This window comes from Rhineura floridana, chromosome 3 (genome assembly GCF_030035675.1).
Source record: "Rhineura floridana isolate rRhiFlo1 chromosome 3, rRhiFlo1.hap2, whole genome shotgun sequence".
NCBI classification, from domain to species: Eukaryota; Metazoa; Chordata; class Lepidosauria; order Squamata; family Rhineuridae; genus Rhineura; species Rhineura floridana.
The window spans coordinates 117,461,876-117,989,720 of record NC_084482.1 but is presented as its reverse complement, the minus strand read 5'-3'; the positions used below and the strand labels follow the sequence as shown (position 1 = coordinate 117,989,720).

The 527,845-nt window shown below is 41.8% G+C and overlaps 1 protein-coding gene and 1 pseudogene across 9 annotated transcripts; both read right to left on the bottom strand.

The window, feature by feature from the left end:
- Positions 1-56,337: 56,337 nt before the first annotated feature.
- Positions 56,338-435,345, bottom strand: SGCD (sarcoglycan delta). Of its 9 annotated transcripts, none has more exons than XM_061617471.1 (8): positions 435,325-435,345; positions 415,170-415,355; positions 314,007-314,108; positions 237,021-237,108; positions 228,515-228,634; positions 187,436-187,508; positions 111,234-111,357; positions 93,626-108,618 (listed from the first exon to the last, which is right to left on the bottom strand). In XM_061617471.1, the coding sequence occupies exons 2-8, from the start codon at positions 415,353-415,355 to the stop codon at positions 108,445-108,447; spliced, it is 867 nt and encodes a 288-aa protein (XP_061473455.1). In that variant the 5' UTR covers positions 435,325-435,345; the 3' UTR covers positions 93,626-108,444. The 9 variants fall into 9 exon arrangements, with proteins under 9 accessions (XP_061473458.1, XP_061473455.1, XP_061473453.1 ...); XM_061617469.1 differs by lacking the exon at positions 435,325-435,345 and adding an exon at positions 434,592-434,677; XM_061617467.1 differs by lacking the exon at positions 435,325-435,345 and adding an exon at positions 434,091-434,364.
- LOC133381978 (clathrin heavy chain 1-like) lies at positions 419,253-420,494 on the bottom strand (annotated as a pseudogene).
- Positions 435,346-527,845: the final 92,500 nt, after the last annotated feature.

Sequence of the window (527,845 nt, the reverse complement as noted above, 5' to 3'; positions counted from 1 at the left end):
CAGTCTCTAAAGTGCTACTTGACTATTGTTTCATTTCTGCTGGAAGCCATGGCAGTTGTTTACCCCTTTGATTGAAAGGATATCAGAGTAATTTACCCAGCACAACACAATCAGCCAGTGACAGAAAGGATGATTTTAAAGTCAAGTCTCCAGGTCCTCTGGGGTGCTTGTTTTTTAAAGGTATAAAGACAAAGAGATTCTTGCCAATTGGCTGACTGAGAAGGAAAATGTGCAGGCAATATTCTACCCAATCAGAGTGTGATGCATCCTAAGCACCGCCAAAGGAGACATGAAGCCTTAGAAATAAATGGCCTGAGCATGCACAGAGTGCACTTGCCTCACCAATGAGGAACCTCTGTTTGTATTTAATAAGGTGATTCCATAATGGGTATCCTTTGTATAAACAGTACATCTTATAATCATCACAGGAAGAGCCTGCTGGATCAGGCAAAGGCCCATCGAGTACATCATCCTGTTCTCAGAGTAGCTAACCAAAAATACACACATGCACGCACAGAGAGAGAGAGAGAGAGAGAGAGAGAGAGAGAGCATTTTTAAACCTAAAAAAAACAGGAATGTAACCTCCATATTTCTTTTAGAACTGAGTGCCTTTTAGTACACACATATTTATATCTGCAGTTCCAAACTTAAAATACAACACACCAATGGTTGCTAGTACTTCTAAATTCTATTATCCACCTCGTTAAGCAACTCCTCATAACAGTGTATCACAATAATGCAAAAATGTTATCAAACACAGTGTCTAGTGGGTTAAGGTCAGATTTTGGTGGATTTGGGGTGTGGGTCTGGTGGGAAAAATGTTCTTGTTGGCAACACTGATATTCTACTTGCCTTTTGTGCTCAGGCAGCCTCTGTAGGTGGTTGGTGCTGTTAACGCATCTGGTGAATGTGCCTAAGCTTTGGGGCTTGTACAATGCAACAGCCTTGCTGAGTCCAGGGCAGGACCTGAGAAGAAGCAGAGAGGTGAGTGAGCTGGCTCTCCAAAGCCCATGAAACCTAATGAGAACTTACTAACTTAGCCCAAGCATCAGGGAGCTGGAATATTGTGTGTGCGTGCATGTCTGGGGGCATTTATTCCCTAGTTTGTTGTAAAAGTTGAAAAAGATTCAATCCTTTCAAGCTGGTTCTGTTTCAAAATGGTGTTGACAAGGATAACGTGGCTAGAGCCTTATTAGTTGCTAGAGCAAACTTAGTTTGCACAGTTTTAGACCTCTACCCAATTGTGCAAGTCATAAATAACTCACTTTATTTAACTTTTTTCACGTGAACTTATGTATTACCAAAACAGGGCATGTGACATTTGCTGGTAGAGTCATCAGTAGCAGTGTTAGCTAGCTGGCCTAGGGCCTTTCTGTAGAATGGAGTTTGTGAGCTTGTATAGTTAATTGTAGCACCTGTAGTTCAGAGAGACGTATAGTTCCTATGTGACATGTTATCAAGAATTTCCTGATGATAAGTCATGTTTATAGGTATTAACTTAATGTTTAAAGTGAAACTTCACTTAATTGCTTTCCTGGCATGGCAAAGGAGACCAGGGTAGTCAGTTCTGGGAAATAGCTACCTCAGGAGAACTGAACTCACAGTTCACGAACTTATTAAAACATTGTACCTGTACAAGGAAGCCTTTCCACACATGTACACTTCATATGCTGCAGGATTCACCTTTGGTGCATGTACAGCTGGGTGTGAAAATTCATTCTCAACTTTTGATGCACGCACCAATACCATACAGGTGTTCAATGCTTCATCAGAGAAAAGCAAACTTAGTGATCTTGGCTTTTGAAAAGTAACATATTTGAAGGAATGTCAAGTGAATCAGTGCATTAGACTTCATTAACTGTTCAGATCATTATGTAGGGTGGTAGGATGACTTGTACAATATACATTTACTTCCTAGTCACTGTTACTTAGTTTACACAACTATTTTGCATGTGGAAAACATTTATTTAAATTGATTTGCTTTTTTGTAAACTTCACAAGTCATAGTTTCTAATTAAAAATGCATAAATGGGGGGTGTCATTATCTATGAAAACTTACCCCCCACAAACCTCTTTTACAGTGACCAATGCCCCAACCCTTCTGCCCCCACAATTTTTGTCTCTGCCTCCCCCATGAAAATTGTCTTGCTACACTCCTGAAAGTGCATCCTGTTTAATGGAATGAATGAAGAACTCTGATAATCTCAAAACACTCACCAGTACATGTCAGCCTAACAAAACATATTATTTTACATGGTCCTGTCCCTCTTTTTCATAAAATCCCAGGGCTGGATAAGAGGGGAACATGAAGGTTATATGTAGCACATAACATAATTATATGACACTATCTTTAGCTGACCTAGCCCACTGTTTGTCTATTCTGATGGGCAGCAGCTCTCCAAAGTCTCAGACAGGGATCTTTTCCAGCTTTGCTGAGATTATTTTAACTGGAGATGCCAGGCAAGGATTGAATTTGGGACCTTTTACAAAAAAGTACATGCCCTGAGTTATGGCCCCTCTTTCAGCTTACAGCTTTGCACAAAAGTAGAACAAAATTAAGTTAACCATCACCATTTGCGTACCAGTGTTCAAATGTAGTAAGTATGAACGGCCTGCTAGAAAGGCCTGTAGGGAAGGAATATTTGATAAAAACCAATCCAGGTAGCAGGTTGGAACAATAAGCTGCACCACAAATTTCAGTTAAGGTAACTAACACACACACACACAGAGTCACAGATTATTTGTTTATTTTAAATGGGCGGATAGGTGACTAACAGTATGATGAATAGGAATACTGCACTCCCACAGAGAGAGGCTATTGTATTTTTTTGAAAACACAGTATGTTTCCACAATAGTTACAAGGTAATCTAAATAGCCTATAGATTGGACCATTACCATAAGAGAACAGTGTATTAACCATCAACTCAGAAAAAAATGGTCTAAATAAGCCAAAGTAGACACTAAAGGGGCATTAATAGATCCTTGCCCTTCACATGACCATTGGTTCATCCACTATATGCTGGCTGATGTGATATAAATTAATTACATTTTATCACATGCGAGTTGTACCCATGAACAGGGAAGAAAGCACACATAAGGTAAGATACCGTAACAATCCCCCCCGGAAATTTCCTAGCCAGATATTCAGGGCAGCCCCACCACTGGGCAGAATGAGGCAAATGTCTCAGGTGGCAAAATAGTGGGAGGCAGTGGGGGCAGTTCCCCAGCTGTTCCTCCTGAACCCCCAAGCATAACCTTGTGCTGGAGGATAGAGCTGTTTGTGCCACACAACCTGTTCTGTGTACCTCCATATTTAGCTTGCTGTCTTCAGGTGCAGTGGAGGATTGTATCCCATTGCCAGTACTGAAATAAGGTTTACCTGCCTGTCCAGTAGACTTCTCTATGCAGAATGGGGTGGGGGCAGTAACTTGTCCTTCACTTCAGGCAGCCAAATGTCTTGAGTCAGCCCTGCAGATACTCCCAAATGTGTGGGGAAAAGGCTTCTGAAGCATATGATCATCCATATCCCTTGTACCATTTTTGCACTAAGTGCACTGAGATACACGAACAAAGGGCCAGGCAAATGAGTACATCATTATCTTGTATCCGATTTGGGATTTGTTTTGGCACTAAGTCAGTGAATATCACAGAATATTGGGCTGCTGCATTCTTCAGATTTTTGAGTGTGAAGCTTTGTTTCTCATTTATTTTGTACCCCCCCATATGTATTACTGCATTGAAATCAATTCCTTTGCAGGTATCACTCAATTTGGAGGAGACTGGACTCGATTAGAAGGCATCTGAAATCCCATAGGGCTCTGTATCGATTCTCAAACCAAAGTCTTATACACAGAAATGAGCAGACTGCTTCCACGTAAATAGTATCTGTATTTCAGTTTAACAGATTGCACCTGGCTCATGCATCTGCAAAGTAACATCCCTGCAATGTCTCTGAACGTGCTGCAGTAGTGTGGGGTTCAGTTCTAACACTAAATATCTATCATTTTAAACTACTAAATGTCCATTTTATGATGGGTAAGGGGAAGGAACAGACACAGATTGTTACCCCTCTGGTGGGAGTTTAGCTGGTCAATGTGAATGTTAGGATCAAGGGTAAGAGGTTCATTTAAATGGGGTAAACTAAAGGGGCTGAGATACATAAGAACAGCCTGCTGGATCAGGCCAGTGGCCCATCTAGTCCAGCATCCTGTTCTCACAGTGGCCAACCAGGTGCCTGGGGGAAGCCCGCAAGCAGGACCCGAGTGCAAGAACACTCTCCCCTCCTGAGGCTTCCGGCAACTGGTTTTCAGAAACATACTGCCTCTGACTAGGGTGGCAGAGCATAGCCATCATGACTAGTAGCCATTGATAGCCCTGTCCTCCATGAATTTGTCTAATCTTCTTTTAAAGCCGTCCAAGCTGGTGGCCATTACTGCATCTTGTGGGAGCAAATTCCATAGTTTAACTATGTGCTGAGTAAAGAAGTACTTCCTTTTGTCTATCCTGAATCTTCCAACATTCAGCTTCTTTGAATGTCCACGAGTTCTAGTATTATGAGAGAGGGAGAAAAAAATTTCTCTATCCACTTTCTCAATGCCATGCATAATTTTATACACTTCTATCATGTCTCCTCTGACCTGCCTTTTCTCTAAACTAAAAAGTCCCAAATGCTGCAACCTTTCCTCATAAGGGAGTCGCTCCATCCCCTTGATCATTCTGGTTGCCCTCTTCTGAACCTTTTCCAACTCTATAATATCCTTTTTGAGATGAGGCGACCAGAACTGTACACAGTATTCCAAATGCGGCCGCACCATAGATTTATACAACGGCATTATGATATCGGCTGTTTTATTTTCAATACCTTTCCTAATTACCCCAGCATGGAATTTGCCTTTTTCACAGCTGCCGCACACTGGGTCAACATTTTCATCGTGCTGTCCACTACAACCCTGAGGTCTCTCTCCTGGTCGGTCACCGCCAGTTCAGACCCCATGAGCATATATGTGAAATTAAGATTTTTTGCTCCAATATGCATAATTTTACACTTGTTTATATTGAATTGCATTTGCCATTTTCCCACCCATTCACTCAGTTTGGAGAGGTCTTTTTGGAGCTCTTCGCAATCCCTTTTTGTTTTAACAACCCTGAACAATTTAGTATCGTCAGCAAACTTGGCCACTTCACTGCTCACTCCTAATTCTAGGTCATTAATGAACAAGTTGAAAAGTACAGGTCCCAATACCGATCCTTGAGGGACTCCACTTTCTACAGCCCTCCATTGAGAGAACTGTCCATTTATTCCTACTCTCTGCTTTCTGCTTCTTAACCAATTCCTTATCCACAAGAGGACCTCTCCTCTTATTCCATGACTGCTAAGCTTCCTCAGAAGTCTTTGGTGAGGTACCTTGTCGAAAGCTTTTTGAAAGTTTAAGTACATTATGTCCACTGGATCACCTCTAACTATATGCTTGTTGACACTCTCAAAGAATTATAATAGGTTACTGAGACAAGAGGAGCAATACATGTCCCTGCTCCAGACATTGAGACCACCAGTTTTGGGGGTACAGATTTTGCCCACACATGAACTGTGTCTCAAATTTTAAGCTATATGGGGGGAAATGTGGTGTTGGAGGAGAGCTTTGCAGATATCATGGACTGCAAAAAAGACAAATAATTGGGTGTTAGAACAAATTAAACCAGAACTATCACTAGAAGCTAAAATGATGAAACGGAGGTTATCATACTTTGGACACATCATGAGAAGACATGATTCACTAGAAAAGACAATAATGCTGGGAAAAACAGAAGGAAGTAGAAAAAGAGGAAGACCAAACAAGAGATGGATTGATTCCATAAAGAAAGCCACATACCTGAACTTACAAGATCTGAACAGGGTGGTTTATAACAGATGCTATTAGAAGTTGCTGATTCATAGGGTCGCCATAAGTCGTAGTCAGCTTGAAGGCACATAACACACACACATTTAGAAACACAGTTGATGAGGAAAGCCAAAATCTGCCCCACTGCTAACACAGATGAGCCCAGTATCTGAGTAAGGGGGAAACAGGTTTTTCTCCTCAGTTATTCCCAAATCTTGACGTGATTATCGAGTCTGATAGAACTTAGTGGTAGTCTTATATGGGACAAAGTGAAGTGGCTGTAACTGGAGACATAGAGTGAGTTAAAAGCCTGACTTCTGACATGGAACTTTCTGCCTGGTTTTTACCCAATGGCACTCTTGAGAGCAGTTTTTCTCCATAGAATCAAATGGGTCTATTCAACGGAATGAAGGAAAAGAAAATCACTGCTGTCAGTGATTTACGTTGAAGGCTAAGGGTAATCAGTGCCAAGTGTAGAGGGAGGACTTTATTTATTCCCAGTGAAGTACTGGTTAACTTTCAAATAATGGATTTACTGGGTTAATGAGTGCATGAATGAGAAGTCTCCACTTTCACAACTCAGTCTTTATCCTTGTCACCCCTGTAAGGGAAGGGAGAAGGGTTGTCCACCATTGGTTATATAGGATAGAGCAGAGGTGTCTATTTAGAAAGGTTTTTTAAAAAATATTTACGGTGATATAATTACCCTGTTCTGTGATATGAACATGGTTTTCCTTCTGCAATCTGAAGAGTCATGTAACCAAACACTCATATCGCCAAACATTCATATCCAAAGTCTATGGTCAAGTTAATGAATGTTTTGAATCTGCTGAAACAGATATAGAGAAACACGCACACGCACACACACTTAAAAAATCCCTGCCATGAATACTGTATTATTCTGGTAGGATCTGTTGAGTTTTCCAGTGAGCCTGTTTTCTTTTGACTACAGCAAAAGAAAATCCATAAACCAAGAAATTGTGGGAGACAGAGAGTTTGTGTTCAGAATGAGAGAGCAAGCTGGGAAGCTGATTAAAGATTTATACTTCCCAGGGTGCTACAGTAGACTTTTTTTTGGGAGGGGGGAGGCAGCTGTGGTCCAAAATGTATGCCACTGTCTTCAACAATCTACATATAATTCTTCCCCATTACACCTTATCGATTCATCTCCATTTTATACCATAGCTTTGGGTCACCAGTGCATTTCTGCTAATATGTAATTCAATTGTCTCCTGCTTCCCTTTGGTATTCTATGGCCATCCATTAGCAGAGCCTGGAAGTAACTCGTTATTTTTAATGAGTTACTTGTAATTCGTTACAATTTTAAATAACGAGTGGGTAATTCCATTACATTTGGCAAGTAACGGAACGACTAGTAATTTCCCTACTTTTCAGCTGCAACTTTAATGTTTCCATGTTAGGTTGGACGTTACTTGGGGGCGGGAACAAGGGGAAGTCTGCTCCTGGCTGTTATTGGTTAACACAAGACATGTGCCTCACACTGATTGGACCTCTGCGCAGACTGTCTCTTCCCTCATGATCTGTGTTAGGAGGCACGAGGGAAGAGGTGAATAGGCAGGGCCTGCTAGCGTCTGAAAGGAAAAAATGGACGCCGGAGGAAAAAGGCAGGGCAAGGACAACGGAGGAGAAGGCTGCAGCAGAATGGCGAAGAGCTGTGGAGGTGAGTGACGATGATTTGTGTGTGTGTGTGTGTGTGTGTGTGCCCCCGTGGCCCCTTCCGTCCCCCGTGGCATTTTTGCCCCCCCGCCCCCTGTGGCCCCTTCTGCCCTCCCCACTGCCTCTCCTTGCCTCGTTGCCTCCCCCTCCATCAATCACAAGGCACTTCTGAAACTTCGGCCTATCAGAGCTTGGAAAAGTTACTTTTTTGAACTACAACTCCCATCAGCCCTAGGCAACATGGCCACTGGATTAGGCTGATGGGAGCTGTAGTTCAAAAAAGTAACTTTTCCAAGCTCTGGCTACTTCTCTTCCTTCCCCCCCTTTTTGAGCTCTCCCCCTTGTTCCCATGCATAGCTGTGTGCTGTATTTATCCAGACAGAGCACTCCTGCCTTTTAAAATGCCGGCTAGCTTTTTATTGTATATTTATTTGAACTCCATCTTTCTTTTTATTTGTATTTTTGTCCTGTTTAATCACAAGACCGAATTGTATGTGGGACAAAAACTGTCTCAGTAATAATAATAATAATAATAAAAAAAATAAAAAATCATTAGGCGTATAATAAATGGTTTAAGGCTGATTTTTTTGTTCTTGGCAGAGATGAGGTGAGAAGTAGGGTCCTTGCAGCTCCTCAGTCCCCCAGCTCTCAAACTCATGTTCTGTGAGAAAGAGAGAGATTCCCAGTCCCAGAGAGAGATAGACTGTTGACAATCTCTGCTAATATCTATACAAATGTACATAACATGCATCACCTGAACTCACATGATCTAGAGTTACCTTAGATCTTGCAAGATTTGCAAATGAGAAGCAATAGGGTTTTATATTAGTTCTGATTGTCTATTGGGCTATCATAGGTTATATGTTTTTTTCATTTTCTATGGCAAAAACTCCAACTTCAGTGGAATTTATGTGATGTGTTCTAATCATTTGAATTTGGCTAATGAATGCTTTATTCTTTCATCAGAACTTTAGCAGTAGTACTAAAATATTAATAAAAAAGAAAAGGGAAAGAAAAAATACTTTACATACATCATTCAGCTGTATTGCTAATTATAGATATAGATATAAAAGATAAACGACATTTTGTCAAAAGTATTTTTGTCTACATTTTATACCTCATCCTTGGTTTTCCAAGCTTGGCATGGAATGCTTCTCATACAGAATTAATTTGAAATGCTGCATATTTATTATCATAATCATCATATTCAAAATAAAAAATATATGTACCACCTTCAAGTTGATTCCAACTTATGGTGACCCTATGAATAGGGTTTTCATGAGGCTGAGAGGCAGTGACTGGCCCAAGGTCACTCAGTGAGCTTCATGGCTATGTGGGGATTTGAACCCTAGTCTCATTTTGTTCTCACAACAACCCTGTGAGATAGTAGGTTAGACTGGCCCAGGCAGGGTTATTCAGTGAGCAAAAATGATGCAAATAGGATCTCTTTTAATTGTGCTATCGACCTGCTTACTTCCACTCTGACTGGGGCATCTTGCAGCATGGGGAAGAGATGGGGGCACATCACAGCTGAAGTTCACCCATATAGGAGCATTATCTCTTGTTTATTACAGAGACGCCTGTTGCAGATTTTGCTGCTGAGAGCAGCAGTCAGTTAGTGCGGCCACTTGAGTCACAGCTTGTTGATCCTGAGGAGGCAAAACTAGAAAGTGAGGTTCAGAAAGGAGGCCCTGTGCACGAGGAGGAGAAGGGCATGAAGCAGTGCCAGTTGCCCACAGCCACATCTGCAGAACAGCAAGTACCATGGGTTGGCTTTGAGAAAGCTTGTACATTTGTGAGCCAGAGTGGGAAAAATGTTGTACGATGCAATTACTGCCTTCCAAGGATCAAAAATCTGAGATCAGCTGTTTCCTCCTCATCCAATGTGAAGAAACATTTTGAGGTAAGCCTTTGTCATGCTGGTCCTCAAAGAGTGTCCATTGTCTATTTATGTTTAAATTGTGAAGTTCCTCTTCCATTTTTTCTTGGATTCATGCTTTGTTCTTCTTCCTCAGAGGGCACACCCTGAGAAGCTGACAGCAACTGAAGAAGCAATAAAGGCAAGGAGATGTGGCCTTCCTGAACCAATGCATGACACCCCTCCTCCCCAAATGCTGAAGCAGCAGCAGACAACCCTTGAGAGGTGGGGATCTGGCAGGGAGCCTGTCACCCAGAGCAATCTCGACAGGAGAATCATTGATTTCATTGTAGAGGAGACATTACCACTTCAGACTGTGGACAAACCATCATTCATTAATCTGGTTCGCATTGGACTCCCCAAAGATCTCACCATCATATGTGCCAAGACTCTGAGAGACAGAATTGAGAAGAGAGCATGCCACATGAGAGAAACTCTTGCAAACCGAATGGGTGCTGTGGCATATATAGCAACCACTGCAGATTGTTGGACCAATGGCAAGAAGAGTTACTTTGGGGTAACAGCCCACTGGATCAACTCAACTACCCTGAAACGTGAGGTCGGGGCCTTGGCTTGTAAGTGTCTGAAGGGGCGCCATACATACGATGTCCTTTCAAAAGCACTGCATGATGTACATGTGCAGTACGGGATCCACAACAAAGTTATGTGCACTACTACAGACAATGGCTCCAACTTTGTGAAAGCGTTCATAGTTTTCATGGCCAAAGAACCAGTGGAAGCTGCAGGCACCAGTGACGATGATGGTGATAACCAGGAGGAGGAGGAGGCTGAGGTGCAGTTTGTGCCTATCTGTGAGATCCTGGACACAGGACCTGAGGCAGAGGAAGAAGTTGCAGACTCAGGAGAGGATTTTGTTTTACCACCACACCAGAGATGTGCTAGCCACACCCTCAACCTTGTGGCAACACAAGACATAGAGGCCATGCTTTCTGACTCCTCCAAAAGTAGTCTTCTTGGTCCTTTCAAGAAACAGTTTCGTTCCTTGATGGGAAAGTGCAGCAAGTTGTGGTCCAAGCAGAACCAGTCAGCCCAGATTGCTGAGTATATCCGTGCGCAATGTGGTGTGTATCTGAAGGTACCGAATAAGACCAGGTGGAATTCCACCTTTGATGCGTTGAAGCAACTACATGAGCTCCTGTCAACTGTGCCACTAAAAATGCATGCCATAATGGACCGCTGCTCCTTGTCCAGGATCACAGCTGCTGAGATTGAAGTGGTACAGGAATACACAGAGATTATGGAGCCACTAGCCCAGTCCCTAGATATCCTGCAACGGGAGAACGGCATGTTCATGGGGTATTTGCTACCAACGCTCTGCAATCTGGACCGCAAGTTAGAAGGACTGGAAAACAAACCTGAGAGGTACACATACTGTTTTCAGCTGCTGAGAGGTGTGCGCAAAGCCCTAAGAAAGCGGTTTGCAGCTATCTGGGAGGACAAGAGGCTTCTTCTGGCAGCCTGCCTACACCCTCGCTTCAAACTAGATTGGCTGGAATCGTGTCAGGCCACCACCCATACCAACAAGTAAGAACATTAGGGAAGCCCTTTGGGTGGATTACTCCAAGGGAAATGTTGTCTCAAGGGAGGCATCAGAGGGCTTAAGGTGGTAGGCAGGGGCTGGGCCTATTCTTCCTGGGGCTCCTCATCACAACCTTGGGTTGCTGCAGGTAATCCTTAAGGGTCTGCTGTGCTGCCCCATGAGTGTGGTGACTTGGTCACCTTCCTACCTTCCATGTCATCATCCACAGGCTCAGGCTGGACCCTGAACCAGGGGACATGACAAGCATCAGGAAATGAAGAGCAGATGATGGTTTCCTAACATATATGTGTTAACATATCCTCTCTCTTTCTTAGATACACAATGGAAGCCTTGTTGAAAGCTGAAATAAAGATGGGTGTACTTAATGAGGACAGTGATCAGTCTTCAGATAAAGACCAGGAAGGAGATGACTTAGAAGATGACTTCTTTAACTTTCTGCCCCAGGGCAAGAAGTCAGCAGTGGACACTGCTGAGGAGGAACTGGTGAGGTACCTGAGGTCTCCCAGCAGGGAAGTGTCATCACTCCATGGCTTTCCACGTGTGCTGCGGTGTTTTTTGCAGCACAACACAGGCATGCCTTCAAGCGCCGCAGTAGAACGCCTGTTCAGTACTGGTGGCAACGTAATGACTGTAAAAAGACATTCCTTGTCTGACATGCTCTTTGAGCATCTTGTTCTTTTGAGACATAACAGAAACATATTATAAAAGCATTTCAAGTGTAAAATTTGATTTCAAGAGTTGGGGTATCTTCATTGCTTGGGGGGATGTGAGATTCTGTTATGCCATTATGTTAATCTTATGGATAAATTTTTTTATTCTACTACCCCCTGTGTGTGTGTGTTTATTTTTAATATTGTTTTAGGCTTCTTAGATGTGCAGCAGCCAAGGCCAGCACCTTGTAGGAGTTTTTTTTTAAAAAGTAACTGAAATGAAATTGTAGTGATTACTTTTGAGAAAAAGTAAAGTAATCAGTTACTTTCAGAGCAGTTGTAATTGTAACGGTAATTACTACTTTTTTGGGTCAAGTAATTGTAACTGTAATTTATTACTTTTTAAAAGTAATCTTCCAAGCTCTGTCCATTAGCACAGTCAACTCCCTTCTGTCTACTTATTTAATGATACCTTTATTTTCCTTTAATGGTGCTTACATACCTGTCATCCATTAAATAGTCACATTCAGTATGAATCCAAAGCAGGCTTTCCTGTGGAATTCTTGTCATCCATAAATGTCACTGGCAAATGCCATTGTCATACTTTGCCTTCCAATTCACAGGAAACACAGCCTCTTAGAGAATAGTGCAGTCTGCACAGATACTATTCTGGGAAACTTGTCCTAAGGCAAGGCCATCTAGCTCCAGCTGGGCAGATAGAGGGTTGGTTCATACATTCATGAATACTACATACAGGGAGGAAGGGTGGGATATAAATTCTATAATAATAATAATAATTTATTTCTTTGCACCTAATTACTGTACACTTGATGAATTTGTAGACTGATTCCACTGAAAGCCATTATCTGTAGTGTTCCATCTGTGATGGCCCAAACATATATACAATTCAATACAACAGTGGATGTTGCAGTCATCAAGTGATGGATATACATTTGTGAATCAACATTTAGAATGATGTTTTCACATTTCTGATCCTCAAATCTAGATATATGGAGCATTTTCATCTGCATTGATCCCACTCCACATGAAACACCAAAAAAGGTTCAAGCATTTAAGGAGAGCAAAGGGTCAATGCCTCCACCACACATTTCAGACAACACATTATTACTTTTCAGGACCACCTATAGCCATTCGCTGGTTATACACACTGAAGAATGATCCAACCAAAGTCAAGGGCTTATGTCCCAGTGGTTTCAAAAGAAAGAAGTCATCATGTGCTTAATGTTTTCTCCTTAAAATACATGGGCCATAAAGGGGCAGGACTTTGGCGAAATTGTGCCCTAAGTAGCTATTGTTATAAACAATTAAAAGGGACAATGTACTAGGTATGCCTGTCAAATGCACAAATCCTTTTGCTTGAAAAAAGGTTTGGTTTAAAAAGACCCGGAGAGTGCATTGAAAGCAATGTTTGAACGGAGCCAGGAAATAAACTGGGAGTCTATGCTCCTGGTCAATGTGATTATAATGCCCAGTCCTAGATAAGCGCCTCACAGCTGTATTTTGGATTAATGGCATTTTCTGAACCATCTTCAATAGCAGCTACCCTGATAATACTTTACAGTAGTTTAATCTTGAGATTACTGGTGCGTGGATCACTAGGCTATATGTTTCCTGAGCCTCCACTGAAAAAGATGGATCAATGAGCATGACCAAAGCATGAATTTGTTCCTTCAGGGGGAGTGCCTCTCTGTCTAGCACAGTGTAAACACTACTAATGGGGCAGATGAACCTCTGGCCTGTCTGGCTTGAGTTTTATTGGCTCTCACATCTAATTCATTAATGCACCCAGACACTGATCTAGTACCATCAGTGCCTCTCCTGAACTGAATGAGAGAAACAAAGTCATCTGCATAGTGTTGACACCTCACCCCAAACTTCCAAATGTCTTTACTCAGCAGTTTCATGCAATGTCATGGGGGACAAAATTGAATCCCGATAGACCCCATGGTTTCTATGCCAGAAAGTGAAGCAGTAGTGTCCCAGCACTGCCTTTTGAAATTATCTGTCCAAGTCCATTTTGAGTGCAGAAGGCATCTTCTGGGCACACACACATAGCACACACATACACGAAGTCTCTTGAAATTAACTACATTGTTTGCAACACCAAGTGTTCCAAAAGCAAGTGTTTAGAGCTTCTTAAAGTCCCCTTTCCCCAATTCTGAGATGGCACTCCTCAATGCTTTAAAGTGCACAATCAAAGGTAGACTGTAGGTACTAGCACATTTCAAGTTAAAATAACTCATCAGGAGATGGAATCTTGACATCTTGTAAAAGAAAGCTACAGGCCATATGTTTGATTTTGTTCCCACTTCAAGGATGATTTTTAGAAGATTTTATTTCCTGATGAAGAGCAATTTTGGTTCAAAATACTTTGGAACTCTGCTTTTGATTGCCTTAGTAAGGCATTGATGCATCCTTAGTGGCTGACCATCACAGAATGATGCAGACTGCATGACCTAACATGGTCCTGGGATGAACCCATCCTTGCGTGATTCAGTGCCCTATTGGATTTGTGGTTAATTGATACTTAGATGAATAATTATTTGGCTCTTCTGGTATATAAGACAAAACCTTATAAGACAAAGCTATTCTAGTACATAAGAAAATCAACCACAGCCCCTAACAAACGAAAGAATCTTCAGGAAGAGAATTCAGCCAAATGTATTCCTGAGCCTAACGATGTGAGAGATAGTGGAGCCCAGGGGATAGAAATTCAGTCTATCACATGTTCTTTCTTCTTTAAATATTTTACGATGCCCAATAGCTATCTATCTGTCTATTAGTATAATGCTCCAACTGTAGAAGAAAAAGAATTCAGAATTATTTAGCATGATGACAAATCTTAAAAAATTATTTAAGGGTTTAATGTTGGGGTATTTCTCTTAGAAAATCTTTAATGTGCAAACGTTAGTGGCAGTTGGGGGAAATGTGAATTTCGTGTCAGGACTCAAAGAAACCAAGTTGTAGAAAGAAAAAACTAAGCATAAAAAACCTAGTTTAAGAAAGGGCTTTTGGCCACCTCTAAAATATATATTTGTCATAGATATTTCAGTGCATTTTCTATTTTTAATTTGGAACAAAAAGATGATACAATAATCTGTTGTGGTCTTCAAGAGCAGCATGGATCCTCAAGTTATTTAATTTCCCTCTGTTTTCCAGTTTATCACGTATACTCACTGGCTATATTATCCTTAATCAGAATGAAAATGAGGTCACATTGTTCTAAAACAGTTGCTGCTATGAAGAACTCTGTAGTCCGCTTTTTGTACTTTTATTCTTAAACTTTTCCAAGACTTCCTCCTACCTCCACAATTTTCTTTTTATATTCTAAGTGCCAAAACATCATCATCATCATCATCATATCCTTCTTGCACCAGAAGTTCCCAGGGCAGGTTACAGCATTTAAAAACACAACTAAAACAATAAAAAACCCTCCCCCCAAGATGAATAATCCATATAAGGAGGACACCAAAATCAATTCTTCCGTTATCAGTTGCAGTACTTCCCTTGTTTATTGCAGGCTGTGACACTTTCTTCAGATAAGTTCCATAAGATCCACAAGTGTATAGCAATAATCTTTTAATTAGTCATTTACAATTATTATTGTTGTTGTCGATATTATTTATGAGTGTGAATTAGTACATGGTACTTTATAATATAAAATAAGCAAAAAGAGCAATTAGTGCCCCAAGAAATTTCCAGGTTAAATTTCAAAAGAAAGGAACAACAGAGGAAAAGAAAGATGGAGGCAAGAGTAGGAGGAGAAATATTTCCACATATACCTGCTTACCCAAACCATCCAATATTTTCAAATCAATGTCTATTTCCCAGATTTGAAAATAATATACAAAATGCATTACATTAGGAAAAATAGCTTGCAGAAATGTGTAGATTAGTCACAAATGCACACAAATATGCACACAAATATGGTTGAGGGGATACTTGACCTCCAGAATGTATCATTGCAACTTATGATCCTGCCTCATGGGCACATGATGGTTCAGCAGGGTACCGAGGTCCCATATACATTTTAAATAGACTTATTCGACTACAAGCAGTAGTGGAAATCATTACTAATCAAACAGCAAAGGCTTTGATGCTACTTGCGGAACAATCAACACAAATGAGGGAGGCAATACTCCAAAACAGGCTGGCCTTGGATTATTTGTTAGCCAAAGAAGGAGGAGTCTGTGGACTCCTCAACCTAACAGAATGTTGTTTGAAGATTAATGATAATGGTGAGGTAGTAAAAGACATTGCTAACAAAATCAAAAAGCTTGCCCACGTCCCAGTGCACACTTGGAAAGGAATAAATCTTGGAAACTGGGGAAGTTGGTTCAATTGGTTTGGAGGAATGAAAACAATGATTGTATTGGTTGTTCTGATTTTATTGGGATGTATGCTTTTACCTTGCTTATTACCTATAATCATGAATGGTATTCATAGTATAGCAGATAATGCAGCAGCAAAAAGTAGTATGCAAATGTATGGCAAAATTATGTATCAACAAGTTATTCAGAATGAAGAAGCTATATGATATTAAATATCAAAACGCTTCTAAGGGGGGAATTGTGACACTGGACTTTGCTTGTTAGAGTTAAACATGTATTTTGCTTATTAAGTTAAAATGTATTTTGCTTACTCTGGCTATTTGCTAAAAGTAAATGGATACTGTGTCTGCTTTAAGATAAAAATGATGCTAGCCTCATAGACAATGCTTTGATAAGAATGTGGAAAACAACTGTGCTGAAGTGAAAAACAACACCATAAAAGGGCAATGGAATGTCATAGCAACATTGCAGGAGATAGAAACTGCACGTATTGATTTCTTGTAAAGCACATGATTTCAGATGGGCATGTACTAGATGATGCTTGATGCTGCTGATGTAATTAACATATCAAAGTTAATAAGAAGGCTGGCTGTGTTCAGCTTAGTCAGAACTAGCCCTGGCTGCTTCTCCACGTGCACGTGTTAGTAATAAATATACTCCTCCTCCATCTTGTTTTGTCGTTTCTGAACTCTATTGGGGTGAGTATTGGGAGCGAACTCAAGCCACCAGGACCCCTAAAAGGGACTGGGGCATTTTGTTTGTAACATGATGGTCACCCCGAGGCCTAAAAGCACTAACACCCCTACTCAATCTATCCACCCTTTTGTCTTCACACTTTAGCATCCCCACCACTTCCACATTGCTGCTTCTTTATTATTATCGTTGTTGTTGTTGTTGTTAAAAAGCTCAGCAGGTTGGCTGAGGCTGGGGTCCACATACCACAGCTGAAATTTATTTATTTATTTATTTAATTATTATTGCATTTATATTCCACCTTTCCTCCAAATTGCTCAAGGTGGTGCACATGGTTCCCCCCCTTTCCTTACACCAACTCTGTGAGATAGGTCAGGCTGAGAGACTGTGTCTGGCCCAATGTCACCCAGAGGGATTCATGGCTGGGTGGGGATTTGAACCTGGATCTTAGGTCCAACACTGTAACCCAATGGTGTTGGAGACAGGACTGTACTTCTTCAGCCTATGCAGGGGAGGGGCATACCAATTTGATGAACCTTTGCATCAAGAAAAGAAAGCAACACCTCCCTGTCTGCAGGGAGCTTTTAATGCAAAGGGATATTTGGAGATGTGATTTTGCCACGCACCATTTTTTCACTTAACAGAGGCTAAAATTACAATTAGCATGGGGGGGTGTCACAATTTTTTTTGTTTATAAAGGGGGTCCTGTACTCATAAAGGTTAGGAACCACTGCAGTATGTGATACCTCTGCCATTGAGACAGGAGAGGGGAGTCAGAGAACCATGTATTGGGGAAATTTCAAGATCTGTGATAGTGGTTTTACCAGTTGCAAGAGCCATTCTGAGTGACTGGTTTACTGGGAATTGTTTGGATCTATAGCAATACCTGTGTATAATCTGTAGATCTGAGAGAAACCAGTGTTTATATCTTACGCATTTTCTGACAGTAGAAAGTATGGGAAAAGGGAGGATAGCTATGGAGAGGATCTAGAAAGCAATTCATCATCTCAGGTAGGGTCATCAGCTACATTTCCTCTTTCACTTGTCTTCATAATTCAAATTAACTAAGAAATAATGTAAAAATAAATCAGATGTTATTGAATCCATCTTGTTCATGGAAGGGCAGGTGAACATTAAAAATTAAATTTTACGATGAAATTGAGATGCTGTACAAATACAGGTAATTAAGGTTTCAGAACAGCATATTATTTTAATTTATAAAAGGAAGTTCCATTGAATACATGCTGTAAAGAGTGTAAGAAAAGAGAACCCTAGAATTCTCCCTTGCACAGCCTAATGGGATTAATTTCATATACACCATCTCAAATGCATGGGACATTAATGAAATGATAAATGAGCTGAGAGATGTGTCTCAAGAGCAAAGACTAAATAAAACATTTTTGAGCTGTGGCACTTGGACATCTGAGGAACAGATACTGCTGTGAATAACAACCAGGCAGGGCTGTTAAGGAACATGGGAGAACAGTGATTAGCATAGAATGTGTGGGAAGAACTATACTTATTTTTTGCTTGTTGCTTAAGATTGTACTGATTTTAGCTTATACATTATTACAAACTTAAGAAGATCCATGAATCAGACCAAAGGTTCATCTAGTTCAGCCTTGCCCAACCTGATACCCTCGAGATGTTTGGGATTACATTCCCATCAGCCCCAGCCAGAATGGCCAATAGTTAGGGATGATAGGAGCTGTGGTCCAAAACATCTGGACAGCACCAGGATGGGGGAAGCTAATCAATGTTCTCTCCCCACCCCCCCACCCCATCTTATAGATGCCTTTTGGGAAGCTCATAGAGTAAAAATATAAGAACTGTTCTGCTGGATCAGGCCAAATATCTAATTAATCCAGCAGCTACAGCTTGTGGTTCCATGTCAGTGAGTCAGTGGAATTGGCTCAGGGTTTCACTCCAAATTTTTAAGGAGTTGTCCAAGGTGCTGAAACCCATTTCCAAACTAGGTTCAGGACCTTGGACAGCTCATTGAAAGTTTGGAGTAAGACTCAGAGCTGATTCCATTGCCCCACAGACATGGAGCCACCAGCTGCCAGTGTAATCCAGTATTCTGTTTCCAACTGTGGCTAGCCAAATATTCATGGGAAGTAGTTTGAACTGTATTAGTTTGTGAGAAGCAGCTTCAAAAAGAGTGGTACAGATAATTGTATGCTAGACAAATAGAGTCAATGACAATTAGCTTAATGAAACAATGAGAAAATAGGTACCATGCTTATTTAATAATAGATGCTTTTAGAATGCATGCAACTTTAGATCCAAGTATGACTGAGAGTCATTGGCTCATGACAGAGATTGTTTGCTCTCATAAATCAGAATGTGAGCCAGGATAGTTTACCCACCAATGTTGGAGAGGCTTAAATTGAGAAGTGAGATCTCACTAAAAACTAGTAACCACAGAGAGTGAAAAGTTTATTCCTGGCACTAAAGAGTGACACTTCTTCAAGGCAATTTGGCATGGTTGAAATGTCACCATTTCACTACTGATGGAGCAAGCCAGGCTTGCTTCAGTTACTGCTTCTTCACAGGAGCCAAACCATTGACTTCAATTACCCAGGGCTAAGCCACCTTTTCATTAGATTTCAGTAGAAGTATGGTATTCATACTTTTGCTGATGGGATCTGGTTCTTAATAACTTGAATAATGACAAAAGTGCTGCTTGATCATTGTACAAAAGAGCTTTCCAAAGACACTCTGAACTAGAGTTAGTCATTTGCTTTCTTGACACAGAAGTATTACTTTGACCTTTTGAAAGCTGCATGTGTGATTTACATGCACAAATTGTTCTTTTATAAAACTTGTTCACAGCGAATATCAATTCTGGAATGGAAATTCCTTGTGGAAGGCAGCAGGGGAAAGGTGACTATTATAAAGATGCCTGCAGGAAGAAAAGTAATGAATTTGTTCCCACCTCCACTGTTTCTTCCAATTCAATGCACAGGAAATGTTGATATGTGGATGGAGGATACAGGTAAAAAAAGAATTATCTGAAACCAACTTAAAGCAAACATGACATTTCAGTGAACTGAGAGAAGCTGCATTTTGTATTGCCTGAAACAGCTGGACAGAACAGAATTCAGATGCTTCATAGCTTTTTAATCTGTAATCAGTGGACCCAGAAAGTTGCATCATTGGGATACTGCTACTTCTTGGTCTGAGTACAGAATATTTTGTCTCTTTCCAAATGTATGAACCTCATCTTTAAAAAAAAAAAAATAGCATGTTTGTAATCCTGTGTAGAGAAAATATTGTTTACAGGATTGCCACCCGATTACTGTGAACAGGATATTGCTGTGGGTTTGCCTGGCAATAATGCTGGATCACAGTTTTGGATTTGAACAAAGGATTATTATGCACCAGAATTACTGGTTGATGTTCCTTAACGGTTAACATAAAATGCTTGCTCCTTTATCGGAGCTGATTATTTTAAAAAAGGATGCGTAGTTTTGTTTAGACTTCCTTAAACAAGTGCTGTGTAGTTTCACAAACAAGCAGACCATTTTTCAGAGTTTTAGTTAGCTGTTATTAATGTCTAGAAAATGTTTTGAAAATCACTGTATCATTTGGCCAGTGGGTGCCACTATTTTACTATACTTTAATTCAGAACATTGCAAGGCAACATGGTGGTTTATAATAGTGCTTATTGCAACTTTCTTGTCACGTAAGCAAAAACAAGAATGCCACATGGACATACTCATAATATTACATACTTGGTAATAACAGTAAAAAAGTACTTGCTGAGTTATCTAAATGTAACCTACATCAGAGGGAGTACAGAATTTTGTCACTCTTGAGAAAAAGGCACAAAATTTGCAAGTGAATATGCTTAGGCATATAGATAGGCGCAGAGAAAAGTGAAAGAATCCCAAACCCAGCACAACATTAATTTCATGTTTTTGGTTTTGGGTGGCAAATAACGGACATTAATTGCATGTCAACAATTAATGAGCACAGTTTTTAAAAAGTTAAATAGGTATTATGGGTAGGATAGCGTAGGATTGGGTATGATCCCAACTGAGAATTGTGCAGGGAGATGTTAACCATCTCACACCACCATGATCCTGATGAAGATCAACATATACACCCAAGCAGCTATTAGCTCCAAGTGGGAAGGCCCATTTCCTCCTGGCAGTGCTATGAGGCCACCTACCTGCATACAACCCCTTCACAGAATCATAGCACAGACAATTTAACACACTTTTGGAACTATGAGAGAGAGGGGGGGGGAGAGGTACTCTAGAGATGGAGGATGGTACAATGAGAAAGAAAGTTCAGAAGGTCTTATATCTTCTATTTTTGTTGACTTGTTGCTTTTAAATTATTACTTTTATTGTTTATCACCCAACAACCATGCTGAGGGGAAAAATACTATAGATTAAAAATAGACAGGAGCTTTATGGGTGGCTTATGACATCCTATACTCAAGATGCTTTTTTGAACACCTTTTATTTATTCATGTATTTGTTTATTATGGAGCCCACCTATTCTCCTGAATAATATGCAAACACTCTTGAGCCCTGGAACCATTTTTAATTAGTTTGGAAAACAGCCGGTGTTCAATGCTTTAATCAACTGCAAACTACTGAAGTGTAGAACGCTGAGCAGTGTACCCTGAGTCAGGGGTCCAGCATGTGGGATAACATTATTGTTCTTCCCGTAATTTGCACCCAGCAAGAAGTGAACAATGGCTAAAATAGCAATAGACTCCCAATAGAGAGCAGTCGATCCCATCCCAATGGGGTTTTATTCTAAATAGCATCAAGATAATTAAACCTGACAGAGGTGAGGGACATAAATCTGATTTCTGCTGGGATAGTTTGTTTAAGTTGGTGTTTCTTACTTGTTTCAAAATGGAGTTGGAATGCTATTACTGTTACTAGCACTTAGTTGGTCCCATTGCTGGCCCAACTTCTGGCATTAAAATTCTCCACAGTGTGGGCTAATGATAGAATAACAGTAAAGGATCTTCAGATTAAAAATGGGATTGTAGTGGGAAGTGGCCTTAAAGGTTGAAGGGTCATTCACTAAAACAAGAACAGCATTGTTGGTTAGACTTCATCTTCCTTACAAACAGTCATATAATCTCTAAAAGCGTAAAATCAACGGGTCATCCTCTGACCTCAACTCTGAGCTTTCTAAAGGAAGGAAAAGTGTGTAAGTCAAATCAATACATAATAATGAAAAGTGAAGGGGGAATACAATACCTTCCTAAAATGCTACATAAAATCCCAAGTAGACACAATGGTGGAGATCTGTGAACAGGGTCTCCTGCAGTTTCTCTTCTTGTTATGATGTTAACAGCTTTATTCAGCTACTTTTAAGATCAAAGGTGAAACTGGAAGGGGTGTTAACTGATATTCAGAAACATTCTTATTCAAAATCTGGAGCAGACTGCAGATGAGAGGACTGAGGGCATGCATAGGTTGCTTAAACCTTTCCCATACTCTTTTTCAGCTCAAATTTGTTTTTTCCTGCTTGTTGTGAATACTTCTATGTTCAGACTTTCTGCATGAAAGGAATCTTCAGAATGTTATACTATGATGTGGCAGAAATGTCACTTTGTGAATGAATATAACCTGCATAGTTTTTCAATGCTGCCTTCTCTGATCAAGTGAATGAGTAAACCTTTGTGGGCAGAAGAGCTCCATTTATATATTGGCATCCCTGAACACAAAGCAAATTACTGGATTGGCAGTAGCTAAATATGCTACGAAGTCTTGGTGTGATTGCAAACGTTTAAATTCCCTTGAATTCTGTACAAGGAGTGCACATCTACATTGAGCAAAGTTTTGTAGATTTGCTTTGAATAGTCACACTCATACAGTCATGAGAGTGGCTGTATACTATAGTCAGCATGGATTTTTTGCATTCCGCAGTGTTAAATTGAAAATACCCCCATGCCATTCAGCTGCTTCCCATAAGTTCATTTCAAAACAAAACCTTACAAAACTTATAGTTCTGAACTCAGAAACGATTGCTTAACAACCCTCTCAGTTTTCATGGTGATACACAAAACATTCAAGGAGAATCAAATGTAAAACAAGAGAAAAAATCTAGACCCCTTTTGGACTTTTTTTCTGTCAGTTGTCTCATAATTTGTTGAAATTAACTAAAAATCATCCATGTTCACAAGTACCTGTAATCCTGTTACTGACCTTACCCCATACTCTGACCTTCAACTTCTGCAGTCTAAAAGTTTTAAAAAATGCCTGGCTGATTTTTAATTAATTTAAGAAATTTTACATTGGACTCTATGATAGTGCAGGGCATGCTCAGTAAGAACCAACTGTCAGTGTTCTAAAAGCCAGACTCACAGCTGCTTGGCCTGGCTAATTGGGGCCACACGCACACCTGACTTTATTTCATGTGAGACAGTCATGGCTTCCCCCAAAGAATCCTGGGAAGCATAGTTTGTGAAGGGTGCTGAGAGGAGACTCCTATTCCCCTGACAGAGCTCCAGTGGCCAGAGTGGTTTAACAGTCAGCCACTCTGATTGAAGGTCTGTGAGAGGAACATGGTGTCTCCTTGCAACTCTCAGCACCCTTCATTAACTACACTTCCCAGGATTCTTGGGGGGGGCACCATGACTGTCCAAAGTGAAATAAAGGTCTGGTGTGGATGTGACCAGGGACAACTTTGGTTTAAATTTGGGTGGAAGACTACATGTGCCTGCTATAGAATAAAAAGGTGGGGGAAACCCTGAAAAACAGTGATACTGTTCACAATGTTATCTGTTTGGAAAAGAAAGGGGCTTTCCCTCTGCACAGTGCCCACCCACCATATCTCCTTCCCTCCCTCCCCTTCTCTCCCCCAGGTCACTTTCATCTATCCTAAGCATGATTGTACAGGGGTAAATCCCACTGAACTCAATGAGCACGGAAATGATCAAACCTGCCCTCCCCTCCTCCCTCCTATCCCCTTCCTCTTGCTCCTTCCCTCCCCTTCCTTTGCCCTCCCTCCCCTCCACTTCCAATCTTTCCTCCCTCTTTCCCCCTCCCTCTATCCCCTCCCCCTTCTCCCTCTCTCCCCTCCCCCTTCTCCCATGGTCAGTTTTATCTATCCTCAGCATGATTGCATTGAACTAAATCCCACTGAACTCAATAAACTGCAAATTATCAGACCTGCCTTTCCCCTCCCCTCCCCTCCCCTTTTCCCTCTTCTCCCCCCTCCTCCCTTCTCCCTCCCCTCCCCCTCTTCTTTCTTCCTCGTCCTCTGCCCTCTCCAGCCCTCCCTCCCTTGTGGTCAGTTTCACCTATCCTAAGCATGATTGCATGGGAGTAAATCCTACGGAACTCGATAAGCATGCAAATGATCAAACCTGCCCTCCTCTTCCTCTCCCCCTCCTCCCCTCCCCCATGGTCAGTTTCACCTATCCTAAGCATGATTGCAGGAGAGTAAATCCCAGAACTCAATAAGCATGCAAATGATTAATCCATTCTCAGCAAACTTGCACAGGACCCCATTACTTACCTCCCGGATTAAAAAGCAGAGAAATTCACTAATAGGAAAAAAACCCCTTGCAGTTTAAGAACTTACCTATAGCCCACAGATATTTCTATCCAACTTTAAAAAGCAGGGAAATTGGGCAGCACTATAGTGAATGCACCAGGGGAGCAGGAGACCTGACCTCCTCTCTGAGATATTGGACTGCCCTACAAATTGGTCAAAATGCCAACACCATTTGGGTTGGTCTTTCACAGTCCAATCCACTTCCTGTGTAGCTTGGAAGAATTTGGTAACATGTGCCTCTGAGCATATGGTGAGTGGTGACAACACCTGCAATCAGCCCAAATAACAGAAACAAGACAGCTGATATAGTTCAGATAGTCCCGTTAAATATGTTTGATTTACTTTGCAATTGTAGTGAAGTTTCCTATAGTAAATCATTCTCTTCTGCTTCTGTTTCTGTGAATATGTGAAGCGCAGCAACACTTTGCAACACTAAAAAAAGCTCCAAAAACAATTGTGGAATAATGGCACTGACTCTTCCGCAGAATAGTCACCAAAGGACATGAGGAGGGTCTAAGATAAAACAGTGAGAGGTAAAATATATTCTAGCAAATTTCTAGGTGTGCTGTATGGTTTTAACTGGCCAATCCTGACTCTTCCTTAAGTGGAGTGGTTTAAGCATAGCAGGCTGATCACATGCATCTTAGGCAGGCCAAGCTAGATTCATTGGTTTAGTAGCAACATATTGTAATCAGTCTGATTTTACATCAAACTGAAGTTTCAGATTCAATTGTTAATGCTCCCAAAATAGAAATAGAACATAACCTCTAGTTTGAAGCACAAAAGGCTGTCTTCACCATCCTATGACATTGACCAATAAAAAGGCTATGAAATTAATTTGGCACAGATTTCCAGGATGAATAATGAGAGAAATATAATTTTCTAGGTTAGATTCCCAGTAGAAACAGTAGTAACGCAGGGAAGAAGCAAAGTAAAAAGAACACTAACAAAATACAAAAAATGTAATTCTCCATCTTTGAAATGCAGTTCTGATTGCAGGTGTTGCCACCACTCCTCAGAGGCACGTTACCAAATTCTTCCAAGCTACATGGGCAGTAGATTGGACTGTGAAAGACCAGTTCAAATTGTGTTTGCATGTTACAGATTTGTAGGGCAGTCCAATATCTCAGAGAGGAGATCAGGTCTCCTGCTCCCCTGATGCATTCAGTATAGCTGCCCAATTTTCCTGCCCTTTAAAATTTAATAGAAGCTATAGGTATTGTTATGAGATGTGCTCTTGAGAACCTGAGTGTGTGAATTTGCCACCCTCATGTCCCATGAAACACACCTCCTTGAGAGGAGGGGATCTTTTGCTAGGGATAAGAACAAACGCTTTGCCCTGAAATGTGCCTAAATGGTGTATCTATTTAACCCAGGAAATGCAGGTCCAAACCAAAAATAAAGCAAAGCTTTCTTTTATTGAGAGAAAGAGTAGAAAAGCATTACAGAATTACTTGGGTGCGTGGTAGCATTAATCATTAATATCCTAACCCATTCATAACTTTAAACTAAAGAGATTAAAGGGCCCTATTACTATAAGAGGTGAATGGTAGGACTGATTACCTCTCCTATGCCCGGAGTGGGCGGTTGAATACAGCTGAAGCTATGTGGGAAACTCTGATCCAAACCCAGGAAGGAATCTCTTGGTCTCAAGGTTTTGCACCGAGACCCAGAGTCTCTCCCAGGTTCTGTCCCTGCAGTCCTTCGATGAGTTCCTTGAGAGCGTAGTACACGTGTGGAGCTCTGATGTTCCTCGGCCCCCCTTCTTCTTCCTCCTCCTTCCACTAGATCCAAGCCTCGGTTTTAAAAGACTTTTTCCTCTCTCTCCCTCCTGCCAAGGAGGGGTCTGAAAGTCTGGTGATTTTGTGTGTGTGTGTGTGTGTATCTGCATGTATATTTCTGACCCTGAAAACTAAGCCTCCTAACGAACAATGGGATTCACTGTGGGTGAGGGAAGTCTGCCAAAGGAAGAGATAACATTTATGCAGAACATTTATGCCATTAGTTACTTTTTGTGTCTCAACAGCTGTCCTTGTTACCCTTCGCACAAAACCTCTGGAACGCATCACCAGCCATACCATTAGGTGGGGGTGTGTGAGAGTGGGGGTGGGAGTATAGTTCCTGGCCTTGCACCTCCTGGGTTCCACTTGAACCAAAATGGGGTTAGCCAAGGAATCGTAACAGTATGTTCTTAAACCACAAGGGTTTTTTTTGCCTGTCAGTGAACATAGAATGAAGTGTTGATTCATAGCTAATGTTGATTGTTATAGTACACAAGTGGGACCTAAAACATTACAATGGTTTAAGGGCAGCCGGCTGGTTTGATCTAGTTATAGCCCATTTTGGGCGGACAGGGACTTGGTGCTTAAGATCATATTACACAAAACAGGAACGTGTGACTCAAATTATTCAGCTTACATATGTCAATCTATTGAACATGGTTGCATTTATGGTGTCACAAAAATCCCATGTCTTTACTGGCAGAAAATTGCCTCTGTTCCAGTAGGGCATGGTGTGGCTTAAACTGCATGTTAAGCAGAGCTAGATGATTCTCCCACTCTCCTTTATTGTTTTTAATCCAAAGTATTCTGAGGTAGTCTGCATTTGACCAAAAGAACAGCAAGTTCAAAGAAGCTACCAAGTTCCCTCCAGTCATTTTTCACTCTTCTTCAATCTGCTTTTTCATGCATTTGGGGACAGAAGGGAGGTTTCCTTGTCTACTCCGTATCTTAGAAAGCAGGCATTTGAGCTGGAAAAATGAATAGAAAGGGAATGTTCAGTAGCTTCTAAGATTCAGTGTGCCCCAGATTGCTTCTTTGGATTTTTTTTAAAAAGGCAAATCTCTTTGTTGTGCCTAGTTTGAGCCTTTGATACAATCAATTTGTTGAAGGGAATACCAATTGGTTGACTAGTTGAAGAGATTATTTCTTACCTTGCCCTTGTGTGAGGGAATACCTTTCATCATCTCTTGTCTTTTAAAAGGTGAGGATTCTTTTCCACCTTTCACTTGAAAGCTTTGCCCAGATGCACGGAAAATACCAATGTGTGTATAGTCAGTGTGCCCGAGCAAAAAGCCTAAACAGACATTTCCAGTATGTTTTTACCTGAGGATGGCACCACAGTTCTTTTGTTCTAAAACTTGAGGCTGTGAGTTATTTGCCATGGTTCAAAGGGCAGCAGAAAAGCCTGACCAAATGTAACTAAATCAGATGGCCATGAAAACTGTGAGCAAAATGTGGTATGTGAGAACTTTCTCACCCTTCCCACCCATTCTCAGTAATTAGAGCAAATGCATGACATATAATGAATGTGGGGAACATGCAAAGGTGAAGTGAAGATGTTCAAAACTTAATTGTGAACTTCACAAGGAAAGAACGGGTATCTGTGATAGTAGTTGTATAATTACACACACACACACACATAGTATGCAATGATAAAAAATGATGTCAGGTATACCATGGCACTGGGGAAAGGGGGTGGGAAATTACCTGTGCCAGTGGATACATGTAAGGCATTTTCATGCTCTCAGCAAAAACATGTAATGTTGGGAAAGGAATCAGTCCCAATGAAAGGGGAAACCTTTGGGCAGTATTCGTAAACCCACCAGTACTGAAAGCTCAGCTAAGTTAGAGAAGAAAGACTAAACAAGAAGAGCCGAGAATGGTTGCAATAGGGCTACTGCAAATCTGTAATCAGAAGCCTGCAATAGTCCAACCAGCTGGAGGCCTCAATTTGTATTACTTAGGACATAGGAAGGTGCCTTGTACTATCCGAGTCGTTATCTGTTTAGCCTGGAATTGTATATTCTGACTTATAGCAGTTCTCCAGGGTCCCAGGCAGGGGCCTGCTACCTGATTCTTTGGAGATGCCAGGCAGCAGGCACTGAACCTGGGACTTCCTGTATGCAAAGCAGATCTCTACCATTTCGTTTGGCTCTTTCCTTGATGACTGCAGTGTCAAAAGTGATGACTCCTGTGACTTTTGTGTGAGTGCCCACTACAGATATAATACCACTGATATAATTTTCAGAAACCACAACCTCCCCCAAAGCCGTTTTAGAGGAGTCATACTCTACCATTGAACTGCCACTCATCAAGTGAAAAATAATAAAGTGTAGAGAAATGAGAAACAGACAATGCCAGGGCTGACTGTACCATTAGATAAAGTGACATCAGATGTTAGAGGGCAGGCAGTGGCTGTGAGGTGTTAGTGGAGAGTTGTGTGTGATGCATAGCCTGCTCTGCACTTCAGATATGGTGGAGGATGTTGATCAGCTGCCGGTGTGGAAGGAAGAGTCAAATCTCAGGCCATTAAATGCCTTCAGTATGTGGAAGGATGAGGGTGCCATGTTGTCCACCTCAGGCAGCAAAATGTCCTGGGCTAGCCCTGCACAACACATATGTGAGCCTGGCCTGGATCTGAAGTAGGGCCCCACTTACACATTGCCAAACAAGAGGAAATGTATCACCAGAAAAGAGGACAAAAGAAGAATCTGATTTGCATAAAATGGGCATATGCTAATTTGTATGTATAAAGGCAAGTTTAGACATAATTATTGCAATTTAAATAGAAACATAATATTCTCACCATAAGGAAGAAGACTCTACCAAGGTGACCTTTGAGCCTGCTGTTGCCGGATAATGCCAGGACTTCTGCTCTCCTTTCTTATAGTTCTTGATCTTTAAACTGGACTTGAACTGGATGGTCTCTCCGGCAGAGGGCTCCTTCAAATAAAGGACTGTCCTCAGTAAAGTAGGATACATGACTACCCTAATCTGAAGCGGAAAAACCAAAATGAGCAGAAGAAAAAAACTGAAGAAAAACTGAGAAAGGACTACCTCCTGAAGCTTGTCCACCAGACACCTACCTTTTAATTTCTCAATTGGACATAATTCCAAGGACAATTTGCATGGGTTCTTCTTGGCTCTCATTACAGAGTAATGCTCAGGAAGTTTGCTTGCGGTTCCTTTGTTTGCCTGCATTTTAATGATATTAGTTTGGCTGCAGAATTGAGTTAATGCTTCATTTGGAACTGTTTTCTCCTTAAATAATAAATTCTCAAACGTGGGCTTTACCAATGGCCTACCATATGGAAACCCTAAATTAATTTTATTTAAGCAGGAACAAGTCTTGCTTAGGCAGTCTCCATGCCCATATGGCTTTTAAATAATTAAATAAATAAATAAATAAATAAATAAGGGATTGTTTGTATAAATGTTTACAGCATAACAATTATCCAGTGCTTGATATATTGTGAAACTGAGATCTGCTGCAGGTGCTATTTCCTTAAAACTGGATAATTTCTTCTCCCATGTCTTCCTGGCCTTAGTGACTACTGTTATCTGCTGTTATTTGTGGTTGCAGTAACTGATTATCATTATATTCTAACATTGCAGTATATTCTGCCTATGATTGCAGAGAAGGCTCTAATACACAGAGAGACCACAAGGATTATATAACAGTTTGGACATTTGAATTATGTTCAATGTTTTTATCTTGAATTTCTTTGTACTTGTTTTTTATTGCAACATACACACAAAAAGAGAGGATTTCATAATATCACGGATACAATTTTCATAAGCCATTCATATTGTTCTGAAACACCTTCTTGTGTACATCCTACACTCAGACTTAGAGATCTAATGAGGATGCCACAATCTTCTGAAGTTAGGCTTATGACAGAGAAGGTCAGGTGTTTTTTCCCCCATGTTACTATTCTTTCCATGGAAATTTGGGTTCTATAGAACTGGGCTAGGCTGGATCTTTTAGGAAAGCTTTTAAATCTTGTTACATAGGGCATCTGCTGTGTTGTGTTCCATTGCTGACTGGTGCATGTGCATGGTTTTTAAGTTCTGTTTGCCTTAAAGTTTTAAGTTAAGCTGCTACACTTTGGCTGAATTATGGAGTCATTTTTTAAAAAATAAATGACTAAATGCATGCATGAATAACAACCTCAGATTAGTCTTTGATATCATCCAACATGAATTCCTTGGCATATATATTACAGGAAATATGAATTTTGAAGAAGAAGTGAATGAAACATGAAGGACTGAAAATTATCTATTGATTTATAAGGTGATCCACATTGTATTCCACTAGAAAAACTACCAACAGTGCTTTGTACCATCAACAACATCAAAACAGGAAAAGCCCCTTTCATACAGAGGTGCCAGGAGTAAGTTGTGTTGTGTTTTCTCTGTGGGGAGTTGGTCCAAATTTCATCTAGTTTTGAGAGAAAACATTTTTTTTCTTCCAAGATTTCTGCTGTGTCCCATGCTAGCTGATACTAATTTCAGAATACATAATAAAATGCAACAAATTTGTATTTTAGCAATGAACCAGGTACCTTGTTAACAAAAATTTTCTGCCTTATTAATTCTCATCAAAATGTTAATTACAGAAACTGCATTTAAAGTGCTACAGCCATGTTTTTCTACAGAATTATAAAAGATAGGATTTTTACACTCTAAACTTGTATTGTGAACAGCTGGAATGTGTCTGGAGGCTGAGAACATGGACATTTGCCTAATTATTTTTTTAAAGGTGGGGTTTCTTGTCCAGCAGAGTAACAGTTTAAGGAATGGAACATATTGAGTTGCTAATGCCTTAGCATAGTAACAGTTAGACAACCGTAGTGGAAACATTCTGCTTCATATGCCGCACGCTGATGAATTATTAGAAAAAGAAACTAATTTACTATGCTAAATTGCCATAGGCACTATGAATGTTAACAACCATGGAACTGTGGAAAATATTTGGATTTTATCAATATAAAGCACTATGCAGATGAAATAAGTATGAAACATAATCTAAGAATGAAGCACGGGAAGGCAAAATAGGTCTTTCTCTTTGACTTGTACTTGTAATATTGTATCATAGTGTTTCCCCAAGAATTTTAATGCAGCAGAGGGGATTTTCAGGGAAATGGAGAAATGAAGCCCTTTGTTCTTGGCAAGGGTGAACTGTTTGGTATCATGAAAATGTTTCAGAATTATGACCATTAATAATTAAAGTTAGCTACTTTTACATCTGTTTTGTTTTCTTGTTGCAATTTTGCATTCCTCTGTTGATTATTTCAGTCACTTTGGATGCTTTTGGTAGTTCCTCTCCTTCGATTGCTATACACATTAGTTCACTTTAGTTCATTGATATGATCGTGGAGAATGTGACTTCTTTTAGACCATAACATTTTGCTGAGAGATGAAAAAGAATGCTGACCTGTAATTGTTGTTTTTGGAAGTAGTTAGAGATGATTGAATTCTTACCTATTTTATTCATTCCAGGAAACATGGCATCAAGATTGGATCAAAATGAGAGGGGAAATCAATTAGAAAATGACAGCTTCACATCTGACAAATTGATTTGGGCAGAGGTATTCAGAAAATTCAGGAATGTGTGTGCTAGAAATTCCCTGCCATCTTGTTAAGTGATCATCTAAAATGCTAGTATTTCATTTTGCCTTGTGACATACTCTAAATCATAACTCTTAGTGTGGTGATGGAACTGATTATACAGCCACGAGAGTGGCTGTTGTATAATATAGCCATTGTGGATTTTTCACATTCCGCAATGTTAAATTGAAAATACCTCCTTGCCATTCTGATGCTTCCCATAAACTCATTTCAAAACAAAACCTTACAAATTTTATAGTCCTGAACTCAGAAACACTTGCTTAACAACCCTGTAAATTTTCATGGCAATACACAAAACAGTCAGAGAGAATAGAGAGTTCAAAGTCAAACGAGAGAGAGAAAATCCCAGAGCCCTTTTGGAATATTTTCTGTCAGAGTTCTCATAATTTGTTGAAATTCATTAAAAATCAGCCATGTTCACAGAGTACTATCCTATTATGTAATCCTATTATGAACCTTGCCCTGTACTCTGACCTTCATCTTCTGCTATTTAAAAGTTTAAAAAATACCTGGCTGATTTTTAATTAATTTAAGAAATTTTGCATTGAACTGAATGTTCAGTAAGTACCAACTGTCAGTGTTCTAAAAACCAGACTCACAGCTGCTTGTCTTGGCTAATCAGGGGGCCACACCCACACCAGACTTTGATTTCACGTGAGACAGTCATGGCTTCCCCCAAGAATCCTGGGAAGTGTAGTTTGTGAAGGGTGCTGAGAGGAGACTCCTATTCCACTGACAGAGGTCCAGTGGCCAGACTGGTTTAACAGTCAGCCACTCTGACTGAAGTTCTGTGAGGGGAACAGGGCATCTCCTAACAACTCTCAGCACCCTTTACTAACTACACTTCCCAGGATTCTTTGAGAGAAGCCATTACTGTCCAAAGTGAAATAAAGGCCTGGTGTGGATGTGGCCAGGGACAGCTTTGGTTTGAATTTGGGTGGGAAGCTACATGTGCCTGCTGTAGAATAAAACGGTGGGGGAAATGCTGAAAAGCAATTATACTGTTCACAATATTTTCCTATTGGAAAGAAAAGGGGCTTCCACTCTGCCCAGTGCCCACCTACCCAATCCCCTCCTCCTCCCCTCTCTGCCCTTCCCCCGGGTCAGTGTTGGACTATGACCTTGGAGACCAGGGTTCGAATCACCACACAACCATGAAGCTCATGGGTGACCTTGGGCCAGTCACTGCCTCTCAGCCTCAGAGGAATACCGCTGAATACCGTTTACCATGAAAGCCCTGTTCATAGGGTCGCCATAAGCCGGGATCAACTTGAAGGCAGTCCATTTCCATTTTCAAACATGATTGCACAGAAATAAATCCCACTGAACTCAAAAAGTATACAAATGACCAAACCAACCCTCCCTTCTCCCTCCTATTTCCTTCCTCCTACCCTTTCCCTCCCCCTTCCTTTGCCCCTCCCTCCCCATCCCTATCCCTTTCCAATCCCCTCCTTCCTCTTCTCCCTCCTCCCCCTCCCCTTCCTCATCCCCATGGTCAGTTTTACCTATCTTAAGCATGATTGCACAGGAGTAAATACTATTGAATTCTATAAGCATACAAATGATCAAACCTGCGCTCTCCTCCCCCTTCCTTTGCCCCCCTCCAATCCCCTCCTTCTCCCTCCTCTTCCTCCATGGTCAGTTTTACCTATCCTAACCATGATTGCATAGTGTCAGGATACAGGATTGGGGCCCCGATGTCTCAGAAGATGAGGAGAGGGAGGGGGTCATTTGGCCAGAGTCGTGTGAAGCAGAAGCAGAGGAGGGGGAGGAATTCCCAGAGACAGAACTGTCTGCCAGCCAAGACCTTGAGAGTCCAGCAGACACAGCTCCTTCCCGTGAACTTCCCACGCCTCCTTCCTCTCCTCTGGGCTTAGAGCAGCTGGAGAGGGAGGAGGGGCAAGGGGGAATTCAACTCCCTCCTGATTCAGAGAAAAGCCAAGAGAAGCAGCCTGACAGTTTAAGCATTGCCCCCCCCGCTTTCCCCCATACCTGAGTCAGAGGCTTCAGAAGGGGAGGGGGCAGTGCTTCCCCCTTCACCACATACAAGAAGACAGTTAAAGAGGAGGCAAAAGAGGGAGGAGAGGAGGGGTGGAGATGAGAGCACTTTGAGGCGGAGTGAGAGAATTCGTGCTCGAATGCCCCCTACTTAAGAGACAGGGGGGTAGTGGCTCCTTGTTCTGTCAACTCTCATCTATGTTGCAGGATATGTTTTTGTAGGGGAACTTAATGAGAAGGCGCAGTTTTTGTCTGGATATTACTCTAATAAAAACTGAGTTGCTTGCACCATCTGGTCTGATTCCTGAGTCCCGTCCTGGATACGACAGCTTGACAGAACCACCTATCCCACTCTCAACGCTTCCGCCACTTGAATGTGACAAGATGGAAAAGGGAGCAGGAGGGGGGACAAATCCCACTTCTGAGACGGAAGAAGTGCGACGGCTAAGGACTAATGTTGCAGATTTACAGGCAGATGTCCAAACCTTGTTGGCGGCAGTTAGGACACTGAAAACTGACAATCAGACCCTGAAAGCCACGATAGACCAAATGCGAACAGCCCCTTCAGCTGCTGTGGTGAAGATCCCTATTGGGTTACCACCTAAATATGCGGGACAGAGTGACCAGCTCTCCACCGTCGTGGCTCAATGCGAAATGTATCTGGACATTAGGAATACAGAATTTCCTAGTGATGCGGCCAAGGTGGCCTTTGTGATCAGCCTCTTGGAAGGGGAAGCTGCCAAGTGGGTCACACCGCATCTGGTAAGAAAGGATGGCCTTCTAGGAAGATATAGAGGATTTATGCAAGCCATGACCGAGATGTTTCAGGACCCTCAAAGAGCTGAGACTGTGGCGAGACAATTGGGAGCTTTGAAGCAAGGGAAAGGAACTGTTTCAGAGTATACTAATGCCTTTAAAATTCTGGCTCAGGAAACTGGTTATAATGACTCAGCCCTGATGTTTATGTATCGGAGTGGACTGAATGCCGAGATCTTGGATGACCTAGCCAGAACTACACCCCCAACTAATCTACCTGGGCTGATTCGACTGTGCCTGCAGATTGATCACCGGTTGGAAGGGAGGCGCCTGGAGAAACAACAGGACACCCACAGATATTCAGCTTCAGCATCCCGCAGCAAAATCCCTTCAACTTCAGGGATGTCAGGTAACGCAGCAGAAGGACAGGGAGGGGCTCGTCCGAAGCTGTCGGAAGAGGAAAGAGAAAGGTGTCATCGAGAATGTCTCTGTTTTTACTGTTCAAAGCCGGGCCACGTAGCTAGGGAATGCGGACTAAAAAGGTAGAAAACAGGGCTGTCGGGAAACTAAAGTACCCAGCTCTCATGCAGGCCAGAGGGCTGGGGGCGGCTTTGTACAAAGGGCCTCCGGTAGTACAACCCCCCTCAAAAGGGGTGCTGGTACTACCTATCCGGATTACCACTTCCACAGGAATAATGTTTAACTCTACAGCGCTGATTGACAGTGGAGCCTCTACCAATTTTATTGATGCAAAGTTGACAAAACGTTACAGAATCTCCCAATGGAAACTGGACACCCCCTTGTCAGTAGAGACTATTGATGGTAGACCTTTGAAATCAGGTGGAGTGACGCGAGCCACGGAGGAATTGAAACTAGAAATTCCTGGGCACACCGAACTCATTTCCTTGTACGTGTCAGATCTCTCGAACTTTGATGTGGTTTTGGGAATGCCCTGGCTAGCAAAGCATGACCCAAAGATAGCTTGGAAGGATGCGGTGGTATGGTTCACTTCTCAGTACTGTCAAGAGAACTGTCAGCCAGAAATAACCGCAAAAGCTCTGGCAGGGGCAGTGCAGGAGGCCAAGGAGGGGGTCCTTCCCTCAAAATATGTGGATTTTGAAGACGTGTTTAGCGAAACAGAAGCAGAGTCCCTACCTCCTCATCGTCCTTATGACTGTGCCATAGATTTAGTGCCAGGAGCGAGCATTCCAGCTGGAAAAATCTACTCGCTTACTGAGCCAGAGAGAGCGGCTCTGAGAGAGTTTTTGGAGAAAAACTTGAAGCGAGGATTTATCCGTCCCTCACAGTCCCCCGCAGGGGTCCCCTTGCTGTTCGTGAAGAAGAAAGGAGGTGAACTTAGACCTTGTAATGACTACCGCGCCTTAAATCAAATCACTATCCCTAACAGCTATCTGTTGCCTTTGATTCCTGAGTTGTTAGACCGACTGCATTCTGCTACAATCTTCACGAAACTGGACTTCAGAGGAGCATACAATCTGATTCAAATGAGGGAGGGGGATGAATGGAAGACAAGTTTCAATATCTCCTATGGTCAATTTGAATACCTGGTGATGCCTTTTGGGCTATGTGGAAGGTCTGGCGTGTTTCAAAAGTTTATGAACGAAGTGTTTAGAGATCTCTTGGATCAGTATGTGATTTGTTACCTGGATGATATTTTGGTGTTTTCAAAGAACCAGGAAGAACATGACCATCACGTGAAAACTGTGTTGAAAAGACAGAGAGAACCACTTGTACGCTAAGCTAGAGAAATGTGGGTTTGACCTATCATCTTTGAACTTCCTTGGATACCGAATCTCAGCAGGAGGAGTGGAAATGGATCCAGGAAAAGTGAGTTGTGTATTGGACTGGGGTCAGCCAACCACTAAAAAGGATGTACAACGTTTTTTGGGATTTGCCGATTACTACAGAAAATTTATCCCAGGTTTTTCCAAGCTAACTGCCCCCCTTACTGACTGTTTAAGGGGAAAAGGGAAGTTTCAATGGACAGAGAACGAAGCAAGAGCTTTCGAGGATGTAAAAAGAAAATTCGCATCTGAGCCTATTTTGCGTTTTGTTGATCCTACCCGCCCTTTCATCGTGGAAGCGGATGCTTCAGACTTGGCTATCGGGGGGGTTCTTTTGCAGCCGGACAGGGAAGGAAAGGAATTGTATCCTTGTGTGTATTTCTCCAGGAAATTAAAGAATGCCGAAAGAAATTATACAGTGTGGGAAAAAGAACTGTTAGCCATCAAAGACTCATTTGAGAACTGGAGACAGTATTTGGAAGGAGCCCAACATCAGATAGAAGTGCGTTCGGATCACAAAAACTTGGAAAGTCTGCAAACAGCTCGAAGGCTAAATCAACGACAGATACGTTGGTCGCAGTTTTTTGCCAGGTTTAACTTCAAGATTACTTACCATGCCCATGCAAAAAATCAGAGAGCGGATGCTCTATCCAGACAACCACAATACAAAGGAGATGAAGCTGGCAGCCATCCCCAGTAATTGTCCCGCCGGAGAAGCTGACGTTGGGAGTGTGCCAGCCTTCATGGGAAGAGGAGCTCAGAAAGGCACAGCAAGGAGATCCAAGCATGCAACAATATCTCCAGGAAATGGAACAGGACCAGGATTCAGAAGTAAGCTTCCATTGGAAGGATGGACTGTTGTGGTTTAAAGCTGCCAAGTATGTGCCAAAGGGGGACCTAAGACTCAGAATTTTGCGTCAATGTCATGACTCCATCACGGCTGGGCACTTTGGCATCTTTAAGACCATTCAGAATGTAGCTAAAGACTTTTGGTGGCCTCAATTGCGTCGAGACATTGAGAACTATGTAAAATCCTGCTCTGTCTGTATGCGGGCAAAGACAGACACAGGAAAACCAGTAGGGTTGCTGGAACCTCTACCCACCCCGAGTGAACCCTGGAAGGACCTTTCCATGGACTTTATAACTGATTTACCGAAGTCACAAGGGATGACGGCTATCCTGGTAATAGTGGATTCTTTGACCAAAATGGCACATTTCCTCCCTTGTTCAGGGGCCTTAGAAGCTAGAGAAACAGCAAAACTGTTCATAAAGGAAATCTACCGACTACATGGGCTGCCCAATAGTCTAGTTTCGGATCGAGGAACTCAATTTACAGCTAAATTTTGGAGAGCTGTTTGGAAACAGCTTCAGACGGAGTTGAAACTTTCTTCGGCTCATCACCCCCAGACGGACGGGCAGACAGAAAGACTGAATGCTGTTTTGGAAAGGTATTTACGCTGTTATGTGTCTTACCAACAGACTGAATGGGTCTCCTATTTGCATTTTGCAGAATTTGCCTATAACAACTCCTTGCATACCAGTACTGGACAGACACCTTTCTTCGCTAACTATGGATTTCACCCCAAAGCTTTCCCCAGCAGTACAGGGGGTGTGCCTGTACCGGCTGCAGGGGAATTTCTGCAAGAGCTTCAGGCAGTGCAGCAGGTACTAAAACAACAATTACATGAGGCCAAAATGGATTACAAACGAGTTGCAGATCAGCATCTAAGAGAGGGACCCCCCCTTCAAATAGGAGACGAGGTATGCTTGTCTACCCGCTTTCTCCAGATGCCGGGCAAATGCAGAAAGCTGCAGGATAAGAGAGTGGGGCCATTTGAAATAGAAGCACAAATCAATCCAGTGGCTTATCGTCTGAAGTTGCCAGCTACTTTTAAAATACATCCTGTGTTCCATCGCTCTTTGTTAACGAAAGCAGCCCCTCCCAGTGAGTTAAGACCAACTGAACCTCCAGGGGCGCCGGTAGTAGTAGATGAGCAAACTGAGTTTGAAGTAGCGGAGATTCTGGACTCAAGAAGGAGATGTAACAAGCTGCAATATTTGATTCACTGGAAACGTTATGGGCCAGCTGACAGATCATGGGAAGATGAGATCGATGTGCATGCCCCAGACTTAGTAAAAAACTTTCATCAACGGTTCCCTCATCGTCCGAAACTGACAAGTTGGGGGGGAGCACAGCATGAGGGAGGGGATGGTGTCAGGATACAGGATTGGGGCCCTGATGTCTCAGAAGATGAGGAGAGGGAGGGGGTCATTTGGCCAGAGTCGTGTGAAGCAGAAGCAGAGGAAGGGGAGGAATTCCCAGAGACAGAACTGTCTGCCAGCCAAGACCTTGAGAGTCCAGCAGACACAGCTCCTTCCCGTGAACTTCCCATGCCTCCTTCCCCTCCTCTGGGCTTAGAGCAGCCAGAGAGGGAGGAGGGGCAAGGGGGAATTCAACTCCCTCCTGATTCAGAGAAAAGCCAAGAGAAGCAGCCTGACGGTTTAAGCATTGCCCCCCGCTTTCCCCCATACCTGAGTCAGAGGCTTCAGAAGGGGAGGGGGCAGTGCTTCCCCCTTCACCACATACAAGAAGACAGTTAAAGAGGAGGCAAAAGAGGGAGGAGAGGAGGGGTGGAGATGAGAGCACTTTGAGGCGGAGTGAGAGAATTCGTGCTCGAATGCCCCCTACTTAAGAGACAGGGGGTGGTAGTGGCTCCTTGTTCTGTCAACTCTCATCTATGTCGCAGGATATGTTTTTGTAGGGCAACTTAATGAGAAGGCGCAGTTTTTGTCTGGATATTACTCTAATAAAAACTGGTTTGCTTGCACCATCTGGTCTGATTCCTGAGTCCCGTCCTGGATACGACACATAGGAGTAAATCCCATTGAACTCAATAAGCATGCGAATGATGACTTGCCTTTCCCCGCCTTCCCCTCTCCTCTCCCTTCTCCCCCCGGTTCCTTCTCCCTCCCTCCCTCCCTCCCGATCAGTTTCACCTATCCTAAGCGTGATTGCACGGGAGTAAATTGCACTGAACTCAATAAATATGCAAATGATCAAACCTGTTCTTCTCACCTCCCCCTCCTGCCTGCTCCCATCTGTTGTGGTGTAAATTTGTATATTTGTTAAGCAGAGAGTAACAGCGGTCTGAAATGCGTGTGTGCCAGTGGGTGTTTGCGTTTACCTAAGAAAGCAGGCTTTTACCCTGCATTAGGATCACTGAGACTTGAGACTTAGTAAAATTCTGTTTCCTGACTCCTAACAGAGCAGAGCAGAGGGAGCTGTCTCAGTTCATCTACAGTTGAGGACATATAAGCAAGCCAGCTTTCAGAGAGCGAGCAAACAGGGAGAGCAAACAGGAGAGCAAACAGGAGTTTGACAAAGGAGTTCGACAGGGGAGGTCAAGGGGGAGTCCCTAAACCCCCCAAAAAAACCCAAATTACTAATTCTTCTTGTACAGCGCACTGCATACCAGTGGGACTCTCAAGTTTACCCTGTAGTAGGACAGCACAAAGCACAGGCCATTCCAAAAAAAGTAGTTAGAAAGAAACAAAAGATAGAAGAGAGTATGAACAGGAAGGATACTCCAGTGGTTGTGACCTGCAAGGTGTGTGCCATGCTTGTTTTCTTGCCTGAGAACAACACGTGTTGTACACGTGCAACAAGTGCAAGTTCATGGCACTGTTGGAAGAAAAGGTGAGAGGCCTGGAATGGTGAGTGGCACCACTGAGAACTATAAGAGAAGATGAAGAGTTCTTAGACAGAACGCTGGAACAACAGCAGCAAAGAGAAGTGGAGGTGGAAGAGCAACAGTATGTGGTAGCAGAAGAGGAGACTGCTTTGGAAAGGAACAACGAAGTGGAGGAAACTCCGTGGGAAAGGGAGACAGGAGCAGAAGAGCTAGAAGACACCCTTCACCAGTGGAACTATGGAACCGCTTTAAACCACTTGAGGAGGAGACTGGAGGACAGCCTGTGGAGGAAGAATTACAGGAGACCCCGTATGACAATGAACAAGAGGCTGAAGCTCAATCAAGCAGGGCCTATGAAACCTCGCCCCACAACAACAAGAAGAGAAGAGTACTAATAGTGGGAGACTCCCTACTGCGTGGGATCGAAACCCAAGTATGCTGAGAAGATCCATAGACTCGCCAGGTATGCTGTCTACCAGGAGAACGGATTAGAGATGTGACAGAAGGGTTGCCATCACTCATCAAGTCCACTGACAGGTATCCCTTTCTCCTCATCCATGTGGGAACAAATGATACTGCCAAACGGAGCTATGAAGAAATCACATCAGACTTTGAAGCTCTGGGAAGGAAACTCAAGGTCTTTGGGGCCCAGATAGTTTTTTCATCCATCCTTCCAGTATTAAGAAGAGGAGTAGAAAGGGAAAGAAAAATACTCTGTGTGAATGAATATCTACAAAGTTGGTGCCGACGTGAGAGATTTGGATTCTGGGACCACAGGCTATGCTTCCTGGAAGATGGATTGCTGGCAAGTGATGGGTTGCATCTCGCAAGGACTGGGAAGAATGTGTTTGGCCACAGCATGGAGAAATTCATCAGGAGGGCTTTAAACTGAATCCTAAGGGGGAGGGAGACGTAAACTTGATGGTAATGACTGATGAAGGCTTGTGCACAGTAACAGGAACAGAGAGATTGGCTCTAATAGGGACCAGTGACAGTCCTCAGAAAAATGTAGTAAGGAAGCCAAGCCATAAATCATATGGTCTTCGATGTCTGCATGCGCAGAGCATGGGAAACAAGCAGGACAAACTTGAACTCTTAATACAGGAGAGCAATTACGACTTGATAGGTATAACTGAAACTTGGTGGGATGACTCCCATGACTGGAATATGGCAACTGAAGGATATAACTTGTTCAAAAAGAACAGAAGGAATAAAAAGGGAGGTGGAGTTGCGCTATACGTTAAAAATATATATCCTGCACAGAAATACAGGAAGATGAGCTTGGTAGTTCCACCAAGAGTATCTGGATTAAAATTAATGGGGCAAGTAATAAAAGGAATGTGGTGCTTGGAGTCTATTACCAACCACACAATCAAGGAGAAGACGAGAATGTAACTTTTGAAAAGCAAATTGCCAATGTTTCAAGGAGGCATGATGGGGGATTTCAATTATCCCGATATCTGTTGGGAGACAAATTCTGCCAAACATGGCCCCTCCAAGAAATTTCTGACTTGTGTTGGAGATACCTTTCTCCTACAGAAAGTGGAGGAAGCAACCAGAGGATCAGCTATCCTTAACTTGATTCTAACCAACAGAGATGATTTGGTGGATGAAGTACAGTAGGGCCCCGCTGATACAGCGGTTTATGTTCCGGACCCCCGCTGTAAAGCGAAAACCACTGTGAAGCGGATCCCATTGACTTACATTGACCAAAATGGTGCACGGCGGCAAAAAACCGCCGTAAAAGCGGAACAAGCACTGTAAAGTGGGGCCTTTCTACAATTCACAACCACTGTAAAGCGAAGCGCTGTAAAGCAGGGCCCTACTGTAGCAGTTACAGGAACTCTGGGGGAAAGTGACCACACCATACTTGAATTCTTGATTTTAACAGACGCAAAAGCTGAGAGTAGCCATACGCGCACCCTGGACTTCAGGAAAGCTGATTTTAATAAACTCAGAACAATTGTAAGTACAGTTCCATGGCAAGCCAACCTAATGAGAAAAGGAGTCCAAATTGGGTGGGAGTTTCTAAAAAAGGAAATTCTAAAAGTGCAATGGCAAGCAATTCCAACAAGGAAAAAAGGGGGAAACAGCAGAAGAAGCCAATGTGGCTTCATAAAAAGCTTAGAGATGACCTAGGGATGCCAAAAGTAACAAAAAAGCTTTCTTCAGGTATGTCCATAGTAAAAGGAGAAAAGAAATGGTGGCACAGCTACTCAATGAGGATGGCAAAATAAAAGATGACAAAGAAAAGGCAGAAGTGCTCAATTCCTACTTTGGCTCAGTCTTCTCCCAAAAAAGGGTCTATGATCCTCCCGGGAAACATGAACTAGAAGGGGCAGGATTGGAGCTTGAGCTTGACAGACAAATGGTCACGGAATACCTAATCAATTTGAATGAGTTCAAATCGGCAGGTCATGATAAACTGCATCCTGGAGTATTGAAGGAACTGGCTGAAGAACTCTCAGAACCGCTCTTTATTATCTTTGTGAAATCATAGAGCACTGGTGAAGTGCCGGATGACCAGAGGAGAGCTAATGTTGTCCCTATCTTCAAAAAGGGCAAAAAAGAGGAACCGGGGAACTACAGACCAGTCAGCCTAACATCAATCCCCTGGAAAAACTCTGCAGTCAATCTGTAAGCACCTTGAAAACAATGCAGTGATTCCTAGGAGCCAACGCGGATTTATGAAGAACAAATCCTGCCAACTATCAGGTGGATCCACAGTTGGCTCCAGAACTGTACTCAAAGAGTGCTTATCAATGGTTCCTTCTCAAACGGGGAAGAAGTAACGAGTGGGGTACCACAGGGCTCGGTCCTGGGCCCAGTGCTCTTTAACATTTTTATTAACGACTTGGATGAGGAGGTACAGAGCATGCTTATCAAATTTGCAGATGATACAAAATTGGGGGGCATAGCTAATACCGTGGAAGACAGAAACAAAATTCAAAGGGACCTTGATAGGTTGGAGCATTGGGCTGAAAGCAACAGAATGACATTCAACAGGGATAAATGCAAAGTTCTACACTTAGGAAAAAGAAACCAAATGCACAGTTATAAGATGGGGGATACTTGGCTATCTGGACAGGGACAACCTTGCGTCAGTTGTCCATGCACTGGTAAACTCTAAACTAGACTACTGCAATGCACTCTACGTGCGGCTGCCTTTGAAGACGGTTCGGAAGCTACAGCTCGTGCAAAATGCAGCGGCCAGACTATTAACAGGGACTAGGCGGTCCGATCATATAACACCGACTCTGGCCCGCTTGCACTGGTTACCCATATGTTTCCGAGCTCGATTCAAAGTGCTGGTGTTAACTTATAAAGCCCTAAACGGCTTGGGACTGCAATACTTGTTGGAACGCCTCTCCCGATATGAACCTACCCGTACACTGCGCTCAACATCAAAGGCCCTCCTCCAGGTGCCTACTCAGAGAGAAGCCCGGAAGGTGACAATGAGAAAAAGGGCCTTCTCAGTGGTGGCCCCCAAACTGTGGAATACTCTTCCTGATGAGGTACGCCTGGCGCCAACATTATTGTCTTTTCGGCGCCAGGTAAAAACCTTCCTCTTCTCCAGACATTTTAACATTTTAATATTTTGATATTCAATATTTTAATACTTTAATATTTAATATTGTAATTTTTAACACCATCTTCATATCCTAATATTTTAACTAATTTAAATTTAATATTTATTATCTGTGTTTAATTATGTTCGATCTATGCTATAATGAATCTATTTTAAAGTTATTTAACATATGGTTTTAATTGTATATTGGTTGTTTGTCTGTTGTGCACCGCCCAGAGAGCTTCGGCTATGAAGCGGTATATAAATTTAATAAATAAATAAATAAATAAATAAATAAACATGACATGTGAGAAGGATCTTGGAATTGTCATTGATCACAAGCTGAGTATGAGCCAACAGTGTGATGTGGCTGCAAAAAAGGCAAATGCTATATTAGGTTGCATTAACAGAAGTATAGTTTCCAAATTGCATGAAGTATTAGTTCCCCTCCATTCAGCACTGGTTAGGCCTCATCTTGAATACTGCATCCAGTTCTGGTCTCCACACTTCAAGAAGGATGCAGACAAATTGGAACAGGTTCAGAAGAAGGCAGGATGATCAAGGGACTGGAAACCAAGCCCTATAAGGAGAGACTGAAAGAACTGGGCATGTTTAGCCTGGAGAAGAGAAGACTGAGGGGAGATATGATAGCACTCTTCAAGTACATGAAAGGTTGTCACACAGAGGAGGGCCGGGATCTCTTCTCGATCGTCCCAGAGTGCAGGACACGGAATAATGGGCTCAAGTTGCAGGAAGCCAGATTTCAACTGGACATCAGGAAAAACTTCCTAACTGTTAGAGCCATACGACAGGTAGTGGGCTGTCTGACACTGGAGGCTTTCAAGAGGCAGCTGGACAGCCATGTGTCAGGAATGCTTTGATTTGGATTCTTGCATTGAGCAGGGGGTTGGACTTGATGGCCTTATGGGACCGTTCCAACTCTATTATTCTATGAAAATAAGAAAATCTACTTTTACTCCACCCTCTGGAACTCCCTTCCTTTTGATCTCCGACATGCTCCCTCCTTGTCAAGCTTTCGCTGAGCCTTAAAGACCTGGCTATTCAGGCAGGCATACAAGATTGAGATAGATTAATTCTACGTTATATGAACTGAAGGATGGTTTTTAGCTTATATTTGATTGTTGTTGATATATATATATACACTGTTTTTATTTTGTTGTACGTTGTACGTCGCCTAGAGTGTCCCTAACCCGGACAGATAGGAGACTGAAAAATAAAATTCATTATTATTTATTATTATTATTTATAGAAATACATAGTAGAAAGAAAGGCATACCTAGTTCTCACTAACTAACTAAGTTGGAGGTGCAATACCCAGGCGTGGGAATTGCCTTCATGGCTAGGATAGAGAGAGCAGAGACAAAGTTGTCTTTTCTCTCCTGGATAGCCGGAGAAGACAAGAGAGGAAAGGGCAGAAGGAGGAGGGGCAGGTAAGCTTCCCTTAAGACGTATCAGTCTAACAGCCGGAAGGAAGTCAGTCAGAGTATCACAGGTAAAGGTAATCCAGCCTATTTATCTGGAGGACCCCAACTCTATCTCCATTCTGGAACACAAACAAAAGAACAAAACAGGAGTTGCTATTGCCCCACTTCCAACACCATCCCCCTCCTCCCCTCTGCCCTTCCTTCCTTCTCTCCCTCCTCCTCCTCCCCTCCCTCCCCATCCCCTGTGGTCAGTTTCACCTATTCTAAGCATGACTGCAGGGGAGTAAATCCTACTAAACTCAATAAGCATGCAAATGATCAATCCATTCTCAGCAGACTTGCACAGGATCCCATTTCTTACCTCCTGGATTTAAAAGCAGAGAAATTCACTAATAGGCAAAAACCCTTGCAGTTTAAGAATGTAATCTCCAAATCTGCCATCTCCAAAGATGGAGAATTATATTTTTGTATGTTTGTTGGTGTTCTTCTTACTTTGCTTCTTTCCTGTGTTACTAAAGTTTCTACAGAGATCTAATCTAGAAAAGTTTATTTCTCTCATTATCATCGTAGAAATCTGTCAAATTTATGTTTATTAATTTCAAAGCGTTTTTATTGGTCAATATCATATGATGGTGAAGACAGCCTTTTGTGTTTCAAATTGGAGGTTATGTTCTATTTCTATTATGTTCTATTTCAGTTGAATCTGAAACTTCAGTTTGATGTAAAATCAGACTGATGACAATATATTGCTACTTCAGCAATGACTCTAGCTGTTGGAAAAAAGAAGATGCATATTTTCAGCCTGCTATCTTTAAACCACTTCATTTAAGGCAAGGTGGGCACGGTCACTTAAAAACATAGAGCATACCTAGAAGTTTTCTAGAATATATTTCACCTCCCACTGTTTTATCTTGTGCAAACTGGCACTCCTGATGTCCACTGGAGACTATTTTGCAGAATAGTCAGTGCCATTATTCCACAATTATTTTTTTGGAGATTTTTTAGTGTAAATTTTGCAAAGTGTACGTCACATATTCACAGAAATAGAAACAAAAGAAAATGATTTCCAATAGGAAACTTCGCTAAAATTGCAAAGTAAATCAGACATAATTAAGGTGACCATCTGAACGATATAAACTATCTTAATAATGTTGCTTCCTCCCTGCTAAAACAAGATCAGCACAGCATATGTCTTGTTTCTGTTATTTGGGCTGATTGCAGATGTTGCCACCACTCCACATATGCTCAGAGGCACACGTTACCAAATTCTTCCAAGCTACACAGTGAGTGGACTGTGAAAGACCAACCCAAATTGTCTTTGCATTTTGAGAAATTTGTAGGGCAGTCCAATATCTCAGACAGGAGGTTAGGTCTCTTGCTCCCCTGGTGCATTCACTATAGCTGCCCAATTTTCCTGCTTTTTAAAGTTTGATAGAAATATCTGTTGGCTATAGGTGCATTCTTAAACTGCAAGGTTTTTTGCCTATCAGTGAATCTAATATTATGCTTGGATGTGATTCTGTTCATTCCTGTCACTTAACAGCTGCTGTTATAAATAAATAGTGCAAATAGTTTATTATTCTGTGGAATATGATGCTCGTATAGCGAGAAAATCTTATGACGAAGAGTTATTCAACATGCTGAGAAGCTAAAATCCTTTATTGTCAGATTGTGTGACAATGTTCTCTACTTCTGAGTTTTCATGCGGGAAAACCAATCTGTATTACCCCCTTTTACAAAGGCCCTCTCTGTTTAAACTAGCTCTTATAATTATCATGTTTTATTTCTTGAATGTCTATTACTGCTCTTCCTGTTCGAATGTCTTCTCAGAAAGCTGGAGCAGTTATGAAACAGCGCACACTCTGTCTTAGCTCAGGCTGAATTGGTGATTAACCTTGATCATTTGCTTAAGCTGACCCTTTTTGTTGCTGTGGCAGTGTCCTACAGGATAACAAGGAAGTAGTAAAACTAATAGATAGCAAAATAAGGACCTTTCTAGCAGAGGAGGCTGATGGCTCCAATGTCAGCAGGACAGTGAATTCACTCTGACTTTTAGTCTGAACTTTCAAGGAACTGTCCAAGCTCCTTGAAAGTTTGGACAAACTCAGAGAGGATTCACTGCCCCACTGACATCGGAGCCACCAGCCTCCACTGCTTTCTAGTATATTTGGAAAACCTAGCAGTGTAAAAGGGAAGAGTTAAATGGTAGTTCTGTAATTCATATATATCTACACTAGGGATGGCAAAATCTGTCAGTTTCAGTTCTTCCAATTTTTCATTTTTTCCAATCTTAAATTCAGTTCTTCACATTTCTGCAGCAATTTGCATCAAAATAAATTCTCCTGAAAATTCTCCAGCATTTTAGTGCTAATTATTTCTCCTAATAAAACACATTTTTGTAGGCAGTTTTTTCTAATGCAGCCTTTCCCAACCTTTGAGTCTCCAGATGTTGCTGGATTACAGGAAAGCCTTGAAGTGGAATAATAGTGGAATAAATGTATGGTGTGAATGTGGCCTAACACATAACTATAGTAAAATGACCCAGTTAGTCAACTGAACCACAGTATTTGACCCTCTTTTTTCTCCCTGGAGTTCCAAGGAAAGAAAGATGATGATGCATCTGTGTTAACTTTTAAATTTCCAAATTATTGGAAATGGCAGCAGACTAAAGAAAGAAAGCACCAGCCCACTTCTTTCTTTCTTTCTTTCTTTCTTTCTTTCTTTCCTTTCTTTCTTTCTTTCTTTCTTTCTTTCTTTCTTTCTTTCTTTCTTTCTTTCTTTCTTTCTTTCTTTCTTTCTTTCTTTCTTTCTTTCTTTCTTTCTTTCTTTCTGTCTGTCTGTCTGTCTGTCTGTCTGTCTGTCTGTCTGTCTGATTTGATTTATATCCCACCCTTCCTCCCAGCAGGAGCCCAGGGCGGCAAACAAAATCACTAAAAACACTTTAAAACATAATAAAAACAGACTTTAAAATATATTAAAATATTTTTTTTTAAAAAGCTTTAAAAACATCTTTTAAAAAAAAAAGTTTTAAAAACATATTTTTAGAAAAGGTTTAAAACACATATTAAAAAGCAATTCCAACACAGATGCAGAGTGGGAGAAGGTCTTTGCTTCAAAGGCTTGTTGAAAGAGGAAGGTCTTCAATAGGCCCCGAAAAGATAACAGAGATGGCGCCTGTCTAATATTTAAGGGTAGGGAATTCCAAAGGGTAGGTGCCGCTACACTAGAGGTCTGTTTCCTATGCTGTGTGGAATGGACCTCCTGATAAGATGGTATCTGCCAGAGGCCTTCATCTGTAGAGTGCAGTGATCGACTGGGTATATAAGGGATAAGATGGTCTTTTAGGTATCTGGGTCCCAAGATGTATAGGGCTTTGTACACCAAAACTAGAACCTTGAACTTGGCCAGGTAGCAAATGGGCAGCCAGTGCAATTCTTTCAGCAGTGGGTTGACATGTTGGTGATATCCTGCCCCAGTGAGCAGTCTTGCAGCTGCATTGTGCACCAGCTGCAGCTTCCGGAGTTTTGCACATCAAGGGCAGCCCCACATAGAGCACATTACAGTAATCCAGCCTAGAAGTTACCAATGCATGGACAATAGTGGTCAGGCTATCCTGGTCCAGAAACAGCCAAAACTGGTAAAAGGTACTCCTAGCCACTGAGGTCACCTGGGCCTCTAGTGACAAAGATGGATCCAGGAACACGCCCAGACTACGGACCTGCTCTTTCAGAGGGAGTACGACTCCATCCAAAGCAGGCAACTGACAAATTATCTGAACTCAGGAACCACCAACCCGCAGCACCTCCATCTTGCTAGGATTCAGACTCAGTTTATTGGCCCTCATCCAGCCCACCACCAAGTCCAGGCAGTGGTCCAGGGCTTGCATGGCCTCTCCCAATTCAGATGTTACAGAGAAATAGAGCTGGGTATTGTCAGGATACTGCTGACACCTCATCCCAAATCTCCTGATGACCGTTCTATGAGGTTATATAGATGTTAAACAGCATGGGGGACAAGATGGTACTCTGCGCCACCCCACAGCACAACTGCCAGGGGGCCAAAAGACAGTCGCCCAATGCTATTCTCTTAGAACGACCTTGGTGACAGGATTGGAAACACTGTAAAACAGTGCCTCCGATACCCATCTCACAAAGTCGGCCCAGAAGGATACCATGGTCAATGTTATCAAAAGCCGCTGAGAGATCAAGTAAGAATAACAGGGTCGCACTCCCCCTGTCCTTTTCCTGATAAAGGTCATCCATCAGGGTGACCAAGGCCAATTCAGTCCCATAACCAGGCCTGAACCCAGACTGGGATGGGTCAAGATAATCTGTTTCATCCCAGAGCACTTGCAATTTCTGCACCACAACCCTCTCAAGCACCATCCCTAAGAAGGGGGTATTTGCAACCAGTCAATAATTATCGCAGACCAATAGGTCCAGGGTGGGCTTTTTCAGGAGCGGTCAGATCACCACCTCTTTCAGGTCAGCTGGAACCACTCCCTCATGCAACGATGCATTGACCACACCCTGGGTCACATGATCTTTTCTTATTTCTTTTCTTATGTGATTAAGTGCAAAAGCATGTTAGTGAAGAAAGTTTTACCATGACACATCAATGAAAAAATATGGAAACCTCTGGCCTAAAGAGGAAAATATATATAATGAAAATTCTACATGCCTCTGGGTAGAAGTACTGTAATTTTCTTGTCATCATTATACCAACTGAGGCAGGATTTAGCAGACTAACAGTGAAATTTTGCTCAATGAGGAGAAAGTCCATCGTTTTAATAGATGTCAACAGGTTTGAAGGATGTTGTGGGAGGGAAAATGTTAAAGGTGCCTCAGACTGGCAATTTTTCACATAATCTGCTACTTGAAAAGTGCATAAGTAAGAACAGTCTATACCACATTCAGTGATCTGTCACCCTTTATTCTTCATGAGAATATTAATGTTTGTACTATTAAGTCGTAAAAACAGTTGTGGTAGAACAATAATAAGCATTTCTATGCCACTTTCAAGTGTTCAAAGTATTTTACATCCATTAAAAGAGATGTAAACCTTACATGTTGCTTTGCCAAAGTTTTTTCCCTTCCCTGAGGCAAGAAAGTTTTATATGTGAATGACCATGAAATACACTTGTGAATAAGGAAAATTTAGTCCTTTATTGAAGCAAAGCTGTTGATTTGCAGGCAAAAGCTAGCACTTAAAGCAACTAAGGAGCACAGAGCTTATCTTACATTCTCTGTTTTCCCTCGCTGGAAGCCCACAGACAACAGACAGAGAGATCCCTTATGGCCCTGTTTAGATTTACAACACACCACTCTTTCCCTGCCGGCGTGTCCCGAGGCTTCTAGCTGGTGTTGAGGCTTAACTGCCCAGATTGAGGGTCCTTCATTTATACCCACAAAGACCCTCTGGGAGGGGGCACAGGTGGCACCTATACCTGTGAGATTTGTATCTTTCCCAGGGGCAAATGTCTTTGATCTCACACTTCTGACATTTGTTTATCTCACAGTGACCTTGAAGTTGTGCTCGCAAGAGCCGAGAATGCAGCTGTGGAGCTTTCCTTCTTCTTGATGAGTTCATTGTTTTGACTAATGAAACCATCTTTCCCAGCCTTTGCTTTTAGCACTGGCCAAGACAAACAAGCTTCTTCCCACACAGGGTCAGCAAGCCTGTAAATTCTTGACCAGAGTTTTCTGTTCGAAGCAGAACTCCAGCACTAGGCAAGCCATTTGCAAAAGCAATAAACACCCCATAAATCAGGGGTATGAGACAAGAATTATGGGATGGGGGAATGGGGCATGCCACACTAAGCCTCCTTGATTACATCTAGATGGCTTCCGGAATTTATTTGCCCCTACACATGTCTAGTTGTAAACCTTACTACAACCCTGTAACGAAAGTCAGTATTATTATCACCCATATAGCAGATGGGGAAATGGAGGCTGAGACAAAGTGGCTGGCCTAAGGCCAACTAGTGAAGAGGTTCAAATCTTCACTCTGTTTAGCTAGAAAGCACTTGCTGTAATTCTTTCTGCTGCTATTCATTATTGAAATTTGCTTCTTTTTTATTATGCACAATTGTACAAGTGTATCATCCATATAAACAGTTTGGTTTTTTCCTTAGCTAGTTTTTATTTATTTATTTATTTATTTATTTATTTATATGCTGCCCCATAGCTGAAGCTCTCTGGGCGGTTTACAATAACTGGGCGGTTTCTTGCATAGAAGCTAAAACTAGCTATTTCATAATCTCATTTTAAAATCTGGAACACACACAAATGCTTTAAGCACTCTGCATCTAATTTATTGAGAAGGATTCAATAAGATTCATTGTATATGTTTAGCAATTCTTGGAAAATTCTTCTGTTCTGGAAGAAAAAAATATGAAGAGTTGTGCTGGGACTGTGTGGGGCAAAATAGCAATACATTGGAAATACGACAAAAGTGCTCCTCTGGATTCAGCTTTAAGATTGAACACTGTTTGAAAAGGAATACAGTGGCTCACAACATGTAGTTAAAACTGTAAATCATAATAACCTTAAAAGCTAACAACATATTCATAAAAACAGCTGAACAAGAGAAGTAGTTACAATCAAAACCACAGATTCTTCATTAAAAGCCCTGGCAGATAAGGTTTTGATCTGATTCCTAAATCATGGTAATAATATTGATGCCTCCATAACTCATCTGGGAAGGGCATTTCTTTAGTGGATAGAACAGCTGAGGAAGCCCTCTCCCAAATCACTCACCTCCTAAGGCACGGGCCTCCAGAGAAGGGCCTCTGTTGCCTATTATAAAGTCTGGCAGCTTTATAGAGAATAATTTATCTTTATCAAATTCCATGTTGTGATTAGGACACTATATATTTTAAAGATATTAAGCATAGTGTTATCTGAAAATAGGGAAAATAATCTTATGCAGGTTACCATACAAACATACCATATGAACATCTCATCATAAGAAATTTTATCTCTCAACAGGAATGGTGTTAATGGGTACTCTGAGTGTCAAACAATAATGGCTTTGTTGTTGTTGTTATGCGCCTTCAAGTCGACTACAACTTATGGTGACCCTATGAATCAGTGATCTCCAAGAGCATCTGTCATGAACCACCCTGTTCAGATCTTGTAAGTTCAGGTCTGTGGCTCCCTTTATGGAATCAATCCATCTCTTGTTTGGCCTTCCTCTTTTTCTACTCCCTTCTGTTTTTCCCAGTATTATTATCTTTTCTAATAAATCATGTCTTCTCATGATGTGTCCAAAGTATGATAACCTCAGTTTCATCATTTTAGCTTCTAGTGATAGTTCTGGTTTAACTTGTTCTAACACCCAATTATTTGTCTTTTTTGCAGTCCATGGTATGCACAAAGCTCTTCTCCAACACCACACTTCAAATGCATTGATTTTTCTCTTATCAGCTTTTTTCACTGTCCAACTTTCACATCCATACATAGAGATCGAAAATACCATGGTCTGAATGATCCTGACTTTAGTGTTCAGTGATACATTTTTGCAGTTGAGCACATTTTCTAGTTCTCTCACAGCTGCCCTCCCCAGTCCTAGCCTTCTTCTGATTTCTTGACTATTGTCTCTATTTTGGTTAATGATTGTGCCAAGGTACTGATAATCCTTGACAAGTTCAATGTCCTCATTGTCAACTGTAAAGTTACATAAATCTTCTGTTGTCATTACTTTAGTCTTTTTGACGTTCAGCTGTAGTCCTGCTTTTGTGCTTTCCTCTTTAACTTTCATCAGCATTCGTTTCAAATCATTACTTGTTTCTGCTTAGTAGTATGGTATCGTCTGCATGTCTTAAATTATTGATATTTCTCCCTCCAGTTTTCACACCTCCTTCTTCTTGGTCCAATCCTGCTTTCCGTATGATATGTTCTGCATATAGATTAAAGAAATAGGGTGATAAAATACACCCGTCTCACACCCTTTCCGATGGGGAACCAATCGGTTCCTCCATATTCTGTCCTAACAGTAGCCTCTTGTGCAGAGTATAGGTTGCACATCAGGACAATTAGATGCTGTGGCACCCCCATTTCTTTTAAAGCATTCCATCGTTTTTCATGATCAACACAGTCAAAGGCTTTGCTGCAATCTATAAAGCACAGGGCGATTTTCTTCTGAAATTCTTTGGTCCATTCCATTATCCAACGTATGTTTGCGATATGATCTCTGGTCACGGCTTTGAAAACTATAATATATGCTGTTCTTCCTTTGGGATCAATACCATCAGCCAGTCAAGATCTTTACGCACAAGCCATAAATGATGGATCTGTATCAGATACCATGTACAGAGATTTTGTATCACAAACATAAGGCACATAAAATACTTGCTTTAAACCAAATATCCTAAATGGCTGCCTCTTCAGTCTGTAATGCAAATGGAAGGCAGCCAAATTTCAGTCTTCAGCATCCTAGGTGTGAGAATAACAGAGGCAAGATATAAAAGATGAATGCCGGGAATAAGCCTCAGAAATAATCCCTCACACAGCAGCTTTGTATAATGTTAGACTAAATGGAGAGTGTCTAATTGGAACATCATGTCCTAATATAGAATCCCATATTCTGTTCTCTCATTCACTTTCCTTTATTTACACTGCTGAAGTTTATTAAATTCATTGAAGCCACTCATACACTAGTGCTGTTAATAGTCTGGTTAGACTTGACAACAAACTAACTGACAGCCTAAAATGTGATTCTTTCCTAGTAAATTGCTACAGATTTGCTGTTTGCTTTTTCCATATCAAGCATTAAAACTAGAAGCAGAGGAGCTGAAGAGGAACTTGATCTTCATCATAGAATAGTAGAGTTGGAAGGGGCCTATAAGGCCATCAAGTACAACCCCCTGCTCAATGCAGGAATCCAAATCAAAGCATACCCGACAGATGGCTGTCCAGCTGCCTCTTGAATGCCTCCAGTGTCGGAGAGCCCACTACTTCTCTAGGTAATTGATTCCATTGTCGTATGGCTCTAACAGTTAGGAAGTTTTTCCTGACATCCAGTCGAAATCTGGCTTTCTGCAACTTGAGCCCATTATTCCGTGTCCTGCACTCTGGGACAATCGAGAAGAGATCCCAGCCCTCCTCTATGTGACAACCTTTCATGTACTTGAAGAGTGCTATCATATCTCCCCTCAGTCTTCTTTTCTCCTGGCTAAACACGCCCAGTTCTTTCTGTCTCTCCTCATAGGGCTTTGTTTCCAGTCCCGATCATCTTTGTTGCCCTCCTCTGAACCTGTTCCAGTTTGTCTGCATCCTTCTTGAAGTGCGGAGACCAGAACTGGATGCAGTATTCAAGATGAGGCCTAACCAGTGCTGAATAGAGGGGAACTAATACTTCACGCGATTTGGAAACTATATTTCTGTTAATGCAACCTAATAGCATTTGCCTTTTTTGCCTCTGTTAACATCTTCCCTTTTTAAAAAGAAGTATGCTTGTGCTCTCCTGTAAAAGAAAGGAAAGGGGGGCATGCACATGCAGGAGGTAAATACGAACGGAAAGCAACTGTAAACAACTAAAGGATGGCTCAGTACATACTACACTCTTCATACATCTGCAGTGCTGCAGTTATAAAGTGAAGTGGCATATAAAGAAACTGCACCAACAGCCTTTTGAAGATCAGAAATGTGCTGAAAGATATTGTGAGGCCAAACTAGACATTATTTTAATTGTTCAGCAACCAAGCTTGTCACTGTTTTAACTAGTACTATGCGGGAGGGGGGCAGTTTTCATTAGGAACAAAGGGAGGAGAGTTTTAACCCTTCCCAGCTGCAATCCCAACAAAAATCATCCTCTTGCACAGCACTTTGCATTAGAAAAAAATTATACTGATGTCTTGTGTGATATTTACCCCTCTAAGCGTTGCATGTGAGATAGAAGCTCTTGCCTAAGACTTCTGTATTTAATTTTTTAAAAGCCTGCTGTATGTACTATGGTTACAATCTGAAGTATACTATATTGAGATCTTGAGAGAACAGGTCCTCCTAATTGGATTTTTGAAATTCAAATGTACCGTCAGCATGATGCAGCACTTGGTGGAAATAGGCACAGTTGTATTGTTTGGGCCACCAGAAACAAAATGGTGAGGTTGTGCTCAGGTGAGGAGCAAACTGAAGTGGGGCAGTGAGACCCATGCAGCAAAATATCACCACACGTGTGACAAACTGCCCACCAAATAAAATAAAATGAAATAAAAATAAATGCACTAATGTGTTTCCACACCAGCCGTGACTACAGATGTATAATGGGTTATTTTTACTTATTGGATCTTGTTTCTTCTGCAGTAAAATCTGGATTAAATGTAAAATGTAAAATTTTTATGATTGTGTGCGGACACTGCAAAAAGCTTGTGGGAATAAGCAGCACTAATTCCATGATAAACACCCATTTGGAAGCACCCTACAGTATAAAAACATAGGAACAGCAACTTTAAACAGGGTCTTTAAACAGAGCCTATATTCAATGGATTACAAGCCTATTTAATGCCATGCTCTGCTGAATGTAGTCACTGATCTACCTGACAACTAAACCAAGGTGTTATGACAGTTCTTTCTACTTTGAAAGTCTTGATCTTATAACTTTCTTTGACCATTGGTTCATTACTGTTCAGTGGGATATAAATTGCCTTTCTCTTCAAGTTACAGTAATTGAAGAGCAAAGGAAGCCAAAACTTAATTTGCAGAGTACATTTAGAATCACACTTTAAATGGGTTGAAAAGTGTATATATGGTGTAGGCGTAAGTCATTACCTCTTTTCAGTAAGAGAAGATATGAACAGACTTCCCCTAAAAAAAGAAAGACTAATCATCTTTCCCTTGTCAACTTTTATTTTGCTTCTTTGCTTCCTCCTCATTTAGCCCCTGTGCTTCTTTTGTGGTTCTTTGGACATTTTTAATGATCTACAGCTGTTGAGTGAGTAATGAGATTATATCACACAGGTGCATTGTGAATAACTGGGCAGAAAGCTGACACCTGTGTGAGTTTTCAGAAAGTGCAATTCCAAGAGAAACAAAAACCTCCACAGTTGTTATTTTCCTAATACAAGTACAGAAGCTTCAAAATCATTTTACTTTTGTCAGAGTAACACCATTCAAGATTTGGAACCAGTTTAATGAAGCATAACAAAGCTTAAACAAGCTTGTATTTAGAAAAATCTATTATTTATAGAGGGAAAGAGAAACAACATATACTTAGGGGTCTTTCCACACTATTTGTAACACAAACAAAAGTGGCCTCTTATTTGTTGTGCATTTATTTTTGATATGCAGATTTTCTTGCAAGGCCCAAAGTTTATTATAAGGAGAACAAGTTTTCTTTATCACTTTACTCCTCTTTATTGCCATGTGATCGTTGTGTGGAATATAGTTTTGGTCTATGACACTCCGGCCTCTTCAGTGTGGCAGAGTACTGTTCTTCCATAAGACAGAAGTGAGTCTGTCACTGTGGTTCCAAAGCACTGAGCCTGCAATCCTACATATACTTTCTTGGGAGTAAATCTCATTGAACTCTGTAGGGCCTACATCTGAGTAAAACTTGCATGGATTTCAGCCTCAGTATAGAACTCTAATAGGTTAGTGAGACAGGACTTAGCCTTGCAGAAGCCATGCTGGTTCTGCTTCCTCAAGGCTTGCTCTTCTATATACTTGGTTATGTTATCTTTAACAATACTTTCCATCAGTTCACGCGAGACAGATGTTAAGCCAACTGGCCTGTAATTTCTGGGATCCCCTCTGGATTTTCATTTAAAGATTGGTGTTACATTGGCCATTTTCCAGGCCTCAGGTGTGGAGGCAGATCTGAGGGACAAATTAAATATTTTTGTTAGAAGATCAGCAATTTCACATCTGAGTACTTTGACAACTCTTGGGTAGGGTTGCCAGGTCCATGGCCTGAGACTGATCCAGTATCTTTAGCAGAAGAGAAGGTCAGCCAAGTGCAGGTGTTCTTGCAACTCTGTAATGGGAAAAACCACAAGGTGGAATTCTCCCTCCCCCTCTCCACAACTTTTAAAGATACAGAAGACCTCTTCGAGGCCGGGCCTGGCAACCAAGAGGTCTTTTGTATCTTTAAAAGTTGTGCAGCGGGAAGGGAGAATTCCACCATGTGGTTTTTCTCATTACAGCGTTGCAAGAACACTTGCACTTGGCTGACTTTCTCTTCTCCTAAAGATACAGGATCAGTCTCAGGCCAAGAACCTGGCAACCCTACTCTTGGGTGGATGCCATCCAGACCCAGCAATTTATTAGGTTTTATTTTGTCTAGTAAGCCGAGAGCTTCATCTCTCCTCACCATTATTGTCTCAGTTCTTTAAACTCCCTTCCTGCAAAAGTTAGTTCAGGCACAGGGATATGCCCAATATCCTCCACTGTGAAGACATTTGACACTGTCAGTAGCAGATGATAGATTAGTTGGCTTTGTCCCATTTAGCAGTTCTAGATCAGATGCAGTAGTGGATCCTAAATCTGTAGGCTCTGGTGCCAAACCCATAAGGATTCAATTGCTATAAATTGTGGGGTAGATTCATACATGCATGCCTGTCAAGTGATAAATAAAATTGAACCATCAGTTCACAATTGAATCACTATTGGAGATTCACATAATCTAAAATACAGTGGGTTTTAGTGGTACAGTTCATATATTGTATTTGTTAAGTTTGTTGTACACTGCTTAGAGACAACTGTAATTAAGCAGTATATAAATTATTGAAATAAATAAATAAAAATATATTGGGCTTAGAGGCACCAGGAGTTTAGCAATGAAGTGTGCATAGATCAAGTGAGGCTCATGCATACATGTATCAGTTCTAAACATGCAGAACTTTACACCATAGTGTTGTTTATTTTGTACAGCCTGTTTATCTTCTTCTACCCCATCATTCTCCTTTACCTTTCACCTTTTGTTTAGCTTCTAAGCCTTGTGGTGGTGGATTCTTTCATTTCCATTTCCTATACATAAATGTTAAGTACAAGAATAATAAAAAAGGTAGCAATAGAGGCAGTTAAATGGCTCATAGATCAGGCTGTAAAAAGGCCTCTGTGCTAGCACTCAACACTGTACAGGCATAATTATGCTGCTGGATTAAGGTTGTAATGGAGTGTATGTTCGTGTTTGTCTAGGTATGTTGGTTTTGCTATAATCTAGTGATGCTTTCGAGTCTAAAGTATCAAATGAACAGAAATGAACTTTACTTCCCTCCCCCCTTTTTTAACTGAGCATGGAATATTTTAACCTTTCATTTCAATCAGTGGTTGGGGAAAAGTGAAAAGAGTAATTAGCAAGGCTATAATCATGTTCTGTATAACCTGATAATGAATGAGAAGGGAATGAACTACCCAGGACACCAAACAAGCATGTAATTAACTGTTGCTAGAATTTAATGCATGCTTTACCTATTATCAGTAAGTTCAGTAGTGACTATTATCAGTAAGATGGAGAGTGTCTGCACCTCTGAATTGTGCCTACATTAAGATCTCCTGGATAAATAAGAAAGCAAATTTGTGCTGTAATCAGGATCAGATCCATGCCTTATTTTTGTTCCTGCAACACAATGGAGCAATCAAACTGTAACCCTCTTATGGCAGATCTGAATTGAACCTAGCAGCAGCTGCTGTACTGTTGACTCAGATTATAAATGAAGATGCTATGGTGACCACTGTTACTTTGGGGGGATGGGGAGAGGAAATGGAGCATAGCGCCCCTGTCAAATTTCTTTGCTATTTGCAAAGAAATCAGTCAGGAATACAGATGGTGCTCAGTTACTTTCTCACATGCATCAATGCACAGTTATTTGCTAAACAAATATTTGCTAGCAACAGAGAACTTGAAAAAACATTTGTCACTGGGGTTTCAGTGCATTTATTATCTGTTAATGGTCTTGTCACTCACACTGCATCAATGAGGATTTGGATATAAAGATTTTGTGGAGTTGTACAGATGGGCAAAAGTTTTCTTCACTGGAATTTATATTCTCCCAGATCTCCTTGTGATATTGGTGAATACAGATGACTATTTACTAGTAGCTCTGTGGCTAATGATGCAGCTGGGTCAAAGCCAAAAGGAAGCCCAGAGGCTGATGCACACTGATGTGAAAGGAGAGTCCAGAGTTGTACGACACACACAATGGGAACATGGAATGTGAGAAGCATGAACCAGGGAAAGTTAGAAATTGTCAAGCAAGAAATGGAACGCATCAACATTACAATACTTGGTGTGAGCGAACTAAAATGGACGGGAATGGGACATTTTCAATCAGGCAACTACAAAATACTTTATGCAGGAAATGAGAAATTAAGAAGAAATGGGGTTGCTTTAATAGTGAGAAGTGATGTAGCAAGAGCAATTAGGAACTACAATGCAAGGTCTGAGCATATTATATCAATGAGATTAAACGGGAAACCTATCAACATAACCATCATCCAAGTCTATGCTCTAACGGCAAACGCAGAAGAAGAGGACTTGGAGAGATTTTACGCAGAAGTACAGGAAGAAATTGATCACACACCGAAACTAGATGTTCTGATAATCATGGGGGACTGGAATGAAAAAGTAGGGAACAGAGAAGAATTAGGAAGGAATGCAAAAGTAGGGAACATAGAAGAACTAGGAATTGTGGGGAAATGGGGTTTAGGAGACAGAAATGAAGCAGAAGAAAGACTTATTGAATTCTGTGAAGCCAATAATTTGTTTCTTGTGAACACATTTTTTGAGCAACAGAAAAGACGACTGTACACATGGACATCACCAGATGGTCAATATAGGAATCAAATTGATTATATAATTGGTAGCAGAAGATGAAGTTCCATACTTTCTGCGAAAACAAGACCAGGAGCAGACTGCAGTACAGATCATGAACTGGTTGTATCGAAAATCAGAGTAAAGCTAAAGAAGAACAACAAAGCAATCATAATGCCAAAATACAATTTAAATAACATCCCAGAAGCATATAAAGATCAAATAAGGACAGGTTTGAGGCTTTAAACTTAGTTGACAGAGAATCAGAAGAACTATGGAATGAAGTCAGAGACATTATCAGGGAAGAATGCAAAAAGACAACATCTCTATTTAAAAACAGAGAAAGACCTCAATGGATGACTGAAGAAACTCTTCAAATGGTTAAAGTGAGAAGGAAAGCAAAAGCAAAAGGAGATAGAAACACAGTCAGAACCCTAAATGCAACAACACAGCTACTAGTATGTAGGGACAAAGAGAACTATTACAATAGTTACTGTATAGAAATAGAAGAGGACAACAAAAAGGGTAGAACAAGAGCCCTATTCCAAAAGATTAGAGAAATGAAAGGGAAATTTAAACCAAGAATAGGGATGTTGAATAATCCACAGGGGAACACACTGACTGACCGAGATGAAATAGAATCATAGAATAGTAGAGTTGGAAGGGGCCTATAAGGCCATCGAGTCCAACCCCCTGCTCAATGCAGGAATCTAAATCAAAGCATTGCTGACAGATGACTGTCCAGCTGCCTCTTGAATGCCTCCAGTGTTGGAGAGCCCACTACCTCTCTAGGTAGTGGTTCTATTGTCTAGTGGCTCTAACAGGAAGTTTTTCCTGATGTCCAGTTGAAATCTGGCTTCCTGCAACTTGACCCATTATTCCGTGTCCTGCACTCTGGGACGATCGAGAAGAGATCCCAGCCCTCCTCTGTGTGACAACCTTTCATGTACTTGAAGAGTGCTATCATATCTCCCCTCAGTTTTCTTTTCTCCAGGCTAAACATGCCCAGTTCTTTCAGTCTCTCCTCATAGGGCTTTGTTTCCAGTCCCCTGATCATCTTTGTTGCCCTCCTCTGAACCTGTTCCAGTTTGTCTGCATCCTTCTTGAAGTGCGGAGACCAGAACTGGATGCAGTATTCAAGATGAGGCCTAACCAGTGCTGAATAGAGGGGAACTAGTGCTTCACGTGATTTGGAAACTATACTTCTGTTAATGCAGCCTAATATAGCATTTGCCTTTTTTGCAGCCACATCACACTGTTGGCTCATATTCAGCTTGTGATTAACGACAATTCCAAGATCCTTCTCACATGTCATATTGCTGAGCCAAGTACCCCCCATCTGATAACTGTGCATTTGGTTTCTTTTTCCTAAGTGTAGAACTTGGCATTTATCCCTGTTGAATGTCATTCTGTTGTTTTCAGCCCAATGCTCCAGCCTATCAAGGTCCCTTTGAATTTTCTTTCTGTCTTCCACGGTATTAGCTATGCCCCCCAATTTTGGATCATCTGCAAATTTGATAAGCATGCTTTGTACTTCCTCATCCAAGTCGTTAATAAAAATGTAAAAGAGCACTGGGCCCAGGACCGAGCCCTGTGGTACCCCACTCGTTACTTCCGCCCAGTTTGAGAAGGAACCATTGATAAGCACTCTTTGGGTACGATTCTGGAGCCAACTGTGGATCCTTCTAATAGTTGTTCCATCCAGCCCACATTTAGCTAGCTTGCTAATCAGAATATCATGGGGCACTTTGTCAAAAGCTTTGCTGAAGTCGAGATATATTATGTCCGCAGCATTCCCACAGTCTACAAGGGAGGTTACCCGATCAAAAAATGAGATGAGATTAGTTTGGCAGGATTTGTTCTTCATAAATCCATGTTGGCTCCTAGTAATCACTGCATTGCTTTCAAGGTGCTTACAGATTGACTGCTTTATAATCTGCTCCAGAATTTTTCCAGGGATTGATGTTAGGCTGACTGGTCTCTAGTTCCCCGGTTCCTCCTTCTTGCCCTTTTGGAAGATAGGGACAACATTAGCTCTCCTCTGGTCATCCGGCACTTCACCTGTCCTCCATGATTTCGCAAAGATAATAGAGAGCAGTTCTGAGATTTCTTCAGCCAGTTCCTTCAATACTCTAGGATGCAGTTTATCGGGCCCTGCCGATTTGAATTCATTCAAAGTGATTAGGTATTCCTTGACCATTTGTCTATCAATCCCAAGGTCAAATCCTGCCCCTTCAACTTCATGTTTCCCGGGAGGGTCATAGGCCCTTTTTTGGGAGAAGATTGAGCCAAAGTAGGAATTGAGCATTTCTGCCTTTTCTTTGTCATCTGTTATCATTTTGCCATCCTCATTGAGTAGCTGTGCCACCATTTCTTTTCTGTCTTTTACTATGGACATACCTGAAGAAAGCTTTTTTGTTACTTTTAGCATCCCTCGCTAACCTCAGCTCATTCTCAGCTTCAGCCTTCCTGACACCATCCTGGCAATTCCGTGATACCTGCCTGTACTCTTTCTTTGTGGCCTGACCTTCTTTCCACTTCCTGTATGTGTCCTTTTTTGTTTTCAGGTCATCTCTAAGCTTTTTGTAAAGCCACATTGGCTTCTTCTGTTGTTTTCCCCCTTTTTTCCTTGTTGGAATTGCTTGCCAGTGCGCTTTTAGAATTTCCTTTTTTAGAAACTCCCACCCATCTTCAACTCCTTTTCTCGTTAGGGTGGCTTGCCATGGAACTGTACTTACAATTGTTCTGAGTTTATTAAAATCAGCTTTCCTGAAGTCCAGGGTGCGCGAAAGGCTACTGTCAGCCTTCGCTTTCGTTAAAATCAAGAATTCAAGTACGGTGTGGTCACTTTTCCCCAGAGTTCCCATAACTGCCACTTCATCCACCAAATCATCTCTATTAGTTAGAATCAAGTCCAGGATAGCTGATCCTCTGGTTGCTTCCTCCACTTTCTGTAGGAGGAAGTAATCTGCAACACAAGTCCGAAATTTCTTGGAGGGGCCGTGTTTGGCAGAATTTGTCTCCCAACAGATATCGGGATAATGGAAATCCCCCATTACTACTACATCATGACTCCTCGAAATATTGGCAATTTGCTTTTCAAAAGTTACATTCTCATCTTGTCCTTAATTGGGTGGTTGGTAATAGACTCCAAGCACCACATTCCTTTTGTTACTTGCCCCATTAATTTTAATCCAGATACTCTCGGTGGAGCTACCAAGCTCATCTTCCTGTATTTCTGTGCAGGGATATATATTTTTAACATATAGCGCAACTCCACCTCCCTTTTTATTCCTTCTGTTCTTCTTGAACAAGTTGTATCCTTCAATTGCTGTATTCCAGTCATGGGAGTCATCCCATCAAGTTTCAGTTATACCTATCAAGTCATAATTGCCCTCCTGTATTAAGAGTTCACGTTTGTCCTGCTTGTTTCCCATGCTCTGCGCATTAGTATACAGACATTGAAGACCATGTGATTAATGGCTCGGCTTCCTTACTACATTTTTCTGAGGACTGTTACTGGGCCCTATTAGAGCCAATCTCTTTGGTCGCGCTACTGTGCATAAGTCTTTATCAGTTGTTACCACCAAGTTTATGTCTTTCTCCCCTATAGGATGCAGTTTAAAACCCTCCTGATGAACTTCTCCATGCTGTGGCCAAACACATTCTTCCCAGTCCTTGTGAGATTCAACCCATCACTTGCCAGCAGTCCATCTTCCAGGAACCAAAGCCCATGGTCCCAGAATCCAAATCTCTCACGTCTGCACCAACTTCGTAGCCATTCATTCACACAGAATATTTTTCTTTCCCTTTCTACTTCTCTTCTAAGCACTGCAAGGATGGATGAAAAAATTATCTGGGCCCCAAAGTCCTTGAGTTTCCTTCCCAGAGCTTCAAAGTCTGATGTGATTTCTTCATAGCTCCGTTTGGCAGTATCATTTGTTCCCACATGGATGAGGAGAAAGGGATACCTGTCGGTGGGCTTGATGAGTAATGGCAACCTTTCCGTCACATCTCTAATCCGTCCTCCAGGTAGACAGCATACCCGGCGAGTCCATGGATCTTCTCAGCATACTTGGGTTTCGATCCCACACAGTAGGGAGTCTCCCACTATTAGTACTCTTCTCTTCTTGTTGTTGTGGGGCGAGGATTCATAGGCCCTGCTTGATTGAGCTTCAGCCTCTTGTTCATTGTCACACGGGGTCTCCTGTAATTCTTCCTCCACAGGCTGTCCTCCAGTCTCCTCCTCGAGTGGTTGAAAGCGGTTCCATAGCTCCACTGGTGAAAGGTGTCTTCTCGCTCTTCTGCTCCTGTCTCCCTTTCCCACGGAGTTTCCTCCACTTCGTTATTCCTCTCCAAAGCAGTCTCCTCTTCTGTCTAAGAACTCTTCATCTTCTCTTATAGTCCTCAGTGTGGCCACCTGCCATTCCAGGCCTCTCACCTTTTCTTCCAACAGTGCCACGAGCTTGCACTTGTTGCAGGTGTACACCATTTTGTTCTCAGGCAAGAAAACAAACATGGCACAAACCTTGCAGGTCACAACCACTGGAGAATCCTTCCTGTTCATACTCTCTTCTACCTTTTGTTTCTTTCTTACTACTTGTTTTGTAGTGGCCTGTGCTTTGTCCTGTCCTACTTCAGGGTAAACTTGAGAGTCCCACTGGTGTGCAGTGCGCTGTACAAGGAAAATTAGTAATTTGTTTGGAGTTTTTTTATGGACTTCCCCCTTGACCTCCCCTGTTGAACTCCTTTGTCAAATAAAAGGAAGATGGAAGCAGTACACTGAAGAACTCTATAAAAGAGATGCCCGGATGACAGATTCATTCGAGGAGGAACCATATGATGAAGAACCAGAAATTTTAGAATGTGAGGTGAAAGCTGCTCTTAAAATACTTGGAAGAAACAAATCACCAGGAATAGATGGCATACCAATAGAGTTGCTACAAGCTACTGAGACTGAATCTGTCCAAATTTTGACAAAAATCTGTCAAGAAATATGGAAAACTAAACAATGGCCCACAGACTGGAAGCGTTCAATATACATCCCAATTCCAAAGAAAGGGGATCCCAGGGAATGCAGTAATTATCGTACTATTGCCTTAATACCCATTGCAAGTAAAGTAATGCTCAAGATTCTACAACAAAGGCTCTTGCCATATATAGAACGAGAAATGCCAGATGCCCAAGCTGGATTTAGAAAGGGAAGAGGCGCCAGAGATCATATCACAAACATACGTTGGATAATGGCAAGGAATTTCAGAAGAAAATCACCCTGTGCTTTATAGATTACAGCAAAGCCTTTGATTGTGTAGATCATGAAAGACTATGCAGTGCTTTGAAAGAAATGGAGGTGCCACAGCATCTGATTGTCCTGATGCGCAACCTATACACTGGACAAGAGGCTACTGTAAGGTCAGAATATGAAGAAACCGATTGGTTCCCCATCGGAAAGGGTGTGAGACAGGGGTGTATTTTATCACCCTATTTATTTAATCTATACGCAGAACATATCATACAGAAATCAGGATTGGGCCAAGATGGAGGTGTGAAAATTGGAGGGAGAAATATCAATAATTTAAGATATGCAGACGATACCATACTACCAGCAGAAACCAGTAATGATTTGAAATGAATGCTGATGAAAGATAAAGAGGAAAGCACAAAAGCAGGACTACCGCTGAACGTCAAAAAGACTAAAGTAATGACAACAGAAGATTTATGTAACTTTACAGTTGACAATGAGGACATTGAACTTGCCAAGGATTATCAGTACCTTGACACAGTCATTAAGCAAAATGGAGACAATAGTCAAGAAATCAGAAGAAGGCTAGGACTGGGGAGGGCAGCTGTGAGAAAAGTAGAAAAGGTCCTCAACTGCAAAGATGTATCACTGAACACTAAAGTCAGTATCATTCAGACCATGGTATTTTCGATCTCTATGTATGGATTTGAAAGTTGGACAGTGAAAAAAGCGGATAAGAGAAAAATCAACTCATTTGAAATGTGGTGTTGGAGGAGAGCTTTGCGCATACCATGGACTGTGAAAAAGACAAATAATTGGGTGTTAGAACAAGTTAAACCAGAACTATCACTAGAAACTAAAATGATGAAACTGAGGTTATCATACTTTGGACACATCATGAGAAGACAGGATTCACTAGAAAAGATAATAATGCTGGGAAAGACAGCAGGGAGTAGAAAAAGAGGAAGGCCAAACAATAGATGGATTGATTCCATAAAGGAATCCACAGACCTGAACTTACAAGATATGAACAGGGTGGTTCATGATAGATGCTCTTGGGGGTTGCTGATTCATAGGGTCGTCATAAGGCATAGTAGATTTGGAGGCACATAACAACAACAAATTTACTAGGAGTGTGCATCGGGTTTGTGCGTACCCTGAATTTCAAGGTGAATTGGGGTGATTTTGATAAGGTTTTCATAAGTACATAAGAACAGCCTGCTGGATCAGGCCTAAGACTGATCTAGTCCAGCACTCTGTTTCTACACAGTGGCCAACCAGATACCCAGGAAGCCTCCACACAGAACATAAGCACAATAGCAACACTCCCCAACTGGGATTCCTAGCATCTAGTATCCAGAGGCATACTGCCTTTGATAGTGGAGGTAGAAAATAGCCATTATGGCTTCTAGCCATTGCTAGCCTTATCCTTTGTGAATTTGTTTAACCCTCTTTTAAAGCCATCCAAGTTGGCGACCATCACTACCTCTTGTGGGAGCAAATACCATAGGTTAATTATGCACTGCATGAGGAAGTATTTTTTGTTTGTCCCAAATCTTCCAACATTCAGCTTTATTAGATATCCCTGAATTCTGACATTATGAGAGAGGGAGACAAATGTTTCTCTATTTACTTTCTCCCCACCATGCATCATTTTATACAAGTCTATCTAACTCACATTTTCTCTAAACTAAACCTTTCCTCATAGGGGAGTTGTTCCATCACTTTGATTATTTTTGTTGCTTTTCTGAACCTTTCCCAGCTCTACAATATCCTTTATAAGCTGAGGTGACTGTACACAGTTTTGCAAGTGTGATCTCACCACAGATTTGTATAACAGCATTATGATATTGGCAGGTTTTGTTCTTGTCATTCGGACCCCATTAGTGTATATGTGAAATTAGATTTTTTTTTTTGTCCCAACGTGCGTCACTTTACACTTCCTTTCATTGGATTGCATTTGCCATTTTACTGCCCAGTCATCCAGTTTTGCAGAGATCCTTTTGGAGCTCATCACAATTCCTTTTTGTTTTAACCACAGTAGACTTGGCTTACCTAACTGCACATCCCTAACTCTAGAACATTATGAACAAGTTGAAAAGGCAAATACTGGCACAAGACCAATAATCAACAAATACCATAAGGGAAAGTTGAAAAGAACTTTGAAGAGAGAGTACAAGAGGGCATGAAACTGTTAAGAGATAAATGGGTTGGGTCTGTGCAGTCCACCTGGAGCATTCACCTATTACATCTTTTCACTGGGAGAACTGTCCATTGATTCCTACTCTCTGCTTCTTGTTTCTTCACCAGTTACTGATCTACAAAAGGAGGTCTCTTATTCTGTGACTGCTAAGCTAACTCAGGAGACTTTGAAGACATACTACATCAAAAGCTTTTTTGAAAGTCTAAGTACACAATGTTAACTGGATTACCTATATATGATTGTTGACACTCTCAAAGAACTCTAACAGGTTAGTGAGACTTAATCTTGCAGAAGCTATGCTTCAGGAAGGCTTGTATTTCTATGTGCTTGGTAACTCTATCTTTAATAATGACTTCAACCAGTTTTCCTGGAACAGACTTTCAGCTAACAGGCCTGTTATTTTCCTGGAACCTTTTTGTCAATAAGGCCTTTTGTCACCACTGTTTGCCTCAGTTCCTCAGACTCCCTTCCTGTGAAAGCTACTTCAGGTACAGGGTTCTGCTGTATATCTTCTGCTGTGAAGACTGATGCAAAGAATTCATTTTGCTTCTCTGCAATATCCTTATTTTCCTTTAGCACACCTTTGATTCCCTTGTCACCCAAAGATCCAACCATCTCCCTAGCCTGTCTCCTGCTACTAATGTATTTAAATAATTTTTTGTTGTTCGTCTTTATGGTTTTCTCAACGTGCTGTTTAAATTTCTTTTTAGCATTCCTTGTCTGCTTGCATTTCTTTTGCCAACATTTGTGTTCCTTTTTGTTCTCCTCAGTTGGATAAGACTTCTATTTTCTAAAAGCTTCTGATGTGGCTGTGTGCTCAAAGTGGTACAATACTACATAGTAAACACTAGAGGTGTGCAGCGACCACACAGTTCACCTTTTATTTTAGCATTTGGAAGCAGCCCAGTCTTTTTCAGATCAGGACAACCCATGTGAAGAACATAATTTCCTGCCCCCCCAATCCCCAATGCCATTTTTTTTTTTAAAAAAGTGGTGTTGCTACATTTGCTAAGCAGGTCAATTTTTGGAATAAAATATATGTTCATTATTAAACAACCAGCAATTTCGTACTTAAGATCTTTGAGAACTTGTGAGTGAATGCCATCTGGCCCTAATGACCTGTTCATTTGAAATGCATTTTTTTTTTTTAAAAAAAATCACTTTGTCACCTCTATAAATCATATTTCTTCATATAACCTTTCCAGAAAAAAAAGGTACAGGTGTTAGTATGCCTTCAGAACCTTTCATTTGGCTTCTCTGCAGCTTCTCTATTCTCCTTCAGAATGCCCACCTTTGCATCATTGTCATATAATGGTCCTAACAAGGTGTCCATCACAATGAACTCCGTATTCATTGATAGTATGTGTGTGTGTGGGGAGGGTTGTGCTGGCTAATCTCCCTCACTGACAGTGTGTGTGCACATTGTGTGTGCACCATACCCAACTGATGGCTGCATATTCTGTGGCAACGTGAATGGACATGTGGAATGGTACATGTGCACCAAAGAGCTTGGGAACTCCTGGTCCAATCAGGCTTCTTCTTCATGTGTAAGTCAGAGCTGTACATGTGTAATTCAGTATGCACATACTGTCTCTTCACAAGGCTGCTGAACACAGAGCAGCCAGGGGGTGGGGCGTGGCTGATGCATTCATCATCATGCTGTGAGGCTAGATGGTGCAATTCCTGCAACCTCCTTATTCATGCTTTCAAACTGTGAGTGGATTGATTATGTGAAACTCCCCCTAGTCTCTTCCTCTGGCTGTCTGCTTATGTATTAAAACAAATATTTGTAGTTCTTGTATATTATTAGTTTATGCTATATTAAAATAGATTTAAATACATTTTTGGGAACATTAGAAATTTTTAAATAGTTAAGCAGCAGCTTAAACAGCTTGTGATTAAGTGAATGTCAGATTTGTGTCTATAGGAAGTACCTTCCTTCATAACATGAGCCTGCCTAGCTATTAAAATGCCCATTTTTGAATCTCCTGCCTCCAGAAATTAGGGCCTTAAGGCCTTTTCAGTTGTAGAGGCTCTTTAACTTTCTTTCCAGGTCACCGAGCCTGATATTTTTCAGTGACAGATGCAGATCTTTTAATTTGCCCTGATCTTTTAGTTTCTGCATCTTAAAAGTACTGTTTTAAACTCGCTTGTATGTTATTGTACTGCTACTCTGCTTTTATTTTGGTAATTTTCTTGTCCTTTAATAGTGTATTAGCCACTCTGAGAAGATTAGTGGGTAGAAATCTTTAAAATATAAGTAAAAATGAAGGCATAAAAGTCACACCAGCAAACTTGTTTCAAGTTTGTGAGACATGGATGCATTTCCAGAAGGGAGTATTTCAGATTCAGGGGGTAACTGCAAATTGTGTTAGCAGTTTGTATTCATAAGAGTGATAGAACCGATTTTATTTTTAGAAAATGACTTGAATGTGCACTGAGCTTTTCAATTCCTTGTGAAGGATACTGTTTTCCTTTTGCAACTCTTTCTGAAGAGAGTGGTGTAGTGGTCATTTATAATTTATAGACATGTCCTTTATTTGGAATGTCTAGTCAGTGCTTTCTTAGAGTTTGGTAATTTGTCCATAAATCCCATGATCTAAGATACTGTTGGAGTAGAGGAGTTGCCAGCCTTTTGAGGCCTCTGCGAACATCTGGAAACCTAAGAAACAGTTATGGGCACCCCTACTACACCACATCACATGCTGTAAGCACGTATACATACATAAGCCACTAGGGCTGTGCATGCTCCACCCGATCTGATCTGGGGCTCAGTCTGGTGTATTGGAGCGGGCCTGATCTGATCCTGGATGATTTGGGGCCAAATTGACTCAGATTTGGGCCCTGAACCAAATTTGGGGGCCATGCACAGTATTTAATTAGAGTTTAAAGACTTAATTAAACATGCAGTCTGGAGGGGGGAGGGAGAAGGAGATGCATGCAGGCTGCCTACCTGTGTCTCTTTCTCCCTCTTCAAATGCATGTTTTAAACTCCTCCACCTTTTTTGATATCTGCTTCAGGTGGACCTGATCTGACTCAGGGTGATCTGGGGCTGCTTCAGCCTACTCTGGCTGAATCCTGGGTCATCCCAAATTGGCATGATTCAGTTCAGGATCCGGGATTTGGCTAGAACCAGTGCGCAGTCCTACAAATCATAGTGTCCATTAAGATTATCCCTGCTCCCATTAAGCAAAGAAACTAAAAGCTTTCTGTTGGAGCCAATACAGGGCGTTTTAGAAGGCTTTAAAAGGCTACTTGTGGCATATACGACAATTTTTGGGTTAAGTCTTTCCTTCCCAGCTTTGACTCCCTGACACTGCCCCTCTCCCATTGAAATTAGACTTAAAAAAAAAATCTATTGTAGCTAATACAAAATGCCTAATTGTAGCTGTGTGGGATATTTTGGGTGGGGTTGGGGATCACAGCTGCGGAGGGGAGACTTAACCACCCCAAAAATGCTCACCCAGGCTGGAATTAGCATTGAAAAAAGCCTTTGATTTGCTACAATAGATAGCTTTCCCCCCCAAATCCTAATTGCAGATAGAGGGATGGGAGGGGCAGTGGATTTTCTCCAGTGGGGGTACCAGGGAGAGCTTCAGTGGGTGCACGTATGCCAACAGGCTCTGCTTTCACACATGGGGCTGATTGCGTTAATGGATTAAAAAGGTAGCGCTTCTGTCCCAATTTCTAGAATCCCTTTCACACTGCAGTACCTGTTGCGTTAAGGAACAGCAGCTTTTTCAGCCGATATACCAGCATTTCACGCAACTGACTTTCACACGGTTTGTTTTCGTCCCTCACACATGACCACTGTTCCCCACTATGTAGGAGGTCTAAGATCTTGTCCCATTGCCATGCAAGCCCTCTCCCTTTAGGATCTGACTTTTTAAATTGTTTTAGTTGTATCAAGACTGGGGTGCGTGTGGGAAATGCTGCTGCTATCTGCGCCAATGCTGGAATACCGGTACAACATTCATCAGGCAACCCCCCCCGCATGACTAAAGGGCGGGAATGCACTGCATGCTGAGATGCTTGTCATGTGAGCGGCTGCAGCTAGCAAAAAACTCCTGTGATCTTCCTGGTTCCCAGCCTTGCTAACAGATTATTTCTGGTATCATTTATCATGGAAATTTGCACTAAACTTCCACTACGTTCCACTAGAATTCTGGAGCTAGCTTGTGCGTCATGTGAAAGAGCAAATATAATGCGCAAATTACCAGGTAAGAAATCGTCAGAATAATGGAATAAAGTGCAGTGTGAAAGCAGTCCTGGAGTGGAGGAAAGGGTGAGAATGCAGTACAAACACATACTGATGACAGAGAGGAAAGTTTTGTTTTGCACAAGTCCTCCTTCTATGTTTATGTTTAAGTTCATGGATCCAGAATCATTTGTGTTTGGTGTCAAGAGAGGTCAATGAGAGCAGGGCCTGCTCCAGGTTTTTGGGGTCCCTCGGGCACAGGGAATCAGTGGGCCCTTGTCCCCTCCCTTTCCTCCTCAAACCACATTCCTCCTCCCTTGTGGCCCCACTCCTTTAAAAAAAACAAATATTCGCCAGTATTGCAACCTCTTCTTATAAAATAAAAATAAAAAATCTTGATTTATTTTAATATGTTGGGGTAAATTTACCTACTTTGTAGGCCTCAGCTCCTAAGAATTTATTCTGGTTTACCATGTTAATGACAGGCAGATGATATGAATAGTATCAGAGCCTGGGATTTTCCACAAAAGGTACTGAGAAATAATTCTCATTTTTCGCCGCTTCTGTTGACTTCTCTAATGTTTTCACAGACAAACAAGTATGTTCGGGGGGTTTGAAGCCATCTTTTCCTGTCATTTGTAAAGATCTTTGAAAAAAGTACTTCAAATAAACATTTCAATTCTCCACCAGGATTTTCTACTCACATAGGAAGCTGCCTTATACTGAGTCAGGTCCTTGGTCCATCTAGCCCAGTACTGCCTACACTGACTGGCAGCAGCTCTCCAGAGGTGCAGACAGGAGTCTCTCCTAGCAGGGCTCTCAGGTTCAGTCCCTGATGGCACCTCTCCTACCTGGAGATGCCATTGGGAACTGAACCTGAGGGACCTTCTGCATGCAAGGCAGATGCTGCAATGGCCCTTTCCCTGCACTCGCAACTTACTCAAGTGTGCTGAGATATTAGGAGGCATTCTAGAATTAATCTCAAAACTCCTTATTGCCACGTGGCACTGTCATATCAGAGCACCAGGACAAGCTAAGGACAGAACAGTAGATTAAAGGCTGCCCTTTTAAGCAAGTACTTTTTAAAAAAAAGTTAAAATTCCATTTCTAAAAAAAAAGGTATTCACAATAATTCAGCTACAATTCACCTATATGTTAAGAAACGTGGTATAGTGTACAAAAATGACACTAAAGAGCTTGGAAAAGTTACTTTTTTGAACTACAACTCCTATCAGCCCCAGCCAGCATGGCCACTGGATTGGGCTGATGGGAGTTGTAGTTCAAAAAAGTAACTTTTCCAAGCTCTGGATACCTCCACATCATAGGGCTTTTATACCGAGAAACCTTCAGATACTGTAGACCTATATAAACACAGATGCAACACAATCCTCCAGCATGCTTCAGTCCTTCAGAAACCCTCATAAAAATGTCTAATGTGAGGAATCACCTTTGATGTCTAGTGCAGAATAAATACACAGCACTGGCGGAGATTTAATCCTATTAGTATTACTAATATAGCGCTTTGTATGAAGGACTGAAAAAAAGGGCCTTTCTAGGGACAAACTATTAGTCTCTAAACATGCCGTGCTACCACCAAGCATCATAAATTTACAAGCTTGTAAGTTAAACAGACACATGATATCTAGGACCTCCTGCCAGGCCTGGTTTCAAATCCCTGCTCAGCCATGAAGCTTGCTGGGTGGCCTTGGGCCAGTAACTCTCTCTGTCTAACCTACCTCACAGGGGAGTTGAGAGGATAAAATGGGGAGGGGAAGAACCATCTTTGAGCTCCTTATAGAAAAAGCAAGATATCAGTGAAAATAATAATAGGAGCCTCCCAGCTACAACTGGTGTGGTGTGGTGTGGTGTGGTGGGGTGGGGTGGGGAGGGGAGGGGAGGGGAGGGGAGGGGAGAGGGAATTCATGCACAAAAGCCCCAGGACAGACATGAACAATGGAACATTGCCTGTAAAAGGAGAGGGAAGCTCTTAACTCTCTCTCTCTCTGATCAGTGGGGCAAAGGGAATGGGGGTGGGGAGGCAATAATTATTATGTAATTAAAGCTGCAATCCAATGCATTTACCTGGGAGTAAGTCCCATTGAACCCAATCAGACGTTATTGGATTGCAGCCTAAGAAAACCAGGAAAGCCTTCTTACCTTCCTTCCAAGCTCCACAGCCCACTCTTAGGCTGCAATTCTAACTCCATTTACCTGGGAGGAAGCCCTTCTGAATTCAACAGGGCTTGCTTCCGAGCCATTAGAATGGCCATAGTGTGGCTCTTTTTCAGCGCCTTCCTCCCCTGAGCATTACCTCTTTACTGCCGCTACATACCAGGAAGCTCCGCCCCTCCTCCCATGCCTGAAACTCAGGACAAGCCGAGCAGCTCCTGAGCAACCGTCCTGGCGCTTCTCTTCCCTGGCAGCTGAGCAGGACAGACTCTGTTGCTGTAGAGCTGGCAGGGCTTGCCTGCGCCGCCACCCGCTGATTCCCTCCCCTGCTGCTGGCCTGCGCTTATCCCAGGAGAGCCCCATGTGTCCCTGTGTGAGATCCTGGGCCCTCGGGCCAGTGCCCTACCTGGCCATGTGCTAGTGCTGGGCTTGAATGAGGGCCCTGAATGTCTCTGGAAGCCCTTTCTGCAATATAGCTCCCTTTTCCACAACTCCTGATGAGTTGTGTAAGGGCTACAACTAAGAAGTACAGACGGCCTGTGTCAGTACTCTTGTTCAAGGATGTCTGTGGGAAGGGGGGGGGGAGGCAGGGAAAGCAAAACACTGAAAGGGGAGCAGGATAGTTTCTCACAAAACAAAACAAGAAGAAAAGTTCCTGTGTACACTTTGCCTCATAATAATAATAATAATAATAATAAAATTTTATTTTTGAGTCGCCTATCTGGCCGAGTAAACGGCCACTCTAGGCGACGTACAAATACAATAAAATACAATATAAAAACCAAGAAGGACCATAATCAGTAATTAATAAAACATCAGTTAATAACAAGAGTTAAAAGACTAACCCACCCCAGAAATCCCATAAGCCTGCCTGAACAACCAGGTCTTCAAGGTCCGGCGGAAACTTGACAGGGAGGGGGCATGGTGAAGATCAAACGGGAGGAAATTCCAGAGGGTGGGAGCCACGATCGAAAATGCCCTCTCTCTAGTCCGCACCAGCCTAGCCAATTTAACTGGTGGGACCGAGAGAAGGTCTTGTGTGGCTGATCTTGTCAGGCGGCATAATTGGTGATGCTGGAGGCGCTCCTTCAGATAAACTGGGCCGAAACCGTATAGGGTTTTAAAGGTCAATACCAACATCTGAAATTGGGCTCGGTAAACAACTGGTAACCAGTGTAGATCTATTAACACCGGCATAATGTGATCACGGCGACGGCAGTTCTTACTCAAACGTGCCGCCGCATTTTGTACCAGCTGTAGTTTCCGGACCGTTTTCAAGGGTAACCCCACATAGAGCGCATTACAGTAGCCTAAGTGGGAGGAGACCAGGACATGTATTACCCGTGGGAGCAAATGAACAGTAAGGTAGGGTTGCAGCCTTCATATCAGATGTAATTGATACCAAGCTGCCCGGCTCACTGCCGAAATCTGAGCTTCCATGGACAGCTGGGAGTCAAGAATGACCCCGAGGCTGCGGACCTGGTCCTTCAGGGGCAATCTTACCCCATCGAACATCAGGTCTATATCTCCCAACCTTCCCTTGTCTCCCACGAGCAACACCTTGGTCTTGTCGGGGTTTAGTTTCAGCCTATTCCTTCCCATCCAACCACTTACGGATTTCAGGCACTTGGACATGGTCTCCACAGCCAATTCTGGTGAGGACTTAAAGGAGAGATAGAGCTGAGTGTCATCCACATATTGGTGACACTGCAGCCCAAAACTCCTGATGATGGCCCCCAGCGGCTTTACGTAGATGTTGAATAGCATGGGGGAGAGGATAGAACCCTGTGGTACTCCACAATTGAGAGGCCAAGGGTCTGACACCTCATCCCCCAATGCCACTCGTTGACATCTGTCGGAGAGATAGGAACGGAGCCACTGTCAAACAGTGCCCCCTATTCCTAATCCCTCCAGACTATCTAAAAGGATACCGTGGTCAACAGTATCAAAAGCCGCTGAGAGATCCAGGAGGACAAGGAAGGTATATTCTCCCCTATCCAATGCCCTCCTCATATCATCTACCAGAGCGACCAAGGCCGTTTCAGTTCCATGTCCAGTCCTGAAGCCCGATTGGAATGGATCTAAATAATCTGCTTCCTCCAAGTGTGTCTGCAACTGTTTGGCCACCACTCGCTCAATCACCTTGCCCAAGTATGGTAAATTAGAGACTGGGCGGAAGTTATTCAACTCTTGAGGATCCAGATCTTGAGGACTTTTTCAAGATCTGCCTGGCAGTGGTTCCGCTCCTACTTGGCGGATCGTCGCCAGAAGGTAGTACTTGGGGAACATTGCTCGACACCTTGGACTCTCCATTGTGGAGTCCCTCAGGGGTCGGTTTTGTCCCCCATGCTTTTTAACATCTACATGCAGCCTCTGGGTGCCGTCATCAGGAGTTTTGGAGTGCATTGCCACCAGTACGCTGATGACACGCAGCTCTATTTCTCCTTTTCATCTTCTACAGGTGAGTCTGTGGATGTGCTGAATCACTGCCTGACCACGATAATGGACTGGATGAGAGCTAATAAATTGAGACTCAATCCAGACAAGACTGAGACACTGTTGGTGAATGCCTTCCCTGCCCAGATGGTGGATGTTTACCCTGTTTTAGATGGGGTTACACTCCCCTTGAAGGAACAGGTTCGTAGTCTTGGGGTTCTTTTCGATCCTTCCTTGTCTCTTGAGGCGCAAGTGGCCTCGGTGGCAAGGAATGCGTTCTACCACCTTCGGTTGGTAGCCCAGCTACGCCCCTATCTGGACAGGGATGACCTCGCCTCAGTTGTTCATGCTCTGGTAAATTTTAGGTTGGATTACTGTAATGCGCTCTACGTAGGGCTGCCCTTGAAGACAGTTCGGAAGCTTCAGCTAGTGCAAAACGCAGCAGCCAGACTGCTGACGAGGACCAGCCGGTCAGCGCATATAACACCTGTTCTGGCCCGTTTGCACTGGCTACCCATTTGTTTCCGAGCCAGATTCAAGGTGCTGGTTTTGACCTATAAAGCCTTACACGGCGTGGGACCGCAGTATCTTGTGGAACGCCTCTCCCGCTATGAACCGACCCGGTCACTTCGCTCAGCATCTAAGGCCCTCCTCCGGGTACCAACCCATCAGGAAGCCTGGAGGACAGTTACTCGATCTAGGGCCTTTTCTGTAATGGCCCCCGAACTGTGGAACAGCCTCCCCGAAGAAGTACGCCTGGCGCCGACGCTTCTATCTTTTCGGCGCCAGGTTAAGACCTGGCTATGCTCCCAGGCATTTTAAGCATTTAATGTTCTAATTTTAAATCTTTTTTTGTTTGCTGTTTATGTTTACTGTTGGTAGGTTGATTTTATTGTGATATTCTGTATTTTAATCTTTTGTACACCGCCCAGAGAGCCACTCGCTATGGGCGGTTTAAAAATGAAACAAATAAAATAAAATAAATAAAGATGGGCTTTATTATAGCCTCCTTGAGGGCTAATGGCATTGCACCCTCTTCCAAGGATGCATTTACCATTGCCCGGATCCATTCGCTCAGCCTCTCTTTGCAGCTCATAATGAGCCACGAAGGGCAAGGATCCAGCAGACAGGTGGTTGGCTTCACAGTAGAGAGCACCTTGTCCACTTCCTCAGAAAGAAGAGGCTGAAACCGTTCCCATCGGACTGGAATGCCATTGACCGCCTCCGGCTCGCTTCCTGTGTTCACGGCGAACAGGATCGTACTCTTCAGGCGCTCGATTTTATCAGCAAAGTGTTTAGCAAATATGTCACAGGAGGCTTTAGAATGCTCCATGGGTTCCTGAGCCACTGGACTGACCAGGCTTTGGACCACTTGGAACAACCTCCTGGGACAACACTCTGCCGACGCAATAGAGGCAGCAAAGAAATCCCTCTTTGTTGCCTTTGTTGCCACCTGGTAGGCAGCTATTGCTGTTCTAACCAGTGTCCGATTGCCTTCAGAGTGCGATTTCCGCCACCGGTGCTCTAGTCGTCTCACCTCCTGTCTCAGACCCCGCAACCGTGGAGTGTACCAGGGTGCTGTCTGAGCTCTAGTCAGGGGGAGAGGACGTTTCGGAGCCACCCGGTCTACCGCCCTAGTGATCTCCCTGTTCCACTCCATCACCAGGGATTCGACCAGGTGTCCTTCAGCCGGCTCCAATTCTCCCAGCGCATTCAGGAATCCTTTAGGATCCATCAGGCGTCTGGGGCGGACCATCCTAATATGTCCTTGTCCCCTGCGGAGGGTGTGTGGCATTAAGAGGTCTGTATTCACCAGATAGTGATCTGACCATGACACGGGGTTAGAGGAAACAGCCCCCATTTTCAGAGCACTTCCCTCCTCTCCCGAGACAAATACAAGGTCAAGAGCATGACCGGCTACATGGGTGGGCCCTATATTACTAAGGTGCAGTTCCCAGGAAATCATGGTTTCCATGAAATCCTGAAGGGCTCCAGTGAGGGCGGTCCCGGCATGCACGTTGAAGTCCCCCAAAACCAATAGGTTGGGGGAAAGCATCCGCACATACGAGATCACCTCGAGCACCTCAGTCAGGGAGTCTGCTGTGCAGCGGGGTAGGCGGTACACAAGTAGAATCCCTAAACTGCCCTTTGGGCCCAACCTCCAGTACATGCAGTCAACAAACTTGGTCTCATGGAGAGGAGGTCTGGCGAAAACCAAGGACCCCCGATAGATGACTGCCACTCCCCCTCCCCGCCTACCAACCCTCAGCTGTTGTGCGTATCGGAAAACGGCCGGACACATGGCCTCAAGTGTAGGAGCTGAGGCCTCATCCAGCCAGGTCTCCGTAATACATACCAGGTCCGCGTTCTCATCCAGAATCATATCATGGATGATTGTTGTTTTTTGTACCACGGACCTGGCATTACACAATAGCAGTCGAAGGTTGGATGGAGTCCTGCATCCCCCAGTTATCTTCTGGTTCTGGACAGGCCCGGAACAGGGGATGGATATTATGCATCTATCCCTTGTTCCCCTAAACTGGCAAGGCCTGCCACCCACACCTCTCCAGGATCTGCCGCCTAGCCTTTTAATCTCATGGCTCCCCACTCCCACCATGGCATTCCCCTCTGGTCTGCACATCCCCCACTCCCTGTCCGCCAAGCAGGCAGGCTCTCACCCTTAACCGCACAATTTGCTTTAATCTAACAGGCACTCCAGTCTCAGTTGTTTTATTAATGATGACCTGGCCGTTGCCCTCGTTCAACCACGTAGGGTAAGAGAAAACGCAGGCCGAGATGATGGGGTGTTGTAAGTCCGCTACAGCTCTTGCTCACATATCTCAAGCTCAACAGAGCTGGCAAGACGCTGAGTTGTAGTGATAATCCCAGGACTACATAAAAGTGGTGTTGAAGGTCCAGCACAATATGGTGGTAGCAGCGGATGGCATTGGTCATGAGGAGGGTCTGTTCTGCTCGCTGGCTGTAGGGTCATTGTATGAGATGGATAAGAGCAGAAAGTGGGGATCTCCCCGTATGGCAACTCCTTGATAACACGTAGCATCCAAAGCAGCATGGTGCGCTGGCTGTAGGGTCATTGTATGAGGTGGAAATAGCAAAAAGCGGGGATCTCCCCATATGTCAACTCCTTGGTAGCACGTAACGTCCAAAGCAGCATGGTGTGCAAGACGTCCCCACACTTGATATCGCAGAGGGGGACGGCATCAGCACAGTCCGGGTCGGGCAAGGGCGCCCCCCCACCTCCTCCACCCCCTCCGAGCCGGCGCCAGTGATAGCGGAGGCAGGGTGGTCGGCGGGCCACCGAGCAAGGCGCCTTAGCGCCTCAGAGAAGGACGGCGTCGGCACAACACGGCACAGACCAAGCCGAATGAGCGAGCCGCGCAAGGCTCCCCCACATCCAGCACCGTGGAGAGGAACGTGACCAGCACAACCCCGGCCGGGCTCGAGTATCTCCTCCTCCTCTCTGCCTCCTCCAAGCAGCGGCGAGAGCGGAAGCGAGCGAGCGAGCCGCCAAGCGGAGGCCCCAAAAATGAAAATGAAAGGCCGCGCCACTCCCGATCCGGCACCAGCCAGCATAAAAGGAACCGCCGAGCTCCAGGTAAGACCCGAACCGTCCTAACCGCAGACAGTCGTTGTACACGCATCCGCTTCACCCCCACAGATGGCTCAGTTTAATTCAACCGCGAACTCGGTGAGGAGGTAGCCTCCCATCCACTCACCCGAGCCGCCATCTTTTCTCTTACAACAAAAGGAAGGTGTCATGAAAACCCTTGTCATAGGGTCACCATAAGTCAGGATCGACTTGAAGGCAGTCAAAAATCAAAAGTCATCCAACATGGTGCCTTCCAAATGTTGTGGACAATTCCCATCATTCCTGACCATAGCCCACGCTGGTTGAGGCTGAGTTGTCTTCCAACAATATCTGGAGGACACCACACTGGCTACGCCTGGTTTGAGGAGATTGAGATCAGGAAAGAGATCCTGGGGTCATGGTGGATAGCTTGATGAAAATCATAACTCGGGTTCCACAAATGCTAAAACATTGCCCCCCCCCTTTAATGAAAGCTGGGCATCTGGCTTTTATGCTTCAAGAATGCCCATGCTTTTGTTGAAGAGAAAGGGAGTCTTAAAAAATGAAGCTGCTACAAAATATCAATCTCTGTTTGTGCGGAAGCATTAAATAGAACAGTTCTCTTCCCTCCCTCTTGTCCCCCCTTACTTGTTAACAATTATTTTTTCTTGCTTTTTCTTATGGGTTCCCTGAATGTTTTCAATGCTGAGTCCTGGACTTTTCCCCCCACTGTGCCCTCCGTCTGATCCAGATTACCAGTCCTAGACAGACCCATTCTCCCCTACTCTAGCAAAGCAATGACTTTGACATGGTAGCCATGACATCTTCAAAGAACCAGGTTGGTAGCCTCCAGTTGTCCTCACTTTAAAAAAATTATTTGCTACCTTTGAATCTTGCTTTCTGGAATACAAAGAGCTCCCAATGAGAGGCTAAATAGAAATGTGTTGTGTTGGAAATGTGTAAATGAAGAACCTAACACTTGAGGGAAAGAGAAAGGGGCTGGTCCACACATGGGAGTATTATTTGCAGCTGAATGTGTGAGCTGACTCCATTAAAAAGCACTGCAACTGAACAAAGAATTGCATGTGTCCACTTCTGGTATAAGAAGTTTAATGATGATGTATAATTTGTTTCCCTTACTGCAAAAATAACTTCATATGTTTTTGTTTTGTAAATCTTCTTTTTATTTTTTAAAAGTAAAGTAAGTTATATGCAAAAGAGGAAGAAAATAAATTGTGTCTGAAACTGAGCCAATTGGTAGCGATTTAAAAGTTTTGTGCATGCTGTTTTATTTGTAATGGCTGGTTCACATGCAAGTCACCACTTCTGCAGTAATTATGTGATAAGTATGTGTGAACCAACCCTTCAGCCTATCAGTTGAAGCACAGTTAGAGTTCATAACTGTCAATGGTGCCAAGTTGTTTTGTACCTTGCAGCTCAGTCATATCCTACTGTGTTCTGTCAGGCTTAGTCCCATGTAAGTGTGCATTGCAGCCTTTGTCTTTAAGCTATATATTGCTTTTGTGTTGAAAGGCCATCTAAGTACCAAAAACCTTATTTCTATCCATGAATACTATTTATTTCTTCAGGACTCTGATATTTCCTAATAACATACTTAAATGAAATAAAACAGATTTCAGAATCCAAGAATCACATCGAAATAAATTAAGTAAGCTTCCAATCACCTATTTAATTATGCAGTAGACATAGGGCAATCAAATGGCTGCTCTAGGTGTGGTTCAGAATCACTGTATTGTGATGGGTTCTGTGCTGTCTCCACAGGGTTTAGAATTGTATATAGGGAGACTCCTTCTGTTGTGCTAAACAAGGCATTTATTAGGTTAGAGTTATGGAACTCTACAGGTCTGTCTCTATGCTCCCTTAGCCTTATAGTAACTTCCTGTCAGGTGACATCATCCCTCTCTTTAATTGGTTAGTTAGTTTTCCCTTCAAAACCCGCCTCAGTTTGTTTCAGTCATCAGTGAAGCTAGCAGCAGGCCTAGTAGCCCCAGATGACAATACTCCTTTTTTACCTATCACTCTCTCTCAGAAGTTATCTCTCTGCCAGAATTGCCTCTTCCAGAAGCTGTCTCTCTCAGAAGTTACCTCTCCTCCATTGAATTCTACCTCTTCAACAATCCTACAATATAATTACCTGCTATCAACCTTCTCCATCATCATCACCATCCTCAGTTCACCATCCCCAGAGACTGTATGTTTTCTTTGAAGTTTCTGTATACCTTTGTGTTTTCTGGTTTAATAAAATAGTTCTGATTAAAAGAGAGAGAGATTGAGTTGACTGTCTGGCAAAGCTAAATATGAGCCAACAGTGTGATGTGGCTGCAAAAAAGGCAAATGCTATATTAGGTTGCATTAACAGAAGTATAGTTTCCAAATCATGTGAAGTATTAGTTCCCCTCTATTCAGCACTGGTTAGGCCTCATCTTGAATACTGCATCCAGTTCTGGTCTCTGCACTTTAAGAAGGATGCAGACAAACTGGAACACGTTCAGAAGAGGACAACAAGGATGATCAGGGGACTGGAAACAAAGCCCTATGAGGAGAGACTGAAAGAACTGGGCATGTTTAGCCTGGAGAAAAGAAAACTGAGGGGAGATATGATAGCACTCTTCAAGTACATGAAAGGTTGTCACACAGAGGAGGGCTGGGATCTCTTCTCTGTCGTCCCAGAGTGCAGGACACGGAATAATGGGCTCAAGTTGCAGGAAGCCAGATTTCGACTGGACATCAGGAAAAACTTCCTAACTGTTAGAGCCATACGACAATGGAACCAATTACCTAGAGAGGTAGTGGACTCTCTGACACTGGCAGCTGGACAGCCATCTGTCGGGAATGCTTTGATTTGGATTCCTGCATTGAGTAGGGGGTTGGACTTGATGGCCTTATAGGCCCCTTCCAACTCTACTATTCTATGATTCTATGAAAGTGGGTTTCAGAACCACGGGCTCAGAACAGGTTTCCTATTCGATTTTGGGGGGGGGGTTGGTCTGCGGCAGGGTTTTGGACTCGATAAAGGAGTGCTGATAGCCCCTGATGGTCCAGTGATGTGTTTCAATGGGAACAATCTTAGAGGTTCTTCCTTAAGTCTTTTGGATGGCCAGGAAATACGAGAGAAGATGCCTTCTCCTTCCCCCTACCCTCCTCTCCTGGCTGGGATGTTAGTAATCTAAGTGCCTGTGTACAAAAATAACAATAGACTGCAGTTTGAATCAGAAAGAGAGAAAAAGGCACAGAGAAGGACAAGCAGTAACATCTGCATGCCTTGTCCTCTCTCTACATCATCAGTATTAATTCCACAGTTGACTGGGGAGGGGGCATGTTAGGTATGGGTTCAGTCACTGACCCACCACTGTAACTGTGTGTTTGTCTATATGTGCACACCGATGCCCAGTTGCAGATCAGGTGGGTGTCGACTTTTGGGTGATTCTGCTGGCAATTAAAAACATATCTCTTCACCCAACCTTCTCCTGATTGCTGATACTGGCTTCTGGCATTTCTGGCTACTGTAATTGATACTGATGTTTTACTGTTGTTTTATTTATATTATTATTATTATTATTATTGTTACATGTTGTTTTATTGTTATGTAGACCACCTTGGTTTTTCATTGAAATGAAAGGCGGTATGCAAATACGTTTTTTAAAAAAGCTATATTTGAGAGTGCTGGCTGCCTCTCTGGACATCTGGTGGGGGTTGTGGATTTGGCCTGTTGGGGTGTTAATCCTCCAGACTTATGCTCAACCTGTGTGTTTGAAAATAAATGCAAATATTACAAAATGACTTATACCTCCAGTAATCTATTTCCAAAGGAAACCAAAACTGGATAAGTGTTCTGCCTCTGAAATTTCTTGCTGCTCAGAGTGCATTTTCATTCATTCATTGGCGATCACTTGTGGCTGAGTAAGATTGCCTTCCAAGATAAGGTCTTTAACAGTGGGTCTGTAAGTGACTGTGGAGGCCAATTCTGGATCCACACAGCCTCCCACAGTGAGGACATAGGTTTCCAGATAGAAGATGGTCACAATGAGGATTTGTTTTGGATGCCTTCCGCTTAGCTCGTTTGTCTTGTTCGCCCTGTATTCGTGCTTCTTCAAAGTCCACAGCACCTTTGATAATAGCCGGCCTCCATTTGGGACGTTCATGGGCCAAGACTTCCTAGTTGTCGATGTTTATGTTACATTTTTTTAGATTCGCTTTAAGAACATCTTTAAACCTCTTTTGCTGTCCACCGATGTTCTGTTTTCCATCCTTAAGTTGGGAGTAAAGTAGCTGCTTTGGAAGACGGTAATTAGGCATTCGAACAACATGGCCGGTCCAACAAAGTTGATGTTGAAGGATCATTGTTTCAACACTGGTAGTCTTTGCTTCTTCCAAAATGCTAACATTAGTCCGTCTGTCTTCCCAAGTAATTTGCAGAATTTTCCAGAGGCAGCGTTGGTGGAATCTTTCAAGAAGTTGGGAGTGGCGTTTATAAATGGTCCATGTTTCACAGGCATACAGTAAGGTCGGTAGTACAATGGCTTTGTAAATAAGCATTTTGGTCTCCCTGCGAATACCCCGATCCTCAAACACTCTATGCTTCATTCAGGAGACTGCGGCACTCGCAGAGCTCAGACAATGTTGAATTTCAGCATCCATGTCAGCTTTTACAGAGAGATGGCTGCCGAGATAGGGGAAGTGATCACGTTCTCCAATGTCACACCATTAAGTTGGATTGATGGTGCTACAGAGGGACTAGTTCACACCTGTTGATGAAGCACTTTGTTTTTTTTAATATTAAGTGGGAGCCCAAGCTTTCCATATGCTTCTGCAAAGACATTTAGGATAGTTTGAAGATCTTTCTCTGAATGTGCAGAGACTACATTATCATCAGCATATTGAAGTTCTGCGACAGAGGTTGACATTACCTTATTTTTTTCCTTTCAGCCTACTGAGATTAAAAAGCTTTCCATCTGTTCGATATATGATTTCCACACCAGTAGGAAGTTTCCCCTCAATAAGGTGTAGAATCATAGCAATGGAGATAGCAAATAATGTAGGGGCAATGATGTGTCCCTGTTTTACACCTGATCAGACTCTGAATGGATCGCTCTGAAAGCCATTGTTGTCCAAAATTGTTGCTGTTGTGTTGTCATGAAGGAGTTGCAAAATATTCACAAATTTATCAGGGCATCCAGTTTTCAGAAGGATGGTCCAGAGAGCGGTTCGATTCAGTGTCAAACGCCTTAGTCAGATCAATAAACACAATATATAAAGGTCAATTCTGCTCCTGGCATTTTTCTTGAAGCTGTTGTGCAGTGAAGATCATGTCCACTGCTCCCTGGAAGGGTGGAAACCATTTTGAGATTTGGGGAGGACATCCTCTGAGATCGGTAAGAGGCGATTTGTGAGGATCCTTGTGAGGATTTTACCTGCGGTAGCAAGAAAAGAGATAGCTCGATAGTTCCCACAATCTGTTCTATCACCCTTCTTAAAAAGGGTGATAATTATGGCATCCCTAAAGTCTTCCGGGATCTCCTCCCTCATCCAGATTTTTTCGATGAGCTGATGAAGTTGTTGTGTAAGTTCAGGCCCACCTTCTTTAAGACTTCAGCCGGAATCCCATCAGGTCCAATAGCTTTGTTGTTCTTCATTTGATTGATGGCTTTACTGACTTCATTCAAATTAGGGGATACTGCAAGCTCGTCTCTAGTTTGTTGTTGTGGAATTTGCGAGAAGACCTCATCAGCCACAATAGAGTTACGATTAAGGAGGTCATGGTAATGCTCTTTCCAGCGTAGTGCAATAGACTCTTTATCCTTAACAGGTTTGCTACCATCCATTGAATGTAAGGGATTTGTACCATAATTTGTTGGTCCATAGATGGCCTTTGTGGCATTAAAAAAGCCCCGTGCATCGTGAGCATCTGCAAAGTGCTAGATTTCTTGAGCTTTCTTTATTAGTGATGGGGAAAGGAGCACAAATCTTTGAAAACATGAACATTAAATCAAAGTTTGGGTTAAAACCTTACAGCTAATAAACAAGCAACTTTGGCTACCATAACAATTGAAGCCGAAGGCTTCATAATGTACACATTATAATTTTCAGCTCATTGCCTACTGCCCAAAAAGCTGTCCAGTTTGAGCAAAGTGATCTTCAGCTAATTAGTTTTTATGGTATGGGAAAAATAGCAAGGCAGTCCTTTAATATGCAGTTGGGGGTCACTTTATAAGACACGGCAACATTAATTGCGTTTAACAGATCATAAATGTTATTTCATTGCAAATAACTGTAAGTTATATAGAAGTCCTTTGAATTCTAAGCCGATGTGTCCTGCAAAAAGTTCCTTTTTGAATGCTTACCTTAAAAGCCTTCTTGCTTTCTCCCACAGAGAAAATGCAATAGCACCCGGTGTGTCACTGTGTCTGTTGGGGGTCTTATTGATAAGTTTTCTAACCCTATTGGGAGCAAGATGTTCCCTGCTGAGTCTAGCAAAGCAGCTTCTTTTGGGAATCCGTAGCTCTAAAATGCTGAATCAGAATCCTGTGACTGCTGAAGGGCTTTTGCCCTCATTTTGAGAGATCTGCAAATAGTGCCAGCCACAAAGAGAAATACCTTTATATCAATAGATGAAGTAGATCCTGGCCTTTCATAAAGGTGTCTTGTTAGACATCTGCCATAAATTCTATTAAAAGAAAATGTCGACTCTGTTTATAAGTTTCTAGTACACTGATTTATTATTGTCTTTATAGGGTGGTATGCAGTTGAGGTCCTCTGCTGACAGAAGGCTTTTTGATCCAGAGGAGGCTGCAGAGAACCAAAAGGGGGGTGAGTGGGGTGTTCAGAGTAAATTGCAAATTGTAGCTCTATGAGGGAAATAAGGGCCTCCAAACAACTCTCAACAGCCTGCACAAACTGTAGTTCCCAAATTCTTTGGGGGAAGCCATGCCTGTTTAAAGTGGTATCATAGTGCTTTAAATGTACAGTGCAGATGGGGGCTATGTTAAATGTGTAATTTACCCATGCATAGACAGTAAATGTTTATTGCTGCCATGACTATTAAATATTGCTCCTATATTTTGTGTTTGCTAGACATGTATGTATTTTTACATCTCCAATGTGTGTGTGTGTATGGGAATCTGTCCAACAACCCTGTGAAGTAAGGTTGCAGTCTGGAAACCAAGGCAGCTCACAATAAGAAATAAATCCCTTTACAATCCAATAATCATAAAAACAAGTCATCCCGCTCTTTAAAAAGGGTAAAAAAGAAGATCCGGGGAATTACAGGCCGGTCAGTCTGACTTCAATACCGGGAAAGATATTAGAACAGATAATAAAAGAGTCCATTGGCAACTATCTAGATGACAATGCTGTGATTAGAAGGAGCCAGCATGGGTTTGTCAAGAAAAAATCCTGTCAAACTAATCTCATCTCTTTTTTTGATCAGGTCACTAGCTTAGTAGATGGTGGAAATGCTGTAGATGTCATCTATCTAGATTTCAGCAAGGCATTTGACAAAGTCCCCCACGACCTTTTGATTAGCAAATTCGTCAAATGCGGACTACATGGAAATACTGTCAGGTGGATTCACAACTGGTTGGAAAACCGTACTCAAAGAGTGGTCGTCGGTGGCTCTGCTTCGGACTGGAAGGAGGTTTCGAGTGGAGTGCCACAGGGTTCTGCCCTGGGGCCGATACTCTTCAACATTTTTATTAATGACTTAGATGACGGGGTGGAGGGAAGCCTTATGAAGTTTGCGGATGATACGAAACTGGGAGGGATAGCTAACACAATGGAAGACAGGAATAAAATCCAAAGGGACCTGGATAGACTAGAAAATTGGGCTGAAATTAATAAAATGACATTCAATAAAGACAAATGCAGGATTCTGCATTTAGGCCACAAAAACAAAATGCATGGGTACAGGATGGGAAATACCCGGCTTAGCAGTAGTGCGTGTGAGAAGGACCTTGGAATTGTAGTGGATCGCAAGTTGAACATGACCCAGCAGTGTGATGCTGCGGCAAAAAAGGCAAACACGGTTTTGGGCTGCATAAACAGAGCTATAGTTTGCAGGTCGAGGGAAGTAATAGTCCCACTATATTCTGCATTGATCAGGCCTCATCTGGAATACTGCGTTCAGTTCTGGGCGCCTCATTTTAAGAAAGATATAGACAAGTTAGAGCGGGTTCAGAAGAGGGCGACAAGGATGATAGCCGGGATGGAGAACAAGTCTTATGAGGAAAGGTTGAAGGAACTTGGCATGTTCAGTCTGGTGAACAGAAGGCTGAGGGGTGATATGATTGCACTCTTTAAGTACCTGAAGGGCTGTCACATAGAGGAGGGTACAGATTTGTTCTCTGCTGCCCCAGAGGGTAGGACTAGGTCTAATGGTTTTAAGTTGCAGGAGCGTAGATTCAGATTGGAGATTGGCGGTTCGGCAATGGAACCGACTGCCTAGGGAGGTTGTGGGATCCCCTTCGCTGGATGTCTTTAAGCAGAGGCTGGACAGCTATCTGCGGGAGATGCTCTAGCTGTGGATTTCCTGCTGTGAGCAGGAGGTTGGACTCGATGGCCTACAAGGCCCCTTCCAACTCTATGATTCTGTGGTTCTATGATTCTAAGTATAAACAATTGCAAAACAGCTTAAAGTGGCATGATTCTGAATTTTGGGTTGCGTGAATGAAGTTGCTTATCACTTGAGGTTGCAGTTCTGTCCCTGTTTGAGTAAGCCCCAGTGAATACACTAGGACTTGCTTCTGAATAAATAAACGTAGGATTGCACTATAAATATCTTTACAGGTTGTTTAAATAATAAATATATTTGATAGTCATGCTTATACAAATATTTCTTCATTTATCATATTGAAGGGTCAAATCGGTGAAGAAATTTGGATGTTAAAAGGTAGGGGCAGGGCATTCCAGGCAGGGGGTTGCCAATCCTACTTGGATATGGATATCTTTGCAGAGGATCCCTTGTCAAGCTTTACCAACAACACAATCTAAACCATATCTACTGAGAAATAAGTCCTATTGAGTTCTATGGGGCTTAGTCCCTTAGTGTGTTTAGAATTGCAGCTCTTTGGGGGCATCCGTCTTTATTCCTGAGTGCTCCCATCTAACATCTCCACAACAGTAGTCTCCTTTCTTCCTACAATGGCCTTCTGGTGACTGGCCCGGCCTGGCCTGAGGGTACTTGAACCCTTTTTGCCAGAATCTAATTGGCTAGATTAAAGTTCCCTACCCAGGCTCCATCTTTTAGCTAAGATTTCTATCTTAATTTCCAATCAGATAAATGTTTTTGTATGAATTGTATGTGCCAAGCCACTGTGGTTGATGCTTAATGTATCATGCTTAATGACATCACTTGGACCCGCCCCATGACATCACTCGGGCCCGCCCCCAAAATCTCAGGGTTTGGGATGCTTGACCTGGCAACCCTATGTACAACAGAAAGAGCCTGGAAGACAGGGAGGAGAAAGTGTTTCCGTGATAAGGATAATAATGTCACAGTTCCTCCTTGCACACTGAAGCACTCAGGCATGCTCATCACTGCAAGGGAAAGTGTGTTTATTTCTGGAAACTCTTGGACTTTGTTGTTTCATTGCTTGGGCATTTTCAGAAGTGCTCTCCCCACATCTCACTTTGGTTGACACTTTGAAACATGGATCCAGGCTAGGGTTGCCAGGTTCAGGGCCTGATACTGATACTGTATCTTTAGGAGAAGAGAAAGTCCACCAAGTGCAGGTGTTCTTGCAACATTGTAATGGGAAAAACCACAAGGTGGAATTCTGCCTTCCCCCTGCACAACTTTTAAAGATACAGAAGACCTATTGGTTGCCAGGCCCATCCTCCATGAGGTCTTCTGTATCTTTAAAAGTTGTGCAGGGGGAAGGCAGAATTCCACCTTGTGGTTTTTCCCATTACAATGTTGCAAGAACACCTGTACAGGCATACCCCGCTTTAATGTTCGCAATGGGACCGGAGAGTATACTTTAAGTGAAAATCTACTTTAAGTGAAGCAATTGTCTTCACTTGTACTGCACGCAATCACCACTAGATGGCAGCAGCGTCATGCCAATAAAATGTACGTTATTGCAAAGGGCGCGAACGTTGAGCGGGGTATGGGGACGTATGGAGCATGTACGTTACAGCGAGGCAACGTTAAGTGGAGCAACGTTAAGCGGGGTGTGCCTGTATTTGGCTGACTTTCTGTTCTCCTAAAGATACAGTATCAGTCTCAGGCTCTGAACCTGGCAACCCTAATCCAGGCTGTAATTCTGATTGGTCGTATCTACAAAGCTAACAAGAGATGACTGCTGAGGACCAGCCAGAGAAGGGGCAGCCATCACTGAAGGAGGGAACTGTGCACAAAAGAGGGAAGGATGCTTGGATGGAGGATGAAAGTGTATTTGTGTGTATGTGTGTTGCGGCTTGGGAAAAGAAACCATGCATATAAAATTATCTTCCCTCATCTTTCTTCTGAAGTGCCTGTCTTTCTTCTTACCAAGCCTGTGAATGAACATGATTACTCTCTTGTTTTTTGAGAATGATCATCGGTAATTGGTTCCATTTGTCAACTTTTGCATTCTTAATTTGAGCTCACCATTCTCTCCTCATTGGCAATTGGAGCACTCTGTTAAAGAGCACTCATAGAAAGTCTCCAAAGCATGCAGTCACATGCAAACTAAAGAATTAAATCGAAGAACTCAAATATTAGGGATGAACTTAGCATATGTGTGTGGGAGGGGAGGTTGTAAAAAAATGACTGCTACCTCTAAATATGTGTCTGTTTTTTAAATTAAGAAGAAAAGTAGTTCAAAAGTAGATCAACTTGTGGTGTATGTATGAGTGTAGGAAGAGGTGTGTGTTGTATGTGAGTATGTAAGTATGTGTTGTGCATGCATGGTTTGTGTGTATGTGGTGGCCACACCCACTGCTGGCATGCTATCCTTGGGTGGCTGGATAAGAGGTAGGGTTGCCAGGGTCAGGGCCTGAGACTGATCCTGTACCTTTAGGAGAAGAGAAAGTCAGCCAAGTACAGGTGTTCTTGCAACATTGTAATGGGAAAAACCACAAGATGGAATTCTGCCTTCCCCCTGCACAACTTTTAAAGATACAGAAGACCTCTTGGTTGCCAGGCCCAGCCAACCAAGAGGTCTTCTGTATCTTTAAAAGTTGTGCAGGGGGAAGGCAGAATTGCAAGAACACCTGCACTTGGTTGACTTTCTCTTCTTCTAAAGATACAGGATCAGTCTCAGGCCTTGAACCTGGCAGCCCTAATAAGAGGGGATGCAGCCCTTGGGCCAAAAATGTTTTTCCACCCCCACCCCCCACCCCACTAGGAGGAATTCCTGATGTAGACTTGATCACCCTAAGCCTTTCTTCCTAGAAATATAACATTGGTCATACCCCACATCCCTTGCCTAGTCTAGTGTAGGGAATTGAGATTGACTTGAAACATAGGCAAGGCCTGCCTTACCAAGCTGAATAAGACAGTCACCTTAGGCATCAAATACTGGGTGATGGGGTGATGGCGAGTTGATGGAGAATAGAACTGTGAGTGCCATATGGGTTAACCTGCATTCCCTAATCTGGCCTGTTGCCCCTCAGGTGTGGTGGAGGAGGATCCTTTTCATCAACAGTGTTGAAATAAAAGCTACCTTATACTGAATCAGGCTGCTTGCATGCCACCCCCTTTAATAGGGAGATGTTCCCTCTAACTAATAATTGGGGAATATTTCTATGTACCTGTTTACCATGATGTAACTTTTTTAAAGTGGGGGGGGTTATTTGCCTTCTCCTCCTTTGTCGGGGGATATTGTAGATTCCTGCATATCCATTTCACTCAGCATTGTTTACTCTCTTTGTTTAGGGTCTTGGGCAGAGATCTTTCCATTACCTCCTATCTGATCCTTTTTAAAATGGAAATGCCAAAGACTGAACCTGGGCCCTTCTTTGTGCAAAGCATTGCGCTGTGGTCCCTTGCCTTTCTATAAAAGAGATACTTCCTGTTCCTCATACCTGTGCCCATTTTAGTAGTCAAAGGGTGGCCAACGAGTTTCATGCCTGATGTTGCAGGCTCCATCATCTGTTACTACTCCTTGCCAGTCAGCATAGCTAATGGTGAGGGATTATGAGAATTATAGTCCCAAAAACCTGGAGGGCACCACATTGGCTATCCCTGCAGTTGTCTGTGTGGTTTCCATGTGACTGGTTAATATCTTTCACCTACTCTAATATTTCCACACCTGTAAAAAGGCAGTGTCTGGCAGCATTTACAGCTTTTGTAACTCTTAATGCTTGTTTCTGTTTAACTTCATTGAGCCTCTCCTTTTGCCACAAAAAATTACTGCTTCAAATTATGCTTTCTAAATTAAAAATATGCAACTTAAAATTTTTCCAACCCCCCTATCAAGCTTGCCTAATGAAGAACAGATGGTGCCACCCATTGCATCCTAGCAAGGCATTTGGTGTTTTCTGACTGCACTAGTGCCTTTTCTTGAAAGAAAGAAAACAAAAGCCTTACTGGGACGGTGCGAGGGAGAGTGTTTCTGACTGTAGGTGTAGAGAAACATACAAATACTGACAAAATATTAGCAGCACCATGGAAGCCTGCACTTTTTAAAGGAAGGATGCTGATAGTTTTGCAAATCAACATCAGAATGGCCCAGTAATATAATGCATCTGATTGCTTTAAGAAGGAAAAAAATACTTTAAAAAAGTATTTACTTTAACATAGCCAAACACTCCCCTTGCAAACTCAGATTTGCTTTACAGTACTATTTCAGCTAATGTGGTAGACTAAATATAAATGCTAATAATTATTGTCATATAATAATTTAAAAAGCCGCCTCCCCATTTCTATATCTGGCATGCTTTGGGGATCATGACAACTTGTAATCTTACAGGTAGGGAACTGACCCTGCATGACCATTCTGTCCAAACCTGCAGTTTCAAGTTAAGTTTAAGTACATTTGAATCTGTGACAACACAATGGACACAGTTGGACAGTGCCACAATCAATGGTTGCTGGCTTATTGTTTATTTAGCATCTGCATGAGCAGAAGAAACAAAAGCAGGTCATAACTAAGCTCGACTTTCTGTGATGTCCAAGCCCAGGATCATGGTTTGTTTGCTCTATAGTGAGCCAAAGTTACTAGACAGCCTTAATCCATAGTTTGTTATTGGCTTAAGAATTCTGGCTTGTTAAGGAACAACAGACCACAATTTGAGGTTCAGACATTACAGGAAGCCATGCTTAATTGTGACTTCCAGGGGAGAAGTGAAGCGGGAATAATTGGACTGGGTGCAGGATCATCCTTGGGTTATCATAATAAGCAAACACAGCCAATGAATGCCTCTTCCCACATTAGTTTTTTGTGAATTGCAGCCAAGAAGCACATACCTGCTCAAACAGTAACAGCAGCTTGTTGTGCCCTCTGCTGAATGTACACTGAGAACAGCATTGTTTCAGTGAAGGCACACTGTGAAAGCATCTACCACAATGTAATGTGTGAGGGCGATCTCATTGATAACTGAGGTAGTAAGAAATGTCTTACTGGTTTACTATTTATATAGGAATGCAGAAGTAAAAGTTTATTCTGCTACACACAGCCAAATGCATGTATTGTTATGCTTGATATTGATTTGGGAGCAATGTTAGTATAGTAAGGACATGTTTTTATGTGTGTTTTTTTTAAAAGTATATGTAACAGTTAAACAGATCACAGTGGTTTACAAATTTAAAAATACAACAAAAAACAGTAAAACCTTATTATTTTTAAAGAAGGAAACAGATGGAGGAACACACGATCATTCTACCACCCTCACTTCTGCCCTCCCACTGAAGCTTGACCAGGCACAAGTTGAACTGCGCTTTCATATTTCATCCCTCCCTCACATTAGGATTGCATCCTAAATGTTAAATGCACATTTGTCTTCATGCTTTTGCTCTTAAAATTGGGAAATTGAGCCACACGTTATTTCTTAACAATAATTATTTTATTAATATATTTTACAAGATTGCAGTTGAAATAATTTTAAATACAAATCTTTTTATACAGAAAGTGTAATAAAGTTAAAATACTTCCTTGTGTAATTCATAGCATTATTGCAATGCTTACAAAATTTTGCATAGTGTGCAAGGATTGATTTTACTTGATAAAAAAGTTTTAATTTTTTTCTCACACAAACACACACACATAAATAAAATATAAGCTAAACAAAATGTGAACTTCATGAAACGTGATTTAGAACTTGAACTTTTGTTCTGTTTACATGATGAAAGCATTTGTGTTTACCATAGATAAGACGATATATTTTACTATCACAGATGGAAAATTGTGATTGTATATGGACTGAGTTTTTATGTTACGTTCATAGACAGATAGGATTCTGACAGTTGACAGTGTGATTGCTTACGCCAGCAGAGAATGTATTCTCCTCTCAGTATTCTGTACACATGGCATTTTAGTGGATCAACACAAGTATATGCTATGCCAAGCACCAGTATCCAGACAAGTCAAGCTATTAAAATAAGCCATAACTATGGTCTGGAAAGTGACTTTGGTACTGCAACCCCAAGCAAACTTACCTGGAAATAAGTCCCACTGAACACTATGGAACGTATATGCTTAGGACAGTGAGTGCTATAAATCAGGAATGGGGAAACTGGCTCTCCAGTTGTTGCTGGATCACATCTCCCATTCTCCTTGACCATAATGCTGGCTGAGACTGATGGGAGTTAGACTCCAACAACATTCGGGAGGGACAGGTTCTTCATCCGTGCTGTGAGTCAATCAGATCCAGGGACATTGGATCCAGCCTGCTACTCCAAACTTCAGAAACACTATTCAAAGCAACACTGTTTTGCCCAAAGATAGTAAACTTGTGAGTACTAATGCTGGGAACATACAACATATGAGGTCCTTCATGCTTTGCTTGTAAGTTGCCCAGAAAGCATGTGGCTGGCTGGTGTTGGAAACAGAATGCTGGACTAGATGGATTTTGGGTTGATTCACCAAGATTCTTTGTGCACATATGTAAATATTGTCAATGCCTAACATTAGGCAGAGAGTCATTTTAAAAACAAACTGTCAGTTCTATCCAACGTAGGATTTACAGTGGCATTACAGCTATGAAAAGCAAAAAATCAAAATCAAAAAAGCACTTTTGGTGTTATGTGTGACAATACCAAACAATTGCTACTTGCAACCCAGTTAAATTGAAGAGAATATTGGCTGAATTCCTAAAATTTCAGTTCAGCTGAGTGGAGGACTGGGCTGTAAACAGATTTATCCATATGAAGTCATAATGGGATTTTACTAAGATCTATATGGGACTAGATGAGGGCAATCTGTAAAAAATGGAGTTTAGTTAATAAAATCTTGTGGCTTTCAGAGTCTTTTTGATTAGTCTCATAAACTTAAAAAAAATAAAAATGAAATGAACAGAAAGGGAAGGGAAAGAAGAAAAGTTGTTTTAAAAATGGTGAGGATATGCCTGTGGGAGTAAGTGTTATGGTACTAAACAGAATGGTTATAGGTGCGGCTATGGAAGTTAAGGACTAAAACGAATGGCAGAATCCATCTGTCCAAAATGCAGAGTTATGCAAATGAAAGAGGATTCTATAGGAAACTTGGAAAAGTGCACTAGTACCCTTGGTGAGCGGCAGCCAGTCATGGATGCACTGCAGTCTACTCAGTGACTGCTTAAGCGTGGGAGCGCATCAGCATCCCTATAACAAGATCCAGTAGTCCCATTTACCACAAGGCCCTGGATCTGATGATGGAGAACACCAACAGGTCTCCTAATGTGAGTAATGACTAGGTGTACTTTAGTGTGCCGGTGCACCCAGGCAATAACTAGCAGGTCATGGGAAATAGCCTTTAAGGGCTCAGTAATCTCACCCCTCTTTCCCCCATGACTGGGTTCCCATGGTAGAGTAGGGATTGCCAAATGGTGTTGGATTCCAACTCCCATCAGCTCCAGCCAGCATAATTAATGGTTGGGGATTATGGGATCTGCAGTTCAACAACATCTGCATATTGGTACATATGATGCCAATTTCTCTTATGCCTTAGACGTTATCTACCAATTCCCTGTTAAACTCTTATTTAATCCTGGTCTTTATTAGGAGATATGGTAAAACTAGTTGTGTTAAACATTTCAAGCTTCAAACTTTGCTAGGGTTCTTTTTCAGGTGCCTAAGGTTTAGAAGCACATTAGCTAGAATTCAAGAGAATTCAGTGCTCTTTAACCTATTGATTTCAGTGGACTAAAGTGCACTTAACTTTGTGTTGACTTGTGGCAATATCATTTGAACACTGAATAGATCCAGAGGAGCCAACTGTTGGACACACAATCACAACAATAAAAAGCAGTTTGCCACACTGGTACTGGGAGCTGCTGTGGTAGTAGTTTGGCCATCATTTACATATTCTTTATCTCACTCTTTGGAAAGTACATGGTTATGAAATACACAGATCTAGGAACTGAAACAAATTATTTAAGATATCTGTGGTGTGCTCTTCTGACTTAAAAAACAATAGCAACTTGAAAGCAACCACTGCGGGGGAGGGTACATTTTTAATTAAGAGTGCTGTAGGGGTGCATGCTTAGCCTTTTTCTCTGTGCTGCTGTTTTCTTGATCTAAATGAATCACAAAGGTGCCATTAGCATACATGGTGGAAAATTGACAGGTATCTCTCTGATATCTGTTACCCCCACACGGAGTCAATAGCAACTTGGGAAAATGGTGCAGGGGAAAAGTTTGAAGCCTTCCCTCAATCCTACTTCTCTGGTCAAAATCAGAACCCCCAACTCTGCAAAATGTTGGGAGATCTGATCATGGACCTTCTTGATCACATCTGTTTTGGTCCTAATCCCTGTCTATATTTTGTCAGCAAGTCATGGTTAAGATGGAGAGGCAATAGTGGGCCTTTCCATTTCTGTTCTTCCTGCAAAATATATTGAATTAGGCCTTTGGCCAATGTGAATCTAGAACACCCACCAGAGTAAATGACATTCTGCATTTTACATGACTGCAGTATCACTTGCTGTTTAGAGCCAGTAGAAGAGGGAAAGCATAGGCCCTATGTGGGGCCTATATTAAACACCAACTGCAAAGTTGTCTCTTCCCTCAAAGGCCCATGTCCTTTTGCCCATCTGGATGCATACTTCATTAACACAGATCAGTGTTCACCTTAATAACTTGCTCCTGCATTGATACTGATGCTTGTTCGATGGGTGTAAGATGACTGCAGAGAACACTGAACAGCAATTGCTTTTGCTATTAATGTTATTTAAGCTGCTTATGCTTATAACTGGGGTGTCATTAATATACCACTAAAGCTTCAATTATTTCTTGTATCTGTAAGACAAACTATATTTAGCCAGAGCTAGTAACTAAAAACCCAAAGAAGAACCAGGAAAAAGGCACTCTTTCAACAAAAATGTTATTCCCTTTGTTAGCATATAAAAAAATCTAAGAACGCAACCAGTAACATAAAATATGTAGTGATATAATGAAACTGCAAGAGGGAGAAGTGTAGCAATGTTTTCAGTACCAAATCTCTATGAAAAACAGAATCCCACCGTTTTTTGTTGTATGCATTGTTGCATATAACTGCTTTGCTGTGAAAAAACCTTGTTGAAGCCCATAGAAATAACATTGCTTTAGAAAGTGGTAATTAGGCAGCAGAAGATATTGGGCTGTTTTATCTTTTATCAGTGATTAAGGTTTTAGAAAAGGAAAAAGAAAAGAAAACCCACACATGAATGTGGAAAAAAATTCTATGACAATGCAGAGATGCTATGCAGCAAGCTTATTGTTAGAGGAGATATAGAAATACAAGAAATAAAAACCTTCAGGAAACTTTCTGGAAAAGCCCCAAAGCCTCTTTTAAAAACAATATTTTTTTAAAAAAATCAGTGGGTGAAAACAGCCCACGTTTGAAGGTGGCACGATGGAAATGTAACATTTTTGTATTTTCCTCCTCTCTACCACACACTCTGGCAGAAAGTCAAAGCAGAACAAACAGTAAGGCAAATAAATTATTTTAAATTGTTCTTTAGCATACCTTTTCTTTCACAACTAATATTGATCACAAAATGATCAGCACACTGCACCATTTTCAAAGAGAAATTGAGATTCATCGTATCATCTTTGAAAAGGCAGCATGCAGCTGCTACTAAGACAATAGTACTAGCAAAAAAAAAATTGAAGCTAAAGATGACAAGGTGCTCTGATACAAGAAGATGAAACATTTCCAGCTGATGGCAGTACTGCTGGGCTTTCCTAGCAGAATACCATCTGCACTAGTCAAATCAATTTCCGAGAAATTTCACATCCCTGTGGTTTTGACAGATTTGCATGGGAAATTTCAGTATATCTCCCTGCCCCTTAAGTTGGATATACAACTTACATAGCTACCTCTTCCACCAAAAGAAAAAAAAGAGATTTTGTGCCAACTTGCTGTTCCTTGGATTCAGAAAGCTTCAAAAAGCTCTAAGGATAAGATCTTCCCCAACAGAGCAGCTTTGAGGAAAACAAAGAAGCATTAATTTTTTTCCCCAATAAAAGGTCCACAAAAACTTATTTTTAGAGAGGCATTCCCTATTCTCATACTAATGGTATAGGGGATTCTATTGCAGTAGTAGTATTGCTTTTTTACATTCTTGAGTATCCAAATGCAACAAAATACAAGTAAATAAAGTACACACACAAATACTTGTTGATTCTTTAACATATAGTGGTCCAGTTTGCATGTCATGGTAAATGATAGGTAATAGTTTATCATGAATATGCTGAACTACACTGTTTTGTTCATCCCTCTCACATTGGAGGGCAAAAAGCCACAAGCCCTGACATAGTGCTACATGCAAACCAGGTATTGTGATTTGTTTACTCCAACAAACCACCATCAATATGCCAAGAACAAATCTTGGCTACAGATTGTGATTTCTTTAGAGTGAAACATGGCCCGTATTTCTTCCAAGTGAAAACCACGACCCTTGTTAGATCACTCTGGAAATGAGCTTAATTAAACATGTTTTGTGAGGTCCATTGCAAAACAAGCAAAAGTTACCAAGATCACCCTTTATACAGCAGAAAAGTTTATTTAGTAGGACTTTTGGTCTCTGAAATAGTTACAAGTTTAGTTTATTTCTCCACTGACTCCATTTCAGAATTTGTGATGTCCATAGCTATAAGTATGGGCTTTTGCCACAAAAGTGTATGAACATGATCTATAAAGTAAAAACAATAAAGCTGGTAGACTGAGGTCTGGAATTTAATAGGATTAACAGCACAACACACAGACGTCCAAGCTGGATTTAGAAAGGGAAGAGGCACCAGAGATCATATTGCAAACATACGGATAATGGAACAGACCAAGGAATTTCAGAAGAAAATCACCCTGTGCTTTATAGACTACAGTAAAAAGTCAGTGTAGATCATGAAAAACTATGGAATGCTTTAAAAGAAATGGGGGTGGCACAGCATCTGATTGTCCTGATGCGCAACCTATACTCTGCACAAGAGGCTACTGTAAGGACAGAATATGGAGAAACCGAGTGGTTCCCCATCGGAAAGGGTGTGAGACAGGAGTGTATTTTATCACCCTATTTGTACGCAGAACATATCATACGGAAAGCAGGATTGGACCAAGATGAAGGAGGTGTGAAAACTGGAGGGAGAAACATCAATAATTTAAGACATGCAGACGATACCATACTCTTAGCAGAAACCAGTAATGATTTGAAACGAATGCTGATGAAAGTTAAAGAGGAAAGCACAAAAGCAGGACTACAGCTGAACGTCAAGAAGACTAAAGTAATGACAACAGAAGATTTATGTAACTTTAAAGTTGACAATGAGGACACTGAACTTGTCAAGGATATCAATACCTCGGCGCAGTCATTAAGCAAAATGGAGACAATAGTCAAGAAATGAGAAGAAGGCTAGGACTGGGTAGGGCAGCTGTGAGAGAACTAGAAAAGGTCCTCAAATGCAAAGATGTATCACTGAACACCAAAGTCAGGATCATTCAGACCATGGTATTCCCGATCTCTATGTATGGATGTGAAAGTTGGACAGTGAAAAAGGCGGATAAGAGAAAAACCAACTCATTTGAAATGTGGTGCTGGAGGAGAGCTTTGCGCATACCATGGACTGCGAAAAAGACAAATAATTGGGTGTTACAACATATTAAACCAGAACTGTCACTAGAAGCTAAAATGATGAAACTGAGGTTATCATACTTTGGACACATCATGAGAAGACATGATTCACTAGAAAAGACAATAATGCTGGGAAAAACAGCAGGTAGTAGAAAAAGAGGAAGGCCAAACAAGAGATGGATTGATTCCATAAAGGAAGCCACAGACCTGAACTTACAAGATCTGAGCAGGGTGGTTCATGACAGATGCTCTTGGAGGTCGCTGATTCATAGGGTCACCATAAGTCGTAATCGACTTGACGGCACATAACAACAACAAAACAGCACAATTCCTATACATGACTAGAGAAGTGAGCCCCACTGTATTTAAAGGGGCTTATTCCCAGTATCCTTTACACTGAGCTAGGGCTGCTTCTTATTTTATGTTTAAAAGACACAGCTCAGTTTAATGTAGCAGGATACGCAGGAATCTGAAGCGATCTTGTAATGTAAAGCAGGGACTACAGTCAAGACAGAATATAATATAAAATGGCTTTGGTGGTCTTCTGTCAGTGACAGTGTCATGGAGTTCCATACATATCAAAGGGAAACTGTGTACTTGCCGATAACATTGGATTTATTCTTTTCTTTCAGAAATGTTTTAACAAGTCCCTTTAGGCTTACATTTCTTTCAAATTTTCAAGTCATTTTTGCCTTTTATGCACCTCAAAATATATGATCCTTTTTTTCTTCATTAAGAAGACAAGTTATAGGTTGTTTTTCAACTTGTTTTATCAGCATGAACTTTGTGAATGAAATCTCAGTTCACATGGAAGCTAAACATGTTAAATTAACACAGTGGCTTGAGTCTCTTCCCCACTGCTAGTTTTGATATGAAACTTAAGCCCACAAGAGGAAACTAACAACAGATGCGCGCTCTCTCTCTCTCTCTCTCTCTCTCTCTCTCTCTCTCTCTCTCTCTCACTCTCTCTCTCTCTCACACACACACACACACACACACACACACACACACACACATCAATTTTAGTTACAAGCTCTGGCACTGAAGGAGGGCAAGGATGAGTCCTATAATGCTCAAGATCACCTAATTTTCTGCTGGCTGCTGCATAAATCTTTCAATTGCAATCCTGGAACAGTTTTATCAGAATGAGTGCCAAACAGAAGGAAAAGAATAGCTTACAATGGGCCAACTTATATGCATGAAAAAAGGGGTTTCTGAGCTCCAGGCTCTTCTAGATATGGGTATACTCCTATGAGAGAAACTGTCCCATGGCATATTATACATATGTAATGATGCCGCATGGGATCCTCCAACATTATTTCTGATGCAATGCAGACATGAGCACTGTAACTGCATCTGTATGCAGCATAAATTGTGTGTGTTGGTTAATGGTCACCATGAAACTGAACCATGGGCTTGTGCTGAGCAGGTATATTCTTTACAGTGCCACCCTCCCATCAAAGTATATGAGACAGCTAATTGCCAAAATTAGTGATTATTCAAACTTCCCTTTCTAAGCCACAGAAGGTGACTTGAGTGCCAAATGAACAAAAACAGAAAATAATGCATCTGAAGGCCAATTCATACGATCTGTTGAGGTTGTGGTGACTGGGTGATAAGCTTCCACAGATGGCCCTGCATTAAAACTATGTGCCCAAAGGTGGTGTTTTGGATAACCTTTTCACTCAATCAAATCATCACTTCATAAACATGGCCATGAACTGACCCTGATTCTTCTATCTGGGGGGGAAAAAATCTACAAAGCTTAAATACCTGCTGATTCTCATCAACAGAACACAAGGCCTCATCTTCTTTGGCACAATGGAAAGAAAAGTAGAAGTGCCCCCTTGAACTCAATGAGATTCACATTCAGAAACATACTCCAGTAAGTAAAGCTTATTCACAGGAAAGTGATTGCAGAATTGCAGCCTTAAGCAGTTAAATGAGTGTTTAAATTCTATTGCTTTAACTTTTGACAGAGCCTGCTGTCTGATCCTATGCATGTTAACTTGGAAGTAGGTCCCACAAAATTCAAGTGGATCTTACTCTGAAATAAGTGTGCACAGAATCACACTCTGGGGCAAAGCCAACTTTCCTGAGATTGTGCCTGGTGTCTTCTTTATTTCCAAGGCCCATGACAATAATAGTCAACTCCAAATGATGTAAAACTTCAGATTTACACAATCTAATGTAATAAACTGTATCTATTCTATATAGTATTCAAACAATTTTTAAAGAATTTTGTCAGGGACATTTTCTTAGTGGCAACTTCTCATTTTAACTGTTGACCTGGTAGTTACCTTGGATTGGATCCAAAGTTAATTGTGCATAGAGATGACCCAATGTGTGTATTCTAAACAGGCCTAAATCTGGACCCAATCCATTGACTGCTGAATCAGACCAAGCCAGAAAGTAATGCATTCTGTTTTCAATGACATTGCTGTAAAGGCAGGTATTCCACAGTACTTTCTAGGTATAAAACAATCCTAGCACCCTCTGAAAGTCATACAAATTCAGCTGGCACAGTAATTTAGAGCAGTTATAATGCAAGGGGTGTAATATTGCAACTGCTTGAAGTCAGTGACAACATTTCCACGGACTTTGTGCAGATCAGGCCAATAATCAGAAACCCTGATAGAGAAAATCCCTGGGATGTCTACTACAGGCATGTAAGCCAATGGCAGCTCTTACATTGATTTCAATGCAAGCATATTCCACGTCCACCTTTGCTTTTCCTTGGCAACCAGAGGTAAAGATAAACTGCCATCTGGGAGAAATAACAGTATGGGACAAAACTGAGAAATTACGTTATGGATGTGAGTACAAACAACTTATGCTATGAAAATGATCATAAAGCTAAAGAAAAAAATTAAACCAAAACTACTGCAGAGCCCACTAAACTCTGTTCATTAATGAAAAGAACAACTTACACATTTTTCAAAAAGAAAATGCAGACACCTGTTTTAGTGACCTGCCACCATGTTGCCTCTGCAAGTGACAATGGGTGGTGTTCAACTCAATAACTGCGCAAGCAGAATGACTTCTACTTGTGCAACAGGACTTTCTTCCCCTCTCCTCCCCCCATGCATGCCTCGTACCATCCCCAAATCTGCTCTGGAGGGTAGGGAGAAACCAGAATACAGATTTAGGCAGCATGTGGGGGGAGAAGAGGGGGAGAATGTTCCATTGTACAAGGAGAAATCCTTGCGCTGATGGAACATTTGCCTTAGTGCTACCTTGAATATAACCCAATATGTTGGCAGTCCTTTTAAAGCAGCATTTCTCAGGAGATTGCCTCCCTCAGAAATGTGTAGAACATCTTTTAAAATTGGAAGTGGAAAAGATAGAACACAGAGAGAAGCCAATGCTGTAACAGAATAACAAATAACAATTTATTACAAAAATAATAGTTTAAAACATTATCTTAAAACATATAGGTTTTGGTTGTGTCAGTATATAGTACACTGAAAAAACAAAACAAAACCCTACAAGTATGTTGATAGTATCCTGACACTAGTACAAAAATCTTCCCACATTTATATAGGAAGATATTTATGACTCATCAAAATCTGATATACTGCTATATACAAACTGATCATACTGGGAAGAAACTTGTGATCTTTTAAAAGGTACAATATACTTGCAACAGAGACTTATATGTTTTATGAATTCTTTTAACAACTGAGATTTGAAATAAATAGTTGTAATTTTTGTTATTCCTTTGGTAAAGGCAATACAGGGCACAGTGATTTTATTTTTGTTTTGTTTTTTGCTTGTGATCTATCTTTCCAACAAAATGTATGGGCACAATTTTGTGCATGCCATAGACATGACAGATTGAAAACATGACAGATTTAACTAAGGTGCCCACAACATGGGCAACATTTGCATGATACAAGAATCTGCTTCACCATTAGATCACATGTATGACACTCCGTATTGATAGGCATGGCTTCTTGTCATATCAAACTATTGCTGTTCAGAAATGTCTACCTACAGAGTAAAATTCCAAAGCCAGCATAGGTTTACATATTGCATAAGCCCTAATCTGAGGATTTAAGCATCCTATAATTTTCATGCTTGGTTTTTGCCAGGTTATAAAGAACTGGGGGAGTGAGAGGAAATGATTACGTTTCAAACCATAAACTTTCCTACCCAATTTGTTTTCAAAAGAAAAGGGTTCGAGCAATGTTAAAAAGTGTGCATCCGACAAAAGGAAGCAAAGGAGAGTTTAAATGACTGCTAGCAGCTATCTTCTCTTGTGAGAAAGGTAGCTACTTCTGGTGGTAGGATGTAACGGTCTCCCTTGCAAGCCTAGTGTAGGGTCAATTAGGATCAGTAACTAAGCAAGCAGGGTTGGGGAATCTGTGGCCCTACAGATTTTCTCTGTTCTACAGTCCTGACCGCTGGCCATGCTGACTGGGGTTTGGGGGAGTCCAATAACATCTGGAGGGCTACAGGTTCTCCATCTGATCTAAAAGATGTTTGCTGTGCTGTGAAATAACTTGGTAGCATCATTTCCAACACCCCATCTCTCTGCATATGGTCAAGCTTGCCTACAGTCAGCGTAGTCAACAACTATTCTTAACTTTAAAGGCGCAAGCTCACGGCCCAAATTAACATAAAAATGAGCTATCAGAAAGATAAGTCCTTCAGGAACTAAGACACAAAAACCTAAAGACACTGATGATTCATCTCAAAGGAACTGAATTTCATTGTCTTGTTCCGTTATCAGTAAAATTAATGGGGGAACAAAATGTTGAATTACTCTTGTTACATGGTAATATGTGTAGTTTCTTTGCAGAGGTGAGCTTATTTATCCTGACTTACTTAATACATCCTGACAAGTATCCCTTAATGAAATGGCCTTACATGTGATCATTATTCAATATGAAATGAAAAAGAAAAAAAATTACCACAGTACACAAACCCCTCTGAAGCCAGACCTCCAGGATTAGCTTAGAAGTTCAGTACCCAGGTTGAAACATGACAGAGATATGCACTTGCTCCAGGTGCTCCATAGCCTTTATGAATTTCTAATGAGTCTCATTCATGTTGCTTTAAAAGCCTCCATTCATCTCTCAAAGATTGCAACCCCACCATTCTTTCCAACCTTCAGTCCAACACTCCAAATTAATAGTAAGATAAATATGATGTGCTTCTCCTTGCTGAGTGCATTGACTTAAGGCATAGGCACAAGTCTCCCTCTTTGAACAGAGATAGTGTATAGTCCTGTGTTCCAATACAATTGTTACCCTGGGTGACCCCCTTGCATTTGAATGTCAGGTCAAAAACCTTTCAGTTAGGTTTGAAATCCTAACAGTGTCACTAAGGCTGCAATCTTAAACACTCTTACTATGAAATAAGCCTCATTGAATACACTGATACTTACTTCTGAGTAAACATATATAAGATTGCACTGTAAATTTAATGTATTATAATTTTACTGTCCATCAAAACTGCACTTCACTGGTGTCTTCAAGCCTTATTTACCACTAACCTGAAGCACCTAGGTACAATATTTAGTAATGGCTTAATCCAAACTTCATTGAAATTAATGGGAATGCCTTCCAAACTGACTTAATCAGTCTTGCTATCAAGTTCTTGGTGCTCTCTAGCCCACAAAGAAATCCAAGGAAAAGGCTTGAAAGAATATATAAAATTCTATTTTGAGGTTGCTGCAGGTATAATCACGAACCCATATTTACTTAAGCTGAGGGTTCTATATAGGTTCCAAGATATATTTTTGCTTTTTTATGGATTGTAGAAATGCATGTGGGAGTTATTTATGGAACCATTTTCATACATTGTGTGCCCTTCTTACGACACATCAGATCTGTGATGCTGTTACTACTTCCATTTCATAGACGATTCCTGTAAAGAAAGCAAAAATGTCCTATGGCAAAATACATTGTAGCATATGTTTTTGTCCCACAAAAAATATTGTTAGTCTTTAAATGCCATATAATTCAGGTGGCATTTCATGCTAGTCCTACTCAGAGGAGACCCATTAAAGTTAATAGACATAGCTAACTTAGATTCATTAATTTCAGTGAGCCTACGCTGAGTCGGATTTAGTTGAATACAACCCTTTGTTGCTTTTGCTACAGCAGACCAAAAATTCCACCCTTTCCCTAGTTCCTGTGGGAAAGTCTCTTGGGCTCAGTTTTGAAGGAAACTCATTGTACTGCTTTTCAGTGAACTGACTGTGTCATAATCAGTGCATAATCAGTTCTTCAAAATAAGCATCTCTGATTTTTTCATCTGTCCAAAAGATGTGACCTTGACCTTCTATGGCTCTCCCTATAACATTCTGGATAGGGAATTTAGTTAACTTTTAAAAAAATCAAATTTATATGCCACCTTTCCTGCTGAAATGGGCCCTCGAGGCAGCTGTGTCACTGCCCTTTACATTGTCAAGTTCCATTAGACATTTTCCCACCCAGTTCATGAGCATTTTTACAATTATAATAAAAAAACTTTCCAGAAACTAGAAATATTGATAGCAGAGGATGAACCAGTCATCCATCAGTTGTGATATTCCTATATTTTTATATGTGCAACAGGCATCTTGCCTTTTACTCAGCAATAACAGATTGCCTTTTGTTAACATCAAGATTTTTTCCTGTACTTTCTGCCCTCTTTGCGTGCGTGTGTGTCCAATGTGTATTCCATTCCATGCTATTTGCACAGCCTATGCTAGTTCCCTGGTCATCTGTACTGCGACAGTAATGATCCTTAGTAAAGCATGTTTGGAATATTTGACATGACAAGATAAACATTAATACAAGGCTTTTCCTCACTGAATAATTTTCTTCCTTTCATGGAACTACTTTTTCCTACTCTTGCTGAAACGGGAGAGCAATTACTTTTTCCTGAAGATACATGTATGACATGCATCATGCACTCATTGTATCCTGATAGTGACGTGCAGTAGAGAGGGCAGAAAAGCCAAGGCAGTTCTCAGCAAAATGTGTGAGAATAGACCCTGGTTCTTTTCCATGCTTATAGCCTCTTGTTTGTCCATCTGGCATCAGCCTCCCATACACAGGATCTTGAATGGACTTTATGCTTATCATAAAACTGCTCACAACTGTTACTCTCATGTTCGTCTGATAGGACACAGTTTTTACCGCCTTTAAGCATTATCAGTGTGGAGGGTTTCCATGCAATTAAAGAGAAATGGGGCCATGCTGCTGGTCCGGTTCCAATGCTGCATTGCCATCACAGCTCTGCCTTCCACTTCCAGGTGTTGAGCAATGCTCTGAAGCCATGGAGGCTCCTCCATGTAATGGGAAATCCCAATGACACAGGACTACTGATTGTGTGGAGGACTCTCTCCATGAACACAGCCAGCTTCTGATTCAGACGATCACATGGAGTTAGGGGGTGGAGCCAGAAAGATGGACACATAATCAGAAGCATTTAATCACACTGAGGCCCTTGAATCACATTGAACCCCTTCACCCAGATAAAATGTAAAGGAGCTGTTTTTATATCATCAAGATGATGGCTGTTAGGTCCATGATTATGGAGAGTAGTGTAGAATACCACTCTTGAAATATGTACTTCTAATTAAAAATGGACAGTGTGTCTTGGAGCACCCTAAGCAGTAGGTAATTTTATCATCACGTCTGATGGATTTTCATGGCATGATAATAATCAGAGATGCTTATCTCATTATGCTGTCTTTAACCAGGAAGTTTCTTCTTTGATTTGAAGAGACTAAATAAGAAGAGATCTCTTTTCTATATACCATAACCATGGTTCTTAAAGTGCAAGGTGAGCCATCCTAAGGTAAGCAGGGCAGCAGTTAAACAACTGTAGTATCCTATCATCTGAACATTTCTGAGCCTATGGGCTATGAAGGGAGATACCAGTGCGACTCACCTCCTCCCAGTTCATCCCAGGTGTTGAATTGACTGCCAGTCCTTATGATTATTTTTTGGTTGTTTCTGAATAATTTCATTCACAGGAGGATTGTCCATGTAGCCTGGACACCTTCCTTGCCTTTGATTTTCTACCTTCAGGCCTGGGCTGAGAAGAATTGTTACAAGATGAGCTGCCCTTTTGGGGGGAGGGGTTATCTTAGGCTTGCTTCACACATAACATGATACCTACACAGGTGTTCATGGATTAGAAAAATAACATAGGAACCTGTGTATGTCACATGTGAAGATCATGTACCAGTCTATTTTTGATAGACCTATTGGAGACCCAGAATTGCAGATCTGAGTATCTGCACATGTGACAGATTAAACATGGGTGCAATTGTGTCGCATGACATTTCCTCCTACTTCCATGCAGGTAAAATGGGAGGTGGCCTTTAACTAAATTTGGAGAGGCTTGAAAGCATGTCCTTGCAGAGGCTTGTTTTGACACAGTTTGAATACTCCTGGAAACTTCTGAATCCAATTTGCACATATTTTACAAATTTTGGTGTGGGAGCAATACTACACAAAGAGGGTCACCCTGGGATTTCTTGTACTGAAACTTCATTTTACACAAAGGAGATATATATATATATATATATTTCTATCTATATATATCTATATATTTATATATTCACACACACACATGCACACACACACGCACGCGCACACACACGCGCACACACAAAAGTCTTTGATAGGCTTTCTGTGTTCTAGTAAAAATAGTTGGCAGCTGCTGTCTAGGAGGCTGAAAAAGGCCTTGTGCTGCCAGCGATGTGTGCCATAAATAGTCTCTCTCAGAGGCAGACACTTGGGTCTATCTGGCAGGTGGAAGTAGATCCTGCCTGAGACAGGAATAACCTCCCATTGGGACACACACACAGCTCGTAGATTTTTTGCCTCGATCCTGTAGAGGAGAAGGATCCCTGAGGCAATCTAGGTAGTTTGATATTTGCAGCCTCCAACGTTATCTGAAGAGGAAGAGAGAAAATAAATTAGCATTGACATGGATTTGTTGGACCTTCAGTTTAAAACCTTTAATGAAAATTGACTGCAAAATTCACTCTATAATACACATATATTCTGAGTCAAGAAAAGCTGGCATGTCTACTTATTTTTTACACAGAAAACGTCAGTTGGATCCATAGTACAATCTTGTTTATCTAAGCACTATGTAAATATTACATATAGAACTAGTCTGCCATGATTGGTGCTCCAAATCTGGCACTCACCAATTGATGTGTATATATAGACAGAGCTCCTGTTCCCCTTCTGTACTGTCTTGCAAATGAGTGAAGTGCTATGCTGTATCTACTCCAACAAATGCACATAGTGGAAAGGAAGATAAAGGATTCACATTTGCTACGCAGTAGCACATCCACAGTAGCATGTTAGTATTTAGGACACTGATGCATCTTGCCAATGTGTGAGTTAAACACTTCCAGCAGGCTCATCAATGCATCTCCTTCTCATTTTTGCATGGATTCACTCATAAGTCAGTTAATTCTATTTTCACATCAAACAGCATTTAAAAAAACAAAAAAAATACCATCTGCATGATATTCCACCTTGCCCCATATACCCCTGCCTGAAAGCTACACACCTCAGATGGGGCACGGCTGAGAGTACTGCATGCCCCAGAGGTGCACTTGGTTTGTACTGGAGACTGGGCTTTTAGGGTTGTTTCCAATAAAGTCCTACTCAGAGCAGACCCATTGTCATTAATTGGCACAACAAACTTAGGATCATTAATGTCAATGGATCTACTCTGAATAAGACTTAGTTGAATACAACCCTTAGTGTATTCCCCCTGGAATCAGTTACCCTCTGAAATTAGGCAAACACTAAGCAACTTGATGTTTACTGAAGATGTTTTTGTTTAAGAAAGCTTTCCCTCAAGTATGGCCCAGTGATTTCTTTTTCTAAGCCATCACACCATCATGCATGGGGGCAGGGTGTTGCAGCAGAACGGCAGGCAAGTGAGGTGAAGGGGTGAGGGAAGCAAGGATGGTGGGCAAGCGTGAGGGGTGAGTGAGCGTGGGGGGGAAGGAGCATGGGGGTGAGTGTGGGGAGAGCAAGTGAGCATGGGGGAGTGGATGGCAGCAACAACACAGAACACTGGTAAGTGGTTGAAGTGTGGCAGCAGTGGCAGGCGGGAGGTGGGTAAACTGCCTAGACAGGTGGCAGCAGGTGTCCGGGGGGCCATTCTGGGAAATGCCTGGGGATGGGGAACATTTTGGGAGCTTCCTGGCTGTATGTGTTTGGAAGTGCTTGGTGTGTGTATATTTGGGAGCCCCGGAGGGGGGGGGAGTCCCTGTATGTTTGGGAATCCCTCGTGTGTGTGTGTGTGTATTTGGGAGTCCCTCTGTGTGTGTGTGTGCAAGTGGTGGTTGGTGCATGAAGCGTGAAGGGGCAAAGCTCCCAGTTATGGAATATTAATTGTGCAATTGTAGAAACTGTTTTATTCTTTTCAGAGTGTATATTTTGTTATTTTATCTCATTGTAAACCACTTTGATAACTCTGGCTGTAAAGTGATTTATAAATCTGATAAACAGTAAATATACATCTTCAGGCAGCAAAATGACTTGGGCCAGCCTGGGCTTAGGTCTTAGTTTGAGTTAGGAGTACCGAAGGCTCACTTTGGCAACCTGCTTTTGGTACTATGCCTGAGTGGGGCTCTGAATATGTAGAGTGCCCCCAGGCCTCCACTTGCCCCAGATATTTACAGCCACCTCCCACATATTTAGAGGGAATTAGAGGGAATGGCATCCAGGCCAGAATGGACAATCTTCCATGTACGCTTGAACTCCAATAAGTTTTATTTTACAAATTAAGCATTGTTACCAGCCTTGTGTATTGTCTTAGGCAACTGAGAGTCTCTCCGAGCTGTAAAGTGGGAATTATAGTATCCTGTAATTTATTTACAGCAGAAGAGGATTAGCTAGGAAAACTAAATTTTAAAATAGTGGTCATTTCAAATTATACTGCAACTGTTATGAAGTACTTAAACAGTACATTTGCAAATGACCATAAGGTTCTTACTGAACAATTGAGCAATACTTCAGGGACAATGGTTGGGCAATCATCTCAGTCTCTTAAGCATCTTCAACAGCAGAAAGGTTCCCTTTCCAAAAAGGGAAGTGACACCCAGCTTTACAGATCAATACAGGTAAGTTAAGCTCTCCTCACTGCATGATATAAGATTTAATTATGCTAGTCAAGTAAATCTCACTTTAAAGTGACAACGGAAAAGAGAATACAGTGGTACTGCACATTTTTACAGCTGCATAAATCTGTTTCACACAACCAATGCTATTATCCCAGCGCTTTAAAACTAATGAATCATCTTGCCACCCTGTATGGAAGGAGTGTAGTCTGCATACAATGAATTCTGTCATTCCTCCAAGGAGCTCTAACATACATTTTTTAGCTGCAATGCAAAATGGAATTGCTAAGTGAACATCCTGTTTTTCAATCTTCAAACTGCCTAAAGATATTATGCACTGTACAACAGTAACAAGGCCCTTGCAGAAGGCCCATCATGATGTGATCTTAGCTTTGAGGTTTGCTTGACTTTCTGCTTACCTCTCCAACTTTGGATTCCAGCTTGAGATCCGTCCTACATGTGGCTTCCAGGTTGCCAGCTTCAGCATTGATTTCAACTCCCTTGGGAGCCTCCATCACTAGAGAGCGTGTTGGTGACTCAAGTCTGTAACATCAAGAGGGGGTCAGGTCACTTCCTGTTTTTTCCCTTGGAAATGTATTTGTAACAGAAGGCTAAGTGCACTGCTTCAGTCGAATAGACTCCATTAGGGGCCTGAAGTACGTCATGGAAAGACCCATTCTGACATGGTTGGATTTTATAGCAATTCTGAAAATCACACATCTGTAATAATGAATTTAAGACAAAGCCACATCCTTATAGAGTGCATGTCTGTCACATTAACACTGTCTAGTGCTAGGGTGTGTATCAGGCTACATTTCATTCATACTACTATTTCACAGGAAGTCTGATAGCTGCCGGAACACCCACCAATTTGTGGATGTATAACCTACTTGCCAGTTGATGGATAAGATATGCAACCTAGTTGTGTTTGTGAAAGAAAAAGTAACAATCCCTGATGCGCCTTCCCTGTCAGCAGCTGTGGTCAGAGTGTGGTTTAGGAAGCTGTAGTATACCAAGTCTCCCTCTTAAGCCTTATTGGAAACAATCCAGGTCTCTGGCTTCTTGGTAATGGCTCTAGTTGCCTCTCTGTGTTGTCTCTTGCTGATCTTCCTATGTTATTGACCTTGGACTGATTCCTGGCCTTGCTTCAGGATCATATTTGGACATAGACTGATTTTCTGTGCTTGACCTTGGTTTGTTTGGATTATGCTGCATTTGCAACCTTGCTCTTATTGGTGAGTATTTTGGTGAAGGCTTATATCCTCTGGAATCCTAGCCTGAGAGGTATTGCCTGGAGCATGATACCCATAGACAGTATAAATTATATGAGTGAAAAGCTGCATGCACAGCATGCATTTAAAGCATACCCCCCTCCCAAATCCTGGGGACTGTAGTTTATTCTTCACAGAGCTACAATTCCCAACATGCTTAACAAACTACAGTTCCCAGGATTCTTGGGGGAGGGATGTGCTTTAAATGTATGGTGTGCATGCAACTTAAGTCAGCATAGGGAAAAGACCAGGCAGAGCAGGTTTGAAGGAGTATCGGCCAGTTCCTACTTTTCAGTCACATGGGCTCCCTCCTTACCCACACAAAAACCAGCAAAAGCATGGAAAGCTGAAGAATAACTCTGGTATTGTCTCCTTCCCCCCCCTTAATGTTTGTGCACCAGTTTTCCTTCCAAAAGGGAGCCCAGAGGGGCCAACAACACAATGGCTCTGCTCTGTTCACATGTAACAATAAGTCAAACCATACTTTAGCCTGAACATGTGTTCTCCTGGGGAGAAGATCTCAACTGCTTTGCTCCTCCCAGTCCTTTTGGTTTGGTGTGGTGTAGTATGGCAACTAAGGCAAAGTTTGGCTTAGTATGTTATCTAAACCCAGGATCATGGTTAAGCGCTCTCTTCCAGACACTCTTGGATGAGAATGATTATCTGGATCCATTTCAGTCAGGTTTCAGGCCTGGTTTTGGCATGGAAACAGCCTTGGTCGCCCTGTATGATGACCTCTGTCGGGAGAGAGAAAGGGGGAATGTGATTCTGTTGATTCTCCTTGATCTCTCAGCGGCTTTCGATACCATCGACCATGGTATCCTTCTGGGACGACTGGCTGAGCTGGGAGTGGGAGGTACTGCATGGCAGTGGTTCCACTCCTACTTGGCGGGTCAGCTCCAGAAGGTGGTGCTTGGGGAACATTGCTTGGCACCCTGGACTCTCCAGTATGGGGTTCTGCAGGGGTCAGTTCTGTCCCCCATGCTGTTCAACATCTACATGAAACCGTTGGGTGTGGTCATCCAGAGCTTTGGAGTGTGCTGCCATCAGTATGCTGATGACACGCAGCTCTATTTCTCCTTTTCATCTTCATCAGGTGAGGCTGTCAATGTGCTGAACCAGTATCTGGCTGCGACAGTGGACTGGATGAGGGCTAATAAACTGAGGCTCAATCCAGATAAGACTGAGATGCTGCTAGTGGGTGGTTCTTCTGACCGGATGGTGGAAGTCCAACCTGTCCTGGATGAGGTTGCACTCCCCCTGAAGGAGCAGGTTCGTAGCTTAGGGGTTCTCCGAGAACCATCTCTGTCACTTGAGGCTCAGGTAGCCTCGGTGGCATGGAGTGCCTTCTACCAACTTTGGTTGGTGGCCCAGCTACGCCCCTATCTGGACAGGGATAACCTGGCTTCAGTTGTCCATGCTCTGGTAACCTCCAAGTTAGATTACTGCAATGCACTCTACTTGGGGCTGCCTTTGACGGTTCAGAAACTGCAGCTTGTGCAAAATGTAGCAGTCAGATTGGTAACAGGGACCAGACAGTTTGAAGATATAAAACCGATTCTGGTCTGCTTGCATTGGCTGCCTGTATGTTTCCGAGCTTGATTCAAAGTGCTGGTTTTAACCTATAAAGCCTTACACGGCTTGGGACCACAATACCTTATGGAACGCCTCTCCCGACACAAACCCACCCATACACTACGCTCCACATCCAAGGCCCTCCTGCAGGTGCCTACTCGGAGGGAAGCTGGGAGTCTGGTAACAAGGGAGAGGTCCTTCTCAGTGATGGCCCCCAAATTATGGAATGATCTCCCTGACGAGGTGCGCCTGGCCCCAACACTGTTATGTTTTTGGCGCCAGGTCAAGACTTTCCTCTTCTCCCAGGCATTTTAGCATGTGTTTTTAAACTGTTTTTTTAAAAAAGTGTTTTTAAATTTGTATATTTGTATATTTGTTTTTAATGTTTTTAATTGTTGTAAACCGCCCAGAGAGCTTCGGCTATGGAGCAGTATACAAATGTAAATAATAATAATAATAATAATAATAATAATAACAACCACGAGCTGTAGCCAAGGGACTGTTCATATGGTCCCAGTAAGCCATAGCTTGGTTTATTATGATGTTCAAAGCAGGCCACTATCATAATACACGTCATAATAGATAAGTAAGCTCATATCTCTGATAAATACTTATGTAACAATAGTCATAATTTATTTATTTAATTTATTATTGCATTTATATCCCACTTTTTCTCCAACGAGCTCAAAGTGGTGTACATTGTTCTCCTCCCTCCTAATTTAACCCCCAAAACAACCCTGTGAGGTAGGTTAGGCTGAGAGGCAGTGACTGGCCCAAGGTCACCCAGCGTGCTCCATGGCTGAATGGGGATTTGAACCCTGGTCTCTCAGGTCCTAGTCCAACACTCTAACCACTATACCACACTGGTGTGGTGTAATTTGTGCATTCTACCTGTTTCATTAAGAATGAGGCATGAGTATTTTATCTTTCACCATAATTTCTGAACAACTGCTCATTAATAACCTATTCCTTACTGATATTTAAGAATTTTCAAGTCCACAAGGCAATGCTTCATACTATAACTAGCTTTTACTGATAGAGGCATCCCCTGCATGGAGTTCCACTCCAGCAATGCTTCCACCAGCAAAACAGGTACAATTTTAATTGATTTCCCCTTTCCCCAGTAGCTCCCTATGCCTCCTAAAAATCCACTCCAGAGAGTTGGGGAATCTTCTGGAAGCAGTATGACAGGTGGTACAGAGGGAAACCAGCAAAAAATGCCTCCCACTTCTGCTGGTGGGAGCTTCCAATGGATGTCAGTCCCATCCATAAGTGGAAGGAATGTTTCTGTTTGCAGACGTCTAGTAAAAATCCAAGACTATATATTATATCTGATTTATTTACCTATAGTGAACCATATAATTCTTTTTCTGATAACCCATCTTGCACCCCAAGGGTATTAAGTAGCATACTAAAACACTGCCTAGTGAAAATTCAAACTATGTCAAAAACAGTAATTCCTTAGCTTTAGCACAGAATTTGTTATTTAGAACATCGAAACAAAGGTATTTCTGTTTCTTAGGTAGGGGTGGGAGTAGGAAATCCCATAATTTGCTGGTGTTTTGAGAACAATACTTGATTTCTTACCATGACTAAATGGAGTTATATTGTTTTCCGAAAGCCTTAATTTAAACTGGGAGTGAAAGTGTCAATTCCCACTAGCCAATGCCCTTTCCACTGCATGTGCCACTAGAGCACATGGAATGGTCCCTGGGGTCATGGCCTGGCAGCATTCACATGGAGGTGCCATTGTGTGAACCGTTACTTCAGCTTAAGAACTGTCTATGCGGCCACTGTTACTTGAGCAATTGATGTATAAACCTAGCACTGCAGGTGCTGAAACAGTTAATGCATGGAACCATTGGTTTACACAAACAGTATTTCCATGTGAATGCTGCCAGATTATGAGTTCCCAAGGTGTTATTTTTTGGGGGATGGGGGAGTCAGTATGAATGTGTTCAGGGACATTTCTAATAAGGATTATTGCTTTTTAAATATATATGCAGTCATCAGGCCAGTGGAACTCCTCCCAAGTAGTTACAGATAAACTGGGCCGGCACCAGGCATGACTGGGCCCTTGGGCACCAGATGGCCCTGGGTCTATGTCATCATGCTTCCCAACACTCCCTTCTGATGGAGAATTAAATAGGCTGGTCCGCCCCACCCACCTCCCATGTTGCCACGTCAGCATGCTGCCTACACCTGTCATCACCCAAGATGGTGGTGGGGGTGCTGACGCAGCAATGCGGGAAGTAGGTGGGGTGGGCAGGCCTATTTAAGCCCACATCACTTGCATGGGGGGGTTTCCTGGGGTGGAGCTCCCGCTCTGTGATCTGTAGCAGTGTTGGGTCAGTGGGCCCCATGAACTGTTGCTGATGTGGATTGTGTAGTAGAAGCTTCACCCTCCCAGCCTAAAGAAGTTCTGGGCCACAGGAGTCCTTGGCCAGTGCTTGACCTGGCTGCCTGCTGGTGCCAGTCAGAATATGAGACAAGAGGACCCAAGTGGGAACTCCCAAATTTATTTCAGTGGGAGCTCATGTTAAGGCTAATGAAGGACTTTAAAAATCCAGTGCTGTTCTAGGTACTACTACTACTACTACTATTATTATATTATATTATATTATTATTATTATTATTATTATTATTAATAATAATAATAATAATAATAATAATAATAATAATAATAATGTACATCATCATTTGGAGAGAATCGATGGCCTTATAGGCCCTTCCAACTCTACTATTCTATGAATCCACATACAATGTGAAAAATAAATGATGAGAAAACAATTCACTAAGATGGAAATAATACCCTATCTCCTTAAAAAAAAACCTGGAAAATAAGAAAACACTCCTTAGGCATTTTGTAACGGTGACAAAGTTCTGCACTGAAGAATATGCCGCAACAGAGGCAGAATGACTTAAGTTAAGAGCTATGCTGAGATACCACTGTGAAGGGATAGCAGGACTGATGGTCATAAACTGAGGAGTTGAATCTTGAGAATCCCATATTAAGTCCTATTCAATAAAACACATGAAGGTTTATATTGGGTAGGGGAGTGTTCATGCAAACCCTGCCTCCAATGTCCCTGAATGCCCAGCACCACTTACGAATTTTATGTGTTGAGTATGAAGATCTGAAGGGAGATTTTTAACTTTGCTCAGTGAGGATTAGACGTTTTCCCCTGATCAGGAGCTCTGCTAACTTTGGGGTAGGAAAACTAGAGTAGCACACTCCTAACTTTTTCAGACCACAATCCCAGTTTTAGCTCTAAGCTCCAGTCTTTTCTACTGCATTACAGCCATCCTTCCATTCTTTGCCACTCTTTCCCCTACTCTCTGAACCTTCTTTCTTTTTCATTTTCTTAAAAAAAGAGAGAGAAATCGCAGCGATGACACAGATGTGACCTAGGTTGTGTTAGCACACTGGAGACCTTGATCCATCAAACAAATATCAGACCATATTTGTTGTTTGCCTGCCTGCCTTACTCTTTTGTGACCAATCTTATTAGCAGTGCTAAAAGTTCTGCTTACCTTCTTTGTATCTTTCAAATTCATCTTTAGGACATTGCAGTCTTGAAACAGCCATTGGCAAGCATGCATCTCCCTAGGAAATGCCCTCACATTATCAATGAAGCTCTGCAGAAGTGGTCATCAACAAAAAAACAAAACTTTATTTTTCCTAGGTTGTTTGAAAACTGCAAGGTAATTTATTGGAGGTCAGTGTATCAGTTTGTTCAGTAGTTTCAGAGGAATTCATTCTCCTGGAGCAGTCATTACCTATCCAGATTTCTAGTTTTCATTTCCTGCATCATACACAGCCTCATTAATCACTCCAAAACAAGGACAGCAGCTGAGACCATATTTTCTGCAATACCTCTGCCTCCAATAGCATAGACTGTGGTGCTTCTTTTCATAAATACATATGAAATATTTTCAAGTATTCAGCATTTGCCAAAGTTTTCAATTTTGCCAATTTTTAAGGACAAATTTGGAAGGAAAATTTGAATTCATATTTTGAATTTTAATTTTTAGCCCAAATTTCAAGTTGTTGATAGTTCATAATTTTTTCTAATATGAATTTTTATAATCTGTTAATCCTTAAATGCTAATTCCTATTGCATGCAATATATCAAGTCCTTTTAAATGCCATTATATCTCAGCTATATCAGTTATCAAATACTATTGCATGACAACCCTCAAATACTGTTACATGTTATCATGTTCAAACTATTTTCTTGGGAATCCTGGGTTCTTTGGAGACTTTATCAGGGATTCCTTGATGAGAGAATAGTTTCCCCACTTCTGCTGATCTTTTGCAATGTGCAAACATAGTTCTGTGTGTTCAGGGCACATTTTCAGTTCACTATGGAAAACAAAGCAATCATAATGTGCCAAAATACAATTTGAACAACATCCCGGAACAATATAAAGATCAAATAAGGAACAGTTTTGAGGTTTTAAACTTAGTTGATAGAGAACCAGAAGACCTATGGATTGAAGTCAGAGACAGGGAAGAATGCAAAAAGACAATACCTCTAGTTAAAAAGAGAGAAAGACGTCAAAGGATGACTGATGAAACTCTTAAAATGGTTAAAGAGAGAAGGAAAGCAAAAGCAAAAGGAGACAGAAACACTGTAAGAACCCTAAATGCAACAATACAGTGACTAGTACGTAGGAACAAAGAGAACTACTACAATAGTTATTGTATAGAAATAGAAAAGGACAACAAAAAGGGTACAACAAGAGCCCTATTCCAAAAGGGAAATTTAAACCAAGAGTAGGGATGTTGAATAATCAACAGGGGAACACACTGACTGATCAAAATTAAATAAAAGGAACATGGAGGCAATATACTGAAGAACTATATAAAAGAGATGCAAGGATGACAGATTCATTCATGGAGGAACTCTATGATGAAGAACCAGAAATTTTAGTATGTAAGGTGAAAGCTGCTCTTAAAATACTTGAAAGAAACTAATCACCAGGAACAGTGATTCTGTTCATGTTCTTTTGGCATACCAATGCAGTTGCTACAAGTTACTGAGACTGAATCTGTCCAAATTTGACAAAAAATTGTCAACAAATAAGGAAAAGAAAACAATGACCCACAGACTGGAAGCATTGAAAATACATCCCAATTCCAAAGGAAGGGGATCCCAGGGAATGCAGTAATTATCGAACTATTGCCTGAATATCCCATGCAAGGAAAGTAATGCTCAAGATTCTACAACAAAGGCTCTTACCATATACGGAACAAGAAACGCCAGACATCCAAGCTGAATTTAGAAAAGGAGAACATACCAGAGATCATATTGCAAGCATATGCTGGATAATGGAATGGACCAATGAATTTCAGAAGAAAATCACCCTGTGCTTTACAGATTACAGCAAAGCCTTTGCTTGTGTAGATAATGAAAAACTATGGAATGCTTTAAAAAAATTGGGGGTGCCACAGCATCTGATTGTCCTGATGCACAACCTATACTCTGCACAAGAGGCTACTGTATGGAGAAACCGAGGCTGTGAGACAGGGGTGTATTTTATCATCCTATTTAGAATCATAGAATTGGAAGGGGCCTATAAGGCCATCAAGTCCAACCCCCTGCTCAATGCAGGAATCCAGATTAAAGCATACCCGACAGGTGGCTGTCCAGCTGCCACTTGAATGCCTTTGTTTAATCTATATGCAGAGCATATCATACGGAAAGCAGGACTGGACCACAATGAAGGAAGTGTGAAAATTGGAGGGAGAAATATCTATAATTTAAAATATACAGACGATACCATACTCTTAGCAGAAACCAGTAATGATTTGAAACGAATGCTGATGAAAGTTAAAGAGGAAAGCACAAAAGCAGGACTACAGCTGAACGTCAAGAAGACCAAAGTAATGACAACAGAAGATTTACGTAACTTTAAAGTTGACAACAAGGACATTGAACTTGTCAAGGATTATCAATACCTTGGCACAGTCATTAACCAAAATGGAGATAATAGTCAAGAAATTAGAAGAAGGCTAGGACTGGGGAGGGCAGCTGTGAGAGAACTAGAAAAGGTCCTCAAATGCAAAGTTGTATCACTGAATACTAAAGTCAGGATCATTCAGACCATGGTATTCCCAATTTTGCAGCAGCAAGATCAGCATGGTACAAATGCACCAGCAGAACCAATCTGGGGCATTTGCACTGCATCAATCTTGGTAAATACGTGTGTGGGGCACTGGATGAGTATGAGCACCAGTGAGTAGCAGTGCCCCACCACACTGTCTTCTACTGCCTGAGACCAAATAAGAGTCCTTCCTCATATAAAAAAATGGAGCAATACGATCCATAAATGTCTCTGGCATTTATGCCATCCAATTGCTTGTTCATGCTGTATTCTAGTGTGAAGGAAAAGGGAATGTGTAGTTTCCTATCTTCATGGTAATAGGGCAATTAAGCCAAAAACTTGTGGATAATGTGTGTGTTCCAGCCCAATAAATATTTTAACATGCTTCCTAGTAGCAATTACTTAACCACTAAATGCAAAGATGTATCACTCAACACTAAAGTCAGGATCATTCAGACCATGGTATTCCCGATCTCTATGTACGGATGTGAACGTTGGACAGTGAAAAAAGCAGATAACAGAAAAATCAACTCATTTGAAATGTGGTGTTGGAGGAGAGCTTTGCAGATACCATGGACTGCGAAAAATACAAAATAATTGGGTGTTAGAACAAATTAAACCAGAACTATCACTAGAAGCTAAAATGATGAAACTGAGGTTATCATACTTTGGACACATAATGAGAAGACATGATTCACTAGAAAAGACAATAATGCTGGGAAAAATAAAAGAGTAGAAAAAGAGGAAGGACAAACAAGGTCTGAACAGGGTGGTTTACAACAGATGCTGGTTGGAGGTTGCTGATTCACAGGGTCGCCATAAGTTCTAATCAACTTGAAGGCACATAATAACAACAACATGGACAATGGTGAGGCCCAACCCTACATACAGAAGAAAACATAACCAGTTCCAATGCAGGGTGATGTTGGCATGGCAAACTGCATCGAGGGAAGCCTGTAGTTCAGGGGTAGAATAAATGTTTTTCATGCAGAAGGCCCCAGGTTCAAGTCTTGGCATCTCCAGTTATGGTAGGAAAGACTCCTGTCTAAAAACCCTGGAGAGCTACTGCAAGTCGGTGTATGTAGAACTGAACTAGATGAATCAATGATCAGACAGTATAAGGCAACTTCCTACCTGTCTGTAAAGAAAGTCTGGTTTTGCTAATGTTTGCTAATAAAGATGGTTCTGTGGCAAGGAATTGTGGGGAAAACATCTTGCCTGAATGAGGGCCTCTAGTAGGCTATGGGACTGTCAGTTCTCACAGCTGAATCCAGTTATTGCAAAGTTAAACAGTTATTGCGAACACCTGCTTATCAGCTTGAGACTGGTACCTCAAGGCTACAGGCCTGGGAAGGTTGGAGAAATTGCGCCACCATTAGGTGCATAAGCTCTAGAAGATTTCATCATCAGAAAGCACTCTGATTGGCTAATTAATTCCTGGCTGGTGCCGGACTCTTTCCCATGAAAGTAGAGCTATGCTTTTGGCCTTTTGTTCCTTGGTGTTACCTGATGTTGGGGTTCTAACTTTCTAATGCTATCCAGGCCATACATCTCTGGGGAGATGTGTAACCATGAAGTTATTCTGCCTGTCTTCCTATAATGTGTGAGTATAGAATAGGCTAGACAGTTTTCTTATTTTGTCCTGTGGTTGAACTCCATATTTTTTGTATTTTACCTAACCTTCTGTTTGGTTGAAGGAATTATTTATTATTTATTTATTTATTTTATTTAATTTATATACCGCCCTAAGCCCAAGGGCTTTCTGGGCGGTGTACATACAATAAAGCAATCAAAATATATAAATACAATAATACAATATAGCAATACATACATCAATAAAATAATGCAATTCTCAAAATTAAATAAATAACATTATTAAAAGAAAAGGAAAAAACATTTAAATGAGTCATGATCAGAGAACTTCATACAGCCAGGTTTTTTATACTAGATACGCTCTGCTCCGGAGGTAAGACAGTCTCAATTTGAAAGGACACAAATTGGCTCTTCTTCAGCTTTTTCAGGACCTGATCTTCGTGACTCCCAAATTACTTACTATATATTTGCACTTACAATTTTATGTTAATGAAGACTACTTCTTATTTACCAATGTGTGTTCCCTGCAGGGGAAGTGTGGCTATGAATCCAGCATCTTGGCCAGTTAGCCGCAGACTACTGGATAACTGAGTATTTTTGCCTAAAGGCTCCAAGACAAGGAGTGCATTTTTGGCTCTTGTCTTTTGGAATCCTTGGCAGGTCTATTTCTGGCACTTTGGGTTTCCCCTTGGCCCAGAATGGGTGATCAGGTTTAAGGGGGGGTGGCAGTCTACCTACTTTACCAGGGTTGACGTTTGGCTTAACTCAGCCCTAATAAGGGAGACACGGGTTGTGCCTGGCAGGGATCAATTGCCCAGGAGTTCATTACACTGTCAAACTAGTCATACCCAAGCCTGCTGATGCTTGCAAGACATTATTTTATATAACGAGGTGAGGAGTCCTGTAATGGGAAGGAACAACAGTTCCTTTTTTTATAAAATGTCATTTTGCTGAAGTTGATTCTTAGCCACCCTCATATGTTTGAAGTCATTACTAAGTAAAGGGATACTTAAATGAAACAGGTTGGTGTTGTGTGATTTTTTTTTAGTGGTGGATTTGTTTTATTTTATGTTTTTATCTTTTTTTAATTGTTTTAAAAGTGAGACAACATTTTTAAATATTTAAAATATTGGAGTATACTTTGAAAGAGACCACCAACCTCTCAGCTTTTAATGTTCTTAATAAACCATAGTAGATGTGGGTTGCATCAAACTAAGTTAGAATGGACCCATTGAAATTAATGGACTTAAGTTAACCATGTTGGTTAATTTTCAATGAGTGTACTTTGAGTTTGACTAACATTGGATATGAGTCCATGTATTGATGTCCATCGTACTTTCTATTTCCTGTCCAAACATGTAGTATTTAGCATATTTTGCTTCGCTGTCCCTTAAAAAGCAGCATTATTTTACTCTAAATTGCTCATCCGCATATGGTGATATACCTACAGGAGTTTATTTACTATCTTTATTTATATCAAATTTCTATCTGGGCAGACCTTGCATTGAACCTGAGTTGTTATTTCTTCTTCTGGCTGTAATTATTTCTAATTGTATTCTTCTCACCCACTATAACATTTCATGTTGGGCAGAAAATTAGCCACCATTATCACCAATGTTTCACTTTAATTGGTAAATAACTATGTCGAACAGTCCTAGAGCCAAATCAATTTACCGACAGCTAACCACTATCTTAGACTGGGGATGTGATCTTTGTTTTGTTAAAATCAATGGGCTTCCTATCCAGACTGACATACCTCTGTGATTCTGAGATTTATGTGTCATATTTCAAAGAACCAATTATACCCCCCAGCCACACTCAAAAGAAAATGCAACAATTTTACCTATTGATCAGAAGTTAATTAACCAACGTGCCTTTGGTTTGAAGATGTTACAGCCACAAATGCATTTTAATTCTGATATTTGTATCTTATTGTTTGATCACCATGGAGCAATAACATTTCTGTAGCTGGGAATGTATTCATATCTTGATTGGAAAACTTTTTGGATTGGGATGCAGATACTTCATAGTTGATGTTTCACTCAATTTTTGCACCTAGGGTGTGTCGGTAGGCTCAGCCACCCTACTGAGTCATGAATGCAGATTGAATAATGGGATCAATCCAAGATCTCATCAATTGTCCCTATGATGGGAACTGCCAAAGGCCTTTTATGAATCTGAAATAGTTCAGTGATGTTGTGTTCTGCTGCATCTTTTCAAGTGCCATAAAAACAAAACTCAGAAGTGGAGTGGTCTTGGGAACTGCAGAATGATAGCTTAGAAAAGAATTGTCAATATGTCTGCTTTTAAGTAGTAACTCCAGTTTGACCTGCATCTTCAGCTTTGTATGCAGCCACACACCCATAAAATCACATTGCATGCTCACACATGTCATATGCTTTAAAAAGCCATGAAAATGGGAGTACACATCTTGCATAGTCAGAGAAGGACCAACAATGCTGCATATCTTAACAGTGCTGAAGGAATGTCATGATTAGGGTTGCCATATTCCAGGTCCACAAATCCGGGCAGGCTAATTTGCATATTATTTGCATATTATGCAAATTATTTGCATATTAATATTTGGATTGTCCAGTTGTTTTGTTTTTGTGCCTAGGAATTACCACCAAAAACTGGGGAAAGATGTGACAAAACTTTTTTTTGAAAGCAACATTTTCAGCCTTAAATGCATAGACTCTAGTTTCCAACACTATGGAGTATTTATTGATTGATTAAGAGGATTTATATCCTGCCCTTCTGCTGTTAAAAACAGAGCTCAGCACAGCTTACAAATATAATAAAAACAATAAAAATACACAATCAATATAAAAACATAATAAGAACACAAAATATCAACAAACATAAAGTAAGGCAGGGCAGCAGTACGGTTAACCATTACATATACGATATATTTCAGAGATGTGGTGGGTGGAGAAAAACGAGAAGCCAAAATGTTAGGAAAAGGAGTCTTTCACACCACATGCTCAGTTCTAAATACTGTTGCAGCAAGTTTTACAAGTTCCTCCAGTATTCCACTGGTGCAGGCACTCAGACATTCAAAGTATCTGTATGTTTCTTAGGTTTTATAAAAGCAGAGCTTTGCTTAACTCAAAATTTCTTCTCCCTTTGATCAACCACATCTACACAGGTTCCACCTCCATACTCAAAATGAAACTGGGCAACAACCCCACACATACCTTGCTAATTAGATTACCAATGCCAGGATGTCTGTCTTATTGACTACTCTCCTGCTCCCCCCCCCCAGTCATCATGAAAGACCCAGTCCTAGGCTCAGAAAGAAAATAAATATCTGGTCTTCTTCAAAGTACTGATAAGCCTCTTGTTTTAATTAAAATAATTATAAATTCTTGCTCTTATCACTAATGGGAGTTAATTATTGTGCATATGCTACTGTTGCTTTTATGGCTGTAACGGAGTGAGGTTAAAGATAAGTGAAATGCAAATAGGAAAAAAACAACACAAAAGGCAGTAACACTTTCCTAAATGTAATACCATACCAACCACAACAAGATTCCTATGAGTGAGGCAGAGAACTCAGCATCCCACAACCAGTCAGGATTCATAACCAAAAACCCAAACTAAAAAAATCCTAGCAGCCAGTCAGCCAAGGTCACAGAAATCCCCATGCAGCACAACCTGACCTGGGGACTTCAGTTAATGCAGAATGCTGCAGCACAATTGCTGACATGAGTGAAACCCTATCAGCACATAATACCTCTGCTCTGAAATCTGCATTGGTTGCTGATTTGCTACCAGGGCAAGTTCAAGCTGTGCTTTCCATGTTATGGGTGCAACATAGTACTTGTTCTGCTCTTGTAAGAAATCAGTCCTGTAAAGTGGCAGCACCTATGCTTTGGAACTCCTTGCCCATTGACATTAGGCAGACACCTCTTTTCAGCACCTGCTAAAATCAGTTTTCTTGAGGCAAGCCTCTCCAGGCATGTGGAAGCTATTGTGTTTTTAAATCTGTTTTTAACTCATTGTTGGTTTTATTATTTTGAATTTTTTTAAGTATCTGTCCTTAACGCTTTTGCCAATAATTTTATTGTTTTAATTCTTTCTGTAAACCGCTTTGAGATTTTTTACAATAAAGCGGTATATAAATGTTGTCAATAAAAATACATCAATAAATGTTGGAGTCACTGTGGCCCTTGAGTCTCTTCCCACTTTTAGGAACCAAGGAATCTGCCTTATACTGATTCAGGCCATTTTGTACCATGATTTCTTAAATGCAATACCATACCAACCACAACAAGATTCCTATGAGTAAGGCAGAAAACTAAGCATCTCACAACCAGTCAGGATTCCTAACCAAAAACCAAAAATATGTTAAATGAATAAATATTTATATAAGCATGACTATCAAATATATTTATTATTTACACAAACTGTAAAGATATTTATAGTGCAATCCTAGGTTTATTTATTCAGAAGCAAGTCCCAGTGTATTCAGTGGGGCTTACTCAAACAGGGACAGAAATGCAACGTCAAGTGATAAGCAACTTCATTCACACAACCCAAAATTCCGAATCATGCCACTTTACACTGTTTTGCAACTGTTTATACTTGTTTTTATGGTTATTGGATTTTAAATGGCTTTATTTCTTGTTGTGAGCTGCCTTGGTTTCCAACCCTACCTCACAGGGTTGTTGGAAAGACTCCACACACACACACACACACACACACAAACACACACACACACACACTGCAGATGTATAAATACATACAGCCCATATAACAGTTTATTGTCAAACCAGTTGGTCATTGCAGAAAAGTCAGTATTAGTTTTTTAAAAAACCAGTATTAGTTTCCTACAGAATAAAAACTGTAATACCTAAGTAAGCCCTGTGTACTTGCTTTAAAACAGGACTGGAGCGAGAACAGAAAGAGTTAGAACACAAACACAATTCTTTTTTACATTCACTCCAAAGTTCCATTGATTTTCAGCACATTCATAACCATGTCTACTCAAAAGTAAGTCCTATTGAATTCAATGGGATTTACTCTGGGCATATGGGATTAGCATTGCTTTTACAAAAGCAAGTATTGGAAAGGTTTTCAAAACACTGCCCAGGATCTGACTCCTGCACACAAGAGGGAAAAAAACTAAAATGTATATATTTACCCAATTTATGAGATTTTCAGATAAATGGGGGACCCACCATTTTCTGGCATTGCAATGAGGTTTTCTAGACACTGCCTCAGGTCAGTGAAACTGAAACACAACCCTGGCTTCACTGATTGGCTGCAATCCTGAACGGGTGGGGTTAAAGCTACGAAGTGCTATACAGTACTGTTTAAAGAAAGATTTAACATTCGGAGGGGCAGCTGACATTTTTATGTATATCTCGAGAACCGGACCACCTAGAAACTTAATTTTTTAAAAAAATTAAAGCTGAGAATCCGGGCCACCTAAGGGGCTATATGGGCGCTGGGTGGCATGCAAAGAATCCGGGTAAAACCTGGTTAACCGGGCAATATGGCAACCCTAGTCATGATGGAACATTGTTCTGACAATCAATCTTAGGGGGAAAAAGATTGCTCTTAGTGGCCAATGGAAGCAACCATATTCTCTCCCCCCTTCCAAGAATGCCTCTGAGATGATGCAATGTCATGATGTAGTATTTCCATAGGGGATTCATTCAGTCTCAAATTAGAAGAGAATGCTACTGGGTGGGTGCTGAGGGCTGCCTCCTACTACTTGAAGCCCACTCCCATGAAGATTATCAGTACCCTGCAATCTTTTAAGAGGACAAATAGTTCTGCAAAAGTGGAGGGATATTTGGCCTCACCTCAGTCTTACTTAAAGAAGAATAAGCTTGTCTCTGAGCTGAGACCATAAAAGCAATGGCATTAGTCATTCAGAAGAACCTTTCTTAATCACGGCAGCTCATGAGCCACATGGAATTCCACAAAAATACAAATACAACCAAGTGCTTTGTAAACATACTCTCAATATCATGGCTCACAATAAAATATTTATCAGGATTATTTATTGCATGACACAGACATCAATCTCATTTTCAATTATGTTCTAATGAAATGCACCAATTACTGTTTGAACGGTGACATACAATGTCTCATTCAACAGCGATAAATCTTGCTTACACAAGCTTTTCAACATACTTTCTTCAACAACATTAATTATGGATGTAAACAAAGATACATTATTATGGGGGGGGTTACCCATGTTCTGAGATGGCTGCTTAGAGCATGGGCTCTGTGCCTGATTACCACTTTATTTGACTACTACCCTGTTCATAAGTGAATTTGGAAGTATATCCCATTAGGGGATATCTTCAGGAAACCAACTGGCGTGGGAACATGTTCTAATGTAGCACTGTCTGACTAAATCAGTCGTTTCTAATTTGAGGCCTAGCTCCGAAGGGAAACCAAGTAAAATGGTGTCCAAACCTTCTAAGCCTGGAAGATCGGATGGTGAAGATACAGAAGCTCTCATACAGAGAGAATTCGCTGCCCAGCTTTTACAGCAGAAGCAAGATCTTAAAGAGGAATGGGCAACTACCTTAAAACCTATTAAGACCAAATTGGCATCTTTGGATAGTACAGTCAAAGAAGTGGAAACAGCAGCAATGGAAGCAGCGGATATGAGTGTTCAAAATGCAGAGCTGATTTTTAAACTAAAAAAGTCTACAATGGATCTCCAAGTTAAGATTGCAGATTTGGAGGACAGGGGATGTACATAGAATCTTCGCTTATGTGGGATTCCAGAAGATTTGGAAGGCTTGAATATGTGAACTTTCCTCCTCTCATTGTGGGCAGAGCTCTTTCTGGAGTGGGAAATAACACCACAGGACATTGAGAGAGCTTATCGTACTCTGTATCCGAAACCCACTGGTGTCACTAAGCCTTGGGATGTAGTATTTTGTTTCACATACCATGACTCCAAAGAGGAATTTTTGCGATGAACCCAGGCCTTGTCGGATCTCACTTATAGGGACTCCAATTCTTGTTCTTCAGGATGTCAGCAGTGATACTCTGTAGCACCAACGCTTTCTTCACCCTGCGACAGAGAGACTTCAGGAAGCAAAGATCCCTTATAGGCAGGGATTCCCATTCTGCTTGATGGTAAAGTAGATGTGATCATGCATACAGCTGTCACCAGGCAGGAAGCTGCACATATTCTACTTCTTTTGAATCTAAAGCTGCCATGGAGTGAAGAAGGAGATGGACGGAGACAATTTTGAGGATCCCTCCTCCGAGCAACGAGCCACCATCTCATGCTGCCGACCATTGAAGAAATGTTGTCAGACCCCGAGATATTTGGATCTGCAATCTTTCACATTCTGTAACCTCTGCTCCCAAAATCGCTGATGTACATGGACATCAATAGCTTTTCCCCTATCGATTATTTTCCGGAGGGTTGTGTTTTCATCCGGACTACTGAGGTTTTAGGGGCAGGGAAATATTACGTGTGTGTTTAGTAACTGTTCTTGGACCTCTTTCTCACCCCTTCATACTTCCGCTTTAGGTTTATAATATACTAATTAATGTTTGGGTGGGCATTATTATCTCTTTCCCTTGTTTGGTTGGGTAGTTCATATATGTAGTATTTTATATTTATGGCGGTGTCAGGTCATAAGCAGCGTTTGAGTGATCCCCTTTTTTTAAGGCAGAGGGCCACCTATCAGCAGAGGCTTTAGTTTCCTCTGCAGAAACCCTTTTTCAGTCCTAGGTGTCATGGCTGGTTGCCTGAAATGGTTACGGTTGGATTTTAATTTGTGGTTACTGTTTTGGATTGTTCTTTGGATGGAACTATCAAAGCAAGGGGATGGGGAGAGAAGTGGATTTGTTGAGGTTATAGATTGGGAATGATTCGATTCCAACGGAAGGAGGAAGTCGAATCTCCGGTAAAAGGGGTCGAGGTCCACTCAGCCTTCCATCCATCCGTGGTCAGTAAAATGAGTACCTGGCATATGCTGGGGGGTAAAGAAAGGCTGGGGAAGGAACTGGCAATCCCACCCCATATATACGGTCTGCCTAGTAAACGTCACAAGACGTCACCCTAAGAGTCGGAAATGACTCGCACTATAAGCCTCCGCTCTCTCTCGACGAGCAGGGAGGGGGAAGGCATGAATTGCAGGTGCCTTCATGGCCAGAAGGCGCGGAAGGTCCAGCTGTTGTGTCTTTTCCAGCCTTGGGGGAAGGGAGTGTGTTAGATGCTCCACCAATTCCCACGGGTGAACCCTCCCCCTTTCAGGATAGTGCTCAGCCGCCAAACGCCCTCTCGGAGCCGTTAGGGGAGGATTCTGAAAGAGCAGTAACTCCTCCTTTGCCAAGCTGTGAAAGAGCCGTAACTCCCCCTTTGTCCACCCGTAACTTAGAGATGTCTGAGGCTTCCCCGCCTTCTACTTCCCTGTCTGTTGATAAGGACCCTGTTTTGTCAGACGAGCCCTTGGAAGTTCGCCCCCCTTCACCTTGCTCTCGACGGCGGGAAAAGTGTACTGGTCAGAGGGCGGGGGTACGAAGGAGTGAGAGATTGCGCTCCATAACTTCCCCTATATAAGTCTGCTGAGTTTGGAGGGGGGTGTTGCATCAACTCTCTTTTACGTTGCAGAGCAGGTCTAAAGTGTTGTTAGGGAATTATAGTGAGTTATTGTAGGAACTCTATGAAGCGCACTGCTTTTGATGTTTCCATTACTCTAATAAAACAAGATTTACTTGCACCAATGTCTCAGCCGCTTGGGTCCAACTCTGGACGGGACACCGCCCCCCTCAGGACTCAGTTATTAGAAGAAGTCACCAGGTTGGAAAGGCGTTACCAGGTGATGGGATCTCATAGAATATATTGCACTCTCTTAGCTATAAGGAAGTCCTTAGAAGCCTTGGAAGTGGATTCTGTATCTAAATCCTTAGTTTATTTGGGGCAGAAGTTTTATAAATATGATAAGAACTCACGCCTTCCAGAAAATGCAATTAAACGAAAACAGGTTAGGCATTGTGTTTTTCTACTACAGTCGGTGGGGAGTGCTGAGATCTCTGATCCTGAAGCCACAGCAGCCTTGTTTGCCAACTTTTACAGAGATCTTTATGCATCTAAAAATCCAGACAATGATCGTATAGACGCTTTTCTAAACAGCATACTGGTTCGCCCATTTTCCTGGGATTTTTGTGAAAAGCTGAATGAAGAAATTACGCTGGTGGAAGTATTGGCTATTATCTCTAAACTCAAGCCCTGTAATTCACCTGGTCTGGATGGATTTTCTGGGGATTTTTACAAGTGTTTCAAGGGGTCTTTAGCTCCCCATCTGGTGGCCCTTTTTAATGGGCTACTTGATGGGAGTGATATTCCTGAGTCTTGGTTGAGGACTACAATGGTGGTTATTCCAAAACCTGGGAAGGACCCAGCTAAGATGGATTCTTATCGCCCCATATCCCTCCTCAACCAGGACCAGAAACTGTTTACTGCACTCCTTGCAATGCGCCTGAACACTTACATTGCAACATATATCCATCTGGACCAGGTGGGATCCGTACCTGGCCAACAACTTTCAGATTCTATTAGACGATGGTTGAACATTATTCATCAAGCCAGAACCAAATGTGCCCCTCTAGCCTTGGTTACCCCCGATGCCTTTAAGCTGTTTGACTGTCTTGAGTGGCAGTATCTCCTGAAACTCCTCGAGAAATACCAGGTGGGAGATAAAATACTGAGGTAGATTGCGAAGCTATACCTATGCAAGCAGTGTTAATAATGTGGATTCTGCCCCCTTTCCTCTTTTGTGTGGAACCCGACAGGGGTGCCTGTTATCTCTTCTTCTTTTTATTCTTTCATTAGAGCCACTTGCTGTCTTGCTTCGGGGTTCTCTACTGGTTCTGGGCAGAGCAGCAGCATTAAAAATGGGAGCTCTTCCCAAACTTTTATTTTTATTTCAGACTCTCCGTATCCCCCCAAAGACACTTAAGGGATGGCAGCGTTTATTCAATGAGTTTATTTTACAGTTGAAGCTTTCAAGATTATCCTCATCTTTGTTATATTCTAAATATGAATTGGGGGAGTGGGGATTACCACATTTATATCCTTTCTTTGTAGCGTTCCAAATCCGTCAAATGGTTCCTATGTTGTTTTTTGACCACGCAACGTTGTGGATAGGTATTGAAGCAGGAGAGTCCCTCTCCCTTCCATTAAGTAATGTGCCTCTCCCACATTGCGGGTTGTCTGGCATTGCTTATCTAACCTGATTACAAAATACTGTATGGGACTCTGGAGTAAATGGCAATGCAAACTCCTTTCCTTACCATCTCCCCTGAGTCCATTACCCTTTATCTCTACCTTCCAACCGTGGACAGGGAAGCTCTTTCAGATCTGCTTACCCAAGCTGGCCTACCTCATATAAGTTTTCTCACAGGGCATTCCTCTTTCGGAGCAGCAATTACTGGAATGACTGCAGGGATTCAGGATTAATTGGTTATGTGTGCGCCAAATCAGCTCCTTCATTGCACGCCCCAAAGTTAGGATGTGGGGTTCTAGGCCTTTTAAATCACTGGATTGTGTGACTTTAGGGGCACAAGTAGGGGGTTGGTCTCTAGATTGTATTCCTTATTGGTAAATGTACAATTTCCCCCCTTTGGAACTCTCCACGCTGTATGGGAGGTGGATATGGGAATGAACCTAGACCCCGCTCAGTGGAATAAAATGTGGTCTTCATGCCCCCTTCGATCGATCTCTGCCAGTGTTTGAGAGAACACGTTAAAAGTTATCCACTGGTGGTTTTTGACCCCAATGAGATTGACCCACATTACTCTGTCAGGTTCTCCTTTATGTTGGTAAGGTTGTGGGGATCGGGGTACTTATTATCATATGATTTGGAATTGTCAGTGTGTCTTTGAGTTTTGGTGCGCAGTTATTAGAGAAATTAGTTCAATTATTGGACGGGAAGTTACCTTAGATCTTAGATTATGTCTGCTCCCTATTTTTGTTAGTCCCAATTCAGAGTTACCATATAAGGAGTTAATCATTTATTTGCTAACTGCTGCATGATTAACTATAGCCCAGGGCTGGAAAGATGCCTTTTTGGTTTCATTGGACACCTAGTTTCCAAAATCCCTTTTCCTTGCAGTTTCTGAAAAACTAACTTATTTTCTTAAGGAGCTTAAAGGACTAGTAGATCCAATGAACTTTTATGATTTATATGAAAAGGCAAACACATCGATGGATGGTTCTGAAAAAAACATGATGTTATTTGGTTCTCTTGAAGACCAGTAACTAGCATCCCTCCCTTTTAAATATAAGATATCCCTTTTCCTTTTATTTTTCAATCCCCACAGGTACATTTGATGTTCTGTGTTTACAATCTGTGTTCCCCCTAGTCTTATCAATAGTGTCAGTTCAATTCTGTTCCATCCACTCAGTTGAGAATTGTTATTTTATATTTGTTGTTGTTGTTATGTGCCTTTAAAATATTATTTTGCTCCTTAATTAATCTGTACTGTATGATATTTTAAATAAAGGTTGTTAAATAATTAAAAAGATACATTATTATTCTGGTATTCAGTGATAAATCCTACGTTTCAGTATGACATTATGTTTGACAGTCTTAATCACTAGGCAGTTTCCAGCAATTATGCAACAAATCCCTAACAAAACTCAGCTCAAGTACAGCTGAATTCTGAACTAAGTTATTGTGACCTAGGGTTTGAAATTATGTAGAACTCTCTTTAAAGTACAGGCAGAAAAAAAACTTCCAAATATACTATCAGTGGTATTTACTGAATAACTAAGAGGATGGCATAATTAAATCAGCAGCCTGTATTCCCGTTCTGTATTTTAGCCATCTTTATATTGTTAGAACCCAGAAAAGAGGTAATAATAAATGAAAAACCAGATGCATGTTTAAAGGTATGCATATAGTGGCTGTTTTGCTGATCTAGGGTAGTGGGAGAGGAAGGAGGAAATGGGCCTTTCACTTTTGAATGGTGGAAAGTACTTATAGCATCTTTGCTTTGCATTTGCCCATTCAACTCTGAACCATTGCATATGTTATTCATCAGTAGTCCTCAGATTGTGGGGTGGCCCCCCAAGGCCATGGAGGCATTAAGTTCTAGCGAGGGACGGGATCCTGAGGGTCTTCCTCTCCAGCAAGCGAAGGCCTGAGTAGGTTGAATATTCCAGCCTTCCCCAATATGATGCCTTCTAAATCTATTCTTAAAGTTTTAAATTGTCTTAGTATTTTAAGTGTATGTTTTATGTTTTTAATGTTATGAATAGTTTAATTCTATTTTAATTGTATATTTTTGTATGTTTTTTACCTATGTGTAGTTTTTATTTGTAAGCCGCCCTGAGTTCCAGTTTTGGAAAAAGGGCGGGGTAAAAATAAAAATTGATTGATTGATTGATAAATGTTTTGGACTCAGACTTCCACAGCCCATCCAGCATTGCCAATGGGATTATAGGAGTTGTCATCCAAAGCATCTGCAGGACCTCAGGTTGTAGAAGGCTGGAATATCCTATGGCTGTGGGTATTCACTGAACTACACTGAATTTCTTGGCATGACTCCACTTTTACTGCTTATCATCCCAATGTGATTCAGGATGAAGGGAGTTCCGAAAGAGATGCAGCATTGTTCTTACATTTTCCTGTGTATGGCTTTAGGAGAAGGACAGAAACATCCTATAAACTAATGGCACACTCACTCTCTGGCTTGGGGAAATCCAAAGGTATGAATAAGTACACTTTTTTTAGTGGGATAAAAACTAAGAGGAGAGGAACCCCCCCCCCAGCTCACTGGTCACAAAAGCTGGCTGACTGTTGGGGGGGGGACAATGGAAAACAGGGTGGGGTTGGAAATGGACTGGCCAATCCTGTAAAAGACATAGTTGGCAGGTTGACATTCTGAACGGAAGCACTTCACACTGGAAAATTTTGTTGTAGTCTATTTGTCATATTGTATTCCTCTTCTACTAATAGTGTGGGATTACTACTCCAATCCATAGTTCTTCATTAGCAGCAGATTATATGTGCACGACTATATGCAGGAAATGCTGTACATTGACTTGTGGAATCAATTGCTAATGGTGGGTTCTTGCCTCCCCCCAAAGTAGCATAGCTTTAGAAGTTTTAAAAGTCTGAAATACCTTGAATGAAAGAATGGAGAAAATGTAGGAAAGAGTGAGTGTTGGGGAACAAGGGCCAATGTAGATGTGGCACAATAGGATATGAAAGAAGAGAGGTAAGCAGAGGTAGGACTGTGCAGAACATGAATCTGTTTCAAAGATAATAGGCTGCTTTGAGTAGCATAGGCATCCTATTGACACTGGCCATCTTTAAAATGGGAAAACCTATCAGCTACCTGCAAGGTTGCTGTGAAAATGGATTTCACTTTGTAGAGCACTGTGATGCGTCCTTCCCTGGTTCTCCCTGTCAGGTTCCTACCTGCTCGTGGTTACTGCCTGTCTCTAGGCACCACCAGGGACTCCACCAGTCCGGACCGCACTCTCTTATGGTTTACCTATCCGCTCTAGCACAGATCTCAACAGATCCCCCTGCTAGGCAACCACCAGTAACGTCCCAATACTAGTATTCCCAGAGACTCTGAATACTGGTATTGTTATTCTCTTCACCGCTGCCACCATTTGTTACAGTTCCCCTTCAGCCTTGGTCATTACCTTACCCTCCCTTCTGGTCTGTGAAACCCCAGCCAAGGATCAGGCCTTTGCTAAACCAAATTAAGTATTTATTACAGATAACAAAGCTAACAAGATTAACAAGATTTCTTCTTAAGGCACATAAGCATATGGTTTTACTCAATACTAATCCGAACTCCACCTCCCTCCTGGCAAACAACTCTCTAAACCCCACCAAGCAACCCACTCGTTCTCTTCTCCCCCCCCGATTCCACTCTCACTCTTCCTTTTATACATTCAGCCATTTTTAAACACTCAGCCAATCATCTCGCATTCTACTGCCCATTCACTCCCCCTCCTCTTTCACTCCACTTACCATGTATCTTCTAAAACAACAACACTTACCATATATACATTAATATAGGAACATCACAAGCACACACATACTCAGTGATTGACACAGCATAATATGTAATCAAATGTAAGTATTAGGCATGACCTGGGTTTATCATAGTTTTGTGAACCTCTCTTAGATACAAGTCTGCATTGTGGTCACAACTGCTTAGTTTTTAAAAGCAACAGGAAAGGATGCATTTTCGTGATAGTGACAGCAATTTTCCTCTTTCAGCATCCAAATACTTAACAGTAATTGTTTTAGATTGCTTGCTTCCTTTTCTGTGTTATTGATGGTATGCTTTAGTTATGGATTGATTTTTTATTCATTTTCTATCTCTTTTTAGTAATGAAATTAAAACGATGCCTACAGTCACTTTCAGATTCCAAAAGTGGATTAAGTTTACATTACTCTATATTAAGCTTGTTAACTTTATCAATAATTACTTGACTAGTAAATGTCCTTCCAGAAACAAAAGCCAACTTGTTTAAATTTTGCAATGTTTGAAGGAACACAAAAGAAGAAACTATATCCCACAGCAAGGAAAAGCTTCCTGAGATTGGCTGATATCTTGCTGCCCTGATATTGTGCTAAGATGGAAAAATAAATGGGTAGGCACAGTGCTTAGTACTAATTTCTAGCCAATTCATTCATAATAAATAATAACAAAGTATTGAAAGTATAGTGGAATTGAGCATAGTCTTGTTCAAGTCTGTAGTGAAATTTTGTATTTATTCTTAATAGTGAAACACAATCCCAAAAACCCAAAGATAACTACTAAAAAGCAGTTTCTGGGCAGCTGTTGAGGCCTGAATGCACACACATGATGAAAGCGATGGGAATCTAAATATGAAGAAGGCACCATGTCAGCTCTGCAAGCCTATCTTTTTCACTCTTACCAAGGAGGATGCGACACTGAAGCTAGAATAGGCAAAGAGTCACAATGCAAACCAGTACTTCTGCCTTAGGGATGCTCAGCATATATCCCCAGTCAAATACAGGCTTCTACATTTGCATTGCATTGGCACTTTGAATGAATAAAGTCTTTTTCAATCTTCATTTTTCCCTGTTTATAATAACTTCAGTTTTAGGAAATTGATACAAACGTGACTTCTCCAGTGTTATTCTGCAACTACATGTTTGAATATGGGTTTCTGACTGAACTTTCTGATTACAGCGCTGACTCAAAGAGCATTTAAATGTGGAACCACACATGCCCTATAACATGGATACATCTGCATGGGTCTGTGTGATTTCCTATTAAACAATGGATTCAGATTATGCTAGCTCAATTTGAAAAACTTTCTTAGCATAATAAATATTCTATAAACTGATGGCTATTTTTGAGGAATAGTTTCAAGACTTCCTGACATGGTAATACACCTGTGGCATATTCATTTCATAGAATCATAGGATAGTAGAGTTGGAGGGGGCCTATAAGGCCATCAAGTCCAACCCCCTGCTCAATGGAGGAATCCAAATCAAAGCATTCCCGACAGATGGCTGTTCAGCTGCCTCTTGAATGCCTCCAGTGTCAGAGAGCCCACTACCTCTCTAGGTAATTGGTTCCATTGTCGTATGGCTCCAACAGTTAGGAGTTTTTTCCTGATGTTCAGCTGAAATCTGGTTTCCTGCAACTTGAGCCCATTATTCCATGTCCTGCACACTGGAATGATCGAGAAGAGATCCTGGCCCTCCTCTTTGTGGCAACCTTTCATGTACTTGAAGAGTGCTATCATATCTCCCCTCAGTCTTCTCTTCTCCAGGCTAAACTTGCCCAGTTCTTTCAGTCTCTCCTCATAGGGCTTTGTTTTCAGTCCCCTGATCATCCTTGTTGCCCTCCTCTGAACCTGTTCCAGTTTGTCTGCATCCTTCTTGAAGTGCAGAGACCAGAAATGGACACAGTACTCAAGATGACCAGTGCTGAATAAAAATGGAAACAGACTGCCTTCAAGTTGATCCCAACTTATCGCGAACCTATGAATAGGGTTTTCATGGTAAGCGGTTTTCAGAGAGGGTTTACCATTGCCTTCCTCTGAGGCTTAGAGGCAGTGACTGGCCCAAGATCACCCAGTGCGCTTCATGGCTGTGTGGGGATTCAAACCCTGGTCTCCCAGGTCATAGTCCAGCACCTTAACCACTACACCACACTGGCTCTCACCAGTGCTGAATAGAGGGGAACTAATACTGCACATGATTTGGAAACTATACTTCTGTTAATTCAGCCTAAAATAGCATTTGCCTTTATTGCAACCACATCGCACTGTTGGCTCATATTCAGCTTGTGATCAACAACAATTCCAAGATCCTTCTCACATGTATTGCTGAGCCAAGTATCCCCCATCTTATAACTGTGCATTTGGTTTCTTTTTATTAGATGTAGAACTTTGCATTTATCCCTGTTGAATTTCATTCTGTTGGTTTCAGCCCAATGCTCCAGCCTATCAAGATCCCTTTGAATTTTGTTTCTGTCTTCCACGATATGAGCTGTGCCCCCCCATTTTTCATCATCTGCAAATTTGATAAGTATGCTCTGTACCTCCTCATCCAAGTCATTAATAAAAATGTTGAAGAGCACTGGGCCCAGAACCGAACCCTTTGGTACCCCACTCGTTACTTCTGCTCAGTTTGAGAAGGAACCATTGATCAGCACTCTCTTGAGTACGGTTCTGGAGCCAACTGTGGATCCACCTGATAGTTGTTCCATCCAGCCCACATTTAGCTAGCTTGCTAATCAGAATATCATGGGGCACTTTGTCAAAAGCTTTGCTGAAGTCGAGATATATTATGTCCACAGCATTCCCACAGTCTACAAGGGAGGTTACCAGATCAAAAAATGAGATAAGGTTAGTTTGGCAGGATTTGTTCTTCATAAATTCATATTGTCTTCTAGTAATCACTGCATTATTTTCAAGGTGCTTACAGATTGACTGCTTTATAATCTGCTCCAGAGTTTTTCCAGGGATTGATGTTAGGCTGGCTGGTCTGTAGTTCCCCCTTTTTGCCCTTTTTGAAGATAGGGACAACATTAGCTCTCCTCCAGTCATCGGGTACTTTACCAGTCCTCCACGATTTTGCAAAGATAATAGACAGCGGTTCTGAGAGTTCTTCAGCCAGTTCCTTCAATACTCTAGGATGCAGTTTATCAAGCCCTGCCGATTTGAACTCGTTCAAAGTGATTAGGTATTCCTTGACCATTTGTCTGTCAATCTCAAGCTCCAATCCTGCCCCTTCCACTTCATGTTTCCCAGGAGGGTCATAGACCCTTTTTTGGGAGAAGACTGAGCCAAAGTAGGAATTGAGCACTTCTGCCTTTTCTTTGTCATCTGTTATTATTTTGACATCCTCATTGAGTAGCTGTGCCACCATTTCTTTTCTCTGTCTTTTACTATGGACATACCTGAAGAAAGCTTTTTTTTGGTTGCTTTTAGCATCTCTCGCTAACCTCAGCTCATTCTCCGCTTTAGCCTTCCTGATGCCATCCCTGCAATTCTGTGATACCTGTCTGTTATCTTCCTTTGTGGCCTGGCCTTCTTTCCACTTCCTGTATGTGTCCTTTTGTGCAGAGTTGATTGGTAATGATTCCATTAGACTGAAAAAATAGAAATGGACTGAAGCCTTCATTAAGTATGTTATTTGGCTTTGACTTGTTGCTCCTGTTTTAGTCAGCAGAAATATTCAATATTTCAGCTGACCAAACATTTTGTTTGAGACCCCATAGATTATTTCACACAGCATCACCATGAAAATGAGGGGTAGAAATGCTATTACTACATGCCCTTTTTTCACACTTCCCTAGCCCTTTTCCATAGTTGTCAATAGCAACTCCTTAGGAGTGAAACTGTTGCTTTTTGGCTCATAAATGAGTACGCCTTTCAATTGTCCGTCATTTTTTTTAAAAGGGAGAAATTACATTAAACGATGTATGTAAAAGAAAACAAACACTACAAAATATTTATATATTTCAAATGAAACAGTTTTCAAGAATTCAGTGGGTTTTGTACTTGCAATTTCCAATGAAGCTCAAAGGCCATCATGACATCTAAGTTGCGATCTTAAACACAGTAACTATGGAGTAGGCCTGACTGGACACAGTGGAACATATTTCTGATTAAACATGCACAGGAATCTACTGTTAGTCTACTTTGTATCTACATTTCTTTGCAGTGTAGGAACTTGCAGGGTTTATTTAATCTTTTTTTCCAATTGCACAAGCTGCCAGTACACTGCCTGCCCCCAAACTGGTCAATTAATCAGTCCCATAATATATTACCAGCAGGGCTTTTTTGTGACAGTACTCACCAGTACAGAGTACCTGCACCCCTTTTTTTGCTGCCCATGCCACCCATCTTGTGCTGGCACCCACAATACTTTTATCAAAAGTAAAAGTACCAGCACCTCATTTTTTTTTACCAAAAAAGCACTAACTAGTAGTATAAGGTTATGAATATGTATCTTCATTTTCTATTTTTTATCTTTTCTCATCTATTTCCCTTTTAGAAACTACCTAGCACCTTATTAAATCTCATATGCTCCACTGCACAAAAACTTAATTCACACTGCACAATTTTTTTTGACAATGCACAAAATGTGTCTAGCTGCATGTTAGAATAAACCCTGGGGGCTTGTTTACAACTAAGTTTAATGTGTATCTGAAGCTGTTTGTGTTCCATTTAAGTGGCATCATCCACATGACATCCCCATCAAACAGCCCGTTGGGCTGGTTTTTGCCAACTTTGGATTTCTCTGATCTTGGGGACAATCCAGTATGTTTTGAAAAATGCAGCTCCAAACAGCTCCACTCAAGCAAACAGATGCATTGCCTTGCTTTTTTCCTGGAGATGGATTAATCATCCATTTTTGCTGTTCCCCTTTCTCATGCCTCCTACATCTCCCTAATACCAGTTCTGTTCTGGCATGCTGGTGAGCTTTGCAGCAGTGTTGTTTTTTTAACCAATTAGATTTGTCCAACAGAGGAGAACTGAAAAAGAATGATTTCTCCAGATCTCCCTGTTTTATTTCCCCCACTATTGATTTCCCTTTCTAGTACTGTATTGATTTCTTCCACAACCATCTTTCTGTTTTGGAATGAGAAATGTCTGTCATTTTAGGATTGAACATGAAGTGTGTGCATACAAACTTGTGTTGAATTGGGAATTCCTGGATGTGTGCTACTGTGCAATTTCTCAATGGACACAACTTTTAAAAAATGGTATGTGCACTGCTCAGTTGATTCTGCATGCATGCCCTGCTTGTGTAAAATTAACATATTTGAATCAATAAAGTGGAAATGGGGGCATACCTACTGATATGGAAGGGAATAAACAGATTTGATCTTCAGCTTCAACTGCAAATATGCCTGTGTGTGGACTAAGGAGGTCAAATCTGAATGGAGAAAACATGGCTTTCAAGAGAGATATAGCTCAAATGTGGACAAACCCTTGGTAGCTTGAGATGTATTGGAGTTAACTTCCTTTCTGCAAACAGAGATAGATGATGTCAGATGATAGCACTCTTCAAGTACATGAAAGATTGGCATACAGAGGAGGGCCAGGATCTCTTCTCAATCATCCCAGAGTGCAGGACACGGAATAATGGGCTCAAGTTGCAGGAAGCCAGATTTCGACTGGACATCAGAAAAAACTTCCTGTTAGAGCCATACGACATTGGAACAAATTACGTAGAGAAGTAGTGAGCTCTCCGACACTGGAGGCATTCAAGAGGCAGCTGGACAGCCATCTGTTGGGAATGCTTTGATTTGGATTCCTGCATTGAGCAGGGGGTTGGACTTGATGGCCTTATAGGCCCCTTCCAACTCTGCTATTCTATGATTCTATGATCAAGAGGGACAGCCCTCTTTGTGAAGAGGGTTAAAATAAAGCACTTGGAAGAGTCAGACCTGTCTTCAGTTTACATTATATATGTGGTTAAGAGGGGCTGAATCCTGCCACAAACCCAATACACAACAAACACGGATTCTGCAAATTAAAAGAAACCTCAACAGCTAACAATATCCACAGAAGCTCAGAAAATGCTAAGACGGCAGGAAAAGTGACTAATGGCAGAAGCCTGGTAGAAGAATTGTGAAGGGATGGATGGCACTACAGGGACTGAATAAGTTTCTTCAGGACCTCACTCCATGCACCACACCATACTCTAGTTCTAAACATGATGGATTCATCCAGGACTCTACCAACAAGTGTAGATTGATTTCCATTCGCCTACAGTGCTTCTTAGATGGATTATGTGACAACCAATTTAAGAAACTCTCCAGTATACATACAAAACCTAAGGTTTATTAAGCGAGTTCAAGCAAATCCCTACAATTCACCAGTGCAAGACCGCTCATTTGCAAAGAATTTTATTGTCAATGAAAAATGGAAATGGACTGCCTTCGATTCTGACTTATCGTGACCCTATGAATAGGGTTTTCATGGTAAGTGGTGTTCAGAGGGGGTTTACCATTGCCTTCCTCTGAGGCTGAGAGGCGGTGACTGGCCCAAGGTCACCCAGTGAGCTTCATGGCTGTGTGGGGATTCAAACCCTGGTCTCCCAGGTCGTAGTCCAACACTCAAACCACTACACCACACTGGCTCTCTTATTGTCAATACAACCATATTTAAGCAAAATATGTTTTTCAATCTTCATAAGACACTTTACTAGCTAGGTCCAATGATTTCTTTACAGGTAGAAGCTCTTGATGTGTGGTATTCACTGATGAATTTCCTCTATTGCTATCCCCAATCTTCTTTTCTAGGCAAAGCCAGATTTTGCTCTTACGGAGTAAACTATTCAGCAACTTCTCACTAGGTGGTGAAATGATGCAATTAGAGCTCCTACAGGACAAGGTCACAGTGAGGTGAGATACAGTAAATAAAATATAGAACGGATTCTCAGCATCTCACAGAGCAACTGAAACATTTCTCTCAGGGCAGTCTTATTTTTACTGAGGTTTTAATTTACTTCTATTTTAGATCTTGCAACAAAAGGAAGGTAGGCTGTGAATTTGGACACCAGGGTTTATGTTGCTGTTTTTTACTTCATGTTCTCTTTGTGCAGCAAAGCTTTTAAGTGAACAAATGCAGCAAAGATGTAATTGACTTGTTAACATGGCCAAAACAACCAAGAATCTTGTAGCACCTTAAAAACCACCACATTAATTATGACATAAGCTTTTGAGGATTAATCTCTGCCACCCCGCCCCAGCTTCTCTTACTTCTCTATTACCTTCTATGTAAACACTGTTGTATGTGATGTCAGATATTTAATCGTTAGATGACGTATACACACATTAATTCTGTCAAATTGTATATACTCATTAGTAATTGTGAACTCAGTTCTCTGAGTAGCCAAAATGGTACCATCTACACACAAGAGGGATATATTTGTAGGCTTGGAGGAACCCCAAGACTTGCTGAAATACAAAAATCCGTAAGAGGAACTCTTCCCTAAAACAGCCCAATTAAGACTGAACATGCTGCATGACATGGAATGTTGGCTGACTATTGGGGGGGAGAGAATGGGAAATGGGGGGAAGGGGAGAATGGAATGGATGGAAATCTACAAGAGTATTTTCTACACTGCTACATTTTGTTGTAGGTCCCACGTGTACAGCCATAATACCTGACATTTTGAGAAAGGCTAAAACCCACCCCTCTCCTCTGCCCCTTCATTTGGTACCTCAGCCCATGCTGAACTACCCACCAACAGTACCTCAGTCTTGTATTGGTCTTCAGTTTACCTTCAGTTTATACCCATAATGCTCAATAAGGAATTATCACCATGATAACACTTTGGTTTACAATTAAATGGTAAATTGAAGGGCTGAGCAATGCTACACATAGCTCAATGTAATTTTATTTATTTATTTATTTTGGCTGAATGATGCCTGCAAAGACTTCCTGTTGGCAAGGGGAGCACTGTTAAATATTTTCCCCTTCCATCATTTATACAATCAAAATGATTCTATGTATGGACCCTATATATTTTTTTTTCTGCAGGTAGAAAAACAGCTGTAGGCAAAGATTTAAACAGTTCTTCACCTGTTAAAACAGTCAGGTCACAACAAGTCTCCCAGGGAGCATTTAGTTTGGCTCTCCTACCAGGTCTGCAAATTTTGACTAATTATGAGCTACATATTAAAATGCCTCTTGCTTCTCATATTTGAATCTTTCATTACATAGAGCTTTTGATATTAGTGATATCATTGAAACTTATATTTCCAAGCTGAGAAATATGATACCCAGAGAGTGTGGGTAGAGTCAGCACCAGAATCAACACTCTGTTGGGGCACAGTGTTGCCCCAGGTCCCCCATTAAAAAGTTCTGCTCTGAATGTGCTGGGTGGATCGGTTCAGCTGGTATATTAAGAACATAAGAACATAAGAAGAGCCTGCTGGATCAGGCCAGTGGCCCATCTAGTCCAGCATCCTGTTCTCACAGTGGCCTACCAGGTGCCTGGGGGAAGCCCGCAAGCAGGACCCGAGTGCAAGAACACTCTCCCCTCCTGAGGCTTCCGGCAACTGGTTTTCAGAAGCATGCTGCCTCTGACTAGGGTGGCAGAGCACAGCCATCATGGCTAGTAGCCATTGATAGCCCTGTCCTCCATGAATTTGTCTAATCTTCTTTTAAAGCCATCCAAGCTGGTGGCCATTACTGCATCTTGTGGGAGCAAATTCCATAGTTTAACTATGCGCTGAGTAAAGAAGTACTTCCTTTTGTCTGTCCTGAATCTTCCAACATTCAGCTTCTTTGAATGTCCACGAGTTCTAGTATTATGAGAGAGGGAGAAGAACTTTTCTCTATCCACTTTCTCAATGCCATGCATAATTTTATACACTTCTATCATGTCTCCTCTGACCCGCCTTTTCTCTAAACTAAAAAGCCCCAAATGCTGCAACCTTTCCTCGTAAGGGAGTCGCTCCATCCCCTTGATCATTCTGGTTGCCCTCTTCTGAACCTTTTCCAACTCTAGAATATCCTTTCTGAGATGAGGCGACCAGAACTGTACACAGTATTCCAAATGCGGCCGCACCATAGATTTATACAACAGCATTATGATATTGGCTGTTTTATTTTCAATACCTTTCCTAATTATTGCTAGCATGGAATTTGCCTTTTTCACAGCTGCCGCACACTGGGTCGACATTTTCATCGTGCTGTCCACCACAACCCCGAGGTCTCTCTCCTGGTCGGTCACCGCCAGTTCAGACCCCATGAGCGTATATGTGAAATTCAGATTTTTTGCTCCAATATGCATAATTTTACACTTGTTTATATTGAATTGCATTTGCCATTTTTCCGCCCATTCACTCAGTTTGGAGAGATCTTTTTGGAGCTCTTCGCAATCCCTTTTTGTTTTAACAACCCTGAACAATTTAGTGTCGTCAGCAAACTTGGCCACTTCACTGCTCACTCCTAATTCTAGGTCATTAATGAACAAGTTGAAAAGTACAGGTCCCAATACCGATCCTTGAGGGACTCCACTTTCTACAGCCCTCCATTGGGAGAACTGTCCGTTTATTCCTACTCTCTGCTTTCTGCTTCTTAACCAATTCCTTATCCACAAGAGGACCTCTCCTCTTATTCCATGACTGCTAAGCTTCCTCAGAAGCCTTTGGTGAGGTACCTTGTCAAACGCTTTTTGAAAGTCTAAGTACACTATGTCCACTGGATCACCTCTATCTATATGCTTGTTGACACTCTCAAAGAATTCTAATAGGTTACTGAGACAGGACTTTCCCTTGCAGAAGCCATGCTGGCTCTGCTTCAGCAAGGCTTGTTCTTCTATGTGCTTAGTTAATCTAGCTTTAATAATACTTTCTACCAGTTTTCCAGGGACAGAAGTTAAGCTAACTGGCCTGTAATTTCCGGGATCCCCTCTGGATCCCTTTTTGAAGATTGGCGTTACATTTGCCACTTTCCAGTCCTCAGGCACGGAGGAGGACCCGAGGGACAAGTTACATATTTTAGTTAGCAGATCAGCAATTTCACCTTTGAGTTCTTTGAGAACTCTCGGGTGGATGCCATCCGGGCCCGGTGATTTGTCAGTTTTTATATTGTCCATTAAGCTTAGAACTTCCTCTCTCGTTACCACTATTTGTCTTAGTTCCTCAGAATCCCTTCCTGCAAATGTTAGTTCAGGTTCAGGGATCTGCCCTATATCTTCCACTGTGAAGACAGATGCAAAGAATTCATTTAGCTTCTCTGCAATCTCCTTATCGTTCTTTAGTACACCTTTGACTCCCTTATCATCCAAGGGTCCAATTGTCTCCCTAGATGGTCTCCTGCTTTGAATGTATTTATAGAATTTTTTGTTGTTGGTTTTTATGTTCTTAGCAATGTGCTCCTCAAATTCTTTTTTAGCATCCCTTATTGTCTTCTTGCATTTCTTTTGCCAGAGTTTGTGTTCTTTTTTATTTCCTTCATTTGGACAAGACTTCCATTTTCTGAAGGAAGACTTTTTGCCTCTAAGAGCTTCCTTGACTTTGCTCGTTAACCATGCTGGCATCTTCTTGGCCCTGGCGGTACCTTTTCTGATCTGTGGTATGCACTCCAGTTGAGCTTCTAATATAGTGTTTTTTTTTCTAATATAGTGTTTATATAGTCTAATATATTTTCTAATATAGTGTTTCCAACTGTGTTGGATTTTCTTGGCAATTGGCCAGTTACATGTATGTTTAATTTAATAGCACTGTGGTCACTGCTCCCAATCAGTTCAACAACACTTACATCTCGCACCAGGTCCCGGTCCCCACTGAAGATTAAGTCCAGGGTTGCCGTCCCTCTGGTCGATTCCATGACCAACTGATCTAGGGAATAGTCATTTAGAATATCTAGAAACTTTGCTTCTTTGTCATGACTGGAACACATATGCAGCCAGTCTATGTCTGGGTAGTTGAAGTCACCCATTACTATCACATTTCCTAGTTTGGATGCTTCCTCAATTTCATATCTCATCTCAAGGTCTCCCTGAGCATTTTGATCAGGGGGACGATAGATCGTTCCCAGTATTAAGTCCCTCCTGGGGCACGGTATCACCACCCACAACGATTCTGTGGAGGAGTCTACCTCTTTTGGGGTTTCGAGCTTGCTGGATTCAATGCCTTCTTTCACGTATAGAGCGACTCCGCCACCAATACGTCCTTCCCTGTCCTTCCGATATAGTTTATATCCAGGAATAACCATATCCCACTGGTTTTCTCCATTCCACCAGGTCTTGGTTATGCTCACTATATCAATGCTCTTCTCTAAGACCAAGCACTCCAGTTCTCCCATCTTGGTTCGGAGGCTCCTAGTATTAGCGTACAGGCACTTGTAAGCAGTGTCTCTCTTCAAGTGTCTTTGGCACTTGTGGTTAGGCCTGTGGTAATTTTGCTCTTCTGAATTTATATCCTGTGCCCCTGCTCTCACAATGCCTACTTCTAGGCCTACCCCTTTTAAAATTTCATCATTTCTTTGGTTTTTATCCCGGGGGGAGGTTTATTCCGAACCGGACCTTTCTCAGCTCCTGTCGGGTTTCCCCCCTCAGTCAGTTTAAAAGCAGTTTTCCACAATGCCTGTGATGCAGCATCACTGGAGTATTCTGGGAAATTTGGTGACCAGATTCAGTCATCCATGCTGCCAGTATGGTTGTGTGGAGTGTTAGTGCCTACTGCCACAAGGTGAGCCCACAGGCGAGCCTCACAGTACAGGGGACGCATCAGAGGTCCGTTTGTCCAGCACTCCCTCCAGTCTGAAGCTGGTCTTGGATGGAGTCCCAAATCTGTGGGTGAGTGTGCTCCCCCCATTTCCACCCTCCAACTACGAAAACAGGGAGAAAGGTTGCAGTCTCCCCTTTTCAGTGGTGATATTTATTTAGAAACATAGGGCCATATTCAAAAACATGTTTCCCCATTTGTAGTTTGAAGTGATGTAGTCTACCTCCTCAGGATTCTGCCATCTCATTACCATCAGGTCTAAGAAACATCACTAGAAGTGAAAATTAAGAGAACAAAGTTGGGGGGGGATCAGATTCCAAAAAAGAGAGGATGATCAGCTCTAAACTTGTCTCCACAAGGTAGTTTAAAGGATTAAAAACAAAGTGCTTCTGTCCCAATTTCTAAAACCCCTTTCACACCGCAGTACCTGTTGTGTTAAGGAACCACAGTTTTTTCAGCTGATATACCGGCATTTCGCACAAAGGTCTTTCACACGGCTGCAGTGAATGTCTTGTTTTCATCCCTTACTCATTATACACATGTGTATTACTCCCCACTGTGTAGGAGGTCTAAGATCTCGTCCTTTTGCCATGCAAGCCCTCTCCCTTTAGGATCTGACTTTTAAAATTATTTTAGTTGTATAGACACAGGGGTGTGTGCTGCTGCTATCTGTGCTGATGCCGGAATACGAGTACAACTTTCGTCAGGCAAAAAAACCCGGCGCAACTAAAGGGTGGGAACTCACTGCATGCTGGGATGCCTGTCGCATGAGCGGCTGCAGCTAGCAAAAAACTCTAGCAATCTTCTGGGTTCCCAGCCTTGCTAACGGATTATTTCTGGTAATATTTGTCACGGAAATTTACGCTAAACTTGCAATACATTCCACTAGAATACTGGAGCTTGTGCCTCATCTGAAAGGTCAAATATAATGCACAAATTACCAGGTAAGAAATAATCAGAATAATGGAATAAAGTGCAGTGTGAAAGCAGCCTATGGCTCCCTATTCCCAGCTTCACTCAAGAAGATTTGTGCAGCTCCAGCAGCTGCAATTGGTTCTGCAGCAGCTCAGTGAGCAGAGAAGACCCCTTCATCCACCATCCCCAAAAACCACACACATGAATTTTGTATCTTTAATAAACATAATATTGAAAACCAGATATGCATAATTAGGTCTATGCATAGCATACACATAATATGAATGTAACACTATTGCTTGATCTCTTGGCATCCAGATACAGAAACTCCCAGTTTGTTGGAAGGAGTATTATCTTGGGGTTATTTCTTACATGACAGTCCTGTTACTAATAGGATGCTTATGATAGGGATTAAATGCATGATCCACTAGTCAGAAATCATTCAAGTAACCCATTTCTTAATATCACATCATGGAGTTGCAATGAATGCATGAAAACATACACCACTGAAAACAATCATCCCTGACGATTTCTCATTTAAAAATATTACCTCTCACATACAATGCATCGATTTTCTTTAGCGTTAAAATGACTATAATGCATAACTTAATTCTGTCAAAATATTTCAACAGATAATTCATGAAGCCATTTCAGTTGCAGATAGAAAAAAATAAAAATGGCCTGATCAGGCAGTATTGATTTTGCCCAATCAATGAGTTATTAAAATTGTAAAGTTATTAATATTAAAAAGCAATTAGGACACAGACACAGACGCAGAAGTATTACTTCTCCTGCAAACAAGTTGAAATACAGATCTAGAAAGAACTAACGTTTTGAAAATATTGGTACAAAAGACAGAGAAAATGTACCGCACAGGACATCATTTTTTTAAAAAAAGAAGTGATTATAAGTCATTCATCAGTTCCCTGTTCCAGATGAAGTCACACTACTTGCGGTATCATGTTCCTAATCTGGAAGTGCTCCTGGAAGCCTCACTCATGGATGGGACCTGAAGTGTCAAGGAAGACTTGTACTACTTGCTTTTTCTGAATATCTGAATGAGCTCCTCTTTATAAAGTGAAATGTATCATCACTATCAGTACTCATTCATTGATTCAGGTGATCAATTTGAGATGTGGTCTCATTCTCTGAGGCATAAACAGCTGCATAACTAAAAGTGGGGTGTTGGGGAGTGCAAACGTGCTCCTGAGGACTCAGAACATTTTCTTTTTGCAAATTCAAATGGTGGGATTTATGTCATATTCAAGGTAAGTTTTCCAGTAGTCATGCTGGGTAGCAATTCTCAAGAGATTTAGTTATCCTTTACAGACAGTAGCCGGTGTAAAGCCCCAGTATGGATGGGGCTGGCCAAGGATCAACTGGATTCTAAGCCAGTCCTGCAGCCAGAGAGGAGCTTGATCCAGGCTTATTTACTGGGTCAGCCTCGAGTTGGCACAGCAAAAATTCAGAAGAAAATTCCCCGTCTACCTTCTGCCCTGGCCAGCGTAAACACCATGGCTTCAGATGCAGTGGTTCCTCTACCACTCTATTCAGCTCCACTGTTCCCCAGCCAGGAGATAGGGTTGCTCCCTAGATCAAATATAGTAAGTGAGAAAAATGAACCAGAATCAGTTCATACATTCTATGAAGTTCTGAATCTTGAAAGATCAAGGAAAGAGTTTTAAGAGCCCCCAATTTTGTCAGAGTACTTCTGAAGTACATCGCAACACCTAACATCTGCCTTTCTCCTGAAATTATAACACTATTCATACTGTTTTTAGAGTACAGTGGCTTGAGTGGTCAAATGGCTCAGATCAGAATACCTGCCTGTAGTCTTAATTGCAGTCATTTCAAAGTGTGTCTTTTTGGATCTAGTCTCTGTCTTTCCTGATTGCAATGTAATGTTGAGGATGTTTTTTTAAAAACATCTTTCTTTCATTCTTGTAAAAGTTATGGATATTCCAAAACTGACCACCAGAGGACATTTGCGATTTTTTAAAATTGATGAGCGATAATTAAACAGGGGAAAAAAGTATTGTTACTGGAAATGACAGAAGAAGTCATTTTAAACAAGCTGGCATTGTGAAATATTGTGCTTTTATTTTTCACCATAGTAAGTGTTGTATCACAGCATGGTATTTTATCTGTAGATGGAAAATAAATATTTTCATACTAATTCTGAATTTCCCACTGATGATACATTAAGTTTGGTTCTGGGATTTACAAGTTCTGACATGCTTGGTTCCTGTGTTATGTGGAAGCATGGAATTTAGACATGAATAGAAAAATTCCACCAAAATGAAGGTGGCATCCAGATTAATTTTTTCCCTTCAAAATATCTCCTAATACAGTCATTCAGGATCCATGACATAACTTTTTGGTCCAAAGCAATGTAGTTATCTCAGCAACATTTATTCTTCTTTATATTTATCTTCTGCATAATGTCTTAGACAAAAAAACCCACAACTTTTGCCAAGATGAATGGTATTACTTTGTCTCACAGCAGTGTTTTCTGAATGCATTTACTCCTTCATTCCATTTTTAATTAAAGGTAAAACTGAAGTGCCCTAATGCAAAAGCCATTGTGCAAGGAATAACCAGTTTGGCAGGCACCTTAAAAAACAGGACTATTTGGACAACTGCAATTTACTGAATATATTTATAACCTGATCAGCCCAACTAGAAGCCCAACACCAGCTGGGCAGAAGGTTGGCACACTATCACACTATCTTCTTAAGATGAAGTTGCTTTGGTGACATCCCTGGCATTAATTATTCCTGCAAGTTGTCTGGGCTTCAAAATTGAGCAGGTCAGGCAGATTTGTGGACCAGCTGTTTTTCAAACTGTCTCTTAAGCAAATGTATCTCACTTCACCTATATTGTATGGTTTGATTTACAATGGTTACTATTTCCCATAATTTGTTCTTCTAGTCTCTGAAGCACAAGAAGCTCCACTGCAGCCATGCTCCCTTAGCATGGGAAACTGTGTCTGACAGGCCGTCTTTCCCCTGTGGTTTCACTAGGCACAGCCACACACTTTTAAGCAATAAATGCTCAGTTATAGCCCCATTTGCAAAAATAAGAAACACAGAAGAGGATCTAAAAGTAACAATGCTATATGTAATTGGAGATGGTTCATGGGTTGTTATGGCAAAACAGAAACATGAACAAATACTTTGCTTTCATATGCTCTCCGTAGTTTACTAATAATATGGGATACAATCCACGAGATCCATGGTTTGTTTATTTTTGCTTCTGAATAATTCCCATCCTGTTTCAATAGGGCTAGCACAGGAGATGTAAATCCCCCCCCCCGGTAACAGATGATAAAAGAAGCTGTCTGTATTTAATCAATATGTTTATTTAATCAATATGTTTCCAGAAGCCACTGGATATTTTCCATCTGTAAAACACCATGCTGTGTCATCGTCTTCTTTGGTTTGTGTGCAGCCACTGAATAAACATAAAAGCACTGCCCTGGCATTGTTCCCTCTCTTTCTGCATCAGAACTATATAGTCATAGATCTTGGATTGGCCTCAAATGCTCTCATGTATTTTCCTTTGTTTTCATACTAACTCAAGTCTTCGGTTCACACTAAGCAAATCATCATGTACATCTATTCTTGAACACTGGTTGAATTTATTGTATGTGTTCTGACACTGAAAACAGAGAAATACAATCACATTGCTGTCCTAGTTGCCTATCTTTGGCTGACAAAATATACTGTTTTAAAAACAGACTGAGTCAGGAACCGACATGTGCTATCAGACAAGCATTATATCCTCTGCAGGTAAATAATGTACAATGGGTGTGCAACACTGGCTTGGTTGCTTTACTACGTAAAGGTGCTGTATCAAAGTCTCAAAGAAAATAAGCTGCTCCGAGGAAATTTGAGACCCTTCTCACATTACATTGCTGACTCCCAAGCCACCAACAATTTAATGTGAGAAGCCCCCATGAGCTGGCTAGGGGAGGCTTGGCTGAAATTCTCAGCTGCGAATGTGAACAAATGTGAACAAAAGGAGAAACAAGAAAACAGTGGGAACTGGGAAACTCCCCAGGAGGCACTGACTACCTCCCCACATGTACAGCCTCTAACCCCATTATGGTGATCCCAGAGGAAAAAGAGGCAAGCAGAATGCCCTCTGGGAGATGTCTGAAAACAAAAAATCGTGGTAAGAAAATTTCCATTTTTCCCATTGTCTCCTGGAGGGCATTCTTTCACCTTGTGCTGCCATAGAGCAGTAAGTTAGGTGGGCTTCTAAGGGGATCATCATTTCACATCCCCAGGATCCACTGCAAAGCCATCCTACTGAAGGTGATGTCTGCAGATGAAAAGTTGTTGACCCATAATCTTTAATGAAGGTGTGTGGTGAAGCCCATGTGGCTGCCTTACAAATGTCAATGATTGGGAAGATGCCATGGAAGGCCACTGAGGTTGCTGTACCCTTAGGAAATGGGCTGTGATCCCACCTGGAAGGGACTCCCTACCAAATCTTATAGGCCTAAACTATCACCTCCTGAAGCCATCTAGAAACAGTAGGCTTTGCCACCTTCTTTCCCAAGTATGGTCCACTGAAAGCTATAAATTGGGACTATATCTGCTATGCTGTCCAAGTAAAACCTCAAGACCCTGGGCCCATCAGGAGTGTGCCAGCTGCTTTTCTTCAAAGGAGACAGATTCAGACAAAAGGAGAAGAGCATTACTTCCTGTGACAATGGAAAAGAGCATTCACCTTTGGCACCAACAGACAATGCCCTCAGCTCTGAGACCTGGTACACTGATGTACTTGTTACTGAAGACACTTGTTACTGAAAAAGATCAGAAGCTTGACGAATTTGAATGGCAGACCCATCAATGTCAGAAGGACCCAATTAAGATTCCAGGATGGAAACCTGTGCACTGTCGGCAGATTCTAGTGTTCCACTCTTTTAAGAAAGCATTTATTGAGAGACAGCAAACAAAGAGCATAAACCCAGTGCTGCTGGGTAAAGCCAGGTGGACACCACAACTTCCTGAAGAGCAATCAAAAAGGGGAGGAGGCAGAATCACCTGAAAAAGCTGAGTGGGGGCCATATCCACATCCCCCTCAGACAACTCCCTCATGTCAGACTTAAGAGAACATTCAGAGTCAGAGAAAGGTCCTGCAACATGCCCAGAAGGAGCACTTCAGGCAGTTTTTTTTGCTTGCTTTTGGTTCTTGCTACGCTCTGAGTCTATAGCGGGGATCTTGACTCTGAGGTGTGATGACAGCTGTATTTATGTGGAGAACTGGAGGAGAGGGAAGAGGAACTTGGATCAGAGAGGAAACTGCTATAAACAGCTATATGGGATTTCTTGTGTCTATGAGTAGGTTTCCCTCTGTGTGTCCTCTTTCTCTTTCCAGAATAAGTGCTTGTCCTGCTATGAGAGGAGCTAGCTACTTGCAAAGAGAGGGCTCCCTGCATCACCCTAGCCACCAACTGCTTCACCCAAGTCATGCACTTAGGGAATTCATGCCCAACAGGGAGTTCCATGTTGGTAGAAGGGTCAAGAGAAGATATATCACCCCCACTGAATTGTGCTCACCATGTTTTGGCACCAAAAATGCATCTCGAGAACTATGACCTTCCATACTGCTGTCCTCAGAGAGCCCTGTGTCCCATGGGCTGCACTCCTGGGATGCTGAGGAGGCCTCTTAACTGGCCATGTCTTCCTCTGATGTTTGCTTGCCCTAGCTGAACTCTATGGTGAGGAGAGCATGAAGGCTAGCAAAGATGAAAAAGGTAGAGGCACAGTTTCAAACTTGGATCCCTGCTGCACAGAATGCTTCAGCCAACCCTGTCTGTCCCACCCAGAGCCGAGGAACGCAGGCACACACGGTTCAGTAAGGTTTCAGTAACCCAGAGGCTAGGTAGGTTCATACAGGCGAAGGTGGTCCTTCAAATGACCATGTTCCGAGGCATTTAGTGCTGTAATCACCAGCACTTTAAATTGGGCTCAGAAATACACTGGCAACCAGTGCAGCTGGTACAGAATTGGTGTTAGATGTTCTGTTCTCTGAACCCTCCACAAGCAACTGAGCAGCAACATTCTGCACCACTTGAAACTTCTGAACTGCATTTAAAGGCAGTTCCACGTACAGTAGTCTACTTGCGATGTAATCAAGGCATGAGTGATTGCAGCAAGGTCCATTCTCTCCAAGCAGGGATACGAATCAGCTGAAGTCAATGAAAACATTACAAATGAAACATTACAAAAGGGCTTCCCTGCAGAACCAACAATTGATAAGCAAGATAGGTATATTCAATAAATTGCTGCAAACGTCTTCATTTGACACTGGAATAGTTCAGACATACTGCAAACCACAGCGAGGCATTACATGAATAAGATCAGGGAGTGTAGGTTCACATGCTTCCTCATCTCTTCATGTGCATTCTTTCCCAGAACTCTATCATGATGCGAGGATTGAACCAAGCAGCAAAATATGGTTAGCTTCTAGGCGCGATAGGATAGGAGGTGAAAACACAGAAGCCTGAGGCTCAAGACAATGGTTATATCTGGACCACCCCTGTAAATATTCAAACTTCTTCTTGTTGTTGGATCAAGCCAGAAAAACAAACATGTTTTGTTAAGCGCTATATTACTTCAAATCAATTTTTCTAATAAATGTGATTCTTTGTGTGTGGAATGTTTGGAACAGACAACCAAAGATTGACTGTTGTAGTAGCTGTGACAAATGGATGGTCTATATGCTAGGAGCTGCTCAAAACAACCCTGGAAAATGAGAAACACAGAAAGAAAGGGTTGGGTATATTAGTAAATCACTGTCACAATTCTTAATTTGTGACAGCTACTTGCAATTAAGGCAAGAAGGGAACAGCTTTAAAAGAATGGCCCTGTGAAGGCCTGAAAATCAAACTCCCATAAGTGGCATTAACTCTGGACACAGAAATTCCCTTCAGCTGGGCCTGGCAATAAATTCTAGCTGGGCTTATTTTAACAGTTGTAAAATAGAATTCATTTTAAAATGTCTAGAGATTTATGAGAATTTATGAGAAGGACTTGTTCATCATTAATAGCTAAAGTCATTGACAGGTATCATGGACGAGTGAAGAGCACTGCATTTGGATGTTTCAACATTTGCTTAGAAAAAAATAATAACGGACCATCTCAGTGGGTTTAATAATTCTGTTTCATCCTTCTTTATTCTTTAGCATGCAAAAGTTAAAAAGTCTCTTTGCCAATTGCAAAAAATGTGGATATCTGCCTGCAAGGATCTGGAATGAAATCATTTTGAAATTTGTGGCATCTGCAGTTTTGGTGACTGCCCACCTGGTCTAAATTCAACAGAGCTTGGAAAAGTTACTTTTTTGAACTACAACTCCCATCAGCCCAATCCAGTGGCCATGCTGGGTGGGGCTGATGGGAGCTGTAGTTTAAAAAAGTAACTTTTCCAAGCTCTGAAATTCATGCATGAAAAGGTCTGCATGCTGCTTCTGCTCCCTTGACTCATCTGCTCCACATATGGAGTGCATATATCATGGGTGAAGAGATTAGTTATGGGATGAAACTTGGCCTCAGTGACACCAAAGCCTTTCATCTCTTCGTCACTGCTGATATGAATCCAAACCAGGTAGATAGTGAATGATTGAAAATAGAAACAGCTGACACCTGTAATTCAGTGGCCAACAATAGATGAAATGAACATTCAAATCTAGTTTGTGATGGGTCTAACTTTTAGTTACCCTGTGCAGATGTGAACAAAAATCTGAACAAAGGGTTTTTTTAAAAAAAGAAAAAAGGTCAAGATGTTAAAAACAAAAAAACGTTCCATTTTTATAGTGCTGTGGCACTGAACATAAGCTGTGAATCTGTCTCCCTGATTCAAATCTCAGACTCAGTGCCCCACTGCCTTGTTGTTGTTATGTGCCTTCAAGTCGATTACAACTTATGGTGACCCTATGAATCATTGACCTCCAATACCATCTGCTAAAAACCACCCTGTTCAGATCTTGTAAGTTCCGGTCTGTGGCTTCCTTTATGGAATCAATCAATCTCTTGTTTGGTCTTCCTCTTTTTCTACTCCCTTCTGTTTTTCCCAGCATTATTGCCTTTCCTAGTGAATCATGTCTTCTCATGACGTGTCCAAAGTATGATAACCTCAGTTTCATCATTTTAGCTTCTAGTGATAGTTCTGGCTTAATTTGTTCTAGCACTCTTTTTCACGCACCCAACAATTATTTGGTTTTTTTTTGCAGTCCATGGTACCTGCAAAGCTCTCCTCCAACACCACATTTCAAATGAGTTGATTTTTCTGTTATCTGCTTTTTTCACTGTCCAACTTTCACATCCATACATAGAAGTCAGGAATACCATGGTTGGAATGATCCTGACTTTAGTGTTCAATGATACATCTTTGCAGTTGAGGACCTTTTCTAGTTCTCCCATTGCTGCCCTCCCCAGTCCTAGCCTTCTTCTAATTTCTTGACTATTGTCTCCATGTTGGTTAATGACTGTGCCAAGGTATTGATAGTCCTTGACAAGTTCAATGTCCTCGTCAACTTTAAAGTTGCATAAATCTTCTGTTGTCATTTCTTTAGTCTTCTGGACGTTCAGCTGTAGTCCTGCTTTTGTGCTTTCCTCTTTAACGTTCATCAGCATTCGTTTCAAATCATTACTGGTTTCTGCTAGTAGTATGGTATCGTCTGCATATCTTAAATTATTGATATTTCTCCCTCCAATTTTCACACCTCTTTCATCTTGGTCCTGAGAGCCAGTGTGGTGTAGTGGTTAAGGTGTTGGACTATGACCTGGGAGACCAGGGTTCGAATCCCTACACAGCCACGAAGCTCACTGGGTGACCTTGGGCCAGTCACTGCTTATCAGCCTCAGAGGAAGGCAATGGTAAACCCCCTCTGAATACCACTTACCATGAAAACTCTATTCATAGGGTTGCCATAAGTCGGAATCTACTTGAAGGCAGTCCATTTCCATTTTTCATCTTGGTCCAATCCCACTTTCTGTATGTTCTGCACCCCTGTCTCACACCCTTTCGGTTTCTCCATATTCTGTCCCTACAGTAACCTCTTGTTCAGAGTATAGGTTGCACATCAGGACATAGTTTTTCATGATCTACACAATCAAAGGTTTTGCTGTAATCTATAAAGCACAAGGTGATTTTCTTCTGAAATTCCTTGCTCCGTTCCATTATCCAACATATGTTTACGATATGATCTCTGGGCCTCTTCCCTTTCTAAATCCAGCTTGGATATCTGGCATTTCTCACTCCATATATGGTAAGAGCCTTTGTTGTAGAATCTTGAGCATTACTTTACTTGCATGGGATATTAAGGCAATAGTTCGATAATTACTGCATTCCCGGGGATCCCCTTTCTTTGGAATTGGGATATATATGGAACATTTCCAGTCTGTGGGCCATTGTTTAGTTTTCCATATTTCTTGACAAATGTTTGTCAAAATTTGGACAGAATCAGTCTCTGTGACTTGTAGCAACTCTATTGGTATGCCATCTGTTCCTGGTGATTTATTTCTTCCAAGTATTTTAAGAGCAGCTTTCACATCACATTCTAAAATTTCTGGTTCTTCATCATACAGTTCCTCCGTGAATGAATGTCATCTTTGCATCTGTTTTATAGAGTTCTTCAGTGTATTGCTTCCATCTTCCTTTTCTTTTATCTTGGTCAGTCAGTGTGTTCCCCTGTTGATTAAATTGCCCTTTCATTTCTCTCATCCTTTGGAATAGGGCTCTTGTTCTACCTTTTTTGTTGTCCTCTTCTATTTCTATACAGTAACTATTGTAATAGTTCTCTTTGTCCCTATGTACTAGTATTGTTGCATTTCAGGTTCTGACTGTGTTTTTATCTCCTTTTGCTTTTGCTTTCCTTCTTAACCATTTTAAGAGTTTCATCAGTCATCCATTGAGGTCTTTCTCTCTATTTTGCATTCTTCCCTGATAACATAATGTCTCTGACTTCAATCCATAGTTCTTCTGGTTCTCTATCAACTAAGTTTAAAGCCTCAAATCTGTTCCTTATTTGATCTTTATATTCTTCTGGGATGTTATTTAAATTGTATTTTGGCATCATGATTGCTTTGTTGTTGTTCTTTAGCTTTACTCTGATTTTCTATATTACCAGTTCATGACCTGTACTGCAGTCTGCTCCTGGTCTTGTTTTCGCAGAAAATATGGAACTTCTCCATCTTCTGCTACCAATTATATAATCAATAATCAATTTGATTCCTATATTAACCATTTGGTGATGTCCACGTGTACAGTCATCTTTTCAGTTGCTCAAAAAATGTGTTTGCAAGAAACAAATTATTGGCTTCACAGAATTCAATAAGTCTCTCTCCTGCTTCATTTCTGTCTCCTAAGCCCCATTCCCACAATTCCTAGTTCTTCTCTGTTCCCTGCTTTTGCATTCTACTCCCACATGATTATCAGAACATCTTGCTTTGGTGTGTTATCAATTTCTTCCTGTAGTTCTGTAAAATCTCCCCAATTCCTCTTCTTCTGTGTTTGTTGCTGGAGTGTAGACTTGGATGATGGTTATGTTAATAGGTTTCCCATTTAATTTCATTGCTATTACATGCTCAGACCTTGCGTTACTGCTCTTAATTGCTTTTGCCACATCACTTCTCACTATTAAAGCAACCCAATTTCTTCTTAATTTCTTGTTTCCTGCATAAAATATTTTGTAGTTGCCTGACTGAAAATGTTCCATCCCTGTCCATTTTAATTCACTCACACCAAGTATTGTAATGTTGATACGTTCCATTTCTTACTTGACAATTTCTAACTTTCCCTGGTTCCTGCTTCTCACATTCCATGTTCCTACTGTGTGCAACATACAACTCTGGACTCTCCTTTCGCATCTGTGTGCATTAGCCTCTGGGCTTCCTTTTAGCTTTGACCCAGCTGCGTCATTAGTCACAGTGCTACTCGTACTTTTCCTTTGTTCTTCCTCAGTAGTTTGCTGAGTGCCATGAGACCTGGGGGACTCATCTTCCAGCACTATCTCGTGTTGCATTTTGGATACTCTGTTCATAGGGTTTTCATGATAAGAGGTATTCAGAGGTGGTTTAGCATTGCCTTTCTCTGAGTTTGGATGCATCTTAGTCTGGTGTCTCAGCTTTGACCATTCCACCTTGGATGACCCTATGTGTCTAGCCTCTTGGTCTAGACTCCTGATAGCACTGTCAGCTTCTTCGACACTCTCAGACCCCCTCACCATGTTAAGGTGTGCATCCTAGAGGAGGGCCCCACTGGCAATATAGAGATAACAATACTGTCCTACCTCATAAAGATTACTATGCAGAAATATGCAAGGCACTTTGAGTGTTCTAGAAACATTATTTTCTTTCACCTCCATTTTTTGAGGTTGGCACAGATGCTCTTATAAACATGATTTTAGTGAGATTCTTTCTACTAAGCCACAGGGTTACCTTTCCTTAGCTGGTGCTAAAAGTAGCTAAAGAAGAATACTTCCCTCAATTACTTTTGAGGACATTATCTAAGCACACAAATATAGACGTTCCATAGGGAATACCTGCTTACTGTTAGAAGTATAGCATCCTCTTATGCAGAGCTTGGAAGTAATCAGTCACAAGTAACGAATTACTTGTAATTCATTACTTTTTTGAGGAACCAGGGTAATTCCTTTACATTCTGATTGTAATAGAACTAGGAGTAATTTTATTACTTTTGTGGAGTAATTGTAATGTTTCCAGCTAGTGGGGAGGGGGAGCAGGGGAAGTCTTCTGCTTCTCTGATTTGTGGATGAAAATCATGTGCCTCAAACTGGGCTTCTGTGCAGCGTCACTCTCCCCTCATGCTCTGTGGGTGGGTAGGAGGCAACGAGGGAGGAGGTGGAGAGTGAGATGGGTGGAGTGGAGAAAACAATCGTTTAAAAAAATGGATGAAAAGGAGCCAGAGGGCAAGAACATGGATAAAGGAGAAGGAGGCAACAGCAGAATGAGATAGAACTGTGGAGGTGAAAGATGACGTGTGTGTGTGTGTGAATACTGTGTTTACACTTGGCACACAAAGTGGTCTCTGCCACCCTCTCTGGCTACTGTGCTGCATTTGCAGTATTTAACTGTTTTGCATCTCAGGGGAAAATGTTTGCTTGGCTGAGTGTCCCTAAGTTGGTGGCAGGGCAGGGTCCGGGAGGCGGTTAAGTGAGAGGGATTATGGTTACTGGCTGAAGGGGGGGGGTTGCACTTAGTTTGACATGCAAAGATTTGAGTAGTGGCCTCTGCCTCCCTCCCCAACTCCCTTACCAGCAGAGAGACCACCATTGCTATCTTATGGATAAAAAGAATTATTCTACTACCTCTGTATGTGTGTGTTTATTTTTAATGTTGTTTTAGGCTACTTAGATGTGCAGCAGCCAAGGCCAGCACCTTGTAGGCCTTTTTTTTAAAAAAGTAACTGAACTGTAATTGCAGTTATTACTTTTGAGAAAAAGTAAAGTAATCAGTTACTTTTAGAGCAGTTGTAATTGTAACGATAATTACTACTTTTTTGGGCCATGTAATTGTAACTGTAATTTAAAAAGTAATATTCCAAGCTCTGATCTTATGGCCACATGATTCGGCTCTGATCCTTCTTACAAGAAGCTGGTCACTTTAATACACATTGACTGCAACTTAAATATACTACAAGGTATTCAAAAAACCCACACTTTTCCATAATATGCTGAGGGTCATAATATAGGTAATTTCATTTTGAGAGCCTTAGAAAGCAGCAATAATCTTTCAAGGAGCTTCTGTATTTTATCTATCAAATTGAGCAATTTTAATAACTCATCATTAATGTCAATTTATATTTATTACTGTTTCATTAAAGACAGGGCACCAGTTACTTAATAAAAATAATTCTGTATTGTATGTCACTTTACTTCTTGTCTCTTAAAATGCTAATACCTAAAGAGTCAAGTAGGATGTGCTGTGGTTTATCTTCCACCACTACAAGCAAATTTCAGCACCACAGGCATAAAATGTTGTCTCTTCCTTTTAGTCCTTATGATATCAACTGTAAGCAAATTTTCATTAAGTTCACGGGAAGGGAACATTTCACTTTAGGTGCAGTATCCTTTCATTACCTGGGCTTTTCTTCTGCACTAAAACCTGCCGAGAGGCCATTTCTCCCTTCTTTCTTTATGACCTCATTTGATACTGCACCTGAGTAGTTCGGACATTTTTGTTTTGTTTTGATTACTTTCTTAACTCAATCCCTAGAGTCCCTTTTATGACCTGGTGAAATGTGGCTGCCCACAATTTTCATTAGAAGTAAACAGTCACCTTTTTCTTTGGATGAAACAGAGGGACTCTTTCAGAAGAAAACTTACTTAACACAACTACGAAAAATGACTCTTTTAAGGGGTTCACAGGTAATGTATTGGGTTGGTCAAATGACACTTGCCCCCAGCCTTGAAAAAATTTCAAGCCCCTGCCTAAATGGAGCACATTCTACAGCAAAGTCTTCACAAAAGGAAGGAGGAAGCCAAGAGTATGTTTATTTATTATGTATGTATTTGTTACATTTATACTCTGCCTTTCGTTCACCATGGTACCCAAGGCGGCATACATGTGGTTCCCAGGCAGTCTCCCATCCAGGCACTGACCAGACCCAAACCTGCTTAGCTTCAGCAAGATGGTGGCCTTATGTGCCTTTAGACCGTAGCCTGGGACCATTGCTATATTTGGCAAGGAGAGTGAGGAAGGTGGGCTGCTCTGCTTCTATGGATTATCAAAATGGAGCTGCGTGCATGAAATGCACAGACTAGGTTCATCCTCATGATATTATTATTGCCATGGATTCCAAGGGTAAATCTGTACCAATCTTCCTATTGAGGTAGTACAGTGCAACAGCTGAGACATCCTGTGAGGCTTTTGGCTGTGTGTTTTAATGAAACTTCCTTAGAATACATTTCCGGGTGGAAACTGCTAACTGACTGTTACTAAGAACACCATTGTACAAATTATTCTTTTATCCCTAAACTATCTGAGTGACCCTTTAACTGGCATCACTATAGAAACCACCCTAAAATGTAAGAGAACCCTTCTGGCTATGTGTTTTGCTTCAAAGAACAAACTCTGTATCCTTTACTCACTTCTGTATGAAAGAATATGAATTGCAGCATCTTCCAGCTTTCTAAGGGCTTGTCTACACAGTGGTTTACTGTGTGTTTGCTGCTACTCGCATCTCCTCTTCATGTGTGTCATTCGCATGACGTTACCGGCAAACAGGAGCTATCACACAGTTTTCTGCCTGTAAACACGTATGAACCAATCCACTGATAATACAAAAAGTGGAGAATAATACATCTCCACTCTGCTCCACTAGCAGTTGCAGACACTTTACTTCAATGTTTTTAGGTGGGTGATTCAATCATTACTTTTTCATATGCCCCTTTCCACGTCCATTATATCCTCCCTTCTTTCATTTTCTTTCCTGTGGCCTGACAAGCAACTTCTGGCTGCTGTCCTCAGTTCTGCAGGCAAACAGTTCTGCAATTCTGAAAACAGCCACAGGGGGCAGACTACTGACAGTGTTCTACAGCTGTTTACTGCAACAAGCAGCCCCATGTCTTGGAAGATTAATGGTGCCTTTTCCCCCCCCCCTCTAACTTGTGTGCAAAAGTGTAATAGTGCTCAAACAAAGGTTTGTACTTTTAGCTGTATCCTAGCAACTGCAGGCAGTGAAAATACAGATAATAGCACTCCCATTGTTGTTGTTTTTAGGAATCTACTACAGCTGGAAAAATAAACTGAGCATGCTCAGTTTCCTAGCAGCAAGAGAGAGTGGAAATGTAAAATTAGAGACTGTGGTCATTAGGAAACTGCATGATTGATCCTTTACAGAGGTAGGACTGTGGGTATGAATGGAAAAGACTGCTTGCAGCTAGCATTGAGCACTCACTACAGATGGTGCAAATAGAAAACATAAGTAAAAACAGTGTCTTTAGTATGAAGTAAAGTTCCTGTGGATAAGCCCTAAGAATCATTTTTTGCAATCTCACATTCCTTTTCACATCAGACAATTGCAGGGAAGTGCAGTTGCCAATGCCACACAGTGCTGGCCCTACCTAATGCAGCATGGGGAAGATGCACTATTTTCTCCTACTTTTTTACCTTGCAAATGTTGCATCACAACTACAGGACAGAACTTTTATTAGAGTTACACAAGTGTCTGTCCACCTTTGACAACTGCTGCCCAACAAAGTAGGTTCTCTCATTTTGCAGTTAATGCCCCATGTTCTGCCAGCTTCTCAAGAAAAATAATCTTCACCCCTTGTCCTCAGAGAACCTAATCCTACTTCAGTATGTTTTGTTAGTTTTCTTGGACCCAGTCAATTGCTTTCAGCATATTACTGTGGTAATCAAATTTCTACCTCCACATTTTCTGCATCACCCTCAAGTCATGTGATGCTGTATGAAATACGTTCCTATAATAGTTGCTTGTCTCATTCTGGCCAAGGACATGTTGTCCTCAGGTAGGTGAAATTAAAATTACTGCATTATTTTACTTGCCAACAAGACCTCAACGTACATATTTATACATGTATTTCTAACAGTTACTTTGGCTGATGGGAAAAGCAGCTGCTGCGACTTTTAAATTTGAAATGAATAAAGTTCAGCTGTTAGCTGCTGTTTTTGCAGACCCCACTAAAGTGGGTTTTTTTGGTATGCACAGTAAAACAGGTATTTCCACAAGCTAACAGCTACTGTTCTTATTTTGTTAATAAAAGTCCAAACATGGTTTTAGTATAAATAGAGATGGAGGTAGGTGAAAATCTGTCTCAGTGCCTGCTCCAGCAGTCAGAGCTTGGAAAAGTTACTTTTTTGAACTACAACTCCCATCAGCCCCAGACATCATGGCCACTGGATTGGGCTGATGGGAGTTGTAGTTCAAAAAAGTAACTTTTCCAAGCTCTGCTCCAGCTGGACTTTCCCCCACTACCACCAGGGTGATCGATCTACCATCAGCTGTCCTGTGGGAAGTATCCCTTCCCTGAGAAGGAAGCAGGCAAAGGCCACCTCAGAGTGTGATCCAGCTCGCCTACACACACACACACACAGCCATTTTATCACCAACTATCCTGTGGGAAGGATCCTGATGGCTTTTTATATGTTGATATTTGTTTTTTGTGTGTGTGTTTTTAAATGTAGTTGTAAACTGCCTTGGAAGTATTTTTATCCTGAAAAGCGAGATAGCATCATCATTTTATTTTATTATGCCACCTTTCCACAAGAAATTGTGCTCAAAGCGGCTTACAACAAAGCGAACAGCAGTTATAAAAACAATTTCACAATAACAAAAATAATAAAACAGTAACATAACAGCAACAGACACATAAAGAATTGTAATAAAATAAATAAATAAATGTATGTCCTTGTATGTGTGGTTAAGCTTTTGGAAAATATTTCTCTGTGCAGTGTTCAACAAACTATATTGTTAGGATAATATTAGAATATTTAATTAGAATTCAATTAGAATATAAAAGTCATGTCTAATTTAGATTTAGATGATTTGCCCTCAAAGTTCCCTTTTCAACACATACTCCATGCATTTCAGTGGAGTTTTTAGTGGAAGAGATTTCTCAGATTGGAGGTTGCTTATTTAATTCCAATAGTAGATGGTGTTTGCACTGCACTAATCTCCTCAGTAAAGTAAGCAGCAGCGATTAAGCTGTTCAGAGGTCAGCTGACTGTCACCACACCACCATGCTGTCCGCTAGTGTGTAATGCCCAGGCAGTAGAAAAAGGATAGCTTTTCTATGGACTGCCATACAAGAGTGACACGGAATCTCATGCAATTAATGTAGTTCTATTCCTGGCATAGACTCCCATTGCTAAGTCAAAACTTATTTACCTAACCACTGCATAATAGAGAATGTACATGAAGAAAGAGGGGAAAAAACTTGGGTAGACAGCATCATTAATTGTACAGAATGCGGAAGAATGCTATCTTGTTAAATGGCATTCTTTATGTTGTCTTGGTGGGTATCTCCCCACTTGGGTACGTAATTTGGGTGTCTATTCATAGATGTCAGGCCCATGGGAAATGATTCAAGCACCACTGGGACAAATGATATCAAGTTACCAGAGATTTGCAGACATAATTTTTAAAATGACAATGGTTTTTTTCTTATGTCTGATGCTTGTAGTTAGGGCAGATAAAACAATGTCCAAAATATGTCAGGTTATGTAGCATGTCCCTTAAGGGAGAAAACCTCAGCCACTGTATGATTAGGACCAGTGTGCAGACCACAGATGCAGGCTTCCTTGAGTCATTATCATGTGTATTCAGAAACACAATGGGGAAAGATCTGTCTCCCTCACATTATTTTAATGGCACCCCTGACTGGGAGGCCAGTGTAGAGTTTGACACAAGGTGAAGTGATTAGCTAATACTATTTGATCAAATAACTCACAATTCAACTCATACTGACTGTGCTGCCACGCCAGAGTGGGATTATCAATGTGGGTTGAGTTATGAGCTGGACACATGATGAAGAAATCCCAGGACTGTGTCACTGCATTCTGAACTCTCAACTTGTCACTTTTATCATTTGTGAAATGGTCCTCATTTGCTATGTAAAACATCAAAGACCCTAACTAAAGCTGCAATCCTATACTCCAATGCAACAATAGTTTCGATGCCAGGTTAAATACCAAGTTAATAGAATTATAGAATATTAGAGTTGGAAGGGGCTTATAAGGCCATCGAGTCTAACCCCGCACTCCAAATTGGATGATATATATATTTGTATTTTTAACAGTGTTGTAAGTTGCTTGGAGACCTTCAGGTAACAAGTAACTAAAAAATCTTATAAATTATATATAATTAGATTTATTAGTCGCATGTTGCCCGAAGGTCTCCAAGCAACTGACAACATTGTTAAAAACAAATCTAAGTATACCATACTATAAAAACAAAATAATAAAGCCACCCCACCACCACACAGCCACAGAAAGCTTTGGCAGCACACTAATACAAACAACATCATAGTCTATCAAGTGCGTTAGAAAAAAAGGTATTTGTTTTGCACTAAAAAGACACCAATGAAGGTGCCCAGGCAGACCTCCTTTGGAGCACAGTCCTCAGATGAGGAGCCACAACTGAAAAGGCCCTTCCCCTTGTCACTACCCTTCAGCACTTTGAATTGGGCTTAGAAGAAGAAGAAGAATATGATGATGATAACAACATTCTTGATGGGTTTGGACTCCTCTTTTGAAGGACCAGGTTCATAATTGAGGGATGCTCCTAAATTCAGCATTGTCAATGAACCCTCAAGTGTCTTTGGTGGTCTGCCAGCTAAAACTCTTCTGGACAGGGATAGTTTGGCAAAAGTAATTCATGCTCTGATAACCTCCCATTTGGATTACTGTAATGCAGGGCTGCCCTTCAGACCACCCGGACGCTTCAGCTGGTGCAAAATGCACTTGTTAAATTATTCAGTTGGAGCAGCCAACCAGAGCAATTTTGACTGCTTCTTGTGCTGGCTACCAGTTTGTTTCTAACCTGAGTTCAAGGTATTGCTGACTTGGGTCCCAATAACTTGAATTCTAAATATCTGAAGATCCACTCCTCTCTACAGTTCTGCCCTGCTGGGAAGCCCTGTTCAGCATTCCATTGCCAAGTATGATACTATGAGGTAATGTAAGATAGGGCCTTCTCCATAGTGGTGGCCCGATTACAGGACTCCATCTGAAATATGAGTGCCATCTACTTGGTTTTCACTGAGATGCCAGCTAAAAACTTTGTTATTTCCTAAATTCTTTGGTAGTTTTTGGCTGAACAGCTGTAACTCTTATATATATTAGTTTTTGATCATTTAAAATCTGAAGTTAATGATAATTTTGCCTGTTCTATCTGTAAATGGTTGGATCCAAGTTATTCAGGGCTTTATAATGTCTTTATTGTTCCCTGCCATAAGATCTCAGGATAAAAGGAAGGCTACAAACATTTAAAATAAAAAAAACAGATAAACATTTGACAATGAATTTAACTTAAAGTTCATATTTGTTTTGTTTGATGGATTTTTGTATGTGTGCAGAAACCAGGCATCTCTGGAAATGGGTCAATACCATTAAGTTCAAAGTTTGGGCATTTCAGAGGTGTTTTTTCCACTTTACTCCATCTTTATTCCATGTATGTGTATGTATACACACACACACACACACACACACACACAACACCAATGCGGCAGCCTCACATTACATGTGCTTTAATTTCTGACGCTGAACATATAAGGTGAACAGGGGTTTAGTCAGGGTGTGTGTCTTAGGGCCTTTACTTTTTTGGGAGCAGGGTCCCAATAGGGTCTCTATGTTTCCAGCTTCCTATGAACCAATCAGCATGAAAGGGGAGTGTGTTAGCCACTGAGAAGAGTATTCTAACATGCTTCCTTGTCCTTTCCTGCTGATTGGAACCAATCAAAGTGAAAGGAGGTGAGTCAGCCACTGAGAAGACTCTTTTCAGTAACTAACACTCTCCCCTTTCATGCTTATTGGCTCCTTCTTGTTGTTGTTATGTGCCTTCAAGTCAATTATGACTTATGGTGATCCTATGAATCAGCAACCTCCAGTAGCATTTGTCATGAACCATCCTGTTCAGATCTTGTAAGTTCAGGTCTGTGGCTTCCTTTATGGAATCAATCCATGTCTTGTTTGGCCTTCCTCTTTTTCTACTCCCTTCTGTTTTCCCAGCATTATTGTCTTTTCTAGTGAATCATGTCTTCTCATGATGTGTCCAAAGTATGATAATCTCAGTTTCATCATTTTGGCTTCTAGTGATAATTCTGGTTTAATTTGTTCTGACACCCAATTATTTGTTCTTTCGCAGTCCATGCTATGTGCAAAGCTCTCCTCCAACACCACATTTCAAATGAGTTTATTTTTCTCTTATCCAATTTTTTCACTGTCCAACTTTCACATCCATATGTAGGGATCGGGAATACCATCTTTGCATTTGAGGAACTTTTCTAGTTCTCTCATAGCTGCCCTCCCCAGTCCTAGCCTCTTGACTCTTTCTTGATTATTATATCCATTTTGGTTAATGACTGTGCCAAGTTATTGATAATCCTTGACAAGTTCAATGTACTCATGGTCAACTTTAAAGCCACATAAATCTTCTGTTGTCATTACTTTAGTCTTTTTGACATTCAGCTGTAGTCCTGCTTTTGTGATTTCCTCTTTAACTTTCATCAGCATTTGTTTCAAATCATTACTGGTTTCTGCTAGTAGTATGGTATCATCTGCATATCTTAAATTATTGATATTTCTCCCTCCAATTTTCACACCTCCTTCATCTTGGTCCAATCCCACTTTCCGTATGATATGTTCTGCGTATAGATTAAACAAATAGGGCGATAAAATACACCACTGTCTCCGATGGGGAACCAATCGGTTTCTCCATATTCTGTCCTTAAAGTAGCCTCTTGTCCAGAGTATAGGTTGCACATCAGGACAATCAGATGCTGTGGCACCCCCACTTCTTTTAAAGCATTCCATAGTTTTCCATGATCTACACAGTCAAAGGCTTTGCGGTAATCTATAAAGCACAGGGTGATTTTCTTCTGAAATTCCTTGCTCTGTTCCATTATCCAACGTATGTTTGCAATATGATCTCTGGCGCCTCTTCCCTTTCTAAATCCAGCTTGGACATCTGGCATTTCTCACTCCATATATGGTAACAGCCTTTGTTGTAGAATCTTGAGCATTACTTTACTTGCATGGGATATTAAGGCAATAGTTCAAAAATTACTGCATTCCTGGGGATCCCCTTTCTTTGGAATTGGGATGTATATTGAACCCTTCCAGTCTGTGGACCATTGTTTAGTTTTCCATATTTCTTGACAAATGTTTGTCAAAATTTGGACAGATTCAGTCTCATTAGCCTGTAGCAACTCTATTGGTATGCTGTCTGTTCCTGGTGATTTGTTTCTTCCCAATATTTTAAGAGCAGCTTTCACCTCACATTCTAAAATTTCTGGTTCTTCATCATACAGTTCCTCCGTGAATGAATCTGTCATCCTGGCATCTCTTTTATAGAGTTCTTCAGTGTATTGCTTCCATCTTCCTTTTATTTCATCTCAGTCAGTCAGTGTGTTCCCCTGCTGATTATTCAACATCCCTACTCTTGGTTTAAATTTCCCTTTCATTTCTCTAACCTTTTGGAATAGGGCTTTTGTTCTTCCCTTCTTCAACACTCTCAAACCCCCTCACCACGTTAAGGTGTGCATCCTAGAGGGGGTCCCCCCCATTGGCTCGTAGGGACATCTATTGTTGTGGGAGAAAGCAGTAACAAGCATCTCATTCTCAACCCAGCAACAAGAAAGGGGGGGAGCAGGACGTGGCTATGACTATCATGAAGGGACCCTGCACTTCTGAATTTGCCACTACACTACTATGAAGAGTCGAACATTATAAAATACTGGTTTTTGCAAAATGCTGTGCCTTATCCTCATGGTCATTAATTTTAAATTGATTTCAAAATCAGGCCTCATTAGCTGTTTGGACTCTGTGGTTTTAGGTAAAAGACTACAATCCTCCTCACAATGATGGAATTAGATTGCTTTGCCAACATCATGGGTGGCTCTGACGATGTATGTATGCCAAGGAATATAATGACATTTTAAAAAGAAACTCAGTCAGCCACAGTGTCCTTTGGGTTAAACCTGCAAAGAATTATACATATGAAGAACAGTTCAGTGGCAGCAACCTATCATTAAAAGATAAAATCACTTCAAGCCATCGGGGGAAAATGTAGCTACTTCTTTTTGATCTTAGAGGAAAACAGCTATAATTCTTGCTATGTATAATTTAACAGAGGGTAAAGGCTTTGCAAACACAAGAAAGTATTTATGATCTCTCAACTGAAGTTTATAAAATATTGTATTTCGAAACGTTAAAAATTCCATTATACTTCAATATAGTACCTATTTCTTCTAGCTTTCACATTGTTATGAAAATAGCTATTGATTTCTGGCTGCAGTCAACAGATGGAATGACTGGAACAGGGTGTTTGTTGTCATAACAACAGTGGACTGACAGCCAAAGAGCTTAACATAAATTAGACAGCAAACCCCCCACTACGCAACCCTCAATTATTTGAACTACCCTTTTATAAGGTTCACAATGCAATATAAGTAGCCTTATATCACAGTAAATAATATTCCCATTTTACCAAATCTCAGAATATCTGAATGTATTTGATATTCTTTAAGAACTAATCAAACATTCAGCCATATGATCTATAAATATCTATTTAAAAGTCATGTTGAAATTTTTTGTTGTTGTAAGTGATAAATAAATATGAAAATGTATGCTTCTTTTTGACCAGTTGTACTAGTCTGCATCTATCTACACATTCTGTCTAGATTTTTATCACAAGTTTTCCATAGCTGGGAATACACAAAGACTGAAATTGTCTGACAAACTATGTTAAATCTTTTATCAGCAACAACAAATTTCTAGCCAATGTTATGTGAGTGTTGTATATTTGTGACCTTAAGGAACAGGAAGGATTCTGGCTTCTAACTGGGCAGCATGAACTTAGATAAAATAAAAATTAGAGTAGAGAATTGACTACTTCTACTTGATATCACTTTTCTGTGGAATTTCTCCTGGTAAAACTCCTTTTAAAAGTTGAACCTCCATTCCCTCTGAGATCTTCAATTTCATGTTGATTTTCTTGACCAAGGAGGGCAGAACTGAACTGTTCTTTCACCAAGAAAGAAAAGAAGTGCATCTATTAAAGTTTGCATTTTTATTTAAAAAAACTACAAATATGTAGTATAAAGTTACATAATCCATATACTTTTGGAGAATGGCCTGGCTCATCTGTAACAGTAATGGGGTGGCAAGGTCAGAAGCATCGCAAACCCTGAGATTTCAGGGCCGGACCCTAGTGATATCATGGGTGTGGGCCTGAGCGATGTCACAGGGGTGGGCCCGAGTGATGTCACTAAACATGATACATTAAGCATCAACCACAGTTACTTGGAGCATACAATTCAAACAAAAACATTTCTCTTATTGGAAATTAAGATAGAAACTTTAGCTAAAAGATGGAGCATGGGTACGGAACCGTTACTCTAGCCTACTTGCTTCTGGCAAGAAGGGTTTAAGTGCCCTTAGGCCAGCCCAGTCACCAGAAGGCCATTGCAGAAAGGAGCCTAGGGTTGTGGTGGAGATGTTAGATGGGAGCACTCAGGAGTAAAGATGGATGCCCCCAAAGGCTGCAATTCTAAACACACTTACTAAGGGACTAAGCCCCATGGAACTCAATAGGACATACTTCTGAGTACATATGGCTTGGATTGTGCTGTTGGTAAAGCTTGACTAGGGGTCCTCTGCAAAGATATCCATACCCAAGCAGGCTTGGCAACCCCCTGTGTGGAATGCCCTGTCCCTACCTTTTAACATGGTCTGAGAAATGAGTAAGAGAGAGAAGATTCTTTACCCTTTTCTGTCTGCCCTGTGGGCTGCTAGAAACCCACTTTGACAGCCAACACAATTCCAGTGAATAATAATTGACAGAGAAAACACACATGGTTTGGTCTACCTTCACAGGCAGCAGCTTGGGAACAACAATTGCAGCCAAACTTCCCAGTATGTGAATTCTCTTTTACCACTATTGGGCAAGAAACAAACCGTCATGAAACCAACAAGATGCATCATCATTCGGTTTAAGGGGATTGAGCTGAGTGCATGGAACCACTCTTGCTTCTATGGATGTAACAGAGTGAGGTTAGAGGTAAATGAAATGCAAATAGGTAAAAAAAATACAGTGATGATTTCCTACATGCAATACCATACCAACCACAACAAGATTCCTATGAGTAAGACAGAAAACTCAGCATCCCACAACCAGTCAGGATTCATAACCAAAACCCAAAACTAAAAAAATCCTGGCAGCCAGTTAGCCAAGGTCACAGAAATCCCCATACAGCACAACCTGAGCCGGGGGCTGTAGTTAGTGCAGAATGCTGAGGCACGATTGCTGACATGAGTGAGACCCTATCAGCACATAATACATCTGCTCTGAAATCTGCACTGGTTGCTGATTTGCTACCAGGCCAAGTTCAAGGTGTGCTTTCCATGTTACGGGTTCCACATAGAACTTGTTCTGCTCTTGTAAGAAATCAGGCCTTTAGTGTGGCAGCACCTATGCTTTGGAACTCCCTGCCTATTGACATTAGGCAGACACCTTCATTGTATTCTTTTTAGCACCTGCTAAAAACATTTTTGTTTAGGCAAGCCTACCCAGACATGTAGAAGCTATTGTGTGTTTTATCTGTTTTTAACTCACTGTTGGTTTTATTATTTTGAATGGTTTAAATACTTGTCTTTAACTGTTTTTGCAAATAATTTTGTTTTAATTTCTTCTTTAAACCGCTTTACAATTATGCAATATATAAATGTTGTAAATAAAATACATAAATAAATTTTGAAGTCACTGTGGCCCTTAGATCTCTTTCCATTTTTAGGAACAAAGGAATTTGCCTTATACTGACTCAGGCCATTTGGTACCATCTAGCTCAGTGCTGATGACATGGACTAACATTGGCTCTCCAGGATTCAAGGCAATTGACTTTTCCAGAGGTTGGATTTTGGACCTTTGCATGCAAAGCATGTGCCCTATTACTGAGCTACAGCCCTTCCCCTGTTCAAAAAAGTATATTTTAAAATTGTTCTTTTGAATTCACTGATGAATGCCCAGCATATCTAGGGCAGGTCCACACCATTCATTTAAAAGGACATTCAACATACATTTGAAGGACATGAATCCCATCACATAATCATGGGAACTGTAATCTGGTAAGGGGGGCGGGAATGATAACTGTGAGGAAGAAACTATACTTCCCAGGATTCTTTAGGGGAAGTCACGAACTTTAAATGCAAGTTGGATGTGCTTTAAATGTGTTGTGTGGATCTACTTAATAAACTTTGCCTGCATGTATATCGTTTTGATTAATTTTTTTAAATGGAAATAAGCTATAAAGTTTACTGGGTGACCATGGACTACTCGCCATCTCTCAGCCTCATCTGCCTCTCAGGATGAAAACAACAGAGGGGAACCATGACCACCCAGGGAAGAAGGGCACACTTAAAATGTAAAGGAAATAATAATGTACAACCACAGTGTGAAATCAAATACTTATCAGGACCTGATATGAAGAAATATTTATATAAGCATGACTGTCAAAGATGTTTATTATTCACACAACCTGTAAATATATTTACAGTGCAATCCTATGTTTGTTTACTCAGAGGCGAGTCCTAATGTATTCAGTCAGACTTACTCAAACAGGGAAGCGTGCACAGAACTGCAAGTTCATGTGATAAGGAAATTCACTCACCCAACCCAAAATTCAGAATCATGCCACTTTAACCTGTTTTGCAACTGTTTATACTTGTTTTTATGGTTATTGGATTTTAAAGGGATTTGTTTCTTGGTGTGAGCTGCCTTGGTTTCCAGTCACCAACCCTACTTCACAGGGTTATTGGGAAGACTCCAGATATACACACACTGGAGATATAAAAATACATATACCCCATGTAATAGCTTATGGTCAAAACCAGTTGGTCATTGCAGAACTTTTAAAGAAATATAAAATCAGTATTAGTTTCCTTCATATTTAAATCAGTGATACCTATGTAAACCCTGCCTAATTGCTTTAAAAAATAAGATTGGAGAGGGAAAGTTTTACAACACAAACACAATCCTTTACTATGTTCACTCAAAAGTCCCATTAGTTTACAGCACAATCCTAACCATGTCTACTCAAAAGTCCTGTTGAATTCAATGGGGTTTACTCTGGGTATGTGGGATTAGCTTTGCAGCTTTACTCCCAGAAAAGCTAATATTGAATTAAAGCTTCATATAGGAAAGGCTTTCAAATCACTGCCCTCTTCAATAGCCCGGAAAATTTAAACGTGTTTGACTCCTGCACACAAGAGAGAAAAAGACTCTAAGATATATACTTACTCAATTTATGACATTTTCAGAAAAGTAGGAAAAAAGCAACAGTTTTCTGGCCTTGTGATGGAGTCTAGCTAATGCCTTGTCAATCAAAACCCTGACTTCACTTACTGGCTACAAACCTGAAAGAGCGGGTTTAGAGTAGCCAGCTACGAGCTCATTTAATAGAAAATGGGGGGCCCCTGACATTTTGGTGTATATCTCTTGAATCAGACCACTTAAGTTTTTTTAAAAAAGAAAGCTGAGAGTCCGGTGATCATCTGGATACCTGGAGAGGACCCCAAATATCCAGAGTCTCCATGCCAAAACTGGAGACCTGGCAACCCTAGACAGTAAGCCAAACTATGTGTTACTGGGGTCCTTTTTACTGCTGCGCCATACTGAGCTAAGTCAAGATTTGTTCTTGGCTACAATTCATGGTTAGTGGGGGTTAGTGAGGAGAGAGCTTAACCACAACAGGGGTATAAAGGTGTAATAAATAAACAAACAAACACACTAAGCCAAAGCCTGAAAAGAGTCCACACATCAAATGTTGCCTACAGGAATGGGTATTTCTTAACACCAAACAGTGAAGTAAAAGGGAAGAAATTCTCTTGTGATATTCCCCAAGGGGGTCACCTAAACTCCAGCTTCATAACATTCCTGCCCATGACTCCAAATCATGCATAGTTTACAAAAGAAATATGTAACATGAATGTGGGCTGCAATCACGTATACTGAAGTGAGCAACAGTCATAATTTCCCTTGCAGTTTTATTCCAAGTGCAATGGTCTCTGTTCAGGCTGCTGTATTTCAAACATAAATGTAGTTATGATAACACTGGAGATGGGAAATCTCAGAGTTTATTAAAAATGTCACATTGCATGGTGATTTATAGTGTGTTGCTTCTCAGCTGGCCTCACATGAATGCTTCTCTAAAAATATTTTATTGCAAAAGAGGAAGGAGCAATGCCATATACATTGCAACTAAAGAAACAAAGCTGGTTGGCTGCTCTTATTGCTGGGTGGATGTCTAATAACTGATTTTAAACATAAAAAAGGCAGTAGTCAATTTCTAAAAAGAGAACTGATGAGTCTCAGTCCTTTCTGGAAGCCCAGCTCCTGACCCAGATGTCTTGGTATTTAATTACTGATGGTGGTGAGCATATATGGCAAGGAGAATGCATTCTGAATGTACTTAAGAGACACTTGTTTCTTGAATATTAACATCACATGTTCCAAGGCGCCGCTCAACCCTTGCAAAACACTTGGGCTGTACCTGGGTGAGTCCTGATTCAAAATGAGGTGCAACAAGAAGGGATGTTCTGCAAATGTGTTCCTGTTGCACTGGGCAGGGTGGGGGCTTACCTATATAGCTCACATTGAAATAAGTAAAAAAAACTGTGTACGAACAAAGGTGTTTGCGTACACACCTTCCACTGATTTAAATGAAACTTCCTTAGAAGAAGTTTCAGGTGGGTTCTGCTTATGGACTGTTACTACAGTGATTGGCAAATTCTTTCATTCCTAAATTATCTGAGCAACCCTTTAACTGGCAACACTATAGAAACCATCCTAAAATGCTGTTAGACAACCCTGTAAGACCCTTACAAAAAACACCCTAAAACCCTTTAAGAATCTCTACTGAACCTATACAAAACTGTGGTTTACATGCAAACATGTCACCTGCTGGAGAGGAACTCGCAGCCCCCTTGCTCAGAAAGGAGAGCGCTTAACCATGATTGGATGAAACACTAAGCCAAACCTTTGCTTAGCTCAGTGTGGAACGGGAGCAAAAAAGACCTGGAAGGAGCAAAGTGGCTGTAAGTGCCTTTCTGGAAGCCTGCACATATGTGCAGTCCTGGTAAGCCATAGTTTGGTTTACTGTGTTAGGCAATTGAGGCTAATGTTATTCAAAATTATTTACTGTGGCTGACCTTAATCATTTAGCATGCAGTAAATGAAAATAAATATTTTTCACTAAACATATATGCTGTAGAAGTTGAAGGGCATCTTGAATTATTTTTTCCACAAGGCTTCAATCCTCGCATCGCAAACATCCGATCACCTTAAAGAACAGACCTTAGGCCTACACTTCCTGTATGGCGTATGTGCCACAATGTCATCTTAATCAGCACACAGTCAACATACTAGACTTTATAATGAATAACTAAATAATTTTGCCACTCATTTTCCCACAGATGTCATTGCAAAAATTCATCTGCACAATGCCATATGAACTTGAGGGAAGAATGAGCATTGTAATTAAGTATTAAGCCGTTTCACTATGATGAGTCTGCCATAAAGTATGAAATGGCTATCATTAATATTCCTAAGATCCTGCACTTATTAGCATCGATTTTCTATACAAGGTTAGTGGAGGACAGATGGAATAGTTTAGAAAGTATATTTGTTAGAAAAAATTGCTAGTAGTGATGCAAAAAGATTAAACTGTTAATCTCCCATACACCACCCGGTCATATTCCTTTTTGTATTAAAACAGCTGATGAAATACGTGGGCAAGTGAAACTGCTTCTAACAATAGGAAAAAACAATTATAATGATTACATAGTACGTGAATGAAAGCACAACCTGGGATAGAATGACAGGCATAACGGGGACTAAACTAACTGTGGGACAAAAGGAGCTTTTTAGTATTATAGAAAACATATTTTTATAGGCGTCAAAACAGAGAGTGCTGGAAGATATTCTGCTCCTCCCAACTCTTAGTTCCTACCTCACTACCCTAGAAGAATAGAAGTGAAACAGAGTTGTGAGATAAGTGTAAAGCTGTTGCAATTGTGTTGTAGTGCATTTATTTTATGACCAGGGACTAATTCCAGCTGAAAATGAAAATGGACTGCCTTCAAGTCGATTCCGACTTATGGCTACCCTATGAATAGAGTTTTTGATGGTAAGCGGTATTCAGAGGGGGTTTACCATTGCCTCCCTCTGAGGCTGAGAGGCAGTGACTGGCCCAAGGTCACCCAGTGCGCTTCATGGCTGTGTGGGGATTCAAACCCTGGTCTCCCAGGTCGTAGTCCAACACTCTAACCACCACGCCACAGGAAAAATTTCATCTGGTAGTGAAAATTCTTTTCTTGCCCATTGCCTCGCTCCAAATCAACAGGGTCATTAACTGCCTGACTCTTTTACTTTGCCATTTTTTTAACCTTCTGTTTTCACAGGGAAGGTTGGTTTGTGTGAGGGTGTTGCATGGAATTGTGAAGAGCTATGTGAAAAAGTAGTCCCAAATTAAATCCTTTCTAACATGCTTCCTGTAAATGGCAGAAAGAAAGCAATGGTGCCACCAGGAGAGGACTTTGGGACAGACGTCCAGGGCCACATTCAGCTGAACGAGCAGCAGGGTCCTCAAATGCAGCAAGGCTGGCTCATCACATTTTCAAGCAAGTACCACCTAAAGAGCCTCCCCCCGCCATCCCAGTAAGACAATTAAGTTCATGGTCTAAAAATACCTATCATTGCATCACAGGAAAGGAAGGACTCTGTTACAAACATTAAGTTGTTCCTTGCCAGAAGGCTTTAACAGTGGAATATCAAGTAGACTCATGTCACCACTGGCAAGGGACACTGTGTGCAATATCCTGATGCTAACAAAATTACTTGTCAAGATAGTAAACATTAGCATCCCAATGACAATAATCAGTGAGTCTTACCATTATTGACCTTTTCCTAATAAAATTAAAAAGAAAAGAGAAGGGGAGGGAAATCTGACATCCAAATAAAAATAAGCATCACGTAAGCAATAATCTAACAACATCATTAGTACAGCTGTCACAGATGGAGACCAGAGATTATCTGCAGCTTCTCTAATAGATGAGATTCTCTTTGTTAGACACAAGGGACTACTTTCTAATACTCATCTTGTATCACTGTGGATTTAATATTGCTGTGAGATCAGATTCTGTGGCTATTTCTTCTCCAGTGTCAGTTTTATGGCTGCAGAAATCTGGGGTCTCCAAATTGCCCATCAACCTAGAATTATTCACTTAAGCTCTTTTATGATCACTTTTGCTTCCCTGTTCTTCATCTTATAAAAAAAGTTTTTCTCTGAATCGGGATATACTTTCAGATGCATTTACTTTTTGCAGTCTACTTTTTGCAGTCTGCCAGCTTTCACTGTTTATTAGAGCGGAGCCAAAATTTCTCAGACATTTTTCTAAAAAAAATTCTGAGATTTTCTCCCCTCTCCTCACAGAAAAAGAATTTTCCCTTTGCAGAATTTTCTCCAAGTGTTCCCCACCATTTTTTCACTGGGGCTGCCCCCCACCCCATGCCTTGGAATAGGGCTATGTCCATGTCACTGTAGAGTATTCAAAATAATGGCGAGGCTGCCAGTGCAATTACTGTTGTTGCCTCTTGCAGAAATGTAAAATAAAAACAGAAATAAAGCTGTGCTATTGCCACTGCTAATTATGAACTCCATCTGTTGGATTTTTTCCCCTTTGCCTAGGGAAATTCAATTTCCCACTATCTCTGTGCAACAGACTTTCACTTGTGTAACAGAACTTTCCATTCCTCCCCTCGCTCCTGCAGCCTCACCCTCAAAATTGGGTATTGGGGGAACCATCTTGAGAAGATGTTGGTGGTACACAGGGGGAGAAAAGGAAGGGAAAGTCCTGATGCACAAGTTGAACTCTGCTTGGGCAGCATTATATAAAAACCTATAGTCTTTCTGATCCCATTCATATGCAATGGTAAACCAAAGTACAGAGTACTTTCCATGAAGGAGCAGCATGGTGCTCAAATTGTACTCATCTCACCCCTCCCTTTGGCCATGCTGGTGGGGGGGGGAACAAACAATAGCACTGGCTTAACATTACACATGAATCAGTGCTCATGGTTTGTTCTCCTAAGCACAAGCAATAAAGCAAAAACAAAGCTTGGCTTCTGTCATGGCTTTTTTTTTTTTTAAGTAAAAAAATTACAAGTGCTGGTTCACATGTAAAGCTAAGCCAGCTCTGTGGGTTTTTTCTTTCTTGGAGTGTAAGGAAAGGAGCAAGATGGTGTGATTTGAGCAGTGTGTACTAGCATGCAGCTCATTAATAGGGAGCCAGGTTTGTATTACAGCTTACTGTCATATGTGAACCAGGCCTCTGTGTAAAACATCTATTAGCATCAGCATTAAATAGGCCACTGCCCTGATACATACTCATTGAGCACAAGGGGGATTAAAACCTAGTTCCTTTGACTTCAGTGAGCCTTTTCTTTCCCTTTTATCTCTGGTTGAAAATGTAGCCCAAACACACTCAGAATTAAAAAGCAAAAGAATCCACAGTGCACAATCATATGTAGACCAGAACTTAAGGCTTACATGCTTCATATTCCAACACCTTATCAAGAATTCTATACTGGGCTTCACACAAAGGCTTTTGAAATATACATGTTTGCCATGCTGAAATCATGACAGTTGTGGCCTTCAGGGTGCACCACCTCTAAGCTGGATTTATCTTTTAGGTGATTTTTTTATTATTATTTTCCCTGTATGAAAAATAGAAAAGTATTCCCCAGATCTAAAAACAAGCCCTAATATTTTGAGCCATGTAGCTGGCAGAGATAGGTTGAAGATGGACAAATATTATAATATGGAAAGCAGTTGTTTTCACAATGATCTTCCCTAAACAGACCTCTAGGGAAAGTTGGTATTACTCCCACATTAATAATAAGAAAGCTGACTGCCAAGTTTTATTTCCTCCAGTTCTCATCTCTCACTAGGGGCTGCACCACATATGCAATCTTAAAAATACACACATAAAAGAAGAATAAACAATGGGGGAAGAAGTTTCAAGTACAAGGAGCAAAAGCAATACTGGCTTTCTGAAGTCTGCATCACCAACGTATGGGTCTGGTACAGTCCTCTCATGGGACTCCACCATCTCAGAATGCACATAAAGACTGCTCACCTCTCTATCCTCCCTGCCACGTATACACACAGCAAAAGCTCTCTGTACTTAAAAATTAGCTTAAGAAGGTTTTGAGTTGTTCATGACATGCTATTCAAGAAGTGGATGTTCCAAGAAGACTGTACAATGTATATACCTACACACTGGGGTTGTGTATACAATTTGGCTGCATTCACATATAACACTAACCAAACCATGGCTTAGCGCAAACATGCTGAGGGTTATACTCAGCGTCTTTGACGTATAATCCTAATGAGCAACCAAAGTAGCTAAAATTATCTGTGAGCCTGTATTAGTAAAAGGATTTCCATTTTCTGACCTCCCCTTCCCTGTATATCGGCACTACTTTTTTTTTCATATACAGGGCACCTTTTTTGTCATGTTTATCATTATGAATTTAATGGGTTTTACAGTGAGCTGTTATTTGTAGTCAGATTTGCCTTTCTTTTATTTATTTTTCGAAAACCCTTTACAACATGTAATAAAAAGAAGCACTACTTCATTCGGAACTACCGTTTGGCAAAATGAACCTTTCCGGATTACTGGAACATGGCCTTGAAATTGCTGCCTAGAACAACCGGTCTCACTTGGACTATTTAGATAGGTCAGTCAGTGCCCTACATGGTCTAGGAGAATTCTTCTCAACTAAATCAGAGTGTCAGTCCATTTCATCTGCCACTTGTTTCTCAATAATGCATAATTGCATTTGCTTACTATTTTTTAACACTAGAGGACCAACTTTTTCTTCAACAAATCTTGCATACAAGAGAAGAACAACTGGAGAGGGAGTGGGGGATGGGGAAAGAAGAGAGAAGAAAACGGACTGCCAAGTTTTATTTCTTCCAGTCCTTATCTCAACTGTGTGAAATCTTCCAACATAGGGGGGAAAATCATCCTGTGACAGGGTCATTTGATTTTTTTTCCATGTAGGGCTGCTTCAGACAAGCACCTCACTATATGAAAAGAAAAGCCAAACTACACATAATGATAAACATGGCATTTTAAATTATGTGAATAATTTACAAATGCAAATAACAAGCCGGGGTTTGTCTGTGTGCAATCAAACACTAGACTGAGGGGAAAGGGAGATGTATTTTAACTCTATCCATCCTGCCAGAGTTCCAGATGACACCTGCCCCCAAAGCTTGCAAAAGTTCCTTTTTTGAACTACAACTCCCATCAGCCCAATCCAGTGGCCATGCTGGCTGGGGCTGATGGGAGTTGTAGCTTAAAAAAGTAACTTTTCCAAGATCTGCCCCCCCCCGAAAGCTGCTTTTTCCATCGGGAGTGAATCTTCCATTGGTACCAATGGGAGATTCCCTCCCAATGTAAATAGTAGCTGGGAGTGGGATTTTAATCTGGGACCACACTGAAGGTGGGGCAAGGTTTAAAATTCCTCCCACCCCAGCCCTGAGCTTGATCACAGGTGGCTTTCCAATGTATTTGCATTTCCCAAATGATATAATTTTTTTAAAAAAATATGTCCCTTGAATATGTAAGCAAAGGTGGCTTTGCTTATTAGTTTGAGAGGTTCTTCTGCCCCTTAAAATCAGTTAGCCATAGGTGAATATCACTTTCTGGTTGAACAAGTCAGCCCACTGAGATATTAAAAGCTCTACAAGAGCACTGCTTAGCAGAGGCCTATCACAAGTTTGCAAGCTGTATTATACTTAGTTATTCAAAGATAACCAGCATATCACAGCCTTTTCCTTGTACGTTTCTTTGTACAATTTTGCAAGCTGTACTATACTGTTATTCAAATATAACCATCATAGCACAGCCTTCTCCTTGTACATTTTATTTTTGCTATCTTAAAGCATTTCTCTTTCGTTAGTTTAAAATGTTTGTGTTTCTTGCTCTCACCACTTTTCTAATTTCCTAGTCCCTGCATCCTACATTTGTTCTATGGCTTTTCCCTGATACACTGTTTTTCTATAGCAAGAACTGTGTATCATGCACTATGTAAATTATTCCAGTTGCATTATTTATTTCATAACCAGTCCCACACAATTTATTCCTTACTTGATGAATTAACCATTTTAGAGGTCAATCTTAACATCTACTGTACTTGCATGAAGGTTCCAAATATGTATAGTATCAATAACTAATTGTCCCAAAACAGGCCTTTGCAGCAGCTTTGTAAAAATGTTATTCAGCCATTTCATGCACAGTCATGAGTGGTCCCATACAAATGGCATGAATGGTTACAAGGCAGGGGAGATGTTTATGTATGTCCTACTTCCACTGTTGGAGGCAATATGCCACTGGATGCCAGTTGCTGGGAATCACAAGTTGGGAGAGTGCAGTTGCGCTCAGGTCCTGTTTTCATGGGCATCTGGTTGTCCATTGTGAGAACAGGAAGCTGGACTAGAGGGGCCATTGGCCTGATCCAACAGGCTTTTTTTACATTCTTACGAACATGTGGCCCTTGTAAACTTATTAACACAAGTCTCATTTTGCTTTTTGCATACCAACATTTATTAGTGTACTACATATTAAACCCCCAAACACTACCTAAAGAGTTCAAAGTTAGAATTCATTCATTCATGCACAGCACAAACCTATGCATGTTCATTCAGAAGTAAGTCCCACTGTGTTCACTGCAGATGCCTTAAGCTGCAATCCTACACACACTGAAGCTCATTGACCTCAATAAGATTTATTTGTGAGTAAACATGCATAGGATTGCTCTGTCAGTTAGCTGCTACCCCTTGAGTTAGTGCTCCATTCCTATCCATCATAGATCATATGCTTTATCACCCTTCTCCTGTCCTTTTTAAACTCATTTGCTACTATCTTCTCCTCTCCCTATCCTGCATATTTTCTGTTCCCCTGTATAGCAGCATGATGTTGATGTCCTATACAAATGATAATGAGAGTTCTAGCAGTAGATGTACCGAGAAGCTCTTCTGGATACATTGCAATCATTGCCAATACAAATTAGTTGCTATTAATACTCATTTGTACATATCATGTAGAGAATCTGCAAGAGTTTTGTTTTCTTCAGTGATGGTTATTTTTTAAAAAACGCATCATGGTTATGACAGACAATTTTCTGAGTTCATTCATGGCATTCTTCTTCTCTCTTCTACTGCCTCAAACATTCTCTTTTATTTTTTACTTGCCGGCTACTGTGCTTTTCAATCCGAAAGAGTATCAAATGGAAAATATGGTTGTTGCCACAAAGGTTTCTGTGGCCTTAATGTTTGCTTATTTATTTAAAGCAGGAATGGGGAACTGGATGGCATGGCAGGGCTGGGCCAGTGGTTGGCAGGACCAGAGCCTTGGACAGCATGCTTCTCTCTCTCACACACACCTTTCCCTCACAGCCCATTTCCCCCTCCTTGCCACCCACATGAAAATAGGATGAGGACCATATGTATTTAACACATTTTCAAATATGATTCATTACTACTGTAGCATGAAAATACGACATTTTTTGGGGGGGAGGGACTCTGTCAACTACAATTATGGCAGGAATAGGAGCAAAGAATAGAAATGGCCAAGTGGAGCAAAGCCGCACGGCTTTGTTCTTGGTCTACTGTGGGATGCCTTCATTAGCTTTGGCCTCTTTCTGCACTCGGTGTGGACTTTCTCTCTTGGCCTCTAAATGACATATCTGCTCCATTATTCTTCACACCTATGCATCTGTTCAAGGGGTCTGTAACAACACTGTGTATACAACACATCTAAAAATTAAAGTATTTCCCCACCAATCAATATGTGTGAACCGTGGTATACAAAAGCAGCAAAAGTATCACATCAACCCATGGCACAAAAAGGAAAAGGGGTTGTCAGGAGGGCTCCATTGAAAGTATTTGCAAAGCCTACAACTGAGAGAATAATTTCTCCAGCTGTTGTAGATTATCACACAAAGAACAACCCTCTCAACAAACTGCTAATTTCTGAGTAAAGTATTACCACTTATAGTGGCAACTTTTGACATATTAACAAATATTTTGAAAGGACACATTATTTTCTTAATCTTTTTTTATAGCAATCCAAATCTATGAAGCCAGAAAAAGAAGCTTATGGAAGCTGGATTTGGTGCACATATTGTTATATTGGATGCAACTGTTGTGCAAAAGGTTGCTGTATGGGTAATTCACGACCCCTCTCCCAATTCAGGAAAGATCTTGCTGAATTTCTCCCTCTCTCCCTCCGTGCCTAGTGAGCTGCATGTAGAGGGGCAGATTTCTCTTGCCAGAAATCTGAACTTATCACTTGCAGCGGGATTTTCCTTCTTCCTCCTCTCACTGCTCCATCCATTTTGGCATCTACCCAGCCATATTATTCCTCTCTCCCTCTCTCTCTCCCCAGGCTTCCCTCATCTGCATGAAATTAGGCTGAAAATTGCATAAGGTCCTCAGGCCACAGATTCCACACCCTTGCCCTAAGAGATGGCTAGTCTCAATAAATATCCCCTTAAAAATCCACAATGCATGAAAAACGGTATTGTCTTCCTACTCAGTTCCCATTTGCTCGCCCTACAGCGTAAACATGTCCATATTTCACTGGCTGCCAGGACTGGACACCCACCCTTCATTCTCTTCTAAACAGAGAAGAGGTGCAAAGCTTTTCTCTGTGAGCAAGCTTAGCAGTGGCTGGTTTAAGTACCTTTTTTCCATTGATGAAGGGCATGCCTACAACATTTTGTGGCCCTGTCTCTTTTTCTGCTGTTTTAGATGGCAGCCATCTTGTGCCATGCCATGTCCCCCATGGCAACCATTTTGTTACCCACAGCACTTTCCCATAATTGCAAATGCACTCATTGTGATTAGATAGGCAGCCCCTATCTCAGCACTTTCTCCTACAATCACAAATGGTGACTAGTGTTCTAAGTACTAATTACCTGTTTTGGGGATACACATGTGGAGATCCTCATATATGTGCACTCCACTGCTATGCATAAGGATCTGTGGGTTGTGGCCACTGGCTGAAATCCAGTGTACGACAGTGTGTGCTTGAGTTTCATTGGAATGTATATAATTTAAGAGCTGGATTGCATCTTGCATTAGAATATGTATTAACAACCCATGTATTCTGTTGAACTGCGTATGCTATCCAGAGTCTTCATGATTCTTTTATCCTTCAATAGTCAAGAAACATTTTCGTCACTACATTTTTGTGGCAGTAAGGAATTCATAAATCAAGTAAAGGCAATCAGTATAACAACAGTTCGTGTCAAACCAGCTGATAGCCCATGTAAGACATTTCATTTTTCTTTTATATGAAATGACAAATGTGACATCTATGTGTCTAATATCTAAGGAAGGTAATTACAAACATTACCCCACCTTTAATCTAACTCTCCAAGCCACCACAAGGCAAAGGCATATAAGGAGAGGACACAACGCAAAGATGACAGCCAAGGGCAATGTCACTCTAATGAGAAGAGAACAATGTCTGACTTCAGAAAAGGTGATCCCACACTTGTAAAGCAGCCAGTGATCAGAGACAGGATGATAGTAAGTCTGTGGAGAATGATGGCTGTGTAATCACCTGGAACTTATCATTGTTGATGACACAAAACGACGTAGAGATGGAAAAATAGAAGGAATAGCCAGGTGTACTGTAACATGTATTTTGAGGCTCAAACATTTTCAATAAAACTCCACAAGTGCCTAAGGCATTGATGCAATGATGATGTGCAAACACTATGCAAAGAGAGAAATTGACCTGGTTTTACATTTTGCTAATAAGCCAAACTATGCACAAGCATGTGGTCTCCTGGAAAAGAGATTGCTAACCCTTAAGAATTTAATTTTTTTTTAAGAATTTAAAATTTTTAAAGTTGTTTTAAATTGTCTAAATAAGTGGTTTATTGTATTTGATGTATGACTGTTGTGAACCCCCCAGAGAGCTTCGGCTATGGGGCGGTATATAAATTTAATAAAATAAATAAATAAATTAAGGCTCAATTTGCATGTGACACTAAGCAAACCATGGCTTAGAGGAGACTATGACCACTTTGCTCCTTCTTTAGACTTGCTGCTGCTAAGCTGCTGTGAGCCAAGCCATGGTTTGGCTTAGTGTGTCGTAAGTGTGGTTAGTATCGCTCCAGACAAACTACAACCTATAACCAAGGTTTGTTCATGTTTACAGTTCATGGTTTGTCTCTAGGAGACAAACAAAAAAAAAACTGGGTTCAGAGGACACACTAAGTCAAACAATGGCTTAGCTCACAGCAGCAACAGCAAGATCAGAGGAGGAACAAAGTGATCACAGACTCCTTTAAGCTATGGTTTGACTTATTATCACATGCAAACTGAGCCTTACTGTTTGGCAAGACGTGCACTGTAGTTGTGGAGCAAAAAGAAATGAATTCTCTGAGGAAATGAACATGCTGCTTTGCTAGTGATTTTCAGCAGTTAGTGAAAAAAAATAGGCACTCAAACAATATTTACAAGAACCTCTAACGTGTAGAGTGACCCATCTCTATCATGTGGAGAGTTTCCATTCCACCAGCAGATATCCTTGAGGAAGCTGGCAGATTATGGAACCTCTCCATGTGGTGGGATAGTCCACATAACAAGCTACTCAACATCTTAGGGTCACTGTATAGCCCAGCTGCCACATATAAGTTGTTTCTAGTCTGGATCTGCACAATGTTACCTGCTCCTTGTGATCTGCTGCCCAAATACCCCAACCAGTAAAAAAAATTTCCATTTAAAATGTCACATTTAGGGGAGAAGGAACAAGGGACTGCATTTGGGACAAATTATACAAAGAAATATTTATAATTTTTGTAAAACTGTTTTATTCCACATCCAAGCTGAAACTTTGATTACTGGCCACCTTCTTGGCATTTTAACTAAATTTACTACTCACTTGGCTTACAGTTATAAAGGTAAGGCTGACCTCAACTCTGGAAAGCATTGCTTCCTATTCAAAATGCTGAGAGAATTATTGTCAGTGCTCAGTTCAAATATTGCCACAGCTGGCAACAGTTAGCATGATAGAGGAGCTAGCCTCTGTTAGTACTTCATAGAAATCGTGAAAGTCCTCTGCGGACACAGAAGACCTACTCCTCATGTGACTTCTTTTCCTTGAAAAAAAGAGAAGAAATTGCACACATAGTTCACATGTTTGAATGACTTGATGGATGTGTGTGCTTGCTCTTTCATCATACAAGGTCTCTATCAGTGAGCAGGCATGAACCAGGGAAGTAGCAGGTGGGCACTGATAAACACAGTTACCAGGTTATCATATCTGTACAAAAGATAATGTGATCACTGTATCATTCTTCTACCTTCTATCACTCTGTGATTGACTATGGCTTCTCAGCACTTTCAATAAGTACAGCCAAAAAGCGGCCTCAATTTTCCTGAGGTCTGGCAGGCACAAAGATGGGAGCACTAGTGACACATATTCTCCCTTTTTATTCAGGTACTGTATGTGCACCTGCTTTGTTGCCATTCAGCAGCATCTATGCTATGAGACAAGTGTGTGTTCCTTTCTTTGTTCAGGCGCTAAAATGCCACCAGTCAGAATACAGAATTCAAGCAAGGTGCCTTTGAGTTACATTGAGACTACAATGACAAAGTTTACCTTAGTTCCTTGAAGGGGTCTGCCCTGACATTGGGAGTTTCTATGGATTTAGGGAACACGGTGCCTTCTGCTCCTGAAATAACAAAACAGAACACAAGTGTATACGTTATAAACTGTTAGCAGGGGAATATGCCATTTTACAGTTTTTCTATCTTTAAACCAGTTAATTTTACAGTTAATCTCTCTCTCTCAGAATATACATACAGTATCCTTATCCAGAGTATCCTTATCCTTACTCCTTATCCAGAGTAAGGATACTGAGTGCCCCCCTCATATACTTGTCCAATTTATTACTATAGAAACAATCATTTGTTTTAAAGCAGATCTTAAATGAGGTACTATATGAATAACAAACACTGCATGAGCTGTACTTCCAAATGCAGTCAATGTGTGGCGCTATGTTTGAACACTTTTTTTGAAAAGTTCTCAAAATGGAAATGGACCGCCTTCAAGTCGATCTTGACTCATGGCGACCCTATGAATAGGTTTTCATGGTAAGCGGTATTCAGAGGAGGTTTACCATTGCCTCCCTCTGAGGCTAGTCCTCCCCAGCTGTGCTCCTTGGGACTATACAGCTTGCCCACAGCTGCACAAGTGGCAGGGCACGTAACCCCTGAGCCACTCACTGTGGGGATGATCTTTAGCTGGCCCTTGACACCCAGGAGACACGAGCAGGGATTTGAACTCACAGACTCAAAGGGATGGTTAATAATACTAGAAGTGCATAATTACTGTCAAAACTAGTTGAATGTGTGATGTATTCTGCCTTCCCTAAGACACCACCTTGAAATATAAAAGGCTGGCATTGCATAGGGCATATGTGTATGTATATTACAGCTATGTAAAGAGTCATAAGAGAGTGAAAGGGTTTAATTTAACTGGTCTCTTGGAGCTTTCTTCCTTACAGCTCGGAACTGGGAAACTGCCATTTTTGCATTCCTGGGACGACACAGGCTTTGGTACCACGTACAGTATGCATCCCTTCTGTAATTTAACTAACTGTTTAACACACTAATACTGACTTCAACAACCACCTTAAGAGCTATAGAAATTGGTCACCCTTGACAGCAGGGCAGGGGTGAGTCTCTCTATGGCAACAAAACTGTTTGCTCCCACTTCTTTCATTAGACTGCTTATATTTATTATTTATTTATTTATTATTTGATTTCTATCCTGCCCTTCCTTCCAGCAGAGCTCTATATTCATAGTGTGCTGCTACAGTAGTCTGCTGCCTTAAACCTACAGTCTTTAATTGTCTGCTGCTTCTTAGCCTTAACACACATACACACACATACATACATCCCTCCTGTTCTCTACTGAATTTTGTTATCATTATCATCATCACATCTATGGTCCTATTCTTAATGTTTTAAATTGTCTTAGTATCTTAAGTGTATGTTTCATGGTTTTAATGTCACGAATAGTTTAATTCTATTTGAATTGTATATTTTTGTATGTTTTTTTACCCATGTGTAGTTTTTATTTGTAAGCTGCCCTGAGTTCCAGTTTTGGAAAAAGGGCAGGGTAAAAATAAATATTTATTATTATTATTATTATTATTATCATCATCATCATCATCATCATCATCATTATCATCATCATCCCAACTTTTATCCAAGGAGCTCAAGGTGGCATACGTGGTTCTCCTCCCTCTCTATTTTGTCTTCACAACAACTCTGTGAGGTAGATTAGGCTCAGAGACTGTGACTACCTCAAGGTAACCCAGTAAGCTTCATGGCTGAATGGGGATTTGAACCCTGGTCTCCCAGGTCCTAGTCTGATACTCTATGAGAGACCACTCCAGTGCAGTGAAGGAAGTGATACAAGGGGCCAATGATGACTGCAACCCTCCCACGAAATATGCCCTACACGGCCCAGATAAGTCTTTTATACAAAATGCTGATGCAGAAATGGTAATATCTGGTATTGCACTCTTTCAAGTGAACAAGGCAGGTTGTAACAGCAGAGCAAGATGTTTGCTTCTTGTGGCACATAGAATTCCTGCACTAGATCATGTGCTCTGCTGCTGTTGCTATGCAAGCCATAAGATACTCAACAGGGAAACATTTCTGTCTGGCTATCATGAAAGAAACAAAGAAAACTTTTCATTATAATTTGTCCAGCTATACTTGGCAGAAATCAAACCTTGTTATATCTGCTGGTAAATCAACAGCTCTTTCTTGCCATTGAAAACATTTCTCCATCTGTTATGAACAAAGGCTGTATAAAAATTATAGGAAGCATTGTTTTAAACAAGGCAATTGATTTTGTGGTATATTCTCATATATCTATAACCTAGATAAGATAGAGGGAAGCTATTATGTGATGTGTATTTATACGTACTGTACATTTCATTACAATAAATTATTCTCTTCTTTTATTATTTGCAAAAGAGTTTGATTAAAACCCAGGCGCAGCAAATTTTTCTTTTGACACTACGTAATTTACCAGCAATAAATGTTCATAAACAGTTTGAGTGGAAAATCCATAAAGCTATTTCAGCTTTATTTTAAGTTCCATTTAATGCTCCTCAAAATGATTTCATCAATGTGTGTTCCATTAACTGGCTTTCAGCCCAATAACTTAATTCCACACAATCAATCAGGAATTTATAAAGCATGTGACATGATCTATCTAAAGTGTTTTGAATTACTGTAATGATTTACTCAATACTTTTATTTTTCTCCCCCTTCCTGTACTGGTGAACATGGAGAAATAAATTTGTCAAGAATCCCTCATGTGCATTCGGTTACTACAGGAACAATGAAGAAAGCTTTTACATTAAAGGGATAAGCACTGCACAGTTTCACAGACAGGCGTGGTGACAGCAAAACCTTATACTAGTCTACATTAAAAACAACAAGAAGTAACCTTTTGAAAACTCTGATTCACAGGATATATTTTTATATCCACTGCCACATAATTTATTTATTTATTTATTTATTAAATTTATATACCGCCCCATAGCCGAAGCTCTCTGGGCGGTGCACAACAGACAAACAACCAATACACAATTAAAACCATATGTTAAACAACTTTAAAATAGATTCATTATACCATAGATCAAACATAATTAAACACAGAAGTAACTAAAAAACTCAGTACATGATAATAAATATTAAAATTAAATTAGTTAAGATATTAGGATGTGAAGATGTTAAGGTGTTAAAAATTACAACATTGAATATTAAAAGTATTAAAATAGTAAAATATTAAAATGCCTGGGAGAAGAGGAAGGTTTTTACCTGGCGCCGAAAAGCTAATAATGTTGGCACCAGGCGTACCTCATCAGGAAGAGTATTCCACAGTTCGGGGGCCACCACTGAGAAGGCCCTTTTTCTCGTTGTCACCTTCCGGGCTTCTCTCTGAGTAGGCACCCGGAGGAGGGCCTTTGATGTTGAGCGCAGTGTACGGGTAGGTTTGTATCGGGAGAGGTTCTTTGTTCTGCCAAGCATTGACTAGAAACCAGGCAACTGATCAGTTTCAATATATCTATTTTGAACAAGTAGGGTTTTTTATGTAGCTGTTTGAGTTCAAAGTAAGCCTTTTGCCACAGCCCAGTTTCTTTCTATTGAATAGTCTCAACTGTTTTATGTGTACGGTTAACCTGTAGTTGCAACAGCTGCCACTACAATTTGTGTAAGTTTAAGAAGCAAGAGAATCAGCACACAAAATCACCACATAATGTCCCTGTGACAAACACTCAGGATTCTTGACCCGCAAGGATTGCCTCTCTGTTACTACACACTCCTCAAATCACCACACTATACATACACATACCTCCTCTATGGTGCACACCTTAATGTGGCGAGCAGGTTTGAAAGTATCAAAGAAGCTGAGACCAATGCCATCAGGAGTGTAGATCAAGAGGCTAGACTCCTAGCAGCGTCACCCAAGGCAGAATGGTCAAAGCTGAGACACCAGACTAAGATGCATCCAGACTCAGAGGAAGGCAAACCTCTGAATACCTTTCGCCATGAAAACCCTATAAATAGACTATCCAAAATGCAACATGAGATAGTGCTGGAAGATGAGACCCCCCCCAGGTTAGAAGGCATTCATTGAGTTACTGGGGAAGAACAATGGACAAGTACAAATAGCACAGTGAATAATGACGCAGCTGGGTCAAAGCCAAAAGGAAGCCCAGAGGCTGAAGCACACAGATGTGAAAGGAGAGCCCGGAGTTGTATGATATACACATGGAATTTGAGAAGCATGAACCAGGGAAAGTTAGAAATTGTCAAGCAAGAAATGGAACATATCAATATTACAATACTTGGCTTGAGTGAATTAAAATGGATGGGATGGGACACTTTCAATAAGGCAACTACAAAGTATTATATGCAGGAAACAATAAATTAAGAAGAAATGGGGTTGCTTTAATAGTGAGAAGTGATGTAGCAAGAGCAATTAGGAGCTATAACGCAAGGTCTGAGTGAGTGATATCAATGAGACTTAACGGGAAACCTATCAACATAACCATCATCCAAGTCTATGCTCCAACGGCAAACAAAGAAGAAGAGGAAATGGAGATATTTTAAGCAGAAGTACAGGAAGAAATTGATCACACACCAAAACAGTATGCTCTGATAATCATGGGAGACTGGAATGCAAAAGCAGGGAACAGAGAAGAACTAGAAACTAGGAGAAATGGGGCTTAGGAGATAGAAATGAAGGAGGAGAGAGACTTAATGAATTCTGTGAAGCCAATAATTTGTTTCTTGCAAACACATTTTTTTTTTTCAATAATTTTTATTCAGATTTTCATAAAACATACAAGACAAAATCATAAAACATTCAAAGACAAAAAACAAAATCAAAAATAGTTAAACAAAAAGAAAAAAAGAAAAAAAAAAACAAAAATAAAAAATAAAGAGTAAAATATTGACTTCCCATTTGTCAAAGATCAAATCAGTTATAAGTCTATAATATATAACAATCCTGTCTCTTAAGTCATATTATAAAATCACTTTCCTCCAGTAGTTATCTTACTTAATCATCAAATCTCATAAACATTACTTTATTCTTTCCACAAAAAGTCAAAGAGAGGTTTCAATTCTTTAAGAAATATATCTATCAATTTTTTTTTCCAGATAAGCATATCGATTAATCCATCTCATTACTAATTATGATAATCTTATTGTCATAACCATAGTCAAAATAAACATTTCAATTAATCCATCACATCAGAATCTGTTAGGTTCAATAATTTCAGTAGCCATTGTTCTATTATCTCTATTAGTTCCATTTTCCATCTTCCATCTTCAGTAGTCTTGTTAAGTCCAGTAATTTCAATATCCAATCTTCCATTATCAGTATTCCATAATAATCTTGCTGTCAAAGCCATAGTCATATAGTAAGAGTCTGATGGGGATTACCTCTATCCCAAATATTTTCTTGCCATCCATTCTGAATAGGTTGCTGAAATACTGCTGTAAAATCATATCTTTGTTCTTTTTTTCAAAATACACTGGGTCATCTCTTAAAAGTTTTTCCATTGTCACATGGCTGCAGTTAATTCCATAGATTTTCTCTATATTGGGCTCCATCACATCATTCCAGTCCAGAAGATTATCCATGCCATTGATAACTTTATCTCTAGAATCTTCATTCATTTCTTCAGAGATAACATTGAGTTCCAAACAATAGATTTTATTTCTAAAGTCCATAGACTCCAAATCTTGTTCCTGTTCCACGTTGGTTCCAATCTCCGGGATCTCCTCTCTCACAGGGACCCCTATTCCAGTCTCCAGGGTCACCTCTCTCACAGGGACCCCTGTTCCAATCTCCGGGGTCTCCTCTCTCACAGGGACCCCTTCCAGGGTCACCTCTCTCACAGGGACCCTTATATCTTTAATCTCCTGCTTCATTTTACTCAATTCAATTTTCATTATCTCAATCTCATCCATTATTTTCTGAAACATAGTTATTTCCAGATTTTCAGCCACTTTCTTAATTGCCATTTTAAAAGAAAAATATAGGAAAACCACTTCTTATTTCAGCAACAATTGGGTTAATACTCCAAACTTGGTGACATCACAGTATAAACAGAGCAGACAGCCTTATCTCTCCAATAGTTAAGTAAACAAAATGCAGTTCCCAGGATCGAAACAATTAATGGCAATCGTCAAGAAACAGATTCGTCAAAATAAAATAGACCAAAAAGAGAGTAGTCTCAAAACAGTATAATATTTTTCAAAATAAAAATCTGGAATAGAAATCCCTCTTCTGTGTATATCTTTAGAATGCAAATCCAGGACAGCTTTTTGCAACAAAAACAGAGATAAGCTATTAATTAGTGCGTAGCAGAGAGAAGTTATGGCTCCCCAGTGAGATGTCAAAAACTGATCAATCTGGCAAATCTCTTTTAAACAGCAACAATTTAAGTCAAGTAAAAGAAAAATATAGAAAGAAGGGTGCTTGCCTGTTAGTGCGTTCTCTCTTAGAAGATAAGGTGAACGTTCGCTTTATCAGATAGAGCTTGCTGTTAAAAATCCGTCCCACCTTCGTCGGCTGGACCTCGTCCCATAAATTAATGAGATCTGGTCGTCCCAACAAAAATAGGCTTTGAGGTTAATCTCTTCGTTTCTCCCTACCCGGGAGAAGTTTAATCAGTCAAAAAAAAAAGAAAAAACTGACTGATATATCTGAATAAGCTTCTTTTGAGGCAGGAGCCCGTCTCAAAAGCAGGCACAGGCTAAGTCACCCTTCCCGGAAGTCCTTGCAAACACATTTTTGAGCAACCGAAAAGACGACTGCACACGTGGACATCACCAAATAGTCATAGGAATCAAATTGATTATATAATTGGAAGCAGAAGATGGAGAAGTTCCATACTTTCTCCAAAAACAAGACCAGGAGCAGACTGTGGTAGATAACATTCCAGAAGAATATAAAGATCAAATATTTAAGAGGCAGCTGGACAGCCATCTGTCGGCAATGCTTTGATTTGGATTTCTGCATTGATCAGGGGGTTGGACTCGATGGCTGTCCAAAAAACCCCTGCAACCCCAGATGACGACACCTCTGGTGGCAGATGATGGGGCATGAAACAGGCATGACATCAGTCTGTCTGCTTAACAGGCAGATGACAGTAATCACAACATCTTTTTAAAAAAAATCAGTCACATGGCCTGAATAGTGAAGTGCCTGCTGCCAAGGCCCCAGACGCACCCACCATCTTCATTTCCCAAATTGTCTCTGAGCCCCACGGGCAAAAAAGGCACACCTTCTGATTTCCTACTGCCTTCTGATGAGCTCAACAACCACCGGGGTGGGGGTCCTCTGAAAGATGCAAGAGCAAAAGAACCCATGAAAAGCCCTACTGGATCAGGGCAAAGGGCCATCTAGTCCAGCAATCTGTTCTCACAGTGGCCAAACAGATGCCCATGGGAAGCCCACAAGCAAAACACCTTGCCAGGCTCCCTCCCCTCAAATCTGACAGAGTCTATGAGTGGATTTTTGCCAATTGTAGCATCTAATAAAAGGGCATGTTGTTACCTGGCAATCCTAGGAGGTCAACAAGGGCCAAGCGAGTCAGTGTGGTGTAATGGTTAGAATGCTGGACCAGGCCATGGAAGACCAGGAAGACACTGTTATCTTTTCGGTGCCAGGTCAAGACTTTCCTCTTCTCCCAGGCATTTTAGCATGTGTTTTAAATTGTTTTAAATTCTGTTTTAAATTGTTTTTAAAATATGTGTTTTAAAATATGTATATTTGTTTTAATGTTTTTAGTTACTGTAAACTGCCAAGAGAGCTTCGGCTATGGGGCGGTATATAAGTACAATAAATAAATAAATAAATAAATAAACCCCCCACTACACCTTCGACTTAGGCCAGCCAATATCTCACAGGGTTGTTGTGAGCAACTTGGAGGAAAGATGGGCTATAAATATAATTCGCATCCCAGTGTAAAATTCGAATGGTGTTAGTCTCTTTCTTGTTCCACGTCTAACCCGGAACTCTGCTCCATATCTGTAAAATGGGAATTATAGTGATTACCACACAGGAATGTTCTGATGTCCACTGTGAAGAGAGGGAGTGTACTTGGGAGCTAAGGACAATCCACTTTGACTGTATAGTGTTGGTGCTGTTTGGAATATGTAGCAATGGTGTTCCAATAGAAGAGTCCTAGTGAGGATGATGAATCTCAGATGGATGCTCATGAGCATACATGGCCAGAGCAGCTATTCAGAAGCAATGAGAATACCAACTGAAGAACAACCTCTATGTGCTCACTATAGCTATGGGGTAAGAGAGAGCTCAGCTGAAGGAGGACAAAAAGCTGAGTGACTTGCTAGACCCATTCCCTCCAATCTGAAGGTGATGGAATCTATTTTCCCTGCCAGCATACCCAAGTCTTGACTTCCAGTATCAGGATATGCCAACCACAGAGTATAAGAGTATAATCCTGCAACTCACCAGCAGATTTGTATATACCCCAAAATCATCATCATCATCATTTTATTTCTACCCCGCCTTTTGGCCAAAAGGCCCTCAAGGCGGCTTACAAAAAAACACAGATATAAAAATACATCAATATAAAAATGCATCAATAAAAACAATACCATTTACAATAGGCGATACATAAATAAATAAATGTGGGTGAGAAGAAGGATGGGCACAGGAGAAGTCCAAAGGAATGGATCTTGAGGAGAAAGACCTGGAGGAGAGATCCTTTCTCCATGACGACTGAGATGATGGATTAGCGACGCCATGCTACTCAGAGTGGATTTTAGTCCAGCCACCACCGACTGCCCCAACCCAGATGCACAAACTTTGGAACTCTTGGCTATGTGATGTGTCCATGGAGTTGCCTTATTTGCTGTTGAGCCACTCTTTCTTGACCATTGGCCAAGCTGGATGAGGCTGAAGTGTTTGGAGTCCAACAACATCTGGAGGGCCACAAGTTCCCCACCCCATCTAGATCCTGCCTTTGCCCTGCTCTGGATTCTGTGGGCTCCTCTTGGCCTGATGTTGGGCTGCACTCCAGCAAGAATTGCTGGGCTCCGACCTGGTGCCAAATACCAGAATACGGGCCAAACAAGTCGTTGTGACAGACCCATCCTGAGCCCAAGGCAACAGTTTAATTGAAGGGGTGATAAACGCAGAAACACAGCTAATGGCCCTTGTTGCCATCAGCTTAAAATGCTTCTGTGTTAGCCCATTTCCATCCTTAAACACGGACTTTTAGGACAGCCACTGAACCATATTATCCCCTTTCTCAGAAGAGCTGTTATTGCCCTTAATGGCAAATTGAGAGAGGAGAAAATATTTTTTAACAAATGTAAAACACCCAGAGCTGATGTTCCAAAAGATCAGAACTGCAGCTTTCTAGAATTCATAAGTTAGATGAGGATGGGGGAGGTGCAGTATCTATTATCCATCCATAGTTTTTGCACATAAAGAGACAGAAATTGTTTACTGGAAGGAAAAAGCACAACCTGCAAAATGCAACCAAAGAAACAAACCAAAGTTGCATGTCTTGAAAAGGACCAGAGCATCAAACTTCCAGAAATGAATCCCCTCTCTTTTCAAGTGACAGTTGCAAGCAGTAAACTATTTTTTAAAACTAATTTGGAAAATGGGGCACCATGCAATTTGTTTGTACCTGCCTCCTTACTCTGTTTGAGACAACACACAGCATAAAATTAAGAGAACATGCGCACTCACACCATCTTTCAAAAATACTAAAGCAGCCACCATAAACTAGCAGTTAATAACCAGCACTTCTGCCAACTTTGGCTTTATTGGATTTGTAAAGAAGGGGAACCCAGAGGTACTTTGGTTTACCTCATTAACAATAATAAGGCTGCAAAACTGATAGACTACAAAAAGAATGCATGGATACAGAATTCATGAATGCGCAGGCACACAGTTTCAACATCTTGTTCTATGCACCCCATGAAATATTAGACCAATGGGCTGAGCAGAATGCTTTGTGCCATAGCCTCCGCCCCCCAAAAAAGGTTTTTAAAAAAGAGGTAAAATCATCTCAGATCATTCTGATCCCAGGCTGTTTAAGCATCAGTTTGCCAACCAGTTTCCCAGCAAGACTAATTACATCACAACTGGTGAGCTTGTGTGCATTTTTTTCCTAGCTATATTTGTTGCTGGTGACAGTTTTGCATCAGAAACTATAATGTGGGCTCACAAAACCAGAAATAGTCCATGCAAAAAGTTACAAAGGAGAACATCCTGTCTCTGAAAGCAGATTATGTTTCGGAAGAGTTTCAAGGAAAGCTCAAGGAACACAGAATAAACCTGGCTTGCATTAAATTCAGAAACTGTACTGTATGTTCCTTTGCTAATCCTTATGACACCAAATCAATATTAATCTGATGCTGTTTGATTCTTTTTTCATAAATAGGATTAAAGTTAACACAATCTAGACAGACATATCAGACCTGTACCTTAAATCCATGTACGCTGCCTTAGTTTAACCCTTTTTTCTTTGCTTTATATCCAAATTTTAATACAAAGAAAATTAGAAATACCCCTGTGTTATGTATCCCCCTAACTAACAGTACCTTGATTCAATCTTAGTTGAATTCTGAATGCAACTTCTAAGAAGCAATTAACATTCAATATTAGTTTATACAGACTGCATCTCTTTTAAAAGAAGCTTCATTGTCAAGGGCAGCAGTGCTAAAGAAAGTGAAATTAACCAGCATTAGTATGCTCTTCAATAAGGTGACAATTTGCAAGGTTATTATGGCATCCCTCTAGTAATTAATACATAGTAAGGGACACAGTACTTAAAGGTAGCTTAGTAACTTGGAGGAAAGAGTTCAACTAATTATGTACATAGCAGGGAAAACACACAGTTCATAGTTTACAGAGCAATCTGATGGTAAATTAATGCTTTTCCTGTGAAGGTGGTATAGGCACAATTTCATAAATTAAGGTTCTTAGTGTGCAACAAACCAGATAACTGGGGTGGGGGAATAAGAGATGGGACAATTAATATATATGTTTTATATTTTTATAGGTTCTTAATGATGTGTACTTGTTTTTATCTGGAAGCCGCCTTGAGTTCCAGTTTGGAAAAAGGGCGGGGTATAAATAATAATAATAATAATAATAATAATAATAATAATAATAATAATAATAATAATAATAATAAATGAAGAACCACAGTCTCTCTGAGCAGTACATATACATACCATACTAATGAAATGTAATAAGATTGCTAGGAAGAATCAACCACTGCAGTTACAGTGCTGCTGGGTGGTTTGACACCAGTAAGTATATATTTACATATGAAATTCAGAAATGCTGATATTAAAGGCAGAGATATAGCTTTAATGTTAACATTCATGTATATATTATTAGCAATACAACACTTGACAACTTCCTCATTACATTGTCTCCAGGTACTTCCAGACTGTTGCCGTTTGGGAGTGGGATTCAATTGCATATCAACAAATTCAGGTTGTGTAGCTAAAGTTGCTTTAGTATTCTTGTGCAATAAATGCATTTTCCTGCAAAATCAGACCTTTTGAAGTAAAGTTATGGTAAAATGCATTGTAACATTTGCTTGATGCAACATCTATAACCTCACAAAGAAATCAGAATAAATGCTTAATTAACAGGTTGTCTGAAAGCAACCTACATCATGTGTGTGACTTGAGACAATGAAAAGTTTCAATTTTCTAGGTTAAATAGCATAAAACAAAAAATAAAGGATTTTGTGTGTACGTGTGTGTTTTGTAAGGCTGTGCACAGTCCCCCCAATTCCAATTTGTGGATCCAGATTGCAAATACAGATCAGGCACAATCTGGTCCAGGCAGATTCAGACCTGATCTGACACAATCCGGATCAGAATCTCTGAATGGCCATAACCTTGTTTTTTTAACCTAGAGACTGAAATTTGGAGACATGGTAGCTGTTATACGGGGGATTAATTGTGCCAAGTCACAGGTGGATCATGCTAACTTCATGCTAATCACTTTAAAATTTAAAATGATTTATAATTAAATAGACATAGCAATTTTGTTATTACACACAGGGAATTCAGTGACAGAGTAGCCCCTACTGAGGGAATTAACCCTGCCAAATTTCAGATGGGTAGCTCCAGGGGTTTTCATGCTAGCCACCTTTAAAGTTTGGTTTTTCCATTTTTTTTAAAGACTCTGGGTGCAATCCAACTCGCATTTACAATAAGTCCCTCATCCTAGCTCAGCTGTGGCTGAGCTGGTACCTGGCCTACTCAGTTGGACATCTGCTGGGAAAGCACAGCCTGGTGTGAGGGGAGCCAGTGGAAGCCAGTGAAAGGGCATTCCAGGGGTGCGTCAGAGGAGGGGATGGGGGGGCTTATGTGATATCCGGGTCCCGTCCAGGTCCTCCCGTGATCCTCCCATGACACTCCATCTCAGCAGCCAGTATACCAGGAAAAGGAATGGCGGAAGGAAATGTGTATTTGTTTCCTTCCGCTGTGCCCTGCTAGCACAGCTATCCTCCTCCCCTCCAAGGGGCCTATGAGTGGCAGCTGGGTGTGGCAGCTCCTTCTGCCACCTTTGCCTCCGCCAGCTTCTCTCTTGCTAGCCTATGGCAAGTTAGATTGCTCTGTCTGTCACACAGAGGGCAGATTATCAACAGCAGTAGTGAGTGAGGTAAAAATTAAAATACTATTAAATATTAATAATATTCATTGTGGTTAGCAATTGGAAATAATAATAATAATAATAACAATTATTATTATTATTATAATTCTTAATTCAAAATGCTAGCTAATATGCCCACAAGGTTTGGCTGGCTAGCTGGCTTAAAATAGTAATAAAATGTGTAAACATACAAGCTGGCTGCTTCTTATTGTTTGTGGCTAGCAACTGGAAAATACTACTACTACTACCAACAACAACAATAATCATAATCATATTGAATTCAGAAGGCTATGGCTAAATATGCCCACAAGATTTAAAAATAATTCTTAGCAATGAGAATAGAATAAAATAAAGAAACACAGACAACAAAGTTTTTCAAAAAACATAGGTAAATTAGGATGGGATTGGGATTGATTGGGAAAGAACAGAAGACATAAACAAGCTGAACAAATGTCACCCAATCCCCACCAAACATTTCTAAGAGATGGAACTTACAAAATATTTCTGCATTTTAAGACCACCCCTTTCAAGCACTGTGATTGGTGAGCTTTGGGTGGGGTGACAGCATTCTAGCATTCCTCCCTCTCTCCCCACCCTCATATGGTGTTGGAATCACTCCATTTCAGAGACACCCTATCTGGGTTCATTAAAGACTGTTTTGAGCTACAGATCTGTACAAATCTCCACAAATCTATTCAGCACTAGCCGATCTGCTCTGAAAATAAGAACATAAGAGCCTGTTTGATCAGGCCAGTGGCCCATCTAGTCTAGAATCTCACAGTGGCCAACCAGATGCCAATGGGAAGCCCGCCAGCAGGACCTCAGTGCAAGAGCAGTATCCCTTCCTGCAGGTTCTGGCAACTGGTTTTCAGAAGTATACTGCCTCTGACTATGGTGGCACAGCATAGCCATCTGTAGAGATTTGTAGCTGCTTCAACCCCATCTGGACAGGATACAAATCAACCTGAATCGGCATGATTTGGGGTATGATCTGCACACAGCCCTAGTGTTTTGCTTGGGCTAGTCTGATTTAGAAGAGAAATTAGGGAGGGTCACTGCACTGAAAGGCCTATTAAAAGTGCTGAAAGGAAAGGAGTCAAAACTGGTGTTATCAGAGAGTCCAACACTACAAAGTTTTAATATTCTAAATGTTCCTTGTTGGATGTTCTCATTCCATTTCTACTAGGACACTGACTGTCCTTCATTTGTTGAGACACATTTGTCAGAAAGCTAATAACATTGAAGCAAGTCAGGGCAAGGATCACAGCGTCTCTGACATATTATCAAGCTATAGTGCACAGTTAAGGTTATGTTTATTAATACAATTTGTTTGTATTGCAAATTTATATATGAAGTGTTTGAGAAAGAGCAAAGTGACAGAGAGGACACCAGCCTGTTTTTGAAGTTGCTTCAGTCTAATATTTCCAGGCTGTGATGCCTTTGCTACCCTGAGGTCAAACTTATTCATTAAACAGCTGTTTGTCACAATGGTCATTTTTCTTATTGAAAAAGAAATAGTTAGGATAAGGAACCATAGATGAAGAAAATACTTCAGACTGAATGTTCAAACTCCTCTCCTGACTTTGGAAGATTTCCCCCCTCAAATCCCATCATATATTTGGTATATATTTCTAGAATAAAATATATTTCTAGAATAAAAACCTCATCAGTTATCATCTTGTTCCTTAAACTTAGTGTCATCAATAAAAGGTCTTAACATTTAACAATTATTCTGAGTTTGATCATTACAGTATTTGCGCTTATATGTACAGCATTATTCTTCCGTTTTCTCTGGCATAACAGTATTTTACATCTGTATTTGATTTGAGGAACATCAGCCTATTACATTAAAAAGATGAGACTCAACCCACTCCACACAAAAGCTTTGCTTTCACAAAAAACCCTTAAGATGTAATTCAGATACAAAGTTTAGGAAAATCTTTTCTGTTTATTGCACCTGCAAACCCTGTTCTATTAGAATTAAAGCTTTAATACCTGTAGGCTGAGATGTAAATCCTGGTGGAATTCTGAATGGTTTATGACAGGGCAGGGGAACCTGTGAACCTACAAATGTTGTTAAACTTGAACTCCCTTCAGCCCAGTTAGTATTGCAAATGGTCAAATATGATGGGAGTTGTAGTCCAACAGTATCTGGAGGGCCACAGGGTCTCCAGCCCTGACTTAACAGGATGGTTTGTCTCTTTGGATGGAGTTACATTCCCACTGGAGAAACAGGTTCATAGTCTGAGGGTGCTCTTTAATACAGATTTGTCACAAGAGGTGTGCTTTTTTGTATGACATGGAATACTTTTTACTAGTTTAGGTTCATGTGACAGCTGTCAGCTAAATGGACAGAGATAGCCTAGCCTCAAATATTTACTATTTTTCTTTATTTTATAAATGTTATATCCTGCCCTCTGTATTGGGAGAACATTGAAGATAATTGTGCTCCTGAGGTTTTATAATGGTGTGTGCCAGTGGCTCTTGTGTGTATTTTCACCCTGGTGGGCAGATTCCTCCTTGTAGCCAACCATGCTTCCATATGTAACCTTACAATTGTACTATTGTAGCCTTTTAGGCCTGAGTTCTCTAATGCTGTTATCTCTAGTCAGCATTATTTTGGGAAAGTTAGTTTACTGCCAAGGAGCTATAGCCTGGGACATCTATCTCTTAAAGATAAACCCACAGCAGGGTCTCACATTACACCATTTTCTTGGGGATAGTGGCTGCTTGCCAAGCAATTAATTGCATCTCCTATCAGTAGGGGAGGATGTAGTATCTCTTTAGCTGCTTGCCAAATGTTTTAGGAATCATCCAACCTGGTACAACTACACAAACATTGCCAAGGCTGATGCCATTTAACCCAAATAGTGGGTGTGATTGATGCGCCAATTAGCTTTGTCAATACAGCACAACAGTATATATAGAAAAATCACTCATTAGGAATCTCAGATGGGGCAAGGAGGGAACTCAGCATAGACTAGCCCAGTACAGTGCTGTGTACTGGCCGGCTCAAACGTCAAAAAGAGTCTGTCCACTGTCATCTCCTAGAAAGCCTTTTCTCAGAAGAGTTCCTTGACTGATGAAGAGACGTAAGCAGTGTGATTTATGTCTGCAGGATTTTTTCTCTATTATTGAATGAGCTCTTTAGCTTTTACCTCACTGATGTATTCATTGTCTCCAAATCCACCAAAGAACCTCAGCCCTCTGGCAGAACATCTTCATAACATCTTGGGATGGGTCACAATGTAAATTATTATTATTATTATTATTATTATAAAGACAAAAAGTAAAATACATTTTAAAATCTTAGTCACCAATACATCTGTTAAATATTACCAAAAGCATGGTAAGGTTGCCCTGTGCACATGGCTGCACTGGTGTTACCATCATATTATATTGGTGCTTGGCCAACTGCGCTGGCTGTAGGTCCGTATCTGCCCAATTCAAAGTGCTTGTTTTAATTTTTAAAGCCCTACACACAGAGATGTAAAGGCCCAGACCCCCCCCCCGGAAGACTTGTTAAAAAAATATGTTCCCCCCACACTCCTGAATTATCTGTTTTTTCTCAAAAAAGAAAAAAGAAAAGAGAACTGTGAAAAAACAAACCGTCCACCCCCCATTTTCCAAGTTCCCACCCCCCCCCAGGCCTTCAAATCTACCAACACAGCTTTGGACAAGGGCTCACTTGATAAAGATCACTTATCTTCACATGTGCCTGTCTGTACATTAAGCTCTTCATCAGAGGACATTCTCTGGGTCCCCCTCTATGGCTGGTTTCACACTGCACTTTATTCCGTTATTCTGATGATTTCTTACCTGGTAATTTGCGCATTATATTTGATCTTTCACATGATGTACAAGCTAGCTCAGGAATTCTATTGGAATGTAGTCCAAGTTTAGCACAAATTTCCATGATAAATGATACCAGAAATAATCCATTAGTAAGGCTGGGAACCCGGAAAAGTGCGGGAGTTTTTCGCTAGTTGCAACCACTCACATGACAGGCATCCCAGCATGCAGTGAGTTCCTGCCTTTTAGCTGAGCAGGGTTTTTTTGCCTGATGAAAATTGTACCAGTATTCTGGCATCAGCGCAGATAGCAGCATTTCCCACACACACACCCTGTGTCGATAGAACTAAAACAATTTAAAAAGTCAGACAATAAAGGGAGAGGGTTTGCATGGTGATGGGATGAGATGCACATACAGAATAGAGATAGTGACCAGGAAGTATCTCATTATCCAACTGTCAATAACAGACCAAAATTAAGTGGCAGGAGCCAAAAGAGATGGTCAGAAATTAGAAATGGTAGTGTGGACCAGGTGATGTTGCTCTGTTAAAATCTCTGTACATCAAGCATTCCAGATAGCACCATAGTGAGGTGGCAGGGCCCACCATGTTCCACCTGGCTAACATAAACTATAAATGGGTACCTGGAGTCAACAAAAGTGTCTTTCTTGGAAAACACCCTTGCCTATCTAAGCTTGGAGGTAATTTTCCCAACATTGGTGCTATTTCAGTGCCAGGTGAAGACCTTTTATATCTATAGCCTTTTAGCCTTATTTCATGCCCATGAAGTTCTTATGCTGTTCTTGATTTTGAGTCCTTCTAGTCTGTGGCGTTTTCGTTTCAGACTGTTTTAATGTATCTGGATTTGTATTGTAAGCTGCCCAAGGAATATATTTGAAGGGCTATAAATGCCTATAACAAATAACCAAATAACCAAAACAAAACAAAACAAAACAAAGGTATCAGTTAAGTCTATTATTTATAGCCCAATTTTCTACAGAAGTATTCAAAGCAGCTTATTATTTACAACAGGAGGCCAGTGTGTACTTACTATATAGCAACTGACTTGTCCATCTCTTCCCTGCAATTCCAGCCCACATGTTACTTCTGCCTGTTATTGGCTGGAACATGCCCATTGTTTTAAAGAAGTATGACTTGTACATTGTTTTGAGTATTTTAATAAACAGAAAAGTGATTTAGCAAACAAAACTAACAACATTTTGCTCCTTTGCATCTCAACAAAGATTTGTAGGAAGTTTGTGAATACACAACTCTTCTGTATTCCATAGGTTTCTCTTATAGTAGTCAACACATCAAACCTACTATACAAATCACATGTAAAGCATTGCCTATATTTTATAACACTAAAATGATAACTACAGTTTTAAAATACTAAAATAATACTTAGACATTGTATGTTTTGGATGCTTGATCAGGCTGATAAACATTCATTGGGATACAATGCTTTTTCTCTCTCTCACATAAGAAAGCAATATAAAACTGGGTGAAAATGTTTATGGATGCAAAGCACTGAGACAGTAAGGATGATTTATACAAAGATAGATATTAGCCCATCACATTCATATTAAATCATGTCCTCTTGTAAACCAAGCTGAAAACCACAAAGGGCAATGCAAATTATTTCTTATCTCTCAGGAATGAGCGTGCTGCTCTTGTGAACACAAGGTTGCAAATACAAACAGTTGCTGGGGTGGCGAGGAGTGAATACTGTTGGCTTATTCCTGATCTCTATGTATGGATATGAAAGTTGGACAGTGAAAAAAGTGGATAAATCAAGTCATTTGAAATGTGGTGTTGGAAGAGAGCTTTGCAGATTCCACGGACCGCAAAAAAGACAAATAATTGGGTGTTAGAACAAATTAAACCAGAACTGTCACTATAAGTTAAAATGATGAAACTGAAGTTATCATACTTCAGACACATGATGAGAAGACATGATTCACTAGAAAAGACAATAATGCTGGGAAAAACAGCAGGGAGTAGAAAAAGAGGAAGGCCAAACAAGAGATGGATTGATTCCATAAAGGAAGCCACAGACCTGAACTTACAAGATCAGAACAGGGTGGTTCATGACAGATGCTCTTGGAGGTTGCTGATTCATAGGGTCGCCATAAGTCGTAATCGACTTGAAGGCACATAACAACAACAAACAAAGCCAAATATACTTCTCTTTTATGCACACTTACTTGGGAGTAAGCTACTGTGGATTTAGTTTATTGTTACCATAGAAATATTGTACTAAATTACATTTAAAGTGTTCTGTTTATTAATTATTTTATAAACCCTCTAAATATAAAGAATTTCCACTAATAGGAAATATAAGTTTAATTATACGTACATATTAAGAATTTCTGCTGATGTGTCTGTGGCCTCTTGTTGGACTTAAACTATAATTTAGTTTATATACATCTATAAACATTTTATATATCTATATTTAGATTTATGAACATCTAAATGCACCTTTTCATTCAGCTTAGTCTTTACAAATAAATCAGAATTCCTTGCAACTGTGCCTCTGACTCTTACCTGTCCTGAAAAGTTGAGCACTTTTCAATAATGTTCCTTTCCATTTAATATTTCCATTCATATGCTAAGGATTTAGACACATGAGAAGAGCCCTGAAGATTATTTTTTTTTATTATTATTATTATTTATTAAATTTATATACCGCCCGACCCAAAGGTCCATCTAGTACAGCAACCTGTTTCCTTCAGTAGTCAATGGAATGCAGGATTTAAAGGCAAAAGCCTTCTCCTTCTGTTCCCCTTCTTTGCAGTTGGTATTCAGCCTCTAAATCTGGAGGCTCCATATAGGCATTGTGACTATTAGTTATTGATAGATTTAACCTCCATGAATTAAACTAATATTTTTAAAGCCACATCATCTAGTAGCCATCACCACACCTTGTAGCAGCAAATTCCATAATTAAATTATGCGCCAGCGTTGCATAGTGGTTAGAGTGTTGGACTATGACCTGGGAGACCAGAGTTTGAATCCCCACACAGCCATGAAGCTCAGTGGGTGACCTTGGGCCAGTCACTGCCTCTCAGCCTCAGAGGAAGGCACCTCTGAATACCACTTACCATGAAAGCCCTATTCATAGGGTGGCCATAAGTCGGAATTGACTTGAAGGCAGTCCATTTCCATTTTATTTTTCACACATTTCTTCCATCACGGAACTCATGTGGCACACATGTAGCTAAAAATTTCATGTCCTGTTTACATGTCCTCTCCCATGTTTCAACTAAGGATAAACTCTCCACAATCCAAACACGTCTTGTGCTTAGCACATTTTAATCTTTTCCTTGTCCACTGGCAGGGATGTAGATAGGCAAGAAGTCTCAGAAATGGCCTCATGCATACAAGTAATTCATGCCAATGTTTTTTGCAGTAGAGTACTATAAGTATTGGGATTGAATTCATGCAATGTCTAAGGTTGCAATGTGGCTGTGCTTCAAAGCATTAGGCTGCTGTGGGCTATGATAAAAGTCACTGTCAGTGTTAAAAATGTTGAAATGTGACACTATAGTTACCAGTACACCACGACCATATTCTCAAACAGAAATACTGAAAAATCTTCTATATTCCAAAACCAGTATCTGCAAGATGTAGCACAATTTTCAATTTTGAATAGTTTCAGACTGCGTTTTTCCCCTTTCAGCAGACAAAAAAAAGTTAATTTACTGTCCATCATCCATATTTTTCACCCAAATTCTTTTTGGTTTAAAATGAAATAGAAACAGTTCAGCAGTTAAGTTTCTTAGCAGAGTATATATTTTGCAAAGCAGAATGAGAATTAACCAGTCCACCTTCCCCTCATACAAACTAGCTGAATAAAAACAACAGAGAAAGTCTTCTTTGGTAAAAAGGTTTTCTTACAACCTTTCATATGTTCAGGAAACATAATCTCTAACTTGCAGAGAAAAGATAGTAGGTAGTAGATTTAGTCCATGATTGGGATAATCTGGCAGAGAAGCCTGTAGAGGCTTCTCTCTCCTGTGGTTTAATGGAGAATTATGCTAATAAGAGAACAATATCTCTTAACAAAGAAGAGGAAGAGAAGAAGGGAAAACACCTATCAATAGGAAGTTACATCACAGTAAACAAGCATAGAGGTGTCCCCAAATTCTGGCTAGAAGGGACATCTCCCTATTAAAAGCATGCAAGCTTGCTTATCCCAACAAATTCACTGTTAAATTTCTCTAACACCAAAACCAGACCTATAATAAATCAGTTCCTCACTTCCATTTTTTGGTCTTTCAGCTGGACCTGGTGCATTGCATGTACTCATCTTCTAGGACACAACTCATGGCCCACATCCAGCCCTTTATCACCTTACCAGAGCTCTGAAAAAAAGAGAAGCAATAAATTTCCTTACCTCATATAGTCGCCTACTACAGAACACTGCCATGGGGAAAATACGGTAGTGTGGGGATTCATGTACTACTACTTGGTGGTTGTGTCTTGACAGCATAAGGGTTCTTCTCCTCTGGTGCTCACCATAGTAGTAGTGGCCTGTACATGCCTCATGTCATAGAGGCTTCGGCTTTATATATTTATTAGAATCATGCTTTCCCCCCTCCCCCGTATCAGGAAATCACTATCCAGTAACAACAGAGAAAGATCCATGAAACACATACTGTTTGTATTATGTACTTTTTAGATACTATCTGGTATTATGTGTAACTTATTATTATGAATTTCATTTATCTATCCTTTTTTAATGCATGGATGTTACATATTTAAATAATGTATTTGTTACATTGTAAACAATGTGGCCTTTTGACACAGGGTGGCATATAAATTTCTTAAATAAATAAATGCACAGTCATTAACCAAAATGGAGACAATAGTTAAAAAATCAGAAGAAGGCTAGGACTGGGGACGACAGCTATGAGAGAACTAGAAAAGGTCCTCAAATGCAACTCCCCGCTCTGCACGGTACTTACCGGCTGCGGGGCGAGATTTGCGGCCTGAGGTGAAGCCCTAGCCGCCATTTAGAGGAAGGGCAGGCGCACCAGGACTGGCATGACGTCATCAAGGCACGCCGCGGGCGACAAGCAGCCGAGCCTATTTAAGCTCGCGCCGGCCCCTCACCTAGGGTTGCCAGGTCGGAACCATCCAAAAACCTGAGAAAATGGGGGCGGGCCCTAGTGACGTCATGGGGCGGGCCCTAGTGACATCACGGGGCAGGCCCTAGTGACGTCACGGGGGAGGCCCTAGTGATGTCACGGGGCAGGGCCTAGTGACATCATGGGGCGGGCCCTAGTGATGTCATGAAGCATGATACATTGTATCAACCACGCTTGCGTGCAGCATACCATTCAAAAAAAAATTTCTGATTGGAAATTAAAATAGAAATCTTACCTAAAAGAGGTCCAGCTGAAGTGACAAGGTCATTCCTTCTCACCATCTTAGGGAGTATGGATGGAAAATGGAAATGGAATGCCTTCAAGTCGATCCCAACTTTTGGTGACCCTATGAATAGGGTTTTCATGGTAAGAGGTATTCAGAGGTGGTTTACCATTGCCTTCCTCTGACTTTGGACACATATACTTTGGACACATAATGAGAAGACATGATTCATTAGAAAAGACAATAATACTGGGGAAAACAGAAGGGAGTAGAAAAAGAGGAAGACCAAACAAGAGATGGATTGATTCCATATAGGAAGCCACAGACCTGAACTTGCAAGATCTGAACAGGGTGGTTTATGACAGATGCTACTGGGGTCGCCGATTCATAGGGTCACCATAAGTTGAAATTGACTTGAAGGCACATTAACAACAACAACTGAATTAAAGATACAAAAAAGGAAAGTGGACGGTGTTTTATTTTATTTTTTACAGCCTGGAGAAGTGGTAAGAGGTAAAGTCAGGAATGAATGCATTTTTTTAATGAACAAGATAGCATGTTGAACTATCTTGTAAAAATGAACTAAGAGTGCTTGCAGCAGCTATGCTAATGCAGAATGAGCCAGTTGTTATCTGCATGGTGCTATGAAGTCAGTTGTATGTTAACTGTATGCTCATGCAACAGATGGTATAGCACAGTGGGGAGGAGAGCCTGGCTGGGAGTCCAGAGTCTATGAGTTTAAATCCCCGCTCGTGTCTCCTGGATGTCAAGGGCCAGCTAAAGATCACCCCCACAGTGAGTGGCTCAGGGATTATGTGCCCTGCCACCTGTGGGCAAGGTGCATAGTCGCAAGGAGCCGTTTCCCCCAGCTGGCAGTTGCGGACAAGGAAGGGACTGGCTTGTGCAGCTGTGGCAAGCTGAGCAGGCCCGAGCCAGGTGGGGAGTACTAGCCTTAGATGGTAAACCGCCTCTGAATACCGCTTACCATGAAATCCCTATTCATAGGGTAGCCATAAGTCGGAATCGACTTGAAGGCAGCCCATTTCCATTTCCATGCATATAATTAAACAGATGCAGTCAAGTTTTTGGACTTTATTGTGATTGCTGGCCAAGCAGGATAGGGCTCATGGGAGTTTTAGTACAATATCTGGAGGATGCTACTTTGGCTGCCTTTGGTATAATAGATGGCAGCCTTAAGTCTGAAATGGTGTTTGGAATTCTGTAGAGACCAGCCAGTACACATTATGTCATAAGGCCAATTCTTAACCATTTGGCTGTGGCAGTTACCTGAAATTGCTCTTTCGTGGGCTTTCACAAACACCACCAAGCTTTTCTTTTAAAACAGACCAGCTTGTTTAAGTACATACAAAGAATAAAAAAGGAAGTCAACTGACAAGAACAAGGCACTTTTTTTCTAAGCAAAATTGATCAAAGAAAAAAAGTATGCTTGTGTGTGTGCCTGTGCGTTTGTGTGTAACACACACACACACACACTTACATGTAGCATAGAATCACAGAGCTAGAAGGGGCCTTTTAGTCCTTCTAGTCTAAGCCCCTGCTGGAAGTCCAAAACCCAGAACAAGATCAGGTCTGTTCGCTTAAATTGCCACATTAGAGACTTAATGAGACAACGCGAGTCAGTTTAATGGGAACTTTCCCACAACAGGGTGACCATATGCTTAGATCTGATAGACCTGACGCAGCTGACAATTTAGGGCAGACTTCCCCAGCTTGGTGCCCTCCAGATGTTAGCTGGTGGCAGCTGTATGCCAGGTTGGGGAAGGCTGCTTTGGGGAGATGGGAAATGTGCAGAAAAATGGAACAATGGCACACATTCCTATTTGTTGTCATTTCAATCTCACTCCCACATCCTGTCAAGAAAAGACAATTACATGATGATTCTGTCCGTTTCCAGCAGTGCAATTATCCAGAGGAAATAGTAAGAAACTGAGGATTAGGGCCAAACTCTCTCTTTCGCTCTCCAGCCTCTCTCTCTTTCTCTCTCTCCAGCATCTCTCTCTCTCTCTCTCTCTCTCAGCATCTCTCTCTTTCTCCAGCATCTCTCTCTTTCTCCAGCATCTCTCTCTTTCTCTCTCTCTCTCTCTCTCTCTCTCCAGCATCTCTCTCTTTCTCTCTCTCTCTTTCTCCAGCATCTCTCTCTTTCTCCAGCCTCTCTCTCTTTCTCTCTCTCTCTCCAGCCTGCTACCCACAGCAGCAGTGGACGCCGGACGGGGCCAGCTCCTTCTTAGCCCCGAGGACGCCCGGCCGCTTCACCCCTCATGCTGTGGGCGCCGCTGGGCGGCAGCGGCCACGATGCACTCCCCAGCCAGAGACGCTGCGGCTGCCACCGCCGCCACTGCCGAGCTCCATCGCGGCCACTCCCGCCCAGCGGCGCCCACAGCAGGAGGGAGAATGACAGCACCGTGCTTGCCCGACTGGCCTTTTAAGCAGCGCCCGCCTCGCGCGCCCAGGGCCAGCCCCTCGTTGCCGCTCCCGCCCGCCCCTGTCCAAGACAGGCTGCTGCCTGGGAAGACAGAGCCCGGCCCCGGCGGCACCAGCTCTCCCTGCCTCAATGACAAAGGGCGGGAAGGCGGCCAATGAAAAGCCGGAGATCATCCAGTTTAAGCAAAGTATTGCTGGAGGCCGGAGACGGCCCCTTTTTCCCTGAAACTCCGGCCAAAAAACGGAGACCTGGCAACCCTACCCTCACCCTCCTCTTTTTCTTCGGCGAGCGACGAGAGGACGACGAGGGACATAGCAGAGAGAGCTGCAGGACAGTTGGCGTTGGTTGGGCCTATTAGGCCTAATTGGTTACCCCAAAGGGGGTTTTGGGAGCCCCAACAGCTGTGGGTGGTAGCACTGCGGCGTGGCTGTGACTGGGGCAGGCCTCGTAAAGGGGCCTGACCAGCGGGCCTTGTAGTGGGGCCTAGCAGCGGCACGTCCAATACCCCCCCCACCTAGCAGTTGTGGAGGGGTTGATTGAGGCTTTTTATTAAGTAGTGCGACGTTAGTGCTGCTGGTGGTTAAAAGAAAGACACACAGCATACTAAAAGGAAGTTTAAAAATAAATGAGACTATTAAATATAGTCATGCTAATACACTGGTTAAAGACAGACTCATGCACATAAAGGGAAATTAAAAATAAATCAGAATAAAAGGGACGAACAAACAAAATTATATCTAATCCTTCTAGTTTAAGTTCCCTCTGAGCACTCCCCCCCCAACAGGTTCAGCTTAGCCCCCCCTGATGATATACACAGGTTGGTTCTTTATTATATTATTACAGGGTGGATGCATGATGTGATGGCAGAGCCCTTTCGTGAGGCTTATGACTTCTTGCTAGGCCCAGACATAGGTACAACTTCTTGCTAGGCCCAGGCATGTAGGAGGTTTGAAGTACTTAATTATATGATTATTATACTACATACTAGTATATTGGTGGGGCCTAGTGAGCCTTTTTAGCCTTTGGGCCTTTCACAGTTATATGATAATAAGGGCGGAGATAACAGTTTGCTAGAAAATGTCTAAATCGCTGTATCTTAAGTGAGCAATCCTTTTGCATTCCAAGTGTTAATTTCAGGCTATTTGTTCACTCTGAGACAGAAGAAGCATTTACCTGAATTCAGTTAGGAATGGAAAGTTTAGCAGATGGTAATCATATTGATTGGGGAATAGGAATAAAGAGGAAAGCCCGATTTGCCTAATAGAGATCCCTCATATTACAGGATCTTAGACTGTTTATTGACATAGGGCTGCCTTTTAAGGTCCAGGCAGACTCTTTCCCCCTTTACTGAGGATTGTGGCACCAACAACGAAACATCATTACCTGAAATTACATTTTAGTTAGGACTTCTGATATCATTACCTGGAATTACATATAGCATGCAACGGTTGCATTGGCTCATCTATTTTGATATGTGTTGGAAAACCTGCTATAGTGTAGCCACATATTGGTGACAGCAACACATCCTCAGCATCTGCTGCTCTTGGATTTATGATATCATTTACTAGAAAGGGATATAGGATGTTAATTTTGCGTTTTGGACATCTATTATGATAGGTGTTTGGAAGCCTACAAGGGGGAGGCTGCTGCAGTGGGCCAAATATGGGTGGCAGCACCATATCCTCAATATCTGTGCTTTGGGGAACTGGGTGCTTACTCATAAATGTTTTCCTTTCTTTATGTGAAACAGGGAAATACGAGGCCAGTGGCCCTCACAGCGGTGAGGAGAAGCACCCAGCAGTAGCTGCTCAAGGAAAGCGTCCCTCCCCTGTTAAGCTTGAGGTACTGGGACCTTGCTTGCAGACTGCCCAGTTCCTGGGGAGGTTTGTTTTGTTATGGGGTTTTCTTTGTTTCTGGATCCCATATTGTAGTCTCAGGGCTTGTGTTAAGGGCCTGCACTCTTAAATTTGTCTTGGGCATAGATGCAATGGCAATCAGTAATGGCTTCCTACCAGTGGGGTTACAAGGGGATTGATAGCTGCTGGGTTTTTTGCCTTTTCAGTCAATTCTATGAGGTAGAGCATTACATATGGGCTACTCTATTCTTGCACGGAGTGCTTCAGCTCCTTCCTTGAAGGGGCTGTCGGGACGAGAGGGTAAAAAATTTGGGTGCATGTTAACACCTGATGTCACAGATTATGGAATGGCTATGTAACTGGTTCATCTTAATGGCTGTGTCAATGGACCATCCTGCCCGGTGTTAACCTTCCTGGGTATACCACCTAATTCACCACCAATCATACTCATGTGGTCAGTCAGTAAGGGCTTCATGCCAGTTAGGCCAAGAAAGTGTTTCTTGTCTGCCCTCCAGGTATTAGAGGTCTTTTCCGGTGGTTTATGAGGTCATAGCAGGGCTTTCGCAGCCTTACTACAGGTTCAGGGTTATGGCGGTATAATAATTTAATGCTTGTTGTGATCAAATATTGATCAAGAAATTAGAGCCAAACTGCAGGCAACATTTTCTATTCTGGCCCAAATCATTTGGTCTAGTTTTCCCACACTCCTGGGGAAGAACTAACTAACTTGCTGTAGAATTACGTGACATAGCTCAGGGCTAGAGCATCTGAACTGCAAGCGGAAAGTCCATAGCATATCTAGGTAGGGCTGGGAGGTAGAACCGGAAGTTCATGGATGCATTGGGGTTTTTGTGCTGGCTGCAGGCTTGGACTTATAGGCAGTGAGGCTTGGGAACTCTCCCGTCCATTTTAGTGGGATAACATGGTCATGCGACAGGTCTGTGATTTCGGAACAGTAGGGTCATGGCCCTTGTCTGTTCCTTTGTTCTCTGGTGCCCAGATTTTAATGTTTTCTTTTGGGGCATGGTAAGGTAGAGTATTGACACTGTTTTATTGAGGTGCTGTCATGGACTCAGGTGGAGCAGTTCAGCTGTGCTGTGCAACCGCACATTGGGAGATTGGGGAGCGGAGTCAAAGATGGCCATAAGCCGGTCTGTCGCCCCAGCATGCTCAACAGCTATCAGAATGCAGGAGGGGGTTTCCCCAGGACTTCTGGGCCGGCAAGGGCTATGCACCAGAGTGGCCTATTCAGTGAGTCACCTGCTGGGATTGCCTAGTGAATGGCTGGAGACTGGGCCTCTCAGTCCAAGCACTTCGAGGTAAAGGCTGATGATTTTCCCACTTATTCCAGGGACTTTAGAGTCTGCCGTATGTTAGCTGGGTGGGCTAGAGAACACCCTGCCACCCTCGATCCCTGTTGCCCTTTCTCACGGGACATTTTATTGAGTATGGTGGGCCAGTGAAAAACAGTATGCTCCTTAAGCTATGAAGCCAGACTATTCCAGGCGGCAGCCCTTATGCTGGTTTTTGGAGCTTTTAGGATAGGTGAGGTGGTGGCCGGATCCAAGGGAGATTTGTCTCGATGGGCCCTCCAGCAATCAGATGTCTCCATGGAAGGGAGTTGTACCTGTATAACATTGATGGACCGGCAATGTTGCTGGACAGGGATGGAGCAGCTGCGCACCCTATCCTGGGCTTACAGTTAGGCCTCAGTCAATGGGCTGCAGTGTGGTGGCTTGGCTGGCGAGGAATACTTTGGGACGGGCTCCTACCCACTTTGTTCCAGCTTGGTTCAGTGCGGACATCTCTGCATGTGGTGGTCATTCCCCGAGTTGGGAATGACCTCAGTATTTGAGTCAAGGCCCTTAGGTGGCGGGCATGTGCAGACATGCAGTTCGGGACACAACGATGGCCTCAGTTACCTAAGGGCATGGCCCTCAGTTGCAGGCATGTGCGGACATGCACTTGGCGAGGCACAAGAAGGGCATGGCCCTCAGTTTGGCAGGCATGTGCAGACATGCAGTTGGCGAGGCAACGGAAGGGCATGGCCCTCAGTTTGGCAGGCATGTGCGGACATGCAGTTCAGGAGGCAACGATGGCCTCGGCTACTAAAGGGCATGGCCCTCAGTTGCAGGCATGTGCGGACATGCAGTTGGTGAGGCAACGGAAGGGCATGGCCCTCAGTTTGGCAGGCATGTGCGGACATGCAGTTGGCGAGGCAACGGAAGGGCATGGCCCTCAGTTTGGCAGGCATGTGCAGACATGCAGTTGGCAAGGCAACGGAAGGGCATAGCCCTCAGTTTGGCAGGCATGTGCGGACATGCAGTTGGCAAGGCAACGGAAGGGCATGGCCCTCAGTTTGGCAGGCATGTGCGGACATGCAGTTCAGGAGGCAACGATGGCCTCGGCTACTAAAGGGCATGGCCCTCAGTTGCAACGAAAGGGCATGGCCCTCAGTTTGGCAGGCATGTGCGGACATGCAGTTGGCGAGGCAACTGAAGGCCATGGCCTCAGTTTGGCAGGCATGTGCAGACATGCAGTTCAGGAGGCAACGATGGTCTCAATTACTTAAGGGTATGGCCCTCAGCTGCAACGAAAGGGCATGGCCCTCAGTTTGGCAGGCATGCATGGCATGCAGTTAATAAGGCGAAGTCGGCCTTGGGTACGTCTGCTTTGGTCAGACATATTCCCACGTGTTGGCACACAGCTGGGGCTTAGCCAGTGGGCCACAGTACAGTGGTTGGGCCGCCGAGGGATGCGCTGGGACGGGCTCCTTCCTACGCTTTCCCAGTCAGCAGTGGTTCGTCATGTGCCACAGTTTTTGGTTATTCACCTGGGCGGTAATGACCTGGGTATGCTGAAAGACAGGGCTCTTATCGAGCAGGCGTGTGCTGACTTCCGGGCCATCGAAGGATGCTGGCCAGGAGTGCACTTGGTGTGGTCTGATGTTTTACCCCGTAGGCATTGGAATTGCGAGGGTGGCCCTAGGGGCATAAATAGGACCTCCAAGAAAGTCAATCACTCAGGCTGGCTCTTTTGAGCTCTGGTGGGTCGGTTATTCACCATCCAGAGATAAGACGCAGTAGGATAGAGCTATATAGGTCAGATGGAGTCCATATGACAGATATGGGTAATGACATCCTTCTAGGGGACCTGCAGAGGGGTCTGCGTGAGTTGTTGTTTGGAGGTGGGGCAAGTGGGGACTAAACAGAGGTTTGTCCCCTCTTTGGTGGCAAGGAAGTGCGGGAAAGTGTAAAGGTGAAGGGCAGCTAGGTGACACCTTTAGGCATCTTTGGAGGTGATTGGTGGTTCCGGAGGCCTGCAGCTCTGGGTTATACGGCCCGAGGGCAGGATACGGGTCACCTTTGGGGCCAATATGTCTCATCCACTCGGAGTTTCAGGGCACCGGGGGCAGGCAGTGACGCAGGTTGGCCTTCCTACACACCCTATGGGTGTGGTCAGGGCAAGGGGTTGGCAGATTGGCAGCCCCTTGCCTGGCAGGGGTTCAATCGCCCCAATAGCTGCAAGCAGGCTTTGCCTGACTCACTAGGAGAATCCCGCACTTATGTTCCCCTCTGTAGGTTCGTTATGCAATGTGAATTTGGTTAATAAAGTGGCCCATTATTTAACGCAAATATATATTGTGTCTGTGTCTTATTTCACCCCTGGGCTGCAAAGATGTATCACTGAACACTAAAGTCAGGATCATTCAGACCATGGTATTCCTGATCTCTATATATGGATGTGAAAGTTGGACAGTGAAAAAAATGGGTAAGAGAAAAATCAACTCATTTGAAATGTGGTGTTGGAGGAGAGCTTTGCGCATACCATGGACTGTGAAAAAGACAAATAATTGGGTGTTAGTGGTAAGCAGTGGTAACACAGCCGAAGCTCTGCTCACAGCCACAGTTCGATTCCAACGGAAGGAGGAAGTCGAATCTCCGGTAAAAGGGGTCAAGGTCCACTCAGCCTTCCATCCATCCGTGGTCGGTAAAATGAGTACCCGGCATATGCTGGGGGGTAAAGAAAGGCTGGGGAAGGAACTGGCAATCCCACCCCATATATACGGTCTGCCTAGTAAACGTCACAAGACGTCACCCTAAGAGTCGGAAATGACTCGCACTATAAGTGCGGAGACACCTTTACTTTTTTAGAACAAATTAAACCAGAACTGTCACTAGAAGCTGAGGTTATCATACTTTGGACACATAATGAGAAGACGTGATTCACTAGAAAAGACAATAATGCTGGGAAAAACAGAAGGGAGTAGAAAAAGAGGAAGACCAAACAAGAGATGGATTGATTTCATAAAGAAGCCACAGACATGAATTTACAAGATCTGAACAGTGGTTCACGACAGATGCTGTTGGAGGTCGCTGATTCATAGGGTCGCCATAAGTCGTAGTCGACTTGAATGCACATAACAACAACAACAACAAGCTCATTCTCAAGTTTTAAATAAAGTTCAGGATCCAAAGACATGATATACAAGGAGCTTCTTTGGTCATTTTTGGTGCACTATTGAAAAGACAAGCTGATACTCAGTTTAAAAAGTAGCTTGCCTCTTCAGCAGTGGGATCTTTTGCTCTAAATAAGACAAATGACACTGCAGCCGCATGCCAGTATCTTCTGAGCATGCTTACTTCCTGGTCTCCCAAAAGTCTCTCAAAAGATGTCATGACATTTGGGAGTTATGAAACTGACATATCACAATCACAACACATTTGACCACAGTTTAATATCTGAAGAAGCTCATGCTAATTTAAATTACTTTACATTTAATTAAAATGCTTTTGTATAGTGATGATAATGTAGTTCTGGTAATTAGTATCAAGTAGCATCTAGAGGGCATATTTAAAAACTAATCTGGAGAAAAAATAGAGCTAATTAGCAGCTAGAATAATGCTGTATGATTATCCTTTGTTTATAACTGCTATAACGTTCACTGTGTTATTAAATTAAATTGGTAATTAATGTATATCAAAGCTGTTTTTCAATGCTTTTATTAAAGCATCTCTTAGATACAACTCGTTTTTTAGACAATCTGCATTTGTTTCATTTCCAAGGCAATAAAGAGGATAAACAGATGACTGAGCAATCTACAAACAATTTATTAATGTAATCAGGGGGACTCAGTTTTGCATTGACCATTCCGAAAACTGTGCTCCATTTTATAAGTAATTTTATAAAATATACACAGTTGCTCCAAAATGCTTATCTAGATTATGGGGCAAATTCTTCATCAAGTCTACTGTATTCACTGTATTTCACAAAATTCACCTGTAGAGTTGCTGCTGTGCAGCTGCCACTTAATGCTACACATTATGATTGCTGCAAGAAACACCAATGTTACACTGTTTTCTGCAAGCAAGCTTATGAAGTATATGGTAAAATAAGCATGTATATGTCACTTTAAATGTCCATGTTACGAAACCTGGACCAAAAGATTTTTGTATTTTTTTTCTACCTTGCTTTGGCCAAATGAAGCAATCAAACAGTTTAACTACCTCTTAAAACACGATACTTGTTTATTCTGAGACAAGTGATGCATTGTTTGGAAAATCATCTTAAACGCAGTGACTGCGAATATCCAGACCTATGTCCTTTTTAAAATACATACAATTAATGGATTAACCAATTAATTGTATTAATCAATTCTTTACTGCAGTTAGCTTTCGCATAAATACACAGGGAATTCAAATATACAGGTCAAATATCTAACTTTTTTATTAGCCATTCCCATCAATGTAATTGGTGTGTGAGAAGAATGAGTATGACAGCAGATCTCTCAGAAATCCTGTCTTTGCCTCAGATACTTTGCAATGTCAGAGTGAAAAGTTTTTGTATGCCCCCAACAAGCCCATCAGCGTTACCAAACTGCATGCTACCATTTCAAAATAACAATGGACGGGGTGGTCTGTAACTCAGTGACATAGATTTTGCATGAAGAAGGTCCAAGGTTTGATCCCTGGCATCTCCAGTTGGAAGGATCAGGTAGCAGATGAGGGGCAGCATGATACCCTGAAAAGCCACTGCCCACCAGATTAGACACTATTGGGTTAAATAAGAAAAGACTGACCTTGCATATAAGGTAGCTTCCTATATTTCTAAGCTGATCAACTAGCAATGTATTTTGATTATATCTAGTAGAGAATTTATATGCAGGACTGATACATTTCTCCTGTATATTCACTCCATTCTTATGTTTTCCAGAAAAGTTGAGATGACTATGTGAATTAAGATTCTATTTGCCTAAAGATGAACAAGCTAGCCTTTGATTTAACAAAATTTATATGTTGTGATAAAAAAACCTCGTAAGTGGTTTACCTTTGGTTCTATGAGTTTTAAAATTATTTCGGTGGCAAACAATATACACAGGGAGTTTATTTGTGCTATCATCATTCATCATTAATAATTCATTAGCTACTGTTTTCCAAAAAGGTGAACTCAAACCAACTTATAAGAACACACATTAAAAACTAGAGTACAACAACCTAAAATATATCAATAATATATAAAAAGGAGCAGATCCAACTTGAGCCCATCCCACTAAAAGATAAGCAGAAAATATTCTTTATCATATTTATTAGTCGTTTTTTCCAGAACCCAAAGCGACTTACAAAAACAAAAAAATAATTGAGACCATAGTGTGATGGTCAGTTCACATAGATGGGCCTTCATAAAGCATTATTTTTAATTGTTCTTAATCTGGGTTTTGAATTGTTACATATATTATTGTTCACTTGATATGTTATGAATCACTCCAGGCATAATTTTGTGGGAAAGAGGGATACAAATAAACCAATATGGATAATGATTTAAATGTTAATTAAAATACATATTAAAATAACTTTCAGATGCTTAATAGTGGTGTAAAGAGAAAGAAATGGGAGACTATGGTTAATTGTAAAACAGAGCTCTGGTCTTCTGTTCCTCGTGGTAAAAATGTGAGGTGTATGAAAGTATGCATGATGTGGAAAATGTGAATGAAATGAAGTTTTTCTTCTCTTATATCCAATGAAGCTAAATGTACAAAGATTCAGGAGAGACAAAAGAAAGTACATCTTCACACAGCACACAATTAAACTACATAATTTGCTACCACAACATGTAGTGATGGCCACCAACTTGCATGGCTTTAAAAAGGGGTGAGACAAAGTCATGGAGGAGAAGGCTATTGATGGTTATAAGCTGGGATGGCTGTGTACCAGCTCCACTACAGGTGGTAGTATGCTTCTGAATTCCAGTTGCTGGGGAACACAAGTGGAGAGAGTGCTGTCACCTTAACGTCCTCTTGTGAGCTCCCCATAGGCATGTGGTTGACCGCTGGGAGACTATAATGACCTTTGGTCTGATCCAGCAGGGCTCTTAGGTTATTTTTTATAAAAATACATTTTATTCAGTTTTGTAATGGAAACAATTTTGTTTGAAGCTGCTTTCCCTTTCCCCTTACTTTCCACCCTGTCTGGCATGAGCCCTCAGATGCATCAGTGCTTCTGCTACTCTGTCCAAGCCCACTGCTCCCAGATGGGAGTTAGGATTGCTCCCTAAATGTATTTTTAATACACTGCTTTAAAAAAAATGACTTGGTTTTATTATTATTTCATTAAAAAAACCCAACAATTTAAGAAGTCTCTACTACTTGGACTAGACAAACTTGGCAAGCATTTTCAGATCATTAAGACTGCAATCATACATACAGGTGCCTTTGAATGCAATGATACTTCAAGCATCATTAAAATGTATCAGGTGTCTTTCCACCGACATTACTACGATGTGCATTAAACCCTAAATGTTTTTCTCAGGCACCCGAACCCAAAAACACATAATTTGTTTGTTGTTGTTTTGCTCAGCACAGATGGTAGCTTGAAATGCAAAATATGTCTTTCTGCATCCTGTTTTTAAGGTTCTAATTTTCAGATCTTCTAAACAGTCTGCTGTTTTCCCTCCCCCCCAATGTCTTGCTGCTAGTCCTGGAAAAGTCTTTAAGAATTCAAAGCAAAAAAAAAAAGCCTTATTACTTCTGTCACTTTTAGACTCCAGACCTGCTTCAGAGAACAAACTTTCAGATCAAGCTTTGAACAGAGTACATAGGAAAGGAAGTAATTATCATTAACAAGATTAAAAGCAGACCATGCGCCCAATAACTGCTGCTCTAACATCTCCCAGAGGACTTTCATGCCAGATTGCAGTCTTACACTTCTGGTATACAGTAATAAGGACAGGTAAGGCAAGAACATACAGCTGGTATAGCACAGCGGGGAGGACGGCCTGGCTGGGAGTCCAGAATCTGTGAGTTCAAATCCCGCTTGTGTCTCCTGGGTGTCAAGGGCCCGCTAAAGATCACCCCCACAGTGAGTGGCTCAGGGGTTATGCGCTGTGCCACCTGTGCAGCCGTAGGCAAGCTGCATAGTCCCAAGGAGCCCAGTTGCCTCCCAGCTGGCAGTTGTGGACAAGGAAGGGGCTGGCTTGTGGCAAGCTGAGCAGGCCCTAGCCAGCTGGGGAGGACTAGCCTCAGAGGGAGGCAATGGTAAACCCTCTCTGAATACCACTTACCATGAAAACCCTATTCATAGGGTAGTCATAAGTCGGGATCGAATTGAAGGCAGTCCATTTCCGTTTCAAGGCAAGAATAAGTCAAGGTTGTGTACATAGCAAAGAGAAGTGTCAAAAGACAGACATGAGCAGCACCTGGACTTTGCCAACAGTGAATAAAGTGATAGATAGAATTTTTTTTCTGGACTAGCTAGATTATGCTCAGACCAAGAAGAAACCAAAGAAATATGGCACATCTCCATGTTAAGAGATACAGTAAGACAGTAAAAGTGTGGGAGAGAGAAACCAAGCCCAGTCTACAAAAGTTTCCTTTCAAGGTTACTAAAACTCTGTATAAAGTATAACTTCCGTTCTGATATCGTCTTTTTCTCTCTCTTTTGATAGCTCTGCTTAGACTAGATAAAACCTTGAGAGACATTCTACTGGAAACAAAAATAAAAATAGCACTAGAACTGTGGAAATGTCCCCTTCTCTTTATGTTCCAAAGATTAAAAGGAGGCATGGTGTTGGACTATGACCTGGGAGACCAGGGTTCGAATCCATTAAGCTCACTGGGTGACCTTGGGCCAGTCACTGCCTCTCAGCCTCAGAGGAAGGCAATGGTAAACCACCTCTGAATACTGCTTACCATGAAAACCCTATTCATAGAGTCACCATAAGTCAGGATCAACTTGAAGGTAGTCCATTTCTATTTTAAAATGAAACTGATATATCTCTCAAAACCTTGCTGTCTACACCAGAACAATTTAACTAAACAACTGAAACTATATATGATCGGCATAGACTGAAAGAAACCTGAAACTTGTGGATGACTGCACATTTGTAGCTGCAAAATACACATTTGTCACTCTAAAGCAACTTGAAATATACACTGCAATCAAAATTTCAGGAAAGGTACTAAGAATAGCCATCCATCCTTTTGCAACTAATTTTCTGCCTAATTTTATGCTATGAGTGAAAACCAACTGATGGAAATTCTATTATTGCTTTAAAACAGAAACGGATTACATCAATATATTTGCATGAGAAGTTTGGTATTTACAGCAGCGAGGGAAAAGGTTAAATAGCCAGGTAGTTCACCACCTTACTGCTCTTCCACATTTTCTCTGAGGGTATATTTCATGGGGGGGGGAGAAACAATAGCAGGATCAAGATCAAGATGGCGACGTAGGCGGACGTCTATGCTTGGAGCTCCGCGTCCAAACTTTTAACATCTATCTTTACCACCTGTTAACTTCTTTTGGGGGCCTCATGAGGAAGCAAAGTGGAGCTGAATGCCCCTCCTCAATTGCTGTGATTTATCTACCTACCTGCTCGGCGTGGGGTGGTGCAACAGAGGCGATGGTGGCGGCAGAAGGGTGCTGTGGAAAACGCTGCGGGGAACGACTAGTGAGCGGTGTGGAGGGCGTGGGGAGCAGCCAAGGAGCTTGCCCTCCTGCCTGCCCAGCCGACGGCGGTATAGCGGAGGTGATGGCGACGGCGGTGGCAGCGGCAACAGCGAAAAAACGCCGCGGGGAGTGACCGGTGAACAACGTGGAGGGTGTGGAGAGCGGCCGGAGAGCGGCCGGAGAATGGACGGGCCCTGAGGCGGCGTCGGCCCAGTGGGCGCCGGCCCAGTGGGTGCCAGCCCAAGCCGTCTGGCGGCTGCTGGCACCCTCCGTGGCACCCTCCGTTGCTGGCCTGACGCTGAGACTGCGTTGGTCGCAGCGGGCGCGGTGTTCCCTGGTGGCCCTGGGACATTCTGGCCTGGATGCGGGAGCTGGCTGTCTGGTGACATGGGGGCAACGGGCCGCGGCGCACCCCATATGGCCAGCTTTGTCAATCTGCGGTTGTACGGGGAGGAGAAGAGGAGAGAGGCCGTGGTGCCGGCGGCGCAATTCGACACGCCCCCTGGCGGCCGTTCTGACTGCTTTGGATTGCTTCGGCCAAATAGAGCTTAAAAGAGGAAGAGGACGATTTAACATCTTAACCCCACAAAAGAGAAGAAGGAGCCATTTGGTAGCAAGACAGAACTGCAGCAAAGCAGACGTAAACAACTTGATTTGGACCTAACTGGGGGTAGGAGGGCCTGCCTGGGCAACTGGCGCGGAGGGGGATATGTGCAAGGCGGAGAGGGTTGTGGTGGGGAGGGTGGGAAGCCACGATATTAAGAGGCTAGGCGGCAGATGCTGGAAAGGTGCAGGTGGCAGGCCACGCCAGTTTAGGGGAACAAGGGATAGATGCATCATATCCATCCCCTGTTCCAGGCCTGTTCACAGCCAGAAGACAACTGGGGGAAATACGACTCCAACCAACCTCCGACTGCTGTTGTGTAATGCCAGGTCTGTGTTACAGAAAACAACACTCATCCACGACATGATCGTGAATGAGAACGCAGACCTGATGTGCATTACGGAAAATTGGCTGGATGAGGCCTCAGCCCCGGTGCTTGAGGCCATATGTCCAGCCGGGTTCCGGTACGCACAGCAGCCGAGGGTTGGTAGGCGGGGAGGGGGAGTGGCAGTTATTTATCGAGAGTCTTTGATTTTTGCCAGACCCCCTCTCCACGAGACCAAGTTTGTGGACTGCATGTACTGGAGGTTGGGCCCAAAGGGTAGTTTAGGGATTCTGCTTGTGTACCGCCCACCCCGCTGCGCAGCAGACTCCCTGACCGAGGTGCTTGAGGTTGTGGCTGGTGTGCGGGTCTTTTCCCCCAACCTATTAGTTTTGGGGGATTTTAACCTTCACGCCGAGACGGCTCTCACAGGAGCTCCTCGGGATTTCATAGAAACCATGACTTCCTGGGAACACCTTAGTAATACGGAGCCCACCCATGTAGCCGGTCATGCTCTCGACCTTGTGTTTGTCTCGGGAGGGGGTGGAAGTGATCTGAAAATGGGGGCTGTTGTTACTAACCCCGTGTCATGGTCAGATCACTATCTGGTAAACATGGCTCTCTCAATGCCGCACACCCTCCGCAGGGGACAGGGACCTATTAGAATGCTCCGTCCCAGGTGCCTGATGGAGCCTACGGGATTCCTGAATGCACTGGGAGATTTGGAGTTGTCTGCAGGTCGTCCGGTCGAAACCCTGGTGATGGAGTGGAATAGGGTGATCACCGGGGCAATAGACTGGGTGGCTCCGAAACGTCCTCTCCCCCTGAATAGAACTCAGACTGCACCCTGGTATACACTACGGTTGCGGGGTCTGAGACGGGAGGTGAGACGACTAGAATGCCGGTGGCGGAAATCGCGCTCCGAAGACGATCAGACACTGGTTAGAGCAGCAATTGCAGCCTACCAAGTGGCAACAAAGGCAACAAAGAGGGATTTCTTTGCTGCCTCTATTGCATCCGCAGAGTGTTGTCCCAGGAGGTTGTTCCAAGTGGTCTGAAGTCTGGTCGGTCCAGCTGTGCAGGAACCAATGGAACATTCTAAAGCCTCCTGTGACAAATTTGCTAAACACTTTGCTGATAAAATTGAGCGCCTGAAGAGCACGATTCCGTATACCGTGGATACAGGAAGTGTGCCAGAGTCAGCCAGTTGCATTCCAGTCTGGTGGGATCGGTTTCAGCCTCTTCCCTCTGAGGAAGTGGACAAGGTGCTCTCTACTGTGAGGCCGACCACTTGTTTGTTGATCCTTGCCCCACATGGCTCATTTTGGGCTGTAAAGAGAGACTGAGCGAAGGGATCAAGGCAGTGATGAATGCTTCCTTAGAAGAAGGTGCAGTGCCATTAGCCCTCAAGGAGGCGGTAATAAAGCCCATTCTGAAAAAGACCTCCTTGGATCCCCAAGAATTGAACAACTTTTGCCCAGTTTCTAATTTACCATTCTTGGGCAAGGTGATTGAGTGAGTGGTGGCCAAACTGTTACAGACACACTTGGATGAAGCAGATTATTTGGATCCATTCCAGTCGGGCTTCAGGACTGGTCATGGAACTGAAACAGCCTTGGTCGCTCTGGTGGATGATTTAAGGAGGGCGTTGGACAAGGGAGAACATGCATTCCTTGTCCTCCTGGATCTCTCAGCGGCTTTTGATACCGTCGACCACAGTATCTTTTTAGATCGCCTGAAGGGAATGGGAATAGGGGGCACCGTCTTATGGTAGTTCCATTCCTATCTCTCAGACAGGCATCAGCGGGTGGCATTGGGGGATGAGGTTTCAGACCCTTGGCCTCTCAATTGTGGTGTGCCACAGGGTTCTATCCTCTCCCCCATGCTATTCAACATCTATGTAAAGCCGCTGGGAGCCATCATCAGGAGATTTGGGCTGCGGTGCCACCAACATGCGGATGACACTCAGCTCTATCTCTCGTTCAAGTCCTCACCAGAGTTGGCTGTGGAGACCATTTCCAATTGCCTGAGGTCAGTAAGTGAATGGATGGGAGGAAATACGCTGAAACTAAACCCTGACAAGACCGAGGTGCTGCTCGTGGGAGACAGGAGAAGGTTGGGAGATATAGACCTGGTGCTCAATGGGGTAAAATTGCCCCTGAAGGACCAGGTCCGCAGCCTTGGGGTCATTTTGGACTCCCAGCTGTCCATGGAGGCTCAGGTTTCAGCAGTGAGCCGGGCAGCTTGGTATCAATTACATCTGATACAGAGGCTGCGACCCTACCTTCCTGTCCATCTTCTCCCACGGGTGGTGCATGCCCTGGTCTCCTCTCGCTTAGACTACTGTAATGCGCTCTACGTTGGGTTACCCTTGAAAATGGTCCGGAAATTACAGCTGGTACAGAACGCGGCGGCGCGTCTGATTAAGAACAGCCGTCGCCGTGATCACATCACTCCGGTGTTAGAAGATCTACACTGGTTACCAGTTGTTTACCGGGCCCAATTCAAGGTGTTGGTATTAACCTTTAAAGCCCTATAAGGTCTCGGCCCAGTTTACCTGAAGGAGCGCCTCCAGCATCAACAAATATGCCGCCTGACGAGATCAGCCACTCAAGACCTTCTCTCGGTCCCACCAGTGAAAACAGCCAGGCTGGTGCGGACCAGAGAGAGGGCATTCTCAATTGTGGCCCCCACCCTCTGGAACTCTCTCCCTTACGACCTACGCCATGCCCCCTCCTTGCCAAGTTTTCGCCAAGCCTTGAAAACCTGGCTATTCAGGCAGGCCTACAAGACCCCGGGGGTTGCCTAATTTTATTGGCGATAGTTGTGGATGGTTTTAGCTTAATTTTATATCAAAGTTTTGGTTATATGTGTATTTGATATGTTGTATTTATCTGATTTTGTACGCCGCCTAGAGTGGCCGCTGATGCGGCCAGATAGGCGACCTAGAAATAAAATTTTATTATTATTTATATGTAAGATGTGGTTTTCCCTGAGAAACAATGTCCTAGTCATTGCACATCCCATGTCAAGGTGCAAATTACTGTGATTTGGGCCTCTAAGGAAACAAAACTAATGAGGTAGCATCACACAATGCAGATGCTATGGTCTAAATCAGTGCTGTGTGCCCAAACGTCTATGATCAGCCTGCAAAAACAAGAGAAGCAGTAGAGATATCTTAGGAGTGTGCTTTGGAATGAATGCAATGCTACTGGAAAGTTGATAATGGCATCTATGAAAGATTTTCCAACATATCCATACTGTCTCAACTGCAGTGACTGAGTTTGCATTATTGGGGGGAAATAGAGGAGAGTTCTCTTCTCACACATATGCCTTCAGCTACAGTTTTGGATTACACAATACCTAACTTCAGCACCTCCAGACTAAGTTCTGTTCTTCCTTTAGCTCTTGAAACCTCAGGCTGAGATAAACTCCCACTAGCAAACTGAACGCGTGCATAAGCTAGGCATGATTTTCCATTTTGACTCTTCCAGTGAACTATCTTTAGTAATATGGGATCTACTGCAAAGGAAGAGACCACATGCACACTGCCCTTTCTGGGAATTGGAGGAATGCTGAAGTATGAAGGACCACCCTTTCAGCTGTGACCTCGAACACCTGATGTTGCAGATAGGCATGTGAACACTGCAGAAACCCCTGTTCAACAGCAGGTAATGTTGGAAGGCAAGCTAATTATGAGGGCAGCACCACAATCCTTGCAAAAAGCATACGAATGAAAATGAGTGCCATAGTGCCCTTAAAAAAATTAAATAAAACAGTTTAAAAGCATATTTAAACTGCATCCATATGAATTCCTTATCCTCATACGGATATGCAGCAACCCTTTCTTTTTAGATCATCCTATTCTGCATTTCTCTCCTGCTATTTCTAATAATGCAACAAATAATGATGCTGATGTGTCGTGTCCCTTTCCAGTCCTCTAGCAATTTCATCCAGTTTTGAAGGACACGAGCAAATAAAGCTGCAGATCCCATCAACAATGAAAAACATTTGACTAAGTCTCCCTGATGCTTACAGGAGGTTTTCCACAAGTACCAAAAATGAGATCAAGCACCTAAAACATTTTCAAAAGAATTAATATGTGTACGATGAGGAAAGCTTTGTAATATTGCTTACCTAAAACTTTAAGTCTCTCTGCTCCAACCACCACTTCATTGTCATCTGCAGAAAACAACAGTTTCCCCGAGGTGGTTAGCACTTGAAATTTTCGGCTGTATGCTTCCACTGCTTTGGGCCCTAAAGAGAAGAAAGGAAGTTTAGTGGTCTTTTTGATTTGATATTATGCTGAAAATTATACATAATGTATTTGGGTTTAAATATACACAATATTTTCCTGCTACTTAATAAATTTTAATTTATATGAACTCTGTATATAAATCTTTTTGCTAACCATATTGCTTAAGAAAATCTTTGAAATTCTGGACTAAATGTTCCAAATTTTCCACCATCAGAACAAATTCTGTGGTTGAATTGTATTATGCAGGTGAGGTCATATTATAATTCTAACATATTAATATGTTGTTGATTATGTTGATTATTTTGTACGTCGCCCAGACTGGCTGGACAGCCAGCCCGATGGGCGACTAATACATTTAAAAAATAAATAAATATGTTGTTTTAGTATTTAGTATTAAAGCAGTCATTTTGGTTTAAATTCCATGATTCCTACTGGAGAAAAATCCTAAAATCTGGATATTTTACAAAACAATAGAGAGTAATGTCTTTCTTTAGAATTGTGAAACAATCCTATGCACTATTTCACACACACTAGTCCTATTAAAACTAATTAAGACTGCAGTCCTCTACCAACGTATCTGGAAGTAAGGTTTATTGAACTCAATGGGATTTGCTTCTGAGTAGGCATGCATAAGATTGCACTGTAAATTTATCTGTGCCTATCTGTGTGTGCGAGACAAATGATATACAAGGAACAATATAGAAGAAAACAGGGTAAAAGAATTATGAAGTTTAACCATAGGCAGTGCTGTTATCCTGGCTTTAGTATATAATAAAGAAAGAAGGAAAGGATTTTGTGGCATATTAAGAGCACTGCAACAGAAATACTATTAGCCTTCCATACACTTCTATTTTCAGAACATAGGTTTAAACAGGAACCAAATCTTTACTCAGTTTTAATACTCCTATGCTAAACATCCTTCCAAGAATACAGTGATCACACCATACATTATTTCCTTTTGACAGATATAAATTTAATTTCTCATCTTCTATTGATTAATACCCTGATTTACAGCAGTTCCCTATAAGCAGAAAAAGGAAGATGAACAGGGTACCCTATGTAAAAGATACCTGCCCAGTTCAAAGAGTAAATTGATCAACTTGATCATTCAAAGGAGCTACATGCTACAGGGGACGTCTCACTACAATAACCTACAAATCCTGACCCTGAATATACAAATCAGTTATTAGTGTAAGTTGTAATGAGTTGTAACCAATGTTTTTTCTTGTGTTTATAACTTGTGGTTTGTCTGGAGGAGACAAACCATGAACCTGAGTTGAATGACATGTTCAGGCCAAATGATGGTTTAGTTCGCAGCAGCAGAGGGACCAGGAAAGGAGACCACAGGCTGCAATGTCTGCAGGAAACCTTGCATTCTTGCTAAACCATGGTTTGGCTTAGCGTTACATGTGAACCAGCTCACAGACACGAGGGTTCTAGATGGGGGGTGATGCTATTGGATTATTGGAAATAATCCAGTTCCAAGACTTTATTGGAAATGTTGCTAAAATTGTATGCCTATAATTTGTTCATTTATTTGATTTGTATCCCGTCCTTTCTCCCAGTAGGAGCCCAGGACAGTAAACAAAAGCACTAAAAACACTTTAAAACATCATAAAAAGAGACTTCAAAATAAATTAAAACACAACCACCATTAAAAACATATTAAAATAAAACATATTTAAAAACATTTAAAAAAAAGTTTTAAAAACATTTGAAAAAAGAAGGTTTAAAAATATATTAAAAAGCAATTCCAACATAGATACAGACTGGGATAAGGTCCCTACTTAAAAAGCTTGTTGAAAGAGGAAGTTCTTCAGTAGGTGCTGAAAAGATAATATTTAAGGGAAGGGAATTCCAAAGGGTAGGTGCCACTACACTAAAGGTCCATTTCCTATGTGATAAGATGGTATCTGCAGGAGGCCGTCACCTGCAGAGTGGAGTAAACGACTGCGGATATAAGGGGTAAGACAGTCTTTCAAGTATCCTGGTCCCAAACTGTATAGGACTTTATACACCAAAACTAGAACCTTGAATTCAGCCTGGTAGCTAATATTATGCAATTCATATGGAGATTGCTTATATATACACACACACACACACACAGATTGGACAGCATATCACTAAAAATATTCACTGGCAAAAAACCTTGCCGTTTAAGAACATACCTATAGCCCACAGATATTTCTATCAAACTTTAAAAAGCAGGGAAATTGGGCAGCTATGTGAATGCACCAGGGGAGCAGGAGACCTGACCTCCTCTCTGAGATATTGTACTGCCCTACAAATTTGTCAAAATGCAAACACAATTTGGGTTGGTCTTTTGCAGTCCAATCCACTTCCTGTGTAGCTTGGAAGAATTTCAAGGGGAGGGGAGCAGGCAGGAGGGAGAGGAGGACAGGTTTGATCATTTGCATTTTTATTCAGTTCAGTGGGATTTACTCCTGTGCAATCATGCTTAGGATAGGTAAAATTGATCAGTGGGGAGGGGGAGGGGACAGCAGAGGGAAGGAGAAAGGGGGGAGAGGGGAGCAGAATGAGGGGAAGGAGGGGATTGGAAGGGGAGGGGGCAAGGAAGGGGGATGGAAGGGGCAAAAGGGAGGTGATGGGAGGGAGGGAGGAGGAGAGGGCAGGTTTGCCTGTTTGCATGCTTATTGAGTTCAATGGAATTTACACCTGTGCAATCATGCTTAGGATAGTTAAAACTGACCATGCAGGAGGAGGAGGGGGAGGGCAGAGGGGAGGGGAAGGAAGAGGAGGTGGGAAGGAGGGGATTGGAAGAGGAGGGGGAGGGGAAGGAGGGGTGAAGGAATGAGCAAGAGGGAGGAGATAGGAGGGAGGAGGAGGGGAGGGCAGGTTTGATCATTTGCATGCTTTTTTAGTTCAGTGGGATCTACTCCTGTACTATCATTCTTAGGATAGGTGAAACTGACCTGGGGGCGGGGTGGGGAGGGGGAGGGGAAGGAGAACATTGGAAGGGGGTGGGGAGGGGAAGGGATGGCTGAAGGAAGGGGGAGGGAAGGGGCAAAAGGGAGGGAATAGGAGGGAGGAGGAGGGGAGGGCAGGTTTGATCATTTGTATGCTTTTTGAGTTCAGTGGGATCTACTCCTGTACTATCATTCTTAGGATAGGTGAAACTGACCTGGGGGAGGGGCAGGGAGGGGAGGAGGAGGGGAGGAGGAGGGGAGGAGGAGGAGATTGGATGGGTGGGCACTGGGCAGAGGAGAAACCCCTTTCCTTTCCAAAAGGAAAACATTGTGAACAGTATCATTCTTTTTCAGGGTTTCCCCCACCTTGATATGTAGTTCTCAGTGTACTGCAGGCACATGTAGCCTTCCACCCAAATTTAAACTAAAGCTGTCCCTGGCCACATCCAGAAAGAAATGACAAGTCAAGTCAATTCCAACTTATGGCTACCCTATGAATAGAGTGTTCATGGTAAGTGGTATTCAGAGGTGGTTTTACCATTGACTTCCTCTGAGGCTAAGAGGCAGTGATTGGCCCAAGGTCACCCAATGAGCTTCATGGCTGTGTGGGGATTTGAAACCTAGTCTCCCAGGTCATAGTCCAACAATCTAACTACTACACCACACCGGCTTTCTGGCCACATCCACACCAGACATTTATTTCACTTTAGAGAATCATGGTGTTGGTTTTAACCTTTAAATCCCTACACGGTCTCGGCCCAGTTTATCTAAAGGAGCGCCTACAACGCCACCAATCATGCCGCCTGACAAGATCGGCCACACAAGGCCTTCTCTCAGTCCCGCCAACCAAAGCAGCTAGGTTGGCGGGCACTAGAGAGAAGGCATTTTCAGTGGCGGCCCCCACCCTCTGGAACTCCCTCCCACAAGATCTTCGGCACATCTCTTCCCTGAATATGTTCCGCAAGGCCTTAAAGACCTGGCTTTTTCAGCAGGCTTTCGGGACTTCTGGGGAGGCTTAATATTCTTCTGTTTTAAATGCCTCCTATTATGTATTGTTTGCTCTTATAATTTATATATTTCACTGTATTTTTATATTGTATTCTGCCATATTTATTGTATGTACGTCACCTAGAGTGGCCACTGGCCAGATAGGCGACACATAAATTAAATTTATTATTATTATTATTATGGCTACTCCCAAAGAATCCTGGGAAGTGTAGCTAGTGAAGGGTGCTGAGAGTTGCCTCACAGAGCTTCCATCAGAGCATTTTTTAAACTTTTAAACTGCAGAAGATAAAGGTCAGAGTACGGGGCAAGGTCAGTAACAGGATTACGGTACTCTGTGAACATGTCTGATTTTTAATGCATTTCACTAGATTATGAGAACTCTGACAGAAAAAGGTCCAAAAGGTGTCTGGTTTCTCTCTCTCTCGTTTATACGTTGAACTCTCGATTCTCTCTGACTATTTTTTTTATCACCATGAACATTTACAGGGTTGTTAAGCAAGCGTTTCCGAGTTCAGGACTATACACTTTGTAAGGTTTTGTTTTGAAATGAGCTTATAGGAAGCATCAGAATGGCATGGGGGATATTTTCAATTTAACATTGTGGAATGTGAAAAATCCATGCTGATCTCATGGTTGTATAATTAAGACTGAAACAATATTTAACTTTTTTATATACCAGAAGAATAAAACCAGCTAGAGATGTTTCAAATGTCAGAGCCATGTGGAGTCATTGTGTTACAGAATCTGTTCCAGCAATCCTCATATGAATGGCATAATATTTGAAATGACCCTTTGTTAATGACCTTTGAATGCGGATGAAATGAAAGGAATGATGCAATCTCATATTTCTTGATATGTAGTTCTCTGTTTTCCAAAGTTTCTTTGGAATATTCAGACAGTGGCTTCTCCACTTCAAAGTATAACAAATGTTAGCAACCCTCATGGCAACATTTGTGCAAATTTGTAGCTAAGCATCACAAACAGATGTTTCTTCCCCTGCTTGGCCTGAAGGATCATCTTCAAAAGCAATCATTTCAAAACAATCCATATAAACGCACATCACTCTGAGTAGAGCTATTACTGTAATTATCTGCAACAGCAGAAAAGATGTGCTGGGTCACTTGCAAAGAGCATAATCAGGGTATAAAACTCTCATAATCTAGGGCAAAGGTTAAGGACAGGAAACAATTCACAAGATTTTCTAAATGTGGTGTAATTAGTCATATTTTATTACTTGAAGCAGATGTCATAGGTTTTGGCCTGTTTCTGACCAGTATTATTTCTCAAAGGCAACAAGAGATGACAACCATAGAGCCATTCATTGTTTGGTTAAATGTAACCTTTTAGTTTGCATACACATGAGATATTAGCCATATAGTAGATGAGAAACAGAACATCCTTGTGATTCAGGAACCATCCCCATTACTCCTTTCTGGCACAGCAGTCACTGCTTGCACTGATTTCTAGCTGCTGGTGCCACATGGGGAGTTGCTCATATGCAAACAAAGACACACACACACAATTCTAAATTGCCCTTTTCTACACAGTTGGAAATGTCTCAATCTAGTGCCTTTAAAGGCATGCTAAAAGTCAATGAGCACATTGTTCTATGCACACTCTCAGTCTGCACAAACGCCTGCCTCTGAAAGAAATCTGGCCCCTAGTATTTTTCTTTCCCTGTCACATAAAATGGGAACTCTACTATTTCTCAACCTCTGACCAGTTGGAGAGACTAATTCCTTGAACACCCTGAAGTGCCCACTTATTAAAGCCACATGTTTATTAAAGTTTGTACTTTAAAGTACTGTTTCACAGGATGACAAAACGTATAGAGCTCCCTTCCTTTGTCTGGCTTTACAATGGTCTGGGCAGGAGAGGCTGCCAGGGCTTGGGAGAGTGGGCAGGGTATATAAGGAGGCCCTACCTTCCTTCCCTTTTCAGTTTCCAGCTGGCACCCAACCCGCCCTCCCACTATGCAGTGTGGAATTAACTGATCACATACAGGAGGCCGAGTAGGAATTTTTATTTCCCTCTATGATTGGCCTATAGAGGGATTTTTCTCTCGATACTGCAGTCCTGGGTAGGAGCAGTTAGTCATGGGAATTGAGTAAATAGATTGATTGGTTGATTAGTTTGGTCACTTGGTAGGAATGTGCAGGAAAAGTGAAGACGTTGGCATGAATGGCAAATGCCTGGGGGCACTGTTCAGGTGATAGTGATTCCAGAGACTTGCATATAGAGCTGTGGGACCTGTGGGGCAACCTATGTCATTCACTCTGGGTCGTGGGGCTACAAGGGGGCATGAGTCAGGAAAGCCTTCCTCCTCACCTGAAGGGGTATGGCATGAGGGGAGGGGTGGAATTAAAGCCATCTGTCCTCTCTGCAAGGTAGGTTAGCTCAATGATGACAGGCATGGGAGCCTGACAGTTTAAATTTCCCACACACTGACTTTTCCCTATGCAGATCATAAGATCTATTGTATTTAACAAAGTGGCCCTAGTGTAAACTCACATTTTTGTGTCTTGTCTGTTTATTTCTGGTCTCCTCAGACAAGGCCAAGTTGAGCCGAACCTGAGCTGCAACCCAATATGTTAAAATTTAGGGAGCAGTTTCCACAGAATGACATCTCAAAGAAATGCTACAATCTCCAGAAGCCTTAGCTGGTGCACGTCATTTCTGATCAGGCAGTAGTATTGGCTGACAATAGCCAAGCCAGATAAAACTGCTTGAGATGCTAGAATTATGTGCATGGAGAACATTGTATGTGTATGACATCTCTGCCTAAGGTTTTCAGGCTGGGTAGGTTTTACTTAAACTATAATTGATTTTTGTGAGTATGCGTGAAAGAATCATAAAATTAACATACCTTTCTATTTAAAAGAACTAAAACATATTTTGCTTCAACCTACATTCGACAAATAAGTTTAGAACATTCATAGTAGAATTCTAATTTCTTATGCATCACAAAACAACTGGGGCTTGCTGATTTTTTAAAACATTTATTGACTTCTCCCCCTAATCTCTACCTCCTTCTAGTGCACTGCATTCTCATATCCAACCTTCAGATCCGAACATTTTACAGCTTTTGTTCTGAGAATGGAACTAAAAATACAAAACTCAATTTCCCCCCACAAAAATGGCAACCATAGTTCTAATTTCCCTTCCTCTGCCAATAACATACACTTATTGAAATGTATGACATGAGAGAGAGAAATGCAGTTATTTATTACTGCATGAGTTTAAAGTCATTGCAAGTGGCTAACATGCTTACATTTGAAATTATCTTTCCTGTCTATATATCTCAGACCTACTTGCACTTATAATAAGCCATGTATTTTGCATCTCCTAAATAATCATGTTCCACCCATAGTTCTTGTGTCAGGATGACTGTGTGACAAATATTAGAATAATTAAATTCAAAGCCAAGAGTTGTGTCTCTTGGGAGCATCTTCCCAGTCTAGCAAATTCAAGCCTGACAAACTGCACAATTCTTTCCATACATAACTTGCACTATTTTTGTGTTTGCGCTGCTGCTGCTAAATTCTATTATCCTGCAATGGAGTCATTTGAGTGTTCTGCATTTTTGCCTCTACTTGACAAATGATCAACCAGCCCAATAAGCTTTTTTTTTTTTTTTTTTTAATGTAAGAATCTGGGATTGAATTCAGGGGTTGAATTTATTTCCTCTCCTCAAGGCAATTTTCACGGATGCAACTAAAAATAATTGCTGGCTGAAAGTGTTTATTTAATTATTTAGCCCTCTGACTTGAGGCCAGGTGTTATATAAGCAAGCCAGGCAATCTAATTTCGCCCACAACAACATGTTTATGGATTGCCAATGTCGTTGCATGGAACTGCTTGCCTCCCTTGCCAGGCTGCTTTCTTCCTGAGCAAGCCCCCTTGCTGCAAAGGCATACATGCACTCAAAAGCAACATGTCTGCTGGGGATTCTTCAGAAGCATCAGTTTCCCTGTTGAACACGCAGCACAGCATTTTGTGAACATAAATAGTACTTATCAGCACAAGCGATTTTTTAAAAGGGGATTTGGAAATCTTTGAAAGATGAAGTGTGTCTCTGCTGTGAATATTAATCAGTTGCCAGCCATCTTGGACAGGTTTAAATTGTCCAGGGACATTCTTACGCCTGTTACAAATCAATGATCAAAATGACTATTCTCTTCCTGAACTTGTGCTTGTAGAAGTGACCTTTTGTCTCAGAATCTGCTTTAAAATGAAAATAATTTTCTGCTGCCTTATTAGAAGCATATAGCCAGCTGCTTCTTCAGCTCATTTCTAACATTCTTATATTTTATTTTTAGAGAGGCAAGCCAAGTCATGGCTTGTATTGCACTAGATAACTTAGTGATTAGTATCCCATGGGCTAATAATAGCAAAACATTCCATCACAGTGCCCTTGTTGTCTTCTTTTTCTCTTCCTCAGACACCTTACCTGTTACAAGACGTGTAAGAACTTTACGGTCCTCATTGAGAATGTTCACTGTAACATTCTGAGCAGATTGGAAGTACAGAGGATTGCCCTACAATAAGAGCACAAGAGAAAATGAATGAGATGGGCACATTGCTTCCTACTAGAAAACTACTGTGCTCTCGTGACCCCTGCAGGACATCAGTGCCCATATCCATGTACCTATTTGGTCAAATGGCTTCTTTTTGAACACTAAATAAAATATTTCCTTAAAGGATTACATGACCTTGTGGGCCTAACGTGACTAAGGTCATATACTTGTTTAGGAGGGCAAAATGTCACACATGGTCCATATGGTAAATTATTTATTTTTGAAAATCTAGTCTACAGCTTAATAAATACTGATCTGCCTGACACAGGGTCCAAAAGACTGACTACTTCCCAACAGACCCTCTTGGGTTTTAAGTTCCACTGCCCTCAGAGGTTTAGGGGGTGGCAGCCAGGGAGAGAGCATTCTCTGTGACAGCCCCTAAATTGTGGAATTCTCTCTCCACAGATGTGTGTCTGCCACCTTCATTATATAGTTTCCATCATATTATGAAAGCGCACCTCTTTACTCTGGCCTTTCACACCCGAGAGATATATTTGTAGGACCACCCTATTATTCTGATTACAATTTGTTTTAAACCATTTTTAATATTTTTAGGTCTGCCCTGGGACCCTATGGTGAAGGGTGTGTAAGAAATCATAATCATAATATAGTAAAACCACATGGATAAAATTGTAGATTTGTTGATGGGAGTGGATGAGAGTTAGCATCAGTATTAGTGCATATTCACATTTGATTCTATTTTATAATCACTTTGAATTATTTTTTCCTGTCCTAGAGGGTAAACAGGTCTACCAGACTCTACGTCCTTATATCTGAATTGCCCACTGTCATCATGATATATCACAATTATATAAAAATCTTAAATACAAAAATAATCAGGTAAAACATCATACCAATGTCTAGAATCAATGGCTGTGAAGAAAAATGTTAACATAGTGTTCCACTAAGTTCAGAAAAAAATATATGCAAAGAGAAAAATTCCATAGGCTTTATTCATGCCTTGAAAATGGATGCCAGAGTTGAGTATGGCTTTGAATATTCACACCAACTCTCATTCTGATAACTTAAATTTCAGACTCATATATTACAATGTATTTTGCATCTGCCTGCCCTTTCCGACCTCTTCATAGGGTGGAGCTGCTATTCAAACTCAAAACATAGAATTATGGCCTGGAGATGTATACAAAATTTCATACACACAAACTGAGCAAAAATAATGCAAATGGGAGTGTTAAATCAAAGGTCAAATACATTTTTAAAAATCAAACTCTTGATTTTTCAAAGAGACTTGGGCTCAACATATAATGTGATTCTGACACATGGGTACTGTAATGCAATCCATTCTTGTTTAAACTGAGGATTTATGACATGGCAGGTGGGAGAGAGAGAAATGCCCTGATCTACCAGCATACAGCTTACCTTTCTGGATCAGGTTTACGGGTTCAAATGAATGCTGTACAAAGGGGAGGGTATCCTGTGACTGGTGCTGCTGTGCTATCCATGAATTGCCAAATGGATGGTCAGTGCTGTCATATACATTCCTACTAATATACAAAGCTGCCGTAATCCATTCAGCCCAATACTGTCAACAGTTTTCCAAGGCTTAGATGCCTTAGATGCCAGGTATTTTAACCTGGATCCTTCTTTATGCAATTTCTGCCACTGACCTATGGCTCCCTGTTCTTTGTTTTAGGATTACAAACTAACAGGACTAATTGAATCCAGGATCCCTTTGGCAAGTGATCAGCATTATCAAACCTAACAACACAGACTGTTTGGTGGGGATACCCTTACATATTGTAGTGGGTTGTGTGCATTACTGTATGAGAATATATCTAGATCAGTCTTTGCCAACCTTGTTGTGGTATTGTATCTGCAAAGAACACAAGCTAGTATTTGCTTTTCAAAACAGTTGAAATAACAAAGTTCAGAATCTAAAGACCATATTGTTGTGTGCCACCCCAGTCTCCAAGCGGTGAGAGATCTCCAGGGCCCCTGTGCTTGCCCATGATTTGGTTTCCTTGGAAAGAAGGTCAGTGGAGTCTATGGTGTCTTTATGAAATATGGTTTATTTACATACATTCACAGCCTGAGCATAAGATGGAGAGGTTCAAAGCATTAGCATTGGAATAGATCTTGCTTTTCCACCAGGCTTATAGAAGGCATCCCAAAGCCATCATGCAGGGAGCAGGCCTCTCTGTGTGTCTCCTGTTTCCAGCCTTTCCTCACACTAGCTAAAAACACAAGCTTCTCTTAGGCCCCAGAGTATGGTTGCCAGGTCTCTGGTTTTTGCACGGAGACTCCGGTTTTTGGGGCTCCTTTCCAGGTTTCCGGATGAGTCACATTAATCTCTGGAATCTTAGCTTTCATTAAAAAAAAAGTTTCTAGGTGGTCTGGTTCAAAAGATATAAACCAAAATGTCACCCCCCTGCAACTTCTGTTAGTACCTGCTGCTCTAATCCTTGCCCTTTCATTTTATTAGCCAATCAGTGAAGTCAGGGTTGTGATTGACAAGATTTGTTGACCCCCAAGAAATACCTGAACCCCATTTCAAGTTCTGAGAACAGTTTCCCTTTCCTGCTTGTCTCACATCAGGAATTCAGTAAATTTACAGCTTTCAACAGCATAAAGAGTACTTTTTCTGTACAGGATTGGGACTTGCTTCTGAGTAAACATGCATAGGATTGTACTACAACAGAAGAACACAGCAGGATCTTGGTGGGCATACACTGTAAACAAGTTTAGTTATAATTATAATAAAACTGTGCATGCAGATTTTTTTAATTACTTGCAAAATGGCATATTATACATTTTATCTTTCAATTAGTTTTTGAACAGAGGTTTAAAAAACTACATGCTGCAGTGTTATACTTTTCTAATTAAGGAGTCAAACTAGTTTAAATTTTACTGCACTGTTGAAGAGACAAGTTGATTTGTCTTATTCATAATCTGCTTTGAAAACCTTCCCAATATGAAGCTTTTCTGGGAGTCAAGTTGCAATGCTAATTCCACATTCCTGGGAGTTAACCCCATTGAATTCAGTAGAACTTACTTTTGAGTAGACGTGGTTAGGATTTTGCTGAAAATCAATGGGACTTTTGAGTGAACATAGAAAAGGATTGCGTTGTAAATCTTTTTCCCCCCCAACCCTTTTTTTTTAAGCAGGCAGGGCTTGCTTAGGTGTCACTGCTTTTATTTTGCAGGAAACTAATACTTAAAAAAAAGTTCTGCAATGGCCAATTGGTTTTGATAATAAACTATTATATGGGGTGTATGTATTTTACATCTCCAGTGTGTGTGTGTGTGTGTGTGTGTGTGTGGAATATTTTCAACAACCCTGTGAAGTAGGGTTGGAACCCAAGGCAGATAACAAGAAATAAAACCATTTAAAATCCAATAACCATAAAACAAGTATAAAACAGTTGCAAAACAGCTTAAAGTGGCAGGATTCTGAATTTTGGATTGGGTGAGTTAAGTTTCTTATCACTGAATTGCCGTCCTGTGGATGTTTCCCTATTTGAGTAAGCCCCATTGAAAACATTGGAACTTGCTTCTGAGTGAACATGCATAGGATTGCACTATAAATATCTTTACAGGTTGTGTAAATAATAAACATCTTTGGCATTCATGCTTATATAAATACTTCTTCATACTATGTCTTGATATGTATCTGATTTCACACTATGGTTGTAAATTATTATTTACAAATTATTATTTCCTCTACATTTTACTTGTGCCCTTTTCCCTTGGGGTGGTTATGGTCCCCCTCTTTTGTTTTCACCCTAACGGGCAGATTAGGTTGAGAGATGGTGCATAGCCCAGGGTCACCGAGTAAACTTTGTAGCTTTTTCCATTTTAAAATTTAATTAAAATAATTTATATGCAAAGTTTATGAATTAATGCAAATCCACATAATACATTTAAAGCACATCCAACCCACATTTAAAGTTCATGACTTCCCCCAAAGAATCCTGGGAAGTGTAGTTTCCCCCAGGGCTGTGGAGTCGGAGTCGTGGAGTCGGACTCGGAGTCGGGAGCAATTTTGGGTGGAGTCGGAGTTGGTAGAAATGTACTGACTCTGACTCCGATTCAGACTCCAACTCCTTCATAAATGGCAAATGTATATTAACTAGTAATAACAAATTTACTGTAGTAAAATGGTAGCACAAGGCATTTCATCACCACCATGTGAATCCAGAGCTTGGAAAAGTTACTTTTTTAAACAACAACTCCCATCAGCCCCAGGGATTGGGCTCGTGGGAGTTGTAGTTCAAAAAAGTAATTTTTCCAAGCTCTCGATTCACATGGTGGTGATGAAATGCCTTGTGCTACCATTTACTACAGTAAATGTGTTATTACTAGTTAATATACATTTGCCATTTATGAAGGAGTCGGAGTCGGACAGTAGAAAAATAGAGGAGTCGGAGGTCTGGCGTACCGACTCCACAGCCCTGGTTTCCCCTCACTGTTATAATTCCCACCACCCTAAACAAATTAGTTTCCACGATTCTGTGGTGAGATTCATGTGCTTCAAATGTATGTTGAATGTGCTTTAAATGTATGGTGTGGATCTGCCCTAGTATGCTGTGTATTCATTAGTGAATTGAAAAGAACAATTTTAAGATACTTTTTAAAACAGGGCTGTAGGTCAGTGTTAAGGCACATGCTTTGCATGCAGAGGTCCAAAAATCAATCTCTGGAAGAGACTATTGCCTGGAATCCTGTACAGCCAATCCTAGTCCATGTAATCAGTACTGAGCTAGATGGTATCAAATGGCCTGACTTGCTATAAGGCAGATTCTTTTGTGCTTAAAAGAGGAAAGAGACCCAAGGGCCACAGCAACTACAAAATTTATTTATGTATTTTATTTACCACATTTATATACCACTTTATTGTAAAAAAACCTCAAAGCGGTTTATGGAAAGAATTAAAATAATAAAGTTATTGGCAAAACCAATTAAAGAAAGGTATTTAAAACATTCAAAATAATAAAACCAACAATGAGTTAAAAGGAGATAAAAAACATGATAGCTTCTACATGCCTGGGTAGGCTTGTCTAAACAAAAATGTTTTTAGCAGGGGCCAAAATAAGTACAGTGAAGCACCGGCCTAATGTAAATAGGCAGGGAGTTCCAAAGCTTAGGTACGGCTACCGTAAAGGATCGATTTCTTACAAGAGCAGAACAAGTACTTTGTGAAACTCGTAACATGGAAAGTGCACCTTGCGTTTGGCCTGGTAGCAAATCGGCAACCAGTGCAGATTTCAAAGCAGAGGTATTATGTGCTGATAGGGTCTCACTCATGTCAGCAATCTTTCCACAGCATTCTGCACTAACTGCAGCCCCCAGGTCAGGTTGTGCTGAATGTGACCTTGGCTAGCTAGCTGCCAGGATTTTTAAAATTTTGGTTAGGAACCTGACAGGTTTGGGAATGCTGAGTTTTCTGTCTTACTCTGTTGTGGTTGGTATGGTATAGCATTTAGGAAATCATCACTGTCTTTTCTTTTTCTATTTCCATTTCATGTACCTCTGACCTTACATCCATAGAAGCAACAACAGGGGTTCCATGTGGTCAGCTCAACCCCCTTAAGCCCACTGATGATGCACCTTGTTATCTGCATGATGGTTTGTTCCTTGCCCAATTGTGGTAAAAGAGAATTCACATACTGGGAAGTGGGGCTTTAATTGCTATTGTTCCCAATTTACTGCCTGTGAAGGTAGACCAAACAATGTGTGTTTTCTCTGTCAATTATTACTCGCTGGAATTGGGTTGGCTGTCAAAGTGAGTTTATAGCAGCCCACAGAGTAGGCAGGAAAGAATAGAGAATCTTCTTAACTCTTACTCATTTCTCAAACCTTCCTCTGCAGTGAAGGGTCAAGTCTGTAAAGAAGTTTGGAGCAGTCACATTAAATGACAGGCAGAGCATTCCAGGCAAAGGGGTGCCAACCCTACTTTGTTATGGACATCATTGCAGAGGATCCCTAGTCAAGCCTTACCAAAAGCATAATCCTAACAATATATACTCCGAAGTAACCCCTGTTGAGTTCTATGGGGCCCTTAGTAAGTGTGTTTAGAATTGCAGCCTTCAGGGGCATCTACCTTTACTCCAAAATGCTCCCATCTAACATCTTCACAACACTAACTTTTCTTCCTACAATGGCCTTCTGGTGACTGGCCTGGTCTGAGGGCTCTTAAGCCATTCTTGCCAGAAGCAAGTAGGCTAGATTAAATGATCTCATCCCTTCAGCTGGGTCTGGAAACACCCTCATTTAGCTAAGATTTCTAACTTAGTTTCCAATCAGAGATTTTTTTTGTTTGAGTGGTATGCTCCAAGCAACTGTGGTTGACATTTAATGTATTATGCTTAATAACATCACTGGGGCCCACCCCCATGACATCACTAGGGCCTGCCCCTGTAATCTCAGGGTTTTGGATGCTTTTGACCTGGCAAACCTACACCAGGAGAGGAGGTCTCTCCTGAATAATAGGATCCCCTGGCCCATTCCCCAGTTAATAGGCACTTGACAGACTCATTAGTGCACCTGGCTGCTCTATTAGATTAACAAAGGATACTCATCTGACCAGTGAAGCAGGTTTCTCAGCTGCAGAGCCCACATCCAGGTGCCAGATTCCAAATCAGAGGGTGGAAGGGGACTCCTAAAAATCATCTGTCTCAACCCCCAAAGCCATAACATTTAATATTTTCTTGGCACTACCTGAACTGATAACATGACACTGCCTTAATTTATTTTGAGCTACAAATTGAGGAGAAAATAATAATGTACAGTTCACAAGGTTTTATTTATTTATTTATTATTTAATTTGTATCCCGCCCTTCCTCCCAGCAGGAGCCCAGGGCAGCAAACAAAGCGCTAAAAAACACCAAGGTTGAAGTATAGTTGCCCTAATGGATGACCTTTATCGGGAGAAGGGCAGGGGGAGTGTAACCCTGTTGTTCTTACTTGATCACTCAGCAGTTTTTGATACCATTAACCAGGGTATCCTTCTGAGCCGACTTGGTGAGAATTGTGTCAGAGGCACTGCTTTACAGTGGTTGCAATCCTATCTCTAGGGTCATTTTCAGAGAATAGCACTGGGTAATTTTCTTTTGGCCCCCTGGCAGTTGTGCTGTGGGGTGTCGCAGGGTACCATCTTGTCCCCCATGCTGTTTAACATCTATGGAGCAGTCATGAGGAGATTTGGGGCAAGGTGTCAGCAATATGCTGATAATACCAAGCTCTATCTCTCTGTTCTGTAACAACTGAATTGGAAGAGGCCATGCAAGCTCTGGACCACTGCCTGGACACGGTGGTGGGCTGGATGAGGCCCAATAAACTGAGTCTCAATCCTAGCAAGATGGAGGTGCTATGGGTTGGTGGCTTCCGACTTTGGATAATTGGTCAGTTGCCTGCTTTGGATGGGGTTGTACTCTCTCTGAAAGTGCAAGCTTGTAGTCTGGGATGCTCCTGGATACATCTTTGTTGCTAGAGGTGCAGTTGACCTCAGTGCCTAGGATTGCCTTTTACCAGCTTCAGCTGGTCTGGGATAGCCTGACCACTGTTGTCCATGCACTGGTAACCTCCAGGCTGGATTACTGTAATGCACTCTATGTGGGGCTGTCCTTGAGGGTGATCCAGAAGCTGCAGCTGGTGCAAAATGTGGTGGCGAGACTGCTCACTGGCCAGGGTAACATCAACATGTCACCCCACTGCTCTGCAGGTGAGGGCCTCCTCCAGATACCATCTTATCACAAGGTCCGTTCTGCACAACATAGGAGCTTTTTTAAAATAAGACATTTTTAAAGCTTTTAAAAAAATTTTTTTTAAGGATGTTTTGCTTTAATATGTTTTTAATGATGTTTTGCTTTAATATATTTTGAAGTCTGTTTTTATTATGTTTTAGAGTGTTTTTAGTACTTTTGTTTGCCGCCCTGGGCTCCTATTGGGAGGAGGGCAGGATATAAATCTAATAAATAAATAAATAATATTTGCAGTTGATAGTTAGCCTTTGATACAATGGTACAGATGTAGTCTGAATAAATAACTGGGCTGTCAATGACTCTGGACCTCAAAACAGGCCTCAGGCTATTACAAATCATATACTAATGCAACCAGCGGACTGTGCCCTATGAGCTGCCATAACAAAGAAATGCACATCTGACCCAATACTATTTTGGCACAACACATTCTCAAGCAACCTACTTCCTAGGAATGACATTGTTTTCTCCATGTAAATATGGGTTTTGCTCTTCCAAATAAGCCCTGGTGCATCCAAAATAATACACCTGTGTCTGAGAATGATTTTCATCAGGAGTACTTAGTGTTCACTTTATAAAGCACAGTCTGCTCTACTTATGTTTAGTTGCATAAGCCAGTTCCCTATTTGTATTAGACACATGTTGAGTGTGAGACAAAGGTTTTCCTGGGATGGCTTGCTTGAGGGTTTTGTTAGTGTGATGCTAGTGTGATGCTCACAAGGCACAGTTAGCCGTTGGAGTAGACCAAAGCTTAATTTGGGGTGCAGAACATTATTTGAAGGTGCATTTCCAGTACAAAGCAATGTAAAGCAAAGTCATACCTGAGTGTAGGCCACTTTAAAACACCGCACAAAACAAAGCTTTGGGTCAGATGCACTGCTATAGCACTTCATAGGGTATAGACTGCTAGACCAGTTGCATATATAAGCGGGAGTGATCAAAGGCATTTTACAGTTCAGCGATTCATATCCCAGTTACTAATTCAGCATCTTTGAGTCAAAGAAGGAAGTAGGAGCATTCAATTCAGCCTCAGCTTATGAAATGACAACAAATGGCAGTTTAATATTTATTTGCGACATGGCCCATTTAAAATGGCTTCCACAATGGCAAAATGTCCATCAGTAGTTGTCAGTTGAAATCTCTTTTACGCTTTCCCATTCTATGAGAAAACTTATTTTAGGCCCTAATGACCTTTGATGTTATTTATTACTACAATAAGGGTTCTTATTTATTTTTAAGGACAAGTTTCTATTTCGAACCACATTATCCTGCAACCATTTAAGCTGTTTGACCTGCAGTACTTGTCTGCTTTTAATAAGATGAGCTTTTCTGGAAAGGTCAGCAGACTTTTAGACTCCATTATGCCCTGTTACACAAAGGGGTAGGCTCTAGTTTTTATTACTAATTTGCTTAAAATGAAATTATACTCTCTAAAGAAAACATTAGAGACGTAAAGGAGCTGTACTTGCCCACAGAAGAGCCAGAGTACATTTTAAAAACATTTAATTGCTGCCCCTTTTCAGACACTTAGTTTACAGATTCTGAGACCTTTGCTTCTTGTGGTTTTCAGAAAACTACATTTGTCTGATGGAAGAGTCACTGTTGTATTAGTCTGCTAGGAGAGAATCTTTCAAGCACTTAGAGTACTGCCTACTTAAGTTTCCATAACTCATTCCATTAAAGGCTAAAAAAAGCTAACAACCAGGATTTATCTTTCTCTCAGAGACATTGCACAATTAGCATCTAATGCCTTCTGCTAAAGCACACAGGAACACTTCCATTTTCTGATGCACAGTCATTTAAACTCATTTCTAGTATGTTCTATTGAAAGAATTCAAGTTGCTACAAGAAGAACAATTTATCCTTCTTTTCCCTAACCTTAACACAAACTACATAAACTAGTGATGGAATGGAAATATATGCATACATCTGTGTGTGCGTGTGTGTGTGTGTGTCTGTCTGTCTCTCTCTCTCTCTCACACACACACAATCACACACACACACACACACACACACACACACACACACACACACACACACTATTGTGCCACACTCATTTCTGCAGAAAAAAACAAACCAATGCAAAATCATCACCCAAATAATGATAATGATCTCTGCCATGGCACTTCAGCATATGTGAGGTCCAGCAGTGGAGTGTGCAGTGGGATGGAGCTGCTCTTTCAGCAAAGCTGTTGCTGCTGCTTACTGGTATGGAACAGGGCAGGGTGGCACTCCAACCAGTGCACCCACATGGCCCTAATCTCACCACTGTCCTGCCCCAGCCCTACCCAAATAAGCACCACTGATGCTGGTATCAGGAGGAAGACTCTGCCTCACCACGTGTTGCTACTGGTGAAGTCACAGCATATGCCTCATCCTGACTACACTTGTTACACAGCCTAGTTCAGAAGAAGCAAAATCATTTATCTATGTGATGCACTTTGACTGTCCCCCTTGGTTGTATTTGCATGGAGACAGTTATAGCCCAGTCAGATACAGGGTTATTTTAATTTCATTTATTTATTATTATATAGCCATGAGAGTGGCTGCATATACTATAGTCAGCATGAATTTTTCACATTCTGCAATGTTAAATTAAAAATACCCACCATGCTATTCTGATGCTTCCCATAAGCTCATTTCAAAACAAGACCTTACAAAACTGATAGTCCTGAACTCAGAAACGCTTGCTTAACAACAATTTTCATGGTGATACACAAAACAGACAGAGAGAATCGAGAGTTCAGTGTGTAAAAAGAGAAAAAAAGACAGACCCTCTTTGGATTGTTTTTTGTCAGAGTTCTCATGTGTTGAAATTAATTAGAAATCAGCCATATTCACAGAGTTCCTGTAATCCTATTACTGACCTTGCCCCATACTCTGACCTTCATCTTCTGCAGCTTAAAAGTTTAAAAAAATGCCTGGCTGATTTTTAATTAAGAAATTTAGCATTGAACTCAATGATAAGGCCGGGCATGCTCAGTAAGAACCAACCTCCCCTCCCCTCCTCAACCCTCCCATCACCTCCCCTTTGCCCCTTCCCTCCCCCTTCCTTCACCCCTCCCCTTCCAACCCCCTTCTTTCTCCTCCCCCTACTTCTGCTCCCCTCTCCTCCCCTTCCTCCTTCCCTCTGTTCTCCCCTCCCCCTCCTCTATGGTCAGTTTTACCTATCCTAGCCATGATTGCACAAGAGTAAATCCAACTGAACTCAATAAGCATGCAAATGATTAGACCCGCTTTCCCCCTCATTCCCCTTTCCTCTCCCTTTCTCCTCTCCTCTCCCCTCCCCTCTTCCATTTTCCTCCTCCCCTGCCCACTCCAGGCCTCCCTCCCCATGATTAGTTTTACCTATCCTAAGCATGATTGCATGGGAGTAAATCCCATTGAACTCAATAAACATGCAAATGATCAAACCTACCCTCCTCTTCACCCTCCTGCCTGCTCCTCTCCCCCTCCTGCCTGCCCCCTCCCCTGTGGTCAGTTTCACCTATCCTAAGCATGATTGCAGGGGAGTAAATCCCACTGAACTCAATAGGGATGCAAATGATCAATACATTCTCAGCAAGCATGCACAGGATCCCATTTCTTAAATGTAAATGTACTGCCTTCAAGTCAATTCCGACTTATGGCGACCCTATGAATAGGGTTTTCATGAGGCTGAGAGACAGTGACTGGCCCAAGGTCACCCAGTGAGCTTCATGGCTATGTGGGGATTCAAACCCTGGTCTCCCAGGTCATAGTCCAACACCTTAACCCAGCCTTTCCCAATCTTTGGGTCCCCAGATGTTGCTGCACTACAGTTCCCATCACTCCTGACTATTGACTATGCTGGCTGGGGCTGATGGAAGTCGTAGTCCAACAACATCTGGGGGCTCAAAGGTTGGGAAAAGCTGCTTTAACCACTACACCACACTGGCTCTCCCCCATTTCTTACCTCCTGAACTAAAAAGCAGAGAAATTCACTAACAGGCAAAACACCTTACAGTTTAAGAACATACCTATAGCCCACAGATATTTCTATCTAACTTTAAAAGCAGGGAAATTGGGCAGCTATAGTGAATGCACCAGGGGAGCAGGAGACCTGACCTCCTCTCTGAGATATTGTAGTGCCATACACATTTGTCAAAATGCTAACACAATTTGGGTTGGTCTTTCACAATCCAATCCACTTCCTGTGTAGCTTGGAAGAATTTGGTAACACGTGCCTCTGAGCATATCGTGAGTGGTGGCAACACCTGCAATCAGCCCCAATAACAGAAGCAAGACGTGCTGTGCTGATCTTGTTTGAGCAGGGAAGAAGCAACAATATTAAAACAGTTGATAGAGTTCAGATAGTCACTTTAAATATGTTTGACTTACTTTGCAATTTTAGTGAAGTTTCTTATAGTAAATCATTTTCTTTTGCTTCTGTTTCTGTATGTGAACTACAGCAACACTTTGCAACACTAAAAAAAAGCTGCAAAAACAATTGTGGAATAATGGCACTGACTCTTCTGCAGAATAGTTTCCAATGGACATGAGGAGTGCCTTAGTTTGCACAAGATAAAACAGTGGGACATGAAATATCTTCTAGAGAAATTCTGCCAAATTTGTATGAATTAGGGGAAACATGAGTTCTGCCAAATTTGTATGAATTAGGGGAAATTTAAGTTGAAGAGGATATTTGAGGAAAAAGGGATCCTCCCCATATGATCCTCCTCCAATTTCTTTTTCTTTAGCTGCTTTTAAGGCTCACTTCTAGTTCTGGAACTGCACTGAAAGAAAAGCAGCTGAGGAGAAAGTGGTGTCAAGGAAACAAAAACATGGATGAGCAAAGTGTTCTGCACCCCTTTCCCACCCACCACTTTACTGCTTTAAAATTTCCTCTCACTTTAAATAATAATAATAATAATAATTTAATTTGTGGGTCGCCTATCTGGCCAATGGCCACTCTAGGCGACGTACAATTTAACAACAATACATTACATCATAATAAAATACATCATAAAATACAATATAACAATAAAACAATAAAACAGTTCCAGTACAGAGTAGTAGGCTATTGGTCGTAAAAATTTAACCCTCCCCGTAAGTCCCAAAGGCCTGTCTGAAGAGCCAGGTCTTCAAAGCTTGGCGGAATACATTCAGGGAAGGGGCATGTCGAAGGTCATACGGGAGGGAGTTCCAGAGAGTGGGGGCCGCCACTGAAAATGCCCTCTCTCTTGTCCCTGCCAACCTAGCTGTTTTAGTTGGCGGGATTGAGAGAAGGTCCTGTGTGGCTGATCTTGTTGGGCGGCATGGTTGGTGGCGCTGGAGGCGCTCCATCAGATAAACTGGGCCGAGACCGTATAGGGATTTAAAGGTTAATACCAACACCTTGAATTGGGCCCGGAAAATAACTGGGAGCCAGTGTAGGTCGAACAACACTGGGGTGATGTGTTCCTGGCGGCGACAGTTTGTAAGTAGTCGAGCCGCAGCATTTTGTATAAGTTGTAATTTCCGGACCGTTTTCAAGGGTAACCCCACGTACAGCGCATTACAGTAATCCAACCGAGAGGTGACCAGGGCATGTACCACCAGTGGGAGCTGATGAGCAGGAAGGTAGGGCTGCAGTCTACGAATGAGGTGTAATTGATACCAAGCTGCCCGGCTCACTGCCGAAATCTGAGCCTCCATGGACAGCTTGGAATCAAGAACAACCCCAAGGCTGCGGACCTGGTCCTTCAGGGGCAATTTCACCCCATCGAACACCAGGTCAACATCTCCCAGCCTTCCCTTGTCTCCCACGAGTAGCACCTCAGTCTTATCAGGATTCAACTTCAGCCTGTTCCTTCCCATCCATCCACTCACGGATTCCAGGCACTTGGACATGGTCTCCACAGCAGACTCTGGTGAAGATTTAAACGAGAGATAGAGCTGAGTGTCATCCGCATATTGGTGACACTGCAGCCCAAATCTCCTGATGATTGTCCCCAGCGGCTTCATATAGATATTAAATAGCATGGGAGAGAGGATAGAGCCCTGTGGCACACCACAATTGAGAGGCCAAGGGTCTGAAACCTCCTCCCCAAATGCTACCTGTTGATGCCTGTCGGAAAGAAAGGAATGGAACCACCGTAGTACAGTGCCTCCTATTCCCGATTCCTCCAGGCGATGTAAAAGGATACTGTGGTCGACAGTATCAAAAGCCGCTGAGAGATCGAGGAGGACAAGAAAGGTGAATTCTCCCCTATCTAATGCCCTCCTCATATCATCAACTAGAGCGACCAATGCTGTTTCAGTTCCATGTCCAGTCCTGAAACCCGATTGGTATGGATCCAAATAATCCGTTTCATCCAAGTGTGTCGACAACTGATTAGCCACCACTCGCTCAATGATCTTGCCCAGGAATGGTAGGTTCGAAATTGGGCGAAAGTTATTCAAAACTTGGGGATCCAAGGAGGACTTCTTTAAGATAGGATTTACAATTGCCTCCTTGAGTGCTAATGGCATTACACCCTCCTCCAAGGATGCATTGACCACCGCCTTAATCCCCTCGCCCAATTTCTCTTTGCAGCTCACAAGGAGCCACGATGGGCAAGTATCAGTTAGACAGGTGGTAGGCTTCACAGCCGAGAGCACCTTGTCCACATCCTCAGAAGGAAGAGGTCGAAACCGATCCCATTTGACCGGATTGCAACTGGCCAACTCTGTTTCATTTACTGTGTCCACGGCGTACGGAATTGAGCTCCGTAAAAGTTCGATTTTGTCGGCAAAGTGCTTTGCTAATTTGTCACAGGAGGCCTTAGACTGTTCCAAGGGTTCCTGAGCAACTGGACCGACCAGGCTTCGGACCACTTGGAACAACCTCCTGGGACAGCACTCTGCGGATGCAATAGAGGCAGCAAAGAACCTCTTCTTTTCTGCCTTTATTGCCACTTGGTAGGCAGTTACTGCTGCTCTAACCTGTGTCCGGACATCTTCGGAATGGGATTTCCGCCACCGGCGTTCTAGTCGTCTCACCTCCTGTCTCAGATTTCGCAACCGTGGAGTATACCAAGGTGCTAACTGAGTTCTGTTCAGGGGGAGAGGACGTTTCGGCGCCACGCGGTCCAGAGCCCTGGTGATCCCCTCATTCCACTCCATCACCAGGGTATCGACCGTGCGGCCTTCAGCAGGTTCCAATTCCCCAAGCGCAGTCAGGAATCCTTCTGGATCCATTAGGCGTCGGGGCGGACCATTCTAATAGGTCCTTTTCCCCTACGGAGGGTGTGTGGTATCGAGAAGTCTATATTTACCAGATAGTGGTCTGACCATGACACAGGGGTGGAAGAAGCCACCCCCAACTTCAGAACACTTCCCTCCCCTCCCAGGACAAATATAAGGTCGAGAGCATGACCGGCTACATGGGTGGGCCCAATATTACTAAGGTGCAGTTCCCAGGAAGCCATGGTTTCCAGGAAATCCCGAGGGGCTCGTATGAGAGTGGCCTCAGCATGTACATTGAAGTCCCCGAGAATTAACAGCTCTGGGGACAATGCCCGTACAGCCGAGACCATCTCTAGCACCTCGGCCAGGGAGTCTGCTGTGCAGCGGGGTGGGCGGTACACAAGCAGGATCCCCAAACTGCCCTTCGGGCCCAACCTCCAGTACATGCAGTCAACAAACTTAGTCCTATGAAGAGGAGGTCTGGTAAAAACTAGAGACTCCCGATAGATGACTGCCACACCCCCTCCCCGCCTTCCCACCCTCGGTTGTTGTGGATAACGGAAACACGGCGGACACATGGCCTCAAGAATGGGAGCTGAGGCCTCATCCAGCCAGGTCTCCGTAATACATGCCAGGTCTGCTTGCCCATCCAAGATTATATCATGGATATGCGATGTTTTTTGTACTACAGACCTGGCATTACACAACAACAATCGAAGGTCGGTAGGAATCCTGCATCCCCCAGTTGTCGTCTGGTTCTGAACAGACCCGGAACATGGGATGGGTATTACACATCTATCCCGTGTTCCCCTCATCTGGCATGGTCTGCCAACAGTACCATTCCAGCGTCTGCCGCCCACTCTTTCTATACTTTGGCCCCTCACCCTCCCTGTCACATCCCCCCCTGACTTGCACATCCCCCTGTCCCTGTTCACCAATCAGACAGGCCACCCACCCTAAAACAATAATGAGCCGGAGACCCGCCTCTAACACTCTGATACTGCTAAATTAAATTTAAATTAAAATTAAAAATCATTACAATTCCCCACAACCACACATCCACACATCCATACATCCCCACAGTCAAAATCAGCCCAAAATCAACACAAGTAGTCCTAGTCTTGGCAGTGGTGGCAATAATAAAGATGACAATCTTCCTTCAGTTGCTGGGCCGCACCCAGAGCCTGGCTGCCCTCCGCGATGCTCCCACCGCCGCTGGGCCGATGTCCTCCACGGCTCTTCTACGCTGCCGCCCCGACTGTTCTCCTGGCGCCTTACACCGAGTCCAGGGCCTGGCTGTTTTCTGCGGCGCTCTCACCACCGCCAGGCCGTTACTCTCTACAGCCCTCCACACCACAGGCAGGGGGAGCAGGCTAGGCGCTCTCCCACCACCACCTGGCTGATGTTCTGGCCGTCCGTCACACTGCTCCCTCACTGCCACCAAAACCAGACCCTAAGGTAGGGGGGATGGCCATAAAGGGGGTGGGCTTCTCAGCTCAACACTACCCCCCTCTTATAGTCCCAAAAGGTGTTAAAGGGGGATAAACTTGATGTTAAAAAAGCGGCTTACAGAGCTCTAAGTAGAAGGCAAATAGAGTGTTGTAGTTCTCTCTCACCTCCCAACTGTTCTTAACGCCGATCTGTAGGCTAGAGGCTGCTGCTGGGCTGCTGGGTGTGAGAGGCAACCAAACGCTGCAACTCTCTCTCTTTCTCAGCTGCTCTCAGCGTCGTTCTTGTAATTTCCAACTAAAGCTGCCAAAACAAGTTTGTATTCCATTCACATACCTCCCCTTGAGAAGATGATAACAGCCCACTCCTAGGCACAGTTCCAAACACAGATGCCCTCGTAAAAGAGGAGCAAAAATGCTGTCCGGAGCAAGACAATCCCAAGGTCAGTCAATAAATTCTATGCAAGTCAGTTCAAGCAAGTGGATAGGCAGGATGGCTATGCAAAACACAAAAATAGCAGCTAGATGAATAAAAACAGCTAACTTAGTTTCTTGGCAGGCAAAGAGGCAGAGCTCTTGACGAGACGTCTTCCTGGGTCGCCAATGAATTTGGCAGTGACCTGTGTTGTATAATACATGAGTCTATTGTCTCAAAGTGAGTTAACTCCATAGTTCTCTTTGTCAAGAGCTCAGTACAGTGGAAATACTATGCTGTTTTTGTTGGAAATGCCTCTTTTAGGACAACCTAGAAAAGTATTTTCTATTGTTTATCTTCCTTACATTAGTAGCTCCAAATCATTTTATTATCACCAACACACCCACACCTCTTTCCTCCTCTGTTGATTCCAAATGCGAAATAGCCAAAAGGTAACATACAGGCGGGCCCCGCTTATATGGCAGGTTCCGTTCTGGACCCCCGCTGTAAAGCAGAAATCGCCGCAAAGCGGAACCGCATCCACTATAATGGGCCGCGTCGCGCAAAACGGTGCAAAAGAGCAAAAAAACCTTCAAAATTGAAAATGAAAGCTGCCGCATCAGCGGAACGTCTTAAAGAGGAACGCCATAAAGCGAGGCCCTACTGTACATTGTTTTTACTAGCCTATTAGTGCCATAGTCTGATATTCCATTTCTGTTAATCCTATCCATAAGGTCAACATGTTCATAGGAACATAGATAGCTGCCTTATACTGAGTCAGACTATTGGTCCATCTAGACCAGTGTTTCCCAACTAGTGGGCCACCAGATGTTGTTGGACCACAATTCCCATCTTTCCTGACCATTGGCAATGCTGGTTGGGAAAGGCTGATCTAGACTATTGGTCCATTTTCCTGTAAACCTTTCCATAGAAGAGTCCCATCTAGTCATCTATGAAACGTGTGTATGTTTGGGCATGAAAGAACAGAACTGTCTTTGAAATATTCATTTGTCAATTGTGAAATTAAATTACCTAAAAATGGAGAATAAACAACAATATCATTTTAAAGGGTGCAAGAGAAAGCAACATGTTTCAAGAGAATATGATTAAAATATTATTGTTTCTTTGCCAGACAACCAGGAAAATAAATATTCTTAGCAGACAATATAGATCACATAGGTTGGGTTCACACAGCGACCCCACATATTACCTGTGGGAGTGTGCAGTACTGCTAACTAGCTTGCAACCTGATAGGGACCATATGGAAGTGCTAACTGTCTGCAGTGGGTCTTGGGCTATGCCTGTTGAAAGTTGTAGCTTGCTCTGCAAACATTCTAGGCTATATATTGTTAGAATAATTTTACATATTCCTGTCTTAGGGTTAATATCTAACATTAGTCTTGAGCCTAATGTAAGAACAGCAGAGTTATGCCTGCAAAACAAGGCAGTAGCCAAAATAGAACACTGTGCTGAAAATGCATTATAGTATATACTTGATTGCTTGAACATATTGCTTGGTTTTTTTCCCACCTATCTTCTTCTGTTCTTGACTTTGACCTTTGAAGCAGAGTGTTCATCTAACTAAACTTCTTTTCTTTGCAAAACTTTTAACTTGAGAAAATAAGTTTTCAAAGAAGAACGAGCACAATCTGTGAATAGAATGGATAATGAAGGACTATTAAAACACAGTGCTGTTCTCTAGTACATGTCATATTCATTTGTAAAGCTGATTGCCTTTAAGAAAGAGACAATGGGTTTTAGCACAGAGGTAAAACATTCTCCAGTATTTTTCTTTCAGTAAACAAACTAATTTCAGAAATAACAAATCAAATAGTGATCTGTAAGGATTTTATACCAACTTTGACCTGCAAACAATGTTATCATCTCTAAATCTCTGTGACCTTTCCCACAGAGAATTTGTAATAAGCTGTCCCAGCCTGCAATGCGGTAGCATTATTCTTTTAAAATACTTCCAATTTTTAAAAACACTGAATACGTGCAGTTTTATCTTTCACTAAATAACAATCAAATTAGCAGCTTCACCTGGCCCAATTTGGACTGCATTTCCGATCATCTGACTTACGACATCTGAAGTCTTCTAACAGTGGCACTCATCAGGTACTTAATGTGGGTGCTCATCACCAATAAGAAGTTAATGGGGGGGCAGAGCTGTCCTTGAATGTGGATTTTGGTAGGAAGTATCTCCAAATGCATCTTCAATGGCAACATGCAAATATATATTATTAGTGCTTTTATACTAAAAAAACACACTCTTAATATGCATGTTTACTTTCTTTTTAAATAACATTTTCTGCTACTGTTCAACATTTATTTATCTTGTTTCTGAACAATGAAACTATAACATGTTGCTCCCCATGGCTAGGGTTGCCATATTCCAGTTCCACAAATCCGGGCAGGCTAATTTGCATATTATGTAAATTATTTGCATATTATGTAAATTATTTGCATATTATGTAAATTATTTGCATATTATTTGCATATTATGCTAATTATTTGCATATTAATATTTGGATTGTCCAGTTGTTTTGTTTTTGTGCCTAGGAATTACCACCAAAAACTGGGGAAAGATGTGAGAAATCTTTTTTTTAAAAGCAACATTTTCAGCCTTAAATGCCTAGACTCTAGTTTCCAACACTATGGAATATTTATTGATTGATTAAGAGGATTTATATCCTGCCCTTCTGCTGTTAAAAACAGAGCTCAGCACAGCTTACAAATATAATAAAAACAATAAAAATACACAATCAATATAAAAACATAATAAAAAAAAATAGCAACAAACAAAGTAAGTCAGGGCAGCAGTACGGTTAACCATATATGATATATTTCAAAGATGTGGTGGGTGGAGAAAAACAAGAAGCCAAAACATTAGGAAAAGGAGTCTTTCGCACCACATGCTCAGTTCTAAATACTGTTTACAAGTTCCTCCAGTATTCCACTGGTGCAGGCACTCAGACATTCAAAGTATCTGTATGTTTCTTAGGTTTTATAAAAGCAGAGCTTTGCTTAACTCAAAATTTCTTCTCCCTTTGATCAACCACATCTACACAGTTTCCACCTCCATACTCAAAATGAAACTGGGCCTGGAAGTGTGCAATAACCCCACACATACCTTGCTAATTAGATTACCAATGCCAGGATGTCTGTCTTATTGACTACTCTCCTGCTCCCCCCCCCCACCAGGCATCATGAAAGACACAGTCCTGGGTTCAGAAAGAAAATAAATATCTGGTCCTCTTCAAAATATTGATAAGCCTCTTGTTTTAATTGAAATAATAATTATAAATTCTTGCTCTTATCACTAATGGGAGTTAATTATCTTGCATATGCTGCTGTTGCTTCTATGGCTGTAAGGGAGTGAGGTTAAAGATAAGTGAAATGCAAATAGGAAAAAAAAAACACAAAAGGCAGTATCACTTTCCTAAATGTAATACCATACCAACCACAAGATTCCTATGAGTAAGGCAGAAAACTAAGCATCTCACAACCAGTCAGGATTCCTAACCAAAAACCAAAAATATGATAAATGAAGAAATATTTATATAAGCATGACTATCAAATATATTTATTATTTACACAAACTGTAAAGATATTTATACTGCAATCCTAGGTTTATTTATTCAGAAGCAAGTCCCAGTGTATTCAGTGGGGCCTACTCAAACAGGGACAGAAATGCAACCTCAAGTGATAAGCAACATATGGGATTAGCATTGCTTTTACAAAAAGCAAGTATTGGGAAGGTTTTCAAAACACTGCCCAAGATCTGACTCCTGCACACAAGAGGAGAAGAAACTGAAATGTATATACTTACCCAATTTATGAGATTTTCAGATAAACGGGAGGGGGGGAACCACCATTTTGTTTTCTAGACACTGCCTCAGGTCGATGAAACTGAAACAATCCTGGCTTCTCTGATTGGCTGCAATGCTGAACAAGCGGGGTTAAAGGACTCGGGTCCTGCTTGCGGGCTTCCCCCAGGCCACTGTGAGAACAGGATGCTGGACTAGATGGGCCACTGGCCTGATCCAGCAGGCTCTTCTTATGTTCTTATGTTCTATGAAGTGCTATAGTACTGTATACAGTACTGTTTAAAGAAAGATTTAACAGTCAGGGGGGCAGCTGACGTTTTTCTGTATATCTCCAGAACCGGACCACCTAGAAACTTAAGTTTTTTTTTAAATTAAAGGTGAGAATCCGAACCACCTAAGGGGCTAGCCGGGCACCGGGTGGCATGCAAAGAATCTGGGTAAAACCCGGCTAACCGGGCAATATGGCAACCCTACCCATGGCCTTCTGGGTTCACGATCTGAAAAATAAGAACTGCATTGCCAACTGTCTAAAGGCCTTTTACCTATTTTATTCCTTGGATTATTCAAGGACAAGCATGGACTACACAGTACATAACAATTTCACCCTGGAATTGACAATAAACATGCAATCTATGAACTCTCAGGGGAAAATTAAAATGCCAGCCAGTGTTGAAAGATAAGGGCTCCAGATGCACACAGAACCAACCACAAAATTATATCCCTGCCCACCCAAATTCATCTTGCATTACCTCATTCCATATATCTGCCCACTCTCAAGGTCTTGAGAAAGACCACTTGGTTGTTACGAACCTTTAGTGTAAGCACTTCACCCCAGGTGTAGTCCTGCAATTGCAAAATCCTGTAGTTTTCACATTTTAAGTTTTCTTAGTTAAGGTAATTTATTCCCCATTCATTTCTATCTAACTGTGACTGGAAGCTTTATGAACTTACAGTTCTGATACTAGAAGGCTGATTTTTTTACTCTGCCAGTAGTGAAATTGAAGAAATGTTTGAGGTGACTGTCTCTGTTTGCTTTGATGAAATTCTGATTTTAACCAAAAAGGCATTCTATTACCTACAGGTAAGAGGATGACAAAAGATCCTAGTAGAAATCATTTTACTATAGAAAGCAGGGGTTGTGTGTGTAGCTTCAGGCAAGACCAGAAATGGGCCAAATTTGGTCTTGAATCCAAACCTTTGAATTGTTTCTAAAACAATGATTGCCCTTAGCCACTGACATCATCTGTCCACTGTCACCTTCCAAGCATCCCCCATACCTTATATTGTCACTACTACCTCTGCATTTTTAAAATGTACTGATTATTCACTGTGTGCATTATGGTATGCCTGTGTTGAAAGAATTGCACCGGCTGCCCATTAGCTATTGGCCTAAATTCAAGGTGCTGGTTCTGGAGTATAAAGCCCTAAACAACTTGGGACCAGGATACCTGAAAGATCCTATCATTCCTTATATACCCAGTCAATCATTGTACTCTGTAAGTGAGGGCCTCCTGCAGATGCCATCTTATTAGGAGGTCCATTCACCACAGTATAGGAATTGGGCCATTAATGTGGTGGCACCTATTCTTTGGAATTCCCTCCTGTTAAATATTAGACAGGCACCATCTCTGTTGTCTTTTGGGTGTCTACTGAAGACCCTCCTCTTTCAACAAGCCTTTTAAGTAGAGATCATCCCAATCTGCATTTGTATTGGAATTGTTTAAGGTGTTTTTAGATGTTTTAATTGTTTTATTGCCTGTGTAGTTGTTGCCCTGGGCTCCTTTGAGAGGAAGGATGGGATATAAATTTGATAAATAAATAAGCAAAATAAAGAAAATGTTCTAAATCAGGGGGTGGGGAACCTGTAGCCCTCCAGATATGGCTAGACTCTAGCTTCCATCAGTCTCAGCCAGCACAGCCAATGGTCAGGGATGATCAGATCTGTAGTTCAACAATATCTAGAGGATCACAGGATTCCCTATCCTTGTTTTAAATAGTTGCTCTATAGAAATGAATATGGTGGTGAATGCCCAGGAAGATGGTAGTGTTGTGTAAAGCCCAGGGGTCTCTGGAGACACATCAGAGGCAAGTGGGGAAGAATATGCACCAGAACAAGGATTAGGACAAAGGGAACATGGGCAGGGTTAGTGGCATAGGACACAAGTTCTTTTCTCTAACAACTCACATCTAAAAAACCAGGTTGCAAGCTCTGTTTGGGACACAGCCTAGGTTTAAATGGAACCATACACAGAATCAGAATAGAAACTGATCAATCCAGAAAATTTAACTCAGCTGTACAAGGCAGTTCAGCCAAAGCTTTAACCAAAAAGACAATCTATAGCAATCCATGGTTGCAAGTCTGCAAGGAAACTCCCCTACATCATTCCAGGGAATGTTCAAATATTATACAAGACTGAGAAAAGAAATGAACTGGATAGCTAAAAATACACATTACACATACAAATCAAGCATTCAAGGATGCTCACAGAAGAACATTCTAAATTGATTAAAATGAAGTTGCATTAAATGCTCAAAGTAAAAGCTGAGAGAAAGGAAATTTACAAAAATGCAAAGAGGGTCATATATTTCCTTATTTTTCATACAAAATAAATACACAAGTTTGTACAATAGGCTGCTGTAAGGCTACGAGTAGGGATAAGCAAGGATTTTGATGAAATTGTAATTGGCATCAAACTCCCTGATAATTTGCAGGACTGCTATCTTTGTGGACTAATCCTGAAACCTGCGAACTTCTGCTGCTTTTCCTGACACTGGATTTTTACCATATTAAATATAAGTTAAACTGATTAGTCTGCTTTGCTTGCTAACTGAAACTGACTAAGAGAAGGGAGGGAGAACATGTCTAAAACTGATCAGCCAGTCTTTGCTGGCTAATTCTGTCCCTCCTGATGCCTTGTGAGTATATGTGGGTGTGTGTAACTTGCATTCAGTAGGGAGGGGGCACAGTGAGTGGTTGACAGCAGTGAGTGCATTTCAGGTGGTGGAGGCACGCACCTCAGGCAGCATACAGGCCAGCTGAGACCAGCAATGGAAGAAGGGGAAGGAGAAGCAGGCTGGATGGGTGGTAGGAGGATGGAGACACAGAGAGGTAGACAGGTGGAAGGAGAGGAGTGTGAAGGGAGGATGGATGGACTGATGGGCAGGCAGGATATTACAATAGCATGAAGGATATTTGAGTTCCTCCTATTTGCTTCCTTCAATGCTAAGCTCCTTCTTACAGATCTGCTATCTATATACTAAGCAGGATAAAAGGATGCTTATCACATGCAAAACAAAGTGATAGGAAAAGAATCATCTTCTGTAACAACAGTGATAATGGCAAAATGTGCCTATTAAGAAGATGCTGAAGTAGCTTTCTTTGCCACTGTATGGAAAGTGATCTACTATAGCTGTGTTTGTTTTTAAAGGAAAAATAAAATAATGCCTAAATGTGCAATGGAGACATGATCCCACAGAAGTCTCCAGGATGACACCTATGCAGGTGGGAGAGTTGAAGCTGTCAGAAGTCACTCACCTCCTGTCTTTAGTGATGTGGAAATGGCAGACTATTAGCTCCAGAAAAGAGAATGAAGGGAAGTAGCTGTGTAGAGTAGGGAAACTGATTCTGCTGCCAATGTCAATACAGAAAAAAAGCAGCTAGTCATCCATATTTAGCTTATATGAACACTATTGATGTCTTATTGTAAATAAGATCCATTTTAAAGGCTTCATTTGAGTTCCTTTGCTCAGCCCTTAAATATCCAGCAAAGTGTTGTAACTACACAATTAGGCCAAGCTTGTAGGGGAAAAAATCATATAGCAGTATTTTTTCATGAAGATTATTCCACAAACTGCTGCCCTGGCTTCTTTTGGAGGGAGGGCTGGATATAAGTTTAATAAATAAGTAAAAGGCACCAAATATCTCACATACAAAATTGAATTAGACTGTGTTGTTAAAGTGATCATTCTTCTGGGGTTCAGTTCCCTCTCCAGGATCTCTAGGCATTAAATCTTTATGTCAGGAATATATGCCTCTCATCTCTTAGACAGGAATACACACATACAAATACTATGATGCCATGTAGTGCACAACTTTCCTTTCACACATTTGTGAGCCTTATTTTGAATTGTTGATAACAGATTCTGAGTCATGCACCTTGGCTTTTAAAACAGTAGCATTTGAGTAGATTATTTTGGGGGGGGCTGCAAAGTGAAGGGGAAATCAGTGACAATTGCCTCTGCTCTTTCTGTCCATAAGTCACAACTTGATTGAAGAGCTTTCCATGAGCAGAAGAACACAACTGGACACAGACCCAATTCTTCCCAGGCACACAGGGAATGGGGGGTGGGGAGTCAGAGTTCTTCCATTAGTGAACAATCACTCAGAAACATCTGTCCGAAACCTTTCATAAGTATTAACATAAAGCAAGACTGTACAAAAAAAAAAGATTCCTGGAATGTGTTAAAATGGATCTGGTAATGTCATTGGACATATATTGCATCAGTCTTCATGTGAACAATATAGCTTTATGTCTAATAATAATCCTCCATTCTTGATTTTTGTCTAATAATTACAGTCCTAAAAGAACAATTTTAACTTTTGTATGAACTTAACTGAAATCTATAATAATCTTTAGAAAACATTTGTAGATGTAGGACCTAAATTACTATTCTGTAACAATCTAATAGATAGGTCTGTCACTTGAGAACTGGTGTTTTCTGCTTTCTCAATATTTTTATGTTTACTATAGAACATGCAATATCACAAATTGTTTAGATTAAAGAGAGAGGCTTTTCTTCCTTCAAGCTAAGCTGCCTCATGAGCGGCTTTGGAGCTGAGTTCATCTGAAAATTAAATTACATTATGTTTATAGGCTTTTTAAAAAAGAGGCCACCCTGTTATGTAACGCGCTCTACGTGGGGCTGCCTTTGAAGACTGTTCGGAAACTTAATCTGGTACAAAGAGCTGCAGCCAGAGTGTTAACAGGGGCTGGTTACAGGGAACATACAACTCCCTTGTTACAACAGCTCCACTGGCTGCCAGTTTGTTTCCGGTCACAATTCAAAGTGCTGGTTTTGACCTTTAAAGCCCTATACGGCCCAGGTCCAGGCTATGTGTCAGACCGTATCTCCCTATACGAGCCTGCCCGGGCCCTGAGATCTTCAGGAGAGGCCCTTCTCTCAGTCCCAACACCCTCGCAAGTGCGATTGGTCGGGACGCAAGATAGGGCCTTCTCGGTGGCTGCTCCTAAGTTCTGGAACTCCCTTCCCAGGGAGGCACGAATGGCCCCCTCCTTGCCATCCTTCCGTCGGCAAGTAAAGACTTTTTTATTCCGACAGGCTTTTGGGATAGAAGGTGTTTAGGATTGGGCTTTACAAGGCTTGTTTTAATGTTTTATATTATTATCTGTATTATTTTAAATTGTTTTTAGATTTTTAAGTGCCTTTTATGGTTTTAAGGTTGTGCATAGTTTAATTGCATTTTAATTGTATGTTTTTCTATGTTTTTAACTACACGTAGTTTTATTTGTAAGCCGCCCTGAGTTCCAGTTTGGAAAAAGGGCGGGGTAAAAATAAAGTTTCAATTCAATTCAATTATGTCTGGCTCAGCTTCCTTGCTAGATTCTTACTTAATTGGTCTGTAATTAGTAGAAGACTCCAGATCTCAACAAAAAATTGATAGGAATACAATTTTCAAAAATTACACAACTGTTTGTGTCAGAGTTCTAGCTTAGTAATGGTAGGGTTGTGAATACATCATTTTAACCTTGGTAAGTCACATCCACTGCATACATATTATTAATATACAGATTCTTGCACCTTAGTGCTCCTGGGTCTCATGGACCTCATAAATATAGCCAAATCCCACCAGATTTGTGTTCAGAGAACAAGAGTGAAGCTAGATTCATTTACTGTTGATTATACAAATACAAGTTACTTTTTTCTGATTCCGCTGGTAGAAATTCTGTGCTGCAGTTCTCAGAGCTAATACTTTCAGGAAGCAGTGGCATTCCCAGGGCGGAGCAGTGGGAGCGGTCTGCTCCAGGTGCAGGCAATAAGGGGGTGCATTGTTTTGAGGTGCGTCACCTCAAAGGACAGAGAAGCGGGCAGCGGTGGCAGGAGCCGACAACACGAACCTGTCGGTGGTGGTCCATAAAGCTGCTGACTTGCGCCTGGTATGGCCCTCCTGAACTTTAACCCGCCATGTTCCTCAGGAAGAGGCATCTGAGTCCCAGGTAGTCGCTTCAGGGGGCTGGAATGGCTGCCTGGGGCTTGGACCTTGGGGGAGGTAGGCGGCTTCGAAAGCAGAATGGCAGCCTTTTAGTGCACTCCAAGATGCATTTACTCAGCAGTAAGTCTCACTGTGTTCAAACGGGCTTACTCCTAGGTGGCTGTGTGCACACAACTGCAGCCTAAATCATGCCCCCCATCCAACATCTGGAACTGCAGTTTTAAAATTTGCTGCAGTTGGCCGGGCTTTTCTGCTTTTAATCTCAGTGTCACCATGATTGGGTGCCCCAAAAGATATCTCCCCTCTCCCAACATGCCCTTGAACCTGAACTGGTGTAGCCTTGCCCTCTTAACGGCACAAGATGTTTATGGCAAGATTGTACGGTGTAGCAGGTGGTACTACCATTCTGCACCATTTTCGGTTCAAGGGCCTGCTGGGAGAAGGCAGACATTTGCTGGGATGCCCAGTCATGCTGACCCCGGGGTTACATACACAAAGATCACAAGAAGAAAAGCCCAGCCAAATGCAGCAGGTTAGTTTTGACATTTCAGTTCCGGAAGCAGGACTTGGGGAAAAGGTGCTTTAGGCTGCAGTCCTGTGCAGCTACCTGGGAGTAAGGCCCTTGGAACTCAGGGAGACTTACATTTGAGTAAACATGTATAGGTGTGCACTGTAAGGCTGCAGTCCTGTGCACCGTTACTTGGAAGTAGGGATGAAAGGATCTGTCAATGTCAGTTCTCTTGGTTCCTCATTTACATCTTACATCTAAAGAAATATGCGTTGTGCACACTTACAGTGAAGTAAACCTCACCGAGTACTGAGTACAGTGAGGTTTACACTTAAGTAAACATGTATAGGATTGCACTATGAGGGCACAATCCTATACTTGGGAGCCCCACTGAACTCAATAGAATGTATTATTTATTTCTGAGTAAACATGAATAGGATAGGGCACTTCATAACTGCAGTATTCAAATACAGGAAGCCTTATCCTGAGTCAGGCCATTGCTCCATCCTTATAGTCTACTCACTGACTGGCAGTGGCTCTCCATGTTTTCAGATGGGGTTTTTCCCACTCCATCCAGTTTGACCCCAAGTAATTTTGCCTAGGATTGCACCCATAAACTCCCTTGCAGTTCACATTTACACATTACAGTTTGATGGGCACCCTGTGCATAGACATGGTGTTGTACTCGGTGCCTTTGCCTGGCTTGTACATATGGTAGAAAAAGATGTGAATCCTTTATTTATTTTCTCTATATTCAGTAGGGTTGCCAGGCTCAGGGCCTGAGAATGGTTCTGTATCTTTAAGAGAAGAGAAAATTCAGCCAAGTGCAGGTTTTCTTGTAACACTGTAATGGGAAAAACCACAAGGTGAAATTCTCCTTTCCCCTGCACAACTTTTAAAAATATAGCAGACCTCTTGGTTGCTAGGCCCAGCCTCCAAGAGGTCTTCTGTATCTTTAAAAGTTGTGCAGGGGGTAGGGGGAATTTCACCTTGTGGTTTTTCCCATTACAGTGTTACAAGAAACCTGCACTTGGCTGAATTTTCTCTTCTCTTAAAGATACAGAACCATTCTCAGGCCCTGAGCCTGGCAACCCTAATATGCAGCATGTGCTCACTAGTTATGTAATATGACCCAACCTTAATAGTCCTGAGGTGTGGTCTGAAGGCACATGAGGCATCTTGCTGAAGCTAAGCAGGTACAAGTGCCTGGGAACCACATAAATGCCACCTTGAGTTTCATGAGGGAAGAAAGGTGGTATATAAATGTAAATAAAAAAATGTTGTGTTTTGATCAATTTGGGATAAAGGGTCATTAGAACATAAGTGCCTTGCTGGTTCAGAATGAAGGTCCGCATAATCCAAAATCCTTAAAACTAGATAAGTCTGGGAAGTTCATAAACAGGGCATGAAGGCAATAACCAGGTCCCATTACTGCTCTGAGTCATTGTTCTTCAACTTTGGGTCCCCAGCGGTTATCAGACTGTAACTCCCATCAACTCCAGCCAGCTTAGCCAATGGCCAAGGATGATGGGGGATGTAGAACAGTGCATGTCTAAGGTTGTAGTGTTCTTTTTTCATTCTCCATGTGCGGCTTTGCTTGCAAGAACTTTGCTTGCCGCTGTGGGCTTTTACCTCATCTTAACGTATCTGATATCAGTAAATTCTACTGAGAAAGGAAGATATATCCCTGGAATTTAGTCATAGGACCACAACAGAAGTACTAGCATTTCCTCTGTAGTTATGGAATGCTGCAGAATTCTTAACAGACAGATAAAGAGGATTTTTCACACCATACATTGAAAGCACATGGCTTCCCCCATAGAATCCCTCACAGAGCTGCAATTCCCGTTACCGTTAACAAACTACAGTTCCAAGGATACTTTGCGGGAAGCCAGGTGCTTCAAAAGAATGGTGTGGATGTGGCCTATGTGCAGTAAGGTCCATCAAGGCCTGAACAAATGTTTCTTAATGGTTAGGATCACATTTTTAAGAGTAGGCATTAAAAGAAACAATCAGTGGTTGCCCCTTTCATATTTTGACCCATGAGTGGCTCAAATAGCTGTTTATTTTATTTCCACGTTCATCTATATCTGAATAGGGTTGCAACAGTACAAACAAAACACTTTCTATCCTTGGGATGGCAAGGCATTTACTATAACAGGCCACCTGAATCGAACCTCAATATAATCCTGGAGTAAGCAGTAGCAAGCTTCCACAAAAGCTGAGTGTTGTCTGGTTTGTTTCCTTGCAGGAAAATTGACCAGTGCCTGAACCAGGTCCCAATGAGTTTAGTCTAACTCATTCAGTTTGTGGATTTTTTTTAAAAAAAACATTTTATGCCTCTAGTTACATGAAGAGTTACTGTCCGCCCCGGGTGCAGCCAATGGAGGCACCCAGTGCCGCGATGGACAGACAGGCGGATAGATGAGGATGGGCCGCGAGAGGGAGCCGCTGCCAGCTTAGTTTGAGCCCCAGAGCACGGGATCAGTACTGGAATATGGGAAAGAATGATGGCAACAACAATGTGTGCCTCTGAGCGTGTGCAGAGCGCCTTTCTGGTTCCCTTGAGAGATGTCGCGCAATGGGGCTGAAACACTGTCTGCGTTTCTTTTCTGGCCATTATTATTATTTATTTCATTCCATGATTATTACTGAAAATAATTTTGTCGTATAGAGAAGGGGGGAGTTAAAAAATGATCTGCTCCGGGTGTCATATACGCTAGGTACGCCACTGTCAAGAAGTATCAGGATGAGTACATGCACTCCAACACAAAATGCATTTACTTGAAGACACGTCCCACTGATTTTCATTTAACATTCTTTCAAGAAAGTAGAACACTGTTGGAGCCCTAAATGATTGCAGAGTAAATTTGAATGCCCTTCCTAGTGAGGTGTGCCTGTAATCACTCTTCAGCTCCAACTGCCTGGGAATTCGCGCTCACCTGAGCCTCGAGATGCCCTCAAGATTCTGATTATCACATTTTGAAGTTTGAGGAGAAAGTGGAGATTCCTCCTCAGGCAAAACCTCTGTAGGAATTTTGATGTATCTGTAGGGATTGAAATCATTTTTGGTCTGCATTCCAAATACAAAAAATATTTTCAAAACATACATAAAACTCTATTAAGAACAGCCCTGCTGAAGGACAAAAACATAGAACTTCTTGAAATTTTCGTTACCCTTTTGGAATATACTACTTCCTAATCATATGTCTATATCTATATATCTAATTTAAAAACATTTGTGTTCACCCAGTCATTTAATGGCTGAAATATACTGGTCATGGCCACTTTGAAATTATTTAGCTGTGAGAATATTTCACTATTTTAAAATGTTTTTGAAATATTGGAATTATTTGCTATCCTGGGTTCCTTTGGGAGGAAGGATGGGTTGTTGTTGTTATGTGCCTTCAAGTTGATTACGACTTATGGCGACCCTATGAATCAGCAGCCTTCAATGGCATCTGTCATGAACCACCCTGTTCAGATCTTGTAAGTTCAGGTCTGTGGCTTCCTTTATGGAATCAATCCATCTCTTGTTTGGCCTTCCTCTTTTTCTACTCCATTCTGTTTTTCCCAACATTATTGTATTTTCTAGTGAATCATGTCTTCTCATGATGTGTTCAAAGTATGATAACCTCAGTTTCATCATTTTAGCTTCTAGTGACAGTTCTGGTTTAATTTGTTTTAACACCCAATTATTTCTCTTTTTCACAGTCCATGGTACAGTACGGCCCCGCTTCCCGGTGCTTCGCTTCCCGGCGTTCCGCTAATGCGGCGGCTTTCATTCTCCATTTTAAAGCCAATTTTGCAGCTTTTGTAGCATTTTGCGGCATTTTCGCCCAACGTGCCCCATTATACTCTATAGGGTTCCGCTTTACGGTGATTTCCGCTTTACAGCGGCGGTCTGGAACGGAACCTGCCATATAAGCGGGGCCCGCCTGTATCCGCAAAGCTCTCCTCCAAGACCACATTTCAAATGTGTTGATTTTTCTCTTATCCACTTTTTTCACTGTCCAACTTTCACATCCATACACAGAGATCGAATACCATGGTCTGAATGATCCTGACTTTAGTGTTCAGTAATACAACTTTGCATTTGAGGACCTTTTCTAGTTCTCTCACAGCTGCCCTCCCCAGTCCTAGCCTTCTTCTGATTTCTTGACTATTGTCTCCATTTTGGCTAATGACTGTGCCAAGGTATTGATACAAGTTCAATGTCCTCATTGTCAATTTTAAAGTTACACAAGTCTTCTGTTGTCATTACTTTAGTCTTCTTGACGTTCAGCTGTAATCCTGCTTTTGTGCTTTCCTCTTTAACTCTCATCAGCATTTGTTTCAAATCATTACTGGTTTCTGCTAAGAGTATGGTATTGTCTGCATATCTTAAATTATTGATATTTCTCCCTCCAGTTTTCACACCTCCTTCATCTTGGTCCAATCCTGCTTTCTGTATGATATGTTCTGCATATAGATTAAACAGGTAGGGTGATAAAATACACCCGTCTCACACCCTTTCTGATTAGAAACCAATTGGTTTCTCCATATTCTGTCCTTACAGTAGCCTCTTGTCCACAGTCTAGGTTGCTCATCAGGACAATCAGATGCTGTGGCACCCCCACTTCTTTTAAAGCATTCCATAGTTTTTCATGATCTACACAATCAAAGGTTTTGCTGTCATCTATAAAGCACAGAATGATTTCCATCTGAAATTCCTTGATCTATTCCATTATCCAATGTATGTTTGTGATATGATCTCTGGTGCCTCTTCCCTTTCTAAATCCAGCTTGGACATCTGGCATTTCTCACTCCTTATTTGGTAAGAGCCTTTGTTGCAGAATCTGGAGCAGTGCTTTGCTTGCATGGGATATTAAGGCAACAGTTCAATAATTACTGCATTCCCTGGGGTCCCCTTTCTTTGGAATTCGGATGTATATGGAACGCTTCCAGTCTGTGGGCCATTGTTTAGTTTTCCATATTTGTTGGAAAATTTTTGTCAAAATTTGGACAGATTTGGTCTCAGTAGCTTGTAGCAACTCTGTTGGTATGCCATCTGTTCCTGGTGATTTGTTTCTTCCAAGTATTTTAAGAGCAGCTTTCACCTTGCATTCTAACATTTCTAGTTCTTCATCATACGGTTCCTCCGTGAATGAATCTGTCATCGTTGCATCTCTTTTATAGAGTTCTTCGGTGTATTGCTTCCATCTTCCTTTTATTTTATCTCAATTAGTCAGTGTGTTCGCTGGTTCAACATCCCTACCCTTGGTTTAAATTTCCCTTTCATTTCTCTAAACTTTTGGAATAGGGCTCTTGTTCTACCCTTTTTGTTGTCCTTTTCAATTTCTATACAATAACTATTGTAATAGTTCTCTTTGTCCCTATGTACTAGTCACTGTATTGTTGCATTGAGGGTTCTAACCGTGTTTATCTCTCTCTTTGCTTTTGTTTTCCTTCTCTCTTTAACCATTTTAAGAGTTTCATCAGGCATCCATTAAGGTCTTTCTTTTTAACTAGAGGTATTGTGTTTTTGCATTCTTCCCTGATAACGTCTCTGACTTCACTCCATAGTTCTTCTGGTTCTCTGTCAACTAAGTTTAAACCCTCAGATCTGTTCCTTATTTGATCTCTATATTCTTCTGGGATGTTATTTAAATTGTATTTTGGCATTATGATTACTTTGTTGTTCTTCTTGAGCTTTACTCTGATTTTCAATATGACCAGTTCATGATCTATACCGCAGTCTGATCCTGGTCTTGTTTTCACAGAAAATATGGCACTTCTCCATCTTTTGCTACCAATTATATAATCAATTTGATTCCTATATTGACCTTTTGGTGATGTCGACGTGTACAGTCGTCTTTTTGGTTGCTCAAAAAATGTGTTTGCAAGAAACAAATTATTGGTTTCACAGAATTCGATAAGTCTTTCTCCTGCTTCATTTTTATCTCCTAAGCCCCGTTTTCCCACAATTCCTAGTTCTTCTCTGTTCCCTACCTTTGCATTCCAGTCCCCCATGATTATCAGCAAATCTTGTTTTGGTGTGTGATCAATTTCTTCCTGTACTTCTGCATAAAAACTCTCCAATCCCTTTTCTTCTGTGTTTGCTGTTGGAGCGTAGGCTTGGATGATGGTCATGTTAATAGGTCTCTCTTAATTAATTAATAATAGCTCTTCATTGCTTTTGCTACATCACTTCTCACTATTAAAGCAACCCCGATTCTTCTTAATTTCTCATTTCCTGCATATAATATTTTGTAGTTGCCTGATAGAAAATATCCCTTTCCCATCTATTTTAAATTTAATAATAAATGTGTGCTGTGCCTATATGTCAGTATGTCAATGTCTGCTTTCCTCTGTGTGTGTACAATTAATAAAGGAACTAGGCAGGCATTTCAAGGAAGAGCTTGCTGGGAAAGGATGCAGCTGGTATACCAGTCACAGCTGTAAAAGGGCACTATGGTCACTTCTACTACTTGGGCTTCCAGGAGAATTACTGTACCCAGAAGTACCCCCAGGCTGCAAAATTCTTTCCTCATGGGGAGTGTAACTACATCCAAAATGAGCTGTATACTCAACTCTGAATCAACTTTCTTACTTCAACATCTCTTAATAATCCCACCAGCAGATAAAAAGTTGGATTTGGAAGAGCTTCCATTCCAAAGAGATAATCAATTTAAGATCACAAATTGGTTGAAATTCCTCTAGAACATTTAGGAATTTAGAGGAAATTTGTGGGTGGCTAGCCTCAGAAAGGTTTCACCAGGGGTGTAGTCATCTAGGGTCAGGGGTCTTAGACCCTTTATATTTTTAGGAACAGGGTCCCTGCAGGGTCTTTATCTCTCCAGCATCCTATGACCCAATGAGCATGAAAGGGGAGTCACTCAGAAGAGTATTTTAACACGCTTTCTTTTCCTTTCCTACTGACTGGGGGCAATCAGAATGTAAGGAGGTGAGTCAGCCACTGAGAAGACTGTTCTCAGTAGCCAACACACTCCTCTTTCATGCTCATTGGCTCCTAGGAATATCTGTTGTGGTGAGAGAAGGCATTAAAAAGGATCTCATTCTCAACCCAGCAGCAAAAAAAGGAGGGGGGGGGCTAGCTGTGACTATCATGAAGGGACTCTGTACTTCTGAATTTGCCACTACGCTACTGGGTTCAAACATATCTTTCTGTGGCCACTGGAGTTTTCTTGGATAAAGCTTCCCAGCAGTGCTATAAAAGGAAGACTACTAGGATGTCAGTGAAAAAAGAGCCATAGATCTGTCTGCTACAGGCATAGCTATGCTGTGCCTGCAATAAAGCCTCTATCAATCTATGCTAACTGCTAGCCTCTGTCAGATTTGATATACTGCCACTACAGGCCGTGGCACAGGTACAGTGTAGACTATTTTTAACATGCCCCTTCATTTGTTGACTAGCAGTGACAAACACAAAGTTACCATCTAGCTAAACTAGCCTAAGAATATATCACACCTATGTACTCTAATATGTATCAGCTAAGGGCACCTCTATGACTTCAGAGGCACCATTGTTCAACCAGATTTCAATGTTACACCAAATGATACCACGAGCTCACTTAATCATGGTCACAACATAATCCATGCCAAGAAAATATGTTCTATTATGGTCAATTTAAAAAACAACAACACTTCATTCGTACAAGCAAGTGGTGGTGTGAATTGATTTTAATAGAAGTCTGTGGGGAAAAAACTTCACATAGAACAAACATAGCGAAGTTATAAATTAAAGAACACCATCTTTCAACCCCCCCCAAAGAATCACATGTCCATTAGTTCAGGTGTAACAGACCAGCTGTTGTTTGTTTTTGTTAAATTACAATTTAATCTTTTCTCAGCTGGGTGTATTAACGGATGTGTTTTCCTAGCATGTAGCACAAAGAGACTTAGAGGCTGGCTGAGATTTTTTGTGTGTCATTCCAATACTGTAAGTAACCATAATGTTAGAAAACATCCCCATATGCTCAGCAAGGGAAAAGAATTCATAAGTGTCCAGATTCATCTACACCCATATGTTGATACATAGGCAGTATTTTTGGGCTCACTGGCATATGTGGTGTATGCGACAACTGAAATAAAATCAATCAGAAGACACAGCACGCAACCTACCTAATTATGACGAACACCTCACATCTTTCATCTGTGAGAATCCATGTTTTGAACAACAGATGGTATTGCTATGGGATCGTACCATCCTGAAAAGCTGCAGATGCACAACATTCAGGCAACATGCTGAAAACTGTCAACCTACAACCTTTTTTCAGAAGTGGTAATCAAGCAAAGAAATTATCACAAACAAAAAGGAATCTGCACATGTCCCACATTTGAACTTCCAATACCATTTTACATCACAAATATGAAATAGAAGTAAAAGGAAGCCCTCAACTCTTATGTATCTTCAGGTTGTAAAACTCTATGGTAGAAAAGGCTAACATACAATCAGATCCAGCGCTAGTGGGCAGCCAAGTCAGGCACAGCCTCAGGGACCAGGAGCTGACAAGGGCCCCTCACCACCGGGCTTGGTCACCTCTTCCCGTCTTTGCTGCTGCGGGGGCCCACCAATGCCACTAACCTCCTCCTCAGTGCTCACCCATCCCTTCAGCAGCTGGAGGCTTCAGATGCTCTGCCACAAACTCTTTCACAACCAGAAGCATGACAGGCCCTGCCCCCTTGGAAGCAGCCTCCATGGTGCAGGAAACTTCATGGCTATGGTGTCCATGAGGTGACATTTCCCGTGCCACGGACGCCCAATGTATTTCTGGCAGTGGTGGTGGCGGCAGTGACAGAAGGCTTGCAGCGGAGTACCTGGAGCTTCCAGCTGTTTTAGAGATGGGTGAGGGCCGATGATGATGAGGTGGCAGTGCTGGCAGGCCCCTGCAGCAACCATGGGAGGAGGTGAACAGGCCTTAGGGTTGCCAGGTCAGAAGCATCCCAAACCTTGAGATCTCAGGGACAGTCCCTAGTGATATAATGGGGTGGGCTGTAGTGAAGTCACAAGGTGGGCCCTAGTGATGTTGTTAAGCGTGATACATTAAGCATCAAACACAGTTGCTTGAAGCATACCACTCAAACAAAAAAAATCCTCCGATTGGAAATTAAGACAGAAACCTTAGCTAAACAAGGGTGTTTCCAGGTCCAGCTGAAGTGACAGGATCATTCCTTCTCACCTGCTTAGGGAGCCTGGGTACGAAGCATTTAATCTAGCCTACTTGTGTCTGGTCCAGCCAGTCACCAAAGGCCACTGTAGGAAGACCATTGTAGAGATGTTAGATGAGAGCAGTAAGGAGTAAAGGTGAATGTTTCTAAACACACTTATTAAGGGACTAAGACCCATAGAAAACAGGACTTACTTCTGAGCAGATATGGTTAGGACTGTGCTGTTGGTAAAGCTTGACTAGGGATCTTCTGAGAAGATATCCATACCAAGCAGGGTTGGCAACCCCCTGCCTGCCTTTTAACATGGCTGCTCCAAACGTCTTTACAGACTTGACCCTTCACTGCAGAAAAAGGTTTGAGAAATGAGTAAGAGTTAAGAAGATTCTCTACCCTTTCCTGCCTATCCTGTGGGTTGCTATAAACTCACATTAATTCCATCCCAATTCTAATGAGTAATAATTGACAGAGAGAAAACACACATGGTTTGGTCTACTTTCACAGGCAGCAGCTTGGTAACAACAGCAGCTGAAGTCACATTTCCCAGTAAGCGAATTCTCTTTTACCACTACTGGGCAAGAAACAAACCATCATGCAAACAACAATGTGCGTCATCGGTGGGTTTAAGGGGATTCAGCTGAGTGCATGGAACCACTCTTCTATGGATATAAGGGAGTGAGGTCACAGTAAATGAAATGCAAATAGAAAAAGGACAGTGATGCTTTCCTAAATGCAATACCATACCAACCACAAGAAGATATGAATAAGGCAGATAACTTAACTTCCCACAATCAGTCAGAGTTCCTAACCAGACACCAAAACTAAGAAAATCCTGACAGCCAGTTAGCCAAGGTCACAGAAAACCCCATGCAACACAACCTGCTGCAGTTAGTGCAGAATGCTGCAGCATGATTGCTGACATAAGTGAGACCCTATCAGCACATAATACCTCTGCTCTGAAATCTGCACTAGTTGTAGACTTACTACCAGGCAAAGTTCAAGGTCTGCTTACCATGTTATGGGTGCCACATAGTATTTGTTCTGCTCTTGTAAGAAATTGATCCTTTAGCGTGGCAGCACCTATGCTTTGGAACTCCCTGCCTATTGACATTAGGCAGGTGTCTTCATTGTACTCTTTTTAGCACCTGCTGAAAATATTTTTTGTTTAGGCAGGCCTACCCAAGCAAGTAGACGCTATTATGCTTTTTATCTGTTTTTAACTCATTGTTGCTTTTAATTTTTTTGAATGTTTCCATATATCTGTTTTAACTGTTTTGCCAATAATTTTCTTGTTTTAATTCCTTCTGTAAACTGAGGTTTTTTTACATTAAAGTGGTATATAAATGTACTAAGTAAAATACATAAATTTTAGAGTCACTGTGGCCCTTGGGTCTCTTTCCATCTTTAGGAACAAAGGAATCTGCCTTATACCTACCCAGGCCATTTGGTGCTATCTAGCTGAGTACTGATAACATGGACTAGCATTGGCTCTCCAGGATTCCAGGCAATAGTCTTTTGCAGAAATTGAAGTTTGGACCTTTGCATGCAAAGCATATGCCCTACCACTGAGCTACTACCCTTCCCCTGTTTAAAATATATTTTAGAATTGTTCTTTTCAATTCACTAATGAATGCACATCATACCTAGTGCAGATCCACACCATTCATTTAAAGCACATTCAACACATATTTGAAGCACATGAATCCCACCACAGAATCATGGGAACTGTAATTTGTTGAGGGTGGTAGTAACAATAACTGTGAGGGGGAAACTACACTTCCCAGGATACTTTAGGGGAAGTCATGAACTTTAAATGTGAGATGGATGTGCTTTAAAAATATTGTGCGGATCTTATGTATTTTAATTACATCTATATACCACTTTATTATAAAAATCTCAAAGCAGTTTACAGAAAGAATTAAAACAATTAAATTATTGGCAAAAGCAGTCAAAGACAGGTACTTAAAATATTAAAAATAATAAAGCCAACAATGAGTTAAAAATATATAAAAACATAATAGCTTCTACATGCCTGGGTAGGGTTGCCTAAACAAAAATGTTTTAGCAAGTGCCAAAAAGGGTACAATGAAGGCACCTGCCTAATGTCAATAGGCAGGGAGTTCCAAAGCGTAGGTGCTGCCACACTAAAGCACTGATTTCTTACAAGAGCAGAACAAGTACTATGTGGCACCTGTAACAAGGAAAGCACACCTTGAACTTGGCAAGGTAGCAAATCAGCAACCAGTGCAGATTTCAGAGCAGAGGTATTATGTGCTGAAAGGGTCTCACTCATGTCACCAATTGTGCTGTAGCATTCTGCACTAACTGCAGCCCCCTGGTCAGGATGTGCTGCATGGGGATTTCTGTGACCTTGGCTGACTGGCTGCCAGGATTTTTTTAGTTTTGGGTTTTGGTTAGGAATCCTGACTGATTGTGGGATGCTGAGTGTTCTGCCTTACTTACAGGAATCTTGTTGTGGTTGGTATGGTATTGCATTTAGGAAATCATCACTGTATTTTGTTTTTGTTTTTCTATTTGTATTTTATTTACCTTTATCCTCATTCCCTTTCATCCATAGAAGCAACAAGAGTGGTTCCATGCATTCTGCTCAACCCTCTTAAACCCCAGTGATGCACCTTGTTGCTTGCATGACAGTTTGTTACTTGCCCAGTAGTGGTAAAAGAGAATTCACATATTGGGCAGCGTGGCTGCAGTTGTTGTTGTCCCCAAGCTGCTGCCTATGAAGGTAGACCAAACCATGTGTGTTTTGTCTCTGTCAATTATTATTCACAGGAATTGGGTTGGCTGTCAAAGTGAGTTAATAGCAGCCCACAGGGGAGACAGAAAAGAGTAGAGAATCTTCTTACTCTTACTTATTTCTCAGACCTCTTTCTGAAGTGAAGGGTCAAATCTGTAAAGCAGCCATGTTAAAATGTAGGGGCAGAGCATTCCAGGCAGGGGGTTGCCAACCCTACTTGGATATGGATATATTTGATCCCTGGTCAAGCTTTACCAACAACACAATCCAAACAATATCTACTGAGAAGTAAGTCCTATTGATTTCTATGGGGCTTAGTCCCTTAGAAAGTGTGTTTAGAATTGCAGCCTTCAGGGGCATCCATCTTTACGCCTGAGTGCTCCCATCTAACATCTCCACAACACTAGGCATCTTCCTACCATGGCCTTCTGGTGACTGGCCTGGCCTGAGGGCACTTAAACTGTTCTTGCCAGAAGCAAATTGGCTAGATTAAATGTTCCCTACCCAGGCTCCATCTTTTAGCTAAGATTTTTATCTTAATCTCCAATCAGAGAAATGTTTTTGTTTGAACTGTATGCTCCAAGCAACGGTGGTTGATGCTTAATGTGTCATGCTTAATGACATCACTTGGGCCCACCCTATAACATCACTCAGGCCCATCCCATGACATCACTCTGGATTGTCCCTATGACATCACTAGGTCCCACCCCCAAAATCTCAGGGTTTGTAATTCTTCTGGCCTGTCAACCCTAATCACAACACAGCAGAAAAAAAGGGAGGGGGCATGGCTGTGACCTGTCATGAAGGGACCGTGCACTTCTGAATTTGCCACTACACTACTGATAACTACCTTGTCCAAAACAATCAAGAGACTAACTTGTCCCAAGCCACCGTGACTGAGCTGAGTTTTTAATCCAGATTTCCTATTGCTAGCATGATCTACCAGACTATGATGATTGTAAAGGCTGGATCTCTACATTAAATTTTATAGAACTTGAATTTAAATAGTGTTCTGCAAAGACTGAATGTAAAATTTGCCAAGTAATTATACTCTATTTGACCTTAACATTTTAAAGGGTGTCACCATGAAATTTTGCATTAAATTAATTGAAACCCTCCTTGCTGAGTTTTGAACTTTGACCAAGATAGTAGAATAACAAGCAAAAGGCTAAAAGAATTCATACACAGAGAAATGTTCAGCATAAAATATCTCAGAAGGATCCATTTCTGCTGACTACCACACATGATCAAGAGTAATATGTTATATAAGCACAGCTGTTTTGGAAGTCCCTATTTAATCTCAGAGATAAGAAAAGCCACAAAAATGCATATTATCTGGCAGTTAGCAGACAATTTCATCAACCACCAAGATCACAACAGAAACCCCACAGACTTTATTGCATCTCAGTGCTTTCACAGCAATGATTAAAGACAGCAGATCAAACACAAATCAAGAAGCTGATGGAATGCCATGCTAGATTTTTGAAGGCCAAGGTTTCCTCAACTTAGAAACTGTAAGGACTGAAATCCACATTGATTTCAGTTCAGAGTTCAGCACAGCAACAAATTTATCAAACTGAACTATTATATAAACAGGCAGGTAATGATAACACTACCTTTTCTAGCTAGACTTCACAGCTGAATGATGAACATTCTTTTTCATGTTTTGCTAAATTTGCTTGCTGCTAAACATATTCTTCAATGGCTCATGACTTGGTAATTTCCTGCCTGATAGTTCTGCTCCTCCACATGCTCCCTCTCCACAATCCTCACTCTAAAGTAATGCCCACTGCCATCAAGCCCTATTCAGGTGTACTTAAATTATATCTGTGCAGGGGGTATCAGCCCCCCCCTCCATCCCCAACCTTTCCACAATTAGCAGAAAGGTCTAAAGAAAGATCATGAAGAAGCATTTGCTGAACACAGGTACAATCCTTCCTGTGCCTGGGTGGAGTCCTTGATCATGGAAAGACTATAATTCCATTCCTGGGCAAGGTCCTGGAATGAGTGGTGGCAGGCCAGCTCCAGACACTCTTGGATGAGACCGATTATCTGGATCCATTTCAGTCGGGTCTCAGGCCTGGTTCTGGCACGGAAACAGCCTTGGTTGCCCTGTATGATGACCTTTGTCGGGAGAGAAAGGGGGAGTGTGACTCTGTTGATTCTCCTTGATCTCTCAGCGGCTTTCAATACCATCGACCATGGTATCCTTCTGGGGAGACTGGCTGAGTTGGGAGTGAGAGGTACTGCATTGCGGTGGTTCCACTCTTACTTGGCAGGTCGCCTCCAGAAGGTGGTGCTTGGGGAACATTGCTTGGCACCCTGGACTCTCCAGTATGGGGTTCCGCAGGGGTCAGTTCTGTCCCCCATGCTGTTCAACATCTACACGAAACCGTTGGGTGCTGTCATCCGGAGCTTTGGAGTGCGTTGCCATCAGTATGCTGATGACACGCAACTCTATTTCTCCTTTTCATCTTCTTCAGGTGAGGCTGTCAATTTGCTGAACCGGTGCCTGGCTGCGACAATGGACTGGATGAGGGCTAATAAACTGAGGCTCAATCCAGACAAGACTGAGATGCTGCTAGTGGGTGGTTCTTCTGACCAGGTGGTGGATGTCCAACCTGTTCTGTATGGGGTTGCACTCCCCCTGAAGGAGCAGGTTCGTAGCTTGGGGGTTCTCCTAGAACCATCTCTGTCACTTGAGGCTCAGGTAGCCTCGGTGGCACGGAGTGCCTTCTACCAACTTCGGTTGGTGGCCCAATTACGTCCCTATCTGGACAGGGATAACCTGGCTTCAGTTGTCCATGCTCTGGTAACCTCCAAATTAGATTACTGCAATGCACTCCACGTGGGGCTGCCTTTGAAGATGGTTCGGAAACTGCAGCTTGTGCAAAATGCAGCAGCCAGATTGGTAACAGGGACCAGACGGTCTTAACATATAAAACCGATCCTGGCCCGCTTGCATTGGCTGCCTGTATGTTTCCGAGCTCGATTCAAGGTGCTGGTTTTGACCTAAAAAGCCTTACATGGCTTGGGACCACAATACCTGATGGAACGCCTCTCCCAATACGAACCCACCCGTACACTACGGTCAAGATCAAAGGCCCTCCTCCGGGTTCCTACTCCAAGGGAAGCTCGGAGGGTGGCAACAAGGGAGAGGGACTTCTCAGTGGTGGCTCCCAAATTATGGAATGATCTGGCTGACAAGGTGTGCCTGGCGCCAACACTGTTATCTTTTTGATGCCAGATCAAGACTTTCCTCTTCTCCCAGGCATTTTAGCATGTGTTTTAAATTGTTTTTATATTGTTTTAAATTTTAAAATTGTGTTTTAAATTGTTTTTAAAATATGTGTTTTAAATCATATATTTGTTTTAATGTTTTTGATTGCTGTAAACCGCCCAGAGAACTTCGGCTATGGGGCAGTATACAAGTGCAATCAATCAATCAATCAATCAATCAATCAATCAATCAATCAATCAATCAATCAATCAATCAATCAAAGCATGTTGGCATGCTTACAATTCCCCTTCAGATCTTCTCCCTTAGTGTGGGAAGGAGTGGGGCTTGTGTGCACAACATCCCCATGCTTCTCTGTGATCTTCTGTTCTAGTGCAATCCTATGCATGTTTACTCAGAAGCAAGTCCCAATGTATTCAGATTTCCTGTACAGAGAAAGTATTCTTTTTTTTTTTTTCAATAATTTTTATTCAGATTTTCATAAAACATACAAGACAAAATCATAAAACATTCAAAGACAAAAAACAAAATCAAAAATAGTTAAACAAAAAGAAAAAAAAGAAAAAAAAAAACAAAAATAAAAAATAAAGAGTAAAATATTGACTTCCCATTTGTCAAAGATCAAATCAGTTATAAGTCTATAATATATAACAATCCTGTCTCTTAAGTCATATTATAAAATCACTTTCCTCCAGTAGTTATCTTACTTAATCATCAAATCTCATATACATTACTTTATTCTTTCCACAAAAAGTCAAAGAGAGGTTTCAATTCTTTAAGAAATATATCTATCAATTTTTTTTTTCCAGATAAGCATATCGATTAATCCATCTCATTACTAATTATGATAATCTTATTGTCATAACCATAGTCAAAATAAACATTTCAATTAATCCATCACATCAGAATCTGTTAGGTTCAGTAATTTCAGTAGCCATTGTTCTATTATCTCTATTAGTTCCATTTTCCGTCTTCCATCTTCAGTAGTCTTGTTAAGTCCAGTAATTTCAATATCCAATCTTCCATTATCAGTATTCCATAATAATCTTGCTGTCAAAGCCATAGTCATATAGTAAGAGTCTGATGGGAATTACCTCTATCCCAAATATTTTCTTGCCATCCATTCTGAATAGGTTGCTGAAATACTGCTGTAAAATCATATCTCTGTTCTTTTTTTCAAAATACACTGGGTCATCTCTTAAAAGTTTTTCCATTGTCACATGGCTGCAGTTAATTCCATAGATTTTCTCTATATTGGGCTCCATCACATCATTCCAGTCCAGAAGATTATCCATGCCATTGATAACTTTATCTCTAGAATCTTCATTAATTTCTTCAGAGATAACATTGAGTTCCAAACAATAGATTTTATTTCTAAAGTCCATAGACTCCAAATCTTGTTCCTGTTCCACGTTTGTTCCAATCTCCGGGATCTCCTCTCTCACAGGGACCCCTGTTCCAGTCTCCAGGGTCACCTCTCTCACAGGGACCCCTGTTCCAATCTCCGGGGTCTCCTCAGAGAAAGTATTCTTTATGCTGTTGAAAGCTATACATTTACTGAATTCCTGATGTGAAGACAAGCAGGAAAAGGAAACTTCCAGAACTTGCAATGGGGTTTTGCTATCGCCTGGAGGTCAACAAATCCCTTGTCAATCACAATGCTGACTTCACTTATTGGCTTAAAACATGAAAGGTTTAGAGCAGCCAGGATTAATAGAAATTGAGGGCAGCAGCTGACCTTTTGGTGTATATTTATTTATTTATTCTATTTCTATGCTGCCTTTTGGCCAAAGGCCCTCAAGGTGGCTCACAAAAAAATAAAATAAACGCAAATACAAAATACACATCAGAAAAGAATACAGTGCACAAAAATTTAAACAACAAAATATTAACATTGTTTAAAAAACAAGCTTCTTTACAGGACTGGAGATAATCTGTCCTTAAAATGTAGCACTGCCACTCCAAGAATTTTAGTCCTCAAACATTGAGCAGCTGTTGTAAAGGATTTGCTCACCAATACCATTGGATTCTTGCCCAACATCATCGTCCATAGGCTTGAAGTAGAACTTGTAGTTGGGCCTTGAAGTCGCCCAGCGTCACCCGCTCGGCCGGAATGAGCAGCTTCACCAGGTACGGCATCTCCTGGTTGTCCAGATGGTAGATGATCTTGGTCTCCGCCGCTGCCATGGCCGCCGCCGCTCCTCATGGAGGACTCCTTGGGCAGAAGGCTCCAGGCGCCGCTGGCCGAGCCCAGCCCTGTTAGTACAGAATCGTCCCATCCCGCTGGCAGCAGCGGCGGCAACGATGGCAGGCAAGCTGCCTGCCTGCCCGCTTGCCTGCCCGCCTTGCTTTCTTCGCTCACTCGGTCCAGCGGCTTCTCAAGCCAGGGAGGCGGCTCCTGCAGGCCTCGCACTCCCCAGTCTCTCGCCCGCCTTGTTCTCCAGCCAGGTCTTGGCGCCGCTGGCCAGGTCTCAGCGCATGTTGTTGACATCTGTGTGGCCTTTGGTTGGAAGACTGGGAGAAGCTTCCCCCGTTTTGTGCAAAGCAGCTACCAAGGTGGCATTTGCAGTATATTTCTTGAACCAGACCACCTGGAAACTTTTTTTTAAATGAAAGCTAAGAGTCCAGAGATTGGCATGACTCACATAGAGACCCAGAGAGGAACCCAAAAAAACCAGGAGTCTCCAGGTAAAAACCGGAGACTGGCAACCCTAGAACTGACATATCTCTCACACTCACTAAACACACCAAACCTCAACTCAACCTGATCTTAACTTTGATCTAACCCTAATCTCAATTGAACTGCTAAATTGACAAAGCAAGTTTCTTTACCCTCTCCCCTTCTGAACATTCCAAGTTCAGGATTGGCTAATGATGGAACAGGGTGAGTCATAGGCCTCTCCATCACAGATGCCAAAGCAGGATTTCATCCCTCAGCAAATACCAGCTTCAGAAAAGGGATTTTCCTCAGCAGCATGGAAGGAAAGGATTAAATTGTCCCTTTAACTGTTGGTATCCTACTAGGCTGATGCAATTTGCACATAAAACAAACAAGCCCTGAACATTAAATGCAAAGACAGATGTAACATCATATCAAATTTGGCCCTAAGTGCCGCAATGGGTTGTGTCACTTTTGGAGAAGCAAGGGCTTTGAAAATTGTAAAAAGTGTTAAAAAAAACCAAGCCAGAAATAACAGCATGAAAGTATACATGCGGTATATACAAACAGTCCAAAAGACATAATCAAAGCACCCAGATAACAAGATGCTGCAGATGGAGACACAGCTGTGTCACTAGACAAATGATTCCGCTTTATCCTCCAATCAGCCTGATAGCTGATAATTTTATTTATTTGTCTCCTTTGAGGTATTGATGTTTTACAAGGCAAAAGCCCATTACATTCTTTGGCTGTTAGCACCTCAGGCTGTGATCTTGCCAGATCTCATCAGCTAAGGAGGACTAGTATTTAGATAGCAGATAATAATAATAATAATAATAAACTTTAATTTATAGGCCGCCTATCTAGCCAATGGCCACTCTAGGCGACGTACAATAAAACGTAATAAAATACAGTAACAATATAGCCAGTACAGTACAGTAAGAATTACAGTATTTAGTAGATTGTTCGTATTACAGTTCCAGAACTAAATTCATCTTGGAAGTCTCAAGGATTGTAAAGGCCTGATGAAAAAGCCACGCTTTCAGGCCCCGGTGAAATATGTCTAGGGAAGGGGCATGTCGAAGATCTATTGGGAGGGAGTTCCAAATTGTGGGGGCCGCCACAGAAAAAGCCCTCTCCCGAGTCCTCACCAACCTAACTACCTTAGTCGGCGGAACTGAGAGAAGGCCCTGAGTGGCAGATCTTGTAGGGTGGCATACTTTATGACGTTGGAGGCGCTCCTTCAGGTATACTGGGCCGGAACCGTATAGGGCTTTAAAGGTTAATACCAACACCTTGAATTGAGCCCGGAATACAACTGGAAGCCAGTGAAGATTGTATAACACTGGGGTAATATGATCATAACGGCAGCTATTCGTAAGTAAACGGGCCGCCGTGTTTTGTACCAGTTGTAATTTCCGGACTGTTTTCAAGGGTAACCCCACGTAGAGCGCAAGAAGGAGCCAAGCATTGGAGGAAGTGAAAAGTGAAAACTCAAAAATAATTCATTATTACTTACCAAAAGGAACACTGGCAGTTGTCCACTGCAGATTTCTGTTCTGTTTTTAATATTGAATGTAAGAACATAAGAAGAGCCTGCTGGATCAGGCCAGTGGCCCATCTAGTCCAGCATCCTGTTCTCACAGTGGCCAACCAGGTGCCTGGGGGAAGCCCGCAAGCAGGACCTGCGTGCAAGAACACTCTCCCCTCCTGAGGCTTCCGGCAACTGGTTTTCAGAAACATGCTGCCTCTGACTAGGGTGGCACAGCACAGCCATCATGGCTAGTAGCCATTGATAGCCATGTCCTCCATGAATTTGTCTAATCTTCTTTTAAAGCCATCCAAGCTGGTGGCCATTACTGCATCTTGTGGGAGCAAATTCCATAGTTTAACTATGCGCTGAGTAAAGAAGTACTTCCTTTGGTCTGTCCTGAATCTTCCAACATTCAGCTTCTTTGAATGTCCAGAGTTCTAGTATTATGAGAGAGGGAGAAAAACTTTTCTCTATCCACTTTCTCAATGCCATGCATAATTTTATACACTTCTATCATGTCTCCTCTGACCCACCTTTTCTCTAAACTAAAGGTAAAGGTAAAGGTGTCCCCGCGCTTGTAGTGTGAGTCGTTTCCGACTCTTAGGGTGACGTCTTGCGACTTTTACTAGACAGACCGTATATATGGGGTGGGATTGCCAGTTTCTTCTCCTGCCTTTCTTTACCCCCCAGCATATGCCAGGTACTCATTTTACTGACCACGGATGGGTGAAAGGCTGAGTGGACCTCGACTCCTTTTACTGGAGATTCGACTTCCTCCTTCCTTTGGAATTGAACTCCGGCCATGAGCAGAGCTTCGGCTCTAAACTAAAAAGCCCCAAATGCTGCAACCTTTCCTCATAAGGGAGTCGCTCCATCTCCTTGATCATTCTGGTTGCCCTCTTCTGAACCTTTTCCAACTCTAGAATATCCTTTTTGAGATGAGGCGACCAGAACTGTACACAGTATTGTAAATGCGGCCTCACCATAGATTTATACAATGACATTATGATATCGGCTGTTTTATTTTCAATACCTTTCCTAATTATTGCTAGCATGGAATTTGCCTTTTTCACAGCTGCCGCACACTGGGTCAACATTTTCATCGTGCTGTCCACTACAACCCTGAGGTCTCTCTCCTGGTCGGTCACTGCCAGTTCAGACCCCATGAGCGTATATGTGAAATTAAGATTTTTTGCCCCAATATGCATAATTTTACACTTGTTTATATTGAATTGCATTTGCCATTTTTCCGCCCATTCACTCAGTTTGGAGAGGTCTTTATGGAGCTCTTTGCAATCCCTTTTTGTTTTAACAACCCTGAACAATTTAGTATTGTCAGCAAACTTGGCCACTTCACTGCTCACTCCTAATTCTAGGTCATTAATGAACAAGCTGAAGAGTACAGGTCCCAATACCGATCCTTGAGGGACTCCACTTTCTACAGCCCTCCATTGGGAGAACTGTCCGTTTATTCCTACTCTCTGCTTTCTGCTTCTTAACCAGTTCCTTATCCACAAGAGGAGCTTGTGATGTTCCTGCTTATAGTGTAAATATGGTAAGCAGAGCTTGGAAAAGTTACTTTTTTGAACTACAACTCCCATCAGCCCCAGCCAGCATGGCCACTGGATTGGACTGATGGGAGTTGTAGTTCAAAAAAGTAACTTTTCCAAGCTCTGATGGTAAGTGCTGTTTATATAGAAGACATATGGTAAGTGGAGTGAAAGAGGAGGGGGGAGTACATGAGCAGTAGAATACTGGATGATTGGCTGAGCGTTTGAATGGCTGGGAGTATAAATGGAAGAATGACAGTTGAATCTGGGTGGATGTTGGGAGTGTGGAGAAAGAGGTGTTTGAGGGTGGAGGTCAGGAGTGTGGAGAAAGAGGGAGTTGGAGTTCTGATTAATAATAAGTCAAGTACAAAACAGGAATAGATGAAACCATATGCTTGTGAAACATTCTAAAACTAATCTTGTTATTTCTAATATTTAATAAATACTTATTTGGTTTACCAAAGGCCTGATCCTTGGCTGGGGGATATACATACCAGAAGGGAGGGCAAGGTAATTACCAAGGCTGAACAGAAACAGTATCTAATGGTGGCAGCGGTGAAGGGAGGAATAATAACAATTCAAGTATCCAGAGCAACCCAGAGTTGTATGCGTTATCTATAAAGATACAAGGGGGTTGGGAACAGCATAAGCACGCAGTCACAAAAGTAACCAGCTAGAGAGAGACTCAGGCAAAGTCTCTGGGAGTATTGGTTATAGGATGTGACTGGTGGTGCTGCCTAGCAGGGGGATCTAGTGAGATCTGTGCTAGAGCAGAGTGAGAAACCATATAAAGGACGGTCCGGACTGGTGGTATCCCTGGTGGTGCCTAGTGAAAGGCAGTAGCCACAAGCAGGTGGGAACCTGACAGGGAGAACCAGGGAAGGATGTCACAGACCTCTCCTCTTATTCCATGACTGCTAAGCTTCCTCAGAAGTCTTTGGTGAGGTACCTTGTCAAAAGCTTTTTGAAAGTCTAAGTACACTATGTCCACTGAATCACCTCTATCTATATGCTTGTTGACACTCTGAAAGAATTCTAATAGGTTACTGAGACAGGACTTTCCCTTGCAGAAGCCATGCTGGCTCTGCTTCAGCAAGACTTGTTCTTCTATGTACTTAGTTAATCTAGCTTTAATAATACTTTCTACCAGTTTTCCAGGGACAGAAGTTAAGCTAACTGGCCTGTAATTTCCGGGATCCCCCCTGGATCCCTTTTTGAAGATTGGCGTTACATTTGCCACTTTCCAGTCCTCAGGCACGGAGGAGGACCTGAAGGACAAGTTGCATATTTTAGTTAGCAGATCAGCACTTTCACATTTGAGTTCTTCGAGAACTCTCAGGTAGATGCCATCCGGGCCCAGTGATTTGTCAGTTTTTATATTGTCTATTAAGCCTAGAACTTCCTCTCTCGTTACCACTATTTGTCTCAGTTCCTCAGAATCCTCTCCTGCAAATGTTACGTCAGGTTCAGGGATCTGCCCTATATCTTCCACTGTGAAGACAGATGCAAAAAATTCATTTAGCTTCTCTGCAATCTCCTTATCGTTCTTTAGTACAACTTTGATTCCCTTATCATCCATGGGTCCAATCGCCTCCCTAGATGGTCTCCTGCTTTGAATGTATTTATAGAATTTTTTGTTGTTGGTTTTTATGTTCTTAGCAATGTGCTCCTCAAATTCTTTTTTGGCATCCCTTATTGTCTTCTTGCATTTCTTTTGCCAGAGTTTGTGTTCCTTTTTATTTTCTTCATTCGGACAAGACTTCCATTTTCTGAAGGAAGACTTTTTGCCTCTAAGAGTTTCCTTGACTTTGCTCGTTAACCATGCTGGCATCTTCTTGGCCCTGGTGGTACGTTTTCTGATCTGCGGTATGCACTCCAGTTGAGCTTCTAATATAGTGTTTTTAAACAACTTCCAAGCATTTTCGAGTGATGTGACCCTCTGGACTTTGTTTTTCAGCTTTCTTTTTACCAATCCCCTCATTTTTGTGAAGTTTCCTCTTTTGAATTGAAGTCAAATGTGACCATGTTGGATGTTCTTGGCAATTGGTCATTTATATGTATGTTTAATTTAATAGCACTATGGTCACTGCTCCCAATCGGTTCGACAACACTTACATCTCGCACCAGGTCCCAGTACCCACTGAGGATTAAGTCCAGGGTTGCTGTCCCTCTGGTCAGTTCCATGACCATCTGGTCTAGGGCATAGTCATGTAGAATATCTAGAAATTTTGCTTCTTTGTCGTGACTGGAACACATATGCGGCCAGTCTATGTCTGGGTAGTTGAAGTCACCTATTACTACCACATTTCCTGGTTTGGATGCTTCCTTGCCTTTGACGTGAGATATAATTCCAAGAAGACAGACTCTCTTAGTATATTGAATATTACATGGCATGGTCAATCAGATTCAAGGTGGAATTCTTCCATGAAAGGACCATGCTCAGCAGTATTTTTGACAAAAGGTTTGCTAACAGCCCTTTATTAGCTATCCTTAATGGCTGACTGCAGATGTAATGCTGCCAACTGGCTTACTATCATTAGGTGATTAGCAGCCTCCCTTGGAATCACACACGTTGCTGTTCCTCCTTATCAGGGCTGGCTCCAGGCATGCCAGGGCCCTTGGGTACCAGCCTGCCCCGGGCCCCGGCACTCTCCTTCTGCAATTTGCATCAGGATTGGTATCGCGGATCACAGGGCAGGAGATCCCAAGCCACCCCCATTCCCCTGCTCTACTTACCTTTCTCTCTGCTGTTTTTTCGGTGGTGCGCCTGTACACACAGGTTTGCCATCAATCAAGATGGTGGCCGAGGTTTCCCTAAGGGGCTGAATCCTCTGCCGCCATCTTGGTTGATGACACGCATGCATGCTACACGTGCGCATTGCTGCTATCAACCAAGATGGCGGCAGAGGCACCAGCCCCTTAGGGAAACCTCGGCCGCCATCTTAATTGATGGTAAACCTGCACACGCAGTGCTTGCATCCCCAAAAACAGCAGAGAGAAAGGCAGGTGAAGCGAGGGAATGGCAGGCGGCTTGGAAGCTCCTGCCCTGCTATCCCTGGCAGCAATCCTGCCATGGATTGCGGAAGTGGAGCGCAGGGGCCCCCAGGGGCCCTCAGCCAGTGCCCCACCTGGTCACTCTTTAGAACTGGCCCTGCTCCTTAACCTTTCCCTTTATTGTTTTGTGTTTCTCCTCCCACTTACATAATTATTTCCACATTTAGTTTTGGAGCTAACCATGGACAGCATTATGTCTGTACCAATGTTAAGAAGAACCATAGTTAGCCCACACCACTGTTTACAAACCTACTTCTAGCCATAGTTCCACAATCTCTGGTTAGTACTGGTAACGACACTGGGTACAGACATAACACTAATCATAGCTAGATTCAAAAGTGAAAGGCTGGGAGAAATGTCCACTTGAAACATCAATTGAAATGAAACTGCCAATATCATAATGCAGTTATACAAATCTATGGTGTAACCTCATTTGGAATACTGTGTACAGTTCTGGTTGCTTTACCTCAAAAAGGATATTGTAGAGTTGGAAAAGATTCAGAAAAGGTAATGGAGCAACTCACCTATGAGAAAGGTTGCACCATTTAGGGCTTTTTAGTTCAGAGAAACAGAGAGTAAGAGGTGACATGATAGAAGTTCATAACATTATGCATGGCATGGAGAAAGCAGATTGAGTAAAGTTTTTCTTCCACCCATGTAACATTAGAACTCATGGACATCCAATGAAGCTGAATGTTGGAGGATTTGGGATGCACAAAAGAAAGTACTTCTTTACACAGTGCATAAAGAATGGAATTCACTCTCACAGGAGGCAGTGATGGCCACCAACTTGGATGGCTTAAAAGAGGATTAGACAAATACATTGAGGATAAGGCTATCAATGGCTACTAGCCATGATGGCTATGCTCTGCCTCCACAGTCAGAGGCAACAAGCTTCTGAATATCAGTTGCTGGAAACTGCAGAATGTGAGAGTACTCTTGTGCTTAGGTCCTGCTTGTAGGTTTCCCACAGACATTTGGCTGGCCTCTGTGAGAACAGGATGCTGAACTAGATGAGCCATTGGCATGATCCAGCAGGGTCTTCTTATATTCTTATGCCCATGCAGTGAACAAGAGGTGTTCCTGACTACCTAACCATAGTTACATCAGCATTAAAATACTGTTTGCTGTAACTTACTTCCATTTATTTCACAATAGTATTTATTTACTTTTTAAACTGTTTGCTCCTCAAAGTTGCCTTCCAGTTCTGAGTATTGTTCAGTGCTTTAGATATCACTTTCTCCAATAAGATTCCCTGCTTACTGAGAACAGATCAAAGTCTAACATGAAGCTGGACTGTAAGCATTCAGTGTTGGTACTACAGCTGTTGGAATTCACTTCAGGGACACCCACCAAGCAGCAAATATTTTGGATACCCCTTAAAACTAATGGGTCATCATCGTCATCATCATTCACTGAATGTATATCCCTTCCTCCTGAAGGAGCCTAGGGCAGCAAAGATATAAATAAAAACAACTGAACAAGAAAAAGAAAAGCATTAGAAAAATAATGTGTGTATATGTGATGAAGCTGTATATTCTTCCATTTTTATTGGTGGTTAGCAATAAAGGCAAACATTAAAAACAAGTTATATACAATTTAAAAAAATATGAAATGAAGTAAGTAATTCTAAAACAATTATACTTACTAAAATCACATGTCAAAATTGCATTTGTGCTAAATTACATACCCGAGTAGGCTAGCTGAAACAAGAAAGTTTTTACCAGGTATTAAGTGGACGCCTGTGGGTGAGACGATCCTTCAGGTAAACTGGTTCTAGCCTGTTGAGGGCTTTATATACTAACAGTAACTCCTAGAATTTGGTCTGGTAACAAATTGGCAGCCAATGCAGATCGTTGTAGTATGGAGTATGGACTGCCTTCAAGTCGATTCCGACTTATAGCGACCCTATGAATAGGGTTTTCATGGTAAGCAGTATTCAGAGGGGGTTTACCATTGCCTTCCTCTGAGGCTGAGAGGCAGTGACTGGCCCAAGGTCACCCAGTGAGCTTCATGGCTGTGTGGGGATTCAAACCCTGGTCTCCCAGGTCGTAGTCCAGCACCTTAACCACTACACCACACTGGCTGAGCATGGGTATTATATGGTCACAGGGCCTCACTCCTGTCAGCAATCACGCTGCATCATTCATTCTGCACTAACTGCAGCTTCTGAACCAAACACAAGGAGAGCTCCACACAGACTGTGTTGTAACAATCCAGTAGTAATCCAATCTTGGTTATCTCAACTACTGTAATCAAACTATCCTAATTCAGGCACAGCCACAGCCTCAGTGACAAAGCTGGATCCCAATGCATCCCCAGACTTCCCTAGGGGGAATGCAACCTCATCCAGGGCAGGCAATTGGCCAATTTGTCAGACATAGGAACCAGTGCCACTTAACCACTTAACCACAGCACCTCTGTTTTAACTAGTGGCTAATTTTACTGTGAATTTCACTGTGTTTTATTGAGATTTCTTATTGAATTACCTGTGGGTTATCAGAATAAAAACAACCACATTAAGCAGTGCAAAAAATATAAGATGAATAACCAACCAAGAAACACATTATCACAAAATGTCAAGAGCAGCAGAAAATACATATATTAACTTTAAAAGTCTTTAAAACAGTTTAAATCTTCAGTCAACAAACAAACCCCAGAAAAAATATTGATATGTCATTTTCACAACTCCACAATGCAGGCTGATCTTTGAAGTGATATTTTGAAGAATATAATTCTGAAGTCACTCAGAATTATAGGGTATATCAAAGGACACAGCCACCCCAATCAATGCACCCAGGCAATGCATATCAGTTACCGTGATAGTTTTAACATATTGCTGGGAGGCACCTCTGATCCTAGCAAATTATATTTTACAACAGGAAGCCAGCCAGCTATGCCTTTTACAGTCTATTCATTTCATTGCATAGGATCATTGTAAGGCAAATGTGTGGAAGAAAAATGTGGAGAAATAAATGAACTCTTAATGTTTTACACTAGAGGTGGAAGTGGATTCTACATGTAATAATCTGGATTACTCTTTAGGTGGTTCCTTATTTCCTGTACAATTGCTGGTGGAGAAAGAAACTGATGGCACTTCAGGCCAGCTTGGGGAAACCTCTAGGCAGAACCCACCTAACCTGTAAATAAGGTTACCACAGAGACTGAAGACTTCTATGCCTGTTATGATACTTTGCCCACCCACCACAGACTTTGCAAAAGCTTGTCCCCATGTTTCCCACCTGCCTGCCTTTTACTAGCCCTGAACCAGATAGAACATGTAACAATTTATCTTTTTAATTCCTTTCCCCTCATATTTTATTTTTAAAAGGCCAATAAACTATGGATTAGGTCCACTAGCTCAAAGGGAAAAACATTGCAAAGTGAAAGGTCTCCAACCCTCCGAAAGCATTTCGGGCTGTTTGCACATCCACATGGTCAATTGTATCTGGTATGTTGTCCTAGATACCACACACAAAGGTGCAGACATGTTGTTTTCAGAGTTAGTTTACAGGTAAACCCACTATGAAAACATAGACAAAATCCAAGGCAGGTAGGCCCACTTAGCTCAGCTGATTGACTTTAATAGGTGCTGATTATGCTGCTCATATTGCATGAAATTAAAAAGCTTACAAATGTTATGAACCATTACCCTTCCATTTAAGAGAGCCTATGACATGTTAGCAACATTTAATGAAATTCTTTTCAATATGCTATAGCCAGCCTCAAATGAGATTGCATTTTGGAATGTTACTTGTGAAATTATTTTTGAAGAAAGTTTGTTTACTGCAATAATGTCTCTCCTCTATCTATACTTTAAGCAATGGGTTAAACATCAGAAGAAAAGTCTTCCATAAATTTGTACTTTTCTCAGTGAAGTTTGACTGGAAAGCCAGTTTGAGGCTTTCTCTTTAACACCTTTACACAATACATCTGTGAGGTAGAGAAATTAGGTTCTACTGGTTTTTATTGTAGAGGAATTAAGGGAAACCACATTTGGTAGGAATGCAGAATGTTTGGAAGAGCAGGCTGAAGCACACAATAAAACAAATTCTCAAATGAAAGTTCTTGTAATTCTTTTTCAGTTAAGTTTTATAAAGCTATGATCAGGAGTGCCATGCCATTGATGTTTCAGGATATGTAATCATTACTAGTTTTTTTGCAAAAGAAAACAGGAACTTTTTGGTGGAAATCTTGCGTGTGAGCTCCAAGCCCCACCAGTTTTTATCTAAAGACCTCCCTCTACTCCATACAAAAGGCCAACTATATGGAATTAGCTTATGATGTTTGCATTTAGCTGACATTTTTTGCAACTGGAACTGTTGCCATATTAATGGTTTCAGTCAGTCTTGTTTATTCTTCTGGCTGCCTGCTCCTTACCTTGCTATTTACAGTTCGCCAGAGGCAAAGCAAGATTTTGAGATGATGAAACCAAAAGAGACATTTAGAACATTCTCTACAAAGCAAATTTCCCAGTGCAATTGAACTAAAAACACAGACTTCGAACAGAGATGCACCAGGCATAGTACAACTTCAGTGAGTGGGTGGCTAGATGTGGCCGTGTGAAATACTTACTTATTAGTCAGCAGCTGCTAATTAGTGACTTGTTGTTTTGTTAGTTTAATAGCAGTTTAAAATAATATTTAACAGCATTTGCTGCTTAAATGTATGGAAAACAGGAAGAAAAATGAATTCATGAACATTATTTGGCTCCAATTTTAATTTTGCTTCCATTGTTACCCTTATGACCTGATCTAATAATTCTCCACAGAAAAGAGGCATGATCCAACCAAAATTAAGAACTTTTAAAAATGATTTCATTGGAAGAGTTAATCCCATGCACAGTGGACTTAAAAGTGCTTAATCTTTGTGGTTATGACTGCTCCTAAACTCTTCCCCAGGAGACCAACTGGTTCAGCCAGTGGGGGCTGGTGCCCATTGAGTCTGGTGGGGCAGAATACAGGCAGCCCAAACAGTAGATGCAGCCTAAGCCAATAATGAGCAGGGACAACTAATTCTAGCTTTTCCCCATCCTCCTCTTCGCTGAGTTCTACAAGCGTAATGCTGAGACTAAGGAAGAGGAAGTTGGTAAGCAGTGCCACCACACCTGGACTGGTTGTAAGTAAGAAGACAGACAGAGGAGGGTTGGGTGACTGCAGACTGAAGTTGGTGGGACACCACTCCACTTGCCCTCATGTACCTGTTTTCACTGGGCCCAGTCAAATGGTTCTGGGGATAGGGCCTGGGCTGCCATAATGTGGCTGGGTGGCAGCCAGATGGACAGCCATCCAGCCATTGCCGAGAATGCTATTGCCCTCCTGCTGCCCTTCCCTGCATGCAACCAGATGCAAGTGGCACTCTCTGGTAAGGGAAATTTATCAGTGAAAGGAACCATGTCATCTATGAAGGCTCTACTTCAGGAATGCATTTTGGGAGAAGGGAGGGAAGATGGTTTTAAAAGCAAATGATATTTCATTTTGCTTTATCGTTCAGTTAAAAAAAATATATTATATTTGCTCAATATGGGTTTTCATCTTAAAAATATATCCAGTATATTTATCTCTCCCACTGCTGTCCAGGTCTTGTCAACACCTGAAAGGGAGAAATTCTCTTCTCTTATATTCATATATTTATCACAAGTGAATCTGATCAAAATTTAACTAGACAGCATGACTGCACAGTGTAGCAAGTATCTAATAAACTACACTTGTCTTACATGTGGGTGGGAACTGCTTTTAAATCCATATGCATATTTATTGTTTACAAATGCACATAATTTTGTGCTATAGCGCAGCTATTCTTCTTTAATCGAAATTAATATGTTAGTGTTTAGCAATATTCACCCCACACTTGAAGGCAGGTATGCCTCCAGAACAAAAAAACAATGTAATAACCTGAATTATGGAGCACAACATTAAAATCTTTCCCTGGAAAATTTTTAACATTATGAGACAAGTGCTTTTTCAAAATAATTATTTTTCAACATTAAAAGCTTCCTTCAGTGCTTGTACTATGCTAATAGTAGCCTAAAGGAGAAACTATGAACTAATAACATGAGGCACGTTCATGCAAATTGAAATACAGGGCAGCATAATTTATGTAGCATCTATTAGGTCGAGATCAATTTACTGAAGACTTAGGGGGGAAAGGAGGGGAATATGTTTATGGATCTCAGCTGTGTGCTGGATGTACCACTACAGACATTCATTGCACATGCCAGGATTATATGTACTCGGATCTAGGGACAGGAAAATCCGTCAATTTCCATTTCTCATGGTATCTAATTTTTCCAATCTTGTACATTCAGTTCTCCCCTTTTCCACATCGGTTTGTACATTTTTAAAAAACAAATCCTCATAAAAATTCACCAGAATTTTAATGCATATTTCTCCTAATATATACATCTTTGTATGTAATTTTGCCTAATATACTTTTTTGCAAAGCAATTGTCCCTAATATAATGCATATTTGTATGCTGTTTTCATCAATATATGCATTTATATGCATATTTTATCCTAGTATATGTGTACCTTATTGTACACATTACTTGGCTGGAAAACTGCATTGCAAAATTCAGAGAAGTGTAAATTTAGAAGGATATCTGTGTTTTGGTTTATGTATTGTTTCGGAAAGTGTGGATTAGGTAGGTTCTCTTATAAGTGCAAATTTATTTCATCCCCATCCTTAGTCATATCTGATTCCTGGCTTGGTTGCTTGGCCCTAACTCCCTAGACTAACTCATGGAGCTTGTTTCCTAGCTCCTGACTCCTAGCTCACTTTTGACAGCTGCCAACAGCTATGCTGTCCTTGAGTTCAACTGAAAAATCAACACATCTGTGTTATCACTGGGATGAGACTACCGTTAGTGTGTCATCTGGAATTTTGGTTAAGCTCTTTCTTCAACCATGAGCTGTAGCTGAATTTGCCTGACCATGATGGGTGAATCAGGCTAATAACTTTCTACTGCTGATTCAACAAATGGTGGCAGCTACTAATTTACAATTTTAGTCCCAGTAGTAAAGCTTGAGTAACTAGACTTGAATAACTAATCCAGGTTACCATTTAGCCCAGGGGTGGGGAACATCTAGAGGGCCAAAGGTTCCTATTCCATATGTAACCGCTGGGATGCTGGGTTAAGAGAGAGGTAAAGATTCTTCAAAGGACCTCAAGGGCCTAATCAGACGAATAGCCTGATTTATTTCTACTGTTATCAAGACAGAAAACATCCAGATTTACCAAACAAACTATCTGTTGCTCCCTGTGGTTGTTGGCAGATCTGAAAATAGCACATTGCAAAATAAAACAAAATGAGAACAAAATGAAATTTGGGAAAGTTGCAAACTATCAACTATTTTAAAAAAAAGGCTTGTCATAAAATCACTCTCTTAAATTCTAGTCAACGATGGCAATTAATATTGGAACGACAGTATTGGAATCACCATTTCCCAGCACATAAAATTAACCATTTTGCTGCAGTTCAATTTTCAGTCTAACTTTGTTCATGCAATTTATAAAGGCAAGCAGATGGTTCGTGCAATAATACACAATAAATTACAAGAGTTACAAAGACAGTTATATACCAAGAACAGCAAAGAATCTGAGCTACAGATGGGCTTATAGATGACCCTTTCAAATTTTAATAATCTCCATAATTTATGTACAGGCAAGAAATGCAAAGATGCCTAATGTGCTTTCTTGACGAAGCACAAATCACTTCTATTTACTCAGCCAATGCTTCATGGTCCAGTTAACTTCTTAATTAAAGACAGCAAGATGCTCATGTTCCATGGCAGTGGCATGGAAAAGAATGTTTAGTGTGCAATATGTTCAGCTGGGAGTTCTGGATGCTCTGCTTGCTTCTTGAAGACCTTACACATCTATCATTTTTCCCTTGAAACATGGCTTAAAATGCATTCATTCACTGAGAAGCCAGAAAACTCCTGCCTGTCCCCCAGCTAATTTGTTGTCATTAAACTGCTTGTAATGCTCCAGTTTATGACTAAGTTCTATGGCTTCAGACAATGCATGAGTGCAAAGTAAAAAAAACAGTATCACTGTGTCAATCCTACATGACAGATTTAACTTAGACACTTAGTACTTTTCCAGACATTTATCTCCAGTTGAATGGGAATCACAAAAGCAAATGCATGCATAATCCCCCAGCTCCCCTTTTCTCATCAAATAGTTGATTGGCTTGGTTTTGGACTTTTTAAAGAAAGGCATACAAATGCAGCTCTTATTGCTCATATTGCACTCTCTCAGATTTAAGACAAAGTCTTTACAAGGTTGCGCCAAAGGTTAAAGAGAGAAATTTACGCAGACACAGCAGCTAATTACTGGTCTACTACTACTACTACTACTATTATTATTATTATATTATTATTATTATTATTATTATTATTATATCCCGCCCTTCTTCCCAGCAGGAGCCCAGGACGGCAAACGAAAGCACTAAAAACATTAAAACATCAAAAAACAAACTTTAAAAAACTTTAAAACAAAACATCTTCAAAAAATTACTTTAAAAAGGTATCAAAACTTCTAAGATTAAAAACATTTTAAAAAAGAAAGTTTAAGAACATATTAAAAAGCAGTTCCAACACAGATGCAGAATGAGATAGGTCTCAACTTAAAAGGCTTGCTGAAAGTCTTTAATAGGCGCTGAAAAGATAACAAAGATGGCGCCTGCCTAATATTTAAGGGGAGGGATTTCCACAGGGTAGGTGCCCCCACACTAAAGGTCCATTTCTTATGTTGTGCAGAATAGACCTCCTGATATGTTGGTATCTGCAGGAGGCCCTCACCTGCAGAGCGCAGTGATCGACTGCGTATATAAGGGATAAGACGGTCTTTCAGGTATCCTGGTCCCAAGCTGTATAGGGCTTTGTACACCAAAACTAGAACCTTGTAATTGGCCCAGTAGCAAATGGGCAGCCAGTGCAATTCTTTCAGTGGGGTGAAATGTTGGCGATACCCTGCCCCAGTGAGCAGTCTCGCCGCCGCATTTTGCACCAGTTGCAACTTCTGGATCAACCTCAAGGGCAGTCCCACACAGAGCACATTACAGTAATCCACCCTGGAGTTTACCAGTGCATGGACAACAGTGGTCAGGCTATCCCAGTCCAGAAACGGCCGCAGCTGTCTTACCAGCCGAAGCTGGTAAAAGGCACTCCTAGCCACTGAGATCACCCGGGCCTCTAACAACAAAGATGGATCCAGGAGCACCCGCAGACTACAAACCTGCTCTTTCAGAGGGAGTACGACCCCATCCAAAGTAGGCAACTGACCAATTATCCAAACTCGGGAACCACCAACCCACAGTGCCTCTGTCTTGCTAGGATTCAGACTCAGTTTATTGGCCCTCATCCAGCACACCACCGAGTCCAGGCAGCAGTCAAGGGCTTGCACAGCCTCTCCCAATTCAGATGTTATGGAGAAATAGAGCTGGGTATTGTCAGCACACTGCTGACACCTTGCCTCAAATCTCCTGATGACAGCTCCCAAGGGCTTCATATAGATGTTAAACAGCATGAGGGACAAGATGGTACCCTGCGGCACTCCACAGCACAACTGCCAGGGGGTCAAAAGACAGTAACCCAATGCTATTCTCTGAGAACGACCTTGGAGATAGGATAGGAACCACTGTAAAACAGTGCCTCTAATACCCATCTCGCCAAGTTGGCCCAGAAGGATACCATGGTCAATGGTATCAAAAGCTGCTGAGAGATCAAGGAAGAATAACAGGGTTGTACTCCCCCTGTCCTTCTCCCGATAAAGGTCATCCATCAGGGCAACCAAGGCCGATTCAGTCCCATAACCAGGCCTGAACCCAGACTGGGATGCGTCAAGATAATCTGTTTCATCCAAGAGTACTTGAAATTGCTGCACCACAACCCTCTCAATCACCTTCCCTAAAAAGGTGTCGTGTTCAGGTTGGGACTCAAGAATCAGATCACTTGGTGAAAGCAAATCAGTTTTTATTAAAGTAATTTCCAGACATAGACTCCTCTGTCACATAAACAACTTCTGCAAACAAGAACCTGCAACATGGAAGAAAGGTGACGGAACAGGGGCGCTCTGCTCCCCCCACTCTTTATAAAGGGGTTTTTCTGGCGCGAATTCTCTCACTTCGTCTCAAAGTGCCCTGTTCTAAACCCCTCCTTTCTCTTTCCCTTGTTACTTTGAGACGCCTCCTGGAACGAGGCGAGGGTGGGGGCATGGCCTTCTCTTCTTCTAAAGTATCTGCTTCTAGGATGGGGGGAAGAGGGAGGGGAAGGTTTAAACTGTCAGGCAGGTTTTTCTCCGCTTGAGGGGGAATTGGAACCCCTCCTTTTTCCGTCTCTAACTGCTCTGGGCTGGAGAGAGGGGAGGGTGTAGGAAACTTCTGGGAGCCGTTTGTTTCCCTGGTTACCAGGCTCTTAAGGTCTCTGTCGGCAGACATCTCTATCTCTGTCCTCTCTCCTGCAACTCTGGGAAACTAACATCTCCCCCCTCCTCCTCATCCTCTGAACTCCCAGGGTCCCAGTCCTGCATCCGGACACCATCCCCTTCCCCATGCTGTACTTCCCCCCCAACTGTTGGTCTGGGTCGGTGAGGGAAGCGTTGATGAAACTCTTTTACTAAGTCAGGGGCATGGACGTCTTTCTCATCTTCCCACGATCTGTTGGACGGTCCATATCCTTTCCAATGAATCAGATATTGCAATCGATTATGCCTCCACCTGGAGTCAAGGATCTGTGAGACTTCAAACTCAGGTTGACCCCCCACTAGGATCGGAGCCCCTGGGGCCTCTGTAGGTCGCAACTCACTGGGAGGGGCGGCCTTTGTTAGCAGGGAGCGATGGAACACCGGATGTATTTTGAAGGTGGCTGGCAGCTTTAGGCGATACGCCACGGGATTAATCTGAACCTCTATTTCAAACGGTCCCACTTTTTTGTCTTGTAATTTCCTACACTTGCCTGGCATCTGAAGGAATCGGGTGGACAGCCATACCAAATCTCCTGGTTGAAGGGATGGGCCCTCTCTCCGGTGTTGATCAGCAACTCTCTTGTACTCAGCCTTGGCTTCCTCTAGCTGCTGTTTCAACACATGTATTATGCTGTACACCGCCCTGGGAGCTTATTGCTATAGGGCGGTCTAAAAATGTAATAAAATAAATAAATAAATAAAATAAATGTTGAACAGCCTGAAGTTCCTGAAGATATTCTCCTGCGGCCGGCACAGGCACACTCCCTGAGCTACTGGGGAAGGCTTTTGGATGGAAGCCATAGTTAGCAAAGAAAGGGGTTTGCCCTGTGCTGGTGTGCAGGGAGTTATTATAGGCAAATTCTGCAAAATGTAGGCAGGACACCCAGTCATTCTGTTGGTAGGAGACATAACAACGTAAATACCTTTCTAAAACAGCGTTCAGTCTCTCGGTCTGTCCGTCCGTCTGGGGGTGGTGAGCGGAAGAGAGTTTTAGTTCCGTCTGTAACTGTTTCCAAACTGCTCTCCAAAATTTAGCTGTAAATTGAGTTCCTCGGTCCGAAATTAAACTATTTGGTAGTCCATGCAGCTGGTAGATTTCCTTTATGAACAACTTGGCTGTCTCTTTGGCCTCCAGAGCTCCTGGGCAAGGAAGGAAATGTGCCATTTTGGTAAGCGAATCCACCACGACCAGGATAGCCGTCATTCCTTGTGACTTTGGTAGATCAGTTATAAAATCCATGGAGAGATCCTTCCAGGGGTCACTTGGGACAGGCAGCGGCTGCAGCAGTCCTGTCGGTTTCCCTGTGTCTGCTTTCGCCCGCATACAGACCGAACAAGACTTTACATAGTTCTCAATCTCTCGACGCATCTGGGGCCACCAAAAGTCCTTGGCCACATTCTGAATGGTTTTGAAGATGCCAAAGTGTCCATCTGTCACGGAGTCGTGACACTGATGCAAGATTTTGAGTCTTAGATCTCCCTTAGGCACATATCTGGCTGCTTTGAACCACAACAGTCCATCTTTCCAATGAAAACTCACCTCTGGGTCTTGATCCTGTCCCACTTCTTGAATATACTGCAGCATGTGTGCATCTCCCTGTTGTGCTCTTTTGAGTTCTTCTTCCCACGAAGGCTGGCATGATCCCAACGTCAATTTCTCTGGCGGGACAACGTACTGGGGCTGGTCGTTAGCCTCACCCCCTTTGAGTTGCGGTTGTCTGGATAAGGCATCTGCTCTCTGATTTTTGGCCTGGGCTTGGTAAATAATTTTGAAGTTGAACCTGGCAAAGAACTGGGACCATCTTATTTATCTCTGGTTCAGCTTTCTGGCGGTCTGCAGACTTTCTAGGTTCTTGTGATCTAAACGCACTTCGATCTGGTGCCGGGCCCCCTCTAGATATTGTCTCCAGTTCTCAAAGGAATCCTTGATGGCTAACAGCTCCTTCTCCCATGTTGTGTAATTTTTTTTGGCATCTCTGAGTTTTCTGGAAAAATATGCACAGGGATGCAACTCTTTCCCTTCCTTGTCTGGCTGTAACAACACCCCAGCGATGGCAAAATCTGAGGCATCAGTTTCCACAACGAAAGGACGGACCAGGTCAGCAAAGCGTAGAATAGGCTCAGAAGCTAATTTCTTTTTTAACTCCTCAAAGGCGCTTGTAGCGCTCTCTGTCCATTGAAATTTTTTCTTTCCCCTTACACAGTCAGTCAGAGGGGCTGTTAATCTGGAAAACCCCGGGATGAACTTCCTGTAGTAGTTTGCAAACCCCAAAAAATGTTGTACATCCTTTTTGGTGACTGGCTGACCCCAATCCAGTATGCAGCTCACTTTACCAGGGTCTATCTCCACCCCTCCTGCTGATATACGATATCCAAGAAAGTCAAAGGATGTTAAGTCAAATCCACATTTCTCCAGCTTAGCATACAAGTGGTTCTCTCTCAGTTTTTTCAGTACAATTTTCACATGCTGGTCATGCTCCTCTTGGGTCTCTGAGAACACCAGGATATCATCTAGATAACAAACCACATACTCATCCAGAAGGTCTCTAAATACTTCATTCATGAATTTTTGGAACACGCCACGACTCCCACTCAATCCGAACGGCATCACTAAATATTCAAATTGACCGTAACACGTAAGAAATGCCATCTTCCATTCGTCCCCCTCCCGCATTCTGATCAAATTGTATGCCCCCCTTAAGTCCAGCTTCGTGAAAAATTTTGCAGAACGCAGTCGGTCTAACAATTCCAAAATCAGGGGTAGTGGGTAGCTTATTCGGGATGGTAATCTGATTTAATGCGCGGAAATCGTTACAAGGTCTGAGCTCACCTCCCTTCTTCTGCACGAACAGCAAGGGGGCCCCAGCAGGGGATTGGGATGGACGTATAAATCCACGCTTCAGATTCTTCTCCAGAAACTCTCTTAACGCCTCTCTCTCCTTTTCTGTCAAAGAATAAATTCTTCCTGATGGAATACTTGCCCCTGGCAATAAATCAATCGCGCAGTCAAACAGGCGGTGAGGGGGTAAGGTCTCGGCTTCTTTCTCATCAAACACATCCTTATATTCTTCGTATTTTGAGGGAAGGGTTACTGGCTTGATTTCCTGCACTGCCCCCGCCAGAGTGCTCTTGATTCTTTCTGGTTGACAATTTTCCTGGCAATACTGAGAAGGGAACCACACCACCGCCTCCTTCCAACTTATCTTTGGTTCATGCTTGACCAGTCAGGGCATTTCCAGGATCACATCGAAGCTTGAGAGGTCAGACACATACAGTGAAATGGATTCCTCATGTCCAGGAATTTGGAGTTTCAATTCCTCCGTGGCTCATGTTACCCCCCCCCTGACTTTAGGAGCCTCCCGTCAATGGTCTCCACAGATAAGGGAGCGTCCAGCTTCCACTGAGAAATTCCATAACGCTTGGTTAGCTTTGCGTCAATGAAATTTGTGGAGGCTCCGCTGTCAATTAACGCGGTGGAATTAAACATTGTCCCTTGGGGAGTTGTAATCCAAATAGGGAGAACCAGTACTCCTTGGGATGGGGGTTGGGTCATTTGAGGCCCTTTATACAAAGCTGCGCCCAGTCCACCGGCCTGTACATGGACTGGGTGTTCTAGTTTCCCGACGGCTCTGGTTTTCTCCCTTTTAGTCCACAATCCCTGGCCACATGGCCCGGCTTGGAACAATAGAAGCATAGACGTTCTCAACGCCTTCTCTCCTTTTCCTCTTCTGACAGCCTTGGCCTAACCCCTCCCAGTCCCTCGGTTGCATTACTTGCCGTTCCTGAGGTTGAAAAGGTCTTGTTGCGAGATGCTGAAACCGAATACCTCGGGACCTCTTGTTTCTTTTCTAAGCGCCTTCCTTCCAACCGGTGATCAATCTGTAGGCACAGCCGAATCAGCCCCGGCAGATCTGTCAGGGGGGTAGTTCTGGCCAACTCATCCAGGATCTCGGCACTCAGTCCACTTCTGTACATAAACATCAAAGCTGGATCATTGTATCCATTTTCCTGGGACAGGATTTTAAAGGCATTGGTATACTCGGAAACAGTCCCTTTTCCTTGTTTCAGGGCCCCAACTGCCTTGCCACTGTTTCAGCTCTTTGCGGATCCTGAAACATCTCAGTCATTTCTTGTATGAATCCTCTATATCTTCCTAGAAGGGCGTCCTTTCTCACTAGATACGGAGTCACCCATTTGGCAGCCTCTCCTTCCAAAAGGCTGATCACAAATGCCACTTTGGCCCCATCACCAGGAAATTCTGCATTCCTGACGTCCAGGTACAATTCACATTGAGCCACAAAGGTAGACAACTGATCACTCTGCCCTCCATACTTTGGCGGTAATCCGATAGGAACCTTCACAGCCGCTGCCGGGGGAGCTGTTCGCATCCGATCGATCATGGCCTTCAGGGCCTGATTGTCAGTCTTCAATGCCTTGACTGCCGCCAACAGAGTTTGAACATCTGATTGTAAGTCTGCCACGTTAGTACTCAGGAGCCTCACTTCCTCTGCCTCAGAAGTGGGGTTTGTTCCCCCCGTTGCTGTCACTGTCGAATGGTGAGAGCGTTGAGGGTGAAATAGGTGGTTCTGTCACGCTGTCGTGTTCAGGTTGGGACTCAAGAATCAGATCACTTGGTGAAAGCAAATCAGTTTTTATTAAAGTAATTTCCAGACATAGACTCCTCCGTCACATAAACAACTTCTGCAAACAAGAACCTGCAACATGGAAGAAAGGTGACGGAACAGGGGCGCTCTGCTCCCCCCACTCTTTATAAAGGGGTTTTTCTGGCGCGAATTCTCTCACTTCGTCTCAAAGTGCCCTGTTCTAAACCCCTCCTTTCTCTTTCCCTTGTTACTTTGAGACGCCTCCTGGAACGAGGCGAGGGTGGGGGCATGGCCTTCTCTTCTTCTAAAGTATCTGCTTCTAGGATGGGGGGAAGAGGGAGGGGAAGGTTTAAACTGTCAGGCAGGTTTTTCTCCGCTTGAGGGAGAATTGGAACCCCTCCTTTTTCCGTCTCTAACTGCTCTGGGCTGGAGAGAGGGGAGGGTGTAGGAAACTTCTGGGAGCCATCTGTTTCCCTGGTTACCAGGCTCTCAAGGTCTCTGTCAGCAGACATCTCTATCTCTGTCCTCTCTCTCTCCTGCAACTCTGGGAAACTAACATCTCCCCCCTCCTCCTCCTCCTCTGAACTCCCAGGGTCCCAATCCTGCATCCGGACAAAAGGGGGTATTTGCAACCGGTTGGTAGTTGTCACAAACCAATGGGTCCAGGGTGGGCTTTTTCAGGAGTAGTCGGATCACCGCCTCTTTCAAGGCGGCTGGAACCACTCCCTCCCACAATGATGCATTGACCTCACCCTGGATCCACTCGGTCAAACCCCCTTGGCAAGCTTTAATAAGACAAGAAGGGCAAGGGATGAGAGGATACGTTGCTGGCCGCATCAACATGAGCACCTTGTATACATCATCAGGCTGCATCAACTGAAACCATTCCCAGGAAGTTGCAGCAGACATTGCACTGGACACCTCATTGGGGACTACAGTAGATATGGATGGGGCATCAAAACTGCTACGGAGGCTAGCAACTTTACCTTCAAAGTGCCTTGCAAACAATTCACAGTGGGCCTCCGAAGGGTCTAAAACTCCATTTCCTGGAGTTGATGTCAACAGACTCCTGACAATATGGAAAAGCTCCACTGAACGGCTACTTGAGGATGCGATGGAGACAGAGAAGTGGGCCTTCTTCGCTGCCCTCACCACCACACAGTAGGCACAGTTATGATGTCTTACTCATGCCCGATCAGCCTCACAGCACGTCTTTCTCCACTTGTGCTTTTGCTGTCGTTGAGCCTGTTTCATTGCCCTTAGCTCACTGGTGTACCAAGGTACAAACCGGGCTCCACAATGCCAGAGAGGGTGCTTGGGGGCAACCATGTCAAGCTCGATGCGCCTCGCTGTTCCACAGTATGACAAGGGCTTCAACAGGGTCACCTACTCTATCTACTAGGATCTCCCTGAGGCATTCAGGAATCCAGTGGATTTCATTAGGCTCTGGGGATGGACCATCTTAATCTGTCCACCACCCCTGCAGGGGAGGATCAGAGCCATAAGTCTAAACTTCACCAGGAAGTGGTCTGACCATGACAATGGGGTGACATCCACCCCCCATTTCCAGACCATCCCTTCCTTCATCTGGAGCCAAAACCAAGTCGAGGGTGTGCCGTACCCTGTATGTCGGGCCAGTGACAACTTGAGACACCCCCATGGTCATCATGGAGGCCATGAAGTCCAAGCCAGAACATCAGGGGCAGCCTCAGCATGGGCTCCTCCAACACCACAGCCGAGATGGCCTCTGTCAGCTCGGTCAGAGAAGCTGCTGGGCAGCAGGGTGGACAGTACACCAGCAGCAACCCTAGTTTCCTGTCTCCTCGGCCCAACACCAGGTGCAGGCCCCCACAGCCAGCTCTAAGACAGAGTGGTTTCCTGGTGACAGGGATGGAAGTTCTGTAGACCACAGCAACTCCTCCCTCCCCCCGTCCCTGCAGCCTGTGGTAGTGTTGCACCGAGTATCCAGGTGGGCAAAGCTGGGTCAGATCATCTCCTCCCAGCTCACCCACCCAGGTCTCAGCAACGCACACCAAATCGGCACCTTCATCCACAATCAAATCATGGATGAGAGTGGTCTTATTGTGTACCGATCTGGCATTAAACAACAACACATACAGGCCAGTGGGCACAGCAGATGAGCAACGAGGAACCCATCCATGAGAGGAGTGGCAGCAAGGAACAAGGCGTAGATAACCTTGCCCTCGTCTTCTATAGTAATTCACCACATCCCCATGGCTATATTTCTCTCTACCTGTGATCACTGAAATTGGGGTGGCATCACCCATGTTCCTCCATACTAAGACTCCTCCTAAACACCTGATATGGACGCAACACAAGCTTTTAAAAAAGTCATTAAAAAATGGCAGGTCTAAAATATGGTATAACTCTTCCATATAGCCAGCTATCAAATTGGATAAGAACTATAAAGGTCTTAGTATACATAAAGAGATACAGATATTACACATAACAATGTTGAGGAAACATAATATTTGCAGCGATAGTTGGGAAATGAAGAGGCGTGACAAGGTGGGGTGTGGGTAAAACAAGGGCCACATTTATTTATATAAGGCCAATTAAGGGATTGATTATGCAAAATGATCTGCAGAGTGAAAGTTTGGGATCACCCTCTTAACCAATCAGGTTAAGGGAAAGGGAATGGTCCAAGCCCACTCCCCTTCCCCCAGCCTCCATTCCATAGTGTGGAAGGGAGGCCTTCCTGATCCATCCCCTTGCAGGGCCTCACAACTCTGAGTAGGTGTTACAGGTTAGCCCCAAAGGTGAACCTTATCTACAAACAGGCCTTACCAACCTGGAAGGCAAGTCTCAGATTCCACCTTTCACCTTAAAGGGTGCCTAAGGGTACTCACCAAGCCCTACCCTGTGAAATTCCCACACATATCTGTACAACGTGACCACATTAACCTATTTACAGAATTAAGCTACTTGGCAAAGACAGCCAATCAGCCAAATCTAAATTAACCAAATTAAAGTCTTTACAAGGTTGCTACAAGCCAATCAAATGAATTAGAAGAACAGTACAGGGTAGGCAAAAAAATTGTTAGCAAATGAAGGCCAAGAAGCTAAAAATTCCTACCCAGCTCTACATGGCAACCAGTAGAAACCTGTACTAGTCTGGAGGAGGGAAGGTGGGCACTGCGCAAGGCTGGAAAGAGGCCAAAGAGGGGGCAAAGCAGGGCTTAAATAGCCCCACCTTGCCCCACCTCAACGTGTTGTTGTGTGTGTGGCCTTGCAAAGGCTTTTGAAGCCATGCCAGGACTTCCCCTGATGTGGCTACAAGGGCTCACCAGCAAGGCGGGAATTGCAGCCATAGTAGGGAAATGAAGAGGTGAGACAAGGTGAAGATTGGGTAAAACAAGTACTACATTTATTAAGATAAAGCCAAGCAAGGGATTGATTATGCAAAATAATCTGCACAGTGAAAGTGTGGGGTCATACTGTTAACCAATCGGGTGAGGACACCCTGCCACAGGAAAGGAGGTGGTCCAAGGTCTCTTCTTTTCCCCCAGAGGGTGGTTAGGGAGGCCTTTCCTATCCATCCCCTGCCAGAGCCTCACAACTCTGAATGGGTGTTACGAGTTATCGCGAAGGTGAACCTTATCTTTTCAATAGGCCTCACCAAGCTGAAAGCAAGTTTCAGATTCCACCTTAAGGTGCCTACGGGTGCTAACCAAGCCCTGCCCTGTGAAATTCCCACACATATCAGCCACAAAAGAGGACAAGCCTCAGCTTAGTCCCTCTTACCCCACCTGCGGCCAATAATTTAATGCTGGGCACCCTGCAGAGCAGCCAGAAATAAATCATTACCTAAATCTGACTATGGACACCGTCTGACCAGTAAAGTTCAACCCTAACACATTTCACCTCCAGATGATGTATTACCTCGCCCTGCAATCCAGCAAAAGGGAGTAGGACCTCCCTATTTACCTTCCTCTGGACCTTGTTCAGGCTTCTAAGGTCAATTCCCACCCTCCAAACCCTGGGAAGGTGGGGGAAATAAAGATCTGGGCCAAAAAGGTTCTCCACCCAGATATAGGGCAATCAAATACACATTTTTATCCAATATTCTGTTTCTCTTATCCTCCATGGAAAGGAATATGTAGCCATATAATAAAAACATAGTGTACCTCTTATGACTTCAAAGATTAAAATATATTTCCTGTTTGTTTGCAATGTATCACTATTTATTTATTTAAAACATTTATATACTGCTTAATCATTTGCATTTCTAAGCATATAAAAACTGATTATTAAAGGATCACATTAAACATGTTTAAAATGATGTCTTCTAAACTCAGGCTACCAAGGTACAGATATCCCATGGGTAGTGGTAATTATTGTTGTTCATATGTGTAGGTAGTCATAGCACCAGTTCACACATATAGCCAGGCACATGGGTTATTAATGTATCTAGGTAGAGGAGCGAACCTCAGGCTAACTCCCTGCTCAATGCAGGAATCTAACTTAAAGCATACCTGACAGGTGGCTGTCTAGTTGCTCCTTGTACACCTCTAGTGTAGGACAGCCCACTACCTCCCTAGGTAATTGGTACCATTATCATACCGCTCTAATAGTTAGGAAGTTTTTTCCTGATGTTCAGCCAAAATCTGGCTTCCTGTAATTTGAGCCCATTATTCCGTGCCCTGCACTCTGGGATGATCAAGAAGAGATCCTGGCCCTCCTCTGTGTGGCAACCTTTCAAGTACTTGAAGAGTGCTATCATATCTTCCCCTCAGTCTTCTCTTCTCAAGGCTAAACTTGCCCAGTTCTTTCAGTCTCTCCTCATAGGGCTTTGTTTCAAGTCCCCTGATCATCCTTGTTGCCCTCCTCTGAACTATTTCCAGTTTCTCATGGTAAAATTTCAAATAAAAAGTTCTTTCATACAGAAAAAGTTTGGTCTAATGAATATCATTATGTATGGAATGCCAAACTCATGGTGTAACTTGATTATATTAGAGGAAGAGATAATGAAACTTTTCCATCTTTTACTGTCAAAAACTAGCAGAGGGTACATAGCTCTCAGGATTGCTTAATACTTCAGTGTCAAACAGTATCATATACATTAACACATTCCTGTCATGAGTTATTTCATATTATTGCAATTTCTTATTTTGTAGGGATTTACCATCAATCTGCACATTGATACATGGAAAATTCTATTAATTTCTCCATGTGCAAAAATATTAAAAAAAAAAGCTGCCACTTTGTTCCTTTAGCTTAGCAACAACTAAAATGCAAGGATATTTAAATCCTGGATTCATTGTCATCAAAGTACACAGTATAAGAATTAAGAGTCATCATGTAAATATTCCCTAATGAATCTGATGGTCTCATGTAAGAACAAATATAATAAAGCCAGGAGTAAATGTCAGTCCTTCTAGACAGATTCTGCACCATTTATACTAGATGTATGTCTATCTGAAGTTACTGGAATTACATACAGTACTTGTCCATTTTGAGGAAAAGCCAAGCAAAAGTAGTAGAAATGGTTCCATAGTTGTTATTGTTGTTTTGTTTTTTTGCTGACTTCTTGTCTAATATTTAGTCTAGAAATAATAACATTAAAGGTTGGGATTGAAAGGGTCGTGTACACACAAGCCAGAGCTTTTCCACTCCTCATACACAGCTGTCACTTTCTCCACCCTCCTAAGCTGCTCCTGGGAGTTGGGAGTCCTAGGGAGAATATGGGGAAGTATTAATGTATGAAACACTATGAATCCCATTCAACATTTTATATTTGCAACAACTGTCTTTACATGGATTAGGGACTTTGTCTTATTCTCATAAAGGGGAGCACTCTGCTTGCTTTATAGAAAAACAAACAAGATCTAGACATCCTGCTTGATTTTGTCATTATGTTTATGAGTGAACTCAGAGCTTAAAATATTAGTTGTGGTTGAGAAAATTCTTATTTTTTTTTGTAATGCCAATTACAGCACAATTTAGCAACTTTAGTAATCTGTTTATAAAACAGATTGCATTTTCACTTCTACTGACTTCTTCAGTGAATTAAATTTTATAGGTCAAAGGTCCTCCTTTATTCCCATAAGAAAATATGTGTATATATATCTGATGCTTTTGTTCAAAAATGTTTGCTACTGCTTGGATCATTCTACAACCAATTTACAAAGGTTATAACCTCCAGTAATCAAAAGCAATTTTGTATTGGATGTTGCACTGAAGAGACCACAGAACCTAATTTTTATAAGATAAATAAAACTCAAAATTGAAGTGATGTTACAGTTATTTAATTAGATATCTGCTCTCAAATCAAAGTGGGATGTTAATATATAATTTGAAGTAATACTTCTGAGTAGGAAATAGTATCAGTGCAAACCTAAAGAATGAATGTAACCTGTTCATTTTAAAGCTCTGTTCTTAGAAAAGAAACTATCATCATCATCATCATTATATAGTTATTAATGATGATGATGATGATGACCACCTGCCCTTCACCAGCAGGTCCCACAGCGGGTTACAACAGTATAGAATTCAGTATAAAAGCAATTAACACAAAGTATATTCACAAGAATAGGGTGGGTCCTGAAAATATACATCTCAAGTGCCAAAAGGCCTGGGTAAGGAGGTATGTCTTTAGCATTTGCCCCAAACTGTATAACGAAGATGCCAGGTGCACCTCTGTGGGGAGGGAATTCCACAGGGGCTGTCACAGATAATGGCGTCTTCGAGCCTTCCCCCCAAACCTCTGAGGGTGTGGAACTACCAAGAAAGCCCCCTCTGCTGTTCTCAACACCTGAGAGGGTCTGTAGGGAATGAGACAGTCTCTCCGATATTTGTGGCCTGAATCATTTAGGGATTGATACAAAGGCATAAGCACCTCAGATTGGGCCTGGAAATGAACTGGCAACTAATGCAGCTGTTTTAGAACAGGGATTAAAATAAACCTCAACCAGCATCTTCAGGGGCAGCACCATGTAGAGCGTGATACAATAATTACTGGAATGCTGTGGCCAAGTTGTCTCTGTCCAAAATGTGATGCAGCTGGCAAACCAGTCATAGCTGGTAGCTGTAGCTGGCTGTCCAGGAGTACCACCAAGGTACAAACCTGTTCCTTCCAAGGAAGTGCAATCCCATCCAGAACAGGCCATCTTCTCATCTCCTGCACTTGAGAACCTGAACACATAACCCCTGTCTTTTCAGGATTTAGCTGCAGTTCATTGACCCACATCCAAACACATCCACTTCAAATAGAATCATAGAATCGTAGAGTTGGAAGGGGCCTATAAGGCCATCGAGGCCAACTCCCTGCTCAGTGCAGGAAACCAAATTAAAGTATACACATCTATACACAGTTATACATACATCTCTCCCTCCCTCTCTGCCTAAGTGCATTTCTCTCTCTCTCCTCTCTCTCATGCATGCATGCATGCACAAACGCACACGCACGCACATACACAAACACAAGGGATGGAAGGAAAAACAGAAGGGAGTAGAAAACGAGGAGGCCAAACAAGAGATGGATTGATTCCATAAAGGAAGCCACAGACCTGAACCTACAAGGTCTGAACAGGGTAATTCATGACAGATGCTATTGGAGGTCGCTGATTCACAGGGTCACCATAAGTCATACTCGACTTGAAGGCACATAACAACAACAACCCCACATTTTAAAAAAATCCTCATATAAATTCTCCAGCATTTTAGTATGAATTTCTCCGAATAAACACATTTTCATAGGCAGTATTGATTCATGTACACATTTTTGCAAGTGATTTCTCATCATATAATGCATATTTGCCTGTTATTTTCACTCATATACTCATTTTTATGCACACTTTCCCTTAATATATGCATTTTTGTAAACATTGGTTGGTTGGCGAACTGCGCTGCAAAATTTGAGAAGGTGTGAATTTTGAAGTATGGCTGTGTTTTGTTTCTCATATTGTTTCAGAATGTGCAAATTTGATAGATTCGGTCTGATATGAAAACGGAATCGAAATTGTTGCCCATCCTTATCACACACACACAAACATACAGAGACCACACATACATTCCCTCCCTTCCTCTGTCCCAGACCAAACATACATCCCTCCCCCACTCTCTCTGTAATGCATAGAGATAACACATCCCTCCCTCCCAGACCACACACACATACATGCCTCTCTCACACACACATGCACACACACAGCCAAGCAATACATCTCTCCATCTCTCTCAGCAGAAATCTACCTTTCTGTGATGCACCTGCGAGTGCAAACAGATGGCATAGTGAGCAGAACACACACACACACAATATCAAGTGCCTGCAAACAGTGAGCAGACCAATCCTGTTGCTCCTTCCATTTCCATGCCCCAGGTAACCAAGACAGGTTTCTTGATTGGGGGGGGGAGGAAGGACCAATGGGATTGCTCCAATATGGCAAACCCGTTGCTCCTTTCTTTCCTGTGCCCCAGACAAGCAATAAAGCTTTCTTGATGGGTGCGGAGTAGAAAGAGCAATAGGTTTGTGATCCTTCCTTTCCTGTTCCTCAGACAACCAGGAAGGCTTTCTTGAGGGGGGCAGGGGAAAGAAAGAGCCACAGGAGTGCACTGTTCACTGCAAAGTTGTTCAAGAATTTAGTATACCAAGAAGGGACAGAGGCAAAAGGAAATTTGGGCAACACAATATAGTATAAGACTTAATTGCAAGCTAAACAGGTGTAGAAGAAAATTGAACACAAACAGGCTTAGAACTGCCTGCTAAATTACCAAATGAAAATGCCCCAATGTAATTATGATAGTGGTGGTGGGGTGAGTAAAAAAAAAAAGGGGGGGGGGACGACAACCTGCCTGGAAGAAAAATAAAATGCTCCTAAGTGAAGAGATTATCCCTGTCAGGGAAACAGTCAAAGCAAAGATAACAGAAGCAGCAAAACCAGATCAGTCAGGAATGGGTGGGGGAGTGAGTGGCAACTGTCAACCTGAAAGCCACCAAGTGTCAACTCCAAAACTTCACAAAGGTGGACTGGGGCTACAGCTAGTCCCTACCATATGAGGTTATAAGCAGAAAAAATAGACACTCCCCAAAGCTGACAGAAGTCAGGCAACACAATGTTTACTCATTGCTGCTGATGCTGAAGGGTCAAGGGAAGAGTCAGCACAAGGCATGACTCCCCAACACTCTCTCCGTCCTGATGCAGGTGGTGTGGGCTTAAATAGGCCTGCCTGCTCCACCTACCTCCTATGTTGCCATGCGGAGGACGCTAGTGCACTGTGTGCATATGACTGCCATTACCCAAGATGGCAATGAGAGTGTCAACCCCTTCAGGATGCCCCTGCCACCATCTTGGGTGATGGCAGGCATGTGTGCACAGTGCACTAATGTGCTGATGCATCAAAGTCGGAGGTAGGTGGGGTGGGTCTATTTATTTATTTATTTATTAAATTTATATCCCGCCCTTTCTCCTAGAAGGACCCCATGCTCATGCCATCTGCATGGGGGGTGTTTTCTGGGAGGGTAGAGCTCCTGCTCTGTGACTGCAGCAGGGTCAGGTTGCTGGCTCTGCAACCTGATGCTGGTGCGGATCGCAAAGCAGGAACTCCAACCTCTCAGCCTATAAGTAGGGGTCCCTCAGGGGCCCTTGTGGGCCCCAAGGATCCTCGGCCAGTGCCCAACCTGGCCACTCACTGGTGCCAGGCTGGCTGTCTCCCACTGACCACCCAAGGCATGATATACTCCAAAGCCCCCCTCCTATCTAGAGGAAGCCACCTGTGCCTTTCTCTCTTTTGAAAGGTGGGGAGCAAAAACATTCCTATCACAAAGGGTGTTGGAGCTGCAGCAAAAAAGATAGGCCAGTTTTGAGTACTGATTAGTTCTGTCAGAAAAAAGCGCTGCTGTTTCTGCTGATGGAGGTTCTTATTATTTTAAGTTATATGCTGCCCTTCCTCCCAAAGGAAGTATATTAAATGATACCATAAAATGCAGTTGCAGTCTTTCATAACAAAACATACATACAGTAGCACCAATGTCTGCTAGAGAGAAAGGGAGGGGCATTCACTTATGAATTCATGATCTGTAACCAAAATAAGGCCTATATGAAAATGTTTGGATTGACCAAGCAAAACAATTCTTATTAGATAGTCAGTAGATATTAACTATCACAGAACCTCCACAATTCAAGGCAGTATATCTCTGTTTGCTAAACGCTGAGGGGAAAATCACAGAGCATTACTATTAAAATAAACTCTGCTTGTCTCCCATAGCATAGAACAGGTCACAGCTAGAATGAAAGTACTGGACTAATTGGAATACTAGACTAGTTGCAATTGGACTAATTGCAAGGCCTAATTATCATATTTGTTTTACAAATAATGCTGCTAATTCTTACCACCCAAATATTAGCTAACTCTTCAATTATTCTCCTGGAGTGCAGCCAACCTAATGTACAGTTATAGTATAGATTGATTGTGTGCTACCACCTAGTGATGTGTTTGCAGTAATAAAAAGAGGAATTTAAATGGGATTTTTTAAAAAAGCAAAGAACTTACTGTCTTGGACCGGATTTCTTTGGCATAGAGAGGTTTCAAGAATTCTGAATCTCCTTCTAGCTTTAAACCTTTTTCTGTAATCCTTAGGTTTCCCATTCCATCCTGAAATATACAAAAGATCCCTATTAGCTATGATTTCATAAACAGTAGATTGTCAAAAATGAGAAACACTATGTAAAACACTGGGAGGCACTGTATAATTCAGTCACTTCCATTATCCTCCTGGCTTAGTCAATGTGAGGAAATTGTGTTTCAAGCAATTTGAAATCCCCCCAGCCCCTCGGTAAGCAATTTATTCGGGTGAAAAATGCCCTTTAGCTTGTTATCTGAAGAAGAGGGAGGTGAGAAAGAAAAAGAAGACAGGGTGGCATTTAATGTTAGCACAAAACTGTCCACAGTAGCATTGTAGCTTTCAACATTTATATATGTATGGTGCTTTCATTTACGACAAGTTCAGAACAAAGATGGATCTACCTCTCAAAAAGATCTACTTTTAAAATGATCAACTCGCAGTTACATGAACTTACTTTTACATTTACTTCTTTCTCTCTCTGTGTGTGCATAACTAATTCAACACTTTATTTTGAACATTAATATGTCCAGTTTTCAAAAACAAATATTCCATATGGTCTAATAAGTTGCCCAGAAATCTACACTAAATAAGAAAGAGAAACAATGTGTTTTTCAAATGCTGGATGAAAAGCATTTTGGCAGAATATGAATGTATTTTTACAACTCTCCCATCCCCCTTTCTTTTTTATCTAGCAGAACAATCATGTAAATCTATATAGGCAAACAGAATAAATCATTACCACATTTTACCTCTCATGTCTGATAATCACACACCAAGCATCTTAGAGGAGCTGAATATGCAACTGTTGGCAATCAGCATGCATGTGAGAGGTACAGATGCAAAAACAAAGTTATAATTGAGAAATCAAAGAAACACACAATGCCAAGTGACATTCTAAGTTGCAGAACAATACTTGGATTTAAGGGATTTAGAACTCTAAGTGAAATAAAAGGCTAACAACATGGTAGAATCTCTAGGAATCTGTATGCCAGTTTCTCTTAAAATCACCAGTGCCCAAATCCATTATGAGGAGTTTCTACTCTTTTCACTCAAGGGTCTCCATAGTTATGTGCCTATAGTAATGGGTGCATTCATACATTCTTGTTCGTTACCTAACCTAATGAATGAAATAACAAGATGACTAACTTATAGGCATGATACAATCATCACACAAAACAAAATGGCATTTCAAACATTCACAAGAGACATTCAGTGATGAAATATCAAATGATGTATGTTCATGTGTGATTAGTGATGGGTTCCTTAGGCACCCGGTGCTGGTTCAAAAGCATTCCATCGACTAACAGGCTGCTATTGATTTGAGTTCATTCTTTGCTAGCTGCTTTTACTAACCCATTTTCCCCTTGCAAAAATATTGATGTTATTCTAGATATTTTTAAGCAAATAATAATCTTAAAGGATACACCAATAATTTTAAAGGAAATATCAGTATTTGAAAGAAAATATAGATAAAATTATTGTCAAAGTGGTCTTTGGGGCTGGGGGAGCTCAGAATCTACAGCTCATGGTGCCTAAAAGATCACAGTGCTTACATGCAACAAATATTTGTGACAAATGGTGAAATGTAGGCTGGCTTCCACTAGACATCTGCAAATAGTCTATTTCTTTTAGAAACTGTTTAATAATATGTTTCAACATGTAATGAAACATATGACAAACAATAATAGAAAATGAAATAGATATCAGAATTCCATTCCTTATGGTTAGTATGCAATACAACAGTATTCAGCAGCAGAACGCACACAGCTGAAAAAAACCTAAATCACTTTTACCTTGAGGAGAGAAGTCTTATCTTTTATTAAGGCAGACGTCAGAGCTTTATTCATTTATGCTGCAACTACATTTTTAAAAAGTGTGTGTGTGTAAAATGGAAAATGGTAAATGAATTATCAAATAACTCACAAGCGCTGGAAATGTCATTTCTGACAGCATAATTTTAAAGTTAGAAAGAAGGAAGTGCAATAGATTTAATTGCTGACATAAAGCCAAAGTGTGCAGTTCCATAATCTTCTGAGACCAGAACAGAAAGCCTGAGACAGCTTTTTAAAAATGGGTTAGTATTGCTTAATACAGTTTCCTATATTAGTTTTTTAATGTAAGAAAATGCATCACATTTCCTTGCATAGTTACCTCTTCCTACCATAGCCCCTTGCAAAGCTGCCCAAAGGTCACAGGACCCTCTGAAACTGCGTTCCATTAGATGAAAAAGGGCTGTCCCTTGGATAGAAAAACTATAAGTCCATCCCCAAGCATACGTAGAAGTGCTATGCGCTGATGTACTGAACTCTCTAGATGCTGTTCAAAGAACTTCAGAGTTGAGTCTTACAGAGAAGAAGGCTGTTGGTTAGTAGAGAAAACATTGCACTTATTAGAGTATGATACGCATGGCTGTTTGAACTTCCTGCACTGGAACACAGGTGAGGAAGTTATACATACAAATGGAGAAGACAGTCTCTGGCATTCTGAAAATTTACACATAAAGGGTTTGTTACAGACAGACTGGAACCTCTCCATGCATGATGTATGAAATACGATTTATTTTCTTTAATTAATTAATTATTACATTTCTATCCCACCTTTCCTCCAAATTGCTCAAGGTGGCATATATGGTTCTTTCCTCTCCCCATTTTATCTTCACAACAGCCCTGTAACATAGGTTAGGCTGAGAGACAGTGACTGGCCCAAGTCAGATCAAACATATTCTATTTTAATATTACTTGAGATGCCATTTCAAACTTCTATATCAACTTTGTTATTACCCAGAGGCTCTTGTGGTTCAAAACAGTGGCAATTATTATGCTTTACATAGCTGCATGATTCTGCAAAGAGCTGGGGAAAAAGATAAAACCAAACCATTTAGCACAACAGAAGTGCTAAACATAAGGAGACTGACTGCAACCATTGCCCCATTGTTAGCAACAACAACAACAACCCACCCTACACACAGAGGAACCAGGGCGGGTTAAAACAATTAAAAAATATAATTAAAACAGTTAAAGCAACCTAAACAACATCAAAGAAAATAGGGTGGGTCCCAAAAATATACATCTCAGGTCTCGAAGGCCAGGGTAAAAGAGGTGTGTCTTTAGCATTTGCCAAAAGTTGTATTTATTCATTCATTCATTCATTCCATTTATATACCACTTATATTTAAATAAAACTCTAAGCAGTGTACAGCATAAGTCAATCATCTTAAAACAGCAGGTACAAAAAACTACAATTGATAAAATACAATTAACTGAACAAAACATCCTCTTTAGTATCAACATATACTATAAACATTGCATATAAAATTAAGTACAAGAAACACAAGAAAAAAATCATAACACAGTAGACTAAACAAAATTGTTTTTATATTGTTTTAAATTTTAAAATTGTGTTTTAAATTGTTTTTAAAATATGTGTTTTAAATTGTATATTTGTTTTAATGTTTTTGATTGCTGTAAACCGCCCAGAGAGCTTCGGCTATGGGGCGGTATACAAGTGCAATAAATAAATAAATAAATAAATAAATAAATAAATAAATAATAAAATATCCCCTAGCCTTCAAAAAAAAAGTTAAAAAGCAAGCATATTTTTAAACATAGTAGATTAAACAAAATCAGCTCATTTTTAATCATAGTGTAATAAATCAAAACAATTAAAACCAGCCCCTTTTATAACAGAATTTCATCTAACTACAGTTGAAATTAATTATACAGTTAAGTTGCTAGAAGCACCTCGGTGGGGAAGGAGTTCCATAGCTTAGGGGCCGCCACAGAGAATGCCCTCTCCCAGCCACCACACCCGAGCTTCTGAGGGTTGCAGAGCTAACAAAAGAGCTCCCTCTGCTGATCTCAACACCCAGGAGGGTCTGTAGGGAAGGAGGCCGTCTTTAGATATTTGGGACATAAGTTGTTTATGGCTTTGAACACTAACGTGAGCACCTTCAACTAGGCCCGGAAACGAACTGGCAACCAATGCAGCTGTTTTAAAACAGGGATTATATCAGTTCTAAAAAAAACCCCGCTGCATTTTGGACCAGTTGAAGTTTCCAAGTCGCCTTCAAGGGCAGCCCCACATAGAGCACATTGCAATAATCTAGCCTGGAAGTTACCAGAGCATGAAGCACTGTGGCCAAGTCTTCTCTGTCCGAAAGGGGCCAAGGCTGACCAAAGCTGGAAAAGGCACTCCTAGTCACTGAGGCCACCTAAACCTCTAGTGCAGCCTTTCCCAACCAGTGTGTCTCCAGATGTTGTTGGACCACAACTCCCATCAGCCTCAGCCAGCATTGCCAATGGTCAGGAAAGATGGGAGTTGTGGTCCAACAACATCTGGAGGCACACTGGTTGGGAAAGGCTGCTTTAGTGACAGTGCTGCATCAAGGAGTACCCCCAGGCTGTGAACCTGCTCTTTCAAGGAAAGAGCAACCTCATCCAAAACAGGCCGTCTTCCCACCTCCTGAACATGAGAACTCTGGACACATAACACCTCTGTATTTTCAGGATTCAGCCTCAATTTATTGGCCCACATCCAGTCCATCACTGCCTCCAAGCACCAGTTTTAACACCTCAACGGCATCTCCTGATTCAGATGGAATAGAGAGGTAGAGCTCAGTGTCATCTCCATATTGATGGCACCTCACTCTAAATATCCTCATGACAGGTCCCAGTGGCTTCATACAGATGTTAAATAGCATGCGAGACAAGATGCAACCCTGCGGAACACCACAGGATAATTTCCATGGTGCTGAACAGTAGCTTCCCATAACTACTTTTTGGAAGCGGCTCTGGAGGTATGAGCAGAACCACTAAAGCACAGTGCTCCCAACCCCCACCTCCTCAAGACGTTCCAAAAGACACAGTGGCTAAGAGTTATCAAAAGCCGCTGAGAGATCAAGGAGAACGAGCAGGGTCACATTCCCCCATCTTCCTCCCAACAGATGTCATCAATTGGGGCGACCAAGGCAGTTTCAGTGCCATGGCCAGGCCTGAAGCCAGACTGTAACGGATCAAATAATGCTTCCTCCAAGCACGCTTGAAGCTGGACCGCCACCACCTTCTCAAGCACCTTGCCAAAAAGGGAATATTTGCCACTGGTCAACGGTTGTTAGGTCCAGGGAGGTCTTTGTGATGTTCCTGTATTAATGTATATATGGTAAGTGCTGTTTGTATAGAAGATATGTGGTAAGTGGAATGAAAGAGGAGGGGGGAGTAAATGAGCAGTAGAATGCTGGATGATTGGCTGAGTGTTAGAATGGCTGAGCATATAAATGGAAGAATGACAGTTGAATCTGGGTGGACGTTAGTGGGTTGTTTGAGAGGTGTTTGGTGGGGTTTTTGAGAGGAGATTGTGTGGAGAGTTGGTGGATGTGGGGAGAGTGTGGAGTTCGGATTAATACTAAGACAAGTATCACCGGAATAGATGAAACCATATGCTTATGTGCCTTTATAAAGTAAACTTGTTATTTCTAATATTTAATAAACACTATTTTGGTTTACCGGAGGCCTGATCCTTGGCTGGGGAATATACAGACCAGAGGGGAGGGCAAGGTACTTACCAAGGCTGAAGGGAAACTGTAACAATTGGTGGCAGCGGTGAAGGGAAGAATATAACACCACAAGTATCCAGAGCAAACCAGAATTATATGCATTCTATATGGATCAAAGGGATTGGGACAGCTGAAGCACGCAGTCACAGAGGTAACCTGATTGAGAGAGACTCAGGCAGAGTCTCTGGGAATACTGGTTATAGGACGTGACTGGTGGTGCTGCCTAGCAGGGGGATCTGGTGAGGTCTGTGCTAGAGCGGAGAGAGAAACCATAAAAAAGGACAGTCCGGACTGGTGGAGTCCCTGGTAGTGCCTAGTGACAGGCAGTAGCCACGAGCAGGTAGGAACCTGACAGGGAGAGCCAGAGAAGGGCATCACAGTCTTCTTAAGGACTCACTGGGTGGGATTTATGCTATGTGTGTATGTGTTTCAGCCCTCTACCAATTCAGTTCTGTGTAAGCTGGCCTCAGAGCAAGTGCGGTTTATCACCTGTTTAATAAAGCAACCATTCTGCTCTGCTACTGGAGTCTTGTGTGGTGCATGACCAACAGGAAAGTGTGCAACTGTGTGAGGAGATGCACAAGGGATCCACTTAATAATATTACAAGTGACAATGAGCTCTGGCCTCAGAGGTGTAACAGTGAATGCTATCATGTAAGTTTGAAATAGAGGTGGTAAGCAACTCTTCAAGAGAGATGTAAGCTGTGAATTGTATTAATTGTTAAAAGGGACAGTGGAACAACAGCTGGATAACAGTAAATTGTTACAGTGTCAATCAAAAAATGCTGGTTTATGTATTCTGGTTGAGTTGCACTGAGTGTTAGCTAAAACATAAAGGGAAAGGAATGGAAATGTGATTAGAGCAGCACCAAACAGTTCAGGCTGCATTTCCACAGTGGTATAATTTGCTATTCTAGAGTGAGCAGGAATGATTTCAGTTGTCTGCAAACCTGTGTCAAAAATACATCTTCTGAAACTCTGACAAAGAAATTGCTGGGGGGGAAAGATTACCCTGGAATATGCATTTCAGTAAAGTTATATGACTTAAGAGCTATTACACAACAGCCTGCTATGCTTCTATGTAGCCAAGTTACAGGTCAGCCAGTGCAATCAAGAGCTGAGAGAAGACAGCCACTTCAAAGAAGTCTCTGAACATGACAAGCTAAAAACAGAAGAGTCAGCATCAATACCTACTTTTGGGTGGCCCTTGGACAAGATGCCTTTGCGTAGTCCCACCGCTTTATAAGAAGAGACCAGCTGAATCAGGCTAAAAGCCTCCCGAGTCCAGCATCCTGTCCTCACTGTAGCCAACCACTGTGGCCTATGGGAAACTCCTTGTCACTGTTGCTGCTACACATTGGCTTGCCCTGTCCCTCTGGCCTATTCTGCACCCCTACACAGAGGCAAGGAAACCAGAGACTGCTTGTCCTTCTTCTTGTTTCTGCCACTGTTCACGTTTTTAAAAAATGTTTTTTGAGTAGCCAGTCATTTTAAAGATTGTTTTGTATTGCTTTTAAATGTTTTTATGTTGCTGTACACTGTCCTGATGTTTTGCAAGAGACTGGTATATAAATACATTGTAAATAGAGAAATGTGCCTAATCATGATCCTGCTGGCTGTATTGACAAAGAGGTATCTAGAAATTTTGAAAATCAGAATTGGGGAGGAATTCATTTGGTCTCTTTTTCGCAGCAGACTGACACTATTTGATGCATCTGATCTTGCTTGCAGATAGGAATGCAACAGCCAGTCAGGTTATGCACTTCTCCAGATCTTGCAATGCTGTTCTGTTGCAAAAAAAGTGTGCACACAAAAAAAGATGTTATGTAAAAGATACATACAAAATGCTTGCTTTTATGGATGAATGCACTGAAAAGCATTGAAAAGTGCACATTTTACATTTAAAAAGTGTGTATTTTACATAAAAACTGTAAAAATGTGTACAATTTAAATGTGGAGTTTTTGTACCTTCCCTCAAAATGTTGCACAAAATGGGACAGAACATGATTGAGAGCCAGTGAGACTGAAATGTGACAGAATTCTCTGCTCATTCCAACCCTATTGAAAAATAACTCTAATTGTTTTGGTTGTCCCAAGTCTGATGTGTGTGGGGAGGGGGGAAGGAAGGAAGGTAACATTACTACCTACTTGGAGAAACAAACCAACGTTACTCTCTTATGGATTGTACTACATCACAGTGTACTTGGAAGCACCAGGGTAGACAACAGATGGAAATTGTGGCAAATTTCTAATTCCTGTTCATGCGTGTTACAACTGGACACATTAGTTGTGGCTATTGTCAGAGGCTGCAAGAGCACTTGAATATTTTCTTACTATCTTTTTTGTCACTGTGAAATAAATGCCTCCATGTATACTTTTATCTGAAATGGTCACAGACCATAACATGATAATATAGTATAATTATTTCTGCCTCCTGTTTGTATTCACAAACACCTGTCTTCCTCCCCTGTGTTTGAATCTCCAGCTCCTCTCATAACCTTAGATGCAAAGCATACTTGGGCACTATGTGATCAGGGCTTTGAAAACCATTACAAGTAGTCAAAACAAGTGAGATGTCCAATCATTACAGTTTGTTGCCCCTTCTCAGATATCTCAGCTCTTCTACAAGCCAACATCCTTTGACTCCCCTTCCTCCTTCCATTCTGCTGGTCCTCAGCTGCCCTATTTTGCAATTAGGACAGAGTACTCAACCAAATAATCATGGCATAGTGGTCTTGTTGTTGCTGGTCTAGAATGGAGCAGTGTCTGATAAATACAGATCTTTCATTTATTACATCAAATTATTTTTGATTTTGCATCACTGGTGTTATGTGCATGACTTATTCTCCACACAATGATCTTTCGTTGTGCGAGCAAGGACATTAAAAACAAAACATGCAGGGGAAAAAAGCCTATATAGTATTGTTGAAAATAATTTTGGGTAGCAGGGCTGGAAAATAATTTTTTGAAGAATTTGCTGCTTCACACTGAGCATGAGCAGATTAAAAAAGGCTTTTATTAGTTCTTCCTGTAGCATCTGGAATTATAATCATGTCGGTGCAAGCAGCAACAACTATGTAACAGGGACATGAAAGACCAAATTCACCCTCTGACACAGGCCTCCAGATATTCCTCTCCAGCCTAAGAGCAGCAGCAGCACCAGTGTTGATCATTCCGCACAGCATGGTAAGGCTCCCTTGCTTGCCCATGTGCATGAGGTGATAAGGAAAAACCATCCTTCTTGCCCTGGATGGCATCAGTCACCACTGTATAATCCTCTGCTAATTCCAAAATTACATGGTTATAAATCATTTTTAATATCCAGGTCACTACACTGTATGTCTGAAGAACTTAAATCTGTAAAAAAAAATCATGCTGTCTTAAAATGGTTTCAAGACCACGACGTTTGCCATTAAAAGTGATGTCCATGACAAATCTAAAACCTTAACCAATGACCCTCAACAGCATAGCCAGCATCATTGCCTCTTGCAGAAAGAAGTCATAAAGCATAAGTTGATGCTGAATGGCTGCTGGCTACACAGTTAGAAAAGCCAGAAATGATAGCTAAATTTCAGGTATAACAGACCCTGAAGTATACCATAACTCTGCTGAATCTGCAGGTATTAGATCACATTTATAATGGTGACAGAAAAGCTTTTCTTGGATATAATTTTGATACATTACCTAACCATAAATCCAAAGTGAGCCCAGGATGCCACCAGTAAGCCTGAAGTGTCACACAGACCTCTAAGGTCCTAGGAGAAGTGTATTTGAATTAGTTAGCAAACTTCCTTTGGGCTGGGATATCACTGGCTTGAGAACTTTGAGAGTTATTTGTCAAATGGAAAAGAATGTCTGCCAAACAATTACTCTCCACTTATCTTAATATCACAATTGTTGCTTTGAAGTGTTAACTAGCTTTAAATCTACTGTAGAGACTTACACATTAAATTTATTTATTTATTTTTATTTTATTAAATGAATTTTAGTTAGTCAATAGTAAACAGTCAATAGTCAATTTATAGACTGCATTTTCCACAAATTGTCTATGCTCAGTTCACATAAACAAACAGTCCAAATACTGTAGCATAACAATACATAATAAAAAGAATAATCACTACACTACTAAATCACTGCAACACTAAAAAAATATATAATAAAATCAAAATGTAAATGAGCATAAAGCTCAACAATAAACCTCAAGCCAAATATTTTAGTATTAATATTTTAGTTTCAGAAATCACTTTTACTATCACCCGAGTATGGGGATCTCATTAACAGTGACTTAAATAAGCATATAACAAATCTCCCAGCATCTAATTGGGCCATTATTTCAAATTCAAACTCTACTGCACGCCCTCTCTCTGGTATTCTCTTGAACAAAATACACAGTTTTGCCTATGGAAACTACCAGATCCAACCCATGAGGCATTGGTCTATCATAGAAACAATGTGATGTGTATAATTCTTGGTATGATGTTAGGGTCATCTTGCATCTTCTGACTATGCCAAAAACAGATTAGCATATTAAGGCTGGAATCTTACGAACACTTAACTGGGAATAAATCCAGATGCTCAGTGGAGCTTAACTATGCGTAGACATACATAGGACTGCACTCTCAGAAGTATTTTTATATTTTATATTCCTTTTTGAAATTGCCTGCTTGTAATTATTTTATTTTGAAAGGTTATATTTCATCTTTCCCCTAAAAAAGGAATCCAAAGTGGCTAAATAATAAAAAATCAAAACAAACAAAACAGGCAATAAACTATTTTTAAAAAAGCAACAGCACTATAGCAGCAACTAGCATCCTACCTACACCTCCCATGAAATCATAGCACTACAAAATCAAAATCCAGTCTCTTCCTTCTTTTAATGCTTTACCAATAAAAATACATTTTGGATTTGGGGTTCTGTCCCAGATGCCTGAGCATGCTGTATTTTATTTTATTTATTTATTTGATTTATATCCCACCCTTCCTCCTAGTAGGAGCCCAGGGCAGCAAATAAAAACACTAAAAAACATCTTAAAAATAGACTTTAAAACATATTAAAACAAAACATCTTTAAAAACATCTTTTTTTAAAAAAAAAGCTTTAAAAACATCTTAAAAAGCAATTCCATCACAGACAAAGAGGAAGGCCTTCTGTAGGCACCAAAAAGATAACAGAGATGGTACCTGTCTAATATTTAAGGGGAGGGGATTCCAAAGGGTAGGTGCCACATCACTAAAGTTCTGCTTCCTATGTTGTGCAGAACGGACCTCCTGATAAGATGGTATCTGCAGGATCACTGAAGAGTGCAGTGATCAACTGGGCATATAAGGGATCCTGGTCCCAGCTGTACAGGGCTTTGTACACCAAAACTAGAACTTTGAACATGGCCCGGTAGCTAATGGGCGGCCAGCCATCTTAATCTGTCCACCACCATGCAGGGGAGGATTGGAGCCATAAATCTAAACTTCACTAGAAAATGGTCTGACCATGACAATGGGGTGACATCCCATTGATCAAAGGTGATAGGTGAAGGTTGGAAGCACCCTACACTCAGAGAAACTGGGAATCGTAAGTCCTGCCCTGAGAATGATTGTGCTTAAGTGACACATCTGGCTTGGCTTGTCTGATTCTCAAGCCAAGAGTAGCTGCTGTAATACATAGGACAGCTGCACCAGCATAGTTGCACCATTGTAGTCACAATAAGGTCTGGAAAGTTCTGTTGATTTTGATTATCTGTGTTTCTCCTTTTTTTCAGTCTCAAATTCAGTTCTGCACATTTCTGCAGCAATTTGTGATTTTTTTAAAAAAGAAAAACTCATGAAAACTCTCCAGGATTTTAGTGCAAATTTATCCTAATAAACACATATTTGTAGGCAATTTTGGCTAATGTACACATTAATTCAAGTAATTTATCCTAGTACAATGCATTTTTTTAGTATTTTCACTTATATATTCATTTTTATGCACACTTTCCCCTAACATATACATTTTTGTAAACATTGGTTGGTTGGTGAAGTGTATTGCAAAATTTGAATAAGTGTGAATTTTGAAGGATGGCTGTGTTTCAGTTCTCATATGGTTTTGGAAAGTGTGATTTTGACAGATGCGGTTTGAAATCCAAACTCAATAAAATTTCTACCCCATCCCTAGTCACAATATAATTCTGTGCAACACAAATAGGGCAAGCCCACCCCTCTATACTGATCGCTATTGGCAACTCCACTACATAATATCTTGTGGAACGCCTCTCCCACTATGAACCTACCCGGTCACTTCGCTCAGCAACTAAGGCCCTCCTCCGGGTACCAACTCATCAGGAAGCCCGGAGGACAGTTACTCGATCTAGGGCCTTTTCTGTAGTGGCTCCCGAATTGTGGAATAGCCTCCCTGAAGAAATACGCCTGGTGCCTACGCTTCTATCTTTTCGGCGCCAGGTTAAGACCTGGCTATGCTCCCAGGCATTTTAATGTGTTTAACTTTTATATTTTTGTTGTTCCTTGTTTGTGTTTATTATGTTTGGTTGATTTTATTATGATATTTTGTATTTTAATCTTTTTGTACACCGCCCAGAGAGCTATTCGCTATGGGCAGTTTAAAAATGAAACAAATAAATAAAAATAAATAAATAAAATAAAGTTATTACAATATATCCTTATATAGGATATATTGAAGCTGAATCTCAGTATGATGGAAGCTGTGTGAATTGGTGGTTCTTGGATCTGGGAATTAGGTAGATGTCCTGTTCTGGTTGGGGTTACATGCACCTTAAAACAGCAAGTTCAACGTTTGGGGGTACTCATTGATCCAGCATTGTTCCTGGAAGCTTACGTGGCTGCAGTTATGTGGATTCCCTTTTCTCAGCTCAGGCTGATTTGCCAGCTGTGGCTGTTCCAAGACAGAGACAACCTTGCTACCTTGTTCTGATTGGATTACTGCAGTTTGCTCTACTTAGGGCTACCCTTGAAGACAATCCAGTTAGCACAGAATGCAGTTAACAAATTGTTAAATGGTTCAGCAGTTTGGATCATGTGACACTAATCCTGAAAAAGTCACACTAATTGCCTATATACTTTCAGCCCAAATTCAAAGTGTTAGTGATGACTTACAAAGCTAGCATCTCTCCCTGAATCAGTTTGTTCATTCTTTGAGAGCTTCTAAGGAGGCCCTTGATAGTGTCCCATTACTGGGTGAGGTATATCATGCTTTAACATGTGGTGACACCCTGTTTATGAAATGCCTTTCCCTCTAAAGTTCAGTTGCCATTGACTCTCATCTCATTTCAGTTCCAGCTTAAGACACATTTATTTGACCAGGTGTTTGTAGGGTGTTAATTTATTCAGCTTATAGGAGGAAGATGTTTCTGCAGCTTTGAGAAAATCTTATGAAAGTTAACTATAGCCAGCATGGATTTTTCACATTCCATAACATTAAATTGAAAATACCCTCCCATGCCATTCTGATGCTTCCCATAAACTCATTTCAAAATGAAACCTTACAAAATTTATACTCCTGAACTCAGAAACGCTTGCTTAACAACCCTCTAAGTTTTCATGGTGATACACAAAACAGTGAGAGAGAGTTCAAAGTGTAAAAAGAGGGGAAAAAACCCAAACACCTGTTGGACTTTTTTCTGTCAGTGTTTGCATAATTTGTTTAAATTAATTAAAAATCAGCCATGTTCACAAAGTACCTGTAATCCTATTACTGACTTTGCCCCATACTCTAACCTTCATCTTCTGCAGTTTAAAAGTTAAAAAATATACCTGGCTGATTTTTAATTAATTTAAGAAATTTAGCATTGGAGAATGGTAAGCCTGGGCATGCTCAGTAAGAACCAACTGTCAGTGTTCTAAAAGCCAGACTCACGGCTGCTGAGCTTGGAGGCTTCCCTCCAAGAATCCTGGGAAGTGTAGTTTGCGAAAGGTGCTAAGAGGAGACTCCTATTCCCCTGAGAGAATGGTTTAACAGTCAGCTGCTCTGATTGAAGTTCTATAAGGGGAACATGACATCTAGCAATTCTCAGCACCCTTCACTAACTACACTTCCCAGGATTTTTTTGGAAGAAGCCATGACTGTCTAAAGTGAAGTAAGGGTCTGGTGTGGATGTGGCCAGGGACAGGTTTGGTTTAAATTTGGGTGGGAGACTACATGTGCCTGCTGTAGAATAAAAAGGTGGGGGGAACCCTGAAAAAGAATGATACTGTTCATAATGTTTTCCTTTTGGAAAGGAAAGGGTCTTCCCTTCTGCCCAGTGCCCACCCACCCAATCTCCTCCCCTTCCCCTTCCTCCCTCCCCCTCCTTGCCCTTCCCCCAGGTCAGTTTCACCTATCCTAAACATGATTGAATAGGAGTAAATCCCACTGAACTCAAAAAGCAAGCAAATGATCAAAACTGCAATCCCCTCCTCCTCTCTCCTATCCCCTCCCTCTTGCCCCTCCCCCTTCCTTTGACCCTCCCTCCCCCTCCTCCCCTCCCCTGCTCCTCCCCAATGGTCGGTTTTACCCATCCTAACCATGATTGCACAGGAGTAAATCCCACTGAATTCAATAAGCATCCAAATGATCAGACCTGTCTTTCTCCTCTCCTCTCTCCTCCTCCTCCATTCCTCTTCCCCTCCCCTCTTCCTTCTTCCTCCTTCCCTGCTCACTCCAACCCTCCCTCCTTCCCTCCATGGCCAGTTTTACCTATCCTAAGCATGATTGCATGGGAGTAAGTCCCACTGAACTCAATAAACATGCAAATGATCAAACCTGTCCTCTCCCTCCCCCTTCTGCCGGCTCCCACCCTCCTCCTCCCCTCTGCCCTTCCTATTCCTCCCTTTCCCATCCCCTGTGGTCAGTTTCACCTATCCTAAGCATGATTGCAGGGGAGTAAATTCCACTGAACTAAAAAAAATGTGCAAATGATCAAAGCTGCCCTCCCCTCCTCCTCCCTCCTATCCCCTCCCTCTTGCCCCTTCCCTCCCCTTCCCTCCTCCCCTCCCAATCCCCTCCTTCCCCCTCTTCCCCTCCCCTCCTCTTCCTCCCCCATGGCCTGTTTTACCTATCTTAAGCATGATTGCATGGGAGTAAATCCCATTCAACTCAATAAGCATACAAATGATCAAACCTGCCCTCCCTCCTCCCTCCCATCACCTCCCTTTTGCCCCTCCCCTCCCCTTCCCTTCCAATCCCCTCCTTTTCCCTCCCCCTCCTTCTGCTCCCCTCTCCCCTCCCTTCCTCCTTCCCTCTCCTCTCCCCTCCCCCTCCTCCTACCCCATGGTCAGTTTTATCTATCCTAATGTTGAGCCCCAGCTATCCCAAGCGCATCAGGGAGAGTGGGCAGAGGAGGTCGAGACTTTTGAGAGCTTTGAGGGAGGGGGAAGCGTTAGCAGCCCTCCAGTCTCCCTGGACAACCCCCCGGGTGACCTAGACCCCGCTCCACCTGAAGGTGCCTTGCCACCTGCAAGTGCTCTGCCAGAGCCGTTGGGGAGCGATCGCACGCATGCGCCAACTGCAACCCCCCAGGACTCCCCGCCTGGACCTTCAAACTTTTCCCCGCCAACTTGCTCCCCGCCTACTGAAGTTGAGCCGGCACCTAGCGAGCCTGTACTGTCCAATGAGCACTCAGAGGCTCCCCCCCTTGCCCCACACGAGACGACGAGAGACGCAGGACAGTCAGAGGGTGGAACCACGCAGGAGTCGGAGATTACGAGCGAAGACCTTCCCTACTTAAGGCAGTGCCCCTCTGGTTGAGGTACTGAGTCAACTTTCTCCACACACCGTAGAGAATGCTTAGTTAGCATAGTTAGCATCAGTAGTGAGCCAACCTAGTTAGGTCTATGAAACGCATTGCTTTTGATGTAACAGTGACTCTAATAAAGCAAGAATTATTGCCAGTCTCGCCTCCGTCTCCTGTGTCAGGCTGTGGGCAGGACACCTGATTGCATGGAAGTAAATCCCATTGAACTCAATAAGCATGCAAATGATAAGACCTGCCTTTCTCTTCTCCTCTCCCTTCCTCCTCCTTTCTTCCTTCTTCCTCTTCCCCTGCTCACTCCAGCCCTCCCTTCCTCCCTCGTCTCCTCTCCCCCCCTGGTCAGTTTTACCTATCCTACGCATGATTGCATGGGAATAAATCCCATTGAATTTAATAAGCATGCAAATGATCAATCCATTCTCAGCAAACTTGCACAGGATCCCATTTCTTACCTGTTACCATGTTACCAAATTCTTCCAAGCTACACAGGAAATGGATTGGACTGTGAAAGACCAACCCAAATTGTGTTTGCTTTTTGACAAATTTGGAGGGCAGTACAATATCTCAGAGAGGTCAGGTGTCCCTCACCACTGGTGCATTCACTATAGCTGCCCAATTTCCCTGCTTTTTAAAGTTTGATAGAAATATCTGTGGGCTATAGGTACATTCTTAAACGGCAAGGTTTTATTGCCTATTAGTGAATTTTATCTACACTGGTTGTTTAACAGTTGTATTGTTTTAGCCTGTGGAGGCTTCCCATGTGTTTTAGAACTCTGCAAAATTGGGGTTACAGTTCACACAGAGATCCAGACCAAGTTGTCCTCCAATTTGTGGAGAGCAATAGGCATAGTGACATGGGGGCAGAGATCAGTATGCTTGTCCTATTCACCCTGTTCATGTGTAGCCTTTAAATGTGAGCAGCCAAATGGGGCTATGGTCATATGATACTCAGAAAGAGCCTGCTTTCCTGTGTGGCACCTTTAGAATATGACATTGATAAAAACTGCAAAAAGCAATCATGAAGCAATTGTATATATAAATACAGCCACCCAGGATGTTTTAGCAACGTCTAGGAGTTCAATGCACATCAGTTAAACAACAACAATACTGTGGAAAAAGGATCTCAGTGCAATCATGCATAGACCTTTTCGTCATACAACAATTTTATCAATGTGTATATGTATATCGGTAACATATATGGGTGTTGGTGCAAATAAATGTAAGGAAAGCTGCCAAAAATAGTTCATACTCTTATTTAATTTTAGACATTCTCCTGGTTAAACCAGAATTCTGGAGGAACAGAACACAGAACAGAGCAAACCCACAGAACAATAAAGAGTTAATTCACTCACCCCCTAATCTCAGGGCAAGGGAAGAACAGACAAACGTCTATGTGCTGTCACTGGGTGGTCCATCACACACTATTCGGTATAGGAACAATGCACCACTCCCAGTATCTATCAGTTTGTACCTAAGATACAAATTATATCAGGATCTATTTCTGCTTCTTCTCATTGTAGAATTCTGTACAGACACATGCTGAAATCTATCTTCTTTGTAGGATCAAGACTGAAGAAGCAGGTGTTGCATTTCTAAGTAACAAAAAGAGAGAAATATCTATCTCTCTTTAAAATAGGAATCAGGTAGATTTTTTTAAAATCTAATTTAGTTACGGCTTTTATATGTTACATCTTCATGTTCTGTTGCAAAAACCAATTCCTCACTATGGTGAGAATCTTCCACAACAATAGTTTTGTATTAAGTCGTAATTTAACCTGCCCCTTAGAAAATATGAACAATAGCAATAGGAACTTCACAGGGCTTGCTTGCCTTGAATTATTCAGCTCTTTCCTAAATTATGATGAAAACTGCACATCATTTCTATCATCTGAACAACCTCTCATTTTATCCAATGTTCCATAACGGAGTGGAATAAAAATTTATATGCTGCTGCTGACTGCTGTGTATCAAAAAAAGAAAGGAAGAAAGAGAAACTGTGATGATTAGAAACCTGATTTATGAAACTGCCACTTTATAGTTGCTGAATGGGAAAGGCTTTTTATTAGTGTGAAAAGGAGATCAGTTTAACGACCAATTACAGATTGATGGTGTCAGAATAGAGGAAGAGTTTAATACCAGTACCACTATTACTAGTATTAAACCGAAGAAAGACTGAATCTCTTCCTCATGTCATGATACTGACTCAAGAGCTCTGAGGACTGATTTTGTGATGTATTCCAACAATGAACGAACAAAGGCTCTTAACCCTTTTCTTGCTTATAATACAGGAACCAGGTTGGATTAGAATTCAAACTGTAAGGCTGTAATGTTTGAAAATAATGCAAATGCATGCCCCTCACGTTTCTCCTACTCTCTTTGACTTGCTAGCTTATTAGTAGTTAAGCCAAGCCTCAAGCCTCGGCACTAATTGGGGGTGGAGCACTCCCCAGGCAGCGATGGGAGGGAGGAGTTAGTATCCTCCCATCCATGGCCCAGCTCTCGTGAGATCACCCACAATCATGGGCAGTCTCATGAGAGCAGCCAAAGGGTGGAGCTAGGCCTGGGCTTTTAAAGGCCCCAGTCTGCTGCGAGTCAGCCTCTTTCCTCGTGCACCGGCTTTCCTACTCACCCTCCCTTGGTCTTCGGGCGTCACTGAGTGGCTTTTAACTGGGTTGCTGGTTGACAGGGCCGGATAGGAATTTTTCCTCTCAACGAATCTGGCCCAGTTGTTGAGCAGGTTTTTTCACCTATCCCTCAGTGGTTCGCTGTGCAATTATTAAGCGTTCATTCATCTGTGTCACAACTTTAGGCGGAAATGGCATTGGGCAGGATCAATCATAAGGGGGACTCCCATAAGGCCAGTGGGGTACATGATGGCCATGCCCCTAGTATGGGAAGGGTGCCGCCTCATCCAGCTTACAACCCCTCCCACTGGTTGGTCAGCGGGACCACAAGTGCCTTGGGCTCATGCCCCACTTGGGTCTGAAGTGGGCCAACTCCCAAGGGTAGTTCCCAACTGCTTGTTGGGTTGACTCAGCATTCCTGCAGCTAGGGCTGCCGGAATGAAGCGCATCCTGGCCCTACTGCCATGCCAACCCAGCTTTACTTGCTCTAATCAATAAAGTTGTGGCCCTGCTTCACCCAAATATGTGTCTGGCTGTGTTATTTCCGTTGCTAAAGGAGGCACAACATGCTCCAACCACACAAATAGCTATTTATGAATAATGGCAGGGGAGGTGGGTCACACTTGCTGTTTTTGCTTGTTGGCTTCCCCTGTATTGTCAGAACTGCCACATATCTACAAAAGGCTATCAGGATTTGCATGATGACGTGTATATCAATCAGCTCCCCTGAGAGACTGGACCCTAAAATAATAAAAGTGATCCCTTAAGGAAGCCTTCTGATGTTATAATTTTGTGTACACCAGAAAGGCATCCTTTAATGAAAATATTTATTAAATATTTATATCCTCCTTTGGACTGAAACTGGGCTCTCCAAATGGCAATATTGAAAGGATCTGTGCTTGTTTGTGAGTCAAGGACAGATAAACAGCTGAGCTGCTTTCTGGAATTCCTGACATACACACATGTCTTCACTGAGACAGTTTACATGCTTTATTTCCCATATGTGAACTGCTCTTACTAGCATGCATGAACCTGAAAGGGAATGTGTGATTATTTTAAAGCAGCAAATGTTTGCATGCAAACATGTTCGGTGTTTTCCAAAGAGGCAAAATGTTAACTGATCTCTCTCTCTGTTTATATTTTCCAAAAGCAGATCATGCCTGCTCACCCTTACTCTGAATTGATGTTGTTAGTGGGATCACTGCCAGAGTGAGTGTTATGGGACAGGAGCCTGATACCATGCAATGTCCACCTGGCCCTCTGTGACATTTTCAAGCTGCCCCTCCCCATAGAGTCAGGAGTGTAGTTTTCACACTGAATGCACTTTTCCATTTTGCTGAGCCCTAAATATGCACAAACATCCAACCATCACTGTAGCAAAAGTAAAACTTAACTTACAGTAAGTTATTTCAATACCAACAAGTAAGTGAAAGAAACTACAGATGGCTCCTTTCAAAAATTATTCAGATTCTGAGAAGACACCTCTGAATAACCTCTATAGGAGCAACATTCAATCATAATAAAATGCAGACCAGATTAGCTGTGTCTGCTATCTTTTTGCCTTTCTGAAAATTGACCAAGTACTGCAGAAACAGCTTGTGCTTGCTTTTACATATTTGGTTTTAATGTTTTAGTATAGTGCTGACTAAACACTTTTCCAGAGCTCCCATCCTCCGCACAACACACCAAAAGGGTAATTTATTGGGGGGGGGATTGTTAGCTGAGAATATTTTGCATCTCCAGTACTAAGGAAAGTAAGTCTCACAAAGACTTTTCCAAGGGAAAATATTGTTAGCATTGTTGAAATATTAATTACCTTAGGTGGGTATGTCATGTTGGAAGATAAAAAAAAAGATGATAGAGGGGGAAACAGGGCAGTTTAGTGATGCATGCTGTGGATTGCAATAAAAAGATCTACAAAACTGTAGAAAACTATGCCAACCCCCAAACAATTATGAATTACAAATTAAGTATATACTGATAAATGCTAAGGTCTCTCCTCTTCCCAATTTTTCCCTGAGGCTATGGGTGCTATTAGTGATTATAAGAAATAGAATGCTGGTCAAGTGTTCACTTTTGGAGATTCCTCTTTTATAAAATCCATTAGCTCCTGAACATTCCCATTCAATTTCAATGTCTCCAGAATGCAGAGACATAGAGTTTTCTCCTCCAGCTGTTAGGGTGAAAGCCAAAGCGATTTGGATAAATTCCATTTTGATTTGCAGTCTATTCCCATCATTTTGTTCCTGGGCTGAATCTGTTCCCATGTAAAAATCAATTGGCATTTCCCACCTTGGTGTAACAGTCAGCTTACAGCTGGATTCAGCTTCTATTTGAGTCAATGATAGTTTTTCCATTGACTCTAGTAGGATAGGAGTTATAGCAAGCTATTAAATGAATATGGAACAATTCCTTAAGGAAAGAAGGCAGAGGTTTAAAATGTAATTTTCAGTTAAATTTTCAATTAACTTGCCACTGGCAAATTCATTTTTAAATAAATTACTTTCTTTTATGTCTGAGAATGATATACCTCACTTTTAAAAAAACAACAACATTATATTATATTACAGTCCTCTCATAAGTAGGATTCATTAGGATACTATTCTAGTCAGAACACTATGATATATTGTGTAACATTATGGTGACATATTAAATATAACCCATTTTGAGCACATGTTCTGTGGCACAAAGTATTAACTGCTGACATGTTTTAAGACATATTTGAACTGAAAGATGGTTAATTAAATTTATTTCTAATTTTTTTACTTTGAAAACCACTCAGAAGAACTAACCAGAAAACATTCAAAATAGATAAGAAGCAGTAAATAACAAAACAGTCTTTCTGAAAAAAATCCTTTTTAGGATGACACATTTTATTTACTTATTTCAAAATGTAAAGCCTGCCTGTCTACCCTATCAGGACTCCCAAGGTGGTTTCATATTTACTAGTGAAGCGTTTCTTATGAAGCATTTGTTTTAGGGACATTATAAAATGGTTCATTTTCTTATAAGCATGTTCTGTATCATTGCCATGTTCTCAACAGCAGGTATCAAGCCTTCATTCAATAAAAACAATCGTTCAGATTATGCCCATAATTCATAACCTATTTAGTTTTGTGTCTATCTTACCAACACATACATAGCCAAACAGAATTCAGTCTCTTAACTATTAGGATCATGCAGTTTGTTACTGAGAATTGTTTTAATGCTAAAATTGGCCCAGGTTGTTTCCAATTTTTAGTGATATTAACAGAAGTAGATTTAAAGCATTACTTCTTATAATTATGACTTATAAGTAAGTGCCTATCATAGAGTGAAGTAAAGAATAATTAGTCAGTCCTTCACTTCATGCCTCCAAAGAGGAATCTGTTGAAAACGATTATTATTGTTGTTGTTGATTTCTACCCTGCCTTTTGGCCAAAAGGCCCTCAAAGGTGTACTAAAGAACGATAAGGAGATTGCAGAGAAGCTAAATGAATTCTTTGCATCTGTCTTCACAGTGGAAGATATAGGGCAGATCCCTGAACCTGAACTAACATTTGCAGGAAGGGATTCTGAGGAACTAAGACAAATAGTGGTAACGAGAGAGGAAGTTCTAAGCTTAATGGACAATATAAAAACTGACAAATCACCGGGCCCGGATGGCATCCACCCGAGAGTTCTCAAAGAACTCAAAGGTGAAATTGCTGATCTGCTAACTAAAATATGTAACTTGTCCCTCGGGTCCTCCTCCGTGCCTGAGGACTGGAAAGTGGCAAATGTAACACCAATCTTCAAAAAGGGATCCAGAGGGGATCCCGGAAATTACAGGCCAGTTAGCTTAACTTCTGTCCCTGGAAAACTGGTAGAAAGTATTATTAAAGCTAGATTAACCAAGCACATAGAAGAACAAGCCTTGCTGAAGCAGAGCCAGCATGGCTTCTGCAAGGGAAAGTCCTGTCTCAGTAACCTATTAGAATTCTTTGAGAGTGTCAACAAGCATATAGATAGAGGTGATCCAGTGGACATAGTGTACTTAGACTTTCAAAAAGCGTTTGACAAGGTACCTCACCAAAGGCTTCTGAGGAAGCTTAGCAGTCATGGAATAAGAGGAGAGGTCCTCTTGTGGATAAGGAATTGGTTAAGAAGCAGAAAGCAGAGAGTAGGAATAAACGGACAGTTCTCCCAATGGAGGGCTGTAGAAAGTGGAGTCCCTCAAGGATCGGTATTGGGACCTGTACTTTTCAACTTGTTCATTAATGACCTAGAATTAGGAGTGAGCAGTGAAGTGGCCAAGTTTGCTGACGACACTAAATTGTTCAGGGTTGTTAAAACAAAAAGGGATTGCAAAGAGCTCCAAAAAGACCTCTCCAAACTGAGTGAATGGGCGGAAAAATGGCAAATGCAATTCAATATAAACAAGTGTAAAATTATGCATATTGGAGCAAAAAAACTTAATTTCACATATACGCTCATGGGGTCTGAACTGGCGGTGACCGACCAGGAGAGAGACCTCGGGGTTGTAGTGGACAGCACAATGAAAATGTCGACCCAGTGTGCGGCAGCTGTGAAAAAGGCAAATTCCATGCTAGCGATAATTAGGAAAGGTATTGAAAATAAAACAGCCGATATCATAATGCTGTTGTATAAATCTATGGTGCGGCCGCATTTGGAATACTGTGTACAGTTCTGGTCGCCTCATCTCAGAAAGGATATTCTAGAGTTGGAAAAGGTTCAGAAGAGGGCAACCAGAATGATCAAGGGGATGGAGCGACTCCCTTACGAGGAAAGGTTGCAGCATTTGGGGCTTTTTAGTTTAGAGAAAAGGCGGGTCAGAGGAGACATGATAGAAGTGTATAAAATTATGCATGGCATTGAGAAAGTGGATAGAGAAAAGTTCTTCTCCCTCTCTCATAATACTAGAACTCGTGGACATTCAAAGAAGCTGAATGTTGGAAGATTCAGGACAGACAAAAGGAAGTACTTCTTTACTCAGCGCATAGTTAAACTATGGAATTTGCTCCCACAAGATGCAGTAATGGCCACCAGCTTGGATGGCTTTAAAAGAAGATTAGACAAATTCATGGAGGACAGGGCTATCAATGGCTACTAGCCATGATGGCTGTGCTCTGCCACCCTAGTCAGAGGCAGCATGCTTCTGAAAACCAGTTGCCGGAAGCCTCAGGAGGGGAGAGTGTTCTTGCACTCGGGTCCTGCTTGCGGGCTTCCCCCAGGCACCTGGTTGGCCACTGTGAGAACAGGATGCTGGACTAGATGGGCCACTGGCCTGATCCAGCAGGCTCTTCTTATGTTCTTATGTTCTTAAGGCAACTTTCAAAAATACACAAATATAAAAATACATCAATAAAAACAATACAATTTAGAAAAAGCAGCTGTTATAACTTCCAATAAAATACATTAACAAACCACAAAGCGAAAATCAGAAGGGTAGCAGTGAACTTTGACCAAGTGCTCCTTGCGGTCTTTGTTGCTCTTAAACTTCTCTGGACAGCTCTCCACCACGCACTGGTATATGTTGTGCCTCTTTGCCATAACCTGGAAGAGGGAGTCATGCCACTCCAGAACGTGAAGCTCTAGTAGATGGGCGGAAATTCCCATAAAATTTGATGGCTGCCTCAGATTTCCACACAATGTAGGCGGAGGCATGACTGCTGGGCAGATGTTGGCCCTTCCTCTGCTGCAGCTACCTCCTCGAGAGCTCTCGTAGTTAAAGTGGAAGCTGCCTGAGGGAGACTCATCCAGTGGGGTGCTGGGCGTGGAGAGTGAGAAGGTGCCCTGCAGCGTCCCCCCTGCCGGCCGGGCATAGCAGAGTGCGCGAGGAAAAGGCCGCCAAGCATTCCGCTGAAGGGCTGCCCACCGCCCTGGCCTGGGGAGCACAGACCAAGTTCTCCACCGCCTCTTACCCGCCAGAGCGGCCGATAACAGCTGGGTCCAGCAGCGGGTCTGGCGGAGCCTCTGCTTGGAGAGGGTCTTGAAAGAGGAGGGTGAGGCGCCAGCTGTCAAATTGGCTGTCAGCCAAACTACTCCTTGGAAATCAAACAAATTTAGCACAAATTTCAGTTGGAAATCTGCTATTTTCTTTGTCATAAGAGCACATGAACTTTGATGAAATCCCAAACACTTTAAAGTCATTTTTCATAGAGCATAAATTTATGAACCTAATGAAAATATAAAGCTACCAAATTTACAACCACAAAAATGAATTAATGTTGGGTACTTCCATTATGGCAAACTCACCCTTACAAACAAACAAACAAAAAAACACTATTGACACAAAAAATTCTGAAATGCGAATTACCAGATGTTACCAAATTCTTCCAAGCTACACAGGAAGTGGATTGGACTGTGAAAGACCAACCCAAATGGTGTTTGCATTTTGACCAATTTGTAGGGCAGTACAGTATCACAGAGAGGAGGTCAGGTCTCCTGCTCCCCTAATGCATTCACTATAGCTGCCCAATTTTCCTGCTTTATAAAGTTTGATAGAAATATCTGTTGGCTACAGGGCCGGTACATTCTTAAACTGCAAGGTTTTTTTTGCCTATTAGTGAATTTTTACTTAATCCTTAAGCATAAATATTTTCTTTCTAGATCTACATAACAAATGGAAGTTTAATCTGTATATCTGTCATTGGGGGCAGCCATATTTACCCCTTCAAGGATGCCCTGGGAACTATTCTATGTCATGGTATAGCATTGTTCCCATGGGACATTCTGTCCCAAATTTCAAAGGGAATGCCACCAGGCTGTTGGATGTGAGTAACCTCCTGCTTGAAGCAGTATTAAAGTGTTTCTTTGTATGTAAAAAAGGTATCCTTCCCCCATCTTTAAAGGTATACTCAATCCTTCCAGCATGAGCATTTGGATGATGTCACTACTGACCAATATCAGTTCAAAGTCTTTGTGGATCTGGGGAGGCAGAGATTACTCACTGATATAAATAACCTAGAGTAAGATGTTATTACCATATTTTATAGCCTTTTGCCAAGAGGCCATGGGCCTGACATTGCTTGGGCTTGTGACTGATGGGGCTTAAAATAAAATTAAAAAAGAAGCAAACGACGCCTGCACTATAAGAATAATAAACTGTATTTGCATTAGCAGAGCTATTTTGCCCACCCCACGCCCCATTCAAGCTAAATAAGACCTGAGTGAGAAAGAACAGGAACTTTCTCTTTGGGACTACACAGATCAAAGTCCCCCCCCCAAAACAAATTGAGACAAAAACAATAGATAAATGGTTCAATCTACACCAGGGTTACATCAATGCACGAAATGGCTACCTATTACGTGTACCACATGGGGAAAGCTCAATCTTATTCTTAATATAATCAGAAAATCAGGATTTTCCACAACCACAACAGATATAAGGAATCAATATATGCAGATTTCAGAAGTGATATGGGGAATTCTGCAGAAAAGGCAGACAATTCTCAAATTGTTTCAGACCCTTCAGTGTATTCACAGAGCACACTGAAAACATTAGCCTTGAGATAAACAGAAAAAATAAAATCAAACAAATGAGGTGTTCAAGCTATATCCTACTGACAATTCCTCAGGTTTCTCAAGGGCTGCTAAATGTGGGGTATTTAGGATTCCAGTGGAAAGGGGGAATGAATGGAACATAATATTTATGGATGTCTAGCAAGTTACTTTCAAATTATTGATTTGGAAGAGTTAATTTGGGAAGCAATTTGCTTTAAAATCAGATCCCCCTGTCTCAAGAAGCAACTCAAAAATTCTTCTTCAAGAAACTGTAACAAACGCCCACAATATTTGTTTTATTGTTAGGCGAGGATCCGCTCCCAAGTACAAGGTTTTAATATTACTCAAGGAACGACGAAACGATCTTAAAAGTAAAGCCAGAGTTTTATTGAATCACTTGCAAGTGGAGAAACGAACAAAGCCGAGTCTGCCCCTCCCTGGACGCAGCCAGGTCTTATACCCTTGGCACTACATACATCATGCATACATTAACTGCTTGCTCAGCCTACTTCCTTATTTTCATGCCTCTCCATATAAGGCTTGTTTGGCCCTTCGCCACATTCCTTAGCCAGGCGTTGTCTCTTCACTCAGCACCATTGAAGGCACTTGCACAACCGGTTTTTCAGGCCAAGATAGTTTACACAAACAGCGAGATAGCCAGGCCAGTTTACATAAACAGCAACGTCCACTGAATCACCAGCATTGTCCTTATTTCCTGCAGCCAAGCAAATTTTACAAAAGCCAAATAAGCATTATTTCTTACAGCGCTATTTCCTACAAAACCACTACGGATTTTTTACAGCAGCATTTGTCACAAATATATATGAGATAATTCCTTTGCTATCAGAATATACTGAAAAATAATTTAAACTGTCTCCCAAAGTTATCTGCAGTGAGTCCATGACATTGTTGTTAGCAGGCAGGCTCTGGGAACAGCATAGAAATGAGGCAAGTAAACAATTGCCCTCAAATAGATAGGTATAAGAACATTGGTTTCTATTTCTACATAAAATAAATGTGAAAAGAATTGTTATTGAAGCTAGAACATGTTAAAGGGCCATGAGAGTGCCCCTTTAGTTAAGGCAAATAGCAAATAAATAAATAAATAAATAAAAAGATTTTGGCATGGCAAGTCTCAAAATTCTATAGCTTATAAAAATGGTACTTCTTGTACTAATAACTTGAAACTCGGCATACATGATCTACCTGATGAGTTCTATGCACATGTCAAATTTCAAACTGATCCAATAAAAATTGTTAGTTTCAACAACCTGAAATGTGCTAAAAATGGACACATTGACCCTTTTTACTCCAATTTTTAAAATATATTTCTTTCTTCCCAACTACTGATATACCTTATTCAGTCACTGATATGGTAAAGTTATGACCAGCAGTTTAAGGTTATTAAGGTGTTCCTGCTTCACTCAAATCTATGGCAGCATCTAAGGTGGTGTGTGCACAGATTGATTTTTGAAGGGAAATTTTCACCAGAACTACAATCTGTGCAGAGTGAGCCTAGTGTACTATCTGGTGCACCCACTGCAATGTCTGCTCCCTTGTGCTGTAGTGGTTAGACAAGGAGTCCCCAACATATTTGGGCCTCTGGGCACATTTTGATAATTGTTGTAGGCATCGCACAACCATCCATGAAACACACACCTCAGTCAAACAACACCCTGCAAACCTGCAACACAGCACCCTGAAATCATACAACTACACCCACCTCCTTTGAAACATCCATGCACCCCACAACTACCAACCAAACTCACCTTCATGTACCTACCCAACACAACGATGGCCACTCCCTTAACCATGCAACCACACACACCACCTACAGCAATATAGCTAAGTACTTATTTGTGTTATGCTTTTTTTCAGAATAATTAATTATATAAGCTTAAAATATTGCAGTGCTGTTATATCAGCTAATTGTGGAACAACATCCATATTGACATACGGCAGGCACTCACTATTTGCAGTATTCGGAAATAATTGAAGATGGTTTTCTTTCAACAAGCTTTTGCAGATGGATGAAAAATAATATGTTAATTGACTTCAGTTCATTCATTGGCGATCACTCATGGCCAAGTTAAGATTGTCTTCCAAGATAAGGTCTTTAACGGTGGGTCCATAAGTGACTGTGGAGGCTAATCCTAGATCCACACAGCCTCCCACAGTGAGGACACATGTTTCCAGATGGAAGACAGTCGCGATGAGGATTTGCTTGACATGCCTTCCACTTAGCTCATTTGTCCCTTTCGCCCTGTACTTGTGCTTCTTCAAAGTCCATAGCACCTTTGATAATAGCTGACCTCCAATTGGACGCTCATGGGCCAAGACTTCCCAGTTCTCGATGCTCATGTTACATTTTTTTAGATTAGCTTTAAGAACATATTTAAATCTCTTTTGCTGTACACTGATATTTTCCATCCTTAAGTTGGGAGTAAAGTAACTACTTTGGAAGATGGTGATCAGGCATTCAAACAACATGGCAAGTCCAGCGAAGCTGATGCTGAAGCATCATTGTTTCAACACTGGTAGTCTTTGCTTCTTCCAAAATGCTAACATTAGTCCGTCTGTCTTCCCAAGTAATTTGCAGAATTTTCTGGAGGCAGCGTTGGTGGAATCTTTCAAGAAGTTGGGAGTGGCGTTTATAAATGGTCCATGTTTCACAGGCATACAGTAAGGTCGGTAGTACAATGGCTTTGTAAATAAGCATTTTGGTCCCCTGCAAATATCCCGATCCTCAAACACTCTATGCTTCATTCGGGAGAATGTGGCACTTGCAGAGCTCAGACAATGTTGAATTTCGGCATTGACATCAGCTTTTACAGAGAGATGGCTGCCAAGATAGGAAAGTGATCAACGTTCTCCAGTGTCGCACCACTAAGTTGGATTGATGGTGCTACAGAGGGACTAGTTCACACCTGTTGATGAAGCACTTTGGGTTTTTTTTATATTAAGTGAGAGCCCAAGCTTTCCACATGCTTCTGCAAAGACATTTAGGGTAGTTGGAAGATCTTTCTCTGAATGTGCCAAGACTACATTATCATCGGCACATTGAAGTTCTACGACAGAGGTTGTAATTACCTTTCTTTTTCCTTTCAGCCTACTAAGATTAAAAAGCTTTGCATCTGTTTGATATATGATTTCCATACCAGTAGGAGATTTCCCTCAATAAGGTGTGGAATCATAGCAATAAAGATAGCAAATAAGGTTGGAGCAATGACGCATCCCTGTTTTACACCTGACTGACTCTGAATGGAATGCTCTGAAAGCTATTGTTACCCAAAATTGTCACTATCATGAAGGAGTCGCAAAATATTCACAAATATATCAGGGCATCCAGTTTTCAGAAGGATGGTCCAGAAAGCGGTTCGATTTACAGTATCAAAGGTCTTAGTCAGATCAATAAATGGCACATATATAGGTCGATTCCGCTCCCGGCATTTTTCTTGAAGCTGTCATGCAGTGAAGATCATGTCCACTGTTCCCCTGGAAAGGAGGAAACCATTTTGAGATTCAGGGAGGACATCTTCGGAGATAGGTAGGAGGCAATTTACAAGGATTCTTGCAAGGATTTTACCTGCGGTAGCAACAAAAGAGATGCCTCAATAGTTCCCACAATCTGTTCTATCACTCTCCTTTAAAAGGGTGATAATTATGGCATCCCTAAAGTCTTCCGGGATCTCCACCCTAATCCAGATTTTTTTGATGAGCTTATGAAGTTGTTGTGTAAATTCAGGCCCACCTTCTTTAAAGACTTCAGCAAGAATCCCATCAGGTCCACTAGCTTTGTTATTCTTCATTTGATTAATGGCTTTACTGACTTCATCCAAATTAGGGGATACTGCAAGCTCGTCTCTAGTTTGTTGTTGTGGAATTTGCGAGAAGACCTCACCAGCCACAATAAAGTTACGATTAAGTATCCATTTCAGTTGATACACTCTGAGTAGGACTAGGATTGGATACAGCTCTCTGTCTTGGGGAAATCAGGGGAAAATAATGTGTTATTTTCAACCACAGCAGCCATTCTGTGGTATTGCCTATGAGGTTATCAGATTTCCAAATGTGTCCATGGTTTATTGTTATGATATGTTATGTTATGTTATGGTTTATTTCTGTGCCGCCTTTTGGCCAGAAAGGCCCTCAAGGCGGCTCACAAAATTAAACACAAATACAAAATACACATCAGAAAAGAACAATACATTTACAAACAATTAAATAACAAACTATTAACATTGTTAAAAAAGCAACAGCAACATCTTTCAATAACAATACAGTAACAACCAGTCATTTCCTAATGTTTTGACGGTGTCTACTAGTTCTTAACATCAATGTGTTGACATCAAAGCATGGTGCCACTGGGGTGTCTGCTGGTACTGCACCTGCCAGTCCTAATTGTTTTAGTGCAAGCCAAAGCTAATACTTGTAAGGAACACTGTTAGTCAGGAGATCCAATCAGGGCTCATGCACATCATACCAAATTTGGGCCTATGCATTGACCTTCACTAGATCCTTCAATCCTGGTTTAATTTGCTCAGTAGCAAGCAACCGAGTGGAACAAAGCATGGCCAATGTAAAACTCACAAACCTCATGTTGTAAGGGAAATGAATACACCGGTTTATTGATATACAAATCTTAATGGTATTATGAGATAATGTACTGACAGAATAAAACAAATATAAAATCTGAAACTACTGTAATTTAAGGTAACTGAAAAAGTAAGTTAAAGCAATGTGATATATGTTTGCATAAGCTAATTAATGATCGACGAACTAACAATAAAATAATAAAAATATGAATAGCATTGACAAGATGATTAAAAATAGTAAACATGGTCTCCATCTAACTTCCTCCAGTCCAACTACTTTGTATTTTACCTCTAATTTCCCTAGTGTATTAAATTAAGAAAAATGAAAGTTACCAATCCAAAGATCCTCGGAACTTCGGCTTAGGCAAAGTGCAGGAAGCAAGGAAGATAGAGGCCAGCAAGAAAAAAAGGGAAAATGCAAGTCCCCCCTCCCCTCCCAAGAAGATCTAGCTACTCCAAAATTTGAATACATCTTTTATATTAATCAGCAACTGGATAAGGAGGCTGGATGCGTCCAATAAAACTTTCATTAATTTCAGTGAGAGTGGATGGACTCCCATAATACATAAGACTATGAATTATCACAATCTGTTTGGGCAGGGGAAAAGAAGAGTAACTGAGTCCCCTGCTTCACTAGTGATTTTCCAAACAGGCCCTTTTGACACACTGCAGTGCTTACTTGCTTTCACTTTTGTTATGTCTTCACATAGCTGTTTACTATAACCTCTTATGAGATTGCTAAGGTTCCACTTTTTTTTTTTTGCTAACAACAATGCTTTCAGAAATCCAAGCAGCTTTTGTTACAGCATTGGTAAAAATTTGTAGAGTTTAGCTTTAGCGTAGCTTGCTCAGCATTTCTGTGCAGAGTGTGCGTGGCTGATCTGAGCAAAAGCAAGCTTTCACAGCAGGAGTATTGTGGAGCCATGCTGGGGTTTGCTTTAAAAAAAGGTGTGGAAGGAAGGACTGAGTAGTGGGGGGCATCTCTGTAGAGTCAAACTCAGACTTCTGTTCTCTGCAAGAGAGGTGGAGCTGGTGGCAGGGGCTTCCTTTGGCCCAGAAAGGAGCTTTTCTGAAGGGTGGGGGGGTTTGCTGTGTGTGTGATTGAGAGAAGTATATATGTGTGGTTTGTGTGAAAGGGACAGATGCATTTGTGGTGTATGTGTGTGATGGAGGAACATATCTATATGTTGTCTCTGCATGTGAGAGAAAAGGAGGTATCCCTATGTGGTCTGGGGGTAGAGGTGAACTTGGACTGAGATTGGACTGAGATGCTTGCGGGCTTCCCCCAGGCACCTGGTTGGCCACTGTGAGAACAGGATGCTGGACTAGATGGGCCACTGGCCTGATCCAGCAGGCTCTTCTTATGTTCTTATGTTCTTATGGAGAGATCTATGTGTAGTGTATGAGAGAGAGAAAGAGAGGGGGAGATATGACTATGTATGCATGTGTGGTGTGTGAAAGAGAGGGAGAGATGCACCTGGAGAAAGAGAGATGTGTGGTTGTGTATATGTGGAGTATGTGTAAGAGATACAGGGAAATGCATGTGTATCTGTATGGTTAGTGTATGTGTGTGCTCTGTGTGTGTGTAACAGTGTGTGGTTGGTCATCTTGTATATTTTCCCTGGGCTCCTACTGGGAGGAAGGGTGGGATAGAAATTTAATAAATAAATAAAACCAGGGAATGCTCTGTTATTAGACAAAAACAGCATCATTGTGGGTGGGTGGGTGTTTGTGAAGAAAATTAATACTGTGTGATTGCCACAAACTCCCAGGGTAATCATGAGGTGGTGGTGAGGAAGCAGCAATGCCATGCCCCCACAGCAGACATTGTGTGCTACGCCACACACCCCATGGTGACCATTTTGTGACTTTTAAAATTCTTTATAACTTATAAATTACAATTCTTTATAACTCAAAGTAATAAACACCATTGATAAAATGTTAAATATTTTGATTTTATTATGTATTTTTATTATCAACTTTTTGTATTCATTATAAATTCAGTAGAGAAGGGGGAAGGGAGGGCGGAAGAGGGGGCATGGATGTGAGGGGCATGGCATTTATCATGAAGGGATCCTGCACTCCTAAATTACTGCACTACTAGAAGTATGGTGCAAATGGGATAAGGAACCTTTTTGGCTTCATGGGCCAGATCCTTATTAGGATCAGCCTTGCTGGCCAGATTTGTTATGTGGGAGAGGCATTCAAAGAAAGCCTTTTAAGTGCAGGTTTCTTTCTCTTCCCTCCCCCCCCCATCAGAAAACACCAATCTTGCAAAGGGATTTTTCCCCTTGTCCTGGGAAACATGAAGAGGCTTGCAAAGGTCACCCACCCCCATTGTAAACCTTACTATGAAATAATCTCTTTATACCTTTGGAAAAAGAGAAAAGAGGTTTGAACTGTACCTGTTATACACCGTAATCCTATGTAGATTACTCAGAAATAATCAGGTTATTCAGACTGGACAAGTTCCTGGAAGTACCTCACAATACTGACTTGATTTTCTGCAGATTCCAGAGTCTGAGTACATACAACTGTCAATTACTGGTTCTGGATCCTAGGTTTTGGAGGGGGCTACTGGATCTGCACCAGCACTGAAGGTTGGCGTTTTGATGACTGCTAGCGTTCATCCGAGTGGATATTGTGTGTTATTTTAGATTACCTTTTCCTTTGGATGAGAACTTTTAATATTTTATATTTGTATTTTATTGAATTCTTATGTATTTTGTATCTTATTATTGTAAATCACTCTGGAACACCTCTGGATGTGTGAAGTGTGATATAAATATAATACACTAACTAATATAACAATAATTTCAACATTTGGTGTTAGATGTTCTCCTAGCTGCATATAATGAGAAAAAGTACAGACTGTTTAAACATGCTTGTATTTATTATATTCTTTCTCTGTCAATGCACAATGTGACATTTTAAAAAGTTTACATTGCAAAAAAACATAGACAGTTGAACATTAAAAGACAGTTTGACATCATGGGTGGACCTCCATGGGTGTTCAACAAAACCTTTGCAACAATTCCTTATGTAAAGTGATGTTGGTATCCTTGCTGGTACATTTTAATGACTAATTATTTTACTGAATTAAGAACACACCCTAAACTTCAAAGCATTCCTCCCAATACTAAAAATGAATACAGGTAATCTAGCCAAATTGCTTTGTGGTTCAGGACCTAATTTTTTCACCATTCAAGATGTCACTAAAGTAAGTTGTTTAACCTTATAACCAATTGATTTTGACCATTCTAGGAGCAGCATTTTTCCCCACCATCAGCTGCCTTTGTAATGCTTGGCATTGATTTTTTTTAAAGTGATCTTTTAGTACATTTGATCATTTCTGTGTTCTTGCTGCTAGCAATCTTAACTCAAAGTTCTTGTCCTTCAAGCTTTAACAATTTTCTAGTCCTGCAAATCAATAAAGACAAAGTTCTGGAGCTTTGTGAAGTCTCTACGTCAACGGTAAAACCATTTAGCTGGAGATAATGGTAAGAATTGTAAATATAGACTTAACAGTCCAATTTGGTTATTACACATATTAAAGATCTCCTGTATATAGTTTTTTTAGATAGATACTGAAGCAGTCTGGACGGACAACATTCAAAACATCATTCTGTTTCTTTCTTTATATCTGCAGCTCACATAAATTCACAAAGCAAATCATGGAAATCCACAGATGACTTGCTTAAATTCTGGCTAAGGGCCCTTAGATTTCAGGAAGACTACTTCAGAAATGTTTTAGGATCAGTTTTAGGGTAGTTTTGGATGTAAACAATTTTTAAAAATATTAAAATCCATAACTGTATGTGTGGATGCTATCATGGGCATCCACAGTATTGGGGGCTGGGTGGGGAGAAAATACTCCAAATAAATAAATACATAGCTAGCATCTGAGAATAGTACAATCCACACCCTGATCTGCTGTCCTCTCTCTCTCTCTCCCTCCCTCTCTCCCTCCCTCCCTCCCTCCCTCTCTCTCTCTCTTATGGTTGCCAGGTCTCTGGTTTTTGCCTGGAGACTCTGATTTTTTTGGGTCCTCTCGAGGTCTCTGGGTGAGTCACCGTAACCTCCAGACTCTTAGCTTTCATTTAAAAAAGAAATTAAGTTTCTAGGTGGTCTGGTTCAAAATATATAAATCAAATGTCAGCCACCTCCACTGCAACTTCTGTTAATACCAGTTCTCCAGTCCCTACCCTTTTAGGATTTTAGCCAATAAGTGAAGTCAGGGTTGTGATTTGCAAGATTTGTTGACCCCTAGGCAATACCTAAACCCCATTTCAAGTTCTGAGAACAGTTTCCTTTTCCTGCTTGTTTCACATCAGGAATTCAGCAAATATATAGCTTTCAGCAGCATAAAGAGTACTTTCTGTGCACAGGATTGGGATTTACTTCTGAGTAAACATGCATAGGATTGTACTACAAGAGAAAATCACAGCAGGATATTGGAGGGCATACACAGTAAACAATTACAATTATAATAAAAGTGTGCATGCAGGGTTTTTTTAATTACTTGCAAAAATGGCATATTTTATCTTTCAGTTAATTTTTGAACAGAAGTTTAAAAAAGTATACATGGTCTAGTGTTATAATTTTCTAATTAAGGAGTCAAACAAGTTTCAATTTTACTGGACTGTTGAAGAGGGCAGTTTGTCTTATTCATAATCTGTTTTGAAAACCTTCCCAATATGAAGCTTTTCTGGGAGTAAAGCTGCAATGCTAATTTCATATACTTGGGAGTTAACCCCATTGAATGCAATAGAACTTACTTTTGATTAGACACAGTTAGGATTGTACTGAGAATCAGTGGGACTTTTGAGTGAACATAGAAAAGGATTGTGTTGTAAATCTTTCTCTCCCCTTCTGATACTTTTTTTCTTCCAAAGCAGTTAGGCAGTGTTTACTTAGGTGTCACTGCTTTTATTTGGCAGGAAAATAATACTTACTTTAAAAAAAAAAGTTCTGCAATGGCCAACTGGTTTTGACAATAAACTATTATATGGGGTGTATGTATTTTTACATCTCCAGTGTGAGTGTATATGGAATATTTCCAACAACCCTGTGAGGTAGGGTTGGAAACCAAGGCAGCTCACAATAAGAAATAAACCCATTTAAAATCCAATAACCATAAAACAAGTACAAAACAATTGCAAAACAGCTTAAAGTGGCAGGATTCTGAATTTTGGATTGGGTGAGCGATATGCAGGCAAAGTTTATGAAGTAATGTAGATCCACATAATACATTTAAAGCACATCCAACTCGCATTTAAAGCGCATTACTTCCCCCCAAGAATCCTGGGAAGTGTGGTTTTCCCTCACAGTTATAGTTTTAGCAAACTACAGTTCCCATGATTCTGTGTTGGGATTCATGTGCTCCAAATGTATTTTGAATGTGTTTTAAATGCATGGCTTGGATCTGCCCTAGTATGCTGTGCATTCATTAGTGAATTGAAAAGAACAATTTTAAAAGAAACTTTTTTATACAGGGCTGTAGCTCAGTGGTAGGGCACATGCTTTGCATACAAAGGTCCAGAATTCAATCTCTGGAAGCAGAGGCATCACTATGGGGGTGCGGGCAGTGCGGCCCGCACCCAGGTGACACCAAGAGAGGGGTGACACCCACAGCCGCCCCGCCCCACCCCTGGGCACCGGGAAGCGGGTCAGCCGAGCGGCTGATTCCTCTCCAACCCAGCCGCTTAACTCATCGGCGCTCCAGCTCCGGGGGCCTGGGGGAGTCCGGGGCTAAGGAGGAGCCTGCCCAGCCCGGCCCGGCCTAGCCTGGCCTCCACCACCACCGTCTCTTCGCAGCTCCTGCTGAGGCTGCCAGGCCGCTTGGGTCCCATCTCGGGAGCGGGCGGGTCCAGGTGCGGTTGCTAGGAGACGGCGCCCAAGTGGCCTGGCAGCCTCAGCAGGAGCCGCGAAGAGGCGGTGGCGGTGGAGGCCAGGCCAGGCCGGACCGGGCCGGCTCCTCCTTATCCCCGGAGCCAGTTCCCCTGCTCTGGAAAGGACTCCCCGCTTCACCCCTCATGCTGTGGGTGCCGCTGGGTGGGAGCAGCCACAACAGGGGCCCCAAGGCAGGGCCGCTGCCGCCGCTGCTGCTCAGCCAAGGGAGAGATGGGTGAGGAGGAGTGGGAACGCAGGGCTCTGGGCGGCAGAGCTGCTGGAGGGCATCCGAGGCCTGCCTGCCTGCCTGCCTGCCTGGGGGAAGAAAAGAAAGAGGGATGCTGCCTCCCCTTCCTTAACCTTCTCCATGGCAGGCCCAGGAAGGGTGTCGAGGTTTGTCATGGCCTAGGAGAGCTTCCCACGGCAGGGGCAGTGTATCTTGCTGCCTGGGTGTCACATGTTGCTCTTGGGGATTTAGAATGGCATTTTTCCCCCTTTGAAGGGGCTGGGGACTCTTCTGCTCTCATTTGATTGTATTTCACAGTATTTTGCTGTTGTTATGTGCCTCCAAGTCGACTACGACTTATGGCGACCCTGTGAATCAGTGACCTCCAACAGCATCTGTCATGAACCACCCTGTTCAGATCTTGTAAGTTCAGGTCTGTGGCTTCCTTTATGGAGTCAATCCATCTCTGGTTTGGCCTTCCTCTTTTTCTACTTCCTTCTGTTTTTCCCAGCATTATTATCTTTTCTAATGAATCATGTCTTCTCATGATGTGTCCAAAGTATGATAACCTCAGTTTCATCATTTTAGCTTCTAGTGACAGTTCTGGTTCAATTTCTTCTAACACCCAATTATTTGTCTTTTTCGCAGTCCATGGTATGCGCAAAGCTCTCCTCCAACACCACATTTCAAATGAGCTGATTTTTCTCTTACCCGCTTTTTTCACTGTTCAACTTTCACATCCATACATAGAGATCGGGAATACCATGGTCTTTAGTGTTCAGTGATACATATTTGCATGTGAATTCTCCAATAGCTGCCCTCCCCAGTCCTAGCCTAATTTCTTGACTATTGTCTCCATTTTGGTTAATGACTGTGCCAAGGTATTGATAATCCTTGACAAGTTCAGTGTCCTCATTGTCAACTTTAAAGCAGGGAAGGGCTAAGCTGGGGTTGAGGGAGGGGGGATTTGCTGCTCTCCCCCACCTTGCAATCCTGTGCATGTTTACTCAGAAGTAAATCCCACCCTGTTGAATGGGGCTTACCCACTAGGACTAGCATCAGTTTTGCTGAGACGGCACCTTGGCATTGCACCTGCACTCTTTGCCCACTCACTTCTCCCTGCCTCCCATCACATCTGTGGTTCCCACTGGCCCTCAGAATTATCCCCAGGCCAGCAGAACAGTGAGTGCTTTTCTACCCTATATCTCAGTGGTAGGCTGAGCATGTGCTTTGCATGCAGAAGGTCCTAGGTTCAATCTTTTGCATGTCCTTGTGAAAGGGAAAAAATGTTCTAGGTTGTTTGTGTGACGATCCCACAGCTGGCTCTGTGTGTGTGTGCTGTTACATTCAGTGATATACAGGAATTACAATTTACGAGTAACATTAGTACAAAAAACATTACTAAGGATTCTGTATGGTCTGGTACGGGAGGAGGTCCATGGGGTGACACCATGAGTTACCGCACCGGGTGACACCAACCCTAGTGACGCCACTGTCTGGAAGAGACTATCGCCTGGAATCCTGGAGAGCTAATCCTGGTCCATGGCATCAGTACTGAGCTAGATGGTATCAAATGACCTGACTCAGTATAAGGAAGATTCCTTTGTGCCTAAAAGAGGAAAGAGACCCAAGGGCCACAGTGACTCCAAAATTTATTTATGCATTTTACTTAAAACATTTATATACTGCTTTATTGTAAAAAACCGCAAAGCGGTTTATAGAAGGAATTAAAACAATACAATTATTAGCAAAAACAGTTAAAGACAGGTAGTTGACAATGAGGACATTGAACTTGTCAAGGATTATCAATATCTCGGCACAGTCATTAACCAAAATGGAAACAATAGTCAAGAAATCAGAAGAAGGCTAGGACTGGGGAGGGCCGATATGAGAGAACTAGAAAAGGTCCTCAAATTGTATCACTGAACACTAAAGTCAGGATCATTCAGACCATGGTATTCCCGATCTCTATGTATGGATGTGAAAGTTGGACAGTGAAAAAGGTGGATAAGAGAAAAATCAACTCATTTGAAATGTGGTGCTGGAGGAGAGCTTTGCATATACCATGGACTGTGAAAAAGACAAATACTTGGGTGTTAGAACAAATTAAACCAGAACTGTCACCAGAAGCTAAAATGATGAAACTGAGGTTATCATACTTTGGACACATAATGAGAATATGTGATTCACTAGAAAAGACAATAATGCTGGGAAAAACAGGGAGTAGAAAACGAGGAAGGCGAAACAAGAGATGGATTGATTCCATAAAGGAAGCCACAGACCTGAACTTACAAGATCTGAACAGGGTGGTTCATGACAGATGCTGTTGGAGGTCACTGATTCATAGGGTCACCATAAGTCGTAATCGACTTGAAGGCACATAACAACAACAACGCATTTAAAAACATTCAAAATAATTACACCAACAATGAGTTAAAAACAGATAAACAACGTAATAGCTTCTATATGCCTCGGTAGGCTTGCCTAAACAAAAATGTTTTTAGCAGGTGCCAAAATGAATACAACGAAGCACCTGCCTAATGTCAATAGGCAGGGAGTTCCAAAGTGTAGGTACTGCCACACTAAAGGACTGATTTCTTAGAAGAGCAGAACAAGTACTATGTGGAAGTCATAACATGGAAAGAACACCTTGAACTTGGCTTGGTGGCCAATCGGCAACCAGTGTGATTTCAGAGCAGAGGTATTATGTGCTGATAGGGTCTCACTCATGTCAGCAATTATGCCGCAGCATTTTGCACTAACTGCAGCCCCTGGGTCAGCTTGTGCTGCATGAGGATTTCTGTGATCCTGGCTGGCTGACTGGCTGACAGGATTTTTTTAGTTTTGGTTAGGAACCCTGACTGGTTGTAGGATGTGTTCTTTCTTACTCATAGGAATCTTCTTGTGTTTGGTATGGTACTGCATTAAGGAAATCATCACTCTTCTTTTTCTTTGCATTTCATTTACCCCTGACCTTACTTCCTTACATCCATAGAAGCAACAGCAGTGCTTCCATGTGGTCATGTCAACCCCCTTAAACCCACTGATGATTCACCTTGTTGTGTGCATGATGGTTTGTTTCTTGCCCAATACGGGCAACCCTGCTTTTATATGGATACTGCTGATATGCCAACCCTGCTTTGATATGGATATTGTTGCAGAGTACCCTAGTAAAGCCTGACCAACAGCACAATCCTAACAATATCTACTCAGAAGTGACTCCTGTTGAGTTCTATGGGGCTTGGATAGACTGCCTTCAAGTCAATCCCGACTTATGGTGACCCTACGATTAGGGTTTTCATGGTAAGCGGTATTCAGAGGTGGTTTACCATTGCCTCCCTCTGAGGCTAAGAGGCAGTGACTGGCCCAAGGTCACCCAGTGAGCTTCATGGCTGTGTGGGGATTTGAACCCTGGTCTCCTAGGTCCTAGTCCAACACCTTAACCACTACACCACACTGGCTCTCTATGGAGCTTAGTCCCTTAGTAAGTGTGTTTAGAATTGCAGCCTTCAGGGCATTCGTCTTTACTCCTGAGTGCTCCCATCTAACATCTCCACAACATTAGGCTCCCTTTTTCCTGCAATGGCCTTCTGGTGACTGGCCTGGCCTGAAGGCATGTAAACCCTTCTTGCCAGAAGCAAGTAGGCTAGATTAAATGTTCCCCACCCAGGCTCTCTAAGCAGGTGAGAAGGAATTATTCCGTCACTTCAGCAGGACCTTGAAACACCCTCATTTACCTAAGATTTCTATCTTAATTTCCAATCAGGGAAATTTTTTTGTTTGACTGGTATGCTCCAAACAACTGTGGTTGATGCTTAATGTATCATGCTTAATGGCATCACTAGGGCCTGCCCCATGACATCATTAGGGCCTGCCCCCCATGACATTACTAGGGCCCACCCCTGATATCTCAGGGTTTGGGATGCTTCTGACCTGGCAACACGTGTGTGTGCACGCATGTGTGCGTGTGTACAGGGCAGAGTCTCCCTCCATGAGTGCTGAATTACTCCAACAGCCTCTGCTCATGGAATTAAACTAGTTTACTCCACCAGCACTGAGTTCCCCCTTCCACCCACTGAAAGTTAATTCCAGGGTTATTCGAGGGGTAAGCCAGCCTGGGATTCACCGGATCTTGAGCCAGATCCCCTGCTGTCAGCCTAATTTGGCCCTGATTTTGCCAGCACAAAACTGTTACAGCCCAGAGAGGCTACACTGGATAGAATTACAATTTATACTGCCCTGGCTACTAGGCTGTGGATACACTCTGCTGCTTTGTCATGACCTGCCTCTGCCAGGCCAGGGTTTGCATGGTTCTGTGAACAGTGGTGAGGCCTAGTCTCTGAGAAACTTACATTGCAGGGATGTGCCTCTGTTCATTCTCAGTTACTAGACCTGCTGTCCATCTACTGGTGGACCTGGCATCCATGCATCTTTTCACTCACCATTGATACCCTCTTTCCCTGATGCCTTTCACTTCCATCAGCCCTTAATTAATTTCACTGCTGTTACAATCAGCTTCACGGCCCTCTTTCCATTTGTTTCCCCTAAAAATAAATCCAAAATGCTTTATTAACAACACTGAATTACAGATTGTCATATACTACCTCCCCACTCCCTTCAATATAAAAGGGATAAAAATTAAAGGGTTACTTCTCAGGGCTCTCATTCACAGTCCTGCCCCCTACAATGTGGGAATAATAATGATGGTTTTTATCTGCTCCACAGCGCTACAATTCCCAGACTTCTCTGGAAAGAGGGAGTGATTGTTAAAACACTCTGGGTATTGTAGCCCTGTGAGAGGAATAGGGATCTCCTAACTACTCTCAGCACCCTTAACAAACTATAGTTCCAAGGATTCTTTGGGAGAAGACATGACTGTTTAAAACAGTACAATAGTGCTTTCAATGTATGGTGCAGATGTGGCCTATCTTCTGATTTCCATATTAGGCAAAACAAAGTTTGAATTCCTTAAAGATTCTTAATATCAGATGCCTAAAACACTATAAATTATTTATTATTATTTATTAAATTTATATCCCACCCTTCCTACCAGAAGGAGCCCAGGGCAGCAAACAAGAGACAAAACACTAAAAACCTTCTTAAACAATCTCAAACATAAAACATCTTAAAAATATCTTTAAAAAAATAAAAATAAATAAAAACATCTTTAACAGCAACTCCAAAATAGATGCAGACTGGGATAAGGCCTGTACTTAAAAGGCTTGTTAAAAGAGGAAGATCTTCAGTAGGCACCAAAAAGATAACAGAGATGGTGCCTGTCTAATGTTTAAGGGGAGGGAATTCCAAACAGTAGGTGCCACAACACTAAAGGTCCGTTTCCTATGTTGTATGGAACGGACCTCCTGGTAAGATGGTATCTGCAGGAGGCCCTCATCTGGAGAGTGCAATTATTGATTGGGTATATAAGGGGTAAGGCGATCTTTCAGGAATCCTGGTCCCAAGCTGTACAGGGCTTTGTACACCAAAACCAGCCCAGCAGCTAATGGAGATGAGTTAGCTTACTCTTTACCTCTAAAGCTTCAATCCTCTACCAACTTATCTGGGAGTAAGCTCCACTGAATACAATGGGACTTGCTTCTGAGTAGCCATGCAGAGACTTGTACTATAAGTGTGTATACTTGAATATACCCTCCACTGAGTTCATAAAAGATGGTGTCTCAAATGCAAATATGTTTTTTTAATTTTTTTAGTTTAAGACAACTTCTGATTTTGAAAATGTACCCTAGCAAGACTAAGAAAATGTGCCTTCTTTTCTACCAGCAGAAACTCTAATATACTGCATTTCCCTACTTATTTCTATGATCAATCACAATTATAAGGGGTGTACTGAATGTTTATCCGTGAATACTTGCAGGATAAATGTTGTGGTTCGAAGGGGTCTGAAGAAACTCTTGTTCCTACTCCCCTCCCCCCCCATCTTCTGCTGTTGTTTTCCTAGGCTGATATTGCTTTAGTACCATTTTTTGGTGTGTGTGTACATTTTTTTTCCTATAGTGAGCCTAGTTAATCAGGACAAAAGAGTGTAATTTTTTTATTTTTAAAAAACATTTATAACCTGCCTTTCCTCATAAAAACCTCAAGCCAGTGACATCACTGAGGGCAAACCTTATTGGACAGATCACATGGACAAATGCTAACCATTTAGGATTACTTTGGCTATGTAAGAGGCAAAGTGCTTCCAGATTCATGAAACAGTGGAAGGGAATGGGATCACACATTGGATTAGTTCCTATAAACTGTCAGTGTGCAAGCACCTTGCCAATTTTAAAGGAGTTGACCTGAGGCACAATATGGAATGCAATCCCTTTCCGTTCCTTGGCAAAGCACTTGCAAATTTACCAGATGGGGAGATATTGTGCTGCACATTGTGTTGTGGATGACCTCCTTTAAACTGGCAAGCATTAGCAAAGCATTATGTTGCAATGCAGTGCAAAGTCTTTCACCCACTTCTTTGCAAAGTGCTTGTAAATTAACTAGAGAGGGTAAAGAATCATACAGCAAACATTTCCCCCTCTCCACAGTACCCCTGAAAATCATTCAGCAGGGTGGGGGGACGGGCAACTTTTATATTTGATAAAAACATGCTATTCTATACTACTCTTCTCAGACATTTTAGTTTGGCCATGCAGAAGTATGGTTTCCATTTCATTTAAAAGTTTGTTTGTTCTAATAAACAGCTTTGATAGGTTTTTAATTATAATCTTCCTTTCCAGAATTGTTGAGTTCTCATTTCTTGATCCATAACGCACTTCTGCTGTGATATGTTCATATTTTAACTCATTATAATGAAATTGCAAAGCCAGCATTTTGGAGGGCTTTGTAACTGTGATTGCAAGAAAACAAAGCCTGAAATGTTGTTGTAGCTTTGCATATGGATGATTCTTTTCTGGATTTTTCAAAAGAGTACCAGCTTATACTTCCTGCTGCTTATTCATTGCCATTAAACAATCAATAAAGTGTATTTCACATTTCAAATCGACTTTGATTTAATGGGTCTCAGCTGAATGAGAAAGACTGCATGGTCAAAGCCTATGCTTTGCAAATTTCAGCAATTCTGATAAGCAATAGTGAGGAACAGTTGTCAAGTTTTGAAACAGCCACTGCAGCAAGAAACAAGTGCAAAACCTAACAGTAAAATGCACTGTAATCAGGGCTGGTGCCAGGCATGACAGGGCCCTTGGGTACTAGACTGTCCCAGGCCCACAGTACCATAGCCCAACACCACCCCGATACAGGCGGTATGGGGCTAACAAGCCTACCCACGTGCCCCACCTACCTCTTGTGTCATGTGAATGACGTGCATGCAGAGCGCACATGCCTGCCATCAACCAAGATGGGTGATGGAAGACATGAGGGTACAGTGCACACAGCATTCACACTGACGGAAGAGGTAGGTGTGGTGTGCAGTGTGGGCTTGTTGAAGCCTATGCTGTCTGCATTGGAGGGGTGATGCCTGGAAGCTCCTTCTCCGCGATCCACAGCAAATTGAGTTGCAGGACCCAATAATGCCATGGATTACAGAGTGGAAGCACCACCATCCCACCTTAAACCAGGGTCCAACCTGGCCGCCTTCTGGCACCAGCCCTGACTGCAGTCAATCAAATTTTGCTTTTTTTATCCATAACCAGAGAGTAACAGGAGAAAAAAATGTAACACAAACTATCCAAACAGCCTTCAGAAGTACAATCTTAAATGTACTTAGAGTTCCTGCTCCTGAGCCAAAACCAAAATCTATTAATATATTATTAATAACAAACAATTGTTGAAACATTTAAACTCAATGTATCTTAGATCTGATACATTAATCAGGTGAGATATTGGCCTGGTTCACATGTCACATTAAGCAGAACCATGGCTTAGTGCAAACGCACAAGCATGCAGGCTGCTGGAGAGAAGACTGCAGTTGCTTTGCTCCCCTGGTTTGTTCTGCACCACACACACTCACTCTTGCACACAAACACACACAGACCACAAACACAGATGCATCTCTCTCACTCACTCACTCATACACATACATTTATTTCACACTCTCTCAGTCCAAGTGCTTCTCTCCTTCTCTCTGTCATCCTGAAAGCATCTTCACTAAGCCACGCCAATTCAATGGGATTAGACATGGTTAACATTGCGACCATGCATGACTACCTGACGGGCCATTACCCACTTCCTTTTTTATTTTTATTTATTTATTCGATTTCTTAGTCGCTCATCTGGCTGGCTACCCAGCCACTCTGAGCGACGTACAAAGCAAAAAACATATAAAACATCAAAAACACCAAACACTAAGCAAGAAAGCTAAACAATAATATAGAGACTAACTCAGTTACAATAAGGCTTCCCATCTGTATAGTCCAAAAAGTGCGCCTTCAGATGGAAACTCGTGATATGAGTCTTCCCACCCTTGCATAAAGACCGGTGTGCGTGAGAGTCCATATGCAAGACTGAAAAACAACACCGCCTCTTGATCTCAGCATCCAACATCCAGTACATTCAGCGGGGGGGGGGGCGCGGCAAACAAACCCCTTCAAGTCGGACTAACAGGGAAGTTCTCTTCAGAAGCCAACAACAAAGGCATTAAGATGTAAATACTGCTGATATTAAGGGCAAGCAGACAGAGGTCAGATGGTAAGATAGTGGTGGCTGCAGGGGCGCTCCCCCACTCTCAGCATTCACCGAAAGATCATCGCAACAGCATGGTGTTCCCAGGGACAGGCCGCGGCACCAGACCCGCTGAAAGGCCCCAGCCCCAGCCCAGCTCCAGCTCCAGCCCGGCTCCATGCGACGGCAGTGGTGGTGGCGGCAGCGGCAGCAGCCCGGTGCAGATGAAAGCACCAAGCTGCCTCCCGGTCAGGTACGAGGGAGACGGCATTAAGAGGGGGGAGGCTGCCCCGTATTTCCAATATGTTGTAGCCTCCGACAAGGGGCATTTATATAGAAAATTACCCCATAAAAGCCGTCAGTGGTGGAGCTCCCTCGTCCGTAGCTGTTGCACCTCCGCCATTTTAGACTGTGTTGGTGTTGGTGTCTTTAAGGTGACCCAAAACTCTTTGTTGTTTTTGCTTCACAAGACTAACAGGATTACCCCTCTGGAAATTCATTAAATTGTTTTCATGAATATATACATTTTAATACATGTTTTCCCCTAATATATGTATTTTTGTACACATTTTTTGTTTGGAAAATGCATCACAAAATTTGAAGAAATGTGAATTTCAAATAATAGCTGTGTTTCAAGTCATATATTGTTTTGGGAATTAAATAGGTTCTGAAAATACAAACCAAGCCAAATCCCCCTCCCTCCTTATTTTAGATACAGGTGGGCAAACCACATTTCTTGTCCGTCAGTCTTGGCTTCATGATCAGACACAGAGACAATGAGGCACACTATTACAAGAATTCTCTCACTCATGCCTCTTCTGTTCTTCCTTGACTCTCCAACTAATCTCTAGCCCAAGAGGTGGAGATATAATAGCATACAGTGGAAAGAAAAGATCTGCCTAGGCAATCTTTTCTCCCTCTTGTATGTTCCTGGACTTTTGAGCTCAGAAAGGCAAGATGCTGGAGGGGAACCTCATATGGGCACACAAAGGGAGAAAATTCTTCTTTGCATGGCCTTCTGCCTTCACACACATCATTATAATTCCAAGCTATGAAAAGGCAAGAGATAAGTGACTGACTATAAGAGATTTTCCCCCTAGAGTGCATTTTTATGTCTTCCTCCTCTTGCCTTCCTTAACCATCTTCTAGCTTAGAAAGCTTATACTATTACTGAAAAATATAAAAAGTTGTCATGCTGCAGGTTGTCATGCTGCAGTTCTCTTTGCCACAGACAGGTAGTGCTGTGAAGTGCAGCATGCTTCAACATTTCATGGTGGTGGCCAGGCCAGGTGCAGCAGGAGAACAAGTGAGTGATGAGGCTGAGTGTGTTTCCATCAGCCCATTTCCATTGCTTTTCCAAGCTGCTGGGACAGGTAAGAGGGGAAAGATGTACCGAGCATGGAAAAATAACTCTCTCACTCCCCATACTTTTGTCTTTGTTATCCACCCCCCAATCATAATATATATGGCGATGAAGGAATAACGAATAGGCTTGACAGCTCACCATTTGAGGGGGGTCATCGTTCATTCCCCTCCCCAATGAAAGTGGCCTGCTGGAAATTTAATACAGGATATTGAATTAATCATAAACACAGAGAGTGGTGTAGTGTTACATTTTGAAATGCACAAGCTCATCATGACAGGCCACACAGACAACCTCCCAATTAGAGTCCATAGTCACACCTCTAAACCCACAGCCACGCTCCTAAAGCAAGTCCAAAATGAATGCAGCTGTCCACATGTGCTTTTGAGCATGTGCGTACTACTTTTCTGTCACTACTGAGCTGGTGCAGCTTCTTCCCTCCCCACATATGTACAGAGTGATTACAGTAGTATTACATACTAGGGATTCCAACCTGGGTCACTTCACTTACTAACCCTGTTTACTGTTGCCAAAGCCCCATCTCCCCACAGGGTCACCAAAGCTCCCACCTTCCCCTCCCACAGGTCACCAAAGCTCCCCCTTCCTCCCCACCAACTTCCCCCCTTCCCCCCACAGGTCACCAAAGCTCCCCCCTTTCCACCCATGGAACACCAAAGCTCCCCCTTCCCCTCCATGGGTTGCTTTTATCTCACCACTGAGCAATTGCAGCTGCTACAAAGACCATGCATACATTTTGTTCTCCTCCATAAAAGCACTCTTCTGAATTTTCTCTCTGTCTAGCAACTCTTCATAAAAAAATATTCTTTTCCTTTCCTTTCCTTTCCTTTTTTTTTTTCCAGTTCCTGCCCCTTTCTTTTTATGGGTGAGAAAGCTTTTTTTCCTTTCCCCCATAATTTTTGCCAACAGTTTACCAGAATTCAAACAAAAAGTCTGTTTTCAATAGGACTTAACCTTAAATATGTACATAGCATCTTTTTCTCACCACTGCAGTCTCCTGCATACTTAGAATTTACCAGCAGGTTGTCTTTGAACACATTATTTTTCTTCCACCCCCCATCCCAAATTCATTCACTCTTTCTCTCCACCACCTTCCCTATTCAACCCAAATTATATTGCATGGGTTCAACTTCTTTACAGTTCCCACAGTGGGTATGTAAAGAACAAAGAGTAGCTTTTAGTAAAAACAGATATAATCTGCAGCATGTAGCACACAAAGTTCAGAGGGAGGAAAAAACAGGAATTACATTTAGAATAATACATTTTACTGCCTTCGCACCACACCCTGTAATGGTCTACAAAGGGAGCAAGGCTTAAGATCTCCAAATTAAGGCATGGCTAATGAGCTGTGAGACAACAAGGCAAGCTTGTGTTCTGGCAGATGATGCCAGTGCTCCACCTTTGAAAAAGTCTGGAATGCCATTTCTATATATTCCCTTTCGAGCAGAACTCTGAAGACAGAGGAAAATTGGAAATTTTCTTTTTTGATCCTGGAGGATGAGAGTGTAAAAGAAAGGTCAGAGGAAAATAGCACATGCATGCTAAGTTTCCCTTATAAGATCTTCCATGGCAAAATATCCAGTCTATTTTTTTTTAACCCAGAGACTTAGAAGAGTTGTTTGGGTCTCTGCAAGGGTGAGTTTTGAAACAGAACCCCCTTAGAAAATAAACATGCACATACCTTTCTGGATCTGAGTCACTGCAACTGCCATAGTTTCCCTTTCAGTAAAGTATTAATACTATTCCATATAAAGTAACACTTAGACCAACAAGCCTATCTGAATAATAATGTTTTATTGTAGTTTTATGCCTAACATTTCTACTGCATGAATATTCAAAAACAAAAGTTGGGGAAAATGCACCACAGAACTTTTTGGGACCAGTGCATAACAGGCACAAATAATATTGTTTGTGATACACTTCCGAGATTAATTAGTAACTGGTACTGTTTCTCCCTCTCTCTTGAAATATATATAGATGGCAGTCCATCCCACAAACATGTCATCTTGCGTATCTGGACAATTTAGTCACGGGCTATATTTTACCTCTTGACTGAGCTAATTTTCTGCTTCAGCAATCAGCTCTCTTATGCACCTTCTTTAATGAATACATGTTACTCTGATTAAATTAACATTTTTGTCTACCTAATTAGCCCAAAAAAACCTATGCTGAGCTGATCCAGGAGCAGCTTCATTATTGTTCACTGGTGCATGTTTGCTACCCATCATTGTCAACTCAATGGGCTAACGATTAGAATAATATTAAGTTTGGTTAATTTGGTTTTCCTTGGCAATCATTATGCCAATCTAGCTGCTGAATTGACCCTTTAGGACAGACACAGATGTTTTAATCATGCAGATGTATTCATTATTCTTCATCAGTCTGGTTGGCCAAGTTTGTGGCACAGAAATATGATCTGAAACTGGAGCTGATTAAAGAGACCCTTCCTTGTTTTTTGTTCCATCTTTTCTATTAGTTCACTTGGGCAGTGGTTAATCAGAATTATAAATAAAAACATGTTTAACCATCCTTGATGCATTAATAAACACAGTCAAATGAGCACATAAAGTCAAGGTCTAATAAAACATTAAAAATGTAAAAAACTTTTTATTAACATGAAAGAATATACCAATTCATATTAAAATATACTTAAATTTTAATATTTAAACATTTAAAAAAGGCTTACCAAGTGAACTAAGTTGCTGCTGCAGGTATCATATATATTCTTTCATGTTAAAAAGTTTTTTACATTTTTTATATTTTTAAGTATTGCCAAACCCAAAGAGAAACTTTCCAGATAGATGCCAATAAAGAAGACGTGACTCAAGTTGAAACGCATCTGGCAAATTATTTGAGATATGTGGTGTATTTTATCTTTGCATTTTATACCTCTGTATTAGAATATCTTTGTAATTTCTTACTTTGTCATTGGGAGTGCACATATCTCCTGTCAGCACAGCAAGCAGTTTACATCACAATTTGTGGGAGTAAATTGCATGTACATTAGAAGTTGGTCAATATTGTGTTTTCCTTTGGCTATCAGCCATAGACCCTATTTTCCATCATCAGTTATTTCTGCATATTTTTCAGGATATATCATGTTTTATTAGACCTTGACTTTATGTGCTCATTTGTCTTTGGTTATTGGTCAAAGACTAGGTTCTCCATGGTAGATTTTTAATAAATAGTCACCAGAAAGCTGTGCCATTGCCTGCCTGGTAACATAAGCATAAGTTGCTTAATACAGTACCTCATTAATGTACATCATTTAATGAATTCAAACCAGAGATAATGAGCAGATGCTGTTGGGTAGACAGCTGCCACTAAAAATAAGGTTTACCAGAAACTCTCTCATGATTCAGAGCACAGATAATTAGACAAACCCCCTTAAGTCAACAGAACACATAGACATCAGTTATGAGTATCATCATGTGCCTGCTGAAGAAAGAAAATATGCACCGTATTTTCACTCTGCCACATGGATATCTATGCAGCTTCACAAGGAATGATGTTCCTTTAAATGCAAGACGTATTGGTCAATTTGGCATTATTACATCAATCTTCTAATGTTTGTCATGGCATCAAACTAGTCCTGCAGCAGCATGACACAGAAGCTGAGAAGCCAATGGTGACTGAGGACGGCTCAGTCCCCATCACTTGAGCCAAAGACAGTGAACCCAAGACTCCCAAGACTGAGACTTTGAATCTGGATCTCCAGGAACTGCAGCTCCAGAGTATAAGCAAAAGTATAAGCAAACTGGCCTCCAAGAACCTCGTCCTTTGCAGAACTGGTGCATCAACACAGGCAGTAAGATTGGCATTACAATGGAATGCTAGCCTCCAAGTCAGAGGGATAGCCCATTTTAAGGATCTGAGCCCCTCAACAAAGAGGTGGATCCTGAATTATTATTATTATTATTATTATTATTATTATTATTATTATTTATACCCTGCCCTTTTTCCAAAACTGGAACTCATGAATGATGTAGTCAGACTGAGGAAGACTGAGCTCTCTTTGGAACAAACAGTGTTTTAAGTCCTGAAATAACTATGACCTCTGTCCCTTGTTGTCAAGAATCTTAAATTTCACTGAAGCTTCCCTGTTTCCTGTCCTGTCCTTCTGCCCCAAACTATTCACCATATTTTCACCTGCCTGAACTGACTGTGGATTCTGCTTTACCAGGAAAGGGCAATGTTAGGCTTTTGATCACAGCAGTACCTTGCAAATGCACAAATGTCCCTGAATGGTGTTTTATTCTAGTGGTCTTCTATGTCACAGTAATTCATTTGGAAATATTGTCTGCCTATATGGTGCCCTGAAATTTTAAGCCCAAGACAATTTGGTTTCATGCATTTTAAAACTTTTTATATATTTGTTAACATGCACCTGTGTTCCATCTGGGATGTCTTATTCTTTCCAGTTCTTGCATCTCTTTATAACATTGTGGAATAGGCTAAAATCATCTTTGTATGTTAGTAAACCTTGGATAGCCTCTTGATAAATATGGATATTTTCTTTGCATCCAACACATCTTGTTTGCATCCAACTTGTTCACATCTTTTTTCCCCTGAAGCATTCCACTGAGACCATTTGTAGTTTGCTTTTTATTATCGGACTTTGCTGAGGTAAACATTTTATTTAAGAAAAATAACTAATGTGATAAAGAAAAAGCTTTGGAATGACTTAAAACGTAGTAGATGCTGATATTTGATTTAGCGGAACTGAAAGCATCGATTTGAATCCTCAAAGCTACATTGTCTTTTACCCAGAAAATTGCAATAATAATAGAACAGAACGGGGGGGGGGGAGTTCATAGACAATAATATCTATAAGGTTACTCTAATTTCAGTATCCCAATATGTTATAATTCGTGCAAAACTACTTTTTTTCAGAGCATGTTCATACAAATCTTGCTCTGAAATAAAGGATGTAGAAGAGTTAATGTAAACACATTGTTCCTTGTCTTCCTCAAAATGTTAATTTTATTTATTTCCTTATTTATTAACAATATTTATATATTGCCCTATAACGGTAACATTCTCTGGGTGGTGGACACTACAGTTTAAAAGCCATACAAAAATTAAAAGCAAGCAATCACAAACCAACATAATAAACAATGGAACTGCTAGTAGCAAATCCTTCAAAACAGCATTAAAAAGCACTAAAATATATTAACATTTTTAACTGCATGGGAAAATATGAAGGTCTTCACCTGGAGCAAAAAGGACCATGATGTGGATACCAGGTGAACCTTTCTGGGAAGGGCATTCTACAACCTCTTTTGAGTAACACCTATTGCACCTCAGATAGAAGGGGCATCTGGAGGCTGCTCTATACAGCTTAAAAGCAGTTGCTTTGGGACTGTCCTTGGCTTCGCATGGCTGTCATATGCAGCAAGGAATCACAGAAGCTACCAAACCCCTACCCTCCAAGTCTGCAAACAATGAGAGTCTTCCACCAGTTGTTGCTCCTTCTTTTTCTCCAAGACCTTGGGCAAAGGGGTAACACAGAAGCAGAAGTGTCAGCTAAATCATGCTGCTCCAAGCGTTCTTTGGAATCTTGCAGGGCGGGGACTCTCTAGTTAATGAATTACTTATTACTATTAGAAGTAGTGGTAGTAGCACATGACTGAAAGATTTGACAAAAACAGATTTTAGCATGTTCTGTGTTTCAAATCAACTTGGTGATAAGTTTCATAAACTCTTTACCTGTAGACATTCTCCACTATCACAGGGGTAGTGACACACCCATTCATGAAAAGCTAATAAATCATATTGAGAAATTACAATGGAATGGATCCCAAGAACTGCAAGTGAAAGAAAACTAATGGATTTTTCTGTCCCCACCTCCCTCTGCAGTTCCATCTGCTTCCTAAAACCTACTGCCAAGGGAGGATGGGGTGCAACATCTGTTGGGGGAGGAGGTTTTAGGCATCCTCTTATGGCGAAGCATGTATGAAAGGAATAATTTGGAAATAACTTTTTTTGACACTTAGGCTTTTGAGCTGTCAAATGGCTCCCCATTTTGTTGATATTTTGCTAGAGATGGGAGCAATTGAACAGGAATGAAAATGTTCACTTGCTTTAAAGAGGCCACTAAAAATTGCCAAAACTGTGTGAGTGGAATCACACTACAGGCTTTACAATTTAAAGTGGCCGTAACAATCTTATTTGAAATTGTGAACTACAAACTATGAAGGACAAAAAAAGTTTTTAAAGTATTGTATATTGAATGGCAATATCGCTCAAAAGAAAAAAACAAACCATGGGTGGTATTCAACTAATGTGTCCCATCAGCACAAAGATTTCTTATTGCGCAATGGGAATTCCTCCAATCCTCCCCCCACAACTCCGAAATCTGCTCCAAAGGGTTGGGGAAACCCCTAGAACAGATTTAACAATGTACCAGGAAACAAGGGTCTATTGCATAAACTGAAATTCTTGCGCTGACAGAACATTCATGTAGCGCTACATTTAATACAACCCCATATGTTTGCCTGCCACACCTTGATATCATCGTCAGAGGTTCTTCCTCAGGTTCACCCACCATTTGAGGTACAGTAAGTGGTTACTAGGAAAATTGTATTTTCAGTGGTGGTGCCACTAGCCTTGGCAACCTCTCCTCTGAGAAGATTACTTAGTGCCCACTCAGATGTTTTTATAGCACCAGGCAAACAGCTTCTAATTTCCCCAAGTTTCTAAATCGTTGTTGATCTGTTTTATTCTAGCGCACACATGGTTTCATCCTTATAGGTACAGGTACGTTCTCCACTGTGGTTACTATTCCTATATCTAAGTATTTCTCAGCTGATGATGAAGAAGAGGGGAGCTCAGGTGTGTGCATATGAGTGAGAGTAATTCCAAAATTAAGGCTACTGCTATCATATTTGGAGGTGGAGGCTGCATGACCAGATTCCAGTAATGACAAAAAGTGGTGGACACACAACTATGCAAATATATTGTTACAAAGTTATAGATGGAAACTAGCATTTCAAAGCTCTGGGCAAACTACTGAGATTGCTCCTTTAGTTCACAAAAATATCTGCTAGATATGTAATGCTAAAAAAAGTGAATACTGTTTTGGCTGTTGTATAGTATAGTATAGTTGTTAATCTAACCTCCCCTGCAACCATTTCAGGGTATGATTTCTGTGCACTGAACTCATAACCTATTCCTGCAGGGCAGAACCTTTTTTTAAAAAATTGCCTTTCCATTGCTGTAAGGATGAAAATGTAGTGAAAAGTTAGCTTCTGAAGAATACCTTTAAAGTTAATGTTCCAAGCATTTATTTTTAATATGGTGTAAATTAAATTTTACATCCAGAATGTATAAAAAATAGAGGAACAAGGCCCTTAAAAATGTGGGGGTCAAGACAGGGACATTGCTCATTTTTATGTTAAAATTAGATTTCTTGTTTCCAGGTTATATTCTATTCTCAGTGGTTCATGAACTGTGTGGAGTCTATCCAATTTGAGAAATGAAAACTAGATAAAGCCACAGGTACTGATATCAAAACCATCAAGAAGAAGGGACCTGAGTATTTAACCTAGCATGTTACATTGACAGAAAACAACAGAAATATTTAGAAAAATCCACTCTTTTCTTACATATAATAAAAAATGTACGAGTGCCATAACTCAGCTCTCATTGGAGATGGACTTGCAAGAGGTCAGGGTGGGGTATGGGAGCAAAAGAGAAGGCAGGTTGCACCACAGCAGTTGTGGCATGGAAGCAAGAAGAGAGGGACATTGACAAGGGAAAAATGATGCTTTTTAACGAGAAAATAGGTCTAAATAGATTGGCGGAGATACATTGAGGGGTTGTTTTTTATATTAAAAAGGTTTTAACAAGAAGAAATAGCAGAGATGGGTATGGCAGAGAAGCTAACTCCCTTCGCACTCTACTCAAACTCTGCTCACTCTGCTCAATCCTCCGCCATTCTTTAAAACTGCCATTTCTCTCTCTCAGTGTTTCTCAATTCCTGCTTCAGTCAAACTTCTGCCATGGTTTAAAACAGCCACTTTCCCCCTTTCAGTGTTCCTCCTTTCTTGCTGTACTCTAATGGCTCCCTCTTCCATTCCTCAGTTGCCTCATGTGAGAGAGATGACAGATGTAGAGCCCTCAAATATCCCACACTACCTTCACACAATGTTTTTTGCTACTGGCACCATGTGTTGTCTTCAACATGAAGTTCCAGACCCGATGAAGTAATTTAGTACAGATATATTTTTTAACAAGCAAACATTCATATATGTGCAATATTCATCAACTGAACTTAACCTTCTCTAACAAGGTTAATGTCAGGCTTGCTCTTAAGATTCTATTCATCTTAAAGATACGGCAACACATATGATCACGGGTCTGTCTGTGCATGGGTGGCTGCAGAATAAGAGAGGGGAGGAGCGTAGAAATGGGGGTGGTCTAAGTGCAAGGGGGAGTAGAGAAAATGAGGAGGAAGAGGTAGGGAAAGCTCTGAAAATGGGGTGGGTGTGGAAAGGGGGCTGCAGAATAGTAGAGAGAGGAAAAGGCATGGAAATGGGGGTGGGGTCTGCAAGGAGGAGTTGAAAAAAGGGAGGAGGAAGAAAGGAGGAAAATTGAAAATGTGAGTGCAGATGGGGGTTGCACAAAAGGAGGGGTTAGGAGGCATGGGAATGCAGAGGGGTATGAAAGGGGCTGCAGAAGAGGAGGGAATGGTGGCTCCATAATTGGGTGGAAGGTGAAAAGTGTGCTTAGTAATTGTAATGTGTGGGAGGAAGATGCAGGAATGTACCATAGGAGTGGTCTGTGTGCAAGGGGGAGTTGCAGAAAACGGGGAGGAGGAAGAGGCATTGACATGGGGGTGAAGATGAAAACGAGTGCAAAGGTGGGCTGCAGAATAGAAGACGTGGCTTCAGAAATGGAGTTGGAATGATGAAAAACGAGCTTAGTAGTTGCATGGGGTAGGAAGGGAAAGCTCTACGGGGTTAATGTGTGAGGAGTGGTGATGGAGGTTGGCAAGTAGAGCACAGCCTGTAGTATTTTAATTAAAAACAATAACCATTGTGTGTGCGTGCACACATCATGAAGAAACCCCTGGCTGTGAAGGTCTGCACCTGGAGGTGGGCCAAGGAGGCAGTAAACTAGGGTTACTGCTGATGTACTGTCCATCTTGCTGCCTAGCAACTTCTGATAGAGTTTGTCTTGGATTTGGTATTAAAGGAATGCAGAAATATAGTTCTGTGTACTTTCAACATCCATGCTGAGGCTGCCTCTAGTATCCTAGCTTAGGGCCTCATTGTATCCATGATGACCTTAGTGTAGTCTCAGGTTTTCCTTCCTCTGACATAGAGCAGGGCATACCCTCAACATAGTATTTGCTCTAGATGGAGGAATGGGTGGCCTGGAAATGGGTGTATATGTGGATATCACCTCACTGTCATAGTCAGATCACTTCCGGCTGAAGTTTGGACTTATAGCTCCAGTATCCCTCAGCAGGGGCGGTGGACCAATTTGGATGGTCTGCCCTCCGGAGACAAATGGAATCCAATGGATTCCTGATCCTGTTGAAGCCCTTGCAATTCTATAGAATAGTGAAATGTGTTGGGCTCTTGACACAGTCGCCCCCAAGTGACCTCTCTGGCATTGTGGAGTCCATTCTGCACCTTGGCATACCGAAGATGAACAGACTGGATGACAGAGCACCAGTGGCAAAAGACACATTGCAAGAGAACTGAACACAAATAGGAGTGCATAATCATGCCTACCATGTGGCTATGAAGGCAGTAAAGAAGGTCCACTTCTCTGCCTCTATTGCATCCTCAAGTAGCCAGTGGAACTTTTTTATTTTCCAGGATCTGCTGACATCTATGCCAGGCACTGGAGTTTTAGACCCTTTGGAAGCCTGCTGTGAATTGCTTGCAGGGCACTTTGCGGATAAAGTCATTTGTTCCCACAGCAATTTTGATGCTACATCCATATTTACTGAAATCATCTGCTGCAACACTATGGGATCAGTTTCAGTAGTCATTGTCAAGGTCCTTGTGATGATACAACCAACCATGTGTCCCACTAGGCCCTTGACTCTCTCAACTGACTAAAGCTAGCTGAGGGAGTATGACCTGGTGAAAATAGGGAGTGGTCAATACATCTTTGTGGGAAGGAGTGGTCCCAGCCATTTTGAAAGAGGCAGCGATTCAGCTACTACTGAAAAAGCCTATTCTGGACCCACTGGTTTATGACAACTACCCACTCACAAATACCTCCTTTCTGGGAAAGGTGATTGAGAGGGTTGCGGTGTGACAGCTGCAAGTATTCTGGATAAAACTGATTATCTCGACCCATTCCAATTGTTAAGGGACTGAACTGATTCTTACTTGATCTCTCAACAACTTTTGATACCATTGACCAATGTATCCTCCTGAACTGGCTCTGTGAGATGGGTTACAGTGGTTTTGGTCCTATCACCAAGGCTGCCTTCAGAGAATAGCATTGGGTGAATGGGTGATTATATTTCAGCCCCCTGACAGTCATGTTGTGGGGTGCTGCAGTGTACCATACTAACTTCAATTCTATTTAACATCTGTATGAAGTTGTTGGGAATAGTCATTAGGAAATTTGGGGTGAGGTGCCATCAGTATGCTGATGATATCCAGCTCTTTTTCTTTGCAATATCTGAATCAGGAGAGACTGTGCAAGCCCTGGACCAGTGCCTGGACTCGGTGTTGCGCTGGATGAGGACCAATAAATTGACTCTGAACCCTGGCAAGACAGAGGTGCATTGGGTGGATGGTTCCCGAAGCTGTTCATCAACTGCCTACATTGGATGGGTTCACTCTCTGCCTGAAGGAGCAGGTTTGTAGTTGAGGGTGCTGCTGGACCCATCTCTATTGCTAGAGACCCAGTGGACCTCAGTGGCTAGGAGCACCTTTTCCCAGCTTTAGTTGGTAAGACAGCTACAGTCATTTCTGGATGGGGATAGAGATGTAAAATTAACAGAAATTTAGAAGCCATGAAAAAAAAGTTTTCCCTATTTTTTGAAAGAAAAAAACAGAAATTTTCAGAAAAAATGAAAAAATGCAGTATCAGTGCTTTTTACAGATTGAAAGTCACTTTGTTACTTCAGGGACATCAAATGTAATTATGTACAAGTTGGTTTGGCATAAAAATATCACATTTGGTATATTAAAAGTACAGCAGGGTCCCACTCATATGGCGAGTTACGTTCCAGACCCCCGCCTAAAAACGAAACCCGCCGAAAAGCGGGACTCCTTCAATAAAATGGCACTTGATACCCGAAAAATGCCGTAAAAGCAAAACAAGCGCCGTATGAGTGGGGCCTTACTCTAATTTTAGCCGCTGTATTAGCAGAATGCTGAAAAGCAGGCCACCAAAAAGCAGGGCCCTGCTGTACATTTTATTCAAACAATTATTACAGAGTCTGTGAACCGCCCAGGAAACATGAAGTAGAAGGGTCAGGATTGGAGCTTGAGATTGATAGACAAATGGTCAAGGAATACATAATCAATTTGAATGAGTTCAAATCGGCAGGGCCTGATAAACTGCATCCTAGAGTATTGAAGGAACCGGCTGAAGAACTCTCAGAACCACTCTCTATAATCTTTGCAAAATCATGGAGGACTGGTGAAGTGCCAGATGACTGGAGGAGAGCTAATGTTGTCCCTATTTTCAAAAAGGGCAAAAAAGAGGAACCGGGAAACTACAGACCAGTCACAGCCTAACATCCATCCCTGGGAAAACTCTGGAGCAGATTATAAAGTAGTCAATCTGTAAGCACCTTGAAAACAATGCAGTGATTACTAGGAGCCAACATGGATTTATGAAGAACAAATCCTGCCAAACTAATCTCATCTCATTTTTTGGTTGGGTAACCTCCCTTGTAGACTGTGGGAATGCTGTGGACATAATATATCTCGACTTCAGCAAAGCTTTTGACAAAGTGCCCCATGATATTCTGATTAGCAAGCTAGCTAAATGTGGGCTGGATGGAACAACTATCAGGTGGATCCACAGTTGGCTCCAGAATCATACTCAAAGAGTGCTTATCAATGGTTCCTTCTCAAACTGGGCGGAAGTAACGAGTGGGGTACCACAGGGCTCGGTCCTGGGCCCAGTGCTCTTTAACATTTTTATTAACGACTTGGATGAGGAGGTACAAAGCACGCTTATCAAATTTGCAGATGATACAAAATTGAGGGGCACAGCTAATACCGTGGAAGACAGAAATAAAATTCAAAGGGAACTTGATAGGCTGGAGCATTGGGCTGAAAACAACAGAATGCAATTCAACAGGGATAAATGCAAAGTTCTACACTTAGGAAAAAGAAACCAAATGCACCGTTATAAGATGGGGGATGCTTGGCTCAGTAGTACGGCATGTGAGAAGGATCTTGGAATTTTCATTGATCACAAGCTGAATATGAGCCAACAGTGTGATGTGGCTGCAAAAAAAGCAAATGCTATATTAGGCTGCATTAACAGAAGCATAGTTTCCAAATCACGTGAAGTACTAGTTCCCCTCTATTCAGCACTGGTTAGGCCTCATCTTGAATACTGCGTCCAGTTCTGGTCTCCGCACTTCATGAAGGATGCAGACAAACTGGAACAGGTTCAGAGGAGGGCAACAAGGATGATCAGGGGACTGGAAACAAAGCCCTATGAGGAGAGACTGAAAGAACTGGGCATGTTTAGCCTGGAAAAAAGAAGACTGAGGGGAGATATGATAGCACTCTTCAAGTACATGAAAGGTTGTCACATAGAGGAGGGCCGGGATCTCTTTTCGATCGTCCCAGAGTACAGGACACGGAATAATGGGCTCAAGTTGCAGGAAGCCAGATTTCAACTGGACATCAGGAAAAACTTCCTAACTGTTAGAGCCATACGACAATGGAACCAATTACGTAGAGAAGTAGTGAGCTCTCCGACACTGGAGGCATTCAAGAGGCAGCTGGACAGCCATCTGTCAGGAATGCTTTGATTTGGATTCCTGCATCGAGCAGAGGGTTGGACTCGATGGCCTTGTAGGCCCCTTCCAACCCTACTATTCTATGATTCTACATTTTAAAATTTTTGCTTTTTTTGGTAACAAACGGATCTACAAAATCCTGAACTGTAAGGAACCTCTTTCATTTTGCCAGTTTATAAGGAGCAGGCAAAAAACAAAAAACAAAAACCATCAACATTAATAACAAAGAAAATTAATTATGTCTCTGCTAGTCTTCCACAGTGTCAAGCGGACATAAAGCATCCATTCCTATAAAAAGAACTGAGAAAAGGGGGGCACCAAGATTCAATGTAACATTTTATTCATCATGCTAAAATAAAACATTTCATAATCATTTTTTTCTTCATTTCCCCCCCATTTTTCCAATTTTGCAGAAACCTCCCAAAAAAAGGCTTCGAGAAAAAACAGAAAAAAACAGGTTTTTTTCTGAATTTTTCCAGGCCTTCACATCTCTAGATGGGGATAGCCTGACCACTGTTATGCATGCATTGGTATCCTCCAGACTGGATTACTGCAATGTGATTTATGTGGGACTGCTCTTGAGACTGACCTGGAAATATGTGTGTGTGTGTGTGTGTGTAACTTTGTTTTTATATACGGAATTGCTTTAACAGTTTTTATATGTGTAACTTTTATCTATGTTCTTATATTATAAATTGCTTTGGGATGCCTCATGGGAAGCGATTCATAAATGAAATAAATAATAATGCTAATAATAATGTAGCACTAAATCATAGTGTAATGTTCAAATGGAAATACCACCAAACAATGTGTAGCGAAAGCACCAAATTCACCAACTTTAGATTGACACATGCTAGGTAAACATGCAAACTATCAATGCAAAATACTTATTGTCCTCCAGCTAATGATATATTTCTAAAGTGGTGTATTTTCTCATCCACGTACTAACATATCACTAGCAATACACACTTCAGCTTTAGCTGTGCTGTTCCAGTAGTAGTCCAACTCCATTAACAGGTGCAATACATTATGTAAGCTCCCATGCATTACTTAAATTAAGAAGGCAGTGACATATTTATATTGCAATTAAATTGTTAAACCTTCCTTCAGGCACTATCCTTTCCAGTTATTTTATGTAGAGGTGTATTAATCTTATGCCATGGAATTCCACAATAAAGATAACATTTGGTTCAAAGTTAAATTTGTGTTGTAGTAGACCTTACTTTCTTTAAAGTACAATAAAATCATATTTTTTTAGGTGCTATAAGACTGGTGTTGGGGGTTTAGAAATAAGCTGGCAGAGGGTTGAAGGCCTTAAATATATTGTGCAGCCCAATCCTATACATTCTTATTCATACATGCACTTTATCCAATGTACCATCCAATATGGAAAGTAGTTTCCAAATCACATGACGTATTGGTTCCCTCTTTTCGGCACTGGTTAGGCCTCATCCTGAGGACTGTGTCCAGTTCTGGACACCACACATTAAGAAGGATGCAGACAAACTGGAATAGGTTCAGAGGAGGGCAACGAGAATGATCAGGGGATGGGAAACAAAGCCCTATGAGGAGAGACTGAAAGAACTGGGTATGTTTAGGCTTGAGAAGACTGAGGGGAGATATAATAGTGCTCACTCTTCAAGTACTTGAAAGGTTGCCACACAGAGGAGCGCCAGGATCTCTTCTCGACCATCCCAGAGTTCAGTACATGGAATAATGGGCTCAAGTTACAGGAAGCCAGATTTTGGCTGAATATCAGGAAAAACCTCCTGACTGAATTCCATTGGGAATTCCATAGTGCAACTGATGCCTGCTCAAAGAGGGCTTGCCAAACAGCAATAAGCGCTTACAGCAAGCCCACTGGGACTGGCTGTCAATGGAGTTCCTAGTGCCTGTCCAAAGCAGGCTTGCTGGCATCATGGAACAGCTGATCAGCGCTTATACCAAGCGCATTGCAATCAGCTGCTTTACAGAGTTCCCCACTGATGCCTGCCCAAAGTGGGCTTGTGAAGCATTCCTGCCAGATGTATTCCAAGAGTTGAATAACAAGAAGTGAACTATAGTTTAATTGTTATGACTCAATTATCAGGGTTTGGGGGGAGCAAAACTCCTTTTGAGATTTTGGAAGGCCCTCAGAGCCTCAGGACTTACGCTTATTTCACAGTAAGCACTGCATTGCGCAGGGGGTTGGACTTGATGGTGAACTCTACTATTCTATGATTCTAAGCCTGGAGATCCTTCCTTCTTTCATCAGAGTTCTGGAACTCTGTTTGTCATAAGAACCCTCTGTGAAGCAATGTTACAGACTAAGCACTAAATTCCTTGAAAGTGAGGTCTCCTTCCATCTCCCCTATGTTCCCTTCCAAACTTAACCTCCACTGGGTGCACAAAGCCATGATTCTACTTCTCCCAGCACAGATGGGCTCTCTTTTGCCTTCACTGAGAAAGGATCTTTGCCCAGCTCACTGTTCTCGCTGCTACCCTGCTGTTTGCTGTTTCCTGAATATCCCCATTTCTCCTCTACCACCTGGCCATCCCTGATCTTTTATACAGCCACAGGGAGGGCAAGAGAGTGTCTGATGGCCAGGCACCATGCTTACAACATGGCTGTATTTACAGCACTTCTGGTCATGTTGGCAGCTACAGCCACAGCTGGCCACAACGACATCCAATGCTTCTCACAATAATCAAAATATCATTTAGAGGCCAATTTTTATTTTTGCCACCATGAAACAAATTCAGGCAGCCTTTAAGGTGCAGGTCAATTTATTGTTTTTTGAAAATCTACAGGGATATCAAATAGAAAGTCTTTGTGACACATTGACTGTGTTCTCACATAACACATATCCATGATATAGTATTACAGGGATGAGCTGCTTCCCTCTTTGGCCATGACTGTGAAGTGGCAAGCAGCAGCTTTTGCTTCCATTTTAGATGAACCGCAGTTTAGCATTACATAAAAGCCTAAGCTGTGTTTAACGGCAGCTTCCTATGTACCAATATCGATCACTTGCCATGATCTGCATGGTGAATGGCTCATTTGTTCTGGGGATGTCCAGTTGACCCATGTAATGAGCGTCATTGCTAATGTAATCATGGTGTTGCTGTTCTAATGAGCTGGACTGTGTCTCTTTACAAAGCTTTTGTTCTATTACAGGTGATTATTTCAAATACCACTGACAAAGTTTTATAAAAATTTTAGGATGATTTTATTGTTTTATTGTTTCATTTAATGTATGGCTTGTTTTTATGTACACTGTCAGGACCCTTCCTGTCAGGATCCCACCTCAGGCGCCACTTGCTAGGATCCTGCCTGTGGTCACCGCCTTGTCACGGTCCTACCTCAGAGTCCTGGTTTTTATTTGTTCTCTCACCAGCTCTAGCACATATCTTGCAAGATCCCACTGCTAGGCAGCACCTCCAGACACTCCCTATTTCACAATATTGCCTTGAGACTTTGCCTTAGTCTCCTTCTGGCTTATTGTTATTTTGTGTCTCGGTGCACTTGCAGGCCACAACCCCCCCTGTATCTTTGTGTCTATAAAGCATACAGCCATGGGTTGCTCTGGATACTTGACGATGTTACACTATCTCTTCACCGCTGCCACCATTTGATACTGTTTCTCCACCTTGGTAAATAACCTGCCCACCCTTCTGGTCTGTGAAAGCCCCAGCCATGGATCAGGTTTTTCGTAAACCAAGAAAATATTTATTTATAAACACCAGGAAATAACAAGATTACTTAAGGTATATTTAACAAGCATATGGTTTCATATATATGAAACTCTTTATGTTTATAGTTATATATAATCTGCCTCAATACCAGCCTAATGCAATCCAACCCACAACTCCCTTAACTCCTCACAACCCAAAAACAAACCTCTCTCAACTGTCATCCTCTCATTTATACCTTCAGCCACTCAAACGCTCAGCCAGTCATCATACAGCATTCTCCAGCATTCTAGCCCATGTACTCCCCCCTCTCACTCAGTCCACTTACCATATATACTTTAATAAACCTGCACTTACAATATTTACAGTAATATCTATATACAGGGACATCACATACACCACTTAGAAATAAATAAATAAATAGCTTCAGAGTACCTTTGTTGTTATGTGCCTTCAAGTCGATTTCGACTTATGGCGACCCTATGAATCAGGGACCTCCAACAGCATCTGTTATAAACCATCCTGTTCAGATCTTGTAAGTTTTTCTACTCCTTTCTGTTTTTCCCAGCATTATTGTCTTTTGTAGTGAATCATGTCTTCTCATTATGTGTCCAACGTATGACAACCTCAGTTTCATCATTTTAGCTTCTAGTAATAGTTCCAGTTTAATTTGTTCTAACACCCAATTATTTGCCTTTAAACGATTGTATTTCTTGGGCCTGCTGAGGATGGCAACTGTAGTTGACTTGTGGGCTTGGAAACATCATTTTGCTTCCTGAACAGCAGCACTCATCAACCTTATCTAGACCATACTGGAGCTGTTTGAAAACCATGGGCAGCACACCCCACCTTCTGTCTTACAGAGCTGCTGCTATTTTGCTGACATTCACATAGCTAATCAGCTCTGAGGACAAGTATTGCTGAATGCACTGCTAGTAGGGGTTTACTACTGTTAAATTGTTATAGTAGTCAAAACATGAAAGAATAGCAGAAAAACAAAAATTCATCTTTTTCTGAAAACACAGTGGAACAGATTTGGCTCTTAAAGCTGTTTCAAATGAACATACAACATAAAAAAGCAGTCACGGGAATTATATAAATATGCATTCATCAGGAGTATAACTTTTCTTCTATCAAACTGTTTAAATGCAAATTTTAAAAAAGTTTTCAATATTTAACAATTAATGGGGATATTAACATCAAATTTACCCTGTAGCCTAGTTATAAGTATTCTCACTCCCTCTTACTGCCTTACAGCACCTGTGGCGTAGTGGTTACAGTGTTGGACTACAACCTGGGAGACCAGAGTTCGAATCCCCCACAGCCATGAAGCTCACTGGGTGACCTTGGGCCAGTCACTGCCTCTCAGCCTCAGAGTAAGGCAATCGTAAACCACCTCTGAATACCGCTTACCATGAAAACCCTATTCACAGGGTCACCATAAGTCGGAATCGACTTGAAGGCAGACCATTTCCATTTTTTCTCTCTCCCACTTCTTTTCTAGAGTTATTAATATCACAACAAAACGGAGTAGGAAGCGAGGGGAGTAAAATGGAAGGACAAGATGCAAGAAGAAAAGATTGAGAGAATTTGGACCACTTCCTAATGTTGAAACAATTCTACTTGTCAGAATGGTTGAACACTCTCCTCCCCCTTAACTTCAGTATATCCAAGGTACAAAGATGAAAGATCCCTTTTTAGCTTGGCTGTAGATGCATAGCAAACTGTGGCCAAATTACTTGGTGGTGCTGTGAGAAGTCATCACTTTTACTTAACAATGCAATTCTTTTTATTTTTAAGAGAGTGTTATATATTCCTAGGCTTCTTTTGGCTTGCACAATATTTGACTTAAGAATTATGTCATTTCATTCTGACACGTTTTTGCTGTAAGCCTCCAATGACAGTGAGCAGATGTTTTCCATGTCTATTTGCATTTTGCTCTGAAATCAGGGAGATGTGAATCGGCAGCTAGAATGGCTGTAAGATCTTTAGTAACTGGAAAATGCTGCTTCAAGGGGAAACTATAATTCAGCTATATTAGAGTGGAACATTATTTCTTCCCTTTAATCAAGTAATTTATTTTATGTAAATCAATGTCTCTCTTAACCTCAGGCGTGTGGTCCTGGGGTTGGGGTGTGTGTCAAACTGCTTTCTGGCTGTACGTCAGTGGAGCTGCTCAGTTGAGGATTGTTGTAATGTTTTGCAAATTTCGAGTCAAATCCAAGCTGAAACTTGTATCACCCCCTCCTTGGTTGGAAAGAATGCTCTGCTGAGCCGCTGCCCAGTGCTGCCTTTGCTGCAGGTTGGGCACTGGCCCGAGGGCCCTGCAGCTACAGGAGTCCCTGGGGGCCCCCTGGGGGGCCCTCCACTCCCCTTCTGTGATCCGTGGCACAAGCCGTGCCGCGGATCACAAGACAAAACCTTCCAAGCCACCTGCCATCCCCCCGCTTCACCTACCTTTCTCTGCTGTTCTTTGATGGCAGCAATGCACGCACTGAATGCCATCAACCAAGATGGCGGCAGAGGCTTCAGTCCCTTATGGAAACCTCAGCCTCCATCTTGATTGATGGCAACCCTGCGCGCGCAATGCGCGCAGCCGCAATGAACAGCAGAGAAAGGTAGCTGAAGTGGGGGGATGAAAGGGGGGTGGCAGGTGGCTTGGAAGGTCTTGGCTTGCGATCCACAGGATCGCAAAAGGGCCCAGGGCAGGCTAAGGCCCAAGGGTCCCCGCATTCCTGGAGCTGCCCGTGGTCCTAGGCTGGAAGTTCCCTGCGGAGAAGGGAAAGTGGCAGCAGCACCTTGACTGCCCGCAAATGTTTTGGCCATAATCACTTGAAAGTGTATGAAGCTGCTTGGGGTTGAGTATCATAGCTGGCTCATCAGTCTCAGCTGGTAGGAGTGTTTAGTGCCATGGAGAACACTTGCACCTTTAAAAATAAGGCTATATCTAAAAGCAGTCCCAGGCTTTGAACCTTTGACTCATGGGAACCTCAGCATAATCTAGAGCAGGCTGAACACTTCCATGCAGAAAATCATCGATGCTGCCTCTGCTGCCTATTCTTCTTTCTATAGTGTGTCACCCTGACCCTCAATCACATTCTTTCCCCTTCCTCTACCCCAACACCCCTTTTGAAGTTCAGTCTACTAATTAAGATTTTTTTTTAAAAAAAATGGCTGCTTGTGTTGGATGGATAGATTGTTTTTGTTGTATTTGGATGGACTGGACTGCAATCCTAGTCTTACGCTGATTGTGATCCGGCTTGTGGCCATTTTGATGAAGATATAAGAGATATAAACCCTCAAATATATATAAATACTTTCCACTTCTCATTCAGTGATTCTGCTTTTGAATCCCACTCTTTCCCCTTCCATGCCCCATCTCTGTCTCTTTCCTCCCTCATTCTTGATACATGTTTACATGCTCTTTTACATTCTGTCCCTGATGCATGCACTGTAGGTGGCAAAGTGATTTGTTTGAGTTGCAAATGATTGAGAATTCTGTATAGGCTGATCCAGCAACCCGTTAATATTTCACAGCCAGGCAAAGGGTGACTGGCAGTAATTATTCCACAGAGCACTTTTTCAGTCTGTCACGCATCTGGCCATCCATTATTTGTTCATGGCTTTGACAGTCCAATAGTTCCAATTATTTCATCAAGTTTTGGGTGTTCAGGAGTTTTCCTGAACTCGTCCTCTTTCCCGTCCTCCTTCAGACCAAAAAATACAGAGAACTAATTGAAAAAATGTGGTGTTTTTTCCTTAAGGAATCAGAACCTTTGTGTAGGAGTGGATGGATTTGGTCCTGTAGTCTGTTATATTGGCAGATGAAATTAGGAAATCCTCTTTTCTGAAAGAGGCATTGACCTTGGTGCACTTTTAAACTAGTTTAAGTTTGCATTTACCCACCAATATCCCTTTTTCTCTGGTTTTATATTAAACATGAATGTCCATTCATCAGCACTGAGATCAGCACACTTATAGGAAAATAAATGGTTTTTATGAGCGCTAGCTAAAGGTATGCTTCATCAGTTGGGTGCAAATGTTTGAAAGGGATGGTAATGATGATGCACTGCTCCATATGCCATTTGACCTCTATGCAATTCAAATGCAAAGCTAACCCAATACAACTCTTTCATTTACATTTTATATTGTCATTTTATACTCTAAATAAAATGCCACACTCCTAGGGAAGCTGAACTTTTACAAAAACAAGGTCACAGAAGGAAACAGAAGGAGATGGAAGTCAAAGAAACAATTTCATGAATCAACTTACTAGCAAAAGCTCTTTCTCTAATACAAGAGGAGCCTAATTTACAAAACATTTCACTGATGTAAGTCCCACTAATATAAATTGTCTTAATTCCACAGGAGTTTGAAGACCGGCTTTGACTCTATTGGACAGATCTGATAAGATGAAGATGGTGCTGTTATTTGTGTGTTTTTAAATAAAACTTTAAGAAAGTGATATCAAATTATTAATATATAGTATATGTATTCAGTACGTTTACATTATATCTTACCATAATACATTATAATATACTATGTTACAATATTTTACACTAAGCTCTCTGTTTTCATTTTGCAAATGGATGGACCTTTCTGACCAAAATATCCCAAAAGACAGATATTTCATCTGTAAATAAGTTCTGATATATATGTAATATCTAGTTTAGTTTAGTTTATAGTTTATTTATATACCACTTTTTGGCCAAAATGCCCCCAAAGTGGTGAACAACATATTAAAACAGATTACAAAAAAAAATTACATAAGGAATATAGCCAGTAAAAAAATACAGTAAAAATACAACGCAACAAGAACAATGCAAATACAATGCTAGCTTATACAACACACAAGGTATCATGAAGAACCTACCAATAAAACAAATATCAAGCAGAAGGATTAAAAACTAAAATGTACATGGTGAGGGTTCTTTTTCCAACAGGATAACGCCACTATGAAGTTAAGAAAAGCCTTTTTAATTCTTCTATGCTTATTCTTACACATGTGCATTACAAAACAGAAACACAGCCAGGGGAAAGGCATGAAAGAACCTCATGCAACTACTACCCTGTTTCACCATTTACACACACACTATCAGAATTAGCAACCATGGACTAACAATAGATTTTTTTTATCTGTGTGGCATTTCACTGCAAAGAAAGATCATGTAAAGCTTACCGTTTAAATATTGCATAAAAATTGGGGAAGAGGAGCTGGTATCTAACCCCATTTATGCTCCAAAGTAGGTAAATATCAATCTCTAGATTGTAGAAAGCCAACACAGAAGAAAAAATGTAAAACGACCTACTGGATGCAAAAACTCTTAGTGGGGATGGGGGATAAGAGAGGAATTGCTTTATACTTTTGCACACATTTGGAACAGTCCAAGTAGTTATTGTTTTACCTGTCACCAATGCAGAAAAGGCACAACCCTAGCTAAACATCCTTTTAAAAATTACAGAATGAAAACTTGTGCTAAAACCACAAACATAATCACAGGCAGTTCATGCAAATGAGATGTTACAAAAGCTCAAGACTTGTTATTTAGAAGATATTACATGAGATATAGCCAGGAGTTGTTCTCCCCCCCCCGCCATGCTCACCACACCTGCCCCTGCGATGTTCACATGTCACAACCCAAGATACATTCTTCACCAAGCAGCTGGACTTGTGCAACACAATCTCATTTGCTTTAGAAACTCCATGAAGGGGAGATGCCTTTGCCACCAAGTCCACCTGAAAGTAGAGATTTACTGCTTTTCAGTTTTGGGAAACTTGAAAAGTTCCTCCTGGCAAGCCCCACATTTGTGTCCAGAGAGCAGTTAGGAAGCTAATATGCTGAGTTCCAGTGAAAGAGGAGTCTTCATTCCACAAGAAGGTCAAATCTCTCTGCTTCTATGTTTCCCTTATTTTTATCTATTTAACACATTTCTATCCCAACTATCTCCCCTCTCCCCCCAAAAAACTCTGGTAGCTACAACTTATGAAAAACACAGGCAAAGCCACCTGCCATCCCAACACAATCCAGACTGCAAAGAGAGGTGAAAAGCAGAATGGTGCCATAATGCCACACAGCAACAACTAAGCCACTTACTGTGGAACAGGCAAATAACCTGCATCACTAGCCAGCCTTACCAGGGGTAAAGTTTGTTCTTCATCTTGAATATGACAAAAATTCAACATTTTACCATAAACAAACCCTTAAATCATCACAAATCATTCAGGCCAATCATTTAACTTCATTTTTAATAGGATGACAATGTGATTTTTGTCATATTTTTTGTAATTTTCTATGGATTGTAAACAGTCTCAAATACAATAATGTACAAAGGCAGTATACAGAGTAAAACTGAAATTTTGGAAGAAAATCCTCCAAGAAAATTAGTATGATCAATAGGGTCACCATCTGTCCTACTTTACAGAGGACAGTCCTCTATTTGGACTGCCTGATCTACGTCTGGCTTAGATAAAGAACCTTAAGAAGGGAGAGTCAAGGCCCTGAAGTTGCTCATCACAACAGCATACTCAGCAGTCACACAGGTCATTTAATCACAGTCTCCCCCTCTTTAGTGAGATATATTGTACTTCTATTATAGTAATTATTTCTAAATTTGTACATATAAATGAACATATGCAAATGTTATGTAAATCTATGTCTTCATTTTTGGTAATATCTAAGGGGCCATGCTAATGACAAAACAAAACATTTCAATATTTGAAATTGTGTGTATTCCAAAGGATTTGGTCTACACTGGATAAAATATTTTATTTTACACTCTTCAGCAGCATCAAGAACAACAGTTACAACACTGGAAAAGTTCAGTCAGTTTACCTGTCATGACATGGTTTTGGAGCGTTTGGGATCTTTTATTAATAGACAAGCTCCATCAATAACATGAACATTGTCATTTTATGTAATATAATACCCAATTTGTTGGCTATCATACATCACAGACCCAAGATTATTCAGACCATTATGGGTGATATCCAACTGTGTTTTACTCAGAATAGACCAGCTGAAATTAATAGACTTAAATAAGCCCATTGTTTTCAGTAGAACTACTCGGAATATAACTAATATTGGATATTACCCCAAAAGATTTTGCTAACCAAGTAAGGGAGCAAACTTAGCTCCCTTGTTGTTGATGGCTAGGGATGGTAATTAAGATGAAATGTGGGTCCCTTTCCTCTGTCCTGTGCTGCTAAAGAGTACTGCTCCGGGGGGGGACTTCTGTTGGAGCTGGCAAATAAAAAAAACACTCAAGAAAACTGCCCCCCATCTTCTGCCCTGCCACACTTCAAATGAAGACGTGACACCACACTCAAATCTTGCCCCAGGCAGGATTAGGATTGCTTTGCAAAAAGAAAAAGAAAAAAAAGAGTTAAATGAGTTGTGATTTTGTATTCTATGCATCCTAAATAAATTGGATGTATATATCTGGATGGGGGCAAATGGGGGGACTACCCCCTTTGGATCCTTTTGGGAAATTGTCTTCTTTTTAATTTGTGACATGACAGACAATGGCAACCTCCAATTAAAGTACAGGAGCCTCTGAAAAATTCAGTGAATAAGGCAGGGTGAGTACACAATAAAAGCCTCATCTGGAAGCGCCCCCAAAAGTCTGCTCACTCAGTACTTTCCCTGACTGAGGGTGGATTTTTCATGATCAAAATCACCCTATAATTAAGTGATCCTGAAAAAAGCACCCTGTACAGTAACATGACTGTTGAAGAGTTAAATATTAGAACTTTGTATTATGGGCCAGACTCCACCCCTTGGACTTTCCTTTGCTCTGCTTTTCATTTTCATTTTCAATTGTGCTGTCTGTCTAGCCAGCAATAAAGGAGCATGTTTGTTTGCCTGCAGTAAGAAGCAAGAGTTTGTTTATTCTCCAGTTATTATAATGAGTACAGCATGATTGGGGGCTTATTGCTAAAGGGTGAAATAAAGAGATAAATTAAAGTGATCTGAAAAAAATGGCTACCCTTTACTTTCAACATACTCACTATACTCACAATAATAGTGAATATTTTTCCTTTTTCTTGACAACAAAGAATGAAAACAGCCCTAGAGGAATAGAAATATGGCTGTGCACACTACAGTTAGCTAGCTGGCTGGCTGGACACCTAAGCTGTAATTCAGGCCTAATTTCTGTTTTTCCCAATATGTATAGCTCAGTATGAGCACTTTTCAAGGTTTCTGGATAGAAAAATCAACCTAGCAACCAGTAAAAAAATTCTAATTGCTTTCCATAATTTGTTTCCCATTGTTTAGTTCAGCCTTTACACAGCAGCCAGTTAAAACGTTTTCCCTTGATTGTCCAACAGGAAGGAAAATCTAAAGGCCAGGAACAAGACCAGAAGGAGGGACTCTCAAGGAGGAGTTAACAAACACACCCTATAGTATTTATTTCCTCTCTGCCCTTTCCTAAACGTTTAGTATGGACAAGTTTGTTTTTCTGGAATCTGGTTTGTGGAATCTGAAACTGAGATACCTAATGCAGCATCAAATCCAAGCTCAGGAGCTCACTGTCTTTACCAAAGTAGTTCAGAGCACAGGTGAAAGAGGACTGAAGCTATTGACAAAGTCAAGCTTTTGAGTCTGGTAATCCTGGGGATCTCTCCAAAAAGTGTGAGACAATTCAGCAGATTAAACTTCATTCATGTAAGTTAACACACTCTTTGGATGGAGAAGGAGCTAAGGAAAGGTCACTGCCTTCCCCTTCCCCTGACCTGGTCCTCACATCCTCTCCACCAGTGTGTGTGCACGCTTGTGTATGTGGGGAGATTGGCTTGCACTATACACATCTCCCCCTCAAATGCTCTAACTAGAAATATGGTTGCCTCACCTAACAAGGAAGGCTGGCTTCAGGGCTGCATCGCACCCTTCCTGATACCAAAGAGTCATTCAAGTGGAAATCACAAAAAGATACCTTTCATTTAAAAATAAGAGCACTGAAGCCAAGAAAGTGGCAAAGGTTTTCTCAAGACAATGCAGATATTCTTGGTTAATATATTTCCATTAGGTCCCCCACCCCCACAATACTGCAGAGTAACTCAATTCACTGTGGGACTTCAGCTAGGGTGAGATTGTTCATCACTGTCTCAGTGGAAAGGTACTTTCTGCATCCCCATTCTAACAGTGAACATAGTCAGCAACTATTTGAAACAAGACTAGTAATACTAACAGGGTACATTTCTCTGACCTTCCATCCTTTACCCACAAATGTAATTGATATTTTGTTCTTCAGTAGGTGGAAGGTGCTTTCAAACGCATTGTAAAATATGCATTACTTATTATTGCTCCCGCTATTCTCATATATACTATAGTTAATAAAACAACCTCATGCTTTTATTAGAAAAAAACTAATTCAAATGATGGCCATAGACTCAGTCACAGACACATGTTTGAGAACATTTATTTCCATGAAGAAAACACAATTCTTGATACAATCTTTCTGAGGTACCAAGAAGGAGCTATGCATAATAAAATACTCCAAGAGTTTTAAGAGTTTCATGGCTTCTTAGCTCACTTGTAAGTTAATTTCTCAAAGTCATAATATAACACTGGCTGATATTTTCAAGTTACCACAGTAGGCCTACCATCTTCTATACAGATGTCACATGAGATGAGCAATTAAACCAAATGCAGGAGACTACTACCTGATAGGGATTGATATAAACTAAGTAAATGACAGAAGCAAGGGGGTTTTGAGGAAACAGGCTGGGTAAGGGGCACAGCTCAGTGGTAGAGCATCTGCTTTGCATGCAAAAGGTCCCATTCAATCCCTGGCATCTCAATAGGGCAGAGAGCCTCCTGCCTGAAACCCTGGAGAACCACTGCCAGTTAGTGTAGACAATATTGAGCTGGATGGATCAACACTCTGACTCAGTATAAGGCAGTTTCCTATGTTGCTCTGTTTCCTCATTATAAATAAATAAATAAATAAATGGCTAAGGAGACTGGAGATAATCCCACTACAATGGTGGCCACCAAGAATGGTATGAGACCATGGAAGGAAGACAGGGGATTAAGGGGAGAGGTATTGCCCACTAAGGCTGGGATCTCATGGCAGGTGGCACTTTGAAAGCAGTCCACCAACCTGACATACTGGTATCAATTTGTGTTTGCTCTTCTTTTACTTATCCAATTTTTCTTCCTCCCCCCCAAAAATCAATATTAAGGTTGATTAAAGGGCAACGATAAAAGGATACAGCTTTCCCAACCCCAACCCCTACCTTCGCTGTCTCCTCTGCTGCCTGTGACTGAGGCTCGTTTGGCTGTTTTCCTTTTGTAAAGGAAAGGAAGAAAGCAGGTTTCAGTCCCCTCCCCCATCCTTAATGTGGGGGAGACTCTCCAGGGCCTTTCATTTAATGGGTTAACACCAAAGAGATTAGAAGCCATGCCTAGTAGAGAATGATAGAGGATTCTTTAGGTTCTATTTGTCTTGGCTTGCTTCCTTCTTCCTCTCTGCTTGGAGCTCCTCCTTAGCAAGAACTACAGAGATTAGAAGCTATGACTAGCCAGTCTCACCGATATGTTAAGGGCTGTCTAGATTCTATTAGATTTGGCTTGCTTCTTCCTTTGTCCCTGCTTGGAGCTTGTTGGATTATCCAAGTGGAGGGGGGTGGCAGACGGGCAGAGAAACCTGTACTGCTGCTGGGCTGAAACTGTGAGTGAAATTGATACTGGGAGGAAGGGTGGGATATAAATCAAATAAATATATAAATAAATAAATCAGGTGTCAGAGGAAAGTTGCTCAAGATTGGAGCAAACCAGAGCAGTATGCAAAGATTATGAATATTCAGACTGTTGAAAAATCTAGTGTTAAATCCACATTCAGCCCATTCTTGTCCATCCCTATTTCCATCGTAACTCTCTTACCTGAATTTTTGTTTTATATTGGAAGACAACATAAACTTCAAATGAAGATTAGGAGAAAGGAGACTTCTCCACTGTTAATTTTAGAGAAGTAATCTGAAACACTTTAAAAGGACTTCTTACACAGGAGAACTACACTCGAAACATCTGCTAAGGCTTTAAGACATTCGCAAGCAATAATGTAAATCTGAGATGGAATAATACAACATTTGTATTTTTCCTATTATGTACTGCATAATAGGAAATTGTCTTTGATGCCTTTTATACCTACACTGTTAATTTCAGATTGTCTCATTATTTCCAAATAAACTTACATAGTTCCCTTCTTCCAAGATGACACAATTTTTTTTGTATAAAAAAGCAAAATCTTATTAAAACATGAGTGCCAATATATTCAAACTTGATATACTTGGTGCAAGGTATGAATACTTTACTGCGCAGAGATAATTAAAGGTAATATGGGTTTTGCTATATCTATAGTAGAAACAGAGTCAACCAGGAAACATTAAAATTAATTAGCATTGATAGAAGAGAGATTTTATATAATAGCAACCATATTAACTGGAGCAATCGGCAGTGGGGTACTACCCTCTCCCAATATATAACACCCACATAGACATGAGTACTCATGAGGGAGATAGTATTTTAGCAGTGAGGTCAGAGCAAAATGAAATGCAAGAAATACAGACTGTGATAATTGTACTAAAGTTTAAATGCAGAATAAATGAAGCAGCACATGCAAACCTTTGTTCTATTTCACTTCGTTGAAGACCTCCTATGCGTAATCTAATATTAACAGAAATCTATGAAAGTGCCCATGTTTACAACACAAGACTGTAAACTAGGACCTTTTCCATGGGATATCACCCTGTCACATGAGGAAAATGATGGCAATCAAGTACTAACAATGAGCACTCCCTGTTTAGAGTAACACCCAATTAAAAGCATGCTGACTAATCAGAAAACAAAAGGGAAGTGGCACAGTAGGAGTACTTTCAACGACCCAGATGTCTGCAAGTGTTAAGCAAGGAATACACATAATGCCATGTCAAAATTACTGAGGATGAAGTACATTCAGAATACCTGATGTGCCCCTGTATTATCAAGAAAATGGAAATGGACTGCCTTCAAGTCGATTCCAACTTATGGCAACCCTATGAATAGGGTTTTCATGGTAAGCGGTATTCAGAGGGGGTTTACCATTGCCTTCCTCTGAGGCTGAGAGGCAGTGCCATCTCTGTTATCTTTTTGGTGCTTATTGAAGACCTTCCTCTTTCAACAAGCCTTTTAAGTTGAGACCTATCTCAGTCTGTGTTGGAATTGCTTTTTAACATGTTTTTAACCTTTTTTAAAAAAAGATGTCTTGAAAGCTTTTTAAAAATGTTTTTAAAGATGTTTTGTTTTAATATATTTTAAAGTCTGTTTTTATGATGTTTTAAAGTATTTTTAGTGCTTTTGTATGATGCCCTGTGGTCCTGCTGGAAGGGTGGGATATAAATCAAATAATAAATAAATAAATTGCCCTGCTGGTTTGAGAGGCAGTTGGCCTAGGCCTAGAAAGCAGGCAAAGACAGCCCAATATGCTTCTGTGTTGGAATTGTTGTTTTAATATGCTTTTAAACCTTTTTTTAAAAAACAAACAAAACAATGTTTTTCGAAAGTCTTCAAAGCTTTATAAAAATGTTTTTAAAGTTGTTTTGTTTTAATGTATTTTAATGTCTGTTTTTATGATGTTTTAAAGTGTTTTTAGTGCTTTTGTTTGCCGCCCTGGGCTCCTGCTGGGAGGAAGGGTGGGATATAAATCAAATAATAAATAAATAAATAAGAACACTGTCAGACAAGGAATAAATGTGCCTTTATTAAAAAGGTGTAACAAAGAAGTTGACAGAGAGTATTTACATCACTTAGTTTCTATAGCAGCTCTCTAGTGTACTTAGCAAAAAGTTATCTGTTTAACCATAACCATTCATGCCCTCCCCACTTTACCCCACATTGTTTAACATCATATCGTAATTTTAAACAGAGTAAACCTGACAGAACTCAGTGCTTCACAAGGCAATGTTTTCTATAACAATTGGGGCCTCACACAAACACGATTCACTATTTCACTGTTATCCAGCACCTATTGCTGTCTAACACATAGACCCTACACAAAAGTTCAGCCAAGACAGTTATGTTCATAAGACCTGGGCCTGGGATTAAAATTTACTAGGCTGGATCTATAGTTGTATAAAAGAGTCCAACTTCTCCCTACTTCAGACACTCATGCTCTGTAAAAGGTGTTCCTAATGGTCAGGGGAGCCTCTAGAATGGTGGGCAATAGGGGTGGTGCTTGGTAGACTGCAATGGGAATTGGGATCTGCTCATGCAAGGTTCCTTCACCAGGTTTTTTTTTTTTTGCCAATTTCTCATTCTGCTGTGGTTCTGGAAAGTCCCCCAAGACTCAGGAACATATATTTTTGGTGATTGTAGTGGGCTCAGGTAAGGATGATGGGACAGGAAGACTCCTTTGTGAGGACATTTCTACCTGTACAACTCTGGATCCAACCCACCAACTTTTTTTTTTTGCTAGTGAAGCTGCTTCTATTAGTATTTTGAATATTCATTTAATATTACCCAAAATGTATACTAAAACTGTGATCTAAATGTGAGTGTCACTCTATCACCTTTTTTCTAAACTTAACAGTTAGAACTCATCTCCTCTCAGCCCAAAGTACTAATGAGCCCCCTTGCTCATTAATAATCAGGTGAACTGATGCCCACATTCCTCTGAACAGCTGAACAGCATAAAAATTACCCACAGAAGTCAATTTTCCTCAATTACTATATTCAGCGTTTGGCTAACCTTTAAGCAAAGTGTCCTTTAAATGCGTAACACTTCAGCTATAAAATACGTAATGATTAATATTTTAAAGCAGAAAGGAATTTAACCAAGTTAGACATCTTGTAATAGGTCTTTTGACTAGATACATTAAGAATATTTTGGTTCAATTCAGACATAATTTATCATTTTGAGTAGAATTCACCCCAAAAGCAAAAGATGCTTCTGCTCTGCTCTTCCCTTTGGGTTAAAAATCCATTCAAATTTTCAGCCATCTGAAATAGCCTAAGGTTATGAATGACAGATATCTTGCGGTTAATCGTATATCATTGTCTTCAAGGACCAAAACTGAAGTTCCCTATTTATAAGCTAAAGGTAGATGGCAACATGGACAATTTATATTTTGATTTCTAAGGGGAAATGAGAAATAACAATAATAATAGCACCTCTGCTTTCCACCTACACTACAGCTATTTCAGAATACCTACTGATGTAAATGTGTGCAGAAGGGACACATTAATAAAAATTATTTGTTAGTGAACTCTAACAAATTGCGGAAGGCCATAGCTCAGCGGCAGAGCACATGCTTTGGATGCAAAGGGCTTCAGGTTTAATCTCCAGGTGAGTCTGGAAAAGACTCCTGCCTGAAAACCTTGAGAGCCACTCTCTGTCAGTGTCAACAGCACAGAACTAGATGGACCAATGGTCTGTCTCAGTATAAGGCACCTTCCTAGGTTCCTGTGCAAGTTAGCAACGCATCAAGAGGGTGTGTAATTGAATACAAACATATTCTTAAGGAAAATCAGTCAGAGATCCCTAGGTTTTAAGGTCAAAAGGAACCAAAAAGAACAACAGCCCAACTATTCTGTTAATCGGAGATACCAAGCCCAAAGCAAGAACATGTGTGTCATGGCCAGATCGCATTAGATTGAGGACTCTATGCTGACACCCTATAATCCTCAGGATGTAAATATGGGAAGGCACACATCCTTCATTCTCATCTACTCCTTGTCCTGGAATCTTGAGCAGGGCAGACCCTTCAGGATGACAAGTCTATCAGCATTACTCATTTTCCTACAGCTAGAACTATGATTATGATGTTCCTAGACTGTGATGACGAAGGATATTGTATGTTCTATGGGAAACTTTAAAGAAGCACGGTTCAAGTAGCACACATGGGTATTCCTATAAAAATATTCCATTCCAATTTAGTTGGAGATATATTGTACAATTTATTCAGCATAATGAATAATCCAGGTCTGGGGTACTATCCACATTTAAAGTGCTCAGTGTCTACAATCCTACTATAATATTCACTTTTTATATGGGGGCACCCTGCCACAGAATGCCACAAAAGATCAGTAGGCTGTTCCAAGCCCTAAAGTTGGCCTAATAACATCTTCATAACTTTTTAATATGAACTGGATTTTTTTAGGGTGGCCATGAAAGAGAAATTTGACAATCATGTTTTCCCCTGGTCTAATTCAGTCTCATAGCAATATGCTATTTGAAGTTGGCACATAAACATTGACAACCTGTGCAAAAAAGGACAATGACTGAAAGGGATATTGTTGCTTTTGTTCCTGGATAAGGTAGCAGCATTATTGCCCTATATTTGTGGGTACACTGAGCCACACAGAGATGTACTGCCTCTCATCCATTCATCTGCAACAAAAGGCCTGTGGGAGGACAGGATAATTACTCCACTGTTGCTTGAGCAAGATTTCTGTACAGATTGACAAGTGACAGTGTATAAACTTTGTCCCAAACTTGCATAGTTAATTAGTTCATGTACAACAAGACAATACCAATGTCAGCATCCTACTTGATATTTAGCACTTTCTATGGTGAGAAGTTCAAAAGGAAAGGATAATTAAAAAAACCCAGCATTTTTAAAAAATGAAGACACTAAAAAAAAGGAAGAATGTTATATCTAGCTTCTGTTTATATTCAGTAACATCATTTTACAGTAATGGCTTAAAATGGATGCCAAAAATAGCAACAAATTTCTACACATATAGTCTTAAACAATCAGTTTCCAGGGCTGAGTCACTTGTGTGGACTACTCACTTTGAACTAGTTGGCACATAATGCTAAGCCAAACCATGCAATAGGATGAATAAACAAACGTGTGGGTACCCAGAATGAAGGTCGTGGCTGCTGTGTTCCTCCCCTGGTCCTACTATTGTCACACTACCCATGCGTAAGCCATAGTTTGACAGCATTTTATCTGAACCAGGGGTAGTAGTCTGTCTCAGTCCAGACAAACTACAAGCCGTATCTGAAGTTTGTTCCTGCTTTACTGCTCATGGTTTGTCGGCCGGGGGGAGGAGAACAAATGACGAGCATGGGTTCACACATATTTCTAGGCCAACCCATGGATTAGCCCTGGCTCGCCTCGCAGCAGCAGGACTACAATGGTGGTGGGGAGTGCAGCAACCAGGAACAACAGTTGCTCCAGGAACATTTGTTCATTCATGCTAGGCCACGGTTTGGCTTAGTGTTACATGAAATTATGCCATTGAAAGAACATAAAATTCCTGTTATATATTCCATGTGGTTCATTTTATGTCTTCTCATGATGTATTCAAAGTATAACAACGTCAGTTTCATCATTTTAGTTTCTAGTGATAGTTCTGGTCTAATTTGTTCTAACACCCAATTATTTGTCTTTTTCGCAGTCCATGGTATGCCCAAAGCTTTCCTCCAACACCACATTTCAAATACTGATTGCCTTTTATACATCAGTGGACATTAATGACCCTTGCAAGGGCATGTAAAGCAAAATGTTTTCCCCTCTTTTTTGCAATTCATGGGTATAAACATCAGGATAATGGCCTTATAATATGTAAGTCCATTATCCTATATTTTGTTCAATGGCATTTGCATAGCACCTCTACTAAAGTATGGAAGGTGGAAAGGAATTTTAGTGACTGTGACAATCTGCAGTGCTGGCTCATGGCTATTCGAAACTGTGAAACCTGGAAGCAGCAGTGCAATAGCAGATCTGTGCCTTGTGCTTCCATGGGGTGTATTCAGATGTACATTAAAATGACTAACAGTGCTGTGAAAACACACTATAGGCTCTTTTTTTAATGTACATGCAGTTGCAGCATATTGAGCCCTATGACGTGTGCTTCCACACTGTTGACTGCTTGATCACCACTGCCTTCTCAGCCCTTCCTCCTTTTGGGGGGGCACAGGCAATTCCTTCTGAGCAGGAGGTAGTAATGGGAGCCAAAGTTGTGAGAGAGCAGACAAAGGAAATGAAATGCTGATCAGGGAGAGAAGTTGGCTATAAGTTGATCTACTGTCAATTTTCTTTCCCATCTTGCTTTACCAGCCCCATGCACCTCGCTGCTGTCACCAATTCTTGCCACTGCTGGGGATGAACACCCCCCCCCATAGACAAACACCTGAGATGGAAGCAGTACAACTTCCATTCAGTTGGCTGCTGGGTGCTTCATTTCCCAACAGGAGGAAGAGGTGAATATGGCAGCAATGGAGCAGTGGAGAGACTCTGGGGAAAGAGCAAATAACAGTGTTCACTTTGCTGATGTAAAGCAGTCACACTTATGTTACAGAGAGAATTTAAAATGCATTCACAGTACTCTTATATATACATCAAGATGCATCCATGGGTACCAATCGGGATCTGTAACTATAGAGGAATCAAGCACTCAAGACTAAAAGAAGATTAAAAGCCCCATCTATATACTTTAAGAAAAATAATTATTTTTGTACCAGAGACAGGTGTGTGTGTGTAATTGTAGCAGAAATCCAGTCAGAATAGTTTACCGTGTATGAGGAAACACCGGGAATTAAATTATGTTCAGTTGCATCTATATACTTCCCATATCTTTTGATTAGAAAAACCTTTATGACAGTATATCAACTTATAGAAAATCTTTATAACTGTTTGGCCATAGGCTATTAAGACTTATTAATGAACAACTGACACAGTATACAGCAAAAGCTCCCATCTGTCTATCAAAAATAATAAACTGTGAACTGAAAGCGTAACGTGAACATCTCACCTTATGGGAGGAAATGATTTTTTGTTTGTTTTGGCTTCACAGTTGCAGATGCCTCAATTAGACACAATTACCAAAGATTAAGTGGTTTGTTTTGAGGTAGGCTATCATTCATTTACTTGGCAGAAGACTTCATTAATCCAAGTAATTATAAACTTCATATAACAGGTTGCCATAAGCTGCTACATCACTGTCATCCACAAACCATGGCAGCTCTTAAGATCTTCTAGACTCAGCTTTTATGTAACTATGCACATGGTCATGTTCCCTTTAGTAGTGTTTATGGTACTATAAACAAGTTATAGCCCAACTTTGGTTAATGCATAGTTACCCTATAAATGTTACAGTATGTTACCAATTAATCTAGCAACTATCCGCATCTAAAACACCTTATCACAGTCTGCATCTGTGTTGGAACTGTTTTTAAAGATGTGTTTAACGTTTTTTTCATTTGTTTGCTGCCTTGGGCTCCTTCTGGGAGGAAGGGCAGGATATAAATTTAATAAATAAATATGACCCTACTTATTAGTTGAGCTAAATGTCAGCTCTTTTCACTAACTCTGAATGAAAATAAGTTGTCATTTATTATTTATTATTTATATTTATTAATTAAACTTATATACCGCCCGACTAGCAATAGCTCTCTGGGCGGTGAACATCAAAAAATACAATAAAATTACACAATCTCATAAAACAAAGTATATAAAAACTGTACAAACTGAAATCAGATTACAACAATTTAAAATTAAATTAACTTAAATTAAAATGCCTCAGAGAAGAGGAAGGTTTTAACTTGGCGCCGAAAAGATGATAGTGTCGGCGCCAAGTGCACCTCCTCGGGGAGACTATTCCATAGTTCGGGGGCCACCACTGAGAAGGCCCTAGATCTTGTCACCACCCTCTGGGCCTCCCTATGGGTTGGGACCCGGAGGAGGACCTTCGTAGTAGACCGTAGTGAACGGGCGGGTTCATATCGGGAGAGGCATTCCGACAGATATCGTGGTCCCGCGCCGTATAAGGCTTTATAAGTTAGTACCAACACTTTGAATCTTGCCCGGAAGCATATGGGAAGCCAGTGCAGGCGAGCCAGAACAGGTGTTATATGCTCAGACCGCTTGGTTCTTGTTAGCAGTCTGGCCGCCGCATTTTGCACTAGCTGTAGCTTCCGAACCATCTTCAAAGGTAGCCCTACATAAAGCGTGTTGCAGTAGTCCAGACGCGAGGTTACCAGAGCATGTACCACTGATGTGAGGTCTTCCTTACTCAGATAGGGACGTAGTTGGGCTACCAACCGAAGTTGGTAGAACGCATTCCGGGCCACCGAGGCTACATGAGCCTCGAGTGAGAGGGAAGAGTCTTAAACGACTCCCAGACTACGAACCTGCTCCTTTAGGGAGAGTGTAACCCCATCCAGGACAGGGTATATATCCACCATCTGATCAGAGAAACCATCCACCAACAGCATCTCAGTCTTATCAGGATTGAGTCTCAGTTTGTTAGTTCTCATCCAGTCCATTGTCACGGCCAGGCAATGGTTCAGCACATTGACCGCCTCACCTGAAGAAGATGAGAAGGAGAAGTAGAGCTGCGTGTCATCAGCGTACTGATGACAACGCACTCCAAAACTCCTGATGACCGCACCCAGCGGCTTCATATAGATGTTAAAAAGCATGGGAGACAAAACTGATCCCTGCGGGACCCCACATTGGAGAACCCACGGTGTCGAGCAATGTTCCCCAAGCACTATCTTCTGGAGATGACCCGCTAAGTAGGAGCGGAACCACTGCCAAGCAGTGCCTCCGACTCCCAACTCCACAAGCCTCTCCAGAAGGATACCATGGTCGATGGTATCAAAAGCCGCTGAGAGATCAAGGAGAATCAGCAGAGTTACTCTCCCTCTGTCTCTCTCCCGACATAGGTCATCAAACAGGGCGACCAAGGCCATCTCAGTGCCAAAACCAGGCCTGAAACCCAATTGAAATGGATCTAGATAATCGGTTTCATCCAATAGCGCCTGGAGCTGGTCAGCAACCACTCGTTCCAAGATCTTGCCCAGGAATGGAACATTCGCCACTGGTCTGTAGCTGCTGAAATCCTCTGGGTCCAAGGAAGGTTTTTTCAGGAGTGGTCTCACCGCCGCCTCTTTCAGACAGCCAGGGACCACTCCCTCTCGTAAAGAGGCATTAATCACTTCCTTGGCCCAGTCAACTGTTCCATCCCTGCTAGCTTTTATTAGCCAAGAGGGGCAAGGATCCAGTACCGAAGTAGTTGCACGAACCTGTCCAAGCACCTTGTCCACGTCCTCGAACTGAACCAACTGAAACTCATCCATCAAAACATGACGAGACTGTCCGGACACCTCATTTGGATTAACTGCTATTAAATGGGAGTCTAGGTCCCGGCGAATGCAGAAGATCTTATGCTGGAAGTGCTCAGCAAACTCATTACAGCGGGCCACCGATGTATCTACCATGTCCTGGTAGGCCTGGATGGAGTAGGCCTCGAACCACTCTAAAAAGCTCCGCTGGGCGGGAGAGAGATGACTGTGGAATAGTGGAAGTGAAATGTTGTTTTTTCGCCACCCTTACCGCTCCCACATACAGCTTGGTAGAAGCACGAACCAGCTCATAATTGCATTCGTCAGGAGTTCGTCTCCATCTCTGCTCAAGCCGCCTCCTATCTTGTTTCATCGCTCTCAGCTCTGGAGTATACCAAGGAGCTGTATGAGCTCTACAGAGGAGAGGGCGCGCAGGAGCGATCGTGGCAACAGCCCGGGTCATCTCTGCATTCCACAGATTAGCCAGAGCTTCGACAGGAGCGCCAGTCCTATCAGCCGGAAAATCCCCCAGAGCCCTTTGAAAACCTTCAGGATTCATTAGTCTCTGGGGGCGGACCAATTTAATAGGTCCCCCACCCTTTCAGAGGGGAAAGGCCACTGAAAGTCTAAACTTCAGCAAGCAGTGATCTGTCCATGACAACGGGAGGGATGTAAAACTCCCCACATCCAGATTACTATCCCCATGTCCAGTAGCAAAGATAAGGTCAAGAGTATGCCCCGATGTATGTGTTGGGCCACTAACATGTTGAGACAGCCCCATGGTTGTCATGGTGGCCATGAAGTCCTGAGCTGCCCCAGACAAAGTAGCCTTGTCATGGATGTTGACATCCCCCAGTACTAAAAGTCTGGGGGATCTCAACAATACCTCCGAGACCACTTCCGTCAGCTCAGTTAGGGAAGCCATTGGGCAGCAAGGTGGGCGGTACACCAAAAGGATTCCCAGACTGTCCCTCTGGCCCAGCACAAGGTGCAAACACTCCAGACCAGTAACTGCATGGACATGGTGCTTGGTGAGTGAGATGGAACTCTTATAGACCACAGCAACCCCGCCTCCCCGACCCTCAGATCTACCATGATACTGTACCAAATACCTCGGTGGGCAGATCTGGGAGAGACTAACTCCTCCCTGTTCGCCCACCCAGGTCTCGGTTATGCATGCCAGATCAGCTGCCTTGTCCACAATCAAATCATGGATGAGGGAGGTTTTATTATGTACCGATCTGGCATTGAGGAGCAGCAACTGGAGATCTGAGAGTTGGCTGAGAGGACAACCAACAACCCTGCGGGTATGAGAAGGAAATTGCTGCAGAAATGTGGAGAACTAAATTTTGAGAAATGTGGAGAACTGAAAAGAAACTTTGTTCCTTTTTACTGTATTTAAAATTATTATGACGTGTCCTGAGCTCAGTTATGATGATGTGTGGGATAGAAATCTTAGGAAATAAATAATCTCTGTCACATGATGCTAAGTTCTTTACAGCTTACACCTATATTATCATTTTATATTGCTCAGTCAACTGAATCCTCTGGATAGTTTAAAGATCATAAAGAAATTAAAACAATATAATGATACCATCTGTACCAAATCAGGAAAAATCATGTAAAACCAGTACAGCAATATAAAACAAATATAAACAAAAGCAAAGGAAAATACTAAGTGTCAAAGAGATCTAACATGCACTGAAAATTAAGATTAAAATTAAGAAGCTTGGGAGAATAAAAAGATCTTCACCTGGCACAAAAAAAGATCATAACATAGGTAGCAGGAGAACCCCTCTGGGAGGTCATTCCATATCCAGGGCACCACCACTGAGAAGGGCCTCTTCCTACTGGGCAGATGCCTCACTTCATTAGGCAGGGGGATCTGGAGAAGGGTCTCCAATGAAGATCTTAAGGACCAGGCAGGTATATATGAAAAGTGAGGTCTTTCAGCTTACCCAACACTGAGCCATTTAGGACTTTAAAATCCACTTATTCTCTTTACCTTTATTGATCTAATCCATTGTGCTTTTTGCTCTTAATATGTCTACTGTAAACCACGATTCCATAACTCTGACAACTTAAACTTTTGGCACACATATGAATAAATCTGTTCTAGAAAAAAGGAAACAGTAACAAAAACAGAGCAGGCTATTTTCAATTAATACGTTGGTGCCTGGGTGTCCAGTGAGGCACATATTTATAGAGATGACCTTTCACTATGCTATTTTGAGCTGATATTAAAGTCACCCTTCTTTGATCTCAACAAAAAAAGGATTTGAAAAAAAAAACCTTCCCCTTAGTTTCTGCACACATATAATCATATTTCGTATTTATTGTGCCTCCATGTGTATTATGCTTAAAGTTCAAAGCAGTGGAGCTTTTTGTCTCAGGCCTCATCCCCTCTCTCTTTTGACTAATTCTGACAACTGAATTTTATGGAGTTAATTCCCACTTAAGCAAGTGGAATCAGGCTGTTGGCTCATCTCTCTCTCTCCTTCTCTTCTGTCTTGCATGTAATTGGATTATTCTTCCAATCCTTGATAACACTGTATGGAATTTTATCATTTCCCTACTTATTTTATATACTGCTGAGATCAGGATCTTCAAATTAGACCACAGTGCCTTATTTTATGCCAAATCCATCTCACAAAGCATTCTTCCAGTCGACAGACTATGCCATTCTGTTGTAAAACAGCATTTTTATTTATTAGATAGACTACCTTTAAAGTCAATCTGATTACTCTCTTCCCAGGAGAAGAAGAAGAATAGAGCACTCAAAATGGAAAGTAGCAGCTTAAGTAAAGATGGACATAATGGGTTCCTACACACAGTGCACCTGCATAGAAAGTGCAGATAACATGGAAGCAGCAAACAGGCAAAACCCAGTAAACTTTTTTTCTGGGGGGGATGGGTGAACTAAAAAAAAGCCCTGCTCATGAGAACAATAAACATAAAAGCCCCACACTCATTTTTTTTAAAAAAACAAAAAACAAAACACAGTTGGCTATCATATGCTAAACTTTAAGAAGCCTCACATAAAATCTGTTGTGAGTTTCACAATGTATATGGTATATTTTTCTTTAAAGCAAAGAGATAATTTCAAAGTGAGGAGATGAAGGATGGATGCTATAAATCACAGAGCACTGAGAAACATCACAGTAAGAGATAGCTTGGTTAGCCAACAGTCATATAAGATGAAGAACTAGGACCAGAGCATGATATGGTGCTAAGGAAATGTTTAGGAAACAATAGATAGGATCAAAAACAGGCAGCAATTTCATGAGGGTGGAGCAGTGAAGCAGGTCAAGGGAAGCCAGGCAATGGAAGGAGTAAAATAAGACAAAGTCAAACTATACTTTACATTTAAAAAGTGTACAGTGACAAGTGGCTATGATGAAATATGGCAAAGAAAGTGCAAGATACAGAAAAACTGGGCAGCATTACACATTATATTGTAATTTCAAATATTCAGTGTCAAGGTAGTGGCTAAGACAGCTGAATTTGGAAATGGATGGTTTATTTTCATATGAAGGGAAGATAATGCGGAAGGCTCTGGAGAAAGCTGTGAAATGTTTACTGACAGGTGTGAATGACAAACTCTGGATGAAATTGCCAGAGATGGATAATCTTAACAAACCTTCTGATCAGGTTGGTTCAAGGTTCTAGTTTTGGTATACAAAGCCCTACATAGCTTGGGACCAGTATACCTGAAAGATCATCTGACCCCTTATATGCCCAGTCGATTACCTCAGTAGGTGAGGGCCTCCTACAGATACCACCTTATCAGGACGTCCATTCTGAACAACACTGGAAGCTGACCTTTAGTGTTGTGGTACCTACCCTTTGGAATTCTCTCCCCTTAAATATTAGACAGGTGCCATCTGTGTTATCTTTTTGGTACCTGTTGAGAGAGGAAGATTTTCAATAAGCTTTTAAAGTACAGACCTTATTCCAGTCTGCGTCTGTGTCAGAATTGTTTTTTAAGATGTTTTGTTTTAAAATGTTTTAAAGCCCTTTGTTTTTAAGATGTTTTATCGTGCTTTTAGTGTGTTTTTTTGCCACCCTGGGCTCCTTCTGGGAGGAAGTGCAGGATATAAATTAAATAAAAAATATGGATGATAGGACCACACTGAAAATAAAGATCCATAAGGCAATGTGGTGCACTCCAGATAATTTGGACTATGACTCCCATCATCCCTAGCCAGCACAGAATGCTTATGGGAGGAATAGAAGACCTATCCTTCCTATTGATCTCTGCTGCAATCCACTCCATGCTTGTGATACTCAAAATCTCAAGAACATAACTGAACTGATCTATGGAGAGATGTAAGCTTACTGTGGAAAATTCACTGGTCAGTGAATTGAAGAATATAGTATTCAAGGATTCAAAAAGGAACTAGTGCCATCAATTTTTCTCTCTGAGAAGGAGTATACAACATGGACATCAGAAGCAAGTCTGGGGACTGTGGGCTGTTTTGTTTTGTTTTGTGGGTAGCACAGATGGATGGAATCCATAGATAAAAATTCTGAAGAGCCTGGAAGTAGTGACAGCCAGAATCAAGCAAGGCAGGTACCTTGCATGTTGATGGATCAGTAGGGGTGGGTGCAGGACTATCAAGAGGCAGGTACGGGGACACTGATTTAAGTCTCTAGCCCTCCTAGAAAGAAAGTTATGAAGCAAAATGTATGGGTACGCTTCTAATCAATTTCTTGAGAAGAACCATCCTGTTGCTCTACTTTCCGTCTTTTTAGCCAATGAGTGAAGACAAAGTTGTGATTGATAAGTAAGTTGTTTGGACACCAGGTGATAGGAATCTCTGGAATCCTAAAGAATCTCTGGGATCTTAAACAGCAATGTTTCCACCTCCCCTTTAGGGTACTTTTCCTGCTTCTGCCTTGCTTTCTGGTCCTTGGAATCTCTGTAGTTTGCCCTTCTGTTTTTTCTAGCAACCAGGATGCATCTTTCCTGTGGTGGGTTCATCTGAAATTACATATTTCCTAGAAGTTATTTTCTGTAAGTATGGGTGGATGTTAAAGACTCCACCCCTCAAATAGCAAATGCATTTGCAAACAGGCTTAGGCATATCTCCTGCTGTGCAGGAGCTAAAGAGTAGTCATTTATTAAGCATTCACTGTATGACTAACTACAATACAAAAGTATACATGTGTTCTTACATCAAGATGATGTCTTGTGTGATGTGCAAATGACTGAATGGATATCTAAATGTTTCTGGACACAGTCCATAGAAGCAAACAGGTCAGAGAACTATTGGAAGGAGTGGTCTTTACATCTACATTGGAGGATATTTGGAAAAACAAGTAGACCAGGAGATTAAAAGGCAACTGTATGGGGATAAGAGCATGGCCATGTTTGCTGGCTCTGTCCTCCCAGTCATGTTCTTGCCAGCCTCCCCCCATCCCCACCTCAGCCAACATACACTGGGGGAGGAATCTGAAGAGGGGAGCCTGTTCAATACAAGAGGGTTCCTATGCGATTTAGAACCTTGCACAAACAGGTTCTAAACCACACAGAGAGCAGGCTCTCTGCTTCAGACCTCCTCCCAACATATGAAAAGTGTCTGGGCCAGATGATGAGGGTGTAATGGTGGGGCCAGATAACACAGTTTTGCTCTCCCCCTCATGCTATGGTAATCTTGTGTGGGAAGAATACCTGTATGTAGCTTGAGAATTTCATATAACCGAGGCTCAGAGTATGAGATCTACTGCATATTCTACTCCCAAAAACTATTTACCAGACAAAGGGGAAATGAATATGGATAAGACATAATTCTTGTAGAAATGATGCTGATCCAGTGGCTCAAATTTCAGTGCATATCATCAGCTAACTAGTTTAGCCACTGATTTTGGTTGTTATAGGAGAGACGGTACTTTAAGCTAAAAGACTGAACCACTTTTCTCTCTGGTGCTGCTGTCAGAGCAAAGGTCCTCTTTATTCTTAAGGTGGCCCAGGAGAAATCATTAACAAGGGAGCACTGGCTCCATGATTGTATTTCATTCAGAAGGAATTTTAATGAAAAAATAATAATCAAAACAAACTCCATTACTTTCAATAATTAGAGAATGTGACCTGGATGAATTTTTTAATCTCTAACCCATCTTTGCCACTGCTTTATTTACCTAATATTCTTAGATAATTAAAACATGACAGGTAGTTTACACACAAGAGGGAGTAATTGTATTAAAAATAACTCTTCCTTACCAAAACTCATTTTCACCTATGAAATAAAGCAAGCTAATACTAGTTGGCATTTATATAGTGCAAATCAGCATTCTGTTTAAGAGCATTTAAATATAAATTTCACCTTTAATACAGAAATTATAGCCTGACTGTGCATATTTACTTGGCAGTAAGTCCCACTGAGTTCAGTGCAGCTTAGTCCCATGTAACTGTGCAAAGGACTGTAGCTTCCATTTTTTTCTTTTTTGTCTTGCTCAGATATTTTTAATTTTAAAGTTTGCTTGCAAACTAATAAGTCTATGCATTTCCTTTAATGACATAGCTACAAATTATTCTCAGCATTGCAAACCGATTCAGCATTGCTACCCTTATGTCTAGTTAAGAAGCTACAGCTAAAGGAAAATGCAGCTACCAGTGTGCTTAGTGGAACACCCAGGTTTATACTCATTACACCAATGATGAAAACCTGCACTGGCTGCCTATTAGCTACTGAGCCAATTTCAAGGTTTTGTTGTTGACATTTAAAGCCTTAAATCTGAGTTCAAGGTTCTAATTTTGGTGTACAAAGCCCTATACAGCTTGGGACCAGGATACGTGAAAGACTGGCTTACCCCTTATATACCCAGTCAATCACTGTGCTCTGCAGGTGAAGGCCTCCTGCAGATACCAACTTATCAGGAGGTCTGTTCTACACAACATAGGAAACAGACCTTTACTGTGGTGGCATCTACCCTGTGGAACTCCCTACCCCTTATATATTAGACAGGCACCATCTCTGTTATCTTTTTGGCGCCTATTGAAGACCTTCCTCTTTCAACAAGCCTATTGAGACCTATCCCAGTCTGCATATGTGCTGGAATTGCTTTTTAATATGTTTTTAAACCTTTTTTAAAAAATGTTTTTAACTTTTTTTTAAAGATGTCTTGAAAGCTTTTAAAAATGTTTTTAAAGATTTTTTGTTTTAATATATTTTAAAGTCTGTTTTTATGATGTTTTAAATTGTTTTTAGTGGTTTTGTTTGCCGCCCTGGGCTCCTGCTGGGACGAAGGGCAGAATATAAATCAAATAATTAATAAACAAACAAACAAATGATGGGATCAGAACACCTAGCAGGCCACATCTCCTGGCACAGACCAAGCTGATTTTTAAGATCTTCCAAGGAGACCCTGCGGGTCATTCCATGACCACTCACTGTCACTTGGCGACAACATGGAAGCCTTCTCAGTGATAGCACCCACCCTCTGGAATTTCTTCCCTCAGGTAATTCATGAGGTGTAGACATAATGACTTTAAAATGCCTCTTTAAATGTGTAAGTTTACACACACTTTTTTCAACTTTGACACTTAATTGTTTTGTTTTGTTTTCTAAACTTCTGCTTTATTTGTGATACACAGTTTCATTATGTTTTTATCTAGCCTTTGGGAAATGTTATTGAATATTGTAATTTTTAAGTGAAAGATTTTTATTATATTAAGTGGTATACTTTTTCATAAATAAAGACATCAAATAACATGAGCTGCATGTTTTCATTAAAAATAAATAAATAAATAATCATCCCATAGGCAGCAGTCATAGCAAAAAGCTTGATAATAAGAAGCTATCTCATCCCATGAAAATTCAGAGGTGGAGTGATGCATGATGAGAAACATCCAAAAAATCTTCATTTAATAATACAATTTTAAAAGCTAGGAAGCCCAACTCCATTCCAAATGTCTATTTATCAACACTGAACTTCATACCTTACTGTACTCCATCAGCAGAGGATTAGCCACATATAAAGATTCTGGAGCCAGTCTCATAAGTTCAAGCCTTCTGTCAGGCTAAATGCCACATGCAATTATTGCAGGGAAGGGAGATATTGGCAGTGGGTCAGGCACAGACTAAGGAATACCCTTGAATATCTGCAGAGAAAAGCCATTAATGGGTGGACAGCCATTCCCAAAGCAGGTGAAACTGAAGAGTCCTGCATGCTTTTCAAGTGGAGCCATCCCAGCATTCCTCTTCCATCCTTGAGGTTACCCCAGAAAACCTGAATGAGTTCAGCGCCACAAGACAGTGGTGCCACTCATTAAAATACAATGAGTGCTCATTATACCCAATAAGTACTCATTGTATTTTAATCAGCACAACAAACATTCTGACGTGAAAAGCTCAAGGGTGTTATAAATGCTAATAAACAGGCAGAAGGAAAGAAGGAAAGGGAAGCCTTGAAAAAGTTGTATTTCCTACAGCTGATAAGTGACTTCAACTTTACATGTTAAGAATTCCTGTCAAGCCTCCAAAGCATCACATGGTAACATGAATACAGATATACATTTAAAATGCAACAGTAAATGTTGCAAGTATTTTTCTTTTTACTTTTCTTCTGAGCTCTGTGCTGATGCCTTCCTAGTCAGTGTAGGGAATTGAGCCTTAGAATGGCTCACTGCAGGGCTGACCGTGGTTCTCAGAAATGGTGCAGTTCACAATCTATGAAATGGACTAGAAAAAAGTACAGTCTTACAGATCCCACCAATCACCACACTGTTGTAGCCTTGGAGACTGTAGTGACCCATGTGTGGACAATGATATGGGAGAGGACATAGTTTAGTGGTAGAGCCCATAAGATCATAAGAAGAGCCCCGCTGGATCATGACAAAGGCCCCTCTAGTCCACTATCCTGTTTTAACAGTGGCCAAACAGGTGCATATGGGAAGACCCCAAACAACTGGTATTCAGAAGTATACTACCTCTGACAGTGGAGGTAGAACACAGCCATCATGGCTAGTAATCATTAATATCCTTATCATCCATGAATTTTTATAATTCTCTTTTAAAGCCATCTAAGTTAGTGGCCATCACTCCATCTTGCAGGAGTGAATTCCATAGTTTAACTATGTTCTATGTGTAGTATTTTCTATTGTCTGTCCTGAATCTGCCAACATTGTGCTTCATTGGATAGCCCCGAGTTCTAGTATTACAAAAGAGGCAGAAAAATGTCTCTCTTGTCACTTTTTCCACACCATGTCCCCCCCATACACACCTTTTCTAAACTAAAAAGGCCCAAATGTTTTGCTCTGCAAGCTGTAGGTTCTTCGTTCAATTCCCAATTAAACAGATCTCAAGCAGAAGAGGTGAGACTATGAGAGATCTCTGCCTGACATAAGAATCTAACATAGGAAAATAAGGAAAGCCCTGCTAGATCACGCCAATGCCCCATCTAGTACAGGATCCTGTTGTCACAGTGACCAAACAGAAGTATATGGGAAGCCTGAAAGCAGGACCTGAGCACAACAGCACTCTCCCCACACATGATTCCCAGCAACTGGCATTCAGAGATATACTGTCTCCAATAGTGGAGAAGAACGCCCTGGATTGCTGCTGCCAGTCAAGGTGATAATATTGACTAGATGGCCTAACTGAAAATATACAGTTTCATATGATGAAAATGAAATGGAATGCCTTCAAGTCAATTCTGACTTATGGCGACCCTATGATTTCATGGTAAGTGGTATTCAGAGGGAGTTTACCATTGCCTTCCTTTGAGGCTGAGAGTCAGTGACTGGCCCAAGGTCACCCAGTGAGCTTCATGGCTGTGTGGGGATTCGAACCCTGGTCTCCCAGGTCGTAGTCCAACACTCTAACCACTACACTACACAACTATGTATGCCATTTGTCAGGGCTCGGTGGTCAGAAGATAAATGAGTATGTGATTCATTACGATGCAAATATACATATGCTCAACTGCACAAAAACGTATTTCACACGGCACAATTTTCTGGATGCTGCACAAAATGAGCCTAGCTGCAAGTTAAAATAAACCTTGGGAAAGAGGGATTAGGAATAGGAGGCACTGTCTTACAGAGGTTCTGTTCCTATCTCTCGGATAGGCAGCAACGGGTGGCATCGGGAGATGAGGTTTCAGACCCTTGGCCTCTTCATTGTGGAGTGCCACAGGGTTCTATCCTCTCTCCCATGCTATTCAACATCTATGTGAAACCGCTGGGAGCAATCATCAGGAGTTTTGGGCTGCAGTGTCATCAGTATGCAGATGACACTCAGCTCTATCTCTCATTTAAGTCCTCACCGGAGTTGGCTGTGAACACCATGTCCAAGTGCCTGAAATCCGTAAGTGGATGGATGGGAGAGAATAGGCTGAAGCTGAACCCCGACAAGACTGAGGTGTTGCTTGTGGGAGATAAAAGGAAATTAGGAATTACTGACCTGATGCTTGATGGGGTCAGTTTACCTCTGAAGGACCAGGTCCGCAGTCTTGGGGTCATTCTTGACTCCCAGCTGTCCATGGAGGCTCAGATTACAGCAGTGAGCCAGGCAGCTTGGTATCAATTACATCTGATACGGAGACTGCGACCCTACCTTCCTGTTCATCTGCTCCCTCAGGTAATACATGCCCTGGTCTCCTCTCGCTTAGACTACTGCAATGCGCTCTATGTGGGGTTACCCTTGAAAACGGTCCGGAAATTACAGCTGGTACAGAATGCGGCGGCATGCTTGATTACGCGTAGCTGTCGCTGGGATCATATCACCCCAGTGTTATTAGATCTTCACTGGTTACCAGTTGTCTACCGGGCCCAATTCAAGGTGTTGGTGTTGACCTTTAAAACCCTATACGGTTTCGGCCCAGTATATCTGAAGGAACGCCTCCAGAATCACCGATTGTGCCGCCTGACGAGATCAGCCTCGCAAAACCTTCTCTCGGTCCCACCGGTGAGAACAGCTAGGCTGGTACGGACCAGAGAGAGGGCATTCTCTTTTTTTTTTACAATAATTTTTATTCAAATTTTCATAAAACATACAAAACAAAATCATAAAACATTCAAAGAAAAAAAACAAAACAAAACAAAAATGATTAAACAAAAAAATAAAATGTTGACTTCCCATTTGTCGCAGATCAAATCAGTTATAGGTCTACAATATATAACAATCCTGTCTCTTAAATTATATTATAAAATCACTTTCCTCCAGTAGTTATCTTAATTAATCATCAAATCTCATAAACATTACTTTATTCTTTCCACAAAAAGTCAAAGAGAGGTTTCAATTCTTTAAGAAATATATCTATCAATTTTTCTCCAAATAAACATGTCGATTAATCCATCTCGTTAATAATAATAATAATCTTATTGTCATAACCATAGTCCAAATAAACATATCGATTAATCCATCTCATCAAAATCTGTTAGGTCCAATAATTTCAATAGCCATTATTCCATTATCCCTATTAATTCCATCTTCCATCTTCAATAGTCCTGTTAAGTCCAGTAATTTCAGTGTCCAATCTTCCATTATCAGTATTCCATAATAATCTTGCTGTCATAACCGTAGTCATATAATAAGAGTCTGATGGGAATTTCCTCTATCCCAAATATTTTCTTGCCATCAATTCTGAATAAGTTGCTGAAATATTGTTGTAAAGTCATATCTCTGTTCTTCTTTTTTACAAAATGCACTGGCTCATCTCTTGAGAGTTTTTCCATTGTCACATGGCTGCAGTTAATTCCATAGATTTTCTCTATATCAAGCTCCATCACGTCATTCCAGTCCAGAAGATTATCCAAGCCATTGATAACTTTATCTCTAATATCTTCATTAATTTCTTCAGAGATAACGTTAAATTCCAAACAGTAGATTTTATTTCTAATATCCATAAACTCCAGATCTTTTTCCAATTCCACATTTGTTCCAATCTCCAGAGCTTGTATCTTCCCTTTATTTTTTCTTTTCTCATCTCTGATCTCATTCTCCTCTCTCACAGGATTCCCTATTTCTTTAAGCTCCTGCGTCATTTTGCTCAGTTCAATTTTCAGCTCCTTACTGCCCTGTCGCAGGGTTTGTTTCGTTATCTCAATCTCATCCATTATTTTCTGAAACATAATTACTTCCAGATTCTCAGCCACTTTCTTGATTGCCATTTTTAAAACCACGAAAACAAAACAAAACAAAAATAAAGAACCACTTCTTATTTCAGCAACAATTGGGTTAATATTCCAGGCTTGATGACATCACAGTATAAACAGAGCAGCCTGCCTTATCTCTCTGTGTTCAAGAATACAAAACAAATTTAGTTCCCAGCATCAAAACAGTTAGTGGCGTCGTGAAGAAGCAGATTCGTCAAAATAAAATAGACCAAAAAGAGAATACTCCCAGACAATATAACGTTCCTCGGAATAGAAATCCCTCTTCTGTTTATATCTTTAGAATGCACTTCCAGGACAGCTTTTTGCAATAGAAACAGAGATAAGCTGTTAATTTCGTAAATAACAGAGAAGAGTTATAGCTCACCCAGAAGTTCTTTAAAGCTGATTCATTTGACAAATCTCTTTTTGCTGCAACAATTTAAACCAAGTAAAAAAAATAATAGAAAGAAGGGTGCTTGCCTGTTAGTCCATTTTCTCTTTGAAGAAAAGATAAACGTATCGCATTAATCAGATAGAGCTTGTTCGGAAGTCCGTCCGGCATTGCTGGCTGGACCTTTTCTCATAAATTAATGAAATCCAGTCCTCCCAACAAAAACAGGCTTTTGAGGTTGATCTCTACGTTTCTCCCTGCCCGGAAGAAATTTCATCAGTCAAAAAAAAAATGTTCTGACTGATTTATATCTGAATAAGCTTCTTTTGAGGCGGGAGCCCGTCTCAAAAGCAGGCACAAGCGAAGTCACCCTTCCCGGAAGTCCGAGAGAGGGCATTCTCTGTTGTGGCCCCCACCCTCTGGAACTCCCTCCCTTTGGATCTCAGACATGCTCCCTCCTTGTCCAGCTATCGCCGAGCCCTGAAGACCTGGCTGTTCAGGCAGGCCTACAAGATTGGGACAGATTAACTTTATGTTATAATTGAATTAATGGATGGTTTTCTAGTTTAAAGTTGACTATGTTGATATGTATATGTATTGCTTTACTCTTGTTGTTCGTCACCTAGAGTGTCCCTAACCCGGACAGATAGGCGGCTGAAAAATAAAATTTATTATTTTTATTATTATTATTAAAGAGCCATCAACATGTTCAGTACTAATTTATTTACTGGTGGTTGATAGTTACTTAAGTTTTTCAGTATATCACTTTTTAAAAAAAGTGTCACTGTGGAGAGTTCAAATGGCACCCTGGATATTCAGGGAGCTTGGGCAATGAACAGGCACAACAATGGCAGAAGGGCAACTTGCTTAAGATTTGCAGTGAAAATGACCAAGCACTGAAAAGAGGAAAGAATTCTGTCTGCCATGTTGTGGTGATGGCTGCAAGATATATTACTTCTCTGCCACCATTGTGTCTGCAAGTAGTCATTCAGTAGAACGTTTCTGGATGGTGAACCGGCTGGCAAAATCTTGGACTAAGTTGGAAATATCAGAATTCTAGGTCTGCTGTCACAAAATTGCAAACCACTATGAGGGCAAAGTTGCCTGTATTCAGACCAAATTAGATGGCATTGTTGGTACAGTTCTGGATGAGGTGTCCAGAACACCATCTGGTTAAAATGTATGGGATTAGTTTATTTTACTGCAGCCTGTAGGTGTAGACAAGGCACTTAAAGGTATTCAGCCAGCCACATGTTGTCTTGACCCCTGCCCATCTTGGCTTATAAAAGCTAGCAGGAGGGAATTGACTAGAGTCCAGGAGGTGGCAAATGCCTCACTACAGGAAGGGGTAATGCTGGTCCTTGAAAGAAGCAGTAGTGTGGCACCTTCTCAAGAGGCCCTCTCTGGATCCAGAGGTTTATGACAACTACCATCTAGTCTCCTTGTTGGGCAAGGTGGTAGAGAGAGTGGTGGCTAGACAGCATCAAATGTGCTTGGTGAAAATGCATTATCTGGGCCCATTTCAATCTGGCGTCATCCCTGGTTTTGCAAAGAATCAGCTTTGGTTGATGACCTTTATTAGGAGAGAGATAGGGCAAGTGTGACTGTTGATTCTCCTTTGTCTTTTAGTGGCTTTTGATTTTGACAATCATTATTGTTAAAAATATAGTATTTTCTTAGAGTGGCTTGGCAGCTTGGAAATGCGGGGCACAGTGATAAAGTTGTTCTGTTCCTACAGGCGGGGCTGTTTCCAGAAAGTGGCATTAGGGGAATGCTGTTCAGCTCATTTATAGTTGTGTTATGGAGTTATGCATCTTGTTCCTGACCTTTTTAACATCTGTACAAAGTTGCTGGGGGAAGTAATCCGGAGATTTGGGCACAGTGTCATTAATATGTAGATAACGCCAGTCTCTCTCTCTCTCTCTCTCTCTCTCTCTCTCTCTCCATACCATCTGAATCAGGTGAGGCTATGCGGGTGCTGGACTGGTGCCTTGAGGAAATAATGGGCTGCGCAAGGGCCAATAAACTGAAGTTGAATCTTGATAAGATGGAGATACTGTGGGTGGTTACTTCTCATGTTTGGAAACTGGAAAGATGGCCTGTTCTGGATGAAGACACACTCCTCCTGAAGGGGCAAGTCTTTAGCTTGGGGGTACTCCTGGATTCAATATTGTCACTGGAAACCTAGGTGGCATCACTGGCAACAAGTCTCTCTATCGGGAGAAAGACAGGGGGAGTGTGACTCTGTTGATTCTCCTTGATCTCTCAGCGGCTTTCGATACCATCAACCATGGTATCCTTCTGGGACGACTGGCTGAGTTGAGAGTGGGAGGTACTGCATGGTGGTGGTTCTGTTCCTACTTGGCAGGTCGGCTCCAGAAGGTGGTGCTTGGGGAGCATTGCTCGGCACCCTGGACTCTCCAGTATGGGGTTCCGCAGGGGTCAGTTCTGTCCCCCATGCTGTTCAACATCTACATGAAACGGTTGGGTGCGGTCATCCGGAGCTTTGGAATGTGCTCCCATCAGTATGCTGATGGCATGCAGCTCTATTTCTCCTTTGCATCTTCTTCAGGTGAGGCTGTCAATATGCTGAACCAGTACCTAGCTGTGACAGTGGACTGGATGAGGGCTAATAAACTAAGGCTCAATCCAGACAAGACTGAGATGCTGCTAGTGGGTGGTTTTTCTGACCGGTTGGTGGATGTCCAACCTGTCCTGGATGGGGTTGCACTCCCCCTGAAGGAGCAGGTTAGCTTAGGGGTTCTCCTAGAACCATCTCTGTCACTTGAGGCTCAGGTAGCCTCGGTGGCATGGGGTGCCTTCTACCAACTCCGGTTGGTGGCCCAGCTATACCCCTATCTGGACAGGGATGACCTGGCTTCAGTTGTCCATGCTCTGGTAGCCTCCAGGTTAGATTACTGCAATGCACTGTACGTGGGGCTGCCTTTGAAGATGGTTTGGAAACTGCCGCTTGTGCAAAATGCAGTGGCCAGATTGGTAACAGGGACCAGACGGTTCGAAGATATAAAACCGATCCTGGCCCGCTTGCATTGGCTGCCTGTATGTTTCCAAGCTCGATTCAAAGTGCTGGTTTTAACCTATAAAATCTTACATGGTTTGGGACCACAATACCTGATGGAACATCTCTCCCAACATGAACCCATCCGTACACTATGCTTAACATCCAAGGCCCTACTCCAGGTGCCTACTCCAAGGGAAGCTGGGAGTCTGGCAACAAGGAAGAGAGCCTTCTCAGTGGTGGCCCTCAAATTATGGAATGATCTACTTGACGAGGTGCGCATGGTGCCAACACTGTTATCTTTTCAGCACCAGGGCAAGACCTTCCTCTTCTACCAGGCATTTTAGCATGTGTTTTTAAATTTTTTTTCAAGTGTTTTTAAATTTGTATATTTGTTTTTAATGTTTTTAATTGTTGTAAACTGTCCAGAGAGCTTTGGCTATGGAGTGGTATACAAATGTAATATAATAATAATAATAATAATAATAATTCAAACTCCAACTGGTAAGCCAGCTACAGCCATAGCTATTAGGATAGCTTAGCCACAGTAACCTATGCTCTGGGAACCTTGTGATGAGACTACTGTACTGTGTTCTGCATAGGGCTACCTGTGAATATGGTCCAAAAGCTGCAGCTAGTGCAGAATAAAGCTGCCAGACTGGAGAGCATTGTATTTAATCAGGACCAAGTAATACCAGTCCTGCATGAACTGCACTGGTTGTCAATATGCTACCAGGCTCAATTCAAGATACTAATGTTGACATATAAAGCTCTGAATGACTTAGGTCCCAAAATACTTGAAGGACCACCTCTCACAATATCTGCTGGCCTGAGATCTGCTGGAGAGGCTATTTCTGTGGTCCTGTCAATATGCGTTCTTGGTGGTGGCACCCTATCTGTGGAATAGGGTTGTTAACCTCAGTATTGAATTTTTGGCACCAACTGAAGATACATTTTTTCATCCAGGACTTTGGGACATATTGCCGGGTTCAAGGACAGTAATACTTGTGTATTCCAGTGCTGTACTTAAGTGATGGATTGATATCATTTCCTTTACAAGTTGTGTTTTTATATTTTCAATATTTTTATGGTTTTAACTATATTTTGCAAACCATCTTGGGATCCTGTTGACGATGGGTTTTTAAAAAAATTATTAAATCGATAAATAAAATAAAAAATGTAGAGACCTAGCAATTAATAGCAGAATCTTATAGATGTCTACTCAGATATACATCCCGCTGAGTGCAATAGCGGTTACTCCTAACTAAGTAAGTAGGGACTGGAATGCAGCCTAAGAAAGCAAAAAATAGGTCTTATTAGGAGAGGGGATACATAACCTTGCTGTTTTTCATCACTTTTTCTATATCCTATTTTTTTAAAAGTGCTGCATAAGTATGGTAACATTTTAATAATTCAGCCTTTGAAGATTTTTGTTTTTGCTTTATTAAATTATAAACTTTTGAAACTTCACAAAATTAGAAAAGTTGTGTCACTCATAATCAGTGATGTTATGGACGCTATCAAACAGATGCTGGTGACATTTGCACCACCAGTTCCACCCTCCATTCTGGCAATTGCTAGGTTGTGAGGAAGAGGGAAATTACCCCTCCCCCAAATAACAAAATTTTAGAAAAAGAATGCTAGAGGAAATGAAACATCTTTGTACCAGAAGTGCAGACACAGGTATCTGAAACTTGCACAACAGTATAATGACTGCACAAAAACAACACCATCTGGAAAGGCCTGAAGAATCTGGCTTAAAAGCATGCGAACATATGGTTTACTGTTTGGAGTATTGTTATGTATTAGTCCCAAAATATAATTCAGAATAAGTCAATTCCAGCATCTTGCTGGTGCTTTCACAACTTTATATGATCACTCTGTATTACAATAGTTTACTGTGGTTTTATCTCTTGAGTGAGGATGAAGTACAATTTATCATTTTAAACAATATCCCAGTAGTTTGCACAACAAGACTAGTGCCCTTCACTAGAAGGTAGGAAAGTGAAAGAAAAAGGGAGCAGATGCGCTATAATATAACTATTCACGTGACAGTCTTTTACAAAGAAACAAATTTTTTAAAAACCAACACTGCCACTTCTCAAAAACCAGCCAATGAAAGCTACTGTTACATGTTTGTCAAGGGACTATATTTTCAGACCTTTTCCTGAAGTTTCATACTCTTAAACCATGATCTGATTTTATGTTTTTATTCTCTGGGGAACAATGTGTAGAGTAGCTAAGCATTTAAAGCTTAACTACATTACAAAGGGACTCACATTTCTCCAGTGCAATTAATTCTCTTTGACTATATACAATAGTATGCTTTCTTGTTTAAACAAAAGTAAAATGTGTCTCAGGCACCTTTTAGGTCATCTTTGTCCTGAAAAACCAATACCTGCATAGGAAGGATTTATGCTGTCCTTCTCTGTGATAACCTTTGCCGTATAGGCAGATTTTAAGATTGTTTCTATATGGACAGAAGAAGATAGATAATAGTAACTTTCACTGTGTTGACAATTGGGAGTTAAAGTATTGAAAAAAATAATATGCAGACCTTTGGAAACTGAAACAACAATGATTTCCCCATCTTTCCTCCTGCGTGCAGTTCTTCCACAAAATATCAAAGGGGTTTTCTTAGATTCTCCACTGTGGTCTTACATATACTTGGAATCCAAAATGTTGTGTTGCAACAGCTGTATGTGTTAACATTAAAGCCAAATAATGTCTGTCGCCACACCCCTGCCCCAGTCAAAACACATTTAATGGTAGCCTCCTCTACTTACAGTTGTGAAGTTCATAACCTTGAGAATCCAGATGGTCATAGCAAGGTTCACCAGGATTAAAATCATGAGAAGCAGCACAAAGAAATAGAGGCACCTCTTCCGCCAGCCATAAATCCCCACTTTGTATACATGTGGTCCTTCTGAGCTCTGCATGGCACTCCTGTGTGCGTACTGTTCCTGAGGCATCTGGAAGAAACACAACCAAACATTAAAAAGTGTAAGTGCAGGATAAATCAAGAGAATTTGATCAAGAGACAATATACATTGTAGAGGATTTTGAAAATACCTGCAGGACAAAATCCCTTTCTCTGGTTTGTTGCTCTGCTGTTCCTCTGTTAATTTTATATAGCAATGAATTATGATGCAGGTATACTATATACATTTCAAGATATGCACAAATTTCCCATAAATACTCATCTCAAACAGCTTTCTTAGCAGCTCCAGGTTTTTGCAAGGTAGGCACTCTAGAGCCCCTCAAAATCCTAAGGGGAAAAACTTTAGATGCATTTTATAAAAGACGTTGAGTTCAGCACTTTGTTTTGAGGATGCAATATTACTTCTCCAAGAGTTTAATTCACAAAAAAATCATCTCAAATAAAATTATTCCTGGTTGTCAAGGAAAGCGCATAGAGGATTGGTGCTTGGATTCTTTCCTGGAAGCAATCTTGATACCCAATGTTCTTCAAGCCACTCATATGTATTGAAGACAGATAACTCATTTTTTTTAGTTCTTACTTAAGCTTGCTTTGCCAAATGAGGATTTATACTATGTTTATATCACTGCAATGACACTGCTGAGTATCAGAAACCTGGCGCTTAGAATTATTATTATTATTATTGTTTGCTTGTTTGTTTGTTACATTTCTATACCGCCCCATAGCCAAAGCTCTGTGGGTGGTTTACAACATAAAAATCAATATACAATATATAATATACAATTCATATTTGGTACAATTTTAAATAAACATAAGTAAACAATAAATCTCAGCAATGTACATAATAACAGAATAAATAAAACAAACTGAACAGAACAATTATAAAAATATCTAAGAATATTCTCCAATGTCCCATTGTGCTTCTCTGCCATACTGTGTCAATAATGATGACTGCAATCGAATAACTAGCTGATGAACACTGTGCTGCCTCCGCAGTGTTAGAATTGTATATAGAGATATTCCTTCTGTTGTGTTAAATAAGGCATTTATTAGGTTAAGTTATGGAACTCTAGAGGGCTGTGTCTATGCTCCCTTAGCCTCATAGTAACTTCCTGTCAGGTGACATCACCCCTCTCTTTAATTGGTTAGTTATTTTTTCCCTCCAAAAACCTGCCTCAGTTTGTTTCAGTCATCAGTGAAGCTAGCAGCAGGCCTAGTAGCACCAGAGGACAACACTCCTTTTTTACCTATCTCTCTCGCAGAAGCTATCTGTCTCGCAGAAGATACTTCTCTACCAGAATTGCCTCTTGCAGAAGCTTCTTCCTCAGAAGGTAACTCTCCTCCATTTAATCTACCTCATCAACAATCCTACAATATAATTTACCTGCTACCAATCTTCTTCATCATCATCACCCTCCTCAGTTCATCATCCCCAGAGACTATATGCTTTCTTTTACGTTTTTGTATACCTTTGTGTTTCCTGGTTTAATAAATAGTTCTGATTAAAAGAGAGAGATTGAGTTGACTGTCTGGCAAAGTGAGTTTCAGAACCACGGGCTCAGAACAAACACCATGTGTGTGAAATTGGGACACTGATGATTTGGAAAAGTTACTGTGACAGCCACACTGTTCTAACTGCATTTGCCACTGATTCTTTAGTATTTGTCACACTGCCTTTCCTGGCCTAGGCAAGATCATTTCAGAAATGTCACAATTATTTATTTATTTATTTATTTATATTATGATTATAATTGAAAGAGAAAGAGAGAGGGAGAGTGGGAGGCAGGAAGAGAGAGACCTGATGGTCTGCATTTTCCATGAGAATCAGTATAGTGCAGTGGCTGAGAGACTAAACTGTGAACTAGGAAGTCCCTGAATAGCTCTCACCTCGGCTCCTTAACTGCAGAATGAGGAAAATAAACACAGTATTACTGAGACACTGCATGAAGCACTTTGGTCACTCTGAATTCTATTTATTTATTTATTTATTTCCTGCCCTTCCTCCCAGCAGGAGCCCAGGGCGGCAAACAAAACCACTAAAAACTTTAAAACATCATAAAAACAAACTTTAAAACACATTAAAACAGAATACCTTTAAAAACGTTTCTTAAAAAAAGCTTCCAAAACATTGTCTAAGATTAAAAACATTTTTAAAAAGAAGGCTTAAAAACATATTAAAAAGCAATTCCAACACATACGCAGACTGGGATAGGTCTCAACTTAAAAGGCTTGTTGAAAGAGGAAGGACTTCAGTAGGCGCCAAAAAGATAACAGAGCCTGTCTAATATTTAAGAGGAGGGAATTCCACAGGGTAGGTGCCATCATACTAATTAGAATTCTAATTATTATTAGTATTTGTATATCATCATCAATGTGTAATACAGAAAAGCGAGGCCACTTCACATATTAGGATATCTGTACCTGGATATACAAACTGTTTGGGGAATACCTAGTATTCACAATTATGTGAAAATATCACCCATATACAATTTATTAAGTGTAGCCTGGTTTGAAATGTGTGTTTTGGTTTGTTGTTGTTATGTGCCTTCAAGTCGATTACGACTTATGGTGACCCTATGAATCAGGGACCTCCAATAACCCCTGTTATAAACCACCCTGTTCAGATCTTGTAAGTTCAGGTCTGTGGCTTCCTTTATGGAATCAATCAATCTCTTGTTTGGTCTTCCTCTTTTTCTACTCCCTTCTGTTTTTCCCAGCATTATTGTCTTTTCTAGTGAATCAGGTCTTCTCATTATGTGTCCAAAGTATGATAATCTCAGTTTCATCATTTTAGCTTCTAGTGACAGTTAGTGTGCACCAAATAAGCATATGCTGCAAACAGATCTCCACACATACTATTATAAATGCTGTGCACATGTTCCATACATTTTTTAGATAAATGTCATAGCTGACCTAAGACATGGGCTCTAAGATAGCAGCAAGGAATCATGTAATGATGAAATACTGGACAAAACCAACTATACAGTATTTTAATTGCTGTGTCTTTTGAGGGAACTGTACAGATACAGATTTAATATTATTTACACTTGGCAGGGAATTGTGGGAACTGTAGTGATGTTATAAATGTGCTAGCTAGGGATTTCTAACAGAATTCTCAGTCCCTTATAAAACTACAATTCTCAGAATTCTTTGGTGAAAGCCAGGACAGTGAAAGTAGGATAAAACCTATACAATGTGTTACATAACACCCTCAGGGTCTGGAAGAGAGAGAAAACGAATACTGTCATTTGTACATCAGTTCATTTGAATCTTTTTTTTTTTAATTTTTATACCGTCCCATAGCCGAAGCTCTCTGGGCGATTTACAACATAAAAATCAGTATACAATATACAATATTAAAAGGAAATATAATATATCACATTCTAAATAAACATAACTAAACAATAAATCTCAACAATGTACATAACAGAACAAATGAAACAAAACAAATATAACAGTTATAAAAATATCTAAAAATATTCTCCAATGTACCATTGTGTCTTATCTGCTTGATGCTACCATTTCTGATTTTTTAAAATGTTTTGTTTACAAGTCAGAGTGTTGGACTGAACAACTATTCTGAGGGTTTTTTTGTTAACACATCTGAGGCCCACTTAGAGGGCAGAACAGCAGAGTATAACATTTGGAGAAAATCAGATTAAATTACTCTGATGTGGCTGCAAAAATATCAATTCCACAAGTCAAGGAAAGGATGAGAAGCTAGACAGCGTAGTTGCCTTTAAAAAAATGCACCAACTACTAGATTGAATACAAGCTCAATCCCTCTTAAGAGTTGATCCTGTGGTATTTCTGAGAAACAAAATGCCATTTAAAATTCATCATAGAGGAAACAATGGAACGTATGATCACAGAATCAATGGTGCGAGCCTCAGAACTACTGAGCTTTAGTACAAAATAGCCACCTGGTTCAGTTTCCACACCAAGGTAGAGGGCCTACCTGAGGAGCATGCGTGAGGTTCATTTCAAGCAAGCGGGTTTGCAAAGGTCCCTCAGAAGGGTGGCTGTTTTTCAAGGCATCAAATAAGAAAGCTGTACACTGCTGAATCAGGTTGTATTCCATGAACACATCCACTATTTGGGTGATATCCGTAAGAGGTTCTTCATCCTGCACCAGCATTTGGGCAAACTGCTTTCCTTGGTCTGGGCTAATTCGCATTACATTCCTCAGGAGGAAGATCCAGTCAGGAGTGTAGCCAACCTTCTTTGCATACAGCACAATCTTCTGAACTTGCCCCGTTTCAGCAAAACACTGGATGACTTTGTTGGGAACATTTGCCCTTAGGTAAACACTCAGAGCCAATGTTGGGTCCACAGATTTCACCAAATCTTCTAGTTCTTCAGAGCATTCCAGCTTGTCTTCTTTTAACCATTTGTCCAGGAGCTGCTTGCGTCCTTGCTGGAGCACCTGCCGGCAGAGTTATAGTGACTTGTACTTGTTCAGCTGACCTTGGTCTAGCAGGATCCCAAAGTACTGAATCTTTGCAAATTTATATCTGTGGCAAGCTGAGCAGGCCCTAGCCAGCTGGGGAGGACTAGCCTCAGAGGGAGGCAATGGTAAACCCTCTCTGAATACCGCTTACCATGAAAACCCTATTCACAGGATAGCCATGAGTCAGGATCGACTTGAAGGCAGTCCACTTCGAGAGAGAGAGAGAATACTATGGGATGTAACCATGCAATTCAAGCAGAAGCTCCCTGAACTTTCCAAAACATTCTCTCCCAAGGATAAGGCTATGCTCTGCCTCCATAGTCAAAGGCGGTATGTTTCCAAATACCAATTGCTGGAAACCGCAGGAGGGAACAATGCTCTTGTGCTCAGGTCCTGCTTGCAGGCTTCCCATGAGCATCTGGTTGGCTATTGTGAGAACAGGATGCTGGACTAGATGGGCCACTGGTCTGATCCAGCAGGTTCTTCTTTTGTTCTTAAAAGGGAACTATCAGGAAAAGCCTTGGATGTCACATGCTGAGGGATGCAGTGGGAGGGGGGTTGTGAAAAATCAAGCAGAGACAGAATAGCTTCTTTCACATGTTTGATGTGGAATAGTTTGTTGACTCCTTCCATGTGCTTGACACCATCACCCATATTTGGCAAGTAGTGCTTGAAGGGACATCCTGCATTCATAGAATCGTAGAGTTCTTCAGCAGACATGATGGCTGCTGGAATTTTCCCACATTACTTGAGACATTGGGGAAGGAAGGGAAAAGGACCAAAACGCATACATAATACATCATATATGACAGAGAACCTCACCAGTTGGCTGTCCCTCTGCTAAGCAATGGATTTTATCTTTTCAGAAGTCCTTATTTCACAATAATTCTCATCTACATTATGATGCTTAAGTGCATCTTTAATGCATATCAAATATTCAAATATAAACTGTTGATCCCTTTACTGGTGAAACATCAGGCAAATGATACACTTTTTAAAAAATGGGTTGAGTGCACTAGCTTTTGGGCTTTACTTTTTAAGAGTGGGCTTGTCTCTTGTCCTTTCCCTTCCTGAGAATAGAATGCAAGAGGTGAATTCACACAGGTGTGTTCCTTTTCCTGCTTTTCTCTAGGCTGAGGGTTGTCAACAATTAGTTTTAAGAGATCATACAATATTCATTAGAGACAGACTTGCCTATGAGTTGGTGTTTGCTTAGTTTACCAAGCAAGTTGAGTCGTCAAGGCTTGTTGAACACTGATGTTCAAAGATCATCTCAGAATAATAATAATAATAATAATAATAATTTCACCTAAATGCTTGCAGCACTGCATATACCTTGCATCTGAATGAGATTTGAACCAGCTCACAGCTCATGCATTTCACTCACTTTGTTGCCTGTTAGATACATGCTGATATGGTTGTCTGGGTTAACAGAACATGCTGAAAGCAATGAGGTAATGAATTCATCCCATTGCAACAGTGAGATGGGACCAGAGATCTCAAGGCAACATCTCAAAAATAAAGGGTACATTATAACTGTGACATCTGTAACAAATGACATCCATTCTGTTCTCTGGAAGTGTAAAGTGCAGAAATAAGGGCAGTCATTAATTTTCATGGGGCTGTGATGTCTAGAAGAAGGGGCAGCCCTTTAAACTGATATCCACCGGCCAGCTTCCCCAAGGAGTGGAAGGAATACTTGTTCAAACACATATAACACAAATCAGTAATTTTTCAACTTTTGTCAAGCAATTCTAAGCCAAATATATGGAACAGTTTCAGTGCTGAATGATCAGACTTCTGCAAATGAGCAGGCCCTTGTTGCCGTGCTTGCACAAGTTCCCCAAGTACCACTGACAGAAATTTCTGGGGAAAGCATTTATTTGTCAACTCATTTGAAATGTGGTGTTGGAGGAGAGCTTGTGCATACAATGGACTGCGAAAAAGACAAATAATTGGCTGTTAGAACAAATTAAACCAGAACTATCACTAGAAGCTAAAATGATGAAACTGAGGTTATCATACTTTGGACACATAATGAGAAGACATGATTCAATAGAAAAGGCAATAATGCTGGGAAAACATCAGGGAGTAGAAAAAGAGGAAGGCCAAACAAGAGATGGATTGATTTCATAAAGGAAGCCACAGACCTGACCTTACAAGATCTGAACAGGGTGGTTCACGACAGATGCTCTTGGAGGTCGCCGATTCAAAGGGTTGCCATAAGTCATAATCGACTTGAAGGCACATAACAATATTCCACTTTTTAGGGGGGGAGGGAATTCAGCTAGTGGCAAAAACGATAAAACAACCAAGACAAAACAATAAATTACAAATTCATCATAGAAACCAGAAATCCCTAAGCAACAATAATAAAACTATGTAACACAAATGCACACACATATATACACACATACATGCAACACCTTAGAATCAAATAGAAGTAAAAAGTACAAGTATTTCAACCACAAAAAGCTTGGAGAATAAAACTGTTTTGAATTGGTGGCTAAATGTTAACTGAGCTGATGTTGTACGGGTGTCCCTGGGAAAGGTATTTCATGACTGAGGTGCCATCCCAGATGAGGCCCTCTCTCTCATCCCCAGCCACCTAATATCTGAAGGTAGAGTCACCTGCAGTAGGAGTAGCAAGATTCCTATGGGGAGTAGGTCATCCTTCATCCTCTTCCCAATCCATATAGTGTTTTATAAGTCAAAATGAGAACCATTGATTCTGATATGAAACAAACTGGAAACCAGTAAACTTTTTTTTCAGTACTGGTGAGATATATCCTGATCAAAAAATCCCAGTCAGTAATCTGATGGCTATATTCTGAAATAGCTGAAGTTTTAAGTAGTCTTCTAAATTAGCCCCACATACCAAGTGCTGCAAGTACCGAAATTACCAAACTGCCAAGAACATATGGTCAAGGAGGCCTCAATACCATGGGCCACATGCCACAGTTTCAACACAACTTAACATTTGCCAATACCATGACATTGTTATGAGGACATATCTGAAGTGATGATAGGGGTGCAGAACCTGTGACAAGCTATTGGAGAAAAATTGCAGAATGTGATTTGTCCCCTCCTTTAAATGCGCTTTGAATTCTATTGCCTAACCCTTGCTTCACAGCTTCTTAAACCAAATAATGCCTCGTCTTCCTTCTATCAGGTTACTAGTACAAGCCAGTATCCTTCTCTTTCTTCATTGAACCTACTCTTATTTTACTTTAATTGCCATTATATCCAAAACCAAATGTTTTTTCACTTATGACACAAATGTGGATTGGCTTGATTTTCATAATACATTAGCTACTTGTACATAAAAGCCAGAGGTGGCCAGCTTCTTCAGCCTGACTGAATGGTTGGGGAGTCAAGCTGTTCAGGGACTGCAGACCTCCTGGTAATCATCATCTCATTTCAACAGCTTTGGGGGGAGGGTACTAGCAAGACCAAAGGGATTGTAAAATAATTTTTCTCTGCTTCCTTCACTGCTGCTACCTCTTAAGTTGCAACATGGGACATCATCCCTGTGGCCTTTGCATGATCATAGAAGCTTCTGGAATCATCTCCCATTTCCCAGTGGGAGAGGCATCCACTGTACAGCATGACTCTTGCAAGCTCCTTTTGGCTTCACTTGCATTTTTTGGTGAAGGGAAGGAAGAAAACGCATAAGGTTGCACTGTAACATTTACTTTGATCTCAGAGCATCGTTATAATTCCTAAACCATACACAAGAACTTTATTTGGAAACTGCACAATTGCTTTTCCAGTTCTCCAATGTAAATGGTAAAATCATAGCCAACCAGTCCTAATTTCAGATGATTTTAGTTGTCAACAATCTGTATGTATCCTGGATATTTCATCCCCCCCCCCTGCTAATCCAGAGTACAGAAGAAATTACTGTGCCCAATTTAGGCAAAGAATCTGCAACACATACAAGTTGTATTGGAACCGTGCAAACAAAGAATGAAAGCAGCGCTGCTCTAAATGGAGAAAATAAAACTGCAGGCTGCACCGACAAAATAATGTAGTAGTATGATTCAGATGTAAAAGAACACTGTGAATGATTTACTCTGATGGCATACACTGTGCAATTTAACTGGTGCATGTCTTTGTTGTCTCTCCCATCCCCCACTCTGCCCTCCAGTTCTCTAAAGGATAAGGAACAGTGTAAGTTATTCCACTGAGAAGTGTTATAGAGACAAGCAGCCTGAAGAACACTGCATGACAGGGAAAAATAGCAAGATATGATTGCTATCCATAATCTCCTCAGAGTAGAATAGGGAAAATGTTAGTTTACATTTTACTATTCCTCATATTTCTACTTCTCAAAGGGAAGCATCCAGTGATTGTGCTACCTCGAAAATCAGAGTTTTTTTCTTATTAAAGTCCTCACTGTCCTCTTCGAAATATAATCATAATGCCACACACATAGCCACGTTTACTCTAACAAGCAATAATACATGGCAATTTGCTGGGATGTTAGTAGGTGAAAATCTATTGGTAGAACAAACTTGGTAAAGGTGTGAAAAACACACACAAATGTACTGGGAAAGTGCCCTATCTTTTTAGAGGTTACGTCTGGGTAACTAATTTGGTGCCCTCCAGATGATTGCCATAAACCCCAGCCATCATGGCCAGTGGTCAGGGATAATGGGAGTTGTGTTGCCTTCCAGATATTATTGGACCACATCTGCTACTCCAGGGTTAAGTGTTTAGATATTTTCATAGAACATTAAACTGGTTTTTTTAACTACATTTAAATTTTTAAATACCTTGACTCCCAGAGGATTCAAGCTGAGCATGGGGACCATCCTAACTATACAAGCAACCAAGCTATTGTTACATCTGGCTATACTGGTAGAGGTATCCATGAAGTAGCACTAGGGATGGGATCTGTGGCTTGCTGCTGATCAAGTTCTGATGGAATGGAAGGTCATTTCATCCTACTTTTTTGTTTTCACAAGCTTATCTATTTATTCGGTACAATTTCTTCCTCCCTGCGAGGGTGGAGGGAAATTTGAGGGGTTAATACCATAGAAATGAAAAGCTAAACCTTGAAGGTCTTCTCAACTTGGCCACTGTCTCACTCAGTGCCCGTGTTGAGGAGATTGTCTGCGCTAGTTGCTTCCTAATTCTGTGGTATTAACCCATGGCTGGGTCCAGGTTCCTGGGGGCCCTTGGACACAGAGTATCAGTGGGCCCTTGTCCCCTCACTTTCCCCCTCAAACCACATCCCTCCTCCTTTGTAGCTCCAGTCCTTTCAAAAAACTAAAATATTCACCAGTATTGCAACCTCCTCTTATAAAATAAAAATACAAAATTTTGATTTATTTTAATATGTTGAGGTAAATTTACCTATTTTGTAGGCCTCAGCTCCTAAGAATTTATTCTGGATTACCATGTCAATGATAGGCAGATGATATGAATAGTATCAGAGCTGGGATCTTCCACAAAAGATACTGAGAAATAATTCTCATTTTTTGCTGTTTTTGTTAGCTTCTCTACTTTAATATTTTAACAGACAGTATGTTTGTGTGTGTGTGTGTGGGTTTGAAGCCATCCTTTCCTGTCATTTGCAAAGATCTTTGAAAAAAGGACTTCAAATAAACATTTCAATAGTCCACCAGGATTTTCTACTCACATAGGAAGCTGCCTTATACTGAGTCAGGTCCTTGGTCCATCTAGCCCAGTACTGTCTACACTGACTGGCAGCAGCTCTCCAGAGGTTCAGGCAGGAGTCTCTCCCAGCAGGGCTCTCAGGTTCAGTCCCTGATGGCACCTCTCCTACCTGGAGATGCCATTGGGAACTGAACCTGAGGGACCTTCTGCATGCAGGGCAGATGCTGCCATGGCCCTTTCCGGGCACTCACAACTTACTCAAGTGTGCTGAGATATTAGGAGGCATTCTAGAATTAATCTCAAAACTCCTTATTGCCACGTGGCACTGTCATATCAGAGCACCAGGACAAGCTAAGGACAGAACAGTACATTAAAGGCTACCCTTTTAAGCAAGTACTATTTTTAAAAAGGTAAAATTCCATTTCTCATAAAAAAGGCATTAACAATAATTCACCTATATGTTAAGTGTGTATAGTGTACAAAACTGACACTATAAGGATACATCCAGATCATAGGGCTTACATGCAGCGAAACCTTCAGATACTGTAGACCCATATAAACGCAAATGCCATACGATCCTCCAGCATGCCTCAGTCCATCAGAAACCCTCATAACAATGTCTAATAAGATGTCTAGTGCAGAATAAATACACAGCACTGGTGGAGATTTAATGCTATTAGAATTACTAATATAGCTCTTTGTATGAAGGACTGAAAAAAAGGGCCTTTCTAGGGACAAACTATTAGTCTCTAAACATGCCGTGCTACCACCAAGCATCATAAATTTACAAGCTTGTAAGTTAAACAGACACATGATATCTAGGACCTCCTGCCAGGCCTGGTTTCAAATCCCTGCTCAGCCATGAAGCTTGCTGGGTGCCCTTGGGCCAGTAACTCTCTCTCTGTCTAACCTACCTCGCAGGGGAGTTGAGAGGGTAAAATGGGGAGGGGAAGAACCATCTTTGAGCTCCTTATAGAAAAGCAAGATATCAATGAAAATAATACTAGGAGTCTCCCAGCTACAACTGGGGTGGTGAGGGGAGGGGAGAGGGAATTCATGCACAAAAGTCCCAGGACAGACATGAACAATGGAAGATTGCCTGTAAAAGGAGAGGGAAGCTCTTAACTCTCTCTCTCTCTGATCAGTGGGGCAAAGGGAATGGGTGTGGGGAGGCAATAATTATTATGTAATTAAAGCTGCAATCCAATGCATTTACCTGGGAGTAAGTCCCATTGAACCCAATCAGACGTTATTGGATTGCAGCCTAAGAAAACCAGGAAAGCCTTCTTACCTTCCTTCCAAGCTCCACAGCCCACTCTTAGGCTGCAATTCTAACTCCATTTACCTGGGAGGAAGCCCTTCTGAATTCAACAGGGCTTGCTTCCGAGCCATTAGAATGGCCATAGTGAGGCTCTTTTTCAGCGCCTTCCTCCCCTGAGCATTACCTCTTTACTGCCGCTACATACCAGGAAGCTCCGCCCCTCCTTCCATGGCTGAAACTCGGGACAAGCCGAGCAGCTCCTGAGCAACCGTCCTGGCGCTTCTCTTCCCTGGCAGCTGAGCAGGACAGACTCTGTTGCTGTAGAGCTGGCAGGGCTTGCCTGCGCCGCCACCCGCTGATTCCCTCCCCTGCTGCTGGCCTGCGCTTATCCCAGGAGAGCCCCATGTGTCCCTGTGTGAGATCCTGGGCCCTCGGGCCATTGCCCTACCTGGCCATGTGCTACTGCCAGGCCTGTATTAACCTCTTAAATGCCCTGCAGCAGAAGGGGCATTCCTTTTTCCTTTCTCTTCCTCTCCTGTCTGATTCCTCTGACATATTAGTCTTTCTGTTTAGGTTTTTGTTCAGTGTACTACCTCTGGGTGGTATTCAGTGTTTTTTTTAGTATAGAAAAAAGTGATATACCATATCAAGGGAACAGCCAGTGAGGGGACCTAAATGACATTCTTGCCAAATGGATTCTGGTATTGGTGAAAAGCTGCTGAGTTTGCAGCAAGCATGCTCTGTCCACAATACAGGGTGAGCAGGAAACTATTATAAAATCCATTTTCAAATCCAACTAAAGAAAAATTCTGATCCATCCCTAAGTAACACATAATCCTAATGCAACACACCATAGGATTTTCCTTCAATTTACACTTCTTCTATCCTGTAGTGTATTTTGAGGGGGTTGGCAACATATCTTGGACTTGTCAACTGTATGCAGAAATACTTTTTTACAGCAGAGTACAATACCATATTCACTAATAGGCAAAAAACCTTGCGGTTTAAGAACGTACCTATAGCCCACAGATATTTATATCAAACTTTAAAAAGCAGGGAAATTGGGCAGCTATAGTGAATGCACCAGGTGAGCAGGAGACCTCACCTCCTCTCTGAGATATTGGATTGCCCTACAAATTTGTCAAAATGCAAACACAATTTGGGTTGGTCTTTCACAGTCCAATCCACTTGCTGTGTAGCTTGGAAGAATTTGCTAACATGTGCCTCTGAGCATATGATGAGTGGTGGCAACACCTGCCATCTCCAAAGATGGAGAATTATATTTTTGTATGTTTGTTGGTGTACTTCTTACTTTGCTTCTTTCCTGCGTTACTAATGTTTCTACAGAGAATCTAAACTAGAAAAGTTTATTTCTCTCATTATTCATCCTAGAAATCTCTGTCAAATTTATTTTTATTAATTTCAACGCCTTTTTATTGGTCAATGTGATATGATGGTGAAGACAGCCTTTGTGTTTCAAATCGGAGGTTATGTTCTATTTCTGTTTTGGGTGCATTAACAGTTGAATCTGAAACTGCAGTTTGATGTAAAATCAGACTGATTACAATATGTTGCTACTTAAGCAATGATTCTAGCTGTTTGAAAAAACAAATGTTGCCTGCCCAAGATGCATGTTTTCAGCCTGCTATGTTTAAACCATTTCATTTAAGGCAAGGTGGGCATGGTCAATTAAAAACATAGAGCACACCTAGCATTTTGCTAGAATATATTTCACCTTCCACTCATTTATCTTGTGCAAACTGAAACACTCCTGAGGTCCACTGAAGACTATTCTGCAGAATAGTCAGGGCCATTATTCCACAATTATTTTTTGGAGGTTTTTTTAGTGTAAATTTTGCAAAGTGTTGTTGTACTCCACATATTCACAGAAAGAGAAACAAAAGAAAATGATTTCCTACAGAAAACTTCACTAAAATTGCAAAGTAAATCAGACATATTTAAAGTTACCATCTGAACTATATCAACTGTCTTAATAATGTTGCTTCCTCCCAGGGCCGGCTCCAGGAATGCTGGGGCCCTTGGGCACCAGTCTGCCCCGGGCCCCTCCGCTCCCCTTCCACAATCCGTGGCACGAGCTGCACCGCGGATCGCAAGACAAGAGCTTCCAAGCCACCCGCTGCCACCGCCTGCCACCATCTCCCACCACCATCCTACCGCTTCACCTACCTTTCTCTGCTGTTCTTTGCAGCTGCGCACACTGAGCACGCAGGGTTGCCATCAATCAAGATGGTGGCCGAGGTTTCCATAAGGGACTGAAGCCTCTGCCGCCATCTTGGTTGATGGCACGCAGCGTGGCACACCAGCATGCTCCCCTGGTGCATTCACTATAGCTGTCCAACCTCCCTGCTTTTTAAAGTTTGATAGAAATATCTGTGGGCTATAGCTATGTTCTTAAACCTCAAGGTGTTTTTTTTTTTTTTTTTTGGCCTATTAGTGAATTTCTCTGCTTTTTAATCCGGGATGTAAGCAATGGGATCGTGTGCAAGTTTGCTGAAAATGGACTGATCATTTGCATGCTTATTGAATTTAGTGCAATTTACTCCCCTGCAATCATGCTTAGGATAGGTGATACTGAGCACAGGAGATGGGGAGGGGAGGGAGGGTAGAGGGGAGGAGGGGGATGGGAGCAGGCAGAAGGGGAGAGGAGGAGAAGGTTTGATCATTTGCATGTTTATTGAGTTCAGTGGGATTTACTCCTGTGCAATCATGCTTAGGATAGGTAAAACTGACCAGGGGGGGAGGGAGGGAGAGATGGAGTGGGCAGGGAAGGAGTAAGAGGGGAGGGGAGGAGGAAGAAGGAAGAGGGGAGGGGGAAGAAGGAAGAGGGGAGGGGAGGAGGAAGAAGGAAGAGGGGAGGGGAGGAGGAAGAAGGAAGAGGGGAGGGGAGGAGGAAGGAAGAGGAAAGGGGAAGGAGGGGAAAGGAGGTCTGATCATTTACATGCTTATTGAGTTAAATGGGATTTACTCCTATGCAATCATGGTTAGGATAGGTAAAACTGACCATGGGGGTGAAGGAGGGGACGTGGAGTACTCTGACTGACTGGTCATTAGGACAAAGTACAGCAGGATGGCATATGTCCTCAAGAACTTCCTTCTCTCCCGCCTCAAAAATGGTCAAGTACTCTACTGAGGTTCTGTACGCAAAGCCAATCAGGGATCTTCAAACTTCAAACTCTGTTTATAAATCCTGATCAAGTGGGAAACCTGGTAAGCTTTAAATGTGGTTCACCTTGTAGTGGAATTAAGAGGACAGAATTTGCTTGGGGTGGGGAAGGGGGATTAGAGAAGGGAGACTGCACCTTCTGAAGTTCTCAGCTACAATCAAGAGCCTTCTTCTATTGTGCCCACAGTAGCCCTAAGCATTGAAAACATGGAGCTGTATCCAACGTTGCAGCTCTGCTGGTGCAACAGACTTCCGTGCACACAATGGAACATCCTGTTCCTCTCCTGTCCATTCCAGCCCCTGTGCACTCCAGAGGGTGGGTGGGTGAGTCTCTGAAGTAGATTTGGGGGGGGCAGGGGAAGGAGAGGAAGCAGAAGTCCTGTTGCACAAGTGAAACTCCACTCATGGAGAGGTGGATACAACCCACAATTCTTGACCTTCATGAGAACACCACTGTGAGCATCTATTATCATTTTAGAGCATTTGCACTGATTACCAATATGTTTCCAGACAAAATTTAACTTGTTGGTTATTACCTATAAAGCCCTATGATTTCAATCCTATACACACTTGTGTAAGAGTAAATCCCATTGAACTCATTTGGGCATACTTCCAAGTAATCATGTATAATATTGCACTGTAAATGACTTGGGTCCAAAGTTCTAAAGGTGTGGGGAAAATGTGGTTCTCTAGAAGTTCCTGAATTACAGCTTCCATCAGCCCCAGCAAGATGGCCAGATTCAGCAACATCTGGAGAGTCAAAGGTTTCCCACACCTGGTGTAAATGATTACCTCTTCCTCAGTCAGATAAAGAGTCCCTGTTATGCACGTATGTATGGACATGAATGGACGTTAGGTTGGTTGGGATGTGTGGCAGGGTGTTTTCTGTGGCTGAGCCCCAGCTGGAAGACATTCTCCTATAGGAGTGTATTGCCCCGGCCTGGGCACTCAGGTTTCTGAGATACCGGAGAGACGAATAAGGCAGACACACACCAGCAGGTTTACTTAAAAGGAGAGTGTGTATTGGATAACTTTCAACCCGCAGATGTACCCAATAAGGTGGAACAGGCTGCCAGGCTCTGCATGAACATGGACCAGTCTGAACCTCGAACTGGGCAACCAGGAACCCTTTTATAGGATACATGTTTACAGCACAATAATGAGCAACTAATTACTACAAAGGATTAAGTCACAGCTTTCCCAGCATAGCCCTCCAGTGATGGAGGCTCTTTCCCAGGGTCATGCAGGATAGCAATAGCTGATAAGCACAGCCTCTAGCTTCCTGGCGGGGAGTTAACTGCTCCAAGGTCTACACTATCTGGTTATCAAGGCACCTTCCCAGCATCTCACAGCACTCTGACTGGAAGGCATCAGACTGGAAGGCTTGTTAGCAAGTTCAGATTAGGTCCCAGGTGGCTCTGAGCTCACATTGACCCATCTTACGCTGAATGCTAAACTCTAAAGAGAACTAAGGCTGGGGGGGATAAGCCCCCCTTGCCTACAGGCAGCTATTCTGCTGGTGAAGAGGCTGGGCTTGCCACAGGCTGGTATTAGGAGGTTTTCTGACACAAGGTGAATGCAATGTTGTTCAGCTGGGCTTTTTAATTATCTTGGTATTTAAAGGAGACTCTTAATGATCTGCCATGCTGTTTCAGTTTTGGGTTTTTTAATTATTGATTATTGTTTTATTGTTCTTTGAATGTTATTAGCCACCTTGCTACCTTGGTAAGCGAAAAGGTGGTATATAAATTAAAATAATATATAACAAATTCATATGCCTGTTAATTCAGCCACAAGTCCAAGTGTGCATTCGATTACTGTTATTCGGGTTTGGGGGTCAATTGTGTAGCTTTACACCTCCCATGCACAGTACCCTCTCTTTTGCATAATACCATGAATGCATACAGCAATGCAAACATTGTAAAAATGAAAAAAATAAAATATATTAGCAGCAAAAGCAATCAGCCTGTGTCCATGAAAAGTCTCGGCAAATGGCACTGCTTAATCAGTCTGCACCAATGAAATCCTCCCTTCAGTTTCCTGAAAACCATCACACCTTGCGATAAGAGTTAAACAAGGAAAATATTCATATTGGGAAGGATACATGAGTTAGGGAAGCCTTGGACCCACTCCGGTCTACATAGGGCACCCAGGATGGCCAAATACCATTGGAGTTGCAGTTTCCATGATACCAAGCTTCCTTGGTTGCAAAGAACCTCAGGTGTTCTGCAGTGACATAAACACCTACCAAATGATACCACCAACAGGACTAGAGTCTGTATCATTTGAACCAAGAGACAGATATGTCAACCATTAAGATGCCCTAGAACAGCCTTTCCCAACTAGTGGGCCACCAGATGTTGTTGGACCACAACTCCCATCAGCCTCAGCCAGCATTGCCAATGGTCAGGAAAGATGGGAATTGTGGTCCAACAACATCTGGTGGCCCACTAGTTGGGAAAGGCTGCCCTAGAACATCATTGTAACTTTGCCTGACCAACTGAGTATAATTAACATGTATTTGTTTCTTTATTTGGCTACAACCTGTATTCAGTATTCTCATTAATAAATATGAATTTGAAACTTAGTATTGCTTGGATCCTATGTAGCTCCCAGCCTATCATTAGGAAACACTCAATTCTGGATATTATCTTGGTGACCTACTTGCTCCTTTCTTTGTTTTCATTTCTGTCCTAGTTTGCTTGATGCAGCTTTTCTCATCTTAGCTTCTGCCCCCTGTTCATTCCCTACCTTTTAAATATATATACATTATACACTAAGTTCTTACAGACACCTATCTCAACTCATTCCAGGAATGAACCCACAAAGCTCAACCTGCTCCCAACCTTAGCCAGGTTAGAGATTGCCTCTTTGTTAGTTACCTTACAGTAACTTAAGTATTTTTTCCTCTAACTCACTTAGGTAGTAAAAACTTTCGTCATTCTATTTCAGTTTGCTTCATGCTTGATCCTCCATGGGACCTCTACTCTGGCTCTGTACTGGTTTATCATTTTGTGCATTAATCATGATGAAGAGTAGCCATTTCTACACTGGGTTCACAACAAAGCCCAGGCTTCAGTCCATACCCCCTGACTTAACTGCTGCCAGTTAATGCCACATATTTGGATTTTCTCCAAATAGTCCTGTTAGCTCAACATTGTTTATAATTTCCTTCCATTTAAAAGAAGAAACGGTCAGGACAGAAAAAAGGATCTTGCACACAACAACACCCCCCGTTTTGTGCTAGTCTGGCTAAGGCAAGGCCAGAGCTTGGAAAAGTTACTTTTTTGAACTACAACTCCCATCAGCCCCAGCCAGCATGGCCACTGGATTGGGCTGATGGGAGTTGTAGTTCAAAAAAGTAACTTTTCCAAGCTCTGGAAGAGGGATAAAAGCTGTATGAAGATACAAGGACCTCTGTAGCTACTTTCAAGCACAGCACAGACGTGCCAGGTAAGGTTCATTGGTCACTGCTGAGGAAAGCCATTGAATTTTTATGCTCCACATTATGGCATACAACAATAAGACAGACAAGTCAGTACCCTCTCACAACAGAGAAACTCCTCCTCCTTAAATAAAAGTTTCATGGAGTTATTTATTCAATAAATAAATTTCATCAGGAGAGAAATGGCAAGTAGAACTGAAGTGTGTTATGTTTAAAAAATGCTAACAGTTTTTCTGTGAGCATCCTGAAGGATATTACAGCGTGTTTCCTAATATTTTCTCTAGTCTAATAGATAAATAAACAAGATAACTGGAATACCAACACAATTTCCGTATGTCTTACAAATGTGACCAGCCAGCTACTTAGTCAAAGCTGCCTCAGAACTGCACAGCAATATCCTCAGTCTCCAATATACCTGTATGTTACATTTGCTACAATTAAGATACACTGTATATTAAACCTAGATATGACACTTTCTCTCATTTGTCCTTACTCAGCCTTCCATAAATTTAACAAGTGGTATATTCTTCCTCTCACAGTTTCTACGGAAGAGGAAGAAGTTGGCAAACTTATGCTTTTATAAAGAACTAACTAAAAGTAGTCCTTCCTGAATGATCAGAACTTAAGTAAAAGTTAGAAAGGCGGCAACCCCTAAGGCAATCTTTTTGCAAACACGCGACAGATTTCCAACTTCCCCTACTTTTTAACCAATTAACTGAATGCAAATAGCCCCTTCTACATCAGAACAAAAGGGCAGCATTGCCAAGTAAACTGCATGAAGAAGGAACAATAGTTGCTTACCTCTCTCTTCCAGAAGCCAGATGAAACCACTAGATCTAGGGGACGCTGTAGTAGGGGTGGGGGAGAAAGATGCAGTGTTGCTTTCAGAGCAGCACAAGGCCTATCCTGCATTCAGAAGCTGCCCCTGTCAGATTTTCCAACAGCAGAACTGCAGCCAAGTCCCTGCCCATGCCTGAAGAATTTCCTGAACAGCATTCCTGTTCTTTTTCTAACTGCTTTGAAACCACACTCTGTTTTTTACTTCAAAAAGGCTTTGTCAGGCCAAATTACAGCTACTGGTCTGGCTCCAGATATCAATTGAAAACACATGTGTTTTGCATTAAAGAGTCCCCTTCCCCACATACAAACACTCCTCGGCATTAAGCATTGGGGCTCAGAATATTTTGCATTTGGAACTATAAAGCAAATCATTTCTGCAACAAATGGGGATGCTTGTAATATTTTCTTTGGTAAATTCTTCTCCTTTGCTATTTGTAATCAAAGATCCAAGCTTACATTTACCTCTGTTAAGTCAACTTTCTCAAATTCATCAAAACTGGGAAGGATAGGAATTCAGTTTTATATTCAGTGCCACCCCCTTTACCTATGCTTCGGTCTTGTTTTAATTTCAGTTGTGAAAAGGGAAGGCTTATTTTTAGAACCTCCAGGCTCTGCTCAGCACATTGCTGCTGTATTCTGACATTGGCATGCATGGCTGTAAGCTGCAGATGCTAAAAATACTACAATTATATCTCACTCTTTTCTCCCTGACAGCCCCCCACGAAACCATTCGTTTATACATTGCCTATATGAAGTATTTGAGAGACCGACAGAGAGAAAGCAAAGAGAAAGAGGTATATCGTACCTTTTGTCAGAAAGGGTCCCAGTTCTTGATACTTTTCATTTCAGACGATACCATGGATTAAAATTAAAAATAGCTTTTGCTGTTTAAGATGTCACAAAACTGACATTTGCTTGTGCAGGAAGACAACATGTAACAAACAAAAATATAGCTCTGTCTGCCCCTTCATGCCTTCATAATTCCCCCCAAACGGGGAGAAAAAGAGCAACAGAGTTGTCAAGGTAACAATGTAGGAAAGAAATCATTTAAGGGAAATAATTATTTCCTTTATTTTTTTTAATCCCAGGTATGTCATTTTTATTTTGGTCAATCTAATTATTTTTTCCATTTAAATATTTCATTTCATACTGCTCCAAAAGAATATACAGTACATTAAATTGAACTTGCACTTACTATTTCATAAACTTTTGAACAGCAAGAGCTGCTCTTCTGAACAGTGAGTACATATGCATGTGTAGCCTAGGATTTTGGTTCAATGGACATGTGCAAAACACGTTCATGCTCATTGTACTTAAAGGAATCTAGGGAGTAAAGTTTTCCTGAACTGGGGGTGGGGTAAAGGGTGGGAGGAGACAAAGTTGCTCAACTTGAGTTCATTTTTGCTGTCTTCTTTTTCTACCTTTTACTCATTTTTAAGATCTACCCTTCTATTTCTGCCCTCCACTGTCATATTATTCCATATTCTTCAAGGACAAATCCTCATTACTTTCCCCTTTTGTTTTATGAGCATATGAAGCTACCTTATACCATGCCAGACTATTGTTTCATTGAGCTCAGTACTGGCTATAGTATAGATTCTACATGACTGGCAAGGATCATTAGGAAAGGGACTGAAAATAAAACTGCCAATATCATAATTCTCTTATACAACTCAATGGTGCTACCACACTTGGAATACTGTGTACACCTCTGGTTGCCATGCCTCGAAAAAGATACTGTAGAGCTAGAAGAGGTTTGGAAAAGGGCGACCAACGTGATTATGGGGCTGCAATAACTCCCTGTGAAGGTTACAACATTTGAGGCGTTTTAATTTAGGGAAAAGGGCAGTAAGGAACAACAGTATGATAATGCATAGTATGGAGAAAGTGGATAGGGGATTTTTCTTTGTCTTTCATAATCATCCAGAAATCATCCAATGAAGCTGAATTTTGGAAGGTTCAGGACAGACAAAAAGAAATGCTACTTCTTGCAGCACATACTTAGACTATGGAATTTGCTACCACATGATGTAGTGATAGCCATCAACTTGGATTACTCTAAAAATAAATAATATTTTTCTAATAAACAAAAAGGGATTGCACAAATTCATGGAGGAAAAAGTTATCACTGGCTACTACCAGGGAAGCAATATGCCTCTAAATACCAGTTGTTGGAAGGCACAAGTGGGGAAAGTGTTGCTGTGCTCATGTCCTGCTTGCAAGCTTCCCACAGGCATCTGGTTACAGGACTAGATACAGGAGCAGATAGGCCTTTTGGTCTGAAGCGGGGCTTTTCTTAAGTTAAGAACATAAGAAGAGCCTGCTGGATCAGGCCAGTGGCCCATCTAGTCCAGCATCCTGTTCTCACAGTGGCCAACCAGGTGCCTGGGGGAAGCCCGCAAGCAGGACCCGAGTGCAAGAACACTCTCCCCTCCTGAGGCTTCCGGCAACTGGTTTTCAGAAGCATGCTGCCTCTGACTAGGGTGGCAGAGCACAGCCATCATGGCTAGTAGCCATTGATAGCCCTGTCCTCCATGAATTTGTCTAATCTTCTTTTAAAGCCATCCAAGCTGGTGGCCATTACTGCATCTTGTGGGAGCAAATTCCATAGTTTAACTATGCGCTGAGTAAAGAAGTACTTCCTTTTGTCTGTCCTGAATCTTCCAACATTCAGCTTCTTTGAATGTCCACGAGTTCTAGTATTATGAGAGAGGGAGAAGAACTTTTCTCTATCCACTTTCTCAATGCCATGCATAATTTTATACACTTCTATCATGTCTCCTCTGACCCGCCTTTTCTCTAAACTAAAAAGCCCCAAATGCTGCAACCTTTCCTCGTAAGGGAGTCGCTCCATCCCCTTGATCATTCTGGTTGCCCTCTTCTGAACCTTTTCCAACTCTAGAATATCCTTTTTGAGATGAGGCGATCAGAACTGTACACAGTATTCCAAATGCGGCCGCACCATAGATTTATACAATGGCATTATGATATCGGCTGTTTTATTTTCAATACCTTTCCTAATTATCGCTAGCATGGAATTTGCCTTTTTCACAGCTGCCGCACACTGGGTCGACATTTTCATCGTGCTGTCCACTACAACCCCGAGGTCTCTCTCCTGGTCGGTCACCACCAGTTCAGACCCCATGAGCGTATATGTGAAATTAAGATTTTTTGCTCCAATATGCATAATTTTACACTTGTTTATATTGAATTGCATTTGCCATTTTTCTGCCCATTCACTCAGTTTGGAGAGGTCTTTTTGGAGCTCTTCGCAATCCCTTTTTGTTTTAACAACCCTGAACAATTTAGTGTCATCAGCAAACTTGGCCACTTCACTGCTCACTCCTAATTCTAGGTCATTAATGGACAAGTTGAAAAGTACAGGTCCCAATACCGATCCTTGAGGGACTCCACTTTCTACAGCCCTCCATTGGGAGAACTGTCCGTTTATTCCTACTCTCTGCTTTCTGCTTCTTAACCAATTCCTTATCCACAAGAGGACCTCTCCACTTATTCCATGACTGCTAAGCTTCCTCAGAAGCCTTTGGTGAGGTACCTTGTCAAACGCTTTTTGAAAGTCTAAGTACACTATGTCCACTGGATCACCTCTATCTATATGCTTGTTGACACTCTCAAAGAATTCTAATAGGTTACTGAGACAGGACTTTCCCTTGCAGAGCCATGCTGGCTCTGCTTCAGCAAGGCTTGTTCTTCTATGTGCTTAGTTAATCTAGCTTTAATAATACTTTCTACCAGTTTTCCAGGGACAGAAGTTAAGCTACCTGGCCTGTAATTTCCGGGATCCCCTCTGGATCCCTTTTTGAAGATTGGCATTACATTTGCCACTTTCCAGTCCTCAGGCACGGAGGAGGACCCAAGGGACAAGTTACATATTTTAGTTAGCAGATCAGCAATTTCGCATTTGAGTTCTTTGAGAACTCTCGGGTGGATGCCATCCGGGCCCGGTGATTTGTCAGTTTTTATATTGTCCATTAAGCTTAGAACTTCCTCTCTCGTTGCCACTATTTGTCTCAGTTCCTCAGAATCCCTTCCTGCAAATGTTAGTTCAGGTTCAGGGATCTGCCCTATATCTTCCACTGTGAAGACAGATGCAAAGAATTCATTTAGCTTCTCTGCAATCTCCTTATCGTTCTTTAGTACACCTTTGACTCCCTTATCATCCAAGGGTCCAATTGCCTCCCTAGATGGTCTCCTGCTTTGAATGTATTTATAGAATTTTTTGTTGTTCGTTTTTATGTTCTTAGCAATGTGCTCCTCTAGGCAAATAACATGTGGACAGCCACACCCTGTCTCACACGCAGATTTCAGGCCTCTCCTGTTGATATTGATCTGTAACTCTCTTATAGTCCACCTTCGTCGTCTCTAACTGTTCCTTCAACAACTGCTGTATCACCTGAAGCTCTTGCACAAAGTCCTCAGCTGCCCTAACGACGGGACTGACATGTGGGGTGGCAAACGCTCATAGGTGGTATCCCAGGTTGGCAAAGAACAGGGTCTGTTGCGTGGTACTGTACACTGCATTGTTGTAAGAGAATTCCACTAAGGGCAAAAAGGACACCCAGTTGTCTTGCTGGTAGTTGACATAACAACGGAGATATTGCTCCAACATGGCATTCACTCTTTCAGTCTGATGTCTGTTTGCGGGTGATGGGGCGACGACAGTCGCAGTTCACTCTGCAGGAGTTGCCACAAAGCGCACCAAAACCGAGCCGTAGACTGCAGGGCCTGAACTGAAACTAAGCTGTCTGGAAGACCGTACAGCTGAGCCGTCTCTTGTGCATTTGGAACTCTTGAGCACGGAATGAAATGAGCCATTTTAGTAAAAGTATCCACCAACAACAACACTGTCGTCTTCCCCTGAGAGGAGGAGACGTCAGTGATGAAGTCCATAGTTACCATCTGCCAAAGACCCTCAGGTGTAGGGAGTGGCTCTAAGAGTCCTGCTGGCCGTCCTGTGACGTGTTTGTCTCTGGCACAGGTGGGGCAGGACTGGACGTAGCGCTCCATCTCCCGCTTCATCCAGGACCACCAATACTCCCTGGTGACTGCCTGCAAGGTTTTAAAAACTCCAAAGTGCCCAGCAGTGGGGAGTCATGACACTGATGCAGGACCTTGGCCCTCACATCCCTGGGGACCACATACATAGCGTCATAATGATACAGCACACCAATTCAGCATGAAGCCCTCTACAATTCCAGGAGACTGCTTCTCTAATTCTGAACGCTTGTCCTTGACAAATGGATCTCGTTCCTGTGCCAAATGCCGTTCCTCCACCCAGGAGTCCTGGCACACCTCCGCCACCATCTTCTCGAGGGGTATAATCAGTTGCAGCAGTCTCGGTGTCAGGTTCTCCAGATATTCTGGTTTGCAGGACAGAACGTCTGCCTGCTACTCTGTGCCTGGGGAATGTAATGGATTTTGAAGTGGAAGCTAGTGAAGAATTGAGCCCAGCCCACACCTGGTTCAACTTATGGGCGGTGTGGACTCTCCAGGTTCCAATGACGGTGTGCACCCCTATCTTGTGCTGCACTCCTTCCAAAAGATGTCGCCAAGTTTCAAAAGCATCCTGAATGGCCAGCAACTCTTTTCCCCACACGGTATAGTTTTGCCTTGAACTCGTCAACTTCCATGAAAAGTATGCACATGGCCTGTGCTGAATGTAAAAGCACTGCTCTGATGGCCACGTCCAACACATTCATCTTCACCACAAAGGGGCGAGTAGGGTCCGCATGTTGCAGTATTGGTTCAGAGGCGAACTGAACCTTAAGCTCCTCAAAGGCTCTTTGCGTGGCTTCGGTCCAGTGAAAGGGACCCAAACGCTTCAGGCAGTCTGTGAGGGGCCCGGTCTTGTCAAAGTAATTAGCGATGAACTGATGGTAGTAGTTGATGAACCCCAGGAATCGCTGAAGATCCTTCTTCGTTTGGGGAGGCTGCCACATGAGAATGCTATGGACCTTGCCTGGTCCATCTCCACTCCAGTGGGAGAAATGCAGTACCCCCAAAACTCCAACATGGTTAAGTCAAAGCTGCACTTCTCCAGCTAGATGTAGAGGCAATGTTCCCTCAGACGTTGTAACACTGCCCGCATGCGTTCATCGTGTTCAGGTGGAGAGTCCAAATAGATGAGGATATCATCCAAATACACGATCACGAACTGGTCCAAATAATCCCTATATATGTTACTCATAAAGCTCCGGAAGACCCCGGGGCTACTGGATAGACCAAACAGCATGACCAAACTGTCCATATCAGGTCTTGAAGGCTGTCTTCCACTCATCCCCCTCCTTGATTCATACCAGATTGTAAGCTCCCTCAAATCCAACTTGGTATAAATCTTGACCGACCGCAGTCTCTCCAGCATCTCTGTGATGAGCGGCAGGGGGTAGCTGTTGGGAATGGCGATTTTGTTCAACTCTCGGTAGTCATTGCATAGGCATAGCTTCCCACTCTTCTTAATGAACAGCAAAGGGGCCCCGGCCGGAGACTGGGGCGGTTGAATGAAGCCCCTCTTGAGATTAGTTTCCAGGAATTCCCTTAGTGCCACCAACTCTGGTTCCAACAAGGATTAAATCTGCCCTGAAGAGATGCGCGCCCCTGGCATCAAATTTATGACACAGTTATAGGGTCGGGGGGGGCAACTGATTGGCCTCATTTTTGTCAAACATATCCCGGAACTCCTTATACTTGTCAGGCAAGACAACTCTCTCCTGCAGTGCAACTCCCGCCACGATGTCAGGGGAGGTCTTCTTCCAGGGTTGGCAGTGCTGATGGCAATGCCCAGAGGTAAACACCACCACCGCTTTGTCCCAGATTATTGTGGGGTTGTGCTGAACCAACCAAGGCATTCCCAACACCACTAGGAAACGGGGCAGGGACGTCATGTCTCTCCACATGACCTGGGATTTCCATTCCCAGCTTCTCCATCACCCTGGTAACAGCTCCTGACTTTAAGGACCGTCCATCAATAGTCTCGACGGACAAGGGTTTCTCAAGCATCTGAGTGGGCACGCCATGCTCCTGAGTAAAACTCTAGTCCATGAAACTTGAGGAAGCCGTACTGTTGATCATGGCGCTGACCTGAAGTCATTGCACTGAAGGTAAAATCAACCGAACCGGTAGGTGGAGTGCAGGCTGTGATGGAAGGGACTGCTGGTGAGGCCGCGATGTCTGCTTCACTCCCAACTCTTTGGCCTCTACGAGAGCTGGGATTTGGAGTTTTCCTGCACCGGAGCTCTTTCTCCTTTGGAGGGGCATCCTCAGGCTAGGTGCCTCCCTTTCCTGCAGTACAAATACAACCCCTCCCTCCTGCACTTCTCTTTTTCGTCCTCCAACAGGCATGGTCTCGCCTCTCCAATCTGCATGGGCTCCACCCCTGACAAAGTTGAGGTTCCTATGGTAGGTGCAAAATGGGCATGGGGGAGAGGTGTGGGAGTCTGGGAATATGGGATTTCCGCCCTGCACTCTAAGCGATGACCTTCAATCCGGCTGTCTATCTGCAGGCATAACTGGATCAACTCTGTCAGGCTGCCGGGTGGGGACGTGCGCACCAGTTCGTCCAGCACCTCTGCACTAATTCCATCCCGGTAGAAGTACATCAGTGACGGGTCATTGTAATCCACCTCCTGAGCTAGGATGCTAAACATGTTAGTATAAGCCCCCACAGAGCCGTTCCCCTGTTCAGGGCTCCCAGTTGTCTGGATGCCATCTCTTTACACTGAGGGTCACAGAACATCTCGGTCATGGCTGCGACGAACGTGGTATACTGAGTCAGGACAGGATTGTTCCTACCAAAAACAGGGTAGCCCATTTGACCGCTTCCCCTTCCAAGAGACTGATGATAGAAGCCACCTTCACATCATCATTGGGAAACTGGGCTTGACATACGGGTATGTACAGTTCATATTTGGCAAAGAACGTGGTCAACTGGTCGCTCTGGCCACCAAAGCAAGGGGGTAGCCCCACTGGCGCCTTGGTCCAGGTGGGTGGTGCAGCCGCTGGAGCTGTGCCTCCTTGGGCAGCTTGGTTAAACAAGGCTTGGAGGTTTTAATTCTCGAGTTGGAGATTCTCGCTTTCTGCACGGAGATTCTGAACTTCAGCATACAAGGTTCGACGGTTCTCTGAAGTCCCCCTTCTGTGCTGCTGTTGGCCTGCATGATTTTGGTCATGGGAGCATCAGTGAAGGGAGGTGGTGGCTGAGTCAAGCTGTCCTGCCCAGAGACGAAGGAACCAGACTGAAGCGAGGTTTGCTCTATTTCTCGTTTTATTAATGTGATGGTTACATCCAAAGCAGTGCGCTTCATAAACCTGTCTACCCTGACTCACTACTTTCCCTAACTATCTACCTAAGCAGTCTCTGCAGTGTGTGGGGTGAGTTGACTCAGCACTAGAGTCTGGGTAGGCACCTCCTTAAGTAGGGAAGGTCTTCGCACGTAAACAACGGCTCCTCTGGAGTTTCACCCTCTGAAAGTCTCTCTTCTCATGCCGTCTCGTGCAGGGCGAGCCTCTGATGGCCCATCTGACAGCAGGGCTTCACTAGGTGATGGTGCAACCTCAGAGAGCGGGAAGCTGGTTGGCGGGGAAGCCTTTGAAGTGCCAGGTGGGATTCCTGCACAGGTGGAGTTGGCATGCGCAAAGGGTTGCTTCCCAATGGTTCAGGCGGGGCGCTCGCAGGCAGGGTGGGACCTGCCTCTATGGGGGTGCTGGCCAAGGAAGCCTGCAGGCTGACACAGTTCCCCCCTCCTTCAACACCCCCAGGGACCTCATCCTCATCTGACTTTTCTCCCTGATCTAACTCCCCTTGCACCTGGGGGGCAACACCCTGGACTCCTGGTGGGAGGAAGGGCGGGATATAAATCAAATAATAAATAAATAAAATAAAATTGTTGTTCAACATCTATATGAAGCCCTTGGGAGTGGTGATCAAAAGATTTTGGGTGAGGTGGCAGCAGTACTCTATTTCTCTGTAACATCTGAATTGGGAGAGGCAGTGCAAGCCCTGGACCATTGCCTGGACTCAGCGGGCTGGATGAAGGCCAATAAACTGAGTCTGAATCCTAGCAACATGGAGTCGCTGTGGGTTGGTGGTTCCCAAGTTCAGATAATTGGTCAGTTGCCTGCTTTGGATTCAGTACTCCCTCTGAAAGAACAGGTCCGTAGTCTGGAGGTGCTTCTGGATCTATCTTTGTCACAAGAGGCCCAGGTGACCTCTGTGGCTTAGGAGTGCCTTTTACCAGCTTTGGCGGGTAAGACAGCTATGGCTGTTTCTGGACTGAGACAGCCTGACCACAGTTGTCCATGCACTGGTAGCCTCCATGCTGGATTACTATAATGTGCTCTATGTTGGGCTGCCCTTGAGGTTGGTCCGGGAGCTGCAGCTGGTGCAAAATGTGGTGGCATGACTGCTCACTGGGGCAGGGTATTGCCAACATGTTACCCAGCTGCTAAAAGAATTGCACTGGCTGCCCATTAGGTATCGAGCCACGTTCAAGGTTCTGGTTTTGGTGTACAAAGCCCTATACACCTTGGAACCAGGATACGTGAAAGACCGTCTTACCCCTTATATACCCAGTCAATCACTGCACTGTACAGGTGAGGGTCTCCTGCAGATACCATCTCATCAGGAGATCTGTTCCGCACAACATAGGAAGCGGACCTTTACTATTGTGGCACTTACCTTTTGGATTTCCCTCCCCTTAAATATTAGATAGGTGCCACCTCTGTTATCAGTTTGTTGCCAATTGAAGACCTTCCTCTTTCAACCAGTTTTTTAAAGTAGAGACCTTATCCCAGTCTGCTTATGTGTTGGAATTGATTTTCAAGATGTTTTTAAAGTTGTATTTTAAAGATTTTTAAAGATTTTTTTATTTTTAAAATGTTTTTAAAAATGTTTTGTTTGAATATGTGTAGTATTTTGTGTTTAACATGTTTTAAAGTGCTTTTTTTGTTTTTGTCTGCCACCCTGGGCTCCTTCTGGGAGGAAGGGCAGAGCATACATTTAATTAATTAATTAATTAATAATTTAGTTCCTTTTCTTGTCCAAAGTGCTACAAGCCAATTATAGTGATCAGACCCTCATGTTTTTGACATGCAGCACCATTTTGCAGTAATTAAGTACAACAGTAGATTTTGCAAATTTGCAGTCCTTTTTTAAACACTCAGGAAAATGTATAGCAAACATGATCTTATGATATTAAACACGATCATGTTTTACAAAATGACAAAATGATAAACCTCAACAATGTGCTCTGAAGCCTAGAAGCCATAGATGTTGCCTGTATTCTCCAGTGCATGCCAGCATCAGAAAGGAGCTTTCCCCCTGCAACTACCATTATCCTTCAGCTGGGCTTTCAGACCTGTATTTCTGAGGAAATATGGGTCTGCAGTGGTGGTGAGGGAAGCATCCGGGAGGGAATTGAAGGCAGAAAATAGCAGGCAAGGGAGAAAGTTAAGTACCCCTCTTTGTGTCCACCACTTCTCTACTGCAGATCATCCCCCCTCTGATATTGTTCGGTAACAGTGAAGTGAAAACAAACACAAATGTGGCAAGCAGGGCCCCAAGTGCAAACTTGCAACACACACACTTCTCCCACACCCATAACACAATCCCATCCCATGCATATAATATCAGTCATGAAGGTGAGACTTCCCTTTTGATTCTGAAATTACATTTTCTACATTTCTGAAATGACATGATGGTCCTTGCTGGGGCTATTCTAAAAAAATCATCAATCGCACACACACTTTTTTGATATTTTTGTTTAACATAACACCCAGTTCTACAAAACTTGCTATTTTTTTAAAGTATATTGGATGTTTTATTTATTTTAATAAATTTCTACCTTTACTAAAGATGCCCAAGGTGGTTAACAAAACAAAATATAGCATTACAAAATAAACCAGTTAAAAACAGACAGAGAGGCAGATAAAATACTAAAATAAATTAACCAAGTCAGTTTTAAAATACCTGGTGAAATACATATCTTTTTAAGGCTTGGAACTTTGACTGAATTTTTAAAAACCTTTTTGTTATGTTTTATGTTTTGAAGAAAACAACTTAAATTGCATACTCTCAAAATAAAGTAAAACAAAAACAAACAATCCTCTCAGGGTTCCAGGTACAGAAATTTCAAAAAGATACATAGAATCATAGAATAGTAGAGTTGGAAGGGGGCTACAAGGCCATAGAGTCCAACCCCCTGCTCAATGCAGGAATCCAAATCAAAGAATTCCCGACAGATGGCTGTCCAGCTGCCTCTTGAATGCCTCCAGTGTTGGACAGCCCACTACCTCTCTAGGTAATTGCTTCCATCATTGCATGGCTCTAACAGTTAGGAAGTTTTTCCTGATGTCCAGTCAAAATCTGGCTTCCTGCAACTTGAGCCCATTATTCTGTGTCCTGCACTCTGGGACGATCGAGAAGAGATTCCGGCCCTCCTCTATGTGACAACCTTTCATGTACTTGAAGAGTGCTATCATATCTCCCCTCAGTCTTCTCTTCTCCAGGCTAAACATGCCCAGTTCTTTCAGTCTCTCCTCATAGGGCTTTGTTTCCAGTCCCCTGATAATCTTTGTTGCCCTCCTCTGAACCCGTTCCAGTTTGTCTGCATCCTTCTTGAAGTGCGGAGACCAGAACTGGATGCAGTATTCAAGATAAGGCCTAACCAGTGCTGAATAGAGGGGAACTAGTACTTCATGCAGTTTGGAAATTATACTTCTGTTAATGCAGCCTAATATAGCATTTGCCTTTTTTGCAGCCACATCACACTGTTGGCTCATATTAAGGTTGTGATCAACAACAATTCCAAGATCCTTCTCACATGTCGTATTGCTGAGCCAAGTATCCGCCATCTTATCACTGTGCATTTGGTTACTTTTTCCTAAGTGTAGAACTTTATAATAATAATAAATAATAATAATAATAAAATTTAATTTCTGTGTCGCCTATCTGGCCGATGGCCACTCTAGGCGACATACATGTAAACAGTTAAAACACAATGTGATAAAATACAATAATACAATATAATACAATAAGACAATTGTGACATACACAATCTGTTCAGGACTGAGCTCAGAGGCACCCATTTATCCCTGTTGAATTTCATTCTGTTGTTTTCAGCCCAATGCTCCAGCCTATCAAGGTTCCTTTGAATTTTGTTTCTGCCTTCCACGGTATTAGCTATGCCCCTCAATTTTGTATCATCTGCAAATTTGATAAGCGTGCTTTGTACCTCCTCATCCAAGTCGTTAATAAAAATGTTGAAGAGCACTGGGCCCAGGACCGAGCCCTGTGGTACCCCACTCGTTACTTCCGCCCAGTTTGAGAAGGAACCATTGATAAGCACTCTTTGGGTACGATTCTGGAGCCAACTGTGGATCCATCTGATAGTTGTTCCATCCAGCCCACATTTAGCTAGTTTGCTAATCAGAATATCATGGGGCACTTTGTCAAAAGCTTTGCTGAAGTCGAGATATATTATGTCCACAGCATTCCCACAGTCTACAAGGGAGGTTACCCGATCAAAAAATGAGATGAGATTAGTTTGGCAGGATTTGTTCTTCATAAATCCATGTTGGCTCCTAGTAATCACTTCATTGCTTTCAAGGTGCTTACAGATTGACTGCTTTATAATCTGCTCCAGAATTTTTCCAGGGATTGATGTTGGGCTGACTGGTCTGTAGTTTCCCGGTTCTTCCTTCTTGCCCTTTTTGAAGATAGGGACAACATTAGCTCTCCTCCAGTCATCCGGCACTTCACCGGTCCTCCATGATTTTGCAAAGATAATAGACCGCGGTTCTAAGAGTTCTTCACCCAGTTTCTTCAATACTCTAGGATGCAGTTTATCGGGCCCTGCCGATTTGAACTCATTCAAAGTGATTAGGTATTGCTTGACCGTTTGTCTATCAATCTCAAGCTCCAATCCTGCCTCTTCTACTTCATGTTTCCCGGGAGGGTCAAAGGCCCTTTTCTGGGAGAAGACTGAGCCAAAGTAGGAACTGAGCACTTCTGCTTTTTCTTTGTCATCTGTTATCATTTTGCCATCCTCATTGAGTAGCTGTGCCACCATTTCTTTTCTCCGTCTTTTACTATGGACATACCTGAAGAAAGCTTTTTTGTTGCTTTTAGCATCCCTCGCTAGCCTCAGCTCATTCTCAGCTTTAGCCTTCCTGACACCATCCCTGCAATTCTGTGATACCTTCCTGTACTCTTTCTTTGTGGCCTGGCCTTCTTTCCACTTCCTGTATGTGTCTTTTTTTGTTTTCAGGTCATCTGTAAGCTTTTTGTGAAGCCACATTGGCTTCTTCTGCTAATTCCCCCCTATTTTCCTTGTTGGAATTGCTTGCCATTGCCCTTTTAGAATTTCATTTTGTAGAAACTCCCACCCATCTTCGACTCCTTTTCTCATTAGGTTGGCTTGCCATGGAACTGTACTTACAATTGTTCTGAGTTTATTAAAATCAGCTTTCCTGAAGTCCAGGGTGCACATATGGCTACTCTCAGCTTTTGCTTCTGTTAAAATCAAGAATTCAAGTATGGTGTGGTCACTTTCCCCCAGAGTTCCTGTACCTGCCACTTCATCCACCAAATCATCTCTATTGGTTAGAATCAAGTCCAGGATAGCTGATCCTCTGGTTGCTTCCTCCACTTTCTGTAGGAGGAAGTTATCTCCAACACAAGTCAGAAGTTTCTTGGAGGGGCCGTGTTTGGCAGAATTTGTCTCCCAACAGATATTGGGATAATTGAAATCCCCCATCATGCCTCCTTGAAACATTGGCAATTTGCTTTTCAAAAGTTACATTCTCATCTTCTCCTTGATTGGGAGGTCGGTAGTAGACTCCAAGCACCACATTCCTTTTATTACTTGCCCCATTAATTTTAATCCAGATACTCTTGGTGGAGCTACCAAGCTCATCTTCCTGAATTTCTGTGCAGGGATATATATTTTTAACATATAGCGCAACTCCACCTCCCTTTTTATTCCTTCTGTTCTTCTTGAACAAGTTGTATCCTTCAGTTGCTGTATTCTAGTCATGGGAGTCATCCCACCAAGTTTCAGTTATACCTATCAAGTTGTAATTGCCCTCCTGTATTAAGAGTTCAAGTTTGTCCTGCTTGTTTCCCATGCTCTGCGCATTAGTATACAGACATTGAAGACCATGTGATTTATGGCTTGGCTTCCTTACTACATTTTTCTGAGGGCTGTTACTAGGCGCTATTAGAGGCGATCTGTTTGGTCAAACTACTGTGCATAAGCCTTCATCAGTCGTTACCACCAAGATTACATTTCCCTCCCCTTTAGGATGCAGTTTAAAGCCCTCCTGATTAACTTCTCTATGCTGTGGCCAAACACATTCTTCCCAGTCCTTGTGAGATGCAACCCATCACTTGCCAGCAGTCCATCTTCCATGGTCCCAGAATCCAAATCTCTCACGTCTGCACCACCTTCGTAGCCATTCATTCACACAGAGTATTTTCCTTTCCCTTTCTACTCCTCTTGTAAGTACTGGAAGGATGGATGAGAAAACTATCTGGGCCCCAAAGTCCTTGAGTTTCCTTCCCAGAGCTTCAAAGTCTGATGTGATTTCTTTATAGCTCTGTTTGGCAGTGTCATTTGTTCCCACATAGATGAGGAGAAAGGGATACCTGTCAGTGGGCTTGATGAGTAATGGCAACCTTTCCGTCACATCTCTAATCCGTCCTCCTGTTAGACAGCATACCTGGCGAGTCCACGGATCTTCTCTGCATACTTGGGTGTTGATCCCACACAGTAGGGAGTCTCTCACTACTAGTACTCTTCTCTTCTTTTTGTGGGGTGTGGTTTCATTGTCCCTGCTTGATTGAGCTTCAGCCTCTTGCTTGTTGTTGCACAGGGTCTCCTGTAATTCTTCCTCCACAGGCTGTCCTCCAGTCTCCTCCTCGAGTGGTTGAAAGTGGTTCCATAGCTCCACTGGTGAAGGGTGTCTTCTAGCTCTTCTGCTCCTGTCACCCTTTCCCATGGAGTTTCCTCCACTTCGTTGTTCCTCTCCAAAGCAGTCTCCTCTTCTGCTACCACATGCTGTTGCTCTTCCACTCCACTTCTCTTTGCTGCTGTTGTTCCAGCGTTCTGTCTAAGAACTCTTCATCTTCTCTTATAGTCCTCAGTATGGCCACCCGCCTTTCCAGGCCTCTCACCTTTTCTTCCAACAGTGCCATGAGCTCGCTCTTGTTGCATGTGTACGCCATGTTGTTCTCAGGCAAGAAAACAAACATGGCACACACCTTGCAGGTCACAACCACTGGAGAATCCTTCCCATTCATACTCCCTTCTACCTTTTGTTTCTTTCTAACTACTTGTTTTGGAGTGGCCTGTACTTTGTCCTGCCCTACTTCAGGGTAAACTTGAGAGTCCCACTAGTATGCAGTGCGCTGTACAAGGAGAATTAGTTTTTTTTTTATGGACCTCCCCCTTGACCTCCCCTGTGGAACTCCTTTGTCAAACTCCAGTTTGCTCTCCCTGTTTGCTTGCTCTCTGAAAGCTGGCTTGCTTATATGTCCTCACCTATAGATCAACTGAGACAGCTCCCTCTGCTCTGCTCTGTTAGGAGTCAGGAAGCAGAATGAGAGTCCCGGCACACACAGCTGCTGCTTGTTGCTCTCATCAGTTCTCAGGCCACGCCCTTAAGCCAATGGCTATGAGGCCACACCCCTTCCAATGAAGCTGCTATGGAGCCCTTCAGAGCACACGGCTTAGAGCACATGGCTTCTGAGCCCTCTTGGCCTTTTTCCTTTCCTCGCTATAGCTCCTTTGTCAAACTCCTGTTTGCTCTCCCTGTTCACTCACTCTGTTCGCTCGCTCTCTGAAAGCTGGCTTGCTTATATGTCCTCACCTGTAGATCAACTGAGACAGCTCCCTCTGCTCTGCTCTGTTCTTTACAGAAGAAATTGCTGTACAATAAAGCTAAAAGTCACTATATGCATCGTAATTTTAAATGAATCTTGAGGAATCAGCCATTTCTAATCCATAATATAAACGATGCTAAATGCTGTTGGGACCAACTTTCAATATATACACATCAGACTAACAGCCTAATTTTTTTTTGTTCCCACAGGTGAGAAACGCATCCTTATATAAGCCATAAATAAGCATACGGGGAGGATGGAGGTCTAGCATTTTATTGATCCCTCATATAGCTAATAAAATCATACCAAACAGGAACAAATGAATCTCTCTCTTTTTTGTTCAGTCTCCAGTTTCCTTTTTTCTGTCAACTTCACCAATAAAGTCATCTGTCAAATTTGAGAATAGCAAACCTCAAGACTGAGTCCTTTCAAATCCTTTCAGGTCCTAGCAATGACAGCTCTGCCTGCTGTTAACAGATAGCTAATTAAGTCCTTGTTCTGATGTGTGTACATATTAAGAATTGCTAGTTGAGGAACACACTCCACATCTTTATGCACAATTTTTTGTATATCAAGAATCACTACAGACCAATACTCTTTGCTTTATAGCACGAGCATCATATATGGAGATAGGATCCTGTCTCATCACAGCCCTCCAGCATATATTAGAAATTGAATAATTAATATGAGAAAGCTTTGGAGGGGATGGGGGGTGGGTCATTACCATCTGTGGACTAACTTTAAGTTTTGACTTCTAATTTGAGCAGAGATTGATTTAAATGTTGGTTTAGTCCACAGATATAGCCATTGTTCTTCCTCAAACTCACAACCCAGTTCCTTCTCCCAGTACAATTTTATCTTATTTGTTGAGGCAGTATTAAAATCTATGACAATTTTATACAACTGAAAGACCTATCCTTTAGACTCTGCCCTACTCATTATCAAATAGTGTTCCCAAGCAGTTAAATCCTGTGTTGCCATTTGTTTAATATCATTATTATTTAATAAAGAAAACAGGTGTCTCCATGGTAAAGGATGATTTAACCCACACTTCTAATTCCATTAGTGGCCTGCCATCCTTGTAAACGTCTCTCCGAGTATACAAGACTTTATTTCTCCAACCTCCAAATTCTGTTGGCAGGGCTGAGTTTCCAGTTTGCAGAGCTTGTGCCAGCAGGGGGGAAGCTCTGGAGGGGGCACCCTGTCATGCTGCTGCGCTGGGCTGTCTTAACTCAATGCTTCAGTAGCTTAAAAAACAAGGCAAGGTCCTCAGCTTTACTCTTGATAGGGTCAACTTGTATTCCACTGATCCTCAATTTAATGTGACTTGCTTTTCTGGCACTTGAGAAAGTGATTCTGGCAGTTGCAAAGGGAGCTCAATGCTTAGGCAGTCATTTCCCACCCTGTAGCCCCCCCCAAAGCTTGCTATTTTGCAACTTGTTGGTTGATCCTTATAAAAGGTATTATCCTGTTGATGTTTTTATTTTTTATGTTCTACTAGACAAACAGAGCTGCAAACATTTTATAAATATATAAATTCACTTTAAAGCTTTATTTGTCTGGCCTTTGTCACTGCAAAATCATAAACGACTGTATCGTCCCAAAGTCAATTTCTCTTGCAAGTTCACACTTGATAGACAAAAACCAATTAACAGCAAACCTTTCATCTTAACATGTTGTGTTAGTGGCTTTACACTTTCACTCAAGCTCCCAAATGCTAGGAAATTACAGCTGTTGAGGGCCATGCATTATTTAGGAAATATTGATACATTGTGGTATCCTATCCTGTGATTACTTTCAGCTTCACCACCACCTTGGACATTGATGGTTATCAGCAACAGTGGTGGACCCAAGTCCCAGTTTTGTCTATTCAGTGGAATAGATCTATAGAGTCTATGCATCTGAAACTATGATACTATGAAGTTACCATTATACGTTACAAGCACCCAACTGGCAACCAGTGCCATCCACATAGAATAATATGAGTTGGAAAGGACCAAAAGGAGTTCACAACTAATGTGAAAATGTCCTAAATGTATTCTTCCCTCCCCACTAACAAACAAAAACAAACACATAATGGAGGGAGAGCCCTCCTCCCCCTGCAGGCCACTAGGATTTGCCCTCTGTGACAAAATGGTTATTGTCCTATTTTAAAGTTCTGTTATATTTATTGTTGTAGTATATTACAGAGCTCTTCATAAAATGCTCAAAAACTGTACAGTTGTCCCTTAAAATTAGGAACTCATATATTCATTTACAACAGTGTCTAGAATAAGGTCCAGGGCACAAACTTAGTATCAAAATACTTGACTGTATTTCAGTTTGTCTGGAGGCCTAGTTCAGCCTGTAAACCCTTCAAGTCTGTTGGGCTTAGCTGAGATGTTGCCTGTATGAAACTGAATCTTCCAGAAGTCAAGTCAAGTCTCTCTCTCTCTCTCACTCACTCACTCACACACACACACACACACATTCAGAAAGAGAGAGAGAGAGATTTCTGGTTATAATGGCAGAAATTAAAACAGTTTGTAGCATCAGTATGAAACAGGTCTATACATCTTAACTGAGACAGGATACATTTTAGCCAAACTTCACTCACACTGTGTGACATTGAGTGTGTGCATGTGTGTTGGGGGGGGCAGTAATGTGTCTAGACAGTAATTCATCAGATACATTTGTAGCAAGTGTTTGGGGAAGTTGTACCTGCAGAATTACAGGTTTCCAGTTAAGCAGAAGGTGTTCTGACTCAGGTCCCCATTTTAGGAACAATTTGCTGATTCAGAGGCTCTAAAAAGGGAGGCATTTTAATTTATATTCCCCCCATGTCTCTCTGCTTTTATTCATCTCCTGTAATTTCTCATTTCCTTCTCCTTTTACACCTAATTTGTATCGTATCCCCTTTGCCAAACTGCCACTTTTTCTCATCCTTTGTATTACATAGGTACAAAAAATGGAGAGCTTGGAAGTAATGCGTTAGAAATAACGAGTTACTTGTAATTTATTACTTTTTAAAGTAACGAGTGGGTAACTTGGTTACATTTTGCTAGTAATAGAACGACTAGTAATTTCCTTACTTTTTAGCAGCAATGGTAACGTTTCCAGTGTTACTTTAGGACGTTACTGGGGGGGAGAAGCAGGGGAAGTCTTCTGCTCCTCTGACTGGTGCAAGAAAGACATATGCCTCGCACTGAGCTTCTGCACAGTGGCGCTCTTCCCTCGTGCTCTGTGTTAGGAGGCACGAGGGAGGAAGCAGAGAGCCAGACAGCGCCGGAGGGCAAGGATGAAGTAGGAGAAGGCAGAAGCAGAATGGAGGTGAAGAGCTGAGGTGAGTGACGATGGTGTGTGTGTATGCCCCCCCGCTCATCCTGCCGCCTCCCCCTCGCGCCTGTTGCCATCCTCCCCTCGCGCCTGTCATCTTCCTCCCCTCACGCCTGTCATCTTTCCCCTTCGTGCCTGTCACCTTCCCCCCTCATGCCTGCTGCCACCTCCCCCCTCACACCTGCCGCGCCTCCCCCCTCATGTCTACCACCATTTCCCCCTTGCACCTGTTGCCTTCTCCCCTCCCACCTGTCGCCTTCCCCCTTGTGCCTGTCGCTGCCTCCCCCCTCACGGCTGTAACTTCCCACACTCGCACCTGCCGCAGCCACCCCTACATTAAGGTAAGTTGATAAATTACAATGCTCTGAAGAAGAACATTTAATGGCCTTTGAAATTCATCTGTGGGGCATGGTTCAGTCAGCATGTTTTAATCATATTTGGCTAATTATGGTGCATCTTTGGCCAATAGCCACTAATATTTCTAATGAAGGTATTGCCCAATTGTGGATTTTTGCTATTTCTTTCTTATGGACCAATCAGCACAACTACATGTGTGTTTATGTTACGCTTCTAATGTACTTGAGTCTTATGAGTTCTTTTTAAGAACCCCAGTATGTTACCAGCTATCACCCCTTCAAGAAGTAACATAACTTCATAACACAACATAGTTCCATAACTTCACTGTAGATGTTTGCCAGCCTTTGAAAATATAAGCATTTAAGACTGCACCATCAATGTCAGGCAGAACGGTATTTACTTTTTCTATCAGATTTTAACTCTTTAAAAAAAACTGTGCCATGCTTATAAGGATGTTTTTTTCAGCGTTGAATACCAAAATGTTTACTCCTTAAAAAATGATGATCATTTAAGCAGGGCTTTATTTCTAGAGAAAAGAGGGGCTGAGTCTCTCAAAAAGATGGCATATCAGTTCCTGGGAGGATGGCATATCCTCACTCTCAGGGGCACTTGTGGCCACATTTGGAATGCCCACACAAACAGCCACTAGGCTTTTAGTCACTTGGAGTAGCTGTTACCTCTGTGTGTGTGCGTGTGATTTTGAAATGGAAAGGCAGCACTTGGACCTAGGGAAGAATGAATCTGTTTCAGCTTCTCTCAGTTTCTCGTTTTCCAGCCTTCAGTCCACTCCATTTCCACATTAATTTGTGAATTCATATACATTTTTGTGCAGCTTTCTCCTAATATACACATTTTTACAATCATTTTCCTTTAATATAATGTAGTTTTGCTCATTCTCTTTGCTAATCTCTGCATTTTTGTGCACACTTTTTGGTTGGAGAACCGCATCACAAAATTTAGAGACATGCTAATTTTTGAAAAATAGTTGTGTTTCTGTTTGCTTATTGATTCGAGAAGTGCAGATTAGGTAGGTTTGCTTTAAAATGCAATCTGAACAAATTTATCTCCCATCCCTATTTAAAATCTGTATTTGATAGTTTTTATTTTTGAATTTTAATGTGGCATTTTGCTTTTGAAAATTCTCAAACTATAAGACAGAATGGAATGGACTAGGATAGGAAGGAGTGCCTATGCATGAATGACAATACATATGTTGTTGTTGTTATGTGCCTTACGAATTATGGTGACCCTATGAATCAGGGACCTCCAATAACCCCTGTTATAAACCACCCTGTTCAGATCTTGTAAGTTCAGGTCTGTGGCTTCCTTTATGGAATCAATCAATCTCTTGTTTGGTCTTCCTCTTTTTCTACTCCCTTCTGTTTTTCCCAGCATTATTGTCTTTTCTAGTGAATCAGGTCTTCTCATTATGTGTCCAAAGTATGACAATCTCAGTTTCATCATTTTAGCTTCTAGTGACAGTTAGTGTGCACCAAATAAGCATATGCTGCAAACAGATCTCCACACATACTATTATAAATGCTGTGCACATGTTCCATACATTTTTTAGATAAATGTCATAGCTGACCTAAGACATGGGCTCTAAGATAGCAGCAAGGAATCATGTAATGATGAAATACTGGACAAAACCAACTATACAGTATTTTAATTGCTGTGTCTTTTGAGGGAACTGTACAGATACAGATTTAATATTATTTACACTTGGCAGGGAATTGTGGGAACTGTAGTGATGTTATAAATGTGCTAGCTAGGGATTTCTAACAGAATTCTCAGTCCCTTATAAAACTACAATTCTCAGAATTCTTTGGTGAAAGCCAGGACAGTGAAAGTAGGATAAAACCTATACAATGTGTTACATAACACCCTCAGGGTCTGGAAGAAAGAGAAAACGAATACTGTCATTTGTACATCAGTTCATTTGAATCTTTTTTTTTTTAATTTTTATACCGTCCCATAGCCGAAGCTCTCTGGGCGATTTACAACATAAAAATCAGTATACAATATACAATATTAAAAGGAAATATAATATATCACATTCTAAATAAACATAACTAAACAATAAATCTCAACAATGTACATAACAGAACAAATGAAACAAAACAAATATAACAGTTATAAAAATATCTAAAAATATTCTCCAATGTACCATTGTGTCTTATCTGCTTGATGCTACCATTTCTGATTTTTTAAAATGTTTTGTTTACAAGTCAGAGTGTTGGACTGAACAACTATTCTGAGGGTTTTTTTGTTAACACATCTGAGGCCCACTTAGAGGGCAGAACAGCAGAGTATAACATTTGGAGAAAATCAGATTAAATTACTCTGATGTGGCTGCAAAAATATCAATTCCACAAGTCAAGGAAAGGATGAGAAGCTAGACAGCGTAGTTGCCTTTAAAAAAATGCACCAACTACTAGATTGAATACAAGCTCAATCCCTCTTAAGAGTTGATCCTGTGGTATTTCTGAGAAACAAAATGCCATTTAAAATTCATCATAGAGGAAACAATGGAACGTATGATCACAGAATCAATGGTGCGAGCCTCAGAACTACTGAGCTTTAGTACAAAATAGCCACCTGGTTCAGTTTCCACACCAAGGTAGAGGGCCTACCTGAGGAGCATGCGTGAGGTTCATTTCAAGCAAGCGGGTTTGCAAAGGTCCCTCAGAAGGGTGGCTGTTTTTCAAGGCATCAAATAAGAAAGCTGTACACTGCTGAATCAGGTTGTATTCCATGAACACATCCACTATTTGGGTGATATCCGTAAGAGGTTCTTCATCCTGCACCAGCATTTGGGCAAACTGCTTTCCTTGGTCTGGGCTAATTCGCATTACATTCCTCAGGAGGAAGATCCAGTCAGGAGTGTAGCCAACCTTCTTTGCATACAGCACAATCTTCTGAACTTGCCCCGTTTCAGCAAAACACTGGATGACTTTGTTGGGAACATTTGCCCTTAGGTAAACACTCAGAGCCAATGTTGGGTCCACAGATTTCACCAAATCTTCTAGTTCTTCAGAGCATTCCAGCTTGTCTTCTTTTAACCATTTCTCCAGGAGCTGCTTGCGTCCTTGCTGGAGCACCTGCCGGCAGAGTTATAGTGACTTGTACTTGTTCAGCTGACCTTGGTCTAGCAGAATCTCTGAATACCGCTTACCATGAAAACCCTATTCACAGGATAGCCATGAGTCAGGATCGACTTGAAGGCAGTCCACTTCGAGAGAGAGAGAGAATACTATGGGGTGTAACCATGCAATTCAAGCAGAAGCTCCCTGAACTTTCCAAAACATTCTCTCCCAAGGATAAGGCTATGCTCTGCCTCCATAGTCAAAGGCGGTATGTTTCCAAATACCAATTGCTGGAAACCGCAGGAGGGAACAATGCTCTTGTGCTCAGGTCCTGCTTGCAGGCTTCCCATGAGCATCTGGTTGGCTATTGTGAGAACAGGATGCTGGACTAGATGGGCCACTTCACATATTAGGATATCTGTACCTGGATATACAAACTGTTTGGGGAATACCTAGTATTCACAATTATGTGAAAATATCACCCATATACAATTTATTAAGTGTAGCCTGGTTTGAAATGTGTGTTTTGGTTTGTTGTTGTTATGTGCCTTCAAGTCGATTACGACTTATGGTGACCCTATGAATCAGGGACCTCCAATAACCCCTGTTATAAACCACCCTGTTCAGATCTTGTAAGTTCAGGTCTGTGGCTTCCTTTATGGAATCAATCAATCTCTTGTTTGGTCTTCCTCTTTTTCTACTCCCTTCTGTTTTTCCCAGCATCTTTTCTAGTGAATCATGTCTTCTCATTGTGTGTTCAAAGTATAACTTCAGTTTCATCATTTTAGCTTCTAGTGACAGTTCTGGTTTAATTTGTTCTAACATCCAATTATTTGTCTTTTTCGCAATCCATGGTATCTGGAAAAGTCTCCTCCAACACCACATTTCAGATGAGTTGATTTTTCTCTTATCCCCTTCTTTCACTGTCCAACTTTCACATCCATACATAGAGATCAGGAATACCATGGTCTGAATGATCCTGACTTTAGTGTTCAGTGATACATCTTTGCATTTGAGGACCTTTTCTAGTTCTCCCATTGCTGCCCTCCCCAGTCCTAGCCTGCTTCTAATTTCTTGACTATTGTCTCCATTTTGGTTAATGACTGTGCCGAGGTATTGAAAATCCTTTACAAGTTCAATGTCCTCATTGTCCACTTTAAAGTTACATAAATCTTTTGTTGTCTTTATTTTAGTCTTCTTGATGTTCAGTGTAGTCCTGCTTTTGTGCTTTCCTCTTTAACTTTCATTATCATCATGGTCTGTGGGTGGGTAGGAGGTGACAAGGGAGGAGGTGGAGAGTGAGATGGGGATGAGTGGAGAAAACAATTGTTTAAAAAAATGGAGTGAAGGGAAAAAGGAGCCGGAGGGCAAGAACATGGATAAAGGAGGAGGAGGCAGCAGCAGAATGGAGATGAAGAACTGTGGAGGTGAAAGATGACAACACGTGTGTGTGTGTGTGTGTGTGTGTGTACTGTGTTTGCACTGGGCACATAAAGTGGCCTCCACCACCCTCTCTGGCTACTGTGCTGCATTTGCAGTATTTTAACTTTTTTGCATCTCAGGGGAAAATGTTTGCTTGGGTGAGGGTCCCTTAGTTGGTGGCAGGGCAGGGTCTGGGAGGTGGTTAAGTGAGAGAGATTATGCTTACTGGCTGAGGGGGGGTTGCACTAGATTTGAAGTGCAAAGATCTGAGTAGCGGCCTCTGCCTCCCTCCCCACCTTCCTTACCAGCAGAGAGACCACAACTGCTATCATGAATAAAAATAATTATTCTACTACCTCTGTATGTGTGTATTTTTAATGTTGTTTTAGGCTACTTAGATGTGCAGCAGCCAAGGCCAGCATCTTGTAGGCGTTTTTTTTAAAAAAGTAACTGAAATGTAACTGTAGTGATTACTTTTGAGAAAAAGTAAAGTAATCAGTTACTTTCAGAGTAATTGCAATTGTATCACTAATTACTACTTTTTGGGCCATGTAACTGTAACTGTAATTTATTACTTTTTAAAAGTAATCTTCCAAGCTCTGAAAAAAATGCATCAACCTAGAATCAATTCAGTTCACTATTTTGTTTTAATGAATCACCTTTTATCTCTCTAATTTGCTTGAACACCTGCCTTGTCACTTGAATAATCCTTTTCACTCAGGAGGGAGACCTCCCTTCCTTGTCCCCCTGAACTTCTCTGACTCAGCCACTTTTACTCACCATGCAAGGAGTTGCTGGTGCCGACAATGGATCCAGCCGAAATGCTACAGGCTCAGCCAGAGGGTTCATTCAACCCTGTTCCCCTCTACTTCACCATCTCTCACAATAGGTTTGGACCTCAATCTGTTTATCCTTTAAGAAAGGATCAACCTGCATTACCTGAAGTGGACATCCTTGCACACAAATTGGTTATATTTATGTATGTGTGTGTTGGATATGTTTTGCATGTTTACAGTAAAAAAAAGTATTTTGAAAAAGGAGTGAGAGCAGATTGTTTCTACTATTAATTGTAACCAAAATATTTTTTTTTATTGGGTGGTAAAGCTGGAAGAATAATGGTTGAACTGATTTTGCTGTTTTGAAATTAGTTTTGACTTTATTGTGCGGTGTGTGTGTGTATCGATTGGAGGGAGTTGTATTTTATATTGACTGAAAAGCAATATAGAATCAGAGAATCATAACAGGAGGATATGTGAAGGTAACACATATGATAGATATCAGTATGGGCCAGATTTAGACAACTGCCTTGTTTTTTGCAGTGAAGATACAGTGTCTTCTTGTCCTTTGCCATTTCTGTGATGCATAAGAATAAAAATGATCTATGCCAATCTGCTACCTCAAGGAGTAAATTTTACTCAGTATGAATGAGTTGTCTGCAAAGATCACATTTTATCTCAACTGTTTTCTAAAAAAAATATTGCACTGTAGCATTTGCCACAGAACCCATGCTGGAAACTGACCTTCCTGCCAAATGTACACCACCCCTGCCAGCCTCAGCCCTTACCAACTAATTAGCCTGATGGCTTCTATCATTTGCAGACTCTTCTCAGAAATAATTCAAGGCTTCCAGGCTAACAGGGCTTGTGATTAGGAAAAATAAAATAAAATTCCTTTTCATTTCTCAGACAAAATTAATGTCAACTACCTTGAATGACTTTTTACTATCTGGGCTGTAATTTTTGAGGCCGCATTACCATTAGCTTCCATTCTGAAAGAAAATCATATGGAATATGGCAGGTCGTTACTGAGAAAAAAGGGAAGCAGGATTTGTGATTTAAATGGCTTCCTCGAGGTTTTTATTCCAAACAGGGCCTGCCTTAAACCCACAAAAATAAAATGTATGGAGAATATGCTTGTGTATTATATAGGTGTGAGAGCCAATATTCCTTTGGCAAGGTCAGTAATGAATTCCACATTAAATCTTAATGGTGTCCACATTTGTTAGCTTTACCTGAGCAACTCTCACTTTTTCTCATTGACAATACAGGTTTTTGCTCATTGACAATAGAGGTTAATGCATACCACTGCCCTACAAGTTTCATCCTGATATACTGCCCTGATGAAGGGAAATTGTCACCTCAGTCTGAAATAATGATCTGTCAGGGGCAAAAGGTTGTGTTTCCTTGCTGTTTGTACTATGTTACAATATCAAAACAGAAATGCCACTTTTTTGTATTTTAAATCACTGGATACATGATCTGACACATCTGAACTGAGTCTACATGTAGCATATCAGACAACAATTTTAATAAGCCAATTAGCAAGGGGCTTGTAATATAGTAAGTAACCAACCAGACAAACCAGAGAGTCACTATGCGGACTAACAGCATTTGGGAGATTATATATTATGCTGAGGAAATGAGGTAGAGTGGTGACTACATTCTCAAAAACTGCAATGGAAACCAATGTTTTGTTTAATATAACTTCAATCAGATCAGGAATGACAGACATCTTATCTAGAAAGAAATGCAACCCCAGACACAATGGATATATGTTTTGCATGAAGTTTGTATTCTAGTATTCCTCCCCTCACAGTGACAGATATACTACAAATGACCTCAGCCTTGATTTCATGAGCATAGAAAGTTGTCTTATTCCAAGTCAGGCCATTAGTCCATCTAGCTTAGTATTGTGCACACTGATTGGCAGTGGCTTTCCAGGGTTAAAGTCAGGTATGTCCTGTTGGTCCTGACAGCTACTAAAGACATAAGAACCCTGTTTTCCACAATGCCAATCCAAATCCAAAGCCTACGTGCCATCCTGTAGCACTTACCTGGGAGTAAGCACCATTAAACACAAATAGACCAACTTCTGAAGTAGACATGTATACCACTGTATTGCAAGTTAACTTTAACTATACAGTGAATTCTTAATGAGTGCCTGGACATCAGCTCTTGCCCAGAAGGAGACATACCTAAGCCTCTGTGCAAAGTTCCTACATTTTGCATTTGTCATTTGGGTAGGGGATTCTTCTACATCCACATACACTTATTAACAAAAAATAACTTCTAGGGACTACATGATCTCAAATAAACCCACCACATGAAAGATGCATCCTGTAAAACGGACGCACAAACTACGGAGATTCCAAGCACTACTATTAAATAAGACTAAAGCAGGAAAAGTACACTAAAGGAAAGGGGAAAACAGAAGCCATTTAGGATTCCAGGAATTCCTATTGCCTGATGTTTAAATAGCTCCCTTATCAATCAGAGCTCTGACTTCACTCATGGGAGGGAACAGAAGGCTAATTTCCCAGAAACTGCTTAAAAGGGTACCTGCACATTTTGCTTTATAACTTTCTTTCTAGGAGGGCTAGAAACTTAATTTATTTTTTTTTAAAAAAAAGAAAGCTCAGAGTTGGGGCCCCTTCTCGAGGATGCTAACAAAGGCAGGTGCCAGGTTGGTGAGGCACACTATAAAACAACACTTTATATCAATGTTAAAGAAGCTGCTTTACAGCAACTTAGACCTGTGGTCCAGAAGTGCTTATTTTAACCGGCCCTCCAAGGCCTCAAGTCTTTATAGCTGAGATCTTTTTATGTGTAGATTCCAGGGTTTAACCTGGAAGCTTGTGAAGCAATATAAGTGTGCTACCATAGTTATTCTGTAAAATATATGAATGCAAGAAGCTACTGTTGGGGAAAAAATGACTTAAGGAAGAAATAAAGTGATGTCAGTTTATTTGTCCCTAACCTGATTTCTCATCCTGGAAAGAACTCGGCTCAGGCTGCAAGCTGAATCCACACCTTTGCATGTTTATTGAGCTTTAGCAGAAATGTGTCAAAGGATGAAGGCCTTTGAAGAATGTGTTCTGCATATTCTCTGTCTCCTGCCCCTTTGTTTTGATGTTCTTAGCTGTTTTAGGCACCCTGGCAAATTCCTTTCTCCCCTTCCTCCCCTCCTTCCCTTCTTTTTGTCCTATATGCCGATATGTAGTTCTTTATGTTTTATGGTGTTCATTCCCCTGACCTGTAACCTCTCTGTGAGAGTATATAATCTGACCCCATTCAATAAACGAGCTTCCCATTTCTGGAAGGCATCAGCTGGACAGGCTTGGGTCCCCTTTGCAAACGTACTTTGTTGTCATGATTTCCTGGCCTCTGGCAGTAGGTTCATTGGTTCTCAACTCCTCACTCCACCTGGGGTGAAGTGAGGTGAGTAGGATAAAAGGATGGCTCAGAATGTTAGTTTTGACCTAACACTACCTTATAGGTCCATTTAACCTAGCATTACCTACAGTGACCCTCCAAAGTCTCAGGCCGATGCCCTGCTACCTGAGATCATCTTAAGGAGAGATGTCACAGATTTAATCTGGGACCTTCTGCATGCACAACATTTACTCTATTACTGAACTATGGGTTGAAATTGGAAAATGGAAATGGACTGCCTTCAAGTCGATCCGGACTTACAGCGACCCTATGAATAGGGTTTTCATGGTAAGCGGTATTCAGAGAGGGTTTACCATTGCCTCCCTCTGAGGCTGAGAGGCAGTGACTGGCCCAAGGTCACCCAGTGAGCTTCATGGCTGTGTGGGGATTCGAACCCTGGTCTCTCAGGTCGTAGTCCAGCACCTTAACCACTACACCACACTGGCTCTCATGGGTTGAAATTAGGGTTGAAAAAAATTAACATTCTGTTCCCTTTCTCTTTTAGAAAAAAGCTACCAAATTAGTCAGTGTCTTCTAGTGATCCTAGTATTTAGAAGTATCAGAGCTTGACTCTGCCTGGTTGTCCTCTTCCATACAGTAGTAAAATTGACTAGATTCTGTAAATTATATATTCCCTTGTGAACATAATCCACAAAATGTAAATCTTCCCTTTATGTAATAAACAGTTAACAGATAACCTAAGTACACCTTTTTAAAAAAACAAGATAAAAATTGGATTTGCCATATGCAGTCAAAATGGCAGGTGAAGCCTGCTGCAGTCTATGGCCGCTGTAAAGGCTGGAGGTTAAGAATTTCACACAAACCTGTCAATTATCAATGACAAACAAAACCACTTTTCAGAAGCAGCCCTCACAGCAGCTGCACTGAACAGGAATCCTTGCTCAACTACTGTTCTGGCTCAAATATATCATGGTACAACAACAGCTTTAAAAATGTCCCATTACAGACTCAGAATGGTTATAGCATTATAGCTTGACAAAGAATAAGTGCAAAATGTTCTACTTCCTCATAGAAATAATGCAGACACCAGCCTTTAAAAGGAAGGAGAAATGGAATGAAAATTTTAAATTCAAAATATTTCCTAGCAAACTTTTTACAGGTCCATTGTCTGACACACATATACCCTCTCCAGCTATTCTTGCCCTGTAGCATCTTCCATTGGCCTATTTGTTATTATTCTATTGTAGAAACACCTCTGCAAATCTTTCAAAGGTTAACAGGCCTATCCAGAAAGCACAGGAACCAAGTATCGCTACAGTCTATGAATGTTAATGATCTATGTTACAACAAATGTGCTATTTTTATACCTGCTCACTGTCTGGAATCAGCAATATCTCAGTAAGTATATAAAATATGACATAGGCCCAGGGAAGAAACAATAACAGAAGTGGCCAGCCAGCCATTAATAATAGTAGACCACAGTAAAATTGGAAAGGCAACAGACCATAGGAATAATATAGGGAAGACATTGGTAGGATTCTAGAGAAAGTCATACATCCACAGGATACATACAACCATTATGCAATGCTTTGGGTGAATGTAGAAGACCATTAACCATGTGATACTATGTATCATTACAGGCGTATGGCTGGCCACCTATAATGCCTTCATGAATTGTGAAGAGAATTTTACCACTGATCTGCATCTAATCAGAAATCAGGTAAAGTTCTTCCAACAGATGGCTAGCTTACCATGTAGTTCTGGCACTTAGTATGATAAAATAACAATAGGGTCTGCAACAAAATGTTACACTGTGTCTTCACCCTCTGACACAAATACTCCTGCTCAGAGTTTCAGCCAGCTAGCCTTGGCTTCCTCCAGGATACTATAAATTAATAAAGAGCTCAGGCAGACCAACTCATCTCTTCTTCCATTTTTTTCTTTCCAACTGACAACATTCTGTGGCTCCAAGTGAGCACTTAAGATGCTCAGGCCTCACTAGGCCTCATCAGTTCAGTGGGCATGGCCCCCTTTGGGTTTTTGCTTTAAAAAAACCAAAACTAATTTGACATCGGCCATACACTTTCAATCATATACGTGAAAGAAGGCATTGAATCCAGCAAGCTCGAAACCCCAAAAGAAGCAGACTCCTCCACAGAATCGTTGTGGGTGTTGATACCATGCCCCAGGAGGGACTTAATACTGGAAACGATCTATCGTCCCCCTGATCAAAATGCTCAGGGAGACCTTGACATGAGATATGAAATTGAGGAAGCATCCAAACTAGGAAATGTGGTAGTAATGGGTGACTTCAACTACCCGGACATAGACTGGCCGCATATGTGTTCCACTCATGACAAAGAAGCAAAGTTTCTAGATATTCTACATGACTATGCCCTAGACCAGTCGGTCATGGAACCAACCAGAGGGACGGCAACCCTGGACTTAATCCTCAGTGGGGGCCAGGACCTGGTGCGAGATGTAAGTGTTGTTGAACCGATTGGGAGCAGTGACCACAGTGCTATTAAATTAAACATACATGTAAATGGCCAATTGCCAAGAAAATCCAACATGGTCACATTTGACTTCAAAGGAGGAAACTTCACAAAAATGAGGGGATTGGTAAAAAGAAAGCTGAAAAACAAAGTCCAGAGGGTCATGTCACTCGAAAATGCTTGGAAGTTGTTTAAAAACACTATATTAGAAGCTCAACTGGAGTGCATACCGCAGATCAGAAAAGGTACCGCCAGGGCCAAGAAGATGCCAGCATGGTTAACGAGCAAAGTCAAGGAAGCTCTTAGAGGCAAAAAGTCTTCCTTCAGAAAATGGAAGTCTTGTCCGAATGAAGAAAATAAAAAAGAACACAAACTCTGGCAAAAGAAATGCAAGAAGACAATAAGGGATGCTAAAAAAGAATTTGAGGAGCACATTGCTAAGAACATAAAAACCAACAACAAAAAATTCTATAAATACATTCAAAGCAGGAGACCGTCTAGGGAGGCAATTGGACCCTTGGATGATAAGGGAGTCAAAGGTGTACTAAAGAACGATAAGGAGATTACAGAGAAGCTAAATGAATTCTTTGCATCTGTCTTCACAGTGGAAGATATAGGGCAGATCCCTGAACCTGAACTAACATTTGCAGGAAGGGATTCTGAGGAACTGAGACAAATAGTGGCAACGAGAGAGGAAGTTCTAGGCTTAATGGACAATATAAAAACTGACAAATTACCAGGCCCGGATGGCATCCACCCGAGAGTTCTCAAAGAACTCAAAGGTGAAATTGCTGATCTGCTAACTAAAATATGTAACTTGTCCCTTGGGTCCTCCTCTGTGCCTGAGGACTGGAAAGTGGCAAATGTAACGCCAATATTCAAAAAGGGATCCAGAGGGGATCCCGGAAATTACAGGCCAGTTAGCTTAACTTCTGTCCCTGGAAAACTGGTAGAAAGTATTATTAAAGCTAGATTAACTAAGCACATAGAAGAACAAGCCTTGCTGAAGCAGAGCCAGCATGGCTTCTGCAAGGGAAAGTCCTGTCTCAGTAACCTATTAGAATTCTTTGAGAGTGTCAGCAAGCATATAGATAGAGGTGATCCAGTGGACATAATGTACTTAGACTTTCAAAAAGCGTTTGACAAGGTACCTCACCAAAGACTTCTGAGGAAGCTTAGCAGTCATGGAATAAGAGGAGAGGTCCTCTTGTGGATAAGGAATTGGTTAAGAAGCAGAAAGCAGAGAGTAGGAATCAACGGACAGTTCTTCCAATGGAGGGCTGTAGAAGTGGAGTCCCTCAAGGATCGGTATTGGGACCTGTACTTTTCAACTTGTTCATTAATGACCTAGAATTAGGAGTGAGCAGTGAAGTGGCCAAGTTTGCTGATGACACTAAATTGTTCAGGGTTGTTAAAACAAAAAGGGATTGCGAAGAGCTCCAAAAAGACCTATCCAAACTGAGTGAATGGGTGGAAAAATGGCAAATGCAATTCAATATAAACAAGTGTAAAATTATGCATATTGGAGCAAAAAATCTTAATTTCACATAAACACTCATGGGGTCTGAACTGGCAGTGACCAACCAGGAGAGAGACCTCGGGGTTGTAGTGGACAGCACGATGAAAATGTCGACCCAGTGTGCGGCAGCTGTGAAAAAGGCAAATTCCATGCTAGCGATAATTAGGAAAGGTATTGAAAATAAAACAGCCGATATCATAATGCTGTTGTATAAATCTATGGTGCGGCCGCATTTGGAATACTGTGTACAGTTCTGGTCGCCTCATCTCAAAAAGGATATTCTAGAGTTGGAAAAGGTTCAGAAGAGGGCAACCAGAATGATCAAGGGGATGGAGCGACTCCCTTACGAGGAAAGGTTGCAGCATTTGGGGCTTTTTAGTTTAGAGAAAAGGTGGGTCAGAGGAGACATGATAGAAGTGTATAAAATTATGCATGGCATTGAGAAAGTGGATAGAGAAAAGTTCTTCTCCCTCTCTCATAATACTAGAACTCGTGGACATTCAAAGAAGCTGAATGTTGGAAGATTCAGGACAGACAAAAGGAAGTACTTCTTTACTCAGCGCATAGTTAAACTATGGAATTTGCTCCCACAGGATGCAGTAATGGCCACCAGCTTGGACGGCTTTAAAAGAAGATTAGACAAATTCATGGAGGACAGGGCTATCAACGGCTACTAGCCATGATGGCTGTGCTCTGCCACCCTAGTTAGAGGAAGCATGCTCTGAAAACCAGTTGCCAGAAGCCTCAGGAGGGGAGAGTGTTCTTGCACTCGGGTCCTGCTTGTGGGCTTCTCCCAGGCACCTGGTTGGCCACTGTGAGAACAGGATGCTGGACTAGATGGGCCACTGGCCTGATCCAGCAGGCTTTTCTTATGTTCTTATGTTCAAATGCAAGGGCATGAAACTTTATTTAATTAAAATGGAATGATCAGGGAACTGTACTGTCTAGTCAAGTCCACAGTTTTTGGCATCTCTGTACTTTATAGAAATGCATGTACATATGGTTAGCAGCAGTGGTGTAGTGTATGGGGAACAAAGGGGAGCATAACTTTGGGACCGTTTTTCAGTATGGGTGCAATGGCATTATCTGCTGGAGCGCCAGAATAATTGACAGACCCTCCTTGTTCTGATAGGTGATAAGAAGGCTTTAAAGTTTGTTAGTGATTAGCATAGAGTAAGTCACAGAATGAGGAAAATTATAAAGTGAAATAATAAAGCTGGAAATGTCTTTCCTTTTCTTTGATGGGGTTCTTACTCAATGGTAGCAGTTTAAATGGTAACACTTCTTTGCTAACAAGCTGGTTTGCATTTTTAATTTTCCCCATAAGAAACAAAGCCTGGAAGTAGGGAGAAATGGCCATTGACCTAAACATGGTGATCTGTTTTATGAAAAAAGCTTTGTGTAGTGAGAGTATGAAGCTTTACCTTCAAATAATCTTTCACTAACAAGAAAAAGTATGACCAACAAGCAGACTGTTGTACTAATTTTTGTAAGCAAAAGACAACTTAAGAATTCCCTATGTGATCTGAAATCTTCAAAATTATTTTGATAACGAAAGTCTGGTTAGCAAGGCACATATTCTCTATATCAATCTGGATAGTAAGTAACCACTGAATGTGAACTTACTATCCATGAAACCTAAATACAATCAGTTTAGGGAATCAACTCTTAAAAAAAAAACTTGTGATTAAGAGCAGCAGTACCTGAAAACCCGAAAAATAGCAGTTTGAAGTTTGAACTTGTGTGACTAGATTTGCAACAGTTGAATAAAAAATATGTAATTATTTTGGACAATCTCAATTGGGGTAAATATATTGTTTGTGGATGTATTCATTACAATTGCATAGCAGATGGGCTAACAGCACAATCTGAATCATGTCTACTCAAAAAATAAGTCCTATTGAATTCAGTGAGACTTAGCCCCAGGTAAGTGGGGTTAGGATTGCAGCCAAAGTTTCCCAGATATGGCATATGTCTCATAAGATGTATATAATATCATAAGGACCAAAAAAGAAACACCACCAAGAACTGAGGTTTTGTAGGTTACCATCCCATGCCTGCTGTCTGGGAGTAGTCTGGGAGCTGAATTCAATAAGACTGACATCTGAGTAGACAGTTATATGGTTGTGCTACAAATGTGTCTCACTCACTGGATCATCACCTTGTAGTGGTGAGTGGGCTTGCACGTTCCGATGAACCCTATGAGCGATGCCGTCGGGAGTCATGTACTCCCAGCAGGGTCACCCATGGCGGTAAGGTCAAGGGAGAGGAACCAGGCAAAGAATTATCCAAGAATTTTCTCAATGGCAGAACAGGCGGAGGATAGCAATGTGTATGTTACAACGGCTGTGAAGGCAGATGAAGGCTGCAGCAGATAAAAGACTTCCAATCATCGTGGTATCCATGTCATTGGATCAAAGCCTTCTTCTGTCAAGATTGTGTGTTGATTGTTGTGCGCCAATTTCCTCTCATAAAACAAATTCATGCACAGGCGTCTTCCAACCAAAACAAAACAAAACAAAAGTCCCATGGCAATCTGCGAATGGCAACGAGGGCAGGACTGTGAAATCTGGAAGCCCCTAGTCATGAACCGGCACATGGGTGGTGGATACAGACTCAGTCGTCCTGGATCAAGGACCGAAGCAGTTGAGTAGTGCATCAGCTATATCCACAACTGAGCAGTCCTATTCAGGATCCACTCTGCTCACCCTGTAGGAGGGGTCTAGAAAAGATGCCCTAAACATAGTCTGTCTCATCTCTCTCCCTGACTGGATTACCTCATCCAGTGGGGTCACCACTTAGCGGTCGCAAACAGCTATTGAATTTTCGAACATGGAATATACGGACATTGCTGGACAATACAGATAGCGAACGTCCTGAATGCAGGATTGCCATCATCATGAGGGAGTTGAGACATTTTAATATTGACATAGCAGTACTCCAAGAAACTCGATGAGCAAGAGCAGGACAATCATATTGTGAAGCTCTTGTCAGAAGATCCTACTAGCATTAATGAACGACTCTCTCCGTTTAAAACTCGCCAAAAACCAGCAGGCAACTATTCTAAGTGCTTATGCACTAACATTAGATGCTGATGAAGACATCAAGGAAAAAATGTTATACCCAGCTGGACACCATCTTAACAGAGATACCTAAGGAAGATAAAATTATCCTATTGGGAGATTTCAATGCAAGAGTTGGGCGTGATTTCGATTTATGGCCAGAAACCCTTGGGAAAGGAGTTGGCAATAGCAACCTGAATGGAATTCTACTTCTGACTAAATGTACAGAGCATAATCTTGTTATTACAAACACACTCTTTCACCAGAAAAAATAAATTTAAAATATCATGGAAGCACCGTCAGATGAAACACTGACATCTCCTGGATTATGTAATTGTCCATGCCAGAGATCATCATGATGTGATCCTCGCTAGGGCCATGAGGAGGGCTGATGACTGCTGGACAGTTCATCAATTAATGCGATCCACTATGGCCATTAATACTGTTCCTCAACGTAGGCTCCAAGGAAGAAAAAATGATCATCCACACTCTTCAAGATCCTATTAAGCGAGCTTGCTTTCAAACAACTCTCAAGAAACATTTACCTATGGAACTCCCTGAAAACATCGAGGAACACTGAGTTACACTGAAGACTTCCATTATTGCAGCATGTGAACAATCTATTGGATATCACACTAAGAAACATCAGGATTGGTTTGATGAGGATGATAGTGAGATTGAACATATCATTGGCAAGAAAAGGAAAACCTTCCAGATATGGCAGAAAGACCTTAACTGTGCTGCTAAGAAAAAAATCTATGCCAGTGCAAAGGCTAAGGTCCAAAGAAGAACTAGAGAACTTAAGAATGCCTGGTGGATAAAGAAAGCTCAAGAAATCCAGCATTTTGCAGATGCTCATGATGCAAGGGGCTTTTTTAATGCCACAAAGGCCATCTATGGACCAACGAATTATGGTACAAATCTGTTACATTCAATGGATGGTAGCAAACTTCTTAAGGATAAAGAATCTATTGCACTGCACTGGAAAGAGCATTACCATGACCTCCTTAATCGTAACTCTATTATGCTGGTGAGGTCTTCTCACAAACTAGAGACGAGATTGCAGTATCCCCTAATTTGGATGAAGTCAGTAAAGCCATTAATCAAATGAAGAATAACAAACCTAGTGGACCTGATGGGATTCCTGCTGAAGTCTTTAAAGAAGGTGGGCCTGAACTTACACAACAACTTCATAAGCTCATTGAAAAAATATGGATGAGGGAGGAGAGCCCAGAAGGCTTTAGGGATGCCATAATTGTCACTCTTTTTAAGAAGGGTGATAGAACAGATTGTGGGAACTATCAAGGCATCTCTCTTCTTGCTACCACAGATAAAATCCTTGCAAGGATCCTCACAAATCGTCTCCTACCTATCTCAGAAGATATCCTCCCTGAATCCCAAAATGGTTTCCGCCCTTCCAGGGGGACAGTGGACATGATCTTCACTGTACGACAGCTTCAAGAAAAATGCAGGGAGCAGAATTGACCTTTATATATGGCGTTTATTGATCTGACTAAGGCCTTTGATACTGTAAATCGAACTGCTCTCTGGACCATCCTTCTGAAAACTGGATGCGATGATATATTTGTGAATATTTTGCGACTCCTTCATGACAACATTACAGTGACAATTTTGGATAACAATGGCTTTCAAAGCAATCCATTCAGAGTCAATCAGGTGTAAAACTGGGATGCATCATTGCTCCAAACTTATTTGCTATTTTCATTGCTATGATTCTACACCTTATTGAAGAGAAACATCCTACTGGTGTGGAAATCATGTATTGAATAGATGGAAAGCTTTTTAATCTCAGTAGACTGAAAGCAAAAAGTAAGTTAATTACATTCTCTCTAGTAAAACTTCAATATTACCAATGATAATGTAGTCTCCACACATTCAAAGAAAGATCTTCAAACTATCCTAAATGTCTTTGCAGAAGCATATGGAAAGCTTGGGCTCTCACTTAATATAAAAAAATGAAAGTGCTTCATCAACAGGTGTGAACTAGTCCCTCTGTAGCACCATCAATCCAGCTTAATGGTGTGACGCTGGAGAACGTTAATCACTTCTCCTATCTCGGCAGCCATCTCTCTGTAAAAGCTGACATCGATGCTGAAATTCAACATTGTCTGAGCTCTGTGAGTGCCGCATTCTCCCGAATGAAGCATAGGGTGTTTGAGGATCGGGATATTCACAGGGAGACCAAAATGCTTATTTACAAAGCCATTGTACTACCGACCTTACTGTACGCCTGTGAAACATGGACCATTTATAAACGCCACTCCCAACTTCTTGAAAGTTTCCACCAAGCTGCCTCAGAAAATTCTGCAAATAACTTGGGAAGCCAGATGGACTAATGTTAGTGTTTTGGAAGAAGCAAAGAGTACCAGTGTTGAAACAATGATCCTTCCACATCAACTTTGCTGGACTGACCATGCTGTTCAAATGCCCGATCACCATCTTCCAAAGTAGCTACTTTACTCCCAACTTAAGGATGGAAAATGGAGTATCGGTGGACAGCAAAAGAGGTTTAAAGGTGTTCTTAATGCTAATCTACAAAAATGTAACATGAACATTGAGACCTGGGAAGCTTTTGCCCATGAGTGTCCCAACTGGAGGTCAGCTATTATCAAAGTTGCTATGGACTTTGAAGAAGCACGAGTACAAGGCTAAAGGGACAAATGAGCTAAGTGGAAGGCACATCAAGCAAATCCTCATCACGACTGTTTTCCATCTGGAAACCTATGTCCTCACTGTGGGAGGCTGTGTGGATCTAGAATTGGCCTCCACAGCTACTTACGGACCCACAGTTAAAGACCTTATCTTGGAAGACAATCTTACTCAGCCACGAGTGATTGCCAATGTATGAATATATAATGAATGTGCTACAAATCTGAAAATGAAAAAAAAAGATCAGGGCTGTGAAAATACTGTAAACTAGGTCCTTTCCATGCTGAGTCTTCTTAGTACCATTAGGGCATTGCTTTTCTGCTACTAGCAATAAATTGAATTAAAACTGTGGTTCCACATTGAACTTAATGCAATACTGTAGTCATCAGAAAAATCCCAGAATGCTTTTCCCTGCTGGCAGGGTCCTATGTTTACCCAGAAGTAAGTCTCATTCTATTTTCAATCACCAACGATCTCCCATTTGAAATTAGCTCTTTAATTAGAAATAGCCTGTCCGCTGCTAGTCACGGTCCATTTAATTTGCAATCCTCTGCACGCTCACCTAGGAGTTCCGATTGAACTCAGTGGTAAGATTGAGTAGACATAGAATTGTGCTGTTAATTACTCATTCATCTCGTGTTTCTACAACAATCCATACATTCCCTTTTTAGGGTTGTCACTTAAGTATTGCCAAAAAAGAAATACATTCCATCTCACCATAGCGGAAAAGAACATGGCCAGGTGATCAGCACAATCTGCTGTCCAGGTACTAGCTGTCGAGCAATTTCAAGGCCCCTATTCTCCCTTCTAAGGTTTATCTTTAAACCAGATTTGAACCAGACAGCCTTTCAAATAGAGGAGCCCTTCAAGGAGAGGAGTGTAAAGTAACACACATGGATACCCTTCCCTCTTTTCTGTGTATAGACTCAAGTTATTGCTAGCATTTGTTCTTCTCTTTGCTGATCAGTAAAGTTTTAGAATGTAAAAGCCCTTCTGTTTTTATTTAAACAGTGGCCACATAAATAAGGATTTTTGTTTGGGAGGATTGAGAAAAAAGGGTTAATAAAGAGAAGCCTTCAGACTGTGTTTTGCTCTGGGGCTTGTCAAGAGCAGCTGAAGATCTTTGAGGAGGATAGTGTGCATGTTCCCAGCTCCATTTCTGCAGATGGCTAATTGCAAGAGAATTGCTGACAGTGACAGCTTGCTAGTTCTCAGTTGCAGCAAGCCACAAACAGCCAGGTATTCAGAGGCAGCAGAGGGACAAAAATCCAACACCAAGCAAAACAAGCCACAATTTGTTTGAACATCTGTGATCCTAGCTTCTTCAGCAAATCAAAATATGGCTTACTGGGACTATGTGAATGTGTGGGCTCCCAGAGGGGAGTTTGCAGCCAGTTTGCTCCTCCATGGTATTTTTTATGGCCATGCCATGCTGAGCTAAACCAAGGTTTGGCTTAGCATATCATCCAAACCAAGGCTCATGGTTAAGCTTTCTCCTTGCTGCAAACTTTCTACAAGCTATAGTCAAGGTTTGGCTTTGCTCAGCCTAGTGAGGCATGGGAGTAAGCAAGGCCAGGAGAAACAAAGCAACTGCAAGCTCTTCTCTGGGAGCCCACGCATTTGTGTTGGCCCAGTAACCCATAGTTTTGCATGTGAACCAGACCTTAGCGTTGTGTACAGTCACAACCAGTGGGCCTGTTTCTGAGTTAATGTTTCTTGGCAGAGGAGTTGGAAGAACTTTTATTTTATTTTTTTAAAAGTATGGTGTTACTCAAGCCCAGTTTTGGGGACATATCTGCATGCATGGCAAAGCTGATCACCCAGAAGGTGTGGAATAGAATGGCTACAAACTCTGATCAAGAAAACTTTGGCTTATGGTTTAAGTAGGCATAAATGTCTGTTTTAAAGGCAGAAATATCTCTGCCTCGACCCTGGGCTGAAGCATGAGAACAGAAGGCTAGGCAAGACTTTTGTCAACCTGAGATCATACATCAGGGTGAAGAAGATACAAGATATTAGGAGCTCTGAGTGACCTTCATGAGAATCCTTGTACCCCAATAAGGCTCGAGAATATGTCAATCTCCCAAAACCATTAATTAAAAATCAAATGAAATAAATTCCTGCTTTTACAGGAGTTTGCCCTAATGTGATTTATCAATACAGAACTGAATTTTAGTGAGAACAGCTTCTGGAATTATCACCTTCAGCATGCACGCAAATTGGCCCCACTTACTGACACATATGGGTCAGTAAGTATTTGTCCCAACATAATGTTGTTTTAGCAAGTATGAATTCTGATACAAAAACCAAGCATATCAGAGCCTGATAAGCATTTTAAGGTAGCATCCATTTGTCACCCTAATGAAAAAAATTGTAAACACCATGTTGATCCCCATCAATTGAACAAAATAAAATAAAATAAATATCTACCATTGTTATGTATTTGTTTAAAATTACATCCAACCTTTCTACCACATGAAGCTAAGGAGCAGCTTGTATATCACATACAGCAAGAGGACTGTGAATGCATATTCTTTCTAGGGTGAGTTGATACTTGGTTATACTGACAACCAGGAGGAATAGGGCAGAAGACAGGTACATAGAGGTACTGATTTCTATGTACAAGTGTTATAGGGTATTAGAATCTATACATTCATTGCAAATATTTAAATCACAAAGTTGCTCTGAATAGTCACTGATTAAGAAATTACAGCAGTGCTTTGATTCAAAGTGAGAGAAATGACAATGGGCTTGAGCTTGACAATGTGTTCTGAGGGACATTCCCATGACGACAAAATAATTTATTTTTTCATCTTGGCATTATCTCCACCATCTTGCCATTATTTACAACTTGTGAGCGGCAGTCTAAACCAGATAGTTTTTCATGCTTTTTCTGTTGGTCAAGGTTGCAGTGTAATGGAACTGGGCTTTGATGATGAAACGTTATTTGTGTCCCCAGTGCTTTTTGGGGGGAAAAATGAGGTGCTGGTACTCATCCCTTGATAAAAGTGCTGTGAGTCCCAGCACAAAATGATCTCCATGGAGAGCAAAAAAGCAAACCAAAACAAAAATGAAGTGCTGGTACTCTGTACCTGTGAGTACTATCACACACAACCCCCTCCCCCACTGTGTGTTTCTATTTTATTTCTGTCCCACTCATGTGACACACATACATACATGTATACACACTGCACTACCACTGGGCATTTCAGAGCACACAGGTGGGAGGGATTCTTAAGTTGTAAGACAAGCATTTCGTTAACCAGCTGTGACTAAGTTTCTGCATAAGTTACCATTTCGCAGAAATGGTGAATCCTGTTGCCAGCATAAGGGACTGAAACAAAGACATTATTCAACTCCACAATGAGACATTTCATGCTGTGGCTGTTTCATTGCCTCCGAGACAATGAATTCTCTGTACCCAAACCGTGAAGCCTTTGTTGCAGCTGCTAACATTTTAACATATTTATTTAAATATTGTATACTGCCTTTTGGCCCTAACCCTAACAACCCCCACAAAACAATAAAATTAAAACAAAGCGTTAAAAACCAAGAAGAGTAGAGTTGATACCTAAATAAAACCATTAAAAGACAAGCAGAATATGTTTGTCTCAACATATGGTATTCACAGATAAGCAGGTTCCCACTCACTAGTTAGTTGAGGAACTTTTGAGCATAAATGTCTTAACTTGGAAAACAAAGCCTTGTATCTTGGCCTTCCCACTGATGTTTAACCATAGTAAGGTTTTACATATTGGAAACAGCAAGCAATGTTTAAACAGCCCCTCTCAGTTTTTAGCTACCCATCATTGGTATTTTTGGCTTTCCGTCCTCCAGCTGATGTGTCCAGATTCCGCCACCAATTCAGCACTCAGCCCTTGGTCTTTATATTAAGCCACTGAATCAGCAGTAGCCAACACTGGGCTAGTTGACCCAATGGTCAACTCAATCTAAGGGCAGCTCATCTATTGAACTACTTTATTCAGAACTCTTAAAGAACAGTAGGTCTTGAATATGGCAAGCCTTTTTTAAAAGAAAGAAATCATTACAGAATTAAGGACTCATCCTACCCACAAGCACAGATCGGAGAGCACTTCAGCAAGTGTTCCTATAAAACTAGGAATATGTTAGCAACTGACACCCAGATGTGCAGGGATGACAAATGTCATAACTCATATCTAAATATTTGCACTTCAATGTGTATCATATGTATTTGCTTGGTCATAGATCTTTATGCTTGATATGTTAAAACTGGTATCTTTGTCTTATGCCTTTGAATTATAATAACTTCTGTGGTGTAATTTATACAAGAGGAACATCTGAGAGCAAAGAGTAGTGAGGCAAAGAAACCTGCAATAGTTAGTTTAATATAGAGGCTTTCTTTTCCTTTTTAAAACTTTCTTTTCTGGTGGAGTTCACGCTAGGATAATTAAAAAGGGAGATACAAAGCACTATTAATTAAAACATAGGTAGAAATTAATTATACAGCGAATCCAATCGTTTCCCCTGAAAGCTGATTTTGCAGATAGCATATCAAAAGCAAGTAGGTCATGGTGAGATGAATTGATAAGAAAAGTATACAGAGGGGAGAGAAAGGACTTTAAATTGATATTTCTTTCAAGGGCTCAATTTCTTAACTCAACTGGGGTCCCATTTCATATCTCAAATCTGCCAATCCAGCAGCAAAGGTACTCACACAAAAAGCCAATTAGTGTGTAGTTTGGAAAATATACAGGATACCAAATAATTCCTTCTCAAAATGGGGGTAGGTAATGAGCGGAGTAGCACAGGGCTCATTCCTGGGTCCAGTGCTCCTTGGCATTTTTATTAATGACTTGGATGGGGAAGTGCATGGGAATGAGGCAGAAAACTTAACATCCCACAACCAGTCAGGGTTCCTAACCACAACTAAAAGAATCCTGGCAGCCAGCCAGCCAAGGTCACAGAAATCTCTATGCTGCATAACCTGACCCTGGTGTTGCAGTTAGTGCAGAATGCTGAGGCATGATTGCTGACATGAGTGAGACCCTATCAGCACATAATATCTCTGCTCTGAAATCTGCACTGGTTGCTGATTTGCTACAAGGCCAAGTTCAAGGTGTGCTTTCCATGTTACGGGTTCCACATAGAAATTGTTCTGCTCTTGTAAGAAATTGATCCTTTAGTGTGGCAGTACCTACGCTTTGGAACTCCCTGCCTGTTTACATTAGGCAGGTGCTTCATTGTACTCTTTTTGGCACCTGCTAAAAACATTTTTGTTTAGGCAAGCCTATCCAGGCATGTAAAAGCTATTATGTTTTTGTTTCCTGTTTTTAACTCATAGATTGTTTTATTATTTTGAATAATTTTAAATACTTGTCTTTAACTGTTTTTGGCAATAATTTTATTGTTTCTATAAACCACTTTGAGGGTTTTTTTTAAATAATAAAGCAGTATATAAATGTTGTAAATAAAATATATAAATAATTTCTAAGTCACTGTGGTCCTTGGGTCTCTTTCCACTTTTATACTGAATCAGGCCATTGGGTACCAATCTAGCTCAGTACTGCTGACATGGACTAGCATTGGCTCTTCAGGATTCCAGGCAATAGTCTTTTCCAGAGATTGAATTTTGGACCTTTGCATGCAAAGCATGTGCCCTACCACTGAGCTACAACCTTTTTTAAAAAAGTATATTTTAAAATTGTTCATTTCATTAATGAATGCACAGCATACTAGGGCAGATCCACATAATACATTTGAAGCACATGAATTCCACCACAAAATCCTGGGAACTGTAGTTTGTTAAGGATGGTGGGAACTATAACTGTAAGGGGGAAACTATACTTCCTAGGATTCTTTGGGGGAAGTAATGCACTTTATATGTGGGTTGGGTGTGCTTTAAATGTATTATGTGGATCTGCATTACTTCATAAACTTTGCCTGCATATAGATCATTTTAATTAAATTTTAAAATGGAAACAAGATACAAAGTTTTCTGGGTGACCATGGGCTATGCACAGAGCTTGGAAAAGTTACTTTTTTGAACTACAGCTCCTATCAGCCCAATCCAGTGGCCATGCTGGCTGGGGTGATGGGAGTTGTAGTTCAAAAAAGTAACTTTTCCAAGCTCTGGCTATGCACCATCTCTCAGCCTAATCTGCCCCTCTGGGTGAAAACAACAGAAGGGGACCATGACAACCCCACGGTGCAATCCTATGCATATTCACTCAGAAGCTAGTCCCAATGTATTCAATGGGGCTTACTCAGACAAGGAAGCATGCACAGGACTGCAATTCAGTGATAAGAAACTTCACTCACCCAATCCAAAATTCAGAATCATGCCACTTTAAGCTGTTTTGCAATTGTTTTATACTTGCTTTATGGTTATTGGATCTTAAATGGCTTTATTTCTTGTTGTAAGCTGCCTTGGGTTCCAACCCTACCTCACAGGGTTGTTGGAAAGACTCCATACACACACACTGGAGATGTATAAATATACACACCCCATATAATAGTTTATTGTCAAAACCAGTTGGCCATTGCAGAACATTTTTTTAAAAAAGTATTAGTTTCCTGCTAAATAAAAGCAGTGACACCTAAGTAAGCCCTGTCTGACTGCTTAAAAAAAGTATTGGAGAGGGGGAGAAAGATTTACAACACAATCCTTTTCTTTATTCACTCAAAAGTCCCATTGATTTTCAGCACAATCCTAACTATGTCTGCTCAGAAGTAAGTCCTACTGAATTCAATGGGGTTAGCTCCCAGGTATGTGGAATTAGCCTTACAGCTTTACTCCCAGAAAAAACTTCATATTGGGAAGGTTTTCAAAACAGCTGATGAATAATTTTATTTATTTTATTTATTTGTTTCATTTTTAAACTGCCCATAGCGAGTGGCTCTCTGGGCGGTGTACAAAAAGATTAAAATACAGAATATCACAATAAAATCAACCTACCAACAGTAAACATAAACAGCAAACAAAAAAAAGATTTAAGATATTTTGTCTTCAATTGAACTAATTCATTCCAAGCACTGGTGTAAAGAACAGCACAGACAAATAAACTTCCCTCTTCCAGTAAAATTTAAACTTTTTGACTCCTTTATTAGAAAAGTATAACGCTGCAGCATGTACACTTTTTAAAACTTCTGTTCAAAAATTATTTGAAAGATAAAATTTATAATATGCCATTTTTGCAAGTAAATAAAAAACTGTGCATGTACGCTTTTATGCCTACCAAGATCCTGCTGTGATCTTCTGTTGTTGTGCAATCCTATGTATGTTTACTTAGAAGCAAGTCATAATCCTGTACAGAGAAAGTGCTCTTTATGCTGCTGAAAGCTATATATTTACGGAATTCCTGATGCGAGACAAACAGGACAAGGCAACTGTGAGTTTAGCTATTGCCTGGGGTCAACAAATCCTGTCAATCACAACTCTGACTCCACTTATTGGCTAAAAACCTGAAAGGGCAGGGATAAGAGCAGCCAGTAGTAACAGAAGTTGCGAGGGGCCCCCTGACATTCTGGTTTATATCTTTTGAACCAGACCACCTAGAAACTTTTTTTTTTAAATGAAAGCTAAGAGTCCAGAGATTAAGGTGACTCACCCGGAGACCCAGAGAGGGCCCCCAAAAACCAGAGTCTCTGGGTGATAACCAAACACCTGGCAGGCTAATCTGAATAGTTAGTAAGGTCATCCGTTCTGAGACAGACCTACAGATATCCTTGACAAGTAATGGCCTTAACAAACAAGGTTGACACTTAAGTGTGTTGTTCCTTAGATGTGGCCCTCTGGAGGCACTATCAAATATTATATTTGGCTCTAAGCATTGTTAATACACACAAAACAAGTGGTTCACTGTCTTCAGAAGATTCTCTACAGTCTGTTCAGAGGCTTTGAAACAAAAACCCACTATTTACTTACAAGTGGAAACAGAGACACATGCTGTTCACTCTTTGCAGATCTTGAAATACATATTTATTTATTGTATTTATTTGTATTATGTGTATTAACATTGCTTAGAGTCAAATATAATTTGTTAGTATCCCTAGAAGCCCCCATTTGAAGAACAATGCACTTAAATGTCAGTCCTGTTTGATGTAACAGGGCAAATAATTCTCTAGAAGCTATTATCTAGAAACATGCAGCCAGCTATGATACTAATAAACTAAGAAATAAAAGTTAATCTTCGCACAATTTGCAAATTAATGATTTAGGAACAGAGTTAGGCCCAACAAATGTCCTCCTTTCACCAGATGCTGTAGCACTTCTGAAGCTAAGCAGGTGTATAGGCTTAGCAATCTGCGTGGGAGGCCACATGATACTGCATGTAAAATACACATTTTGATGGGGAAATTGATGGAAATCACACCTTCTGTCTGCCTGCCACCAGGGGAAGCCTCTAACGAATCAGAATCCTTTCTGCAAACAGAAAGTGCTCTTCTTTATGAATACAACCTTCGAATCCATGTGTTTAGGAACATTAAAAATAAATACATAAATAAAAATGCATTATGTGAGGTTGGGGAAGGTGTATTTACAATGGAAAGGTATATTTGCTATCCTTGAAATCCTCCAAAGGATGTTCATTGTCTGAGACACATATAGTGTCTGTATAGATGTTCTACATCTCTCCCTCACTCCAAATGAGACTTAAACCTTCCTGAGTGGCACTGTGGCAAATATTTTTCAATCACTGTTATTTGCTATTCTTCTTTAAGAGAAGGAAGTACATTTGTTGGCTTGATGCTTATTTGGTTTTTGACATTCCATGATTTATGATGGGGGCAGAGGGGCACATCATCTAGGTGATTAGTTGAGTCCTGAATAAAAACAAAGACCTCATAGTGGTTCCCTATGAAACAAATGCTGGGAAATGTGCCTCCAGCAGAGATGATTCTGTATAAATAAAGTGTGTGTGCTGGCAGAATGTCATATTAACATAATTTTATGCATTTAATTTCATAGAATGTTTGCAAAAAGTGAATAGCACAGAAACTTTCAAAGGTCAGAATCTATCAGCTCTAACATATTTGAAAAGTGGATCAAGAAAAGGACAGACGTCTTGTGACAAAAAGTGTCAAAAATTGTTGGCAGCTCTTAAATAATGAAATTCACTGGTGGGGCATTCTTGCAATGCCATCTTGATCTACTGGGATAAGCAAGTTTGGAATAGGCAGATCTTGGGCAGTCTGAGCTGATCTGGGGCTCAGCTGGGGCTTCACTGGCATAACTCCCTCATCCCAGCTCAACTAGGGATATGCCAGTGTAGCTCTCCTACCCTGGCCGAGTGGGGCCTAGGCTGGCTCAGCTGGAGCTCAGCTGGCAGAACTTATGCTAGCCTAATTCCCCTAAAAGGGGTGTTCCGGGGGCATAGCAGGAGCTAGGCATCTATTCTAAACCTCTTTCAGTTCCATAACATGACCTGGCAACCCAACAGAACTTACGCTGGCAAAAAGGGTGGTGTAAGTCAGTCTTTATTTTAAATGCTTGTTTTCCCTCTGCTAGGCTTGGTTGGCTCAGCCAGCAATAGTCCCACTCCTAAACAGAGTCTGGAATAGGGGTAACTTATGCTGGCTTAATTTAACCTGGTATAAATTCCACTGGCTTCTTAAATTTAGGATTGCTCTGTTAACTACTGAAATATTTCATAAAGTACAGAAAATGCTAACTCAGAAAACTTTTTAAAAGGACCTTTTCCTTTCAGTGCCTACTAAGCCCTGCCATTTTTTCAGTGACGTAACTATGCCTATTCTGTTCTATGTTACAAGGGCTTTGAAAACATTCATCAAAGTTCAGAAGAGGGGTAGTCAATGTGGGACCCTCCAAATGTTGCTGGACTACAACTCCCATTATTCCTGGCCACTGATGCTCCTTTGTACTTCCCTGGTAGATCAAACTCTTTGGGTAATATGGGCATCCAGATAAGTCCCCCAACCATACATGCTGGCATCCATCATGGTGACTTTCTCCATGCTCACCCCATCCAGAAGTGTGAGGGACCAGCCACCATTGCAACTCCCTGTGAAGGTCTGGTTCAATAGGAATTTCCAAACTGCATCACTGTGCAATCTGCTTTTGGAATGGCAGAACCTAAAGCAGTGGCCAAGAGTGGAAGTGAGACCGATTCACCAGGTCCTGGTATGAAACAAGCATCCTTTGAAGCTTGGCCAGTCCATCAGGTTGGCAGACCCTGAAGCAACGACTCTCCAACAGAGAAATGATCTTGTCCATTTGCTCCTAGATGAGGTGCAGACAAAAACTGTCCAAATCTATTTGAACCCCCAGATGAGTGATGGCTTCGGTGGGATCCATAGCAAACTTCTTCATGTTTAGAATGAACCCATGCTGCTTCAGTGGTCTGAACAGCCCTGCAAGATTGCTCCCTCAATGGCATCTGAATGAGAATGGCATCCAGCTGGGATGCACCTGCATCCCAGGGTCCTCAAGTGTGCCACCAGGACAACTAGCACCATGGTGAAAACCCTGAGGGTGGAAGTGAGACTGAATAGAAGAGCCCTGTACTGAAAGTGTCTCCTGTTGTAGGAGAACAGAAGGTATTTCCTGCACCTGTGACAGATGGGTATGTGAAGATCTTCAGATTGCCCAATGGATGCCATCTAGTTGCCCCGATTGTTGGCCTCTGCTAATGATTTCAAGGTTTCCATCTTGAACTTATTGTACAACTTTCTTCTGTCCAGCCACTTGAGATGCAATATGATGCAGGCATCCCCATTTTTGTTTGGAACCAGAAACAGGATTGAGTATACCCCGTGCTTTCGAATGGGTCCTGGGTCTGGCTCCACCGCACAGACGTTGAGGAGATGGCTGATGGCCCTGAGGTAGGTTTGATGTTTGTTTGGCCTCTTGGAGCATGGAGTCGCTATGAAGGTTTTCCCTGGTAGCCTGGAAAGCTCTAATGAGTACACTGCGGAAACAGTTTGAAGAACCCATTTGTCTGAGGTGATTCTGGCCCACCAGTGAGCAAAACGGAGCAGCCTGCCCCCTGCATCCTGGGGTGCTGCTCTCCTGGTGATGTGGACTGGCCTTTCTTTGTCCCCTTCTGGAATTTGAAACCAGTCGAGTAACTCAAGGATGACTGATTTCTGGAGGAAGCCGCCCCTGAAGACCTGTCTATCCTGCTCCAGTTTGTTTGAAACCCCCGGAGGAAAGTGGGCATTGGAACAATCTTGAGCCCCGTCAAATGACCTTCAGACTATTTGTGCTCGCACTCGTCCTTTCTGGGTGGGGGCAAGGCCTTCTGTTTGTCACATATTTCTACAAGGATTTTTTCCAGTGGCTCCCCAAACAGTCTGGATCCTGGAAAGGGCCGGCCAGCCAGCCAGCCTGGATTGGGATCTGGGTTCCACCTCCTAGCTACAAAGCCAGACACTGTGCCAAGCCATGGTGCTTGCTGCCATGGCTCTGACATTAAACAGCACAGCATCCCTTGCTGCATCTGCCTGGAATGCTGCCATGAGGGACATCCTTGATGTGCTTGGGAACATCTTCTGTGGCCACCAGCTCATTTGCACACAGCATCTTAGCCCAGGCAAAAACAGAAGCTGCTGCCAAAGGTCAAAAGGCACATGCCTCAGCCTCAAAGTCCTTGTGCAGCACAGCCTCCACTCTCTTATCACACGGATCTCTTGGGTCTCCTTCCCCCTCAGAAGGTATAGCCATGGAGGAGGACAGTGTGGGTACTGGCCAATCTAGGCTGACAATCAGGGAAAGCAGCTCCCCTGGAAGAAACAGAGCCCACAGCCTCATCCTCCTTAACAGGCTCCTCTGGAAGCTCCAGAATCCTCTGAGCGTTGGCCAGAAGAGCAAGGAAACCTCTGCTGAAAAAAGCTTTCCCTTGATGGAGGGGGGGGGCCTTCCACGTCCTCATTGGAGAGCTCCCCCTCCTCCCTGTCATCTGAAGAGGGTTATCCCCTGATTCTGACAAGCCCAGTGCCAGTGCCACATGCCTGCTATGCTGAAACCTCCTGCCCAGGGAGAAGGGGAGAAGGAAGGGCGGAGGCCTGCCTCTTGTGCTTGCAAGGGTGCCACTTGTCCTGTCCCCTTTGCACGGAGGAGAAGCGGAACTGGAGGTGGAGAAGGAATACTACAAGGAAGACTCTGGGGATAAGGAGGGGGAGGAAGGGGCTGATCTGGTATGTTTCTTCCTGGATGCCCCCAATGCGACCTCTTGTGTTTTTTCTCCCTGATACCAGCAAGGCTGGCCCTCTTTCCTTTGAACCTACAGGGCCAAGGGTTCTTGCTTTCTCCCTTTATCTGTATCTACTCAGAGTCTGTATATGTTGAACGTTAGTTCACCTAAGCTCACAGGTTTCCAACAGCAGTTGTTAAAAAGTAGGCAGATATAATTAGAGACCCCACCCAAGGATTCTTGGGTCTTGGGAAGTACCAGAAATGTTCTATTTGGGAGTCAGATTTTAGAATAGTCTTATAATATATGCTATTTATTTATATCTTGTACACTACAACTATTAAAATACATTCTGAGTGGCCATAGCCATCATAGAAGAAACAGAAAAAAAACCAATACAAAGCAAGACAGGGGGTTGCTCTATATACTCATTTAACATCAAAGTATAAGACCTTGAAGGTACAACTTACTTAGGTTACAAAAGATGAAAGGAAAGTCTTGTTAAAGAGACAAAGTTATAAAGTACATGAAAATACATTTTACCCATCAGATGACATAGATGACATACCATTCCTACATTCTTCAACCCACCTCCAGCCGGAGATGGGTTCCAACCCTAGAGGGACTTGGATTTTTATACATTTTCTTATCAGAGAGGGGCACTTTCCCATGGCTTTATCAGCTGCCTTCTCTTTGTGATGCCTCTGTGTCATCTGGCAGAGATAGCAAGTGTGACTAGGTAAAGCTTAACCAGTTGTGCCTCTCTGGTGGCTCCGGTTGCTACATCTCTCTCAGACACCCCAAAACCGAACACCTTAAATGGTGTTCCACCAGCTCCTTCAACTGACATCAGAAGTTATCAGATGTTTACAAATATAATGAAGTGTTGGCTGCCTTCATCTCCCTGCTCTCTGTTACTATACTCCCATAGAGACTCACTGCCTTACACAGGAGGGGGGGCAGAGAAACCTTTTTAAAAGAACAATTTTTGCTTTTTTGCAATATACTTACTAAAAAATAAGCAAACTACATAGCAATACCAACAATAATAAGTACTTTTTAAAACCTATATGGGATCAAGCTCATCGCACCCCTGCCCGCATGGGCATGGGATTTGGTCTGGGAAAAGGTTGAAGGGGCTGTCTTGGCCACCCCCACTCCCTGCACCTCCTTGGCAACTAGGCCCTGCATCTAATGAAGGAACTTGAGGACTCCCTCTCTCCCAGGATCCCTAGCCTCCACTATGTCTAGCTTGCTGCAGCTGGACCAATCCTATGGTAGGAGACGAAAGAGGCTGAAGACAAAGCCAGGCCCCTGTAGATGCTGCCCTGCATCTCTCCTGTAAAGCAGTTTTGATGGGAAAAGGGGCTTGCAGAATTACCGCCACTGGCCTGCAAGTTGATTATGCCTCTCCTCTCTGAGAAGGTGTGCTCCGTTGAGCCAATATCCTCATTGCCGATGAGTCCGGTAAGCCAGCTGCTCAGTCGCAGCCACACCTCTGCTGCTTGAGAAGGCACAGCCCACTGAGCCTTCTCCCTTGCCTCGCCATTGCAATGCAGTCTGCTAGTGGTACCCCAGGCCCATCCTGCACTGTGGTATTAAGACAGGGAGGGGCGGGGACAGGAAGAGAGAAGGCAGAAGAAGGAAAATTGAGTATGAAAAGCTGGGCATTTACAGAAGCAGGCTGGCTCTTAAGGAACCCAGCCTGGATCCAACTGACCACAGTGAAAGGTAGGGCTGGTCTGGGGTGGGTGGGATGGCCCCTCCTCTGACTCAGATGGTTAGAATTTGGACCCCACCTTCCAGAGCCAAAGAGAGGTACCATCCCAGATTGAGAAATGCCTCTAGGAACCTCTGGGGAATAGGGAATACTGAGCAGCAATGCTGCTCAGTGCTCAGCATTTGTTACTTCCCTTTCCTTGAGAGGAGAGACTGAGGTCCCTTCCTCTTTTCTCAATGGATAGTCTAACAATGCACAGCATAGTGGTGACATTGCTAACTGGCTTCTTCCTTTAATTTTCAGTCACCCTTTTTTTCCTTTCCATTATCTGAAGGTTTGTACTCCCTCCACACTCTGCTGAAGATCACACTTTTCCACTAATAATAATACAAAGTTGGATGAGGTACCTGTCTCTGGATCATGTGCAAATGTCCCAAGATAATTTCTTTGGAGTTTTAAAAGCAGAAGTCTCTTCCAAAACAGTTACTCTAAAACAGTACCTCTTCCAAAATAGCAACAATGCCCATTAAAGATTATAAATGCATAGGAGGAAGATTTAATATAAATGGTTATGTCATGGCTTTAAATGCTTTATGAGGTCTGGACAAATTATTGGCTGTTTATTAGCATGTTTATTAAGTATTAATTAGTCTAGTGCAAACCGTTCATAGCTTTTTTAAAAAAACATTTTTGGATACTGGAAAATAATAAAAAGTGACAAATACTAATGGAATTAATAGACATATAAATAATACATTATACATGCATCATATAATTATATCTACAATTTCAGAGTAAATTAAATAGATTAACTGAAGCAAATTAAATCATTTGTGACTCCTAAATATTTCAATAGTAACAATAGGTATTTATACAGTCACAATTACAGTATGTTTACAATGCCTTTAACTAATGTATTTATTAAAGGAAAGGGAATGAGTTCTCATTAAAGATATATTAAAACACTGACATTTTAATCGGTGAAGAAATTCTCTCCACTATTAAAATTTCCTATATCTTGCTATTAGGGTTGCCAGATCTCAAGCTTTCACCTGGGAACTCCATTTGGGGGGGGTCCTCTCTGGGTCTCCGGATGAGTCACCTTAATCTCTCGACTCTTAGCTTTTATTTTTTTATTTTTAAAAAAAAATGTTTCTAGGTGGTCTGGTTCAAAAGATATAAAACACTGACATTTTAATTGGTGAACAAATTCTCTCCACTATTAAAATTTCCTATATCTTGCTATTAGAGTTGCCAGATCTCAAGCTTTCACCCGGGAACTCCATTTTTGGGGGGTCCTCTCTAGGTCACCTTAATCTCTGGACTCTTAGCTTTCATTTAAAAAAAATGTTTCTAGGTGGTCTGGTTCAAAAGATATAAATCATAATGTCAGCCCGTTCCTGCACAACGGCAGTTAGTAATGGCTGCTCTAATCCCTGCCTTTTCAGGTTTTTAGCCAATAAGTGAAGTCAGGGTTATGATTGAAAAGATTCGTTGACCCCCAGGCAATACCATTTCAAGTTCTGAGGACAGTTTCCTTTTCCTGCTTGTCTCACATCAGGAACTCAGTAAATATATAGCTTTCAGCAGCATAAAGTGTACTTTCTCTGTACAGGATTGGGATTTGCTTCTGAGAAAACATGCACAGGGTTGCATTACAACAGAAGACCACAGCGGGGTCTTGGTGGGCATACACAGTAAACAATGTTAGATATAATTATAATAAAAGCATACATGCAGGGGTTTTTAATTAATTGCAAAATGGCGTATTATACATTTTATCTTTCAAATAATTTTTGAACAGAAGTTTTAAAAAGTGTACATGCTGCAGTGTTATACTTTTCTAATTAGTGTAGAACAAGCGTAAATTTTACTGCACTGTTTATTTGCCTCATCCATGACCCGTTTTGAAAGTCTTCCCAATATGACACTTTTTTGGAGTAAAGATGCAATGCTAATTCCACATACCTGGGGGTTAACCCCATTGAATTCAGTAGGACTTCCTTTTGAGTAGACATGATTAGGATTGTGCTGAAAGTCAATGGGACTTTTCAGTGAACACAGAAAAAGATTGTGTTGTAAATCTTTCTCTCCCCCTTCAATCCTTTTTTTTAAGCAGTTAGGCAGGGCTTACTTAAGTGTCACTGCTTTTATTTGGCAGCAAACTAATACTTTAAAAAAAAGTTCTGCAAAGGCCAACTGGTTTTGACAATAAACTATTATATGGGATTAGGGTTGCCAGGTTCAGGGCCTGAGACTGATCCTGTATCTTTAGGAGAAGAGAAGGTCAGCCAAGTGCAGGTGTTCTTGCAACACTGTATTGAGAAAAACCACAAGGTGGGATTCTCCCTTCCCCCTGCACAACTTTTAAAGATACAGAAGACCTCCGGGAGGCTGGGCCTGGCAACCAAGAAGTCTTCTGTATCTTTAAAAGTTGTGCAGGGGGAAGGGAGAATCCCACCTCATGGTTTTTCCCATTACAGTGTTGCAAGAACACCTGCACTTGGCTGACTTTTTCTTCTCCTAAAGATACAGGATCAGTCTCAGGCCCTGAACCTGGCAACCCTATATGGGATGTATGTATTTTTGCTTCTCCAGTGTGTGTGTGTATATGGAGTCTTTCCAACAACCCTGTGAGGTAAGGTTGGAAACCAAGAGAGCTCACAATAGGTTCCTTATCATTGAATTGTAGTCCTGTGCATGCTTCCCAGTTTGAGTAAGCCCCATTGAATACATTGGGACTTGCTTCTGAGTAAACATGTATATGATTGCACTATAAATATTTTTATGGGTTGTGTAAATAATAAACATCTTTGACATTCATGCTTACATAAATATTTCTTCATACTATATCTTGATATATATCTGATTTCACACTATGGTTGTAAATTATTATTTACAAATTTCCTTTACATTTTACATGTGCCCTTCTTCCTTGGGCTGGTCATGGTCCCTCTCTGTTATTTTCATCCTAACGGGCAGATTAAACTGAGAGATGGTGTGTAGCCCATGGTCGCCCAGTAAACTTTATAGCTTATTTCCATTTTAAAATTTAATTAGAATGATTTATATGCAGGCAAAGTTTATGAAGTAATGGAGATCCACATAATACATTTAACACACATCCAACTCGCATTTAAAGTACATTACTTCCCCCAAAACATCCCCTCACATTTATAGTTCCCACCACCCTTAACAAACTACAGTTCCCATGATTATATGGTGGGATTAATGTGCTTCAAATATATGTTGAATGTGCTTTAAATGCATGGTGCGGATCTGCCCTTGGCATGCTGTGCATTCATTAGTGAACTCAAAAGAACAATTTTAAAAGATACTTTTTAAAACAGGGCTGTAGGACACATGCTTTGCATGCAAAGGTCCAAAATCCAATCTCTGGAAGAGACTATTGCCTGGAATCCTGGAGAGCTAATCCTGGTCCATGACATCAGTGCTGAGCTAGATGGTATAAAATGACTCGGTATAAGGCAGATTCCTTTGTTCCTAAAAGAGAAAAGAGACCCAAGGGCCACAGTATGTTATGAGTGCTCAGCTAACCTCATTTTGGTTCAAATGGAATCAGGGGGGTGCAAAGCCCTGGAGCCTTCTGGACTATAATTCCCACCCTACACCCCCTGTTGTGTGAATCGTGCATTCCTAAGGTACTGTGAAAGGGGAGCACAAGGCCATCCTGTGAGCAACAAAAATAACCAAGAGAAACTGAAATAAATGTTATCTTCTTCCTTAGCAGGCTTCCCTTAAGCCCAGCAGAACTATCCCATTATTCAAAGAAAGCATTAGAAAGTAGTCTGAGTTTCTCAGAGTCAGCAAGAAACATGCATGCACACACACATACACACAAAATCACCTCATACCCAGACTCCTCCTTTTTCAGGGGAGTTGGAAGATAAAAGGTGTCTTTAAAAAGAAAGTGGGGCTTGAGACCTAAGAGAGAGGGGGTGATGGCGATCTGAGCTCCAACACAGGTAACTACGCTCTCAAAGAACAACATGGGACTGCAGGCCACAACCAGGAAGGGAGTCTGTGTCTTGGCATAAGCCTTGAGGCAAAGAGATTTCTTCCTGCTTTGGGGCCAGAGCTCCTTCACATCACTTCAGTCGTATCCCACTGCCCACTCCTGGGCCTAGGATAAGTAATCTCTCCTACCTGTCATTCCTTATAGCCATAGGGACCTTTGATCTGTTTAGTTTAAAGTCATGAATGGGTTAGGATATTAATGATTAATGCCGCCACGCACCCAGTAATTTTATAATGCTATTCTTCTCTTTTCTCTCAATAAAAGAAAGCTTTGCTTTAGTCTGGTTTGGACCTGCATTTCTTGGGTTATACACACACCATTTAAGCACATTTCGGGGCAAAGCACCTGTTTTATCCATAGCAAAAGATCCCCCTCCTCTCAAGGAGGTGTGTTTCATGGGACACATGGGAGGCAGGTTCACACACTCAGATTCCCAAGGACACGTGTCGTAACAAGTACCTCCAACATTTATTTATGTATTTTATTTAAAACATTTATATACTTCTTTATCGTAAAAAACCTCAAAGCGGTTTATAGAAGGAATTAAAAGAATAAAATTATTGGCAAAACAGTTAAAGGCAGGCATTTAAAAACATTCAAAATAATAAAACCAACAATGAGTTAAAAAACAAACAAACCCAGAATAGTTTCTACATGCCTAGGTAGGCTTGCCTAAACAAAAATATTTTTAGTAGGTGCCAAAATGACTACAATGAATGTGCCTGCCTAATGTTAATAGGCAGGGAGTTCCAAAGCTTAGGTAAGGCCACAGTAAAGGATTGATTTCTTACAAGAGCAGAACAAATACTATGTGGAACCTGTAACATGGAAAGCACACCTTGAACTTGGCCTTGTAGCAAATCAGCAACCAGTGCAATTTCAAAGCAAAGGTATTATGTGCTGATAGGGTCTCATTCATGTCAGCAATTGTGCCGCAGCATTCTGCACTAACTGCAGCCCCCGGGTCAGGTTGTGCTGCATGGGGACTTCTGTGACCTTGGCTAACTGGCTGCCAGGATTTTTTTAGTTTTGGTTAGCAACCCTGACTGGTTGTGGGATACTAAGTTTTCTATCTTACTCATAGGAATCTTGTTGTGGTTGGTATGGTATTGCATTTAGGAAATCATCAGTATCTTTTGTTTTTCTATTTGCATTTCATGGTTCCATGTGTTCAGCTTAAGCTCCTTAAACCCACTGACGATACATGTTGTTACTTGCATGATGGTTTGTTTCTTGCCCAACAGTGGTAAAAGAGAATTCACATACTGGGAAGTGTGGCTTCAATTGCTGCTGTTTCCTATCTACTGCCTGTGAAGGTAGACCAAACCATGTGTGTTTTCTCTCTGTCAATTATTACTCACTGGAATTGGGTTGGCTGTCAAAGTGAGTTTATAGCAGCCCACACAGTAGGCAGGAAAGAATAGAGAATCTTATTAACTTTTACTCATTTCTCAAACCTCTCTCTGCAATGAAGAGTCAAGTATGTAACGAAGTTTGGAGCAGCCATGTTAAAAGTCAGGCAGGGGGTTGCCAACCCTGCTTTGATATGGATTTTGTTGCAGAGGATTCCTAGTGAAGCCTTACCTACAGCACAATCCTAACTTATCTACTCAGAAACAAGCTCTGTTTTCTATGGGACATAAGTGTGTTTAGAATTGCAGCCTTCCAGGCATCCATCTTTACTCCTGAGTGATCCCATTTAATATATCCACAACACTAGGCTCCCTTCTTCCTATAATGGCCTTCTGGTGACTGGCCTTGCCTGAGGGCACTTAAACCCTTCTTGCCAGAAACAAGTACACTAGATTAAATGTTTCTTACCCAGGCTCACTAAAAGGAATGATCCCATCACTTCAGTAGGACCTGGAAACACTCTTATTTAGCTAAAATTTCTACTTTAATTTCTAATCAGAGAACTTTTTTTTATGAGTGGTATGCTCCAAACAACTGTGGCTGATGCTAAATGTATCATGCTTAATGACATCACTAGGGCCTTCCCCTTATGACATCACTAAACCCGCCCCTGAAATCCCAGGATTTGGGAAGCTTCTGAAGTATACAGTTGCTATACTTTTTATTATGGGAGCCAATCACAGCATAAAACATGGCTGCTTATAAAATCATATTCATGTCAACTGGCTGTTGGAAGTAAGTGTTTTTACTACAGATTTGCAAAGCTGAACAAACAATGCCATCTACGAACATTCGAGCAATATGGAATTTTATATTCTCTTATTATGCCACACAATTTTCTTCCATATGCCTGAAATACTCTGCAAGTTCATTCTAATCACAGCATGATGTTGCAAATTGTGATGCTCCCACCTCTTATAGCAGTTTCAGTTAATATATCATCTAAGAATATACCTTTCTCTCATAAAGGGAAATATTTAAATTAAAGATTGCTGTAAATATTGTAATACTGTAGAAGTTTTCTCTGTCTTGATTTCACTTTCTGTTGAAAGAAAATGTATCTGTGGATAATCACCAAGAGTCTTCAAATCCTCTGGGAGTCTCTCTAGTTTTCAAGATATCACTTAGCTCTGGTCCCTCAATGAGTTAACCACCATTTTCTTTATTTAGTTTTTCTGTGACACAAATCATTCCTGGGGGAAAAAATCCCCCTGCCTTCCAGCTCACAACGTAAATTGGCTCAGCAACTATTTTTGAAAGCAGAGAAGAAAAAGCATTCTATCTTCGTCATTCTGATTATAGGGGAGGGAATAAAATCTCCTTTGGCCACAGATGATTCAAGGCTTCATTTTTTTTTTACAGCTGTGTAAGATAAAATATGTATATTCATGCAACAGTGGCAGGTTAGAAATAAATGTAAAGCTGACTCACAATAACTGCCTCACATTATTAAAATTAGAGGTAATCCAAATCTCTGGGTTCTTTTGCAGAATAATATTGGCTGATACAGACTTTCTGGATTCTTTTAGAATGTGCACCAAAAGTTCTGGAAATCTCCATATTCTATCTGCCCATGTTCAGGAGATTAATAATATACATGGTTCCAGTGGCTTCATAGTAACAGTAGGCCTGCATGTCCAGATGTTTACAGGTTCATAGAGAAGCCAAACATATTATTCTGTGAATTTGTTTCAAGAGCAGTACTGCTGTGTATAGAACCACAAATGTATCGCCGCATTCTTCCTGTAATCAAGTTCAGCAGCATCTCAAACATACAAAATTTTCAAAGTATAATATAAATATGATATTGATCTCAAATACTCTCATTCGCTTCCACATTCTGCTTTATATTGTGCAATCATTTAAATGTGAAGCATACTCCCAGGTACAAACACAGAAAGCTGCCTTATACCCAGTCAAACTGTTGGTCCATCTCAGCATTGCCTGCACTGACTGGCAGCAGCTGTTCAGGGTTCCAGGCAAGGATCTATTCCCCACCCTACCTGGATATGCTATGGATTAAAGCTGGGGCCTTTGCATGCAAGGCAGATGCTCTGCTACTGAGCTATAGGCCTTCCCCTATTGTGAGGCTCACGGCAGCAGTTTCAAGCAGTTTACAATTGCAAATATTATTTCATTTAAAAAGTGAGAGAAAATTCATAGCTGTACCTGTGAATTAATAGACATTCTCTGAACGGTTAAGGGTTATGAATAACTATTATTTATACAATTAAGCTGTATAAATAAACTGTTGAAAGGAAAGAGCTCAGAAGGAGTCAACAATGGAGTGGTTATATGTATGTTAATTATGTGAGAATTTTTTAATTCTTGTCAGTGTTCAGTTTTGATTTTGATATGTGTATTTTGCTTCCTGATCTGCTTTAGAATTATGTTTTTATTTTGTGTGGTTTAGTTATTTATTTGAAAAAACACAGTAAAAATAACATTAAAAAGTATTGTTCAAGCAAGAGCATAGTCCACCCTCCTGACATCATCGTTATAACAAGTATATTGCACTAGCCATTTGCCTTGACGACTTTTAAAATAAACTCCAAAAATTTCCAGTATATAAACAAAAACGAGGATAAAAATACAGTAAGTTCAAATATAATATTATTATGTAAGAACTTTTAACAAGACAGAATAAGTCTAAAATTAAACTGAGCACAATCTTAAAACTCAGGTGTGGCCTGCCACACTAGTTCTTTCTGTTCCAAGTTTCCTTGCCACTAACACAAACAATATTGCGCTACATGTTACAAATGGGCAAACATCATCTAAAATAAAACATAATTTCTTAATATTAAACTACGCAAGATATTTCTCAAGAATTTTTTCCCTCAGACTATCATATAAAGGACATTTCAATATTTAATGCATTATAATCTCCATCTGTATACAAATACAGGCCACTGGCTCCAGAGCAGAAAGTGGATGCTGCAGACCTTTCCACTGGCTCCTTCTCTGCTGGACCCCCACCATTTGGACTGCTCTGCCCATGTAGTTCTAAGAAGGCCCTGGATCACTGTCAGATTTCTGATGGTTCTTTTTGAGAAAAAAAAATGGTACCATTCAGAAAATTGAGATTGTTGTAACAACTTCATGTCTTCTTCAACTTAGTCTTCATATAACCTGTCCCTTAGTTCTTTTTTGTTTAAGTGGGAGCCAACATTTTTCTGGCAGATTACACTTCTGTAATAAATTTTGGATGATGCCACTTTGATTTCCCATACTACTTCAAAGCTATGCTTGTTTTACCAACCATTCTTCCAACATCGTGTATATACATTTATGAAATTTCATATGTGCCACCTGTATCCTTACTTAAATGGAGGGCCTCTCACCTCTGCCTGGAGGACAGTGCCTGGGGTCACCTCCTAGAATTTATAATATGCTTGGCCAATCCAAAAGCTGCCTGTCACTAGTGAAACCAATATTGGAAAGGACTTGTTCCCTGTGAAGAGGAATGAAGAGACCTCCAAGGCAGTGGTTCCCAACCTTTATGAGTATGGGACCCCCTTTGTAAGCTCAAAACGTTTCGTGACCCCCCATGCTAATTGTAATTTTAGTCTCTGTTAACTGAAAAAATGGTTCATGACAAAATCACACCTCCAAATATCCCTTTCCATAAAAAGCTCCCTGCAGACAGGGAGGTGTTGCTTTCTTTTCTTAGTGCAAATTCCAATCAAATTGGTATCCCCCTCCCCCCCCACAGTCTGAAGATGTACAGTCTCCCAACACCAATGGGTTACAGTGTTGGACTAAGAACCAGGTTCAAATCCCCATCCAGCCATGAAGCCCACTTGGTGACTTTGGACCAAACATAGTCTCTCAGCCTGACCTATCTCACAGGATTGGTGTAAGAATACAATGGAAAGGGGGGGGGAACCATGTGCACCACCTTGAGCAACTTGGAGGAAAGGTGAGATATATATGCAATAATAATTAAATAAATAAATACATTTCTGATGCAATACCAGGATCCCAGCCTCAGTCAACCTGCTGAGATTTTCATGTAATAATAATCAAGAAGCAGCAATATGTTGGTGATGGGGATGCTAGACTGTGCACTGCAGACAATGAGGTGCACAGATCGAGGAGGGGGGTTAGTGCTTTTAGGCCTTGGGATGATCATCAAAACTGATGACTTGGTTTGCGTGCACTTGGAGAATAAAAGCAGAGCAGAAGACAGATTTGCACACATACACACACCTGCCTCTCCTGTAAGCATCTGGGAGAGGGGAAGCCCTCAACTGCTGCAGCATCTTGGAGAGAGAGACTGGGGAGGCGGAGTGTAGGTGGAAGAAAGGAGGGATGCTGGCGTACACACTTAGCCTCAGAAGTGGGGGACAAGCAAGTCCTGAGCTTCCTCACTGCTTCTTGGCTCTGTCTGGGCTGAAGGTGAGATCTGGACAGCCTTGCAAATAAGAATAGTTTTTAAAAGGAGGTGGTAGCAAAGCAGGAGCCAAGAAAGGCAGGCAGGCAGGCAGGCTGCCAGGAAGGATGGGTGAAAACAGCCTTTCCTTGAAGCCTTGCTTCTTTTTGCTTCACGAAAAACCCTCTCTTCTCGTTCTGCGCAAGGGCGTGTCAGAAGTGGCAGTGTGAGGAGACGGGAGTCTATGATAGTAATCCCCTGTTCTTCCTGGTAGCTCTGTGCTCAGTCTCCTTCGGTGTCTGCCACATGTTTTATAGGCAGACACCTGCCTTTGGCATACCTGAAAGACACTCTGCTGCTTCAGCAAGAGTCCTCCTCTCTGGTTTGGGGCAAGGGGGAGGTGTTGTCTGCAGTGGCAGTGGGGAATGGACAGCATCCAAGGAGGGAAGACTTAAACAATAAATGAATGAATGAATAATTCCTTTCTTTACTGTTTGCAGCCCCCACAGATTAGTTTGCTGCCCCTTTGGGGGTCACGGCCCACAGGTTGGAAACCACTGCTCTAAGGCTTGGATGTATGCAGTTCTGGGTGGTGGGCTAGGCCCTTGGTGCAAGTCTGTACATGGTTAAAATCAAATATTTATGGTCAAACAGAATAAGACAAAAAGAAGTGAAAACTTAAAAGTAAAGTTAACTGAAGAGACAGTTTATTTTGTGTTTTGTTGCTTTGAAATTTGTTCTGCGTTTTTTAAAAACATGATGTTGAAGTAGGGTTGTTTTGACAGCTGATTCCCATGAGCACCAGTGACATTTCATTTCATTTTTACAGAGCTTGGAAAAGTTACTTTTTTGAACTGCAACTCCCATCAGCCCAATCCAGTGGCCATGCTGGCTGGGGCTGATGGGAGTTGTAGTTCAAAAAAGTAACTTTTCCAAGCTCTGCATTTTTAACTTGAATACTACTTTTCAGAGCTTGGAAAAGTTGCTTTTTTGAACTACAACTCCCATCAGCCCACTCCAGTGGCCATGCTGGCTGGTGCTGATGGGAGCTGTAGTTTAAAAAAGTAACTTTTCCAAGCTCTGCTTTTTCTACATTACTGTACTCAAGGAGGTTTGCAAGTGATAGAAATTGCCAAATATACAACAAAATGGCATCCTCTGCTTGTGCTGCTCTCAGCTCACTAGGTGCAGAACCATGTACCCAAATCCCATTAGCTAGAAAGGTTGTAGGACACTTGCACAGGAAGAAAGGGGAGCAGGGGGAAAGGTTGTAGCCCAGGTGGGGATCAAAGTCAAGGTTACAGTTCATATAGATTAATGATACACAGGGCCGGTGCTATCATTAGGCCCACTAGGCAGCTGCCTAGGGCGCAGACCTCAGAGGGGCACAGTACTGACCTTTGAGGGGCACAGTTTTATACAGATTAGTTTTTTTAAAATGGTGCATCAACCCTACAAGAAACAGGTTCAAAAGACTGGAAGAACATTGGAGCAATTCTCTTTTCACATGAGAGGAATACTGACAATTTAGAAAACTATCAGACCTGGAGCGAACTTGAATTGAATTTATCTAAAGAAAAAACAATTGATGACATTAACCAGCAGAAAATTAGGCAAGAAGAACAATATTGGCGACAAATCTTGGAATGCTTGATTGCTTTGGTCAGAGTTCTTGGCATGCAAAACTTCCGTGATACAACTGAAAAGTTGTACAGTGCTGGCAATGAAAATTTTTTGAAGTTTGTAGAATATCTAGCCATTTTTGATCCTATCATGAATGAACATTTGCGCAGAGTTAAAGATCAAGAAACAATGGTTCACCTCCTAGGAAAAGATATCCAAAATGAGCTTATACAGCTTCTAGCAGGTGCTATAAAGCAGAAGATTTTAGCACATGCAAACTCAGCCAAATACCACTCAATTATTCTGGACTGCACACCTGATGTTAGTCATATTGAACAAATGACAATGATTGCACGTTATGTTGATGTAATCAAACCATCAGATAATGAGATGTCTGAGCCTGAGGTTATCATAAGAGAACATTTCTTGGGATTTGTTTCACTAAAGGAGACTACAGGTGCCTTTATGACAGACACTCTTCTTGGACAGCTTGAGCAAATGGGATTACCAATTGAGAATCTGCGTGGTCAAGGTTATGATAATGCATGAAAGGCAAAGAAAATGGCGTACAAAAGAGAGTCCTGGACATAAACCCACATGCCTTTTTTGTGCCCTGCAATGCACACTCTTTAAACTTGGTAGTCAATGATGCCACTAAGTGTTATCTGGAAGCAACTAGTTTCTTCAGTTTGCTTCAACAGATCTATAATTATTTCTCAGCATCGACTCAGCATTGGCAAATTCTAACTAGCCATGCATCAGACTTAGGCATAAATGACGCTCCGCTCGTCGCACAGCTGACGAGTGGAGCATAGTTGCCAGTGGGGGCGAAGCAGCCGCCTCCATTTTGAAGGGGGGGTAGTCGCGCATTGCGCCGATGACGCGAGCGTGACTTGGCTGCGAGGGAGGGGCGAAGCCGCTGGGCCTATTTAAGCCCAGCCGCTCCTCCTACCTGCCTCTTCGGATTGCGACGAGGACGACGAGGGACAAGAGGACGATGCTGGACAATCGCGGTGGCCATTTTGTTTCGCCGTGAGTTGGACTGATCGGCGCCATTTTGCTGCACCGATTTGCGGCCATTTCTGCGCTCCTTCGAGCGGCTTGGGCCTTTTCTTTGGCCTATTTTGGCCTGATTTACCCCGGAGGGGGTGGCGATTGCGGCTGGGTGGCTGGGTGCAGATAGAACGCAGCAGCCGACATGGGCCTTTTATCAATGCCTGCTCAGCAGGGCGCTGCGGCTGCCCCCGCCCCCCCGGCAATAGCCAGTTCACCAAGCACTCACATTTCTTGTACTTTTTCAGCCCCTGCTGGTGGCTGAGCTGCGAGGCTTGCCTATATTGGTTTCTCAGCAGCTAGTTAAGCAAGACACGCACGTTTCTCCGCCCCCTTTTCATATAAGATTGGGTTAACCCTTCGTATTGTTTTAAGTTTATTAGTGGCTTATATTGTGGGTGGTTGCTATTGTTACTCCTACTACTATTACTATTGATAATACAATGCCCAAAAAAGGTAAAGGTGGGGTGAAAGGTAAAGGGAAGGCCTCCCGGCCCACCCAGAAACGCCCCCCCCGATGCCTGGCTCTTCCGATGAGGAGGAGGCACCGCCTTGGGCTGCTATTTTGGCGCGCCTAGAGGCTTTAGAAAATCGGGGTCGAGTATCGCCAGCTCCTGGTCCCGGGTTACCTTTGGTTGCAGCAGACCTGGCGGCCACTCCTGGTACGTCCAAGGGGGTTGTTGGGCGGCCAAAACGGGCTAAGACCATTGCATGGGCTAATACAGCTGTGGGGCAGCGGCAGGAAGCTAACGTTGATGTCCTTGCCTTAATTTTAGCCCGGTTAGACGCCTTGGAGTCTTGCCCTGTCTCTGAACAGACAGGGATTGAAAGGCAGGTGACTCCTGTGGCAACAACAATGGCACCGGGATCTGGAGACGAGGTGGCTACTATTGGATCGAGTGTGGCTGGACCTCTAGTGAGCACAGGTGAGTCTGGGTCTGGGAGGACATCTACTCCCTCCCAGATGATGATTTCTGGAACGTTGCAGCCCCCAATCCAGGCTGCGTGCACTCAGATATGGCAGCATACAGGCTCTGGTCAGGTGGCTGTATCAGTGGCGTCACCTGCTGAGCTCGATGCAACCCATCCTCCTGCTGAACAACCAGCGGGGGCATCTAAGGTGGTGGCCGATCCCTTTTGGGTATACATCCGTCACCCTAGGATTCCACTTACTCCCCGCGACGAAAGAAAAAATTTGGCGGGGGGAGTATGTGGATGTCTTTACCCTGTTATATAGAGAACACCCCAAGAAGGATAAAGATAAGGACGGGGAGAGTGATGTGGAACAGCCCAGACGGCGTAAGGTTGACCGTACCTGGGCTGATTGGTTACCGGCGTACCTGATTTACGCGGGGGTATTGATGGAGAGGCAGCCCCAGAGAGGGCTCTCTCTCCTGAAGTATTTAGACATTATATACAGGGCGTATATAGAATTTTCGGGCCCAGCTTGGCTGTCTTATGACAAGGCCTTTCGTATGCGTGTGGCATGCGATGGGTCTCTACCGTGGGACAAAAAAGAACCCGAATTATGGCTGCAGTTTATGTCTGCAGCAAGGGCCATGAATGGGGACAGGTGCGATAGTGGGCATCTACTCAGCCGACAGTCGGCCACTACCCTTCCCCGCGTTAATGCGGGGTAGGGGGTTCAACCACGGCGGTTGTGCTGGGACTTTAATGCCCGTGGGGTGTGCGCACGCAACCCATGTCATTTCCGACACGAGTGTGCCAACTGCGGAGCCACACATCCTTCCAGCGCTTGCCCCAGACAGCAATTCTACAGGGGAGGTACTAAGGACCAGCCAGGTCCAGAAAGCAACCCCACCTGGAGTTACTCAAGGAAAAGGGCCCCTCCCCAATTAAATGGCACGTTCTGCAAACCTTACTAGCTGGTTACCTGGCAGTTGAGGATGCACACTTTTTATTACAAGGGTTTTGGTCAGGGTTCCGCATTCCTTATGACGGTCCGCGAGTTGCCTTCATGTCACCCAACTTAAGATCTATCACAGGCATGGAGGCGCTTGTGCAAGCGAAAATTGATAAGGAAGTGCAGGCAGGGCGGGTGCTTGGCCCATTTACATCACCCCCCCTTCCTACTCTCAGGGTGTCCCCCTTGGGTATTGTGCCCAAAAAAGCATTGGGTGAGTTTAGATTAATACACCACTTGTCATATCCACGTGGACAGTCAGTCAATGACTTCATTCCTGACAGTCTATGCACTGTCCACTACACTTCTTTTGATGCTGCAATGCGCATGGTGCGCGCTTGTGGCCAAGGTGCCTCCATGGGCAAGTGCGACATCAAATCCGCCTTCCGCCTTCTACCTGTCCACCCAGATGATTTTGAACTGCTGGGTTTTTCCTTTGCCATCTATTTTTACACGGATAGGGCATTGCCAATGGGATGCTCAATCTCCTGCGCTCTATTTGAATGTTTTAGTACTTTTTTGGAATGGGCAGTTAGAAGAAGGACGGGGCTTGCTTCGGTGGCGCATTATCTCGACGATTTTTTGTTTGCGGGTAGTGCTGGCACTGGTGTATGCCAACACTTAATGACACAGTTCCATGACTTAACAACGGAACTCGGGGTCCCTTTGGCCACAGAGAAGACTGAGGGTCCCGCCACAGTCTTGACTTTTTTGGGCATTGAAATTGACTCTAACCAACAATGCTGCAAGCTGCCCTATGACAAACTTCTTACGCTACATAGGAGGATTAAGGAAGTCACGGGGGCCAAAAAAGTTCATCTTTCCACTCTTCAAGAGTTGGCAGGGCACCTAAATTTTGCTTGCTGGGTTATAGCACCTGGCAGAGCCTTCCTCCGTCGAGTCTATGATGCTATGGCGGGGCTGCATCAACCCCACCATAGATTTCGGGTGACAGTGGCATTACGCGCTGACCTTGCGGTGTGGTCCTCCTTCTTACAGGATTTCAATGGGGTGTCCTTTTGGAGGCAGGACCGACTTTTAGAAGCAGAATTACAAGTACAATCTGACGCATCTGGGGGCTATGGTTTTGGTGTAGTCTTCGGGTCTTCCTGGTGTAAGGGACAATGGCCACAGACATGGACGCTCCACGGTTTAGACAAAGATCTGACCTTTCTGGAATTTTTTCCAATAGTGGTTGCAGTATATCTGTGGGCCGCGGAGTTGAAAAACTCCATGGTCCATTTTTGGTGCGATAACATGGCTACAGTCCAGGTCATCAATTCCCTTACATCCAGGAACGCTAGGGTTATGGGTCTCATCCGTTCCTTCGTTCTCCAATGCCCGCGTTTTAACATTTTGTTCCGAGCACGGCATGTTCCAGGCATTGATAATGGTGTTGCTGATGCTCTGTAACGGAACCAGATGGATCGCTTCCGTCAGCTGGCGCCGTGGGCCAGAGCTCAGCCGGAGGCCGTTCCCTCTGCGATATGGGAGATTGGAGAGAGGAGTCGGAGAGAGCCATAGGCCTTTCCATCGCCCCCAGCACGCTCGCCAGTTACCGAAGGGCAGGTAGGGCGATGCACGAATTCTGGGCCGCCAAGGGATATACTCCTGAGTGGCCTATTCCGGTAAGTCACATTATGGAATTCCTGGTGGAGGGCAGGAGACGCGGCCTGTCCGTCGGTGCCCTGCAAGGTAAGCTGGCTGGGCTTTCCTTTTTAGCCAAAGCACGGGGCCTTCGTGATAATGCAAGAGACTTCAGGGTCCGCTGCATGTTGACAGGGTGGGCCAGGGAAAAACCGGTCCCACTGGATTCCCATCGTCCCATTTCTCTGGACATGTTACTGGGAATGGTCGAACAATTGGCAGCACTTTGCTCCTCCACCTATGAAGCCAAGCTATTTCAGGCAGTAGCACTTACATTGTTTTTGGGGGCTTTCAGGATTGGAGAAGTAGTAGCCTGCTCAAAGCGAGACCGGTCTGGGCATGCTCTCCAGTTTTCAGACGTATCCATAGATGGAGGGGGTGCCTGCATAGTATTGCGAAGGTCTAAAACTGACCAGAAGTGTAAGGGACGATGTGTGTATTTGGCCCTGTCTTTTGTGCCTGCACTTTGCCCTGTAAGGTCTTTGCAGATATTTTTGAATGTCAGGGGGTCAAACGAAGGATATTTGTTTATCCATGCCAACCATGAGCCCCTATCTATTTACCAATTTTGGGCCTTGATTAACGTGCCTTACAAGGGATTGGGCACAACCCTGCACAGTATGGAACCCATTCATTTCGAATTGGAGCTGCTTCTACAGCAGCAGGTGTGGGATTTTCCCAGGCACAGGTACAAGCAGTGGGGCGTTGGTCTTCTGATGCTTTTAAGGGCTATATTCACCCCTTCTGAAGACAGGAATTGCGGAAGCTTAACATTTGCATCTTTGACAGGCTGCTGGTCGGGGACGGAGCAGACACGCATCCTTATTTGTGGCCACAGCATGGTGTTTTGGGCAGCTCGAAGGGCAGCAAACTCGAGCGCTGGCTCCCAGTTGGGCCTCAGCAGATGGGCGGCGATACAGTGGCTTGGCCGACGAGGAATGCGTTGGGAGGGGCTCCTACCCGCACTATTCCAGCAACATGCGATGCGGATTACTCCGCAGGTATTGGTCATCCATCTCGGTGGAAATGACCTTGGTTTGATACAGGGCAAGGCCCTCCTCATTCAAGCATGTAGTGACATGCAGCTCATCAGGCAAAGGTGGCCTGGCGTTCGTCTGATTTGGTCAGACATACTCCCACGGAGGGAGTGGCGGGGGGTTTGGGATCCCCGAGCTATAGATAGAGCGCGGAAGATGGTCAACTGACGGATTCGCTTGGCCCTTCTTCCGCATGGTGAGTTAACCATCCCACACTCACGCATTCGGCACTGGCAGGTTGAACTTTATAGGGCAGACGGCATTCACCTGTCCAACACAGGTAATGATATATTTCTTGGGGACCTGCAGGGGGGTCTGCGCGAGGTGCTTCTCGGCAGTGGGGTAAAGGGGGACTAAATAGAGATTTGTCCCTTTTGTGGCAGGAAGGTGCGGGAAGGGAAATAGTTAAGGACAGCTAGGTGGCCCCCTTAGGCACCTTTGGAGGTGATTGGCGGTTCCGGAGGCCTGTCTTTCACGGCTTTGAGGCTCGAAGACAGGATATGGGCTGTCTCTGGGGCCAACTTATCTCATCCACCCAAGGGTTATTCAACCCCGGGTGCGGATGACGTAGGGAGGCCCCCCTACTCACCTACAAGGTGTGGCCGGGGTAAGGGGTAAGCGGATGGGCTTGCCCTTGCCCTGGCAGGGGCCGGTCGCCCAAGAGCTGTATGGCAAGCTACTTGCTCATAGTTAGTCCCGCACCTAGATTTCCCTCTGCAGGTCACTTTAAAATTGGGTTTGTCTGCTGTAATTTAATAAAGTGGCCCTTATTCAACCCAAGCTTATGTGTCCGTGTTTTATTTCGCCCCTCAAGGGCAACTGTTAAGCCATTGAGTGAAACAACATGGGAGAGTCGGATCGATGCTTTGAAACCACTGAAATATCATCTTGGTAGTATATATGATGCTTTAATAGAGATCTTTGATGACACAAGCCTAATAGGTTTATCTGGAAATACTTCCCAAATTGAAGCTAAGGCCTTTGCTGATGCAATTTGTAAGTTCAAGATTGTGGTATCCCTTGTTACATGGTACAACATCCTTTTTGAAGTCAATCTTACAAGCAAGCTACTACAAAATAAGGAAGCTGATTTAAATTCAGCTACAAGCCAATTGCAAGTGACCAAGAATTACCTTGTGGGCTGCAGGTGTGATGAGGGTTTTCAACAAGTTTTGATAGATGCTACTGAGATTGCAAAGGAGCTAGAAATACTACCAAACTTTGAGACAGAACAGGTTAGAAAAAGGAGAAAGAAACGGCAGTTTGCATATGAGGCCCAAGAAGAGGCACCGCAAGATCCAAAGCAGAAATTCAGAGTAGGTTTCTACTATGCTGTCTTAGACATGGCCATACAATCTGTTGAAGAGAGATTTCAACAGCTACAACAATATAATTCCCTATTTGGCTTCCTGTATGATATATACAGTATCAACAAAAAATCTACTGAAGATGTACTTAAGGCCTGCAAGAATTTGGAAAAATCATTGATGCACAATGGAAACAAAGTTATTGATGCTGAAGATCTGTGCTGTGAACTTATAAGCAATAGCTCAAAGACTTCCAAAGTCTATGCCACCACAATGAGTACTTCCCTTCATACTACAACAAAAACTCCTGGATAATGTGCCTAATGTTTCTGTTGCTCTAAGAATCCTTCTCACATTTCCAGTGTCAGTGGCAAGTGGTGAATGCAGTTTCTCAAAGCTCAAACTTATAAAAACTTACATACGCTCAACAATGTTGCAAAACAGACCAGTTGGCTTGGCAACTATATCAATTGAACATGCCCAAGCATCAGCGCTTGACCTGAAGGAATTGGTGACAAAATTTGCAAAGGAAAAGGCATGCAAATTGAGATTTTGATGTGCCTGAAATTGAAACTTTTAAGAGACTTAAATTTTAACATCACAATTCACAAGATTATTCAAAATGATTTGTGGACGAAAACATTTTCTTTTGTATTTGAGAAAGATAATCAAATATTGTTGTATTATTATTGCAATTTAAAATAAATTTAGCCGTTTCAAGTTTTGTGCTTTTCATCTTTTCTACAAGACATCTGTTTTTGAAAATTGAAGTTAGCAATTTTTTTTTGAGGGGTGCAAGTAGTTAGCCTTGCCTTAGGGTGCAAAATAGCCTGGCACCAGCACTGATTATACAACAGGAAACTGTAAAGCTGGACAGGATGGCAAGCAGATAACAGGAAGATAAAAAGCATGCAGAATAGCACTCTGGTGGCATAGAGCAGAAGCTGGTAGGTTGCTTCAGCAATAATATCTCCAGACTGAGATAATGCAATAGGTTTTAATGGAATAACCATTACCAGAGGCAACATAGGTCTGGTTGCTACAGGACAAAACAGCGCAGGGATGGGGAATGTATAGGAGATAATGATTATGCACATTTGAAAGTGTTAGTTTAAATGTCAGTTTAAGTGTGACCAGAATAATTCCTTACTACTTGGTTTCATTCCTGGGTTACACTAAGATACAAGAAAAGAAAAGTGCTCGTAAACAATATCAGTGTATTGCCCTTTATGGATGCTGATGGTCTTTCATATTTCCATCTAACCTTTTGAATGGTTCTGTTATTTGATATTGATCCCTTAGCTGCCAGGTTTTCTTCCCAGTGATACCTCCTGAATGATTCTACATCATGGTGTTGCCCTACTGAAGGAGGCATTGTGGGCAGGGCAGGGCTGCTTAGAGGAGTGATGGCACTGAAGTAAAATGTTCAAAACAACAACAACAGAAATGTCACTGCTGCTATTTGTTCATTATGCTTTCTGCCCCTTTGAACTTTTCATGACATTAGTCCTACCCTCCAAAAGTCTTGCCTTTGGGTTTTCCCCTAGATCCCTTGAATTTTACCTCCAAACAAATTATCTGGAACGTTTGGTCCAGATCTAATTATTATGGTTTGTTGTTGTTATGTGCCTTCAAGTCGATTACAACTTATGGCGACCCTATGAATCAGTGACCTCCAACAGCATCTGTCATGAACCACCCTGTTCAGATCTTGTAAGGTCAGGTCTGTGGCTTCCTTTATGGAATCAATCCATCTCTTGTTTGGCCTTCCTCTTTTTCTACTCCTTTCTGTTTTCCCCAGCATTATTGTCTTTTCTAGTGAATCATGTCTTCTCATGATGTGTTCAAAGTATGATAACCTCAGTTTCATCATTTTAGCTTCTAGTGACAGTTCTGGTTTAATTTGTTCTAACACCCAATTATTTGTCTTTTTCACAGTCCATGGTATGCGCAAAGCTCTCTTTCAACACGACATTTTAAATGAGTTGGTTTTTCTCTTATTCACCTTTTTCACTGTCCAACTTTCACATCCATACATTGAGATCAGGAATACCATGGTCTGAACGATCCTGACTTTAGTGTTCAGTGATACAGGAATACCCCGCATTAACGTACGCAATGGGTCCAGAGCGAGTACGTAAACCGAAAATGTATTTAAAATGAAGCACTACCTTTTTTTACTTGCGCCACCACTGTGCCAGCTCTCCTTCACGCGGAGCCTCAAAGCCCTGCGCTAAAGCCTCTGCTGCTGTGCTGCCGCGCCTCTCTGCTGATCGCAATCGCGCCTCCCAGCTGATTGTGATCGCACCTCCCAGTTGATTTGCGGTCGTGCCATCACGTCTCTTTCCACCCCCCCACGCACCGAAAGGCCACAACCAAAGGTTAAGTGTCCGTTCTTGCGAAGCAAGCATACGTAAACAGGGGAATGGTGCTACTGTAAGTATGTCCGTACTCGCAAGTGTCCTTAAAGTGAAGGTCCGTATAGCAGGGTATTCCTGTACATCTTTGCACTTGAGGAACTTTTCTAGTTCTCTCACAGCTGCCCTCCCCAGTCCTAGCCTTCTTCTTTGACCCAGCTGTTAGGGTTAGGGTTAGGGTTTCTGATTTCTTGACTATTGTCTCCATTTTGGTTAATGACTGTGCCGAGGTATTGATAATCCTTGACAAGTTCAATGTCCTCACTGTCAACTTTCAAGTTACATAAATCTTCTGTTGTCATCACTTCAGTCTTCTTGATGTTCAGCTGTAGTCCTGCTTTTGTGCTTTCCTCTTTAACTTTCATCAGCATTCGTTTCAAATCATTACTGGTTTCTGCTAAGAGTATGATATCGTCTGCATGTTTCTTCCTCCAATTTTCACACCTCCTTAATCTTGGTCCAATCCCACTTTCCGTATGATATGTTCTGCGTATAGATTAAATAAATAGGGTGATAAAATACATCCCTGTCTCACACCCTTTTCTATTGGGAACCAATCCATTTCTCCATATTCTGTCCTTACAGTAGCCTCTTGTCCAGAGTATAGGTTGTACATCAGGACAATCAGGTGCTGTGGCACCCCCATTTCTTTTAAAGCATTCCACAGTTTTTCATGATCTACACAGTTAAATGTGTAGTCAAATTGACCATCAGGTGATGTCCATGTGTACAGTCGTCTTTTTGGTTGCTCAAAAAATGTGTTGGCAAGAAACAAATCATTGGCTTCACAGAATTCAATAAGTCTTTCTCCTGCTTCATTTCTGTCTCCTAGGCCCCATTTCCCCACAATTCCTAGTTCTTCTCTATTCCCTGCTTTTGCATTCCAGTCCCCCATGATTATCATCATATCTTGTTTTGGTGTGTGATCAATTTCCTCCTGTACTTCTGCGTAAAATCTCTCCAATTCTTCTTTTTCTGTGTTTGACATTGGAGCGTAGACTTGGATGATGGTTATGTTAATAGGTTTCCCATTAAATCTCATTGATATCACTCGCTCAGACCTTGTGTTATAGCTCCTAATTGCGTTTGCTACATCACTTCTCACTATTAAAGCAACCCCGTTTCTTCTTGATTTCTCATTTCCTGCGTAAAATATTTTGTAGTTGCCTGATTGAAAATGTCCCATTCCTGTCCATTTTAATACATTCACGCCAAGTATTGTAATGTTATGTTCCATTTCTTGCTTGAAAATTTCTAACTTTCCCTGGTTCATGCTTCTCATGTTCCATGTTCCTATTGTGTGTGTCGTACAACTCCGGACTCTCCTATCGCATCTGTGCGCATCAGCCTCTGGGCTTCCTTTCAGCTTTGACCCAGCTGTGTCATTAGTCACAGCGCTACTCGTACTTGTCCTTTGTTCTTCCCCAGTAGCTTGGTGAGTGCCTTCTGACCTGGGGAACTCATCTTCCAGCACTATCTCGTGTTGCATTTTGGATACTCTGTTCATAGGGTTTTCATGGTAAGAGGCATTCAGAGGTGGTTTACCATTGCCTTCCTCTGAGTTTGGATGCATCTTAGTCTGGTGTCTCAGCTTTGACCATTCCGCCATGGGTGCCCCTGCTAGGAGTCTAGCCTCTTGGTCGAGACTCCTGACGGCATTGCTCTTAGCTTCTTCAACACTCTCAAACCCCCTCACCACGTTAAGGTGTACATCCTAAAGGGGGATTATTATTATGGTACTAGTATCATTTCCCTTATAATATATAATGTAAGAGAAAAATAAGGCACACATGTGCGTACACACACTCATATAAGACTTATATGAAGAAAAAATTGTTTCATTAAAAATGTTTTCTAAAAATTAATGTGTCTAGGCTATTGCTTTCATGCCCTACTTGTTAACTTCCCATGGGCATTTTATTGAGTATTATTTGACACAAGATAGCCCTTATACCTGCTCCAGTGGAATTCTCTTATGTTCTTATATATAGCATGGAATAGAGTAGCTTTCCTAGATCATCTGACTCCCTAAGGAGTCTTTGTATATGCATAAGGACATAGGGCTGCTTGAAATAAAGCACATCTAATAAGACAGCCTATACAAAGGGCAGGAGAGAATAACACACTGAACATACATTTTGCTATGAAGATTGGTATGGATTTCATAGAATCATGGAAGAATAGAGTTGGAAGGGGCCTATAAGGCTATAAAGTCCAACCCCCTACTCAATGCAGGAATCCAACTTAAAGCATACCTGACAGGTGGCTGCCCAGCTGCCTCTTAGATGCCTCTAGTGTTGGACAGCCCACCACCTCCCTAGGTAATTGGTTCCATTGTCATATTGCTCTAACAGTTTCAAAGTTTTTCCTGATGTTCACCCAAAATCTGGCTCTCTGTAACTTGATTTGTATTTATTGAGTTCCATGAATTGAGACCTCTACAAGCACAGAAACCTTTTTGCCACAAGTGGATATATCAAAACCTATTTTTTTAAAAATGTGCTGGAAATAGCAAAGACAGTAAACATACCTCCTCTTGAGGAGCTGCTGCTGCTACTGGAATATATGCATCAGTCTCTCTCCTTGTTAGACAATGGGAAAGATAAGGAGGAGCAGGCAAATGCTTCAAGCTTCTCTAGCCTTTAGGTTTTCTCATAGTTAAAGGTGGTTTGGCTTACATTTTGTCATTCATTAAAACTGAAACACATAGCCCTGTCCTGTATTTCTTGAGTTCATATTTTTTAAATCTCCCACAGCACGTAGATTTAAAAAGTATTTGTGAAGTTGTGTAATATTAAAACCTATTATATTAAAAAGAATCTGCCTTAAATTAGAGGTACAGCAATAGTCCACACAGCCAATCTAAGTAGAAGTATATCTGTTTTATAATTGTTTATAACAACTTATGTGCTTTTGTTTGCCGCCCTGGACTCCTGCTGGGAGGAAGAGCGGGATATAAATTGAATGAATGAATGAATACACCCTGACTGGCACTGGATATTGAATCCAGTTCTCTGAAAGTGATCTCTTGGTACAAATAGAGGATTCCCTCCCAATGTAAATAGCATCTTCAGAGGAAGGTTTTCTTCCAGACTACATCAAGGGAGGGGATTGTAAAGTCCTCTCTCCCTGCCTACTGGAATTCCAGTAATTATTAGTTCATTCTCCCAGTCAGATGTCATTTGGTTTTTTTTGTTTTTTAAATCATATATTAAATGCAAAGATGCCTTTAATGGCATCTCTAGTTTGGCCCTCAGAAAACTCTTTTCATGTTGAATCCTCAGCTGCAGTTCTCTTATGTGTTACCGATTCTGGAGCACATGCTCAGTTTGTGTCAAGCTTTCACTGTGGCTGTGCATTGTAGAGGAAGATCAGCATTGGTGGGCAGCTTTTGTTTCAGATTTTCTCATTGCAGAATGTCTGAAAGAAACATTTCTTTTGTGGAACACAGTTTCAAAACCACTGTCTTAGCTTAAAAGCAAATCTAAACCTCAGTTCTGCTGAAGTTGACCGAAATGGGAATTTATCCCATAGGCCCTTCTTGTGCTCCCCACACCTTCGTAAGTACATATGACGCAGACACGAGATAGGGCCTTTTCGGTGGCCGCCCCTAGGCTATGGAACTCCCTTCCGAGTGAGGTGCGATTAGCTCCCTCCTTGCCGTCTTTCCGGCGACAAGTAAAGACTGTTTTATTTCAACGGGCATTTGGGGTAGAGAACGACCAAGATTAAATGTCATAGGATTGGTGTCTACAGTATATGATTTTATTATTTTAAATTGTCCGCTGTTTTTAACGTATGTTTTATGGTTTTTAATTTTTCTCATAGTTTAATTCTATTTTAATTGTATATTTCTGTATGTTTTAGTGGTGGTGTTTTTAGTTGTAAGCTGCTCTGAGTCCTATTGGAAAAAGGGCGGGGTAGAAATAAAGTTTATTATTATTATTATTATTATTATTATTATTGTCCCATCTTACAGGGTCAATTTCCATATGTACATCTTCCTCTCAATTTTGTCATAGACCATCTAAATCCCCAGTAATTGTATCTGATAATATTTTATATAGAGTCTGTTCTGGCACCCCCTTGCATTTTCTGTGGGCATGTGTGTTCTTTTATGATGAAGTCAGATAAGCAATAAGGTTTGACACCAGTTGTGCTAATTGATGTGGATTTTATTCAGATATTTAACATTACATTAAGGCCCTTCATAGAAAATAATATTTTACCAATCAATGATTATAGAGGAAGGGGGCCTCATGTGAATGAGTCCAGCAACCCTTCCTAGGCCTTCACAGAGTCTATACTATTGATGGGTGATAGTTGATGTCTGCTGTCACTGTGTGTCTCTGTCTGTGTCTGCTGTGACTTTATAGTCAGAGGTGACTATCATATGTCACCTCTAACAATGGCCCATAGGTGGCATTACCACATTACAGGAGTCATAACCCAACCTTGTGCTTTTTACCATCTCCTGTCTACTGTCTAACTCAGCTAACAAAGCAGATGCATTCCTAGATATTACTTCTTTAACAGAAACTTTGGTACCAGAGGTAGCAATAACATGGAAAGAACAGGGATAGATTCCTACATCTCCTCATATATGTTGGGGGCAGCTTCAGCAGGGGCTTTAAAGGGTGCCTACTCAGCACCCATCCACTCCCCTTCCTTCCCTTTGCCCTCCTTATCCTCCTCTGAATTGTATTGGATCCTTCCCAGCCCTGGGAGAGAGCAAGCAAAGCAAACACACAGTCTTGTCAGTTGCACCCTAGCAAAGCACAGACACAGGCTTATCAGTTTACTTATAGCAAAGCAAAGATACAGGCTAGTCAGTTTCACCTTAAAGCAAAGGCACAGGCTTGAAAGTTTACCCATAGCAAACAAAGCTTGTCAGTTTCACCTTTTAAAAAAAGCCTTCATCAAAAGGAGCTTCATTCCTGGAGGATTTGTTAACTAAGGTATTACTGTACTTCAAAAGAGAAACGTACTTGTTGAATAAGTCATACTCTAGACTTGTGGCAAGTAACCTAATAGAGAAAGCATGTGTGATCTTCCCTGAGACAGTTCATAATGCATAATCTGAAACTAACCAATAGTGCACATTTGGATCCCCCAAAGGGGCTACATATGGGGCATTAAAGGGATAGATTAATGCAGTCCACATATTAACAGACAATGCAGAGCCACCACCCCCACCTTTCCACTGAGAAGACTCGGGAATTTTCCCAAAGTGTTTGGGGGGTTAGTCAGGTGAGGTTTGTGTGCCATTCAAAGTGAGGGACGAGTGGCTATAAAAGCCCGCTCCTCCCCCAAACTTGCCTCTCTTTTGCTTTGCGGCACCTTGTGGTGTATCACAGCAGAGAAAATGTTTTTGCTTCAACTTGTGTTGGTGCAGTTGTGGGCGTTGCGGCTCCTGGCGCCTCTGTCTCGTTGGCCTGTGGAAGCAGGACACAGGAGGATGCAGGAGTGTGTTAGGTCCCAGGTGCCACAGTCTGCAGCGGCTTCCCACCTTGCGGCCATGTGCTGGCTCCGGCCTAAACAAGCCACACGTGATTTGCTCCGGCACATTGGGGGGGTTGTGGTGGTTCATTTTGAATACTGGCCCGCGTTCAGGCCTTAGCAGTAAGGACCAGGTGTGAGGCCAGCCTTCTGGCAGTTCGACGGCTCTCGCATGTGGGTCGTTGGCAGTGGTAGTGGCTGTGTGGACCTCACCCATGCTCCGGCCTTCTTCACAGCGGTTTGGGCCAGGTGTGAGGGCGGCCTTCTGGCAGCTCTGCGGCTTTTGCGTGGGGTGGCGATGGTGATAGTGGCCGTGCAGTGCTCTACCCACAGTCTGGCCTGTGTTACTGCAGGCTGGGCCTAAAGCCCTCCCTTGCGGTGGTTCCGTGCTGACTGCGGTGGGGCTCATGGTGTGGTAGGCCTGTAGCCCAGGCCTTGCTTAGGCCTTGTTTGTTGTGGCCTGCGCTTTGGCTTCTGCCTATTTGGGCCACTCTGGTTCATCTTCCTGGGCCTTGCAGCATGTGGGGGGATGGCTCAGGACTATTCCGGCCTTCCCTTGTTTTGCTCCCACTTCACCTTCCCTCTGCGTGGCCAGGTATCGGGTTGGGGGGGCAGTGAGTGGTTTGGTAGTGGGGGGGCATTCACTTGGGTCTTGCCTCTGATAATCTGCTTATTTAATGGTAGCAAGTATCACAACCTGTGTGGTGTAGTGGTTAAGGTGTTGGACTAGGACCTGGGAGACCAGGGTCCGAATCCCCACATAGCCATGAAGCTCACTGGGTGACCTTGGGCCAGTCACTGCCTCTCAGCCTCATGAAAACCCTATTCATAGGGTGGCCATAAGTCAGAATCGACTTGAAGGCAGTACATTTACATTTAGTATCACAGCAGTCTCACACTGCCTCTTCCTCTGCGCAGCTGGTTATAGGGTTGGGGTGTGTGTGAGTAGTGTTGGTGGGGGAGGATCTGTTTGTGTCTTGCCTCTGATAATTTTCTTATTTAATAATTGCAATTATTCCATCAATTCTCACACCGCTGCCCCTTCCCTCTGTGCAGCTGGGTATTGGGTCGGGGTGTGTGAGAGTAGTTTTGTGGAGGGGCCATCTGCTTGTGTCCTGCCTCTGATCATTTTCTTATTTAATAATGGCAATCATTGCAGCAATTCTCATCGTTTAGGGATAATTTCTGCTTAGCCCATTGCTTTCTCATAGTTCAACTGGTTTGGCTTTTTCTGCATTTTATTTCTGCTTGTGTATGGTGTGGTTCAACAATGTCATCTAGGAAGGTTAAGCATAAATGGGGTGTTCGTGTGGTGAAGCAGGCAGGGAAGCGCCCTGGACTTTAGGACTGGACTTCAGGACTGGACATGGAACTGAAACAGCCTTGGTCGCCCTGGTGGATGATATGAGGAGGGCGTTGGATAGGGGAGAATATACCTTCCTCGTCCTCCTGGATCTCTCAGCGGCCTTCAATACCATTGACCACGGTATCCTGTTGGATCGCCTGGAAGGATTAGGAATAGGGGGTACTGTTCTACGGTGGCTCCATTCCTATCTCTCAGACAGATGCCAACGGGTGGCATTGGGGGATTTATTTATTATTATTTATTTATTAGATTTTTATACTGCCCCATAGCCAAAGCTCTCTGGGCGGTGCACAACATATAAACATCCAATACAATCAAAACATTATTAAACAACTAAAAATGAAATGAAATACCAAAAACCAAAACATAGGTAAACACATAAACAATACAAAACTTCGTACTAAAATATAAACTGTTAAAAAAGTATTAAACTGGTTAATATATTAAGATGTTAAAATGTTTATTTATTTATTTATTTATTAAATTTATTAGTTGCCCATCTGTGTGGTTGTCCAGCCACTCTGGGCGACGTAAAAGATAAAAAAAAATACATTAAAATGTTAATATTTAAAACCATAACAGTAAAAACCTAACCCACCCCAAAAGCCTGCCTGAAGAGCCAGGTCTTTAAGGCCCGGCGGAAGCTCATCATAGAAGGGGCATGGCGGAGATCATTTGGGAGAGAGTTCCACAGGGTGGGGGCCACTATTGAAAAAGCCCTCTCTCTAGTCCTCACCAGTCTAGCTGTTTTAACCGGTGGGATCAAGAGAAGGTCTTCTGAGGCTGATCTTGTTGAGTGACATCCCTGACGATGCTGGAGGCGCTCCTTCAGATAGACTGGGCTAAAACTGTGTAGGGTTTTAAAGGTCAAAACCAACACCTTGAATTGGGCCCGGTAAACAACCGGTAGCCAGTGCAACTCCTTCAGCACTGGAGTGATGTGATCTTGCCGGCGGCTGCCTTTAATCAGACGAGCCGCCGCATTCTGTACCAGTTGCAGCTTCCGGACCGTTTTCAAGGGTAACCCCATGTAGAGCGCATTACAGTAGTCTAGACGAGAGGTGACCAGGGCATGTACCACCGGTGGGAGCAGATGGCTGGGAAGGTAGGGGCGCAGCCTCCGTATCAGATGGAGTTGATACAGCACCGCTGTATGTTGTATATTAAATGTAAAATATGAAACTGTTAGAATGTTAAGATGTTAAAATGCCTGGGAGAAGAGGAAGGTTTTTACCTGACGCCAAAAGGATAGTAACGTTGGCGCCAGGCGTACCTCATCAGGGAGTGAATTCCATAGGGATGAGGTCTCAGACCCTTGGCCTCTCAATTGTGGAGTGCCACAGGGTTCTATCCTCTCCCCCATGCTATTCAACATCTATGTAAAGCCGCTGGGGGCCATCATCAGGAGATTTGGGCTGCGGTGCCACCAATATGCGGATGACACTCAGCTCTATCTCTCATTTAAGTCCTCACCAGAGTTGGCTGTGGATACCATGTCCAAGTGCCTGGAATCCGTAAGTGAATGGATGGGAAGGAATAGGCTGAAACTAAATCCCGACAAGACCGAGGTGTTGCTCGTGGGAGATAGGGGCAGGTTGGGGGATATAGACCTGGTGTTCAATGGGGTAAGATTACTCTTAAAAGACCAGGTCCGCAGCCTTGGGGTCATTCTTGACTCCCAGCTGTCCATGGAGGCTCAGGTCTTGGCAGTGAGCCGGGCAGCTTGGTATCAATTACATCTGATAAGGAGGATGCAACCCTACCTTCCTGCCCATCTGCTCCCACGGGTGATACATGCCTTGGTCTTCTCCCGCTTAGACTGCTGTAATGCGCTCTACGTGGGGTTACCCTTGAAAACGGTCCGGAAATTACAACTGATACAAAATGCGGCGGCACGTTTGATTAAGAACAGCCGTCGCCGTGATCATATCACTCCGGTGTTAATAGATCTACACTGGCTACCAGTTGTTTACTGGGCCCAACTCAAGGTGTTGGTGTTGACCTTTAAAGCCCTATACGGTTTCGGCCCAGTTTAGCTGAAGGAGCGCCTCCAGCATCACCAATTATGCTGCCTAACAAGATCAGCCACACAAGACCTTCTCTTGGTCCCGCCAGTTAAGACAGCGAGGCTGGTGCGGACCAGAGAGAGGGCATTTTCGATTGTGGCCCCCACCCTCTGGAACTCCCTTCCTTTTGACCTCCACCATGCCCCTTCCTTGATAGGTTTCCGCCGGGCCTTAAAGACCTGGCTGTTCAGGCAGGCCTACAGGACCTCTGGGGTGGGTTAGTTTTTAATATGGTAATATTATTGTTGTTGTGGTCCTCTTTGGCTTTTATTGTATTTTTACTGTGAAGTTGTACGTCGCCTACAGTGGCCGTTAATTCGGCCAGATAGGCGACTCACAAATAAAATTTTATTTATTTATTTATTTATTTACATCTCTGCAGCTGTCGTGAGATTAGGAGGATGAAAAAAGAAAGTTGATTCTATATGGCCTAATTGGCTCAATGCATATACTCTATGCATGGGGGTGATGACACAGACTTATCCATCTAGTGCACTGCCCAGGATGAAATCTCAGGACATTATTCATCAGGCATTCCAAGTTGTTTCGGGTATGGCTGGGCTGAGGTATGATGGCAGTTTCAGGCAATGTGCGGCCTCAGATCCAACACTGCCCTGGGAGTTGGAGCACCCGGGTCTCTGGCTGCATCCATGACACCGGCTAGGCCAGCAGTAGGTGACTGAGTGGATAGTGGGCATCTTTGGTGTGCGCCCAGACCTCAGTTTCTGTTTCTGGCCAGGGGTCGCAGCAGGTTCAATCCCAGCAGGTGTGTTAGTGCCTTAGCAGCTCAAGGCGGTGTTTGAGGCACCCTTGAGGTTTTAAGCATGCATCTGGCACTTGTGGTGGCAATCATCCCAGTTCATCCGGTATGAGAACTCACCACTCCAGACAGGGTGCAGTACATCAGAAGCAGTCCAAGTGAGGGACTGGCAGTAGCGTGTATGCCACAAGGCCAGTAGCCCCATTAAGTTAGCCTCCTTCACCAGGTGGTTGCAGCCCTACCTTGATTTGCAGGCGGCTGTCTATTTGCTGCATGGAGGTACTGAGGGTTCACGGATTCCATGCGTGGGTCCTAGGGTTCCCACTTCCTTGTCTAATTAGGCTTCCATATGGAACTGAGCAACGGTTGTTTTGCCCAAGCTCAGCAGCTGATCGAATTGCAGGCCTCCCCCTTTTTTTCATCCCCTCCTTTTATGGACCTGAGGAATTCCTATGAAATTGTCCCCATGAAATAGCCAGGAGAATATTGCCGTATTCAGAACCTGTCCTTTCAAAGGGGGCTCGGTCAATGATGGCATTCCCTGGGGGGGAGGTTCGATTAGCTTAGGTATGCTTCCTTTGATGAAGTAGTTAATGGTTATCCAGAGGGTGGGATGGGCACATTATTGTCAAAATGTGATATCAAGCCTGCATTTCATCTGCTCTCAGTACATCCCATGGATGTCGATCAGTTGGATTTTAAGCTATGGGGCCAATACTACGTTCATAGAGCGATGTCAATGGGCTGCTGTATATCCTGTGCAGCCTTTGAGGCATTCAGTTCTTTCTTGGAATGGGCACTGGGAGGGGGTGAGCTCGATCTTCCCTCATGGCTCATTACTTGGATAATTTTTTGTTTGTCACAGGGCATTTGGCTGGTTGCAGCTTTTATTTATTTTATTTATTTTTATTTATTTATTTTATTTAATTTATAAACCGCCCCTAGCCAAAGGCTCCCTGGGCAGTGTACAACATAAAATAATACAATAAATCAACAATCACAAAATATAAAATACAAATATATAACAACAATAAAATAAATTAGAAAGACCAAAACATTAAAACGTATTTAAAATACATTAAAATGCCTGGGAGAATAGGAAGGTTTTAACCTGGCGCCGAAAGGATATCAACATAGGCGCCAGGCGAACCTCCTCGGGGAGACTATTCCACAATTCGGGGGCCACCACCGAAAAAGCCCTGGATCTTGTCACTACCCTCCGAGCTTCTCGATGGGTCGGTACTCGGAGGAGGGCCTTAGATGACGAACGAAGTGCATGGGTAGGTTCATAGCGGGAGAGGCGTTCCATCAGGTATTGCGGGCCCACATCATGTAAGGCTTTATAGGTCAATACCAGCACCTTGAACCTGGCCCGGAAACAAATCGGCAACCAGCGCAAACGGGCCAGAATGGGTGTAATATGTGAGGACCGAGTGGTCCTCGTCAACAGTCTGGCTGCTGCGTTTTGCACTAGTTGCAGCTTCCGAACTGTCTTCAAGGGCAGCCCCACGTAGAGTGCATTACAGTAGTCCAATCTAGAGGTCACCAGAGCATGAACAACTGAAGCGAGGTTGTCACCGTCCAGATAGGGGCGTAGTTGGGCTACCAGCCGAAGGTGGTAGAACGCATTCCGAGCCACCAAGGCTACCTGAGCCTCAAGTGACAAGGAAGGATCGAAAAGAACCCCCAAACTTTACAATCCGGACACATGAATTGGGTGTTCCTCTGGCCCCTGAGAAGTCATCGGGCCCCTCTTTCTGCCTTACTTTTTGGAGTTGGTCACTTAGTTTTTCCTCCAATGTCATCTCTCCCGGCAGGGCATTCCTTCGGTGCCTTTGTGATGTCATGAAAGGGGTGCTCTCATGTTTTCAGTAGAGTCACAGCTGCGATGTGGGAGGATTTACTCATGTGGCTTACCTTTCTGGAGGACTGCATCGGCCGTTCTTCTTGGAGAGAGGATTTGCTCCTGGAGGCTGAACTACAGGTACGTTCTGTGACAGCCGGTGGTTTGGGTTTTGGTGTCATTTTCAGAAATCTGTGCTGCGCTGAGCAATGGCCTTACTTTCTTAGAAGTTTTCCAATACTGGCTGAGGTACATATCTGGCCTTCTGCCTTTCAGAACTACATAGTACGTTTTCTGTGTGGTACCTGGCTATGGTTGTGTGGTAAACCCACAGACCTCCACATGTTCTTGAGTGATGCTCCTTGTGCGTGTGTTTGTTCTGCTATGTTTGCATTTAATATTCAGTTCGTTGCTCAGCATGTTCCAGGCTTACAGAACGACGTGGCTGATGCCATCTTCGCATGCCCTACCTTTGGTGTGGCCAATACCAGTTTCACACCTTTTGCAGTTCATGTTCCCTTTAAGGGAGCAGGGTATTACTGTAAGCAGCATATCTGGCCATCTTACTGCCCTGGCCTTTATTCTCAAGGCCAAGGGCATTCAGGAACACACTACGGATTTCAGGGTTTATGAAAGCCTAAAGGGATGGTAGCATTCCACCCCTAGGCCACCTGATCATATGTGGCCAGTCATGCCTGATGTACTCATGCTGATCCTGCCTGCATTAGCACCTTGTGTTCCTCTCCTTATGAAGGAAAGTTATTATAGGCAGTGGCCTTAATGGCATTTACAGGGCCTTTTGCCCAGGCAAAGTATTGGCATCTTGCAGGAAGAACACGTCATGTCGAGCCTTGCACTCAGGCAGTTGTGTCTTAGGTGATAATTCTGTAATGTTCTCATTACACATGCCTAAAATTGATCAGAGGGGTAGCAGTTGAGCGGTGAAGTTGATTGGCTGCCTATTACCTGCTGTGTCCGGTTTCCGCTCTACAGGAGGTTTCTTTCTGTCAGCGCTATCTGTTCATATATCTAGACAGGTCCACCCTGACTCAATTTCAATTCTGGTCCATTGTTCGGAGGGCCATACAGGCCTGTAGGTAAGATCCTGGAGTGTATGGGTTATATTCCTTTCAGATTGGGGCGGCTGCAGCAGATGCCCTTGTGGGCATGTGTTCAGACAGCATTCAGGCCATGTGGGCCAGTGTTACCTGTTCATACATCTTGACGGATCTGCCCTGACTGAGTTTCCATTTTGGTCCATTGTTCGGAGGGCCTTGTTGGCCAGTTGGCGAGATCCACTAGAGTATGGGTTACATTCCTTTCAAATTGGAGTGGCTACACCTGCGACCCTTGTGGGCAGGCGTTCCGAAGGCATCCAGGCAATCGGCAGATGGTGATCCATTGCTTTTCTGCTTATGTTCAGTTGTGCATTGCTGTTGACTGTGTTTTTTGTTTTTCCAGGTGTCCGGAACCTCCCAGTTCCTGCGAGGATCACACTATGTGGGCATTCCATCCTGTTCTGGGTCCACAGGAGGGCTTCTTCTTAGGTGGTGGGGACACAGTTGCAGTTCTCCGTATGTGCTACAGTTAGTTGGGAGGCTAGGTAGGGCATGTTGTGGGGGGTTATTATTGCCTGTGGTCTGTAAGATCATGTCTTCTGACCAACGGCCTCATAATTGACTAGTTTGTTTGGGTGTAAATTGATTTCATGCAGCGTCCTGCTTTGGACTTGCTTCGCTGGGTCAATCATGATTTCAGTAGGATTATGCGCTCATATCCAGATCTAGTTATTGTTTGATCGGGTGTGCTTGAGCTGAGTGTTTGGAGGGGTGCTGTTCACCCAACAGAATTGACTGGGATCAGCTGTGGGTCACTAAAAGGTTGGAAGGCTGGTTTTGTCACTTAGTGTCAGCTCTACACTGCGTCAGCAGTGCCAGTGGGGGGGCTGGAAATTCCTGGGTGGTTGGCAGGGAAGCAAAGTCCTTAGCCGGCAGTCTGGTCATAAATCTGCCAGGTCTAGGAGGAAGGGAGCTGATAAGGGCCAGGCTTGTCCGAAGCGTACTTGCCGAGTCAGGAGTCCAGAAGTGAGGTCAGTAGAGGTCCGGGATCAAGTGCCAAGGGGTCAGTCCGAAAGAGGGTGCCAGGAAACTAGGAACACACAAGCCATGCCTGACGTTGCAGTCAGCAACAAGCTGCAGCCAAGGTGTGCCTTATAAAGAGCAAGGTTGACAGCAGGTGTGAGTCCTCAGCATTTGGGCCTCAAGGAGACAGGCCTGCCTCTCTTCTGCCTGACCTGCTGTTTACATTCTGCAGGTGAGGGGGAGTATCCTGTTCACTGTCTGTGTCTGGCTGCAGGGACTCTGCTGTATCTGGGGTGCTTTGCAGCTGAGGGGGAGAAGGAGCTGGATTCTCAGGAGGCTCCTCCATGTCTCCTTCTGAGTCTGCTGCTCCTGGGTCTGCTGCTGTTACTCCCGAGTCGTCCACATCTGAGGAGTCCTCTGACGGGGCCATGACACTTAGTGGAGCGAACATTCCCCATGACAGAATTCAGTTCCATTGCCCACATTTGTTTCGAGATGATGGCGTTCATCTCTCGGAGTGCAGTTGTGAGATGTTCTTGGAGGATATTCAGTGGGGCTTGGGAGCTTTGTTTTCTTGGGTTGAAGTGATCAAGCTTCAGCTGATCCCCTCTTGTGGCACGGAATTTGGGCAGGTGAGGAAGGAGGAGTAAAATAGTGGGAGACTGGGGCATTTTGTAAAGGGCACTCTCTAGGGAACTACCAGTGCAGATTTACTGGTGGGGATCTGGAGGGTGTCCTTGTGGGACCAACTTTGCATCAGGGTGAACGCCTGTACAGTGGGGCCATGTTGTGGAGGTTGGGACCACATTCTTGGCTCTACTAGCAAGGAGGGACAAGTTCTTCCCCATCCTTGACTGGGGAGTCACACTCAGCACAGCCGGAAATGCCCAGAGGTCTGGAGGGAACACTCCCTACCAGATAGGCTTATCCTCACCTGCCCGAATGTTAAAATCTGGTTAATTGGCTGAAATTGGTTGGAACTTAATAGCTGTTATATTTTAATAAATATAACATTATTCCATGTTTGTGTCAACAGTCTTCTTTGGTGTGGTGACAATGGCGTTCCCACCTTGTGTGGGGGCGTGTTTGCTGCCACCCCCCACCTTTCCATTGAGAAGACTTAGGAATTTTCCCGAAGTGTTGGGGGGTTAGTCAGGTGAGGTTTGTGAGCCATTCAGAGTGAGGGATGAGAGGGTATAAAAGCCCGCTCCTCCCCCAAACTTGCCTCTCTTTTGCTTTGTGGCACCTGGCCTCCCTTCCCTTGTCAGTATGGGCTTCGCTAGTCACCAGATGGGGCTGAATAGGAATTTTGGGGGGGATTCTGATTTCAGAATCCCTTTCGTTTTGCCTATTCCATACTGCTTGGGTTGATTTAATTGGCTTCTGGGGGGGTTGCGGTTGGCCTGCGTTGGCTGGCACGGAAATTGGGCAGATGAGGAAGGAGGGGTAAAATAGTGGGAGACTGGGGCATTTTGTAAAGGGCACTCCCTACCAGTGCAGATTTACTGGTGGGCATCTGGAGGGTGTCCTTGCGGACCAGGTTGCACATCAGGGTGAATTCATGTACGGCGGGGCCATGTTGCGGAGGTTGGGACCACATTCTTGGCTCTACTAGCAAGGAGGGACAAGTTCTTTCCCATTCTTGGCTTGGGAGTCACAGTCAGCACAGACGGAAATGCCCAGGGGTCTGGAGGGAATGCTCCCTGCCAGATAGGTTTATCCTTACCTGCCTGAAGAAGTTAAAATCCGGTTAATTGGCTGAAATTGGTTGGAACTTAATAGTTGTTATATTTTAATAAATATTACATTATTCCATGTTTGTGTCACGAGTCTTCTTTGGTGTGGTGGCAATGAGCCCTTGTCAGTGAATGAAGTTTCCAACAAATACTTTTCAAACAAGGTTTATGATATCATTCCCTGCTCCTTGACTGATGGTATAGTTATAAAGTGCTGAATCTGACGTAACTGATGCCAATCCTTGAAGTGGATGTAGTTTATCCTACATTTGTTTCAAATTTAGTGAAATACCATTCATAAAGAGGTCACATAGTGTATAAATTACCTTCACCTCCCAACTTCTGTAGTCTGAAAGTTTCAGACTTTCTGACTCCACAAGTTTTACATAGAATTAACAATAATGTTACATAGATGTGTTGGAGAGGGTGTGCAGTGCTTGGTAATTACTTTCACATGTGGTGGACCTGTACAGTTGTTCAGAATGTTTGGAAAAAGGTGTTTCATGAGGTTGGATTAATCAGAGTGGCACATCACTCCTGATCCTCTTATAGCTCTTCTGTCTACCTTCCAGGAACATAACTTATCGCCGCACTCTAAGGACTTGCTTGTTTCTTTTTTGTGGCAGCAAGATTTGTAATTGCTCATCATTTGAAAAATATAGTTTGTATTTAAATTGATGAATTGCATGTTCATATTTTATACATAGCTTTGATGGAAAAACTCACACAGCAAAAAAGGGTGAGATGAGATCCAAATAGAAGAGATATTTTTTCATATTAAGTGGTTTATGTTTATAAGCTATGTAGCAGTGAAAAAGCATAATTGGAATTTGCCATTAACTCATGCCTCATAATGGAGGAATGTTTTGGGGTAATATAAATTGCATTTGAAGCTTGCTATGGTTAAACTCTATTACTAAGATAGAATTCTCAGATCTCTAAATTTTTGCCTTGATGAGGGTTAAGGTTCAATATGTAGTTTTATAGAAATATTGTTTTACAATGATGCAAAATAATGTTTAACTAGTTAAGTAATGCATTACATGCTTTTTGAGCATTATGTATTCTCAGCATCTATCCAATTTTTATTTATAATCTTTCTAAAAAATTTAATATTTTGAAACTTTTAAATAATTGTTATACTTATTTTGCTTGTATACTTTATATTAGTATATTGTGGAAAGTAGCAACATTGCTTAATTCTTATTGACTTGTTAATCTGTGATATGTACTTGAGATTATTGTTATTGTTCATTTGTGAAAAATTTCAATAAATGTTATAAAAACAGTGAATACAACTCTAAGACCTCAACAACTTGTAGACTACGCTCTGTTTTTCAAAATGAGATGTGTGTTCCCAAACCATTTAGGCACTTTTGAGAAGTGTATCTTGAGAAAGAGTGTACTTCAGTTCTCATATCTGCAAAATAGGCTTATTACATTATCTTACAGAAGTGTTCTGAGGCTTAGTTGTTTAATTGATTAATTGGGGTACAAGTGGTTTTTTTCTATTTACCTTTTAAGTGCTGTTTAAAGTAGCAGTGGGTTATCCTTAGTTGTTTGAGTTCTCCTGCTGACAAAGCTTTTTTTTTAATCCTAGAAACAGGCCCAAAAAATATTACAGGCTTTGCTGGCAATTACTGTTAGCAGCTTATTCATCATCATCTTATTCATCATCATCAGTAAAATGGTTTAACTGAAAAAATCCATCTCACAAAGCAATTGAGTGATAGATCAGAATATTGAATGGCAAAACAGGCATAATACATTATCGCTCAAAAATGTTCCGAAGCTTACCCATTAATTGATTAATTACTGTGCAAGTGTTTTTCACTCTTTATGTCTGAAGTGCTGTTAAGAGCATTGGTAGATTATGCTTTGCAGTTATGTGAGCTCTTCTGCTAGCAGAAACCAATTTTTTATTCTGGAAACAGACTCTAAACGTAATACAAGCTCTGATAATAATTATTATCTTCATCATATCCATTCTCTACAAGTACTTACGAAGAACTATAAATGTTTTAAAAGCATACACATCATGTCATACAGAAATAGAGTGCTAGAACTGAAATCAGAGTCTCACATTTTTAATTATGAATGCTGTTGAGATGATCAATATTCCTTAGTGGAAATATTTTGTGCTGGAAGATTAATGAGGTGTTTCATGTTGAGAGTGATAGCTATTAAGATATATGAAGCATCTTCATGGGTTGTGTATGTGTTCTTCTTGCATAGACGTTTTATGCAGAGTTTACAAATTTGCTAAAAATCTATACACTTTCACTGGGACTGAACTGCATTGTTTTCAACATAATACCATAGTGCTGTTATGAAATGTTTCCAAAAGCTACTTGCCTAGGGAACTGGAAACCAATTTGCTGAATCCTGCTAGCTAACCAGACAGGAATTAAATAATTTGCAGTCAATAGGAACTTTGCTAGTGCCTTAAATGAAACCAGGCTTTCATTCCAGCAGGAAATGACCACAATGAAATTTTCAGTAAGATGAGGATTGGATCACATTTGTACATGGGCCATTAATTCACAATTCTGGATTCAGTTGAGAAATCTTCATGTGGCTAGACTGGGCACAGAGTCCACACAATCTCATATATGAGAGGGATAACATGAAAATAAGTTTCTGTGTTGCATGGCCAACTGGCTCTGAGTCTTTACATCTCTTATTAAACCATCTACATTCAACATCACCACCGTAAATAGGCATAGAATTCACTAACAGGCAAAAAAAACCCTTGCTGTTTAAGAATGTACCTATAGCCTACAGATATTTCTATCAAACTTTAAAAAGCAGGGAAATTGGGCAGCTATAGTGAATGCACCAGGGGAGCAGGAGACCTGACCTCCTCTCTGAGATATTGTACTGTCCTACAAATTGGTCAAAATGCAAACACCATTTGGGTTGGTCTTTCACAGTCCAATCCATTTCCTGTGTAGCTTGGAAGAATTTGGTAACATGTGCCTCTGAGCATATGATGAGTGGTGGCAACACCTGCCATCTCCAAAGATGGAGAATTCCATTTTTGTATGTTTGTTGGTGCTGTTCTTACTTTGTTTCTTTTCTGTTTCTACAGAGAATCTAACCTAGAAAATTATATTTCTTTCATTATTCATCCTAGAAATCTGTGTCTAGGATGTAAGTACTGGTTTATGAGGCAGATGTTTTCCCACCATACACCAACACACACATCCAATATATGTCATTTACCACAAACCTAGAGGCATCTGCTGTCAGATGCCCACTTTTGGTACTGAAATTGTTGATGCACAACACAGTACTGAGGCAACTGCAGTGTTATAGGACTATATATATATATTCCTTTGTTCAGCTTGCTGTTTAAAATGTTGCTCAGGGCTTGTTTTATACTGCACAGCGGGGTTTCCAGAAAAAAATCCAGCAGCTTATTGAATTGTATTTCTGCACAGTACTAAAGCAATTATAACACTGGTTTAACATATGATTAACCCTTCATCTCCGTGAGGCTTCTGCCAAGCTTCCCAGTTAACTATAAATGCTCTTTTTAACACACTTCAGGGAGTTAAACTATAAATGTTTCCTTCTCCATGATGAAAATACACTGAATCAATTAGAGTATTTCCTTCCTTTCTTCTGGTGGTTTCAGTTCAAACCATGTTGACAGTATTGACATTTTCCCAGTGAAAGTACCCCAGTAAACAATAAATTGCATCCTTTTCAGATAATGTAAGTCAAATTATGTCTAGTCCTTTGCTTAATGAGCTTATTCCTGAGAACAGAACCTCAAGCAGTTGTTCTCATCTATCTTTCTTAAAAAAACCCTCACCAAAACACTTGCATAAGGTCATTGTGATACTTGAAAAAGAGCCAGTTCAATCGCATAGCCTCTCACAGTACTGTACCACCTCAGAATACACATAGAGGATTAATTGTTTGAAAGTGTTTACTCCCCATCGCAATAAACAAAATTGAAATTGAAAATTGAGTTTGGAACCATATCTGAATTAGAATTTGAATTCAAGGCTAATGTCATGGAACATCATTAGATGAAGGATACTGTCCAGGGCTTTACAGAGCTAGTACCACTTATTCACTTGTAATCACATGCAACCACACATGCTAACTGATCAAGGATTTGTACTGGCACAGTGTTTTGTTTTTAAACTTTTTAATACATGACTTGGAGTTGGGGTGAACAGTGAGGTGGTCAAGCTTGCTGATACCAAGCCATTTTGGTTGCAAGGAGCTTCAAAAGGATATCTTCTAAGTGGAGTAAAAACAAGTTCAATGTAAGCAAGTGTAAAGTGATAGAAAAAATTCCAACTTCACATATAAAGTTGATGGGTTCAGAGCTGGCAGTGACCAGAAAAAAGGATACTGAGGTTGTGGTAGACAGCTTGATGAAAATGTTGAGCCAGTGTGGAAAAAAAATGCTGTGGGAAAAATAATGAATTCCAGGTTGGGGGTCTTTAGGAAAGGGACAAAAAATAAAACTGCCAATATTGTAATACCTTCATACAAATTTATGGGGTTGCCACATACAGTTCTGGTAACCACACCTCAAAAAGGATATTGAAGAGCTAGAAAATATTGAGAAAAGGGCAACCAAATTACCAAGGGGCTGGAGCAACAACCTTATGAGGAAAAGAAACATGTGGAGCCTTTTTAGTTTAGAAAAAAAAAGTGTGTGTGGCAGAACAGGATAGAGGTGTATAAAATTATGTATGATGTGGAGAAAGAGTTTATCTCTTATGATAACAGAGCCAGGATCAGTATATATCACCTCCAGGATCAGAAGCAGTAAACCTCTAAATACCATTTGCTGAGAAACTTGAGTTGGAAAGTGGTCTTGAACATATGTCATGCTTGTGGGCTTCTCATAGGCATCTGGTTGACCACTGTGGAACAGAATGCTGGACTAAAAGGTACTTTGGCCTGATCTTCTTACGTTCTGAAATTGTCATACCCTACCACCTCACAAACCCACTTTTGGTTAGCAGAAAAAGGCATGGGGATTTACTACTTTTACACCACTTATAGCAATGCTATTAAGGATTCCTTCCTTTATTTCCCTAGCCCTGTTGCTATAATGGCTCAGGTATCTAAGCAAGTCTCAACTCCCCTATGGCACTTTGTCTGCTTAAAGCCCTTGTAACATAATATTTTATACTCCTTTAGATACTTGTTGCTACCACAGAAAACATACTCTTAGTGTAGCCAATGATAAGGCATGTATGCGTGAAAACAAACAAGATTTATTTATAGAACAGAGGTATTTAAAAAAGAAGCAAGCTTACTTGTTGTTCATAAGCATGAGGTTTCATTAATTATCTCAAGGTCTTATACTTAAGTTACTGTATGTTCTGTAAACACTTTAAAGTCCTACCTGGCCTACCCACTCTAACATTCCTACACTATCTCCACCCTCTCACCAACAAAATTCAAAATAATAAACCAAGCTGACCCTACTATACTCTGTCACTAACCATCCCATACAATCCCAATCAATCCAACTGTCACACATTCAGATAAAAATCTCTAACTCCCTGTCACTCAGCAATCACCATCCAGCACACTCCAGCATTCCACTCACTCGATGCCCCCGCCCAACACTTACCATTTACATAAAAGAACATAAGAACATAAGAAGAGCCTGCTGGATCAGGCCAGTGGCCCATCTAGTCCA

Coding starts and splice junctions, on each gene's coding strand:
- SGCD (XM_061617467.1), bottom strand. CDS start 434,201: ATGCAGGATAGGCCTTGTGCTGCTCTGAAAGCAACACTGCATCTTTCT. Junction 237,109..314,006: donor AAGAAATCCGGTCCAAGACA/GTAAGTTCTTTG, acceptor CTCTTATTGTAG/GGCAATCCTCTGTACTTCCA. Junction 108,619..111,233: donor TGGAATCCAAAGTTGGAGAG/GTAAGCAGAAAG, acceptor CTTCCTCTTCAG/ATAACGTTGGAGGCTGCAAA.